At 44.6% G+C, this 550,626-nt stretch overlaps 12 protein-coding genes across 29 annotated transcripts; 5 read left to right on the forward strand and 7 right to left on the reverse strand.

Moving 5' to 3' along the window:
- Positions 1-2,896: 2,896 nt before the first annotated feature.
- Positions 2,897-32,627, reverse strand: ALDH4A1 (aldehyde dehydrogenase 4 family member A1). Of its 2 annotated transcripts, none has more exons than XM_073317049.1 (15): positions 32,484-32,627; positions 26,521-26,614; positions 25,920-26,012; positions 24,961-25,008; positions 23,618-23,773; positions 22,052-22,201; positions 21,740-21,814; positions 15,556-15,743; positions 13,919-13,992; positions 12,009-12,205; positions 11,558-11,605; positions 10,358-10,510; positions 8,731-8,852; positions 7,870-7,988; positions 2,897-7,639 (listed from the first exon to the last, which is right to left on the reverse strand). In XM_073317049.1, the coding sequence occupies exons 1-15, from the start codon at positions 32,531-32,533 to the stop codon at positions 7,527-7,529; spliced, it is 1,680 nt and encodes a 559-aa protein (XP_073173150.1). In that variant the 5' UTR covers positions 32,534-32,627; the 3' UTR covers positions 2,897-7,526. The 2 variants fall into 2 exon arrangements, with proteins under 2 accessions (XP_073173150.1, XP_073173151.1); XM_073317050.1 differs by lacking the exon at positions 32,484-32,627 and adding an exon at positions 30,204-31,033.
- A 4,297-nt stretch (positions 32,628-36,924) lies between these two features.
- On the reverse strand, positions 36,925-90,853 carry IFFO2 (intermediate filament family orphan 2). Its single transcript, XM_073317115.1, has 9 exons — positions 89,937-90,853; positions 59,305-59,365; positions 58,382-58,477; positions 53,945-54,085; positions 51,844-51,986; positions 48,249-48,369; positions 45,312-45,404; positions 44,413-44,543; positions 36,925-43,948 (listed from the first exon to the last, which is right to left on the reverse strand). The coding sequence occupies exons 1-9, from the start codon at positions 90,530-90,532 to the stop codon at positions 43,843-43,845; spliced, it is 1,488 nt and encodes a 495-aa protein (XP_073173216.1). The 5' UTR covers positions 90,533-90,853; the 3' UTR covers positions 36,925-43,842.
- A 36,488-nt stretch (positions 90,854-127,341) lies between these two features.
- Positions 127,342-241,191, reverse strand: UBR4 (ubiquitin protein ligase E3 component n-recognin 4). 3 transcript variants are annotated; one of them, XM_073317112.1, is made up of 107 exons: positions 241,009-241,191; positions 235,036-235,133; positions 234,132-234,235; positions 233,026-233,155; positions 232,768-232,907; positions 231,989-232,091; positions 231,078-231,219; positions 230,777-230,901; positions 229,548-229,672; positions 228,469-228,528; positions 228,167-228,357; positions 227,215-227,314; positions 226,994-227,131; positions 226,359-226,476; positions 225,736-225,923; positions 224,869-225,028; positions 224,638-224,723; positions 222,146-222,315; positions 221,025-221,307; positions 220,244-220,376; positions 219,630-219,709; positions 218,673-218,801; positions 217,220-217,402; positions 216,603-216,725; positions 216,276-216,505; positions 215,492-215,616; positions 214,638-214,735; positions 213,898-214,055; positions 212,957-213,166; positions 210,609-210,710; positions 209,120-209,220; positions 208,211-208,409; positions 207,652-207,840; positions 207,223-207,286; positions 206,235-206,426; positions 205,056-205,126; positions 204,776-204,923; positions 204,026-204,253; positions 203,432-203,602; positions 199,896-200,078; positions 199,398-199,556; positions 198,585-198,737; positions 197,507-197,734; positions 196,509-196,666; positions 195,074-195,245; positions 194,496-194,697; positions 193,338-193,501; positions 192,470-192,686; positions 191,785-192,001; positions 190,221-190,253; positions 188,921-188,984; positions 188,297-188,431; positions 187,450-187,624; positions 186,300-186,440; positions 185,741-185,862; positions 184,189-184,300; positions 181,514-181,644; positions 181,196-181,373; positions 180,103-180,207; positions 178,756-178,893; positions 178,092-178,266; positions 177,131-177,227; positions 176,537-176,644; positions 175,956-176,072; positions 174,595-174,804; positions 173,675-173,824; positions 172,628-172,855; positions 172,419-172,497; positions 170,768-171,004; positions 169,253-169,421; positions 168,330-168,474; positions 167,434-167,519; positions 167,104-167,191; positions 166,766-166,959; positions 165,187-165,426; positions 164,687-164,825; positions 164,054-164,179; positions 163,370-163,498; positions 162,326-162,669; positions 161,437-161,527; positions 160,944-161,028; positions 160,418-160,545; positions 159,487-159,616; positions 158,172-158,329; positions 156,967-157,076; positions 155,734-155,875; positions 154,676-154,757; positions 153,932-154,105; positions 153,234-153,355; positions 152,608-152,805; positions 152,393-152,473; positions 149,835-149,922; positions 148,971-149,098; positions 148,372-148,479; positions 147,776-147,895; positions 146,839-147,029; positions 146,421-146,594; positions 145,657-145,756; positions 144,805-145,023; positions 144,114-144,227; positions 142,793-142,935; positions 142,071-142,196; positions 140,726-140,920; positions 138,083-138,307; positions 131,242-131,332; positions 130,002-130,164; positions 127,342-128,537 (listed from the first exon to the last, which is right to left on the reverse strand). In XM_073317112.1, exons 1-107 carry the CDS (start codon positions 241,143-241,145, stop codon positions 128,473-128,475), a joined length of 15,531 nt encoding a protein of 5,176 aa, XP_073173213.1. In that variant the 5' UTR covers positions 241,146-241,191; the 3' UTR covers positions 127,342-128,472. The 3 variants fall into 3 exon arrangements, with proteins under 3 accessions (XP_073173213.1, XP_073173215.1, XP_073173214.1); XM_073317114.1 differs by lacking the exon at positions 190,221-190,253; XM_073317113.1 differs by lacking the exon at positions 190,221-190,253 and having other exon boundaries at positions 156,955-157,076.
- Positions 241,192-242,945: 1,754 nt separating this feature from the next.
- On the reverse strand, positions 242,946-269,844 carry EMC1 (ER membrane protein complex subunit 1). Its single transcript, XM_073317058.1, has 23 exons — positions 269,636-269,844; positions 266,067-266,191; positions 265,423-265,488; positions 264,813-264,906; positions 264,019-264,147; positions 262,664-262,790; positions 261,977-262,126; positions 261,390-261,557; positions 260,345-260,416; positions 258,227-258,280; positions 257,231-257,353; positions 256,083-256,179; positions 255,099-255,215; positions 253,023-253,222; positions 252,661-252,810; positions 251,955-252,116; positions 250,883-251,002; positions 248,157-248,294; positions 246,820-246,993; positions 246,443-246,653; positions 245,886-245,970; positions 245,168-245,297; positions 242,946-244,507 (listed from the first exon to the last, which is right to left on the reverse strand). The coding sequence occupies exons 1-23, from the start codon at positions 269,719-269,721 to the stop codon at positions 244,328-244,330; spliced, it is 2,958 nt and encodes a 985-aa protein (XP_073173159.1). The 5' UTR covers positions 269,722-269,844; the 3' UTR covers positions 242,946-244,327.
- Positions 268,418-281,837, forward strand: MRTO4 (MRT4 homolog, ribosome maturation factor). Of its 2 annotated transcripts, none has more exons than XM_073317059.1 (8): positions 268,418-268,653; positions 271,601-271,659; positions 274,149-274,252; positions 274,765-274,846; positions 278,302-278,369; positions 279,479-279,630; positions 280,471-280,547; positions 281,333-281,837. In XM_073317059.1, exons 1-8 carry the CDS (start codon positions 268,536-268,538, stop codon positions 281,483-281,485), a joined length of 813 nt encoding a protein of 270 aa, XP_073173160.1. In that variant the 5' UTR covers positions 268,418-268,535; the 3' UTR covers positions 281,486-281,837. The 2 variants fall into 2 exon arrangements, with proteins under 2 accessions (XP_073173160.1, XP_073173161.1); XM_073317060.1 differs by lacking the exon at positions 268,418-268,653 and adding an exon at positions 270,020-270,124 and having other exon boundaries at positions 281,333-281,834.
- A 2,460-nt stretch (positions 281,838-284,297) lies between these two features.
- AKR7A2 (aldo-keto reductase family 7 member A2) lies at positions 284,298-293,217 on the reverse strand. Of its 7 annotated transcripts, none has more exons than XM_073316530.1 (8): positions 292,905-293,217; positions 290,329-290,516; positions 289,665-289,769; positions 288,262-288,358; positions 287,351-287,450; positions 285,575-285,704; positions 285,304-285,492; positions 284,298-284,948 (listed from the first exon to the last, which is right to left on the reverse strand). In XM_073316530.1, the coding sequence occupies exons 1-8, from the start codon at positions 293,200-293,202 to the stop codon at positions 284,787-284,789; spliced, it is 1,269 nt and encodes a 422-aa protein (XP_073172631.1). In that variant the 5' UTR covers positions 293,203-293,217; the 3' UTR covers positions 284,298-284,786. The 7 variants fall into 7 exon arrangements, 6 of the variants coding, with proteins under 6 accessions (XP_073172631.1, XP_073172636.1, XP_073172632.1 ...); XM_073316535.1 differs by having other exon boundaries at positions 290,329-290,511; positions 292,905-292,986; XM_073316531.1 differs by lacking the exon at positions 292,905-293,217 and adding an exon at positions 291,264-291,606 and having other exon boundaries at positions 290,329-290,511.
- Positions 293,218-295,087: 1,870 nt separating this feature from the next.
- SLC66A1 (solute carrier family 66 member 1) lies at positions 295,088-339,914 on the forward strand. 5 transcript variants are annotated; one of them, XM_073316781.1, is made up of 10 exons: positions 295,088-295,217; positions 296,901-296,991; positions 299,279-299,544; positions 305,365-305,494; positions 306,629-306,716; positions 309,642-309,793; positions 310,397-310,489; positions 311,217-311,402; positions 311,928-312,057; positions 339,896-339,914. In XM_073316781.1, the coding sequence occupies exons 3-9, from the start codon at positions 299,375-299,377 to the stop codon at positions 312,021-312,023; spliced, it is 915 nt and encodes a 304-aa protein (XP_073172882.1). In that variant the 5' UTR covers positions 295,088-295,217; positions 296,901-296,991; positions 299,279-299,374; the 3' UTR covers positions 312,024-312,057; positions 339,896-339,914. The 5 variants fall into 5 exon arrangements, with proteins under 5 accessions (XP_073172882.1, XP_073172881.1, XP_073172878.1 ...); XM_073316780.1 differs by lacking the exon at positions 339,896-339,914 and adding an exon at positions 312,340-312,683; XM_073316777.1 differs by lacking the exon at positions 339,896-339,914 and having other exon boundaries at positions 295,089-295,217; positions 311,928-312,683.
- Positions 321,081-431,211, reverse strand: CAPZB (capping actin protein of muscle Z-line subunit beta). Of its 3 annotated transcripts, XM_073316782.1 has the most exons (10): positions 431,081-431,211; positions 400,125-400,214; positions 370,919-371,040; positions 360,102-360,215; positions 339,923-340,064; positions 339,282-339,398; positions 326,771-326,836; positions 325,458-325,534; positions 324,042-324,154; positions 321,240-321,327 (listed from the first exon to the last, which is right to left on the reverse strand). In XM_073316782.1, the coding sequence occupies exons 1-9, from the start codon at positions 431,081-431,083 to the stop codon at positions 324,052-324,054; spliced, it is 834 nt and encodes a 277-aa protein (XP_073172883.1). In that variant the 5' UTR covers positions 431,084-431,211; the 3' UTR covers positions 321,240-321,327; positions 324,042-324,051. The 3 variants fall into 3 exon arrangements, with proteins under 3 accessions (XP_073172885.1, XP_073172883.1, XP_073172886.1); XM_073316784.1 differs by lacking the exon at positions 324,042-324,154 and having other exon boundaries at positions 321,081-321,327; XM_073316785.1 differs by lacking the exon at positions 360,102-360,215.
- A 10,022-nt stretch (positions 431,212-441,233) lies between these two features.
- LOC140900212 (uncharacterized) lies at positions 441,234-442,634 on the reverse strand. The gene is made up of 2 exons (XM_073317069.1): positions 442,405-442,634; positions 441,234-441,751 (listed from the first exon to the last, which is right to left on the reverse strand). Exons 1-2 carry the CDS (start codon positions 442,613-442,615, stop codon positions 441,234-441,236), a joined length of 729 nt encoding a protein of 242 aa, XP_073173170.1. The 5' UTR covers positions 442,616-442,634.
- A 9,704-nt stretch (positions 442,635-452,338) lies between these two features.
- MICOS10 (mitochondrial contact site and cristae organizing system subunit 10) lies at positions 452,339-481,296 on the forward strand. Its single transcript, XM_073316216.1, has 4 exons — positions 452,339-452,459; positions 474,083-474,130; positions 475,547-475,656; positions 481,049-481,296. The coding sequence occupies exons 1-4, from the start codon at positions 452,393-452,395 to the stop codon at positions 481,055-481,057; spliced, it is 234 nt and encodes a 77-aa protein (XP_073172317.1). The 5' UTR covers positions 452,339-452,392; the 3' UTR covers positions 481,058-481,296.
- A 10,720-nt stretch (positions 481,297-492,016) lies between these two features.
- Positions 492,017-520,148, forward strand: NBL1 (NBL1, DAN family BMP antagonist). Of its 2 annotated transcripts, none has more exons than XM_073316351.1 (4): positions 492,017-494,397; positions 516,287-516,481; positions 517,637-517,748; positions 519,845-520,148. In XM_073316351.1, exons 2-4 carry the CDS (start codon positions 516,312-516,314, stop codon positions 520,100-520,102), a joined length of 540 nt encoding a protein of 179 aa, XP_073172452.1. In that variant the 5' UTR covers positions 492,017-494,397; positions 516,287-516,311; the 3' UTR covers positions 520,103-520,148. The 2 variants fall into 2 exon arrangements, with proteins under 2 accessions (XP_073172452.1, XP_073172451.1); XM_073316350.1 differs by lacking the exon at positions 492,017-494,397 and adding an exon at positions 494,407-500,778.
- Positions 520,149-532,319: 12,171 nt separating this feature from the next.
- On the forward strand, positions 532,320-546,630 carry HTR6 (5-hydroxytryptamine receptor 6). The gene is made up of 3 exons (XM_073316913.1): positions 532,320-533,045; positions 544,884-545,042; positions 545,956-546,630. Exons 1-3 carry the CDS (start codon positions 532,320-532,322, stop codon positions 546,379-546,381), a joined length of 1,311 nt encoding a protein of 436 aa, XP_073173014.1. The 3' UTR covers positions 546,382-546,630.
- Positions 546,631-550,626: the final 3,996 nt, after the last annotated feature.

A 550,626-nucleotide genomic window follows, 5' to 3' on the forward strand; every position in this document is an offset into this window, starting at 1 on the left:
GGCAGGTGTTTGTCCAACCTGCTCTTAAAAATCCCCAGTGATGGAGATTCCACAACCTCCCTAGGCAATTTATTCCAGTGCTTCACCACTCCGACAGTTAGGACATTTTTCCTAATCTCCAACCTAAACCGCCCTTGATGCAATTTAAGCCCATTGCTTCTTGTCCTGTCCTCAGAGGTTAAGAAGAACAATTTTTCTCCCTCCTCCTTGTGACAATCTTTTATGTGCTTGAAAATTGTTATCGTGTCCCCTTTCAGTCTTCTCTTCTCCAGACTAAACGGACCCAGTTTTTTCAATCTTCCCTCATAGCTCATGTTTTCTAGACCTTTAATCATTTTTGTTGTTCTTCTCTGGACTTTCTCCAGTTTGTCCACATCTTTCTTGACATGTGGCGCCCAGAACTGGACACAATACTCCAGCTGAGGCCTAATCAGTGTGGAGTAGAGCGGAAGAATTATGTCCGTTTATTGTTGCGTGTAATTATAATTACAGCCCTAGTCTTGCACCAGGACCCCATTGTGCTAGGCGCTGTACACACAACAAAAGGACAGTTCGGTCTTTGCTCTTCACCTTATGGCTGCCAGCCCGAGGGTAGCGGGGGGGAGGGACGGAATCCTAGATGGTCTTTAGGCTGTGGACACCTTTGCACCACAAACTGCAATAAGACCATTCTCTTTTTCAGATGAACTACAATTCCAGTCTGAATGTGACCAAATCTACTGTCAGAGAGAAGCACATCCTAAAGCCCTTTGAGGAGAGCCTTCCAATTTAACCATACAGCAGAGCTGGGTAAGTGGGAGATTACTGTATGGCTAAATTAAATGTAATTCGTATTCTTAAAGGGAAGGGTGGTCTTGGAGTTGAAGCACTCGACTGGGACCCGTTCTCTGGCTTCCTCTGGCTCTGTCACAGACATGCCATGTGACCTTGGAAGTTACTTAGCACAAAATTTTCAAAGATGGCTTTTGTGAGGTTTTTGGTTGCCCCCCCATGAGGCACCCTGCATCTGATTTTCAGAAGCACTGAGCACCTACAAGTCCAAGTAAAGTCATCAGAAGCTGTGGGTGCTCTGCGGCTCTGAAAATCAAGCCCTTGGTGTCACAAATTAGTCACCCAAACATGGAGACCATTTTTGAAAATTTGAGCCTGTTTCTCCCTCTATAAAATGGGCTGATATATACCTGCCTCCCAGGGGTGTTGGGATCAGGGGCAGCTCTACCAATTCTGCCTCCCCAAGCAGTCGCCGCCGAATTGCCACCGCAGCCGGAAGAGAGGCAGAGCTGCCGCCGAATTGCCTCCACGGGCCACAGACCGCTGCCCCATTCTGAATGCCACCCCAAGCACCTGCTTGGAAAGCTGGTGCCTGGAGCCAGCCCTGGTTGGGATTTAATTCGCAGCATTTGGGACGTGGTTGGAGAAAAGGCATTTTATGAGCACAAATTATATCTAGAACTCTAGGGTAAATTCTCTGCTGAGGTGACTGACATCAGTGGGGGGTTAAACCAGATTTTATCCCCATAATCTAGGGCACCCAGTCAAGGCTAGTTTAGTATGGGGGTGAGTTAGGGCCCAGGCCTACAGAGTGAAATTCCTTTTAGAAGTGGGCCAATCTGTTGTGATGTTTATATAGGGAAAGGGGAGACTAGCTACTGCATGTACCTAGAATCTGGTGACCTTTTTTTTCTTTTTTAAACCAAAAAAACTATTCAGCAAACCCTCTAGCTTCAGTAACACCACAGTGGTTTGTGTCAGTTTCACCAAACAGTTTCAGTAAAAAAAAAAAAAAAAAAGCCTTAAATTCCAAAATAATTTGAAACTCTTGTATCAAAGGAGTTTTAAACAAAACATTTTGATTTTTTTTGGTACAAAATGACTTTGTGACCAAAAAAAAATTAAAGGAAATTAAGGTTTTAAATGGTCAAAATCAAAACAAAGCATTTTGTCCAGCTAAAACTTTTTATTTTTATTTTTTGATTTGCTGAAAACTTCAGGGTTTTTGGTTTGACCTGAAATGCATCTTTTTCAGACTTGCCACTGAACCAAAAAACCATAAATCCATTATTAGCCCAGCTCTCCTGGCACCTTCATTTGCCCACAAGATGAGAAACATGTCGGTATGCAGATCGGCTTCTCTGGTAAGCACCGAGCACCCTGCTGCCAGATCCTGAGAAGGTGTTAGCAGAGATTGTAGTGCCATTAACGTCTATCATCCTAATGTGTGAATTAAAAGGGTGAGATGCTACTTGAAAGGATTTGACAGGAGCATGAAAACCAGAAGGAGCTGTTAGATGCTCCCTGATGGTTCTTGGCTAAGATCCAGCATGAGCATGGCCTGGTGTATCATCTCTTGTATTCGCCCAGTAAATAACATTAAAATTTTTCTCTCTGTGATTCCAAACCCTCTGAAACAACAGCTGATGTCATCAAAAGTAACCATGGCAATTTATCAAGGCTGCTTGGTGGCCTGTTGCCTTTCACTTGGGGAGTGGTGGATTGCAGAAAGGAGCTGTTTAACTGAACCTACTCGTATAAGTACTGAAGTACACCCACCCCACAGGCACTGATCTGTTAGTGCACTGGTTACTGGTTTACAGCATTGGGGTGGTGTCCTATTGCCTTTTCGAAATCCACTTGAACTCAGGGAGCACTTGCAGTGGGGGGAGCTCAGCACCTCACAGGAACAGTCCCTTAGTGGGCCACATTTTCAAAGGTATTTCAGCACCTAAAAAGGCAGAGAGACACCTAGTGGGATTTTTCAATCCATCTGCTGCTTTAGGTGCTGAAACACCTTTTGAAAAACTGGCCCTACGTCCGTTTGGTCAGGCAGAAATAATCCCCAACCCTCAGGCCAAACTTAGATTTGTGGCAAGGGAAAGAATTTTCCAGACCACGACCGTGCTTTGCGAGTCTTTTATTAGCAGTACCTGCCCCATTCTGAATATTATTCTCATCCCTCAACACTATACATTCTCCCATGCAGATGAGGCGACAGTAGCGGGGACCTTTCACATTGAAAATATCTTGCAGTGTTCAGCCTGAGTTGAGCTGCAGCAAAGAGCGATCCAACTCGAACACAACCAGTGAATCATTTGTGAACACTCACAGCTTTTTGGATCAGCCAGACCAATGACCTAGTAAACTGAAGTCCTTCCGCTCTGAACAACCTGGTCACCCACTCAGCTTTCTGTCTGATCAACATTGCTCTCTGTACAGTGCATTTCAGGTAAGACCCATTTTGGTAACATGCCATCAACAGGATACAGACTACATTCTTGTGTAGACAACAGCATTCAAATTATTACTAAGAAGAAATCAACCAAGTGGAGCCCCAGCTCCTTATAATAAGAGTATGAAAATGCTAGTTCCCTTTGCAGCTTTTGGAGGTGGAGATTTGCCATTACAGATCACGCAAGCCTGATGTTTGGCGAGGGAAGGTAGAGTTAATGGGCAAACTGGAGGGTAGGATTAAACAAGATTTTATTACTTCTCCTTGTTGTGTGGCAAGGTGACAAACATAACAAAGGGATTCTTAGCAGCAGTTTCTAATATTAGAAAGACATTCATGTATTGTTGGGAAGGAAGAAAACAAAAGCCAATTGTTTTTCACATGTCTCCGTCACTACCACGGCAATACACTGGGCAGGAGAGTGAGTTGCACAGGGGACAGGCTGCTTATTGGGGCAGTGGCTCTGTTTGCATCCACAGGGTTTTATGCCAGTGACCTCTTTGGTTTTGATCCATGGGATTTCCACCACTTGAGTCTGTTAATGCGGTTCCTTTGAACCCCCAGAAAATCAAAGTGGCACTCTAGCTAACTTGATGAGTTTCATCTGGCTTCCAAACTGGGGCAGGATTGCTTGAAGCAGGATGGAGTTTGCAACTTAACACAAATCCAGGTGCTTTCTTGCATGATAGGGTGGTTGTTTGGACTGACTGGTCCTACTTATTTCATCCTTATGCTAGGAAAAACCTGTTATACCAAGAGGGTCATTCCATGCTTAAAAGCTTTTGGCCTTTTAAAGCTCACTGGTTTTTAAGAGGTACAAAGCCAGGTCATCTCCTATCCCATATGCAGGAATGGGATAAAATGAGGGAAACTACACCCAGTGCAACAGGAAGTTGGTAGGATTAGAAGCCGTAGGGCTGGGACAGCAGGGGGCGACTGAGCTAATGCAGCAGTTTGATCTAAGTTTAACAAGGAACAAGGGTTAGGACAAGCTGTGAAGCAGGCAGAGGTAGGGTGTAGATTCTATAGTGAGCACTTGAGGGAGAGCTGCTAGGAAGGGAGTGAAGACCTGGCGAGGATAGCTGAGAGGCAGGTAAGAGCTGGGAGAAGAGATACCCAAGTCACTCAGCACCAAAGGCACATCTACACTGCAGTTAAAAACTAGTGGTTGGTGACTCAGCAAACGGGGTTCAGGGTAAGAGACTGTTTAATTGTGGTGTAGACTTTTGGGTTTGGGCTGGACCCAATTAAACAGGCCCTGAGCCCTGTGAGACATGCCAGCCACGGGTATCTTACTGCAATGTAGACATGCTCTAAGGGGCTTGTCTACATGACCCCACAGTGCAGACTGCAGCACACACTGAAGTTTTGCACTGTAAGTGCCCCCTGTGGACCCTGCTAGCACGAACTAAAAGGGACTTAGTTCACTGTAACATAGTCCATTTAAAACAGCCCTACACTAACGCCAACTGGGTCTCTCTTAGTTCATGCTAGCAAGATCTACATGGGGTAATTACAGCACTAAACTTTAGTGTGTGTGACAGTTCACACCCCTGTAGGCCGTACTGTGGGGCTGTGTAGAAAAGCACTAAATGCAGAATCGGGGGAAGAGAATTTATCCTCCCCAGCAGCGTTATGCAAACTTATCTCACAAGCCTATATAAAATAGAGTAGCTCCAGCTATCAATCACATGAATGTTTGTATTTACTGGATAAATTACTGATTTATTTTAATATGCAAAACCTTGTTGCTATTGTACATCCTGGTACAGATTAATCTTGTCTATTACTTTTGTATAGTGTTACACAGTGATAAAAGGTAAATAAGTACCTGAAATGTTTTTCTTTGCCTCAAATACAGTAGACTCCTTCAATCTTACACAGTTAGAACCCAAAAGTGCTTGTAGAATCAGTCATTAACAAACCTTTGCTTCAACAGTTTCCTTTTAAAATGCATACAAGTATGTGTAACTAAGATATGGTAACAGCTTACCTGTCTCATGATTCAGCATTTGATATTTGTAATAAGTGGATATTGACTTCAGTGGCAGTGACCAGTTATTGACCTGAAAGCTAAATACTAGCCAAGGCACAGTAGAGGTTAACATTTAACTGACTGTACACCTCAGACAATTAACGGCTGTACTGTCAATCATCTACAGTTTCACAATTCTGGCTGCGGGAATTGTCAACCGTAACAGCTTGCTATTGAAGGAACATTCGAAATTAGAACTGAAGTTAGACTGTCCTGTCCAATCAGGATGTGGAAAGTTGGATGAGAGAGCTCAGTGGACATGGTGTAAGAACCTACTAATAAGACTGCAGTAGCATTTGCAATTTAGAGCAGTTTTGTGCCTCAGAACAGGTGGGTAGGCGTTACCCATGATGTACAGGAACAGACAGTCAGGAGTGTTCACTGTACACATGGCCTGCTGTCTAAGGCCCAACAGAGGAAAAATGGACTCTTAACATTGTGATCAGATCTCTCTCCCTCCGAGCAGCCGATAAGATTCCTGCTGCTGCCACCCACTTGTTACTAACATGAGACCCACGTCAGGGAAGAGGAGATGCCCTCAGGATCCATTCAGGTAACCTCACAGGGGAGTAGCTTGGAGGAGCCTGCCCAGCTGGATAGCTGTCAAAGGGCTAGTGAATCCCAGACCTAAAAAGCCTTAATGCACCTATTACTGACGCAATTGCAAAGTATTTGTATGGCTAACCCTTGCCATTGGCTTGGCTTAGCACAGCCAGGGGCTGTACTAATGTGAAATATGGGGCTAGCACTGAATCCGGTTTTAAACCAAGAGGTTTAACAGCAAAATAGCCATGAGGAATGCACAACAACAGCATCCCCTCAATACGATATGCAAAACAGAGCTACTGTCACGACGCGATTCAAACTACAGCCTAAGCCAGACCACAGCCTCTGATCTTAACAGCAAGGAACTCTGGGAAAGTGCACAGCTAGAGTCCAATGGTGTAGCGCTCGGGATCAATTCAAGACAGAGTTCACATACGTTTCCCCCCACTCCCCAGAATAGGAATTCTTAACCAACAAGCAATTTAAAAATGAAGTTTAACAAGCATGATTTGTAACATGGCCCATGCATTAAACTAAAAACAAGTGTTTAGAAGATAATACAGATCTGAAAGTAACAGGGGCAAGCCCATCTTGTTAATGCCATTATCTGCTCTAAAGCAAGAGCTGTATGCCTCATATTGATTATTTCAGGAATCTCAGTTCAGCAGGAGAAAGCAAAATCTGTCCCTATTCTGGTGGAGAGGGATATGGGTGTTAGAGGCTGTTTTTGAAAAAGGATGGACAAGAGTTGGAAGACAAGGGTTCTGCCTAGTCCCAGCTCAGTTGCTGTTTTCATGCATTATGTTCCCTAAATGCGTCTCCCCTCTAAACTTCGCAAGGGTTTTACAGCCAAAGTGTGACTGCAAGGCATTTTATCACCTACAGTGTTTGATGATAAAACATACGGCTTGTCCACACAAACACTTTGTTGATGGCACGCTGGGATGTAAATTTACCATACACTAAAAGTTTCCTAGGGAGCTTAGATCTACCCCACTTGGATTAAAGCACGGTAGGGAATTTTTAGCAGGCAGCAGCAAGGTCCACACAGACACTTAGTGCCGTGCAGGGTAGATTTACACTGCAGCACGTGGAGAATTAAGTGTTCGTATGGCCTTTAAAGAACATGATTTGTTCCCTCTCCAATGGCAGACTGGGCACTGGCTTCATACCTGCAGCAGGAGACACTCTGTCCCTGAGATCTAGATGGAAAACCACAATCATGCATAGACCAATGTAGGGGGAGAAATGAACAAGAACATCTCCAAAGGCATGCTCCTCTATGATTCTATGGGACTTTGGGAGGGCAAGCTTAGTGGATTTGTTTAGCACAGATCAGCATGAATCCCAGTTATCTCATTCTTTCCAGAATGTTTCTCCTCTCAGGCCTGTGGTTCTTGCTTCTGTATTCCTGTTCTAGTCTAGTAGTTCTGAGGTTCCTGGCTTCCTTGATGAGCAGCCTCCTCCTGCTAGAGGACCGTGAACAAACTGCAGCCTACAGAAGAACCCTGCCTTAGACTAATCGTCTACATCAGGTTTGAGAAATCACAAGGGCTGCTCTTGTTGCTGGGTAACAGTCTGTTAAATTGTGTTTGCAAAAACAAAATGCTTTAAATACTATTAGAGCCGTAGCTTGGAAATGAGATCGGCCACTACGCTCTGCATTTGGAGTCAGTAGTAAGAGGCCATTCTCCCAGCATGGAAGGCACTGGGCCGCGATCATTGCATGTATGCGTACTTCCAGTCTCCGAGGGGCACGTGGGTCTCCTTGATGGCCTGGGGAGACGTCCAGCGCAGGAGGTAGGAGGGACTGCCAGGTTTGTCGTTGGTTCCTGTTGGAAAGCCAGGAAAGGCTCTTTACGGGAAGGAGGAGTCATTCCCCTGTAGGGAGCAGACTCCAGTTTTTGCCCTGCAGGAGGTTCTGTAGAGAGATCCCCATCCCCCAGCTGAGGAGATGGCGGTACAGAGCCAGGAGTAGAACCCAGGCCTGCTCCCTCCTCCCCAGAGAGGAACCATTCACACCCCTCTCACGTGAACATCTGCCCCAGCACAGCACTCTCACCTGAGGCACGGGCGCCCCCAAATGGCTGCTGGGCCACAATTGCACCAGTCGACTTATCATTAATGTAAAAGTTGCCAGCTGCATTCCTCAAAAGCATCCTCGCTTCCTGGATGACGTTCCTAGGAGAGATGGGGGAACAGTGACACAGCGGAGGAGGCCACGCTCAGTGCATCATCATCCTTTCAATCTGCTGTGGGCCTCCTGGCCTCATACCGTGTGCGAGAGAACACAGTGCTGGCCCGATGTCCCAGCCTAATATCTAATCCCAGCAAAGCACCCCACCCTGCCAATATTGCTCTGTCCTTGAAGATTCAACATTCCTGGGGTACTCTGCAGGGCCCAGTCAATCCCTGGCCTCTGCGCTGAGGCGGACAACAAAGCTGGTCAACTCTTAGTTACTGCTGCCCTAGGCTGGGCTCAACCCCAGATGTGAAATGTGTCATTGCTCCAAACCCATCTCCTGTACTATTCAGTCCCAGAGAGTTGCACCACTTAAAGTTCACCACCTCTGATGGCCATGGGGCAGCGCAAACAAGCCAGCTGGGGCTGGTAGGACATAGGGAAAACCCCTGAAGACTCAAACAGCAACAATCTCCCTGAACTACACTTCAGAACCTCTAGGGAAAAGGGGCAAGGGGCTCAGACAAGGAGCCTCCCTGCTTTGCAAAGCACTACCCATGAAGGGGTAAGGGGCCACTGGCCCAAGACTTCCTTTCTAGCAGATGAAAATGGAGGTAATACATATGCTGGTTCTGCATGACAGAAACCGAAGGGTTCTCCCCCTAGTGCACCCTGGAAAGAAAGAGTGGAGAGCGAGCTATTCGCACACACTGCTAGGGCGGTGAGAATTCGGACACTTACTTATCCTGGGCGAACACTGCCCCTGTGAGGCCGTAGGGGGATGTGGTGTCTATGAGCTGTAGGATTTCCTTGTACTGCTTTTCTGGATAGACATACACAGTCAGGACTGGGCCAAAAATTTCCTGCATAGCAAAATAAAGGCGGTCAGGGCAGGAGCAGCCGAGTGTGCGCGCCTGTGAGCGGGGGCCCACAACTGCTGCTTGTTATTGATGGCAGCGCCAGCTACTTGAGCAAATAGCTAGTGTGAAATAGGAGAAATGAGCAGCACTGTGAAAGCAGGAGGAGCACAATCAACTCCTGCAGGGAAGGCGGAGCACCATCTCCCGGCCCATGGCTGCTCACATGTAGAATTTGCTTGACAGGCAGTTCCCTCGAGTTCCTGCCAGGGACAGCGGTGCGCCTTCATTGTTATCTAAGGTGTTTAGGGTCCTGTACATAGTACTTGGGCCAGGCTCCCACCCACACAATGCCCCCTGTCCTCCCCAGCCTGAATGGATGAATGCGAGTTAAAGCTATTCCCCAACACACTTCCGAGCTGAGGATCAGAGCAATTCTGCCTCAGTGAATAATTATAGGACTGCATGAGAAGCAGAGGATGAAGAAAAGAAACCGCTGTCAAAGGCTATGTCTACACAGCAATTTACCAGTCGCTTCAGCTTTGCAAGGCTCTGCCTGTGGGGCTGTTTTATTGCTATGTTGACATCTGGGCTTGCGCTGGAGCCAGGGCTCTAGGACCCTGCGGGGTGGGAGGGTCCCAGAGCTCGGGCTCAGCCTGAGGCTGGAAGTCTACACAGCAATGAAACAGCTGTAGACAGAGCTCAAGTCATCTGGCAATGGCCAGCCGCGGGTCTTTCTTTGCTGTGTGGACATACCCCAAAAGGCCCTCTGGTAAGCCCCTGCTTCTGAGCTGCATTAGTTAGTGGCAGCATGTGGGAGAGGAATGCTAAGCATGACAGTAGCCAGCCCTAACCCCATGCCCATAGAACGGGCTTGGGATAAGGCTGAAGCACGGGTTGCTGGGACAAGGCTGCTGCTTCTCCTTTAGTTCAATGGGCTTTAGAAGCTTTTGAGGAGCCTGCCCAGCTGGCCTTTAACACAGACACAGCCCTCGTGCTCTTTATTGGCTGTGGTTTCCGTCCATCACGAGAGTGAGCCAAGAGGAGTGGTGGAATGACCACTAGCTATCAGGAAGGGCTTCCTAGCATATACAACCGGCCCCTCCCGGAACCTGTGGCTGCCCCGTCACTTGAGCAGCTAAGGCACCGGGAAAGACAGCGTGGGGAACAATCCTGCACCCCTTACCACGCTGCGCCGGTGGCCTCCTATTTAACTGCACGCTCGTCATGGAGCTTGTGCTGCTCTGAGGCCCAGTCTTGTGAGCACCTCAAGGCCCATGGGAGGGCTACAGTCTAGGCAGGAGGCAGCAACACACGCATGGAGGAGGAGTGCAGTTACTCATTAAGGGGAGGGGATCCTATGGGATCAGTCCTAGAGGATGGGAATCTCTGGCTTAGCTGGCTAAGATTTTTCTCTCTCAAAGACCTGTGTTTCTGCAATGGCTATTCTTCCTGCTCTTCTTGCTGTCAATTCAACCTAGACCCCCGCAGGAGAGAAAAGGGATACTCACCTCTTCCATGATGGGGTCCTTTGGGTCTTTGCTTTCCACGATACATGGCTCGACAAAATACCCAACAGTGTCATCGCATGTCCCCCCTGCCAGGATGCTGAGGTTGGCCGACGTCTTGGCGTGTTGGATCCACTTCTTAATACGTGCAAAAGACTGAAAACCACAGTGCAAGGAGGAGTCTGAAAGGGGCATTGCCCATCGGCAACACTAGCCATGGAGCAGCCTCGGCCCTCCGGTAAATGAGGGCTGACTCGTTTCCTCGCTCCCTTGCATCCTAAGAACTGCCGGCAGGATCAATCAGCGGCAGACGAGCTATTGCAGCACATGAAGCCACGCGCCAGAGAGCTGCCTTCTAGGCAGCACTGGGTTCGCACCTCACTGCATGCCCCAGGATTTGCTTCCGGGAAGATGTCCCAAGAGCATCCCTAGACCCCTTCTGGCCAAAATCATGACAACTGTCCTTACGGACGGCCACTGGGGACAGCAGTCTCAGACAGGTGCACGTGCAATAAGGCAGGGCTGTCCAGAATTGGCTAGAAACCCAAAGCCATGTACACTTTGCAGCTGGCCCCGGAGACATGACCAACAGAAGACACAGAGCCAAGGACTACTAGCAAAGTGGAGCATTGCATGCTGGGACCTGTAGCATGGCCAGCCACACCTCTGTATTAAAGATGAGCAACTGCAGTCTCAGAGGGCTAGTGCTTTGGCCACACCCTGGGGCAAGGACAGAGTAGGGAGACAGACTCTGTCCCCAACAAGGGGGCCAGGCACAGCAAGGGGCTGCCCAAAGCCTTGACAGCGAGGGCAGGCCCTATGCTGCAGAGGTCCCTTCTCTGCGATGGAGGTGGATGAGTGAGATTTGCAGCCAAAAAGCCACCTGCCTGCCCACAAGCTAAGACAGCACTTGCCACCTCAGCTACGTCTGGAACGCCGGAAGGGGAGGAAGTGCAGCCCCTGACAAGGCCAAAGGGATAATCAATACCCAGGAGGGTGTGGCCGGCTTGGAGAAACCACGCAAGACCTCTGGGGAGCAGCAAGAAAGCTGGCTTAGGAGATCAGACTTAGGCAAGCCAAAAGGCCCACCTGCCAAAGTACCGCAGTGCTTGCCAGAGCCTCCCCCTAGCAGCCAGGGCCCACCCTCCGGAGGGACTCAAGCAGTCAAGCCAGCAAGGGGCCTGGGTAGGGGGCTGGTCTTACCTTGTCATCGATCACAGCCGAGAAAAACGTGGCGAAATCCTGGGCAGGCTGTGGAGGGAAGAAGGGGAGCCGGTGAAAGAGTGAGCAGGCTTCTTCGCTCCACAGGCCATCAGCCGCCTCTGAGCGCCAGGCAGGTAGCTCAGAAGGCAGGAGGAGGAAGAAAGAGAATCTAAATCCCCCAAGTGACACTTGTCCCTTCTTTAATATCTCCCATCCCCACACCCCTAAGAGGGAGCAGCCGGCCTTTTTCAATTACGCTGTGGCGTTAACAGTTTCTTACAATCGTTCCTCCGCAGTGCTGGCTACAAGTTAATTTCTAATCACTAAAAAGATGAGGGGGGAAGAACCAGTGGATAAACAGCTCGGTTCAATAGGAATTAGCAGCCGGCTACTGCAGCTTCTAATCCCATCAGCCACCCGCTGAGCCGCAAAGCCCAGCAGCTCCACTCACGTCTCCCACTTTGATGTTCCCGTGCTCCTCCAACAGTTTCTCTTTGATCTGGGGCCACAGCGAGTCGGGGGCATAGAGGCGGGAGCAGGCCGAGCATTTCTGGCCGCTGTACTCAAAGGCCGAGCGCAGGGTCCCGTTCACCACGCTGGGCACATCGGCTGAGCTGTGCACGAAGTGGAAGTTCTTCCCGCCACACTCTGAGGAAAGACACAGACCCACCCACCCACCCCACACAGGAGAAGCCGTCACTGCCTTGTCGCTTCCAGACAAAGCAACTTACAGCCAGCCCCAGCTGTCTTGAGGTACAGTCCCGCTTAACACTCGAGCCACAGGCAGCAGACACCGCACCCTCAGCAGCCAGGCCACCCGTCTGCCTACCCAGCTCACATGTCTGAATGAACCCTGCCCCCATGCTCCTGGGGACACAGGGCTGGCTCTAAGCAAAGACACAGCTGAGGAATAAATACCAATAACATGGGAACCACCTCCCTAGCTCTTCTACAGCACCTCCAGCCAAGTGTCTCCCAGCAGCCCTGTGAGGTGGGTCAGAATTATCAAGCCCACTTTGCAGCTGGGGAAACTGAGGCATAGGGAGGGGAAGTGACTCACACTAGGTCACCCAGCAGGTCAGTGGCAGAACTGGAGTTTGAACCTTGTTCCCTCAGTCCTAGCCTTCCCTCCAGCCTTGCAATCCCTTGGGTTCACCCCGTCTCTTCCCTTTCTCCCTTACTAGGTACAAAGCAAAGGGACCATTGTCCCATTAGCAGGAGGTGAGCAATCGGAGTGCAGCATCTGCTGTAGGCTCCTTTGAGTAAGCAGAGAAAGGAGCATGCCCAGCATGGAGCAAGAGCCTTGCCAACCACCCACCTCAATAGCTGCAACAGCACCAACCAGCCCTCGGCACCCTACCCCCCGGCTCTGCCCCAGGTATCCCTTGCAGCCCCATAACCACCCATCCTCTGCTCTTTACCCAACTCCTCCTGCAGTGAGTTGGGTACCGCATCCCATCAGAGCGGCCACAGCCATTTCTGCACCAGGCTCGCTCCAAGCCGAGGCATGGCTGTGCTCAGGTGCCAGCTGCTTTTCCCAGGAGGTTCACTGCAAGAGGCCTCCCACAGCTGATCTCAAAATGGCACCAGGGTCCCTAAATACCTCGGCCTGTTCAGCTCAGCCGGGGCAGAGCACGCTCCGAAAAGGATGCACTCTGGAATAGGACGGCCGGGGGAATACTGGATCACAGCTAGACCATAGCTAACCTGTACAGGAGAAGGAAAGCATCCTTGGGGTCCCAAACACAGGAGCCAACTGAGTCTGCTTGGGATCTTTACTCTGCATGTAGGAGACAGACCTGTACAGCCCCACAACACTCTGAGTAGCTGGGCACATGGGGACTCTGCCCTGCGGTGCCTGGGATCTGAGTGCAGGCCCCTGTCGTGTCCACATCACCACCCTCTGCCCTTCCCTAAACTCGGAGCACTGAAGAGCAATTGGCCCCATCTTAAAGCTCAGCACAGCCCAGAGCAGTTAAATGAACAGCCCCACCCAGCAAGGCTCTAGCAGAGTCCTGAGGCTAGAACCCAGGTGTTCTGGCTTTCAGGCCTCTGCTCCGAACACTGAACCACACTCCCTCCAAGAGCTGGGAAAAGAACCCAGGAGTCCTAACTCACAATTCCCTGTTGCGCCCACTGGAGCCCTCTCCTCCCCAGGTCTCTCTCCAGACACCTGTTTGATTTCAAATGCACATGTTTGGTAGGAGACCACCTGAAATACAGCACAGCCATGGAAGTTAACAGCAAGCTGGCCACACAAGCCTGGCTAATTTGCTGCCCAATTCCTGCTGAGACGTTTCCCTGCAGCTGGCATGGCCCATGTGGCTCTTGTCCCCCCCGAGAGCTAAGTCTGGGCATTACCTCCTGCCAGGCGCGGGAAGGTGCGGTACCGATCCAGGTTCTCTGACACCTGCTTCCAAAGGTGCTTGAAGGTTCTGAAAGGCAGAGGAGGAGAGAGACACTCTGGCACCACACACTGGAGCGAGCATCTCTAGAGCTGTGGAACCAGGCTCCAGCTCTCAGGCCCATGAAGATTTGAGGCTGTCCTACAGCCCCAGATCCACGAGCTGAAGAAACTTCCCCTCCCCATTCCAGCCAAGACACCTCATCCAACGCCCACTGTAGCCAATGGAAACAACTCCCATTGACTTCAACAGGTTCTAGCTCATAACCTTGAGAGAGGAGGGGAGACAACCTGAGAACCAGAGCCTAGACACCAAGGATGGGCACTACCGAAAAGGCAGAGATGGACAGATAGTGAAAGAGGGGAGAGAGAAGTGGCACAGAAGAGAATAAAGGATAAATAGAGTCTGACAGGAGCTTCCAGTTCTTTACTTTCCCTCCTTCTTTTTTGGTTCTGACTGTGACAAACCCCTGAGCTGCAAAACAATAAAAATGCTAATATGCTCCCACCAGGAGAGAGAGCCTCTAATACTAATTTATGAGCTTCCCACCTTTAAAGCCCAATGCTCATCAGACCATGTCATTCGGCTGGTTAGCGGGGGCCCCGGATTTTAATAGTCTCATCTTTGGGAGCAGCACTTCGGGCAGGGCTAGCAGAACCCTTTGCCGGAAAAACTTACCCTGAAGTGCTGGGAGGCGAGTGCCAGTTTGCAAATCTACATGGACAAAGGGAGCACCTGCTTGAAATGCCCTTTACCAGGACAAAGAGTCCTTCACATGGCTAATTCACATCCCTTTAATGTCTGTCGGCAGGGCGCATGTGAAATAAACAACATGTCCCTTTCCTACAGCATCGCTCTCCCAAGGAGCTCTTCAAAGGCTTTGCAAGCAATTAACGGAAGCTGCGGTGTCCCTGAGGGACAAGTAAATATCGCCCCCAATTTACAGATGAGGGTTAACATCTCTCTGTGCCTCAGTTGAGAAACATGTCAGGTCACAGATTAAATCAGGACCTAGGAATCGGAACTCCCGGCCCCCCATTCCAGCCTTTAGACACACCCTGTAGGGAAAGAATGATGGATACTCCAGGGGATACTGCATGGAATAGGTTAGGTCCCATCTACACCACCACTTTTAACTGGGGCCCTGTCCCTTGGTCACAGTGTAGATGGGAGTCTGGATTTGCCCACCAGCAGCCCTGCAGGAAGTCCCCAGACAAGGTGTTTACAGTCTTTGGAGTCTAGAGAAGCAAGGGCTTTGGTAACATCCAGGGAGGTTTCATTATGCCCTGGAAATTAACATCATTCCACAGCTGCCATAAGGTGTCAAGTGTCCAGAGCAAACAGGGAGTGGGGGGCACATGACAATGAGACCCACTTAGGGCTGATCTTTTTCCTTTCTATCAGGATTGTCCCAATCCTCACCTTGCTTGCGGGACATTACCCAGTCCTGAACTAACCTTCAGTGCCTGCAAATGCTGCTATGTTGCGGCATCACACCTGAGCAGATGATGCTGCAGCATCATGACCCCACCCTGCCCTACCCAACCCCCTCTCCAAAGAGCCGACCCTTGGCCAGCTTCCCTGCCCACTTACGGCACGCTGCCCGTGAAGTTGAGCCCGCAGAAATGCTCAGAGCTTGTAACCGTGTCTCCAAAAACAGTTCCGTCAGCCGGGACAAACTGAATGATGTTTGGAGGGAGACCAGCTTCCAGGAGGATCTTGTACACGGTGAAGTTGGACAGCATGGCGGCATCGCTGGGTTTCCAGAGGACCACATTTCCCTGGAGGAGGAGGCGGAACAAATCAATTGATCATGGAGGGCGGCCATGGGCGTAGATAGCAGGTGATGAGGTCCCCCCTCGGTGCTGACCCCATGGCTCCAAAGCTCAACGACCCAACCAAAGCCCCTGTCTGCCAGCAAAGCAGATAGGGGCAGAGCAGTGAGAGTCAGCTGTGTTTGCTGGGGGTCCAGCAGCACTGATGTGCATGGGATTGATACCCATCCCCTGCATTTGGCTTCAGGTTTCTGTTTCAAACAGCACTGAGCTTAATGCCCAACTCAGCTGAAGCCTGAAACCAGGCAGACCCCATAATGACCCTCTGCTTATCTCTAACACTGCCCCTCTGCAGATCTCCTGCCAGCTGAGCCTGGCACCGCTGGGTAGTCAGTAGGTGCCACCCCCATTTTACAGATGGGGGAAACAGAGGCACGGAGAAGATAAGGGACTTGTCCAAGGTTACAGAGCGAGCTGTGGTGCTGGGAATGAGACCCGAGTCTCTGCCAGCAGCTTCAGCCATACAACTGTACTTTCTCCTCGAGTCAGGTTTCCTTGAAACTGGGTGTAAACCAGTGGGTGCTTTAACCAGCCAGGAAAGGGAAATAAAGCTCCCGGCTTCAGTCCATTTTTAAGGCTTTCTTCAGGGCTGGTTTTATTGTCCACAGAAGAGGGCGAATCAACTGAAAGACACTGGGTAATAATTCCTAGAGAGGTGTCTCCCCCGCCCCCCCTTCACCCAGCGTGGAGTGAAGAGGACACATCCTACCCCTTAGTTTCCCTTTGACCCAGCTTCCCCTTCCTTTTATACTCTGTCCCAAGCAGCCATGTGACCAGCAGGGATCCCTTAATCCTCTCCTGGTGCTGCACCTTTCCCGCATTGCCCTGGGCCTGACTCATGTTTGTAAGAGGCTGAAGCCAGGTAAGCTCCCAGGTTTGAAAGGTTCCACCCAGTTCTGTGCTACGCCCACTACACCAGCCATCCAGCCACTCGAGGGGCGAGCTACATGGAAGCTCATGGCAGCACAGGGGTGTCGTGAATCAAGCCACAACGGTCATGGCAGATGGAAAGCCGCAGGGGAACAAGGGGCCATAAAACATTTGTCCATCTGGATTGGATGTTCAGATCCTGAGCCTCTCAACACGAACCCTCCCCTCCCCTCTTTCTTCCACTCTGAGTGGTGGGAAAACTACATCACACTCAGCAAAATGTTGAAGTCACTGTGAAATCCAATACAGACCACAGTCAGGGACAAGAGACCAGAGGAGCCAAGTTGCTGGTCTGTTCCGATATGGCAAAAGCTCTGCTCCTCTGAAATCCTTCTCCCATCATTGTAACAGTATTAATCGTGTTGATCTCTCCAGCTATTCACGCGGCCGAGATATTTAATCCCATGGGAATTCCACTGTAAATTACTGAAGCACTAATTACCATGATGCTAATTAATGTCCACACATTATAACAAGTTGGCCCACAACTCTCCATTTTAATTCCAGGTGTACAAAGCAGGAATGTGGGTTTGGCAAACTAGCCCCTTTTCTGATACCAGGAGCCACGCGACCCCTCCTCCATCTCCCCTTTAACAGCCCACCACCAGGGGCAGAGAAGATCTCAGCTTTCCCTATTAAGTGGAGGCAGACACACTGGCATGCAGCACCTCTGCTGTGGCGTGTCCTCAAGTGAAAAGCAGACACAAGGAAAAAGACCAGAAAATAGGGAGACTCTCAGAGGGATGGATCAGACCTGCCAGGTCCAATCCACCACCATGTAGCTCACCCTGGCCAGCCAGAATTGTCCCCATACACCAGACTAGCTCTGAATGTCCCAAGGGATGGGGTTTTACCCACATCCCTTGAGAGTCTATCCCCCAGACAAACAGCTCACCCCATCAGAAAGATTCCCCTGTTCTTCATCTCTTAACATTGCAATTATTTATATTACTGGAGCGCCTAGGACCCCTAGACATGGACCCTGCTGTGGCAGGCGCTGTACAATCGAGAAGATGGCCCCTGCCCCAAAGAGCTGACAGTCTGAGTAGCCTCTTAGTTATGCCTCCTTGTCTCACTCTCCCACCTTGAGGTTTACACCCTCTGCATTTGTAGGCATGTCCCCCCCACCTTCATCATCACTTTAAAAGAGCTAAATGCTTGGTTGTTTTTCCTTGTAAATCAATGCCCTCCAACTCCAATAGAGGACGCTGTGCTGCGGGAGGCACCATCTTCCATATGGAGTTTAAAGTCGGAGGTTCTGGTCATTAAAGATGCCAGGACACTTTTCATAAGAGCAGAAAAGTTAAACCTGGTGCCACGGTCCAAATTCCATTTGCCTCTCTGAATCCCTGCCGCACTTCTATTTGGGCACAGTATTCTTCACATCCAGCTCTAAGCTGCTGTGTGCCCTGTTTAACAGCTGTCGTGCACCCAGAGGTGGCTGCACTTCAGCGGCAGGCAGCGCCTACGTGCGGTACGTACATCAGTTGATGAACCGCTTTGGGATCCTTTTGGTTGGAAGACTACAAAAAGACTACTAAAAGCAGTTTAGCACTGTTATGACTTTCGGTCCATCTCCTATTGCGGCCGATATTTTTGAGCTCGTTCTGCAGCCTGCAGGGAGCTTTACCGAAAGCTGAAATCTGGGTACGTTATGTGCAGGGCCTTGCCCTCATCCATACTCGGGGTTACACCTTGGAAGGCACTGCCCGCGGATCGTAGTCCATTACTTACTCGGTGAACTCCCAACCACCACCTCATTCCATGGCCAGTGGTAATACCAGTAAGTTTCCTAGACCAGGAGGCAGAATCACAGCTCTGTCATTACCAGTCTAACCCCTGCAAGGCATTACTTATTATTTGGGTGGCTGCAGCATCACGGAGCAGGTAGCGTACAAACAGAACAAAAGACAGCCCCGTACGTCCCTTCCTATTCTTGCTCCCTTTCCATGACTATAAACACCTTCTTCTTTCCACGATTAGAGGCGATTTCTCCTCCGCTATCCTGACCCCCTCCTGAGCCAAAGCCCAAAGTCACTTGCATGGAGCCAAACTTGGCCTGCCTTATTCAGTTAAAACGCCCATTGCATTACACACTTGGCCCCATCTTTACATAAATAAATAAGGAAAATCTCAATAATTACAGTCCAGTGAGCACCTCACCTCAGCAGCAGATTAGCCAATGGGCCGATGGGGTCCGTGCCCAGGGCCAATTCGGGGGGCCCAGAAAAAATGGGTGCACCCGCTCCCTGGCAGAAGTGCTGGGCAGCGAGGGAAGCCCCGGGCAGCGAGGGAAGCCCCAACGCCCCGACCCCAGCTGCAACCCCAGAACTGGAGGAGCTCTAGCTCCCTGCCGCAGCATCAGGGTGGGGGAGCTCTCACTCCGCACTGTGGCCCCGGGGGAGAAGAGGGGTGACGGAGCTTCTCCAGTCTTGGGGCTGCAGTGTGGGTGAGGGCAGAAAGGAGCAAACAGGGTTGCAGAGCCATGCAGGGGGGCCGACCCGCCGGGGGAAGGGGGTGGGACCGCGGGCAGGACCGCAGGCAAAAGGGGCAGAACAGGGGCAGGACTGTAGGCGGAAGGAGTGGGGAGGGGCCCCCCCACTTGCTCTGGCCCAGGGCCCCACAAAACCTTAATCCATCTCCGCCTCACCTAGGTCCTCAGGAAACCAAGAATCTGAGGGCTTGTCTACGCAGGGAAATTGAAGAAGAATTATTCCACTACAGCCATGCTGGTACAACTCCCGGCACGGCCACTATTCCACAAGAATTCCAGAGAGGAGTGATTATTCCTGAATAAAGTCACTTTTAGTGCACAACAGAGTGCCCACATAGGGCAGTTAGACCGGCACAGCTACCAGAGAATAGTTATTCCACTAAAGCTATGCCGGTCCATTTCCCTGTATGGCCAAACCCAACACAGCACGCCTGGCCTACCGTGGGTCATGGCAACTGGAATACCCCATCATCAGAGTCACCCCTTTGGCACCAACACCCTAATTTCATTAAGCAGTGGTGCCCATTTTTACTTTTGCAGGCGTGTTGACATTGTACCAAAGCAAAATGAAATTTAAAAGCTTGCAGCGTCGGGGCTGAATGGGGCCGTTCAGCAACGAGGGTTACATCCGTTTATATCAACAAAAGCAGGGAAAGTCTTGGCAGCTACTGTGTGACATTCTACTTGAACTGCAAGGGAGGTGGGGTAAGAGAATGCTTCCAGGGGGCCTACATTTTCAAGAGGGACTATTGATTTTGGGTAGGGCGCACTCCATCTGTAGGTGTCCGGCCTGTGAGACACCTTAAAGATTTTTCCAGGGCAGGTGCTTAGCTATTTAAATCAATAAATCAGGCGGCATTTCAAATTGAGCACCCAACAATGGAGGCAACCAAAAGCCCTGGTCACGTCTGAACGTTCAGGCCGGACTCTGTAGTCCTTTGGACGGGTTTGATGGGGAATCTGGGTTAACGCAACACAGACACTGGCTAGTTTAGTGCAGCCTAGGGCTTAGCTCGTTTCATTCAGAAACGCTTCAAATACGGGCCCAGAATCTCTCCTCCTATTTGGATCATGCCAAGCAGCACAAAGTGGTGAAATTTGGCCTTAGCAGAATTATCCAGCATAAGGGAGCTCTCCGGTGGCATAGCTGGCACCTACACCAAACGTCCCCCTCACCCCCAAAGCACAGATGGCAGCGCCACACCAATTCGCAGCTGGCATAAACTAGAGCAGCCCCTAAGCTGCTCTAATTTACACTGATGGGCCGGGGCACGTGCAAATGCCCCAGGAGGAATCAGGGAGGCATACCTTGATCCCTGCCAACCCTGTGTCAGGCAGATCTCAGTGCAGGAGAGACACTAGACACTAACACTTCTCCCTCTTCCCCTCACCCCCTTTTTTTGGTGAACATATCCAAGAGGCTACAGCAGAACTGCCAAGCAGGGCTGGAATTCCAGGCCAGCCCAGCAGCACAGAACTGCCGTGGTTTTATTGTTCTGACCCACTCCCTCTTCTGCCCTGCCTCCACCCCACACAATCCGGCTGTTAGGAAAACCCTGGGATATCCCGCCTCACGCCCACGGCAGGACTCAAGCTGAGCTACCAAGTAACAGCTCACTGCACTTCAGCGCTAAGAACTCCTATGCGCTCACACACAGCCCGCCGGATCAGCCTGATCGGACCCAAGTGCCTGTGTAACACTGCCCGACTGTGAAATCAGCAGCCTCGTTAACAAGTTAATTTCACAGTCTCCTAATGCAACCGCTGCTCTACAGCGGACGCCGATTAGGGTGCAGAGTACTCCCGCCAACCTGTCCAAGGGCAATGCTCAGCGAGGGGACAACAATAAGGCTGCCCCCAATAAATGCCTGCTGTAGGAAAGTCTCCACCCCAGCCTTGTCAGGAATATACAAGGTAAGCAGGGCGCTCCGACCTACCTTCTCTAATAATAAAAGAAGAAAAGGGACGGTCAAGAGCAACACATTTAAAACAGACTAAATAAATTTTTGCACAATGCACAGCTAGCCAGTGGAACTCACTGCCACAATATGTCACTGAAGCCAAGAGCTTAGCAAGATTTTTGGAGGGAAGGGGGGGACATTTAATGTAACCCATTATCCATATGGGGAGGCTTGAATAAGAATAAAAGGCATACAAACCCTCATGCTGCAGGGCACGAGACAACCGCTAACTGGTGGGGTCAGGCAGCTGCTGCCATACTTGTCCATTAAAGGGTTTCCTATCCACTCCTATGAAGCGTCTGGTAACGTCATAGACAGAATACTGGAATGGGGGGTGGGGTGCATTTTACTATGAGTACCTTGATGTTTGCATTTCCTAGCATTGGGGCATTCGAAATTGCAACCTTAGCATTCCAATAAAGTAAATTTCTTCACAGATTGTGGAGTGTTGGTTGCTCAGCTACCCCTGGGGGTAGCACACAGGGCCGATTCATTGGGCAAAGAGCCGTTTAATCCAAAACCACAGCGCTGCGTAAAGAAACCCCACACACACTCACCATCAAAGCCGGAGCCCCTGCCAGGTTCCCACCAATCGCAGTGAAGTTAAAGGGCGAAACAGCTGCCACAAAGCCCTGTGTGCGGGGGAGGGAAAGGGAGAATTTACACAGCGTCATGCGCACACCCCAAGGGAGGCCGCAGGAGCGTGGAAAAACTTCCCACTGCAACTCGCGACGCACAGGGAGAGCTCAGCGTGCCCACAAATGCAGAGCATCTGGTCTGAGCCGTGTTTTCTCACGACCCCCCTCCCCCCACACACACACGCCTTGGATGTGCATGTCTGAGCCACCCCAGCCCAACCTTCACCTCACCTCCAGCCCCCGGTAGACCATGCTGTTGGTGCTGATGGGGACGCTGACGGGCTGAGAGTTCTCCAGCTCCAGCGCGTACTTGGCATTGAATCGGAAGAAATCTATCAGCTCCGCGGCTGCGTCAATTTCCGCCTGGATGACGGTTTTGCCCTGAAAGGGGAATGGGAGAGATAAACACACTCCCCGCCCTGCTTTCTCCCTAAGGGCTGACCGTCACAGGGGCTTGGCTTCTTTCAAGCTACATTGCCCCATGCTGCCTCTGCCCCTTGCTCTTACCGGGTGGGTGACGACCAGCAGGAAAGCCCGACTCCCAAACTCAGACTGGGTTTGTTAGTATCCTTCCCCTCCTGCTCCCCGGCACAGCCCCACCCCCAGATCAGGGCAAAAGATCGGGGCTGGAAATCAAACCCAGGTGTCCCACACAGCATTAGCACACCAGTAAGTCGCTAGCCCTGTACAGAGTGACATCTATTTCACGCAATGTCTCCAACAGCTTGTGCAATGAACACAGACCAGACCCTACCACTGTAATTGCTAAGAGTGCATTGGCTACATCAGACCCAGGAAATCCCCTTTCACAGTGCTGTCTGATCTAGGAGCCCGATATGTAGCCTGGGCCCCATGCTATCCTAGTGACCCATTTCCCGCCCCACATGCCGCTAAGGGAACTGGGACCAACCGAAGCACTCAAACTAGCAGATTGAAAGAGCTGGGGGCACTCAGCAGAGGGCCTTCGACTCTGGGGTCTGCTTCCCTCACTGGGTCCACACAACAGGAGTCTGTTGCGATTTCGAGAACAGAACAAGGCCCCTCTTCTCCCGCAGGGTTTTTGTGGGCAGGGTAAACTTGTCTTTCGAGGGTGGGGGGGTCCTTTGTTTGAAGACACCGTCCGCGTTCCTAAGCGGGTGCATTAGGACAGATCCCTGCCAGATGCCCTGCAGGATTCATACAGCCCCTTCTTGCAGCAAAAGCGAAGGGGGAAATCAGGCTCCTGCTAGAATCTAACCCCCTAATCGTGGGTCTCACTGGCCACTCCTGATCAGCCCAACCCTGGACATCACCTTCCCTCTAGCCAAGCTTCCCGCTTCACCCACTGCCGCCCCCAGCTTGGCCCGGGAAGTCTTGCTGGTGACGCCACGTTAACGTGGCACTGAAAGCCCGGCCAGAGACCAATCAGCTGCTCACCTCACACTTCCTGGATATTTCCACCCCACTCAGCAGCCTTCTCTGCCTACCCCTGGCACGATAACCATCAACGGCTATGTGGGGAGCTCCCGCGCATCCACTCCATTAACAAGATCCCCCCCGCAGCTCTCCAGGTGCAGGGAGGGTCCTGCTAGAAATCAGCCGGCCAACGTCCCCAGCAGAAGGGGACGGATGCACGGCTCCAGCAGCAAAGGAAGAATTCGGGCTACACAAGCTCTCGTTGCATCACAGACGTTTCTCATATTTGTGCCACTTACCCCCGTCTGATCATCAAGATTTGGGCCAGCAGCTCCTCCTGCCACCTTCCCCCTCAATCATTATGGTTTATCCCAGCAGGGGACCATTCACCTGCAGCCTTACCTGCCCAATCATGGTCTTGGCCAGCATTTCCGCTCGCCGTGGGCCGCTCAACATGTCGGCCGCCTTGAAGAAGATCTGTGCCCTGTCCTGAATGGGTCTCAGGTCCCACTCCTTCCGCACCACCACGGCAGCATTGATTGCTTTGTTAAGCAAGTCCTGAGGAGCAGGAGATGGAAGCACAACAGATCAGTGCTTCCCCGAAACTCAGTCCCCCAGCCCCACCCCAGGGCTTGCCGCAGCCTCATGGCTCAGATCAGCGGCTGCAGGTGTGAAGAACCAGCCCCACCCCAACTCCGCTGCATACGCAGTCCCAACAGTAACCCAAAGACTTTGCTGCAGGCCGCAGTTGTGAGCTTGGAATTATGTCAGGGCTCATCGGGACTTTGAACACCAGGGGTTCAAGAACCTCTCAGACAGGCAGGTCAGACTCAAGCGGATTCTCCTGTTTCCATGCTAATGGTTGCAACACTAAATAAATACTGCTACTGTGTGTTCTGATAAGGATCTCAAAGCACTGTACATACATCCCCCAAGCTGCACAATCCCAGTGCGAGGTAGGGAAGGACTAAATATCAGGGTCTCTTCAGCCACTATTGTAATGCAACCATCTCTGGCATGGAAGGCAGCAGCTGTCTAATACCATGTAACCATTTTAGGGCAGGAAGGGGAGAAGACTCCCATGTCCAGCCGAAACCGCTAGGGAAATTTGCATTCTGCCGACATAACAACCCAAGTTGGGATCTGGCCAGGACACCCCATTCCAGGATCGGTTGCGACTGTGGGCCTAGATTTTACAATTCATTCAGCATCCAGCTGGGTCTCTGGTTCAGTGCCATCTCTGAGGGAAGACGACCCGCTACAGAGTCGCCTCCCCCGCTTTCTGCGGCGAGCCCCCTAGGTGACTCGACTCAGCAGCTGGATGACAGCACCGGCCTTTACCCCCCACATTCATCTTAAGCAGCTACGCCCCACTCTCCCCCAGCTGCACTAGCAAGGAGCAGGGGCGCCGACTCCTGAGAGGGGTGCGGATGGATCTGTGCCGGGCGCAAGCCCAGCGGCTGCGGACACAGCGTGTGGCACTATCCGAGGTTATGTGGTTTAAAGCACCCACGGCAGGCAAGCCAGAGGCCCACAGAGCTGCCCTGTGCTAGGAGCTCAGCCTCATTAAAGCAGCGGGGGTAAAAGCGTCACTTCCACCTGCAGGCTCCGAGGAAACCTCCCTAGGCTTAGTCTGTGGCTGGCAAAGGACAGCTCGGTTTCCCATGACCACACGCCCTCAAGCCTGCTCCCTGCAGGTCAGATGCTGGGAGGCAGGTCTGGGCACAACCCTGGGCCACACTCACCTTGTCCGCATAGCAGAACTTGGCCACCTTGTGCGAGTGATTGAACGGCTGAAAGGAGGAGAGCCTGGGGTGATTAATGCTGTAAAGATCCCCCTCCTCTCCCATGCCACTCCACACACACCCTCTGCCCTCCCCCCGCAACACTTCTGCATATAGAACAATCCCCCATTCACCCGGGCTCAAACCCAGGCAGAGAAGGTGCGTATCCATCCCCATGGACCCACCCTGCTCCAAAGCGTCCTCCATTCACCTTCTGCTGAGTTCACCCAGACGCCTGGGTCCTGCTTCAACGACCCGTGTTGGGGACACTCACATGCAATGTGCTTTGGTTTTGCCCATGTGGACAGGGACTGAATGGTGTGCACCAGCCCTGGTCTAGGCCACCCAGAGAGGATGGGCAGCACTGGCCCCTAGATGGTTTAGGGAAACAGCTTAGACTGCAATTCCAAGGAGGTGCTTTCTGGTCCCAGTAAGGGTGGCTTCCTCTGGGACCAATGTGGGGGGCACATTATCCCCTATTTCCCTCTGGCAGGGTTCCTATACTTTCCTCCTACGCTGGTACTGGCCACTGTCAAAGACAGGATTCAGGACTGTGGGTCTGATCCAGTTTGGCAATTCCCATGAGGGACTTCCCCAAAGATCTGTCCATTACCGTGCTCCCGGCTAAGGCAGCTCACTTTTCGTAAGTCTCAGGGAAAGGGCCCTTACTTCTGTAATGGGCCGGTTTGCTACAAGGCAACATTTAATAAGGACACTAGGTAGAACTACACCCCGGAGGGAGAAATACATGAACGAGTGGCAGCAATCCCTGGGGAGGGGAATGTCTTCCAGGAAGGGAATAAAACTGCCCCACATTGGGATCTCCCCGTCGTGTCAGAGAGGCTCCTTGCAGATTCCCAGGGCTTTGCCAGCCCGTGCAGGGGTCACCTAGCGACCAGGCACTCCCCACTGGGACTCACCGACGACTGGTATCTGACGTCTGATGTCCACACCTCTTCTCCCCCCACCACGCACGGGATGGCCTCCGTCTTGCCCTTCAGATCGTTTAGCGCCTATCGGATGAGTCAGAACAGAAACGAACCAGTGAGAGCCGGGCAGCTCCCCCTCTGCTGAACGGAAGGCAGCCCCTGGGGATGGAAAGGGTATCCAGCCAGTCGTGGCTTTGATCCGCCTCCCTCCCCGACAACACACGCAAACCGGGTGACCTGATGGTCCTATGAACGGCCCTGCCAAAGGTCCATGCGTGAGTCCCTCTTGAACCTGCCTGCCAGACCAGCACTGTGCTCACGTCCCAGGGAAAGGAAACCTTGGACTTCTCCAGTACCAAGCTCTGTTCAGACTGAGAACATCCCCGTGTTATGGGGGCCATCTGCAGAGTTAAGGGGGGGGGTAAAAAAGTGGGGTGGGCAAAAGGCTTGTCCCCAATAGGGTAACCATCAGGGGTTGGGATGGGTGTCCTACCACTTCAGCTAAAGAATCAACCTCTTTAGAGTGAGCCTGGAAGATCACACACACCACACTGGCGGTTTCTTGGCTGCAACAAACTGCTCAGGACAGTACCTTCTGAAGAGCCGCTCGTTCCGGGCTGCCCTGCTTGAACTCCAGAATGGGTTCGTTGGTCACCTCTACAGCTATACGGTGTTGCCATCGCAGCCTGGGAAGGGAAAGAGAGAGACACACTGAGAAGCCACACACTTCTTCATTCAATCTATACCGTGGCTGTCCTGGCCGGTGAAGTGAGACGGGCATCCACGGAGGAGCTGCTGTGGAGTTTCATTCCTTATTACTGTCAGCAGCACATGCTATACCAGACAGTCAGCGGGAAGATCACACTTCCTGTGGCTAGAGCTGAAAGAGGTCAGGAGAAGTTTGTTGTTGCTGTTCTGTGATTGTACAGCTCCTAGCATATTGGGGTCCTAGGTGCCGTGGCACGTAAATAAATAATAATTTCCCTCTCTTTTTCCCAGTTTGTTTACTGTGTATATTTGACGGCACTCTGTGGGTAGTTAGTTTCACTGCCTAGTTAGCTTCTCATGCATGGTGTGGGTCTTTCACGCAGCAACAGGGGACAGAAAAGCCATTTTGAAAGAACAGGACAATGGGATTGTAAAGCCACAAGATTTGGCAAGAGGACTAGTGATAGGGTTAACTACTTTTAAACTTGCTTTTTGAAACGGACTTAGGGCAGAACTTTCAAAAGGAAGTAAGTTACTTCGGTGCCATCAGCTGTCTACACTCCAAACTCTGCAGACACTTCCTATGGTAACGGAAGGTGTTTTTCCGTCGTCATTAATCCACCTGTCTGAGGGCTCGGTTACACGTAAAACGCTACAATGGCACAGCTGCAGTGCAGACATTAGCTACGCCGATGGGAGGAGCTCTCCCCTTGGCACAGGTCAGTGGTGCTCAATCTTTCCAGACGACTGTAGCCCTGGCAGGAGTCGGATTTGTCTTGCGTACCCCAAGTTTCCCCTCACTTTAAAACTACTTGCTGACAAAACCAGACAGAAAAATACAAAAGCGTCACAGCCACACTATTACTGAAAAATAGTTGACTCTCTCATTTTTACCATAGAATTATAAAATAAATTGATTGGAATATAAATATTGTACTGACATTTCAGTGTCTGGTATATAGATCAGTATAAACAAGTCACTGTTTGTACTGACTTCACTAGCGCTATTTATGTAGCCTGTTGTAAACCTGGGCAAATCTCTAGATGAGTCGATGTACCCCCTGGAAGACCTGTGTACCCCCAGGGGTACACGTATCCCTGATTGAGAACCACTGGCATAGGCAATCCACCTCCCTGAGAGGCCGTAGCTAGGTTGATGGAAGAATTCACATACTGGAGCTTAGGTCAACCTAATTACAGCACCCAAGATGTGTTATTTTCACAGCACTGAGCCACATGGCTACGCTGATCTAAAAGAAAGTAAACAAGGCCTAAGTCTTATTTTCAAAAGTGACTCAGGCCCTCAGAACCCTAAATCTCATTAAAAGACAGTGGGACTCAGAAGCCAACATTTGCCTTAGATCTCCAGCCGACAGCGTCCCTCGAAAACACCCAGCAAAGCAGCACAACAATCCTGGGTGTGGTCCCTAATAGTGCTCAGTTTCCCCGTGTAGCATCATCAGAACATGGGGTCATTTCTGTAACCTGGAGGCAGAGAAGGAGTCTACTTCACCCAGTGACACGTGACCCCTGGAGACTTCCGGAATTGCCACCCTATTGATAAAGTACATGCAGCCTTCTCAGAGCCCAGGAAAATGACCCTTCTGCCAGGGTAAAGTACAGCCCGAGTGGAACCTCTGTTGGCACCACCAAGCGGTGATGTTGTCCCTTGCATCTTTGCCTTATCAGTACTGCCAGCAGCCTTGTGCTGTGATCTGGTGCATAAGCTAGACAGGGTCAGGCTAGTCAGCACTTAGTGTCCTCTCCTCAGGAGGCAAGGAAGTCCAGGACCTCCTGATGTGGAGTCTAGATCCATGTCCTTCTATCTATCTTAGGGACTTATATGGTCTCTTAGTACCACAGTATCAGAGCACCTCACACTTTAAAGTAATTATCCTCACCACGCCCCTAGGAGAGAAGGCAATGTTATCATTCCCATTTTATAGATGGGGAACTGAGGCAAAGAAAGACTAAGTGACTTGCCGGAAGTCACACTGGAAGTCTGTGACAGAGAAGGGAATTGATCCTGGCTCTCCTGAATCCCAGGCTAATGCCCTAACCACTAGACCATCCTTCCTCTCTCCCTGCAATGACCTAGAGTTGCAGATTCTAGGGAATGTGCCAGTGGTATTTGAACAGGGGTGGGACATCCTGTCTGGATACTCCTAGAGCAGCGGAGTGCGCATAGATAGCCAGGCAGGCCAGGCCAGGTGTGAACCAATGCATCGTGGGATGCCAACAGGAGGACTAACTGCAATAGTGTAGTTACGCCCACACAAACCCTTCACCAGTGTAATTCCTACCAGAACAGAGTTACATCACCTCCAATGCAGCTTAATTAGTCCCACATACGACCCAAGATAAACCAAAAGACGACAATGCATGCGGGGACGCAAGAACAGTTTCTGCCAGAAAAATATAAAGTTAAACCAGTGCAACTTTATCCAGTAGACAGAAGACTTCCAAGGAGGGAAGACTGATGCAGGAAGACGTGCTGGCAATTCAGTAGGGGGCTTTATTCCATTGGAGTTGCTATGGAACCAACATCCCAGCACGGTGGGAGGTTCTACGCTGCAGAATGCACTATCTTCCACATGGGAGTGATCGAGCTACACCACAACTCCTGCTTTTAGAAGAGTTCAAAATACAGGGGGCAGAAGCCGGGCAGGTTTGTTTTTGTCAGCACAGTGCATGCTTCAACAGGTAGCTGCAGATTAACCTGGGTGCTGTAATTTCTCAGGCCCAGTCTTGCATTAAATTCTGCACCGTAGCAATATTTCCCAGTGGCAGTAAAGAAAACAAACCACCAGAAGCCAAAGAGAGGGGAAGGAGCCCTTTACAGGAGAGAGAAAAGATGCTGACCCAGGAGTGGGTTTGGGGAGAAGGCAGAAGTATGCCAGGAGAAAGCAAAGGGCATGAAAGACTAATTAGTGGCAGTAACTAGCACAGGGATGGTCCAAGTTGGGCCTGTAAACCAAGAGTGGCCAGGACCACTTTACTACAGGGGTGTGATCCTCTGATGCTACAGTTCGCAGTGGGCAATGCTCAGTCTTGACGGAGGCAGAGCCTGGCTAAGATCAAGACAGAGCATCGCAGCCACATATCAGGCTTCCCACTCTAGAAGCAGCAAAGAACATTATCTTCAGCCCATGTCCCGTGACAAAGTGAAACACGAAGCTACTGCTGCAAATCCTTTACCTCTGACTACCTCTGAGCTCAACCCTGCAACGGAAATAGAAAGGACCCTGGAAGTTTGGTAGATACTAGAACCCTGCACGGATACCATCAATTCCGCTGCTGGACACTTTTCCTTCTAAAGCTTCACTTAGAGACTGATTTAGATGTGACAAAACCTCAGGATGATGGGACAAAACTTTGGACGAAGAGAAACATTTCTCCAGTTTGTTTGGTTGTAATTCCACTGGAAATAGTATTTTGTCTGGATTTAAAACATTCCCCGGCAGTGCCTATAGCCCGGCCCTTGCAACAGCAGGCTTGGGGAGAGGCACAAAGAGTGAAAATGACGAACAAGTAAAACAAACCAGCCTGTTTTTTCACTGTACAAACCGAGTGAAATCCTTGAAATTCAGACGTGACAAAAAAACTTGCCCCCTTGGCATGCTGGATTCCTGACAACTCTCCCATACAGCTCTTCTGATGTGATGTTTTCAACTACAGAAGATAGAACAAAATCTGAACCATTTCTGTAAGACTGTTTTATTCAACACATGAAGGAGGAAATTCAGGAAGCCAATATGGTAAGTTCTGGAACTATTTGAATGAGGATTTTCAGAATGCTTTGCGCTGTCCACATCTGTTACAAACCCACAGCAATGACAGACTGAAACCTCCTGAATACTGGGATTCAAATGTGCCTATATTTTTTAGGAGGAGGGAGGCTGAGTTACTTTGAAGAGATTTATATTTTCTTAGATTGGATGTAATCAAATCAAAGACACCATCATACACATGATGTTATTAAAACTGTGGAAAATTCCCTGTTTGTATTCCTTTAGGTTTTTAATAAATATTTTTATTTTATAAAGCTAATCTCACTAGTCTTTCAGCTGTAACTATCAAGAGTCAGAACTTTGCTCATCCCCTGCAAATGGGACCAGAGTACGCAATGGCTGTGTCTACACTGCACATTTAACTGGTGTGATCAGCACCTGGGTCTGAACACTTGGGTTAGCGTAGCATGGGTGTGAGTGTGGCCCCACTGCAAAGCCCTGCCCATGTTATTGTGCCTTTACTGGCTCTGCACTCGCTTGTCTCTGCCTGGGGGCAAAGCCCATGCTTCTGTGAGCTGAGATGCTCTAGGATACTTTCCCAATTAATTGTGGGAGACCTTGTCTGTCCTTTGGGGAGAATTGTGGGAAGACATTGGAGGACAACCAGCAGTCAAGTGATTTAACCGGTGTACTTACCGCAAAGCAGGTGGGTTCCCGCCCAAGTGAAAAGCAAAGCCTGGGTTCCAACTCACACCCTCAGATGGGTCAGCTAGGCCAGGCTTACAGCACCTCCAAACCTAGGTCAGAGGTTTTCCTATGTGGACATGAGGGGAGTTAAAGACTAAAACCCAGGCAAGAGCCTGGGTTAACTGTGCAGCATAGACAAACCCCATAGCACCGGAGCAGGAAACTGACCGGAATGCTGCCTGACAGGGGAAAATAGGAAAAGAAGATGCTCCTGCCGTCCTGAGTCCTGGAGCTCGTAGCTGCCAGTTAAATTCATTGCGGAGGGAACACGTTTACAACACAACCCCGGAGTCACCCAGGCAAACCTGGCCTTGTACCCGCCTTCCAGCGATACCACACTAGCCACCCCCCACGGCGGCACCCCCAGGTCGGCAAGGCGGCCAACAAGCCGCTGGCTCCGAAGGGGCGGTCCAGGCTCAGGTGTGGCGCGAGCCAGAGCCGGGAGAGGCCGCCGAGCCCCACAAGGGGGGCACGAGTGGGCCGGGGTCACCCCTGAGCTGGGTGGGGCACCAGCGACAGGCACAGGGAGGACTGCAAGTGGCAGCCTTTGAAAGCCCCGGGAAGAGGAGAAGGGCGGGCGGGGGAGACCTGACCCGCAGCCGTTTCCCTATCTCGGGCCGTGGAGATAAGCCGCAGGCTTCCTTCGCCAGCCGAGATAGCGGAGCGGCAGCGGAGGTGTCGGGCAGATAAGGGGAGCACGTGCCGCGGGGGGGAAGGAGGAAATCCAAGGGAGATCGGGCGCCCCAGGGAATCCGCCCACCAGATTCTCCAGCCCCCCCCCCCCCAGTTTTGCACCACTGCGTCCGTGTGTCCGTCCGTCTGCTGCTCCCACCGCACCCTGAGGTCACGGAGCCGGGGGGAGCCCGGCCCCTCCTGCAGAGACTGAGGGGGCAGCGGCAAGACCTGCCGACGGACCCCCCAGCCCGAGGCTGGAGCAAGCTGGGCCACGGGGCCGCTCCGACCGGGAGCCTCCTGCGAGGGCGGAGGGGTCCGGCAGATCCAACCCCCTCCCGGCGGGGCGGGCAGGGCCCCCAGCAGCCGGGGTGTGACAGCGGGGGGCGGGCAGGGAGATCCCGGCTCTGGCTCTGCCGGGGGGTCAATCCCAGAGGCGGTTCCGACGGGGGCTGCCCCGTGGGCCCAGTTCACGACGCGGCAAGGGGCGGGACGTCAGGCCCGGCAGGGCGCCCGGGGGCTGGGCGCACGTGGAAGGAAGGGGGCGGCCGGAGCTCCCGGGACCCCGCACGCCGGGGGGGGAGTAAGCACCTGGGGGGGCGCAACCGGGGGAACCCCCCAGCGGGCCGGATCCCAGCCCCGGGGGCTCCCCGCGAGCACGGGGGGGGGTCCCCCGGCAGGCCCCGTCCTCACTCACCCGGCGCGGGGGCAGCCCAGCAGCGCTCTCCGCAGCGGGGGCAGCAGCATCGCCTCGGGGGCAGCGCGGAGCCGGAGCCGACGGGCCAGACCCAGCGCTGCGCACGCCAGGCCGGGGACCCCCAGAGCCGGGCTGTACCATCTCGGGGGGGGGGGAGGCGGGACACGGGCTGCCGCTCCCGGGGGGGACCCAACTGCCCCGCCCCGAAGAGTAATACATCCAGCGGAGCGCCCCCGAGCGGGGATGTCCCAACCCCGCCCATTCCCCAGGGATGGCATACTGTGCCGCTAACCCTTCCCCCCCCTTCTCAGCACATGGTGCAGTCCGTTCCGGCCTAGGGCGGGGCGGTATTAGCCAATCAAATCATAACTTGGGGGCCTTCTGACCAATCAGCTGCTGTTTGACGTTACAACCCGCCGCAGGGAGGGAGGTGTCGGCAAAGTTGTTTAAAGGGTCACGCAGGTGGCCGGGGGTGGGGAAGGGGAGAGTTTGGTTAGACCAATGAACGGGGGGGGGGGCCTCAGGCCTGTCTGGACCAGCCCCCACCCCGCCCGAAGGTTCCCAGTGAGGGACAAGAATTAGAGAATAAAATAAATGTATGTAATGAAATGAGAACTATGAATGGTGACTAGAAACTGACCAAACTGGCCCCATGGGCACAACCCGGGGCACCCCTTGGTCCCATAGCACAGCACAAGGCTTGGCCCTTCAAACGCGACTGTGAAAATTGTATCCGCCGCCTGGGGAACAGAAACAGGAGGATGTTGCTCCGGGACAAATGCTCCGTGTCCCACCTGTTGAATCCTTGTCAGGCTATTGGAACAAATCCAGGGCCCCGTGAGGATTTTTACAGTTGTCAAGACACTGTGCCCCAAAGCCACGCAGTACCCTGTGGCAGTTGCAGGGGAACCCCCATCCTCCCACTCCAAAAACACAGGGCTCAACTGGATGAGCTGAGAGGGAAATCTCTTCCCACAAGGAGCATGAGATGCCACCCATGGGGCTTCAGGATAGGCTGTGAAGCAAAACATACACAGCCCAGCAGGATTGCAAGGCCTATTTGCGATCCAGCTGCTAACCTCCCCGAAATCTGTGAAGAGGGCAAATAAGCTACACAGTTTAAAAAAAAAAACGTGTGCAAAGATTTTCAAAAGCAACTTTACTCATTTTGGGGACCTATTGAGATATCTGAAAGGGGGCTGATATTCAAGAAATGCTAAGACCTCACCCTTTGAAAATCAGGCCCTTTTGACATGTCTCAAGCCAGGCAGCCAAAATCACTAGTTGCATTGGAAAATCTTGGCCTCCAAGTCTAAAAAGCCCAGTTCACAATGTACATCATTTGTTCCTGTGTAAATACAAAAGGCAGGCACTGGAAGAAGTTACATTGTCTGTTTCGTGTTTAAAGGGGGCACTGTCTAAAGTTTAGAGAGCCGCTCTCAACTGGCCTCCTGCAAAAGAATGAGAAAAATCTCTTCCTCTGACAGAGGAATGGTGACAAGTCCCTGCTCATCTCCCCCTCAAAAACGGTAAAACAAAGCAATGTCTTCTGGGCTTAACACAAGGCCTGTTTTTTCATTCAGGCTTGGGACGGGGGGAGGAAGGGTCTGCTGAAGACTTTTTCCTTTTTCAGTTGGGGATTGAGTTACCTGTGGGATCAACTGCTGGTTTCAGTTTGATTTGAAACTGTAAAAAAAACAGAGCAGGTTGTTATAAATCTAAATAGAGTCTTGGTGCCCCGTTACTGCGAAGTTACAGACTTGGCTTTGAAGTATTCCCCCCCCTTCATGGGCACTTAAAATTGAGACATCCATGTGAAAACAAGGGAGCTCTGGGTTTTCCTACAATCTTTGCTATTGCTCTTAATTCACAGGAGAGTAGAGGAAACAATGGAGAAGTGAATAATTCACCATCAGTGCTACTGTTGTCTCTTTTGAATGAGCAGAGTTCACGGCCAAGGCAAAAAAAAAAAAAAAAGGGCGGGCGAGGGGGGGTGTTTGTTAAAGGCTTGTTTAAACAAATTCTGTTTGTCCTACATACAAACTAGAGCTTTATGTAATTCATCAGTTTATGTAATTTTGAAGCATAAAGATGAACTTTTGACCCAATGTAGAAATCTTGTCCTAGAGTAAAAAGAAAAGGAGGACTTGTGGCACCTTAGAGACTAACCAATTTATTTGAGCATGAGCTTTCGTGAGCTACAGCATCCGATGAAGTGAGCTGTAGCTCACGAAAGCTCATGCTCAAATAAATTGGTTAGTCTCTAAGGTGCCACAAGTCCTCCTGTTCTTTTTGCGAATACAGACTAACACGGCTGTTACTCTGAAACCTGTCCTAGAGTAGCCTCAGTTACATTCCATAGAACACAGGTGGCTTAATTTTCATGCACCAATATGATACATATAGTTTCAAGGGGTCAGAGTAGACTCTTAGATATTTCTCAAAAAAGAAAAGGAGGACTTGTGGCACCTTAGAGACTAACATTTATTTGAGCATAAGCTTTTGTGAGCTACAGCTCACTTCATCGGATGCATTCAGTGGAAAAGACAGTGGGGAGATTTATATTAGTCAGTCTCTAAGGTGCCACACGTCCTCCTTTTCTTTTTGCAGATACAGACTAACACGGCTGTTACTCTGAAACCTGAGATATTTCTGTTGTCCTTTCGAAACATGAGGACATGCTTCCGAAAAGTAAAGTTCAGTCTTTCTGACTTCCATCAGGAAGCAGCAGCAGAGCCACCCGGAGGAATTTAGCAGGAGTTCTTCAAAATTATGGCTCGAATGTTGTTTTTTAAGTCAGGGGGATTTTTGTTTAGTTCTGAGGGTATTTCAAATTCAGAGGCTATTTGCTAGGACAGCATAAGATGCAAGGTAGCTCCAACCTTAGACCAACGTCCTTTAGCGAGCATGGTGTAGAAGGGAAGAGCATTTAGAAGAGAAACTTATTTAGACATAGCAGGCCAGCTGTGTGCAGTCATATTCCTTTTTCTGCTACTATTCAAATTAATAAAGTTTCTGATTCATAGTTAGGTCCCTACCAAATTCACAGCCATGAAAAACACGTCGCGGACCGTGAAATCTGGTCTCCCAGCACGAAATCTGTTGTGTGTGCTTTTACCCTATACTATGCAGGTTTCACAAGGGAAACCAGCATTTCTCAAATTTGGGGGTTCTGACCCAAAGGGGAGTTACGGGGGGGGCCACAATGTTATTTTAGGGGGGCCACCCTTACTTCTGTGCTGCCTTCAGAGCTGGGTGGCTGGAGCACGGCAGCTGGTGGCCAGGCACTCAGCTCCGAAGGCAGGGCCCCGCCAGCAGCGCAGAAGTCAGGGTGGCAATTCCAGATCACGCCACCCCTCTGTGCTGCTGCTGGCGGCAGCTTTGCGGTCAGAGCTGGGCTCCCGGCCAGCAGCCGCCGCTCTCCAACTGCCCAGCTCTGAAGGCAGCGCCCCCGCCACCACCAGCAGCGCAGTAGTAAGGGTAGCGGGACCGCAACCCCCCCTACGATAGCCTTGCGACACCCCCCCCCCGCCCCACCCCCACCCCCCCACCCACAATTCCTGTTTGGTTCAGGACTCCTACAATTACAACACCATGACATTTCAGATTTAAATAGCTGAAATCATGAAATTTACCATTTTAAAAATTGTATGACCATGAAATTGACCAAAATGGACCGTGAATTTGGTAGGGCCCTATTCATAGCACAGGCTGCCACAGTCCTGCGCTGCATGAAGCCTACGTTTAGTCTGCTATAAAGTGACAAGACAAAGTAAGCAGTATTATTCATTTCAACATAAAGACATTCCAAATTAAAAGGTCAGTGCATGGGACTGAGAATCAGAGCTCCTGCAGTCTAATGCTATCTTTGCCACTGTTTGGGATCATTAGCCAAGGTCATACAATCCCGGCCTCATTTTCCCCATAGATAAATTGATGCATCACCTTCATGATAGGGCTGCTGGGAAAACTAAAGGTTGTAAGGAGCTCTGAAACCTTTGAATTGCTATAAAGTGAAAAACATTGAGGGGTTGTACGAGGAACCTTTCACCTTCAGAGAACCGAAATGTTTAGCAAAAAAATGCTATGAAATTTTTGCTAACACACATCACTGAATGGTAAATAGACTTGGGTTTAGGTACAGTATATTTGAATTGCTTAGCTCAGTCTGACAGCCCTAACTGCTTTGCGTCTTCGGATTTGATCTGTGAGCTTGGGTTAGCATTTAGTCTTACCTGTATAAAATGCTGCCAAACTTATGCTTTTCAGGTTAGTTAATGTGCCTAGATTTTAGAAAATGGGGAAGGGGACCTTTAAGGACATTGAGGTGCCCTTTCCTTTGAAGTTTGGAGGGCTAGATGAGTGATTCAATGCTGACGAGTTTCTGTTACATGCAGCTAAACATTTCCCTGGATGTCAGGTGTTATGGAAGAACAAAGTTAGAAGACAAGAACTGATGCACGCAAGACAGACAACCAGGAAGTTTGGCATTTATTTTAAGGGGGTTTTCCTTGTAACCAGACAATTACCATAACCCGTTTTCATCAACGAGCTTCAGAACACAGCCCCTTTTCACAGAGAAGCCCATTTGGTACGTGACTTGGAAATCAACATTCATAGTTAGAATTTTTATAAATGAAGAGCACAAAGATGAACCAATATCACGATGCTTCTCAGAAGGGCAGTACCACAAGCACAGGATGGCTGAGAATGATGGAGGTGGATACGTGCTTGGACTTTTGCCCTTTCAAGACAGAACAAGAAAAAACAGTATACAGGCAGCTAGAGATCAGATCTACAGTTGCTAGTTTTTGGCACTACTCGGGGAATTGTGAGTTCCAGTGGATTATCTCCAATTCAAATGCTTCGGGCTCTTGCTGTTCATGTTTCTAGTGCTCCTTCCAAAATGGATAATGCAAAACTCTTGGACAGTCTGTAAACCAATTGGTCTGCTTTTAAACTTAAGGACAGACTCCAAACAGAGGGGCAATCCACTTAAATCTGGCCCTTCTGGAGCAAGCTTAGGAATTGGTTCATCCTTGGATCTTTCCTTACTGGAGATCAAATAGCATTGTCACTCAAGTCATTTTTTCCCTTTAAAATAAGCTAATATACAGAATATAAAGCACAATATTTACAACAATACAGTAAACAGTTTCATTTCCACTCTGAACAGTAGTCTGTTTTAATGAGTATTAAAATAAAACTCTCACATGAGCCAAAAAAAACCCTAACAGACACAAAGTGACATGGCATGGAAAGGAGTTAATTAAGGTCTCCCCTTTAAACACTTTAAAAAATAAATACCATTTTTGGCAAAATTTAGCTAAAAAATAGCTTAACCCTAGGGACAGATGACTTTGTATATTCCTTTCAGTGAAACTCTATTATTAAGGAAGTGTGGTTAAGTGCCCAAGCTCTTAACCATCTTAAACATTTATTTCTAGAACAAGATTTAAGATTAACTCTGTATGGGTTGTCACTTTAGGCAGCCAACAAATTAAACATGGCCCAGATTTGCAGCACAGGGGTACATGTATATTTCACCATGGGAATGATTTGGACTGTCAATTTCAAAACCTTTAGACAAGTACTGCAATGAAGTCAAATGTGTAACTATTTCTTAAGCAGTTTTTCTGATGTTAGCATCACTGCCTGCCTGAAAAGACAGACCTATTCAGATTTAAGACCATATCTTGTTTGTGAAAGTGCTTCATTATTGGAGTGCCACAAGTCACAGATAAGGAGACCTGACATGCTCTTTTAAAGAGTTGAGGGCCTCATCAGCATCCAACTTCATCCAGCCTCTCAAAATCTCTGCTACTTCAAAAAGATGAGCTTTCTGAAAGGCTGCTTTAAATACAAAAGACGAAGACCCCAAAGCTATGCACAAATGCATGTGAAGACATTTTAAAAGGAAAATTTAAGCTCAAGTAAGAAGCTAAGTTCAAAGCTTGACAGGTAAGTCTTTCAAGTACACTTTTAAAAATGGTATTTAGTACAAGCCTACATGTGTAAAATTTGCTTGATGATTTGGGATCTTGGTATTATCTGTTATGTTTTTATGCTGGAGGCGAGGGGCACTATCAGGTCAAAGTTAGTCTAAAATTTAGGTTTTGTGAAAATGAGATTGGACAAAACTTAAGGCCAACAAATGTTTCAGTGATTTTTATATAATTTCAAAGGAAAACTTTTAAGCATGTCTTTGCTGTGTCTGCAATACAAATATTGCTTCTTTGTGCTAATGCACCAGCTCCTTTAAATAAAAGTCTAGAAACAAAATGTGAAAGAAGCGATCTGAGTATTACCTTGGATCCTTGGTCAGCATTATTATCCAAGCAGAGTTTAAATTCCAACAGAACAGCTTAGGTGAAAGACCCTTTTACAGTTTTCCACCGTTATAAGCATTAATAGCATTAAGAGTTTAGTCAGCAGCACTCCCTTTCAAACATTATGCTGCTCAAAGATGTAGCAGTCACAAAAATGAAGCACCGTCAGAAGCCCTTCATTATTAAGATGTTCTTCACTACATGTTCCAGGTACAAACATTCTTCCATCAATATTGATCTTTCCACAGTACAGAAATAAGGAAAACATAAGCAAATATCTGCTTCATTTCAACAGGTTTATGGGTGTTCCTGGTATGGCTGTAAGCACTCCTGTGCCACCAATGCCATCACTCATCCTAAGGGCCTGTCTCCACTTACAGGTGGGTGCAGCAATCCATCCACCGGGGGTCGATTTAGCGGGTCTAGTGAAGACTCGCTAAATCAACTGCCGATCACTCTCCCATCGACTACCGGAACGAGAAGCATAAGGTAAGTCAACGGGAGAGTTTCTCCCATCAACCCAGTGCGGAGTAGACATCGCAATAAGTCAACTTAAGGTACATCGACTCCAGCTACATTATTCACATAGCTGGAATTGCATCACTTAGGTCAACTTAACCATGTAGTGCAGACCTGCCCTGAGTCTGGACTGACAATGGGAATTTCAGTTTTTGAAAGCAAGTATGTTATGTTAATATTTCCTTTACCATATCGAAATTGCAACCAGTTCTAAAAAGCCTTCCTACATACAGAAAGATTCTGATCTCCAACTGGTATAATTCCATGGAGTTACTCCCCATTTATACTGGTGTAAGGAAATTAGCAATCAGGCCCCTCAAGTCTGAATTGCAGTCCTAATATATTCTACCCTGCTAGAGGGTAAAATACAAATCTTATTCTAGGTCAAATTTTAAAAATGTAAAATATGCATCTGAAGTATCATTTGTGGTTAGCAGAATAGATGTCAGTCCATACTCACCCTCTAATAGAAGGCATTAGAATCAGTGAAGATGGGGAAAGATAATTCTGCAGTTACAGTAATGTTCGCAACATATGTTTTTCTTGCTATGAGGAAGAGATGGGAGGAGTGTTTCACAGACAGCCACACCTGTTACATTTGTTTCTCATGCTGATACTTGAAAGTGTTGAGAATTTGGAGTCCCATAAAACAGAGAATACTTTACAGAGGAAGACCTGTATTTGCTAACTGACTTCTGTTTGCATGTTTAAAAAAAAATATATATATCTAGAAAATAGAATAAACTGTGTTTATTTATAAATAGATTACACATTTCTCTTAGTTGCATTTAATGTTTTTCCAACCCATACTTTAAAAAATGCTTTCATTCCTTGTTTCTTGCCGGAGCTAACGTAGTATTTATTAAATCCTTGAAAAACGTTTGTACCACATGATTCTTTGGACTTTTTGAAGAACATGCATCCACAAAAGCACTGAGATTTATTCACTGAAAACACTGTTTTTGTACAAATCCATTTTAGGAATTTGATCTACTTTATTACACTGCTAACAAGCAAAAAAAGTTTGCTTTCTTGAAATCCTCTTTAAAAAATGAGGAAAAAAACAATGAGGAGGATTTACTGATAAGTCTAAAAAAGTGTCAATATGACACTGCGTTAAAAATAGAAAATAAAAAAAGTATTTACAGCTTTACAAAGGAAAAAAAGAGGTCATCAAAATGATTTCCAGCATTTTCACAATTTTTCTTCTGGCAAGCTTTTGATCTGGTCACTACAGATGTGTTAAATACAGACAAAATGGGACCACCGTCAGCTAAATCAGCAGCATCATTTGAAACAAAACTAAACAAAAAACCGCATGGGAAAACGACCATCAATAACTACCAAGGGGCAGACCCCGCTAGCTATCAGGTCCAATGCCTTGACTAAAATATAACCCCAAACCCAGGTATGAAGACAAACTTTAAAAATGGATTACATATGGTTATAGAAAAAACAGACAACAACAACAACCATGGTCATTGCTATTACCATCATACACATTTCATCATCATACACATTATTTCTTATTCTTTACTATACAGCTATCCTCACCTCCTACATTTCCAAACAATGCAACCTCATTACAGATGCTCCTCATAATTATGGCTATGAGATGAACTGTAGGTTACAGATTACTTGTATCAACAACTAAGTTTTGCTTCCTCAAGCAGTTCACTCTAACGCAGGATACTCTTCTCTTTCCCTGCCTCAACATGCCAACCATTAAAAGGTAAAACATTGAACCAGTCTCCTTGCAGAATACTGCATTTTACAAAGAAAGCAGCAGCAGCTAAGTAGGACGGCTGTTTAAACTGTTCAACTTCTCCCCTACAAAAGAGGTTTTCATAATCTGAGGACAGCTGACTGGAAGTCTCCAGGAAGGCTGTCTCATTACAGGAGCAAACTCCTGTTATAAACAATGTTTCCTCCAAAGTCACTAGAGAACGAACTACAAACATTCAGCTTTGGCAGGTGGTCTCAACCTTTCGAGAAACCTAATATATTTAGCAGCTGAGGTTCAAAGAGGCTTGGTAACCTTAAAAATACTTTAACTGAAAACATGGGAGTCCCACTCCCTTATCAAAAGGGCACAACTGACATGTATTTTTCACCCCACCCCGCAAATCCCACTCCTAGTGAACATAATTTACTGCTTTGGCTAGATAAGATATGCTAGGAATGAGCACTTTGGAATACAGGTTTCTTTTAAAAAAGGACCTAAGCACAATATTACACATGTAATGAAACATTTTAAAAAGGCCACTGAGGTACAGTCTGACTGATAAAAGAGTTCCTAACAAGAGATTATGCACAAGTGGCTTGAATGTTTCAAACAGCAAGAAAAGTAAAATTGTGTGTCCTTGCATTACAGTTCTTTTCGTGGACGGGAGTCATTTAAAACTCACATTGTGGATCCAGAAGGGTCTCATCACAGTTGTTCTTCCCACCTGGAAAGATATGGGGGGGCCATATGTTTCAGATAGCCCACATAATTCAGTCTGGGTCTATGAAGTCAGCTACAGGACACTCAATGGGAAGAGTAATGAGAGAATTACAGGCAGCAATGCAGGGAACCAGAGTCGATAAGATGGTACGGTACACAAAGCTACTGTACAAGCAAGGATCTGTCACTTCTACCAGAGTGAAGCAAGTTGTGCAAAATTCCAAGAGGCATTCTCTGCCTAATACAGACACTTGTGCTCTGTTATGGAGAAAGCAGCACTCTTCTGTGTACTAGATTTTGTTTGCTCACAATGCCATCCCCTGATTTTATTTCAAGTTGATGGGTACAGAACAGCCATCTCAGCACCACTTAACACTGAGAGGATGCTAAAAACCTGACATTTCTCTGTCCAATCTACATGAAATAGTATGGGAAGAAAACCACTCCCACTCCCAGTATTTTCCAACCGCTGTGGGAGGAGTTTCATGAAAGGGGGGAAAAAATAATAATTTGAAATTTAGTCTCTAAGTCTTAAAATGGTCACTAGCTACATAGTTACTTCTAAGAGATATTAATTAGGTCTTCAACAGTGGCCTGCAAAACAATCTGGTATGGTCTTCCGCTTGCTTACAGTCAGGGGATTTCCATTCCCCTTTTCTCTTGGCTCAGTTGTGATAACTCCTAATTATAACCAAGAACAGCCCATCTCATGCCACCAGCTCCCTGAATAGAAAGTAAATAAATTAGACTTTTGATGCTGCTTTCTCTGGTTTAAAATACAGAGGAACAGATACATAAGGCCTAGGTCTACTTGCTTTCTCACAGAGAAAGCACATGGCTGTTATTCCCTAATTCCAGAGCAGCAGTAGTTTAGGATTTGTTTTACTGTGCCCTAAAAAGCATTACAGTATTTTCTGATTTTCAGCTTTTCCAAAGAACAGTGGTCTGTAATGATATCACATCTCAAGCCTACATCTATAGCATAGTGTGTCAGTTTACCCTGATGCTTCAACCACGCTACTCATGAAATTGCATTTTATGCTGCTTATATCCCAGACAGTAAAGACAGACCTGCAACTATTATGATTAAAAAAAAGTATTGGAAAAAAAATTCAGGAACTGAAGGGCTGATCCCCCTCCTAATCCCATCCCAGGAAACAAAGGCATTATAACAGACATTCCTCCACAAAGGAAGCTCTACAGATAACTAACATGTGCAACTGTGTTTTTTAGCTTTCCTTCCACCAAGAGATAACTCAAGCCCAGCAGGGACCAAACATTCCATATAAATAAGGCAAGCTTTTTTTTTTTTTTTTTTTTTTGCATAGTAGTTTAACGGTGATATTCCCACCCCAGTGTACCCTGTCCATCTGCTTTGCCACCGAGCTGAGAACTGCTTCTTGGGATTCTAGACTCAGGCAAAAAGCTTGTGCAGATTCCAAAGGTCCCTCCACCCAGACAGATGGCATAGAGATTCCTTTAGATACCTTATAATTGCATGAGCCTAAAGTCTGCCTCTAACCCACTGCTATTTTTAAATGGGGTTAACGGCTACATTTGGAGGTGTTTACATTTTTTATTTATTTATTTATTTTTTTGGTCAGACAGCTGTGGTCATCATACTGTAATTGTGTTGTGTTCCATGCTCATTTTGCCACAGTGTTCCTTTCGCCAATCAGTGCAGCACTTCAGTAAGTTGTAAGTCTACCGAAACACGCAAAACTTTTCCAGCACCATTCTCTGCTGCGTCCAAATTTTTTTCCCCCTTTTTTTATTTTTCTTATAAAAAACACCTGCTATTAATATTTCATTAGAGCTCAAAGTGGCTCAGCTTGGGGCAAAGGCACAATTAAAACACCATATTTTCTTACAGAATTCTGCATTTGTAATTTGTAGAACAGTAGAAATGTACAGCACCAATCCTTGGGTGGGGTGGGGATGCGTATTGGAATGAGTCTTCAGGAACCCTGTGCCAGGGCTTATTAGTCTGTTCGGTCAGCATTCTATTTTTTCATTTTTTTTTTCTTCTGTATTTTCCCTTTTACTGGAATGCTCTGATTATGTATCAGCTGACCATAGGCTCCACATCCGCCTCTCTGTCAAACTCATCTTGAATCTCGTCTGTGTTTCCTGAGTCACTGCTGGCTACAGAGCTGGGAGATGGAGAATTTCTGCAGAGAAATGTAGAGAAAGGTTTAGACAAAGTTCAGCAAGTGATGCTGTTAAACATTGCTCTTTCTGTTCATTTTAAGAAAAAAGGGTCCCTTTCCATCCTCAGGTAAGATGAAAAAGTGTCCTATGTCACTGTATCTGGACTTACATTTTCTAATGAGTATTAATAGTGATATTTAGCACTTCTCATCCATAGAATCTCAGTGTTGTACAAATGTGAGCATCACTAGCCCCGTTTTACTGATGGGAATGTGGAGGCTGAGTGCGCAAATGACACACAAGTCTTCAAACACAACAGTGAGCATCAAGCCTCTTTGGAAGGTGCGTAAAACTTTCTTTCTAAACTGAAGAAAGCATCAACAGGAAGTATTTTACTTCAATGCTTTTTAATGGACTGTTAGGCAATGTGTCTGCAGGAGGAGTTCTTAGAGAACAGCAGAGAACCAAGGAACATCCTATTTACCTGTCAGCTGAGCCTTTGATAAGTCTACGACAGGTTTCCATCTGTACGTCCAGGCCCCTCTTCATGCTGCACATTTCCATGTATTCGTGGAGGTGGCGATTCATGTCACTCTTGGCTGTGGCTAGCTCCAGCTGTCCAAAACAAGAGACGGTGGTCAGCATATAACAAGGAGACTTGCTAAATCCCCGTCCTCTCCAGTTTTAAGGGTTGTTGGCATACTGAATGTCATGCAAGCACTCCAGTTACCTATTCCATACACATTCATGAGGTCCACAGGGCAGCCTTACTTTCCATCTTATCTGAGGTTACCATATTTATCAGCTTCTTCCCAGTACTGCAATCCTATTTAGTTTTAGTTTAGTCTTTCAACAGCTCTTGGCTACTAATTGTTTGCATCCTGTTTGTCAATGTACAGTGATTCCTTAAACTTGCAAACTGCCTGTGAGATGCTATTTATATTTTATGGCTCACAGATGGAGCATAAAGATCTTGAGAAGCTATACTAGTGCAGCCTGGCATTCTCTGAAATCATTCCTTAGCAACTAGAGGGGTTTCCCAAAGAGAAAGAAAGGATGTTGTAGAAAACTGACAAAATCTCAAAGTATTTTTATTTATACTCGTCTGAGCTGTCCTTTACCCACTAGTTACAACGTTATGCTCACTCAACATAGTAGTCTCAAGTAAGTTATTGCACTATTGAGGAAGGATGTGCTATACTGGATGCGATGCTGAGGGTCAAGTTCTGCAGTTACATATATACACTCCATCATCTTCAGTGGTCTGAAATTGAGCACACAATTTGGCCCAGGGAGTGTACCCACAGTACTGAAGTTCATAACAGATTTTTAAGATGGTAAATAAATCCTTGAGTATTTTTCTTTCACAGGGCACTCTCTCACCTCGATCTGTCCTATTGTTTCCTGATATTCTTGGTCTCTTGTTTTGAAGAAAGATTCTGTTTCATGGATCAAGTTCCCCAGATTCTCCTCCTGCTACAGAAGAACATTACAGGCCAGTTAGTTGGGACAGATTAAAACAGTTTATGGAATAGCTCATTTAGGTCCCAATCATGTAGCCCTTTAATTACACAACTAGCCCTACCCCACCCTTAATCCACTATGACTGCTTGTGGATAATAACTTCAGGATTTGTCCCACACAGTCACATTTTTCAACGTGTTTAGGCACTAGTAGAATTTTCAAACACCCTTCAGCGTCCAAAACTCATTGATTTCAATGGGTGTGGGTGCTTAGATACTTTTGAAAATCCTACTAGGTGCCTAAAGAACTAAAAATCTGCCCTTTAGTGACTCTGACTTCTAAAGACCTCCATGACTTCAGCCCTGGCAGCTGGGAGCTGCAGGGTCCCACCGCCTCCCACAGCAGCAGGGAGCTGTGAGGTACTCCTGCTGCCTCAGGCAGTGGGCCTTCAAGCTCTACAGCTCCTCGCCAGCCACAGGGGAATCCCCTGCAGCTCTGAAGCTCTGCGCCCTCACGGGTGGTGGGGACCCCAGAGCTCCCAGCCACCATGTAGCTGCCCAGTCCCTTTCCCATTTTATCATGATATTTTTAGTAAAAGTCAGGGACAGGTCACAGACTTCTGTGACTTCTCCTTTTTGCCCGTAGCCATGACAAAATCTTAGCCTTAATTATGGTTTGAAATAATTTTTCAGAAGTGTTAGTTTATTTGTAAACAAGGAATACTGCTTTGGAAATCTGGTTTATAGATTAACTTAATCACCCTTATTTACTGAGTCTCTGATTTTGGCACTGCTCCGGCAGGAGAGACAGCCACTGCTCCAAGGAGTTTGCACTGAATAAACATGAGTAGTGTAGCCAGGTGCCAGACAAACCAACCATGATACACTGGAGATATTTTGGAAGATTACGGCTACCAAACATTGAGCAATGAACAGATCCCTATAGGACACTCTAGAAACAACCCCACTTGATCAACAATTACCTATTTATAATTACTTTGAGACCTATCAGTTAACCAGTTTTTAATCCATTTAATACGAGTAACATTGATTTAACATTGATTTTTAAAAAAAAAAAGCATTATACAGAAATCAATGTCAAAAGGGACAAAATCAAACGCCCTACAGAAGACTAAGTATACCATCACAGTTAAATTTTGTTTGATGAAACCTATTTTCCATAAGACTATGATGATTGGCATTAATTACGCTACCATCCTTTAATTCTTTAAATATTGCATCCATATCAGCCTTTCCATGAGTTTGCCTGGGACCGATGTCAGGCTAGCAGGCCTATGATTTACCAGAGTTATCCCATTTTCTTCTTTTCCCATGCAAAAGGGTTTTAAGGAAGGAGGCCACAAATGAAGGTGGCTGGGGTGTTGAATAAGAACTCTACTGCGGGAGACTCAGGCATGTAAACCACTATGATGCTAAAGCCCAGACACACTCAGTCTGTCTTAATTCAGAATCTCCATGTACAAGGCAAATCTACCCTTTCCTTGTGTAATATTCATTCAGAAGGATTTAAGCCTCTTAAAACCTTTAGAGTTACACCACAGAAGGTCTGAGTTCTGTAATATGCCACTGATAACTGAGCTTATACATGCACACATGGCTATATGCAAATAATCTGTCACTAATTCCAGCACACAGCTACATTACTTGATCATTCTGGCACTCTCCCGGCTCACCAGAAGACATATAGCTAAATATGCAGTATTCTGCAGTCTTAGCTCCTTTAAGTAATCTCTGCAGTTTCAGCATGTGCCATATGATACACAAATGGAAAGATGTAAATTAACACACTCCTGGCAGTCAACACAAGACAATATTCAGAAGACAGCTGCCTCAGCATCTTTACATTCTAGTGGTGACGGGGTGAGGAAGGCAGAATTCCTACTCACCCAGAGCTGTCATGCTACTCAGTAATGGAGTAACAGTGTATACACCTCTAAGGTGCCCCTGTTTAAATCTTATCTCCCAAAGCCTGTCTCAAACACTCAAAATTTCTAAAAGAGGAAGCTTGTAGCAATCAGATTTATTTCAAACAGACTTAGAAATCTTATTAACAGCAAACTCCATGAGATTATTGCCAGATGGCCTTATCAAAAGGGGAGACAGAAGCACAGGATCCATTGTTTCAGAAGATACCAGAGACCCTATCCAGCCCGGTAATTCAAGTCTTTTGGCTTTGTCTGCACCACATATAACAAAGACATTTTATAAAAATACCTGGATGGCCAAAGTCTTTAAGCTCATCACATCTGTGAAATGTGGATACTATTCTACACAGATTATCTAAATAGATATTATTTCCACAGTGCCACAGCTGTACATAGCACTTTACACAGAAAGTGAGATAACGGCTCCTAAGGGTAGGAGCCAAAGGTAGTTAAACGACTTCAAGGGATGATGAGCAAGTGTGAACAATGTTCCCTCTAATTTTTGACAGGCCATGTGTGCAAAAAATTTCTTCTTGCAAATTTTTGTGCACGCGCACAGCTTAGAGGGACCAGTGAGTCAGAGTATGGGAAGGATAAGATTTAAAGCAATAGATCATGAGATGCAATAGTTTAAAAAAAGTATCTTGTTAGTTTCTTTTGCCTTGTATTTTATTTTTAACGTTATATTTAAGTTTTGAGGGAGCAAACAGACAAGACTGATGGAGTGTAGATCAGTATCAGAAAGCAAGCCAAAACCATTAGAGGATCTGAAAAAGCATGTTTTCATGGCCAACTGAATCACCAGCCAAAGATACAAAGGCTGAGAGTAGCTATACATGATAAGCTGCAGCGTGCCATCTCCTGAAGGAAATAAATGGGAAACAAGTGAAAAACAGAACAACTCAGCTCACTTCTCCTTGCAGGTCAACTGAAGGATTGCAGTTTGTGAAGTCTTCCCAGAGAAGCAGGGTGTCTTCATTCTCCTCCCATGTTAAACTGTCACAGTCATCATCAAAATCAAATGTCTCACGCCTGTTAAAAGAGCAGTTACAAAAAAAAAAAAAAAGAAGGGTAGAAATTATTTCAAACCATTTCTTTCCACAGCCTTGGAAATACCTTCAAAAGAACAGCCTTAAAACACTACATTAAAACTATAGGAGAAAAGGAAGAGAAACAGAAATGCAACAGCTGAAAAATCTAAAGGCTATTAAAACAGGCTCTGCTGCTCTGTCTGGAAGGTTCCGATACCTGGGTTTCTCCCCACCCTGCAACAGAGTACTGGAATCTTGTCAACATTCGATCTACTTTAAACAGACAATTCCAGTTTTGGCCTCTAGATGGTGCTTTAATTTTGCTATTTCAGCACTGAACAGTTGCTAAACCACAAGAATGTTTTAAATTATTCCGTTATGTAGGAGGACTGAAAACGCAGTTTGCAGAATTAGTTTGAAGACAAGTTTGACTGAAAATGTAGTTTTAAATGTTCCCAAAAGCAAAGGCCAATAGAATGGTTCCCATGGATTTTTTTTAAAGTGTCAAATGGAAAGTTTACACACAAACATTCTGCCTGCAGCACTAGCAAATCAAATGTTGCAGTTCCAAGAAAGAGACCCACTGTGAACAAATTAAATAGACTCCACTGATTTTCATTCTCCAAACAGAAGCACAAAACCGCATGAGTAAAAAATCCTGTTTACTTTCTCATTTAAATTCCATTTTGAGTAATAGTTTCATTAACATAGGTTAAAAATAGCCTGCAATAATTTTTAATTTGACAGTCCCTTTAATTTGGTCAGTTGCTAAGTAAATTAAAATTACAAGAAAGAAGAGACTTGAGACACTTGAACAGCAGCAGAATGGAAATTCTATTCTAGCTACTTTGTTTCTTTTCCTTGTTAAAGCAGAGCGGGGTGGAGGGGAGAAAGGCTTCTTGTTTTATATTCTCTCAATTGTTTCAGGCTTAGACATATTTTTGTTTCCTGAGTTCATTTCCTTTTAAGATGATCACATCAAGCCGGAAGTTGAGTCCAACTCTGTATCTTATGAAGAAGTTAAAGAACTTGGCAAGAGGACAGGCAGGGAACGTACGTCTACTGATGACCAGCCTTGCTTATTTTTAAAACTTCTAGTTTAATGCACCCACCCTTCACAGTCTGTTCAATCATAGAGTTCTTTTCACTCTAAGAGCTCACTGTTTGAAAAGACAAAGACCACACAATTTAAACTGCTGTCTGCTTTAGCTGTATTCATTGTTCAAAGAGGGTTATTTGTTTTATTTGAATGCTCAGGACCTTTCACTAATAACAGTGCTTTAATGATGCGCCTCATTAATTACAGCTCAAAAAACAAATTATTTTCATCTCTGGTGTTGGTATGAGTCCATACCCACAAATCCATTACCACAAAACCCAAGGGGATGTAAGTTTGAAATACCTTTGTTTATCACAGGTCACTTAAATGAACCTATGACCATTCAGTGTTATTTAGATCAACTACATTTGAAGTTAATAACAGGATTTCTATGTGCTACTGCTGATACAGGAGTTTTTTCTTTTTAAATCAAGTTTATAAAAACAACCATTGTAGAAGCCTGTTGCATTTTAATAATGAAGCCATAAATTACTGCAAAGCTTACGTCAGTAATTAATTGAAAGGAAAAAGGAAAGCAAAAAACGCACCAGCAGCATGTAGGGCTGCGTGAGAAGAGATAAGAAAGACACAATGAAGAGGGGTTAGTGTCCTACTCAAGAATCTTCAGAATGATGTCACAAATAAGTCCCCCGCAATAGAAAGTTTTATAAGGTGTGTGTGTGTTGTAGACCTGGAAGATTTATTTGCTAATTAGGAGAGTATTAGAGACAGAGTATTAAGAGGACTTCACCATACAAACCAAATCTTAAGTTCCTTGTTTTTTAAACTAGTGTTGGAATTAGTGTTTGTATCATGTTTTCAGTATAATACCGTAAATGCTAATTACTACTAAAAACTCCACAAAACTCCACTGTTGGTTTGCAGTTAAGCACACTGAATTTCAGCAACGAAGGAGTAGTAAAGAAACCTAAAATGCATTTCTATTACACTATGAAATAACTGCAGCTGGCTGAACTTTGACAAGGAGAAGAGGGCCAGAGGGATGTGATAGTGAGCACCTAAGATCCACATTTGGAGTGGCATTAACAAGGGAGCCATCTACAGCTCTCCAGCTCAGGGAGTTCCCATTATGTAAGGCTTGAAAAGCCTTATAGTGACTATTTTGATAGCAGCCAACCAGGGCAGAAAGCAATGAGCCTGAACTCTAGAGATTGTGAAAATTTACTATCTAGTACCATATCTTGTCCTATGTTGTGCGGGAAAGCACAGAGAGCCTCCCACTTTCCCAATGTATTCATTCAGGAGACAGGCAGGGCACACTCAGTATTTCAACTTCAGGAAAGGGCAGAGCTTGTGCACCTGCTGGTGTTCAAAGCCCCCAGAGCATGCTTGCCACAGTTGGGGGCAGATGCTAGAGAAGCACATGCCAATCCTTTCTAGAGAGGCAGTAAGGAGCATTCCAGAGCTCGTAGCCTCCAACCTTCCTGAACTATCCTGTCCTGCACCAGCAAGATGTTCTGGAGTTTTTGATAGGCTGCTATAGTTCTGCTACCACCACCCCAACTTTTGGGGAGGATGCGGGGGAGGAGTTAAAGCAGGAATTTGCCCTACTAATTCTAATCCACAAGAATACCAGTCCTGAGCAAGACTGTTCCAGCATTAGTGTCCTTAACATCCATAACTAGGTATTCTGGTAAAAAGAAAAGGAATACTTGTGGCTCCTTAGAGACTAACAAATTTATTTGAGCATAAGCTTTCATGAGCTACAGCTCACTTCATCGGATGCATTCAGGTATTCTGGTGTTGGAGTTCCTAGACAGAATCGCCATGACAGTTGGCTAAAGTTAATTCCAAACCGTCCTGCAGAAATTCTGTATTCATATTATGAACTGAGCTTTTAGCAAAGAAGTTAAGGAAAAACAATTATATCTACTCAAATCTCACATTCTCAAACTCTACTCGGACAAAGAGGCAGATGCAGGAAAAAAAATCTCACAACTCTGGAAACCTTTATGCCAGACCATATAAATAAGAGCGGAGTTTCATTCTTGAGCATCATACACGTCAGCTACAAGCAGGGTGATTATTAAATAAAAGTTTAGAAGTCTAATTTCACTATTTATTGCTACTTGCTTTCTGCATTCTACTCGGTGTGGACAGTGAAAATTAACTGTTCAGTTACACTTTTGTTTATATCTAAATTTCACTCCGAGTCTTATGCGGTACTAAAATTCTGCAGTCTGAGTTCAATTAATGCTGAATATTTGGTGAAAAAACTATTTTTACTGGACATTTAGAAAGTTTGTGGAAACACACTGGGGTCTTGGATTGTGACAACACCAAAAATCTGAATTTGGAGTCTCAGTTGATCTGAAAGTCCCACAATAAAGACCTCATACTCTACAGAATACTCACAGCTGATTAAACATTCGCTTCATTTCATCTGTGATGTTCAGAGAACAGCTGACTTCATCATCTGATAATCTGCTGTTGTCTCCATCCTGCTCAGAGAGGTCATCGTCAGATGTTAGCTTGCGTTCTTTCTTTTTGGAAGCAACCTTAATTGGAGAGAAGGGCAGTGACTGGAAGGCTCAACTGAGGTGCTGCACTGAAGGGTGCAGAGAGAAGAAAGGAGAGGTGTTAGGTTAGGTGGAAGATAATGGTTCATCAGTACCCAGTGATTCAGGTGCGTGAGTGACTGCACGCATTAAGGACAGGAATCAGATCTATTAGGAAGTAGTGAACGTAGAGCAAAAGGAAGCAGTTCAAAATGGCACAGAGCAAAGCAAGCTGCAGACTGCCAGAGCTCTACATACAGGATGTACTCACTGGCAACATTATATGGGCTACAGAAAAGCATGCGAAGGCTAGAACGATACAGGGACCAAGCAGAAGCTGGCAAGAATGTCCAGGCAGCAGGCTTGAGAGAAATAACAGTACTCTCCCTCTCTTGCCACTACCATCACAAGACTGGTCCTCTCAGAACTGAACACTCACAGAAAGTACACAACACTCTTTTAAAGGTAATCTTGATTCCATTGCTATTCCCACCCCACTGTCACAGGCACAGATTGCTAGTCATCAGTTTGACAGTACAAGAGATGTGAGAACTGAACTGAACAAACCCAAATAAATGCAGTTGATAGATGTGCAAAGAGAACCAAAAGCTAACTCTGAAAAGTGAAGGATCATTCTTTTGTCCAGTGGGACTTAGGCACAAATATTCATGAGTATTTACAGATGGTGTGATGCAGTCGCTAACATGTTTAAAGCACACAATAAATGCCAAATCTCTTTAATTTTCACTAATTTGCTAACTGAACCATTCAGGACTGGTGTTGCCCTTTGCGCTGATGATTTTAACCACTGCATACTTGATCAAAACTGTGTACTCAATTTAGAACAATAGCACAGTTTTACCACTTATCAAAGTTAAAAGTCAAGATCTCTCTTTAGAAAAATGGAATACTGTTGAACACAGGGGAGCTGCAATTCTCTCCCCCTATCAAGTAGGTAATTTGAATCAATTTCTGTCCAGATTACCAAAAAAAAAAAAAGCGCTAATGAAAAAACTCATGTTTACCTTAGCTAAGCATTTTATAAGATTAAAAAGTTGATTTGGAATGGAGGAGAGTTTACTGTTCACCACATTTAAGACATCCATGTGAAAGGCTCAAGAGAAGGGCAAGGACGTTTTAATAAAAAACCTGTGTTTGTACAGTGCAGCCCTTAGCAGCTACTGTACTGGAAAGATTAAAAAAGTCAGATCTATTTATTTGAAGATGGAAAGTTGAGGTAAGTTGCAAGGGCCAATGATCAATTTAAAATGCAGTTATGATCAAAAATTGACTGTGCTAAAGGCACTTGATCACTCCATAGCTCTGTTGTGTGTCTATTTTGAGCTATAACGGCTTACTTTTGGAGCAAAATAAGTTACTAGTTTTCCCCGGTTAGTACTGCACAGCCAATATAGCTATGGGAAAGTAAACTGTATTCTATTTGCCCTCACATATCAAAGTAATTGTAGTTAACTAACCATCAGTGTCAGAAATTTATTTATTTCTCTTCATGGTGTATGAGCCAAAAATAAGGGCTCAACTTGGAGATCACAGGATGCAAGTACAGTGCATGAAGTTAAATCCTCTTACTTGTGAAGGGAGCAAATCTGATGGAACCATTTAGGTGAACATAGAATCCCAGGATGCTTTTTTGTACAGTTACTTGTAAACTACCACCAAACTTTAATAGTATTTTTCAAAGGACATTCTGAGCTCTCTTTGGAAGGTTTTCTATAAACTCTCAAGTCTTAATACTGCAGCAGATTATGTGGATCATTGTTACAATTGGAGACAGATTCAGGATGAAAAGAAGTCTACTGGGGAGAAATTTCAAAAGAAGTTGAGAATGTTGGATGAAGTTTGAGCATGAACTAAACTCCCCAACATTCCCTCTCTTTTCCCTCCCTCATACTGCCATCATCTTGTCCTGCCCTAGAGAAAATTCAGGGCCTAATCACCTGGAATATCTTGGAAACATCTTCAGAGTTGCGCTGCTGTGCTACATCGCACAGCTTGGCTGTAATATCGATTCGACGGCAGATGTCCATGTCCACCTTCATGGCCTTTTCTTGGATCTTTGTGTCCAGGTCTGTCATGGGCTGCAGGAAGGACAGTAGTGGATTATCTTCTATTGTTACACAGTTCAGGAGTGAAGGGATATGCACTGTACCTCTATAAACCCAGAGCACACCATTCTTACACCACATTGCGCCTGTTCTCCAGGGAAAGGCAAAACAAGGATAGTCTAGATTAGACAACTACTGGAATTAACACTTTCAAATCTGATTCCAACAAATGCAAGTGTTTGAGAATGAAAACTAGCTACTGAGATTCTTTGCTATGGGAACAAGTGACTCCTAGACCTAGCAAAAGTCACCTCTTATGGATTCAGTGAAACTATAAAATGGGGGAGGAAAAGATGTAAACCTGTTAAGCAAGCAAAGAACAAGATGAGAGATTTGATGATACTTCATCACTTTTGCCCACTTCAGATAGGAAGTTAGCACTTCACTGTAAAGAAAAGTTAGTCAGATTCTGCTCCGAAAAAATTGTGCACCAACTTCATATATATCTCACAAACACACAAAAAGTTAAAACAGGGCTAGGTCTATAGAAGTCCATGTGAGTTTGGTACAGAGCAAAAGTAAGAACTGCCACTGCATCATATCGTGCTGCACATTAGACAGAAGTTATATATATTATTTGTAAGTAGCTGCTCCTCCTTCCCCATTGGCAATGTCGCTGCATGATTGTGCGGAGATTTTCTCCATTTACAACTGTAGAGTTTCTGGACTAAAAAAAAAAAAAAAACAACAACTTTGCTTTGTTGGGAAGGACTGACCTGAATGCAAGTCATAGCCTGCTTTCACATAGTATTTGGGAAAACACCAGTCAGATGTGTATTACTCTGTAAGCACTACTTTCAAAGTGGAAATGCTTTTGCTAACTAAATCAGAAAGAAAAGGAGTACTTGTGGCACCTTAGAGACTAACCAATTTATTAGAGCATAAGCTTTCGTGAGCTACAGCTCACTTCATCAGATGCATATCGTGGAAACTGCAGCAGACTTTATATATACAGAGAGAATATGAACCAATACCTCCTCCCACCCCACTGTCCTGCTGGTAATAGCTTATCTAAAGTGATCATCAGGTGGGCCATTTCCAGCACAAATCCAGGTTTTCTCACCCTCCACCCCCCCACACAAATTCACTCTCCTGCTGGTGATAGCCCATCCAAAGTGACAACTCTTTACACAATGTGCATGACAATCAAGTTGGGCTATTTCCTGCACAAATCCAGGTTTTCTCACATCCCCCCCACCCCCATACACACACAAACTCACTCTCCTGCTGGTAATAGCTCATCCAAACTGACCACTCTTCAAGTTTAAATCCAAGTTAAACCAGAACATCAGGAGGGGGGTAGGAAAAAAACAAGAGGAAACAGGCTACCCTGCATAATGACTTAGCCACTCCAAGTCTCTATTTAAGCCTAAATTAATAGTATCCAATTTGCAAATGAATTCCAATTCAGCAGTTTCTCGCTGGAGTCTGGATTTGAAGTTTTTTTGTTGTAAAATAGCGACTTTCATGTCTGTAATCGCGTGACCAGAGAGATTGAAGTGTTCTCCGACTGGTTTATGAATGTTATAATTCTTGACATCTGATTTGTGTCCATTTACTCTTACGTAGAGACTGTCCAGTTTGACCAATGTACACGGCAGAGGGGCATTGCTGGCACATGATGGCATATATCACATTGGTGGATGTGCAGGTGAACGAGCCTCTGATAGTGTGGCTGATGTGATTAGGCCCTGTGATGGTGTCCCCTGAATAGATATGTGGGCACAATTGGCCACATATCTATTCAGGGGACACCATCACAGGGCCTAATCACATCAGCCACACTATCAGAGGCTCGTTCACCTGCACATCCACCAATGTGATATATGCCATCATGTGCCAGCAATGCCCCTCTGCCATGTACATTGGTCAAACTGGACAGTCTCTACGTAAAAGAATAAATGGACACAAATCAGATGTCAAGAATTATAACATTCATAAACCAGTCGGAGAACACTTCAATCTCTCTGGTCACGCAATCACAGACATGAAGGTCGCTATCTTAAAACAAAAAAACTTCAAATCCAGACTCCAGCGAGAAACTGCTGAATTGGAATTCATTTGCAAATTGGATACTATTAATTTAGGCTTAAATAGAGACTTGGAGTGGCTAAGTCATTATGCAGGGTAGCCTGTTTCCTCTTGTTTTTTCCTACCCCCCTCCTGATGTTCTGGTTTAACTTGGATTTAAACTTGAAGAGTGGTCAGTTTGGATGAGCTATTACCAGCAGGAGAGTGAGTTTGTGTGTGTATGGGGGTGGGGGGGATGTGAGAAAACCTGGATTTGTGCAGGAAATAGCCCAACTTGATTGTCATGCACATTGTGTAAAGAGTTGTCACTTTGGATGGGCTATCACCAGCAGGAGAGTGAATTTGTGTGGGGGGGTGGAGGGTGAGAAAACCTGGATTTGTGCTGGAAATGGCCCACCTGATGATCACTTTAGATAAGCTATTACCAGCAGGACAGTGGGGTGGGAGGAGGTATTGGTTCATATTCTCTCTGTATATATAAAGTCTGCTGCAGTTTCCACGATATGCATCTGATGAAGTGAGCTGTAGCTCACGAAAGCTTATGCTCTAATAAATTGGTTAGTCTCTAAGGTGCCACAAGTACTCCTTTTCTTTTTGCGAATACAGACTAACACGGCTGTTACTCTGAAATAAATCAGAAAGGTTTGTTTTGTTTTTAATTTCCTCCATCCAGAGTAATCTTTCTCCACATGAAACTGAAGTAGACTAGAGAAGATTTTTTTTTAATCAAAATGTTTCTATTCAGAAAAAAAAAGTCTACACAAACATGAAAACATTTGACAAAAGTTTTGATAAAAAGTATTTATATCTATTCAGTTTGTCAACAGGACAAAAAACAACCTGCAAATCATTTAGTTAGCCTTTTTTTGTCCTGAATATCATTGGGTAACTATGCAAACACAGTTATGGCTTTCCACACAGCTTTGTGGCCTTCTCTACCACTTTGTTTAACTCCACCTTGCAGAGCTCAGAAAGGCTGGAGGAAGCACTTGTACTTCAAATACAACAGGATGTTGTAGTAAGGATGCAGCTCTAACAAATAGCTCACATTCCGAGTAACTTTCCCAGACCTGAAGAAGAGCTCTGGTGTAAGCTTGTCTCTTCCACCAACAGAAGTTGGGCCAATAAAAGATATTACCTCACCTACCTTGCCTCTCTAAATTGCTCTCCTTCAGACTGTATTTAACCCAGCAAGTATTTCTCTTTTTGATGAACCACCCAAAGAGGGGGGTCAGTGAACTGCTGAATTTTTTAGGAGTAGGCCTACCAGCCCTGAGAGAATGGATGCGATTTCAGGGAGCAGGTTCTGCAAGTTTGCATCAGACCAAGGGGGGGGGGGGGGGGGAGGGATAAAATTCTTATAAAATTACAGACTAGATATGCATCATGAATTATCTTAGCTACACTGCTGGCATCAGCACCTCTTCAGTAAAAGAGAAGTCAGGTGAACCTTAAAATCCTGCTCTTTCATCTTACTTACACATTTTCCTCTCACCTATATTTGCATACTAGCGCTACACACTGACAGTCAGATAATATGCTATGACTATAGCCAGACTGTAAGATAAAGTTCTCAAAACTAACTGCCAGTTATGACATTACCAGATCCCACAGCTTTGGGGAAAATTATAGACTCAAAGAGGACAATGGAAGAACTCCAGAGATATACACAGTTCATAAGTTTTCTAAAAGGAGACAGCAGCACTGCAGACAAAGCCATATCCTGGAACCAATGACACAGATAAACTGGGATATTCTTGATAAGAGCCTTTCACAAAGGTAGAATTGGGAGAGCTGTTTTAGATTTTTTTTTTCTGACAATAACGCTTGTATGACTCAAATCAAAATCACCCTTTATTATAAGAGTACCAATGGCTGCATAATGGCTGAACTTTTACCCTAATAGCATGTGGATTCTCCAATGCATCATTTCAAAGGCTGCAAGTTTGAATGAGGTCGTTGCTAGCTGGCGAGAAGGGAATGGGAAGTCAGGGTTATGGGCTAAGCAGCAAGTTTAATGCATCTCTACACAGACCAGACAGGAAGCGCGGGGAGGTGGGGGCAGGGGGGGAGAGAGTGATCTGTCTGATGCATTAGATCATAAAGGCAGCCATAATATTAACTACAAAGCAGCACTCATTAAGACCATAACCTTTTTATGAATGAAGCCATTTGCATGACAGAGAGATTTCACAAAAGCAGGTGGGGATGGGCCACTCTACTTCCCAGGGTACTTACATCACTCATCAGACCCTTAAAGACAACAAGCTCTGCTTTCAGCCGCTCAATCTTTTCATTTAACTCTTCCTGGACAGCTTCAGCTTCTTGGGCCTCCTATGAGAGAGGAAATAAGGAAATAGCTAAATATCTGAAAGCATTAGTTAACTGCTACGCTTCACAAAGGTGGAAAATAGCTGGAAGGCAATATCGGCTCTTGAAAGCCTGCCCGTACCACCTGCACCAACCTCAATAGTCCCACTGCTACAAATGCAAGTGGTGGAGGGAGCATGGGTGAGTTTCCGGACCAGCCTACCTTGCTGCTCAACCAAGAGCATAGTGGGAGTGAAGAAGAGGAGAATATTTAGATGGAGTGTGGTCCAGGGGTTGCATCGTATCAGCATATTTTCCCCTACTTCAATCTGAACACTAGGAACTTCCGATGTTAAGAGAACCCAAATTCAGGGATTGGTTTTGTTCTATTAAGAAGGGTTCTCATGATGATGAGAGGCTAATGGCTTGGACTACTGTAGCTGAACACTCCAAAGAAGCGCCCCTTTACCTTCATTAAGTTAAGAGATTGCTTTCTGCAAAAGAACTGATACAGGATTAACATCCCATTTATTGCATACTGAAGAATAAAGATGCATTCCTTGCAGATTGAACTAGGTGAATCAAGGCACTCCTCCTGCTTCAATCAAAATTCAGCATCAAGCAACCTAAGGTTTCGAATATTAACAGCTCTATCCAGCAGGAGGTAATTCAGCTGCCACAACTACAAGGGCTCAAGACTCTTAGGATCAAAGAGTAATTAATCCAGACAAAATATTAATTTTAAATGACCACATGAAAGGGGAAAAACCTATACTATGAAGTATTTTAGCTCAAGAGTTGGAGGAATGGTGGTCAGTACTAGGAAAGCCAAGATCCCACTCAAAACCCACCTCTTGCATGGTTTCTACAATAGACTCCAGACCCATTCGCTTTGCCAGTTCCTCCTCCCATCTGAAAGAAAAAAAAGATTTGCAGGTAGAGATTAGAACAACATTTCTGGTTGAGTTTATTCCAGCCACAAAGATCTTACCTTACCTCTTGTAATAAAAAGATTAGATAGTTATTGTAGGTGTCCAGTGGAAAGCCTCCCTCAGTCTCAGCCACATGTGCACACACATACTCAAACTGACAATTTTCAAAGTAGCAATTAGAGTTTAATTCGTTTATCCACTAACACTATTTTCATTCTTCAACTGTAGCATGCGGACATGTATAAAAATAGGACACTGCAACAGCAATAGGTTGAAAATCTGGACAAGTCAGCAAATTTGCTACTTCTGGTATTTAGCCCTATAAACTTCAGGGACTAGTGATAAGCTTTCTTCATGACAATATCTTCAAAAGCCTATATTTATTCCAGTTGTATCAGAGAAGTACAGTTCCAAGCAGAGTATCTATCCTGCATGGGTATCCTTGAATGCTGTATGAATGCATGACATGCATGTGATAGTAACAAGGAGGGGAGGGATAGCTCAGTGGTTTGAGCTTTGGCCTGCTAAACCCAGGGTTGTGAGTTCAATCCTTGAGGGGGCCATTTAGGGATCTGGGGGAAAAATTGGGGATTGGTCCTGCTTTGAGCAGGGGGTTGGACTAGATGGCCTCGTGAGGTCCCTTCCAATCCTGATAGTCTATGATTCTTTGTAAGAGGCACATAGTGGGAACCAAGATGGCATTAAGGGAGGGTAAAACTTTCCATCGGTCTCGGACTGCAGGGCACACACACTATTTCTAAAAGCACTGCATCTTAAGGAAGGACAGTCCTGAATGATTTTTACACATTCCATCTCATCAGTGAGCCTCATGCTTATGACTCAAAACTCTAGTTCCCAAGGACAGGAAATGGGGAGCTGGTAAGCAACAACAGGACATTTGGACCACCAGGAGAGGAAAGAGAAGAGAAGATGAAGACTATTTAACAACATTGCCACATGTGGCAAATGCTAAAATCGTGGAACCAACTTAGGCAAAAATAGACTAAGCTGCTTAAGCTACCTCTTACTAGCCAATGTTTTAAAAATATACATTAATGCCAGTGAATAGGACCAATTTAGGATGAGTGATATTGAGTGTAAATATATACAAAATAAATATTTCTTCATGTACATTTATATATCTGATCTGTCAAACTTCAGGCCTGTTCAATAAAAGCAGCAGTTCATATATCTGAAAATACTGCTGTTTGCTGACATGTCTCACAAAAATAATTAAACATGAGAAGCAAGGGAGGTCAGCATGAAAAAATAGAGCACAACCACTGAAATAGAAGAAAGGAAGGATGCCAAGAGGTCTGTCATCAGGTCCGGATCCAATCCTTTCCATTAGCAGTTTTTTGAAGAAAATCTTGTGGGGCTGTTTCATTTCTTTTTAAAATGTTTATTGGTGCTAGCTTAATATTCACTGTCCTTTGAGCTGATGTCCACCATAAACCAAAGGAGGTATGAACTGAGCTAGATAGCGTTTTAGCATCTGTCTCTCATTTGAGTGTTTTGGATTTCAATGTTCCCTTCATTTCTTTTCCAAGATTTCCCCTCATCTTCCATCTCTTTTGATTAAGATTATTCTCCTTTAAGCCCCTGTATCATTCTTGATGGCCACCAATAGTTTTCCCATGTTTATCATATAGCAGAAGTAGGGTATTGGTGGTAAGTACTCCACCAATTGGCTTACCCTCAGAAATTCCAGGTTCTCTCATTTATCCTTGCCACTCCTCTACATAGTGTTCCTATTCTATTCAAATCACTCTGAATTATCCTCCCCCTCCCCAGTTTTCTTAAGTCTTAAGGTTTCATGACCTAACTGCATGGTTTTGTGTTCTTTCTTCCAGGTTGCCAACAATCAAGTCCGGTCTAATACTGACAGAAACACAGGCCAGGAGAAACAGTTGCTCCATCAGTGACCAACACCCATCAGTCCAGAAACAGAATCCCATCTTTTCCACAAAAACCCATAATGCATATCTGCAGTATTGCATGATTTGCTACACCTTCCTTGCAATATAACTAGGAGAATCAGGAATTGAAATTAACACTGATTATATTTCCATCAATCACAGAGAGATGAGAGTAAAAATAACTTTTTTTAAAATCAGTTTTATTAAATGTTGTTACATTAAGCTCTTCGAACAGTCTTTTTTAATTAAGAATTTATTTTTAAACAGAGTACCTAGTAAACTTTCAAATGCTGTATGATAAATCCTAATCTGATGTGCTATTTATAAATATTATGGCATTTTAAAAAATTATTAAAGACAGTGCCCCTTTAAGAATATATGCCAAAGTAATAGATTTATAATTGACACTTTAGTTTAACATTGTTGAATTATGAATCCATCATTGGATTAGTGTGAAAATATCTGGCAGCCATCTTCCCTTCACACATGGAAAGCTATATGTGGTGAACAAAGTATTGTAGAATTATGCAAGGTAAGTTTTGGGGGAGGATGGCAACAAGGTTTCTTCAGTGGATTTTAACATTCACAGAATTGTTGTCTATTACCTTTCTTGGGCCAAGCTTGTGCAACTATTCTTGAAGAGAATCTTTCCTACAGGACACACTCATTCACTCCAGTTTAGTAAAAGCCAAAGCTTTATCTCTGGAAAACCTGTCTGAAGCATTCCCAGCTCACTAAAGCCAATTGAGCCCCAAAAAACAGTAGCTTCATCAGGCAACAAGGGATTCTCCCATTAAGAATAAAGCTTCTTTTTATAGTTTAACAGAAGCTTGGCTTCTGGCACCAGCAGTTAAAAGGAACCAGGGTCCACTGACTCAGACAGCTAAACATGCAACAGAAAGTTTCCGTTATGTAAACCTTTGGAATGCAGCAGGTCACAAAATCTGCGCAGACCTTTCACTTAACGAATCCCCCGACAGAGCCTGGGAATTTGAAAGCCTAGTTAAGAGTATGACTGATCTCTGCCATTAAGAAATTTGCTTGCACTAATCCAGTAAATACTGTCTACCAAGTGACAATTAAAAACACTCCTGTAGTCTCTAATTATAACAAGGTACGCAAGGAAAGTTATTTTTGTTCACACTCAGACAAATAGTTTTACAGCTAAATTAGAAGATGCAAGTCATGGATATGGCCATCTACCCCCCAAAAATATATATTTTAATCCAAATATGATATGATTAAGAATGTTGAAAGGAGAGCGAGTGTGCATTTTCTGGCTCAATTTCATAATCTTCCCAGCACAGTGTTAAGTCTTCCAATAGGAATAATTTCACCATATTTTCAAGTTTACAAGAGAAACCTGGTAAGGTGACTGGATTTTATGGGATGTTTGTATCACATTAAACAATTCTGAATTCACATACTATATCATAAGCCCCAACACACCCCCTCACAGACTGCAATAGGTTTGCATTTCAAATGCAGTTGAATGCCAAAGGATCATTTCAGCAGGGAAGAACAAAGGCAGCTGTGGGTGTGCTGCAGTTCTCGGTCTTAATCCATGACCAGCGGCACCTGAATTTATCATATCCTAATACAGTAGCAGCAGCATTGACTAAGCCCCGCACTAGTGTATTACAATGACAGGCTGACCGCATTTACTCTTCCCCTGCCACTGCAGGGCAGAAGTACTTGGCATGGTAACATTATGTCAACTCTCCAATATGTCACTGAACGCTAAAGTGGTACAGAAAGATATTACCAGTGTCTTTTCTCTGCCAATGATTTACTGCCAAACAGACTAAAATATTTAGGCTGGAATTTGTATTTGCCACAAATATTTTAGCTTTCATTTCCAATGTCCTATCTGCATTTAGGCTGCTAGTCACATGTACAAGTAGCATTGTTATTTTTCAAACCTCATTTGGTCATCTCACCTTCTGGACTGTAACGGACTACTTAATATTAAATTCACCTCATGCAATATGGTCCCCTTCTGCTACATTGAGGATGGGTCATATGGTTTTAGTCATTCATACTGCATTGCTGTCAGTTGTAAATGCAAGATAGCGTAACTAGATATTAGGAAAACTGCAGTGCGCTGTTCAAATTGTGAATACTAATTATATTTAGGTGAAGAGATTTAACCCATTATTTGCATCCATGCCCAAACACAACACAGCTCTGCGGGAAAATTATTTTTACTAAATATTACATCTATATATATATTTTACTAGTTGTAAGCCAAAAGCAAGCAAAATGCTTCAGCTTCCATCCCAAACACTTCAGTCACTCTGGAAAACTGTCAAAATCGTCATTCAGAATCTATGCACAGCCTATGGGGTAACAGTATTAACTTCCATCATAGAATCATAGAATATCAGGGTTGGAAGGGACCCCAGAAGGTCATCTAGTCCAACCCCCTGCTCGAAGCAGGACCAATTCCCAGTTAAATCATCCCAGCCAGGGCTTTGTCAAGCCTGACCTTAAAAACCTCTAAGGAAGGAGATTCTACCACCTCCCTAGGTAACGTATTCCAGTGTTTCACCGCCCTCTTAGTGAAAAAGTTTTTCCTAATATCCAATCTAAACCTCCCCCACTGCAACTTGAGACCATTACTCCTCGTTCTGTCATCTGCTACCATTGAGAACAGTCTAGAGCCATCCTCTTTGGAACCCCCTTTCAGGTAGTTGAAAGCAGCTATCAAATCCCCCCTCATTCTTCTCTTCTGCAGGTTAAACAATCCCAGCTCCCTCAGTCTCTCCTCATAAGTCATGTGTTCCAGACCCCTAATCATTTTTGTTGCCATCATTCCACTGCAGTTCCACTGGATTAGTTTTTCCATCCTTATGCCATAATTTAACTGCATTTCATATAAAGGAAGCACACAGCCCCGGTTCCTTTAAGTAGAAACCCAAGATAATTTTTGTGGAGAGTGGAAGAAGGGTGCCATCTTTTAAATAATAGATTAAATATATGCTGAGAACATAATTTTATCCATTTCTCCAACAGAAACAGAGATCTGGGCCTTTTAAATATGATAATTTTTAAGTTAAGTTTTCTTCTGAAAGTAAGCCAGGAATTACATTAGACTGATGATAAATCAGGGTCCCCACCATAAATCACTGATCAGTAAAGTCAACTTGTTCTCAGTTTCAGAATGTATTCCTTACTGCCAGGCTGACTAGCCTCATGTAACACCTGGAAAAATGAAGTCACTGAGTTGACATCTGGGGGGAAAAAAGTCTTCATTTTCCCCACCACTCTTAACACAAACCTCTGGAGACTTGTTTTTTGGGGGATGAGGGGGGAAAATGGAAGGAGGGGGGAAGGGAAGAATGGAGGACTGAATTGAAGATTAAATCGTCCCTTAATGCCTCCAAGCAAGTTAGAGAATAGATAGTGTCAGAAAACAATCATCCTGTATTTGCAGTAACACAAGTATTTTAAAGGGCCTTGGGCAATTGCTGCTACTGTACATTTGAGTATTGCAATAAGCAAAGAAAAAGACAGCACCTTCCCAAGGGTATGCGAACTACTGTGCATTGGCACAGATATATGAAACATGTACTAAGCAGTACTACAGAATTTTAGGCTAGCCAATTTCTGCCCACTCAGTTACTCTCTTCCAACACAAGAGCTGAACTGCAAGTAAACCACAGCATGTTTCAGATGCCCTTAAAAATCCTCTGCTTCTAAGCAACCTTATAGGCTCCACATGTAAGTGGTGCTGCTGTGAGAGATCTATGAAGATGCTTCTGTAGCACTTCAATACATATGTCGCTTCCTTCCCTCTCCTCCCAAGGAGGGAGAGAAAGCCAGCCTGCTTAATCAGCATCACCCCTGCAGCATAAATGAGAGCCTGTAGTTTCCTGGCAGGACTACAGTGGGAAACCAGATCAGCTCTTCCCATTGGAGCAGTGATGTTTGCTGCTCTGAAGAAAGAGAGGTGACAGGAATTACCAGAACAATAACGCACAGAAGGGAAGTGACTGTACAGGCTACCAGGCTGAAAACAGCGGTCCTCATATTTGTGCTGCAGGATATTAACTAGACAGCTGCTTCTACTAGTCTCAGATATAGGAATTTGATGTTGAGCCCAGAAATAGCTATGATTTCCAGCTGCAGCCAAAGTGGCTTTCAGAGCTGGAGAGGCAAATGTTGCTAACCTGAATGTACATATGGAGAAAAGGCTATTGCTAGCCTACTCCAAGCTTACTAGGATTTTTTTTAAAAATAAAATTCAGAAAGGGCAATTTCAGTACTGACTATACTCTTCCCCTCCACTCTACTGAGGGCAGACATTTAAAATGTTATGACTACCTTCTAAATTCACAGATTTACAGGCTTATATTACAGTTATTAGAACATGAAGGTCTAGTCAAGATAAAACTAAGGATACATTTCCCTTTTTCCAGATGTGACATTACATTCCAAATGTATTCAATCACTGCAGTTTCAGGCCTCAAACTGCCTCTGCAATCATGTGATTAGGAATAAGCATTTTACATAGCTTGGCACAAAGTGAAGAACTGTGTGCCTTTTAAGAGAGGGAGTAGCTAGAGCATGAGACATTGAACTAACAAGATAGTAGGATGCCGAATAGCCTTGCAAGGATTAACACTGCTTTTGTAGGTTTTAGAGTAGCAGCCGTGTTAGTCTGTATTCACAAAAAGAAAAAGAGTACTTGTGGCACCTTAGAGACTAACCAATTTATTTGAGCATAAGCTTTTGTGAGCTACAGTCCACTGAATGCATCTGATGAAGTGAGCTGTAGCTCATGAAAGCTTATGCCCAAATAAATTGGTTAGTCTCTAAGGTGCCACAAGTACTGCTTTTGTAGTACAGCTGAATCACATTTCAAACACCCATGTTTCCTTAGAAAATGGAACAGTACACAGAGATCAACACTTAGATGAGCCCCTGTTCAAAAGAAAACAGGTGGAGATTACAAGGAAATCTGATAGTACCCAGGTGTAAATTGCTCTAGGCTTCCACTATTCATAACTTTCATTGGAACTAACCAGACATCCATACTGAATCCTTATCGACAGACAATTCACAGCTAAACCAGCTTCCCCCTCCCTGGATCACCAAGGCTAAGCAACATGATCTTGAACCATCTCTTTACCAGTATGAGCATATAAAGTTTAGGTAGGATTCTGAGTGGTGGGGGAAACTGCCATTTAGAGCCACATTGTCAAAAGAGCTCAGCACATTGATAAGCCAAAAGTTATGTCTGAACCACATTATCAACTCCTTTACTGACAAAAAAGATAAAGTACTCCTCATTCACCATTAAATGAGGATTCCTATTTTGTCAAAAGAATTTCAACGAAAAAAATATTTCTTAGATATGAAAAAATGTAGCAAAGAAACACTGCTGTAGGATGTTGTGAAGACAAGAAACTCTTCTTATGGTACTGTTGAGGTTTTCCCTCTGTACTTCCATCTCTATGGGGTACCAGACTGAAAGCATAGCAATAATCAAGCTCAAGCAAGCCTCCTTGTTGTCAGGGTACATGGGATCACACAAAAGAACTCTCTTCGAAGCACAAGTTCAACTGAACACTATCAATATGCTACCAATGGAAATACTAGCTGCAAAAGCCTGTTAACCCTAACTTAAGTGTTCAAGTGTCAAACCATTTCACAGGACAGGAAGCATACAAAAACACAGAAAAAAACCAGACTCAAAGATGTCAATATTTCATTTGGGCATGTGAGACACACCTAGTACTGCTCATCCTTTATATGTGAAGCATCTAAGATGCATTCTCTGTGATGTGTCCTACCTGTAAGGACACAGATGGGAAAATATGTGCATTCTATGCCAGGCTCAGTTAATTATACCTTAGGTGTTACCCAAAAGGGCTTGTGTTCTGCAATCACAGGTTAGAGAGACATTTTTTGCTCTCTTGTGGCAACATCACTTGTTCTTTTGTGGTTTGATGGCTTTTGACGCCCATATTTTGTTTAGGTGAACTCTGACGGGCAGGGCGTGCCCCACCATTCACTAATGTTGGCATGAGATTTGATGTTTAGCATGTTCAAGCCCAACCAATTTAATTGTTTGAGATTACTCATAGCAATCTCATGCTCGTTTTCTGTTTAGGTCTGTAGTAACATGCCCATTAATCTAGTCTCCCCACATCTATCCAGTGACATCTAGATATCGCCACCAAGGTTTATAATTGTGGGTATGACACACTGATTTCATTCTAATTGCCATATTGCCCCAGGAGTAGCACTTATGCTGCCATACAAAGAATCCAGTTTCAAATCTCATGTTTGGTCAGAGAAAGACCATCGATGATACTACTTCTGACAGAGGATGCCCCTGCTTATGAGGAGAATGTACTTTAGCACGTGGAAAGATCAAGATCTCTTGGTCAAATTTTCTAATGTGGAAGTGTATAAATCCTTTTCATACACACACACACACACACACCCTTAAGAGTTTGCAGCATCCTAGTTCCCTTGTAACACAAATCCTGCCCCATACTGGACCCATATTTGTAGGCAGGTCAGGGGAAGAACCTGTCTACAAGATGAACACCAGAATCCCACCAATTCATTGCAGTGACTAGGGACATACATTGCAGAAAAGTCTGAATTAGCAAGTCAAACAATATAGAGGACTCAAGGATGTTGCAACAAAAGATGCATTTTGTCAAAACAAAATACGTATTTGTTGATTACAAAGCCACACTAAGTCTTTTGTTATGTATTTTGTTAAAATAAGATTGTTTAGTAATATTACACCTCAGAGCACTGTCTGTTATTAAACCCCTACTCTGTAAGATCCTCAGAACAGGAAACTGACCCATTCCACATTCTGTACAGTACGGAGCACACAGTCAGTACTCCGATTACATTGGGATGTGGGAGAAGAGCTGGGATTTGTGAACAAGCTAGGGAAGCATTAATGTGTAGGGATTATATATTATCTGCTGTACTGTATAGGGATTCTTCAGATTTATCTCAAAGAGACCAATTTCAGGCCCAAGAGCCCTGGTTTCTTACTGAAATACAAATTAATGCTATCTGATTAATACATTTTACACTGAGCCAATTTTATTTGAATGTCTGATTCCATGAAGCCTCCCTCTAACATAACAGCACAGCATTCTTGAATGAAGTGATCGGTGGCTTGCTACTTCATAGGGTCTGTCCCCTGTGTGGATTCGCTGAAGTGTAGTCAGGGAAAATCTCTGAGTAAAGCTTGTCCCACACTCACAGCTTTATGCAAAAGGTCTCTTGTAAGGTATCATAAGAAAGGTTATAAGCTACTGAATATGTTCCTCCTATTTGTATGCATATATCATTGTGGTATCTGAAGCTAGAAATATGAAGTATAACTGAAGTCCTATTGTAATTATGCAAAGTGTGGGCCATTAATGGTGGTTTAGAATCTTGATGGCTCCCATTGACTAGGACAATTGGTTGTAAATGCTTAATTTACCTGCAAGCCTTCCTGTGTACCTGTGGGCCAACCCAGGAAGAATGGAGACTAGGGGGGTCTTACAGTGATACATGACCATGACACGATACTGGAATCCATCTTAAATCTGGTACTTTTCCATTCAGAAGGAGGGGTGGGGACCCAGAGAGACAAAAAGATTTCTGCCTTGTGCCTAAGCTATAAAAGGGGGTGGAGCAGGACAAAAGGGGCTGCCAGTCATAAGAAACCCCCTGCTTACCACCTGAGATGTCTGCTGGAACTAACAAAGACTGTACCGGGGAAAGGATTGGGCCCACACGAGGAAGGAGTCTAGTCCGTGAAAGAAGCTTATTGGAACATCTCTGAGGGTGAGATATTACCTGTAATCAACTTCTTAATGTATTAGGCTTAGACTTGCATGTTTTGCTTTATTTTGCTTGGTGACTTACTTTGTTCAGTTTATTACTTGAAACCATTTAAATCCTACTTTTTATACTTAATAAACCAAAGTGATTTTATTGATAGATTTCAGAGTAGCAGCCGTGTTAGTCTGTATCTGCAAAACGAACAGGAGTACTTGTGGCACCTTAGAGACCTAATAAATTTATTAGAGCATAAGCTTTCGTGGGCTGCAGCCCACTTCATCGGATGCATGGAATGGAACATATAGTAAGAAGATTATATATCTATCTAATATATAGATGATATAAATATATATAATCTTATATAGAATATATAGATAATCTTCCCATACAGAAACAAACCTGGATTCTTCCAGCACAAGAGGGAAGTGAATCCAGTCATTTAAGATGCAACTGCTTACTCAAGAAGGCTTTTTGGCATAATGTAGGACAGCCTGTTTGTTGTATGTGCTACAGGGTCTCTGCAATCTTTTTGACAATTTTTTTTTTTAAAGAAAAAGCAGTGGAGAGAGAGCTTGCTGAAAAGGAGTTTACATCGTTCAAGTTTAAGACTGATATCTGTAACGAAATAAGACAAGTTATACTCAACTTTGTGACAAAGTCAGCTGAGAGAACTGAAAAGTCTTAATTTACCAACAAAGTCATGATTGTTAGCATCTATGATAGATTCTCACAGCAGGAGACAAACGCAATAGCAATTTAATTTGAAACAATAGTGCTATCTAGAATGAAGGTCATGAAATCAATCCCTTATGTTGGCTGAGGACCATACTGTAGTAATGGATAACTTATGAAGCCATCAAGCAGTCTATATTGCTAACCTCTAGTTTTAGCAGGAGACCAAATTCACAGATCCTAGTCTCCTTTATTTTCTAACAGCAACTTAGTTCAGGGATTCTATGTCAACTTGCATTCAGATCATGACTGTAAATGTCTCAACTACCAACTGACTTAAAGCAAACTCTTGGTCGCAAGGAAAGCTTTTATTTTCTCAAAATTTTGTAGCTTATGTATTGGAAATAATTGTTCTTAACTATTCTATAGGAATGACCACAGAACCTCTGCAAGTAGATTTTACTAGACTCATTTACTGGTGTAGTAGAGAAAGAAGGTAGATGAAGTAATATCTTTTATTGAATTAACTTCTGTTGGTAAAAGACCAGCTTTCAAGCTTACACAGAGTTCTTCTTCAGGTCTGGGAAAGCTACTCAGAGTATATTGAATTTCTTTCCTTTCCCGTTCTTCCTACCATTTCACAGGATTCTCTGTAGCTAAATGGAGACAAAGAGAGGTGAGTTCATTTTAAGCATGCTAAGGAATATTTGTCCATGTCTCAAATCAGTGGGAAGCCAAGACACCAACCCTTGTTTTTGAAGTAGGCCAGATGGCAAGACTTCTCTGTATACGGCATTTAAGCAAACGTTATATGCAATGCTGTGACATCTGTTCATGTCAGTGTAGTTACGTCTGAGAACTACTAGTGCAGCAGAATATGAAGGAGGAGGTCCTCTATTTTAAAGAGATCTACTGCAATTTTCTCTAAAGTAATTCTCCTCCGCACCTAAACAATCGTGCTGTTCATATGAAAATTATTTGTTTCATGTCAGTAAAATAAGAGTTTATTAATCAAAAGTGTAAATCCTGGTGATGAGACACTGTCCAACTGTGGGTAGTGAAACTATATCACTGGACATGGCCCACCTTGATTACCATGCACATTGTAGGGAGAGTGGTCACTTTGGATGAGCTATTACCAGCAGGAGAATGAGTCTGTGTGTGTGTGTTTTTGGAGGGGGGTGAGGGGGTAAGAGAACCTGGATTTGTGCAGGAAATGGCCCACCTTGATTATCATGCACACTGTGTAGAGAGTTGTCACTTTGGATGGGCTATCACCAGCAGGAGAGTGAGTTGGGGGGGGGGCGCGGAGGGTGAGAAAACCTGGATTTGTGCTGGAAATGGCCCAACTTGATGATCACTTTAGATAAGCTATTACCAGCAGGACAGTGGGGTGGGAGGAGGTATTGTTTCATATTCTCTGTGTGTATATAAAGTCTGCTGCAGTTTCCACAGTATGCATCCGATGAAGTGAGCTGTAGCTCACGAAAGCTTATGCTCAAATAAATTGGTTAGTCTCTAAGGTGCCACAAGTCCTCCTTTTCTTTTTGCGAATACAGACTAACACGGCCGTTACTCTGAAACCTATATCACTGATAACTGTGAACATTTAAGTACAGTAGTCAAATTACTAGCTACATGTGATTTCCTCCACCCCACTTCCTCTTGTGTCTGCTAATACTATGCAAGACATTGCAGATCTGTGCACGCAAAACCTTCTTCTGTAATATAGCTTGATACGGCTTTCTGTAAGACGCTGTATTTACTTCTCAGCACACAATAGTAACGCTGACAGCCTGCACATTAAGGGAAGGCTGGAATTATTAGCAGTACTAATAGTACTGAAGTGTCTCACGTTTGAGTGAATAGTGACCTGTTGGCTGGATTCTTTCTGACATAAAAGATCCTTCCTGACAGTCACAAAAACAGAGGATTGACAATACAAATAAACCTGATGAGATTACTTATGTGCTTAGGGAACATACGAGTTTCAATACCAGAGCAGGCCATTGATCCAGATGGGTTTGTTAACCTTCTTAGGGAAATAAGAGAAAGCAACATCCAAATAACTTGAGCTAGAAAAGCGTGGTTTTTGTTTTTGGATTTTTTTTGGGGGGGGGGGGTGAGGGGAGAAGGTTAGGAGCACTCCACTCCTCTAAAGTCAGGGGGAAAAAACAGATTACATGACCTAGTTTTAGAATGTGATCAGGACCCAAGCAGCAAGCATTGTAATCTCCACTCTACACTTTAGAAAATAGTTGAGTTTACAGCAGAGTGTTTAGAAAAGTATCTTTTGGATTATGTAAATACGGAAAACTAACTAACTTCTTGCATATCTAAGCTAAAAAAACACAGGAGGTTCCAACACCAACAATTCCTCAGGACAGTTTAGTATCTCATTTATTCCTGTAAAAATATTTATGCTGGTACTTGGAACCCTTCAACAAACCTACACTTCTCTAAACTATGTGCAAAGCCTAAACAACATGGAGTTATTACACATTTAGAATGGTTAAAAACCAGTTTCCAGTACTTCCCTTCTCCCCCAATGGACCCTGGGGCAACAGAATCTCTTCAGTAATAGGAGAACCTGGGGACTGCCTTCCTTCCACTCTACTAATTCTGCTACTCAAGCATTGTAGTGAATTCAGTGCTGCAGTATACTGACTGACCAACAGAAAATTGAAGCCATTTGTAACCCTCATCAGGGAAAGAGCTCAGCCAGTCAACATCAACAAGATAATCATGGTCCCTATAATTAGGTTGATAGGCCATCATCCTTGTTCATCCGGAATAACCTGAAAGCGCAAGAGCACCTTTTTCAGCTTCAAGTTAATCTGGGCTGAGGTGGACTAACTTGGTGCATTGAGATAAAGGTCATCTCCATCAGACCCAAATGGTCTAGTAATTAAGTAGCAACCTGTTCTCTTTCCTACAAATTCATTATATGGCAAGTTCTCATTCCAAAAATGTTCATTTTCAAACTGAAATGTGTAAAGAACTGCCTATTATACCCTCTGAGCCCTACGTAAAACAATTACCATCAAGGCTTTATCATATACCTGGGGCAAAAATACATGCTACATTGTTCCTATAGCATTGTAACTGTCATAACTGTAGATTAAAATGAGCCAAAATAATTCTGTTTGTAATTGGTAATCTGAAAAGCAGAAGATTAAATTACTGTAAACATCCAGAATGCACGTTAAATATTTAACTCATGTTTTATAGAGTGCCTCCTTGCAGAAGCAACACTAACCCAGCTGCTTTTAATAGAATGTGTATCAAAATACATTTTTCTCCTTGTCCATCAGCTGGCTGCTTTAGAAATATTTCAGTATGTCAAGAGAATGGTGTTCTTGAGAGATAGTTTCCAGTATTTTGGCCTTGGAGTGGTAGTATAAGACCACATAGATACAGGACTGCTGTTTATTAAATGGACTGGCTTGGCCATTATTTCAAATGGGAAAGTCTCAGAAGTAACTCAACAGGGGCTATACAATGAGAGGTTAAGTAAATAGAAAATAGACATTAAAGACTCCGAAGAAATGCATTTTTATGTTTATTTGTAAAGTTACATCACTTGCAAAGAAGGGGGGGGGGGGAGAAGAGAGTGAAACGTCATCTGTATTCAAATCTTCCTTTCTGAACAGAATGGTGACGCCACTCTGGATGTGTATCTAGATAAGGACTGCAAAGCCTCTTGGGACAACCATACCTCTGAATAATATAATTATGTACCTTTATACTAAACTGGTTCAGCTTCATTTTCTGGGAAGGAAAAGAAGGCAGTTAAATCTGAGTAATCGAAACAAACTATCAATATAATCCTATTGTAATAAATAGAATTCATATCAAATTTAAATGTTTTGATAGATATCACAGTGTGCATGTACAAACATTAAGTATTTGGAGAAACTGAGGAGCAGAAGTAGTATAGTGTTTTGGAACACGTGCATGTTGCTCAGACAATTTCCAGGCCTCTCATATTATTCAAAGATGAGAAATTTAGCCCAGGGTTGCCAAACTATTTTGCAGTCAGTATTTGTGCAGATGAATACCCAACATCTGAAATCCCTTGGAGCATCCAACATATGGAAATAATCTGCCTGCAAGTGTTAATGCGTGAGAATTTCTGAATTAAGACCTCCTACACTGAAAAGGTCACTTGAAACAAGCTTTTAGAGGCCCAGCATAGGCAGAAAAGAAGCTGCTACTGTATTTTCCACTCCATGCATCTGATGAAGTGGGTTTTAGCCCATGAAAGCTTATGCCCAGATAAATTTGTTAGTCTCTAAGGTGCCACAAGGACTCCTCGTCGTTTTTGCTTGATTAGTGTGTACTGTGGAATACAGTATGCTATTATGGTGCCCTGGTAATGCCAAGTGATTCACTTTGACAGCTCATCTCCGGCACCCTCATCATTGCTGGAAAAACTATGGGCTACAGCTTAATAGAATAGAGCAGGAAAAAGCAGCATTTTTAAATTTTCTGAAATATTTAAACAAATTAGAAGTGAATACAAATTAAGTTGTTTACATGAGTTACCAACAGTGACTATTTGCATGCTCAGTTTATCAGTGACAAAACAGCAAACAAGATGCAACTGTGACAGATATTCCAATCCCATTCAATGTCTTTGAGGACCATACTGTATTAAGTTTATGAATCTATGTAGGCCAGGGACTGTATGCAACTCCAGTGGGGAGGGTCACCATAGTCCTTCAGGAACCATTCAGAAGTAAGGAATTGGATGAACTTCTGTGGCTCAAGAACTACCTTGGGGGTACCAAGATTAACAAACAATGCCAACTGTGACTTGAACAACAAGGAGGCTGGTGGCACCTTAAAGACTAAAAGATTTATTTGGGTATAAGCTTTCGTGGGTAAAACACCACTTCTTCAGATGCATGGAGTGAAAATTACAGATAAAGGCATTATATAATGCCACATGAAGGAAAGGGAGTTACCTCACAAGTGGAGAACCAGTGTTGACAGGACCAATTCGATCAGGGTGGATGTAGTCCACTTCCAATAATAGAGGAGGAGGTGTCAATTCCAGGAGAGGCAAAGGTGCTTTTGTAATGAGCCCGCCACTCCTAGTCCCTATTCAAGCCCAAATTAATGGTGTTAAATTTGCAAATGAAGTTTAGTTCTGCTGTTTCTCTTTGAAGTCTGTTTCTGAAGTTTTTTGTTCAAGTATAGCTACCTTTAAATCTGTTACAGAATGTCCAGGAAGACTGAAGTGTTCCCCTACTGGCTTTTGTATGTTACCAGTCCTGAGGTCCGATTTGTGGCCATTTATTCATTTACATAAGGACTGTCCGGTTGTGTCTTGTTGTCAAGTTGTGACTTGAACATCTACACTTCCATTATTATGCAGATACCCACTAGGAAACGGTCTTTCAGCAGTCCTCTTAAGTAGAGCACAATCAGATAAGATTTTCAGCTCCTACCAGCCTAGACTAGAACTAAACTAAACTAATGACCTGCAGTGACTGAGAAAATTACCTCCCTCCCTCCCTTTTCTTTAGAACACCACACAATTAAAAGAGTGCTATGCTTTGAGTCATACGCCCAAAACCCAAATCAAATCAAAGTCCAATGAGCAGGAAAGCCACGCAAGCATGGCACAGGGAATAAATCCTATTCAATCAGTTAAAGCTGCTACTCAGTTTGGGGCAACGGGGGAAAAGAGTAACACAATAAATGCTTCATGCATTTCTTGGAAATAAAGCTGAATTGTGCATTGGGGGCAGGGGGTGGGAGGGATAGCTCAGTGGTTTGAGCATTGGCCTGCTAAACCCAGGGTTGTGAGTTCAATCCTTGAGGGGGCCATTTAGCTTTCTGGGGCAGAAATTGGGGACTGGTCCTGCTTTGAGCAGGGGGTTGGACTAGATGACTCCTGAGGTCCCTTCCAACCCTGATATTCTATTATTTGAAACCAGAACTGAAAAGGTGAATCTCTCTACAGCAGTTATACCAATATACAGCTAATTCTGCACATGTGCACTTATTTCATAGCAGCAGGAGTAATATAGTTTACCCTTACAATATCTCATGGTGATCTTGGAATCTCAGGGAAATAATCTTGTATTTACTGACTAAATACAATAAAAGGTGGAAGAGGCTGTACCAAGTTTCAACAACTACATGGAATTTATTAACTAAAAACTTCCCACAATACACTGTGCAAAGGGACAGAGTAATCCAGCACCAAGAAAGAGGAAAGAGAAGCAGAGAAGTTTTGAGAGCAGAATGTTTGTTATCTGCATATTATTAAGATACTACCATTGGGAGCTTGTTACGTTTCAGGACTAATTAGGGAGACAGCTAGCTTATTTCAGCCACAAAACATACTTCTTCAAAAGGACAAATCCCAAACAGCATCCCTGAAAATGAGATTTAACTTCCAGAGTAGCTGTGTCCCTTTAACAAAAGCTCAACAGTCACTGACAACTAGCAGCTGTTGCACTGTGGATAAGAATACAGATTAGCAGAAAAGATGTTTTACTGTGTATTATAATACTTGTACTTAACTTCTCTGTTTCCTCATTTGTAGAATGGAGATAATGCTTAAAAGCACTTCTTATAAAAGAAGGTGAGATTCTTAAATGAAAAGCAGTTAATGAAAAGCAGTTAAATGACTTACCCATTATCACACAGACAGCAGCAGAACCAAGAATAAAGCCCAGGTTGCCTGACTCCTCCAAGATACTGTCAACTGGCCAATACTTCCTCTCCCTCACCCAAATAAAAAAAATTAAGAGATTCTGCATACATGAGTAGCTTTTTGTGATTGCATTTGTGCCAGTAGTTAGTTTTCGAAACAACTGCTCAATATCATGTACAGATATCAGAGTAGCAGCTGTGTTAGTGAGCTGTAGCTCACGAAAGCTTTGCTCAAATAAATTTGTTAGTCTCTAAGGTGCCACAATACTCCTTTTCTATGTACAGATATGATTCTTTGGAATTACACTATGTTGCCAATCAGCAAAAATACTAAGCACTGACAATTTGATTTCCCAAGATTTGGCATCTATAGCTGAGAACAGAATTGAGCAGGTGATTTAACACCTGTTACAGAGAAGACAATTATTTCCTCTTTTTTAAAAAAAAAGAGGACAGGAGATCTTGAATATTTTAAAAGACAATTTTAACAATTATGCCCTATTTGTAATAGCTGCATGCCTGTTTTGAGTTTAACATAAGCCCTGTGGTGGATGAAATTGTCTTGGATCCAACTTCTGTTTTAATGATACTTCAGATGTAAGAACCAATGTTAACCTTCAGTTATGAATATAAACAATGTACATTAAAAATCTTAATAAAACTATTCTATTCTAATGCAACAAGCATCTACATATAACTTGCATTTTACAAAATACTGGGGCTAGCTGCATCCCAAGTTATGTTTCTATTTGATAGTTTACAGCAACTCTGCACGTTGAACTCCTCCTATCTGTGAAACAATTTAAATTGGGAAACCACAAAATTATTTATCCTGTCTGTATAGCATCCAAAGAGAAAATTAAATTACATTTTTCAGATTGTCCATAATGCCAAGAGAAAAGGAGTACTTGTGGCACCTTAGAGACTAACCAATTTATTAGAGCATAAGCTTTCGTGAGCTACAGCTCACTTCATCAGATGCATATCGTGGAAACTGCAGCAGACTTTATATATACACAGAGAATATGAACCAATACCTCCTCCCACCCCACTGTCCTGCTAGTAATAGCTTATCTAAAGTGATCATCAGGTGGGCCATTTCCAGCACAAATCCAGGTTCTCTCACCCTCCACCCCCCACACACAAATTCACTCTCCTGCTGGTGATAGCCCATCCAAAGTGACAACTCTTTACACAATGTGCATGACAATCAAGTTGGGCTATTTCCTGCTATCACCAGCAGGAGAGTGAATTTGTGTGGGGGAGGGTGGAGGGTGAGAAAACCTGGATTTGTGCTGGAAATGGCCCACCTGATGATCACTTTAGATAAGCTATTACCAGCAGGACAGTGGGGTGGGAGGAGGTATTGGTTCATATTCTCTGTGTATATATAAAGTCTGCTGCAGTTTCCACGATATGCATCTGATGAAGTGAGCTGTAGCTCACGAAAGCTTATGCTCTAATAAATTGGTTAGTCTCTAAGGTGCCACAAGTCCTCCTTTTCTTTTTGCGAATACAGACTAACACGGCTGTTACTCTGAAACCTGTCATAATGCCAAGGTTTGCTTTAGTTATAATTTTAATACATAACCAAAGGAACTCCACTGACATTCCATCAGATTAAAGATGAACTAAATTTGGAACCACATTACGAACAATAATGATGCAAACAGTGTGTTAGATCCCATGTAACTGGCCCCTTTATTAAGACAGTATACCTTGGAAACTTCCAGGATGATAGAAGCCAAGGCTGGAAGGACTGGGTGCATTTGGAGAGAACTGTAATCCACAAAAGAGTACTGGGTTTCATCAACCTAACCAGAAGTCTGATCCAAACCCAAATGCTTATTTTCAAGCTCTAGCTCATAAAACTTTAAACATATGCAACTAATTTTCCTTCACTAGATTGTGTTAGCTTGAACCCTTTTCCAAGCAGTGATCTCTGGTGCGAATTGGATACGTGAACTCCAGCAGGATGTTTCAGAGTTGTGTGTCCAGTCATTGTCAGTCATGTGGTTATGAATTATGCAGGGATGGAAGTGCCCAAACAAAAAGACTCAAGACATGCATCATCTGTGATTCAACTTCACACAGTAACAATTCAACTAGATTGGAGTTCTGTGGTCACTAACAAGCAGGAAACATCATTAATGGGCACAGAGCACCATTCTTTCTAGCCTCTCTATGTTCTTGAAGTAGACCCGGGGCAGGACTGATGTAATGTTTTGTATATGGATCAACAACTCAATGAATACATACAAGGCAAAGAGAGAGATTTAAACACATTTTCAATATTAGAGCCAGATAGGAGAGTAGTTTTATTAAAAGTATTTTAACCAGATGCCATATTAATGTCATGATTGTGAAAACAGTTTCAAATTGGACGATCTTGCTACTGAAGACTCCACTCTGCATGGCAGAAAGCAGCATATCTATTCCTCCAACACAACATTCCAGAAGATTCTATCTGCTTGCACACCAATTCTGAACATGTGGATGCATAAAAGAGCTGAAAAATCTGATAAACTGCTGGATTTCTAGACACTGGCATTTGATGACAGAGCCTGGTGCAATAAAGTTGTATAAAGTTCAGTTTGAAAAGCAGCCAAAGCATTATCCCTCCCTTCATTTTGGGAAGAAGCCCCACACTCCTTCCTACAGCACTTCTCCAGAGCTGACATGAATACTGATTTCTGGCCACTAGCCAATCACTTTCACTCATGGATCCCAAACAAGACAGTTTCACAATATATCTGAACTCTACTGCCATGTGCTCATCCGACATGCCACCATACATTATAATAATCTTACATTGTTCTGCTAATCAAAACTGAGGTTAAAAAGAATTTTTCCTTAAACTTCATCAGTCAAAAATAAAGAGGTTTCTATACAAATTGTGAGAGACAGAAGGAGGATGAGACTTGATGCTAAAAATCTTAAGAATTAATATATATAGCATGTAAGAGTGGGGATTTGAGTGACAGATACTTTTCTCCCCACTCCTATCAGAGCATTTGTTTGGGGGAGAACCTAGTTAGTTTGAGAACTGACTGTTACAAGCATAGCCTAGGGATATGCTGGTTCTTTGCCCTGCTTACTGAGCCAAATCCCAGTTGAAGCTGGCTGATCTGTTTGTTACTACAAACTAAGTTCACAGGACAGTGTTAGATAACCTTTTACTAAGCAAAGGAGGCATGTCTGGGGGAAAACTTTATGGAATTCCAAGCTGCAAATGGCTTCAGTTAATGGCCCCCATTTTAGCACACTTAATTTAGTTTAAGATTTTAACCCAATGGGTAATAATAAACATCTCCAATTCTTGTACTAATAGAAAAAAATGGTTTCTCCACCCCTTTGAATTTAGTGTTGTCTAGACACACAAAAGCTTTAAAAACAGAACCCTGAGAAGATATCAGAAAGCCATCAACAGGACAAAAAAAAAAAAAAAAAAAACATATGCAAGAAGCCAATTCAAAATCCTGGCAGAGCATCACCACAAAAATCTGAACCACAAAAAAGCAGCTGCACCAGTCCCATTCTTTCCTTAGTTACAGAAAGCCAAGCACTTGAAATGCATTACTATACAGCAATTTAAGCCTATGATTATACATAATGAATAGCTAGAAATATCTTGTTCCTGGGTTTGTTTTTGCTTGACTCCTAAATTGCACATGTCTTCAGAGACAATTTGGGTTTAAGATTTTTAAAAGAGCTTGTTTTTGCTCTATCAAGTGTACTTCAGAATCTGGTTTTTCAGCCTTTGGAAGACCTGAGTTTACTTTCATATGGATTCACAAAATACTGAAAAGGTGTATTAAAAGCTATAAATTAGAGGACAAGTATTACAGTATTTTCCATGGACGTAGCCATCCTTTGAAAGGCATGGAAGTCTTCCTCAACCACCCTAACCAGAATATAAGAGGGATTCCCTCCATTCCAGAGGCTTAGAAGGTCCACCCCTGCCTTAGCCTCATGGGGTGACAGGAAAAGCACAGCTCCAAAAAGCTCAAAGCACCTCATTAATAGAGAGAATGGGAGCCAAGCACCAGTGTGGAGCTCAGCTAGAACTTTCCTTGTCCACTTCCTCTGAGGGTGTCATCATGGTGAGGGAAGATGAACCCCTTCTATGGAACCATACCCCGCTGCCACACCTCACCAGCTGGCTCTGTTGAAGGGAGGTACCCCTTTCATCTCCCAGGGGCAGAACTACCCCATGATGTGAACAAGGACTCTAGAGAGCACCTCCATAATCCCAGACCACAGTGCCCACGCATACTCCATCAATTGACTTTTCTTTTTTGTACCTTGACAGCTGCAGGGACCCACTCAACAACAATAAAGAGTGGAGAACTCTGGAACCCCTATTGCCTCCTATCCCTTTATGGGACAGACACCCCAGGGAAGGGACAGTTATCTGAGTTGCAGAGCTAGCTTACACTTAAAATAAATAATAAAAAATAATAATAAAAAAAGAACCAATGGTAATAGATAAAGGGGACCGCAAACCGCATGACTTTTTCAAGGGTGCAAACATTAAAGGGGTAAGGAGAAGCTGCAATGTAATAGGGAATTTTAAGTAGTGTGATTAAGAATTAAGTGGTTCACACTGTTGCCTATGTAACCATATAGTATTGTTACTGTCACTCCTGTAATAAACTATTTGAGGGAGGACAATCAAATTTAAACAAGACATGAGTAAACTCTTCAGGGCAAGGGACCCAATCCTGACTGGGTCTTCGTGGCACTACTGCAATGTATATAAGGGAGGACTGAAGGGGAAAAAATACTTTGCCTTCTTCCCAAAAGCATGAGAGCCCTCACTCCTTGGCCAATTACTCTAGTTTCTACTTGTATTAGAATTCAGAATCTGAAAGATTTGATACGGATTTTTTCCAAAATCATGTTAATCACAAACACTGGACAAAGATGCATCATCAACATTAAGGATAGCACAGTAGCACAATTCAGAGACAAATACATTTCTTACACCCAGACTACAAAAAGTCTAAGTCAGTGGTTTTCAATCCGCAGACCCTTGAGGGTCCATTTAAATTTGTTTAGGGGTCTGCAAATGAAAAAAGGCTGAAAATCACTGGTCTAAGTAACAAAAGACAGAGTTATGGAGCCAAAAAGTCCTGCTTCTCTAATTCCTAGTAATGATATATTCTGTAGCACAGCTATTGTTTTTGGCATCAATCAGATAATTTTCTCCCTTCCTCAAGCAGAAATTCTCTCTTGCTGTTAACAGCTAGAATTCCTTTAACACTAACTTTCAATTTCAGAAGCATGAGCATTTACTTCAGAATTTTCCTTCAACAAGGGTAGGTGAGAAGTATCTGAATTTGGTTTGTCCAACTGGTAATGAAATCTCTACTAAGCACTTTTACTGAAAAGCCAACTGGCCCTTTTAAACTGTAAAAAGGAGAGCAGAAATATACTGGAATTACGAATTAGAGGGAAGTACCTTAATTTACAGGTAGAAAGCATTACTAGCTCTGTAACAAACTGAAACATGGAGGGGAGAAAATCTAGTACCCTGAAGAAATTCTTGTGTTCACCTCAGAAGTCATGCTATAATACATGGGGACCCAATAAAAAACATTTGCATCATATTACCATTGATTTTTAAGTTTAGACATTCCTACAAATTTTGTCCTAAGCAAAATTTTATTAAGTTCCTTTAAAAAAAAAACCACAGATCTAGTTAGTTTTGAAATGCTTTGCCTTTGACAATGGAAATCTATCCAGCAGCAGCAAATTTGAGATAATCTCTTGTTCTTCAACCGGACTTTATTAATTTTCAAAATGAAAAGACCATCCTGAGGAAAAACAACTATTTCCAGCTCAACTATTAAGTTTCTTTCGACTGCTACAAGAAAAAAAACCCTCAATATCTGGTAGATTCTAAATATATGAACCAATTAAAAACAATTTTAAACCCATAAAATATAATCCATTCAAGTGTTCAAACTAAAGCTCTGGACAAACTGATCAGCAGGTCTCTTGCAGAGAGATTGTTTTTTTTTTTTATTTTTAAAAGCTATTCAGAGAGAAGAATATGGAATGACTGCAGGAGGGTTTTCACAAACTCAACAGACTTTTGTTGGCCACACACAGGAATATTTGGACAGTCACAGTGCTCCCAGATCTTAATGGGAGAGCTACACATACCCCCCTCAGAGCCTAAAAAGGTGAGAACCTGAACTGTTACCTACCTCAAAATAAAATAAATAATAAATAAATCTTAACATGTGCATTTTTGTCTTGAATAGCATATTAGAAACCAAATTCCATGCAGTGCACATTTCGGTATATTTCATAAACTGGGGTGTCACCCTCCTATGTTTAACCTTGATTTATAATGCTGCCTCTTCAAATAGTCAAGACAGACATTCTCCTACAGTCCAGGAGAATGCATTTCAATGTGTGGGTATGTGGTTAAGCTCATCTCTTTGAATGGCATTGATTAGATCCCAGCTACACTACTTCACTTGCTAAAACCTAACAAGAATCCTAAATTGTTAACATACTAATAAGGCGATTATGTAACACAATAACTAGACTGAACTATGACAATATTGTTTACAGTTTTGCATCATTAACCATTCTTCTGAAACAGGATTCTTCTTATAACAAGCTATACTGATCATCCTTTGGGTAACCAGGCAAATGGTTATACATATGCAAAATGCTGCACTGATCCAATATAAAAATTCACATTTATATAACATCTACAAATCCACTGTCTCTCAAAGAAAATGTTGAAGATTTTTTTCTTCTCACATCTCCCAAGTTTTTCTTCCTATGACAAAGGACACATGCATGAACACCATTTTATTTCTAACTTTTAGAAGTAACATTTAAGATAACACCTACTGAAAGACTGGAAAAGTGATTCTCTGGTTTACTTACTTTGTATACAGTTAACCTAAGTTTCCCTGTGTAGTTAGTTTCTCCTGCTTGCATATAGGTCTTTCAAATAGCAACAGAAAAGGAGTTAAACACAGTGAAGTGTTGTTACCAGATGTCAAAAATTGACCAAAGGACTTGTGAGCAGATCTAGAATCAGAAGCTACTTTTAATAATTATCCAGAAATTAATAATTCAGAGTGATAAAGAGAAACAGAAAACGTTTAACGAAGTGGCTGTTTTCATGTATCCTTGAATAAAATAGTAGAGGGGGAGGGAAATTAGTTCGACACAGCCTGTTTCTTAGTCAGCTGATTCCTCATGGGAACTTTTGCTTATATCTGCTCCAGACTTTACTCACATTTGTAATTTTAAAACAAATCACAGCATTCTATTGACCATAAAATATTAGCCAAAGGTTATATATGTTTCAACATTATATCATAATAAGCTGCTGCTGCAGCTCCAAGAAAATCTAGACTTTCATAGGTGGAAAAAAGGCGTGGGGAATTAAGCAGTCTGTTGTTAGAGGGAAGCCGTTTGTAATTTTAAAGTTTGCTTGTGGAACCTCTTCTGATAAAAAAATCTTTGATAACCTTCAGATTTTTTAGACAGTTTTACCTCCTCTTTACCAAAAGCTGCTCTCAATCTGACTGCTGTGTTTTTCAGCTTGTGACTATGGCATGATTTTCATATTTGTGCAGAAGGAAGTTTCAATTTTAAAAAAAAATTAATTTTGAACATGATTTTTTCCTACTAGCATTAAACAGGCTACACATGAACTACAAGACGTTGACATTCAAGAGGAAATTGTGCTCGCCACACCTTGCAATCCAGTCATGGAGCTTATTGCAACTATTTCAACAGGGGACAATATTTGTGTCACCAAGACTCAGAAGCTTTATGTGAATTGGTTGCTTGGTACAGAGACTGTATAACCATTGTGTAACCAAAAAAACAAACCAACAAACACTACTAGCAATGGTATTTGCACAACTCAGTAATGTAGTCATCTGTCACACATCTTGGTATCAGTATGTTTTCCTATAAGATGTATACTTAAGGGCTGATACACATTTCTAAGTGGCAATTGTAAAAAGTATTTATCAGTAGGATTAATTTTACTTGTTTTGTGGTAAAAAAGGAAGATCATCAGAAAATATGCTTTACAACCTTATTGTTGTTCCTTCACAATCTCTTCTTGAGAATTTTCAGAATCAAGGTGACTGGGCAACAAAATGGCAGAACTTTGATAAGTGTGAAGTAATGCACACTGGAAAACATAATCCCAGCTATACTTACAAAATGATAGGGTCTAAATTAGCTGTTACCACTCAAGAAAGTTCTTGGAGTCATCGTGGATAGTTTTCTGAATACAGTCATTTAATGTGCAGTGGCAGTCAAAAAAGGTAACCAAATGTTAGGAATCGCTAGGAAAGGCATAGATAAGACTGCAAATATAATGCTCACAACTTGAATACCGGGTGCAGTTCTGGTCACCCCACCTCAAAAAAAGATATTAGAACTGGAAAAGATGCAGAGAAAGGTAACTAAAATGATTAGCAAAAACAACAAGGAGTCCTTGTGGCACCTTCGAGACTAACAAATTTATTTGGGCATAAACTTTCGTGGGCTAGAACTTATGCCCAGACAAATTTGTTAGTCTCTAAGGTGCCACAAGGACTCCTCCTCATTTTTGCCGATACAGACTAACACAGCTACCACCACCACGCTAAAGCGATTAGGGATATGGAGCAGCTTCATCTGAGGAGGAATTAAAAAGACCAGGATTGTTCATCTTAGAAAATGAGAGGATATGATAAAGGACTATAAAATCATGAATGGTGTAGAGAAAGCGAACTGGGAAGTGTTATTTACCCCTCCACAGAACACAAGAAGCAGGGGTCACCCAGTGAAATGAATAGGCAGCAGATTTAAAAACAAACATAAGGCAGTACTTCTTCACACAACACACAGTCAGCCTGCAGAATTCATTGCCAGGGGATGTTGAGAAGTCCAAAACTACAACAAGATTCAAAAAAGAATTAGATAAATTCATGGAAGATAGGTCCATCAATGGCTATTAGCCAAGATGGTCAGGGACACAACCCCATGCTTTCAGATGCTAGGAGTGGATGACAGGGGACGGATCACTCAATGATTGCCCTGTTCTGTTCATTTCTTTTAAAGCATTTGGCATTGGCCACTGTCGGAAGACAGGATACTGGACCAGATGGACCACTGGTCTGACCCTGTTCTTATGCTTAAGCTCTCCCCTGGAATATTAGCATATTATCACAAATCCCCTAGTGCATTATTAGCTCCCCAATAAAAAGAGCATGGACCAAACTGAAATATCTTACCAACAACATGATTAGTAAGTCACTTCAAAATAGATTTTCCAATGTACTCCATACTGGAAAGGCAAATATGGTATAAAAACTGGAGGTGAATTTATTTCTGAATCTCAGAATTCATATTCACCACCTATTCAGTTCTTCTGCAAAGGAAGAAGTGTCTGACAATTGTGCCCTGTCTGATTAGGTGGTCACACCCACCAGAGCATAAATATACTGCTTTGGATAAAAATGTATTAAAACAATGAATCCTACTTTCCGAATCACATTCTGCATAGGAGAGCGGTATCTTTCAGCCAGTACGACAACAGATCCCTTCAAAAAGGCTTAGAACCAACCACTGCCATTGGCGCAAGACACCCCCTTTCAAGATTTCTACCATCTTGACCTAAGAGGAAAGCATCTAAGAACACTGTAACACATCTGGTAACTATATTAGTTCTCTTCCTCCAAGGAAGTTGAAGTTTGCTAACAATAGTTTAGAGCACCCAAGTAATGATTCTCCATCTTGCCACCTCAAGATAGTAGCCTTTCAAAAAAGTATTGCACACAGGTCTGTTTTCCAAGTTAACAGTAAGCAAGCTAGCCAGACATCTTTGCAGAGCAAGACTTATGCACATGTTTAACTCTTTGCTGACAATGTTCTTTCCAAAAGTGATAGAAACAAAACGCACTGGCTTCTTTATTTGGAGACTACTGTGCTAGGAGAAAAGGAGTACTTGTGGCACCTTAGAGACTAACCAATTTATTTGAGCATGAGCTTTCGTGAGCTACAGCTCACTTCATCGGATGCATACCGTGGAAACTGCAGCAGACTTTATATATCATGCAGTTGATAGATTTCCACTCCATTGGTTAGTCTCTAAGGTGCCACAAGTACTCCTTTTCTTTTTGCGAATACAGACTAACACGGCTGTTACTCTGAATACTGTGCTAGGAGTAATTCAGTCATCAGGGGGCACTATCAGGTACTTTAAACCCAAAATGTGATTTTACAAAAAATACACAACAGAAGCGTTGGCAATGACAGCTAGCTCAGTCAGCAGAGCATCAGGCTCTTAATCTGAGGGGCCAGGATTCTAACCCATTTGGGCAGCTAGCTTTTTATTAAATAGCCCTGCCTTGAGTGCAGGAGACTGGACCAAATGACCTCTTGAGGTCCTACACTTCTATGATGCTAAGTGTTTTCATTAAGAAAAATGATAGTTGTTTGGGAAGTAAGCAGTCTCTATGGTGTTTGCAACGCAAGCATTTCCATACTGTGGTAGTGCATGAAAAAGTAAAACTGAAATCTATTATTACTGCTAGAGCTGAATGAACAAGTAAACAGCATAAATATTTTCTAAATCACACAAAATTTGCTAGATGTCTCACAAGAAAAACACAGGTTTCAGAGTAACAGCCGTGTTAGTCTGTATTCGCAAAAAGAAAAGGAGGACTTGTGGCACCTTAGAGACTAACCAATTTATTAGAGCATAAGCTTTCGTGAGCTACAGCTCACTTCCTCAGATGCATATCGTGGAAACTGCAGCAGGCTTTATATATACACAGAGAATATGAAACAATACCTATTCCCACCCCACTGTCCTGCTGGTAATAGCTTATCTAAAGTGATTTCCAGCACAAATCCAGGTTTTCTCACCCTCCACCCCCCCACACAAATTCACTCTCCTGCTGGTGATAGCCCATCCAAAGTGACAACTCTTTACACAATGTGCATGACAATCAAGCTGGGCTAAAACACAATCAACTCCAAAGACCAGGTCACCTAAAATATAGGTTTGACTAGTGCAGGGCACAAACAGATAAGGAAGGGCGGGGGGGTCAGGAAAGGCAAACTAGAATTGTAATAATTAGTTACTTAGTAATGGACATACCCACATTGAAGGAGACATTAAAAATGCAAGTCTTTCCAAGGAGACTCAAGATGTTAACACAATCATACACACTTGCACTTATCTACACAATTTTTGTACTGCTTTAACTGCCTCAGTTTAGAAACAGATCTAATTAAAGCAATAAGACCCGCTAGTGTGGATGCAGTTATACCGGTATAAAGGTGATTAGACCAAAAGCAGCTATACTGGTATAAGCACTTTTATATGAGTATTGCTGCATCCACACTAGGGGTTATACCTCTTTAACTTCATCAATTTCTAAACACAAAGTTAAAGCAGTGCAAATCTGTGCACTGACTACACCTTAGCCTTTTCTTCCAGAAGAAAGCACCGTTCGTCTATTTAAAAAAAGAAAGTAGCACTAGTCACTGATGACACGACCCACATCCTAGGGATAAAGAAAAGGAGTACTAGTGGCACCTTAGAGATAACTTTCTTAAATGAAACAAGGCTGAATACATATTCTCCCAAGTGTCACCACCCATGTTCTTAGTATAGAGAATGAAAACAAAATAAGCCGATGGCGTAATGTGCCTACTACTGCAGACAAAAAAATACACCCCAACTTTCCTTTAATCAAATCACATTTTGAAATCAACTCCTGTCAGAGCACTAAGCTCTGAAGGCCTATTACCCCGGTTTAAAAATGTGTTATCAAATAGGAGAGTAGTTTCATAGTGTACAGACATCCACATCACATAACCAGTACAACTGGTACGATTTACTGGGAGTTGAGAATCAAATAGATAAGACTGGGTTACTCAGATATGAGCCCTTAAAGAAAAAAAGTTGCCTTGCCAAAAGAGAGATGTCCCTGGAATACAAGCCATCAACTACTTTTCAGCATTACATTTGAGTTCCCACCCCACAGAAGTCATACTACTGAAAGCCACTTAACAGTAGAAACCAGTTGGAACTGGGATTTCCCAGATTATCTTATTTTCATGGTTCACACAGCTAGATGCAAGGAAATATCAGGAGTGGAAGGGTATTTTTAAAAGTAGCCAAAGAAAGTTTCCATCTGTCACATCTACAAGTGATTTTACTGCATGGTTTCCAATTTAAGCCAACAAATTTAAAATAGAGGAAAATATATTAATTTAGCCATTTTCCAGTTTCAATAGTCTATTCAACATGACACATAGGGACAAACTAGAGCAACCCCAAAAGATACATTCATGTATCATACACCTCCCCAGTGTTAAGATTTTTTTAATCATAAATGTGACAAACTAACAGCTTATAAAGGAACACAATGTTCTCATCCATGCAGAGCGCTGCAATCAGAATGTGCTGTATGCCACATGGCCAAAACCCTGTCTGTCTCACAAAAGGGTTGTCTGAATTTGCCCTCCTACAAAACCAAACTGCCAGAGACAGACCCCATTCAAACCAAAAGGCAACAGAATTTAGCAGTGGTTGCCCAGGTCTGTCCTTCAGGATGCCCTGGGCACCCACTGCATATAGAAATCTGTCTCCAGGATCCCAGCTACCGACTTTTACTGGCCTCCCACCCTCAGCGCACATAGACTTGACTCTGTATGTCTAGTGTATTTAGAGATGTTTAATTTTGCGAAAAAATCTCCCAAGGCTTAACAAAAATGTAAGATGAATTTAAATTTTTCAACAAGTATGTGTTTGGTGTGTTTTTTTTTTAAACAGTTCAATGAAGCAGTTTTTGTTTGGATGCAAACCTTTCCCTGCAGTGTTTGCAACCCAAATATTGCAGCACTGAGCTAAGTCACAAGAGCCAGAAAGTGAAATTGACCATGAAAGGGATTAACCCGTTCTCATCTCCCAAGCTAAATTTAGGGCTAATTATGTAAACAAACATTAATAGTAGATCGCTTCCCTCTCCAAGGACGGGTTTAAAAAAAAAAAATCTGTTAAGCTTGCAATGCTCCCTTTGAGACAGGAACGCACAGAAAGCTTGAAAGTGGGCCTTCAACCTCCAAAGGGCCTCCAGGTTTTCCGAATACCACCCACCCTACCCCAGAAAAATCAACCAGCTTGGTGGGAGGGGCAAACTCTCTCGAGGAGGGTCCCCCAAGTTTTCCAAATCCATCGGCCTCCTCTCTCCCTAGACAGGAAGTCTGGGGGAAGGGAAGCCACGTTCCCGCCTGGGTCTCAGATTCCCCAGCCTAGCTATCCCTTCCTCACCCTGGGACGGCTGCCCCGAGGGGTCCCCCAAACCCTCTCCTTCCTTCAACTCCCCCATGCAATACAAACAAGCGAGCTGGACGTGGGAGCCACACACTGCCCGACTTCACCTCCTCCCTGCGATGCTCATTTCAGGCCTTCCCCGCACTCACTTTCTCTTGTACTCGTCCCTCTCCCGCTTGACTTTGGCCAGCACGTTGTAGAGGGCCCGGATCTCGGGGGTGATGGTGTCGATCTGCACCCCCACGCCGTCCGGATGGACCCAGGAGACGCCGGGCCCCTGCAGGGTCTCCAGGCCGCCGCCGCCGGTGCGGCGCACCTGGGTGTAGCTCCAGATGGTGCCAGGCAGGCGGCCGTAGGGCTGCGGCGGGGCGGCGGCGGCAGCAGCCGCGGCGGGGCCGGCGGGCCGGGCGCCCTGTCCGGGAGCCGGGGGCCCCGAGTCCGTCTGCACGGCCTGGTCCCGGGAGAAGGTCTTGTAGCGGAAGCGGCGGTCGCGCTCGCTCTGCTGCGCCTGCAGCTGCTTCTCCAGCAGCCGGTTGCGCCGCTCCAGCTCGTGCACCTTGGCCAGGAAGCAGCGGAACCGCACGTTCAGCCCCTTCAGCAGGTGGATGTTGGAGCCCAGGTCGTTCCGCAGCGCCGCGGTCACCGGCGGCGGGGCAGCCGCGGGGCTGCCGGGGCCCAAGGCGCCGGGGGCCGGGCCGGCGGAGAAGGCGCGGGCCATCTCCCCGAAGAGGAGCGAGTTCATCATCCTCCCGGCCGGGAGCCCTCGCAGCAGGGAGGGGGAGCGACGGGGACTGGGATCCTGTCAGCACCGGGGGCGGGTAGGTACCCGGCTCGAGGGGAGAGGGGGGGGGATTCAACCGGAAGTGGCGGTTAGACGAAGGGTGGGGGGGAGCGAGGGGAGACTATTTCTGAGGTAAAAAAAAAAAAAAAACCCCAAAGCGGCCCAGGATCGCGTCCCTCCCGCAATCCGGGTGTCTCCAAGCGAGGGGGGCGCCCGGCCTCGGCTGCTAGCTCGCTCGCTCCTGCGCCAGCCGCCACTGCCGCATCCGGCGCAGCTGCCCGGCCGCTGACTGACTGAGGCCGGCGACGCGGGGCGGGACTCGGCACCGGCCGCCGCGCGGGCCACGCCCCCCCCCGCCTCCGCGAGCGGCGGCAGGCGCGGCCCCGCCCCCTCCCCACCGTGGCCCCGCCCCCTCCCTCTTCTGCCCCGCCGGCCCCGCCCACCCCGAGCCGCCGCACGCCCCCGTCCAACGCCGGCTTTTCCGAAACGGCCCCGCCCCTCGAGTTGTAGCCGCGCCCCCGCGGGATGGCCCCTCCCCTCCCCGTGCCTTTTCATGTGCACGCGCCACCCCCTTGCCCCGCTGGCCGCTTTTGCTGGAGCGCGGTGGCTTGAGCCGGGTTTCCCCGGGAGCCGCTTCAAAAAACCCCCCCCAGCCCAGGCTGCTCGTGGCCAGGGTCCACGAGGGGCAACCAGGACCGGGCCACTAAGTTCCTCCCACTCAAAGGTTGCTGCTGTGGGTCCCAAGGGAATCAGGGGGGGCTGCAACAATTTGTACAGTGGGGATGCTGAGAGCCATTGAACCAAACTGCCTCAGTCACCCATTGAATTCGAGAGAGGGGGCTGAGCAACCTATGGAGTGTGACGCCTGCACGGGATTCAGGGCCTTGACAAGCCTCTTCTTTTCCTTGTGCTTTCCTGCCCTGCTTATAAGGTTCATAAGAAGCAGCTAGTTTCCCTGGCCGATGTAAACAGAGCTTCAAGAAACTAGGCTTTGATTCTGCCTAGTGCATAATTAAAATCCAGACAGCCTATTCTTCTAGCTGCAAAAACTGGCCTTGCTTATGAAATAAACATTTTCCCCATTATTTGCCTTCTGCAGTGCCAGTTTGCAGTTGTATTAGTAATTGTCTCCTTTACAGTTCCCTTGTGCTTGGTCTTATAAGAATGCTTAACAGGACATGGATTTTTTTATGGAACTTCATTGTTACAATTTTGAAATAGGAGGAGTGTTTGGAAATACCACACACTAATATAGTCTAATACAGACTGAATTGCTATTTATTGCTTTAATTTAGTCCCAGTATTTGCTATTTTCCGGATCCAATTTTGGAGTAGACATTAGGGCACGCCTGCCGAGATTAACAATAGGAATGGCATGTTTGCTTTCAAACAGGCCACTGGCATGATCCTGTTCCAATAAAGTTAATGGGACCTTTTGCCTCTGAGGCCAGAAAAACGCTTCATGCTGCAAATAGGCCCCCTGGGAGTTGCCAGTGGTCAGCAGGCATTCAACACTTCACAGAATCATGCCCCAGAAGGGTTGGTTTATATAAGTCACATAATAGGACTGTGATCTATGAAAGATTTATCATACTTCTCTATTTAGCTTTAGACTTATTACAATTATTTCATTAATAAGATTAGATTATATAATGACATATTTAGTTAATATTTGTATAATAGTTTGAAGGTGGGAAGCCTTATTTAAGTGCCAACTAATATTGATATTATACTATTACAATTATGACAGGTTTCAGAGTAACAGCCGTGTTAGTCTGTAATCGCAAAAAGAAAAGGAGCACTTGTGGCACCTTAGAGACTAACCAATTTATTTAAGCATAAGCTTTTGTGAACTACAGCATCCGATGAAGTGAGCTGTAGCTCACGAAAACTTATGCTCAAATAAATTGGTTAGTCTCTAAGGTGCCACAAGTACTCCTTTTCTTATTACAATTATGTTATTATTAAATAAACATTCCCTACTGTTGCAGATTTCTCCAGATGATCATCTCAGCTGCTCAAAAATCAGAGGGATATTGTTTAATTGTATTATACATGTAGTACCATAGGAGTGCATGATACTTTACAGGAAAATAAAAATCTTAAGAGCCAGATTTTGATCTCACACTAGTGTAAACTTGGCTTTATTTCATTATCTTTAACAGAGTTAACAAACTTAATCCAGACTTACTCTATTGTAAATAAAAGCAGATTTTTAGCTTGGTTTACCTATTCATTTTTACTTCATTTAAGAAAAACAATTGGTGGCAATTTTAATATTTAATTTTAATATTTGTTTAAGAAAAATATATTGCACTAAAGAATAACATATATAAAATGCAGTTTCTTTATGTGGTAGGAAAGGTATGTTTCAAATATTACACTTTCAAAAGCTCTTAAGCAAACAAAGTATTTTCTTTGAGAAATCACACCATGTTGACAAGAAGACATGCTGGGTGAGATGTTTCAAAATATAACACATCCTCTCAGGTGGACAGACATATTCACACACAGGCAGTTTTTCCTCGTGCCTCACAATGCACCTTAGGCGTGCAAACCATTTGTCATAAAATAAGACTTGTTCTGTCTGTTTGCTTAAATAATGATTTAGGGTGGATATGCTAAATCTGCCTAATAGGCAAAAATTACATAGTGCTGCATAGGCATTAGTGGTCACATGAGTTCTCTTAAGCATAATGTAATAGAGCATTAGATGGGATAAGTTTATCATCTTAAAATATTTTTTTTCTTTCTTGGCCCCTTATTTTGCAAGCATTTTACTGATTTTTCAGTAAGCCTAGTCCTGTCTGCCACATAGTGACATGGTAATGGACCCTACACGAAGCAGTATTGACACACTAAAGCCCATTCCTGCAACTCTCACACAGGGAAAGCTCCCAGTGAAATCATGATCCCACAGAAATCAGTGGGATTGCAGGAGCAAGTGCAGAATTTGCCACTAAACAATTAAATCCTGTAGGTCATTGAAGGCATTGATTGCTACGATTCTGCTGCATGAGAAGCAGTACAGCATGGGGGGAACCTGCTCAAATACATCAGTTCCCTCCTTTCTGATGTGCTGCAGACTAGCGCTCCTTGCGGCTTTCTTGCATGAAGCATGGAGGGGGCACAGAGGCAAGGTGGTGGTATGGTTCACAGCATATGCAGCAAGAAGTTAGATAAAAACATAAAATGCTCTTGCTGGAAAGTTGCAGCCTAACACTCCTTTATTTCTTAGAATTCAGAATGACAACACACAAGAACAGGGAGACAAAACTGGCCCTTAGACAGAGCCACAACTCACTCACCCAACTTCCTCTTTACTCTGACTATTGCAAGGGCCAGATCACAGCTTCCATACAGAGCTCCTAATTGTCAAGCAGGACCAGTCAACACCCCCCCCCAAACCCCCAAGAATTTAAAGTGACAACCTAAAATTTTAACACACCACAGCTGGGACTAACACTAAGGTCACCTCTAAACAGATCTGCTATCCAGTCCTTGCAGAGATGGTAGGGACACAGGAGCTGTAGAATTGAGGGGTTACTGCAACATTGGGGAAGGGCTCCATGGCTGCTCTATGACCTTGCAAGTGGGGAGAAGGATTCAAGTCCCTTCCAAACTCACACAGACCTCAGAGTGCACAACCTCACGATACACAGGGAAGGCAGCATGACATAGTGCATTGAACACTGAACTGGGATTCATGAGAAATCCTGGCCCTAATGAAATCAATGGGAGTGTTCCCATTGACTTCAGTGGGGCTAGGATTTGCGAACAGTTTGCTTTACAAACCAAAATGTGGGACAGCTTCTTTACTTATTACAGTGGAAGCTATTTAAATTCTATCGCTCAACCAATGACTGTTTGTAAAGCACTTTCAGGTCCTCCATGAGAAGGCGTTCTAGGAGTGCAGTGTTGTTATTGTTGTTATTCCATGTTTTCACTGCAGCTGGCCTCATGCCCTGGGAAAAAAATGTGACATCATTTTGTGGATCTCATTGCGCTGGGTGGAGGCGCTATGTTAAAGAGATGGCTCAAAGAAACACTTTAACATGATTATCTCTCATCAAATATAAAACCCAGTTAATGTATGTTGAAGTCTTATTCATTTTTGAGGCTACAATTAAAACACCTTTCACCATTTGATATTTCAACTACCCTTACCTAGAACTAATGATGTTGAGTAGCAGTGAACCTATCAAACTAAATTACCTATGTATTTGATTTTTTTTATACACATGGTTATTTTCTGTGTTATAATCTAGGGCTGATCATCCCCTCCATAGGGGGGGCTGAAAGGAGCCAAAAATCCATTGCTACGGTCAACATTTTGTTGGAGGGAGGAGGGTTGAGCCGATGTGACAGCCCCCTGGCTCTTCTCTCTAAACTCATTGAAGTCAGTTGATGCAAATTCCAGGAGTATGGGGCTCTGTGGTTGCAGGAGGACATGGCTGTGTGAATGAAGCTGGAGAAGAGCCACTCTCTATAGCAACATCAACATCAAACCTGTGGGGATTTTGCCCCTGTAAGATAATGCTGACCCTGTTGACGTTATACTAGTGAACTTCCATTCTGTGCTGTGAAATGGGGGATGATTGGCCAGGCATAAGTGGGAAGTCTGAAGAAACCATACTGAGGTCCTTAGGGATAGCACAGACATACTAGGCTTCCTCATTAATGTCTTGGTCCTCCATAGATGTTCAAAGATCTGGAAAGAAATATTAGGAGATTTGCAGGTTCGGCGGGTCCTCTCCATTGCTCGGGGAGGCAACACCAACACCAACACCACCACAGTGTAACCAAATCTCCAGCTTCTGACTGACTTGTGGCCAATGTTCCCTCTAATTTTTGACAGGCCGTGTGCCCAAAAAAATGTCTTCTGTGCCAATTTTTGACAGGCTATGTGTGCAAAAAAATTCTTTTGTGCAAACTGTTGTGCTTCTGGGCAAATTTTTGTGCATGTGTTCTTTCGTCGTGTGCGTGGGGTTTAGAATCTGTGTGCACGGCACAACTTAGAGGGAACAGTGCTTGTGGCCTTCCTGTGCATTTTCCCCATGATCTGGGCTCTAATCTCTAGTACTTCCGGGTGCTCTTCAGTTGCCAATTTGTGTGAATGCAGGAGACAACATGGGAGCTTTTTGTTGTCATACCTCGAAGGTATTTTAGGAGGACAATACATGCTAGAGGACAACAAGCAAAGGGAATAGCTCACCAGGGAAGTTTTCCATCCTCAGCATATATTGCACTGTAAATTTGCTACAATTGTTACAAAATGTGAGGATTTAGTAAAGCTGCAAGTGATAAGTTTCGGGTGATTAGCAGGGACAATCAAAACCCATTAATTCAGAAGATGTAGGCTTTTCTCACTGATCTGGGTAATTCCCCAGAATCTAAGCTTTCATTATAGAAGAAGGAGTTTTTAGCCTTTCTGCACATCTAAGGGCTGAATTTGACCCTTTGAGAAGTACATAGCTACCTCCCAACATCCTCCCAGTTCTCCTCCATGCTATCTGTGGAGACTGTGGTGTACACTGTACTAGAGAGAGAAGAGTGATCTCAGGAGAAAATGTAGTCAGCAAAACAGCCCTGTGAACAACCTAGGAAATTCCTATTAAAAATTGGCATTTTTTTCAAGGAGGCAGGAAACAGTTAGAAAGCAAGAATGTCCCCATGTTTGGGAGGCTGGCAAAATGGTCAGTTAATTAGTGTAACTAATTAATGGTGAGCTTTGGTACCTGTCCTGTGAGATTATGTGCACTATTGCTGTTTATTAGGCACATTTATGAGGCAACCATCACAGTAGAATCTGGGTGAACAGATCTACTAGGGCTGGATCCAAAGCCAGCTGAGTCACTGAATATCTTTCTATTGACTTTAATTGACTTTGGATCAGGCCCTTCATGCATAATGTCACATCTTGTAACAGACAACAGCCCAGTACATGGACAATCACTGGATGTACTGTAGAACAATTCAACAGGAGGATGGGGTGCCTTCCCCAAACAGTAACAGTGTTCATGTAAGATGCAGCTCACAAATTGGACCGGGTTCCCAAACTGCTCTTTATCTGGCAAGTTCAATTCAAAGGGTCTTGGAGGCAGGGAGACAATTAAGCCCATTCAGTAAGAGGGTAGTATTAAGCTGCTGCTAACTCGGCTACTGTTTCATTTTGTCTCCTGAAAGTGAATCATTCTGAATTAATGACCCTAGGAACAATTAATTAGGATTAGGTTCAGATTCTTCCCAGAAACAGAAAGCTTTGTTCCATAAGGATTTGTGCAACCACAGACCTAACTCGCTGCCACAGAATTTCTGTCAAGCAGCCACAGTTAGTGAGGGGCTATTCTCTAAAAGCTCTTTGCAGTGCAGAATTAACAGCTCACGGAATGCCCCATTACTGCTGATTCCTATAGGGATTCCATTAATTCTTTCGGTTATAAGGATCTCCACTGCCTGACAATAACAGATTTAAATAATGGTGTTCTGAGTAGGATTTATTTAACTGGAGGGAGAGGAAAACAAATAGGAAAGAGGTTTGCTTTTAAATAACTAACTAGCTATAGCTGTGCGTAAATAAAAATAAAATAACAATAATTAATACAAGCCCAGGCATACTACAGTTGTTTTATCCAAAGAGGGATGTGGTCCAGTGGTTCCAACAGGGACTGGCACTCAGGATTCCTAGTGCCTGGCTTTTCATTATCCTACACCACAGAGTGATATCATTTTAACTCACTTTGCCCTGGTCATGGTGGCACAAGATGCAGTGCAATGGAAAATCAGATCCCTCAGTCCTATATCTGATATTGCCACTGACTTGCTGCTCTATCTTTAGTGTGCCACTTTCCCTTTCTGTACCTCAGTTTCTCCAGCTGTAAAATGGAGCTAATATTTACCCACCTCACCGGACATTGTGAGGCTTCTTTCAAACAGCTTTGGAGGACACTAATAATGACATATAATACTTTGTGCTTCTCCAGCACATCAGAAACACTTTAGAAATGATAATCAAAGCTCTCTTCACCCTCTGTAGGGAACAGGAGATAATTACACTAATTATACGGATGGGGAAACTGAGGTACACAGTGAGAAAAGTGACTTGCTTAAAATTACAAAGTGGCCAAGCTGGAAACAGAGCCTAGGAGTCCTATATTAATTACTAATGGACACTCCTTTAAGTTTCAGAGTAGCAGCCGTGTTAGTCTGTATCCACAAAAAGAAAAGGAAGACTTGTGGCACCTTAGAGACTAACCAATTTATTTGAGCATAAGCTTTCGTGAGCTACAGCTCACTTCATCGGATGCATGCAGTGGAAAATACAGTGGGGAGATTTTATATACCCTGAGAACATGAAACAATGGGTATTACCATACACACTGTAAGGAGAGTGATCAGGTAAGGTGAGCTATTACCAGCAGGAGAGAGAAAAAAACCTTTTGCCATGATAATCAAGGTGGGCCATTTCCAGCAGTTGACAAGAACGTGTGAGGAACAGTGGCGGGGGGGGGGGGGATAAACATGAGGAAATAGTTTTACTTTGTGTAATGACATATCCACTCCCAGTCTTTATTCAAGCCTAATTTAATGGTGTCCAGTTTGCAAATTTATTCCAGTTCAGCAGTCTCTCGTTGGAGTCTGTTTTTGAAGTTTTTTTGTTGAAGAATTGCCACTTCTAGGTCTGTAATTGAGTGACCAGAGAGACTGAAGTGTACTCCGACTGGTTTTTGAATGTTATAATTCTTGACATCTGATTTTTGTCCATTTATTCTTTTACGTAGAGACTGTCCAGTTGGAGAACACTTCAATCTCTCTGGTCACTCAGTTACAGACCTAAAAGTGGCAATTCTTCAACAAAAAACTTCAAAAACAGACTCCAATGAGAGACTATTGAATTGGAATTAATTTGCAAACTGAACACTATTAAATTAGGCTTGAATAAAGACTGGGAGTGGATGTGTCATTACACAAAGTAAAACTATGTCCCCATGTTTATTCCCTGCTCCCCCCCCCCTCCGCCCACTGTTCCTCACGCATTCTTGTCAACTGCTGGAAATGGCCCACCTTGATTATCACGACAAAAGTTTTTTTTTCTCTCCTGCTGGTAATAGCTCACCTTACCTGATCACTCTCATTACAGTGTTTCATGTTCTCTGTGTATATAAAATCTCCCCACTGTATTTTCCACTGCATGCATCCGATGAAGTGAGCTGTAGCTCATGAAAGCTTATGCTCAAATAAATTGGTTAGTCTCTAAGGTGCCACAAGTCCTCCTTTAAGTGTACATAATTATATAGCACAGTACTGCAGCATTAGTTAGTATTTATTTATTTCAATTGCTAAAGCTCTAGGTGCTAAAGACACAGACAAAAATTCCTTTGGATTAACGTCCATAAAACTCTCCAGTTCACCCCCTCAGAAATGTTCCCCCTTTGCTCCATCCCATATCTGCAAATACATCACCTCCACCACAAATTAGGTCCTCCCTCCCAAATCCAGTCCGTATATCAGTCATCTCACCATCTCAAGAGAAAGTCTGGTAGAACAGACAGACCTTGAAAGGCAACAAATCCAGGTTCTGCCAGATCAAGGGGATGAGGTAGAAATAAATGCAAGTGATAAGGGCCCTTCACTGAAAAGGTCCTCCCATTTAACCCTGAGCCCAGCATCTTGGGCACCTCAACTGATCACAACTGTAATGGTATTACACTAAGAAATAAGTGGCCTCTAAAGAAATCACAACTCAAACCTGCCTGTGATATTCTGTGTACTGTACATGCAGGGAGTTACCATAAAAATCAGATCCTAAAAATAAGATACTGGTCTATCAGAACCCACCAATGGACATGGTTGACTGTCCTGGGCTCCTCAGTTGCACCCAGATAATTCTGAAGATTGCACTAGGGATACAGGAACTCACAAAGGAAGTGTGAGGCTTAGAAAAGTGTTGCCCCTATAGAAAGAAAGTGACTCATGCTCCTCTTCTGTCCTTTTGGTTCCCAGCGGTTTTAACCAATCATTTCACTGTTTGTGGGATGATGTCATGGACTAAATAAAAAAAAAAACTCTTATGGCAACTTTTCTTTTTGTTTCCCCAACAAATTATCAGAGGGGTCGCCGTGTTAGTCTGTATCCACAAAAACAACGGGGAGTCCGGTGGCACCTTAAAGACTAACAGATTTATTCGTGCATAAGCTTTCCACTGGACTCCTTGTTGTTTTCCCAACAAATTATGTTCATCTATGTGTCTGACAATTTTATTCTTTACTGTAGTTTCAACAAGTTTGCCTGGTACTGAAGTCAGGCTTACCAGCCTATAATTGCCAGGATCACCTCTGGAGCCCTTTTAAAAAATTGGCATCACATTAGCGACCCTCCAGTCATTTGGTACAGAATCTGATTTCAATGATAGGTTACAAACTACAGTTGTTAGTTTTGCAATTTCACATTTGAGTTCCTTCAGAATTCTTGGATGAATCCCATCTGGGCCTGATGACCTGTGACTGTTTAGTTTATCAATTTGTTCCCAAACCTCCTCTAATGACACCTCAGTCAGGGACAGTTCCTCAGATCTGTCAAAAAAGAATGGCTCGGGTTTGGGAATCTCCCTCACATCCTCAGCTGTGAAGACAGATGCAAAGAATTAATTTCCTTTCTCCACAATGGCCTTATCATCCTTGAGTGCTGCTTTAGCATTTCAATCGTCCAGTGGCCTCACTGGTTGTTTAGCAGGCTTCCTGCTTCTGATGTAAATAAAACATTTTTTGCTATTACTTTTTGAGACTTTGACTAGCTGTTCTTCAAATTCTTTTTTGGCCTTCCTAATTATATTTTTACACTTCATTTGCCAGAGTTTATGCTCCTTTCTATTTTCCTCACTAGGATTTAACTTCCACTTTTTAAAGGATGCCTTTTTGCCTCTCACTGCTTCTTTTACTTTGTCGTTTAGCCACGGTGCCACTTTTTTGGTTCTCTTAACGATGTTTTTTAATTTGGGGTGTACATTTAATTTGAGCCTCTATTATGGTGTCTTTAAAAAGTTTCCATGCAGCTTGCAGGGATTTCACTTTTGACACTGTACCTTTTAATTTCTAGTTATCTAACTTCCTCATTTTTGGGTAGTGCCCCTTTCTGAAATTAAATGCTACGGTGTTGGGTTGCTCTTAGACCAAATCCTGTGGTGCATTTAGGACTAAATCAAGAATTCTCTCTCCTCTTGTGGGTTCCAGGACTAGCTGCTCCAAGAAGCCGTCATTTAAGATGTCAAGAAACTTTATCTCTGCATCCTGTCCTGAGGTGACATGTACCCAGTCCATATGGGGATAGTTGAAATCCCTCATTATTATTGGGTTTTTTATTTTTATAGCCTCTCTAATCTCCCTGAGCATTTCACAGTCACTATCACCATCCCGGTCTGGTGGTCAGTAATATATCCCTGCTGCTCTATTCTTATTATTAGAGCATGGAATTAATCTTAGAGATTCTGTGGTACAGTTTGGTTCATTTAAGATTTTTACTTCATTTGATTTCACGCTTTCTTTCACATATAGTGCCACTCCCCCACCAGCATGACCTGTTCTGTCCTTCCGATATATTTTGTACCCTGGTATTACTGTCTCCCATTGACTATCCTCATTCCATCAAGTCTCTGTGATGCCTATTATATCAATATCCTCATTTAATACTAGGCACTAGTTCACCCATCTTATTATTTAGACTGCTAACATTTGTATATAAGCATTTTAAAAACTTGTTTCCTTTTAGCTGTCTGCTATTACACTAAACTGGGAGGAGTGGTTGATACGCTGGAGGGGAGGGATAGGATACAGAGAGACCTAGACAAATTGGAGGACTGGGCCAAAAGAAATCTAATGAGGTTCAATAAGGATAAGTGCAGGGTCCTGCACTTAGGATGGAAGAACCCAATGCACAGCTACAGACTAGGGACCAAATGGCTACGCAGCAGTTCTGCGGAAAAGGACCTAGGGGTGACAGTGGACGAGAAGCCGGATATGAGTCAGCAGTGTGTCCTTGTTGCCAAGAAGGCCAATGGCATTTTGGGATGTATAAGTAGGGGCATAGCGAGCAGATCGAGGGACGTGATCATTCCCCTCTATTCGACATTGGTGAGGCCTCATCTGGAGTAGTGTGTCCAGTTTTGGGCCCCACACTACAAGAAGGATGTGGATAAATTGGAGAGAGTCCAGCGAAGGGCAACAAAAATGATTAGGGGTCTGGAACACATGACTTATGAGGAGAGGCTGAGGGAACTGGGATTGTTTAGTCTGCAGAAGAGAAGAATGAGAGGGGATTTGATAGCTGCTTTCAACTACCTGAGAGGTGGTTCCAGAGAGGATGGTTCTAGACTATTCTCAGTGGTAGAAGAGGACAGGACAAGGAGTAATGGTCTCAAGTTGCAGTGGGGGAGATTTAGGTTGGATATTAGGAAAAACGTCTTCACTAGGAGGGTGATGAAACACTGGAATGCATTACCTAGGGAGGTGGTAGAATCTCCTTCCTTAGAAGTTTTTAAGGTCAGGCTTGACAAAGCCCTGGCTGGAATGATTTAATTGGGGATTGGTCCTGCTTTGAGCAGGGGGTTGGACTAGATGACCTCCTGAGGTCCCTTCCAACCCTGATATTCTATGATTCTATGATTCTATGAATGGGACTCTTTTTCGTTTGACTGTTTCTTATCAGATCCTACCCATATTTTATCATCTTCTATCCTCTCCTCCTTACTAGGACATAGAGAATTTCCATTAATAGATCCCTAAGGGATGTCTCTATCTGAACCACATGCTTCTCCGCACCTGTCGGCTTTCCTCCAGACTTTAGTTTAAAAACTGCTCTACGACCTTTTTAATGTTAAGTGCCAGCAATCTGGTTCCATTTCAGTTTAGGTGGAGCCCATCCTTCCTATATAGGCTCCCCCTTTCTCAAAAGTTTCCCCAGTTCCTAATAAATCTAAACTCCTCCTCCCTACACCATCGTCTCATCCATGCATTGAGACCCTGCAGTTCTGCCTGTCTACCTGGCCCTGTGCATGGAACTGGAAGTGTTTCAGAGAATGCCACCATGGAGGTCCTGGACTTCAATCTCTTACCTAGCAGCCTAAATTTGGCCCCCAGGACCTCTCTCCTATCCTTCCCTATGTCATTGGTACCTACATGTACCACGACCACCAGCTCCTCCCCAGCACTACACATACGTCTATCTAGATGTCTGGAGAGATCCACAACCTTTGCACCAGGCAGGCAAGTCACCATGTGGTTCTCCTGGTCATCACTAACCCAGCTATTTATGTTTCTAATGATATAATCCCTCATAACTATTACCTGTCTCTTCCTAATAACTGGAGTTCCCTCCCTGGGAGAGGTATCCTCAGTGTGAGAGGATACCATGACACCATCTAGAAGGAGGGTCCCAACTATGGGATAGTTTCCCTCTGCTCCAGTTGGATGTTCTCCTTCCCTGAGACTTTCATCCTCCTCAACAGCACAGAGGCTGTCAGACCGGGGGTGGGACCATTCTACTGCATCCCAGAAATTCTCATTTATGTACTTCTCTGTCTCCCTTAGCTCCCCCAGTTCAGCCATCCTGGTCTCCAAAGCCCGTACACGGTCTTTGAGGGCCAGGAGCTCCTTGCACTGAATCCACACATACACCACCTGCCCATAGGGTGGTCAGCACCTCTCTCAGGAACAGGCCCTATCATTATTATTTGCATGTAGTAGCAACTAGAGGTACCAGCTGAGATCAGGGACTCCATTGAGCTAGCCACTGGTCAAAGACCAATTTGTGCTGGAAATGGCCCACCTGTTGATCACTTTAGATAAGCTATTACCAGCAGGACAGTGGGGTGGGAGGAGGTATTGTTTCATGATTTCTGTGTGTATATAAAGTCTGCTGCAGTTTCCACGGTAAACATCTGATGAAGTGAGCTGTAGCTCACGAAAGCTCATGCTCAAATAAATTGGTTAGTCTCTAAGGTGCCACAAGTCCTCCTTTTCTTTTTGGTCAAAGACAGTGAGAGACAGTCCCTGCAGGCTTTGAACAGTTTACAATCTAAATAGACAAGACAGGAAAATGGTGGGAGAGGAAACAGAGGCAAAGAGAGGTGACATGATTTATCCAAGGCTACATAGCGGCTTGCCATTCTGCTAAATCCAGGCCTCCTCCAACCCCAACAGCCTGATCCTAAGGCTCCATGGATCCTGCCTTCACTTACCCCCCTCTTCCCCCCCGATGCAAAGCAGGAGACACTAAGGAGCAAAAAATGAGGAAAGAAACTGATGGGCATGTGGGAAGAGGGACAAGAATATGCACGCTACAGAACATGGCCATGGTGACTTCATGAGTGACTCAGACTCTGCAGTAGCAATATGGTTATTTCACTAAAACAAATAGGTTGCTTCTCTGTTCTTTACAGGACAATTTAACAGGCAAGGTGTGCTTCAGTGGGGAAAGAAAGGGCATATTAGTCACAAAGCCAATTGCTCCTTGCCTTATAAGGAATACAGTCAGACTGTCTCAGAAATTCCTGTGGCAATCACATCATCACACTAAAGAAATACTTGGCTCCTTTAACTGACAATTACGATTGATAATTCAGAAAGAATGAATTACATCATCAATAGTTTATTTCACAGTTGTTTGTTGTGTTGGTAACTAGCTCCAGGAGGATGTAGTGTGGGGAGTATGCAGGTACAACTAGTTTGTGTGTTCCTACAGTTTCCTTTTTGCCCACATATGATATTTCGCCCACCAAAAATATGAATTTTTAGAGGGTTTCCCCCTTATATTTTCCACTGATTAAATACAAATTGTGTCTAGGTGTGAAATTTACACAGGTAAAGTAATTGTGTTAAAAAATGTCAGCTTCTTACTTAATAGACACTTTCCTCATGTGTGTTCAGTGCATGATCTGCTCAGGTTTCTGGGAGAAAAGTTGTTTTGTGAAGTATTTGGTTTTCGCGCACGTTAGCACTGCAGAACCTAACACAGCTATGGACGCACATGAGCAGGATTCTATTCTGGCTGATGCAGTCTCAGGATTCAACTTATTAGTTAAATTGGAAAAGATGGGGATCAATATGAAAATTGAAAGGTGGATAAGGAATTGGTTAAAGGGGAGACTACAAACGGGTCCTACTGAAAGGTGAACTGTCAGGCTGGAGGGAGGTTACCAGTGGAGTTCCTCAAGGATCAGTTTTGGGACGAATCTTATTTAATCTTTTTATTACTGACCTCAGCACAAAAAGTGGGAGTGTGCTAATAAAGTTTGCAGATGATACAAAGCTGGGAGGTATTGCCAATTTAGAGGACAGGGATATCATACAGGAGGATCTAGATGACCTTGTAAACTGGAATAATAGTAATAGGATGAAATTTAATAGTGAGAAGTGTAAGGTCATGCATTTAGGGATTAATAACAAGAATTTTAGTTATAAGCTGGGGACTCATCAATTAGAAGTAACGGAGGAGGAGAAGGACCTTGGAGTATTGGTTGATCATAGGATGACTATGAGTTGCCAATGTGATATGGCTGTGAAAAAAGCTAATGCGGTCTTGGATGCATCAGGAGAGGTATTTCCAGTAGGGATAAGGAGGTTTTAGTACCGTTATACAAGGCACTGGTGCGACCTCACCTGGAATACTGTGTGCAGTTCTGGTCTCCCATGTTTAAGAAGGATGAATTCAAACTGGAACAGGTACAGAGAAGGGCTACTAGGATGATCCGAGGAATGGAAAACCTTTCTTATGAAAGGAGACTCAAGGAGCTTGGCTTGTTTAGCCTAACTAAAAGAAGGTTGAGGGGAGATATGATTGCTCTCTATAAATAAATCAGAGGGATAAATACCGGAGAGGGAGAGGAATTATTTAAGCTCAGTACCAATGTGGACACAAGAACAAATGGATATAAACTGGCCACCAGGAAGTTTAGACTTGAAATTAGACGAAGGTTTCTAACCATCAGAGGAGTGAAGTTCTAGAATAGCCTTCCAAGGGAAGCAGTGGGGGCAAAAGATCTATCTGGCTTTAAGTAGATAAGGTGATAAGTTTATGGAGGAGATGGTATGATGGGATAACATGGTTTTGGTAATTAAATATTCATGGTAAATAGGCCCAATGGCCTGTGATGGGATATTAGATGGGGTGGGATCTGAGTTACCCAGGGAAGAATTTTCTGTAGTATCTGGCTGGTGAATCTTGCCCATATGCTCAGGGTTTAGCTGATCGCCATATTTGGGGTCAGGAAGGAATTTTCCTCCAGGCAGATTGGAAGAGGTCCTGGAGGTTTTTTGTCTTCCTCTGTAGCATGGGGCACGGGTCACTTGCTGGAGGATTCTCTGCTCCTTGAAGTCTTTAAACCACGATTTGAGGACTTCAATAGCTCAGACATAGGTGAGAGGTTTTTCACAGGAACGGGTGGGTGAAGTTCTGTGGCCTGCGTTGTGCAGGAGGTCAGACTAGATGATCATGGTGGTCCCTTCTGACCTTTGAATCTATGAATCTATGAACTTTGTGCTCAGAATTCTGCCCTCAGTTACACCTACACCTCCTTAGTGATGATGAAGGGCTTATACTGATGTGAAGGACAGATCGCACCCCATTGAATTAAACAAGAGTCGCTCCACTGAATTTAATGGGAGTTGTATTGGGCCCTAAGGAGTGCAGAGTTTGATGTGCAGAATCTCTATTACTGGTGGTAATACACAAGCCAGACAGAACCAGGGGTGCTGGAACAATTTGTACAGTGGGGGTGCTGAGAGCCATTGAACCAAACTGTAAACCTTGTATATAATAGAAGCCACTTCAAGCCAGGAGGTACTGCAGCACCCCCCCCCAACCCCGCACCCCTAGTTCTCGCTCCTATGGACAGAACACAGCTTGGCCTTCAAAACCCGGGTTGTATTTGAACTTGAACAATGTTCTAGAATTAATTTGGTCATGACTCGATCATAGATTTGGCTGGTACTATAATAAAAGTGAGTCACGTAACAAGAGGTAGTGCTTCTTTAGAGGGGTCCAACATGATTTCTTCCTCCTTGAATTCCTTTTTGAATACCTGATCCTAAGAAGTGCTGAGCACCCATTAACTCTGGTTTCCTTTGGGAAATACTGACCACAGATAGGGGTACAGGGAATATACACTACTGTCCTGTGGATGAAATGCAGACCTCAGCTCACAATTCTTCAAATCCTTGTGCACTTAGCTTAGGTGTGTACTAGATAAGGTACCACAGATTTAAAGTGAAGTTGACTCTGTCCAACAAAAGAATGTTGTCATATATCAGTGACTATTCAACTGTTAAAGCGTTCTGTATTCCTAAGAGAATCGATCTCAGACTGGGTCAGTCTTATTCCTGGTGCCCTTTAGATTTCAGTGGTATGTCTATACCTTTGGAGATGTGTGAAGTGATGATAAACATTCTGGAAACAGAAGCTCCTGGAATAGACCCAAGCAGATGATTGGGTGAGTTCAGCAGGAAAGGATTCTGCAGGTAAGATAGATGGGGTTATTGACTGTGCAACAAGCGCTAATTACAATAGGTGAGACACATTTCTGTGCAATACTATTCCCTTAGAGCCTTCCTTCATATTATGTGTTTCTTTGGTAACCAATTATTTATGTTTATAGTGAGTGGATACAGGCGAATACCCCAGCAATATTTAGTTACAATGAGGCTATATAGGTCACTGCACAGGTATGGGTTTGAGACACAGCCAATTACTTCAGGTTTCAGAGTAACAGCCGTGTTAGCCTGTATTCGCAAAAAGAAAAGGAGTACTTGTGGCACCTTAGAGACTAACCAATTTATTTGAGCTTCAGCAATTTCTCATTTATAATGGTGGGAAGTTAGATCACTAATTCAGCACACGTCTCTATCATTTGAGTCTCATCACTGTTAAGTTTTTCTCTTATCCTAAATAAAGTAGAATATGGATCGGATTAATTTAAGTGCTGAGCAGGTAACCACTGGATATTAATGTCATGGGGTTGATCCAATTTGAACAGATTTCTTCCTTGTCTTTCCTACAATTTTTTTAACTGAAGTTGAGTGAAAGATGCATTCAGCTGCAGTTGAAACCCAGACCTATGGTAATCCCTGAGCTCAGTGGGCTGATCAGATGTATTTTTAGCTCCCTTTTAAGTTCCTATTTCAGCAATAGTTAGCTGGGCATTTTGATTTTTATGTTTTTGGGTAATTTTGCAGATTTTTCAGCTGATTTAAAGTTGGATTTGATTTCAAGGAGCCAAATCCTGAGCTTCTCACTTGGCTTTTACTCTGACAAAACTCCAGGGCCCATGATGAATGAGGCTTATCCTAGTGAGAGGAAACATTTTCCAGTTGCTTGGGCATTAACCCGGGACACAGGAGACCCAAATTCAAATGCCTGTTCTGACACAGACTTCCTGTGTGACCTTGGGCAAGTCACTCTCTTGGCAAGTCTGCGTCAACGTACGGCCACCATAGGAATTAAATCACTTTTGCATGTCCACACTATGCTCCTTGTGTCGATGGTGCATGTCCTCACCAGGAGCACTTGCACCGATTCAACTGTCAGCGTGGGGCACTGTGGGACAGCTGCTGAATGGCAGGAGCAGTCAATGTAAGCAATTCAGCATCTACACGGACACTGTATCAGCCTAACTACATTGACCTAAGCGCAACGCCTCTTGCAGATGTGGACTGATTAAGCCGGTGTAGTGGGAGAGTTACACTGGTGGAGCTGTATTGTCATGTAGACGCTTACAGAGTTAGGTCGACGTAAGGCAGCTTATGTTGACCTAATTCGGTAGTGTAGACCAGGCCTGCGATTAAGTCAGTCATAATCAGAAGAATCTGGAGAGAACTGATAGGTCAAAGTATTTCTTGGGGCCTGTCACACTAGTCAAGATTTCTGAACTCTTGCTTCCAGTGCTTGGATAAGTGAACTGGGAGCTAATACTGTAGCAATAATACTGCCAGCAACGCCCCTCTGCCATGGACATTGGCCAAACCGGACAGTCTCTACGGACAAGAATAAATGGACACAAATCAGACGTCAAGAATTATAACATTCATAAACCAGTCGGAGAACACTCCAATCCCTCTGGTCACGCAATCACAGACATGAAAGTTGCGATATTACAACAGAAAAACTTCAAAACCAGACTCCAGCGAGAGACTGCTGAATTGGAATTCATTTGCAAATTGGGTACAATTAACTTAGGCTTGAATAGAGACTGGGAGTGGCTAAGTCATTATGCAAGGTAACCTATTTCCCCTTGTTTTTTCCTACCCCTCCCCTTCCTCAGACGTTCTTGTTAAACCCTGGATTTGTGCTGGAAATGGCCCACCTTGATTATCATACACATTGTAAGGAGAGTGATCACTTTAGATAAGCTATTACCAGCAGAAGAGTGGGGTGGGGGGGAGAGAAAACCTTTTGTAGTGGTAAAAAGAAAAGGAGGACTTGTGGCACCTTAGAGACTAACCAATTTATTTGAGCATGAGCTTTCGTGAGCTACAGCTCACTTCATCGGATGCATACCGTGGAAACTGCAGCAGACTTTATTTATAAACAGAGAATATGAAAAAATACCTCCTCCCACCCCACTGTCCTGCTGGTAATAGCTTATCTAAAGTGATCATCAGGTGGGCCATTTCCAGCACAAATCCAGGTTTTCTCACCCTCCACCCCCCATTTTTTCATGGTTTGTATTTTCCACAGTATGCATCCGATGAAGTGAGCTGTAGCTCACGAAAGCTCATGCTCAAATAAATTGGTTAGTCTCTAAGGTGCCACAAGTCCTCCTGTTCTTTTTGCGAATACAGACTAACACGGCTGTTCCTCTGAATACTGTCGCCATTCATTGCTCTCTAGTTCTACTTTTCTAGGCTAGATACTTGATATCCTCAGATTGTTTGGTTCTTCCCATTGCAGCAGATCCATATGAAACCAAGTATCCCTCACCGTTTCATTCTAGGGACCTGCATGCCCCCACTTTGTGAAATCTTAATTAATCAATTCCTTCCTCCTCCCGCTGGCAGGAGGCACTGTCATAACAGCCTTCTCACCCCTGGAGAGCATGTCTTGTTTCTGTGATGTGCTTTGTGAACCCACTTAAAGTCACTCACAGGTCCCTATCTCCTGCACCACAAAGCAGTGACTGCACCAAATGGGACTGCCTGGGCTTGACATCAAAAGCAGCGAACTTGTTAACTAACAGAAGCTTGTCCATGGGATTTATACCATTTTAGGCTAAATTGGCTGCTCAGAATGCATAAACCAGAAAAGGCAAATTGAAATGTTGTGTCAGCAAACTCAGTCCATTAGCTGCAGCTGTTGGCGTGGCTCTGCTTTGGTATGTTCTAATACCTTGGTATGTTTCTTAGCAGGGAGAGGACTTTGGGTGGAGTGCTATGAAAGATACACACCCAGTTTTCAATTATTCTAAACCCACACTACAGGTGATGGTCCACAGCAGGTAGAGTCTTCTATTGTGCCAGCACATGCTGAACTGTGTCAATGAGCTCATAATATCAGCGCTGCTTACAACATACACAACATCAACAGGCTGAACCAAGGGAGGAACAAAGTATGTGTCAGGGAAATATAGAGAAATATATCTGAAGGTGATCTGAATTGTTTAGAATGTTGTTTTTGTCAGCAAACGTGGGAAAGTATTATGGAGTTGGATTGGGTTGAATTTAATCATATTTGATCGTTTAAAATTAAATGATTAAACATGGATTGTTATGAATTACTTCTCATAAGAGATTAAATATGTGAAACATTGCTCTAGAGTTTCTTGAGACATTCAGATATTTATGTTCTTTCTAGACCAAAGTGATAGGTGTCTTAGTAATATCTAAGACGATAGATAATAAAATCTCTCGCTTAAGGTCTGAAAGCTAGATTCTGTCACACTTACACGGTTGTATAGTACCAGCCTCCACAAGAAGTCCCACTAGTTAGGTTCAGTAATACCTCACTCCATGAGCAGACCCACTGAAATCTTCAAGATTACTTGTCCAATAGGGTAATACTCACACTGAGAAAGGATAGCATAATCTGGTCCTGAATTTTCAGGAATCCTGAATGCACATAAGCAATCAAATCTGAAGGCAGTAATAAGTTAGATCATTAGACCCATATTGCCAAATACTTTCTGGGAATACTAAGGAAGGGAAAATATGTTCACAAATCAATCTTTCACCCCGGGAGGTGAGCTTTGGATAGTGAGATCGTGTCTATCTTTTATTGGGTGCTTAGTGCTAACAAGTAAACCATCAAGATATAACCAATCCCCTTCTAACAACAAAAATTATTACATGAACCCAGGACAGGGGACCGAAGCCTGAGCCTGCCAGAGCCCCGCCAAAGTCAGAGCCCCACCACCTCAGGCGGGGGGGGGGGGGGGGGAGGAAACCAAAGCCAAAGCCCAAGGCTTTGCCCCAGGCAGGGGGCCTGTAACCTATGCCCCACTATCCAGGGCTGAAGCCCTTGGGCTTTGGCTTTGGCTTTGGCCCTGGGTGGTGGGACTCAGGCTTCAGCTTCCATCCCAGCAAGTCTAATGCCACCCCTGGCAACCCCATTAAAATGGGGGTCACAACCCACTTTGGGGTCCTGACCCACAGTTTGAGAACCGCTGGCCTAGAGACTTGATGGCTGACCCAGTGGTTGTGAAGCCATCAGTGACAAATCAGAAGAGAAAACATGTCATTAAAATTAAGCATAAAAGCAGTGAAAGAATAATAGGCTGAATACAGGCCTGGGAACTATGAGCTCCTGAGTTCTAGTCCTGACTCTAGCTTTCGTTTGCTCCATGGCCTTGGGCAAGTCACTTAGAGATTTCAAACCTCTGAGGAATTGAGCCCCGGCACTAGGCCCTTAATCTTCCCATTTCCCAATCTGCTAAGTAGGGATAATATTTACCTCAGAGGGATGTTGCAAGGGTTATTTTGTTAAGTTACACGGCACTGTGAAAATGACAGCGCTAAGAATTATTATTAATTACCATAAAAAAGATTTCAACAGCTAAATGCTTCAAGCTCAACATATACAACAATAAACTGCTTCCCAGTCTCCCATCGCATCCCACTTCAGTCTGTCTAAAATGTTGCCTGGCTTCACACTTCAAATCCCTCTACAATCTCCCACCTTCCTTATAGTCAAGCTCTTTGCACCCTGCCTTTATGTCATCTCTCACCCCTTATTACTCTCACCATTTTCCCTTTGCTTAACCCAATCCACACAGCTAAACCCACCCGTGTACTAGTGCTGGCCCAAGTCTGGCCAGCCGATATGATCTGTTGTATATGGAGTGGGGCGTGTGGGGAGCTGAGGGAGGGGGATTAAGGAAAATGGAGAAGTCATTTGGGGCAGGGAGTGGGGCATGTGGGAGCTGAGGGAGGGGTGGGGGTTAAGGGAAAAGAAGGAGGCATTTGGGGCAGGGAGTGGGGTGTGTGGGGGGTGGGATTAAGGGAAATGGAGGAGTCATTTGGGGCAGGGAGTGGGGTGTGCAGGGGGCTGAGGGAGGGGTGTGGTTAAGGGAAAAGGAGGAGTCATTTGGGGCAGGGAGTGGGGTGTGTGGGAGGGTGGGATTAAGGGAAATGGAGGAGTCATTTGGGACAGAGAGTGGGGTGTGTGGGGAGCTGAGGGAGGGGTGGGGTTAAGGGAAATGAAGGAGTCATTTGGGGCAGGGAGTGGGCCAGGAAGGGATGCGAGGAGAGTGAAGGGAAGTTTGGGGGTGGGTGTTGGGAAGGGTTTTCAGTGGGAAGTGTTTGGGTGGGAAGGAAAAATGGAGTGAGCTTTCTCGGAAAAGGGAGAGAAACTGGAAATTTGGAAGGAGAGGTGAGATAAGGAATGTTTGGGGAGGAGGGAAGTAGTTGGAGCCTTGTTTTTGGGGGGCAGTGTAGGAGCTAAACATTGTTATAACTTGTACGGGGGGCCTCTGGGCTCATGGCCCTATGGGGGGGGTCTCTGTCCTCCCCTCAACTTCACCGGCAGAATCATTCCACTGTGCTTATGTTAAATAACTCTCTGTTTCATTCGAAAAAGTTAGTGACAGGAAAACTCGCTGATCAAAGCAATTTGGATGAATGTTTGGAATTTTAGCAACCTTGTGTTGAATTAATAAAGAAAAATAACTTTAGCAGTGAAGCTGCTTACACTCCTCTCTTGTTTGCTAGTCAGCAACAAATAGATACGTGGCTAGGGCTAGTTTAGTGAATTGCCTTTTAGTGTGTGTTGTAACCTCTAATTTTGATTTGCCTTGATATGAAGAACTTAATGCAATTTATATTTTAAAAAATATTCTTCCTTCCCCACAATCAAAAGGATACTTTGAAATGGGCCAGTTCCTTTCGCTAGACCCATCTGCAAATTAGGAAGAAAAAGAAAAGCTGACACATATATATATTGAGAGACAAGGGGACAGTGCAACTCTCCTTTGGGAAACACCATTCCAACTGTGCATTAAGATTTGAAGCTAGCCTGTGAGTGAGGTAATGTGCAAACATGCTAATGAAGACTTCTGAAACCTGAACACAAGGCCGCAAAGAGAGTGTGACCAGTGTCTAGAGTTCCAGAGGAGAAGTGGCCACAGGCCAGGGAATAACATACACTGATCCTGGATGCTGCTGAATTTGCCGGGCCTCTGCTAAGAAAATGTGTGCTAATTCTCCACAGTTACGAACAATGTTGGGAGCCCTAAATATAAACAGCCCACTGATTGCAGGTACCATTTTAGTCACTATGTCTATTTGGCCTTCCTCCTGCAGGGTCCCTCCTGTGCCTGGAACACCATGCTCGCACCCTCTCCTGCAAATCCCTCCTGGAAACACCTTCCTCTGTCAAAAGAAAAGGAGTACTTGTGGCACCTTAGAGACTAACCAATTTATTAGAGCATAAGCTTTCGTGAGCTACAGCTCACTTCCTCAGATGCATATCGTGGAAACTGCAGCAGGCTTTATATATACACAGAGAATATGAAACAATACCTCCTTCCTCTGTCAGTCTGTCAGCCCTAGCAAACTCTACACCAGCCCTCAGCACCACCCTGTGTTTTTCTCACCAATTGATTTCCTGGTGCATTATCTGGGTGTAGCATTACTAACGTTGTAGTTTCATTTTTGTACATAAACAGTATGTAGGGAGGGCCCATGTCTCTTCTTTGTTCTATATAGTACTGAGCTCCTAGTCTATATAGTACTGAGCTCCTAGTCAGTTCTCAATAAAGAAGCATTTTACTCTCTTTGCACTTGCCATAGGAAAAAGGAACCACAATATCTTCTAAAGGAAATCAGATTGCTTCCAATCTAAGATTTTGCCCTCATTGTTCCTTTTGTATGTTCTTACATCTCCAAAAAATAAACAAAGGTCACCATTGAAAGTCCATATGGAAACTGCTTGCAGCTGTCATTAAATTCTCTCACTGCTTTCTTTGTTGCAACAAAAGCCATAGTCTTTTTTGTGGAGGAGTTATGCCAAGTGAGGTAAAGCTCTTGTGTCATGAATATCAGAGTCTCTCTAATAATTAGTCCACTTTATAACCTTGGAGAGTCTAAGAACTGTCCAATTTTTTTATGTGAACTTTATCTTTCATGCTATCTGTTTACTTTATTTTTTTAATTGAGTCAACTAGTCCAGGCAGGATATGAGAGTTCCCTCAAACTGCAACCACTCAGAATTCTCTTCTACAAGGTTAAAGTCAATGGGATCAAGTTCTGCTCTCACTTATTCTGATGTAAATCTATAGTTACTCCTCAACAAAGTTAATCTGAATTCACACCGGTGTCCATGAGAGCAGAACTTGGCTCAATGATTCTAAATTGGCTCTGACGTCTAGTTGCTAGCAGTTGGGATGTTTTTCCAACATCAGCAGTGAATTCAGAAGCATTAGGTGTCCAGGCTTTCTGTGTGAGCAGATCGCGAACTTAGGATCTGTGAGGTGAGGTGAGGTAGAGCCTGCTGTGTGGGACAGTTGGTTTTGGCTATAAGTTGCTGCACAAAAGGGATTGAATGAAAACTCAATAATACTTTTGATTTAGGAATTCAAATTACTTTTAGTTTTATTAGGGAAGGAAATACATATGATCCCATAAATGGGTTTTAAGGTGGTGGTGTGTTCCCAAAAGGAAGATCTGCTTTCTTGCAGTGTGGAAACCTCCTTAAATTCCTTAATGCTCAGAGGGAGGTGGGGAAGAGGCTTAGGAGCAGGCTTATATAAGTATTCTGTATCATCTCCCCCACCCAGTGTAAGTGGAAAGTTAGGAAACAAGGAACATTTCTGATTGATAACTCACTTCTCCTCCCTCCAGCCCCAGGGCTCACTAGGAAAAAAGAAATGGAAGAACATCTGCTTTTACCAGACAGGAGATTTTGTGCTTCGGGTTATTGTGTGTTTTTGTAGACGATGCTTATTTAATGTGCTAACATCACCCTGGCGTCTCTTGAAGTTCTCAGACCCACATCAAGGGCAGGGAGGAGAGGGTGGCGTATGTGTTGGGAAAAACATGATGGAATCGGGGGGGGGCGGGGGGTTATAATTCCCTGTTTGGCTTTGGGACCTGTAGAAACAGTGGCTGCATGTGCATAAAACTGCTGAACAGCATATTATCCTCGCTAGTAAAATGTTAATAAGACATGAGGAGAATAGAAAACGTTTTAAGATGTCACCAATAAAGGTGACAGCTAGAGTTTGTACATTCACTGTGAGGCTGGTGGGGTTGATTTAAACATCAGGATTTGGGGCTGTTTAGGATTTTGATAACTTACACGATCCATGCATCTTCATCGTCCCTTACAAAGAAGGGCCATCGTCATCTCCATTTGACAGAGGGAAAACAGAGGTACGGTGACATGAAGTGCTTTCCCAAGGCGTTGGAGGTCGTCAGTGGGAGAGTTAGGAAAAGAATCTAGGTCCCGACTCCCAGTCCCTGTCCAACGGAGCACACTGTCTCTTTAACAGTCCTATGATGTGCACGCTTGTTCCTCTGGCCTTGCTACCAGCCCTGTTGCTGGGACGGTGGCTAGCCTACTGCTCCTGGCTCTCACCCATGTTAGCATGCATCACCTAGTCTTGGAGCGTGCATGTGTGTAGGAGAAACATACCACCGTCTCTTCCGCACTGCGTCCAGGCTCTGGGGGACATTTCTGCCCCCAACTCTGTTCAGTTGCAGGAAGCTGGGGGATGGGGAGCGTATAACATGCAAGCAGTAAAAAAAGGGTTTAGCTTAGGGGAAAATTGAACCTGCAACATTCGGAACCAAACTTAGTGGCACTCCAGCCCGAGGGACACTTGCGTCTCTGTCCCATGGCATTGTATTCTACAGGGCAAAAGATTACCGACGGAGGCTGGCCACAATGGTAACCGCACTCCGGCTAGTATCACCGCTAGCCGAGTAGGTATCGGGTGGTAGTATTGAGGGACTTAGCAGTTAATACGGATATCCCAATTCTGCTGGGCTGAGGGAGTACTCTGGGTTAATGCAGTAACCTTTAATCAAAGAGTGCCCTTCATATCGTAGCTTATGTTACGACTGAAAATCAGTTCAGTGGGTTTGTTCAAGGCTCTCATAAAACGACCACACAACTCGGCATGATTAGCTGGCCATGATCCACAGAAGGCCTGGTCTGGAACAGGGTTGTAGGTCAGAAGAATTGCTGGAGCTGTGTGAGGCCTGGGGTAGCTTGCACAGTGCGCCTCTGAAGTACTGAAACGGCTGTTCCTCTGGTAGAACAGCATCAGCAGCCAAGCATTATAGAAACCTAATTAATTCAGGTGTCTAGGACACTTTCTATAAAGGGCGTTAAACTGGCCCTGTGTAAAATGAATCTCACATGACCACATCTCGAGGACTGTCATGGGACTCAATTATTGTTTGCATAGCGTTTTAACCTTTGCAGGGGAAAGGTGCTATATAAATGCAAAGCCTCATTCTTAGTGCTGTAACAGGTAAGGATATATTTTCATTTTCATCCCATCTGTAAACACTTGCATGGAAGGCAAAAGGGAAATGGAATTAAAAGGAGGCATTAGTTGTGATGCAATTTGATTGGATTTCCATTAGCAATATAATGCACCAGGGTATGTGAAAGGGGCCAAATTCTTGCTATCAGTTTTTGCAACCCCATTGGAGGCAATTGTGGTTAAAATGATGGTTTAAAATACAAGAGATCAGTGTTCATTGTCTGGCTCTTTTTTACTCTTCCTTGGTGGCTTTGATCAAGTCACAAACTCTCTGTGCTCCAGTTCCGCATCTGTCAGATGAGAACATCGGGCTTGTCTGTTTAGACTGTAACCTGCTCAGGGCAGGGACTGTCTCTTACTATGTGTATGTACAGTACCCAACAACAGAGTCCTTTTCCCAGTTAGGGCCCAAAGAGCCAACAGATAAGAAGATTGCAGACATTAGGAAATTTTTACATAGAATACCATTCATTTGGGTTTATCTAATTCTCTCTTTGCTGTGGAAAACATAAGACCAAACTAATACGTCTTTTCCATCTCTAGCTTCTCTGACTGCTGCTGCAAGTGTCCCTTGTATTGACTTGATTTGGGATAACATTCGTGTAGCTCAGATATGAAAAAAAAACATTGTAATGTTAAAATTCACCCTTTAGAAGCACAGAGCAGGACTTGATTTAGCATCCAGCTCTCCATGCGTGTAGCTGCCTGCTGATATTAATGGAGATCTACAGAAGGAGGGAGGGTAGATTATCAAAGTGGAGTGTGGGCCCGTGGACCCAAAAGGTAATTTTTTTTTTCAGTTTGAATTTTGACTTGACCTTGGTGGCTGTCTGCTAGGAGCCCCTCCAGTTACAGAACTGCAGGGTATTTAGGTTGTCTACTGTGGATTAATAATGGCAGACTCAGCCCCATCAGAATTTGACCCTGTTGTTTGGGGGAGGATTATTATTCCAAATTTTGTGCTTAGATCTTAAGCCAGTTCCCTTGGCTTATGCTCGCTCTCTCCCATTCTTTATCTGGCAGCAATTTCCCTTTGGGGATGTGGTGCTGTGTTTGTAAATGTCTTGGCGTCTCTTTTGTGTGAGCAGCAGACAGTTAATAGCTCATTTCATAAGCAAATAGGAGAAAAGTTAGAAGAGGCTTTTAAAATTATATTATATTCTGAGCAATGGAGAGCAAACTTTTCCCCAGTCACTTTAAAATCTCAGCAGCATCTTGGCCTTTATCAGAACTAATACAATTGGCAATGACATGAATTTAAAGGTGTAAAACTTACTTCCTGCAAGGAGGCACCCATTTCCCATGACATAATATATCCTCCCATCTGTTTCCCCTTCATCTGGACTCTTCTGCACACACCCTCTTCCCAATATGCAACTCCCCCACTAAAAGATCAATAAATGTCTCCCTTTCCAGGGCCAGGATGTGCAAAGTCAGGTGAAAGCCAGCCAGGGAATTTTTAGAACAGAAGAAAGGAAGGTTTTCATGGGGAAAAGAGCCAGGCCTGTTAGAGTGGCCTAGATTAGAACAACAGAGGAAAGGGAGCTCACAAGGAAGTCCTCGATACTTGGTTCAGGGAGAGAGAGTGGTCAGGAACGAACCACGCACAAGGCTTGGCGACCAAGCAGGAACGAGGGATGTAGTGTGATTGGGAGGCTATCCTTCCTAGGTCAAACTCAAGGTAAAAAGACACAGCAGTGCCATTTTCCAAGACAATCTCCCTGCAATAAAGCCAGAACCATTCCCAGACACAGAAGTGCGGAAATTTCCACACATTTTAACATTTTGGGATAAACATTAATCGAGCTAGCAAGCCTCTGATACAAAGACCCCGATTTCCTTTAGGAAACCAAGAAGGGGCTCTGTGTTTAACCCTAGACTTTAATGAAAGGAAGCCAAGACAATTTAGCAGGCACTTCCTTACTCTGTTGAGCAAGAACAACCAACATTGTTCTGCTGTTTATTGCAATGGCCGAAGATGTGACCTTTTTCACCATGAAAGGAAAGGTGCTGTTTTAGTTCCTGATATCTGACCCAGGCCGGATTCTTAGAGTCAGAGCTCCTAACAGCTCCAATTCTTTGACTCAAAATATTGATTCTCTGCAGACCTTATCCAGGATGGTGATATCTCCTAGTCTCAGCACAGCATTCGGGCTTGCCTGGGTTTTATAATCTTGATTCTGGGTGTTTCCCAGTGTTTAATTTCATGGCTATCTACTCATCAGAGCTGTAAGCATTTTCCAACATGCCTCACGTTTACCATGCATGCCTTCAAAGCAAGATGCTACCAGTTGGTAACATTAACAAGGTGTAGCAAGCTGTGGGCAGATAGGTAATTGAAGCAAGGATGAGCAAATCGAGCATGTGTCGAGAAATGAGGGCAAGCAGAAGAACATGGCATTTGACTTGAAAGGGAAATCATGATGAATTGCCTTTTCTTTGAATCTGTTTACACACCTGGTGAATTTTTTGTTTTTGTCTCTTCCAAACCTTATTAAAGAGGTTTTTGTTATTCTAAACCATCATCCTTCAGGACACAAACCAACCGCTAAGAGGAAACTTCTCCTGGGGGAAAGACTATTTCCAAATGATCCATTATGCAGTTTCTTGTATCTGCACCTGGCCACTGCTGGAGGCAGGATACTGGGCTATATGGACCACTGGTTTCAGCTATGTTCCTGTTGCAAAAGGAGTCAATACTGCACCACAATCTGCCAGTGAAGCATTTTAAAAATTGTCGTACTAACCTCGACTGAGATGGTGTGTGTTCGGCCTGACTTAGGGGATGAGGATAAATAGTTTTACTCTCCAGTAATTCTTGGTAAGATAAAGTGGTACTTTCATATGATAGGATTTTATAAAAGATGCTTTAAAATAATTCGACACCTTTGATTCCAAGCCAAGTATCACGTTTTCTCTTTGCCCTCATGTTCTGTTAATCATCCATGCTTACGGCCATGCTTACTGCTTTAAGGAGGCTTGGCTTCCTATCAAAACAGAGAAGCATGTACAGGCCAATGTGACTTTGTAATCTAGAATCAGGCATGTATCATAAACGTGATACATTTTGGAGACAATGGCTTTCTAAATGAAGTCTTGCCAGATACGCCTAGAACTTGCTTGAAAAGAACTGGGAAAACCTCATCTCTGCACTCGGTGGCTTTTAGGATAGTTGTTCTAAACAAACAGCTCTGATTTAAATATGAAGTTGGAGGCAACGTGAAAGACTGGATTCAACACACCATACATTGGTCTGGTGGTAGCAATAGGTGCTGCAGCTTAGCTGAGGTGCATTAGGTCTCTATAGGGAAGTTTATACAGCCAGTGGCTCTATTGTGCCATACTAGAATCAGTTCCTCAGTTCGACGATGACCAGTTCAGATGCCCTAAAAATGTTTATTCTCTTCTACCAAAAAGCATAATCCAGGAGTGGGAGTCAGAAGTTCTGTTCCTGATTCTGCCACTGACTTAGTTGCTGACTTTAGGAAGTCACTTCACTTCTTGATGACTGTCTCTACCATCTGTAACATGGGGAAGGTATCTATTTTACCTCCTGAGGTGTCATGAAACTTACTTATTGTTTTTTAAGCACTTTGAGATCCTTCACCGAAAGCCACTATTAGACAAAGTATTGTATTACTCCCTCAGCCCATGAATGCAACAGCAGGAAGACACCAGAAAATGGCAAACAAGAAACATTTTGAATTATTGGGTTCATCTACATTCTTTGTCAAACGGATTATGCCTGCCAGGCTTGCTAAAAGAACAGAACAGAAGTAAAGCACAGAGTTATCAGACAAATAGATGAACACAATATGGGGAAGAGTCAACGTGATTTGTGTAAATGGAAATCTTGCCTCACCAATCTATTAGAATTCTTTGAGAGTGTCAACAAAATATGTGGATAAGTCAAAACAGTGTCCTAGGACTTTCAGAAAGCCTTTGACAAGGTCTCACACCAAAGGCTCTTATGCAAAGTAAGCAGTCATAGGATAACAGGAAAGGTCGACTCATAGATCAGTAACCGGTTAAAAGACAGGAGACAAAGGGTAGGTAAAACTATCAGTTTTCACAATGGAAAGAGGTAAATAGTGGGGTCTACCACCGATCTACACTGCTGTTCAACATATTAATAAATGATCTGGAAAAGGGGGTAAAAGTGAGGTGGCAATGGCTGCAGAAAATACAGAATTGCTCAAGACAGTTGACTTCAAAGTTGACTGTGAAGAGTTATAAAGGGATCTCACAAAACAGGGTGAATGGACAACAAAATAGCAGATGAAATTCAAATGTTGATAAGTGCAAAGTAGTGCATGTTGGAAAACATAATCCCAACTATACATACAAAATGATGGATTCTAAATTAGCTGTTACCGCTCAAGAAATAAATCAATCTTGGAGTCATTGTGGATAGTTCTCTGAAAACATCCGCACAATGTGCAGCAGCAGTCAAAAAAGCTAACAGCATGTTAGAACCATTAGGAAAGGAATAGACAAGACAGAAAAATATCATGTCACTGTATATAAATCCATGGTACGCCCACACCTTGAACTGTGTGTGCTGCTCCATCTCAAAAAAGATATATTAGAACAGGAAAAAGTACAGAGAAGGACAACACAAGTGATTAGGGGTATGGAACTACTTCCATGGAGGAGAGATTAAAAAGACTGGAACTGTTCATTTTAGAAAAGAGATGACTAGGGATGTGTGTGTGTGGGGGGAATATGATAGAGATCTATAAAATCGTGAATAGTATGGAGAAAGTGACTAGGGAACTGTTATTTACCCCTTCACAGAACACAAGAAGCAGGGGTCACCCAATGAAATGAATAGGCAGCAGGTTTAAAATGAACATAAGGAAGTACTCCTTCACACAGTGCACAGTCAACCTGTGGAACTCATTGCCAAGCGCTATTGAGAAGGCCAAAAATATAACTGAGTTCAAAAAAAGATTTAGCTAAGTTCATGGAGGATAAGTCCATCAATAGCTATTAGCCAAGATGGTCAGGGACGCAACCCCATGCTCCGGGTGTCCCTAAATCTCTGACTGCCAGAAGCTGGGACTGGACGACAGGGGATGGATCACTCAATAATTGCCCTGTTCTGTTCATTTCCTTTTAGGTGTCTGGCACTGGCCACTGTTGAAAGACAGGATACTGGGCAAGATGGACCATTGCTCGGATCCAGCATGGGCCATTCTTATGTTCTTAAGACAGTGAACAGGTTCCATTGACTGTGTAGAATTATCTTTAGATCAATGCCTGTAGTCTAGTTAATACAAGATGGAAACTAGCTGTATTTGCCCATGAGATTCTAATTGTATATGTATTTCAACAAGAACTTCTGGTGGTGGTGGCGGCTGTAATTGTGTTAGAGAATTGAATGATTTTATTGTTTTATAATAGGAAAAGGAGAAAGATGGTGGGTTGCGTTAAGCCTTTTGGACAAGGACTGTCTTTTGTCTTATTGGTTTGTACAGTCTGTAGTACAATGGTGCCCTGCTCCAACTAGGGCCTTTGGGCGATACTGCAGTATAAACACGGTAGTAATAAACCACAAGGGGTAGATAAGATGATATTAAAGAAAGTGTGATATAAACTGAAGGGCAAGAAGCCAACAAAGTCTCTTTTTTGTGGATTAAGAGCAGAAGGCAGAGAAACGGTTCAGGTAATTCAGTGTAGGTAATGGAGCAATGCTACGGCCAACACACAAAACTCAAAGCACAGTAGGAGCAGGCAAATCCTGAGCTTGAAATACTCAAGAGCAAACTGCGTTTTGACTCAGGAGGAGGAAGGTGGCAGCCTATGTTGGTGGAGACAAAACAACTTTCTAAACTGCATCTGGGCTTTTCAAAGGAGCCGAAGGGAATTTGAATTTCAATAATTTGGGTGGCTGACTCCCTTCGGCCCCTTTGAAAATCCCACCCAAAGTGCTTAACAAAAAACAGAGGCAGATAGAACATCTGGTTCATTAATGAGGGAAAAATCAGCCATTGCAAGGAGACTGCATCATTTCAAGCCATACTGTAACGGAGACAAACCACTGCTACATTTCTTCCTGTATCTCTCCCCAAGTTCACATTAATTGCTTGTTCTTCCAAAACCTACATGATTGAGTTGCTTGTTCTCCAGACCCCGTTGTTATACAATAACTGGTAGATCTTGTGGTGAACAAGGTGTACTGTTAAACTGCTTCAAGCAGTCCAGCAACGCTGTGGTGGGAGGTTTCTGCCAATGTAAACACATTCGTGCTGGGCAAGTACATGTGTTTACATGGCTCTGAGGGTGCTGGCTCACGTTTATCTCCTTGCCTTTTTGCTGGTGGCCCACCAGGCAGTGCCTCTGCATCTTTTTGAAAGCGACCTAGCTGTAGCTAGGGGAACTGGAGGAATCGATGATGGTTATGGATGAAAGTGATTTTGTTTGTATTATGGTAGTGCTTAGAGCCCCAGCCAAAGGACTCACTGAGCTTGGTACTGTGCACACACAAAGCTTACAGTCTAAATAAGACAAGACAGAGAAATGGAGGATTATTTTTCCCATTTTACAGACGGGGAACTGAGGCACAAAGATTCAGTGACTTGCCCAAGCAGGTAGTTTGTGTGGCATAGCTGGGATTTAAACCCCCATCTCCTGAGTCCCCTTACCCACAAGTTATCCATTTGTTGTCTATTAAAGAAGAATTAAGCTTTGCCTTTATTGCACTGGAAACTCAGAACCTTTGTAAGGTATTTCAGTTCACGATGTATATGTTTATGCTCCGCAGTAGCGGTTTCAGTGTTTGTTTGAAAATACTCTAGGCAACTAGACTGAGAGACAAAACACAGAGATGAAACTGTAAGATACACATTTCTAAGAGGAAATACTAATGTGCAACGGGGCAGGGAGGTATAGAGGCAGTAAGGTGTGTGCTTCTGGTCACCACAATGTTAGTCTTCTAAAAGGTTAAAAAACGTGTAGGTACAACAGAGGAACACAAAGGAGGATTTCAGTGTGCAGAGCCTAGAGAAAAGATCTGCATGTCTGACTCTAGGAAGACAAGAGAACACCAGGCCACTCTACTGGATAAGTGTACGGAAACTATTCTGAACCACAAGGAGCCACAATTAAGCTAAGGAAAGGTCAAGAAGTCGAGGGTGCAATTTCTTTGCAAAACATCAACAGTTAGTATTCTGGAATAGAGAGAACATGACAGAAGTAGCAAAGCTGTTTATAACAACTGGAGAAAATGCAGAGTGCAAATACTAATATGAGAGGAGGGGATTTGGGCCAATGAGATCCCTGCTACACTAAAATCCAGATGGGAGCTATTGCTAGGCACGCCGTACACTGTGTTTATCTCCTATAGCATTACCAGAAATGTACCAGAGAAATTACTCACAAAAGGGTTGAAAACTGTGTTGGAGGGAGAGACTTTGAGGAGCTGATGGATTTCAGCCTCATCAGTGTAAGTGTTGTCATGATCTGATTGTAAACTCCAGGACTTCTAAAGTTTCCTTGTCTGCAAGGGTGGGCAGAAGGGAAAGAAACAAGAAGTTTTTAGAGTTCTCAAACTGCTGGCATATGAACAGGAACTCCTCTTAAAATTGCTAATGAAGACAAAGTAACAAAAAGTCACATTCTATTAGCAGCTGGAAACCTTGTTGCTAGGTCTTCTGAAATGAGCAACTTTCAGGTTCTTGATTGTTCACATAGTTTGGTTTTAATATGATTCACAGAGTCATTTGCTGCAATTGCAAAATCCAGCATTGCAACTTCAGCAAAGGCAACAAGTTAATTCCATCTAACGGGGCTTTCCCAGTAGAGCAGGTGCGAAAGAAGAGAATATTGTTGTTAATGGAGTAGGGACTGTCTTTGTTCCCACTGTGAGATACTATTTACAAATGTTAAATAATAAGCAATCTGCTTGGCTTGTCTGATTGCAACCATTTCAGATCTTTGTTTTGGGGAAGTGCTTGTCCCATAGATGCAGAAATGAAGCAGATCTCATAGGTCACACAGTTCATTCCAGGTCAGCCAGTGAAGCATTGTTCACTGTTATACATTGACTCATGTATTATCCAGTCATTTTAGATGTCCCAAGCAATGGGGCATCCACCACTTCACAACTCTTCTATAGCCTTACATTTCACTATCAGGATTTTCCCCCGATATTCAGACTAGATTCTCTTAGTTCAATCCTCTTATTCCTAGCTGTAGCCCTTCTTTCCTGTCCTAAATAACTCCTCTCTCTCCTTGGCATCTGGCCCCCTTTAACATTTGTACAGTCATTATTCTTGTCCCAAGGCATCAATTAAAAACGAACAGGCTTGGTGAAGTCAGTTGCATCAGCCCCCAATTCCTCTTTTCTGAAATTCCTCTAATTTGTCAATATCTTATCATGGTTCCCAGAATTGAACACTAAATTCCAAGGATGGCTCCACACTTATGTCCCTGCCAGTGTCTGTGCACCCCTTTTGGGGGCCCTAAGCAGGAATATCCTCCCCCCCACAGTAATTAACAGGGGGCCCCCTTGAGTTGCTCGGGGCCCTAAGCAATTGCTTAGTTTGCTTATGCCTAGCAGTGGTTCTGGCCCCTGCCCTGTGAGCCTGTGTAACTAAAATTACATTGGCCTTTACTGCAGCCAGAATGCACTGCACACTCATATCTTAGGTGACAGTGGAAAGCGAACGAGTCTTAGCATTACGGTCTTTCAGATTAGTTTTCTTTACACGTTCGCTAGAAACTTTCCAAACTGTTTGTGTTTTTTTGCACATTTCTAAATAACCTAGTTCCTTTTATCTCTTCACGGGTGGTCAGTCCCTCCCAATTTATTATGCTCTGTAGATGCGGTCAACACACTGTTTGCTCCCACTAAGATATTTAAGACTGACCAGACCAATCATCAATCTTAGTTGTAGGATGTCCCCACAATTTGACAAGTCCCATCACAGACTGGATTCTATGACCGCTCTCAAGTCATAATCCTGCCTTTGGGACATTGTGATTTATACACATGGGAAAAATTGCTCTGGCTTAAAAATAAAATATAATTAAACCAGTGCAAAATCCTACATAGATACTTTTTTGTTGAGTGGTTTATTGTGATTTGCTTTAAATTGCTAAAGAACCTATTTAAGCTGCATCAATATAATCCAAAATGAAGGTCTACAGAGGATTTTGGTCTTGTTTAACTAAATCATCTTTAACACACACCTTTAATTAAACCAGTGCAAGTTTGCGTGCGGACAAGGCCTATCACATATCAACCTTTAAGCCCAAGCATTACTGTTATGTGACAAGGAAAAACAAGAGAAAAATGCCATGTAAATGGGTAGGAGCTGGTAATATATTTGGAAGATTTTTTTTGTTGTTGACGGCCGCATTATTTTTAAGCATTATATTTTAAGCGACTGTAGTGCCCAGCGGGCTAACTCCGCATAGATGAAAAGAAAACGTGATGCTTCGACCACAGAGTCATGTGAAAACACAGACTAAGCAGGTAGACACCAACTCTGTTTACACTGGTAATTTACCCCCAAGCTTTGCTAAACCACAAGAAGAGTACGCTTTGTTCAGGGCAAAAATCTGCCAAACGTTATACAACTAAGACCCAGACAAATAAAACCTTAGTCCATTTACAGATGGAAAGCTCAGGAAATTAGGCTGTGGGCTCTATTTATTGCTGGAGGGCAAGAAAGGAATAGAAAAGAATATGGCTTTTTTAGAACATTACAGCAAGACATCTGGCAATGGCAAGCAGTGGTTAATTTCCTTCATAGCATTGTCAAATGATAAACAGTGTTTGGTAGCTGTTACATTTTAATCATGAGCTTAGCTAATAAATAGTCTCCCTTTTTCTGTGAGGAAGGCAGTCTAAATGAAGTAATAACACATTATTTTTGTACCTGGTTCCTAGATGCCATGACGACTGGCACATTAGAATCACAGAAAGTAGAAGCTGACATGAATGGCAGCACAGATTTGGGTTCTTGATACAAGCTGAGTCTTGCTTTCTACAAGTTACTCTCAAAAACACCTTCTCATGAATTTCTTAATTATACGGGCGTGAAAGGTCCTTTCCTTATGCAAGAAATCCGACTAGCAGCATCTGACTCCTGACAGCAATACATGGGAGTGCATCTGAAGCTGTACTGAACCATACTGGTGTTGGAGTTGTACTCCTATCTCTCAATGTTTAAGCATTTTGTATTTGTTTTTTGGGCCACTGGTGTCACATGGTGATTTGAAAGTAAAAACAGACTTGGGACTGTCAAGTCTGTCCTTGCAAATAAGTGCTCTGCAAAGAAGAGGAGATTCTCATCTCTGGTCTAGTGCTTAACCCGCGAGAATCTCCCCAACTGCACAGAACTATTACACTGCACTTGCCTTGTTAACAGGGAGCTATGTTGAGATAGACTTGCTTAGAATACTTCATTCTCCACCCAGGCTATCAGTGCCTTACAGAGCAAGGAAGATCTATAGATAGATAGAGCTTAATTTATCCCTCTGAAACTTCCCTTAAGATATGTTGCCTCAATCTATTCTTAATAAACACCCCCACTGTTCTGTTGGCTATTCTGTACTCCAACCCTGCCCCCCCCGGATCTAATCAGACAATTGGAACTGGCCTGAGTGCCCACAGACACCTCCCATGGAGTGTTCCACCACCTGTCTTCTTATCAATACATGCCCACGGCTAATAATGGCATCAGATGGGCTGCTTAGTTATTCAGTCTCTGAACTACTGTTTACTGGTCACCCAATGCTAAGTTATGGGACCGAGTTTGATTCGCTGAAATTCACGTTCATACAGAGACAGAAGGATGGGGAAAGCTTTATTGGATTCCAGCTTAACCAGACGACAGCAGAGATGATGGCAAAGGTAAGTTACCAACATGCATAACTTGCTGAGAAGGACCAAGGCTGTGTTCAAAGAGACTGATGCCTGGATTCAAACCAGGGTACACCCCACAGAATGCAAGCCTGATACCATTAAAAGGATTGGCAGCCATCTTGACATGCCTCCTTTGTCTATTCCCCACACGGTTCTCAAAGGAATCAAAACTTTATCAGACACTAAGGAACAAGTTTTAATTGCAAAACTGTCCAATTTCCTTAACTCTATCCCCTGTATAGGTGAGATCTCCCTGTATGGTAAATTACCCAACCCACTAGTGTGCACTCTTGTTTTGAAAACAGCCCTAGAGTGAATGGAATCTAGAAAGACCTCGGTACACAAAACATGCATCAATCACTTATAATATTAAATCCCAGTAGGCTCAATGAAAGGAGAAACACACAAGGCATTAAGAGAAATCACTGCCCTGATGAAAGCGATTCTCTCTTCAGAATAACTATGAAGGAATCAAGCATAACATGCTGTCCTTGCATTCCATAGACCCCTAACACAACAAAAAGAGAAAATCTGGTTTATACTGTATGAAAAATGGGTCAGTAAATGTAGCATTACAAACGGAGTCCTTGGCCCCTGCAACTCAGTGGGTTTTTACATGCTCTTCGTCCACACTATGGGCTGAAAAGAGCAACAGCCCTGAACCCAAGTGAATTGCAGTAACAAAGGAGCTCTGAGATACAAGACAAAAGGGAACCTGGTGCTGTCACTGGCTGGTTAAATTACTAGTCAAACCCACCTTGACCTTTTGTGTTTAATTTATTTAATTTCAAAGAGGTGCACACTAAAAAGTGTTAAGATTCACTGACTGAGATTCCTCAGTCTTTACAAGTTCCTTCGATTGCCTGGAATACACAAGGCTTTATATATAGAAGCACTGAAATACCGGATAAAACAAAGAAGCCTAAATCCCAAATCACTCCAAGAAAAAAAAAAAAGTGTAGAAAATAAAAAAATGCAGCACTACTTGGGGGAGGGAAAGACTGCACAAAGAGATGGAAGGCAAGCTACTGTAGATCTTTGCAAGTTGCTTCTCTATGCTCAGGGAATGGAGTTCAAAAGATCCTTGAGGAAGCTGTCAGGGTCGTTGATTTCTGATAATAGTCCTGAAAAAACAGCACAAATAAGTTAGTCAGGAGCTGCCTGCCCTTCTGAATCACCAGGCATCTTTTACCATCAGGGCACCTAGAGGTGGATTCAGAAAACAGGCAAGCTACAACCACTACTGGCCTCATCACAGACCGGCCACTCAGAATACTGTTTTAAAGCAAATATATGCTTGCTGAGATCTGAGAACAGCAGACCCATGTCAATCAACTTGGCTAACAGACTCACAAGGCCTGAAGAGAGCAGTCAGTGCCAACCCCAATGTAGACAAGTAAAGCTGCTATTTGCACCAGTGCAGTATACCAGGGCAAATTGCAGCGTACAGCTGTTTATCCTGCCTATACAACGGGTTTGCACTAGGTGCAGCTACACCAGTGACTGGCAGTGATGTCTAAACTGGGGATTCCAGTCAAGGCCTCATTTTAGGTGTAACAAGTTCAGTCTGGTGCTTAACTTCACAACCTACCTACAGAAGTGACGTAGAAATGCCAGAAAATATTGACACTACACATACATGTAGAAGCTGATGCAGAAGAGTGGGGAGCATCTGTAGCACAGATGCTGCAGTCCAAAAGTTATTTGAGGGTAGTGGCATCTTCTGCTAAGAGGCTGGATGATGAGCAATGACGACGGCTAACTAGTAAGGACAGGAGTTGGGCAGGATAAAATGATGAAGAGCAGCTCCTCAGTGGATGACTTTCTCTGGTTTCCTGGAGATATAGATCCTGTGGAAGCTGGTACCCTATCAAATACTGACACATTTAGTACCCATGATGAACTTACAAAAACTAGAGAGGATCCTAAACCAAGTCCAACAGCAGCAAGATGCCCCTGTTAATACAGAAGGGTAAGACCTAAAATAAAATAGGTGTCCAAAGCCCCTGCTCCTGCCTTGTGGAAGACCACTCTGTGTTAAACAATTCCACTCCTACAGCTTATGTTTTACATTTCATTTGGTCCTTATTACTGGGGATGTTTAAATGAATACAGGAACATTGTTACTTAGAAGTTCATCTGTTCCTGTTAATTCCTTTGCAATCCTCTTTTGAAATTGGAATCTGCTGTAGTAATTGTGTCATATTACAAATTCAGCTGTGGAAGCAGAAGCAGCGGCATATATATCCTACAACATTCTTCACTGATGGATCTCAAAGTCCTTTACAAAGATAATTCTCATTTATCTCCATTTTGCAGATGGGGAAATGGCAGAAGGTGAATTTTTAGGAAACAAGTGTATTTCACCCCACGTATCCCTACAGAGGTGAATGCAGATTGCAGAGAGAAACAGAAGACTCTCCAAAAAGAATGCTTTTTAAAGTGACCTAGGAGGCACCAGGTGGTTTAAGATCCCATCATTCCCCCCACCTCCCTCCACATATTTCTAAAAGCAAGTTACATAAATTACATATTTCCAGTCCTGAATTACACAAAAACAGCCTTTAAAAGGTAAAGTTAATACTGACCAGCCACATCCAAAAATTCAGAAAAGGTTTCAACTGGCATGAACTCCTCCTGGAAAGTTTTCAGGGCCTTGTCTGCAGCTTCGTGTATTGGCATATCATTGTGTCGGATAAATTCAGCCAGTGAGTAGGACCAGCCTCCCTCTGTGTTACTGGTAGGCACCTTCTACAAGGAGGAGAAAAGGGACAAGTCAGTTTGTTTTAAGCCTATAGAATAATAAACTCTTTAGAAAATGGATAGACAAGGTGGGTGTGGGAACATCTTTTACTGGACCAACTTCTGATGGTGAAAGAGACCAGCTTTCGAGCTACACAGAGCTCTTCTCAGATCTGGAAAGGTATCAAAATGTCACAGCTAAATCCATGGTCAGACAGAGCTGTGACCCACTGAGTACCTTTCCCAGATCTGAAGAACAGCTCCATGTAGCTCGAAAGCTGGTCTCTTTCACCATCAGAAGTTGTTCCAATAAAAGATGATCCCTCACCCACCTTGTCTCTCTAGTATCCGGGGACCAACATGGCTACAACAACACTGCCTACAACCTTTAGAAAATGCAGACTTCAATAACCTGATGCCCCATTATGAAGCCTTGCCTTTGGGCTGAGATTTCCTGTCTCCTGTAAACATGCCACACAGGAAGGTGCCTCGTACTCAGATTTTCAGTTCTTTTTGTACAGAGTTTTAAAAAGCACCCGAGAGTTTTCCTTCTCCAACTCACCCTAATTAAATGTCTGCTTGCTTTGGGGAGGGAGCTATAGATTAACTGGGCTTTGCTTTTACACTTTCCAAAAGAAGAGTGTGTCTTATCAATCCCTCTCTATCCCTTCTGAGCAGGGTCAGACACCCCAAGCAGGGTCCAAGACCAGGACTTCCTTCCCACCCCAGCAACAAAGGCTATTCCAACCATTTGCTCCAGTGCAGAATCTTGGAAACAATGCCTGAACAGAGGACAGAAAAACAGGAAGAGAAACAGGGGCGGGGGGAGGCGGGAGAGAGAGAGAAGGCCTGTAAATCATAAGACCTTACTACTTCAGATGGACAACAGCTGAGAAGAGGGGTAATCACAAGTGGACATACATCGTACCACCCCTCCTGTTCTCATGAGCAAGCAGAGTTTGAAATTTAGAAGGGATTTAAAGCCCTGCCTACCCTTCAAAGGAACAGAGCAGACTGATTTTAACAGCATCCATAAAAACAAAAACCCCAAACAAACCAACAACCTTGATTCCAGACAGATCTTACCTTGAACATGTTGTAAATGAGATCTACTAGGGCCCAGAAGAGAAGGCCAGAGCGATATGCTGAATACTCCTTCACTGCTTTATCTGTCAGTCTTGGGAGAAAATGAAATCAAGCTCTGAGTTAATCACTTTACTCTGCTTTGTAACTCATTTGATGAATAGCATGAACGCTGTAACAGCCAAAAGCCTATCAATAATACACACGGGAAATGGTTTTGTGAATAAGCACTGTTCTGTGCTTTAGCATGTGGAGCAAACGTATGCATTACCATGCTGGTCTAGGGTTAGACCTTTGTGCCCTGTGATTCTCAGCACTTGTAAATTGCTTTACAAACTAACTAAACTCTGAGGCGGGGACGCCAACACCACTTCTATTTACTGAAGGGAGAAACACTCACCCAAAGCCACAGAGCAAGTCAGTGGCAGAGCTGGAAAAAGAATTTATCTCCAGTCCAATGCTCAGACTCCTCAACCATGCGGCCCCTCTTATTCAATGGTTCTGATACAATGAATAATTATGGTACTTGTGCTTGAACCATCTCATCCTTTACTGTCATAGATAAAGAGCCTGACAGCATGCATCCGATGAAGTGAGCTGTAGCTCACGAAAGCTCATGCTCAAATAAATTGGTTAGTCTCTAAGGTGCCACAAGTACTCCTCTTCTTTTTGCAAATACAGACTAACACAGCTGTTACTCTGAAACCTGACACTCAGCTGTAGTTTTGACTGGAATCTCTGCCACCTTTTAAAAAACTCGAACAAGTCTTTTGAAGAGCAGTGTAATAACACCAGAGGGGCTTGACCCTGGTCAGTTTTAAGCCAGTTAAAATGACACTTAACTTGAAACTTGTAGGTTAATTGTTTTCAATGTACTATTATATTTATGGTGTTACAGCCGCACCTGAGTCCCTCACCGAGTTTTGACATTCTCCTGTCACTTGTGAAAGATTCAGACATGTTAAGAACACATGGAGTGACTAACCATACCGAGGGAAAGGGCCTGTATACAAAGTGCTGCCAAATGACCATAAAAAAAAAATGTCCAATTACGCAGTCTGGCAGGTATTACTTTTAGAAAGTCATTCAGACAAGTGTGAGTTGAGCTGAGTCCCTCAAAGACACTGAACATTTAGAATAACACTTCGACTGATGGATGGCCATCTGGAAGCCTGTGAAGGTGGCCAAATCCAGGGTTCAAAATGAATCCACACGGTGTCTGTTTAGCTGTCTCAGGGCATGGCTACACTTGCAGATGGAGAGCGCTTTGAGTTAAACCAGCCTTCGGAGAGCACAGTAGGGAAAGCGCTGCAATCTGTCCACCCTGACAGCTGCAAGTGCACTGGTGTGGCCACATTTGCGGCACCTGCACCGGCATTGGGAGCGGTGCATTTTGGGCAGCTATCCCAGCATGCAAGTGACTGCAACGTACTTTTCAAATGAGGTGGGGTGGGGGTGGAGTGTGACAGGGAGTGTGTTGTGTGTATGTGGGGGGAGAGAGAGTGGGTTGTGGGGGGGCTGAGCGCATGTCAGCATGCTGTCTTGTAAGTTCAGACAGCAGCAGACCCCCTCCCACCTCTCCGCCCCTCTCTCTGTCACACACACAGCATCCCACACTAATGGCTTGCTTTGTCTTGGAGCAGATAAGCAGCCAGCTCTTAGAAACGGAGCTTTCCAAGGGCACATCCATATTCCTGCAGTGATTCAAAAACAAGGACAAGAGTGGCCACTTGACTTAAAAAGAAAAGGAGTACTTGTGGCTCCTTAGAGACTAGTACTCCTTTTCTTTTTGCGGATACAGACTAACACAGCTGCTACTCTGACACTTGACTTAGGGGGATTATGGGATGTTTCCAGAGGCTGATCAGAGCGCAGTAATGCAACACCTCGTTCACACTGGTGCCGTGGCACTCCAGCAGGGGCGCAGCAAATGTTATTCCACTTGCCCAGGTGGAGACCAGCAGCATTGTCGCCATGGAGTCAGAGCGCTCTACGTGCTTTGCCAGTGTGAATGGGTAGTGAGCTACGGCGCCCAGGGCTCCTTTATTGTGCTGTAACTCGCAAGTGTAGCCAAGCCCTCAGAAAGAGACATGTTCCATACAAGGGTGTACTCAGTAGTAAAGTGTTGCTGAAAAACTTCAGTGAGGTATTTCCATTTCTGTCAGATTATGTCACACTCCCTGGCCCCCCCAAAGGAGAAAAACCCACCAGCAAATGTGGGAATTTCCATCTCTGGTCAGACTCTGACTCTTTAGTATTGTCCCAAGAGTCTTCCTAAGCTTGCTTTCAACACACCAGTATCTGGAGAAGTGCTATATACCGTTAAGAGGCGGGGAAAGACAGGGATCGCTTAGCTACAAGTTTTTAAGAGGAAAAATTAAGCTAATCAGCAATAGCCCCTGGCAAGGTGGGATGTATTGCCAACACTCCTAATGGATTTGGAATTTTCTTACATAATTTGTGTAGGTATATCTGCCTTATTTCATCACACACTGCTTCCCGTTTGTCACTTTAAAGTTTAGAGACATCTCCCTCCCCATATTGTACAGATTTACAACCAGTTCATCTGCCACGGCTGTGGATCAGCAAGAGACAAAAGGGCACCCTCAGATTACGGACACAGCTAAAATCCACCGAAGGTATAGGTCTTGCTTCATACACAGATTGTTTCATAAACCATGTGTGTGTGTGTCAAAGAGACCCTCCCTCTCCATGTTATAACATGTGCTTTGTAGGTGGGAGCCTGCTTGTGCGGCTAGGCTCAATTATTTAAAGAAAAACCAATTAGTAAAGGTGACTAAATTTCCACGGGAAGAAGAGCAACTTAGAGTGAGGCTAATTCTGGATTCCCAAATAGTGTTGAGTCAGAATTTCTTTTTATTTGAATGGCTTTGATATAATTGGACTCTGTTCCTTTAATTGAAAACTAAAAGGCCCTTGTGGGTTAAGTCTATGTAGCTGCCATCTGGAATGGCTACTCAATACAATAGCTGCTATATTTGCATTAACATAAGCTGGTTCAGGCTCATCAGCTACGCATGGATTTCCAGCTGCAAGTTAGACATTAGCAGTTTGGAAGCTTCACTTCTCCCATGAATATTTTCCAAAGGTCAGAGTCAGGAGCACGGAAAAAAATCCAAAAGATCCCACTCCCCTCAAATTTCACACAGATCCACACGGTGAATCATATGTTTATAGGATTTTTCTTGCTAAAACTCTTGGTTCAGTAATAACCTAACACACTAGGCCCACTAGACGAATCTTTTCCTGGCACTGGACTAAAGGCTAAAATTTTCAGAAGTGCCTCATTGTCTGTACTGAATTCTTTTCACTTTATCTGCAACCTTTGTGCCTCAATCAGGGGTGTCTATAGGAGATGCACGTGCTCACCACCTCTGTGGATCAGGTCCTTTGATACCATTGACAATTAAATTGTGACCCTTGTAGCTCCTGGATGGGAATGAGTTAGAGTGGTTCCTGTTTTTTCTCTAGCTGGACACGGATGGTATTGTTGAGCAATGGCTTAAGGGACTTGCGAATGCTCTCATGTGGGATATGGTGGGTTTCTGGTTTTGCCCTCACTATATGTGAGGGGGAGACACAATGGGATGCATTCCATCAGCCCCATAGAGCGAACCCAGTTGGCTTTCCCTGTATGTGACTGAAACGCAAAACAGAAAACAGTGATGCTGAGCGGCTGGAGGAAACCACCAGCCAGAGGTGGCAGCACAGATGATATTTGCTCTTATTTGAGTTGGTGGTGCATGTACCTTTGTTACTAAGGGTTGCAATCGAGGGACCCTACTAGATCCTCAGTTGCTTCTAGACGCACAAACAGCAGCAGTAGCAAAGTTCTTTTCTCCCCATCTTCACTTGGAAAGGAGACTGCATCCTTGCCAGTTACACAAGCCTTTGTCCCCTCCAGATTAGATTGTTCAATTGTGCTCCGTATGGTGTTACTCTTAAAAAAGTACCCAGGAACTTCAGCGAGTGCAGAATGCAGCAATCTGCTTATTATGCTTTGTCCTACACATGGAGCAAATACACCATGCTCCAGAAACTGCAACTGGCTTCCAGTTAGGTTTAGCGTAACGTTTAAGGTGCTGGTTTTAACTTAAAAATCACGTTAGTGCATTAAAGGCCACCAGATCTCCATGTTCCACCCCAACAGCTAAGGTCAGCTAGGACCCGCAAGCAAAAAGACCCTACGTTTGTCTATCTGAGGGGCTGAGTGTAATCAGTTGAATACTCTGAAATTCTCTCTCAGCCTAAGGGAAAGAGAAAGCTCTTGAATAAGCCTTGCCATGTGCCCTGAAACCTATCCTGTCATTGAGGCTTTTCCTGAGGCTTTGGGGCAGGGTAGATGGATGTAGAATTCTTGCTATTCCCATTTCAAGATGCTTGTATTGTACACATTCTCAGAAATATTTGACAGGTGAAGTAATTGTTTTTTTTCCTTTTCTAGTATAACTTTCTCTGGGGGTTTTCAGCAGCATTAAACCAATGAAACACCCATGTCAACTCACTGAAGGGCTTTGCTTTTTCTAGAATATTTTGTAGACTGTGTGAAAGCCTACAGCCATGCTCCCAGCGATAAAGTTACCACCGCTCATTCGGGGTGGTTTTTATTTTATTTTTTTTAATCGCCAGGAGAGCTCTCACCCAGTAATAAAGCATGCCTACACTGCTCAAATCACAGCGCTGCCATGGCCGTGCTGTAACGTGGGCCATGTAGACATATCCTTAACCTACTTTTCCAAGAACTCCAGAGCAGAAGTGGTGGAAATAGATAGTGGACATGAATGAATGACAGGTTTAGCAAGAACAACAGAAACAAAGAAATCAATACTGTGGATTAATTTTTACTAGGCATGTGATTATGGGACAGACTAGTGGAAGAATGACTGATAAGTCATCTTAATGGACATTTCCCAAAATAGAATATTTTATCCTTAATTATGAATTATTATTTAGAATGACACCTTTGGAAATTGCAATTGGAATTCCCTTGGTCCCCCTTCTTGGAAACAGTTTCCCCCGCCCCCCCCACCAAGCAGGGGCAGTCATTTGTTGTTATAGTACAGTTCACATGCTTGATTGCTAATATTTGAGGGGGTGGGGGGCAGGGTTTAAAGGAAGCATAATTTGCTTTTGTGGTGTGGTTTCAGAAGAGCAGTTAGATCAATTTTTGAGCATTCTAAACTTGTCAGGTATCAGAGGGGTAGCCGTGTTAGTCTGGATCTGTAAAAGCGGCAAAGAGTCCCGTGACACCTTATAGACTAACAGACATATTGGAGCATAAGCTTTCGTGGGTGAATACCCACTTCGTCGGATGCATCTGACGAAGTGGGTATTCACCCACGAAAGCTTATGCTCCAATATGTCTGTTAGTCCATAAGGTGCCACAGGACTCTCTGCCACTAAACTTGTCAGGATCACTTGACTGCTTCACTGACCTGATCTTTCATGTTCTGTTTACAGTTATCTATAGGTTTGGACCTTGTCAGTTAAGTGAGCTACAGATGACAGTTTCTTAAATTGCAGTTCAACAAGTTAAACTGAACTGCTTCCTTTAGGAGAGAAGGAAATAAAAGATGAGCTCTTGGAGTTTAAGCCTTCTTTTAATTCCTTCACACATCCGCCTTAGATTTTCTCTGATAAAACAGCAGCATTCAACACCACTCACTAATTAGCCAGCACCACTGCATAAAGCAACAATGCTGTCTTATTGATTGTAATTTCCCAGTTCTCACCTACTTGATTCTCCTCTCATTGAGATGACCCTAGAAAGAAATTCATTCTTTGGGACTGAATATGCAAAGCGGGTTATACTACTAAAAACAATCTCCCTGGGAAAAAATCTGTGTGTACTAATCTAATCTACTGGTACCAGGACCAATTCTGACCATAGGGAAGACAGCAGAAGAAACTCCATGTGCATAAATGCCTCATAACGAGTGCATATAATTATATATGTGCCTGCATCCATCCACACTGATTTAAATACAAACATATATAGAAAAGGTTAATCTTGACTATTCAAAAAAATAAACACTCTTGTTTAGCACCAGACTAGGGCTGTCAAATGATTAAAAAAATTAACAGCAATTAATCGTAGTAAAAAAAGACAAACAAAAGTCAAAGCATGAAAGGGCATACCAATGTTGAGCACATTTGGCCCGTAAATACCTTGCAACAACAACTACAGTGCCTGTTCTCACTTTCAGGGGACAATGTAAATAAGTAGTGGCCAGCAGCAACTCCCATAAATGTCAACTAACTTGTTCGTCTTCACAATTGGCTGAACAAAAAGTAGGCCTGAGTGGACCTGTAGGTTCTAAAGTTTTACATTGTTTGGTTTTTGAGTGCAGTTATGTAACAAAAACCCCACACTATGTTTAAATTGCACTTTCACAATAAAGAGATTGCACAACAGTACTTGTGTGAGGTGAATTGAAAAATACCATTTCTTTTGTTTATCTTTTTTACAATGCAAATATTTGTAATAAAAAATATCAAGTGAGCACTGTTCACTTTGTATTCTGTGTTGTAACTGAAATCAATATACTTGAAAATATAGAAAACATCTGAAAATATTTATACATTTAAATTGGCATTCTATTACTGTTTAACAGTGTGGTTAAAACTGCGATAAATTGTGATTATTTTTTAAATCAAGTTAATTTGCTTTGAGTTAATCTCTTGAGTTAACAGTGATTAATTGACAGCCCTATATCACACATGTTGCTATGCAGCTCAAATGACTAGGAAGGTAACACCAGTAAGTTCACTGGGCAGCTTCTGAGTGAATGGAAGGGTGGCAAAAGCTGCGATGATTACTGACCTGCTGGCTCCCCCTGGTGACACCACACGTGCATGTGAAATAACCAGCAGCCTCCTGAGGATCTCAACCCGCATGGCTTTCCACTTCTCTGGTGGCAAGATGTGTAGTGCCAGAACTGTGTAGTAATGGGGCCCATCCACCTCAAAGGCACTCTCCACCCATTTCTCCTTGGGATGCTCCATAAAACTCTGAAGGTTCTTTTCCTCTCTGGAAGTTGCTCGGGTTCTGGAATACAAGGGAAGAGTGAACAACTAGCCCGGGCATGAGAAGCACTACACAACCAACCAACGTTTTATTTCCTAACTGGAGTCCGTTTCCCCCCAAATGTCTCCTTTGTCTCAGATTTCCCAAACACACACGTAGTGGTTGCAGACTAGCTTTTCCCTCCAGCAGTACAAAGCAGCAGAAAGGATCCCAAGGCAACCCACCTCTCTCTCCGCTAGAGGGAAATGTTTAATAAAAAGTCCCTTCCCTTTTGGGAATGTGGGGGAAGAATCAGATGCCAGCCACTTCAGCCAGAAGAGCTAAAATAACCAATCCCACAGGCAGCACAAAGCACTTAACTATAGATTTTTCCATGGCTAGATCTTTGTAACAACTTGTGCTATTTAGCCCTCCCTATAGCAATCAAGGGTAAGATATAGGCCACCAACAGAAACAAAGATACACTTTATTTATGAAAACTCCTTTCTTTTCCACTCTTATGAGGGAATCAAAAACATAACTATATCACAGCCTACAGCTGTATAGACAACCCAAGACTAAGAGATTCATGGGCCCTGTACCCAGTGATCATAAACTGCCACAACCCAGTGCACTGATCAATGAGAATGAGGCTGCCTGCTAGATATTACCCAGCATTTTGAAATTAATAACAAACCCCTATAATCAAATGAGTGATAAATCAGTATCCCCAGCAGATATGAATTATCTGTAGGTTGCCAATGGTATGTGCATTTCTCATTGGCTGCACTCTACAGCTGATCTTAGCTGGTCAGCAACTCTAGGAACTGCAGTACTGTTAAACACTGCTTTTAAAAGAACCATTTCAGCAGGCTGTATAACTCACACAGCAGGGCTCTCAAATGGTGCCGAGCGGGGCTATAAGATTACATAATTAGCTTAATTTGTCTTCTCACAAGGGAATTGGAGAAAAATACAGTGGCATCTGGAGAAAAAGATATTAAAAGCAATACACAAATTGTGTCACTGCCCAAGTGTTGACTGCTCCAGGGATACACAGGCTGCAGTTTCATTGCATTTGATTTGGAGTGACTCTGGAATAAAGGGCTTAGATTCTAACACCTGTTTTCTAAGATACCTCATCCAATTAATATTATCTCCTTTGCTCTTTGCTACTGAAATAAGAGGACTATGGACCTTACTTTTGTGCACCATACTTTGTAAAGTAATATTACCTCCAGCCCATTTGTTTAGAGACACTTTAGATGCTGGCTGGCTGGCTGCATGTGTGTGCAGTTAGACATATTGACAGCTCCAATGGGGCTTGGAATTTAGATTTTGTAAAAATAAGCTTTTACATAAACTAAAAATCAATAGAAAGGTTTCTATTTTGTTTTTAAATTCCATGGAGCAGACCCTGTCGACATATAAACATTTCACTGAAGTATCAGCAACTCAAACTACAGTGCTCGCGCTTTGAACTCAGTGCTGCCAGCCATGAGTCTGTCCCAAACCCTTGGGAGGGGGCTGGGTATCCACTAGGGGGCTTCCTCTAGCTTCTCCTTGTCCAATTTGCCCCACACCCAGGGCCCAAAATAGCTGGTAACTCATCCACCTGCAGCAGGTGATGCCCTGCAAGGGCAGCTAATGGCTCTTGTCTCAGACCTTCCCAGAGGCATTGAACAGCGAGTGACAAGCACCCTGCATGTGACCTCAGTGGTGAGCTTCCCTCTGACTAGTTCTAGTTCTTGAGAACTTGGAAGCAAAACAGACTAGTTTATTCTCCAAGATCAGAGGTAAAAAGAAGGGAAGTAGTGAAAAATTAAGATTTACATTGCTCACAAACAGGTGAGGGAATCATTGGGGGTTTTTCACCAAAAATATGACAACCTGACAATGTCCCTTTAATCTCTAATAAATTGAAAACTCTTATACTTTGTCCAACATGGAGATAATTATTGCACACAGAATGGAATTTGCTTTTGTTAAATCAGTCTCCAAATTACATGATCACAAGCTGCTGTGTTTTCTGTGAAACAGCTGTAACAACCTGCCTTAAGGATTTAATTAAATTTCCTTTTAAACCTTTTATGTGGTTTCCAACATTTCCCATCACCTCCCTTGTAAGCCAGATAGTAGGCACCGTGGCACTAACACATCCTGCATGTGAGGTTCAGGATCAAGCTTTCTCCTGTTCACTGCTCTACTATCAACTTGGAATGCAACCGTTCAGCATTTCATACTCCAGGGCTGCACCACTATTGCTAAGAGATTTATCTCCTTTCCCTCTGCCGTCTTCCCCTGTTCCCAAGAAGCTGGTAAAGGCTTCCACCTCCCACAGCAATACCCAGTGGAGACTGGTAGCTGTGCATCCATTTATCATTTGGAGACCTGCCCTGTGAGATTCAGTCTGTCACTAACAGGAGAGAAGACAGCTAAGACACACAAAGAGATACTGACGTGTTAAGAACATAAAGCACAGTGTGAATAATATATGGAATGAGGTGTATATTGCTCTCCCTTCCTCCTCCTCCAGTGTCCACACTGAATGACTGCTCCATAGCGAAACGGAGAAATAGTAGCTTAATGTCATGGACGTTGAGCTGGTAGGTGGGTTCCCGCTGCCCTGTGCATTCCTGGAGGTATGTGTTGTGCCTGGGGAAAAACAGTAATAGATTATATTGCATATATATTCACTCCTTTGGGAATGCAGGTCAAAATTCTCCTCCCACAATGCAAACAAGTCAGAGATCAGAATTAAAATGCAAATTCCATCCCCTTGGATTAACACCACAGAAAAGGGAGCTCTTTCATCTCTCTTGGGCAAATCCAATTCAGTGTGGGTTTCCTGAGCATAACCATCAGCACTGCTTCCCCACTGCAAGGCCCTGGGATGTGGTTCCTTGGCTGACATGGACTAGAGGTACAACTGATTCTAATATCTAACACAACATTACAAATGCAAAGGATTTGGGTTAGGGAATTGGTAATGGGATACGGACTTCTTCCACTCAAGCTCAGTGGTTAGAATTCAGCAGTGATTGAAAATCATTTAACGTCTGACCGCAGTTTGGCAATCTATGCAACTGACTTGCTGGTGTCAACAAGATTTGTCCTCTCCACCACCACGACGGATACCCTTTTTTAACAATCAGCATGAAGATTAAACTACTTTATCCTCCCTTTACTTTCCACTGCTAGCAATTCAGCACAATTGCAAGTACTAAACTTCCTCAAAAATACAATGCAGAGTGGAGATTCAAACAAAGCTTTAGAGTGATTAAAAACAGAGCCACAACACAGAAGTCAATAAACACTCAGGAATTCAGCGAGAGAGCTGTGTATAGCTTCTTTGTAGCTACCACTAACACAACAGTGCTTGGATACGGGTTCTTTTTGGAAGAGAGGTACAAAACTCTCCAGTGGCAAGAAGCTCATTTCTTAGCAGAGACAGATGCCAACCCTGCAATGCCAGCAGTCAGGGCTTACTAACCATAAGGGTTGAGATGATGATGATGATAATTTTGGGCTCACCTAGTGGTGGATTTGTTTTTCATGTTTCTACCTTACCAGTCTGTGCAAGACGGCATGATACGTTACATGTGTATTTTAATTGGAACGTTGCTGATAGACAGGGGGTGGTGTAGACTCTGGTGATCAGTAATGGCTCCTAGTTGTTTGTAGCACTGCAAACTCCATTTGGGGCTTACAGTCAAACTTGTTCACACATGTGTATCATACAGTAACTCCCCAGCTCATCTATTCTGAATACAAACCAACATTAAGAGTAATATTCTATACTCACCTTGCTAAGCAGGTTGCAAAAGCAGACTCTGGCACATGGGGCCCCCACACTGGTAGAAGGCCATTGCACTTGGTGTTGGCATTTTGTAGGGCTGCACTCTCCCATTCTTCCCGGCCACGAGCCAGTCTGTATTGACAAAGAGGTTATACACAAAGGGATTACAATTAGTTAAGCTTTTGTCTAATATCACCATCCCCCCCACTCTCCTGGATCTTCTACAGTGCTCTTCATTCATAGAGCTCAAAATGCTTTACAAAGGAGGTCAATATCATTATCCCCATTTTATAGATAGGGAAACTGAGGCACCAAAAGGGAACATGAATCACCCAAGATCACCCAGCAGGCCAATGGCTAAACTGGGACTAGAACCCAAATCTCAGAGTTCTAATCCAGTGCTGGCCACACTGCCTACCGTTACTCTAAGCAGTAAATGAAAATGGTGGCACTCCATAGCTGCTTAGTTCCATTAACACCCTTTATAAATAGTGCTTTCCAACTTCACAGCACCATGCACTGATTTTAGTTAATGTTTGAAATTACGATATTAAGGTGGCCATAATAAAGATGGAGGACAGCAGCTGTTGGATGGATGATGGAACAATGATCTCTGGATAACCATGTTTGTGCTGAGTTGCATTTTGCATTGTGCTGGATGTTTAAGGGACATATACCATGATAGGTAACTTCAAGCGCAATGACCCAAGAGACAGATCAGATCTTACCTGACAGCTGCAAGATGACAGTCATAATGGACAATGTTGAAATGAGAGACCGTGCTGTATCCCTGCTGCTTTCGGGGCTTGTTCTCAAACTCTTCAAGTGCAACCCGCTTGGTGAAAGTGTAAATACCCAGAACCTTTGTAGGCTGTAACAACCAAAGCTTTATTAGCGATGAATAAAGTCCTACTTGAATTGTCAAAAAATTGCAGACGAGCTGCAAGCAAGCCATGGAAAATTGCAGAAAAGTAATAATGGACCCTATTATTTGTGGTAATAAAGTTCATTACTACTTTTCCATGATTTTCTGCTGTCGGCTGACCGGGGCTGAGAGTGGGGCAGGGGCCCCTGCTGTCAACTGCCCGGGGCTGACAGCAGAGGCTCCCGCTCTTAGCCCCAGGACAACCAGGACTCCTACTGTCAGCCCCCCGTGGTGGGGCTCCTGCTCTCAGAATTGTGGTGGAAGTCTAATATTGAGGAATCTGCAATTTTTGGGACCTTAGAGATGAGATATTTGCACCTGCAAGCATTTAGTGGTTTGCCACTCATTCAAGAGTTACCTTCCTAGAGATAAGGGCCAGTTATTAGGTTCAAACAAGCTTTTCCCAAGCAACCACTCACCAATTCACGTTCCCCACCTGGGAAGGGGAATCATGAAGACAATTAAGAAGTTAGGACTAGATTCTAAATTGGAGAAAGAAGCCTCGTGGCAAAATATGCCACTAGCAGAAGAGATGGGCGGAGATTACACTCTGCTGAGCCTATACCTCTCCAGCTAAGAACAGAGCCTGCTAACCTGCACTTTATACTGAAAGTAGAAGCAAACCACAGAAGATACGTAACATAAAAATCCATTATTAAGACTTGCATCAAGGTAAGTGAATGTTCTAGGTGAGACCCTTCACTAGGGTTTAGCTGTGGTTTCAAAGAGTTTTTTTGAATTTACATTGTTTGTACTATTCGCCTCCACGGCACCTGTGCAGGAGGGATTGTTACTAAAGCTGGGCTCTACATGAGATCCACTCCAGCTCCTTACTGGAAATAAACATCTCATCCCCTTTTCCTTCAGGATTAGATACATAGGAGCTAAGCTGTGCAGGGACAATCAGCTCGGTTTCATGCAGATGGTGAGGGGAACCCAGAGAAGAGATTTAACGAGTACCATCTTCATTTCCAAAGTGCAGCAGAGAACTGCAGATCCCAGAAACAAAACCTGAGATCACCTGGCCCTACAGTGTCACGGCATCAAGTCTCTGTCAAGCACCAGGGCGCACACTAGTGATTTTCCTCGTATCACATTAGGGCTTTCCTGTTGCTGTTCTGTACCTGGAACTTATATCCTTCCCTGCAGATACAGCAGGTCAGTCCTGGTTCTTCTATCAGCTCTTCCATCTGTTTGAGGAGTGCAGTCTTTGTCACCACCTGGCCCTTTTCATTAGTCTGAAAGAGAGGACAAGTCAAATATACTAGGAGAATAAAACCAGAGAGGAATTTATATTTGCTAAAATCTCAGAACACCTTACTTACTGGAAGCAGAGAACATTGGAGCACAGAATGCTGCTCAAGCTGTACAGCTATCACAGGCCTCTGAGCAGAATTGGGAAGCTCCCATAATCTTGCTACTGAGAGTTACCAATCAAGATTAAGTCAGATTTACAATATTTTCGGACCTCAGAGATTTCCTGCAGTTCTGTATTACAAAAGGCAACCACCAGCGCATGGAAAGCTGTTATATATTGAACACTAGATGACAAGATTATGGTCAGTGGACTCTTGCAGGCATAACATTGCTATAGTTGGAACTCCCAAACTGCTAGCATCAGAGAGTTAAAGGATTTCCCACCCTGACACAGGTAAATGACCCTCACTCTTCCAAAAGTGACGCAAAGACTATGTGGCTCAATATTTGTCTTGCACTTAAAAACAAACAAACAAAAATTCGGTGGCATTTTTAGCAAGACAGGAATACGACATCCATCACAGAGCACTGGAATCCATTACTGTGGATAGGCATTACCGTCATTCCCAGAGTGCCTAAGGCTTTTTGCCTCATTGCCATGGCCATGCGCTTCTTCTCTGCGCGTGTCTCCTTTCGGGCTGCATCTATCTTCTTGTTCACCTCTGGATGTTCCCTGAGCGCCTCCAGCAGGTTCTCCGCTAATGTCCCGATACCTTCGTCACTGGACACTTGCTCCAATTTGTGCAGGTTTGTAATGGAGTCTGTACCTATTAGTACCTGTTAGACATTCAAATACAGCAGCTTCTTCAGGAAAATGTGAGCAAGACCCCGAACTATTTCACCTAATCCAACCTGCAGCAGTCACTGATTGACTAGTTAGAGCTTTAGGCCACTACAAGCGTTTTAAGGGGAGTAGTTCACTGCAATGCTATAGGCACCCAAGACTGGTGTCTCACAGTCTTCCACAATGCACCTGATTCATGCCCTAAAACTGCATACCAAGGCCACATATATTGAGAGTAACCAGGTGTTAAAAGGAGTTTGTCATATAAGCTACTGAAGTAGTGAAGCCTATAAAACACCACCTAGACCATAGGAAACCCATCACAGCCATAGTCTATAGTTCTACCTTGCACTTCAAAGGAATTGGAAAATTTAACAGAAAAGAACGATCCTGAGCTACAGAGAACCAGGCTGTACTTAGTCAGAATCTCTCTGCTTGAATGGGCATAGTCAACCCAATAGTTCTTTCCAGACTAATGATCAGCTGTGTATGAGAATAACATTGCTCTCCAAACTCAACCACAGATACTACTACGAAAAGATTGATCTAGCTACAGCCACCATATAAGCTCCCAGATACAAGCCAGCCACCTGCTTCCTGGTCCGTTTCCAAGACTACCTCCTTACCTGTGTGGCAGGGTGTTGTGTGGCGAGACCTCGAAGGAGCCTCAGGATGAAAGGAAGTGCTGGACGAGATAAAAACTTCTTCCATATGTCTGCATCCAAACTACACAGAGAAGGTAAAAACATACAGCAGCTGAAAGATAACTCACCAGTAGCGAAAAGTATCTAGCTTCCAGCCAACAGCCAGCTTGCACTATACAGGCTGCTAGGAAAGATGGCCACCTTTTCCTCATCCCCTCCACACACACACACACACACACACACACACACACCATAAACCTACAGTCAGAAGGGCTACTTTGTTGCATCCTGTCTGAGCTCAAATATTTAAATTTTAGGACATTTATTTATAAAACCTTAATATGGTAACTGAAATGACGTTCACGCTCCCTCCTCCACACTGCACACTCTATCAGCCAGCTCCTCACTCAATTGTTAGTTTCAGGTTTTGTTTTAGGCCCATGAGATGACCCTCAGTGTGAGAGCTCTGTTTTAGGGTGATGGATAAGATACAGCTAGGAAATTAGGCCATTTGGTGCATCTGAGTAACCAAGCTTAGAGCTAGTAGAGTCTTTAGGTCATCTAATCCACATGTGCCACCACTGTAGGTCTGTCCCTTCAAGAGTTCGTTCACCAGAGATTCATCGAGCCTAAACATTTCCAGGGATGGAAGTCCTAACCCTCTCCTTGGAAGACCATTCCATTTGGTGATGATGAAATGAGATAGGGATACACATGGTTACCACACACCACAAAGTGACCCTTACTTCTTTGCACTGGGGATATGCTTTTTCATGTAGTCGAGTGCATTCTGTGTAATGCCTTTCTGGAGGATGAGATCTTTCAGCTGATGCCCATTGCTGTTATTCTTTATGCCAGCTGCTATTTTACAGAAACAGTCTAGGAAAACTTTATCATCTCCACTGTGTTCCTCATCATACCTGAGTGAGGAGAGGAAACAGCAATCAAGTTAGGGCTCTCCTACGGACCCAGTAGATATAATAATGGTCCACTCTGCAGATTAACACACGTACATCAGCCCAAATAAACTCTCCAGAACTCCCACCTGCCACCCAGACTCCCCTTCTCCTGTAAATATCCATTAGACTAACGGAAGCATCCAGGATGCTGATTTATTAAGATTTTAATTTAATTGGTGCTCTTTGCTGACGGCACAAAACGTACTTGTCAAAGTTACAGTAGGGCTTGAATCGATCCACCAAGATCTGCATTTTCTCCATTTCCCCAAAGGACAGATAAGGGATGATGCGTAACAGGCCTTGCAACACACTGGGATTGGAGCGGACAAAAGTGCTGTTAATCTGATCCAGCAGCATTACCAGCTGATCCTTGTCACCAGTAAGGAGGAGGTTACCCTGCAAAGAGGACAATGATTTATGTTCAGGATTAACCTATAGGCTTCAGGAAAATCCTCCTATTCCAGTGGTTTACTGACTGTTCCCTATCCGGACGAAATCAGAGTTTCGAGATCTCAGTAAAACAGTGTGATAAAGAACAAAGACAGCAACACTAGAATTCTCGTGGCCATGGAGAAACTGCATTTTTAGCACATTTCCAGGTGTCTAATGGAACAGCTGTATCAACCCATCTAATCAATACCTGGCATCCTGCAACTGCTGTTAAAATGTTCTCGGGTCGAAACAACCTAACCCTAGCCCAAAGGAGGTCCGACTCAAGCAACAGTAGTTCTAACAGATCCACTGGGCTAATGGTACCCTCAGGGGAGGGAGAGAAGCCCCATTTCTCAGTGTGTCGCACATCATTCTTTGCCAATTATTCAGAAAACCAAGTTTGGTTTCAGAGTTCATATGAAGGTACTCTAAAGGACAAGGCAGATTCACCTCTTTCCATGTCAGCTGATCCAGCTGCTCTGACCCAACGCACCACTACTGTGCAAAAGAGTTTGGTAGGAATCTTGCAACGCTTTTGGTTCAGTGTCGCTCTTCCTCCTTCTGTCCCCAACACAGTCTTTACTGTTTGATGGCATGGCTTAGACTCCTTGTACAGACCGTGGAAGGTCTGTACCACTGAACAAGACATTTACAAGCCTTGGATTCCAGTCAGTATTTCCCTCTCCATGGCACCCAGAACCAACACTCACCTTGTCCTCACTCAGTGGTTCTGCATTAGATTCATCCAATATTATCTCCATGATACTCAGCACCTGCTCTGCCACTGCTGCTCCTCCACTGTCCTTACTCTCCTGCTCAGCCACCAGAGCCTGCACAGAAGACGATATTAGTCACTACAGCACCAACTGCTATCACTAACAGATGACAGAGGGAAAAATCGGGCTGATAGTCCTTAGCTTAGACCAGCACTGAGAGGATATTTAAGCTCTCTTTTGGTTGCTATGAGGCAAGTATGACTGAAATTTTGGGTAGCTTAAATACAGCCGAGCAGATGAAAAATTTTCAGAAGTCCTGGTAAATTTGTGCAAGAGGATCCTGTTCATTATTGAGGAAGGGCATGAATGTGATCTCAGCTAAGGTGTGGATAAAAGAGTTGTGTTACCTGGAATGCTACTCTCCAGATAACTCGGGTAATCACCCAAAGACATGGTCTCCATACTAACTCCGAATCTGTTTTCTTGATGCCACCATCAAGCTACACTGATGGCTTTGGGCATGATATACCATCCAGCAAAAGGTGAGCCAAGGGTACCAAAATCCACTGTAAGCCAAAATTCCTCCTTACCAAATTCAGAGTTCCCAGCATGACATTCAAAGTGTTCATCTCAGGTTTGACCAGGTGCTGACGGTTCACTTTCACTTTCACACAGTAGCTGAACAGTTTTAGCAGCACCTGCAAAGAAACAGAGAACGGGACCTACAAGATATCCATGAAAGGGCTGGCAGGATGGAAGTGAACTTAAAAGCGCCAAACAATCTAGTTAACCCCTTGGAAAGCACAAGGTGTGACCCCTCCAAAACCATTAATGCCAAGAAGAAGATTGTGATTTTCCAGTAAGATTCTTGAATACATAAAACAGTCATGCTAACAACCGGGGGCCTGATCCTGCAAACTGCTCAGTGCCCTCAACTCCCACAGACTTCAAAGGCTTATTCTGAAGAAGTGTTAACAGAGGGGATTAAAAGGGGACAAGGAGAAAGCAAGGAGGAAACTGCTATAATTTTACAAGACATGGATTAGTGAATTTAAACTCTGCTGCAATATGTGAGCTGCTGTACAGAAGAGTCGTTGGTAGGCAGCTATTGGAAAAGAGGGAGCTTTTTTGACTGCTTATGGATTTACTCTCAGTCTTTTTGCCATGAGTTGGGGTAGCTCAGACTCACTGTCAAGAGATGTCGGCCTTGTTTGAAATCCTTGATTCCAGTCAGTCGGTTCAGCATGCACTCCAGGCCTCCACACTGCGCCATCACACCTGCCATTTTATAAACCTCTTCCTCATCCTCCTCTTCATCTACAGGAAAGAAAGACTATGACAGGAGGGAGGCAGACACATCAACAGGACTATACAGCTGATCATAAGGAGCGAGGCATTGAAGTAAAAATGGAGATTAAGCTACAATTGCCAATGCCAGCTAGGGTTAAAGTTAAGCAGCTGGGTCAAATTGGAGAAAAATTACTGAGCAAGAATATTAAAATAGGATTTTGACACACAAGTTCCTTCCATGTCTAACATGAAGTCTAAAACTCCAAAGCGCTGCTGGCTGCACGCTCCCATGTACCAACTAAAGTCAGAATTGAAGGTCAATATAAACAGTTTCTCTAATCTCAGGGACGTCTGAAGTCAGAGAAAAGATGGTCATGTCACTAAAGCACTGGACTGAGTTTGATTCCAAACAGTGCCACAAATTTCCTGAGACACCTTGGGCAAGTTGCTTAATCTCTCTGCACCTCTATAAAATGGAGATGACACTTTCTTAACTCAGAGGGGGATTGTGAGGATAAATTCATTCATGTTTATGAAGTGCTCAGATACTACAATGAGGGGGAGCTATATAAGTAGCCACACTGATATTATAAGCTACAGTGTTGATTATTTAATCTATTCCTGGCACAGGAGGTAAATATAGCAAAAGAAATGTTTGTCAGTCAAATATACGCTCAGTGCTGTAAGGTTAATGGTGCCATCCTTCTGTGGCAAGCTCCACATTTCAAATCTAATTCCAGTTTCTAGGGAACAAATGCCTTACCTGTAGTGGAGTCCAGCGACTCAATGAATTCTTCAGTCGCATCTCCTAGCAACCCTCGCATGCGGTAAATGATCCTCATTGGCTCCCCCTGGGGGAGAAGAATTAGACAAGTGTCACATTTGCTATGCTGGTATCTGAAAATGTCCAGTAGTCCAATGATGTTCCCTTTAGAGGAGATGACAGACAATTAAGCCTCAGTTTCCTTTCACCCCAAAGCAGAAGATAATGCAGGGAAATTCTTGCAAGGGCTCGTTTCTCCACTTTTTACCTTTTCTAGAGTCTCTCCAAAATCACATTCTTATAAAACCCCACTAAATCATCATTTAGTCTAGTCTGTTTCCTAACAAGGGCCATTACCAAGCTGTATGTCTAATTAACAGTTCTCCCTCTTATGTCATCTGACTTCATGACAGATTCCTTTAGTAACAGGCTGCACTGTGGTATCATATCAGTGAAAGACATAGCCAAGAAGAAGGGGGCTGATGAGACATGTATGTTCTCGGAGAAGGTACCTGCTCTATAAATCAACCTTCTCTTCTCAGCTGATTCCATGGCACAACCCTGGAAAAGACTGTTAAATAAATTGGATGGGGTGTTGCTCAATAAATCAGGGAGAAAGACAGGCTAATTAGACGGGTGCTTTTAAACAGACAAGTCTCCCAGCAATGGGAAATGAAGGAGAAAAGAGTAAATGGCATTTTGATGAGCTTTAAGTAAAACAGGGTATTAGGAAGTGTGCAAACACAGTAAAGGACTAGCTGCCCTCTTCCTGTGGGAAGGGGGTCAGGTAGCAGGATGCATTTCCAGCCAGAAACACTGGCTGAGCGTGTATCACTGAACTTATCATTTTAACACTATAGGTCTGAATACAAAGCAGAAAAACTCCCATAGCTTTGGGAACAGGAGACCTTGAGAGAAAAAACCTGTCAGAGAGCGCACTAAGCCTAATGTGGAATAAGCAGTGCTTAATGTCATAGCAAATACATAAGCACCGGGAAAGCCCTGGGGGAAGATCTGCTCAAAGGCCATGCTAGAGACCAGCAATTAACACCACAGGGGCCCTGGTAAAATGGCAGATGAACAAAAAAGCGCTAGAGAGAGACAAGAGAAATAAAACAGGCCTGAGGTTAGCTTCTTGTGAGCCTGTCTATTTCCTAGGGAACTCAAGATGGAGCTCCAGAAGTGCTTTGGAGCGATGCACACAAAGGAAGACAGATGAAAGCTGTTAGTGACAGTAATGCTGAACAAACTCAGCCTTTCACATCCAGCAGTGCATCCTGGGAAAGCAATACACTGGCTACAGAAGAACATCTCACACAAACACTACTTCCAAATGCTGAATACATAAAAGAGGTCTGAGGGGAGTACATGGACTATTCAGCCTTGCTTTTTTTGGCAGCTCACATGCACCATGGAAGACCATAACTCATTTCCCCATCCACAGCGCTGCTTCTTAATGGAAAAAGGTGACCATCAACTAGCTTCAAGCTTCATTTTGCACCACAAAGATTTTAACTCACAAGCTTGATCAGAGGTGCTGCCCCAAACGAACAGCACTACACTCCATATGAGGCATTGGTATTATTTCAAAGCAAACAGAATTTATTTGAATCTGCCTCAGCAGCGCTGTGAAATGAAACACTGAGATAGTGACTGAGAACCAGAAAGTGAAAATGACCAAGTCACATTTTCTTGTCCAAGGTGAGCAAAATGCAAAGAGTAAACTGTGCATAAACAAGAAATATAAAATAAGATTTAAAAAATTCAGTCAGCCTTAATAATCTCCAGTGCTATTAGCAGGAACGGTAAGGCATACATTTTCTGCATGCAAGATGTACACTGACAGCTTCCTCTTTAGTGCTATCCACTAAACTAAACCCTCACAAACAAGGCAGACACCTCTTGACAGGTGCCCAAGGTATCACAGTAGGCTGACTGCAGAGTGGAAATAGAACAGAGAACAAACTCCTCCCTGCTGTGACAGCTTGGGCAAGTCCCTTAAACTCGTGGTCTTTTTCTGCAGAAGTAAAATGGGGCAATACCTATCATCACCTCAAAGACACATTGTGAGGATTAATGTCTTAAGTTCTTGGAGATCCTTAAATGAAAGGCACTACAAAGTAGTACAAAATACTATTGATATCAGATACTTTTTCTGCACAGACATTTTAGGCTGGTCTTTGAAATGCAGAATAATGGAGCAATCTGGTGTCCCAAGCTTAAATATCAAGCTGCCATGTGCAGATGGAGTGTGAAGTGAACCTGGAAAGGCAGTGACATAAAATGCAGCTGTTTCTTAAAGGAAGGGTCAGAAGAGTCCTTGTCGGAGAAGCCAGCTCAGATTTCTGCAAGCGCATAAGTGCAGCATGGTCACTATTCTTAGCTGCGTCAGTATTATGTGCTTCTAAGCCACCAGTATGGCAGGGATGAGTAACAGAAGTGCTTTCCAGTTCCCAAATGAGTGCATGAAGAGATCCTGAGCAACTCGGCACCAGAGACAAAAGCTGACCCCATCTGGTATTGTTTTAAAAACAGAGAAGGGGGCCACAAGCACATACCTCATTGGTGGGGCACCAGACCTTCTTGTAGACCTCAGCCACAGGCAGATCCAAGCTGATGATCTTATTGTTCACCAGAAGCTGAAAGGAGAAAAAAAAAAAAAAAAAAAAATCTGAGCACAAGCTCACACCACATCACTGATGCTGGTCACCAGCCTGCCCAGAAACCTGCCTCCATGTTTCTCAGCATGTGGTCAGCAGCTGTGAATTCTCACCTCCATTCCACTGTCATCCTCCAGGAGAGCCACCAGGTCGCAGTCCTGACAGATTTTGTTCTTGATGTCTCTCATGAGCGGCCCAATGCCAGGCTCATTACTGCTGTAGGGGTTCCCTGGCATCCTTCCCTGCAAGAAATCTTCCTGCTGGGGATCTTTCTCCAGTGTTACAAAGAACTCAGTCACTTCATTTTCTTCCTTAAGAGCAAAAGCAAAGGGAGAGTGGGTGAGGATTTCCCTAAATACGTCTCTCATCCTCATATCAGTTACCAGGATTTTCTCTAAGACAGTAGAATCATTAGCTCCCCCTGCTGTATCTACAGACCTTGGAGGAGACCTGATAATACCAAATCATGTTCAAATTCCTCACTGCACATTAAGGCCAAGCCTCAGGCTTCTCTCCTGCTCAGCAATGGCAAAGGAACCCATCACTGGTATGGGGTCCCAGAATGGGTCCAGCACACTAGTACAATTCTACATTGGTTAATGTCAAACCAAATATCAGTGGAGTCAGCACAGCTTTGGGATCTGTTCTGAAGAAGTGTAAACAACTACTTTGACAAGCTTGTTTCATTCTGAGGACATATACAAGATCTGCAAACGACTGCAGGTGTCTGCTCACTTACAGGATAGATAATACTGCAAAGTCTCTCAAAGATGAAGACAGGAGTCCTGTAGTCATCAAGGCTGTAGCGTTTAGCGGTTTCAATACACACTGCCATAAATGCCTTTGTTTCAGATTCTGTGCCTGCAAAGAGAAGGGGGCATTTCATATTAATCTAATTTTTCAGTGGGCTCCTTTTAGCCCAACATATACACCACCTCCTCTAGCAGTAAGTAGCACACTTCGAGGCTACCTCTCTTCCGAAAAGTATCCGTTTAACATAGCTGGGGAAATAGCTTTGGGTTCATGGTAACCAGGAAACTGCTTTGCATGCTAGTGCCACAGGAAAATGATCCTTTCATAACAAAGCACAAAATTCCTGGGAACTAATCAAGGTCTCTTCCAGGCATTTTCTTTAAAATGTCCCTGTGGCCAGGGATGGCCTGGGGCTCTGTTTGCTAAGTTTATTACATGACGAAGGGAGGGAGGTGAGAGAACCACTGACCTACATTAGTGTTTATAATCCCACGGCTAGTATAGATCATGCCATAGTTTTGAAATGTTGTACAATGTGCTTTAAAACCAACATGAAGTGGTGGCCAAAGTCATGAAAATCCCTGTTGTGGGGTCCTTGAAGTTGTTCCTTTGTGGGGCTGCACTACAGGTCTTGTCTTCTCAGGTAACCTATAGTCAGAACTCCTGGGACCCAGTTGGCTCTACCTGTTGTCATATCCTCCAGCATCTCCAGCAGCATGTCCTGGGTCTCATCAATCAGCTTTGTTCTCTGCACTACCAGCTTCCTCAGGCAGAGATAGCCATTCAGGACTGTGCCCACCAGACGGCTCTTGAAGTGTCGTTTGATGGACTCCACTTCCACAAAGGAAGAGAGAAGCCCTACGAAAACAGGAGAGATTCAGGAACCATGGGACTCTATTTGCTTTGTGAGCTACGAATTACACATGGCCAGTAAATCTAGAACTATCCTGAGAAGGGAACAAGAAAATGAAATGGCCTGCAGTGACTCCTGGTGTCCAGTCTTATTTAGGAGTATGTCGGGTAAGACAGACAAGATTTCAGGTGAAAAGGGCCCATTTTGGGGATGGGGATGGCTTGTCTGCTACACCAAATGTGATCAGAGAAGAGGAGAGGGATGGGAGCAATCAATCTCCCAAGTGTGGGGCTTATAACTTCCTCACCAAACTCCACTTGTGGGATTGGGGGCTCTTTTCTCCAGCCTAGGGAGTGTGTCTGAGGAGGGACTGGCAGTGCCACGGTCGCTCTTTTCTCCTGGCCTCTTATGTTTTCGCCAGCTCTGATGATATGCAGGTGAATGACTTTACTAACCTTACACCTACCATTGGGGGACGGTTTGGAACGCTGCTACATGCTTTTGAAATGCAGTGAACCATGCTGCAGATCTTAATATGTGACCATTACATGGGGGTGGAGGGTGCAGCTAGGTACCTGTGAGGCTCTTCAAGGCATATCCCTGCTGCAGGTCAGTGCTGAGTGTGGCTTCCTCCAGGGCAAGTAAACGAGCTATTTCCTAAAAATAACATAAGTACATGACAAAGCAGCAAAGCAAACTACCAGTGCCAGGAATGACTGGCTGATCAGTGCTCAGCAAACTCCAAACAAAAGCACCGTGTTGCTAATGGACCCAGTAGAGGACTGGGGCTGTCTATGTAAAAGCCAGAACTGCAGAACAAAGTAAGACGACAATCTGTCCACTGGTGCCCAAGCTGTATTCCGATTCTCTTCCACTTACTCATCTCGTTTCTATTACCCATCTCTCTGTTGGTCAACCATCGCACATGCTGTGCTGGCATTGTTCATTACGAATGATGTGATGTCAGGATGCACCTGGTATGTTCCATTGCACACCAGGGGTACTGTACATAACTGTGCTTGTAACATTTTATTCACCCTCTTCAGGTTCCAGCAGGGTTTGCTATGGTCTAGGATTGGATTTCACTGTAAAACTTGAGTATCAGGGGGCTGCTGAAACCCAACGATTTGAAAACTGTAACATAAAAACAATCCCTCCAAACAGCCCATAATTCATTCTGGAGGAACTGGAGCAGACCTAATCCTCCTGCTCTGCGGTCACTATTTGCTCTTTGAGCCCGCTCAGTCCGTCAGCCAGGACATGGTATTTTGGCACAGAGCTGCTGCCAAGTCAATGTACCAGACATTTTTGCTCCTTGGCACAGTTGCCTGTGGAGTACTGAAGTAAAGGGAAGTGGCCGGCTCATCTCGAGGCACGGAGCAGCTGGGGTTAAGAGTACAATAGCCATTTCTGCCCATAGTGATAGGCGTCAGCTCAGAAATACCAACCTTATACAACTGATCCCATAGGGAAGAAAGAGAAATTCAGAATTGTGCACAAAAGCAAACGGGTGCAGCTCTCAGAGTGCAGAAATCAGGTGAGACCACCGACATTGTGGGGCTTGAGGGGAGCTGCAAGGTTGGCAGAAGCTTCCTTGTGCTATTTGCTTTGCTTCCGTCTTACAGATCCGTACCTTTGTGATGAGGTTGCCGACGTAGGGCAGAACGCCTCTTGCTGCCAGGTAGACCTTCCAATGTGCGGGCTTGATGAGTTTCTGATACAAAGCTAGGTACTCGGCAGCACACTCTCCAGCAATGCTCAGCTCATCCAAGTAGCTAACACAGGGAAACAGAAGTTAACTGCTTCCTAGTGACAAGAAGCACTCAGAACTTAAGGATGGTGTGAAAACCTGGGAAATAGCTATAATTGTTTTTATAAATATGGTGCATGCCTCTGTGCGTTTATGATGGATTACTTGTTATGGAGTTAGATCAAACTGGGTTGTTAAAGGAAACAAATAAGAAAGGTAAAATAATGGCCTAGATAAGGAGCACCCCAATAAATACTCCAAACAATAGCCAGGTTTATAGCTGTGAAGAAACGACTCCTCAACTCCAACCCTGGTGACAGAGCTGTTTTGCCAAGGCTGGGAAGAGAGAGGTCAAACCATTAGAGGACCAGAAAAGATGGGTGCTTGAGTGGACAGAGAGTGTCAGTGGAAGCTGACAGGCTGGCAATGGAACACACAGAGACCATGCTCTGCGCAGGACGGTCTGTTTCTCCCAGAGATGCGGGTGAGCTGAGGGAAACTTACAACACCTGGCAAGGATTGATTACAGCATAAGACTCTTATTGATTTTACCCATTGCCCTGTGCACATTGTACCTCTGGGGGAATGAACAAATAATGCTTTGTTTTGAAGACTGTTTGAGTCATTTTAATCAACGTGCTGGTCACAGACCCTAGGAATGAAAGGGCTTACAGGTGTCCAAAGTAGCTGAGCTAGTCACATTAACATGGATGGGGAATGGTCCAGAGGATCCAGATGGAGAGTGGCTGGTCTACATGGTTCCACCCAGAGTGAGGATCAGGAAGCTAGGCCTGTCACCTAAGGGGTGCAGCACTTGAGAGGAACTGAAAGGGATCTCAGGCATGGTTCACCTTGTAACTGTGATAGATAAGGAAACAAGGTAGGAGAAGAGCTGTAAGGAACCTGCCTTTCCCCATTTGTGCTTTTTCTGCCCAATACCAGTTCTATTAGTGTTAAGTGCTGCTCCTGTAAAGCAGTAAATGCCCAGAGGAGCCATACTTTAGGGACTGTGGTGAGAACTCTTAAAGGAGTGATGGGCAAGTTCTAGTGGGGATCAGAGAAATCAAATTATGTGATTCACTATGGTGTTACAAAGCTAAGCACCTTGTGAGATACCTGGTAAGGAGATCGAGGACCTGCTGCTTCCGGCTGGGGATGGTAGCCAGAGCTTCCACAATAGTGCAAGCAGCCTGCCTGGCAGCTTGGGTTGCAGGAGTAAACAGTACCTAAGGTGGGGAAATTAAAACACATGATGTCATTGGATGCGGATAGGTAAACTAGAGACAGTCACTAAAATGAGACCAACACGGGGGCAACTGATGGCCTAGCAGTAGTGTTCTGTATTGCCATGCCAGAGACCTAGGGATTGTCTACATGAACACTTACTTTGCAGCAAATGGGGGTGTGAAAATCTACCCTGTTTCAAAGCAGGGTAGATCAAAGCGCACTGGAGAACTTTTGGTGCGTGGCAGCAGCATCCACATGGACACTTACTGTGTAGCAGGCTAGTAGAGAATAGATTTATACCCAAGCTTGCTGGGAACGAAGCGTTTTTGCAGACAAGCCTTTAGATTTGATTTGAATCTTTCTTGCTCCACAATTTGGTGAGGTGTGAAAATCACTGTAGGCAGAATGCTAAGCCACACAGAACTAACAGAGAAAATGAACGACCTTGCACTGTTCAATGCCAGCCTGTACAGCTGAGTAAGGAGTAGTGCTGATGTGTTCTGTGCAGGACTCTTGAAACAAATGGTAACCAAAATGTAGTGATTGGACAGGAAAAAGTCAGTGGTGATCACAAGGTCACTCAAAGGTCCAGAGAGTTTTATAAGAAGGCAGGAAGCTGGGAGTTCTGTTTTAAAATGGGATTTTCATGGACCCAGCCCTAAGGGAGGTTTTGTCAGTCAGTCAGTAGGGCCTCTACAAGTCTGCAGGGGTACAAATACCATCCCACTCTTTCAGTCAGCAGGAAGGGCAATGCAGAGACCTTGTCCTGCCCCAGCTCCAACTGCTTCCTGCCCTTCCTGGTCATTCCTGAAAGCTTTTCCCCAATCTCAACCTGCTATAAAGAAGTCCTTAAAGGGGCAACCCCTCTTTTCTTCCAGCTATCTGACGACCCACTCGCATAAAGGTTGCAGTGGGCACAGTGTCTCCAAACCACAGCTACTTTGACACCTCATGGTTTGCTTGCAAAGCAAATGTACGAAGAGACACTACCAATAACCAGTTGTAGAGCTGCGAGATAAAAACCATCAATGATTAAGAAGTTAACACATGCTACAATTCTTGGGTTGTGCACTGGATGTCTCCAGGATGTTTACCTGTCGCAACCAGTTGTTATGTCCCAGTTTGAGATCCAGAGGGCAGGTTCTCTTCCCATGTCGGCTCATGAACTGTTTCCATTTCCAAACATACTTTTCTGACAAGTAGAGCTGGCGAAGCTCAGTTCTGCTAGGAGCTTTCCCATTGGCTTCTGTACCTAAAATATCAACACAGCTTAAGGGAACTGCCAGCTGCCTTTCCCTATGAACCCTATGTGCAGAGGAGCTTAAAGAGTTCCCTTGTCCTGTGAATACAACACCCTGCTTTGAGGAAATAGAGGATCCCATGTAGTTATATTTCTTTTTCATGCTGAAACCATCCGAACCCCTCTAGGAGCCCCGGGAATCCTCCTGTGCTCCCTTCTGCTGCCATTTTCAATCCTCCACTGGGCCAACCTTCCTTCTGGCCAAAAAATGCAACACATGACTTCCTTGGGAACTCATCAGTACTGCTCTCGAGTTGGCTGTGAGAATTTTTGCAGGACTTCCCTCCTGATGTTCCCAGAGAATAGTCCCACTGCCACGGCAGGTCTGAAGGAATCCGGAACTCCAATTCCTCTCATGCAACTGCAACGTGCTGATACCATGGCACAGAGTTGGCCCTTTGTTTAAGTACCCAAGTTGCCATCAATGTATTATTTCTATAGCACCATAAGTGTGCATAGCACTTTATACCCAAATCACCAAGAGGCATGAATCCTCCAAGTGAGAGTAAAGAAGATCCATACACTAGGTGAGTCCTGCATATTATAATCATACTGTACATTGATACTCACATTGGTAAACTGGGAACCGCTCACCCCATGAGCCTTGAGGTTTTGTAATTTATATAACGAAGAGATGGAGTTTTCAAAAATTAATGATGCACAGACAATTATTCATCACAACAGCCCTATAAGGGAGGTGGTATCATTTGATAGAAGGCCTACTGAAGTAAAGAGAGATTAAGTGCCTTGCCCAAGGCCACAAAGTAAGTCAGTGGCAGTGCCTGAAGTAGAATTCAGTTCTGGGGGCCCAGCCCTGTATTCCCACCATTAGACCATACTGCCTCCAATGTCTGATTTTATTCCAAGAATTCTCCAGTTACTATTGAGGTGCTGCTAGGCCTGTGGCTCGGAGACTGCAGCGCTGAGTCTGCCCATTCTGCAGCTGACGTAGAAGTGCAAAGATTATATTAGTTGCAACAAGAGGGAAGGAGACAGGAAGCAGTTCTAGGACCCGCTAACTAGGTCATCACTCAATCTGGCCACATACAAATGTTCCTTGCACAATTTCACTCCATTTAGAAAAGATAAGTAAAAGGACAGGACTCTACCTCTAGCAGGGAGGCACTTTTTCCAGGCCTCATATGATGCTTTGGGGTCCCTCTTGAGCCAGAGCTGAGCCTGAGCATGGATCTCATTGCTGTAAGGTTTAACAGTGGTGAGAGCATCAACAGGGATGTCCTAGGAAGCAAAGGGAAAGCCTCAAGTCTGTGACAGCCTCAAAAAGCAAATTTTGTTCCCCTGAGACAAACTATTCCTGTGGCAGAACAATAAGGCATGCCTGCACAATGGATAGGTAAACACAGTTCTCCACAGGAGGAGAGGCAACTAGACCAGCAAGGTTTGTGTTCTATGTAATCAGAACACGAGTTTCAATTATGTAAGATTAGCCCACTTTACTTCAGTGCAAATGATACTGAGCTATCCGTGTACATCCCCCGCTTTATACCCATGACACTGATGACCTATCATTTAAATGGGGATGCTTTATTCTAATGTAAAAGGTTGATACTGTTATGGAGTTCCATATTCCATGTCTGACATCGGACAATCCAAGTCAGACACCAGGGTCAAGACACACGCTCCAGTTGTGAATGGATCACACAGAGAAGTTGATCAATATTTCATCAAAATTTACAGCTCTACATTTACAAATTTTCAGTTGAGATAAAAATCAATAGATGTATTTGCTTCAAAAAAGCTAGGTAAAGTCCTGTAAGAACCTTTATAAAGTAACACAGTAATTGCCTTGAGGGCCCTCTTCCTATGCATCTTAAAGCTGTGCAGGAGAAAGTGGAGAGATCCTTAGATATATCCACCCCTGTCAGTGGATTCCAATGCATGTGGTCTTGAGCTTCTAGAGCAGCAGTGACCAGGAACAGGAAACCCATACATATGGTACTTTTTCTCTGACACACACTACTGTGTCTCAGATTTCAGTCAGCTGTCTCTTTGCTCAGTCCGAAGTATCAAGGGAGGTACCTTGTTTTTCTTGCTGGTTGGAGCAGGTGGTTTGATCAGTTTTTGTAGAATTCGCAGACACATTAGGGTGATGTTCTCAACAACTACGGGAGTTTTAATGTTCACTGCCATCAAGAAGAGGCTGAGAGCTGAAAGGAGGACACAGGGATTTAATGCCATTAACGAGTATGCAGTAAGGCTAAGAAAATCCCTGGAAGAGGTACTACTGCCATACACACAAATCAAGAGAGTCTTCAACAGAAGGCAAGATCTCATATCCTTCGGTTGATCTATCACGTTCTCATGGAGAGAAACTTGCCCGTGATAGGAAAAAGATCCCACTTCCTTTCTCCTCTAGGTCTACTCCCTCCATGTTCTCCTCCCCGCATTCCTATCGTATATCTTGCCCCCATAAAGGCTACAGCTGACTCCTCCACTATTGACCCCAGTTACCAACTCATCTGTGCTAGGATTACTACACTGTATTTCACAGACATCTAACTCATGCTTTTTACATTAAACTCTCTCGTTAGTTGTTTGAACTTACCACAGCGCAGTCGCAGCTCCCAGCAGCTATCTTCCTTCGAGATGGAGTCCGTCAGCAGCAACATTTCATACTGGAGGCTGCTAGCCTGCAACAGAAAAACGTACCAAGCTTTACGAAGGCTCGGGGACAGAGTACAGTCCTTGCTGCCTCTTCAGTATCTGGAGGCTGGGGGGGTTCGAGGTACATTAATTTCGGTGATCTCAACTCAAAGCCTCTATGTGAGATGACTGGCAACCTGTCTGAGAGAGGCCCAGGACAGAGTGCTAAAAGGACAGATGCATTGGCAGTGCTGTGTGGGGAAGCTAGCCCACCATGACGTCGCGTTGTGCTTGACTCCAGCCCGTGCTATTATAGTGCTTACCAAGACAGAAACGCCCTCTTGACTATGGATTGATTGGGAACACCGCTTTACAGAAATCAATTATTAGAATCAAAAGGCCACTGGAGAGGGGTAGGGGAGAAAGAGAAATAGTAAAATGCTGGAGTTCCTCACCAGATCAGGGTTAGCCCAGTGTCCTTTCAGAGCTGCAGAAACCTTCCCGATGATTAGGTCATTCATTTGTTGTGTGGCCTCTGGATTGTCTCTGATTTCAGAAGCAAAGTAAAATATTATTAAACACTGCTTGCAGACATTTCTCAGATGTACAGAGCGCCATGTCAGTCTGGTTCATCTAAAATGTAGAGCAAGCCCGTCCAACCAGCACTTTTCTGACGTAAGACCACAACTTGATAAATGAACTTCTACAGAGGAGGAAACTGAGGCACAGACATACTAATGTCAATTTTCAAAAGTAATTTATTTAGGATGCAAAAACTTGGGAGACCCTGTGCCCGATTTTCTGAAGTGTTGACCATCCAAAACTCCTGCTGAAACACTGAGCACCTTCTAAAAACCACGTTTAGGCTGTCTCAAACTGAGCCACTCAAAACCTGCGGCTACTATAGAAAACGTTGACCTACAGAAAGTCAATGCAAATGGCAGAAAGAGTTCAGGATGTCCAACTCCCATTCCACTAAAACCACTAGAAACCATCTTATTCCAAGTAGGAGTATGTATGACCACCACAAGTACAGAGCTCCCCAGAGCTCAGCACTTCAACACAGAAATGTTTGTTTGAAGCGGAGTGCTTACGGAAAAGCTTGACCTGATGTGCAAGCCCTAAATCCTTTACAATGCCAATATGTGCTCAAAGTGATCCACAGTTAACATTGCAGTGGGACAGCTCAACTGGCCTTTGGGGGAAACTGGGGTAACTAAAGCAGGTCTCAGTGTCATTAGTTATATGGCTACCTCCAACGATTTTCCATTTGTGACTCTACCTCACTAAAACCAGAACCAACAGCTACGAACCATCCTAAGTAGATGCAGAGCTGAGTCTAACCTGGTGAGAAGGCACATGAGCTGACGGACCTCCTCCCGCATGGCGGCTGCGCCCCGGCGCAAGTTGTAATCGAACAGCTCTCGCACCAGGCCCTGGGACACAAGAATGTGCCTGATGGCAGAGTTGGTTGCCAGGGCCCGGAGCAGCGTTATGCAGTGTTCCGTGACGGCTGAGGCACAGCCATAGCATTTCGTTGAAGATGTGTGGCCACAGCCTAAGACCGACAAAGCACGATACTGGCTGGCAGTAAATGTAGGCTGGACCGTGGTTCGGGAGGATTTGGTTGCTGCCTCTCTCTGCTGGAGATCATATTCCAGGAGCTCCTTTCTAGACGCAAAAACTTTCTGTAAACACACACACAAAAAAAGGAGAAATTAAACCTGCGCAAGATTTAACCCCTCCTAACCCAGGGGACATTTGATGTTCGTAAACTAACTTTTTCCATTTGCAATGGAACCAAATGCAAAATGGTGGAAAAAGAGGAGAAGCAGCACATCATCATGATCCCTGAATGTATCCAGGTGTCAGGCTGTGGGGGCACTTTATAGGTTTCATACAGAGCCATTTTTATCCAAAGATCTCCACATACTTCAAAATGAGTAATTTATAAACCTTACCCCACACTTACGAGGTAAGTAATTTTTATCCTCATCTTATAGAAGGGGAAAACAGAGAGGCAAAGTGACCTGGACAAAGTCACCACACATCTGTGGCAGAACTTGCAAGACAACTGAGGAACCCTGACTCCCAGGCACCTCCTCTAACCAGTAGACAATGCTCTCCCCATTACATGCTTTATGTTGTTTAAGGGTTTGGTCCGCAGAGCCTGAGAATTAACAGCTGCCATAGCATTTAGTGAAGGTAGCTCATGAGTTTACTGAAAATCTAGCTGCTACATTTCTTCTGCAGTGCAGCCCTTATTGTTCCTACAGGGGGTCAATTTAGAACAGCCACAGCTCGCTTTGCATTTTTTATATAAATTGTCTGAAGCAATTTAGGACACTGGGTTGCCCATATTCACGACAAAGTGAATATTCGTAATACCTGAATGATCTTGGAGAGTTCATCAAACGAATTCTTGCAGTCACCACAGTACTCCTGCGCTAACTGTAGTATGTACCTGTTCACACTAGCTGAGGAGGAGCTGATCCCGCCACTGCTACCAGAGTCCTCCTGAAACACGGGGAGCAGGGGAAAATAACCAGCAAGTGTACAGCAACAAGTAGTCACACGGGAGGACTACACAAACATTAAGATTTCTGCTACGAAAACCTGCTTGAGAGGAGAAGCCTCTTTGCCATTCTCTGCAGAAACTTCGTAACATACTAGTCAGGCAAAAGGAAGATTCTTCAAAACAGGCAAGGCTAAACACACACAATTACCAGAGAGACTCATGTACCTGTAGACCACATACTACAGTACTGGCTAATTTATCGACATGCAACTGGCTTGACAAGCTGCTTCATGTATGCCTGGAGTGTGAAACCAGAATGACAGTTTTAGTTATAGAAGAGGATGGGTTAGATAAAGGCAGTCTAAGAGCAAAGCCTATGGATTCACAGGACTTGCTCTAGCCCTAGCAAAAATACATTCACTTCATTCCCTTCCATCACAATCCTGAGAAAATGCTGCTTTCTGGTAAGCCGCATTAAGGCCAGTGTCTTATTTAGCCTGGTCTTGGCTAAGCTCACTTGTGCCGTATACTGGGATTTGTCTCTTTCACATTACCTGTGGCTTTTCGGGAGCAGCCTCGTTTACTTTACACAGCAGGTTTTCCAGCTGCGGTCGGTGTCCCATCAGCTGATGATACACTCTGTCAGCCTTATCCAGAAGAGTGTTGATATTTGTTACTGCCTTAGAAGAAAGAAAGAAAAAAAAATTGATGTCACTTGCATTCAGAGAAGATTTTTATTCCACTTTTAAATAGTGGAACACCCGCCAGCAGAAACAGCTGTTGATGTGTCCATTATTTCTGCCTCAGTGTCTCTTAGTGAGAAGCAGTGCTACGTACAAAGCTTTCGGTATATGGGCTCCTGGAAGTCATCATGGCCACAAGTCAGAGCCCTAAGTGCACAACATCTAGTTAGACTACCTTAATTTGTGCATGTGGAAGACAGTATAGAAACAGGAAGGGGATCCTGTACAAGGCTCAGTGCCAAAGCAAATTTACCTCCATGATCAATGCCACGTTCTGCATTAGCCACTAAAGAGTGACATAAGGTACTCCCCCCTCCCTTCCAGGCACCAAGCAAACTGCCTCCGTAACACTCCCTGTTGGGATACCACCTCTGACGTCACTAGATTGTTGGCATGTCTAAGGGATACTGTGTTTTGTTACGAAACTACTTGTACTAGTCTCACCTTCTTCCGATCCTCTTCATTTTCTATTGGATCCACTGCACAGCAAGGCTTGGCATACAGCATGAAGTCAAAGCGAGCATATTTACAGAACCCACAGGCATTGCAGAGGAATGGATCCTTCTCATCATAATTAATGGATCTGAAAAGCAAACCAGAAGAGTTAAAGGGGGGCAATAAAACCGTCTTATTGGGGGGGGAGTGTGAATGACAGTGGGGAAAGCTTTAACTTCTATGTGCGCACGCACGCAGTCTCGCACAAATGAGATGGATGGGCATTAAAACACCCAAGCTGCCACAATACCCATTGGTAGCCTCTCAAATACCTGACTACTTGAAGCACATTCGGTGCGTTTTAACAACAAAATTTTGTCTTCATGTCCTGCTGTAAGATAGTGTAGTGTGGCTGTGAGCTGTTATGTGTCTGCCATATTTCTATACTGTAGGTGGAAGCATTTCAGTAGATATACCAACAGGATCCCTCTAAAGAATTATAGGCTCACCTGCATTTGTGACACTGGTACACATTCTCGCCACAGTTCCCACACACCCCAGGGTTGGCTGGGACAGATGCGCTGCACCGAGGGCACTGCAGGGTTTCTGTGGAGGCCTGGTAATTCTCATAGAAATCTGCAAATTCAATCATCAAGTTTGAAGCCACAATGGGCAGCGGCAAATCAATCTTCACCTCTGTCTGGCCTGGGGTCAGCTGTACCTTTTTGGCTTTGTGCCAACGGGCAGGCCTGGGAAGGAGAGGAAGAAACATTCGTTTAACAGAACAGTAACCTCCCACCCACGCACACAGAAGCCAAACAACAATCTCAACTCAAAATCAATTTTAATCAGCATGAATGGAGAGCAGTTCTAGGATTCATTTTCTTAGCTTGTATATTGATATGATATGTAGCCAGAAATACACTAAGCCGTTATCCCCTTCATAGCAAGAGACTGTTTAGGATTAAAGAGCTGTTGATGCCTCATGGAAAAAAAATAATTGTACGGACATTTTTTAAGGATGGATTTTCACCTCTTTATTAGTAAAGACATCAGTAAGAAAAAGAGGATATTTATTTCTAAAGATCTCATCTGCTTCTCCTCCTCATTCCCAACCTGAAATTAGAATCCTCTCTTTGTGACATCATAATCCTCTGCTAGGCAACCACTTGTGATGTCACTGAGGATTAGTAATTCAAATAAGCAGCAGGATAGATAAATTCCTAAACCAAAAAGATCTGATTCTGGCGAGAACGTCTCGAGAAGAAAGAAGAATATAAGCAGAAATGGGCTAGACATGCAGGGGTAACCAAGCCAGATCAGGGGCATTTAGGCATTTTGAATTCCTCAACCAGATCAGGAAATAGAGACTTTCAGCACAGAGGAACTAAAAGATGATTCTCTGTAGGTCAGCTCAAGGACACAATCTTGCTCCAATTTCAGTTTGTAAGACACATCAGGATGCCTGGACAGGGTTAATTTCTACACTCTCAAAGCTGTTATTTTATAGGATGTGCTTAAAACAAGTATTACTATAGGCCAGGGTGAACAAGCTGGTTATCTCAGATTCATCGAGAGACCACTCTGCATCAGTGAGGGCATTCTCAATTCAAAAATCCCAAGGAAAACACAGGGGTAGTTAGTATGCAGCGAGAATCATCGCTCAGTGCACAGCCAGCTTCTTCAATGGGACGCTATCAAACTCTTCAGTAGCTAACAGGATTTTAACCAATTATTCATTATCCTTATTTTCACTTCAGCTTCATTCCCAAACCACATTACATTGTCCTGGGCACAGCAACTTTAATGCCAACAGACTTTCCACTCTGGGATCAAACAGGTACAGGAGTTTTACAGCAATGGCCATTGTTGATTCTCTTCTCCCCACCCTCCAAAAGGGACCAGGGAGTTTCAGCAAGTACACATCCTGGTCAGTGTGCCTTAGCTGAGGTGCTGGAAGGTGAAATTAAGTCCTCTAATTCAGGAAAGTGTCATATCCTATGCCAGGAAACAATCAGCACCAAATCAAACTTTATTTTGGCCAAAAAAAATATCCTGACACCACTGCCAAACCCGAGAAGTACATACTTGTTTTTCAGCTCCACTATGGCCTGCACTGTCCTGTTGTTGTAATAGAGGTTGACAGTCCGGACCATTTTGGTCCTTTTCAGATCTCCTATCTTTACTGTCACTTTGCTAATGGTGTGGCTGCCAATCAGCTTCACCACCTGCTGGGTAGTGGTGTAACGTGTGTCCACCTTGATGGAAGACAGCTTGATGTACTGGGAAGAGAAACAAAAGCGCTATTAAAATCCTCAGCCAGCACAACCGGATCCCAATGAATGGAGAAACATGGCAATTTATACTGCTATAAAGGCTGGGATCTCTACAGTCTGAAGGGAAGACAAACAGCACTGATCACTTACACAGAACGGCACTTCTGGATTGTTGCAGACAAGACAAGGATCGCTCTCCAAATAATAGCCGTCAAATTCCACCAGGCCAGACAGCGTGCTGGATAGAGAAAACATTAAAAAGAGCTGTACTTTAGCATTCACTCTGCTTTAAATACAAGTCATTCAGAAAAGAACAACAGATTTTATTTGACCATTTTCTTAAGACCAGCTGCAGCACGTCTGTGATTTCAGCTGAGGCCCTCCCCCACCACTGGTTTAACAAAAGATGTTTACACTCCCTTGTGGAGTGCAGCTAAAAAGTTCTTGTAATGTACTGGAGGAAAGACAGGAAGAACTCACTTGTAAATGTTGGAATTAGGATGGTTGGTAAGGATGTGGTTTTGGGTCCGGAGGATCTCAACAGCCTTTTGGGAGTATTCCTTCAACTGAAATACAGTTAAACAAGTGAGAGAAGGTGGGGAGGAAATACCTTTTATTGGACCAACATCCGCTGGTGAAGAGATAAGTTAAACAAGTGACTCGGGCAAATATTACTGTCTTTTCTGCAAGTTTATGATTTTTAACAGCACAAAAAAGGACATACAGCCGCCCTCCCCATAGCCTTTTAGTTCCACAGCAGATACATGCTCTATACCCACAAGAAGCAGACTTTCACTGATACTAAAATTAGACTTCTACTGCAGTGATGATGCAACCCTTGGCTAACAAATGAGATTACTGTCAAATGTCTGTGGAATGCTCTCACCTCTTGTGCATATCAACGCACGATTATCCGAGCATCCCACGATACCACAGGCCCCTGAGAAACCATACCACTTGCCCTTCTTTTAGTTCAACACTAATGACTATGAAGTACTTTTTAGGGTTGAAGCAGATTGAAACCTATAAATTAGAGCTGGTTGGGAAATTATTTTCTTCTCTGAAAAATGATGAAAACAAAAGGTTTTTTGTTTTTCTTCAAAGTTTTTCAGATTTTATTGAGAATGTTTTTCAGTTTTGTTTTTTTTTTTTTTTTTTTTTTTTTTTTAAAGAAAACCCATTTTGGGGGGAAATTAAAATGAAGCTTTGATGAAAATTTAATATAGAAGTTTTCCATCAAAAAACCTTTCAACAGCAGGTATGATCGGCTCGACTATTAAAGTTACTCTTCACCCTTGAAAAGGGACACACATTTAGAAGGGAAAAAGAAGTGGGCGAGAGGCCCTCACTTCAGCTGTTCCAGAATGACACCATACCTTCTTCTCAGTCTGTTGTGTTTTCAGAGAGAAGTATCCCAGGAGATCCACAAACTGGGCAGCCTTCCGTCCATAGGCTGGGAGTTCTGGCCATATTGACCACATGAGATCTAACAGCAGCTCTTGCTGAGACTTGTTAGAGTTCCTGATGGATAAATTACAGATCAGATCAGTTTCTGGAGATTAGTTTCTGTATGCTTTTCGTACCCCACTCTCATAGGATTTACCCAGGTGAGAAATATACCGCAGTCAGTCCAGGCTTCTGCAAAGTACACACAACAAAATCACCTATATTGTTTAATCACCCCTCTTCTCGCCACTGAACTAAGTCTCGCATCCTGCTAAATGGTCCTGTGACAACTAACCACAGAGGAAGCTCAAGGAGTTCAGCCCACTGAATTTTGCCCTATGCATAAATGATATGTGCATCATTTGATAACAATGTTAGTTTGCACCTCTCTAGAGGAAAGAAAGTGATTCTCTCATGAATTCCAAGTTGTACAGAATGGAACAGACAGCCCAGACTCCACACAGTAGAAACAGACCGTTCCCTTTGGGTTATGATCAAAATCCATGGCAGTGAATGAGCCACAAGTGCAGTTAACTGCAAAAATGCTGGAAACAGATCCTCAAGATGATGCTGTCAGCCTGAAGGCTTCAAAACACCTGCTGAATGGGCAACTGAGCACCAAGACTTCAGAAAAATAAGCACTTTTTCGCCTGTCCATCTTAGTCTGTAAACTCCTTTGGATAGAGAGTCTATTTTTTGACTTCCATAGTGTTGAACACACTGACAGAACTCAAGTGCTAGAAAGCAGCGATTGACAAGTTTGTGCACTCTAATTCACCACACAATTTTATCTGCTACAAAGGATCCACCTATGAGAAAAACTGTGGCTTTGGATAGGCCCTTTAACACATACCTGTAGATGTGGAGTGCCAGGCAGTGTGCCTGCCACCGCACAGAGGAGGAGTTGGACTCCAGCAAGAAGCAGCGCAGGAACTGAATAAGGGTTTCCTTATCAGCAAATTTATTCAGCTGGTTCACCAGAGCTGTGCAGAGCTGGTCTTCTTGGCTGCCAGAGCTCTCACCTGGAGAACAGCAAATAGCACAAGTCAAAAGAGCACAGGAAACCAGATAGATCGAATGCATCACAAGTGTGGCAGATGTATCTGTTTCATGGATGGCATGGCAGGAGAGAGAGAGAGAGATGCAGACATCCCCGGCTGACAACTGTGTGAACTGTAAGTGTTCATCGACAGCGAACAAGTTTCTGGGTTGGGACTACAGGAGAACCTAAGAGTTACAAAACACCAGAGTTACAAACTGACGAGTCAGTCAAACACCCTCATTTGGAACCACAAGTACACAAATCAGGCAGCAGCAGAGACAAAAAACCAAATACAGTACAGTGCTGTGTTAAACGTAAACTATATATAAAGGGAAACCAACATTCTTCTTCCGCATAGTAAAGTTTCAAAGCTGTATTAAGTCAATGTTCAGACTTTTGAAAGAACAGCCGTAACAATTTGTTCAAAGTTACAGACATTTCAGAGTTACGAACAACCTCCATTCCCCAGGTGTTCGTAACTGAGGTTCTACTGTAGTTCTGAATGCATGTGCCCTCCATCTTTTATTCCAGAAAATGGAAGCTAGCATCTCTGACTAATGAAAGCAGTGAATGTCTGAAAGCCTTGCCAGGGAGTTTTAGAAATGTACTATACTCCCAGGAAGATCCATACCATCAGCTCACCCTGCTGCCAGAATGGATCTCAAAAGGGCTTTCCCTACCACAAGGGAGCCTGTGGTGTGGCAGGCTTCCTAGGTAACGATGTGATGCAGATCACTGGAGTGCTACACAGTGGAGAGTTGGGGGACTTGGAGCTGCAGGTTCAATACTTACAGAAACTTACTTAAAACTTATTTTCCCATGCACACAAGCCAGGTGGTGAGGATAGGCACTAAGAGGGCCCCCCAAATCATTCACTGACCATGAGTGGGGGAAAGTTTGAGCATAGACACATAGGAGCTGCTGCTTAGGGGCTGAGTGTGCAGTCCCAGTAGCTGCTTCAACTCTCACTACTGCCACTTCGGGAGTTGGTATGGTAAGAATTGTGATATATTATGATCCCCATTAGAACTACAGACCCAGCCAAATTATTAGGCATTTGTGAAGGGCCTGAGAGCTCCTCTGCACTTCAAATTTATTTCAGCACCAGTTTTAAGGAAGCCTGGCTCCATTCCTGACCCATTCCAATAAACATGCAAACTACAACAAAACTGGCCATGTGTCCATAAGTGTTTCTTCTGCTCTGCACACTTGGGGCTCTTGCCAAGAGCCGTGCATGTCTCAAAGCTGGGGAGAAGTGTATTTCTATTACCAGGAGCTCTGCAGAACAGGATAGCGGTACAAATAGACTAACAGCTTGCAGCACACCTTCTCGCTCTTTTTCCTTTTCTTCCTTCTTGCTCTTTTTGGTGGAGGATTTGCTCTGCGTTGCTGGCTGCCCAGTGCCTGCTGGAGCTGACGTAGAAGAGGTGCTAGATGATCCAGAGGATGAAGTCACAGACAGCACTTTACTGCCGCACAAAGCACAGGACAGAAGCTGCAGAAGAACTGGTGAGACTCCCTCATCTACCAGAAAACTGACTTGCAGGAGAAAATAGAGAACAGCTGCGGAGGAAGGACAGGAAAAAGTTTAATTCGGAATAAAATAAAGTTAAAACCACCCCAAAAGTAGAGCCCTGCAAATCTGTGGGTATCCGCTTTATATCCACAGACCATTTTTGCAGATAGCGCAGATGCAAGGGCTCTGACTGTAAGAGCCAGGAGGACAGCTGTGAGGAATGTGGAGCGGACCCTCCATCTGCCCTGGGGGGCAGGGACACTGCGGGGGCAGCCTAAGCAAAAGGGACACTGGGTGGGGCTGCTCAGGTCCTCTCACAGGGCAGGTGGAGGGTCCGGCGTGGCTCCCCGCCTGGCTCTTACCATGCTGGCAGTTGTGGGGTGCCTGGGTCCCGCACCTGCCCTGGCCGGGGGGCCTGCAGGGCAGGGAGTCTGGGGGCCAGGGACATGGGCGGGAGGCTGCTCGGGCCCCCTGCCGAGGCCAAGTGGAGGGACCCAGGCTCCCCACAGTTAGGCTCTTGGAGCCACAGCCCAGTCACAGTAAGAGCCAGGCAGGCAGATGTGGGGAGCCACGGCAGACCCTCCACCTGCCCTGGGTGGGGAGCCCAAGCAGCCCCTGGGCAGCTCCACAGGTGTCACACACACACCCCCACTCCCCCCCAACCCCGGCCAGCGTGGAGCCCAGCTGGGGAGCCACAGTGAACCTTCCATCTGCCCACAGTGTGTGTATGTGGGGGAGGGGGCTGAGCAGCTCCTGACCGTGTCCCCACCCCCCAGGTTACCCGCCGGGCCAAGAGCAGGTGGAGTCTGCAACTCCCCACAACTGTCCACAGGGCTCTCCCCGACTGGGCTCCAGTGGGAGATGGCGGTGTGCCTTGGAGCCTCAGCCCCGCCCCAGCGTAGAGCCCTGCAAAACGGTGGATATCTGTGGAAATCCGCAACTGCGGATGTGGATATCTGCAACTGTGGATATCTGCAGATAATTTTTGCGGATCGGATGCGGATACACATTCTTGTATCCGCACAGGGATCTACCCAACAGGTTATTCTGAAAGACAGAGGAATCCTATTTACCTGACTAGAGCAAGGGGAATGGGATTTATTTGGATACACAGAGTTAGGATAAATGGGACATTTGCCCTAGACTACAGAGCAGGTCAATGGCAATGCCACTGCCATGTCTCTCATTCCCCAGTCCAGTGCTCTTCCACTAGAGCACGCTGTCTACTTCGTTTTTTACTTTCTCTAGCCACAGAACAGAAGCTACCAATACACACTGATAATTAGTGTTAGAAACAAATCCTGGGCAACTCCAAGCTCTTCTTTATCCCTTCCAGTTCTCCTGTGCTGAATGTCAAAACAGACACTCTCTTTCGACAAACAGCTAGGAAACCCTGGATCAAATCTAAGCATGCTACGAACTGCCGCTGTTCTCTAAAATACTGTCAAGGAGAAAACTCACAGTCATCTTTAATGCAGAATTTCTGCCAGTTCACTGTTCGCTGCGTGGCGATCTCTGCACAAGCCTTCAAGTGTTCCATCTGAAATGGAGAGTAGCATGGGATTAAGCAGCAAGTCAACTCTTCTGCTGATGTCACCTTTTTTAAACGCAACATGCCTCTCTCACTATATGCACATATGTTTTATCCACTGAAACACAATTCTCCTTACCAGACTGATCAGTGTATCATACTGTAGGGCAGAGCCTGAACTTGCGGTGACCACACTTGCCCGCAGATAAATCCCTTGTTCTTCCAGGAGTTTTTTGATACCACGAACATGAGAATCCAAAGTGTGGAGGTCTCGGAGCTGGCGGTACTTCTCCTTTGATCCACAGATGAAGAGCAGGAGTTTGCGGACTTGGCGGCGTACAAACGGAGTCTGCTGGATCATCAGGTACTAGACAAAGCATTCAACATGAATGCTGTGAAATCAATAGTTGACCTACGTCATCACAGCAATCACAAGACCTCAAGGTGGGTCAAGCTAACATGAATACTATTTCCACAGGTAAAGAGGAAACGGAAATGCATTTAGCCGCTTCTCAGTTTGAAGGTACTGGGACCATCAACACAACAAGTCTCGGGCAGAAGAGAAGTTGCATAGCAATGCTATGCAGTACTGGAGCTAGTGGTTATGGAATGATATCCTGCAGGCTCATTCCATGGCATAGTTATCCAAGCTACCTATGAGCTCAGGTTAAAGGCCAGAACAAGCCTTACTGAAGGAATCCTTCCCCTGAATTAACAGCTGCACTATAGGTTATGACAGATGTAGGAGGATGTGTGGCTGCCTAGGGAAACAGGTGTGTGTGGGGGGGGGACCACCCACAAATCTAAGCTGGCAGTTGAAATAAACGCACACCCCAGACCCATAATTTGTTCTAAAGAACATAGGTGAAGCACTAGCAACACATTTTCACACTCGACCACCATCTAGCAGAAGGCTCTTGATTCTAGACCAGCAAACAGCGTTGAACTTTGGATAGTAACGGCAACGCTATCCGTGGAGCACGCGCTCCCACAGATGCTTGTTCGGTATAGACACACACAGTACTGAGGAGCTAGCCCCCTTACATGGGGGAGGGGGAGAAGGATCTCAGTTCAGTCATACCAAAGTTAGGGCTCTCCCAGGGAGGATACCATTATTTACTCCCTTTTCTTACCACCCATAAATCCTACATTCCACTTCCAGGAGCACCATATGTTCTTCACCTACCTCAGACAGGAAGTAGAACCAGGAATGATCGAAGATGGGTGTCGGGATCCGGGAGTTTGTGTCCGCAATTTTCTTGATTTGATAAGGTAAGCGCAGCACCATCTCTGTCAGAAGCTGAGTATAGGCCTCAAAAACATCTGCTGCATGACCCTGAAGCGGAGAAACTCAGTGGGTTAGCTAAGGATATGGAGCGTGAGCGTGAGCACAGAATACTCCCATCTTCCAAGCATGGTAAATTGCTCTTCCATTTATTCTCAATTGCACCTTTACAGCTAAAATGAAAACCCTTGATTGGCAGATGAACACAAAACCAGCACGCCCCTATGGTGAGTGTAATGCAGTGGTTATGGTGCAACAGGTCTCCTTGCCTTTAAGGATTTTAATGTTCTGTCCTTCAAACTAGAAAGCATTCTATCGTTTAATTAGGCTTCCGTTGTACTGCACTGATGCATAAATCAAAGCCTTGACGCCAGTGGAAGTTTACAATAAAGACACTATGGTGGTTAAACAAGCCTAGGATTTAGCTTGTAAATCATGACTGCAATTGTGCAAACTGCAAGGCATCCTTGCCATGGTAAACAGCAGTGGTTTGTGGATCTTTGCCTGCCAAGCAAAAGAATTCACCCCCCCAGAGTAGCATCTCTTCAGAAAGATTGTTTAAAAAAGAGACAATGACAGCAGCTCAAGAATTGCATGGCACAGAAATGCAACAAACATGGCTCTAGTGTTAGAGAGCATCAAGCAGCTCCAGATGTAAGTAAGGACTCTAGAACGCAGGAGGACAAATTTTGAATCGATGGAGAGAGAGACAACAGCAGGCCAGATACTAGATAATCCTACAGCAGTTTGGCAAGGAAGAGCTCTATGCCTGTGGTTGGATGCTGATACAGGTTATGATGGTGGCATGGTGCGGAACTCACCTTCACGTATTGCCGGAGAAAGAAGGGGCCCATGTCAGGTGGTGAAGAGGTAGTGTGGGGTTTCAGCAGCTGGCTGGTGGCTACGGGCTCCTCATCATTCTGCTGGCTTTTCCAGTATTCCAGCAGAGACTTCAGAACGTGCAGACAGTAATCCACTGCGCCTGAGCTCAGCAATGCCGCAGCAGTGGCGCTAGAAATGAGGGAAGAGGACTGACAGGGGAATAAAACGGTTACTCCACTCCTAAGCAGCAGCTGCTTCAGTAAAGCAGACTAAGTCACTAGCACCAAAGAGCCATTTGCAGACATTAGGGGAAAAAGGGCAGATTTTGCTGAAACTTTACAGGCAGTTTTATGTTTGCGGTTTGAGTTTCTTTAAAAAAAAAAAAAATCAACTGAAATATTTACAGAGACTCTTTTGAACAAGTGCTTAGTAAAGAAAAACAAACACAATCTCCGCCTAAGTCTAATCTCCCCTCGACACATGTGCCAGAGGCCACTGAGCTGTGGATTAGAAGACTAGCTGTTTTTTTTTTTTCAAATTGGGATTTCTATTTGTTTATCTGGGATTTGGCCAGCTGGGGGTGAGCGCTGCTCAAGAAAAAGTCACTGGTGCAGATGCCGCTCAAAGGCTCTGCCCCACCCAGGTCTTACTCCACCTGCATTCTGCACAATGATGAGCTTTGATTTCTGTGGGAAGCTCAAGCGAATAACAAAGGCTACAGAAAAAGCTACTGTAAATAAAACTATTAAAGCAGCCCTGTAAATCCAAACAAACCCCACAGCTCATAAGCTCATTAAAATTTGATGCAGTTCAGACTAAATTTTTAACCTCTATGCTTCTTTATTAATCTCCTTCCCACCACACATACTGTTTTTATGCCTTATTACCGTACCTTTTAGCAACAAATATCTAAGGAATCCTCTTAGCGACTTTTACGTTGACACAGCAGCATATTGCTTTCCAATAATCACATTACAAATCCCCTTTAACTCCTTCAGTGCCAAGATGGTTTAAGTAAATCTTGCTAGGCCAGTTTAAGAAATACAGTTATCTGCTGCCTTTACTCCAAATCAACAATGGAATCTAACTCAGCAACTGCCACTGGAACAAACTTATCCAGTCTCACTGTCCTGCTGGTTTCCCCCTCTTTAATTCCAGCAGGGGTCTTTTTCCAGGGTAGCCAAGTTGCAGCAACATTGTACACTCCCCACAAGGATGCACCAAAGCACATCCAGTCATCCTTCATTCCAGAATATCCATTCCAGAGAGTCCCCCCCAGCCACTCTTCGCCCGGTGAAGGACGGGATCTCCTGAAGGCATGGCCCCCTTGCAAAGAAAGTTTAAAGGTGCCAGACTGTACCTCGCAAATGGAAGATTTGGAACCTGACTTGGTCCTGGACATGAACACACTAAGCAGCCTCATTACCACCAAGTGCACTTCATTCAGGGCAGAACGTTCGTTCTTCTTAGACACATCCTGCAGAGAGAGAGAGAGAGATCAGTCACTTTACACAGCTATGTTCCAACTCTAAGATCCTGGGAACCTGTTTATAAATGATGCCCTGGCAACAATGAATGTTAGTGTAAATCACCCTGGTGCTGATGGTAGCACAAACCCCAAAGTATACAGCTATACTGAATAAACTTGGATGTTCAAGATCACTGCCAAAGCCAGGTCTAAGAGTTTGAATAAGAAGGTAACAATTTGTAACTACATTTCATGCTGACTTACTGATACCAGCCCTACCAGCGGAGTGTTATACTCCAGTAACATTTTCCTCCTCATGAAGTAAAGCAAGTGAAATAAAATGTCTGAACAAGGCTATTTAAAACAAACCCACTGCTCCCTGGACAACTCCTCTGCCTCAAATGCCCCTTCATAGGAAGGGACCCAACCCATGAGCTCTAGCAAGCTGCAAGTGTTTGCTCACACCACCATACCTTCTTATCCATGCCTAGTTCTGTGATAAGTTGGGACAGAAGGTTATCTAGAGCACCCTTGTCCTTCTCATCTTCACCATCTAGGTCTGTTGTGAGCATCAGAATAACCTGGAAACACAGAAATTGGAGAGGCAGTGAAGTCAGGCTCCATGATGACTGTGAGAGAGATGGATTACCTCCATAGAACACCCCACAGAGGAATCCCAGACTTGTATACTCTCTCCTCCATGAATCATGCTTATACCATCACATCTGAACAATAACATTTGGTATGGTCAGCAAAGACCATGTCTTCCTAAGTAAATAAGGATACTCGAGAGGGTTTTAGACATATTAGTAAGAGAAAAGGAATGGTAAAGGGGAGTAGCAATCTGTAGAGTATAAATCTAGAAAAAACTCATGGGGACAGACCACCGCCTATGAGACAACAGTATAATGAATGGTCTGCAAGACCTAACTAGAAAGGTCTTGTAATATGATCTGATTGGTGGGGTGAGGAAGATGGAAAATATACACACAGAATTTTGTTGAAAAAATTGTCAGATATTTGTTAACCACCAAACAGGGTCTCTTGATCTTTCCTCAGTAAGCTACCTGCATGTAAGGAATGGCACGGACTCCTCCAACATTACGCAGCTGAGGTAAGGTTTGCAACAGCCTCTCCAAAAGCATCAAACGGACCATGTGCAGTCTAGAAAGTTAGATATCAAGAATCAGTCATGAAGCAATTAAGTTTAAGACATCCTGTAATAAAAGTGAAACCCAAAAGCATTACAAATGGGACACCCTGATACGTCAGCAAAAATTCACTTCCTGACAAGTCTGAGCTGACCAAATTAGAAAGGTAAAATCACAGATGCCAGAGATGCCTTTTACAGGCAAGTAATGTCAAAAGCAAAAGCAACTCTGGCATCAGAGGAAGAATTCAATTAATACTCTGCTTTAGCGTGCTTTTCCCAGCACAATTACCTGCAGAATGAAACTGACCAGGGACATGTGTCACAAGTCTATTCCAATCTGCAGAAGGCACCCCTGGGAAACTGATTCATCATCTGTTGCCAGGTCAAAGAAGAAGGGGAAAGGCAATGAGAAACTGCAGTGGGATCATTGCAGACTGCGTTTTTTTGTTTTAAAAAGACTGTACCGCATGCTTGACAGACACTATCCTCGGCAGCCTACATTATGTTTCCCCACTGAATGTCAGATGTTACCAAGATTTAAGTTTCAGTGAGTGGCTCACTAGATGTATTAGTCTACCATTCAGATTGTTCATCCCTGCAAGTATAACTCCACAGACAAAGTCTCATGGGACACACAAGTGACTAGTCAGAATGACAGATGCATGGGTGCAAACAGTGGCTTGCTCTATGCACAATAATTTTGGAGACCAGTGAGGTGGACTTTTGGCCTCTGATCTCTATCACAGCTGTTCATTATTCTCTATGGATTTATATTATCTCCTAGGTCCATTTCCCCACCATGACAACGTAACATCAACGGCACATGAGTGGGTCCCCTCTGATCTATTTCTTCATGGGAAAATAAAGCTCCTTACCTATTGCTGGTGTGGACATCGCCTTCAGCTTCCCCCTCGCCTTCTCCTTCTGAACCGTCCCCTTCCTGCTGCCCTGCGGTGGTACTTATGGCACCAGTGCTCGAGCTGACACTGCCTGGCCCAGCCGGATGGCCCTCAGCTGTAGCGTCGCCATACGCGCTGCTGCGGCCAGACACTGAAGGAGGAAAGACGACATGAGCACAACTGAACACGATCTCCACTATGCCTCAGAGCAACCTGCAAAGCTGAATGACCATTTGGGATAATTGTTCTTTGGATTCAGGAAGGGGGAATGGTGTCTGTGGGTATCTTCAAAGACCAAAGGAGCTTTGTTTCTGTACCAATTATTTTAACATCGCATCGCAGCGGTGTGTGAATGGCCGATTTTTATTATATACATTTCACCCAAAGCAAGAGCTTAAATGACATGGAGCCAATACAGGGAACTTATGAAATGAATCCTGCATATGGAGTTTGTAAAGCACTTTGAGATGAACGTTACGATAGTCCATATCCCCTTACCATGCACTAAAGAATTGCTCCTTTTCGTCAAACAATATTCTTGTCTCTCTCAGACACCGTTATAAAATAACCACAGTGCAATCATCTAAATAGGACCCCAAACATGAAGGCACTGTGCAAATAAGTCACTACGTGTTATTACCACTGTGCTCGCCAGCCACCGAATCCACTGCACTGCCACCACTCTCCGAGCCCACACTGCCGCCATGGTCAGCTGGTGAAGTCCGAAGAGTAGAGCCATCTGTTGCCGCTGTGCTGCCTTCATCGTCAGATGCTGGAGCTAAGAGAGTAACGAGAGCTGTTACAAGTAAAAACACCGTCTTTATTCAACTCTAAAAGAGCATGCTCTAGAGAAAAGCCAAGAGTGACTCCTCAAGGTTTCTGTGTCTATTTTCATTAACTAATCAAGAGGATATGGAAATGTCCCTCACTACTTCTCGGGTCTGCTGGACAGCTCTGACTAGACAGGTGTCATGAGAAGTCTGGGGGGTCTAGCTACAGAAAAGAGAATGTCCCCACCAATTCAAGGGATTATCAAGCACTGGGAAGAGTTACATTTGGTTGTTTATTAAACGAAAGTTACTTCAGCAGCTCTACTATATGAAGGAAGAATCTCTTGCTATAAATTACACTCCGATTAAAACCCCTCAGAACAGAGGAGGAACATAACACACTATCAAACGCATCTGAAACAAACTACAATAGTAGTGCTCTCGATACTTGAGCTTCGAAGCAAATTCTGCTCTGCTTCTTAGGTTAGAAACCGTGGGCCAAATTTTCTCCAGGGGCCACAAACGAGCCTCCATCACTGTACAGTCATCCCTCTTTTCGGGCATTGCTTTAAATCCAATATCTGCATGCATAAGTGAGGATTAATTGCACGCTTAATGAATAGTATCAACTATCATCTGTTAGAACAAGTGGTAGTGCTCAAAAAATGGTGTGCATGAGCTTTTGTTCACAAACAATGGAGAACAGGTTCTTAAAAAGGGTTGCCCTGTGGTTGGAGACAGACCAAAAAGGGTTAAAGAAATACGCTGAGTTCACTATTCCTAATTAAAAAAAAAAAAAAAAAATTCTGGAAAGCCTAATAATTTGAGCTGCTGATGTGCCATATCAGACCTGCCATTATACCTTTTAAGTGTAAGTATCCGAACTGAGCAGAGGTGCTCTTCCAGAACTGAAAAATTCACAAGATCTCTAAAGCAGAATGCTAACAGAATCCAATTGATCTCTTGGGTTTCACCGACAATCTATATTTTAGCTGTGCAACCTGGGACGTAGGCTGCTGGAAAAGTTTCCTCCTGAACTCCAGATTTCTGGGGCTGATGGTTCATTTTTAAAGCAAAGAACCCAACGATGGTGACCGCTTGGCAAAACTGTATTCAAAATGACTAAGTGGCCTACAGCAGGTACTGCAGTGCAGGCAGTACAGCTATAGGGTTCAAGATGCCCACAGAGAATTTAATACCTTGTTGTGAACAGTTACCTGATGCTGTGGTATCAGAGAGAGTTCCAGCATCAAGAGATGAAGAACTGGGGGCTTGGCCAGACAGTCCCAGGCTCTGTAGTCCAAGTGCACTGCTGCTGCTCCCTGTGAGAGGTGAACACACAACACTGACTGTCAGTAAATCCCTGAACTGTCTACACAGTGCCTTAGTCTGCACAAGTTGGGGTGTAAATTATGAGTACCAGTATGACATGCACTAACTGCGCTGCATGGACCCTGCTGGTGTGCACGGAAAGTTCCCAAGTGCAGGCTAATGTAATACTGTTCTGAAATAGCATAAGATGAACACACACTAGGGAATAGAGTCCACATGGGCCAGTTAGTGCACGCCACGCTGGTGCTCGTTTGAATTTACGGGCCAGCTGGTGCAGACTAAGGCATCCTGTAGACAAGTTCTCAGTATGACTCAGCCTTATGCTTTGAATACCTTCAAGGTAACACACAATGGACACCCTTTAAGCTGATTTACATTTATCCCCACATGTCCTGATTCCATCTTGCTGGCTCTGTTCTGCACAAGCCCCTCAGTCAACTGTTCCCCAGTCATCTAAGTATTTCTTTTCATGCCAGCTCTTATACTTGATGCAGTCTGCCTCTTCTCCTGTGACAGTTGGCCACCCACTGCTCATTCAAATCCCTCCTTAGAGAACACTTCCTCCACAAAGGCTCTTTGTGACAACTTGGCAAGGATACAAAGGTATGTGAACAAAAGCTAAAAATACACATAACCAACATCTGCCCCATCCCTTAAGAATAGTATTGCCTCTCATGGCTTAACAGATCTTATCTGCTCCAGTTCCAATCCACTGTACCCAATGGTCATTTGGGAGTGGAAGGATGATCTTGTTTTTAAGGCACTGGACTGGGAGTCAGGAGATCTTGGTTCAATTCCAACTTTGCCTCAAATTTCTTATGCAGCCTACAAGTCAGGTAGGCTGAGATTTTTCAAAAGGGTTCTAGGGAATTAAGTGCCCATCTCAAATAGGGAATTCAATGCAAGACTGGTTTCTAAATCCCTAAGGCCCTTTGAAACTGGGATTCCAATCTGTCTCAGATAACATGAACATCTTACCTTGCTGGTCTTGTTGCAGACTCAGGGCAATGGCTAGTTCCACCATTGTTTCATCATCTGCATCTGGAGGAATGTCCAGCATGGGTGGGAATCCCTCTGCTCCAGCCAGGAGAGCCTCCAGAGGAGAAGGGTTGCCATTATTCACATTTTCAGAAGTCTCCAGCACCATTGACTCAGACTAAGGAGCAGAAACACAGACAGAGCTTCTACCAGATCACCCCCATCCAATAGAGAGATTAGGGTTGAACAACAGCAATTAAACTAAACCTAAGTGCTTTTTAAAATACAGACTCCAAAACAAAAGAACTCTGGGCTCACCACCATCTCAAAGTCCCCGTGATCCACCTCGCTTTGCTCCTGGTTCTCTTCTCGAATATGCTCGCCATTTGCTATCCCAGAGCTCTGCATTTTGTCTTCTGCATCATCGTCGTCATCATCGTCCTTATCTCCTGGGCCACAAAAATACCATTAACAAACACACCCTTTCCTCATCCCTTTCTCTCCATGCTAATGTGTGGAGCAGTGGGCAATGCTGACCAACACACCAGCGGTGTCTGTAACGGCGGAGTTCTGCACTGCGATGTGGGAGACCCGGGGTATTTTCCCACTCTCTTGCTCTGCTGGCTGGCAAAGACTGAGACGACTGTAACTGAGGTAGAATGCTCAGCACCTGAGTGCTTCTAAGCTGTACACCCTCTAGGTAAGGAGCAGCCCTGACAGGACTCCATAGGGACTTTTGTACAGTCATCCTCGGTTGCGAGGGGAGGCAATGACATGAAGCCTCAAGGTGAGGGAATGCAAAGATTCGTCTTCAGGGATGCAGAGGACCCCCAGGAACAGAGGGAGAAGAGGGGAAAGTTCTATAACGCAGAAAAAAAACAAACCCCAACCTCTCAATGCCACTGTTCCTAGGTCACTCAATTATAAAGAGACTAACAGGCTGGCTTGGGGAAGTCAGGTGTAAAAGAGACTCAGGTTTTGTCTCACCCTCAAAATGAAAAGGCTAAGTCCCTGCAGGTGCAGGGTATCATAAAAAGGAACAACTCACGTTGCTCTGTGGCAACTCCCTGGCCAAATCCTGGAGGAAGCCATGTCCAGCTTTCCTCAGCCAGGACAATCAGCACAATACAGTGCTTTTAGGGTGGAAGAGAAGAAAAAAATTGCTCACAGGAAAAGCTCACTGAAGGATCCTACAATGGAAACAGGTTGGTCATTAACCTTCTCCTGCTTTAACTGTATATTAACAGTCCTTAGGAATCCATCTAAGAAAACTTCAGATTTTGAAAAATGAGCTACACAAAGCTGAGGGAAGAAGAGAGAACTTCCAAAATCCCTCTTGTGCCAACCCCCCACTTGCCTACATTTTTGGAAAATATTATTCTTGCATACAGGAGAGGAAACCCACATGGATGGGCCAGGGGACTGATAATTGGCAAGAGGGGGGGGAGGAGGGGGAAGAGTCTTGCACCAAGTTCAAATCCATCCAGGTTGGCAGTGACTAATTGTTCTGATCACTGTTTCTTGGCCTACATCGGGGTGGGGAACCTCTGGCCCAAGGCTTCTTTTCATCCAGCCTACAGCAAGTCTCCACACCACGAGCCGAACATCCCGAGCCTTGGCGTCCCTCCGCAGGGCTGTAGCTGCAAGCGCTGGCTCGCTGGCATGTCCCTGCGGCCCCTAGGCGGAGGAGCGATCACGGAAACTCCGCGTGCTGCCCCCACCCCCAGCGCCTGCACCGCAGCTCCCATTGGCATAGAACCACAGCCAATGGGAACTGCAGGGGCAGCGCCTGTGGGCATGGGCAGAGCAGCCTGGCCCCTCCACCTAGGGGCCCAACATGCCGGCCACCTTGGGAGCAGACCAGTACGGATCCAGGACAGGCAGGAAGCCTGCCTTAGCCCCGCCGCCCGGGAGCCACCCGAGGTAAGCGCTTCCCAGCCAGAGCCTGTACCTCACACCCGCTCCTGCACCTCAACTCCCTACCCCAGCCTGGAGCCCCCTCCCGCACTCAAACTCCCTCCCGGAGCCCGCACCCCAACCCCCTGAGTCTCCTCCCACACAAGCTCCCTCCCGGAGCCTGCACTCCCACCCGCACCCCAACCCCCTGTCCCAGCCCTGAGCTCCCTCCCGCACCCAAGCTCCCACCAAACCCCCTCCTGCACCCCATCCCATCCTGTCCCCACCCCAGAGCCCACACCCCCAGCCGGAGTCACACCATCCTGCACCCCAAACCCCTTGGCCCAAGCCTGAAGCCCCCTCCCACGCCCTGTACCCATTTCTGGCCCCACTCCAGAGCCTAGGGAAGACCAGAGCCTCTGCACCCTCTGCTCCTAGCCCCATGGAGCTGCGTGTGGCTCTCGACTGATTTTTGATGTGGGTCAATGGCCCCTGATAGAAAAAAAGGTTCTCCACCCCGGCTACATGAAATAAATTGGCTGTCTGGGTGGTCATTGTTCTAGTCTCAGCATACATACCAAGAACTGGATGGGTAGATAATACACACTCTTTACATAGCTGTGGCTACTCCAAAATAGGGCAGAGGTACAATGGTGGGAAGAAAACTTGCATTGTCCTCCATTTAGCCATAGATCAGATACTTCTGTCTCTACTATGGCACCTTCCACCAGACATTAAGTTCTAAAAATATCTCTCTCGGATGGAGACCTGATGGGCTAATTTTAGCCTGGAGCAAAAGTTTACGGCCAACTTTTAAACCCATGAAAGTACAGACAGAAATGTTGTCACAGTCTGCACTACTGCAGTCTAGACTAGATAAACTGTGTGGAGCTATATATTAAGTGGGGGCATTACACGGCATTACATTACGTAGCGTTACACAAGATGCCAATTTGAGAAATCAGGTTTGCGAGTTGTTTTTAAAGGACTGGATTCTCCCCTTGCTAAGGATGAGCTCACATCACATGATCTTATATGAACTATTGTGCATAAGGTGGTTCAGATTAGTCAAAAGCAGAGAGGAAGGCTATGCGTACCCATGGGGGTGTTGCTGCGAGGAGAAGATGGCAGCGTCACATGCCTCCGCTTGTTCCTTGGCCTAAGCACTCGAATTAAAGCTTGTTTACAGGAAAAGCTCACTGCAGGATCCTACAATGTAAACAGATTGGTCATGAACCTTCTCCCGTTTTAACTGTATATTAACAGTCCTTAGGAATCCACCTAAGAAATACCCAGCTGACTCTCTATTAGTCATCATACAAACATACAGCACAGCTATTGTCTTCCCCCATTGTAACACTTTACACTGTTCCCTAAGGCAATGATGATCATCTATCCCATGCTACCCCATGGCAAGCATACAGTATAAACTCTCTCCCTCACTACAACCACTATTCTTGACCATTAATTTCTACTTCTTTATAATACCAACCTCTGGCACAACTGATGCCAATAGTACAGGCGATCTAGTTCCACTATTCCTTGTGCTAAATGCATAGGATGTTTTCATACTATGTCTGCCTCCTGCTCCTAAGCACATTTCCTCAGCAGTCAGTTTTGTGGTTTGAGCATCGGGTCAAACATTCTTTCTGCCCATGCATATTTTACGTTGTGCTTTTTTCTACCAACTTTGAGCTTACAATGTCTAGATTTCATCACAGGGAATGTGAGGAGTGACTAACTTTACATTGGCATGCTGAACTGGTATGAAATCTCTAACAGAGGTCTTCAGCCTCTCCTGCCCCAACACCCCTCCCATATTATGCAAAGGACAATACTGTTGGATATCAGATGACGCTCTAACAGATGGCTGCTTTTAGAAAACTGGGAATTCACAGGTTGACCAAGGACATACTATAAAAGGGGTCCTGAGTAATTTATGATTTCAGTGTTAGAGTTTTATCACAAATCAGGTACCCGCCTCTAAAAGTTTCGTTTATTAAAAAAAGCATCTAGCCCTTAAGGTTGCAAAGATGACCTTAAAAACATGAAACGAGTATAAAAGCAATTCAGTACGTCCGAGTTTGTAGAGAGTGTATAACAATAGCTCCTCTGAGCTTCTATGAACTGTCCCAGTTACGACACATAATGGGTACCGATTAAAATGTCACTTATCTATTTCACTGCTGATCATAGCCAAAACAGCTAGTGTGCTTAAACCACCTCTCATACCAAAAGCCCCAGCTGCCAAATACTTCAGCTTCTTTCCTGCCAGTTTCCATAAAGTCAGTTGTGTTCTCAATAAAATTAAGTCAATGGCAAAATAGAACAAATGGAATGTAATATAAAATTAAATAAAACCAGGGATACTGCATTGATTGCGCTTCGCATAGTCACATTTAATTCAACAAGAACCTCCATTTTATAATGTATCTGAGACTGCCACAGAATATCCAGAGTTACAGAATCTAGGGGCCTGACTGTAGAAGCTAACTGCAGAAGTTGCTACAGAGTACATGGGGCTTTGACCATACAGCCTCCACCACACACACTGCTAGCCTTCTCCTACCACCCTGCCTGTGTTAGACTCTCCTCACACTGTCAGTGGTGCAGAAGAAACCAGCAAACAATGACAGAAAGATTACGTACAGGACAGAGTAACATTTGCATGTAGATCTTGGATGCTGTATTGATACAATCCAGTTCACATGTGCAGTATCCATGGATAATGTCCACCAGAGCATTGACTGTGGCTTCAACATGCGTCAGACCTAAATAGGAACAAGAGTGTAGCATTGTGAATTATTATATAGACGAAGCGCTTCAGGAAGGGCTCTTTTGTTTGTACCTGTCTGCAAACAGACTAGCACACTGTTGGCATTATAAAAAATAATAATGCATGAAGACCAAAAGAAGTTTATACAGACAAGTTCCCTAATAGTGTAAAAAATATAATTACTTGGAAAACATAACACCAGCAAAAACTTCCATCCTTATGATGAGGTATGTACGCCATCACTTCTTATGCTTTTTGTATTTGTACAAGATATAAAAGCATTAGATCGGCATTTATTCATATAATTTAACAGGGAAATAAGCAAGCAAATATCAAAACATTTTATCCCTTTACAAGCTTCATTTCAGATGGGCTGCTTTAAAAATACACAAGCTTCACTTTGGCAAATGACAAGGTTCAGTTTTAATATACCTGGTAAGCAGGCAGGAGCCAGGAAGGCATTTTTGGGTTTTGATGCATGTAGCTTCCAGAAATGGTTGACCAGCTGGATGATAAAACTACACCCATCTCCTTCAGAGTGTTTCTGGGCTTCCTGTCCTTCTTCACCTCCTTCTGTGAAGGCAGAAAAGTAACCATCAGAACCACACAGACTCACAAAGCAGGATTCTGGTCACAGAAAGTCAGGAAAATTGTAACACTCAAACCACTGTTTTATGCAACAGGGGAAAACGTGAAAAATTAATTTAAATCTGGAACTCACATCATGAGCTTGAAGTGGTGCCTATCTTTTTCTATACCAACGTATAATACTCTAAATAGCCTGAGACCCAAATAATCTGAGACATTGCATGTTCCCTGCCACCCCACTCCCCAGATATCTGTCAGTGGACACAAGATCTTCTGGACATCTCTCACTGTCAGAGTTGAGCTTTAAGCTTGCCATCACTATTGGCAGGGCAGGGGAGAGGGTTTGTTAGCAACCAAGGCACCACTGGGTTAATTTTACATTGACTACTGCTGAAAGGCAGCCAATGCCTTGGTCAGGAAAGCTACCAAATGTCTAATGAATGTTATCCTCATAGACCTGTCCCTACCACTTCTACTTGATTTTTAATTTTGTATGTTAAGGGGACCCCATTTAAAGCCCCAACTCTCCCAACTTCAACAATTCCAGTAGCTGCTAGAGGCTGGGGAGGAGTGGGGGGATGGACAGACTTTTGCCTCCCCCAGGCCAGTAACAGTGGGCTTTTTTTAGCCTTAGCTGACCCCTTTAAAAGACTTAGCGCTGGATCTAGTCTGGGACACTTGCCACCAGCACCACGCGATGACATGTTCTGAATTAGATGCCCCAGCAATGACTACCCAACGTCTATATAGAACAGATGGCAGCAGACCCCAAAAGTCTGGGAGAGAGGAGAGAGAATACACAACACATGAGCCTTTACATCTCAGTGAGCTGAAATCTCTTTGGTCACTCATGAACCACTGAGGATAAAATGCATATGGGAACTGCCAGCCCTTATATAAAGCAGCTGCACATACAAAACAACATAAAATATACACAACTATCCAAAGGGAAAGTTCAAGACAGACAAAAATAGAAATTCAATGGTTTATCCACCTGTTTCCATCTGTGGCAACTTTGACTCAGTGAAATGGACCAGGTTGTTCGGCCTCATAATAGCGATGGAGCGAGCAGTGATCACCAACCTCTGAAACACTTCAGGGTCCAGGTCCTTCCCTTCTTTGCTGGAGGAGCTCAAATACTGGATGGCTTTACTCAGCAAGGCCTGATCCTGCAAAGCAAGGATTATTAAAGACAAAGAGAAATAAGGGAACAGCAGCAGCAAAGGTCTGAAGAGCCAGCGTGGGAGGGAGTAGATGGGATAGTTTAGCCTTCATTAAAAAGTGAATTCCCTGTTAACTCTTCACCACCATCGCTGACACGTGTCAGCGGCAGTAGAAGTACTCAGTGACAAATAAATTCCACTTGGAGAACGGAGTTTCATTTCTCTATATAAACTTAACAGGGTATCCATTTGCAGCTGTTTACTGGGTTAGACGATGCAGTAGTCTATATATTTATGGTAGGACTAGATTTTTCAGGTATAACCATGATTTACCTGATATTGTTCTATGGTATTTGATTCAAACCTGGTTGCCTTGCAGACGTCAGACCTATAGGACATAATTTGCAGACTAACTTCAGAATGTCCCAAGATACCCATGTGTTTCTCCCGGACTAACAGTTACTCTTTATGTAAAATATGGATTCACATCAAAATCTTCAAAGTGTCATGACTACAGAACTCTCGGATGGAAAGAAAGGACAGGCAGGCAGCAGAAGCTGAAGGCAGACAGCCAGCAGGCACATGTTGCCTAGAATAGATGCCCTTTGGGCGCATCTTGTACATCAGCCATGACACTGGGTAGTTACAGCAGGCTTGGAAAACCCTCAAACAGCTTACCTTGTGGTTATGGTATGCCGAGCGGCTGGTGTGCAGGCTAGCCAGGAGACTCTTGGTTTGCTGCTGAACGCTGGAGGGAGCTGGCATTGATAGTAATATGGTAGCCAGATCCTGGGCTGCAGCCTTGCTCTTTTCCTGTTCCCGGGGACAGACAAAAAGCCTTCAGTAAGTGTACCACTAAAGGTGCTATGGGCATGCAAGTCTGACTTCTCAATCACTCCTGCTTCATCCTTCTTACATTACCATCCCCTCCGAGGAATGTAGGTTTCCTCCTTGATTCAATATTGCTTTGACATGAGGCTACCTTTATTATTTAGACAGTGTTTCAGGTTTATACACAAGAAAGTTCCTCTTCGGTTTGCTGGGCTCCCACCCTGCTGTATTCACAAACCAGGTCACTCTGCAGCACAAACCCCCCCACCAGCAATAAAACGCAAATGCCAATTGTCATTCAAAACTAGTTTCAAATGCTTTTCACTAACTCAAGTTTCAGATCACTGCTCTAAGCAAAACGGATGCGGCTCTCTTCTGGTATCAGGCCCCTAGGGCTGCAGGAGCTGCTGCTGATCTCACTCCTCCTCCCGCATCTTTGAAAGCTCAAGATGTATTCAGAAAGTTACTTGCCTTCTCGTTGACTGGTCCTACAGCAAAGCAGCTTTCCAGTGCTTCTAAAGAACTCACTACTAGCCTGAAGGGAGAAAGGAAAGCAGGCTTGAGTACAGCAACCCTTTTCTCTCCTTAGCACTTTGCTTTATGCAGGCTGCAGTCATGAGTAGCTCAGAAACAGCTAACAAATGCCAAGTACAAAATCAAAGCATGATAAAACCTGCCACAGGCACCATGCATATCATTTCATTGTGTTACAGACCAGAGTTAAACCTGGCTCACGCTCACAGACAAACTTAGGACTGCTTTAATAATCCACAGCTGAAAGACAGGGGCTTTTCTCTACCAAAGAGGATAAAACATTTCCTTATGCTGCCTGCGGCAGAGATAACTTGGATTGTCTTGACAGTACCAATTCACCATGGCCCACAGACGTACATATGACTACAGATCAAGGGTTGGTATGACACATGAGAAAAGTCGGTTATGCTTTTTCTAAGGGAGCAAGATTCTACTCACTTGCTATTTTCAGAGGGCACTCTTTCCAATTTAGAGTTTCTACCCAAATGCTCCAGCAGTAAAATTTACTGAACTAGGCATGCAACTAGGTATGTCCAAAACATGAGTTACAAAAGAGACCCAAATCCAAGAGCCTTCAGTCGACCACTTATGACCCTGGGCAAGGCATATTAGTAAAATGCTTGCCCACAGGGAAAGTCTTATTCAGGACTTGCAGTCTTGTGCCAATTCTCCCTCATTGCACTACTCTATGCCTCTCAATGAGACTGCCCAAAATGCTCAACTGACACATTGAAAGGAGCACTGCAACACAGCAGGAGAGAGCAACAACGTACAGAGTAAAAGGGGCAAAGCTACACAGATCCGGAGGGGAAAGGGAAGAGGAGACACAGCATAAAGAACAAGGAGAGAGAGCAGAACATAAGATTAAAAACTGGGTAGAAGAAACAATATGAGGACTGGGCAAGTTCTCTGGTCACTTATCTGACAGAAACAACTGAACAGTTTATTTCCCCTCATGTGTCCACAAAACCAGTGGGGAAATAGAAGGGGGGAAAAGAGAGGCACAAAGAGGGACAAAGTGAGCTGAGGAGTGTCAAACAGGCAACAGTTATACTGTATGCAGCAGAAATTCTCAATCCATCACACCTTTACATTTTGCTAAATCTTCCGCCATGCAATGACCAGAATGTAAAGAAGCAGATATCACTTAAAAAAATAAACAGTCAACAAAAGCCACATCATGTGTTCTGTCTCTGACACACACTCATTCGTGCTGAGAAAAGGATGGCATACTAACCGGTCCAGGATGGTTAGGGACTCAGTTTCAGAACTTTGGGGGAGCAAAGAAAAAGAAAAAAAAATGTGTGAAGCTCACAGAAAACTACCTAGAACACATTCTAAGCAAAAGGCAAATTAAATGGGGAGTCAGGAAGCTGGGAGAGCGATATATACAGTAATTCCAAGCATGACTCCTTCTATTTGGGCAGCACACCACTTCCCTAACAGCAAAACAAATTAAAGGAGCTCTAGGCCATCTAGCACAGAGAAGCCAAGCAAAGTGGTTAAAAGCACTACTGAAGGCTAGGTTAAGGATACAGAGTCTAGACACCAAACTTCTCCATAGTAAACTGCCTCTTGTCTACAACAGTGGTTCCCAATGAGGGGTCCATAGCCCATTTTTGGGGTCACCAGGCAGCTGGGAATTTTGTAGTAAATAAAGTGGATGCAAGAAAAATACTTTATTTGATCAGTCTAGCTTTGAGTTTTATGAAAACATAGTCCCACTTCTCAAGTTTCCATACAGAGGGAGACACCTGGTGGAGATAGGGCAGCAGAGAAGAGAAAGGAAAGATCTAGCCTAAAGAAAAAGAAGTACTGATTAGCTAAAATATAACGGGGTAGATTTTCAAAGGTGACTTTCAAAGGAACTTAAGTGCCTATGGCCTTTCAAAATTTCCTCCAAAGAGCCACTTAACCTCTGTGCATCTCCAGTGAAGTCAGTCAAGTTACACCAGCAATGAATTTGGCTAGTTTTTAAGTCATACTAGTTTCTCTCTGCACTGAGTCATCTGATCTATCTTTATTTTACTTTCCCGCCTTCTGTCTCCACTAGCTCTGCAGCCACACATAGTCTCTGCTGCACGGACTCTAAGACCCTGAGGCAGGGATAGACAATTGAGTGTAGAAAAAAAAGAAAGCAACAGAAATTTTCTGTCCTCTACCAAATACACTCCCAACTCCTATTCATGGCATGTCCCGCACCTCGATACTGTATGAGTCCCAGAACAGGGTCTCGTGCAATAGCTAGTATTATAATGGTTGGACTGCAAGACTGAAAAGCATGGGAATCCCTGGCCTACGAGCACAAGTAGTTGCTACAGAGAAAGAAGAGGAGAGGAGAATGTATGTCAGGCAATGTCACACAGAAACTTAAAAAGAGGAATGAAGAAACAGCTCATCAGAAGTGAGCTTAGGTTCAAATAGCCTCTAACTTTTGTGATCTTTGGTGGCTGTAAAAGGATCCCAGATTTAAAGAAGAAAAGGTGGCAAGAAGACAGAAGCCACCTGAGGCTGGTTGAGGTTGCTGCAGACAGACTCAATTGGTAATGCGAAGGAGAATGCATGAAGCTCCATCCTCAGCTCCACATGGGAGATTAGAGGGGAGCAGCAGGAAACCATTTTGGAAGAGTTGCACATTGACTCTTTGGTGGCATGATAGAATTGTCACGTTATATGAAAATGAGGAACACTTCATTACCAGTATAAAAGCTCCCAGCTAAGAATGACACACAAGTAACTTTCAAAGGCAAATAGAAACAATGTATATACACACACACATATAGAGAGAGATGTATAGATACCTCTCCAGGACAGTCCCACTGGCAGCAGCAGGGGTAGCAGACTCCAAGTCTCCCGTACCATTTCCTTGATTCAGGTTCGGGGGACAAACGTTGCTCACTGAGGCAGATGGGAATTCCTCTGGGGGCTCATCAGGCCAGCCAAACTGCTCTTTGGTCTTCCCATAAATTTTGACGGCATCCATCATTGTGACTCCAGCAGGATCCACAGAAGCCCCAACTGCAATGAGCAAGAGAGATTTTTGCAGGTTCACAGAAGTGAGGTTTCTTCTCTTTGATACCAACAAGCAAGTCGAGAGGGTTTGCCCCTCAATTTACCCAGCACTCATCCATTCTGAAACATCCAACAAGCAAGTCGAGAGGGTTTGCCCCTCAATTTACCCAGCACTCATCCATTCTGAAACATAGCTTGGTCTTATTTTCTAATGTCTTTCCCTCCATGTTACCTCAGCACAGAATCCTTGTAACTCAACTAGAGGTGCAGCACGTGTCCTCTGCAATGAGGTGCTGGATCCACTATAAATAGCTACTTTACAGAACCCCAGGATTATTAGAACCGTGGCTATGTCCCAGTAATACTAATTCCTGGTGGAACCTCTGCCCACTAACAGCTGAAGTGGAACAGCCCCCAGACACCCACATTTAGCTTGCAGGTAGTTAAAGCATGCAACCAAGACCAAAGACTTACTGAAGATGGTTAATTTTTTGTCAGCCTGCAGGGCTTCCTCCCGTGTGAAAGGAAAATCAAACCAACGAGACCTGGTCATGTTCAACTGCATGGTGCGGCCAAAGATCTCCAGGTAGGAGGGCGCTCGCTCAATTGCCTGAGTGCCAATCTGGATCCTCATGCCTGTCATCACCATTGTGCTGTTGTTGTTAGTGACTTCGATGGTAAAGCCACCAGGCTGCAGGCGACAATCATTACTGAGGAAGGGAAAGCTGAAGATGGGTATTTCTAACCACGAGTACCCTGGAATGGGAAGGCCTGTGCCCTACCTCACTGCAATGCTGATGGTCTGTTTACACCATGATAGGAACAGAATGTTTCCTGGGAATTGTCTTCTTACACTACCTAACTTTAGTAGCAACCCCATGGACCTGCTGGGAAGGACTGGGTGGAGCAGCAGATTAATGAGGTTCAAAGGCCTACTTATTTTGGAAGATGGATGCTCTGTCGTTGGAAAGAAGAATGGAGCCAGAGAGAAAAATAGCAGTCAAGGAGAGAAAAGGCCAAGAAAACCAAAAACAGTGAAAGAGTGGTAGAGCTGAGGTACAAAGCTAAAGCTCCTAGTGGCAGACGACTGGTTGTAAATTTGATGCCAAGCTGGCTCTTACGAGGACTCAGATTGGGTGACCAACCAAAATTTGTATACAACATCCTCTAGTCACTGATGGGGTTGGTTAGGCCAGTAGCCTCCAGGATTGGCAGTGGGTCGGTCATTCAAGAGAGAACGTACGCTTCTAAAAACAACTGCTCATGATCAGATGAAGAGCACAGCAGCCTTATGACAGAATTATGTAAATACTTAAGAGAGCTCCCAAAGTGTCTGATTTACCTTGGTGTTGGCCACATACATGCCAGTGGAGTTGAGCCGGTGCTTTATCTGCTGGGCATTATAAACCTGTAAGAGATCATTGCCTCCAAACTCCACATCTGTGAGCTGCTGGTTGTGTTCAAAGAAGTCAATGGGAAAGTTCACCTGACTGGAGGTGCGAGTCGCTGAAAGAAAGGACACCAATGGCTAAAAAAAAAGACACAGAGCTGAAGCTAGAGTGCTCCAACTGCAGACTGACTGCATATCTTTTGGGAATGCTATAACTTTCTAATTAGTTATGCATTTATCAGATACATGTGCCATGCTCAATTGGGAAAGGTCCTCTTATTCAGCTTATCTGCAGCTCATACAAATGAGATTCATGCTGAAAGATTAAAATAATCCCATGCTAACCCCATAACTCCCAACGCTGGTGTTTACTAGTAAGGTGATTACCAGAGCCAAATGCCTAAGTGATGCGATCCTATTTTCAGTAGTGACCCTTGTATAACAGGTTAACATTAGACACTAGGGAATTTTTTTAAAAATGTGACTAGCGCTGGCAAAAGGTTCTGAACTGGCGAGTCTTGAAGACTGAAGTTCTCTTTACAGAACAGGTATAGCATAGGCAGTGGCAGTATGCACTTCCCCATATTATCCCACCAAAGTGCTTCCATGCTGGCCTCTAGCGAAGAGGGGGTAATCCAATCTGCATACTCATTCAGTCATTGGTTTTCTGATAAGCGGACAAAGCGGCCAGCTGTAGCAGAGACTGTGTGATGTGGATGTGTGTCCACTAGGGACAAGACACACTCAAATCACCATTAGGTGGTAATGAATTCTGCTTAATACCAACACAGTCTAGATTCAAACCAGCAATTTAGAAATGAAAGGTTCCATTATTCCATTACTAACTCCCTTAGCCATCCAGTCCCCCACTGATGATCATGTTTATGAAGAGAGCTGTCCTACTTCTGAATGATGGGCAAAGACTTTTGAAAAGTTATAGGTTCCTCATGAAAGGGAAGTTAAATGGAAAATTTTGATGGAGTTGCTTGGGGCTTCACTGGATTGTGAAGGATCCTATTTCTGGGGAGAAGGTCACAGACCATGTATTTATTCCATTGTTAATTTCTTTCCTGGCAACTTAGACAGGATATGAAAGGAAAGCAGCCTTACTGATCGCAGCTGCCTTGCGTTTGCGAACTGGTTTCATGATGCTGATGACGCTGCTAGGCTGGAGGGAGGGCTGGAGCCAATAGGAAGTATTCTCCACATTTGCCATGTATATTCTCAGGCTGCCGTCCTCACACAGAAGGATCATGGTGGTCCTCTGCTGCTCATTACAGGCCGTGTGACGGATGGCCACCATGTCCTGGATCTGAAACAGGTTACACACCAGCAAATGAAAGATCCAGAGAAGTTGCTGCCTCAGAGAACAAGCTTGTCACATAAGTGTCACACAAGTATCAGGGATAGCAGGTACTCAAGCCGACAGAGGCTACAATAGAGCAAGAGATTCAATGGCTTTGCAGGGAGAAAGAAGAGTAAACAGAGGTCGAAAACACCTTAAAAACATGGGTGGGTTTGGGGAAAGTCAGTTTGTGTATTGAAATACTACTTTCAAGTGCAGTGTTAGTGGCTATTACCAGGACGACTTTGCTGTAAGACATCACTGCAAGGGAAACCTGGAAGAAATGGCAGCAACAGAGACACAGGAAAGTCAATTTGAAGTGCAGAAGATAGAGAATACTCACCTTGGCTTTAGCTGGCAAGGTTTTAATCTCCTGGATGAGGAAGGTATCTGGCTTCACCATGACCACCAGAGGAATGCCTGTGGTCTGCTGAACGCAGCACACCAACCCAGGATGGTTCATCACCTCAGACCATTGGCACAGTGCTGGGGAGGTCTTGCTCCCACCATTTGAACTGCAAGAAAAAAAGGGCAGGCTCACATGACCTCAAGAAGCAGCTGCAAGGGGAGTCAAGCTAAATAAATAAAATTCTCATTCCAGCTAGTAAGACAAGTAAATCACCACCTGAGGATCTCAAAGTATTTGGTTAATTAAAACAACCTCAGAAAATCCCTGGGAGGTAGGTCAGTATTATCCCCATTTTACAGATGGGGAAACTGAAGTGCAAAAACTTGCACAGCTGAGTCAGTGGCAGCACGGAGAGCCCAGAAGTCCTGACACCCAGCCCTGTTCTTTAACATCTTTCCCCATTCGTTTGGTATATAAAATTCTAGTGACACTACCATAAAAACATGAAAGTTACTCTTAAATCAGATTTGAAGTATCTTTTTAACCTTATACTAGAGAGCTCTCTTATCAGGCTGGCAGGGGAGTGATAGGAAAACACCACATTACTTGTCAGCATTCTAGCAGACAGAATAAAAGGGCACTGGTCTCAGAGCAAAGCATCTGTGTTAGTGGATACAGTGCTCCATGCTCCACCGTGGCCATGTGATGAACACTGAGGAAACAGACAAGCACAGGAAAATGTTCCCCAAGAACATAATCCCACTTAGATCTAACTCTCAGAGAAGTGAAAGCCCCTGTGCAAAATGACCAGGCCACATTTGATTAGAGTGAGGGAGATGTTGGGACCTGATATTCATGGAAATAGAATGCAAGATATCTGCTTCATGCTAAGCTAGCGTGACTCTGTGGCCTGAATGCCCAGCTCTGATTGTCAGAACAAATGATAGAAGAATTTTCTTCTTGCCATTTTTATAGCATAAGAGATTGGTTTCCCTCAGGGGAGCCTGAAAGTAAGACTTTATATGCACAATGCTCAGGGTCCACTGCAGTGCTTGTGCCAAATGGAAACAAAGGCTTCCTGCTCCTCAGCCTCTGCGAGGGTGGATAATCCCATCAGTTCTAGTTGCTGCACCATTGGAAGCTCTGCACTCAGACAGTAAGATTGCTCTGAAGGCACCTGTGTGCTGTGAAATCCTAGTGAGCAAACTAAACATACACCCCACTGCAAAAGCAGCTGGGTTTAGTTTCAGTCTTACTGTTCTACAAACAGAGAGGGTAGAAGCAGGAGGTGACATATAAAATGGTAAGATAACACAACTGCAGGAAGGTTCTCTACATAAAGCCTTGGGCAGTGGAAGCTGGCGTCTTTCACTGGGAACAGCCACTGTAGCTAATAAGAAATCGGAGGGGGGCAGCCCCTCAGTCCCACCTCTTTATGTTGATCGGGAAAAGTCGCTGTACCTCCAGTGTAGCCCTGCTAATTGTGGCTGCAAAAGATTTGCCTTGACAGTAACTGAAGAAAAGCATCTGAAGGACATGGGAATAATACACAGAGACGCCGCCTCCTGCCACCTGGCCATTGCTGTCCTGTAGGGACAAGGAAAAAAACACTGATATTTAAACACACATCTTCAAAGCTCTAGAGTGGTCAGGCTTTTAAATTCCTGAACAAGTACAATATTTCAACATCTGCCCTTCCACCTATCACATTATACAGCAAAGGTCTTTGAGAATGCAACTTTCAACAACAACATTACTAAGCTGCACACCATGAGATACTCCAAACACTTTTGAATAAGATACTGAGATTGCACGCCGACAGACTGTAGGTAGTGCACGAGACAGCACCTGTGTGAGAGAATGTTGCATGCTAACCCCTTCTCATCTCCAGCTCCCAAAAGCGCTTTCCTCTTGGCTTGTAGTTCCTCTATTTCCCCATTTCAGAGCAGACTGGGGTAGTGATGCTAAATGGACGTTGGAAATATTTTAAACTAGCCAGCCTGGGTGGGGCACACCAGGCCCACAGTAGCGTTGACACTGAACAAAAAAAGGCTTGTGTCTCTGCAGACCCTGCATAAGGGTGGATGATCCCATCCGTTCTAGCTAATGCACCATTAGCCGTGCATCATACCAACAGTAACGCTGCTCTGCAACCATCTTCCTGCTATGAAATCCTGCTGGGCATAACTTCAGATCCAATCATGGAAACCATGCTCAATTTTGTAGATGACTGGATCAACGGGTTTAATTTCAACCTTCCCCCTCAACCACCACCCTCCAAGTGGTGTCAGAGTCAGTGTCAGAATTTCTCTCTCTGCAGAAAAAAGTGCACTCATTGATCTAGATCAGGGGAAAGAAAAAGAAACTGCTGCTTCTTACCATCAGGAGCAGAGGGAGAAAAAAGTTAGTAGGGAAAGCCACCATTACCTTCAAGTCTTCATGGTTGACTTCAAGCACATTGGTAACATAGAATGGTCCATGCTGGGCACTGCTCGCCTCCTCCATGAGCTGAGTATAGATGTACCCAGCAGATGACATGATGACTATGATGTTCTTTCCCTCCTCATTGAACAGAAATGTGACATCCCTGATCTTGGAGCTTGGCAAAAGGAAATAGAACGTTGGGCTCAAAGCATCTACGGAAAGGTCATAGATCTGTGGGAGGAGAGGGAAGGGAATTAGCAGTGAGCCCACAGCTCTTCCTAATGGAGCATAAACACAGACTGGAACTATTCCTACAATGGTGCGGATCCCGGAGGGCAGATTATTCAGGTGCCATAATATGGAGATAAAGATAATCTCAGATCTACGAATGACCTCTTTCTTCTGTGTTTGTGAGGTTAGGAAGAGGGGAAAATGTTGGCCCCATCTTCAAAAGTGACCTTCATTTTTGAGTGTCCAACTTTAGACAAAAAGAAAAGGAGTACTTGTGGCACCTTAGAGAGTAACCAATTTATTTGAGCATGAGCTTTCGTGAGCTACAGCTCACTTCATATAAATTGGTTAGTCTCTAAGGTGCCACAAGTACTCCTTTCCTTTTTGCGAATACAGACTAACACGGCTGTTACTCTGAAACCAACTTTAGACAATCAAGGCCAGATTTTAAGAAGTATCAGCACCCACAACTGAAATCAAAGGGAGATGCAGGTGTTCAGTACCACAGAGAGAGAGAGAGAGAGAGAGAGAGAGAGAGTAAAATCTTAAATATTTCAAGTTGGGCACTCAAAATAAGAGGTCACTTACGAAAATGTGAGCCTTTGTTTTTATGTTTCTGTGAACAGTCTATTCCTAACAGTGGTGAATAGCAATACATATTAGAAAACTAGAAGTAACAGTAATGCCCTTCCTAGAATTCAAATTTTCCTCGTAAATTAGAGCACTATGTTATTCTGACATCCACTGATGACTCTGGAGACTGCCAGAAGCCCACGTCAGTTCCACGGGAAATGAAAAGCAACGCACAGCACCAAGTCAATCCGGGATCATCCACAAGTTGTGACCGTACCTTCACAAAGTCTGCAGTCACAATAGCAAGTTCTGTCTGAGATCCTGGCAGCCACACAGCCTTAATGATGAAGTTTCCTGTTGCTAATTGGGGGTGGAGTACCAAGTGATCGGAAACTGATCCTGAGCTGCTGAATGTTAGCACATGGCAGTCCTGAGACAAGAAAATAAAAGTCAAGTATTAAATATATATATTTATTTCTGCAAAAACAGATTCAAGGGGCATCATTCCTGCCATTGACCTCTCCCTAGCCCCAAACATGAATAATGGATTCATATAGGAAGAAATTAAGCATCCCTGTTTTCAGGATGAATGACTCTGCAAGAGAACTGTCTTTTCTGGGGTTTTTTCAAATATTTGAGACTACTGGTTTCTTAGGCGGTGTATTTCTTTAATTGCGGAAATTGTACACTGATTTGACAAAATACAAAATCACCACCCATTGCTCAGTAGTAGAAGTGGCTGCAGATTAAGATTAAACACAACCATTTCAGTGAAGTTTTATTTACGTGGATACCCTTCTTGGTTTCTGCAGCACAAAGGACAGTCGGCCTGAGTATCATTGTTTTATTTGGGCATCATCAAGAATGGTTTAAAATAATAAATAGGATTGACATAGTAAATGAAGCTGCAGCAAAACTAAACTAGGAGCAAGTGATTCAAGAACTAGAATTAGTGACATCTACAATGACTTCAGATCTCCGATAGCCAAACAGAACTCCACAACCCATCGCTTAGGGAGAGAGGAGCACTGCTTGGTTTGAGGTCACATTTCCAGAGGTAAAGGAACTCTCTTGCTTGTCAGACCCTTACCTTCAGCCCACACACAGCTAGATAGTCCTCCTTGCAGGGATTTCCTGTTAGGCTCAGTACAGTGAAGGGAACTGGTGCAGATGCAAGGCGAGTAAGGGTTAATTTCCTTTTGCTGGAGTCCGCTTGTTTAAGCAATGCTGAGAGTTGTAACACCGTAATCTACAAAATAATGAAATCAAGTCAATTGTCTAAGGTTGGTACCACAAAAAAAAATTCTCAGTATCTAGCTTCTTATATGACTCCATCAATGTACTGTCTCAGCATCTCTGCAGCAAGAAGCAAGATTTTTGTTCCCTAAAATATGGAACAACTGAAGTAACAATCATGCAGGGAGGTTTTTCCAAAAGAGTCTAGTCATTTACAGAGTCCTTGAGTCTGACCGTAGGAAGTCTGCTTGATTCTTTAGTCACTATGGAACATTTTAAATCATCTCATCTTACTTTAAAATGGATTTTAGGTTGTTGCGCCATTGGAGTGCGTCCCCTTCTCAGCACCCACCTTGCCCTTTTCATGGCTCACAGCTAGATGCTGGCGGCGCCCATGCGGGGAGGACAGCACACACATTGCCACCCGCCTCAGCATGTGAGCGCTGATCAGCTGTCGGATCGTCTGGCCCTGGTCGCCACTGTAGTTCATTCGGACATTCTCAAAAGCACCTTCTTGAGAGCCAAGAGTTGGGACCTGAGCCATTGTGGAGCACAAAGAACACACAGAAGTAGAGACAAATAGCAGAGATTTAACAATTGAAATAGTTTCATTTAGACTCACAGAATTTAAGGCCAGAAGGTACCATCATGATCACCTGATCTGACTCACTGCAAACTGCAGGCCACAGAACCTCGCCCACCCACTCCTTTTAATAGGCCCATGTGACCGTACCTTCATGAAGGTACTGCTGGCTGAGTTACTGAAGTCTTCAGATCTTAATTTAAAGACTTCAAGTTATAGAGGATCCACCATTTACTTTAGTTTAAACCAGCAAGTGACCTATGCCCCATGCTGCAGAGGAAGGTGAAAAATCCCTAGGGTCTCTGTCAATCTGACCCAGGGAAAATTCCTTCCCAACCCCAAATATGGCTATCAGATAAACCCTGAGCCTGTGGATAAGTCTCACCAGCCAGACACCTGGCTGTTGGAGATATCTGCTAATAGCAGTCATGGATGGACCATGTGCCATCTCTGGCAATCTCATACTATCCCCTCCATAAAAACTGACCAAGCTCGATCTTAAAACAAGCTAGGTTTTTCGCCTCCACTACTCCCCTTGGAAGGCTGTTCCAGAACTTTACTCCTCTGATGCTTAGAAACCCTTATCGAATTTCAAGTATATATTTACCGATGGTCAGTTTCTATCCATTTGTTCTCGTGCCAACACTGGCCTTTAACTTAAATAACTCCTTTCCTTCCCTGGTGTTTATCCTTCTGATGTATTTAGGAAGAGCAATCATATCTCCCCATATTCTTCATTTTGTTTGACTAAACAAGTCAAGCTCCTTAAGTCTTCTCTCATAAGGTAGCTTCTCCATTCTGCTGCTCATCCTAGCAGCTCTTCTCTGCACCTGTTCCAGTTTGAATTAATTTTTTTTAAACATGGGAGACCAGATTTGCACACAGTTTTTCAGATGAGGTCCCACCAGTGTCTTGTATCATGGTGATAACACTTCCCTGTCTCTCCTGAAAATACCTCACCTGATGCATCCTAGGATTGCATTAGTCTTTTTCAAGGCCGCATCACATTGGCAGCTCAGTCATCCTGTGATTGCCCAATACAAACAGGTCTATCTCATCCTCTGTTGCTTCCAACTGGTATATCCCCAGCTTATAGCAAAAGTTCTTGTTGTCTAAGAGCATGACCTTGCACTATGCACTATTAAGTTTCATTCCATTTCTCTTACTCCAGTTTTCAAGGTTGTACAAATCTTACAAACATACGAGAGGCCACACTGCATCAGACCAATGGTCTATCTAGCCCAATATCCTGTCTTGCAACCGTGGCCAATGCCAGAAGCTTCAGAGGGAACAAACAGAACAGGTAATCATCAAGTGATCCATCCCCTGTCATCCACCCCCAGCTTCTGGCAAACAGAAGCTAGGGACACCCAGAGCATGGGGCTCCATCCCTGACCATCTTGGCTAATAGCCACTGATGGACGTATCCTCCATGAACTTATCTAGTTCTTTTCTGAACCTTGTTACCGTTTTGCCCTTTATAACATCCCCTAGCAATGAGTTCCACAGGTTGTGTGAAGTACTTCCTTTTGTTTTAAACCTGCTGCCTATTAATTTCATTGGGTGACCCCTGGTTCTTGTGTTATGTGAAAGGGTAAATAACACTTCCTTACACACTATCTCCACACCAGTCATGATCTTATAAACCTCTATCATATCCCATCTTAGTCATCTCTTTTCCAAGATGAAAAATCCCAGTCTTTTTAATCTCTCCTCATATAGAAGCTGTTCCATACACCTACTAATTTTTGTTGCCCTTTTCTGAACCTTTTCCAATTCCAATATATCTTTTCTGAGATCTGACAACCACATCTGCACGCAATATTCAAGATGTGGGCCTACCATGGATTTATGTAGAGGTAAGATGACATTTTCTGTCTTATTTTCAATCCCTTTCTTAATGATTCCCAACATTCTGTTAGCTTTTTTGACTGCTGCTGCACATTGAGTGGATGTTTTCAGAGAATTATCCGCAATGACTCCAAGATCTCTTTCTTGAGTGGCAACAGCTAATTTAGACTCCACCATTGTGAAGGTATAGTTGGGATTATGTTTTCCAATGTGCATTACTTTGCATTTATCAACATTGAATTTCATCTGCCATTCTGTTGCCCAGTCACCCAGTTTTGTGCAATCGTTTGTAACTCTTCACAGTCTGCTTTGGACTTCAATATCTTGAGTAATTTTGCATCACCTGCAAATTTTGCCACCTCACTGTTTACCCTTTTTCCAGATCATTTATGAATATGTTGAACAGCACTGGTCCCAGTACAAATCCCTGGGGAACTTCACTACTTATCTCTCTCCATTCTGAAAACTGACTATTTATTCCTACCCTTTGTTTTCTGTCTTTTAACCAGCCACTGATTCATGAGTGGACCTTCCCTGTTATCCCGTGACTGCTTGTATGATATTCTGGTCGTCCTCTGTTTTGGCCAGACCTCCCAACTTTGTGACATCCGCAAATTTTATTAGCGCACTCCCACTTGTGCGCCAAGGTCATAAATGAAAATGTTAAATAAGGTAAGTTGCAAGACCAGTCCCTGAGGAATATCTTAAGTTATTTCACTAATAACCTCCCTCCAGCCTGACAATTTACTTGCAGGTTGACCTGGCCTCCCCTTTTCTTATTCATCTTTCTATACTCATATTAATCCCCATCTTCTCCAATTTAATTAATAGTTTCCTGTGTGAAAATGTATCAAATGCTTTACTGAAATCCAGGTAGATTAAATCTACTGCATTTCCTTGGTCTAGAAAATCAGTTTTCTCAAAGAACAAGATCAGGATGTTCTGGCACAATCTACCTTTTGTACAACTGTGCAGTATTTTATCCCAATTACCATTTACTTCTATGTCCTTAACTACTCTCTCTTTAAAAATGTGTTCTAAGATCTTGCATACAACTGAGGTCAAACTAACAGGCCTGCAGTTTAGCAGATCATTTTTTCCCTCTTTCTTAAACGTAGGTACTATATTTTCAATTCTCCAGTCATAGGGTACAACCTCCATGTTTACAGATTCATTAAAAATCCTTGCTACTGGGCTCACAATTTCATGTGTCAGTACCTTAAATATTCTTGGATAGAGAATATCCAGGCTCCCCAGTTTGGTCTTATTAAGCTCATTGAGTTTGACTTCCATCTCGGTTGTGGCAATTTCTGCTTCCATGTCCTTGTTCCCATTGGCCATGCTCCCATTCCCCCAGGCTGCTCATTACCCTTATTAAAAACTGAGGCAAAAGTGATCCCTCCCGTCGGCTCAAAAGCAAGCATTTGAACTAGCAAGCCAGCCAGTAATCATACCATCAACTGATCTGTCATTTCCATGGTCTTGTCCAAAGTGTGCAGCTCATTCAGAGCCTGCTGTGCTCGGCTGCTGCTGCCCATGGCTGAAGCTTGCTGGAAGTTGACCTGAATGGCATCCATTAGGAAGCTCAGCATATCCAACACCAGAGGAGCAAAGGAGAAGTTGGCCTATGAGAAACAGATGTGCCAAGTAAAGCACAAGACATACCCATGAAATCTCCATAGCAGCAGCATTTCACAGGCAAGATAAGCCTTTGAAAAGCAGTTACAGCACCACTATCCTAATAGACAACTGAGAATCAGGTAACTTGTCTAACTACCAGTACAGCCCACTCCACAACCGCTCTGTACCAAACTCGACTGTTTCTTACCGGCATTAGACACAAAAATCCAGTGTTAACTCTCAACACAGAACATAGTCCCTGCACCAATTCTGTACTGGCATAACACTAAATCAAAATGGTAAAAGTCTCTTAAGTTAGAAGCATTGACTACTGCAAAGACAGCTTTATTCTAGGAGAACAAAGAATCCTGAAGAACTACTACACAGAGGGATCCTGATTGTTGAATGAGATTTTAACGTGACAATACCTGGGATTGCAATTCCTCTCGACAGCCCTCAACATTTCGACACAGGCTGCTCTTCTTGGGTTTCTCTTCATCAGGGCCCTTCCCATCATTGATGGTGACCTTGGATTTATCTGCCGGGGAGCTGCTTGCATGGCGGATGACACTCTCAGGCACTCTGGGCTCACTCTGGAATGCAGACTCCTTCATGGTAGAGCTGATGCCACTGCTGGGAGTTCTTTTCACTAAAGCCTGGGAAAGACAAAGCAATATTGAGGGCCCAATCCAGTTTCCATTTAAGTCAATGACAAAACTCCCAGTGATTTCAATTGGAGCAAAATTAAATTCCTCAAAGTACATTTTCAGAGAGATAAGACAGCAATAACCCTGTACCATGCATGTCACTTTCCTTTTAGACTTTGTATTAGACAGGAAGTAACATTGTTGGCAGCTGGTGGGAAACATCAAAAGAGCAGAGATCTGGTAAGTGGGCAACATGAAGTTGACCTACAAACCACAAGTCAGTTATGTAGGTGCAAAGTCTTAATTAGTATTAACAGATCTGCCAATAGAGATCATCTTGGTGAAGGGGGTGAAATCATTAAGTAGAAAGCTTCAAATTACAGGGCAGTGATGAAGCTTATTCTAAAGTAGACCCCTCCCATATACTGATGACAAAATAACTATTGTGCAATATAAGACTTTGCAAAGCCAAACTTAGGCAACCTGTAATAGTTGCAGGACAGTTTAAATTTAGCCATGAAGATCCTTTACCAGGCAACTGCCATCTTCCTTCGCTCCACAGTCACAGAAGAATGAACCATATTTGGCGTAAGAAATCTCATGGTCCTTGTGACAAACTTTAGCACAAACCGTGCAAACACCAACCCCATCCACCATCTTACAAGTGTGACAGTGGTACCTGTACAAAAGAAACCAGAGAGGTTAGAAATTATAGCCCCTCCAATTTAGCATACCATCTCTTCCCCAATTCTGAATGGCCAGAAAGACCAGGCTGATATTCTGTATATAGGAAAACCTGGAGGGCTCTTACCAGTGTTGGTTCATGAATTCTTTCTGTGTGATGGTGAAGGTGCACAGCTTGTTGCAGAGAGAATCTTCATCCTGTTTAGGAAGGAAGATCATTTGGTCAGTGCATTACATATCTACCTACCTACCCTGGAGCCATCACTTGATACAAAAGAAACACATTCTCTGACAAATTCACATTTGAAAACAGTGAGTTTTAGCATCATCTAAAGCAGCAGGCACCAAACAAAATCACTTCATTTTACATCCAAGAAATATTGAACAATAATTAAAAGAAGATATTGGGGCCTGAATTTAAAGGAATGAATTACTGATGGCAGCTTTAATATTAAAGAGACATCTAAAAGCCTATCCCAGTTAAATTGTGTATTAATGTAACAGTCAGAGAACCAGCTATACAAGACCAGCAACATCTTACTCAACATTTCTGCTCCATCTTCAGCTCATCTCTGCTTGCTTTACTGACAAAGGTAAAGACTTTTTTGTCAACACTGAAAAACTAATCTATCTACACAAGATAGAGCTGGATTCTCTTCTGTCTTATGTCAGCTACGTTCTAAACTGCAAAATCTTTATTACTGACAAGGTTTTAAGAGACAGAGGGCACAGATGGGCTTTCAGATCCCAGGTTAAGATTGTCCAACATGAAATCATACTGTTTATAAATCAAATCACAATATTTTTCTACATTTGATCTGGAAGCTGCACATATAAATATAGAAGACTATTGTGACTCTCACCGCTAATCTACATCATAAGATTACAGGATTGTCACTCTGGAGCCTAGAATAACTGCTGAGTCAATGTGAAGCAATGGAAACAGCTACAAGCATGAGCTGATTTCTGATTAAGAATATCACAAGGTCCAATCATCACTGGGATTCATGGTCTGTCACTCTCCAATCTTTAAGATCGGAGACATTTTGAACTTTACAGATTACACTCGTGAGGTGTACAGCTACAGTAAGGCATGTACCTATGCCATGAGTGCTAGACCACTGTGATATCAGAGGTAACTCAACAAATCACAACCCGTACTCTACAGCTAATTTGCATGCAACAATTTAATTGGGTGTATAAAGGAGACTGTGGAGATGATTGATTACTTAGGCCAGCTGCCACAACCATGCAACAGCATCAGCTTTCAGCTACTAGTTGCGAACATCACACTACGAGAACTTACCGAGTCTTCAGCTTGAGAATCTTCCTCTTCCACTGCCAGCTCTTCCACCCAATCTGAATCCACCTCGATAGCCCGTTCCTCTCCGTCAACGGACAGATGACTGGGTCCTTGGCCGCTGGTTTGGCTCAGAGCATTAGTGACATCAGCCAGATAAGACACAATGTGACATGTACACTCCAGTATAGTAACATGCTGCAAGCAAAAGTTGAATATGAAAAAAAGAGAAGGAATACTTAAGTCATCCTGCAGTCAAAAAAGCTAACAATGCTAGGAGCCATTAGGAAAGGGAATTGATAATAAGGCAGAAAATATCATAATGCCTCTCAATAAATCCATGGTATGCCCACACCTTGAGTACTGTGTGCAGATGTGGTCGTCCCATCTCAAAAAAGATATACTGGAATTGGAAAAGGTTCAGAAAAGGGCAACAAAAATGATTAGAGGTATGGAACACCTTCCTTTTGAGGAGAGGTTAATGAGCTTGGGACTTTTCAGCTTGGAAAAGAGACGACTAAGGGGAGATATGACAGAGGTCTACAAAACCATGTCTGGTGTGGAGAAAGTAAAAAGGAAGTGTTTACTCCTCATAACACCAGAACTAGGGGGTCACCAAATGAAATTAATAGGCAGCAGGTTTAAAAACAAACAAAAGGAAGTATTTCTTTACACAACGCACAGCCAGCTTGTGGAACTCCTTACCAGAGGATGTTGTGAAGGCCAAGACTATAGCAAGGTTCAACAAAAAAAAGAAAAATCAGATACTGTACATGCATGGAGGATAGGCCCATCAATGGCTATTAGCCAGGATGGGCAGGGAGGGTGTCCCTAGCCTCTGTTTGCCAGAACCTGGGATTGGGCAACAGGGGATGGATAACTTGATGATTACCTGTTCTGTTCTTTCCCTAACATTTATACCGGTATAACTTTTCTGATGCAGACCAGGGCTCAGACCAAACACTGAGGACTGAGAACTGACTGTGTTTCTTACCTTTCCATGCATGACATTAGCATTCATTTTTTCTATAACGTTCTTTTGAGACAGGTATTTCTTGCTATAGGATAAAGGAAAGTTAAAAAAGATAGTTATAGAAACAGCTCTTAAAAGTTATCAATTTAATCCTCACTGATGACGATCCCAAGTATTTAGTTTGTTAGTTTTACAACAGCATTAAGCAAATCATTAAGGTAGTGACCACTAAATCAACGAGAGGAAAAGCTAAGGACCTCCATGGTTCCAATACAAATCTCCACAAAGATACTTATCCCAACTACCACAAATTCCAACAGGTGGCATTCCGAACTATGAGGCAACCACACAGCAGCCCACATGCTCTCCCCTCTCCATTATCAAACTCCCAAGAAGTAAGTCCAACGCATGAAGATAATCAACCACCAACACAGGTCTCATTTTTCTTACCATCTGCCCAGCCAATCGACTGCAGCACTGTGAAGCTGGAGATGTCCAGCACCTTGCCCAGCACTGGCCAGAGTTGCCATCACAACCATGAGCTCAGGGAAGCCTGTTCCATCACCATTGGCCAACATTTCCGTTGCCATTGGTATAAGGGTACTCAGCAGAACAGTGCACACGCCTTCTCCGACTTGGCTAATCAACAAGAAAGTAAGTTTGAGATGCATTAAATCACCCATCTACACCAGTTTAAGCTGAACTTTTCTGAGGGTTATCTCAGCAGTATATTAGTCCGCACCAGACGGGTGCAAATTCTAGCATGGACTAGTGTGTCGCGCACTAACTGCCCCATATGGGCCCTGCTGGCATACAATAAAAGTTCCCTAGGGTATGTTAATGTAGTCCTGTTTCAAATACTACTACATTAATATACACTAGAGAACAACAGCAAGACAATGGCTTTACAGCATGAGAGATCAGCAGTATTTAATAGACTAGAAGGTGTCTATGGAATATGTATTTTATCAATAGTATATAATGTAAGTCACATAAGATTGTTCTCTACCTGTTTTCCCGAACAATATATGTTGTCAGAAGTTGCAGCAGCTGCCTGTTCTCTTGAACAACATCCAATTGATCTGAATCTTTAGGTGGTGACATGGTCATCCTGGTTAACCAGGCCTGTAGGCGTACAGGCTCAACACAGGCCAACTGGGCCAAGGAGCCACATAGTCGCAACAGACTGGGGTTAGGGCTCTTCTCAGCTAGGAGACAGAATGATCAGTGGTTGATATTGTGGCTGTAAATTGAACAGGCCTGATGACAATTTTCCTTCTACTATTAAAAGGAAAATTCACTGGATTCCCTAAAGGGCATGCAACTGGAGACAACCCCACAGCTATCCCTGTTACTATCATCATCATCATTCTAATTCTGTCCCTCCATTCGTTCCCCCCAGACACTTATTCTCTCTCTCTCACACATTGAGGGTAACTAAATCAAGCATGACATAAAAGTGAATTGTGTAATTTTCCAGCTTGTGGTCATCTCTAGCTGTTCATATGCATACTGAAGATATTGCCAGACGGTCCCCTTGTGCCTGCTCCTCCAGAGAGCTGAACAGTCTGCTTAGCAAACATTCACCTTCAAAAGAGGAATTGCTGAAATACTAGTTAACTCAGAATAAGCTTTTACTACACACTGAAAGGGCAAATAATCAAGGGGAAATGTGCAGAGAGGGAGGCTGTCAGGGGAGGGACAGTGACAGACCTGAAAACTGAAGCTAGAGAGGCGGAGGGGACAGAAGACAAAAACAAAACACAAAAGGTGACTGGGAATGAGTACACGTAGTCTTCACTATCTCCCCACAATTTTTCTTTCAAGCATTTTCATACTGTAGGTCAATTTATGTAGAACAAAAAAATGTTAAATGGAAATCAAAGTTCTGATGCGGAGATTAAACACAGTCACTTACTCAACTGGAAGAGTTTGGTGAAGAATTTCAGAACCCGGTTACAGAATTTAGCTGAGAGATTTTCATTGGCTGTTGCCATCATGATCTGGACCAGTTCTCCACTAATTGAGTGAGAGAAAACAAATCATCAGGTCAAACCTTTCAAAAATGCACTCACCTCTTTTCTTCACTGTTCTTTATATCAATCTTAGATGCCAGGGCAGAAACCGTTCATATGCTGCAGAGTACTTTGGGGAAGTGGGGGAGGAAACAGACACCTAAACAAGACAAAACTCTGAAGCTTGCACCCAGCACAGTAAGGATGGAGCATTGCAGGCAGCTACCTTCCATTCTTAGTTTCACCAGAAAAGAATGACAACAAAAACCATGTTAATGGGTTGTCCATGAAGAAGCCAAGCAATTACACTCCAAAGGGAAATATCAAACAAGTGCCAACACTACTTCCCTTCAATGTTTATTAGAGCCACAGAGTCCTGCTGTAGTCAGTCAGCTTAAAATTAAGGCTACGTAACAGAAGAGCCTTGTTAAAAAAATGATTGCAGCTGTTTGGTTGAAGCAATTTCAGCCTGCTGGTAAAATCATCACATCTTTTTCCCATTGTCCTCTCCTCCACTCTCTGAGGTACTAACTCATGGTTAGCAGCACTACATTAACGTGTTTTTGCAATCTGGCTGTATACAATACTTTCAGAGCAGTGACATCAGAGCCTTAGCTCCAAATTCAGAAGGGTATGCAAACCTCAGGACCTCACAGATCATGAGCAATCTGGAGACAAACCAGGGTTCTGTCACAAAAGGGCCAAAGCTGATTTCAACATCTTTTGTCGTCATCTTCTTTCTCACTCTATTCTCATGTATCATCTCCCATCCCAACAGTGCACATAAACCAAGCCAACTCCCCCATCACGCTACTTTAGCTTGGGCTGAACACACGAAGTAGAGAGCATGTAAAGGATGTCAATCAACTTTGCAACTGTAATTAACTCTCCCCCAGTTCACCTCTTCCTACACTCTTGCTGTGCTCTGCTGTTTCACATCCGCACTACCTTGTCTTCATACTCCAAGACAGGAAAACGGCATCCTTCAGGAGATCAAGCCAATGCTATCTGGGGGTAGCATTGAGAGAACAGGTGCTACTTTACAAGTAGAACTGACAGGCAAATTAATACAGCCTCTCTCAAAAGGTTCTTTATGCTGCCTCGAACAAAACGGATGTATCCAAAGACTCACAAAACCAGTCACTGAAATGATGACTAATTGAACATTTCATCTGCCGTGTCAAAGCAGAACTCTCTCTCTCACCTGGGAATCTTGTCACACCTACAAAATCCCACATCTCTCCAAAGGGCAACATGTTCCTTGTGCATATTATATGAACTCTGCACTTTCCTGTACAGAAGCAACAGCATTCCACAAATGCTAAGTATGACAAGACAAGCAATAACAGAGGAGAAAAGCAGTCCTTAGAATGCAATACTCCATCACCTCACCTCTCTGAGAAGAATTCCTCCATGGCTTTCCGGGCCTGGCTGCTCTCCAGCTGCTTCTCCAGATGCTGCAAACACTCCTCCAAAATAGACTCATCTAGGCCACTGTGGATCAAAGATTAAGTATAAAGAAGAGTGCACTTCCTGCTCAGTCTTACGTGTTTATTATCTGTCACATATAGAATCAGAAACTATATGTGACAATGATTGTCTGAAAATTTATAAATAAAGTCAAAAATTGATTAAGCCTAAATTGATCAGACCTCAGTTTCCCACTTTACAATAGGCATCCCTAGGTGGGCTAAACTCCAAGATGTCTTATTGTCACATTTGGTGTTGCAATCCTAAGACTCCGGGTACTAACAAGGCACAGATGGTTCAAGGGAGGCCCTAGCCAGGGCATTGGAAAATATCCAGATAAGAAAGTAGGCTCTCAGAATGGAGCACTGCATTAAACAGTTTATAATCTCCTTTGGGGAGGGGGATTTCATAGAAAAACCTTAGCCAAGGAAGAACCTTGGGACATGGTTCAAGAGACCTTTGAGAGTAATGTAGTAAACAACAAGAAATATAAAAACTTCCATAAAAAGGAAGTGTGTATTGAAGAATTATATGTAATGGTCTTGTGTCTGCAGGACACAAAAGGGGTTAAGAAATCCTGCAAACAGTTAAAAACGTAGACTAAAGAGGCTGCAGACCATGGCCAAGTGACAGTCTCAGAACCAGAACAAACTTGCAAACAGTTAACTTTGCAGAGGGCACTAACACACTCACCCCATCCACCCCTCTGGGAAAAGGAGGATTCAGATGCTTACTGGAAAAGAGAGAGAGTGCAACTTCATGGATTCACAAAGCACCGGTAATCTATAAAGGAACTGTGGGTTGTTGCATTTAAATAAATGATGTGAAAATTTAAATGAGTTATAAGCAACCTGCTGAGTTCATTTGTTTTGCTGTTTTAACTCGTTTTATATATTATATAACATACACTGTATGTTCTGTGCCACGTGACCTTTTTAAAAATTTTATTTTTGTTTTAACTTATTTTGGGTTTTATTTTTGTTGCGACAAAAATTAAGTTTGTGCATAATTATAATACACACACACACACTTTCGTCATCACACACTACTGATTCCAAAGTTTCTTCCTTGTGTTATCTGGAAATACATCCTGTAGCAAATATTCCTACATTGCATGCAAAAGCTAAGGACGTTTTCATTCTCTAACAAGAAGTGTAGTAGATACTCTGAGTTTCTTCCATCCACAGGGAATCAATGTTAAAAAGATTAAATATCATTTTGCAAAATGTTTTTAGTCTCTTGTTTAGTTGGTAACAGTACCTGTTCTCCAAGGTTATTATGCCCGTTGACTTACAGAGGGAGAATGAGAAGGGAAAAGCCTTATATCTGTCTGGTTCGCAATGAGAAAGCTGGCATTAACCAGCCTAATTTAATAGCCAGATGCAAACAAACAATAAGGAAAAATTTACCAAGTGATTCTGATTAGCACCTCTAGCCTTAATCTCATGCTTCCTGTACAACCCCTATTTGTCTAGTAACAGCCACAAATTATTCATGTTCAAATATTCAACACTGATGAGTCCTCAGCTGGAGTACTGTGTCCAATTCTGGATGCAACGTGTCAGGAAAGATGGGGGCAAATTGGACAGAGTCCAGAGGAGAGCAACAAAAATGATAAGAAGTTTAGAAAACCTGACCTATGAGGAAAGCTTAAAAAAAACTGGGCATGTCTAGATGGGGGACGGACGGACCAGATAACAGTCTTCAAATACATTAAGGTCAACTATAAGAAGAACAGTGATCAGAAGTAGTAATGGGCTTGATCTGCAAGAAGGGAGATTTAGATTAGATACTAGGGGAAAAAAATAACTAAGGGTAGGTAAGCTCTGGAAGAGGCTTCCACAGCAAGTTGTGTAATCATCGTCATTGGAGGTTTTTAAGAACAGGTTGAACAAACACCTGTCAGTAATGGTCTAGGTTTACTTCTACACCCCCTTTCACTGAGGCAGGACTCAATGACATCTCAAGTTCCCTTCCAGCTCTATATTTCTATGATTCTATGTGATTCAACACTCAATTCAAGTAGATCATCAAATCCACACTGCTTGTTTACATAGATATTTCACTATTTAAAGTTTTTGTAACTTGGATAAAATGTTGTTAGGTTTTAATCAGAAACTACATTAGCTTATTCTTTTCTGTACTATGCTATTATGTGGCCTTTCCATAGCACAAATAAAAACATTGATGAACAAATGGATCAAGATAATCCTGTCCATCTGGCTTGGCAATTCACACAATGAAGGGACACATTGTACATGATCTGATACCTATTGGGGTCAGAGTGATTAGCCAGTATGTTATAACATCCTGTGATCAGCTTCTCATAGACACGAGCCAGAAATTCATCAGACTCCGCAGGGCCCAGGATCCTTTCTAGGGAGTTGCTGCTGATCTCTGCCACACTCTCCATGCTGGTCTCCAACAGAAGGGGCAACAAGGTATGAATAACCTGTGGTGGGTTCAGTTCATCTGACCAGCTTGAAGGGAGAAGAGAAACAGCAAAAATATTTCCATTAGTACACCAGTAAAAGATCTACGCAATGAAATAGCTTAGCAGGCACAGAGCTGGGAAATTGATCTAGATGGAAGACTAGGTACATGTTAAGTCCAAAGCCCTTTTCAAATAGTTGGGTATAATTCAGTTGCCCTGACTATCTATCCTCTCTGAACAAAACAGTTCTCCTCACCAAAACTATCTTTGAGCCACTATGGTATATAAATTCCTGTAATGTTTTCCTAGGTAGAAACTGCATCATTTAGTATGTCCTCTAGACAATGGGGCAGTATCAGAACCCTGTTCTGTGCTTTGGGATACCTAGAGAATAAAAGTCACCACAGAAGAACTGTTTCTGTTGTTCTCCTTTCCAGTTATGCATTAATATTTCTAAGAGGACACACCTGGTGATCACAATCTAAAAAGCAATCCACACTGCTTCCATTGTTTTCCCCATTTTGTGGGACGTGTGTTTATTCCGTGCCCCCATTCTGCAAGAAGGGGCTAAGAATTCCCTCTAGGGTGAAGTCTGGCTTCTACAGATCCAATGCCAAGTGAGTGTTACCTTTCACTCACGTACAGTTCCTGGTCTCAAATTCAGAAAAACAGCGTCCTTTACCCAACTTTTTTCCTCATAAACAGGAATGGTCAGTTGCAAGTCATGTTTAAAAGAACAGGCAAAACCAAACGCAACAAAAAAAAATGTTCACTTACACGATGAGGTCCCCAGTGAGTCTGACCAAGGAGAGGAGGGTATGTTTTAAGGAAGCTGCGAGGGGTAGAGTCTGGCTACAGAGTGTGCCCAGATGGGCAGCCTGAACCGCACTGATGTAGCTCTCTGCTGGGATTGTGTCATTCGCAAAGGCATTGCGCTAAAAAGAATCAGAACACATGTTCAGGATGAATACCTACCACAGAAAGCATAATCTGGTGCCTAAAAAAGGAGCATATGTGAGTAAACACAGTGCGTCATGGCTGAAGTTCACCATTTGGATTTTTAAAACCTCCACATTGTTGTCCTAATAGCCGCAAGGTGGTGGAATTGCAGTCTGCAGAAGTTGACAGTTCAGCCTGTGGTTAGGGATGTGACACCCATGGAGACTTTACACACTAACATGCAATCCTCCATACTGAACTAAGCAGCAGGGCTGTTCTGATGGTGAACTGGAACTTTCTAATTTCCACTGGCCAAACCTCTATATTAAAAGGGAAGGATGCAGTAAATCTGCTCCTTTTGTAGGAAAATTTGCAGCTCTTGGTTGTGCAAAATTTGGATACCTTTGCAATAGCAGATGATGACTCATGTCTAGCATGAGAAAGACTACTTCCCTCCTGCCATATGTTTAGCTGTTACAGTTTAATGGAAGTTAAACAAAAAAATATAGTAGACAACTTTCCCACCAATTTACATACTTAAGGGCTATTTCAAGGCCCTTATATAGGACTGGACTCACCCATGATCCAATGTTTGGAAACTCATTAGTATGAATGTTGTTCCAAGATTCACACAAAGCCTGCACTGCTGATGGCAAGTTCTGTACAAGCGTTGGGCCTGCAACCAAATGAGAGAGTAAAAATAAGGAATTCACAAGGGCTGACAGGGAAGCCAGTAAGGCTGGAATTCAGTAAGGCCCTCTTTAAAAAAAGCCAGAATACTTCCAACTGAATTAGGTAAGTTAGCTATCCAGTTTCCCATCAAAGTTAGGTTTATCTGAACTGTCATTCTGGTGGTGAGGCTCGTTTCACACTCTTCTACAATAAGATAACTGCTCTTAAGAAAATAAAGCCTGCATTACCCTCCACAGCCTTGGGCAACTCGTCATGCAGCAGACAGTTCCTCCAGTGAAAAGGTATTATTTCAACAGTATTAACGTGTCAAAATGCTTTAATCAAGTGATTAACCAACAACAATCCCTCCTGTGAGGAATTCTGAAAGTTTCACTTGCTACACAGTATGCAGCCTATCCATTCAAGCAATGAAAATCCATGGAAATTCAAAGGACAGCTATGCCAGCAGAGTGGCAACACAGCTGCAAAGCCATTTTAATGCTGGCTGGACTTAAGCTAGTTATTGTTTTCATGATTTCCCCCCACACTTCTGCACTACAACCACTTCTGAATCCAGAGGTGCAAGTACCTGACTGAACTACACAGCATCAGTACCCCCGTCTTTGAGGTGATGGTTGGGGGGCAGCAGGGGCGTGAACCTTTTGCCAGCACAGCTTTGAAGCTGAACCTTTACAATATTGTATCAAAAGTCTCCCTTGAACAAATTTAGGAACGCAGCTAAACGCCACAAGAGCCTTACCCAGAGTATTTGATTTGCAGCGGCTCGATCCAATAGCCAGGACAGCAGCATACCCCCGAAGCTTCTCTTCAGAAGGTTTGTTCTCAGCGGACCCCTCTTCAGAGAGGCTCTGCAGTAAGTAAGATCTGTGTTGGGGGTGGAAAGGACTCATTTCAGGGGACAGCTCTGCATTTCAGAACTAACATGCCAATACAGTAACAGACGGGAAGGCAAACTTCAAGAACCAACTCTCTGAATTGTTATCCCGTAAATCCTACAATACCATTCCACGAGTTCTGGGCTTTTAAGCTCCTTTAAGCCACTTACCAATAGAAGTGGCTGCTCAGGAAACAAACAAACAAAAAAGCTGCTTTACTTTCACTTTCTTCTGCACAGGAGCCAAAGGCAGTTTAAAAGGCTTTGGACTCTCACTTAACAATTATACCACCCCACTTCCAAGTCATCCTGACAGTTACAAGAATAACTCACTGAAATAACCCTGTGCTGCTCTCTCTCTTTCAGGGTGCTAGGAAGAGGTTTCATCTTCAGAGATAAAGCTGTTTTGCAGCTTGTAGGAAAGTCTTGAAAGATCAGATAGTAGATTACTTGAAAAAGAATAATAAAACCTATGGATTTTAGATTGTCTATTGATTTAACATGGTACGTTCTGTGTGATATATGACAGAGCAATCACCCTGGACTATTAAAAAAGAACACTACAGGGCTGGGGAGCTAACACAAAATGAAGAGCCAAGTACAGAAAAGAAAACAATATCCCTCTAGAGGGGCTAAGTCAACAGCATACCTGGTGAATGTAGCGTAAGTGTCAATAAGCTGTAGCGTAGCAGGCAGCAGATTCTTGGTTATCTCAGATGATTTCTGTGGGTCGGTTTCTGCAGCTAGCTTGGAAAAATGCTCATCTAGAGAAACCTGGATCTTGGAAATTGCAGCATCAAGGGTATAAATGGACTGCAAGCTGGGAACCTCATGCAGCTGGAGAATTGTGGTACAGTCGATCCCACAGAAAGAGGAAATCTTAAAATAGAATGAAGACATTTATAACAGCAATGCGCCACACAAAGATCAATGCTCAACACTAGCTTATATGTATCCAGTATTCATACCAACTTACCTGTCTAGCAAAGTACTCCTCTGCTATTTCCACATCATATTTCACTGAGCTGCACTTGGTAGATGCCAATTCAATGAGAGAAGCAGCATGTTCAGCTTTCATGCCCTGTTTGATAAGGTGATCCTGTATGTATTGAAGAGAAAGATTTAGCATCACATTTAAGGGAATATAGAAGGGCTGTGGAATCTACCAATTTATGAACCACCACCATGCTATGATACTTGGGTTTTTTTAAACCCCATATAATACTAACCCCCATTTCCCACCACCATGCAAACATTGCAATTCCCACATGAAGTGAACCAGGCAGAGATTAAAATGATCATTGTCCATCTTAGAAACACCTGCTAATGTTGTTTAATATTAAAAAAAGCAGCTATAAAACAAGACTAAGAACTGGTTTAATCCCCTCAGCTGCACTTAGGGAGATTAAAACTATTTTTGATACACCTAGCACAGTTTATATTTCCCTCCTCATTAAGCTCTGACACATTGCTACAATTTCATTTTCTTACTTCTGACACAGATCATTACAGCTCTGGAATTTGTGCTGTTGTGTTGAACGCTAATAATGTGTCAAAAACCGTACATTGTAAATTCTAAAGAAAGGGCTATACCTTGATCCAGCTGAAGTAGGAACTGATACGTAAGCGGGAAGACCAGCGCAAAGTGTGCAGGATATCACATTCACTCATCTCTGGTGTGTTCATGGCCAGCTGATTCAAGTAGTTTTTGGATGGAGGCAAAATCCCCAATATCCGCCACAGTATCAAGAAATAGTATTGAAGTGCACAGGCCTCCTAAACAAAGACAGTGGAGGATACATCAGGAAGGAAACATTTATAATCACCCTGCTTCAACTGCTGTGATTCTAGCAGGGGCTCCTAAATGTGTCTGCATGTGGAGGTAGTGTCCCCGAGATTAGAGTGAAATGGACCATACTTCCATTTCATGCTGGTTTGGTGGCACAAATTTTCTTATCTCACATAATTCCCTGTCAAGAGGCATAAAATTCTCATCTAATCTAAATCACATTCAAGCCAGACCTCTTGAATACATTTGGGAGACATCATGATCCAGAAGCTCATTATAGGTTTTAAAAGAACCTTGGCACTATGTAGTGTCATTTACCACTAAACAAAACCAGCCAACTTTAAGAACCATCTCACAGCCAGCAGCTTGACTCTCTCAAACCTAGGAAAGTTTGAACAATTTATATTTTTTCAGCTGAAGTGAAAACTGAAATATTAATCTAAAACGTTACATTTGAAGTGTCATCAACTAGCTTCCTGCACCAACACAAACATACATCACTCAAGTTCTTCCCCATTCTACTATGGCCACAAAAATCCAATGAATCCACTTCAGCCCAAAAGATGAAAGGTCCAAATTATTCCTTTAGGCAGCTGGAAAAGCTTGAAGCAGACACTGAATTATAAGCCAGACACAGGAGTGCATCTTGTTATTGATGGTCACAGGATGGGATGGCCCTTAAAGGGAGGTGGGCTTAACCTTACCTATAACTAATTAGCTGCCATCCAGGTGATGGGTTTGAGGTCAGGAATCATATGATAGATGACTAGGTGACTTGCAGGCTCAGTTAAGGGAGTTAACTGAGCAAGCAGCTCAGTTAAGGGAGAGAGACCTGCAGGGAGTAGGAAGGCTGCTGCAGGAGACCCAGAATCAGGAGAAAGGATCTGGAAGGGGAATCTTCACACCAATGAGGCATGGGGAGGTGCAGAAGCTTTACAAGGAATGGACTGTAAGACAGGACAGGCAGGAGGACTTAATTAATCTGTTTTGGTTTGAATAAACTCCTCCCTGAAGGAAGTGACTGAATTTCTGCCATTACTGGGAGCATACTACTTGATGCATTGGCTGGTGAGGAGTTGGCCCACCAGTTCACATTGACAAAATATAAGACAACTGTTTACTAGGAAATTTTAAGCTCCGAAATCCAGTTTAGCAACTATTGCCCAAACTCTCTGTATAACATGCATGCAGCTGCATTGAGCCACTCTTTTTTCTCAGCAGGGAGAATGTTATAGCAACACATACATATGCCCTTACCAGTGCAGTGACATTTTTGTTTTCCTTCCTCCTGAGTGTATCAAACTGGGATCCAGCTGCAAGTAGTGAGGTCAGGGCTGCATAAAGCTCATCATACTTCGTTGTCCTAGAGAACAGGACCTCACAAACCTATTGAAAAAGCCAAGTCAGAATTGTTTCCTCCTTGGTTACATAGATTCCCATCCATAGCCAGTTCAGATCCGCTCCCAGATATACTAAAAACACCACACACACTCCCAAGCAAAATAACCCCAAAGGACAGGTGTGTCAATTGCTGCTTTTCCCAATCAGTCTCAAAGATGCTTTAAATGTGTGCAAGAAAGGAACACATTTTGGATGTACAAACAGGAACCTTGGTGTATATGGTAAATTGCCCCATCCAACAATATGTTATTTTCTCTTTTGAGCTGCAGAAATAAGAACTCTAGTGAGCAAAGACAGCAGTTGTAAAAAAGCCAGAAGGAACATGGGGCAAACTGATGGGGAGACAACTCCTCAGCAGACACGTTTCTAGACGAAGCGCTGAGAGGTAACTTGAATATGAAGGAACTCTTGGCATTGGCACATCCGACAGAATCAAGCTACCACAAAGACAGAAAAGTTCTCCTCTCTTTTCAGCCACAGTTTACTTCTATGCAACACAGGTGGACGTTATATATCCCACTGGGCAAATCACTGCAAGAATATATGGGCTAGGTGAGCTGGGATTATTTCACCAAATATCAGCTTTCGAGTTAGGATTTGTGCACTGTTTAACTATAAAGTATTCAAACTCTGTTTATTGTCTTATACTAACATCTATTCAGCTAATACACACAGTTCTTTTTAATGCAGTACTAAATGAAATCACTGGGCACCTTTTGTCTCACGTCTCAATTACATTGCCAGTCATTTTCTACGCTGCTTTCCCTAATGTAATACAGGCTCAGAGAAAGTCTTTAAAGAAATTCCAGGTACCATGTTATCTAGGCGGTTCAGGTCATCTTCTGACACTTCTGGTGACAGGATGCAGTAGAATCTGGGCTGTGGAACTGCATCTGGGACACAGATACCAAAGTTAAACCATTTAACAGTTGAAGAGATAAACAATGCTGCTGGCATATCATCACTGGTAATTTTTTTTCCCCTCAAAGACAACAAGTCACTTAAGGCTAGAGTAAAAATCTGCTCAACAGACGGTGTGTGTGTTACATATATACCCATAAAAGGGGGCACAGATTAACTGAGTGATGCATGTCTAGCATTTGAGTACTTTTTCCATTTTAAAATAAACATTACAAAAACTATCATATTCCTAAACCTACATAGCATATGAGTAAGGCATGTTTTGTTCAACAAACAATGGCTGGGCAATGCTAGAGGTCTGCAGGTTTCCCCCATCTCCCCTTTGGTGTAAAATTACAAGTAATTTATTCACAACAAGCCTGGTATTTAGTCTAGTCTAATGTGTCTTAAACCACACTCCGAAGTCCTGAAAGGGACTTTTGACTTCATGCTGCAGCACTCATTTATTATGCAACCACAACCCCACGGCTAGGAGTAAAATTTTACTGAACAACTTCCCTTCTGACCTGATGAGCAGTGTTTGGTCCAGTTTTCTTCCACTTCTTTAAATCCATGATACAGAGGGACAGAGATTCTTCTACTACTATCCTGGGATCCACTCACCCAGCCAATGGGTTGGGTTAGCAGGTTATACTGTACCTATGTAAAAAACACACAGAAAACAAGGCAGGCTGTTTAGAAGAAAAATATACAATCCCCTGCCCCCCACCAAACACATGGACTTTCCCAACTTGTGAGGAGTCAGAGATAGCACTGAGCACACAGCTGAAGACTCTCTCATACTTTTGAGCCAGTGGAGTAAGACTACTGTCAAGATACTAAGGAGATACTCCAGAGAATAGTCTGCAAAACATTGGCATCTCATTAATCTGGAACAGTGCCAAAGACTGAAACAAAGCAACAGAGATGAGCTAAACTCAAAGAACTTTACCTGAAGGGTGTTTGAGAGTACACGCAATAGTAAGAAGGCAGGTTTACTGCTCTGGGCTTTGCCATACTAGTAACCCATGCTGCCCAGCATGAATTTACTTATAGCAGTCAGTATGCCCGAGTATAAAGCCACATAACACTCCACCCAAACCAGCTGCTCAAAATTAACAGCTCCAATTGTGTTGCTAACTGGATGTAACCTTGCATGCAGTTAGTGAAATCAAAACAAGGAGTTACTGGAAATGCCAAAAGGGAGACACACAGGAACAGGAATACAACAAGGAGACTACTTGATATAGGTCATTGCTGAGTGATTATTTGATTAAACAATGGAAACATGCATCCTCAATCCCTTACCTGCTCAAACAGGTATACAGGAACTTTGGAATATTGATGAAGAAGGTAGTCGAACACCAGTAGAAGACGAGCCAGGATAAGGGGCACAGACCGCAGCTGGGAGTCCATGTTCACAATCAGTTCCAGGATGGTCTGGATACAGAGGGTCAAGATAGACCTGCGGCCTTTCTCTGAGAAGTTGTGGAAAATAAGCAACAGCAGCTGGAGGTGCTCAACATTCAGATCTTCTGTGTCATTAGGAAGAGTTCCCTGCAGAGCATTTTGTTTCATTGTGCCCACAAACCTGCCAGCAACAGGAAAGAGGTTCAGTAAGACGTTTGTTCTTTTGAAGAGTGATCCATAGATCACACTATTGTGAGGGGACTTCCCCTGAAGCAAGCTCGCTGATTAAGATGCACATTTTAATAATGATTTCTTTCTACTTGATCAAGCAGTGCAACTAGAGTTTTGTTTCTGACCTCAGTCTTACTAAGTGAATATTGCGATTTCACAAATTAACCATAACTTCACTGAAGGATGCATGAAAGTGAGACTGTGGAAGAGACTTTATGCCCTATATAAACAAAAACAGCAAAAAACTTTTCAAGATAAATATAACAAGCTAAAAAAGAGAAAGATGTGCATTTGCCCCAGCAGGAAAGGCTGTAACTCAGCCAGACTATTGTACAGTTTCACATTTAAAAACAAGTACATAGGGGTCAAGGCTTGGCAGAAAGGAACTCACATACCACAATGATGGGCTTGGTATGAGGCACCAAAAGAATGTGATTATTGCTTTTTCTTTTTAAAATCAGTGCTGCTGGAGCAGTCTATACTCTACTCATCTAGTCTTGATACTTGATAAGCGTTCTCATCCCCTATTTTCATCCAGGGGCTGAATTTTCCAGTCTAAGGCATTTTTGAAGAACTCTATCTTCCTCACCCCTCCCCAAACAAATAAACCGGATCTTCCAAGCTTCACATCCTTCCCCTCTAGGATTTTCCTAGTTTTTTTAAAAACAAATGTCTGGTCATTGGATTAATCTGTCCAACAGAAAATATACCATCTCCTAGGAAATTAGCAGTCATGGGAGAGAGCAGGTCACTTATTTTTAGTCATGATATATAGAACATTTTCTTACCTCTCCCAAACTTTAAGGCATTCTGGGACGTCAGGGTCTCCCTGAGCACTGGCTTTGTGCTGCCAGATAAGGAGAAGCCGAGACAGCACAGACAGACTCTGAGGATGGATGTACAGAGGCCACGGTCCTTCAGAGAAAGGGGCTATCCCCAGCTGCTGTAGAAGAGTGTTCTGGCACAAGACAACAGATACACAGTTGAGAGGAAAGCCTTACATGTTGGTTTAAGTAACTACAAAACTTCAACAATCCAAAAGTGATAATAAACAGTAGGGCTCTAAGTGGATATGGAGGATGGTGTGGATTGCACTCTCAGCAAATTTGTGGATGATACTAAACTAGGAGGAGTGGTAGATACGGTGGCAGGTAGGGATAGGATACAGAGGGACCTAGACAAAGTGGAGGATTGGGCCAAAAGAAATCTGATGAGGTTCAACAAGGATAAGTGCAGGGTCCTGCACTTAGGACAGAAGAATCCAATGCACCGCTACAGACTAGGGACTGAATGGCTAGGCAGCAGTTCTGCGGAAAAGGACCTAGGGGTGACCGTGGACGAGAAGCTGGATATGAGTCAACAGTGTGCCCTTGTTGTCAAGAAGGCCAATGGCATTTTGGGATGTATAAGTAGGGGCATAGCCAGCAGATCGAGGGACGTGATCGTTCCCCTCTATTCGACATTGATGAGGCCTCATCTGGAGTACTGTGTCCGGTTTTGGGCCCCACACTACAAGAAGGATGTGGAAAAACTGGAGAGAGTCCAGCGAAGGGCAACAAAAATGATTAGGGGTCTGGAACACGACTTATGAGGAGAAGCTGAGGGAAATGGGATTGTTTAGTCTGCAGAAGAGAAGAATGAGGGGGGATTTGATAGCTGCTTTCAACTACCTGAAAGGGGGTTCCAAAGAGGATGGTTCTAGACTGTTCTCAGTGGTAGAAGATGACAGGACAAGGAGTAATGGTCTCAAGTTGCAGTGTGGGAGGTTTAGGTTGGATATTAGGAAAAACTTTTTCACTAGGAGGGTGGTGAAACACTGGAATGCGTTACCTAGGGAGGTGGTAGAATCTCCTTCCTTAGAAGTTTTTAAGGTCAGGCTTGACAAAGCCCTGGCTGGGATGATTTAATTGGGGATTGGTCCTGCTTTGAGCAGGGGGTGGGACTAGATGACCTCCTGAGGTCCCTTCCATCCCTGATATTCTATGATATATATAGGGTTAATGCAGTGGTATTTCACCTCTGGAAGGTCACATTATTTGGCACATGTACTAAGTAAAATATGGCATAGGTACCAAGTGAAGTTACGCAGAGGGATTTTGTTGTTCTTTTTAAAGCCTCCATCTACACCATAGGGGACTTTTGTTACATTAAAAAGTCTAGGAAAAAATATCATGAGTCCTGCTCACTTATGAGACCCAATACTGGCAGAAGAGATGGTGGTTTGGCAGAATGGTAGACAGACTTGCAGAGTCTATAGTTACTCTGCCTGACATTAATCATGTATCCTGTTTCACTGTCAAAAGCTAAAACTCAGGTATCCTTAAGACTGGGGGGATGTGGGGAGAAAAAAAACACAAAAAAATACCACCAAAGGAGAACGGACTGCTACTTTTATTGTGCCACAAAAACAGGAACATATGGACATGTGAAAAGAGATTTTACCTGAAACCACTGATCTGAAACTCTTTGAACTCTAATTACATCTATTAAGTATGCTAAACACCGATGCAAGAGGTTAACTAGCGCCAATACAGTCTCTGGAAGGCCCTTCACTCACTACCTCTTTATTTGCCAGATTGTGTTTAAGTGCCATGTCTCCAGTAAATTCTAACCAGAACCAGAGAGGTCATCCCCACTCTTAACACTCCATTTCTACTGAGTGCAGTTATGCTCGCTCTCTGTTTACGTATGTCAAAAATGTATATTTAAAAAAGAGTAACTACTTCAAAAAATTACTGTATTTAAACTATAGGGGAAAATAGTCAACAAAAGGCATAGGGTTTTGATACACTACTGTAACAGATTTACAAATCCTCTTCTTATGGCATTAAGCTTGGTCATTACGTGTTCTGACAAAGAAACCTAGAGGCCACAAGGTTAGTATATGAAAGCAAAAGAGATCAAATCATAAAAAGCCAAGCAGGAAATTCCTACAGTAAAATGCACATTCAGAAACCATTCTTTGAAACTAACAGCATCCTAGACATGGAGAATTATTCAGTTTCCCCTTTAAACATCTCTGGAGTTAAGGGCACTAATTCAAACCCCCTTACAAATGAGTGTTGATGCAGACTGCTGCTCTCCAACTGTTTTCATTCTGGGGACTATTCTGTAGAAAAAGCATCGCCTCAAGAAGCATCTCCTCTGCCAGCCCCACAATATCCCATTGCTTGGTGTTCAAAAGGGGCTCTAGAGTGAGAAGCACTGATGTACTAACATAGAATGTATTCTCCATGTAAATTCAACACCAGACACAAATGCTTTAATTTTACATCCTAACCTGCAAGGTAGGAGACTGTAGGTCCGAGGTCACCAAGGAATGGTTAAAGTGATACAATGCAGCAGCAAATTCCTCATCTGATGTGCCTGCAACACAAATGAGATTATGTCAATTCCTACTACAGCTCTACTTGAAGAGCCATGATCCCAACACTGGACAAAGAAAACCCATGTAAAAGTAGAACTCCCCCATCCTAGACGTTCCCTGAGTAAAGAAGTTCTGCTTGCTCACCCTTCAGCCCATCTTTGTCCACTTCCTTGATGATGCTAGCCAGCGTGGCCATGTGCTGCTCTGAAAGAGACACACTCAGGTAGTTGCGAATGAAGTTGTTCCTGGAGTTCAGCATGGAGGAAGTAATGAAGTTCAGAATATTGGAAGCCAGGTTTAAAAACTAGAAGGAAGAAAGAGAAATGCATCAATCTTAGAAACATCAAAATCCAATAGTGGTCAAAGAAAAACTAAACAAAAAAATCTCTTTGCTAGGTAATTCACCACCCAGCTACACTCGTCCTCCATTACAAGCCAATAATTAGAGTTCAGATTTACTTCTCTCTTCTCATTACAATTAGATTGCTGTACAGCCACTCTGCTTGTCTGCCATTACAGTTTCTAGTCTTCAAGACAAACCCACTGGGATGAGTGGCTCTCTCATTCAGCTGGTATTTCATATAGATGTCTAAAGAGCTTGCAAATCCATTATCTTGCTCAACAGCAACATTCATTTTCACTATTACCCAAAGGAATGGTTTGTCTGACAAAGTGCAGTTAACATTTCCATTTATAATTCTGCCCTCATATTTCCTCACCCCCTCCAACCTAAATCGATATTATCTTAATTATTCTCTCCCTTGACAATAGCCATTATTAATATGTACCTCCAGAAAGAGTAATTCAAAACAGCTCCTCCTGAAGCCAAGGTTTTTGGCAATCAGACCCATGGCCATTCACCCTACCCCAGCTAGCCAATGACTCTCAGAACAGCAATATAATACTATGCCTGATTTAAACTGCTAAGTGCCAGACTAACAAGCCTCTTTGGCCACTGTTCAGTGCTACATCTCACTAATTACATAATTCATCACGGAGATCATAGCATACCAATTCTGGGTCCTTGCGGCTGGCCAGGATGTTTCCATTCTCCCCAGTAGCCTGTTTGTTGGGGCTTTTCACTCTAGGGGAGCTCTCCAGGGGAGGTGGGGGAGGTGGCGGGGGTGGGGCCACTTTCTCTTTACTTGGAGAAATTGTTTCTTCAAACCATTGCCCAAGGATGGGTTCACTGTCATCATCTAATAAAGAGTACATGGAAAACAATGATACAAATGCAAAATGACATTGCTTCTACCAGCTAGTTCACTAAGAGCCCAGTAAAGGGCAATACCAGCAGCCCTACAACTTCACCTTTCCTTTCAATCACAAGGCCAACGAGCTCTATCTTCATTTGGCAGGGACTCCCCTTTGAGGGGGGAGAATTCTCAGTCTTCCCCAAAGTTCCATTTGGAGCAGATACTGCCAACCCTGTAACGCTGGGGGGCTGACTTCAGTACCTACAGAGCATTGCTGGTATTTCTTTTCGCCCACTGATCCTAACAAATGAGTTTAATTCTTAAGCACCACAGTGTAATCCAGTCCTGGGAGATAAAAGCTTAGTGCACAGGCTTCCATTATGTTGAAAAATAAAAAGTGTAAGACCTAGAGTTAAGATGCTTGCTGAAAACTATTACCCTGGCTGCTCTCCTCTTCAGTGCTGCTGAAGTCATCCTCATAGTACGTATTAGAATCAGTAGAGGCACTTGCATCACTGCTCATGGAACCCTTTCTCTGACGTTGCAAGACACAAGCCTTAAAAGAACAGCAGGGCAAGTTAAACCACAAGATCAAAACTTGAAAGTACAATAGATAAGAACAGACTTGCTTTCAAATCCTCCTTTTTTTTTTTATTCCTTTCTATTATAGTTCTGCTCAAATTGCTTACTGGCATTCCTATCAAGACTTTCTTCTAAATTACATCCATCATTTTCTGGGGTGGCTAACGCAGAGCCCACACAAAGACTCCAAGGTACATTTTGCATAACAATCGAAACATGAAGACTCCCCTTCTGTACACAGGACCCTTATTTTCTTAGTTCACTGGAAGCACCTGAGAACAGAGTCTGTCATAGTCACCACCTCTCCTATTCTATAAAATGGGAGACATCCAATTCCTTGTTGGTAACTTGCAACATTTATAAGTAAACACAGTTCTAAGTTCTTCTCCTTAGCATGTTAGTTGACACTTGCAACTGGAACTTTCCACACAACTCTCACTGTTTAACTGAGAGAAGTTCCACAACAGAACTATCAACGTGCCATCTCCTACCTTTCTATAAGAAGTGGAGAGCAAAGTCAGCAGCAGATTAGTGAGCGGTACGGAATCGATCAGACGTTGAATTCTCTGAATTGATGTGCTCTGAGCCATGACATTCAGCACTGCTGGGGGACCATCAGTCTCCCACGCCTAGGGGACAGCATCAAAGGACGGTTCAAAGCATGTTCCAATGAAGAAGACTATTTAAGAAAATCAGAGTTCCACCTTCTCACCTTGTGTAGTGCCTCCACCTGCAGATCTTGAAAGAGGGATGTTAAGAGTTTGATGGCATGATTTGCTAACACCACTGACAGAACACCAAACCCTTGATGTCTGCAGAAAAAGAAAAGGTCTTGATATTAATATTTTAATCACTACTCTAATGCTATCTACTTGTCTTCTATAGGAACTGCCAAAGAATTACCAGCTCAATCTCTCCATTGTACATCACTGTCATCTCTGAGGACTTTAATCCAAACAGTGAACCGTTAGAGTATCAGGAACATTGCCTGATGCTTATATCAATTACATTTACGTCTCATTTGCAATACCGGCCAGACCAAAGTGTATACAATTTAAATTTCACAATAAGTGGAATAGGAAAATTAATTTTAGCATTTAATTCAAGTGAAAATAATAATTCACTTGAAAATATTCTTCCACCTGAGGGCAAGGTTTACAGATTCCTACCACCCCACAACTGCATCTGCTACTGTAGAGAATCATGAATTGATTGGGGAAGGGGAGGTTCACTAAAGGTGCCAAGCCCTACTAGACAGAAATCTAGGCTCTGTTCACCCTATGGTATACAATGCCTCATCCGGTCCGATACAAGATATATTCCCTGCCCACTGAGAAAGTACCTGGCGCTAAGCCTAAAGTGGAATCTTCATATTCCTCTACAGATAAAAAGCCCTCCTCTTACTAAGTACTGGCTAAAAAATATGCACAATATAATTTGTGAAAAATTAACAGAGCAATTTCTCAGTCATCTCACTCAGTTTAAACTGAAAGGGAAGAAAACTGGAGAAAAGAATATGAAGGGATTGATTATGAAGGTGGGGTGGGCGGGCGCAGGAAGTCTCTTGAAGAAGACAACCACTCAGGAGTAACAGCCACAGCATAACAGAACAATACCACAGTGATATGTGTAAACTGATTAACTTAGTGGAGGTATTCACATACCCTTTCCCAGGTCCCAGCTTGGGAGACCCAACTCCCTCTTTGGTACGAGCAATAATGTCTCTGACTCGAAGAGCAGCCAATGGGTCTTTCTCCTTTCCCTTATCGGCCAGGGCAGTGGGGTTGAGGTTCAAGATGAGGAAGAGGCTGTTGAGCAAACACCAGGCCCCAAGCAGCTGGAAATTCTGATAATGCTAGCATTCGAACAGTGAAAAAACCAGACACACCAACGTAAATCCAACTGACCAAATGCACCACCACAAGTTACAACAAAGAAAAGGTTCCCGGTGGGATGCGATTATTACCTCTCCCCCTGCACGGCGCGAGTTGCTGATGGCTTGACCAATCATTTCATAGATTTCAAGCTGTAAGTAAAACCAAAAACCTTCGTAATCTTGCAGTGTTCTATTAGACAAGTCACTAAACTATTCCATGTACTACTCAAACACCCTTCTCTGAAGGTTGCTCGGTTCCACTCCACAGTAATCCTCCCCACTGCAAACTCACAGATATTACTAGCTTATATTGGTATCAGTCTTTCTTCAGGTGTCAGCAAGCCCAGTGCCAGGGACCAAGAGAAGCTAACAGTGATTCAAACAGTTAAAACTGATAGGCACTTCCATGTGTAAGACCTAAACTGAGTTTCCTTCTAGTCTTTTGGTATGCTCACACCTTGAATACTGCGTGCATATGTGGTCGCCCCATCTCAAAAAAAAGATATATTGGAATTGGAAAAGTTCAGAAAAGGGCAACAAAAATTATTAGGGGTATAGAATGGCTTCCGTATGAGGAGAGATAAATAAGACGGACTTTTCAGCTTAGAAAAGAGGCGACTAAGGGGGATATGATAGAGGTCTATAAAATCACAAGCGGTATATAGAAAGTAAATAAGTGTTATTTACTCCTTCTCATAATCCAAGAACAAGGGGCCACCAAATGAAACTAATAGATAGCAGGTTTAAAACAAACAAAGTATTTTTTCATGCAATGCACTGTCAACCTCCGGAACTCCTTGCCAGAGGGTGTTGTGAAGGCCAATACTATAACAGGGTTCCGAAGGGAGCTAGATAGATTAATGGAAGATAACCATTGATGGACCTATTAGCCAGGATGGGCAGGAATGGTGTTCCTAGCCTCTGTTTGCCAGAAGCTGGGATTGTTGTGACAGGGGATGGATCACTTTATGATAACCTGTCTGTTCATTCCCTTTGGGGCACCTGCCACTAGCCACTGTCAGAGGACAGGATACTGGGCTTGATGGACCTGGGGTCTGACCCAGGATGGCCGTTCTTATGTTATGTTCCTTTGCATCCTTGGCAAAAATAAAGTGAAAGCAAGACAACTGCTCTCCCTTGAGCAGTTGCATTCCACGCCATCAACTTACACATTTCTGTACAATGGTGGCAGCATCATTTTCGTAATCATCTTCTTTAGAACTTGTGGATCCAGTTCGTACCTGCTGGGTGCTGCCCACATGGAGGATTGCCATGCATGTTGCCACACTCACACCTGATGAAAGAAGAGGGCAAAGGACCACATTACAGTTAAGAGCTGACCTTGGAAATCTATATTCCTGTTCACTTACACTACAGTCAGCAGTGCGGAAACTACACATGGAGTTGATTAGGCCAGGAATATTCACCATTCCAGTTGGCAGAAGAGAGGATAATTTCAGTTACCCTAAAACAACGAAGTTACATACAACCTAATACTCAGGAGGGAATCAGATGTAGCAGAAATTATTAATAGAGAATACTTTACGCACTGATTACATTCTCATAATTCTGGGGCGCTTACACACACTTGGGAGACAGGGCTGAATTCTAGGTATAACTAGCAAATTTAAAGGATAAACTCTGAGAAACATTTAAGTCCTGAACAACAAAGCAAAGCAGAAAAGGTGAAAGATGACAACTAAGGAAGTGTTTCATTACTGAACTTGTGCATCCCAAGGACAGGTTTACAAGGACGGCCAACACTACCCAATACGCCCTCAGTCACAGAAACTCTGCATTAGCACTGTCCGTTGTCATTTTGGTGACATTACAACAATTTCCTGCTTAACCTGAACACAATACTACCAAGTCAGCCTTCAGATTTACAAAAAGGAAAGGGCACTCTAGGTTTCTAGTGCTATGGACTGGGAGTACTATGTTACAGAGGCGAACCCCTGGGAATTCAGCATGCCTCTTGTTCCACCCAATCAAAGTCAGCCTTCAAAGAGTGTCCTGTTCAGTCCTCCCTCAGCACAGGAGGTTTAGGTTGGATATTAGAAAAAACTTTTTCACTAGGAAAGTGGTGAAACACTGGAATGCGTTACCTAGGGAGGCGGTGTAATCTCCATCCTTAGAAGTTTTTAAGGTCAGGTTTGACAAAGTCCTGGCTGGGATGATTTAGTGGGGGATTGGTCCTGCTTTGAGCAGGGGGTTGGACTAGATGACCTCCTGAGGTTCCTTACAACCCTGATATTCTATGAAGGAAGGAGGTCATTTTTTGGGTCTCAAAGGTGCAGGTTACAAAGCAGGGGAAATGCAGAGCTACTCAGGGCTCCAGGGAGAGAGAAAAGACTTTTGATCTCTAGAAACATGATGCTACCAAAGGACATTAACTCACCTGCATAAAGGCAGCTGAGGGCAAGAACAGTCACATCCTGCAGCCGTGTGGGAGTCAGGGGCTCCAACACAGGGAGAGACAAAGTATCCAATGCCATGGTCACATCTATCACCAGCGAATGAAACCTATAACCACAATTGAAATGAGTTAAGAAAAGCACATTACACTCTGGAGAGGACTTACTGGCATCAAATGTCTAATAGAAGAGAGACAGTGGCCGGTACTGTACCACTTGTACATTCGCACTCTCTCATCTAACATACCTAATATAAACCAAGGACGAAAAATTGAAATCTCTTACCCATTGCGGACTGCAGTGGCATCTGCTACAGTGGCTGGCATAATGAAAAACGAGTTGGCCGACACTGCATCCTGAAATCGATTTATGTACCGCAAAAAGTAAGGGAGGTTCAGACACACTCGCAGCAACTTTTCAGAGCCACCTATCAGACATAAATCAGAAAAAAAACAGGCCATTGCTTTACCTTTGTTGTTCCACTGGATGGCTTTAAAACTAGAATTAAGGTGACAGAGTATGAGCCATGGGCTTAAATCAGTGGGGATAAAGTTTTCCCCATATTTCACCTGTGGCATTATCTTTAAAATGAATGCAGTTGCAATTTGTTGTGAGGAAATATAGGGATGGCACCACAGATCAGGTAATTGGGATAAAGAAACCTAAGTTAAAATCTAGTTTAAATGCACCACAGGATAGCAGCCAAAAAAGTAACAGAAAAGGTGTTACGTGGAAGGTCTCATGCTCATCTTGTGTGGTACATTAGACCTAACTTATGCAGCAGTGACTCCCAACCCCATCACTCGTGCCCAGTCAGTATGCCATCCTTTGTCATTTTACACTGCCTTTTTCTATGTATCATAGCTATTTGCATGTAAGTTAAATCATCATCTTCATCCTGTTCCTAACAAATAAGTAACCACATCACAGCCACCAACTTTACAGGCAATCTCAATACAAAGACAAATCACTGAGTGGGTCTTGGAGGATGAACTCAACCCTCCACCCATAGAGCTGGTTCCTTCAGGTTAGGGATGGCAGGGTGTGATATAGGGCAGGCTTGCACTATCGTTACCCATGCTGCATCTCTGCAGCAGAGGACTTCAGGCTCCAGGGCTTACACTCTGGGACATTCCAAGAACAATTATTAATTTTTATTATTATTATTATTATTATTATTAAAAGCTCATTCTTACCAAGCTCTTGCAGGCTGGCTACATTCTGAGCAATGAATATACTTTTGGTCTTCGCCACAGAGGCTTGATCTGTGGATGTCTGATTATCACTTTCTCCTTCCACCTAATAAACAAGCAGATGTTTAATACAGCAGTGGTTCTCAACCAGGGGTCCAGAGCCCCCTGGGGGGGCCACAAGCAGGTTTCAGGGGGTCCACCAAGCAAGGCCAGCATTAGACACACTGGAGCCCAGGGCAGAAAGCCAAAGCCCCAGCACATGGAGTTGAAGTCCAGGGCCCCGAGTCCCACCACCCAGGACTGAAGCCTGAGCAATGTAGCTTTGCGGGGACCCCTGTGGCATGGGTACCCAGGCAATTGCCGTGATTGCTACCCCCTAACGCTGGCTCTGGCTTTTATATGCAGAAAACCAGTTGTGGCACAGTTGGGCTGTGGAGAACTCCTGAAATACAGGACAACCAGCATCTGAAAATGGGGTGTTACTGCAGGTCTCTTTATGGGAGCAAGACTGATCTGCAACACAACTCAACGAGGACCCACACCTCCAAAGATGTTAGCTTTCCATACTGTGATAAATCAGTCACCAAAAGATTTACCATACTTTCCTCCATCTCATTGATACTTACCCACATGCAAATGAGATTTAACCAGTGCAGAAGAGCTTCATCTGAGTATATATATAAAAAGCTCCCTGTTCATCTCCTATAGCCTTCTGCCCATCCCTATGCTCACACCAGTAGTATTAGGAACATGGCACTTCTGTTCTAAGGCTGTTTGATCACCTGGGTGTCTGGAGCAAGAGATGGTGATGCTGTCACTCTAGGGTTAAAGACTGATGTCAGTTGATTCAGGAAGTTCATCTGCACCTCTTTCTGTCGCAGTTCAGGGTTCACTGGAGAGGCCAACTCTTTCTGATCCTCCACTGCAGGGGCAGAAGCAGAGTGTCATTCCACATGTCAAGGGTAGGAAGTGTGCAGTGCTTTGTAAAAGTACTGCATTGAAACAACAAGCATGTGCTAAGATTACATTGAAGCACTTACCATCAGAGAGGGTTTTGATAGTTTGAGGCAGCTTGGCTGATTTCATCATTGCTGTGAAAGTAATAATTTCAGTTCTGTCCAGGCGGCTGCAGCCAGTGCAGAGCCCCTTTATCAGCAGAATCAGGTGTTTCTACAAAAAGGACACCAAATCAAATCCAAGTGCTCTTTTTCCCTATTTTTCCCTCAACATTGATTCCCTCTGGGGCACCTGGCATTGGCCCCTGTCAGAAGACAGGATACTGGGGTAGATGGACCTTTTCTCTGACCCAGTGTGATCGTTCTTATGTTCCCCTCACAGGCCAAAGCTGATCTCTCATCTAGGAGCATGGAAGGGAATGAACAGCAGATGAGAGAGCAGCCAGGACTTGAATCCTCTCCCTGCTACAGAACAGCACTTGGAGAAGCAATCTTTCCGATAGTGCACTCGGGCTCAGAACAAGTAAGTGATCACCTTGTGTCTGAGCCTCAGAAGCCAATTTACCTTTAGGATTTTAAAGGATTGTGAAACTCAGCAACTTGTTTTCTTTTTGTGGAAGAGGAAAACTCTCCGTAGGAGAGGAACACATGACCAGAGAAGAGTTTGTTTCTTACACAAGAAGAACAAATGAGGTGGCAATGCGGAAGCATCTCTCAAGATGCAAAGCAGAGAAAATAGAAAATCAGAATGGATGTTCAGAGTTAATTTTGCTCCTTGAAGTCTATTTAATCACAAATCTGCAGGTAACACTCATCTTAATGCCTGTGCACAGTGATTCTGGAAAAAGAAGGCATTAACAAGAAAGATCCAGTAGGTTACAAGTACCATGTGTCGCAGGCAGGCAAGGGACGGTGGATTAGGTCACTTTCCATCCCTGCAGAAGCATTTCCTGTTTCTCTCCTTTTTCCTTCCCCCACCACAACCCTTACCCAACTGAGGATGCGGCAACAAGATAGTGTTACAAGTGTTACCCTTCTAGGGCACTAAATCTTAAATATTTCTAGAATAACTTTGCATCTTGCAACAGCTCCCAAAATTACACTAGAGCAGACACTAAGAAGGAAGAAGCCACGCACCCTTTCTCTGATATAGTTCTGCTTCCAGTCTCAAAATCCACCCTTCTACTCACCTGTGAAACAGCACATGCCTCATCTGGGTTTTCAAGTCGCAGTAGTGAGAATTCAATCAGAACTTTACAAGCAGCTGCCACGGACTGCAGCTGGTTCCTGGGTACTACAAAAGTAAAAAGCTTGTATCATTTAACCCCACCTTCTGAGAGTTAAATCACTGGAATACATTCTTAACTATACTGAAGAAAACAGTGTGCGAGAGACAGAAGAGAGGGTCTGATCCCAATACTCTTATAAATAGCACCTCACTCCACATTTAGTCCCAGTAACTTCAACAGAACCACTTGCAGAGTAACATACTGTATTGATAGAAGATTAAGTTTAGTCTATTTCTTTATTAGACAATAATATACAAGGAACTTCTCTAAAGCAAGAATAATTATCTATACAGGTGTAAGGACCACCATAGATACAAGGGATACTATAATAGTATTTAGTATCAGAGGGGTAGCCGTGTTAGTCTGGATCTGTAAAAGCGGCAAAGAGTCCTGTGGCACCTTCTTGACTAACAGACATATTGGAGCATAAGCTTTCATGGGTGAATACCCACTTCGTCGGATGCATGTAGTGGAAATTTCCAGAGGCAGGTATAAATATGCAAGCTATAACAGCATTTGCTATTTTGCATTACAATGACACTAAAAGGCTTCAATAAATGAGAAAAGTCATAAAGCAAAGAGTTCACCATTAGATTTCACTTACAATGCCTAGATCCTTAGGGCTGTGCTTCCCCCACACTCGTGAAACAGGCTGCTATAACAACTGCTGGCAAGTGCCAGACCCACAAACTCTTCATTAACATCTGATTCAGAAAACAGACTTGAAGCAAGTACCGAAAGAATGACATCCCTGTTCATTACATCCCAGTCACTAGACAAGAAGTAGGACATGATGAACACTTACTTAGGCCACACACTGTAGTGATGTAATGAGTGGAGAGCGCAACAAAGGACGAGTAGAAGGGCTCATATTGTTTGTCGTGGTGCAGGATTTCAGATTCACTGCAATAAAAAAACGTAACAGGAAAGCAAGTCAGCTGCATAAAATAATAGTAAATGTTTGAGTGCTTTGAAGATGTGACATTTGTTAATACATGGAAGGCAAGATTATTTAAATTAAATGATTTTAATTCCAAATATATATTCAAAATAAAACATGGGGAATAAAACTATTTTCCACAGAGCAATGCAGCATCTCTGCTCTTCCCTATGTGCAAGGAGCTCTCTGACATCATCCATGGGGACTTCTGCATAAACAGTGAGGAAAATACCAAGGTCAAAATCCACTGTGGATCAGAGAAGAGAATTCTGATGCAATAAACATTTTGCCCTTCTGCTTTCAAGAGTTTGGCACATTTTGCCTTTACTCCCAACATCCCCTTCTATTACTTTTTAACAGAGGATCATTCTCATCTTAGCTGCCTATAAGTTTTGCACCGTTGGCCAGGGTTTGCTAGGACAGGAGGCAATTCTGCAGAATGGAGAGCTCAAAACAGTCAGTTACAGTGACAAATATAACAACATACTTTGTGAAGAGAGGAAAGGAAGGGAAATTTTTGGCAGAGCTGCCACACACTTGGAGAAAAATACATTTGCTGAAATCTGTCCTAGAGGCAAAGACATGTGGCCTCAAAGATTCATTTAAGATTTTTTTGTGCTCCCCACATAAAATCAATGTCAATGCTGGAAACAAACTGCTCACCCCCAGTGAAGGAAGTGTTAATGTCAGTTCAAATGTCTGACTAAAAATAGTAAAATAAAAAAACACCCCTATGCACATGAAAGATCTTTAAAAATAATTGCAGCTTAGTTCTTTGCTTGACAGTCAGGGAGATGGAAGACGACTTACCCACAGAACAGATACAGCATGGGCCGTGGCAGATCAAGCTTCACACACTGTCCCACTGATGTGCCTCAACATTAGCATGGATAGGCCCCCATGGAATGAGAAGGTAGCTGTGTCTTAAGGGCTAATTCAGTCCTCAGTTTTTCTTGTGACTGACGTAGTGGTGCTTATAGTGGTGACACTGTGGGATGTGGATACCTGCCCACTAGCTAATGAATCGTATCACACGAGCCATCAGATGGTCGTAACCGTCATTCAGCACCGACCAGATCTGAACTAGTAATTTAGGATGAAAGACTTGACTGTTGGTCACAAAAACTGTGGTGATGTGGTTTGATGGCCGACAGAAGACACTTTGCAGTAACAAATGAGATACTGCAGTTCAAACCCTGGAATCTGCCTCAATTCAGCAGAGGCAGGGGAAGCAGCAGGAATAGTTTCTAAACTTTCTGGCAAGGGCAAGACTTACATTGGTTATAAATACAATCTGTTGCCCTGCTGAGTGGGAGAAGAATTTTCCCATCGCTATAGGATTATTATTTAATCATTTATACTCCTGTACCTTCTAGAGACCTCAACTGAGAGGCTATCAGGACTCCATTAAGATGACGTGCACAGGCACACAGTAAGATACAGTCCTGCCCTGAGAAGCTTACGACTGAAGACAAAATGCAAGAGAACTTTTCTCATTTCACAGACAGGGGAACTGAGGCAGAGAGAAATTAAGTGACCTGCCCATGATAATACGGATTCTGCAGAAGAAGCAGAATTGAACCTAGGTCACCTGAGTCACAGTCCAGTGTCTTAACCACAAGACTATCCTTCCTCTCAGCACATTGTTTTTCTTCAATGCTCCGTGCCTACCTCCTATCCGACTGCATGATTGACTTTATCCTGCCCAGTTGCCACTGCTTTGGAAGCAGACAGAGATCCAAGAGCAGTTAGAGTGCCCCAGCGCTCAGCTAACATTTTCATGACGGTGTGTCTGGACCCCTGTTGAGTTCTATGACTGTGTTCAGTGGCAGACCATGCAGCAATAAGAAACTGACAAAGAATGATTTCCCTAATCCCCCTCATCAGATACGTAATAAATCAAATACAGACAGTGAGGGAAATATTGGAATAAGGTTTGAGTGGAGGAAAAACTCTCAAAATAAATGAATGGAAAACAAGTGGAAGATACCTTTGCAGTTTCCTGACTCTAATCTCATTGGATGATCTGCCTCTTCCAATACTGAAGAATCCCTATCTTAGTTTTCTGCCTCCCTCGAGTTTAGGCATTTGAAACCAAAACTCTCCAAAGTGAATGTAGAAGTACTCCTACAGCTTTGTCTTAAATCCCTGGAAACATGAGAGGAAGTTTTAATACTCTTTCATCCTGTCTACATGTCTGGTTATATGCTCCGGTGATTTCCACAGCACCCCATTTATTATTTATCAGTACTCTGCAGCTATTTATTTTTAGGAAGTTCTTAATGCCAGTCAGCCACTTAGGAACAAACACTTTGCCATACTAGATCGAAAAAATGAACCCTCAGGTTTGGTATCCTGTCTCCAGCAGGCAAAATACATCACGCCCTTACATTACCTGCACATTGGTGTAATCTTAAACATCCGGGAGGAGGAGACAAGGAACAACTCCCTGCTAACCTGTGCAGCGATCAGTTAATGACTAGTCTTTTCCCCTTTTCTATTTTCCAGTCACATTTTGCCATCTTATTGTGAAACTTACCTGAAATAGTTAAAGAAAATAGTTCTGAATTCAGAGCTACAGACTTGCTGTCTTCATCCCTTAGAGAGGGAATGTAGCACAGTTTATTCTTTTACGTAGGCAAGAGCAGTCAGTAAGATTCTAGGGGCTTCATTTCATGATATTCAGTTACAACAGAACAGTTCACCCCTTCCTACCTCCTGCCAGTATTTTACTCTCATGTTGTAAACCTAATTCAGATGCAAGAACAACGCCTACCAATACAAACGGAAATTGTATGTGGATTTAGGGTAACACACAGCTTAGTTTTTAATAATTTGGAAGTTCTCAGTACAATTTATTCCTGTAATTTAGGAATCAGACTGCTTCACCATAAATCCAAATAATCTAGAGGCTTGAAAATAGACCTCTCCAAAGTTCATATTCTCACATGTTCAGATTCAGTAGTAGGTTTTGCTCTTCTACCTCTTTGTGCACAATCGTAAATTAGCAGCAACATCCATACGTGATGTATTTTAAAGAGAATGAGCAAGAACAATCTGGGGATGATCATGTATCCAACCATTTGGCAGCTACTCTCAGCTATTGCTACTGTTCTGTTGTGTAAGGCAAATTGTGTGATATACAAATCCCCCCAGGGTTACATGAGGCCAAAGGCAGAGGAACTAGAAAGCAGGGAAATGAAATGTTGCACATTTCGATTTGAAGATAAGAGATTTGGTTTTTTTTTATTATTAAAAGAGCAGTCACATAGTCAATAAGTAATTTATATTCTCAAGAGGTCTGTTTTTGTAAATAATGAAGCACTGCAAAAATATTCAACTATGTAACTTATGTTGGGGCACAAATGTTTGTTAATTTATGATATTACACATTCACCATGATGAAATCTTATTTCACACAACCAGAACCCTCTGAGAGAAACACATGGGTCAGATACAGATTGTAATCTTTGTTTATATTCCAGTAGCACGCAGAGGCTCTAATCATGAGCAAGGCCCCATTGCACTGTTTGGATTTGAGCCAGCTTCTGTTGACTTTAATGGTTCAGGATCAGGCCCTTTATGTACAATAGTTTTCACGAAGGCCTCCCTCTTGAAGAGGAATAGACTGACTCAAAAAAAGTTCTTAATAGATGAACTTCTCCTGCAAGTCTGTCCCATTTGACTCAAAGAAACTCTTTTTTTGTATACACACTGGATTCCAAGTTGATGGTGCAACTTCACATCATTAATTTCATAATTCAAAGTTAATTTTACAATATTTAAGCAAGAGGGTTACTAGCTGCCAAACATCTGTCATTATGAAAACTCCTCCATTAAGCTGTTAATGCCTAAACTTAAGAACCAAAAGCAGCAGTTCTTGCACTCTTTATTTATTCAGACAGCATTACATTATGCTGATCACGATGACAACTATGCACCTCATGGATTTTATGAATTACACCAGCTGATACACAAATTAGAAAATTCAATAGTATCTTTTTGAAAATAACTTCTACCATGTCTAAAAGTTAAGCCTGGTTTAAAATATAATCATATGCATTATATTCTCTTTTCTTCCTCAGTTAAGGGTCCTCAAATCCATAGGGCTATACAGCACCACAGTGGGGCCATAGTCTGAAACAGAAGGTCCAATCTTACAAAGCACAGAGTGCCCTCAACTCCCATAAGCTTCAGTGGGTCTGGAGGGCACTCAACACATCAGATTAGGCCCTCAAGAACAGTTCTCACAATAATGATAAATCATTGGTCTAAATCCATAAATCAGGTCAATAGTTTCATTATTGAAGAAAGAACATAAAGGATCAAAGACAGCCATCGATACAACGATCAACATTTTTGAAATATGTATTTTATTAAGGCGGTGATGAATTTGCCTACTCAACAGCTGAGATCCACAAGAGAAAGACCATGCTAGGGAAGCCTTCAAAAGCAGGATTTGCAAGAATGTTCTTGAATAGCATGATCATATACATACGTGCAAAAGTTTCCTGCTTTAGGTATCTACTGTTTAGGGTATTTTGTCTGATTTGGCAAAACAATGTTTTATTGCAACTGTTTTCCTAATGTGTCAAGTTTGAGATTTTTGTTGTGTTCTTTTTTGCTTCCCAACAGGCAATTGAGAGTTATATTTCTCTGTAACTGAAAATAAGGTGGTGGTATTCATACTTAAAGCTCAGGGTATACAAGAACTACTTCAGTCATGCATGAAGAAAAGGAGGACTTGTGGCACCTTAGAGACTAACCAATTTATTTGAGCATAAGCTTTCGTGAGCTACAAGTCATGCATTAATAACTTTAGAAAATATTCTCAATGGCAAATACACTATGCACTCAAAATGAAACACCTCCAGCTTCTGGGAAAGACAGACGAGATCAGAAAGAACCTTGCCTTTGAGTAAAACTTCCACCTCCATATTTCTTAAAAATAGTTTCAGTGACAGAACCTAAATCCAATTCCATTTAATCTAATGAGATGAAGATCTAGTACCCCATTGTCCAAGGACCACAATAGTTTGCATTATGCAGCATATAAGATCACAACACATTTTTAACCAGAGAAATATGAACACAGAACAACAGTCTAAAAATACGAGAAGGGTTATAATTATCAAGGATAAGGCAGAGCTCATCTTTTTTACAAGACACCAATTAGCTCCAAAAAATGGAGAAAGGGGATATGAACCCTGTCCCCACTTGCTGCCCTTGGGAGCTCACAATCTGAAAAGCCCAGACTCTCAGAAGCTGGGGAGAGGCAGGGTGCCAGTGATCCTACCAGGGTGGAGTTCCCGGGACGCTGCTTGGAATTCCATTTTCCGTAGTAGCCTCGGGCTAGAAGCTGCTGGATACATTTAAGCCCCACCCCACCCCTGCCTGGAAAAGGCAAAGTGTTGACACCTTCCCCGTGCCCCTGAGCGCCCGCCAATCTAGCCCTCCCCAGGTCTCCCAGAGGAGCCATTGCTGTCACCGTGGCAGCTGCCCTCAGCAACAAGACACCGAATCTGGTCAGTTTCGGTCCGGGGCCGCCGGAGACAGCGCTGAGCTGCCGCCGAGGCCCGAGAGCGGCGCCTGCCTGCCGGCGCGGGGCTCGGCTCAGACTAGCTAGGCAGCGCTAGCGGGGCGGGCTCCCCAGCCCGGCGGGGGGCAGGGGAACAGGGGAGCGGACTGGCTTGGGGTGGGGTGGGGGGCCCAGCACAGCGCCTGGAGAACGGGGGCGGGAGGGACAGGCGCGGGGCTGGGGGCCTTCTCCGACCCTGCCAGGTCCCCGCCCTCAGAGCCGAGAGAAGCGGACCGACACCCCCGCGGCCCCGGCCCCACCTCTCGATGACCGAGGCCAGCAGTTGCGGCAGCTCCCTCATCTCGAAGGCCGAGTAGGAGGCGGAGAGCAGCGGCCGCACCGCCACCTCCCAGCCCGGCTCCTCCGGGGTCTCCGCTCCGCCACCCGACGCCGCCATCTTGTTGCCGCCTCCTCGGGAGGGGGGGAAGAGCGAGAGAGAGACAGGAAACACTTCTGCAGGGACAGGAAATGACCTCATCCACCTTCCCTCGCCTGCGCGCGACACACAGTACTCCGGCCTAGCCGTATGACGTAGACAGAGGATGGGGCGGGGCGCGGCCTGAGCTTTGCTGAGGCGCGTGCGCAGATGAGTCAGCACCACCTCGGCACATGCGCAGGAGATTCTTGTCGTCCCCCGCCAGCTGCGCATGGGCAGCAGGTGCACGAGTTGCCACTCCCCGGCTCGGCTGAGCCAGTGCCGGGCCGTAGCAGCGTCGAGGTGGCCGGGCAGGAGAAGCCAGGGGCGTGGGGCTCTCTCTCCTCCCCCGACCCTGAGCCAGGAGCCCCCCGGGGGCTGGCCGTCAGCTCACGGCTGCTGGGTCAGGCCCCGGCCGTGGGGCAGACGCGCCCCGCCTCGAAGTGCCTCAGCCCCAGCTGCTGTGAGTCCGGCCCTGCCCGCTTTCGCGCCGCCCCGTCAGTCGGAGGGCGCAGCGCGGCTCTGTCTGGGGTTACGGGCAGCGTAACCGGCGGGGAGGGTTTAAGAGCCCGACCCTTGCGGTATCCCACAGTGCGGCTAACAAAAGTAGGTCGGGTAAGTTCCTCCCTCCGAGCATTTGTCAAGCAGGTATAAAGAAACTCTTTTCTGAGCAATTAGAAAGAAACCGAACAAAAGGGGAGTAAAAGGTAAATACACACTAGCTCCTTGTCTTGGCCTTTAAGGCCCCTCACCCCCTAGCCCTGCTCTCTGGGGTAGGGATTGTCTTCATTAACGCTTCTCTGAACAGGGCCTCACACAACGGGGCTTGGTTGGTATTCCCAGGCATTATAGTAATACAAACAAGTGATCTGAACCATAACGTCAAACATCCTTTCGTTTGTATTCAGAGGATATGTGATGAGCTGGGTCCTCACACAACTCCTAGTTTTCTTTTGTCTCCTAGAGCGTAAACTTCTTTGTCGCAGGCATTATGCTTTCTTTGGCATTCTTTTCAGCACTAAGCACGTTTATTTTTATGACAGGTTTCACAGTAGCAGCCGTCTTAGTCTGTATTGGCAAAAAGAAAAGGAGTACTTGTGGCACCTTAGAGACTAACATTTATTTGAGCATAAGCTTTCATGGTACAGGTCACGAAAGCTTATGCTCAAATAAATTTGTTAGTCTCTAAGGTGCCACAAAGACTCAATTTATTTTTATATTGTTTTCATGGGGCAAGAGTACTCCTACTGGTTCAAGCAGGTACCACTGAGTCAGGACTGCTGGGTTCTACTCTCAGACAGCTAGTGACATGCAAGGTGCCTCAGGCTATTCACAGTCTCTGAACCTCAATTCTCCGTTCTTTAAAATTGGTAAGGCTAATTAGCTTTCTTGTGGGTGTATTGTGACCTCTAATTTATTAATCCTTAAAGTAATGAGATTCTCAGATGAGAAAGTGAGAGATCTGAAATATTAATTAGTTGCAAGTTTTTAAAAGAAGTTAGACTATCAAACTCATTTGTATTTTTTTTATTTTCATTTTTGCTCTTTATGCAATGCTCAAAAGAGGTACGTCCCACTACTTATGTCCAGACTTATCTGGTAGACACTGACATTATGTGCAGTGGGGTAGAAGCCATCACCACTACCTCTTGTTTACACTTAAGTGATTTAACAAGTGTCTTTGCATTTTTTGAGTGGAGAAAAGGAGAAATACTTAACTTACAAATAAATTACAGATACTAATCGAAAAGATCTAACAGAAAATTCAGACATGCTTATAGATACTGATCAAATAACTTTTATTTAGATGACCTGCTCTCCACTACGCAGAAATGACCTTATATTCCTCATCCTTTCTGCCCCAACTCTTCCACGCAAAACAACTGTGGACCAGTTTCACAGTTAAAAACAAGATCTAGTTTGTTACAGCATCTGGTTATCTGATCACATCTCAGCTAAACATAAATCAATAAGGCTTCCAACAAAGCCCTTTGCTTCATGTGCCAAGTTGCAACCATTTCAGTACATAGGAGGTTCAGAACTAATGTTAGCACTTAATGTCCCAATGAGTTACAGATCATTGTAAAAACTTAATCCAATTTAAAATTAGATACTGAATATTAACACACACCAAGAATGAACATCCTTGATACATGGAGGGAAAACAAATTGCAGGCTTCTTTACTCCTAAATCACAATATTTTTAAACTTAGTTTCAAGTTATCAACCTAGCTGTTTGGCAAAATAGCATAGAAGGTGGGATGTTTTTAGATGCAACTTCACAGCAACTGGCATCTCTCTGCTTTGCTAAACCCTTCAAAATATTTACTTTTTTTTAAACCAGAGAAAAACTTTCCCAGAAATAGCCAATCAACGAGGTCTGTGTTGTGCAACCATTTGAAAGATTAAAAAGCAGAAAAGGAACATACAGTGCAGTCACAATAAATAAAGAATATGAAGACTTTAGTAAGCATCTTTCCCTGAACTCCTTCCCCATTGTTATAATTTCCTTAAAAGGTTTGATCAATCAGTTTGCATGCATCATTTTCTTTATAGTCTCTTGGCTATCTTATGAACATCCCCTCTTCCCATGCCCTATGTACAGTAGCTCGCATTTACAAAATCTAGCTTTCCAATCAGAGCGGTGGTGAATCTAGAGTTCTCCTCCAAGATTTTAGTAATGGTTGAGGTAGGGAAGAGGTAAGCCATCAACTGGTCTCAAAGTGTACCCTCAGAAGTGGGGAAGAAATACATTCTTAGTATTTTGATATCAATCTTAGCTAAAGGAGGGGAAGGTTTTTCATGGAAAGTGATGTTATCATCTTAGCACGTTGAAGGAAAAAAAAAAAGCTGTAGAAGGTTTTTTCACACTGATTCAGTGAAGTCCTGGACAGATGAATGTTCCTTTGTAGTCTCATTAATTCCTTGCCAGCGGGTGGAATTCTTCCCAGGGGAGGCATATTTTTCTTCCACCGGCAGCTCCTCCCTTCAATGTCTCCAGGAGAAATGTGATAAAAAGACTGGCCTCCGTCACAACAGTACAATTTATAACATATAATTAAACCCAGTTGTGTGCACTCCAGCAGATGATCAGCTACTCAGAATCCCAGCCAGCCTGTTCTCCAGCCTCACCGGTGCCCTCAGTGTTCCCTTCACCCATGCGCTTAACGCCATGCACGGTTCAGCAGCTTCACCTGAGCAAGTCTCTTTGTAATCATAGTGGCAAAAACCAGTCCAAAAAGGACACTACTTATCAGCACATAGTCATAGTCATCTTTCAGAACATCAAACTGCTTGGATGGGTAGACTCTGGTTTGGAAGATGTCCAGGCCGTACGCAACAACCTAAAGAAGTGAGACCACCAGTTGTTACAGCAGCTTCAAGCAGAAATCCAGATACATTAATAATAGATAAGGCTACGATTTTGTCACGGAATCTGACTTCCAGAGACCTCCATGACTTCAGCCCCGGTGGCTGGGAGCTGCAGGGTCCTGCTGCTTCCCACAGCAGCAGGGAGCTGTGAGGTACCCCCGCCGCCTGAGGAGGTGGACCCCCACAGCTCCCCAGCTGCTGCAAAGGGGCAGCAGGGGTCCTCCGCAGCTCCACAGCCGCCGGGAGGGGCAGGCGGACTCTAGAGCTCTGAGCCCCTACGGGTGGTGGGGGCCCCCAGAGCTCCCAGCCACCCTGCAAGCTGCTCAGCCATTTCCTATTTTATCATGGATATTTTTAGTAAAAGTCAGGGACAGGTCACAGGCTTCCGTGAATTTATCTTTATTGCCCGTGACCTGTCCCTGACTTTTACTAAAAATATCCATGACAAAATCTTAGCCTTAATAATAGGCCCATCCCTATGGTTCTGATCAAGCAAAGCTCAGTTCAGGAAATCATTAAGCAATGACTTATAACAAGGCTTGAAGTTGCATACCTTCCCTGAAAGGGTGTGTGATGGCATACTGTTGTATCCCGCATCATGCTTTACAAAAAAAACCCTAATCTAGACTCACCAGACATGTGGACTCTAAGCCAGAGGGGGCGGTGTAAATCCCTCTCATTCGGGATATGGTTTGATTGTAGTTGATGAACCTCTCAGCATGGATCTGGACATCTGGGGAATAGGGAATCAAATTTTCTTCCCTGAAAGACATTTGAGAGATATCAAAACCCAACCAAACACAGCATAATGGCTAAATCCCTAAGCAGCCTGCTATCTGGAACTCAAGTCTGGTGATACAACATTAGAATCTTTATACAGATAATTTAGTCATTCACCCATGGTGCTTGGTAAAAGCTATTAGGAAGAGGGAGACAAACTGGTAGCCCAAGACATGCTGTAATTAGGGTAGTGTCCACCTCCTTCTAAAGTCTAGGACACCAACCAACCAGGTTCAAGGCCATAGGAATAAATCAGTTAAAGTATCACTCTAAAAAAAATAGATAATTACGTAGAATACTAGTCACTAGTATGATGCTAACAGGTGCTTTTTGATAGCCTTCTGGACTACTGTGTTCCAGACTAATTTATTCACACCTGGACTGGCAGTAAAGCAGTCCAATTGCCAATAAAGACAACAGCCTCTCTAAATTTAGAGTAAGAATAACTCTGAATCTGGCCAGAGAGAACTGATAAATTAATCTACTCCAGACTAAAGCATTAAAACACTCAACCTCCCCCTTCTGGCAGGTGCCTGGGAACGGGGATTACTGCCATGGCATTTTGCTTACCTGCTTTGTTCTGTAGGGATCTCTGGGCGTCGAGGATCCAGCAGAGCCTTTGGAAGGGAGAGAACTGAGCCAGAGGGAAGCCCAACTGCACATTAAAAAAAACCAAAAAACTCTCTCTTAGCAGTGACCATTTATGTCTGCTCTCTGATGGCTAATCCAATCGTCCTCCTGATGCATGCCAGAGAGAGCTTGCCGAGTCCACTACTCGGTGATGAGGGAGGGTGTGTGGAAGCAAGCAGAGGGCTAGGCTGAATACTGCTGTTGCTCTCAAGGCAGCTCATGAGGGAAAGGCGAAGGCACAGCCCACACAGACAGCAGCAATGTCTGAATGCACACAGAAGAGTAGCATGCACCAGGGTTTAAGTCAAAGGAAGAAGGGCTGTAGCTGCAGTATTTCTTCAAATCATAGGCTAGCTTTAAAAATATACTTTCCTCTAACGCAGCCCCTGGGACCGTCATGGCCGATGATTGCCCTAGATACTGTGACCTTATCTTGAATACAAAATTTGACACACATGTAATCCAATCCCTCCACCCTGCCCTAACCCAATTCTTACTGAGCAAGTGACGGCTGGTGATGCCACGTTCAGTGATAGTGGCCTCCATGGCACTGATGGCAGATGGAAAGATATAAGACTGCTGGAGGACCTGAGGCAACAGCGGGCGGTCAAGAGAACTGAAGGCTGTGGCATTATACTGCTCCGTCCCTTCGTACAGCTCCAGCACAGTGAACTCATTCCGGCGCGCCTTAGTATTCCAGTACTGGTACTGAGACAAGAGGGGAAGACACTGTTCAGGAGGGCAGAGCAGAATGCTCCAGCACAAGTCAATTCACACAGAGGGTGGCTGGACAGTCATTGGCGGGGAGTCGGGGAGCATTCCCTGGGCAGCATAGGTATTTGGTAAAGGATTACAAGCAATAACTTTTCCTTACCACAACCCAGTTCTCTGAATGGACAATGTGGACAGGTCCCTTTGCTTTCTTCTGCACAGAAGAGTGGATGATACGGCCTGTGACTCCATCAATCAGATAGATTCCAATGAAGGTGCGTTCATGGTGCGTATCTGTGCTCTCCGTTACCACTGCCAGCAGGTTAGGGTTCAAAGACTATAACAAGGACAGGGAAAGAGATGTGAGGAAACCTCTAGTTAATAACCATTGTGCCAGCGGCAATCTATGCAGATTTTCCCAGACCTATGTAGCCAAAGATGGTGGCAACAAGATGTCTGTTAGCAGCACAAATCATCAGGACAGATTTATGATCAGCCGCAGCTGTCATGATACAGCCATAGTCTTTAATAGCTGCCTGAAAACTTTTAGAGAGGAAAAATTTCCTCTGCCCAAATTCAGCTTCTCCTGTCTTCCAGTAAATTTTAGAGACACTGGTGGGTATGCAGAAACCTGGCACCAATTGTCCCATCTCGGGTCAGGACTCAGGACCAGCAGTGCTAGAAATGGGCTCTGAATTACAAAGCTGTGCTCCCCAATCAGGAGAGAAAAGAACTAAAGTTCTATCAGACACTTGTTTTAAAATCTTCCCCCAAGGCAAGTGCCTTGATATGCAATACTTCGCTTGCCATATCACCCAACCAGACAGTCAGCCCCTCCAACCTGGGAAGCAGGTCTGCAAGAATGCAGCAGCCAGCAACATCTTCCTGGAGACCATGCTCAGTGGTTCTGTAACTCACTTGTTCTCTGTTTACCTAGAGTCATTAATCTCCAATCCACTTCCAAACCAATCTCTCGGCTGGAAGCTCACAACACCACTGCCCAGCTAGAATTGTTTGATGGAGGAGGATGACGACGTTAGGAAGCATGAGAGGGAGAACAGGACCATAGCAAATCCAGAGTTAGTTCCTTCTGACCTCCCTTTACCAGTCTGGTAAAAGGCCTGGACAAGTGCGGATGCATCCCAGGATGGACATTAAGTCTCATTATTTTTTCCCACCCCTTCTCCCCCTCTCTCTCGACCTCAGCATTGGTCTAAAAAAAAAGGATCAGGAAAATAATAAATAGCAAATTAGACTTGCTACCTTTGTTGCTAATATATGGGCTGCTCCATAAAGAGAATTACCAGACAGCTCAAGACGACAGCATAGCTGGCAAAAACATCTTTCCAACCAGGTTAAGTGTAGCTTTTAAAACATGCTTAGTGTCTACAAGCCCAGGAGGTGGGTATCATGCTCCCTGATGCTTCCATGCCACATTCCATAGAAACCTTAGCATACAGCTCACAGCCACCAAAGCTCAGCTAACAATGTCTGCAGTACCTTATAGAGGACGCTGCGATCACCCATCACACGGCCTTGGGAGTGTACATGCTCATTTGATCTCTTCCCCTTCACAATCACTATTCGCTGCACTTCCGTTGGGATGGTCATCTGCCAGCTCTCCTCTGTTGTCAGATCCTACAGTGGAGACAAGATGCAAAATAAGGTTTCCTGAGCCTCTGAAAGACACCATCTCCATTTATAGGACATAGGGAGATTCCCCCCTAGGAGAGTTCCTGCAGTGAATCAGATCAGTGCTCCATCCAGTCTGGCATTCTGCCTCTGTTTTCAAAGAAGATACTGAAATGTGATCATGTAATTAAAGACTATCATAAGGGTGCTGAATTAAAGGCAGCCTTAATTCTGTCTTTCCCAACTTTTTAGCACTTGATTTTGCAACCTTAATGTTCTTGCAGTGTCTTTTTTTTTTTTTGTATGTAATGATATAAATAAAATTCTGTCTCAAATTATCCAGATACATGTTTAATCCTTTTTGGAATCCTCCTAAGCTCTTGGCTTCAATGATATCATGTGGCATGGAGTTCCGTAGGTTAATTGTCTCAAATACTAAATTCTATTTATCAGTTAAATGCAACAAATTTATAAACTTCATTAGATGTCCCCTCATTCTTGTATTAGAAAGGACAAATAGGAAGGTTCCCTATTTATCTTCTGTACACCCTTCATTCTTTTACAGGCTTTTGTTGTCCCCAATCCTGACAGCCTTTCCCCACCTCTAGTTATTTTTGTCACCCATCTCTCGGCCCTCTCTGTTTCTGCTAGATCTTTCTTTAGACTGGGTGATGAGAAGGGAACACAGCATTCCAGGTGAAGGCATATCAGTGATTTATTTGCATAACACGTTCTGTCCCATTATTTGTTCATCCTAACGTTGTTTGCCTTTTTGTTCACCACTGTGCCTTGAACTATTCACAGTGGCAGCCAAATTCTTTTTCCTAGTGGCTACAGTTAATGTCGCCCCCAACACTGTGTACGAGCAGTTCAACTTATTACTTCCAATGTACTTTACTTGGCATTTGTGGACACTGAGTTTCACCTGCCATCATGCCACTGATTTGCTTAGCTTTGTCAGGTACCTCTGGTGTTATTCAGTCTTCTCTAGTCTCAACTAATGCAAACAGTTAAATGCCTCCTACACGTTTTGAGACCTCACTGTTCGTGCCCTTTTATAGATGGTTAATTAATATATTAAACACCACTGGTCTAGTACAGATCTGTGGGTGATCACAACCCTCCCACGTAAAAGACACAGATGGAGTTAGAGCCATGTCATTTGCAGCTAGCAGAGAGTGTACTTTAGAGCAGCAGTTCTCAACCTTTTTTTTTCTGACGCCCCCCTCAACATGCTATAAAAACTCCAGGGCCCAGTGTGGGGAGATGACTCAGGGCTCCAGGCCAGGGGCGGGACCCTTGGGCATACGTGTAGTTTGACATCTGGGGGGGGAGCAAGGGCCAGCAGGGCTCAGGCCAGCTCTGCACAGCAGGGTCCAGGGAGGAAGCGCCACCTTCACCCCTGGACTCACCTCAGCCAGCCACTCACCTGTCTGGGGTGGTGTGCTGGTGGGGCTCTGCCAGCCCCGGAGCCAGGTCCCTGCCTGGGCAGTTCTGACCGGCTGCATGAGCAGTCAAAGGGGGCTGGGAGCTGAGGAGCAGCCGCAACCCTGGGCACCAGCAGCAGACGGGGGAATGCGACGGCCACCCACTCCATGGCACCACCAACCAGAGGAGCAGCTGCCCCGCACTGCCTGGCTCCAGCTTCCTGCCTAGGATCTGGCCAGAGGGTGGGGGCTGAGGGGGCCTGAGGGAAAGGAGGAGGTATAGGGAGGTGGAGCTGCCCCCATGACTGCCCCACTCTGGGTAAGGCCCTACAGTTTGGTGGGGGGGGCAACACCCTCATGCCCCCTCAACTCTGCCTGTGGGCTCAGGGATTCTGCCCATGTCGGGGCTTCAGCCCTACTGCTCCTGCTTCAGCGGGGGAGGGGGAGGGTGGGGAGGAGCTCGGGGTTTCAGCTCCCCGCTGCTCTGACTTCAGGGTGGGGGAGGGGAGCTCCAGGTTTCAGCCATGCAGGGGTGCACCAAGGGTGGGGCTTCAGCCCCGCAGGGGGGTTAGGAGTGGGGAGCACTAGGGCTTCAGCCCCAGGCTGCTCCCAGCTTCAGCCCTGTGGGGGGGCCCCGGAGCTCAGGGTTTCAGTGGTGCCTGAAAGGGCTCATGGAGCCCCAGGGAGCCATGGACCCCCAGTTGAGACCCGCTGATTTAGAAGATCACCAGAACAGGTGTCAACCCTTTTTACTAGAGGAAGAGCACATGCTTTCTCTGCCCATTGTTTAGGGCAGCCAAACTAGTTCTCAGAATAGGCAACAGCCTTGGGGAGCTGGGTGGGAAAGATTACTTGAACTACTGTGCTCTCATCTCGCCTCAGCTCCGAAGTGCATCTTAACAGGGAAATATGGGAGAACTGCTCCCTCTTGTGGAATCCCACCAAACTGCAGGATGGAGACAAGTCTGGATTCTTCAGTAAAACTGTTTACAACTGAGAGTTTACAAAGATTTCAGGAAGCTTTTGAGAAGTGTCAGAAGTCCATACCCAGCTCTACTTCTTATACATCAAACCAAAATCCCATACAATGACAGCAAAGATCCACCATACATCCACTCTGTGGGATAAACATGTCACTTCTTACATAGCACAGAGAATCTTCTGTACCTTTAGCAGCCGGAAACCAGAGAGTTTGCCCTGTTCAGCATCCACTATATAAAAAAAGATGGAGTGGACTATTTCCTCTAACTGGCGGAGGATGTTTTTAGTTGCTGGGAAAGCTGTAACCTGGGAAGATAAAGAAGAGTTTAAACAAAGACATTAGTTATCATCAATTTTTAGTCTCACATATATAAGTAAACTAGTCTAGTTAAGCTTACTGGGCCCAATTTACCACAGATGTAAATTCCACTGATGTAAATGGCTTGAATTAAGGATGAATTTGGCTAAACAAGGGCAGAGGCACCCTGGGTAATAGGGAAGCTAACACTACCCTTCCCTGTTCAATAAATGGCTTATATTTTTGCCTGGCAAGAATATAAGCCATTTACCATCCACATAACAAGGTCTGTAGGGAATCTGCATCCACATAAAGAGGTCTGTAGGGAATCTGCACTGGGGAGGGGGCTGTGGCCTGTGTTTGAAACACAGCTTTCTGATCTGTAAGCCAGAGCCTTGCTATATTTTACCTCTGCACCAGGAGGCCAAAAAGAGGGGTAGAATCATTTTAGTGCAGATTGAAAATTTAGAGTTTGTTTTAAAAACCATGGGGGTTTCAAATCCTAATGTGACTAAATAGGTTCTCGTGACTCTCTTTCAATTGCAATGAAAGTCATCAGTTTTGGGATGTCGCTCTCCCCTGCAGTATTAAACAACCAAATAAAACAAATGGCACTATGCCACCTAATGCACAAGAGCCAGGAGAGTTACACTGTCTAGAGTCAAGTGTGAAGACAACGACTGGTTTCATGGTACAAGCTGAATGAAATGGAAGAGGTAAACAAAGCGCAAGAACAACAAGGAGCAAGTTAGATTTTAAAGTTTCTGTGTTACTCTAATGGGGTTATTAGTGACAAAGATAAAGATACGGCTTTAAATATGTGTTTTATCTTGATGAAGTCCCTTGAAGTCAGCCCACAAAGGGAATGAGACTTAATTGACAACGTTCTTATTTCTTGCCTTGACAGGGGAGATATTTATCCTGCAGATGGAGATCATTTTGCCCTAGGAGCAAGATTACCTTGTATTCATCATCGATCAGAAGTAACACTTTGGCATAATCTTGATCCATGATGGGCAGAAGCAAAGACTGAAGAATTGGACGCTTCAGAACAGGGGGAGCCACCTGACTCCACTTCCCAAAGATGGGGTTAAAGACATAGAGAGAGCTCATTTTGGTCTCCTGAAACAGACAACAGGATGGGAAACTAGTTAGGGCAAACACAGAGAAGGGTGGTTGTTCTTCTAGCTTATGAAGTTGCCTGCTGGCGTGGTTTATATTTGGATGTAACTCTCTACGCCTCCTTTCTCCCTTCACTGAGCTCCTTACCCTACAGATGAACATACTGTGCGCTCAAATCACCTCGTCTCTGCTGATCCCACAGCGTTCACGTATGATATATACAATTCGAACGAGACCCTACTGTGGCCTGCCCAGAATGTCACCGAAATAAGCAAGAGTGTTTCTATTTTCTGTGGAGTATATACTGTCGTGTGACCAGCAGAGGGAAAACCTTATTTAACTAGCATACACGGTTTGCTGACTTTCTGCTTCATGTAGTGGACAAAGCAATTGAGTGAAATTTTTTTTTTTTTTTGTCGTCGTTTAAAGCATTTACAAAACACAAATCTGATATTTTTAACACTGTGGATTTTTCACTATGGGGAGGTAAAACCCACCCGAGGAGGGGGGAGTGGGCATGTGTGTGCGCGTATAAAGGACTCACCTTGTCCTTAACAAGCAGCGTACATTGTGGGGGGTGGGGGAAGTGGGCCGTTGTTCTCTGGACCATCAGTTTAAAGGAGGAGCCTGGCCTCATATTCTGTAGGTATTGCTTCCACAGGATGGTGCCGGAGCTGCTTTCAATACCAAAGAGCTGAAGCAAAGAGACAAAAAAAACAAAAAAACCAACATATGTAACAACGTGTCTTTCACATCTAGATGTTCCATTCTGCTTTGGGTTCTCTCCTCTACTACAAGACACTCTGCTGGTCTCCTGACACCTTTCCCACCACAAATCCCCCCTCACCATTGCCAGGATAGTATGCTCCATTGCCAGGAATGGCTTCCAGTCCCTGCCCTCCTCACCTTTCCTGCAGCAGTGACCATCACCATCATTTTCTGCAGGTTGAACTCATCTCTCGCCAAGTTGTCAATATTGATCTCATTCTTAATCTGGCTCCGCGGCTTCCTGGCATCATAGAACATCTTCCAGAGATGTGCAGTCCAGGCCTGCAGCAGGATGAGCTGGGAGGAGAGGCGCTTCAGAAACATCCCCAGCAAGCCGTCTGCAAGCAAGTCAGTGACAACAGTTAGCACAACAAGCAATGGTCCACAGCAGGGGAAACATACACACAGCCCAGCAAATAAGACTAGTGCCTCAGTCTATAAAACTCATGTGCTGCCATACTCGTATATATTAATTAAGAAAATTCTGCCTCACCTTCCACGACACCTGGATCATATTATATCCCATTACCATCATAGAAGCTCCTTTGCCTACCAAGCCCCTAAATACACGCTGCCATATCCCACTTTAGCAGGCACTCCACTTGCCTCAGATCAAGCTTTCCTGCAAGCCGCAACACTACCATGTGCAGAGTCTCTTCCCTATCACTCCTGCAAGTACTCTTAGTGTACTTGATCTTACGGCTCCTGCTTTCACTTCTCGCATAACAGGAGCCATCTTTATGGAGAAGCACCCAAATCTTGGCAACTGAAGTCTGAATTGGCTTCCAGTTAGGAGCCATGTCCTATGCTTAATCTATCTCTTCTCTGAGAAAGAAACCAAACAGGGAGGACAAAGATCCACCAGCAAAGAGAGGAAAGGAACTGCATGTGATTCTTTGGGTTACCTTGAATGGCTGGATCCGGATGGCAAGAAAGACAATAAAGGCAATTATATTTCAGTCTTCAGGGTAAGACAATACAGGATAATCAAACAGAAGCGTTTTGGTAAGAGCGGGCAAGCTGGTTATTGTAATTTCCCTATCACTCTATGTCTGCTAGACCCAGAGGGATATGGAAAATCTATTAGTAGAGCTTTTATGTGTGATCTCGTTTTAGTTCAAGTTCAACTCTATCTGGCTTCAAGATTAAACAAGATTAAAGATTAAGTTTATGGAGGAGATGGTATGATGGGATAACATGATTTGGGCAATTAACTGATCTTTAAATATTCATGGTAAACAGGCCCAATGGCCTGTGATGGGATGTTAGATGGGGTGGGATCTGAGTTACTACAGAGAATTCTTTCCTGGGTATCTGGCTGGTGAATCTTGCCCATATGATCAGGGTTCAACTGATCGCCATATTTGGGGTCGGGAAGGAATTTTCCTCCAGGGCAGATTGGAAGAGGCCCTGGGGGTTTTTCGCCTTCCTCTGCAGCATGGGGCACAGGTCAGTTGCTGGAGGATTCTCTGCACCTTGAAGTCTTTAAACCATGATTTAAGGACTTCAATAGCTCAAACATAGGTGAGAGGTTTACCGCAGGAGTGGGTGAGTGAGATTCTATGGCCTGCATTGTGCAGGAGGTCACACCAGATGATCATAATGGTCCCTTCTGACCTTAATATCTATGAATCTACACATAGTGGGTCTTAAGTTCCCTGTAAGCTGCGTGGTTGCACAGCAGCCCATTTAGCACCACACAGACACTCAGGGAACCCGCCCAGCCAGGACCTGCCACAGCCAGGAGAGGGGTGCCCCTCCCCCAGCCCCAGCCCTGGACCTGCCATGGTCGGGGGAGGGGCGGCCTGAACCCAGCCCAGCTGCGGCAGGCGCTAATTGGTCCAAATCCTCACACCAACTCAGGCGCTGTTCGGTTCGTATTCTCATGCCTCATGGTGGAGAAGGCTCTGATTGGTTTAGAGCCGTGAAGGAGCACAGACTATCAGGCACCTCCTGCTGGTCCGGCAGGCCCACTCCAGGACATAATGTGTGCTAGGACTTGTAGTCTGCGCTGGCCCCCGCGCCCTGGCCCCGGAGAGAAGGCTTTGTGATTGGGTCTCGTTGGGCGATGAAAGGTCGTTGCTAAGGTAGAGGCGCCAGTAGGTAGGCTGGCCTCCCCTCCACCAACCTCCACACTGGTGCACATAACAAAATTCATTCCACACACGTGTGGGAAAAATTAGAGGGAACACTGAGTGGGACCCTGGCTATTACCTGCTTTCTTTCCAAATTCCCCTTCCAACTCAGCCTGGGCACCCGTCAGAGGTAGATCCACCATCTCCAAGCTTACCACTTCCGCCAATGACTCCTCCCTGCTCCATAGAACTTTTCCTAGAGAGATACAAAGAAAAGGCAACATAGGTTGATTCAAAGAAAAGAGCAAGTGCATTTCCTGATCTGTGCTATGTTTGTTCCTGAGAGCAATCAGGAGACAGGAAGATCTTACAAATCCAGTCCCTTGAAATGGATTGACAGCTATACCCCTAACACTTGGGACAGAAGGATCTTCTGTCTGGTCTTCACAAACGTAAACAGCTGCTTAATAAATCGCAAAATTCCACATTTCTGAAGCACTTTGGATATTTACTGTCTACTACAATAACGAACACACTGGTATTTAATCACTAACAACCCCCCCCTCACTTCATTACACTAGAGACACTGTTGAAAGTACACACCCATGACTTGAGCACTGAAGGGCTTGCAAAAGGGTTGGAGTAATAAAAAAAAAAAAAGTTTTAAAAACCACCAAGTTCAACCTCTAACATTCTTGCAAGGCCTCAAAGACCCAAGCAACAGAAATGGACTCTTAACTCCACCCTAAAGTTTAACACCATACTTTGTCTGAGGAATTTCCCTTCTTTTCAAAAAGGCATCGAGGAATAGCTGCTACAGGTCCCTGTTCTGCAATAAGTTCTGTGTGGGCAGAACCCTGAAACCCTGCAGAGCCTCACTAAAGCCAACAGGCTGTTGCTTCAACAAAGCACATTGCAGGATCAGATTCTCAGCTCTGGTAGTGAAGGAAAATTCAAGTTGTGGGGGTGAGGGATATTCCTAGTTTTCTCACTCCTCTATGGGATTTAGCTCAGGAAGTAATCTGCTTGACTAGACAATGGCCACTGAACTTGCACTATTGCAAGTGCCAAGAGAGGATACACTATAGGACAGGGGTAACCAGCCAATCTGGTTCCAACTTACCTGGCTGCTGGAGGAACATGAGCATGTGATCTTCCGTTTGCACCAGTGCTCGGTAACCCACAGAGTCATCTTTCTTCAAAAAGACCTGGATATAAAGCTGGAAAAGGAAGACAAGGAAAGAGGGGATGATCATGATTATAACCTCCTGCCCGAGACAAGCAAGATACAATCCAAAGGGGAGAAGTGGAAAGGATTCAAGATCACTGTTACATTTAAGGTCCTAAAGCAGTGGTTCTCAACACACAGGCCACTTGCAGCACAATCAGCACACAGCTGCAGCTCATGTGACATCCTCAGAGCCATACAGGTAGTGTATATATTGTGTGGATGTGGCCCACATAACACATAGAGAGCTGCCTAGGTGGCCCACAATGGTAAATAGGTTGAGCACCACTATTCTAAAGCAACAAATAGATGAGGCGCTACCTTCGGGTACACTTCTCACAAATCTAAAGGCAAACTAGAGTCTGGTTTCATACAGCAACTCTCATACTTCAAGTATTTTAAAGCACCGCATTAGACATCAGCAGTGCCAAGACCACACTGGCAATTGCAGCAGCTATTTTGTGCTTGGCAATATTATTCTATGGTGTCAACCCTCCCCTGATATATGAGGTCCCGTCCAATCCACCATTGCCCCGCCCTTACAACCAGGCTCTATAAACCCAGGGATAAGCAATGCCACCATATCTGGATCAAAAACATCCTGGGTACATTGGTGGTCTTGCAGTCACTTCTCACTACCAGCAATCCCTTCTGATCACCCAAGGAGCTCTGACCGGCTCTGCCAGTCAGGAAAGGCGGTCATAATATGCAGCACTTTTCAGCTATAGATCTTGTGTTTTACAAAGGTGGGTAAATTTCACTAACCCCCTTTTACAGCTGGGGAAACAGATGCAGAAAGGTGAAATGACTTGGCCACGGTCAAACAACAGTTTGTGGTAGAGGCACGTAGGGGCCAGATCTCCTTGACTCCCAAACTAGTATCCTACCCAATGGATCATACTACCTTAAATCAGGGATTTGTCTGTTTGGCTGCAGCAAAAAGTTTGATAAGCCTCAAAATACAGACAAGTCTGATGTAAAGAGAAACTCCATGCACACATCTCTGACCACGTTCAACAACAGGAGAGAGGCTCCTAACATACCTGCTCAGGCCTGGTGCCACTCTGCTCTAAGCTGAAGGTAATCGTGGTATCCAGCAGTCTTTGCCCAGTTTCAACCAAATACAGATTAATATTGTAGGTGTTGTTGGAGCAGGCTAAGTATTCCTAGAGCATTATAAAAGACAAGCTGACTTAAACACATGTAATCTACTTAAACTGCGCTTTTTATCACAAATGATTCCAAAGTGCTGTATACAATAAACTCTTTACAAGGATCAATTCACCCACCACTGAAATGCAGGCATTTCTGGAGCACAACACAGCAGCTGCTTAACAGCACACAAACAGCACACCAGTTTGGGACAGAAAACAAATTCTAGGTGACATTTGCATCTGCACGTGCTTCCATTTATTTTCCTGAGGAGTAACTACTGTAATTCTGAGCCCATTTGGACAGAACACAGCAGGGGTCTATGATGCCTTTCTTCTGAAGATCTCAAAGCACTTTACAAACAATTATTTGAGGGTCAGCACCCCTGCAGGGTAGATGGTATAGCACACATTAAACTGCAGGATAAACTGAGGCACAAAGAGACTACACAGCTTTTACAAGATCACACAGCAAGTCAGTGGTAGATCTGGGAATAGAAATCAGGAGTCCTGGCTCCCAATGCCCTGCTTCAAATACCAGGCAGCGCTCTCTCCTAACTACACAGAGGCACTGTTTCTGAAATAAACTTTGATGTTCAAAAAGCATTTTCCATTTTGAGGTGGGGAAATGGGTGACTACAAAGCAAGAGATCTTTCATTTAATGCTGTGAGAGGGTAGCATGTTCATCTAGTTCCATACAGTTTCAGGAAATGAATAGTTTTAAGATGCTTTTGGATAAAGTTTCATGGAGCTGATGCAAAAATATGACTCTCCAGAGTAACAGTCTGTCCCCCTCCACCATTCAGCCTTCCAAACCCAAGAGACAGGAACAGCCTGTTAATTGCAAAGACTGCCTACAATTCCTGACAACAAGCTCCTTTCCATACCTGTCTATGGGAATGTCCAAAAGTGCTGTCTGCCTGATCAGGAGTTCTAGATTTCTGCAAAGAACATAGGAACAGAAAGAGAACTGGTGAGCATGACAAAGGCATGGAAAACATAAGAACATTAAGTGTCTAACAGGAACAAGTTCTGCCTCCCTGCTCAGCAGCTGCAAACTTGGGCAAATGATAAGTGGTATTGAAAAATGAAGCGGTTAACTGGGTACCTCCTCTCACAAGACTTTAGGTCACTGTTACAGTAGAACCTAAGAGTTACAAACACCTGGGGAATGGAGGTTGTACGTAACTCTGGACAAAAAGTTATGGTTGTTCTTTCTAAAGTTTACTGCTGAACATTGACTTAATATAACTTGGAAAAACTTTACTATGCAAAAGAAAAATGCTGCTTTTAACCATCTTAATTTAAATGAAACAAGCTCACAGTTTCCTTACCTTCTCAATTTTTAAAAATTTCTCTTTGTTTTAGTAATTTACATTTAACGTAATACTGTACTGTATTTGCTTTTTTGTTTGTTTGTTTCTGCTGCTGCCTGATTGCATACTTCTGGTTCCAAATGAGGTGTGTAGCTAATTGGTCAGTTCATAAGTCTAGTGTTTGTAACTCTGAAGTTCTACTGTATATGGAAACTGTCAAGACAAACGGGGCCCAAAATGTAGGTTGTGTGAAAATACCTTACACAAAACCTAAGACCATTTAAAATATGTCATAATTTTTTTCCCTCTCTATCCCAAAGGATTTTTTAAAAATTCCCCTGCAGCATTTGCAACACAAATTTTGCACCATGCTAAAGGGATGGGGGGTAGGGATGGAGGAGATGGTGAATACATGGAGGAAAGCTGTATTATGGAGCACTATCAGTTTCTTCAGAATAGAAGTTTTCTTAATGTTTCTAGCCCTTTGGGTTGTGACGATAACCTTCCAAATGAGACCTGAAGTCGTGCTGGTTACCTGTATCTGCAGACAGGCAGCCTGTTCACTAGCTCAGAGAGGCTGAAATGACCACATTCATTACAGCAGGGTATTAGCTCTGAAGCCAATAACCAATATTGTTTAATTCATGCTTTTGGCAGGAATATCCAGCTACCCTAAGGCTGTCAGCAGAGTCTGAGGAGTGTTTTTTCCCCCCCACTTTCTCTCTTCCCCTAGTGCTCAACACAGGAGACCCTGAAAATGAAAGTGAACGGGAAATTGACTAAACAGAGTTGTAACTGACTAGGATCTTCCATTCCCCTCAGATTGAAAAATGAAGAATAAATAGCATCGGTTATAAAAAGAAAATGGATTTTGTTTTAATTCTTCCATTTTTAATAATCTCTGGTTTTAGTGAAAAATGGGTGAGGGCATTTGGTTATTAAAACAGTGCAAAAGGTAGGAATTTGTTTTTTAAAATGATAGTGTCTAGTCACCCATCACCATATCAGCTAGTCAGCAGACTTTCCTTCCCAACACTAAGGTATTTATTTTGCTAAGGGCTTGTCTACACAGCGTGGTAAAGCGCATTAGAGGGATGTGATTTGCAGAGCACTCTAATGTGCTGTGTTCCAACTGCCCACGTAGACCCTGCTGGTACAAACTAAAAAGTACTTAGTTCGCATTAACATAGTGACTACGTTAACCCAAACTTACGTACTGTTTAGATCATGCCAGCAGGGTCTACACAGGGTAGCTAGAGTGTAGCACGTTGGAGCACTCTACCTCTAATGTGCTTTGTCGCATAGTGTAGACAATCCTTAAGAGTCATCTCGCTCTGTATATTCATTGCACCATGCTCCATTCTGAGTTTGCTCGGCACTCAGCAGTTCTCCAGAAGCTTGCATGTTGATAGTCACAACAGATGAAACCTTGGCCCCACTGAAGTCAACAGAAGTTTTACTATTGACTTCAATGGAGACTGAATCAGAATTACCAGCCTGGGCCTCTTGTGCCCTAAGGTGTTTAAGTCAAGGTGGTACATTCAGTCTGACAGTGGTAAAACACTGCTCTTCGGTGGCCCCTCAAAACCTTTATAACAGTAAAAAAGCAATACAAAACTAACTAAAAAAGCCCCACAAATTTTTAGAACTAGAAGCAAATCTGAAATTTCCATTGTGCAGCTAACTAACCACTTCATTCCTGCAGGTCAGGACAGCAGCCACAGTCTTCTCCCCAGTTGTTGCAAAGTTCACCAAAGCTGCCTGAAAAACAGAGGGGAAATCAGAACACATTTGTGCAGAGGACTGAATTCTCATTTGGTTTAGAACAGTAGCCCTTTCTTCAGCCGATTTCGAACAGGTCAATTCATTTTCAGCATACCAAGCAAATCTGACAGATCGAAGGACTCTAGTAAGTTTCGCTACAAGGCAGTGAAGCAACCTCTGGTACAACCACTGAAGAAAAGGTTCATGCTGGGAACCAGTAACCTTTAGCATTTTATCATTGACCAGTCAGAAGCCTGTCAAAATTCTAGGCACTGCCACGGAGGCGTCTCACCTGCAGTCGTGATTTTCACACTCGAATGCTCGGCCTGAGTCTTCGGAGTTGAGGACTAACAGGGTTCCCACCCATAACAGTCATACCATTAAATATGAAAGATGAAACTCAGACGCACAAGAGATGGAAAGCTACCACCAAAGTCAAAGAAAGGAAGAAAAGAACCTAATGGGGAAAAGGTTGTCTTTTCCATCTCTACTTAATAGAAACCTATTAAGATCACTGAGCCCATCCCCAGTTAGCCAGTCTCTTGTAGACAATACTGCACTGAATCTGGAATGGTCATTTCATGTACTTCTGGTCCACTAGAACTACCACCAGCAGTATTAAATGTACGAGAACCACTGGCCACTTAGGTGCTTTCTAGCAGCAAACCACCTCTTTACTCAGCACAGACCCCATATTAGTAAACTCACACCTTGGTGACAATTGTCAGAAACTGGATCCTCCTGAACTGATGTCAAATAGTTTAACTGCTACCGTACATAGGTTCAACCAATGCTATAGAAAGTACGATTGAAACTTGACCTTCAGCAGCTTGTTCGTAATGCTTAGTGCATGCTTTATGAAGGTTCTGGTTTTACTGGTGGATGGAGCCAGCCGACGTCAATCCACTGAATTTCTGCTGTAGTTCATCTCTTCTTTTCAGGGATCTGCAGCTGTGTTCGTTTCGTTTACCTGCTGGAAGTCCCGGACGAGGCTTAGCAGCCCGTTTCTGTACTGCAGCAGTGTGAAGTGACTTGGAGCCAGCTGCAGGAAGAACTGAGCCCGTGAAGCACTGGCAGGATTGGGCTGAGTGGGCAAAATCCTGGGCTGGAAACTGTCAGCAAATTCTAGGTCAAGGGCCTGAGAAGAGGAACAAGCAAACATGGCAAGATGGAAACTTATTACACAATTCGATCAAACACATCCCCTTCCTCACTAACAATACAACCTTTATGAAGGGTTAGTCCGTATCTGATTGAACGTGAAGCCATAGTGCAGAGGTCTGGGGTGACTATTAGGCTGCCAGCAATCCATGCAGGATGGAATACTTCCCACGATACAACAAAAAACAAGATTTAAAGAGCTGAAATCATCACCCCATAAAGCAACCATTACATGGAAGCAATGTGATCTCCCCTTCCCTCCTCCAAATTAGTCTGATGTGGATTATGCTTCCCCCACGCACAGCACTTAACTAGTGACCCCAATACCCCTCCCCTGGGACTGGTTCAGCAAATCTCATGTCCACTTACATGCAACGCTATGTCAGGATTGCTCACCTGCAGTGAGATCTGCTTCATCTCTTGCTCAGTCTCCAGGGATAAAGCATAGAGCGAGTGTGTGTCAGAGTCCGCACACACCAGCACTGCTTCGCCCACCACACAACAGGCACCACTTAGGCTCTTCATCCAGGGGGCTGACACTCTTAGCTGCAGGGCAATAAAGGGAGAGAGGCAGCAGTTGGAAAACCCCACAAAGAAATTCCAGAAAGAGCCTTGATTGTGTCCATTTGCAAGGGGCCTGTTTCTTGCCAGCCAGTGTGTGATATCAAAGGCTTAATGTTACATTTCACTTCTAAACTTAGTCACACTAACAAAGGCCTGTGTGAAAAGCAGGAGAATCCCATTTATCAATAAACAGTGGATCTTCTCTATGGGATCCCCATAAAGCCAGGATTTTGTAACCCTGGGTAAACTGCCATCCATCTTGAGATTACCCAGGTTGATCTCAACTTTACTATGTTCTGCAAGCCCTGTGTCTGGGAGATGCAGTTGTGAAGTCTCCTTCCAGGCCCATGAGACATCCCATGGAGACAGGATGACATTTTGACCTATGTGCCAGCAATGCAATTAACTTCCCTAGACATCACATTCAATTGACCCAGATGGGAGCTTTCGTTAAATTGGATCCACACTAGAGCCAACCTGGTGACGAGCTGACATCATGCATCAATGTATCAGTTCTACCTGTTTTGTAATTTCGCCATCTTCTACGCTGAAGGTTACAATGTTCAAATGGCTTCGAGGAGCAACTCCAAGTGCACGTACCACCCCGGTTCCATATGAATACACCAGCTGGTACTGGGTACTCTCACTGAAAGAGGAGAAGCAGCAATGAATCACCTTCTCCAACAGTTGCCCAGAGCTACCTGTAAAGTCCCCTGCTCTAGGAGCCTATTCGATGTCATCACAGGTCTCACAAGGAAAGACCAGCTAAACTAGGTGCATTGGCCAACAGGAGAATTTTTGCCCATCAACACAAATAAACGTTTTAGGGACTCCTCCCCTTCAGCCATCACCTCCTGCAGTTAAACACATTGAAAACCCAGAGACAGTATTGATGATGACGACTTATTGGGTCACTTTGTCCATCCTTCCCTTAGCCTTCTCAGGCCAGTGTAGGATAGTAGGTGTCTCGGGCAACAGGACTTCCTCCACTTCCCTTGGGAGGCTATTTCACAAGCTAAACAGATTCACCATTAGAAAGTGTTTCCCCTATCAACTCCACCTCCTTCCTTCAGGTAACCTAGTTTCATCCTCCCTCTCCCACTGGCCTCAGTCCCTGGAACATGGTCAGGTCTCATTTAGCGATCACTGCTTAGCCTAGTTGTAAATATTTAGTAATTTTAATCTTCCTTCAGAAGTCAATCACATCAGCCCCTTTAAGAACATTCTTGTATATTACAAGGGGACTCCCCCACCGGGGTGGGCCCCTGTTTTCTGACTGGAAGTTGCTACTGGCACAAACTGGTTTGTTCGGGGTAATATGCTTAGTTTATTCTTAGACTGCTTTTTCTCCATAAGAGATGTCATCTCCTGATCTATTTTGTCCCACTAATCTAAAAGTTTGTCTACACATGGACTCACTCAGGAATAGCTACTGCTCTTTAAATTCACACCCTATCTTAATCTGAATTGACTTTGAAGTGCAGACGAGCCTCAAGATACCATATGGTCACTTTATCGCAAGTCCATGTTAGTACCATACAGTGCATAAATCACAATGCTGTCAGTTGTCTGTAAATTGCCTGCACTAAAATCAGTAAATAGAAATGGATGTGCTCCTGTCTTTATGCACAGGAAGACCCTCTTCCCTCCCTCCCCGCAATTACCCAAATAGTGCTCATATTTTCTCTTCATACTGTACAGTGCAAGGTCCCCGCTCCCGAGGAGTCTATATTCTCATATGTGCAGGGAATGGATGCAATCCCCCCATGTGATACTAAGCAGAACATTTTCAGAAGCAAAAGGGAACAATGGGGTCCTCTCCCCCTTAAGACAAGTTTGTGAGTCAGTGATCTATCCTTGTTTTGGATCTGTACCTTTCTGGTAAATGCTCCACCCATTTCTGGTGGCCGTTGGAGAGGTAATGAAGAGAAAGGGCAGCCTTCTTCAGGACAGCCAAATATTTCACTGTGTCCTGGAACCCCACCAAACTAGCCATCTGGAAACTAAGCACAGGTCAGAGACAGAGGGTGAGACGATCATACTTAGAGACTTTACCCAGCTTGTGGAGTCATAGCAACACTAGAATTATAGACGACAGCCCTGCTCTCCTCCACCCTGGTAGCGGGCACAACACCCACATTTTTCTTAAAAATAGCTACTCTTACCTAGATATAGTTAATATTGTGCGACCAAACCACCATAATAGTTGGCATTGCAGAGAGGGCAAGGATGGGACTGAAGACCAACCATCCCATCAGGCCAAAGTGGCCACTCCAGGTCCAGAATGTTGCACACGGACAGGGGAAGCTTATGTATAATTAAAGGATTTCAATCTTCCTCCTTCAATAAATGTAGACGATGTACAATCCCCTCCACCCCCACTTCAGCATTGCAAAATAGTCATGAAAATTTATCAGCCCAGATACACCATGTAACCCCCTATTCACTCCAAACAGGTGAGAATTTTGCGTGGTTACCACAGGATATAGCATTAGTCCTGCTTCTGATAAATGACTGAAAAATTCAGCACCTGGACAATATTCCCACAACGGTTACTTTATGACTCTCATAGCTAATTGACATTGTCCCTAAAACACAACTACACACAAGGAAGGCAAATTCCCCTCTCCAAAGGGTATAGAATGACAGTCCACTGAAGATTTCCCACCTGCCAGTGTCCAATGATGTCTCCCAGTTCAGCCCTCCAATATTTGTCTCCCAGGAACGCAAAATTCGCCCACCATTAGACAGAGTGATGGCATCTGGCCGGGAGGAGAGAACAACAAATCAAATATTTTTATATTGGCTTCTTTATTCAATTCCCTGCTCATCCTCCAGGTTACTTGCTCTTCCACTGGTATGAATAGAACATTAGATATCAACCACTGCACAGAAGACACCCGGTCTGTTCCATAGTCAGGAAGGTCATTTTATTTGTATAATGTGCAGAGGATTTCAGGTTCACTTATACTCTTAGCACTAGGAGTCCAGGATTTCTAATGTCATGCACAGTCACAAAAGTATTGTGTGTAGCCGTGATCCTGATAGCACCAAGTGGTAAATTAAACAGAGCAGATAAGCAGGAAATTATCCTCAAGTGTCTAAAAGAGGACAGGCCAAGGAGTAAACCACACAATCTTTAACACTGCACCTGTATCCACTACAGGCTCACCATGACTATTAGCTCTAGCAAATTTAGCCCTCTGTCCACGCTTGGCTGGAGGCCCGTAATGGGAATGAACACTCATCACACAGGGAAGGCTAAATGCTTTGCTTACCCTGTCCGTGGATCAGCATGGCATCTACTGCTCCTTCGGGGGTCCCCTTGTCCACGTGACGCCACACTGAAAGGAACAAGGAGTCAAGTGGGAATGAGATTTTTTCCCCCCTGGGGTATTTCATGCTGAAGAAAGGTATCAACTGGCATTGTCACAGACTGACATCCTCTATCTAACCACAGGCCAAGTACAGTATAGATATTGCCAATGCAAGTTTCCTCAAAACGGCCCTTCCAATGTGCCTCAACTCTTATCCAAAAGGACCACCTCTGGGATGAGACAGGAATTCAGTCTTCATGCCCCATTCAGTTCTTGGTCCCACTGTACTGGTCAAGAACAGCTCTAGATGTAAGCTAGTACACAGACTAGTCATGCCAGCACCTAACAAGTTGATACTTGAAAGTCGGAAATGAAGCCACTAAGCCTGAAAAAAAAATTAAATAAAATGGATAAGTATATTTTTAAAAATTCCCCGTCTCCAGGGAAAATCATGTCTAGTTAACCATCCCACAACCCTTAAAATGGACTACGTGCCAAAAGTTAGCTTTGGTGCGAGCAGGAGTAACTTTTAATGTATGCCAGGGCTTAATTTTGGTTCCCACACAAATAGCAAATCCCGAGTCATAAAACAACAGTTCACTCACAGATGTCTCCGCTCCTGGAATTCAAAGCAGCCATCACATTCTTCTCAGTAGCCACAATAAGCTTCTTGGAGCCCTGTGAAGCTTCCAAGGAAGAAAACTTAAGTTTTCCCACATACTGCTGCCTCCTAAGGAACAGAAAAATAAAAGAAGGTGTGAAAAAAGAACACTTTCCACTTAACCTACTGAAAAATAGGGAAAGGATGATTAAAATTAACACAGGTGGCCAGAACACAAACTATATGGTGGCACTGGCTGCAACTATTAAGGACTGACAGAGGAAAACCACAACACTACTATAATCCTTCTTGCGGGGGTGGGGGGAAATCACTGTAAATGAAAAGAGAAATTGAGTCTGAATGAGCAAGAAAGGAATTTTGTGATATTTTGGAGCTCAGTGTCAAATCTGCTTCTAGGAAATTCACACAAAGAAAACAAAGTGTCTAAGACTCTATTGCACTGCAGTATAACCACTCTCATTCTTGCATCTTCACTAAATACTACCAAAGCAAACAATGTATTCTTATCCATGAAAAGAGCTGCCATGTGCTGCTTCTATTAAGATGGCCCCTTGCAAAGAGGAAGTCTCTGGTCTTCACAGCTCTTTTGGGGCCATATTAAATTCTTCCCTGAGCTCTCTGCATCTTGGGTAGCATCAATGGATTTCTACCATCTGACCCAACAAACATGCAACTGAGAAGAGACATGTAATAAAAGTTTATTAATAATACCTAGCTCTTACACAGCACTTTGCATCAGTAGACCTCAAAGCCCGAAGGACATAAGCATTCTTAGCCCCCACTTTACAGATGGGGAAACTGAGGCACGTGATAGATTACATAATTTACACAAGGTCACTCAGCAGGCCAGTGACAGAGCCAGAATTAGAACCCAGCTCTCCTGAATCCCCATCCATTGCTTTACTCAGTAGGTCACATCAGAATTGGATAACTTTGCTGGAGAATGTTTTTCCTATTATGTTAAAGATTGTGTGTTAGGACACCATGGATGTGAAATGAGCACTTTGAAAGAGACTGGAAATAAATGTCAGTCTCTGACAACCTGCAAGAACCCATCTTTACAGTATCCAAAACAGCACTGGGTATTAATATGGATATCAAGAATATCCAGAGCAGTCATAATTAATAAAAACAAACATTAAGCACAGAAGAAAGGCCATACTGGGTCAGACCAAAGGTCCATCTAGTCCAGTATCCTATCTTCCGACAGTAGTCAATGCCAGGTGCCCCAGAGGGAATGAACGAAACAGGTAATCATCAAGTGATCAATCCCCTGTTGCCCATTCTGAGCTGCTGGCAAACAGAGGCTAAGGACACCATCCCTGTCTATCCTGGCTAATAGCCATTGATGGACCTATCCTCCATGAACTTATCTAGTTCTTTTTTTAACCCTGTTATAGTCTTGGCCTTCACAACATCCTCTGGCAAGGAGTTCCACAGGTTGACTGTGTGTTGTGTGAAAAAATACTTCCTTTTGTTTGTTTTAAACCTTCTGCCTATTAATTTCATTTGGTGACCTCTAGTTCTTGTGTTGTGAGGAGTAAATAACACTTCCTTATTTATTTTCTCCACACCTGTCATAATTTTATATCATATCCCCCCATAGCTGTCTCTTTTCCAAGTTGAAAAGTTCCAGTCTTATTAATCTCTCCTCATACGGCAGCCGTTCCATACCCCTAATCATTTTTGTTGCCCTTTTCTGAACCTTTTTCAATTCCAATATATCTTTTTTGAGATGGGGCGACCACATCTGCACGCAGTATTCAAGATGTACCATGGATTTATACAGAGGCAATATGATATTTTTGGTCTTATTATCTACTCCTTTCTTAATGATTCCCAACATTGTTAGCTTTTTTTTGACTGCCGCTGCACACTGAGTGGTTGTTTTCAGAAAACTATCCACAATGACTCCAAGATCTCTTTCTTGAGTGGTAACAGCTAATTTAGACCCCATCATTTTATATGTATAGTTGGGATTATGCTTTCCAAGGTGCATTACTTTGCATTTATCAACATTGAATTTCATCTGCTATTTTGTTGCCCGGTCACCCAGTTTTCAGAGATCCTTTTGTAGCTCTCCACAGTCTGCTTGGGATTTAAGTATCTTGAGTAGTTTTGTATCATTCTGGAAGGGATGTTAAGCCTCAAGGTTCATGTCTGCCTGCTGCACGGTTCTTACTCATTCCTACAAAACTAGCCACTGTCAGAGACAAGACTTTGAACTAGATGGACCTTGGGTGTGAGCCAATATGGCAATTCCTATGTCTTTAGGTTGAAAGCCACTGCTGTGCAAAGGTCATTTTCTTCCTCCCCAGTGAGATGGGAAGCAGAAATCGACATCCTCAGCTATCCCTTTGAGAAAAGGGAGATAGGGAGCAGCTTCGTGAGGCAAAGGGCTCTAAATCCTAGACAGCAGGACAAATACCTGATCAGCTAATGCACCTTTCCGATGGCCAGTGCGGGCCTGTTCCCTACAGATGTTTCTGAAGCTGGGGCTCTCACGCGGCCATGGCAAGATTGGGGGACACGTTTTCCCCCAGAGATACCAGCACCCGTGACGGTGACAGGCAAGCCAGCTCGGGGCCAGGGCAGAGCTCAGCTGCCAGCAGGCTCCTGCTCACCTCGCAAAGCTCAGCTCAGCTGCAGCCGTTCTGCCCGCTTCACACCCAGTCTGGCAGCGGGGTCGGACTCGGGCTCCGATGGGGCGACGCTCAGGATTCGCTTCTTCCCCGGCTCACCCCAAGGATGGGCGGGAGATACCTGGACACAGCCCCCCCCCCACCCCGAGAGAACGGCGGGGAGAGGGGAGGTGCCCAGCCCCCCCCCCCCACCCCGAGAGAACGGCGGGGAGAGGGGAGGTGCCCAGCCCCCCCCCCCCACCCCGAGAGAACGGCGGGGAGAGGGGAGGTGCCCAGCCCCCCCCCCCCCACCCCGAGAGAACGGCGGGGAGAGGGGAGGTGCCCAGCCCCCCCCCCCACCCCGAGAGAACGGCGGGGAGAGGGGAGGTGCCCAGCCCCCCCCCCCCACCCCGAGAGAACGGCGGGGAGAGGGGAGGTGCCCAGCCCCCCCCCCCACCCCGAGAGAACGGCGGGGAGAGGGGAGGTGCCCAGCCCCCCCCCCCACCCCGAGAGAACGGCGGGGAGAGGGGAGGTGCCCAGCCCCCCCCCCCCACCCCGAGAGAACGGCGGGGAGAGGGGAGGTGCCCAGCCCCCCCCCCCCACCACCCCGAGAGAACGGCGGGGAGAGGGGAGGTGCCCAGCCCCCCCCCCCACCCCGAGAGAACGGCGGGGAGAGGGGAGGTGCCCAGCCCCCCCCCCCACCCCGAGAGAACGGCGGGGAGAGGGGAGGTGCCCAGCCCCCCCCCCACCCCGAGAGAACGGCGGGGAGAGGGGAGGTGCCCAGCCCCCCCCCCCCACCCCGAGAGAACGGCGGGGAGAGGGGAGGTGCCCAGCCCCCCCACCCCAAGGGACGGCGGGGAGAGGGGGGGTGCCCAGCCCAGGGGACACGAGGGGGGGGAATTAAATACCCGGATGTGGCCCCAGCACCCACCAGTCGAACTTGCCCACTTGATCCTCGTAGACCGCGGCCGCCAGCGGGGCCAGGAGCAGCAGCCACGGGCAGGCACCGGCCGTCATGGTCCGAGCCCGGAAGCTGCTCCGAGTCCGAGCCCGAGCCCGAGCCCTATCCCGACAGGCAGCGCGCCGGCTCCACCGAGCGGCCCCGCCAGGCGGGGCCTCGCCCCCAGGGGCTGCCGTGTTTGGCGCCTTAATGAGGAAAAACACCCGCACCCGGGCAGGGTCTGCTCTTGGTGTTGGCACTAATGGCGGCGTAGGGGGAAGCCTCCGCGGGGAAAGGGGCGCGCTGGGCCGGCTGTGGCGGAAGGGAGTACCCCAGCGAGGGCAGCTCTAGTCAGGCACCTCCTCGGGCACCTCCAGGGGCTTCCTATCCCGGCAGCCCTCGCGGCGCACGGGGTCCTTGGAGCGCTCAGCCGGGGCAGCAACGTGCGAGCCATGCCTAAGTCCAAGCGGGACAAGAAGAGTGAGTGACCCCTCCCCCCCGCCGCCGCCGCCCGGGCTGACTGCCGGGGCCCCCCTGCGCTGCCCGGCTCGCTGCCCGCCCGGCGCCGGGCCCCTGGCCCCTGTGCCGGCGGGAGGCTCCGGGGTCGGGCGGGGCCGCTCGCCTTTCGGTAGCAGCTTCCCTGCCCCGCTGAGGTGGAGCCCCCGGCGGGGCCTGCCCCGCCCTCAGCGGGTACCTGGCTGCCGCAACGCCCCGGTACCCGGCTGCGGCGTGGGAGCCCCCAGGGGCTCTGGACGGTGTGTCCTGCGGCTCTGGGCAGCGCGTGATGTAAAAACACTGTGATTTAATTATTAACCACTCAGGCTGCTTTTACTTTGTGATTAAACCTATCGTAGAATACTTGGTCAGTCAGTTTGCTGTGAGAATATCTTATTTATTTATATATATATATATATACATACACACACACACCCCCCACCACAACAACGGATTCAGACTACTGTGTCTCGTTTGGGTAATGTTGTTAATCTGGCTACTGAGGCTTGAGTATCAGAGGGGTAACCATATTAGTCTGTATCCACAAAAAACAACAAGGAGTCCGGTGGCACCTTGAGGACTAACAGATTTATTTGGGCATAAGCTTTCGTGGGTAAAAAAACTCACTTATTCAGATGCATGGAGTGAAAGTTATAGATACAGGCATAAATGTATATACTGGCACATAAAGAGAAGGGAGTTACCTTCACTACAAAAGGAATTTTCCCTCTCTCGGTATTGACACCTCATCATCATTATTGGGAGTGGACCACATCCACCCTGACTGAATTGGCCTTGTCAACACTAGTTCTCCACTTGTAAGGTAACTCCCTTCTCTTCATGTGCCAGTCTGTGTGTGTGTATATATATATATATATTTCACTCCATGCATCTGAAGAGGTGGGTTTTTTACCCACAAAAGCTTATGCCCAAATAAATCCTTTAGCCTTTAAGGGGCCACCGGACTCCGCATTGTTACTGAGGTCTACGTACCACTAAGGCTGGGGGTGGGGGAAATTGTGTGCTGACATTAGGCAGAATAGGTTGCGTTAGTTGGTTTGGGAATTATAGAACCCATTCGGCAGCCTCAGTAAAGATGTTTCCTTTCTATTCATGAGTTCCTTGTCTCCTACCAGGGATGATGCAAATATCTGGCGGTGTGCTGTTGTATGTCAGTGCAATATGAAACCCTGAAATGTTTTATTTCAATGATGGTTTGTAGCTCATGGTTTTAATCAGTAAAGGAAACTCTGATCCTACAACCATGCAGGGACTCCCAGCAAAGCATCAGTGCTAGAAGGTTGCACCTGGTCTTCTAGGAGTGAGTCAAAAGTCTTTGAGTTCATTAAAGCTGATGTCCAGAGTGTATTTGGCAGCCACATTTCTGTGCTTTTTAATTGTACTTTCCATAAGCAGTGCCCAAGTTATCAATGATGCTGAAGCTCTTCTTCTTCCTTTCAGTTTCCCTAACAAAAACCACGAAGAAAGGTTTAGAAGTCAAACAGGGCTTAATAGAAGAGGTAAGTAAGAACATACGTCGTAAGGTGCTGCATTTAGTTTTCCATTCTGTATCAGAGAAAAACATAGATATGTTCTTTCCCTTCTGTAGAATCTCCTTCTGTTAGGATCTTACTGTACTTTACACAGAGTAAGTCGCACTACATGCTTTCTAGATGTGGGGAAACTGTGGCACACAGGCAATTTGACTAGACCCCAGAAATATAGAAAAGAAGCAGTTTGAGAAACTGGTGTCAGATGAATTCATTATTAATCTGTTAAGATTCTTACAAAAAAAAGTTACAATGCATACAGTAAAACTACCTCAGGATTTAAGCTGTGTGCCACAAGGGTCATAAAAGAATTCATCATGCTGTCTGTGTACTGGGTCATACAGTTAACCAACTACATTACTGAGGCTTCTTGATCTTTTCAGGTATTGGCTTCTACCAGGGGCAGGACAGTGGGCTTAATGGCTGAATTGTGTAATGCAGTTTAGCGGTCGAGGTAGTAACTACAAACAGCATCCTGAATGACAGCCAAGGCCATCCATGTAAATCGGATGATGACATTCTCTCATGCTGGATGGAACGTTATCACAGTGTCCTGAACCATCCTCCAGCTGCCTCTTGTTCAGAGCTGGATGATCTGGCAGTCACTGCGGTTCCAGATCCAGACATTTGTACTGATGTTCCAATATTGGGTGAAGTGAAGTGTGCCGTCTCTAAACTGAAAAATGGACGCACAACCGGTGCTGATGGCATCCCCTCAGAGCTGCTAAAATGTGCTATTGATCCTGTAGCAAAATCACTTCTGGCTATCTTTCGTCTGGTGTGGAGAACTGAAACCCTGCCAAATGCCTGCAAGGACGGTACTGTGATCTCACTCTATAAGGGCAAGGGACCACGCAGTGAATGTAAAAGCTACAGGCTGATCACCTTGCTCTCCATTCCAGGGAAGGTGTTTGTACGTGTTTTGCTGGCACGCCTTTGCTACATCGGAAGCGTCGTCCCCAACAGTCAGGCTTTACAAGGAACAGGTCCACATGAGACACCATTTTGGCTGTTTGCTTATTGTCAGAGATACACCGCGAGTTCAGGAAGCACCTGCACGTAGCATATGTTGATCTTAAGGCTGCATTTGATTCAGTAGACCATGTCGCGTTATGGAAGGCCTTAAAGGGCATAGGTGTCCCTACCACTCTGCTGGACTTAATTGGAGAGTTTCATAATGAAACCCCTGCCCATGTTCGTCTGGGGAACCGGATGTCAGTACCTTTTAAATCAGTATCTGGTGTTAGGCAGGGTTGCGTTCTGGCCCCTGCACTCTTTTGTCGGGCAATGGATTTCATAATGCAGCATTCCATCAGGTCCATAGGCATTGAAATCGGCGATCTCTCACTCAGAGATCTTGACTACGCTGATGACGTTGTTCTTTTAATACAGAGCCTCAACAGGTTTCATGAGGCACTCCAGCAGATGGAGGACGAGTTAGCTAAGATGGTCTCCATGTTTCATGGTCAAACACAAAACTGCAAAATCTAGGACCAGGTCCACCTGCGACTCCAGCCTCCTTGAACAATGAAACTGTCAAATCAGTTTCCAGCTTTTACGATCTGGATTCTATACTTACCAGCTCCTCCAATTCTCACGCAGAGGTTCTCTATCAGATTGGCATCGCAGCATCTGCCATGGGCCATTTACAACGGATATGGAATCAACATCATCATAGTACGACAACCAAGCTGAGGATTTATTTGAGCTGTATCCTTCCCATACTGTTGTACGGCTGTGCAACCTGGACACTATGCCGCGCAGACTGGACAAAGCTGGAGGCTTTCCACACAAAATGTCAACATCGTATATTGGGCATAAAGTGGAATGACTTCATCTGTTATGCAGATGTTTATGGTCGTTTGGGTCTACAGACTACTGGGGCCATTGTCCGCAGGCAGCTCCTTACGCTTCTTGGCCATGTCGCAAGGATGCCACAAGACATTCCAGCGAACTACATTCTCCGGGTGGTTTGTAACATCCGGGATAAAATTCCACCAACTGGGGGGTGGAGGCAGCCCAGAGGTAGACCCCCTATTACATGGGTTCATCAAGTCTGTTCTGATGTTGGACTCTCAGACCGTCAAGCCTTTGCGGTTGCGCAGGAACGGACCAAATGGTGAACGATCTCTATGGCCGACTGGCTAAGCGTTAGAGAGAGAGAGAGAGTTTAACAAATCCTGTGTTTGTTTTATAATACACAGTTTTATTTTAATGTAAAAAAAATTGAGTTTTACAGTTGATTAGTTCAAATGGAGAATCTCGCATCAAAATCATAGTTGTTAGTTCCATGGAGTGCCCGATATTGCTGGAGAACTAGAGATGTTGCCATGAATAGAATTTTTGAACAATCCTCCCACCCCATCTTCTGTGTTTAAGCTGTTGCAGAAATGCATTGGTATGCAATGGGGATTTCTCCGATGTTTGCTATAACTGCTCAATATCATGTTCTCCTATAGTTGCGGAAATGTGTGGACACCTACAAACACCTCTTCATCTTCTCTGTTGTCAATATGAGAAACAACAAGCTGAAGGATATCAGAAGTGCCTGGAAGCACAGCAGGTGAGCAGTAGTCTCCGAGATTGCTTCCCCTCATGGCTAGTGATCATGAATATTGTGTTATAGGTGTATACATATCTTAGACAGATTACTGTACTTACTTCTGTGGGAGGGGGAGGTAAGCTGCTAAAAGAGCTCTATGAATTTTCTTCTCTTCCGCCCCTCAAGATGATAGTTTTCAGGAAGTAGCTTGGGGCTCTTGGCTGCAGTGCTGGGGTTAACCCTAGGATTTCAAAAACGTCAGCGTTTGATGGCAGCTGCATCTTTCAGGCACTGGCACGTAGAGCTAAAGTGATGCAATTACTATCACTTGCCTTCCCTCTCCTGTTTGGGGCAGAAACAGTACCTTTCCTAATTCTTAGGTTACAAGAGAGAAGTTTCAGGATCCCCTTCCCCGGCCCTTAAAAAGGGAGAGGCTGCGACTCCCAGATTGAGGACCCGTCTTCATCCCTGATTCAAACTCTGCAGATGTATTGAGCCCATCATGATGGATTCTTTTCCTTTTTTTCCAATAGGATTTTCTTTGGGAAAAACAAAGTTATGATGGTGGCATTGGGACGGGGGCCAGCTGATGAGTACAAGGAGAACTTACACCAGGTATGTTCTGATTTCCATAGCTTTTGCATGTTTTGGAAGTGAGCCTTATTTTCTGTAAATCTCAAGAGAAAATAAAGAATTGCTTTGGAGAGCCAGAATGGATCAATACTCTTCCATCGGCAGTAAATGGGGTTCAGATACTTAGATTGTCAGCTCTTTGGGGGCAGGGACCATCTTTCTGCTCTGTGTTTGTACAGCGCCTAGCACGAAGAGGTCCTGGTCCATGCCTGAGCACTACCACAATGATGATAAATGCCAGTCCTTCACTGATATGTAGATCTTTAGGCAAGTTGCCTTTGACAACAGTCCCGTTGCCAGTGTGAGCAGCCTTTTAACTCTGGTGATGGTTAGCTTCACGTCAGTGTAGCTTTGTTCACCATAGGTTCTTCCACTATAGTAAGAAATTTGTCCTTTTTATCAGTTCATCAAAGGAAGGGTGCATGAGGATGTTGCCGCATTTACCTCTCCTCCTTCCAGTATGTTTGGGGGTGAGGGGTAAAATGGTGCCTTGCTCACAAGATACCTAATTGAGGACACTCCTTGTTAGTACTATAGCAACTCAATCCTGAAGATCTGGGTTGCAGGTACAAGTGGCATCTCTCAGCCAATACTGCTTAATCTTCTTTCAGTGGAGGCAGAATTGTTGGGAGAGCTCGAAGGACCTCCACCAGTAGATGTGTCTTCACATCTTTTTAGTCTCTCACTGAAGTAGGACTGCAGCCAGTGTCTGAATAGTCTGAATTCATCCATCCAAGCTTTACAAATAATTTGGAGCCTCAGCCCTATGGCATTCTTGCTACAGTTTGAAAAACTAAACTCCAATGCTAAGAGCCCTCACAGGAGTCCAAAAATTCATAGAATCATAGAATATCAGAGTTGGAAGGGACCCTCTAGTCTAACCCCCTGCCCAGAGCAGGACCAATCCCCAACTAAATCATCCCAGTCAGGGCTTTGTCAAGCCTGACCTTAAAAACTTCTAAGGAAGGGGATTCCACCACCTCCCTAGGTAACGCATTCCAGTGTTTCACCACCCTCCTAGTGAAAAAGTTTTTCCTAATATCCAACCTAAATCTCCCCCACTGCAACTTGAGACCATTACTTCTTGTCCTGTCATCTGCTATCACTGAGAATAGTCTAATCCATCCTCTTTGGATCCACCTTTCAGGTAATTAAAAGCAGCTATCAAATCCCCCCTCATTCTTCTCTTCCGTAAACTAAACAATCCCAATTCCCTCAGCCTCTCCTCATAAGTCATGTGTTCCAGACCCCTAATCATTTTTGTTGCCCTCCGCTGGACTCTCTCCAATTTCTCCACATCCTTCTTGTAGTGTGGGGCCCAAAACTGGACACAGTACTCCAGATGAGGCCTCACCAATGTCGAATAGAGGGGGACGATCACGTCCCTCGATCTGCTCGCTATGCCCCTACTTATACATCCCAAAATGCCATTGGCCTTCTTGGCAACAAGGGCACACTGCTGACTCATACCCAGCTTCTCGTCCACTATAACTCCTAGGTCCTTCTCTGCAGAACTGCTGCCTAGCCATTCGGTCCCTAGTCTGTAGCGGTGCATTGGATTCTTCCGTCCTAAGTGCAGGACTCTGCACTTGTCCTTGTTGAACCTCATCAGATTTCTTTTGGCCCAATCATCCAATTTGTCTAGGTCCCTCTGTATCCTATCCCTACCCTCCAGTGAATCTACCACTCCTCCCAGTTTAGTGTCATCCGCAAACTTGCTGAGGGTGCAATCCACACCATCCTCCAGATCATTAATGAAGATATTGAACAAAACCGGCCCCAGGACTGACCCTTGGGGCATTCCGCTAGATTCAGACTGCCAACTAGACATGGAGCCATTGATCACTACCCGTTGAGCCTGACAATCTAGCCAACTTTCTACCTACCTTGTAGTGCATCCATCCAGCCCATACTTCTTTAACTTGCTGACAAGAATACTGTGGGAGACCGTGTCAAAAGCTTTGCTAAAGTCAAGGAATAACACGTCCACTGCTTTCCCTTCATCCACAGAACCAGTTATCTCATCATAGAAGGCAATTAGATTAGTCAGGCATGACTTTCCCTTGGTGAATCCATGCTGACTGTTCCTGATCACTTTCCTCTCCTCTAAGTGCTTCAGAATTGATTCCTTGAGGACATGCTCCATGATTTTTCTGGGGACTGAGGTGAGGCTGACTGGCCTGTAGTTCCCAGGATCCTCCTTCTTCCCTTTTTTAAAGATTGGCACTACATTAGCCTTTTTCCAGTCTTCTGGGACTTCCCCCGATCGCCATGAGTTTTCAAAGATAATGGCCAATGGCTCTGCAATCACATCCGCCAATTCCTTTAGCACTCTCAGATGCAGCGCATCCAGCCCCATGGACTTGTGCATGCCCAGCTTTTCTAAATAGTCCCGAACCACTTCTTTCTTCACAGAGTGCTGGCCACCTCCTCCCCATGCTGTGCTGCCCAGTGCAGTAGTCTGGGAGCTAACCTTGTTTGTGAAGACAGAGGCAAAAAAAGCATTGAGTACATTAGCTTTTTCCACATCCTCTGTCACTAGGTTGCCTCCCTCATTCAGTAAGGGGCCCACACTTGCCTTGGCTTTCTTGTTGTTGCCAACATACCTGAAGAAACCCTTCTTGTTACTCTTGACATCTCTCGCTAGCGGTAACTCCAGGTGTGATTTAGCCGAATCTCTGTTTAACTAATTTTTCTTCAGTAATTCTATGACTGCTTAATCTTCTTTCAGTGGAGGCAGAATTATTGGGAGAGCTTGAAGGTCCTCCACCAGTAGATGTGTCTTCACATCTTTTTTGCCTCTCACTGAAGTAGGACGGCAGCTAGTGTCTGAATAGTCTGAATTCATCCATCCAAGCTTTAAAAATAATTTGGAGCCTCAGCCCTATGGAATTCTTTTTGAAATACAGTTTGAAAAACTAAACTCCAATGCTAAGAGCCCTCACAGGAGTCCAAAAATTCTCTGTTTAACTAATTTTTCTTCAGTAATTCTATGACTAGATCATAGTGACTTTTCAAATGGGATTTCTCTGCTTTTTCTTGATCAAACATCTGAGAATCTTGAGCTAAATTCTTTCTTAGGCCCCACTGATTCATACTCTTTCCCTCCTCCCACAATCTAATCTCCTTTCTCCAGAATTTACATCTGGAATGTCCTGCCAAGCCAGTGCTTCCATCAGCCACAGAACAGGTTTCACGCTAGGAGGAAAAGTCTCCTGAAATAGATTTGCCATCTACATCCTGTCCTTAATTTAGTCTTCCTCACAGCACCAAAGGGCTGCAAGACACGTTGGGGCTGATGAATCAATATCTGCAAATCTAAGGGTTGGGTCCTCTGAATTATCTGGGCTTCCTGAGTAAATTCCGTGGTATTAGGGGGCTTTAGCACAGTCCAAGATAAGTGCGCTGCTGAATTCCACATGCTGCTTATTTTTCAGGTCAGCAAACACCTAAGAGGTGAAGTTGGTCTCCTGTTCACCAATCGCACCAAAGAAGAAGTGAACGAGTAAGTATCTGGGGGGGTAACAAAGGGGCTTCGGGCTAATGGCACCCTTGCCACCAGTGTTGCATCTCGATTGAGAAAGAACTAAAGTTCAGACTGAGCCTCTTCTCCCTCACTGAAACAGAAGCCGCTACTGGAAGCAATTCTCTCGCTTTCCTTGATGCTGATCCCATGACAATGTTCAGCTTAAAGTGCTTTTATGCATGCCTCCCTTTGGAGCTGCGATGGGAAAGGCTCACAGTGGAAAAGGCAGGGGGAAGGTATAACAGGTTATGCCGTGATTGAAAAGGGAATGGGAGGTGCTACGCTCTGACTCACGTGGCTGCTTTCTTGGAGATGTTGAACTACGCTTGTCCATTTAAACTGGGTAATCTCCATAACAGTAAAATCTAACGCCACACGGTGAGCAATCTCTGACCACCACCCCACAAACACATCTGACTGGACTTTTCCTTTCCTGAATCTCTTGCTCTAACATAACTTGCACTTACCTGTAAAGTTAGTGTATGGTCGAGCAGCTACAAAGCTTTCCAGAGTCCCCAAGAGTTACCTACACACATGGACACTGTACACAAGTACAAATCACGTTCTGGTCTCGCTGGCCTGTGCAGGAGAGAGTGAGTGTGGAAGTAGTAGAACATCTCTTGGTAAGTTGGCCTGTCATCCGTCATGTGGACCCAGGCGAACTAGAGGAATTTTGCTCGGCGGGGGAGAGGTAATTGTAAACCTAGCTTGAAAAGGATGTATTTCTTTAATGAGAAAGCAGGAAAAACTGCAACCCTGCTGCCTTCTAAAGCTTTTCCACCATCAACAGAACATTCACATTCAGTCACTCTCTTTTCCTCCATCTCTCCCACCCTCCCCAAGACACATACCCCCTGCAAAAAAAAAAAAAAAATACTCTGGACTTTATTACTGCTGATCTGTTTTACATGGAAGGTGTTTGGATACTGTAGTGATGGGTAGTACCAAACCCATAGATGCTGATTTCACAATGTCCGCCCCTCTTGGGATAGGATAGATGAATTCCAAGGCTGACCCATCCCAAATGAGGTTTATTCCACAGCTGGAGGTTTCTTTAATAAGTAATACTCTTGTTTCCTCCCCTCCAGATGGTTCTCTCAGTTCAAAGAGGTGGACTTTGCCCGTGCAGGTAACAAGGCAACATTTACAGTGAGCCTGGACACGGGGCCCCTGGAGCAGTTTCCCCACTCCATGGAGCCTCAATTACGGCAGCTGGGATTGCCAACGGCTTTGAAGAAAGGTATGTGAGCTGCCTGGCGCATATGATCATCATTCCCTCTCCGCCACTAAAATTATTCCAGATTTACTGGCTTTTATTCAATAAATGTTGGTAGCATCTTGGTCAGCATATATGCAGGAAGGCCGGGCAGGGTGAGTGTTCGATGATGGAAGCAGAAGTCAGAGCATATGTTCAGCAGGGAACATCTAATATTAAAAACCCCTTTCTCCTCCTATGGTTGACACTGGAATTGTTTGTTTGTTCTATATCATAAAATTCTTGTTTCTAAGAGCTGGTCAGGATAAGCCAAGCACCTGATGAAAGCCCCATCTCCTGTATGCCTTGGTTTTTCATATCAGTCAACTGGGCTTGACCTGCAGATCACAATGATTTTTCATGGAGGATGTGATTTATTTACTTCATTATATGCCTTGACAAAGCCACAGGCGGTCATGTGAAGTCTCCTGTTATTTCCGTCAAAGGAATTGGGAGGAAGGAATCAGCCTGAATTAGTAATTGCATAAAAATGGGGGAGCCAGGGGAACTCAGCATTTGGGAGAGGACAGGCATGAAGCAAACACCTGTAAGAAATTAGTTGCTGAAGTGGGTTTACACTGCATATCAATTTCAACGACTGATACATGCCTTCCATTATATTACATTTCCTCAAAGAACGGTCAGCCTATGTAAAAATCAAAACAATTTATTGTGCTGCTGGATTGAAGCTTCATTACTCTATGCTGCCAGCAATAGAGAACCAGGCTGGGAGCTCTGATTACCACAGCTGCTCCATTTCTTCTCTAACCTCATGTGGTATTCATCCCCCTGACTGGATCCCCTTCTTCCTCCCTGTGCCTGCAGGAGTGGTGACACTGCTTTCGGATTATGAAGTCTGCAAGGAAGGGGATGTTCTGACCCCTGAACAGGCTCGTGTCTTGGTGAGTAACATATTAGCAGCACAGTTAGCTAGCTATAGTTCAGGGGCAGCCACTATTTCCACCCAGTAACAAGTCCTGTGGATCTTTCCTGAAATTACAGATCAGTGTGGCCAGTAAATTTAATTCAGTGTGTGAAACCATTTGTGCTCAAATCAAGTTACTCCAGTTCTGGATATTAACCATAATGAATAGCTGCTGTTCATTAGGGTTGTATGCATCCTTAAGAGCTGTTTTGGCTATGCTTGACTGCTTGACTGCTTGACTGGGGATTAATAATCCCTTGACTGGGGATTAATGACCAGCTGGAAGAATAGTCCAAGGTGCAAACGAAGGAGCCCAGCTGATAACTTGAGAAATACCCTGTGCTGAGACAGGTATTGCTTAATTATAAGAACACACAGAGAAATGACCTGGATGATAGATCAGGTATTGCTAAAAGAATTAAATGGCTTGCATGTTGAGATTTGAATCCTACCTTTGCATTCTAGTTTTATACTGTGCATTTTGAAACCAGCAGTAAAATCATAACTGCCTCCGAGTGGCATGGACTGAGGAAGGGATCCATCTAATTGAGCTTGAAGGGAAAAGTCTGCATTAAAATAGCTTCATGCTTTTGGTCTAGCTCAAGTTGAACAACTTATCCTTATATTAAAATGCACCCTTTGATTCTTGCTTACATCCCCTGTTTTGTCATAATGCAGTTTAAAGGTGTTAGTTAATGTGAGAGCTAGCCTTGCCACAAGGAGGCTAGCAGTATGAGTGACAAGTTCCTGTCTCCCTTTCAGAAACTCTTTGGCTATGAGATGGCAGAATTTAAAGTGACCATCAAGTGCATGTGGCATTCTGAGACAGGAGACTTCCAGCAGTTGGTGAAGGAGACAGAAGAAACCTCAGAGATGGAGGAGGAGGATGACGACGACGAAGAAAATGGCAACTAACTGAAAGACCTGCTATAGGACATTAGAGACAGTTTGTTCTATTTCAAGAATAGTCCACTGAAGCCCATGGGTACTCTCCCTCAGTTGCAGCAGGACAAAGTTGATCAACCCACAGACTTGCTATTTATCAAAGATGATGCAAATGGTTTATATATAAAATTAAGTAGAAATTTTGGATCCCTGCCTGTGCAGCCTCTTTGAGCCTGTTCTCAGGTTCTGTACATTTTCTCCTCGTTCAGGGATGCTCAAGTTTCACGTAAGAAGTAAAACCCTTTCCACTCTGTGTTTATTGTTCAGACTGGAACTCAGCAAATATACTTCACCGCCCCATAATCCTTCCCCCTACAGAAAATTGCTTTTGAACTGCTCACTTTGCATTACAAATGACAGTTATATAGAGAGCAACTATTTAAATGCAACTAGTCTCCAAAGGAGAAGGTGCTAATTCATATTTCCTAGGATCCCTAGAAGGTTGGGTTTTGTCTTAATTCAAAAGTTAAGAGAACAATCTAGACTATTCCTTTGAGGGCAGATACTGACTAAATTACCACTGAAGCCAAAGGATGAAGTGTAGTGACTAAGCTAGTTTCCTGTGCCATCTTTTAGTAAGTTCCTTCTGTCTTCACTGAGCCTGTTTAAGAACAGTGCATCACCAGAACTACTGCAGCTTCCCTATTTCTCGGTGTAGAATGGTAACAGAGCAGCAGTTTAACCTTTTTTCATTTGCAGGCCCCTAAAAAATTTCAAGTGGAGGTGCAGACCCCTTTGAAAATCTTAAACAGTCTGCAGACCACAGGTTGAAAACCACTGTTCTACAGTAATGCCAACCTTTGGTAGACCCCCTAGACATAGTCTTCAGACCCCAGGGGATGTGTGGACTACAGGTTGAAAACCACTGAAATAGAAGAATTATCTTCACTCCAACTTCTAGTATAGAATACCTGTGATTTTCCTGTAACTGATTCTTGGCCCAGCACTTCCAAGGCTTTATGGGAATGAGTAATTTTTTTTTTTTTTAAAAAGGGGAGAGTCCTAAAGGTTATACTTTAAATGTTGGTGTAACTAACCTCTGAAGTAGAGCTGCTGTGGACTTGAGGAGTATGTGTGTACAATACTCAATCTGTAGAAGCAGGCAAAATCCTGTAGTTAAGACTTTAGGAAGCAGAACTGAGGTTGCAACTACATGACCAAGACAGAAGGGGGCACTGTGGTGGTAAAGTAGTCACATGACCAGTTATAATTAGTGCCTATGGTACTTGCAAGTGTCTAGATCAGTGGTCTCCAACCTTTTTAAGCACAGTACCACTTTTTGAATTTAAGTGCAACCCAGGAGCTACCTCAAAGAAAATAAAGAAGGAACAGTAACCACAAACCCAAACAGCCTTGCCCCGCTCATTCCATCCCCCCTCCCTCCTTCCCCCCCCACCTTACTTTCACTGGACAGACTCAGGGCTTGGGCTAAGGAGTTCTGTGGGGAAGGAACTCTGGGCTGAGCCTGTGGTGGGGGTTGGGGTGCAGGCTCTGAGGGAGGGAGTTTCAGGTGCAAGAGGGGCTGCAGGCTCTAGGAGGGAGTTTGGGTGGGGGGCTCGGGCCTGGGGCAGGGGGTTGGAGTGCAGGAGGAATTTGGCCAGCATGTCCAGCAGCAGCTCCTGGGTGCAGGAGGAGAGGCAGCTCAGCACACTACCCTTGTCTGCAGGCACCACCCCCGCCACTCCATTGGCTGCTGTTCCCCATTCCCAGCCAATGCAAGCTGTAGAGGGTGGTGCCAGCAGACAAGGGCAGCATACAGAGACTCCCCCAAGAGCTGCCTCCTAGGACTGTTAGTGACCAATCTCCCGGTTTGGCTGCAGAAGGGTTGGCAACTCTAGACTAAGATCAACTGTCAAAGGCTCCATGATCACAATCTACCAGTTGGCAGTCACTGATCTAGATTGAACCACAACTTTAGGTTACACGCTGCCTATGGAAAATTCCACCAGAGGTAGGACTAGGGTTGCCAGCCCTCCAGGATTGTTCTGGAGCCTCCAGGAATTAAAGATTAATTTTTAATTAAAGATTGTTGTGTGATGAAACCTCCAGGAATAACCAACCAAAATTGGCAACCCTAGGACTGGTCCTGTGTATGCTGTCCACAGTTTGAGTGGGTTGTCAACAGAATTGAGGAATTTAGAGAAGCAGTGTGTTAGTCTGTATCCGTAAAAAGAAAAGGAGTACGTGTGGCACCTTAGAGATTAATAAATTTATTAGAGCATAAGCTTTTGTGAGCTACAGCTCATTTCATTGGATGCAAACTTACGCACTAATAAATTTGTTAGTCTCTAAGGTGCCACAAGTACACCTTTCTTTTTTTTTTTTTTTTTTTTTTTTTTTTTAGAATTGAGGAAGTTACCTAGCTAGACTAGCGTAAACAAAGTGCTATTTAAACAGTTACTTAATGGGCAGGATAGTTCCCCTTCCTGAGCCAACAAACTACATTGAAGTTATTTCTGCAGTTCTACTATTTAACATGTGTTAGGAAGCCTGCACCTGGGCTGAAATTCTGATGGCTTAAGACAGTTTCAGGTGGCCTAGTTTGCACTTTGAAGTTCCTCTCTCCTCTTCAGAGAGGCTTATTTACACAGCTGTTGCCTTGGAAACAGAACAAGTAACTGGGCTAAAGTCCCTTCATGAGTGAACAGCACAAGCAAAATTGGAACCTGCACCCTTCCGAAAAGGAACTCCATTGCTTTAAGCACAACTGCCCTTGTAACTGCTACTGTGATTGGCTGTTAGTGAAACAGCTTGCCGCAGAAATTCAAAACGAAACCCAAAATTCAATTAAACAGGCATGGCCTGAGCTAGAAAATGCTTTATTCTGACAGATGATTGAAGACAAACATCCACAGTCGTAGTTGGAGACTTCAACTGGCCATATCACAGGGCCCGTTCCTTATACGAATTACATCACTGAATCACAACACTATTGTGTGCGCTCGGGTGAAAATAGGAGCTGCCCTATTACGGGACATTCTCATGGCAATTATGGCTTTTAGTTTTGTTTAAGGAAAAACAAGACACGTTATGGCTTGAACACCATGTGCAGCTGCCATTCAATCAGCACAGAAACAGTGAGGCTTGTGACTGTACGAAGAGCTTCAACTCTAGTGTAAGGCAACCCCAATGTGGCACCAATACGTTCACTACGTGGAACCCCTGATCCAAGGGTGAAGTTTCCTCTGAAACGCTTTGGGAGGAGTTAGGAGGTCTCAGATGCCAGAATACTTGGTTACCATCCCCACACTAAATTTGCTACCCCCATTTTCTAGCGGAAGTAGTTGGGACAGTCATGTGTTACTAGGTGCCAGGCTCTATCAAATGCTTCCACCACAGCTGGGAGCAGAGGGCCCTCTTCACTGCACGTGAGGTTCTGCTGCAGCTGATCCATGTTGGACATCCCAATGATCACTGCATCTCCAAGGGCACCCTGCAGTGGAAAGGGAGGAGTTTACCTTATAGGAAAAGCAACTTGTCTCCCATCTTGTAACAAACATCAGACTTCAGCTCTGTTCGTTTTTCAGCTGAATGTTGCTCTTTGGCAACTACTGGATATTTGGGGAAATATGTCGTAACTGCAGTCCTGTTAACAAGGCCAGAACTCAGTGTGCTGTCCCTGCCTCCAAGTCTCGCCAGTCCCTCAAAGGCTGCCGATTCATGCTCTGTGGGTGGCCAGAGGGATGGGAAGAGAACATAACCATTAATTTCCCAGCCATATGAAAAGCCAGTTTATCACCTCATGAGGAAGTGGCTGGCTGAGAAAAGTCAAAACTAGAGCGACTAGCCTTTAACATCTTCCACTTTCCTTCAGGCCATGGAGACAAAATACAGAAGGAAGTGTAGAGCTGATTCACTTCTATAGTCCGCTGTGTGCAGCAGCCTGGCATTGGAAGACCAGAGAAATGTTTCAAAAAGAACAGAGCAGTAGGGTCTGAGTGGATTAAACGACAGATTTCACTGTTGATGTACTGCAACTGGAAAAACCAAAGAAATCCAGTTGCAGCGTTAGAGTTCTGTTGTACATACCAACTGTTTATGTTAAAGTCAAGCAATTACCTGAAGTTTGGAGTGGTTGTACATCCAGCGTAAAGCAGCTGAAGTTAGGCTGGGGGGGTTAGAGCCATAAGCCTCCCCTAATGCTTTCTCTACCTGGGCAATGGCTTGGAAATGGTGCTCCTTCCAGTATCTACAGCAAAGGAGACATTAATGGAGCATTAATTTTACTGACTCAGCTATCTCTGGCTTCCTCTTATGACAAACATGGATCCATACTGCAGGCAAGAGAACAAAGGGGCATTAAGGTCAAAGACTAGTGCATGTACCCAGTGCAGCCCTTATGGCCTATGCTGCCCAAATGGTTTTTGGGTGATCCAAAAGGCAACCTCCCTAGAGATCAGAGATGCTGCAGTCACTGTTTAACAAGCATAATGTTGCCTCTTGAGGCTTCAGACTCAGTAACTTATTTCATTGGTGTGGAATTTAAATTTTTGTTTTAGATTGCTGTATCTAAACAATCTATTATACTAGCTAACAAGTTCACAGCAGCCGGCTCATGCCCCTGCATCCTTTCCAGATACCAGACCATTAGTGTACTAAGGATGCACTAGATGTTAGATGGCTAGCTAGAAAAACCTGACTACTTTTTGTTGTTCTTGTAGGCCTTTCATCAAGAGCTGAAAGCACTTTGCAAACATTCAGCTTCAGCCTCCTGTATGGGAGGTCAATATCCCGCATCTCACAAACAGGGAAACAGCTATTTAAGTGATTTTTGCAAGGGCACAGAACAAGTTGGTGGCAAAGCTGGAACTAGATTAGTAGTTGTCAACTAGGGGTCTGGGGCCCCCTCGGGACTGTGAGCAAGTTTCAGGGGGTCCGCAAAGTAGGGCCAGCATTAGAGTCACTGGGGCCCTCGGCAGAAAGCCAAAGTCCCGTTGCATGGGGCTGAAGCCCAGGGCCCTAACCCTGCCATCCGGGGCTGAAGCCGAAGCCTGAGCAATGTGGCTTCACGGGGGCTCCTGTGGCATGGGCCCGAGGCAGCTGCCCTGTTTGCTACCCCTAACACCAGCCCTGGCTTTTATATGCAAAAAAAACAGTTAATGTGGCACAGGTGGGCCATGGAGTTTTTATAGTGTGTGTGTGGGGAGGGGGGCTCAGAAAGAAAAAGGTTGAGAACCCCTGAACTACAGTATAGAAAGCACCCCTGCTGTAATAAAGACACCACACTTGTTCTCTTTACGATCATTAAACCATCCCTCTATTTAACAAATTCCCACCACCCGAGTGCTGCAGGGGACCGCCAAAGAGTAACTGAGGGAGATCACCTGCCTGCGAGCATCATCACTGAACAGACTTCAGTCATTTGTATTTTCTCCTGCATCTTCACTTGGTGATTCATCTAGGCTGAATCAAAGGTAACATTCTAGCCCAGGGATTCTCAATCCTTTTTCTTTCCGAGGCTCCCCCAACGAGTTATAAAAACTCCACAGCCCACCTGTGCCACAGCAACTGGTTTTCTACATGTAAAAGCCAGGGCCAGCATTAGGCAGTAGCAATCAGGGCAACTGCAGGGGGCCCCACGCCACAGGGAGCCCTGCAAAGGTTAGTAGCTCAGGCTTCAGCATCAGCCCCGGATGGCAGGGAGCGGGGCCCCAGGCTTCAGCCCCATACTGTGGGGCTTCATATTTCTGCCCTGGGCCCCAGCAAGTCTAATGCCTGCCCTGCTTGGCGGATCCCCTGAAACCAGCTCGCGGCCCCCGGGCCCCTGGTTGAGAACCACTGTTCTATCCTCAGGAAAGGTCCATCTCTCTGCCATTCTACCATCTGGAAACTTACCTGTCCCTGTAGGTCTGTGCCCAATCATTTCCAAAAAACCTGCCAGTCGGTTGGCCTGTGTCTTTATCGTCATATTTGTACTTCCCTGTCAGCAGCCCTCCTGCAGGGGTTCAATGACATGCTATTGTTAGTGGCCAGGATTTTGTGGTGGATGGAATTTTACAGCCTGCAAAAAGTACTGTAGCCTTGTATACCCCATGACCTCCTGCAGCTCTGTACACAGGGCCTCTCCTGCAGCCCAGGCATAAACCCCAGGATGGGACAGGGCAAGAAGAACTGAAATGTAGGGTGTAAAAACTCCACCTATTCAGCTCTGACCAACAGAACGAGCCCTTTATGGTGAAGGGGCCCTCTGCCCTAGTAAGAGCCCTGGTAAGGCAAGATGGGCTTCTTGGCATCAAGACACTTGAGTCATTACAGCTGTTGTTTTACTTTGTGTAAATATCTCTTATGAATCTAGTGTTGGGGAAAGGTGCCAGCTTGGCAGACCTGAAAACAGATGAATACAGCATGGGTAGCCTCTGCCTTGGCCTGCAAAGGATCAGCTTTCATGGCCCAATTCAATCCTTTATCTCTGCTGACAAAGGGCCTGTTTGTAAGGGTGGCATACAGACATACAGGTAAACTAGGAAAGGATGGGGATCAGCTCATTCAATGGAGACTTACAGGTGGAGGGCTCTATAGCTCATTATCTGTCCCGTCCCCTGAGCCACCCAGTCACCCCATCACCACCATTGCTATTCACTTCTAAGCCCACTGTTAGTGGTGGCAGTTTGGCTGAAGTGGAGGGAGCCCTATTCAGAGGGGGGCAGGCCAATATCCAGCCTATTTTTGTTTTGTTTGGTTTAATTCCCTCCTGCCACCCACCCCATTTAGCAGACCCTTCCTCCTCACCCTTGCCCAGCTCGTACCAGCCAAAGGATTGTAGGCATAGAACCGCATTCCACAGTGTCTAAGGCACGGCAACAGCTCGGTTTCCACTTGGCGAGTGGTTGCATTGTACATGCCCTATAACAAATAAGAGCACTTAGAACTTCAGAGTAGGGCCTGGCTAGCTTATGGGGTGCTAATACAAGAGGAAGGGCTCCCTATTTGATGGTGAGAATCCAGAAGGCTAATAATGATCCACATGTGTTGCCGTCTGATGGCTATTTGGCCACCTATATGAAGTGGCTCAGTCCATCCCTAGTGGAACACTGTTGGCACCATTTACCTATACTCCTGACATGCCCATCACTGCCCTGCCCCTGATCACCATGGGCGCCTGAGTGAACTGCAGCCTCAAAGCTGCACACAGATTTTAACTTCCCACAACCAACTGGACCTGATTTAGTACTGACAATTTCACAGCCACATGTCCGCAGGGCAAATTAACTAACATTCAGAAAAATGTGGTTCTGCTTTTTCTTTCACCTTGCCTTGTCTACAACTATTCAGAGATAAAACCAAGTGCTCTGGATCAGTGCTCATGGCATTAGCAGGACTGTGCCTTTTGTATAGACAGGCATCTGCCCATGTTAACCCCTTCCAAACATCCTGAAGAAATGTGCGTCCCAGCAGCAAGTTCCTTTGCAGCAGTTATTTAACCATCATTGCATATGCACAGATTGACTCCCATTTAGCTCCATAATGTCTTTGCATTGCATTCAAATCAATAGTGCAAAATTCCAGTGGAGCTGGAATAGCCCTCTTCCTCCTCCTCCATGGATACATTTTGTGTCCTATGGAAGGAGTCAGAACAGAGAGTCCCCAGGTCACACTAGATTGGTACCTGCTGAAGAATGGATTTCCTGGATCATTGTATGGAACTGATAAACATTACTATCAGTTTCACATCCAGGAAATTGCTGGAACAAATGACAGACATGTATTCTCTTAACTGCGTCTGAGTAGCTACCTCACTTTGCTTTCTAATTGCACTTGTCCAAAAAGGTCTTACCCGGCTAAATGAAACATCTTTTTGTTCAATGTTTGTAGAGCAACTTGCACAACAGGGTCCCAGCCTGAGACATGGGCTCCTAGAACCTACCACAATACAGCGACAGGTTCTCAGCACTCTTGCAACAAGAATAAAAGTTTGTGACTTTTGACTTGCTTAGGCTTTCCAAACCACCCAGTAAGACTCTACAGCTCCAATTTTCCCAGTAGCTGCCCTCAGTGGGTGACGCTTCATGAAATCATCCTGGAGAAGGAGTAGTCCCCACCTGAACAGCACTGGGACAGGTGCCTCTAGCTCCAGGTTGGGTAAAAAGGGACTAGAGCTGCAGGAGTCTGTGCAGTATCAGGTAGACCATATTAAATCTGCAACTCTCACCTGATACACAGTTGGAAGCACCCAGTTGTTGTACTTGCAGATGGTATAGATTTTTGCCACCTCCCAAGCTGCATAGTTTGACAGACCAAGCTCCTTAAACTTTCCCTGTAGAGGAATACAGAGAGTATTTAATCCCAGTCTCTTGCAGCATGTATTTACACACACAGTTTAAGATTAACATAGTGAAACAGACTGTCAACTGATTTTAGTCCCCAAATTAGTTTTCCTTTTTTGATCACCCCTTCTCCAAATGGGGATGACTTACGAGACTCAATAGGAATAAAAATGTTTCCTTTGTTTTGTTTTAATTAGAAGGCCTGGATTTACATCCTTTTAAAACTCATTTCCCTACCTGTTAATGCCAAACATAGCACAGGACCAATTTGCAGGAGGCAAAGATCAGAAATCCTAAAGCTTGTTAGAACTTATGAGATCTTATTTATGGTACTAAATGATTCACCTGGAGATACTATATGGTACCAGCTGTTTATACCTTACACGAGCCATTGATTTTTCTTCTCCCTGCCTTGTGGAACTCTGCCCCCTCACCACTGTACTCACACCACCCCCTGCAATGGAAAGCAGGAGAACACACAAATAAACCTAGATAAAACAAAACAAAAACCAAGTGGACAAAGTCACAGGTTTAGGCCTCTGCCTTTACCTCCTTGTATAGCTCATTGCAGGCATGTAGTGTCTGTTCCACAGGGGTGTTGTGGTCAGGGGCATGGAGATAGAACAAGTCTACGCTCTTCATCTGTAACCTCTCAAGGGATGTCTCCAGCTGAGACCTGACACTCTCAGGCTTCAGAGTCTTCCCCTCCCATGGATTGGCTTTGGTTGCCATCTTCACTAAGACAGAGACAGAACCAGATTGAAAATAACCAATTCTGTATTACATCTTTAGTAACCAGGGTGAAGGAAGGATAGGGATAAGGAGTGGGCACAAACCACTTAAAATTAATGCATAACATGGTACAAGCTTACAGATGCCCCAGGCAAGACTGGTAACATCTGCAAATTGCGGTACACAAAGGGAAAGCCAAATTAATAGGGTTACAGAATTGCTAATGCTTATCTAAATATCCAAAAACGGGAACAGGTAAAATCCTAGAGGCCCAATCCAGCTATCTACACAAATTCTCTCATTAGTCTTCTTCGAAGGGCTGGGTGGTCACAGTGGCTGTAACAGTTGTTTTCCCCTTACCCCAGTTCACTTGATGTATAGGGCATAACTCATTTATTTCAGAGTCAGTTCAATGGATCCCTGCTTCCCCACAATGGAGCACAAAATTAATCTGTAGTTTAGACTGTACACTCTCCAGAGTAGGGACTATGTCTTCATGTGTACAGCAACTAGTACAATGATCCTAAATGTAGCCCTTGCATACTACTAGAATACAGATATTGTATAATGACCACTATTCTGTACCCAAATATGGCTGCGCAGTTAGGCACCTAAATCTTGTCCAAGCCAAATGCATCAAGTAAACAGCATCAGTGGTGATTAGATTTTAAAGGGATTTTTCCCTGCAAACATTAAAGTGTTCCAGTAACACAGATGAGCAGTTGTTTGGAGAAACACAGTTTTTACAGGACCTTCAAAGTGAACTCTGTCACCACCTCACGCAGAGCACACTGGCCACGAGACTCATGAGTGCAAAGGGCAAAATAAAGCCTAAAGATAAGGGAAAGGGCAATCGAACAAGCGACCAGAGGAGTGACACCTGGCTCCAGTCTGGGGAACCTGACAATGTTGAGTGCTTTGGGGTTCTCCTGGGTGTGCAGCCGCATAAACGCCAGTCAGTGCTGTGCCCTCTGGTGGAGAGGCCAAGGAGTGGGATGAAGGAGGGAGACAGTGTGTCCACAGAGACAGGCCTACGTGTTTGGCAGTTCCCAATGCTCTAAAACAACGAGGAATCCGGTGGCACCTTAAGGACTAACAGATTTATTTGGATATAAGCTTTTGTGGGTAAAAAAACCCACTTCTTCAGATGCATGGAGTAAAAATTCCAGATACAGGCAGAAATATGTATTGGCACATGAAGAGAAGGGAGTTACCTTACGAGTGGAGAACCCAATATTCTCTTCTCTTCATGTGCCAATATATATTTCTGCCTGTATCTGGAATTTTCAGTCCTTGCATCTGAAGAAGTGGGGTTTTTTACCCACAAAAGCTTATACCGAAATAAATCTGTTACTCTTTAAGGTGCCACCAGACTCCTCATTGTTTTTTGTGGATACAGCTTAACACGGCTACCCCTCTGATACTTAATACCCTGACTGTTACCACACACACACACACACACACCCCCACACACATACCCGTAGGCTCCTGGAAGCCGATCTCTCTACCCAACACCCCACATTTGCGACCCCAGCAGTGTCCCTTCTCCCCTCAGCATGTGGGAGGGGGAGACCCTAGACTGCTCCCCCCTGGGGAGCAGCCCAGGTAAAGGAGATGGGACTCCACCGGCTTCCCCTGGAATGTGGGGAATCCAGGCTCCCTGCTCCACTGACTGCCCATGGGGGGAGGTATTCAGCAGGGGCAGCTCCTGCTCCCCCAAATACCCCCCCATGCCCACGTCTCCACACACACACCATGCCCTACTCCCCAGACCCTCTTACACCACCCCCCACCCTCTTACCCCATCCTCATGTCCCACCCCCCGTGCCCACCTCTCCAGCCCCCCCGCCCTCTCCTAGCCCCTTCCCCGTCCCACCCCCCCAAGCCCACCTCTCCAGCCCCCCCACCCTCTCCTAGCCCCTTCCCCAAGCCCAACTCTCCAGCACCCCCCATTTGTTACCCCCCATGCCCAGCTCCCCAGACCCTCTTACCCCACCCTCTATGCCCACCTCTCCAGCCCCGCCCCACCCTCTGACGTCCTCCCCACGCACCCCCGTGCCCCGCCCACCTCTCCAGCTCCCCCCCGGCCCCCTCCCCCGTGCCATGCCCCGCCCACCTCTCCAGCTCCCCCCCGGCCCCCTCCCCCCGTGCCATGCCCCGCCCACCTCTCCAGCTCCCCCCGACCCCCTCCCCCGTGCCATGCCCCGCCCACCTCTCCAGCTCCCCCCCCGACCCCCTCCCCCGTGCCATGCCCCGCCCACCTCTCCAGCTCCCCCCCGGCCCCCTCCCCCGTGCCATGCCCCGCCCGCCTCTCCAGCTCCCCCCCGGCCCCCTCCCCCCGTGCCATGCCCCGCCCGCCTCTCCAGCTCCCCCCCGGCCCCCCTCCCCCGTACCTGCGGGCCCGTCGCCGCCCGCCAGCAGCGCCCCCAAGATGCGCTCGGACGCGCCCCCCCCGTACATATGGGCCGTGTCCAGCTCCCGGTGCCCCCGCTCCAGGAAGGCCCGCAGCAGCGCCCCGCTCGCCTCCTGGTCCGTGCGGCGCCCGAACTCCATGGTGCCCAGCACCGAGGCCGGGCGCCGGGCCGGGCCGCCCGGGGACTGCACCGACTGGGCCATGGCGGAGCGAACGCGGCGGAGCGGCCTGACCGCGACCTCAAACCGCCGCAGCGCGAAGAGCATTCTGCTGCGCATGCGCCCCTGAGCCCGCCCTAGGGAACGAGAGGAAAGGACTCACGGCGCCAGCGGGCGCTAGGGACCGTCTCCAAATTCCCACCCGAGTGACAGCGCGTTGTTCACTAGAAAGGAGCGGGGCCGGCTCACTGTGAACCGATACGTTCCCCTAGTCAATGGCTTCTGTCTTGTGTGCCCAATAGCTCCCTCTCTGTCCCTGGTGGTTGCAAAGGAAACGTCCCCAATGTAAAGTGAGTGTGAACTGATGCTGTGATGGTTGCCTGAGTCTGCAGGCAGCCTGAAACAAAGGAGAGAGGTGTGACCTGCCCCAGGCACCCCAATGGGGGCTTTAGCCCCAAACACTAACGAAGACTATGTCTTCTCTGCAAAAAGGTGTGTTTTTACAGGCCCTGGAGTTGGGGGCTGGGATGAGGAAACCAAAAAGCTTTTTCTCTGTCAGCTGCCAGGGGATGGAGCTTCACATTTATCAGACACCTGTAAGCCAGTGGCTGATACAACAAAGAGAGCCCCAACTGGGTCCAGGGACAGCACCCTGGTAATAAACCAAGCACCCTTCCCCTCCCAGCACTTAGAGGTGGTTGAGCAGGGCTTCTTGCCAGGGTGTTGTCCCTGGACCTGTTTGATGGCCTCCACCCCTGTCACATTTCATATTTATGGCTAGTTAATAGGTTTGGTCCCCCTGATCAGAGCAGGTCTAGATGGCAAATGGTCAAAACCGTAAGGGCCTAGTGCTCTCACTGCTCCTATCGTTGGTTGAGCTGCACTGGTGCTATAGAACATGGGGAAGAATTAAGGAAAAACCTCCACGCACGCAGACAAGGCCCCCATTGTGTGTAGTTCAAATCCTTTTAGCCCCAAAGAGACTCCTTTTAGGATACTGGGGGGGGGGGGGGGCAGAGAGGGGGAAGAGAACTAGTCTTTCCGTAAATAGCATGTGGGGACGGGAAAGGAACGAGTCCCTGGATTTTTCTTCCTGGGCCATTACTGTCCCTAGGAAGGTTTGTGGGCCTAGGCCTGGGGACAGGGAGTTTATTACACCCATGGGTGAATTGTGTGCTGGCAATGGTGGCACTATTGCCCTAGGAGCAGGTATATGTGTGGGGTTATTGCCTCTGGGGGTGTAACTGCACCTGGGGGGGGTATTGCCCCGGGAGGGGATCTATGTGCCCTGGGCATGTGGGTTATTGCCCCTGGATGGGGGTAATTGCACATGAGGGGGCTATTGCCCCAGGGGACTAAATGTGGCCTGTCTGGTGGGGGCTATTGTCCAAGGAGGGGATCTATGTGCCCTGGGGTGTGGGTTATTTTCCCTGGAGGGGATCTATGTGCCCTGGGGGTGCAGGTTATTGCCCCGGGGGGGTAACTGCACAGAGGGGGGGGCTATTGCCCCTGGAGGGGATCTATGTGCCCTGGGGGTGCGGGTTATTGCCCCGGGGGGGGTAACTGCACACGGGGGGGCTATTGCCCCTGGAGGGGATCTATGTGCCCTGGGGGTGCGGGTTATTGCCCCGGGGGGGGTAACTGCACACGGGGGGGCTATTGCCCCTGGAGGGGATCTATGTGCCCTGGGGGTGCGGGTTATTGCCCCGGGGGGGTAACTGCACAGAGGGGGGGCTATTGCCCCTGGAGGGGATCTATGTGCCCTGGGGGTGCGGGTTATTGCCCCGGGGGGGTAACTGCACAGAGGGGGAGCTATTGCCCCTGGAGGGGATCTATGTGCCCTGGGGGTGCGGGTTATTGCCCCCGGGGGGGGTAACTGCACACGGGGGGGCATTGCCCTGGGAGGGGGGGTATGTGTGCCCCGATTACTGCCCCCGCACGGGACCCGTGTGCCCCGGGGACCCTGCCCGGCGGGCGGCTCTGGGCGGGCGGGCAGGGAAGCCGGCGGGTCACATGACCGCGCCTGACAAAGAGCTCGGGGTGGGCGGCCGCGGGCCACGGCGTCTCTCGCTCCGCCCGCCCAACCCCGCCGGGGAAGCCGCCGAGAAGCCCGCACCGGAGCCGGAGCCGGAGCGGTGAGCGGGGCCCCGGCGAGCGGCTGGGCTGGGGGCGCGGCGGGCGGGCGGGCGGAGGCCTGGGGGGGGGGTGTCTGGGAGACGCTGCGCGGCCCCTGACGCCTTGTGGCCCCGTCCCTCGGCCCGGCCCCGGCCCCGCCGCCCCGGGGAAGCTGGCGTTCGCGTCTCCCCCTTTCTTCTCCGCCCGGCGCCCCCACCCCAACGAGCACAAGTTCCGGTCCTAACCCTGCCCGCCTTTGCCTCCGGCTGCGTCAGAGAGCGAGTGGGGCGGGCGGGGGAGCAGCGTCATTATCCCCAGATTGGGGGGGGGAAACTGAGGCACGGGACATGGTTGGCTCAAGGTCCGTCAGTGACCGTGCGCAGGGACAAGAACCAGGTCTCCTGATGCTGGGCTGCCTATTGCGTAGGGCTCAAAGGAGGAAACTCAAGAGAACTCTCCCCTGTTTCCCAGTGAAGAGCCCCCTTGTCTCTCTCCACCCCCTTTGCAGGGTTCGCTGGATGGTCTCTTCCCCTGTCCCATGGTCGTAGTTGGGACTGGCACCTTGCAATGCCCGGGCACAGGAGAGACTGAAGTAGATTGAAGGGTTGAGTGCGGGAGAGCTTTCCCCACATTAGGCAGAAAGAAGGAGAAGCAGCTGCAAGGGTCCACTGCTATCCCAAGCCAGGGAGAGACTGTACTTTTTAAGCCTATCTCCCACCCTGCTCCTCCTTACTTTAACCCCTGGACGTCATGGGATAGCCAACTGCATTAGCATTGTGGGTTGTTTACAAATGTACCCTTAGCTACAGTGCTGAACAGTCCGGACTGGACTCTAGCTCAGAAAGCTGATCCTGAAGTGTTTAATTCAATGGAAAGTCCTGGAAAACCAAATAAATAGAAACTACTCTTAACACAGGAAAAGCGTGCCCTTCCCACCCGTGATGGGGAACGATCTGTGGCTGAGAGAACTGATGATCGAACACAAGGGTTCTCAGATTTTTGTACTGGTGACCCCTTTCACACAGCAAGCCTCTGAGTGTGACCCCCCCCCCCATACATTAAAAACACTTTTTAAATATATTTAACACCATTCTAAATGCTGGAGGCAAAGCGGGGCTTGGGGTGGAGGCTGACAGCTCATGACCCCCCATGTAATAACCTCGTGACCCCTTGAGGGATCCCGACCCCCAGTTTGAGAACCCCTGATCTAACAGGACTTCAACTGCTATCAACTAATATCCCAACATAATGATGTTTCTCATAGGCCCCTAAACTGACATTTGTGGGCCTGTGGTGGCTGGGAAATGGGATGAACTATAGTATAGTATGGTCACCCACATTCCAGGATGGGTGATGAGCCCTCTGTCCCTTTGTGCAAAATGCCAATATGGAGTGCACATTTTGCCTACCTGCAGAATCTTGCACTAGTATTTCTGCCCTGGACCTGCTTTACTAGGAAATACCTAGTGTTCCTGGAAGCACTTGGCACAATTGTAGATGGGAGAAGACAGCTCAGAAGGAACAGGATAAGAGATTTCCACCATTATGGGAAGACCAGAATGACTTGAACCTCCTTTCCCAATTTACTAGTATTTAATAACCTCTCTTTGCCCCTCCCCGCCCCTTCATCTACACCAGAATTTTATTTAACGAAAGATTAACCTAGAAATACAATCAATTGCTATGTTTCATTTTGCTTTAAGGTTACTTTTTCCTGTCACTGTGAGGTGCTTGTGGTTTGGGAGTTTATTGGGCAGTTCTGAATCATCAGACATGATGCTGTTGAATTTTCAGGTATGCTTGTAGCTTGGGAGGGGAAGTATTATGACAGTGCAAAGGCCGCCCTTGCAGTGTAGAGGAGAGCCAAGTCTCATTAGACCCCACGGAGCTGTGATTAAACTGTGGCAATGTCGGCATCATAGACTTCTGTCAGTACCAGTTGGTACCTCCCCTTTGCAGTTACTATGTTTTCCTCTCTTACAACTGAATCTTTGCTTGATAGATCAGGTATAGGCCTGGGACTTAAGAGATCTGGCTTCTGTGACTGATTGGCTTTGAACAAGCCCCTGAGACTTGTTTTCAGTTTTCTCATCTGTAAAACGGGAATAGCAATCTCACAGGTATTTTTGAGATTTAATTTATTTTTGTAAAGTGATTTGAGCTCTTCTGATGGAAGAAGAGTTAAGGGATCATTATTAAGTGAGTCGCTGTTGGCACATAATGATCAGCTGCTATGCACCTTCCGCTCATGGGGTGTAATTTAAGTCTTCTGTGAGTGTGTTTGTAAAGCATTACAAACACCATGCTAAATGAACTGAGGAGGTACCTCAGCTGTGTATGAAATTGAGACCTTGTGGTTAGTCATTCAGGCTTACAAAGGGTAGCCAAAGTGCAAGTTTCAGCTGCTGTACTTCAAGGAACAACTTTAGGGGTTTGTAACAGAGCCCTGCTTGGCTTGGGCATAGTGGTAATAAGAAATGGAAACTTTTCTGACCAGCATCTGCAGCTGAGTAGAGTTGACAATGCTCAAATGTATTGGCACCAGCTTCACCTGATCTCATGTCTGGAGTTAAATCTCTAAACTCTGAACAAAGATCCTTTCACAAAGGTATTTTGGCTGGAGAAGTCATTGTCTCTGTCCTCCTTGGGTAATGTGTAGCTAAAGCTTTGGGTGCATTTCAGTAGCTTGCCTGGCAGTAGATTGCTCTCAAAATACTGAAAACATTTCAATCTACAATCATTTCTCAGAAAAGGAAGGGGAGAGTCCTGCTTCCAACATAAAATCTGGAGGGAGAGAATAAGCCTACCTCTTTTCATTGTCAGAACACACTATCCCCACTAGTCAGTGGAGATCTGAGTTAGTGCATGTAGCTAGCCTACATTAATGAAGATATGCTGGGGAGTTAGTGGAAGAAAAGAGTTCCAACGGAAATGTCTCAGAATTCCTAACTGTGAAATTTTCACCTCCCCCTGTTGCTTTTGGCAGTGCAGGAGCAATTTCTGTGTGATCGATGCACAATAGGGACCAGTTCTCCACAGAGTATGTGATAACAAAATACAGTAAAAGCTGTTTTATCCAGCACTTCCCCAACTGGAAAGCTCTATAAACCAGCATTTCTGATCTTTATTGAAATTCCAGTTCATAGCCCACTTGGCGTGGGGCCAACAGGGGGTTGGGACGCGGGAGGAGATGTGGAGCAGGGGCTCTGGGAGGGAGTTTGGGTGCGGGAGGGGACTTGAAGCAGCGGGAGGGGGTGCAAGGTGCCAGATCTGGGAGGAGGGCGCTCAGGCGGCTCCCTGCAAGCAGCAACCTGTCCCAGCTACTCCTAAGCGGAGGTGACTCCATGTGCTACCCCTCTCCACCCTGAGTGCTGAATTGCCTTCAATGAAGAGAAGGCAATTCAGGTGTTCTGATTTGATAATGAGACTCTCTAGCATGAGTTTCTGCACAGCCAGTCAACCAGGCCAGCCTGACAGATTAGCAGGTGTCTGGTTCAGTTTTTTTAAAAAAAAACAAACCCAGCCCTTTGCTTTTTCTTTTCTCTGCACTGACTCTTCCTTTGGAAGGAAAATAAATGAGGTCCTAGGGAGTAGGAGGGAGAAATAAATATTCTGTAGCTGCAAAGGGGCCCCCTTGCTGTCTTACTGCATCTCTTATTCAGTCATTACTGATGAACACAGGTGACCAGGGCCAGATGATCTACTTCCTACAGTCACCTGACTCTCCTAAAAATCTGTTTTAAAGACCCACTCTTGAGCATTTGCTTTGGTGAGAAGCACAAGCTGAGCAAGGGGATGTGTGTCATAATCCTGTGGGCTGCTGGAAAGACATGCCACGTAGACCTTACGTTTGTTTATAGTGAACTTAGTGCTGGGTTGACAGTTCTGGAGACTGGCCTGCTGATAAAGGAATTCAGTCTGTGACTACCTCTCCACTAGGCCACTAAAGGCCCATGAGATAGTGACTGTTTAATTGCAAGATGAGCCAGCTTTAAACCAACAAACTAGCATTCAAAGGAGCCATCTGGTCCCTTGTTGTTGTTAATAAAGGCTCTTTCCTTCTCCCCATTTATTCCAACAGGTTCAGTGTCTGGCTCTGGATAAAGATATCCCTCCTGCTGTCTGACCACTGCAGCCTCCTTCCTCAAGGGCAGGCTGGCCCCTTGCTAACGGTGCTATGGACTCACAGCTTTGGCAAGGTTCCCTAGGAGGGAATTTCTCAGACTGTCCCAATGGCTCCCAATGGGTGTGGGATGTGTTCAGTGAGTGTGCCCAGGATATCCGGGACTTCGCCAGTATTGTGTTGGGTCTGGTTTCCATCTTCTGCTTTGCAGCGGCTTCCTTCCCGTAAGTAAAACTCTTATGCTGCCAGACCAGGTGCGTGTCCTGGATGCCCAGTGGAGGGGATTTTAGATCTGGGTGCAGTTTTGTCCTTCTCCATTTGTGATGGCTTCCAAAACATAAAGCCAGGAGCCCTCATTGGAGATCTTGAGCACAGCCACTTGACTGGTCTAAGGGCTGAGTTTAAAATGGGGAGAGGGCTAGTGGAGAAGGAATAGTAGTTCAATTTACAACTTCAACTTTGTCATCCACACAAAACAAGGCATAGTTCGTTGCTAATGCCGCTATATGCTGTTAACCAGCTGTAGCGTTCCGTCCACAAGGTAGGTGCATCTCAGTGGTTGAAGTGATTCCTTTATGTGTATTAGTTTGCATAACACTTTGGGCTCCTTCAGGATCAAAGCTGTTAAAAGGACAGACTGGAGATGGGATGGCACAAGGAAAATGCAGATGCTCTGAGAGCTTTTTCCATTTCTAAATATACAGTGAGGTTGTCTCACAATTAGAGAGGCAGTTACTCTACTGGAACTTCTGCTTATGCATAAATTGTGGTGAGCAAGTTAGCAGATCAGCAGTGTTTGTCTCTTTTTTGCCCCCCCTCACCCATCAGACTGATGTGCAGATCACATGTGCAGAAAAACCTCTGAGGAAAGCAGTCTGGAGAGGCTGAGCTCAACAGTCTCTTGGAAGATGAGTTTTGTCCGCAGCCCACATGGAATGGGAAGATGTGGGTATGGCTGGACTGCCATATTAGGGCTAACCCGCTGTGACTGTTCCTAAACCAGGAAGTGACTCATTCTTGAGTTTAGGAATGCAATCCATCTGCATACAATTGATGAGCATGTCTGTTTCACTCTTGCTGTCCTAGACACCCCTATAAAAGGCACAACTGTCAGTGGGGAGATTTGGAAGTGGGTCAAGGCTGGGTGTTTGCTGTAACTGGAAGGCATGTGTCACTACCTTGCTGACTGGTTAAACCCAGTCTATCTGGCCATCAGCTTCCAGCTACCTGCTTAGCCCAGTTAGACCAGGGTGGGTAGTGACTGACTAAGCTAAATAATAGCTAGTGACTAATGGAAAGCAGTCTCTCATATTCTGCCCTCGTAAGGCAGGATCTCCAGGAAGGCATTGATGGCTCTGCCTCCCCCAATAGTTTAGTTCTTGTTTTTCAGTGGCGAGTTCTCTGCCCACCTGCAGGAGCAACTCTTCTCACTGCTTTCACATGTGGGGTTTTTTGCCTCTGTTCTAGACTTTCTATGAAGAGTCTGTGGCAGATACTAGGTAGGGCAGAGCTAGCCTGCACTTACACTTTGAAGATCCAGGCAAATATCTCCCCATGTGTACTAGGCACCCAGACAATGAACCGTTTTATAAAACCCAAATCCCATAATGGGCGAGATGCTACTGTTGCCAGTTAATCCATTAGGGACTATCAACGCCACCCCCCACCCCATCCATTTTCACCTCCTAAGCTTCCTCTGCCATCCTGTTTTCCAGCTTTTGAGAAGGAAATGCCATCAGCACCTTGGAGAAGAGCTGGCACAATGGTATCTGATCACTCTGTCCTAGCATGTAGACTTCATCCCCTCTTCTCCCATTGTAGGTCCCCTGTCTTTAGAGAGACCAGTTTGTTCCTGGCCCCTATAGCACTGGTGCGGCCCCATCTCAGATCAGCTGTCACTCTTTCGGGGACTTGGAGGTCAGATCTTGAGGTGATGCCAGCATCCTTGGCTAACAACTGCCCTCAGGGGAATCCATTCACCTCCCAAATCATTTTAAAGCTGTACTCTCCCTGCCCAAGGCCTGTTCTTGGGCTGCAAAACCTAACCAAGTGGGTGGGTGCCAATCAGTCCTCTGTGAGCAGGACACCTAACTAACATCTTATTCAGAACAAAAGCTGCCTAGGGAGGCAGCAGCAGTTGGACATGGCGTAGGGCAAATTAGCCCACCGTCTTTCCATTGCCATTACCCAGTGGAATGAAGTGTGGAGACTCAGAAACATATCCAGGAAGGGATAGATGCTTCTCAAAGCATGAACTGAGCCAGGAGTGAACAGGGCATAACCCTCCCAGGCGCATTGGTGTCTGCTCCAGACCAACAGAGAAAGCATGGTGCAAAGAAGTGAGTTGTTTGGACAGTGACATCGAAGATATTGGAAGACATGCAAGGGATCTGATCTAGGCTCTGCCATGCCAACATCTAAATCCCTATTAAAGATCTGCTTTGGTCAGACTGCATATAGTTAATCAAGTTCACCTCTATATAAATTGCTTATTTCCTTTTCCCCAGCCTCTGTCTTTCCTCTGATAGTGAGCAGATTCGGAGCAGGGAGCACTCTTGGTCAGTGTTCCCTCTAATTTTTTCTGCACATAGAATCACAAAATCACAGAGTTGGATAGGGACCTCAGGAGGTCATCTAGTCCAACCCCCTGCTCAAAGCAGGACCAGTCCCCAACTAAATCATCCCAGCCAGGGCTTTGTCAAGCCTGACCTTAAAAACACATGTGTGGAATGACACATCACCTTCATATTGGTGCACATAACAAAATTCATGGGGTGGGGCTGAGGGGTTTGGAGTGTGAGGGGGGGCTCAGGGCTGGGGCAGAGGGTTGGGGTGCAGAGGTGTGAGAACTCCAGCTGGGGGTGCAGGCTCTGGGGTGGGGCAAGGGATGAGGGGCTCAGGGCTGGGGCAGAGGGTTGGAGTGTAGGCAGGAGGGTTCTGGCTGGGGGTGCAGGCTGTGGGGTGGGGCTGGGGATCAGGGCTGGGGCAGAGCGTTGGGGTGCAGGGGGTGAGGGTTCCGGCTGGGGGTGCAGGCTCTGGGGTGGTGGGGTGGAGCCAGGGATGAGGGGTTTGGGGTGCAAGAGGGTGCTCCGGGACTCCCCCCCCCCCCAAGCTCACTCTCCCTGCAGCAGCACCTGGGCTGGGGGTGGAGAGGCGCCTCTCCCCAAAGCAGTACCTCTTGAGCTAGGGCTGTGGGATAGGCGGCCCGCCCCTGGCTGTGACAGGTCTGGGCCGGGGCTGGGTTCGGGCCCTCCCCCGGCTGCAGCAGGTCCAGGGCTGAGTTGGGGAAGGGGCACCGCAGCTGCGACAGGTCCTGGCCGGGGCTGGATCACCCATCCCCCGGCCGCAGCAGGTCCAGGACTGAGTTGGGGAAGGGGCACCGCAGCTGCGACAGGTCCTGGCCGGGGCTGGGTCACCCATCCCCCGGCCGCAGCAGGTCCGGGGCTGAGTTGGGGAAGGGGCACCGCAGCTGCGACAGGTCCTGGCCGGGGCTGGGTCACCCATCCCCCGGCCGCAGCAGGTCCAGGACTGGGTTGGGGAAGGGGCACCGCAGCTGCGACAGGTCCTGGCCGGGGCTGGGTCACCCATCCCCCGGCCGCAGCAGGTCCAGGACTGAGTTGGGGAAGGGGCACCGCAGCTGCGACAGGTCCTGGCCGGGGCTGGGTCACCCATCCCCCGGCCGCAGCAGGTCCAGGACTGAGTTGGGGCCAGCGGAGGGGCCTAAGTGCCTGTGCGGCGCTAAATAGGCTGCTGTGTGGCCCCACGGCTGGCAGCTTATCAGGAACTTAGCTCTTGGTCATGTCTGGCAAGTGCCTAGCATATTACTTCAAATAAATAACTCTTCAATCAGAATAAAATACTGTGCTAAGCAGGGATACGCGCACAACACAACTTGATTTACAGTAAAGTGATCTAGCATTTTCCATCTCTAAAACGCTTAGCACAAATAGAGGGTGACCACCTGTTTTGAGGTGGTGGGAGACAGAAACCAGGATGCCTCTATCCTAATCATCCATACCGCTTCGAAACAAACCAAGGAGCTGTCTAAACTAGACGCTGAAGAGCTCAGGGCATTGGTTTGTGGATCCCATTTTACAATAAATGGGGGTTCAGCCCATTGAGAGCCTGTTTGGGGAACAGGGGCAGGAATCTCTTGTTAGAGGTGAACAGCCCATCAACCCAGCTGAAGGGTGAACAATGCTGCACTGGAAATCACATGGCGAAAAAACTACCAGGGCTGCTTAACACCTGGGGCTGCCTAGTGGAGGGGAAAGTTCTTGCTGCAACTTTCACTGTAGTGCCTGTTATCTGACTTTAATATTTCTGTCTGGATAGATTTAAGGGGGAGATGGGGCAGGCAGTCTTCTACGGTGGGCCTGAAAACCTGCCTTTTGCACATTGGGGTTTCTTTCCCTTCCACCCCTCTTGCAGCCACGCTCTGGGATGTTTGCCTTGAGTGACTTCCAGTTTCCATTGCGAAACGAACTCTTGAACCTACCCGGATTTGGCTGGATCAGCAGATTGTGTCAGCCAGACTTACTGAGCTGATAAGTTACCCAGAGAAGAGTGAGCAGGAACCATGCTCTAGTCTGATGTGGATTGACGGGCTCCTCCTCCTTAGGAAAGGCTTCTATCAGAATCCCCATGTGCTGTGGGGCAGCTTAATAGGAACCAGTGTATCCCCAGGGCCAGCCCAGGAGAGTTCCAGCAGGTGGTTTGAATTGCAGATCACCTGCGGCTACTGCTGGAGATTGGGGATGGGGATCATCATCTGATGCAGTCTTAGCCTCTGCGGTGAAGCTCCAGATACTGTGAGTCAGACTGAGCAGGCTTTTTGCTGGCAGTGAACAATAGTTCTTCATCTCACAATAGGCAAATGCAGGGCAACCTGCTTTTTGAGAAGGTTGCCTATGATGGGAAGCTGTGGCACCTTGTACTTCCCCCTACTGCAAAGTACGGTAAACCTGTTCTCCATGCTGCCTCAGAAAGGGGGAGTGGCCATAGAGGTGTAGCCTGTGTCCCTTCTCTACATGCTGGCTTCGAAATTTGATCAGACCCAAAGCAGCATTGGTTATGCCTGGCTTGTAAACTGAGACACCAAGACTTGTTTAAGATCATACAACGAACTGGTTGCAAAACGAAGAAGAGAAGCAGAGTCCTAGCTCTCAGGCTATTGTTCTAACCACCAGACCTAACATTTCCCTCGTGAAAGTGAGAGGTGGATAACATTATGCACAGTGCAGGCAGGTGGTGTGTAAGCATCTTCCCACACAACCCTGCCAATCCTCCTCCGGTGTGACTTGCACCACCCTTGATAATCCGGAGTTCTGACAGCCATGCCGTTGCTGTCTGCCAGACAGCAGGGTGGCAGGCAGCAGTCATGGGCTATGTGACTGAAGTGGTTCTGCTCTGGATTTCCCACAGCACAAAGGTGATGGTGTTTAACTTGTGGAGTGGAGAGAGTGAACTTTTGGATTAAGCCAGTTGATCTCCATACCCTCCTTCCCTTCCCGTGTCAGCCCTCATTAATAGTTGTGCCCTCTGGGGTTAGAGCAGCACTCATTGGCTGGTAGATCAGCAGAGCCAGCTTTCCACAGCCTCAACAAGGTCCAGATTAAGGGCACAAGAGGGGAAAAAATAGCCGTACTAGTAACGCCAATGATGTGGGGTTTCAAGGTTGTGCATTCTTGATGTATGTGGGCTGGGGCAGTGAGGGGAGGGAACCCACTGAAAGCGCTCCTTGCAGATCTTCCTGCTAAAACCACAGGTGAGTCAGTGCCTTCGGGCTTGTCTACATGAGGAAATTTACCAGCAGAACTGTACCGTAAAGCTAGACTGCAATAGTTTTGCTGGTAAATTTCCCTGTGTAGATAAGCCCTTAGCCTGGTACCGGTTTGTACTCCAATGTGGAGTTTAAAAACTAACATAGCATCCAGATCATCAGGGGGTCCAACATTCGAGGAACCTCTGGCCTCTGCTCCACTGGGGTACTGGTGAATTGATTGTGTAGAGCTGACTTTCTCTCTCTCTCTCCACCTCCACAGACAATATTACCAGGCCTGTAAAACAGGTAATATGGACCAGGCTCTCTCCATATACTTCCTGCTGGGATGGCTAGGAGGAGATTCCTTAAATCTAATAGGCTCTTTCCTGGCCAATCAGTTGCCACTACAGGTAATGATTTAGGCTTTTCTGTGTGATTTGCGTTTTGGCTGGCAAGGAGTAGTGTCCAGATTCTCTGTGTGGGTGGTAGGGAGGAGAAAACCGAGCTCATTGGTATGACAGGGACTCCCTAGCCAGTGCTGCGCGTGTGCACGTGTGTGGTGGGGGAGTGAGTGGAGTTAGGACACTTATTAAAAGAATGACCATGATTGTGCTTGCTGTTCTTTTTTTATAGGGCAAGATTGTTACAATAACTAGAGATGGGCCTGAGCCATGCAGTTGGGATCTGGAGCCAAAACTCTCCAATATGCAGGCGTGTCTGGCTCAGGGCTTTTGCTTCAGACCCTTCTCACTGTCTGATCAGTAAAGATCACCTTCTGATTGACAGAGGAGATATGACCCAGGATAGAGGCTGGTGTGTGGTCTGAGACTCTGGGTCTAGGCTCTGCCAGCGTCTTGCTCTATCCAGCATTACAGGCAGCTAAGATCAGCTGACTTACTTGCAAATTAATTTCTTGAGCACATGGGCAAGAAACGTCTCTTGCCCTGTGGATTTTCTGAAGGATGCACTGAACTAAAGAGAAGCCCCTGAGTTTCTGGAGGTTGTCTAGGTCATGGTTGTGGCCTGAGGGAAGGAGGTTTCACTCTGTAAGACCAAGAGATGTTCCAATGTCATGCATAGTCTGTCTCTCTCTGATTCATTTTCTTACAGGAGGGAAGGCTAGTTGGTGAAAATCCAGGGCAGGGCATCTTTTCTCCTGCTAGATCAGGGTGGTGAAAGTGGAGCCCCAGAGTTCTACATTATCCCCATTTTACAGATAGGGATAGTGATACTGACCTCCTTTATAAAATGCTTTGAGCTCTACTGATGACAAGCACTGTGTAAGAGATGGGGATTATAACTACTACATTGTAGTGTCCCTCATTCTGGATGTGGCCTGTGGAGATCATAAGAGCCAGTGTGCAATGCCTCTGGCTGGACCAAGGGAGAGTTTCCTGGCTGGGCCTTGTAGCTGCCATTAGCTGATCCTCTATAATCAGACTGAGGAAAGCTGCTAGGCTGAGCAGAGTCTGGGAGTCCATCTGTGGATGAGCTGAGGAAGGCAGTTCTGCCATATGACTGACTGACTGTGTTTCCTCCTGCAGGTTTACACTGCCATTTACTACGTGCTGGCAGACTTGGTCATGTTGTCTCTCTACCTCTACTACAAAGTCAAGAACCAGAGCAGAGGCTGTGAGTTGATAGTTACTAATGCAATCCGGCAACACTTACATTTTGCAAATGCAACTTTGAAAGCTGCTTCCTCCTGCAGTGGCACTAATGTTGATGGCTCTGGGAGGAGCTCAAGCAGCAGCCTGCTGGGTTTAAACATTTTTCCTGTTCAGCCAGGAGAGCACAGCAGGGATATGGTGACCAAAGGACACCTCAGGGTAGCAGTACCATGAATTTACACTATTAGAACTGTTAGCAATAGGAGGGCCCTCTTTCACACAGGGGCGAGCATCTGATTTCTCTCGTGAGATTAAGAAGCCAAAAAATTCCCAAAGGGCTCCAGGCTAGAGCCAGCTTAAAATCCCCTAAACACTAATGCATTGAGAGAGAAATACTGTAAATACCAGTTAGCTGTAAACTAGTAAAAAATGACTGGCAACTAGACTAGCAAGTGAAATCACTTACTGGGTTCAAGGCTTGCAACTTAGTCTATAAACATGGAAATAGCTGCGGAGCAGGAGCTCCAGCTATTTCTGAGCTGCTGCTTCTCCTGGCAAAGAGTCTGATCTCTTGGCATCCTGGAGCTTCTGTAATCTGCCTCTAAGCGTAAACCAAAGCTATACTGGCCTAGGGCAGTGGTTCTCAAGCTGCTGCCCGCAGGCCACTTCAGCCCAATCAGCACACAGCTGTGGCCCATGTGACACCATCAGGGCCATACAGGTTGTGTATGTATAATATCATAAAATGTGTGTGGATGCAGCCCACGTAACATACAGAGAGCTGCCTATGCGACCCACAGTGGTAAATAGGTTGAGAACCCCTGGCCTAGGGCAGAGGTTCTCAACCCTTTTCTTTCTGAGGCACCGCCCACCGCTGCCCCCAACATGCTATAAAAACTCCACGGCCCACCTGTGTCTCAACTGTTTTTCTGCATATGAAAGCCAGGGGTACCAAGCTGGGCAACTACCCGTGGCCCCATTCCACAGGGGCCCCAGCAAAGCTACGTTGCTCTGGCTTCGGCTTCCGTCATGGGTGGCAGGGCCCCAGGCTTTAGCCCCACGCAGCGGAGCTTCAGCTTTCTGCCCTGGGACCCAGCGAGTCAAATGCTGGCCCTGCTTGGCAGACCCCCTGAAATGTGCTGGCAGCCCCCGCAGGGGGCCCCTGTCCCTGACTTGAGAACCACTGACCTAGAGCATTTCCTGCAGTATTAATGGCAGTCAGCTGTGCTTTGGGTCCTCTGCTAATCCCCAGACGCTACCCTGTGTTTTGATAAATATTCTGTGTTTGAGCCTAAGTAGAACTCCTCCATAGGACTGGTTTATAGTAGAGTTAGACCTATATAGTGCCTCTTTCCCAGCTATGTTCTAGCGTTGTCATTTACTACGGTATGAAAATTAATTAAGCCATAGAAGAAACACTAAGAGGAGGAAACAAACTAAGAAATATCTTTAAAAGGGTGAGGGGTTAAAACCAGCCTGGTGATTTGCAGCTTAGCTGTTATTGCAGTAATGCCTAGAGAGAAAGCACATGCACATAACAAGAAATAACCTTGGCCTCCAAAGAATTCACAGTCTAAATTGACAAATGGATGAAGGGCAGGAGGAAGGGAGTGAGTGCTATTATCTCCATTTTACAGATTGGGGGGCGGTGAGAGGGAGGTTGGAGAGATGACATGGCTTGCCTGAGGTGTCACAGGGAATCTGTGGCAGAGTTAAGAATAGATATAGGGTTTGGTAGATGCTTTTCCTTACCAGGTATGCAGTCCGGGCCTGAAACTGTTGAAAAGGGCAGTAACAGAAATGTCACTTCAAAGTTCAAGAAGATTTCCCCCCCCCCCTTAGATAGGAGGGGGCACTGGAAAAGAGAAGCAATATGGCTCCATCGGGACATTTTTAGTAACCTGAATATATAAAAGGAATCCACAAAAAGTGGAAACATAGACAAATTGCTAAAGATGAGTACAAAAAAATAGCACAAGCATGTAGGGAGAAAAATCAGAGAGGCTACGGCACAAAATGAATTACACCAGAATCGGGGCCTTAAGTATGTGCTGTTGAGTATTATTAAGACAGAAAAACCTTAAAGGATTTTTTTTAGCCTTGGCAGTGTTCCTTTTAAGAATGTTAAGCTCAGAATGATTTCCTTTTTCATAGTGGATGAATTGGCCTTATCATGAGATAGCAAATGTGGTTTTTTAATCTCTCTGAAGTTACTTGGTACTAACTATACGACCACAGGCTTGCAACAGAGTGTGCCTAGAGTGGAGCTGGAGGCGTGACTTCCTGCTTAGACAGAGTATCCACATTGGCATACTCCACACTCCAAGTGCAGGAGGGGCTATGCACTGTTTGCCTAGGGTTTCAGACAGGATCATAGTTGGGGTGGCCAGCCTGTTCTGCAGCCATGACTGCACTTTAGTTTCTAGCATGCTGGCTCAATCAAGCTAGTGTGAGGGTCTCTCTCGTCAAGCCGGAAGCTACGCCTTCCGGCTTCAGTGCAGACCTACCCACAATGAAACTGAATGTAGATTTTTAGACTTCCTTTTATTCTACAGTTTTTCCTTTCTTCACTAGGAGGTCTTGTAATGGCAAAAGGAGGGACCTTTACTCTTTAACTTTTGAGTAATCAAATATCTGCACTGAAGGCAGGTGCTGCTAACCTGTGATGTGTTTAAATGACTGCCGCATGCATTGCATAGCCCTTCCCCAGTACCACCATGTGAGGAATGGAACTTGGTTATGGAAGGCCTGCCTTCAAGAGAAATCTGAACCTGCCACTGCGGAACTGATGCCTCCCTCTTCTGTAGGATGACACTGGCCCTGGTTTTTCTGGAGGTGATGGGATGCAGATTTAACTGGAATCCAGGTTGCTTCGTGTAGTGCATGGACCCACTCACTCCGTCTCATTGGTGGCACTTTGTAACTCACCTCTGCTTTCTCTTCCCAGTCTCTGCTCCTATTAATGCAGCCTTTGCCTTCGTTTTTTTGGGAACGGTGTCAGCCACATCCTTGCTGGGCAGAGCTGGCTCCACAGTTGAAACGGTGACATTTAAAGGGAGGACTCTTCTGTCTGCCGCAGTGGATGTGGCTGGATGCGAGGTGAGCCCCTCTTGATATATGGGGGCAGGGAGGAGGCTGAGGATTTGTGGGAAAGATGAATAATCAGTTTGAAATGGGAATGTCCCACAGAGAGGGAGAGCTGGCAATCTTGTCATGTGACAGTTTCAGCCAATAGCTAGCCAGGCAACTCAAAAGAACTATTGACCAGGTGGAAAGACAACAGTGCATACCTGGGTTTGGTCAGTCATGGACTTTAAGGTCAGAAGGGACAATTATGATCATCTAGTCTGACCACCTGCGCAACGCAGGCCACAGAATCTCACCCACCCACTCCTGTAACAAACCCCTAAACTATGCCTGAGCTACTGAAGTCCTCAACTTGTGGCTTAAAGATTTCAAGATGCAGAGAATCCTCCAGCAAGTGACCCGTGCCCCACGCTGCAGAGGAAGGTGAAAAACCTCCAGCGCCTCTGCCAATCGGCCCTGGAGGAAAATTCCTTCCCGAACCCAAATATGGCGATCGGCTAAACCCGGTCATGTGACCTCACCTCTGCCACCAGATGCCTGTAAATCCAAGGATACAGTTCTGCATGTGCCTTGTACAATGCATAACAGTTTGGTGTTTTATGTCTTGCCCTGCAGCCTTTCACCAAGAAGGAAATCATTGGCTTCACTGTTGGCTCGATCGCCTCCTTGTTATATCTCTTCTCCCGAGTGCCCCAGATCTACACTAATGTAAGTGACCCACTGGAGGTGGGGATGGGATCCAACCCGCTGCTGGGGTTATCTTTCCTTGGGGAAGGTGAAAGGAGTTCCCTTTCTGCTGAGATTCCAGAGCTGGGAGTAGAGGAGTTTCCTTTATCCCTAAGGGCTGCTGATGCAAGAGGCAGAGGGCTCCAGGCCAATAACCAGCTGTGTTTCCAGAACCTTCCCAAGGGCCATCTCTCTGTATTTTCACACTGGGTCCTGATTGATTTAACCTCTTGACTTCCATGCAGCAGCTGTTTCTCCCCATTGTAAAGGTGGGACGCTAATTTTGCTTAATATTTTACAACTGGAGCTGAAAGACTATTGCTATTGAGCCCACCCCATCATTTAGGATTCTGTTATGGTGGATATCTTTGGGGAGTGGGGGGGGGGAAAAGAGCGAGATGAACAAGGGATACAGATGCTGGCCAATTCTCTAGGATACAATTCCCATTTTTAATTTTCCCTGCTCTTCTTGGAGTATCTACTATGGTCACAGCAGAGCATGATCAAGTGACCCTAAGCATGCCAACACTGTCTAAGAAGCTTGTCCTTCAAAGAGTGGATACCAGCACTCAATAAGCTTAGTCATCATCTAGATCCTCCTCCCTTTGCATATCACCTGGGAATCCATGCCTGGTATATCTAGAGTATTTCCGCTATCAAGGAAGTCTTTTTATTCTCCAGCCCCTTCTAATATGGCTTCCTCTTCCAGTTCAAGAGGAAATCTACCAAAGGTGTCTCATACTGTCTTTTTGCTTTGGTGATGCTGGGGAACTCGCTGTATGGAATAAGTGTGCTTCTGAAGAACCCAGACCGAGGGCAAGACGAAGGCAACTACATCATTCATCACCTCCCCTGGCTGATTGGCAGCCTGGGGGTCCTGTCTCTTGATGTGATTGTATCCTCTTCTGGTAATGCTCCCTGCCCCAAGTTTCTGTGGTGTTGCCAGCTCGTTATTTCTAATGCTCTGCACAAATAACCATTAAAAAGCTTGTCTCTTCTGGGATGGTGAGTGGGCAGGGCTGTTCAGAGGCAAATTTTTGTTGATGCTATTACACAGCCAACCCATGCTTTGCAGCTGAAGTCTTTCCCCTCCGTGTTACAGTGATCTCTTACAATAATGTTGGAACAATACATGCTTATTATAGTTCCTAGCATGAAGGGTCCCTGATCCTCTTTGGGACCTCTGGTCACTACCCTAATACAATGAAATAGTCCTTATTTGTAGATCTCAGAGTGCTTTACAAAGGAGATAACCATGATTATCCCCATCTTACAATGGTAACCATGCACCTCTTGGCATAGAAAGAACCAACCAACCTCTAGTTCCCCCCAGAACTAAAGGCTTCCTCCCTAGACAGAGCTTCCTAATTTCTCCTATCTAGACCTTATGTAACAGAAATAAGGCTTAACACCTCCTCAGATCTCCTTCCAATTCCTTGCCTATCGGAAGGGAAGACCTCGCACTTCTGAGAGAGAGGCCCTGCTTGGCAAGCAAGATGAACCCCTTGACAGCTGACAAAGGAACTGTCCCCAAGCAAGAATGGATACTGGTGAGAACTCTGGCTTCAAACTAAGCCATAGCGAGTTGCCATCTGGTTCCTAGACCTGTTTTTGGGTGACTCCTGTTAACAGAAGAAGATGTCAGCCAGTGTGCGGTGTGATGCTTCCTGCAGAAAGTGCTTGGCCATCTGTCAGAGGACTTTCCTGGTAGATATCACCTGCTTGTAGTGATGACTCAAAAGGGATTAAATATTGTGACATTTCTGTACCTGGATCATAGTCACTTTTAAAAACTAGCTGAATTTGATTCCACTTTCCTCCCTCCCTTCCAGAAGGCTGCCCTGAGCCAGCTCTGCATCAGACATTACTAGCAAGAATGAAAAATCTCTAGGGGATGGAGGAAAGATGAGGCTGTCTACCTTCCTGTTTTAAGCAAATGAACACAGATGCTGAGAGTGGCTGCCATTTAACTTCACCTTCAAGGGTTTATGCACAGTGGCTCAGTGGCTCCCTTTGCCTATCTGAATAATGTTGCACATTCTTCTTCTGGCAGTTAAGGCAGGGAGTGAGGCCAGTGATGGGGTTGGAGAGAGGAGTTTTAATACGTGTGTGTGTAATTTTATTGAAATATTTTGGCAGCCAACTTTCTAGAAAAATAAATCTTTGTCTAACATGTCTCCCTTAGTTTTTATTTTGATTCCAAAGGACACTTCAGTTTTGGCTTGTCTCCATTCTCTTCCACTTGTACAATTAGTCTTTAAAATGGCTTGTGGGGTGACTACCCCCTACCCGTGGCCATTCACTTTCTCCTTGTGAACTTTCATTTGGTCCTCGCTGAGAGTTTTTCACATCCATTCTTTCCCTAGAGGTAAGCTTTTTCCTTAATTTCTAAAGCAGATATGCTGGCAGAGACTACCATAGCTGTCTGCCATGTAAGATGGGCAGTATATCCACACTCACAGCCCCACCTTACCCATGTTTTAAGTATTAGCTGTCCGCTGAGGTTGCTGGGAGATAACTGCTCCAGACAGCAGATGCAGGATGGGCCTAGACCAGCATTTCTCACGTGTGGCCACCAGAGGCTTTTCTTGTGGCCACAGCCTCCTGCACTGTGATTGGTGTAGGGGAGAAGGGGGCAAAACTGTGGCTTGTTTCCCAGGGCTGCCAGGAGGGGTTGGGTCCTGCCCCCTTTGAAGGAAAAACACTAGAGGGGCAGGCAGCTGGTCAATTCCCCACTTTCCCAGGGACGTAGGGGGGCAAGCTTCAGACTCCATGCAGTGGCAGGCTCTGATTCCAGGCTCCAACCCCAGGCCCCGCTGCCTCCCTGCCCATCTCCCCCCCCATCCAGGGCTTAATTTGTCCCAGGGCTTGCTGGGGCTGAATAAGTCTGCTGTGAAAAGTGATATTAACAAATATCACTTTTCACAGCAGCAGACTTATGGCTAGAAAATCTTTTTTTAAAAAGCCAACAAAGTGCCTTATGTCTTTCTATTTTGTTTAGGTCCAGTAAAGAATAGACAATTGTACACTTATTACTGAGTCTGAAAACCCATTGCATAAATAAATTATAATGATGGACAAGTCGGTACATTTTGTTTTTCCTAAAGTTAGTTATTTTAGGAAAAATGGTCAGCGCAGCCACTAGCAAGAGTTAGTGACCATACTGTGAGGCCACCCAAAAACATGTTGTGAAAGCTCCTGGCCTAGACTACATTCCCCCTGAGCCATCATGTAGCTGAGGAGGCTGTGGCAGCTCTCTAGGTAATGACTAAGTCAGAGGTGATTCTCAAACTTGATCTCTGGGAGGAAGCTAGTCTTCCCCCATTCTAGGGTGTTCGGTGACAGAGAGAGACTTAACCTCATACTTTGGTTTAAACCAGACACTAACCACCCCTTTTCATTTCACAATCCCTTGAAAGTAGAATTGTTAGTGATAGAACTTGCAACTATTCTGGGTATGAGGCCAGACACGGGCAGTGCTGCTGTAATAATCCTTCACTGGGTTTTACAGTTCCTGAATTGCAAAGAGCACTCCTCTCCCATGGAAAAACTGATTTGGAGAGGGGAGGTAAAAAGCTGTTGTAATTCCATAAAAGCTAAATGAAGCACTCACTTTGCAGTGGAGTCTGACACCAGCTCAGTAGTAGCGGGGCCCTTCCCGGGCTGCAGAAACAAGTGTTCTACAACAGAGCCTTCAGAAGAAACAGGTCAACTAGCTGACAGAACCAGTACAGCACAGCAGTGTGTGAATGGGGGAATCTATAGCCACTATTAACCTGGCAGTACTGACTGGCAGAGGTAGGGCAAGCACAAGAGGGTGGGAGCTAGGCCTCTTGTATTCTATTCCTAGCTCTTACTATGACCTTGCAAATTACCTTCTTTGGGTCTTAGGCTTACACATTTGTAAAATGTGAAAAGTATTTACTTATCCTGGACTTTTCTATGGCTTAGAGATAAGAGCTTTACTACAGGCAGGAGTGGGCAAAATCCAGGCAGAACATCCCAACCTGGCACTACATCTGTGTCAAAGTAGCTGGTCTGGGCTCGTGAGCTGAAGAGCTTGAACCCCAATTCCATATCACAATACAGTGCAGAAGCGTCTTCTACCGAGTCAAACAGAGCTGTTGTGGCTACTTGCATTAGAGGTGGGAGTGTCTCCCAGCCTTGCTCGAGTGGCACCGCTGCCCCTTCAGCAAGGTTTTAATTTAAAAAAAAAGCAGGGGGGACATTGTGCTATGAGTTGCCTCCTCTGCACTGTGGGTCCAAGCTTGGGGGGCTAGCCCTTGCCCCAATGTCCATGTTCTCTCTGGTGTGCTAGCTTGACCACGGTTAGCATGTATCTGTTTACCCAGACTAGGAGGTACGCTCCAGCTGCAGTGTAGATGTACCTTAGATCCCTATTACTTCAAACAAGCCTAGGGCACTGCACCCCACATGGGTGCAACAATGGGCCAGTTGGTGGCTGCTGATGCACACTTGGCCTTGAGGGGCAGTCAGTACTGGCCCAGTGGCAGGAGGTAAGAGGCTGACCGGTCACAGCTTATATTGTCCGTATCTGTTGTAAAGCAGAGAAGGAGAGAGGCTGTTCACTAGTGCTACACAATAAGCATGTGCTTGCATTCATCGTTCAAGAAGCCAGCGACACTGTTATCCAGATGCAGCTGGCCCAGGGGATGTGCACAATATGTACACTATATATCTTTTTTTTTGAAGGAAGAAGAGGAAAGGGAGCACCTGCCTTTAAAGCTTCCCTTCCAGAGGTGGTGAGGGGATTAATCTTCAACTCATAACTTTTGTAGGAAGAGGGGGGGAAAGGGAACGGTTTTTTTTAAACAGCTGGATGGTGCACAGTAGGTACAGTTCCTAGAGCAGGAAGTCAGCCTGTAGCAATTCTGTTTGCAGTACAGCTCAAGCACAGGCTCTGGCAAGCAGGTGAACACAAGACTTCAGGTTGTTTTCATCATCCTTGACTTAGAAGCCTGGTTCACAGTCCTGTACTTTTCATTATAAAGTATACCAAGGAATTAATATACCTGGCTCACAGTAGCACTAAATTATTAGTCCTTTGCTACTAAAGGGAGGAAAGCTTTTTTTTTTTAAATGAACAGGTGCTTAGGGGCAGGATATGTGAAGCTTTCCCCCATCTAGCTTTGTAGTTGGTGGCATTGCTCTGCATAATCAGGAGCACTGGTTCAGCCATGAGGGGGCTGTATAACCCCACACAACCTCCCTCATCTAGTCACCAGGTAGCTCTCGGTAATCAGGATTCCACAGCTGCTACAAACCTTCCCCTCACATGAGGTGGAGCAGCTCACAAAAGAGTTCTCTCTAATCTAGGGAAAGAACACAGCCTGTACCTACATACTAATCCCTTCTGCATTGTTTCACTGCTGATCTTAAAATAAGGAAGAGGCCAGGAGGACAACTTAATTGTATGGCATGATTATTGAACTTTGGCCAGGGCTCTGATAGAAAGAAATTACATGTCTTACAAAGGCCCAATTTAAGGAAATTGCCCTAGTGGGAATATTTTTGAGAGATTAGTTAATTACACTCTCCACTGCTTGATTCTGTACTGGCTTCTACCAAACTGATTTTTCCAGGAGTTCTCCCACTAACTTTCCTGAGGAGAAAGATTAAGATTTTCACCCTAATAATTACTAATTCATGAGTTTCATAATTCCGTCTTCTTTTGTGCCTTTTACAAGAGGATGGACTTAGATTGACTGTCAGGAATAGCTCCTGAACTTTCCCATGCTCACTTCCTCTAAAAATCCTGCCAGTTTAAGAAACTCTTCCATTGAAGTCCATGTTTTAGTTCTAACAGGAACTACAAAACAGATTAGCAGGTGTAAAACAGCATATTGAAATTCAAGGGAGCAATGCCAATTCACTGCAGTTAAGGAGCTGGGCCCCTATTTGTAACCAGGTTAGGCAACAATGCTTCATAACTAAATTCCCTGCCATAGCAATATTTGAAGCATAGACATACACACATTATATATATATATATATATAAAAAAAACCAGCTCTGGGTTAGAGCTGCTTGTGCTGTCATACCTAGACAGCTATCTATTGTTGGCAAATCTTTTCTTTCAGGAAAATGGAAACAAAGTAACAGTTTCAAAAGGTGATTAGCAAAGTTTGACTCAGATTTCTGGACTGAAGCCTCAATTCAGCAGAGTGCTTCAATATACTTAACTTTAAGCATGTTCAAAAATATTTTGCTAAATCAGGGCCCTTTACACACAGCTATAGCAGTGCTCATCACTGCAGGATCTGGCTTTACATTAAATGAGGTTTTAGAACTATGGGCTCTGGCCACTTACAGGTGTTGATGAGGGGCTCACCATTCCTCTGGTCCGGCTACATGATGCTAAATTACTTTTCCAGGTAAGCACTTGCAAATAGGCAGGGAGGTGGGATGTAGTATACTTGATTAAAGTGTGGTCCATGTTTTAAAGATGCATGAGAACCTCTTATTTAGAGCCACACATTTTCTCCAGTCAGAGGCTGAAAGTCTTATCAGAGCTAGACCCTATCACTTGCTAACTATATTAGTCAGCAAGAGGGAGATACCTTGGGCAGCAGCAGGGAAGAGTTATGTTGACAAGGTATTAGAGGGACACCTGTCTTGGGCCTAGCTGATGGTACTTCGGAAGCCAGAGCTGTTCCTGGTGTACTTTGAGAACTAGAAAATTGTATCTAAGGACAAATGGAGATTAGGATCCCATTGTCTTAGATACTATGTAAGAGCCTTACCTAGCCAAAAGGTGGGAGTGGAACAGAGAAGTGACTTCCCTCATGGTTACACAAGTCAGAGACAGAGTTAGGAATGGAACTTAGGTCTCGAGTCCACCACATTCCCCATCAGACAATGCTGCTTCTGGATAGGTAGCATGAATCTCTCATTTGACTGTATGTAGACAATGCCTTACATAAATCCTACTATTGTAGACTAACTACACAGGTATAGTTAAAGCAGTGCAACCACCCTAGTGTGGATACACTGATGGCAGTACAAAAAGTGCTTATAAGGCTACAGATTATTTTCCTGTAGGGGAATAAGCTATACCACTAACTACATTCACAGTAGGTGATGTATCACTAATGGCTGATTTTAAAAGTTATATCCCTCACTAGCATAGTTCTGTTACTTAAGTCTAGGTGTAGACCAGGCTCGTATTGCTAGCAGTATAATCCCTCTAACGTATAATATTAGTCTCACCTGTAGTTAAATGGGTAGGAGGAGCTTGTGAGAAAGAAGCTTTAGAACAGGTAACAGGTAGAATTAGAAACAGCAGGGAGGAACATGCTGCTCCCCAGCCTAAGTTGACATACTATTTTCAAACTTCAGGAGTTATTACAAATTTTGCTCTAACTTCAGAAGTTCCACATTACAGAACCAAATGGCAACACCACAAACTCAAATGTTACCCTTGAGGTTGCAGACTTTTAAGGAGGGAGGATGTACATTTACTCCTTAGCTCCAGTCCTTTCACATGACCTGAATTAGAGACACCAGAGGTCCCATGGGTAAAAACTCAGGCATGGGGCTTTAATCACATGCAGATGTCTGAATGTTAAATAGGTCACATTGGAACAGCATAATTGGAAGTACTTTTTTTACTCTATCAATATTTATGCCTACAGTTTCATTTCACATTCACAGAGGGTCATCCAGAGGATAATTCTGTAGGCCAGATGCTGACAGCTCATCAGGCATTTGCTCCCTTCTCCCTCTCATTGTATTTTATGGGAATTAATCAACACCCACTATAAACAAAAAGTAAGCACAAGACCAGATAGTATGTTCAAAGCTGCTTAAAATGTGTCTCCATAGACTTACTAAAACCCATGTCAGGCCCCATTTGCAACTCAGACTGATGGGAAAGCTTGACTAACCTCTACCACTTCACCATAGTTGGGCTAAAGCTTAAACTGAAGACTGACTACGGCTAGCCAGATGCTTCAGTTCTGTGATATTCCTCTGAACCAAAAAGACTGTGAGAAGACAGTTTCCCAATAATAGGTCATCTCTGTAAATTAATGAGCAAAGGAAAGAGTTGGACAGATTATTGGCTACTTGTAATGACTTCAAATCTCTCCCACTACTGGTGTATCTGAGCACCTCCCACACATAAATGAGTTTCTCCTTACACCATCCCAGGTGAGGTAGAGAAGTATCCTTGCTTTACAGGTGGGGAACAAGAGGCAAAGATCAAGTGACTTGCCCAAGATCACACATGGAATCCATGGCAGAGCTGACAACTGAATCCAGCTGTCCTAATCCAAGGTCAAGCACAAAACCATTCTTCCTCAAACCATACAGTGCAACTGCAAATTTGGACTGAGGTCAGTATTAAAGTAAAAGGTGCTCTCCAGTATAATACTGGCACTGCAGGAAGAAAGGAAGGTAAAGGAGATAGGTTAGCTAATCTAGCCCAGAGCAAGGGTGAACAGATGATACGGCAAGGGATTGGCAGGTGTTACCCAGCATCATGGGTCACCAGTGAAAGCTGTTGCCAGCTGAGGATAGAGAAAGTATATGCAGGTCAGGCCAGATTGTTCTCAGTTCTGGGGTGAGTCAGATGAAGTCTCCTAACATTTCTCTCACTTCCTTGGCAGCCAGTTGAACAAATTTCTAAGATGTTCATAATCAACTTAATAAAGGGAAACATTGGCAACTCCCTTACAGCATTAACTTAAGCTACTCGAAGTAAATGTGTTAACATAAGAACAGCCATACTGGGTCAGACCAAGGGTCCATCGAGCCCACTATCCTGCCTTCCAACAGTGGTCAATGCAAGATGCTTCAGAGGGAATGAACAGAACAGGCAATCAAAGTGATCCACCTCTTCTTATCCACTCCCAGCTTCTGTTGATAGCTATGAGGAGTTGAGTTATGAAGGGGAGTCACGCCCCCATCTTCCTAGGAGTGCTGCTTGCTGGGGGAAGACTGAACCATGGGACAAATGTCACTCTTTACAAAAAATTAAAGCCTTTTACTTTCTTCCATGAGCAGCCCCCTGGATTAGATTTCCCAAATGACAGTTAGTCAAAGCCTGACCTGACCGTGAGGGTGAGATGCACTTTCCTATTCCTACCAAACCACCCGCCATCTTACATCCTGGCCTTTCATGTCCCTCCTTCAACCCAGTAGCAAGTAAATACTGTCAAAAACCAGAGATGAGACATGGTGGGCTCAGTCGTTTTGTGGTGTAGTGTGAGGCTGTCTGTCCACTATGCACCCCTGCTGGTTCTCTCAGGAGACAGGCCATGGACTGAAGGGACATGGAAGCTGATGGTCTTATGGACATGGTTCTTCCAAGAGAAAGGCCTTCCAACTGCCACTTAAAAGACATTCTTGGTGTGAATAAGTAGATTTCTGACCACAGAGCTACATGTCTTGCTCCTTCCACAAGCACTAAATTCACTTACGTAAGTTAAAAAGGTGTCTAGGTGGAAATGAAGTGGCCGAACAGCTTTTCACTAGTGCCATTGCTTAGAATTGGCCACATTTAACATTGCCAAGTGTTGGTTAAGCCTCTCTTCTCCCCGAGTGCTTTAACAAACAGGTTTTACCTCAACTATGTTCAACATACGCAATGATGCCAGATATTCTAATTATTCTCAGAATACATCTGTTCCACATTTGCTATATGCCTGAAGCTCCAATCCCAGAATGCAGCAGGGTGCCAACATCCTCATGCCAACATCTTGAAAGTATGGCAAGCTAATGAAAAACACAGCCACATAAAGCTGGCGAGATGCACCCCTTCTGTGACTAGCAAAGTAAATCAAATAGTCTCCCTTCAACCAAGTAAGTTTCAGCTGATCTTGGTGTGAGACAAGAAGAACTCACTTGCTTTCTGTGGCCATACTGTATAGTAGTTTAAATTACAAACGTCTGTATATAGACAGGGCAGCTGCTCCCTACTCCCATAAAAGAGTGCATCATGAGCATAAACGCTAAGCAATGAGACAGGAAGGAAGAAGAAATAAAAAGGACACTGGATGCACATTGCTTCCCAGGATTTTATAATTTTTATTTTGTGGGTTTTTTTGTTTTTAGTATGGAGGCTCAAGTATAAGATGTAGATTCAATTTAAGCTTTACAAAAAACAAAAATCAAAACAAAAACCCCTTTTGCATTCCATAAAAATTGACAGAAAGGTGCCTTGGAACAGGCTATAGAAGAGCAGAACTTTCAGTGGGTCCCCAAATCAATGCTTCCTTGCAAGTCTGGTTTAGTCAGTATAGTACAACACTGAGGAACACCCTCTCTTCCCTCCCTCCCACCAGCCGTCCCCCATGCCCAGTCCCCACACATACGTGGAATACGTTTTTCCAGTTTTTCCTCTTTCACACACCACAGTATTTAATAAATTTTGTTTTACATTTTTTACACCAATGTAACAAAAGGCGGGGGGGAGGGGAGGAAAAGAAACAGAATGAATGGTGTTTATGCATATAAATGGGAGAAGAGGGGGAAAAACGCATGATTTCTACAGAAATATATTCTAAGGTCTCGATAGTAAAATGTGGTGCAAAGTAAGCTTCAGAGACTGAAAAAGTTTGTACAGCTTTATTCATGGGGAGATGGCGGCATATGGATAGTAGTGGATGCAAATTGTGATGTAACCAAAAAGGGGGGTCTGGGGAGAAAATGAATTTTCTAAGAAAGGAATCTAATGAGTGCATGGCATGTCTTGTTAGCATGAAGAGTATTTTAACTTTGCTGCTTTTTCTTCAAAGCCTCCACCAGGTCATTTTTAAGAGCATCTTGTTTTGATTTGTCTGCAAAAGTCTGCACAGACCTGTTGGGAGGAAGGAAACAAATTAAAGTGGGACATTTGAAAGCAGTGATTTTTAACAGGTATTCTTCTGGGATTTGAGGCAATAGCAGGCTTAGAGGAAACAACCTCTATTTGCCTGTTGCAAATACGGAGGACAAAAGGTAAAGTGAACACTTTTCCGCAAGTATAGCAAAATTCACTCTAACAGGGAGTCACCACAGATATACTTCCTCTGAAGTTCCACTACCTCCAATTCTTGGGGGGAGAATCCCAATCCTTTACATTAGATCTTGGGAACATCTAGTTGTCCCTCAGACTGTGTGTTAGAGGGGATCAATCTCAAAGTGATCATGACGTTAAGGTAGATAATCCAGCAGTTATTCTGTGGCAACTCTGCAATGGACCTGTTTGCAGGACCTAACAAATAGTCCAGGTAATGAATATCTCAGTATGTGGCAGCCATGCGTCATACCATCCCTTCCAATGCATTTACTCATGGGAAGAGCAGAAGCGGCTTTACAGAAAGACTAAGAAGTTTCTCTCTTCTTAGGGCAGAGTCCAAATGAGAGTTGTTTTAACTCTGGCTTGTGAAAGCTGCTTTATGGAATAAATTACCAAGACAATGAATCTCTCCTGTCTGTCCATGTGCTTCGAGACACAAAGCATTAGGTTCACCTAGGCATTCGGGCAGCTATTGGTTTAAGTTTAAACAGATAAAAATGTACATTAGAAAGCTAGAGATTTTTAAGAAGCTAGTCTTTGTATTTTCCTATGAGCTACGATGTAGCTGTTGGAAGGAAAGTACTCTTTCATTATGGAATGGAGGCCCACTAGCTACAAACCCCATCATGGGCTTCTAGCAGATCGCATCATATAAAAAAAATTCCAACAAGGAACTCTTGGGGCTTATGCTGTCACTGGTACCCTAAGCAGGAAGTGTTCAGTGGCATCTCTGCTGCTGCTCTGGGGATCGGGGGAGAGTATTTTCCTTCTTAAGGAGTTAGCAACTGCAACAAAGCAGACCACTAGAGCAATTGTCAACATGGGATTGCAAACTCCAAGAGGATGGTGAGCAGATCTCAAGGGGTCGCTGTATGGGAGAGGTTGAGAGCCACTGATATTAGAGCAGTTTAACTTTTAAAAATCTTTATTTTTGAGCTGAAGCTATAGATCTATAACAGATGAGATATTTCCGATATCTGCTGGCAGTTCTTGAGAAAGTCATATGATGAGACAATTCTGCTTTACACATACTATTCCTTTATCCCAGTTCTTTACTAGGGGTACAGAATGTCCAGAGATTTCTGTTCAGGCATTTATTTGCATCTCCAGTTTATTCTTTATCTACAGTCATCAACTGCAACCAAAGCAAGTGAAGTAGAATAGATGTGATAATGGTATTGCAGACAAAATAGACCCTGGCTTTCTTAGTAAATGGTTTTAGAAAAAAGCCACACATTTAAAGAATCACCTTGATTTTGCTTATTAATACTTTCATGGACACGGCTAAAGAATCTTTCAGCTGTTACAGCAAGGTACAATAAAGATCCCTAGTTAAAAAAGGGATTTTATAACTGATCAGATAACAGAACAATGGCATTGGCCTTTTAAAGAGATGCTAACACCTCAGGGAAGCTATTAGCATCCAATTTAGTAGACTCCTCTCCATATATTCTATATTTTACATTCTCTCCTATGGTCAGGGCTACGTTATTCCTGGGTGCTCGTTTCTGAACAGCAAGTCCATTTTTTGTATCAGAGTTATTTTTCTAATGTTCTTAGAAAGTATTTCCATCCTCTCGTCTCTGGAGAATTCAGTTGATTTAACATAAATATATACATTTTATATTTGCATTTGTCACAGGTTAAAGTAATGGTTCTGAGCCATCATCAACAAACAGTGCTCATTTTCCCCTCCGTCAGCTTAGCATGTTTAAGAAGGCATCTGTAACTCATTAGGAATTGGAGTGGAAGGTTAAACTGGCCCAGGGTTAGTCACTGCCATGCATCCTAAGCAATCAAAGCTCCAAGAGCAACCTACAGTATATGAGCAAACCCCTTTATAACTGGCTGTGCACAGCACAGGGAAATGGAGGCTAGAAACATTTCAGTAGCGTGAGTGGAGCTGCATTTTCAAGCTCCAAGAAAGACTCAGATATACAAGGCAAAAAGAGGATTTGGAGGGAAGGGGGAAATCAGCATTGGTTGCTATTGGCCTTGGAAGTACCAAGACCAAAGGGCCCTTTGTATTTCATCATTTACAATGGAAAGGACAGCTATTTACTTCCAAAACCTTCCTTCTATTCAGAGGGAAAGGAGTACTGTAAAATTACAAGGAATGAGTAGTCTATAAGATCTGTATAGCTGCTGGAAAAAAAAAAAAGTGACGGTGCAATTGTAATGGAGCCCTAGGGTTTTGGGTCAAAACAGTGACTATGAGCTACCACCACTTTGGGTACGTGGCCATCTACTGTATAATTGCCCCCCAAGACAGAGTGCAAAACAAAACTGGCAAATCCCCCCACGTTTCAGTGCACAGAACTCCCTACAGTGGGAATAAAGATCAAGGCATTCATTGGTTCTATGCAGGTGAAATAAATTAAAAGTTGGTCATCAGTTTGCAGGAGTGATGGGTTAGTTCTGGTTTCAGTTGTCATGCATAGGTAAGACAGCCTGTTCTTGGCAGGGTGAGTCCTAGTTTAATGCTGATTGTCACACCTCACAGGCAGGGGTACCTGGATTGGTTTAGTTATCAGGCTGGATGTAGATCTGACGCTGGGTCAACACTTGAGAAAGCTCCCTCTGCAACTGCTTATACTTTTGGTTGTCGGGGATAGCATCAATAGATCTACAGAGAGTAGTTCAGAAATGAGTGAAGTAGAATAGGGAAAAGAACAGTCAGAAGAACCCAGTAACAGACAGCTGGCATCCTGGAAGCCACTAGGAACGAGTTCAGGAAGAACAAGTGTAAATACACGAGTCAGAGGAAACAGAAAAGGTGAGATGGAAAAGCCAGACCCAGATACTCTGGGTGATAACAGATTACCTCATTAACGCACAAAATAGTAGCTCTTTTAGACTGAGGTATTGGAGAATATATTGCATAGATTCAACTACAGGGATTTTCAGCAAGGTTCACACAGGAAAAAATAATCAGTTACATATTTCCATGTGATGTTAATGGCAGCTGCCTGGCCAATTCCCCACATACCACAATGAAAATGAGGGACAATTTTCAACTAGCACTTCATTAAATAGGTCTGTCAAGTACTAGGACCCACTCCAGCCAAACGGCCATTAGGAAGGCAGCAGAAGTAGCACCATAATTCTACCATTGCAGGGCAGACCTGCTGATGCTTTCATACATCAGTATACATGGAAACTGCAGAATCTGCATATTTGTCTATTGTGTTTTCTGCATTATTGAACTATGCTGGGGAGTCCAATTTACAGGGTGGAAGAGTTTACTTAGCATCAAACACCTCTCAGTTCTGCACTTTCCCCCCCAAGAGTTAAAACACACCAACCCAGAACTTGCTATGCAAAGTTCCTGATTGGACATGATCAAGGTCCAAAGCCTCACACAACTTCCCTGCAGAAATACACAGCAGGCTCGGCTCATTCACTTGGTCTGCTCTGGTAAGCTACATTCCAGCCTGAGGGAGTGGGGAAGAAAAGAAGTGGTGCATTTTAAAAAAAAACTATAAACTCTGTTTTCATAGAATCGCCAGTTCCTTATGATTGTTTGGCATTTGAGAATTATTTGTAAGAATAAGTTTAGGTCTATGAGTCAAAATTTAATTACCCAGCACACAAAACCTTCAGTCTGAATAATTAAGCTGCCCATTAAAAAATAATCTCATCAAGCTACAGTACCTTATTGTGCTATGCTCTTCTTGAACAGGGAACAAGGGGTTAAAGTGCTGCAAATTCCTGTAGTTGAAAGGTGTAAGAGAAATGTTCTCTAAATACACCACTACTGGTGAATGTTTCCAAAACCCAGTGAGGTGACTAATTGGAGATATGGAAAGGGGAAGTTCTAGCAATGGAATGCCAGTCACTGTTTGACTGTGGGACAATACTGCAGGTGCTGCTGGGAGAGGGAGAGGGGCTAAGTGAGTTCTAAGAGCCAGCTGTGGATGGTCCATTACCTCAGCCCATTAACGATGTCCTTTGTTTTTCCAAAATAAATCTCATTCAGCGTACTTCTGATTTTGTTTTCCATGTCCTAGAAGAAAGGGAGAAGCCAGTCTATTAATCATTGCAGTTGTTTCTATGGTTATTAAAAGTTACTCCAGTCTCTTGTGAGTACCCCTTCACCGGCTCAGTTGACTGTATTGAGATGCAATGCTTTCCACAGCATGATTTGGCCCACTGTATCCTGTTATTTAAGTTTTCATGTCAGACTGTGTGCCCCACTTCTCCTAACAGCTGCAGATTCAGCTCACATTAGTGTCTGAGGATTCACTTTGCTCCTGGTTACTGTGGAAGGCTATATACACTAAATACCTGTCCAGAACCACAAGAGGGCAGTTTCTGTTCAGGGATCCAACTCGTATCCCACTGCAAACAGGACAGCCCATTTGCCCCCTCTTAGTTCCAATCCCTAACAGAACGAACTCCCAGGTTCTGAGTCAGCCATTTAAGGAACCCAAGAAGTTACGGGTTCCATAGAACGAAGTTGAATTCTCTGAGTTGGTGGCTAATGGCACAACTGCAATATGTTTGGAAGTGATACTTTTTCCCCCAGCAACTTCAGTCTCGCCTGAATTACTGGCCACCCCTCCTCTGACAAAAGGAACAAAAGCAAGTGTGTTTTATCCTGGACGCTTTGAGTGTCTGGTGGTCTCTAGCAACAGTATTATGTGCACACACTCATTTAACTACGAATTTTCTCCCCTCCTTCCACAGTGACTATGAAGTCTGAAATCGATGAGGATAAGAGCTGCTTTCAAAAATACGGTGTGCTAAAACAGCAGCCAACCAAGTGTTGCTCCACACCCCTTTTCCAGCAACTAATGCAATCTTAGCCTTGACTCTTAGTACACCGAGGATAAGACTGACAATTGCAATGAAGTCAAGTTCTGTGAAAAGCAACTGCAGAGCACTTAATGAGCACTTCCTACACGCTGACATGTCAGCTGAAAGGGCAGCTCTGTATACTATGGCATGGCTTTCAGTAATTCTGTCAAAAACAATGACTCTGTAAGTGACTCCGGGTGGGAAAGTGTTTACTAATACTAAGGACACGGCCATTTCATTTCCAGGAAGGTTATTACTGTATTGAGTGGGGGAGAGAGGTAAGGAAGGAGTGACTAGAATTGTGCAGGAAGGACTTTTCACAGCTAAGAACTATTGTGAAGCACACAAAGGGTCTTAACTCATTAGACAGCAAAGATGGCTGGGAAATATAGCCTCGGTACAACGTAAGTTACTAGAGCTACGATGGTCCCAGTGTACTTACCTCTACCAAGCGTCCAATATTGGCTATGTGTGGAGAGGAATCACTCACAGTTTCATCTTTCTCCATCTGGAGAGAAAAGAAATAGAATCAGTTGTAATGGAGAAACAAGGTGGGAAGGGATACATGATAATTCCACATACTAACAGCAGGGATGGGAGAACGTGGGTAAATGCCAGTGTTGTAGAGTAAACGCAGCCTTTTTCAGAATAAGGTCAGATATAAAATGCATATGGTTTGTTAGCCAAATGGGAAACCCCAAAAGTACAAATCTCATTAGTGAGCAGTACACCAGCTAACTCAAGCAACCATCTCGCATGAAGGACAAGTCGTCCTCAGACTGGAGACAGAGTCATGTTGGTGCGTCCTTCAAACATTTCTCAGTAATCCCATTTCACCTGCAGTAACCCCACAGTACCATGAGAGACCCTTTCTGTTTGCACCAGCACTCGCCTATCATCTCTAAAGGGGATACGTGTATACTGCAGAGTTGTCCATGCACTGTCCATTATGTGGCTGCAGTAGATACACAATGCATGCAATTATTCTTTGATGGGGACAGAAAGAAGGGGGACACACAAGCTGTCTGGATTCATAGCCACTGGAGCTATTGATGAGGTGCACATTGCATGGAGCTGTCAGTCTAAAATCTGGGGTCTGTCCCTGTAAAACAGCTGTTTTTTATTCTTCATCTCAGCACTATTTGTAATCGCATATGGGAGCAAATTCGGTATTTTCAGATCTTCCCAGTTATCTGCACTTTGGAAATTATTTATCTTCCAACGGAAGTGGGAGCAAGACAGTGGATGTCCCAAGCTGCTGTGGTTTGGGAAGGCAAGACCACAGCAGCCTGCTAACGTTAGCGATAATTTAGGTTACTGCCCGGTTACTGCCCACCTTCAGCTGCTACCAAACTGCAGGCACACAGAAATAGGAAGTTCCACCAAAATTCATCTCTTATTAGCGAGAGCAAAGGTGTTCTAGACACTAAGTACTTGGCACAGAGGGTTCTACTTTGCAAGGCACATATAATTAAAACGCCAAACTTTTAACATGAAGTTTCTGCAACCAAGACAAAGCTTAGCCCCACTATTGATGCTATTGTTTTAATGAGTAAAATCCCCAGTTATGCACTGCAGAACACTTGCTTAGGGAAGTCTGAACAGGGGACAGCCAATGAGCCAACTGAGACTTAGAACCCCTTTCCCCACTGAGAGTAAGTTAGAGCTGACACTAGAATACCATGTTCCCTTTACAAGTTCTGCCTCTACTTAGAGCAACCTAAGGCAGCATTCATCTGGAGACCGCAGCCAGCCCCGTGTAATCTGTAAACCTGTGGTGCTAGTGAAGAGATTGGCTCCTCTGCTGCCTTAGGTGAAAATTCTTCTTGCTAAATGTAGATATGCTGCCAACCAGTGAATATCAATCCTAGGACAGGCAACCGATACAGATGTGCTGAGAAGGCATAAAAACGAAGAAGGGAAAAAGATGTTGTAGACAGGGGATTCTTCAGAGAGTTTCAGTAATCCACTGAATTCTCTTATCCATCTGTTCCTGTCCCTCCCTCGAGGTCTAGTCTGGAAATCTAGTGCAGCTACAGGTTTCTCCTTTTAAGTTAAGTGTCTATCAAGCCTGGAGGCGCATTTAATTAAGTTGGAGCCTTGAAGACAAAAAATAACCTGGGAGGTGAGGGGAGAGAGGGGGAAGAAGAAAGTTTAATTTTCCCCTTAGTCAGATTGTTTACATACAACGGAGACATGTTGCCTAGAAAAAGAATCTGACCGCGGAGAGGATGAACATAAATCTGAGCTATAACAAGCACACATTATGGTGAGGTTGGGGGGCCATCAGTATATTGACCAAATGTGGGACACTGGGGCATTGGCAATGGTTGCTTTACTTCCACAGGCTCCCCACTGAATCTCCTCCACACCTGGTCAGGCCCCGCTCACTGGCAAAACACAATCTGAAAATAGAATTATTTTTGTAAAACGTATTTTATTACGTCTCCATAAAATCTGCTGCCAGAAGGAAAACATTTTTATGTGCTGTAGAAGCCCAGATGTTATGAGAGACTGTTTTAAGGGAGTTCGGAGTCAGTCCGCAGCCATGTTATACAAACAGCAGCTTTTTCTTCTTTTAAAGGCTCCTTCAGTGGGCTGTTAACGTAAGATTTCAAGCAGAAAGCCTGCAGCTGCTATAAAAGGGGGTTAATTTACTTTGGAGGGGAAATTCCATTCTGTAAGTTGATGTTAACAAGCAGCTCATCTTCCCACTGTCACTCCCCATCTGCCAATGAGCTCAGTCAAAAAAAGCTAACACTCCAGAATGAGCCAAGTCCCATCTACATGTCTCAGTCACTCCTCTCCCATCTGAGATGCACACGAGCTGGCTTCCTTGCCTCATTTCCCGAGCCATCTGCTGCAAGTCCAGCTCTGAGGGAAGTTCGCTCTTCTGGGTATATTAAGCTCTGGATAGCTAGTTGAAGACTTGGGATGTCTCACATGCAGAATACAGCAGCTCTGTGCTGCTGTCTGGACTTTTTGCAAGGTTATTTGCAAGAAAACAAGACAAGATGAAAGAGAAATGTAAGTTGGATAAGTATTTTGGTCCATCATGAGTGTCCCTGAGAATAGTAGAAAAGATAAGAAGAAAATTCATCCATGTCACCCTGAAGAACCCCAATCAATGTATACAGCTGTTGTGGAATGGAGCAATGCAAACTTCTCTAAGGGAATTTAAAATGACCAGTTTTGCCCAAAGGTCCACAAGCCAAGGCCAGCAGGCAGAGCATGGGATTGAGGTGGGAAAAATGTCAAAATGTTTGGACACCAAGTGAGGCAAAACTTGGCAGTTTCCACTAAGTTTCATTCTAAATTCAAAGCAGATGCCTCAAAGTAAAATTGAGGGTGTAAACTCCACATATCTCAATACTGCCAGTTTTGCAGAACTCCACTGAAGATTTCTGTTTGTGCACGGCCTTCAAATGCACCTACTCAAGCCTAAGTATGCCCTTCCTCTTTCCCCGAATTGTATATTCAAAGCCTTAAACTACCCATCTTGTGTTGGTAAACCAGTTCTGCACCCTGCTGGTCTATGCATGCTCTTCCCTCCCTCCCGCTCCCATTGTAAAACCAGCTATTATGTGACTGGACAACTGGAAAGTCTGACAAGTTCACATGAAGAAGCAGAAGGAATTCCTTGTGCAATTACCAGTGAATCTCATCCATTCTATTGTACCCAAAAATGTTACGCATGTAGCAAACAGGCCAACCCCAGAGCAGGGACAATTAGTTCAAACTAGTTTCAGAGTACCAGCCGTGTTAGTCTGTATTCGCAAAAAGAAAGTACTCCTTTTCTTAGTTCAAACTAATATTTTTACTTGAACTGGATCTGAACTTGAACCATACATTTTGTACTACATACTGAGCCTGAACTGGAACAGAACAGGAAAAAAAAGGGTATTACTGGTTAGAATAAAGGTTCAGCATTTTTTAAGCTGAATATTTAAAACAAAAAAAACCCAAAAAATCCCACACACTACTGTTGTTTTATAATGAAAATAAGATCACATAGGCATGTGATTGCTATCAGCAAGGCCTGCCTCTGTAGAATGAAAAAAAAGGTATTCGCCTTCTCATAACTGTTATGTGGTGTTCACGTCCTTTCCAATCAGCTGTGCGTGCGCGCATGTGCACGGCAGCCAGAAGATTTTTCCCCTAGCAGCATCCGTCGGGTCGGTCCGGACGCCCCCCGGAGTCGCGCCTTCATGGTGCTCAATATAGATCCCTGCCGACCCGCCACCACTTCAGTTCCTTCTTGCCGTCTACTCCTACAGAGGGGAAGGAGGGTGGGTATTGGAATGGACATGAACAACACATCTCGAAGAACAAGTTATGAGAAGGCGAGTAACCGTTTTTTCTTCAAGTGCTTGTTCGTGTCTATTCCAATCAGGTGACTCTCAAGCCCAAGCTCAGGAGGTGGGGTCAGAGTCTTCCACTGATTGGAGCACTGCTCGTCCGAAGGCTGCATCATCTCTGGCCTGCTGGGTAATCGCATAGTGCGGGGCGAAAGTATGGATGGAGGACCACGTCACCGCCTTGCAGATTTCCTTAGCCAGGAAAGCTGTTGATGAAGCCTGCGCCATGGTGGAGTGTGCAGTGATTGGAAGTGCAGGAACACCTGCCACGTTGTAGCACTCACAAATACAGGACGCTATCCATGACGAGATACGGTGTGACAACACAGGGAGACCTTTCATTCTGTCCACCAATGACATGAATAACTGGACTGATTTTCTGAATGGTTTCGTTCTCTCGATGTAAAAGGCTAGTGCCCTGCGGACATCCAGAGAGTGGAGCCTCTGCTTCCTGCTGCTGGAATGCGGTTTAGAATAGAAGACTGGGAGAAAGATGTCCTGGTTGATGTGAAACTGCAACACGACCTTTGGGAGGAAAGCAGGTTGATGTCTGAGCTGAACTTTGTCCTTATAGAACACAGTATAGGGAGGGTCTGATGTTAGGGCCCTGAGCTCAGACACCCTCCTGGCTGAGAGGTTTGCAGAATGCTACCTTGTAAGAGAGGTAGAGCAGGGATCATGTCGCTAATAGCTCAAAAGGGGGGTCCCATGAGCCTAGAAAGGACCATGTTGAGGTCCCAAGCAGGAACAGGCTGATGGATGTGAGGGTATAGCCTGTCGAGCCCTTTTAAGAAACAGCTGACCATAGAGTTAGCAAACACAGAGCGGCCCTCCGCGCCCGGGTGGAAGGCCGAAATGGCGACTAAGTGTACTCTTATTGAGGACAACGAAAGCCCATGCTGCTTCAGGTGGAGGAGATAGTTCAGAATAAATGGCAGAGGCTAGCGTTGGGGACAAATGGCGCTGCGCCAACCAGACTGAAAATCTCTTCCACTTGGCAAGGTATATGGCTCTCGTAGAGGGTTTTCTTCTGCCAAGGAGAACCTGTCTAACCTGGTCTGAACAGGAAAGCGCCATCGGGTTCAGCCATGGAGCTTCCATGCCATGAAGTGAAGCAACTCCCTGTTCGGATGTTCAAGATGACCATGATCTTGTGCCAGAAGGTCCGGGAAGAGCGGCAGGGTAATTGGGACTTCCATGTCTAGGAGAGATGTGAACCAGTGCTGATGGGGCCAGGCTGCTACTATCAATATGACTGTTCTCTCCGGATCTTGAGAAGTACCTTGTGAACGAGCAGTATGGGCGGAAAGGCATATAGAAGACAACCTCCCCATGGGAGGAGGAACACATCTACGCTGGAGCCTGGGCTGTGACTGTGGAAGGAGCAGAACTGCTAGCACTTTCTGTTGTGTCATGTGGTGAACAGGTCCATCTGGGGAAAGCCCCACCTCTGGACGATTGAAACCACCACATCCGGGAGAAGATACCACTTGTGGCTGTGAAACGACCTGCTGAGGTGGTCCACCAGCTCGTTCTGTACCCTGACGCTTGCAGGTGTATAGAATGCTCTCCACAGAAGTCCCACAGCATGAGGGCTTCCTGGCACAGGGGAGAGAAGTCTACACCCCCGTTTGTTTAAGTAGAGCATTGCTGTTGTATTGTCCATCATGACTGAGACTGCTGTCAGTGCTGAGATCAACAGAGAGTCATTGGTGCTGAGGCCTGTGCTGACAATGGTGCCGCAGCCGATGGCGCTGGCGTGTGGGTAGGCGCCGAGGCTGGCTGCGTGGTTGATGGCGGTACTAATGTGGCTGAGGTCACCGAAGATGCTGCAGAGCAGTCCCCTGGGATCCCTCCCTCGCTTTCATGAAAGGCCCATGGGGTCCAGAATGGCCACTGTGGTGGATTCTGCCACTGAGGTGGCCACGCCTGGAGCTCACACCTTGACCTCGATCATCGGCTCCTACTCCTTCAAGAGCAGTAGGAGTCAGACTCTGACTCCGAGGTCTCCAAGACTGAAGACCACGGAGGAGCTGAGCTTCGGTGCATCGAGTGTCAAGAGTTTGGGGAGCAACTAAGCTCTCTGTCCGAGTGGGCCGGTGCCGAAAGACGTGGAGAGGGCGAATGCCTGGACGTCACTGCCGGCTTCCCCTCTGACAGCGGCTGGGGTGGGACCGCCAGCACCGGAGGTTCCTCCCTCTTAGGGGGCGCCATAAGGTACAGCAGATCCCAAGCAGCTTCAAAAGCTTCCAGCATCGAAAGAAGTGGCAGCTGCTGGCCCGGAGGGACCGGTGAACGTGGGGGCCCGGGACCCAACTGCTTCGCCTGGGCAGGAGTCAACGTGACCTTAACGGGGGATCTCGAGCTGTGGCCTGCCTGGGGTCTCACTTCCTTAGATTTAGCCAGGGGTGACCGACTGCCCAGCTTCTTTTTCTTCCGAGGCAATGGCGAGTGAGAGCGGTGCCTGCTCTGTGCTAGGCCTTGGAAGGTGCCGCGCCGGTGCTGAGCGTCCGAGGACGAGTCCTTTCTCGGCACTGAACTTGGTGACAGCGCCGGGGCACTTCGCGTCGACGAGCAAGTGCTAGGAGCCAGATCCCCTCAACCTGGGTCCGAATGGGGGCATAGAGCTGCCTCCATGAGCGTCACTTTAAGTCGCTGCTGCCTCTACTTACGAGGCGTGTGGATCACTTTTTGGCATGCGCTTCATGTAGATCACATCGTTGTTAAACCCCAGGGACCGAGGCATACCATGGCTCTGGGGAGTCGGAAGGGGGGGAAGAAACCCCCAACAACTCTAATTACTAACTACTAAATACTAAGAGAAGCTAACTATGTACAAACAGCTGGAGTTGAATGCGCTTGCTAAAGCAAGGGCTCCGGGAAGTTCCAGCCTACCGTCAGCGTAAAGAGGAACGGAGGGGGTGGCGGGTCGGCAGGGCTTTATATTGAGCCCCATGAAGGCACGACTCCAGCGGATGCCCGGACTGACCCGATGGATGCTGCTATGGGAAAAATCTTCCGGCTCCCGTGCATGTGCGCACACCTGATTGGAACCAACATGAACAAGCACTCAAAGAAGAAGAGAAGGAGGCCAGCCCATGGATAGGGAGAGGGTAAGCTTAGGAGCTGCCTGCACACCACATGAGGCAGCCAGAGGGCACAGAGGTTGAACCGTCATCTCTGGGTATATCCACACAGCAATGAAAAACCCACAGCAGGTCCCAGAGCCCAAGTCAGTTGGCTCAGGGGGCTCGGCCTGCAGAGCTAAAAATGTAGACTTTGGGTCCAGGCTGGAGCCTGGGCTCTGAAACCAGAGGTGGTGGGATGTTCCAGTGGAGCCTGCATGTCTACATGGCTATTTTTAGCCTCGCAAGCCTGAGCCAGCTGACCTGGGCTCTGAAACTTTGTGCTTTAGGTCTTTTATTGCTGGATAGAAGAACCCCCTGAGGCTCCCCCCGGGGGAGAGAATGCTCCCTGGTCCCAGAATACCACTCCAAGCCCAAGGTAATGGCTCCCCAACCCTTCTCCCCCTTAGGACAGGCCCTCCTCCCACCCATCCCCAGCAGTTTCTCCCTCCAGATGCTCCACTTGAGGCATGGCCCATTCCCCAAACTCACATTTATCCATTCACTGCAAACGTCCAATATGAAAGAGCAAATACTGGAAGAGGTTTAGTTCACTCAAATAAATACCTAATCGGAAAATAATCATGTTTATTTGACAACAGAAAAATATTAGGAAAACTCATGTAAAGTTAAAGATAAAAACAAACAAATGGCCAAAAATCAAAATAATTTCAACTGTAAGTTTCAACTCTCTCTCTTTTTTAAATTTACTTCCAATAAGACTGAAATATGATTTGAACCAGTTCAAACCGGTAACTGAATTGGTTTTTTGGGTGGCTTGAATTGAAATTAAACCCAAATACACAGAATGCAACTGAACTCAAACCTGAATTGAACCAAAGTAATTACCAGTTCGATTCCCTGCCCCAGAGACAGCACATTTAGGAAACCGGGCATCTGCTAAGGGGGAGCACAAAGTTTGTGACTACCACAAGTTTTAAGAGCCCTCTGGTGGAAATATATTCCCCTACTTCTCACTTAGTTCTACAACATCTGGAAATCAGTGGGATAGGCCTTTACATGAAAGCTCTATTTGATTAAAATATATGGCTTGCCTAATTGCAAAGCCCAAGCTTGGGAGGATTTTCCTATTATGATAAATGGCAGAATGTCTGCACTGGTGTTTTACTGCACAGCGATATATCACAGAGTACTTCTTCCTGAACACAGGGAAAGCTCAGCTTGCAACAGACCAGCCTTCATCCAGCAGTGCAAGTGTTCCACCTTCACTATTTATGTATTTCAAATCTGAATATCAACACACACATCTGCAGTGCTTTAATCTGAAATCCCAGGCTAAGTTTCCCCCCCAGATTTATATTCTTCCCTTCCCACACCTCCAGATGTGGATAAACTATAGCTTGTGAGCCAGCTTCCTTCTCAGCAAACTAGCACTTCCTTGCGACGTACAACCTCACTTAACAAAAAACACACAGGTTCTTTGTGCATAATAAAAGTCTCCAAAAGGCACCTGTTAGTCTTACCTCTAAACTGGGAGCATCAAAGCTTTGCCCAACCAAAGGCTATTTTGACTATTTGCCAGGAGCCTGAAGGCTACATCTATTTTACTTAAACTGGAGCAGGATTGAGCAGGCTGCTCTTATCTTGAATAAAAGTGCAGACTGCTGAAATCACACCTCAGTTCCCCCCACCCCAAAAAAAACATTGCCCGTCACACTACTCAAGCATTTCCAATGTGTAAAAAAAGGCAAAGCCATCATGTCTGTCAGAAACTGATACAACACACAGCATCTGCCCAGATTCAGACTTGAACATGTCTGGGGTTTACTTGTATCCACTGGAGGACAGCATTTGACCTGAATACAACTGGTATTTTTTCTGTTCCCTGTAGGAGCTGGACCTTTATCTGTAAGTTAAAGATGGCCTGTTTCACTTTCAGCTGTGCACTACTTCCTTCGGTTGTTCCCAGTCAATGCAGACTGCATATAAGTGACCGATTCACTCTGTCCCTTCCTGAGTTGCAACCTCAGCCCTCATATTTACTGAAGCCTGCCAATGTTGGATGTGAAGCTGGAAGTTACTTCCTCCATCCTGGCCTGCACTGCCTCAATTTGGAGTTCTCTTGAACTGCGTCCAAGCTTGTCTTCAGAACGTACAGTGCCTGGGACTGCATCCTGGTTTAGGCAACTGCAAAAATAAAGTTTTCATGCTGACACTTCATGCCTTTTGGGGGAGGACTCTGGTGATAAAAGTCTATCTTTTCTCCTTTCAGTCCAACAGAAGTCTAGTTCTGCAACGAATCAGAGGGCGTGTCTGATTTGGAAAATAAACAGTTATTCTCAAACTAGAATACACCAGACCCTCACTAGAACGCAAGGCTCAGGATCCATGCACGGGACCGCGTTATAGCAGGGGCTGCGTTACCATGGATCCCAATTTAAATACTTAAATTTGGGATCCATCACCGCGACGGTGCTATATGCGAATCCGCGCTATAGCAATGCGCGCTCTAGCGAGGGTCTGCTGTATACATTTTTCAGGAATAACCTAACTGTGACCCTTCACATAGATAAGCAGTTTGGACAGCAACAGGATTCTATAGCAGAAACGCAGAGAACCACTCTTCTAAAGAAAACACAAAAGAGTCCAGATGAAGGCCAAAAAAAAAAAAAAAAAAAGCAAGGAAGAAATCCGGTACAGGACTTATATGGTTCTTGTGCTGGGCAACAGTACTCCGCCAATGGGAAATGACTGCAGAAGAGAGGTACACGTGAGAATGGAGAAAGAAAACTCCCTGACCCCATTGTCCAGGCATGTAACAGTAATGATGAATTGGCCACATCAAGAGTAACCTCAGGCACAGTACAGACAACAGGAATGGGAATTAGTGAGGAGCAAGCGTTTCCATTCCAAACTGCACATGGTTCCCATAGCACAGCACCATAACATTTCAATGTGAGACCTGCCCAGCTATTTGTAGCTGCCAGAGCGGGTAAATTTGGATGCATTACATTAGCTGTTCCTTTGCACCCGCTTCCTCCACCGAGTTAGTCATTGGTGGAAAGTACACAATTTGTGACAAGGAGACCAAATTGGTTTCAAGCTATGACTCTCGGTAGAATTCCCTTTTGAGGCATCAAAAACTTCTCTGCCATCAAATCACAAGACAGAGTATTCTGGAGCTAGTGAACACTTAAAAGGTTGCAGTGAAACAAGGACACATCTGCTATTCTTGTTTCAGGCCTCAAGTTGGTCAATACAGTACTAATTTAAATGGAGAGTTAACCAAAACAATTAAATAGCCGAAGTTATTTCAAAACTATACTGGTGAGCCTAAAATATAGTGTCTTGAAAATGTCAGTGAAAAGATCCAATTAAGGACCTGATTAAATTAAAAACATGATTTTACATGTTGAACTTTATGGTAGACTACAAAAAGCCTACCAAGGAAAATATATAGTGCTGTTCCTAGGCATAAGATACCCCTTTAGGTGATGGGATACACAGGGTTTAAAGCATGAAGAGAAAAGTACTCTAGCTGACAACTCCAGCCACCTTAAAGCAAACTGCTTACGCACGATACCCTAGACAGACATACAACTACCTCAGAACTCCTGCACACACAGCATGCTAGCTCTTCAGAAGAGCCTAAATATTTGCTGATTATTCATTTGCACTGGATTCTGACAAAGCTATTTTACATAAATAAAGCTACTATGGCATTTTCAGAGCAAAAAGTCTGAGACCTGAAGCTAACTTGAGTTTCAGAGTTTTCCATTGTTTGTATAGAGGTAGTGCATCATTTCCCTAGTGGCTTTTTTATAGTTACTTACATTGGACGCAGGCCTCTGCTTTAATGCATCACATATGAATTACATGGTCTGCTGTTAAAATGACGACAGAAGCATGAATTTCCTCATTAAAGCTCAGAGAGTGAAAGTCAAACCAAACAAAGCCTAGTAGTGCAGGCCAAGGTGTACTGAGGACAATCACTCTCAACAGGCTATTGTTTTCCTTGGCACGAGCTGTCATGCAGTGCAAGGCCACGGCCACGGCCAAATCCTTGGTCTCCATTTCACAGCTAAGATTGAAAGTATTAGGAAGGCCTAGCGATAATTATTTGTCCCAGTGAGCATAATCAAGGCATAATTACTATAAAGATTTTAAACAGTACGTAATGCACAACTGTCTCCAGATGCATATTTTTGCTTTCCCATCAGTTTCTTCTGTAACATCAACATAGAAAATTCATGCAGGTCTATGGCAAATTTTTGGTGCTTCCAATAGCAACACAGTGCTTCAGTTCTGCAATGTGGATACATGTCCCTTTCCCCCTTCACACCTGGCACAGACAAAGCAATATGAACTGTTCTATTCATTTCAGAGTATGCATTGTCTGCCTTATCACAGGCACTGTGTGTTTTGGAGATTCTCATTGTGGAGCTGAATTGCTGGCCACCACCAGTATTTCCATTAACCGCTACTGCCCATAAAATGTGCCTTTGACAGCAACACTTATGACTATTTAGACAAATTGGACACCCTGCTTTCAAAAGGTTGATCTTTTTCTGCAAAGGCAACGCAATTAAAATGCTGGTGTGAAGAACCAAGAATTAAAGGGAAGGATCAATAGGATTTGTTTTACAACAGTCAGGTACAGTAGCAGCCAAACACTTCTATAAGTACTGTATGTTTGAAGTCTTAGGAAAAATGCAAAGAAAGTTATTATAATCAACAAATGAAATAATCCTACAGAATACAGGATTAATCTCATAGGCCAGGTTGGCTTTAGATAGAGACATTTTTATAATTCAGCCTGATCTTGTAAGGGCAGGCAGGAGCAAAATGAACAAGTCCATCTGTAATTATGTAAGATCTAACTTAAAGGATATTAATCAGGAAAGCATGTAAAAGTAGAAGCTGTGAAAATTCAGCAAGCCCACTTCAAACACAGCATTAAAAGACTGACAAGGAAACCCAAATTCCTACTGAATTTATTCTTTTTGTTAACAACATTACTACCACCAAGAGAAACTTCATATGGTAACAGGATAACCATTGAAAAGTGTACTTGTCTTAATGAATTGTGATTGCAGGGAACCCCAGCGTATACAGCACCTAGTACAATGGGGCCTCTAATCCTGATGGGGGTTTTTGGATGCTATTGCAATACAAACAACAAAGGACATGCCTTGAGTTTGTAAGGCTCTGGGTACATCTACAGAGGGATTACAAAAAAGAAGAAAAGCAAACCTGTAGCTGGCCTGGGTCAGTTGACTCTGCTCACCAGGCTCGGGTTCCAGGGCTGAAGGAAGATAGCTGTACAGACAACTGGGCTTGGGCTGGGGACCCTGTGAGGGTGAAGAATCCCAGAGCTCAGGCTCCAGCCCGAGTTTGACAGTCTAACAGCGATTTCTAGCCCTTCAACCCAAGCCCCATGAGCCTGAGTCAGCTGTGGGTCTTTTATCCCTTCGTAGACATGTCCTCTAATGCTCGTATATTGTAGTACCTGTCTGGTAAGGCTTCCTCCGAGGTTCATGGTACCGGAACCAGTTTTGTTAGTTTGCAGCCATAACATCACCGTGGAGGTCAACTTGTAATGGGCAGTGCGACCACTGGACTTTTCCTGAAGGGGAAGAGGAGAGAAAGAAGATGGAGAGACAAGTTAAAACATAAAACCTAAAAGATGGCAAAGCATGGGGGAGTCACATAGCAGCCACAGGATTGCAAAGCATAGCTGAATGGCCAGACTGAAGCCAATGTTTTATATTTTAAAAATGCTCTCTCTCACACACACACACACACACTTACTTTCCTAAAGGCAAATCTAGTTCAAGCAATTTACTCCCTAATGCCCCATTTTTATTACTTAATTAGTGATGTTTATCTGCAGACCTTTACATTAAAATAGTGCATGGTTACATGCACAGAAAACAGCATATTTTCAGTCTTTCTGGGATCCTTTTGATTACAGCCCTGACTTATCTTCATCCAAATTGCTTACGGGACTTCAAAAATTAACAGAGGAAAGGTTTACACAGCCCCAACACAACACTGCATTGTTCAGCTGAGCACCTGTACGCCTTTATTGTCTGGAATTAACTGGCTTTTGTTTTCATTTAGGAATATCAGCTGCCTCACAGGATGTACCTGAACTTCCACCACATGAATGGAATCCCAGCATCCCTTAATCTTCTTTGATCCGTCTCCAGCTTTCTTAATAAGGATCACACCAGCAAAGCCATGATCCAGATCCCAGAGGTAGACCGAGGAGACTCCACCTTCAAAATACCTGCAGGAAGAGAGCCAATAAAGATCCCAGATAAGCAAGATCCCAGATTCCAGAACGTTTTTTTTAAACTGCTGTTGAGAGCCTAATAGATACCCAAGAACTTCAGTTTACATAATTTTACAGCATTCATTTTAATAAAAATGATGGTACTTTTCTCTTAAGGAAAATAAAAAGCTTACATTGGTTAGTGAGAAATAGCTATTTATGGATGTCTATCCAACTTGAGCAAACAACTCCTCCGATTCCAATTAACTGCAACAGCTGTTACAGAGCAAGCTACAAATCAGCTGAAAGTAAGGGCTGTATTTTATAGTGTAGTTTTTCCTTCTCACTACTGAGTGTGTTTGGGAGTTCTTTATAGTAAAGTCTGCTAATTAAGACAAAAGGGAACCAACAGGTGGCTTTATGCTACAGTCTGAAGTTTGTGTAAAGAAAGCTGACAATTTTGATTTATTGCCATCAGAGTTAGACTGAAACCAAAGTTTTTAGAAACGAAGGGCCAGTCAAACAGTCTACAGAGGACTGTTGGGCCAGCCAGAGTGACCACCATTGATGGTGCCACACCAGGCATGGTGTAGTGAAGTTTCCAGATCTGGCTCAATCCTCTGAATACACAAATCTCTGGGGCGGCCCTGCAGGCTGTGCCTAGTGTCCATGGACAGTGAGTGTATGGTGTGCTGGAATGTTTTTGTCCATCCCAGCAACATGGCTGAAAAGAATGCACCTCTGCTTTTGAATATGATAAGTGATTGAAGGAAGGCCAGATCTCTAGGAGATGACATTTTACACAAAGTCAAACCAGTTTATGTACAGGATTTGGGACTGACCACGCATATAGAATGTGTCTAGCCACTCCAAGTCTGCTTGTAAGAGGTTTCTGACCCATACAGCAACACAGACATGGATTGCATGCAGGAGGCTGGTACTTTGTCTGATGCCCACACTTAACGGCTGATGTAGGCCAATGATCACCGGGGTTCCAAGTCACCTTGGAGCAGCTCAGGTGGAATACCATCAGGTCCCGCAGCACACCCATGCCATAACTTTTGGATGGGTGTTTTACATTTTGAGTGATGAAGGATCAGTGTTTGTCCATGGATCAGCAGCCACGTGCTTTGCCAGGTCTCATAGCTCCAGACAGTCAGTCATCGGAAATGCCTGGTTCAGCACATTTTCATAATGTGGCGTTGTTTTCCTTCTGTCTGGACCTTGTCCACTGATGAAAAGGGAGAGCCATCTGATTTCGTGATGGGAATGTTAGAAGGCTGTTTATGGCTCCACAGGCTGATGCAGATTGTCGTACTTCAAGCTGGCCTCTTCTATCTCCCAGAGAGTTGATGTAGATCCCACGGTCACGTTTTGTCGTGGCCCAGAAAATGTCTTTCAGCCATGTACTTGGACATCTTGCTTGTGTGCTTCTGCCTTTCTCGCTAATATATCAGAGACCTTTTCAGAAAGCCAAGGTTCCTTACATGACCCTCTGAAGCTAACTGTTCCATTGGTGGACATGTAATATAGCAGTATGTATACCACTCCAGGCAGGCACTTTTCATGTTGTCCGAGAAGGTACTGAGGGCCACTGGCTAGGTTTAAATATTAATCCACCTGGCATCCTGCTTGGGAGCAGGTATAAACCAGGGAATAAACCCAGAAACATTGAATTCCTTTTTTTTAGTGGCCAAAAAGTACATTCTTGCAAAACTGTGAGAACTATGAACTCTGTAAAACCCCACACCTGCTCTCCTGCTGATCTAACTGCTTTACACCTTTTGTACCACATTATACATGTGGTGGATGAAACATCTACTGTAAAGTAAACAGATATAGTAGGGATTGGGGAGCATACGGTTTACTTTTTGCTTTTAGCAGACTGCTAGACTGTAATCCTATAGCATTTTAGCACAATTACTACAATTCCTTCAACCCAACTTAGCAAGTGTCAACAGTGAATCTCAAGCTCTCCTTATGCAAGAGATGTAAAGCATGAATATTCTCCCACAGCATGCAGAAAACTGAGATTTTAGTAATTTAACTACTACGCAAAGAATTTCAGTCCCTGCTTCTCTTAACTTTGTACTTATAGGTTTTTCCATGACTCACACAGCTATAAGAGTTCAACACTCATATCATAAGGCTTAAGATTTGTCACACCATTTAATAGCATGATTTTAATTTGGCTTTTGTTTCTGCTTTACTGTTTAACTAGTCTCTCATACTGCTAGCTATTAGTCATGACAGGACCTAATGTGTATACTACCAAGCTGACTGTTCATAATAGTGTGGTTCTAATGCACTGTCTGCTGTTCACTCAGTCTGGTGCAAGTATAGGAAGCTGAAAAAGCCAAGAGACAAGTGCTCATATAGCTATTGACATCTAGTTCATTTTATGAGTGCTCTTTATTCATATGCTCACCATGTACATTTATGGGTGTACACAATATCAGAGAATCCATGTTTTGAGGAATGCAAGAGCAGATCATGCAAGCATCTGAGAAGGCTGCTTGAGCGGTAGCCCCCACATTGGAATAGAGGCTCATAGCCAAGGGAAGGAAAAAGTCATCCAGGTTAAACAGTTTTGCAGCCCTAACTTTAACTGCCTTTTGAGGAGCATGTTCATTTAAATTTACAAGTGATTTCATGTTTCCCTTCAGCAAGAAAGGAAAACCCCACTCCATTATTGACAAAAATCTTTTTATTAACTGCATTCAAAGTTTGATTCCATGTGCTGTTCATTTTAGATCTCCGGATATATTACAGACAGTTCCAGAAGTAAAATGTGTCCTCCCCACCCAGTGCCCACAGAATAGTGTGAACAGATAGAAAGATTATTGTAAAGGAATATGGCCTACTCTGCTCAAATATTCTCTCTGCATCTGTAGGACACAAATCAAAGCTTAAAAAAACCCACACACACACACACAAAGAGACCCCTGTGCTGCCCAAATTCTTCCTTATGGCACATATCTACCATCATACCAAAGAATGCTGAAGACTGGGAGACAGGTATAAACAGTTAATTCAATACCACAGCAGTTAGTGTCCAGTGAGGGACCTTCACTATGGATCAGCAAGCTCAGATTTGGCATTTAGTAACAAAGAAGCATATAGTACTGTCTTATGAAGTATTGTTATCCAGAGACATTACCCCTATTAAAAAGGGAACACCTTTCAACTGAGCAGACATGCGAAGCCAGAATTCTGTTGGGTTACAAAAAAAACCCTCACACTCTCCTGAAGCATCTGGGAATGGATTGTAACTTCTGCATTGATCAGTGTGCCTTGCAGTTCCTCAGAAACCTGAAGTTCCAGCCTGACCGATGCGTCCTTGGAGAAGAGAGCAGAAAGGCTTAAAGGCTAGAGAATAGAACCTACATCTGCCTCCATAGCAAGTGTGCTAAAAATCATTGAGGGTGAACTGACAGTCAGTGAGATTACTTAAGGGTATACAGACAGTTTCCCCATTATACATTTTATGAGCTTGCTATGAGCCCGAAACATTAATTAAGAGAAGGACTACAACAAGGTTTTTTGGAAATTTATTCTTACCTACTGTACTTTGATCTCAATGACATGAAACAGGAAAAAATAATTTTTATGTGGCTCACATTTATGAGATTTTACATAAAGGCTTTTGTGGGTATTTTAAGAATGTGCTAAAATGTTGTTTGAAACCACATAAAACCATCTGAAGAACCTCCCGCCAGAACTAACAGCACACACATGGAAACACTTTAACTAGTCTTTGTATATTTAATGAATCAAATATAGTATTAATATTGTTTTAAATACTAACATGCTATTTCAATAAAGTTAACTTTGCCACAGCCAGCTTCAGTATCTTGAGACCCAAACGATAATGCAATCAATTGAATGCAGTCGTGTTTAAGGGATAAATGTTAGCTGTGTGCTTCACCAATATTTGATTATTCCAAAAATTCACTGGTTTTCCTGAGAAGAAAGTGTATATCACTGATCAGAAGCACTAGATTTCAGCCCAAGTCACATGGAGACTAAATTTTAGGTTTCAGGTTCTATTCCTCCCTAATCCGTTTTTATAACCCATACTGATGTGGGACATGTCTGATAAATACAGAAACCCAGAACAACATGCTTAGAGAACATTTCTTTAAGCTTACTTTCTCCAGGAAAAATAAAGATGATGCTACAGGTTAATTGGCTACTACGTAACAGAAAATTGGACAGAGACTGGCAGGATTTGAAATCTATATTTGTAAGCATGGATTTGCTGCACAAAGACTGGACTAAATCCAAGAAAGCTTTGTCAGCCACAGATAAGACAGAGGAACTTAATAAAAAACTAAGCAGAAAGGTAGGCAACTGACTTGGAAAATTCTGCTGTATGACATAAACTGATGCCTTCTATAACGAAGAAAGGAAATGCATGAGTGAACCGGAAAGCAGGACCAGGTCAAGGGAACTAAACACAGTGAAGAACTGGAATCTACCAAGGGGCTCCTAGAACTGCTAGAACCTTCTTCTTTGAGGTGACAGTCTACATGAATCACTACTCTTGATGTATGCCCCTCTGAGCTTTCTAGATTGTTGTACCTGTAACTGCAGTGTTGGGCAGATTATTGTACATCTTCCTCAGAAGCATCTGGTTGCTACTCACTGTCAGAGAGAGGATACTGATTAGATGAACTACAGGTCCGATTCAATATGGCAATTCCTATGTTTCCGTGCAACTTCTGGTGCTTTGCAAGGCTTCCCAAATGTGAATACATTTTTCCAAAGCTAATAAGAATAGCTAGGAACTCAAGACTTCTTCAGTTTAAGGACTGGATATCTCCGGATTATTCTTTGGCTTGGAGGAGGGGGCAAGATTTTGCAGTAAGAGACTACTTAAAAAAAAAAAAGCATGTTGGTTGTACTAGCCAGCCATCGCCTTTATTAGAAATCAGAAGGCCGCACTGCTGGTTGACACACTCCTATATTATGGAGGCTTTAAGGGGTAACCAACCTTCAATAAAGAATGCTGAAACTGTTTCAGAGACTTAAAGTTCTGTTTCAGGAAATATTTACTGTGCACAAGAGGTAGATCCCTGGAGTTACTGAAAAGGCACTAGATCCAATATATCAATAACTCTCGCCATCTAAAGTTCAGAGTAGCATGCCATTTTTCATTGGAACCCCTTTATAGTTTGAATGTCGTGGTCAGGTACACAGATTTTATGTCCATTACTCTTCAACCACAGAATTCCTGGAAAAAAAGTCTTTTTACACAAAAAATGTCACACTTAAAAAAAAAATTACTTTTTTTTTTTAAAATGACCTACTTTATGAATGTGAGAATAAAAAAATATTTAAGTTGAGAAATCCAAAGCTTTATGAAGTGTTTGAAGTTTGTGTGGGTGGACACATAGGATGGAAACTTGTTTAAGGAACTCTAGAGAGTAAAAGCTTGGCAGAACAAAGCTATAACTTCAAGAGAGTTAGGTTGGGGAGGAAGTTTCCCTTCTCCCCAATAACACACCCTAAAAAAAAAGGGGACAGATTGATCACTTTCTTTTACCATTAAAGACCAGATTATTAATGATGTTGTTTGGTGGCATTGGAAAGCTCTTTCACAACACTTGGTATGAATTTTGGACTAGGCACTGGTAAAGTGAGTTTCCATCACACTGCAATGAAAACAAGCTATAGCTCTCAATTTCACTAGAACCAAGTCACATCCATAAAAACACTTGGGCATTTTCCAGTGGGTAATCTAGTGCCAAAGACAGCGGGTGGGTTTTTGTATCTGGCTCACGACTTTTGCAGCACAACATTAAGCCACAAAACCCAATGCCAAGTACCAATACCATTTGTTTATGAAAACCATTTTAAAATGTTAAGTGGTGCTTTAGACTGGATTTGGTAAAGTGACACTGTTCACTTTGATTTTTTCTAGATATTTATATAGATGCTTCTTGCAATTGCAGAGTGTAACAGGAACAGCTGGTCAGCACCTAGAAGTGAGTCTAAGTCTCTTGATATAGATAGAGGAAAGAGTCCTATTGTCTCCCAAAAATGCTTTTGAGCATTCATCTACAAGCATTAAAATCACCACCAAAAGGGCTGCTGTTTTCTGGCAGTTCTAATGGGTGACTGAATACCACAGGGAGGAGCCTATTTGAAGGCAGAAGTTTAACTGGCTGGTAGGACACATGACAGCACAATTTTCATCATGTACCTCCCCCACCCAAAACCAAATGTTCACTTGCATTTTTGCTTTTTAAGTATAAAGAAAATGGCCAGTTTCAGCAAGTCCATTATTCAAACTGACTACATATTACTAGCTCATGGATGGAAAAAGATTTTAAGGCTACAGAAAGAGCTCAGTTTTGTCATCAGGTAATTTCACCGTTGACCTTCTCACGATCCCAGATTTACGGCAGCAAGAAAATACAGAATACTGTTCAACAATAAAACAAAAGGCATGAGAATGCACAGGACAGTTTGAGATGGGAAAAATGAGCAGGATATAATGCTTTTTACTGGCTCAATTAGAGACGATTCAAAATTCTTTTATTCCTTTCCCCTCATCTCACACACAATCAGGAACGTGGCCATATGAAGTTCTTTAAGGACGTTCCCTGAATACAAGAAAAAATAAGATGTGTGTGTCCTCAGTCCAGATTAATGAACACGTCCCAAAATATGCCTGCGGATTCTGTACAGGTATTTTACAGAAATTATTTCCAGCACACACAGGTGCAACAGTCCTATGAGCAAGCATACCAATAAAATTAGGTATGTGTAACTTCAATGCCAGTTACACTTAACTGCACATCTGGACTGCGGCTGGATGACAAACTGCAAGGAGAGCTATGAAGACTAATAACGCTGCATGTTAGGACAACAGTGTTCAAAACAATGGAGCAGCTAAAAGTCAGAAGTGGCTTAGAATCCTGACGTTTGTGGCTTTCAATACACTACCATTGTCAAAAGTGACATTCCCCATTTAAAAGAGGCAAAGAGTCCTGGGGCACCTTATAAACTAACAGACGTATCAGAGCATAAGCTTTCGTGAATACCCACTTCGTCGGATGCATGTAGTGGAATTTTCCCAAACATTCAACTGTACTTAGTGATTGAAATGTCATGACCAAAACCTCTTTGAGAAGTCACCAGCAAACTACCATTAGCCTCCAACACAAAAGACTAAGTCACCTTGTAACACCATGGTCTATCTCCAGTTACAGAAAAAGCTCATTAAACCACAGGTGGCAGAGACCTGCTTGCAAGCCTTTCACCTATACTCAGTGTGACCAACAGCAGGCCATTCTGTAGAGAGCCCGCTGCATATTTAATGAAGTCGCAGACAAGTTTTACATTATGCAAACTACAATTGCTCACACATGCTGTTCCAAAATAAACTAGAATGTCAGTCTCTTAAGAGGCAAACTGCAGAGGTACACAAAGGAGTCCTAGACTCATTTAAACAAGTAGTTCAGCACCTAGACCTACATAATGACAGGTTTCAGAGTCGCAGCCGTGTTAGTCTGTATCCGCAAAAAGAAAAGGAGGACTTGTGGCACCTTAGAGACTAACCAATTTATTAGAGCATAAGCTTTCGTGAGCTACAGCTCACTTCATTGGATGAATCCGATGAAGTGAGCTGTAGCTCACGAAAGCTTATGCTCTAATAAACTGGTTAGTCTCTAAGGTGCCACAAGTACTCCTTTTCTTTAGACGTACATAGTTACAGAAAGGGTCCTAGTGGAGGCAGTGCCATAATCAGGACGGGGTGAGTGGGGCAGCTGTCTGGGTGCAAAGCTGGGAGGATGGAAAAACAGTTCGGGAACACAAACATGCTTGTTCGCCTTAGGCACTAAAATGCCTAATTACAGCTCTGTGTGTAGGTCCCAAAATCTAAATACAGGTAAGTGCCTTCCTTCCCTTTCTTCAGGGAAATTATCACAAATACAGTACAGGGGTAAACAGCTTCAGATAGCAGTCTTGTGACAAACTACAGCAAGATACGCTGAGTAACAGGTCTGCAATACGTTGATAGGAATTAGATCTTGAAGGCTCTCAAACGATTTACACCTTTACAAACTAGGCTGGAGAACTCTGAAGCACTACTGGCTACTCCACCTGCTATTTGGGTGTGAATCTAGGAAGTGCAGGACAAGTCACCCTGCTGCTTTAAGGAAAGATGCAATAAACCTAGAGTTAAGCCTCCTTAAATTCACCAGTCATTCACCTTTACTGATCTACACAGAACTATCTCTGTATTTCAACTTACCACTTGGGAACATGTTATTTTTATTTGAAGCATAAAACTGAATATTAAAATATATTTGGCAGAAAAGATGGGAGGCCTAAAATAAACTATTTCTTGTGCATGAGGCATTAAATGTACTGAAATCATGCTTGGCACAGATATTGTATGGCATATTAATTCATACATCAAGTTTACTCTAGCCAGTCAGGTTACAAGAAGGACTATTATTCACTGATGAGTTAGCCTTTTAAGTAGGGTTGCCAACTTTCTAATTGCTGAAAACCAAACTCCCCTCTCCCCCACGCCCTTCCCCCATCGCTCACCCTCCCACCCCCGCTCCCTCTGCTCCAAAGCTGCAGCCTGACACCAAGCCTGCCTGCCTGCCCACGAGATGCAGATAGGAGACCGCCCTAGCTGAGTAGGGGCTGACATGGGTTGATGGCTTTGTGCCACTTCCTCCCCCTGCCCCTGGCCCCTCCCTCCCCCCCCCGGAGTAACTGAACTTTTGGTGTCAGGTCATGCTAGGGGTCCCCTTTTTGACCAGACTTTCTGGTTGAAAACCGGGCACCTGGAAACCCTACTTCACAGTCTGATACCAACTTATTCATTAAAAACACAGCATACTTTTAAAACGCTGTGGGAGAGCTTTCAGAGGTGCAAATGGCAGTGTAGTACTCAACCTAAACTGAAAGTATCCTCCACCACTTTCTAGGTTCCTGCCTCCACCACTCTCCAGGCTCCCCAGTCTGGATCATAACCATCAGATAGTCCAAAGGCCAGTTTCAGATCTAGTTCCTTTTTACTGTGTACAGACCTGTAGCTCAGTGTACCTTGACTTTCAAATGGAGTTAGGAACCGTAATCTGTGCCTTTGAAAATCTCCCCTTGTACTTTTAAGAATAAACTGCTCTATTCTGAGCATACATGTATATTCTCTAACCCAGATGCAGATGTTCAGCAATAAGACAAACAGCTATATGAGCCAGAAAGTTTATCATTAATCAGTCTCACTATCTTGTTCTGATGCATCTGTCTGGCCAAACATTGTCTTGAAGGGGGTGTCAAGAGCTTTGGAATTATCAAACGACCAGCTGCACCTACAAATGTATGGCGATAAGCACTCTAAAGTGGCTCAAGAACGGGGACCTAGCAGTATTAAGGGGTGAGAGTCACTAAACATCTAAGCTTGGGTTTTCAAAAGAGCCTAGGGGAGTCTGGAATTCTGATGGACGTCAGGCATCCAACTCCCTGAGGCTCTTTTTAAAATCCCAGCCACACAGACGGTAAAGCTGTAATGTTCAACAGGCAGCATGGTCTTTTGCAAATTAAGTTTGTCTTAAGGAATCAAAATTTTTGTAACTATCACAAAATTAGAAAAAGTAAGTGCCATTTCAGGTGGAGTTCAGTAAAACATTTGATTTTGCGCTATAAATTCTTACTTCAAAAATCATTTCAGATTGGTTTGGACAGGAACATGTGGCTCAAGAATTGGCAAAGAGCACATACAATACAGATAACCGTGATTTAAGAAAGTATCTAATGGCATATGCACAGACTGGTATTAGGTCACTTCTTAGGTAGTGTTAGTGTCTTATTAATGATTAGCACATTAATATGTACACAGATTCTGCTGAAGAGAGAGGAGCTCAGAACACCAACCAGAAATAAGCCTATTGTTAGAGAAACTGATGGGTTCTTTCTCTGAATTCTAACAGTGATGAGAGGCTGGAAGCATACATTTGCTTAGGGGAAAAAAAATCAAAAGTAAATGCACACATCTTGATTAAGAGGGTGACTGGTGGGGCATGAGGGGAAGAGGATATAAAATAACCCATAAATAACTGAAGATTGAAATACCAGAGAAAGGATTTCAGTGTGATAATGAGGTAGCCAGTAAGAACTGGAGAAAGTTAAATAGAAAATTTAGTGTGAATATTACAAAAGACTTCCTGATAGTGAAGAAGGACACTATAAAATGGTTTCTTAAGGAAGTAGCAGAACTTTCATTGCTTGGGACACTGAAACCTACGCTAGCAACATGTGCTCTGAGGCCAATGCTGCATCAGCAGGGATGACCTAACAGGACTTCTCCAATTCTTGTGTTCAGATTTTAAGACACTAAGGATAGTGCAGCAAGGGAACCCAAGGGAGAGAACAACTCTGATGAGCATGGTCAGAATGCTCAAAGGTGCTTTAGAAGAAATTCTGCATATAGATGCACCAAAAATGAAGCACTGCAAAAGAATCAGGTCAACAGCAACTGAATGATGTTTCCCAGTATGCTCATCTTGCTTTCCTCTCTCACCCCTTTTAAAACTCATCCCAGCCTGCATAATTACACAGACTAGTGCAAAGCTGTCTCTTATTAGGCTTTGAGCTGGCTAAAAGCAAGTTAAGGAAGGGACCCTGATTCGGCCCTAACTGCATGCTCTCTGAAGAGTTTGCTGGCATAACTGTCCTGTTTTTAATTCTGTAAGCATCTGAACATTAAAGTGACTAGCATTTTGGTGATTTAAGCTGGTCTTACGAGATGTCATCTTGTACTTATCAGTCGGACCCAGAGGCAAGACTCATGGGTGACATAATCCTGATGTCACACCCTATTGTGCAAAGCCCCAGCCAGCAGTGGGATAGAAAATCTCAGGTTTCCTTAGTGCTGGGATGCATAACAAACACATCTGGATTCAATCTGCAGAGCCCTCACTGTGAAAGCCACAGTAACTATCATGCCTGAAGAGAAAGCCATCACAAAGGGCTAGTAAGCATTAATGAGGAACAGTGAGCTAATGGTAATAAAGTTACTTCAAAGCTTTCCATGGTTTTTAGTTTGGGAAAACTAGGTTTACATCTAAACACAGACAGAACTCTTACATAAAGAGCTCACAGCTGCCTAATCACTTCAAGAGCTGAAAATTACACCGCAGGCTGGAGAAATCTGAGCTTCAGTGATTGTACCCCCCCACCTCCAGTGCACGGTATTGGTGGTTGATGTAAAAACTAAATACTAATTATGTCTCCAACACATGGTATACTCTATTTCCTTAGTGGAATCAGGATTGCTCCTCATACAGGAAACTCAGCTGGTTAAGCACACATGTAAAAATGTTGCAAGTGGTGGCATATTAGTATTTCTTTCTGGTAGCACCCAGAATGCATTAAGTATTTTCATTCAACAAGTTTCCCAATAGGCTTTACAACAGAGCAGTGCCTTTAGGAGGCACTAACTTAGTAGCAGCACTGCAAATGAGCTCATATAGGGGTAACATGGAAAAAGGCACAGCCATGTATGTGTGAAAAGCTGACCAAGTAGGTTCACAAGGGCTGGCAATATTCCCTCTAATTTTTTATATCCATGTGCAGAATCAATTTTATTATGTGCACCAATATGGAGGTGGTGTGTGACCAAGGGGTTCGGAATGTGGGAGGGGGCTCAGGGCTGGGGCAAAGGGGGGGGCTGGGGATGAGGAGTTTGGGGTGCGGGAGGGGGCTCAGGTAGAGGTGAGGGAGGGTGAGGCCTCTGGCTGAGGGCTCTGGGGTGGAGCCAGGGATGAGGGATTTGGGGTGCAGGCTGCCCTGGGGCTTTGACAGGGACAAAGGCGCCTCTCCCTGCCTGCGCAGCCCTTCATAGCCTGCTGCGCAGCTATGCAGCCGTGCAGCTTAGAGGGAACTTAGGGCTGGCACCATCAATAGAACAAAGTGGGTGTAGAAAAGCGGGATAACATAAATGTGTATGAGAAGCAATGGGAAGAGTTTTGAGGATGTTTACAAGAAACTTGTATAAAGCCAGTGTAGAGATTTAGAGAGAGGAGCTGATGCACACGGTCAAACAACAAGGAGAACTATTATTTGACTTCAGCAAATGAAGTCTGTACAATACAAAGTGATTAAAACGACAGGCAAAAAGAGGCTGCACTGTTGACTCTAAAAAGAACGGTACGATATCAGCTTACCTAGGTCAATGGAATTTCATTGCTGTTTCTGACCAACAATCACCTCAATCCACCTACTAGGAGTTTTATATCTATGTAAAATCATATGTATAGGGGAACTTGGTTGTAACACTTCTTCCTCAAGCTGGAAGGACAAGAGTAGTGGGCACTTCACTTGGGCCACGTCTACTATACTGAGGGCCTCTGTAAATCCATGATCTAAGATCTCTATGGCAGCAGTATCGGCAGCAGCACAGTTAATACAAACTGAATGCTTGAATAAGTTACTCCATTTTGGACACTAACCAAGCCTGCAATTCAACAGGATAGCGGGCGCTATGAAGTGTTACTCAGCCAGTGCATTTTCAGAAATGAGATGATTAAGACTATGAGAACACTTTGTGATCTTCAAGTTGTCACAAACAAGGACTTAACAGATCCTATTTAACCCAAGACCGACCAAAGAGGTTCCCTAAAATGGAACGTCAACGTTTAAACTTCTCCCATGTTACTGAACTAGCCAAAGGCTGCCAAGACTCATCTTCCTGAAATCATTTTCTAAAAAAAGCCAGACAAGAGGCATCTTTCCACAGGGAAGTTATTTTAATTCACTTCAGAAGCCTCTTCTTCCTAACAATAAGGGATGATTAGATTACTTAAAGCATTGATTATCTCCAACCCTAAACAAAGGAACGTGGAATGTAAAATAGTTACAGTACATGTATCCAGACTCACTGGTCCTCATTATGCTTTGATTTCAATCAATTACACATATGCCCGTTAAAGGCAATAAATTACAACCACATGTTTGAAGGAATATTCTTCTCAGTTTGGGAAGTGGAGAGTCAAGGATTTAACCGAATTGGGTGAGATGCTAGACTGCATATGGGAGTAATAAACTAATGAACAAAAGGATATTAGGGCATTAGCTTTAGGCAGTATAAGTGTTAAATCTGGCAGCAAGAGATCAAAACTAAAGTTACCATTTCAGCAAAAGATCTGCGTTTCTGTGAAATATATGGTTTTAAGATTATTAATTGTATGGTATGTATGTGCTAGGGATTGAATTAATACCAAGTTTACTTCTTCAGACTCAAGTTGAATTCACTTCTGGTTTCCACAAGTGTTAACCCAACCCTACCTGCCTGGCAAAGTGTTCTCTTTTCCCCCCTTGGTTTCTCCCGGATTTTATAGATTTGTGAAATTAACATGCACCAACAACTGTCTGAAGAGTCCTGTGAGAATTTAAATTAAAATCAAATGGAACGGTCATAACTGGCAAGGAGAGAGGAGTTTAGCACGGCTGAATGAAGTAATGATATGCAGTTATGAAGGATTAAACAGGAATAAGAAGGCTTACTGACAGAAAAACTGGGAGACTGTTTCACAACAAGGGATATGGGGCAATCCATGGAATTATTTAAAAAAGATTGGACAGGGCACCAGGTATACATGGTAATGAACAATTCTGCAGTGGCTACATAGACTGAATATTCTGCAACCTCGTAGTATCTTAATGCTCGAGATTCTACTATTCTAAGCAATTCTATATGATTTTGTAATACAAGCTTTATCCAACATGTTTTCAGATTAAAGTGCTGACATCAAATGAATTGCCAATAATTAGTCTACGGAAGACCAAAATTTAAGACTCTGACATTAGTGAACAAATAAGAACAGATTACCTAACAGATTATTTATATAAAGCCCTAACACTGTTTTCCTGAAGCACTTCCCAAATAGTATCACCACTTGCTACATAGGTTCTGATGGTTCATTCATGTAGGTGACTTGTTCCGCACCTGCATATAAAGGGTTAGAACAGTATTCTAGAGGATCTAAGGTGTAGGCTGAGCAGTCTGCCGAGAACCTTAAGAGCAGCCAATTCTTTAAACAAAGTCTGAGCTGAACTTCATGCAGTATTATTGTTAATTTAAATTAATAAAAACCAAACCTCAGGAAAGGGGAGAGTCTGAACTCTACATCCTATTGCCTGTATTTGAAAAAGAACCTGCTCACAAAAGCACTCAATTCTTCAAGAGATGCATATATTTCTCTTCCACCCTGAGAAATGACATTGGAATAATCTGTCCGAAATCTTTTAAAACCAGGAAATAAAGCATATGCCATATGGAACGAACTCTGAGAACCGAGGTCTTAGCATTACTTTGGGCCTGGTCAAGAAGAGCTTTGCTTTCATCCAACCTATTTATTATTCTTGCCTGCAATCTCCCAGACTGACTGGCGTGCAGTCAAGCCTACTACATTGTCTGACAGCAATAATTCCAGACAACTGCTTACTAATGATACAACTTCAAAACTCAGATTATTCGAAGATGACAGATCTAACCCAGAATTCAAATTCAGAAAGCACTAGGAGAAGACAATATGGTTCCCAATTTTAAATCATCATTCAACATCAGAGAGAGAGCTCTACAAGAGTCTTCTAATCTGTGCTTCCTGGTATGCTAGCAGCATCTCTGGTGGGATTTGCAATATAAGTAGTTTTGCTGTTTTAAGTCATCTACACAATTGATCTATGTTGCCATGATGAACAAGTGCATTGCAGCATCTTACTGTCATTGAGGGCTATGACAAATGACCAAACAACTTACGTTACCTTGAGAACTGTGAGCAAGAGGTACCTAAAACTAATCATCAAAGGAAAGTGCTGGAGTTAAGATAAAGCAACGAAGTCCCAAAGTGCTTGTGCAAACCCCAAGATGAACCCTCACTATGGAAGACTTTAACTGCCTGGGGAAATATATACTAGAGCCTGGAGTTCTCATTAAAATTCTTCTCTCAATTTTTTTTTTTTTTTTAAAGTTCAGAAATTATACTTGATGTTTAAATTTTATATTAGCTGTTGGTAACATGTCTGTTACCCCTCTGGCATAAACATAACAGCACAACTGTTTCAGGCTGCACTTTCAAGTACTGCATATAAAATATCCTCTAAACTGGAGGAAGAGGGAGATGTTTACCCTTGCCTGTTGAATGACTGTTGCAATACACTCAGCATCTGCTCTAACAATCCCAGAGGCATTGCTGTCATCAAGGAAGTTCTGGGGTTCCCTTCTCATCATCTGCAATGCAGAAGACAAGCATAACAGTGCAAGCAACGCAAGATACCTTCACAAGTGTGGTTTTTGTTTTTTGTTTTTAAGTTTGCCACACAAAGCGTGGCTAAAAGTTGTATCACTTGAACAGAGAACCTGTCTGTTCAATGTAACAGACATTCTGAAGTGGTGAAAATGAGTTTCTAGAGCATCATTCAAAGCATTTTTGTATATTTCCTGCAACTTGAAAAGTATTACTAAGGTGTGGTTCCTTTAGAACATGAATTTCCCCCCCCTTTTTTTTCCCCACACGCAAGAGAGGCTGTGTCACTTCAATATAAGACAGCACTAAGACAGTCAGCAGCCTATTCAGGTTTCTCGGTTAACACACAATAATTCCAAACCTGGTTTGAGACATTTTACAGCGTTGGGAGGGGTCTGCCTTTTACTGGGAATGTATAATCACACTCGCCCAGTGTATTGGAATTGCTGCACCATTCAGGACTTGACCAATGCCACAAAAAAGCACTGCCAAACCAGAGGGACCAGTGACACCTTCAGTCAGGTACTTCAAGAATCAGAGCTACTTCTGGTTTTCTCATACGTGTGCAGCATTTTTTTTCCCCAGCTATACCAGACCATTAGAACTGCATCACCGCGTCCTATCATATTGCTTTCCTCTTTCAGCTCTCCTCACACTTAAATTCCCATGATTTCAGCAGCTGTTACAGTGGTAACTGCTGGAGTCAGAAGCAGTATTTATTCTATCTGAAAGCTTGAAATCCCGAGTTTTCCAGTAGTATGTATTGTTCACATCAGCTGCTAAAGTCATATGCAACTGAAGAAAGACAAGAGGCTGTTTTTTAAAAAGCTCCAGTCAATCTGCCATGACTAGGAACATGTTGGCAGGACCTGTTTGGAGGCCAGCAGGATCCGTGAACGCTGATCAGAAATATTAATTTTTAGTTATGCATTTTTTAAAGTCAGAGCAATCGTGGATTGCTAACAGCCAAACCCAGCTGTGTGTTTAAGGAAAATTCAGACTCAAGGACTACTGTAACAAACTACCTATGCTGTTGACATCTCTCCATGCCTGCTTCAGCTAAAAAAAACAATTCCAATTTCAGGCATAATGAACATTTACAATGGTCACGTTTCCCGGTCCCTGTTTGAAAATTCTCCCTAGACATAAAGGAATTTTTGCATAATTCAGGAAAATAGAAGCCATACTTTTCTTCCATCAGTGCACTTCTGAGATGATCATAAAGTTCCAAAAAGAGTCCTGCCTTCACAGCCACTCTTATTTACTCTGACTGCTCTGCATGTCAGTGTGTAGTGTCTCAGTCGTTTCTGACTGATGACATAAGAAAGAAGTCTGCGTAAGGAATGCCTCACACATCCCCTCTAATAACGAAGCCTCTCTAAAAGTTGGCCTGCCAAACTGAAAGATTAACTTTGAATGCAATTTCCTTTCATCAATTTTTTTACTTCTGTAGATTATGTTGTACCACACTCCAAACCTGTTGCAGGACGGTTCACCTAAATATTAAAGAAATCTGTGTTGTGTGTTGCTTCCTGCAGATTAAACTTGTTTTGAAAGGTAGTAAATCCATCTGATGAGACAAGGGTACAATTAGGACCACCTTAGTTCCACAGACCAATTCATTTTCATCTTTTTAGGATCTGGTCAGCAACTAGAGACTTCTCTTTGCTGGAAAAACATGATCAGTGGATTACTAGAGTCCTTATTGTAGTAAGTAATTAACAGCATCTATTTTCAACAATGTTAAGTCACAACTTGCTTTCATATCAAGTTAAGTGTAGTAATAAAACTATGGATGCAGTTACAGTTTTAATCTTGGCTGCTGGGATGCATGGCTGAAGTACCTTCAACTCAAGCAGTAAAATTCTTGAAGTTTTTTTATTTTAATTAAATATACATGAAGAGAAATGTGGTTAGTTATTTCCAATTTCATGCGCATACTGAATACTCCCTGTAAAAGAGTATGATTGGCCTCAGTTTCCCCATATGAATGATGGGCATGACACTTCGTGATGTGTACTTAAATCCAATACTAGCTAGTCAAACTGTAACAGCTGTGTTACATCGTGTTATTTCCCGAGAGTGACTATGATTGAGTATCATTGCATTTAACCTGCAGCACTGCAATATGCAATGGAACTAGCTAACTAAAATGATTGGTTGAATCAGTGGGGATAATCCCAAGCATCCAATAATGAGAGCTGTTCAGACTTGATAATCTATGTTTAAAGTAACTAAAAACATTCTCCTCCCTTCAGACTTAAACTACAGGGGGCAGAGATACATTTTCCGTGCAATGTCGTTCCAATGGACAATTAATTCAAAGACTTTGGTATCACAAATTACTGTAGTGTTCTTCATGGTTATGCTCTCAGAGTCCTCTTGATGAATGAAGAGTTTGATAGGTCACACTTACCTAAATAGCACTGTATAGACAGATACAGCATAATAAGTGCAGACTTTATGATCTTTCATTTTAACTGAGTACAGTCATGGCCTACATAGTGCATTACAGGAAGCACAGATAGCAACATCTATAGTTAAGGCTTCCCAATACTTCCCATTATAAGACCCTACTTTCACTTGCTAATAACTTACCAAACTAACCTTTCTGGCTGAAGTTTCACATGCAAAGTGGTTTGTCTCAAGCAGATAGTGTTTATTTTAAGTTTCAGAAAAAAATGGTTTAGCCATTTCCAAGAACAAAATTAGGGAAAAATACATGGCTTTACCCACATTAAAAAAATTTTTTTGCAACCATTATGTTTGAGAAACTAGCACTACAATACTTTAGAGCAGGAACTTGAAATTTGGAAGGGGTTTGCCTGTATGTCAGGGATGTGCCCTTTGTTATCCCTCTAGAAAAAGGCCCCAACTTGCACAGATGATAAGCCTCAGAAAATTTTCAGTTTGCACATGCTCAGCAAAGACTTGTTAAGAAGTTTGGCAGCTAAATTCTCTGAAGATATCCTCCAAGCTCGCTGGAGGGGCTGAGAGCCGGACTTTTGCTGCAACTGTTGCTCTCAACTACTGAGGATCGCTGTGGTGCTGGGGTAATAGAAATGAGAGCAATGAGCGTGCTCTCAATGCTTCCCCTACTGCCACCCAGGCAGACTGGAATGCAGAGGGGACAAGAATTTGAGAAGGGTGGGGCAGCAATAGAGGGAGTAGACTAGGACCAGGAGTTTAGGAGACAGGGATGTAGACTAGGACTGGCTGGGCAAAGAGTGAGGGGAAACTGGCCAATGTGGGGAAGGGGCAACAGAGATCAGACAAGGACACGGGGAGAGGAAAATAGTTTGTGATCACGTAATTAAAGATTGTACCATAACGCACAAGTGGACTGAATTTAAGTTGCACGGTCAACCTTAATTCTGGCATTTCCTAACTTTTGAGTGCTTAACTTTGTAACTATAACATTCTTTTGATATGTGTGTGTGTAATATAAAAGTGTTACAGAACATGAAGTCAAAACACAGATTTGAGAATCTCAGTGGTATTCTACAGAAGGCTACCCTTTTTTAAAAGCACCAAGATTCAATATTTTGCCAGAGAAACATTGATAGCAGGTCAGATGAACAAAAGAAAGGAAGTGGTCAAGAACTAAAAATCTTTACTTTTTGCCTGTATTTGTTAGTGCCTGAATAGTCTAAATATTAACCATGGTAAGTAACTAAGGCTGTGTTTTTATCACTGGCTTCTGGTAACACGTCCATAAGTCATTGACATTTGCTCACATACTTTTTATAGTAGTTAGAAATCTCCAATAATATAGCATTTATATTTCAGTCTACTATCTATGCGTGCACGGTGAAATTAATAGAATTACTATTTACATCCCAGCAGTGACTAAGAGACCATGGACTATACAAACCCCTTGCTAAATCTGATAATAAATCAGGCCCTATGATGAAAGGGGAGTTAAAACCCAGTCCAGCCTCAGCTTTCAAAAAAGTTATTCAGTAAGAAAAGCGATTTAGAAATGTTGCCACTAAAACCTTAGAGAGACTGTCAATTTACTACTGCTAAACTGTCCCCCGACAATAGTTTTTCTACATATGATCTGGTAATTCCCACTTTCCAGGCACGTGGAATGGAAAGTAATGGAGAATTAGCCAGTCTAGCCTGCTGGAGTCCAGAAAACAGGGTATTCTACTTTGTTTCAAAGTTTTTAATGGAATTCTGTCTCTACTGATGCGAAAAAGGAGCACCTGACCGTTTGGATACAAGTCTTTCTGAATGACCCTTGCACAAACAGCAAAGTTTAAAAAAAAAAAACCCACACAACTGAATATATTTCAGTATGCCTGCAAATATTGTTTTACAAATGGATGTACAAGTCACTTCAAGTCTCTTTAAAATTTACTCTCTGCTGTTGGGATTGGTTTTTTTTCCAGAGGACTCAGTTTTGGAGGGCTGGGAGAAAGAGGAAGAGCAGATGGCTTAAGACTGAACCTGATCAAGACAAATAAGAACACAGGTCATTCCAGGGCAGGACTGCAGTTAGAAAAAGAAATGCAGGTGTGCCAGGAAAGAATTCTGCCCCGGTATCCCCTTCAGAGCTTGGCTTCAGTAATAGTTGAAATGTTTGATCACTCCTTACTCTACTAATGTTACAAATGGATAAAATATATCGACAGTCAATAAGCCTTTGTGTGCCCTTCTACCTTCAATACACACTCTCAAAGGCTGCTAGTGAACGTATTTCCTAGATTCAAGATATGTAAATGATGGAAGCAAAGAAAGCAGAGGTTTCTACATGGTAGAATTGACCTACAAGTCTCTGTACTGGTCAAAGGCATTGTTGGCTTCCACCTCCAGCTTGCGCAGGCGAGCGGATGGCATGGCACCGTCTTCTAGAGGAGGATCGTATTTGTTACTCCATGGTGATCTGTGGGGAGGCAAAGAGGGGAAGAAAAAAAAAGAAACTTAGATAATTAAGTCAACTCTGAAAGGCTTTGAGAAGTGTAGGCTCAAACCACAGATGTTTGAACTTGCAACAAGAACCATTAATCTGTCAGAACTGGATCATAAACAGCCATTTCTGAACATTGATAGAAAGGGGACCCAGATTCCTAAATCTTCTAAATAGCTTCTAACTTTTCCTATGGATCACCTCTTGTCTTTTGTTACTAGTATATGTGCAGTCATGTTTGGGGCTTGGTGTGTTTTTTCAAGTCTGAGTAATTTTCAGTAGTGGCTCTTTGGAAGTGTTGTGTGTTTATTTGGGAGTTTTTGAACACCATGAGATTTGTCAGGATTTGAGTCAATATTATAGCCTACAAATAAGATTCACGTTCTCTTCCACTAACTGGTTTTATAAAACACACTACTATTTTTGTGCAACCATCAGGAAAACATTTAAACGTTAAGCAAGAATTAACAGGATTTGTAAAACTGCAGGTTTTTTAATGAATTTCTGCAGGTGGCAGAGATTGCGTGCTCTCAGTGAAATGCTTGGTATTAAAGGGTTGATGGAGCCTTGTGCCTGCCTCTGAGAATTTTAGAATTCCCATTTTATAAGCCCACATTCTCCTTTGCATTTCCCCTGTGAACAATCAAGCTGCGTATAACCATTGCTAGTTTAAAAAGGTATCCCTAGCCTTTGCAAAGGTGCTTTTTAAAAATGCTCCAGCCTGCTAACACACATCAGATTTATTGTAGTCCATATGCAAGGGCCTTTTCCTTCAGTAACTGCCATTTGTTATTAATTTCTCTAAGAGGTGTCTAGCTTGACATCTGTTTAACGCAAAGCACAAAGAATAGTCTGTTCCCCTCTGGCCTCTGCTTCCACCACATTTCACTCCCCTCCTACTCCTCTCTGCTGGATTTGGCTCAACAGGTGAGACACTAGGAAGAGTCAAGTCATTGTGTCACATCCAGCCACAGAAAGACTTTTCAGGCAGCAATTTCCCATTTAAAAAAAAAGAAAACTTAGCTGCTTTAGTGAATGTTACAAGACTGTATTACTTGTTTACCAGATAATTCTGTCAAGTCAGAAAGATTAAATACACAAAACAAGCATTCCCCACCCCCAAAAGCACAGGCCTTGTGGCATTCATAAGTGAAACAAACGCACACGTAAGACAGTACAAATATAGATCTAAAATCTCAAACCAGACAGCATCAGAGAGTTTCAATCAGGACATCAGCCTCTATCATGCACCCTCTGGAGGAATGAATAAAATAGAACCTGCACCCAGTGCAACCTGCAAGTATCCCATACAGTCTGCAGCATTCATATAATATATATATGCTGTTTGTTCATAGTTGCAGCCTCTGTTCCTAAACGCTGCCCCCACCCATCTTTTTTTCAAAGCACATAAGTCCTAAAAAGTAAGTTGTCTTTCTGCAGTTCCAGATGACATTTTGCTACTCCCCCAGGTGAAAGGGAACCAGTGATCAGGAAACCAGTGTTGACGAGACATGTCCCTGCAGCCCCCTCCTCTCCAACAATCAATTATGCATTACTTAACATGGACACTGAACACCTTTTCCCATCAACAGTTGTTTTGCCCTTCATAACAGACTGGATCAAATATTCCAGTTTCCAAACAATTGTTTATTGGGTGAAAAGAGATCAGGCGATCACCTGTGAGGTGGACAAATGTTTTACTAGGACCAGCTGTGAGAATTAGGTCCTCAGAGCCCTAGGAACATGTAGAAAGCAGCTACTGCAGAAGTGAACATGGTAAAATGCTGTCTGACTTATAATCTGAAACCTAACAAATTTATAGACTCAGTCAAGGAAGGTTAGTGAAGGTTGGTGACTTTGTGGGGAGGTTGATCAATTTTTCTTGGGTTATCACTGGGTTATTTGATTTGATCTGGGATAACTGATGGGTCTTTATTTATAAAGGATTATCAAAGGCATCCAAAGAAGTAGGTGGGCATTCTTAAGAAACTGCTAAAAACTCAAATATACTGGGTAAAACTACTAAACAAGATAGCATTTCTGAGTTTGTCTGCTATATACTTCTGAAGAGAAGCATAGTTCTGACATCCAAAAGTTCCAACTGAAGTGAAACATTCCTCAAATCAGCAGAAAGTATCCAAGTGTAAAAGACAGCAGTGCTCTAAACAAAATCTAATATGCAATTAACCTATCCAAGCAGGTTCATATGGCTACTCCTTCAGTTTTTATAGGAAGTTTTCTTACCACACCAACTATTTACACAAAATGTACAGTTATTCCAAACAAAAACCCAACCATCTACTCTTCAGGCAACAAAACCTGGAACTATGCACTTACCTTACCATCTCCTTCATTCACATACAGAACGTTCTTACTATGGTGTCTCCCAGCATTTTGACTTCTCTTTTCCCAACATTTATTAAACATACTGATTAATCTAGTTTTAATATAGCAACAATATACAATGTCAAAAGTGATGCACCCATTCCAACTCTTGCTTCAGATGGCACATGACAGCATTTTCTTGGTCTTTTTCGTTGTAATCTTAGAAGTGCTCAGTTTGGGATCCAAATTTTGTGCATGAATCAATCAAATGCCAACTGCAACCACATTGTCTAATATATTCAGAGCCCTTTAAGCTGGCACGAGGAAACACACAAGGCTGCCTATCCCCTATTATAAACATTGGCCTCTGAACCCATGGCTATCCCCATTTCCATCACCTAATCTATTGCAGGAGTCAAAATTGGAAACGTGAAGTTTTACTTTTGCTGGACAACTTGCTAACATACTCAACCTCTCCACCCTGGAAAAGAGATCTAACTCCTTTCTTTTGGGAAGCTGGGTGGTCTTAAAATTAACTGAAAACTGCACCCTTACAAAATCAGACACTAATAAAATATTTTCAGTTATGGTGGGCACCTATAGAGTTTTTATGTCGAGGAGTAATATCAGTAAATCTAAACAATATCTTTAAACACTCCACCACTACTCAACAAAATTCAGACTGACCTGATAAACAACCAGCGTCTCCAGCCTTCATTATGGGGCAGTGTTCATTTAGTTAAAATGAACTTATCAGCAAGACTGCTACTTACAAACCTTCCCCATTATAAAAATTCCTGGATCAAGTTATCAAACAATTTTTGTGGCGAAAGAAACAACATAGGATTAACCTTACTAACTTATAATTATCCAAGGAAGTAAGGGGTCTTGCTCGTCCAAATAGAAGCTATGCAGCATAGAATCATAGAAATTTAGGGCTGGAAGGGACCTTGAGAAGCCATCAAGTCTAGCACTCTGTGGCGCGTCAGAACCAAGTAAACCTAAAACATCCTTGGCAAGTGTTTGTCCAACCTGTTTTTTAAAACATCCACTGACAACCTCCATCCACACCCTCCCTTGGAAGCCTATTCCAGAGTTTAACTATCCTTAAAGTTAGAAAGTCTTTCCTTAATCCAAGAGCTCCCTTGCTGCAGATTAAGCTCACTGTTTCTTGCCCCATCTTCATCGGACATGGAGAACATCTGATCACCATCCTCTATAACAGCCCTTAACATACTTAAAGACTTATCAGATCCCCCTGCTCAGTAGTCTTTTCTCAAGACTAAACATGCCTAGTTTTTTAAATCTTTCCTTATAGGTCAGGTTTTCTAAACCTTTTATCATTTTGTTGCTCTCCCCTGGATTCTCTCCAATTTGTCTACATTTTTCTTAAAGTTTGGTGGTCAGAACTGGACACAGTACTCCAGTTGAGGCCTCACCCATACTGAGTAGGGTGGGACAATTACTTCCCAGGCCCTTCCTGTTGGTCAGAGTCAAGTCTAAAATGGCTGTCCCCCTGGTTACCTATTCCAAAAAAGTTGTCCCTAATACATTCCAAGAACTTATTGGAAATTTTATGTTTTGACATATTATTAACTAGCCAGACAGCTGTTAGAAAAAAGTAAAGTAAAGTCCCCCTTTACTACCAGGTCTTGTGTTTTGGATATTTCTGTTATTTATTCTAGAAATGCCTCATCCAACTCTACTTCCAATTTGGTGGTGATGGTAGCAGTCTACTATAGATATCATCCCTATTTCTTACCCCCATTATCCTTACTTAGAGACTCAACTTGTCTGCCTCCCATCTCCTTCTCAACCTCAGAACAAATGTATATTTTTGAGGTAAAAACACCTCCTCCCCTTTTACCCTGCCTGTCCTTCCTGAACAAGCTATGCTCCTTTATACCAATATTCCAGCCATGAGACTTATCCCACCAAGTCTCTGCCATGCCAATTAAGTCATGATATTATGTACTAATACTTCCAGTTCTTCCTGCTTATTCCCCATACACCTGGTACTTGAGCATAGATATCTACAATGTTGAGCAGATTCCCCCCTTGCTGCTCCTATGATCCGTTAGTAATTTTCCATGTTTCTCTCCATCCTCCCAAACATCTAACTCTCTTTTAAGGTCACCTTTTTCATACTTACAGGTGGGCTTTTGTTACCTGCTCCCTTTGAACCTAATTATGTTGTGATATGGGAATAGTAACACTTCGGCTCTACCTACAAGCATTAGCATGGCAAATGATTGAACAAGATACAATTCCTCCAGTTAGAGTTATTTAACCTGCCTAAAACACGAGTTACCCAATATTGCTAAAAATAATCTGAACTTAACTCTTCTCTTGCAGAGCTGAGGGTCAGAAAGGTCCTAAATTTAAAGAATTGTTTACTCCCACGCCTACTACAAGATTTGTTCAATGTCATCCAATAAAAGAAAATGTTTCAAAACCTTTGCCCATAAAGGAATTGTAACTCTGAATGGATGTTTCAACTTCTTTATCCCCTTCAATATATAAGACACAATTTTATCTACACTCCTAATTAAAAATTTGACTAAGGCCAGTGCCTGCGCTTTCATCTCATCCAAGAAACAGAAGCAGTGCCAATAAACAAGAAGTCCTAAAGCATTTTATTTCCAAATGTTACATAAGCTTATGGACACGAGAGAGACTGTAAAAATAGGAACAAACAGGAAGAAAAGGCACCAGCACAGAAATATTAGAGGCTGACTTGCTATCATCCAAAAGGTCTATATTCAATAGATTCCTATGCTGCAGTATTAATTTGCCCATAGACTATTTCCCTGCAAACAAAATCTGATCAGAACTGTCCAAATTGTAACTCACCTAGCATCACTGGGTCAGAATAGCCCATTGTAATCCACATTTCTGGGTCAAGGTTGAAGATTGTTTTGTAGGAATGGCAAACTCCCCAATGCATTTCATCCCAGCTGTTTGTTGGGTAACACCAAAGATACTAGTGAGTGTGAAACTGATAACATTTTCACTGACAGCAAAAAAGTGTTTATCCTACATTTGTAGATCTGTGATGCAAAACCAGTTTTTGGCACCTGGAATTTCTATGTAACATTGTTCACTTAGACTCTCAGCCTAAGGACTAAACCGGACCAACACATTCCACAGAATGAAGACTGTCCTGCATTCACCTTTATACTTGATCATAAAATACAGCCCTAGAACGGAGAAGCACCCCAATCTATTATAGATCAATTGTGCCTTCTTTCTCCAGATGTTAGCCTGTAACATGAAATCTTGTACATAATGGATTAGCTATTTCATGGCCATTAACCCTTCCTTCCCGATTCCTAAATATTCTGTTTATTCTTCATAAATATTAAGGCCCCACTCTTCAAAAGAGGCTTCACCTTTTCAGACCCCTGTGCCACACAGCCCAATGAGGATGTGTGTGTGACCAGAGCCCCGTGCAAAACAGTAACCATCACTAAGTAGCAGTGGTAGTTATTCATTTCACTCACCTTCCCAGATGAAAAAAATAAAATGACTACATAAAGATATCCTAGGACTTACACACTTCACAAATAAATATGAGCAAGAAAAAGCAGCATGTATCTCTGCTTCATTTAAATTTAAAAAGACAGGACAAAATTAATTTTCTGCCTTTCAACATTCTCTTCATTTTGCCTCTGAAGCAGGCAATCTCTGTGCAAGTGTTCCAATTTTCCTTCAGGTGGGTATGATTTAATTGCAAGTATTAGATCTCTTTTGCAGACTGCAGGAATGGAATTTTTAAGAGAAGCCTATAACTTACATTTTTTCTGGCTAGTAGATCGTGGCATTTTCAACCTATTACAGCTGGAGCCAGCAGTAATTTTATCTAAAAAAATTCATAACCCTACCCAAAATGTTTTTGGTGGAAGAGCACTCAGAACACATTTAAAAGCTTAAATGGAGACTATTTGAAGAAAGACAGATGGACAAAAGCACTTAGATTTCAAAAATCAGGCTTCTAATTTCCTTGAGAGAGAATGCTTTTTGTTTCAGCTAACAGGTTTCAAACTGTGCTGTTGGCACCAGCCTCCCCATAAGGATTCCATTTAAGCAAACGATCAAACATACTTAGGATGGAAGTGTGTGGAGAAAGTCAGAGACCTTGAAGTTTTATATCAAAAAAGCTCTGCCTTCACGCTCTGGATTCCAGTGCCAGTTGATATCCCCCAGACACCTTTGTCATTGCAGGAGAATGCAAATCAGTGCCTACAAGCCTATATGAATGTGCAGCTGCTACCAGAGCAGAAGCACAATAGGATAAGCAAAACAAAAAGCCAATCACTAACCCTATCACCACCAAAAGGAGAAGATACTTTAATTTCCCTCTTCATATTTAATTAAAATTTTAGTCACATGGAATATCGATTAGTTAAAATTACTTTTTAAAGTCTCAAGTTTTTTCTAAAAATCCATTTAGAAAAACTGTAATTCTTTTTCTACTCCACTTTAGTTATTTATAAAGGGATCTTTTCAGCAAGGGAGATAATCTGAGTAATTATACAGAGAAAATAATGAAGTTGACCTTGTAGAAAGGACTGCCAAATGCACAAATTAAACACACACAAAATAACGGGGAGAAAAATGTTTTTCTCTAGTGCCTTTCAGTTACCAAAATCTCAGGTCTTTCAAGTAATTGGAGCAGGTACAATATTGTCACACAAGTGTCATTTTCAAGTGAACAGTGCCCATTTAATTTTAGGGATAGTGAAAGATGCTTGGCTGCATCTTGAAGACTGAAGTTCTCTACCCATGGCACAGATGCAGCACAACAAGCATTGCCAGCTTTCCATATGCCCTGCCAACATGCATCAACTCTGATGAGGAAGGACCTCTTGGAGGGAATAGGGAAGTGCAGTCTCCATGATCTAATCCCCTTTTATTTTGAGGCTGCCAGAGAAGATGCCAGTGTGGCATATGACAGATATAGCAATTTCCTGCAACATCTTTGCGAGATTTTACTGTACTATTTTTATACACCACTGTGGGCCAGAGATTGCATGTAATTCCATGGGGAGGTTGACCACAGCTCCTCCAGATGCAAAGAACAGTGGGAGGTGATTAAGCAAATTCACTTAGGTTTTAACACCTCCACAGATATACCACCACTGGCTCACATACATTAGTTCAAACTGGATTCTCCAGAGACCAACAGACAAAGAAAGGACTTTTGGATAAATAGCTGAAGTTTAAGCTGACTCAGGGCCTTCTTTCTGATCCAGCAAATGGACAGAACCTTCTGTCCAAGGATGAGTGCGGGGGCATGAGCAATCCTTCCTGGGAATGGTTGGACAGACTCTGGCCTACTGAGGCCCCATAAGACTGACTGATGACCTCTTGTAAGTTTTTGGCATGTGTATAGGAACTTATTGTTTTTATAGGATTTCTCTGTAATGCCTTTACCTTAAGAAGAAACGTGCTTGTTTATGGTTATGTGGTAACTTATGATGACTGGCAATCATGTTGTTTTATAGCCTTCTAAGAGAAAGCAAAGTGCAGATACTGGCCTGTTTGGGTAGCCTGAGTTACTGGGAATAAAACACAGCCTGGAAAAGCTCTGGTCAGGAGGAAGACACACACAGGGCTCTGCCAAGAGAGGAGACAGTTAAGGATTTGTGAGTCTACCGTGGGTGTCCTTGGTGAACCACAAAGGGGGAATACAGGTGCAGTTGCCCTGAATGGATACGAATGTCTCCTTCTGGAAGTGAGGAGAGACTACAAGCTTGCTTTACTTAGGCCAAACATCAGAACGTAACCACTTCCAATCAGCAATCTAGAAATGAAATGCTTCTCTAACCTCCTCTCATGGCTTTTAGTTCTCCCCCTGCCCATACTGACCTCAGCCAGCTTCCTTAGGGTACCAGTTGGGCAAAGGAAATGCAAACATACTTTGGGTACTGACCAACTTTGGATACAGAAACCAATTAACATCCTGGAGTTTTTCAAAAGTTTCCAGACCCTCTTTGTTGGCCTGAGCATATCATCTCTGTTGCAGCAATATCTCATGGAACTCCAATGAACACTTCATCTTAGAAGGTTCTTTCTTTCTTGGCTTCCTGTCATAGAGAACATCTAAACAATTCACTACAATTTATGCAACCTCTGCAATTCAGACAAGGCTACTTACACAACTTCGCATCCAATCTGCAATTTCCCAACCTCCCTTCCACCCCTCAACCCCCAAAATAAAAGGGCCTCAATATATTCTCCACATCCATCATCTGTAGTTAGGATAATACTTTGCATATATGTCACATCTTTACATGGATCTTGAAGTGCTTATGAAAGACCTAGTATTATAATCAGGGACCTCCGTAGGGGGGCCTGGGGTAGAAGTGACAAATCCATCACTTTCAGGACCCACCCATCACTTCCAGGACCAACCGCACCGGCCAATCACACTGGCTGGCCGGGCCCCCCAAAGAGCAGGGCCCGGAGCAGTCGACCCGATTCGCCGTACCCCAGGGACGGCTCTGATTATAATTCCATATAAATGGATAAACAGACACAAAAATTAATTTGTTCAAAGTAGGTCAATCTCAAAACTGGAAGAAAACCTGTGATTCCAAGTCTCTTACTACCACTAGATACACTGTCCATTCTTGGGAAAAGTCAATCCCCGCCCCGCTCCCCCCCAAAAAAGGCTGTTTTCTGAAAGTTCATCTTGGAATGGAATTCTTGGACCATTCTAAGCAAGTAAGTGGAAGCCACCTCTTCGTGTTACTTTTTAAGCAAGGCATGCCTGAACTACTGCGAAACATTTTCAGTTGTCACCACTAAAGAATGTGAGCTGTTACTTTAAAGTAACAATGGAAGCCAGAACCTTGGAATGGAACCCTTTCTCATCACAACCCAGAATATATACATACTCAGTGACAGAGGTAAAAGGGCTTTGTTTTGCTAACCTGGGACAGAAAGATTAATTATGGCCATTACGTAGTAGTTTAGTACTCCCATGTAAGAGAAGAGTAAACAGTAGGCAATTTAACATTCACAAAACTTTCTGGAGCACAGGTTGAGTCTCTTAATAAAATCTTTGGGACTATGCCACTATTATTACAACCATTAGAAGGAAGTAGGTATTGGATGAAAGGAAACAATTTCAATTTAAGGCTCTGCAAATATTTCCATTGTGACCCTCCAGTCACCGGTTTGTACTGCTGGCACCATTTACTCCTGGTTGAAATTTAGAGCAGAGGATCTTCATCTGAAAGCATTAAAACCAAAATTTAAAGAACAATTGTAAAAAGATTAAAATAAAACCCAAAATGAATGAGGGGAGAACCTGGATCAGTATGGGTACACAGATCTGGGTATAAGTCATAATCACAAACCCTCCTAAACAAGAGAGTTTTCTGCACAATCATTCTGCACAAATCTCTCCTCTGCATATTACGGAATATCTAAGTAGTTAGTCCACAATGCACATTAGCTATGGGGAATAGATATTTTTAGCAGTATTCCTCTACTGAAAACTTAGGGTGGGATTTTCAAAGTGAGCTATTAATGTTAGGTGCCCAAATAACATTTGTCCCCTTTGAAAATGCCATTCAAAGTTTCCTTTCTAGGATGGAGGCTCACCTAGAGCTGTAAGAATAGACTATTTTGTTTTGAGTGCCATCATCAATTTCTCCCACGGTCCTCTACTCCAGAGATTTTCCATCCTGGAGACCACAATGTATCACCTACAGACAGCATAAGTAGAGTCCCCTTAGATGGCCAGCTCTGGTGTTAATCCTCTAAAACAGAACTGGATGATAAAAAAGTACAGAGCCCAGAGGAATCCCCTTCGCATCCATCCCAATTCAGCAAGATTCTTGAACATGTGACCAGCCCCACGAACTTCAGTGAATCAACTAAGGCCACAGTATAGATTCCAGTGACTCAGAAGCAACCAACCTAGTGCATCATCTGTGCTAAAATGGGTCTCATTCCTACCACACAGTATGTAGTGGCTCTCCCACTCCCCCACAAAAGATATCAGACTAATGGCAATATTGCCAGGTTCTTGGAAGATTAACTCAGTGGTCTTCTAGTGCTGAGTAGAGGGGCAGGAGATGTTAGGGATTGATTCTGACACTCTTACTCGTGTTGGACAACACCTTACATGGTTCCACTGGTTCTATTGGGACTACTTATATAGTAAGGTATTGTCTAACAAAGGTGGCAGAATCAAGCTCTTCATTAGCAAGTTGAGGTCAATCTCAGCTCAGCTTTGCTCAAAAACAAGAGGAGGAAGGGAAAGTGATGCTGTCTTTTAGTAATGATTTGCACTGCGATCCTTCCGTGAGATCAGCTGCATTCCTGGGATATGAGCTCACCTATACGAGTCTCCATCTCTGTTGTAGTCACACAATAGATAGTCCTTTCCCACCACTTTATCTCGAGCAATCTTCAACGGCTGGTCAACAGAAGACAGGAGATCTTCACAGAGGCTTGGGACCTAATAATAAAAGAAGATGAGGGGGGCAAACATTAAGATTAAAAGGGGTCGGTTTCTCTACTAAATACAGGTTGTGTGATTTGTGGACAAACTTTTAAACTTTACCACTTAATATCCCACCTCCACACTGTTTAAAAAAAAAGCCTAAATTGTTTTCTAAAATCTATTTATTCTGAACTTGCCCCCAAGAAGTTGCACTTATGATTTTTTCTACCCTATTTCTCCCTTTTCTGCCCCCCCCCCCAAATAATTTCAGACTTCATTATCCAGCCACTAGTACGGTCTACTAAATTTAAATACATACATTCTCAGTGTTAGTTTCTTGCCAACAAAGACCAGTGAAGAGATTGTTGAGAACTGATGAATAAAGGTAAATATTTATAATGGAGTGGAAACCAGAGAGCTGCTAAGAGAATAAGCTGTCCATGCACTAGGACTTATTTTTCAGAGGCTCCTGCTCTGGGTTGAGTTTAGCATATTTTCCAGGCAGCCTGCCAAACATTAGTATGCTGGCTAATAAAAAAATATCAAAATATATCTGCTACACAGGTAGCTTTTAAATGGATCCATAATCCCAGTTGCCACCCTGTGCTTTATCTGGAGAAATGAACAAATCAACATCTAAATAGAACATGGCAAAGAATTTTTGACATACTGCAGGGAAGATGTAATGACATTTTGCAGCACAAAGCTGGTGTAAGCCTCAGCACAAGTAAGCGAGCAAGTTCTCTCCCCTGGTCTCTAGCACAAAAGCTGACATGAGCCACACAAGCAATATCAACCTTCCCTCTGCTGCAGGCTTTTCCAAATTTAGAATAGCATCTGCCCACTCGAGTAGTTTCCTCAGTACACCAACTCCATCTCCCCTGTACACAGTTTAGAATAGCTATTTGTCACGCTAGAGTGTGCCATATTCAGTCTGGTGGCTAACTATTAAAACACTTCCTAGAGCCACTATTAAACACAACTGGTGTATTTTTCATTTCACCAGGGGGGAAAAGAGGGAGTTCTAGAATTTAAGAGACAGACAAAAAGATAACATTTAGATGTAAATACTGTTTGGTGTCACACATATAATTAAAATAGACAAGATTTTGGTTGTTTGGAGAGATCTGAGGTGCGTGTTTGTTTTAAGATTCTGCTATTATTTCTTCTCCCTTATGTACACACTTAAATGAACATTAATGCTAAAATATAAATATGCAATTTCATGCTGGCATGAAATCACTATGTAAACTGATAATTACATGTAATCTTCTGATAGTATCCCAGACAGGATAAATTTAAAACATTGATCAAACAAATGGCTTTAAAAAAAAAAAAAGCTGACAGGCACATTAGCAACAGGAGATTATACAGGTTAAAAATCAGACCCGTCTTGGCTGTCATATAAAACATGTATCAATATGTGGAGAGGGGAGTTAGGTGCACCTACATTAAATTCATGAAGTGGTTTTAAACCAAGATTGCAACGTTTTAGTATGCTCTGATAGTACTGTATTATAATCATTAGAAGGGAAGACATCAGCAAGTCTTAAAATACCTTATGTTGACATCTATAGACAATGAAATGGTAAATGGAAGTGTCATTGCGGCTGCTGCACTGACAGGAAAATAATGACATTCATGTTGGGTTAGTACACGCTTCCCATGCCCTTAAGAATAACAGAACAGCAGTGCAAGCAAATAAAGTAACAGAAGAATGACTTGCTCTAGCAGTATCATGCTATATTGCCCGTATAATGTGAAATCATCTTGGCTTTTCCATTTGTAGAGGTATTAGAATTTTACAGTTAGCTCAAACTTCATTAAAAGTTAGCTGACCTAAATGTCTTTCAAACTGCTACCCATAGGATTCAAAAAGTTTTGAAAGATGCACCTAAAAGAAGTAGGCTGGGATTTTTAAAGGAAACCAAGGGAGTTGGGAACCTAGCTGCTTTGAAAATCCCAGCTGTAGCAAACACCTGTTTTCCTACTGCGAAGGATCTGTGGTTTGACATAGCTAACGTATGGAAGTTGTGGGAGCTATTTAGCTATATTATTGCCTATTAGCTTTTGATATTTGAGTCAAGGGTTCAAATAGCAGCATTATATTAGAGAATGTTTCCCAATGAATTTAAATGGCTTATAGGATATTTCCTTAAATTTTAGATCTGAGTGTCAGCAGCTGCTCGCTACTGTAGGAGACAGAAGATCAGCTGTAAGCCCGCTTGGTGTAGGGGCCTTAGTTAGGTGATTTATCTATGTAGCTTGCCAAGTTAAACACAAAATGGATTCCATTTTTCTTTTTAAATAAATTTCCTGTAGAAATTCAGGGGACGAAGTAAATCCAACAAGCTCTACTGGGCACCATGTACAAATTACCTAGAGGTTATGAAATTGCCATGCTCTCAATGGGACTGTATCACCTCTCCCCATAAGCAGGCAGAGTATTTAATCCCAGCAGTCAAGTGCCTTGGTCAAGTTCTGCGATATGGGATATACAAAGGTTCAAGCTAGGAGACTCAGCTACTTCTAGGGGACAAGGGGCTCAAAATTGCAAGTTAAAGAGCGTGTGTTTAAACACAGGAGTAAAAAAGTAGTGAGCATTTTCTAGAAGAAACTTTCCTTTTTCCAAAATTGGACAAATCCAGTACTCTGAGTTGATCATACAAAGGAGATACAAATCAGAAGTGTCATACCACAAACTACGTGAAATGATGTATTTGTGTACATTCGCCCATCTGGTTCTACTTTGTCTCTTCCTCCTCTTTTCCATTAGCTATTAGTTTTACAATCGTTATTCAGGCAGAGAGCAACTTGAGATGAACTCTTCAGCAAAATACGCAGCAATTTCAGACACATGTACAATACGATCCAAAATGCCTTTGTCTTCAGGAACTATACTCCCTCTACCTCCTAAAACTGGCCAGCTGAATACATTCCATCTTCTGATCTGCTTTATGGCCAAGTGCCCATCCCAGAGAGATGAGAATCTAGAAACACGCTGTTCATTTTGTTGCCCATTTAGATGAGTAATAACGATGAAAACATGATTGGGAGAAGAGTGGCGCTCTTCCCAGACTCCAATTCCAATCCACTTCTGTTCCTATCACTTTTGTTTGGAAAAAGCCCTACAATGCAAGTGCAGTAGAAGACCAGCAGAGGTCTCTTTACTATTCTTCATCAGGCAAAACTGAACTTTGTTTTAAAAAGGACACAGCAGATTGAGTCAATTCCACTGCAAAAAAGTTGCTACGTAGCCACCTGGATTCCCCTTGCAAAATCAGCATAAGAGAAGATGTGATGGCAATTTCGCTGTATTCATGAGATGGTTTAGGCAACCTGGCTTACCTCTGCCAGAAAACAAGAACACAAATACAGCAGAAAGAAAAGGAGGACTTGTGGCACCTTAGAGACTAACCAATTTATTAGAGCATAAGCTTTCGTGAGCTACAGCTCACTTCTTCAGATGCATATCGTGGAAACTGCAGCAGGCTTTATATATACACAGAGAATATGAAACCTGGATTTGTGCTGGAAATCACTTTAGATAAGCTATTACCAGCAGGACAGTGGGGTGGGAATAGGTATTGTTTCATATTCTCTGTGTATATATAAAGCCTGCTGCAGTTTCCACGATATGCATCTGAAGAAGTGAGCTGTAGCTCACGAAAGCTTATGCTCTAATAAATTGGTTAGTCTCTAAGGTGCCACAAGTCCTCCTTTTCTTTTTGCGAATACACACTAACACGGCTGTTACTCTGAAATACAGCAGTGAGACTGTATCCACATAAGGGCACAACCTTAACGAAAAGGCTGCCTAGAGCTCTGGGATCAATACAATGGTCAAAAACTTTTCTCCTCTGGCTCAACGGAACGCTCTACGATAGCGGTCCCCAACCTTTTTAAGCTCAAGGTCACTTTTTAAACGTGAGGGCAACCAAGGATCTACCCCACCTCTTCCCCAAGGCCCTGCCCACTCCATCCCCTGCTCTCTTCCCCCCCGCAACTTTCACCAGGCTGGGGCAAGGGGCTGGGGTTCGTGAGGGAGGGCGGGCGGGCTCTGGGCTGGGGCCAAGGAGTTAACAGTGTAGGAGGAGGCTCCCAGCTGAGCCTGGGGCAGGGGTGCAGAAGGGGGTGACAGTTACAAGCTGTGTAAGGCTGGTGGGGCGCAGGAAGGGGCTCCGGGCTGGGGATGCAGGAGGGGATATGGGGTGCTGGCTCTGGGAGGGGGCTCAGGGCAGGGGCTTGGGGTGCAGGAGGCAATTCAGGGTGCAGGAGGGGGCTTGGAGTGCGGCCTCCCACCAGGCAGCACTTACTGCGGTCACTTGCCCATTGGGTGCTGGCTCTGGGAGGAGGCTGTGGGCAGGGACTTGGGGTGCAGCCTCCTACTGGGCAGCACTTACCATGGGCAGCTCCCGGTCAGTGGCACAGCAAGGCTAAGGCAGGCTTCCTGCCTGCCCCAGCCCTACGCCACTCCGGGAAGAGGCCAACCAACTCTGCGGCCCCTGGGAGGCGTGTGGGGCGCATGTGGCTCTGCGCACTGCCCCTCTCTGCAGGCACTGCCCCCAAAGCTCCCTTTGGCCACAGTTCCCCATTCCCAATGGGAGCTGTGGGGACACTGCTTGCAGGCAGGAGCAGCACGCAGAGACCCCTTCCCTAGGGGCGTGCTGGCCGCTTCCGGGAGCGGTGTGGGGCCATGGCAGGCAAGGAGCCTGCCTTAGCAGCAGCCACGCTACACCCCCGAAGATTGCGATCAACCAGGAGAGAGTCCCCAGGATCGACCAGTTGATCACAATCAATGGGTTGGTGACCACTACCCCACAATAAGCATCTAGAGCTCATCTGTACAGGAGACAGAACTTTCTCTGGGACCAGACCGAGAAGGGAAAAGAACTTCCCCAGAAATTATGGGCCATCACAAACCACACCACCTTCACTCTGAAGTGCAAGGTGCATTCCTTTGACATTGCTTTCTCTAATAGATACATAGCAATTAGTATACAAATAAAACCCCCACCAAAACAAGATGCTCCACTGTACACCCTTCTCCCTTCAAAGAGAAGACGAAAGAACAAACCGCCACATGACAGATATTAGTCATATCACCTAAAGCACCCAGTTGGCGCTCAGATACTATGGCAACTATTAACTATTTAAAAAAAAAAAAAAAAAATACAACGCAGCGCTTTCAGGGACAATTGCAGGACAATCAACGACTTAACTCCAAAGAAACTGATTAAAGATAGGTTTCAGAGTAGCAGCCGTGTTAGTCTGTATCCGCAAAAAGAAAAGGAAGACTTGTGGCACCTTAGAGACTAACCAATTTATTTGAGTATAAGCTTTCGTGAGCTACAGCTCACCACTGCATGCATCCGATGAAGTGAGCTGTAGCTCACGAAAGCTTTTGCTCAAATAAATTGATTAGTCTCTAAGGTACCACAAGTCCTCCTGTTCTTTTTGATTAAAGATGGCATTCCTTTAAGTCCCCCAGTTTACCCACCTGTCAAATAGGATAATGATGACCTCACAATCGTGCTGTGAGGTTTACTTTAGTGCCTAAAGCCCTTTGAGGGCGATTAAAAAAAGTTTATAATAAATTCACATCTCACAAAAGTCTTAAAAGCAGTATTAAGAAGCTAATTTAAATCCTGAAAAAGGCAGAAAAATTCAGTAGTCAAGTGTTACGGACAGTATTTCCCTTAAGAGCTACATGGGCAGCGTCATCCACACTTGGAGATTATTTGCAATACTACCTGCACAACTGGACAGGCAGGCTCAATTTTTAGTCAGCATTTCCCATCTTTCTGGTTGAAATCAAACCATTTCTGCACTTCCGTGAGGTTGCATTGTCTGACTCAAGCGTATGTCATCTACAGATAATCACAATAGCTTAAGTGTTGATAAGAATTGCAATCTTTTCATCTTCCTTAGATGTATTGTGGTAGGAATTATTCTGCAAGCTGTAATGGGTAATCAATTGCAATGATGCACTTACTGGATTCTGTCCCTTTTTCTGGCACAGACTTCCAAAGTGACTTAGGCAGGGAAATTTATGCCTCAATTTCCCTAGGAATAAAATGACACTTTTCTACTCCAGAAGAAAGTTGAGAGATTTAATGCAGTGATGTTTATAAAAGATCTGAGATACCTCGCTGAAGGGGTTACACAAGGGCAATGTATTATTCTTGTTCAATTAACAAGACTCTTAAGTGTGGCCCAGACACCCAACGGGGCGTTTTAAAGTATTTATTACATCAACTATGTAACAACTGCTACGCTATTTTTCTCAGAAAGGGTTCCAGGCATACTTAACACATTGGCCTTCACAGTCCATGTTGTGGAGCTGCTTATATTGTGAAAGTGGTGTTTCAAAGCTGTCTGTACAAGTTATTTGTAGCTTTAAATGCTTCAGCAACACGTGTACTAGGAATGGAGTATTCCAATAGGCGTGAGTCTTCTGCAGAGTTCAGACTAGCAGTACCTTTAACAATATAAGATGCTAAATGTAACACACCAAGGACAGACACTAAATAAATACAGCAATAATTTAATCTTTGGGTTAGTATTTTATACCAAAAAAAGCACCTTTCATTAAATCTCTTCCTCCTCCGCTCCCACTTTAAGACTGTCAAATACCCAGCCCGGCCCGCGCCATGCACTTATATGACAGTGCATATTGAGATTGCGTGGAATAAGTTTTCAGTTAAATAGAAAGTTTCCAAGCCTCATGATTGCAAAGAAACAACTTGCACTGGAAGGTTAACCAGTCTGTCATCAGGAATTTACAGACAACCTGAATCACTGGTTCTGTGCTATGAGAACCCCCTTACCTATACCCTCTATTCATTTTACTGGGTTATTAACTAGAAAACCCGATGATACTAAGTATCATTTCAGCAGACGGTCGGGGAAAGTAGGTGGGATCAAAACTCAAGCGGAGGGAACTGGTATTGTTGTTACAAGGAAGGAGATGGAGAAGAAAGTGGGACGCTCACAAGGAAGAGGTAAAGACCAAGAGAAAGGGGAAAGGCAGAGAATCAAAAGGCAAAAATAGTGTCTGATACCAAAAGGTGATCTTATTTTCCACAATTAGTGACGCTGAAGGGAGACAAACTAAATTTAGTTTCTACATACAGGTCATACTGTACCCTTTATCTTTTGCAAACTTCCCCATTTATAACCAAAGAAGTTCTGCCAAGGACTGAGTTGAGTATGTAATCCTATCTTCCTACCCTGGGCCCAATGATCACAATTAAAATTTAAGTTTGGCTTCCTCTGCACTGTTTGAGGCTCCCAAGATGTCTTCACTTCTGCAGATAGGCATTCAAATAGGTATGACTGCTCCTTCACATGTTGGTGTATGAGACCACCCCCAAAGTAAATTTAAAAAAAAACACGAAAAGGCAAGTCTCCAGGGCCCAAATTCAGTTGTTCAAATGGGGCTTAAATGGCATGGCTATTCACAAGCATGTACCATGGAATGAAGTGGTGGTACTTTTTTTTTTTTTTAAAAGTAGATATACAATGAATGAGTAGTATAAAGGAAAGAAACTGAATGAAAATGAGACCACCACATTATAGTGCATGTTGGTTGAACAAGGATTCTATTGTCTTCTGTGTAATAGTATTCTTCATTGAGTTAGTGAGCCAGGTATTTGGACAGAGTTTTAATTAAGTTAACCATTTTCATATCAGCAGTACAAGTGATCACCTGTGTCCAGGCTGAAATCGTATACCTTCTATAGCAGCCAGTCAGCCTAATAATTGTTCTTTCTGATACACTGCTTGACCAACAGAATCACCTGCATAATCAAGAATTAAAAGGTCAAGAGCAGATTTTATATCTAGATACGATCTAACTTTAAAAACAAAAACAAAAGGAGAGAGAGAGAGAGCGCGAGCATGCTTGTGTATTGATGGAATACAAGAGTTAAACTCTGACATTATATATATAGGCCCCAAGTTTGTCCTGTGATATACCCAGGCAATTTCTAGTGGAGTTGGATGTGCATGACAGTAGAATTCTCCCCCTTATGTACTAAGGATGTATTCAACAACACAGATATTCATCTGAAATATTAAGTTTGCAATCTCGGTGGGGCTAGGTTGCTACTAGAGCTTAATTTTGTCCTAATGCTATGCGATGTTAATTTGCATATAAATAGCATGCCTGTCCATACTTAAAGAACAAATTACAATGTGCACCAGCCCTCCAGTAACCTCATTTTGGAAAGTATGTACAAAATTTGGTGATGTTTAAGGTCCGATGAATTTTGCCCAAGGACGAGAGCTGGAAAGGAAGGCTCATTAAAGTACGCATAGCTCCAGCTTGACCGAGTTTCAGAAAAACAGTAGACTATGCACTTGGACCTGTCTGCCCTTTGCATTAGACTCTACAACATACAGGTGTCTGCAGAGACGTAAGATGCATGCAGCTTTTTAAATAAAAAGCAAACATCCCCAAATTTAAAAACAAAACATTTTAATTATATTTAAGTCTTTAAGGCTGTTATTTTTATTTGAATTCTTATAAGACTTATGTCACTGTATGGAAGTGAAAAAAAGATTGTCAACGTCAATCAGAAAACCACTTGAATACAAAAAACAGCCAACACTTAGCCAGCACTTTCATAACAGTGATCATTTTGGCATGCCACCCAGTTCAGACTGCATTCCTTCCATTTTGGGCCAGCATCTAATAAAATTTCATTATAATTCTACTGAGTCATTCTGCAGCCTTAGAATTTCCTGTTCCAGCAGAACACAGACATAGCTTAACGGATGTTGCGGAAACTTAAAAAGGAAGCCTGGCTCCACTCATATTGTGCTTACAAACCACCACTAAAGTCACTCCCCCAAATCCACATATGCTGCTCAACCTTAACTTGATCCATCATATGTCCATGCTCACAAATTCGACACAAGCTTTGTTTATTAAGTGAGACTCAAATGGACTTTGAGGCTCAAGACTCAGATGTAAATTATATTTGCAACAGCACACCTTTATACATATGAGGTGGGTTGGAAGGGTCTATGTTAAATTTAAAACTGCTATATATATAAAAATGAATTTACTACCACAGAAAGGTGCTAGTCTGACAACTCCGCAGACCTGATTAAAAGTTGCTCAGTGCATAAGAGGTACATCATAGGCAGTGTGACACTTAGGTTATTTGCAGAGCACTGAAAATAGACCTCAATTCTAATCTCTAGGGTCCACATTTAATGCGTTATGGTAGGTTACTCTTCATACCCATAAAATCCTTGGCCTTTTTCCTGTGACTGGCAACATAGTGATAGTTGTTGAAGCACCACCTCATTCCACGTAACCCACTGAATAGCTGAAAGTTGCCATCTGGCAGGCCCCAACCGGCCCTAGATTTTGACCAATAGCCTACAGGTGAAGGCCTTTATACCAGTTACACATCCGATGAGCAATCACAGTGTAACAGCTTGATTTTTATTACATTACAAATTTGGTTGATAAGGGCAATAGTATTGATCTAATGTTGTCTTCTGTAAGGCATTTGACTTGGTGCCACATGGCATTTTGATTAAAAACTAGAAAGATAAAATTAACATAGCAAACGTTAAATACATTAAAAGCCAGCTAACTGATAGGTTCCAAAATGTAAGTAAGCAGGGAATCACTGAATGAGTGTTTCTGCTGCAATCCCACAGGAATCTACTCTTGCCCTATGCTATTTAAAATTTCTGTTAATGAGCAGGGGAAAAAAAGTCACTGAAAGTTCGCAGAGGACACAAAAATTGGGTGAGGAGTAAATAAGGATGGAGGACAGGCCACTGGTATAGTAACCTGGGTCACTTAGTAAGCAGGGCACAAGCAAACAATGTGTTTTAATGTAGCTAAAAGTAAATATACACATATAGGAAGAAAATATGTAGGCCATATGGATACAATGGGAGACTATCCTGGGAAGCAAGTGACACCAAGTTTTGCGGGTCATGGTGGATGATCAGCTGAACAAGAGCTTCCAATGAGAGGCTGAGGCACTGGAAGTGAGATCTCACTTTTGAATCCACTCTGCCATCAGCAATGCAGTTCTGTTTTTCAAAGGGCTCATCAGGTGTCACAGAATGTTTAACATTCCGCCCTCTCCAGATATTCAGGTAACCACCTATTCACTTGCCGAGGCCAAAAGGGCTAATGCAATGCCTTGGATGAACAAATAAGGGAACCTCAAGTAAAAGTAGAGGGTATTTTACCTCTATATTTTGGGTCAGGACCCCTAATTTGAGAAATGCTGTTCTTCCCCTGTGAAATCTGTATAGCATAGGGTAAAAGCACACAAAAGAACAGATTTCACGGTCTGTGATGTGTTTTTCATGACGGGGAATTTGGTAGGGCCCTAAGAAGGATTTAATAGCATGCCTTATAGTGATAAGGAACTCTGTGTATTTAGCTTGAGTCTGACAAAGACAAGGGTAAGGGGTGACTATTACAAGCTCTAAGTATCTTCATGGGAAACAAATATTTAATAATGGGCTCTTCAATATAGCAGACAAAGGTGTAACACTATCTACCCAATGGCTGGCAGTTGAAGGTAGACAAATTAGGAGCGAAAATAAGGCGTGAATTTTTAACAGTGAGCGTAATTACTTGGAACATCTTGCCAACGATCATGGTCGATTGTCCATTGCTGACCATTTTTAAATCAAGATTGGATGTTTTTCTAAAAAGTTATGCTCTAGAAATTATTTCAGGGAAATTCTATGGCCTACTGTAGACAGGAGGTCAGACTAGATCACCACAATGGTGTATCCCTTCTGGCCTCAGAATCTATGAATCCCAGGAGGTCTTAACTACTTGCGTCACGAATCCAGCAGATGTCACCAGTAACAAAAACAACTATAATTTAGAGAAGCACACTAATAAGAAAAAAGAAAATGAGTACTTGTGGCACCTTAGAGACTAACCAATTTATTTGAGCATAAGCTTTCGTGAGCTACAGCTCACTTCATCGGATGCATCGAAAGCTTATGCTCAAATAAATTGGTTAGTCTCTAAGGTGCCACAAGTACTCCTTTTCTTTTTGCGAATACAGACTAACATGGCTGCTACTCTGAACACTAATATGAAGTGCATTATAGCGATGTACCTATTCCCCAGCTATTCCAGTTTTCAAAAAGGGAACTCAATAAAAGGTATGGATTTCTTTAAAGTTCCACAGAAGGTTATTTAAAAATAAATAAATAAATATTCCTCCAAGTATTTGCAACCCAAGCACTGCAGTACTAAGAGAAAGTGATTTAATTTTTATCCAAGCTTAATACAGAGAACAGAAAATGAAATGAAGAAAATTAGATTAAAATGACAACTTAAGATTGTTAGCAAACAAAAAGTTACAATATAATTTAAGAAGTGTCCCTTTAACCATTTACATATATTAAATCAGGATTGAATTACCATCAAGGTAATCTTTCCTAACTAGATAATTTCCATTTACAGCCACTTGAAAGGAAAACTGGCTGTCACTGAGAATTTTATTCAGTGTGCCTAAGCCCCTTATTTTAGGCAAAAACACTCAGTTTAGAACCTCAGCAAATACTTAAACATCTAGCTGTTGACTGCCCACTGCTGATCATACTAGCCAACAGTTTCTGAAGGAGCACCACATTAGAGATCTCACTTTTGAATCCACTCGGTCAGCAATGCAGTTCTGTTTTTCAAAGGGTTCACCAGGTGTCTCAGAATGTTTAACATTCTGCCCTCTCCAGACAGTCAGGTAACCATCTATTCACTCGCTTGTCTGAATTATGTTTCATGTTATCTAGTCTTCAGGACTCCAAGCTTCTAAAATGAGTCTCAAAAGGCTTCACCTATGGCCTCATATTCTTTGCAACCTGTGCAGCCTAGGAAACAGGAGTCCTCTATAGGTGATTTATGTTTTTTTTATACCACTAAAAAAAAGCATCAAAAGCACAAGCAGTGATGAGGTGCTTCATTTGTCTGAGTGCACTTTTTTTTAGCTGCATCATCAAGCTGGTTCTATATCAACATTGGTGTGATCTTCCAAATATCTGAACTTGCAAATTTAATGGTTATGTTTTTATCGATCAGTTAGAGACTTTTTATACATAAAAAGAAGAGTGATTTAATGTATTGGGCTTCTATGAGCTGGGCCGTCTGGGTGCTAATTAGCAGAGACCACAGGGGTGCACAAGGCTTATAGGGATCCACTGGGTCTGGTCTCTCCATACTAGTTCACCAACAGGCATCATGTGAATTCTCTACTGAAAGGTTGTGTCACACTGAGCATCAGAATCATGAAGTATATGTATGTGTAATACATAAGGAATCATTTATATACTGACATGTATGTCCTTAAGGTCTGGGTTAGGGATAGTGACCAGAAGGTGATAAACATGTTTATTTCAGCCAGGAGATGGTTGCCTACCCGTCTTGCTACATATAGACTGAGTTGTATATTTCAGAATGAATGCCTATTTACAGTCTGAGCTGGATGCTAATGAAGGGATTGTGAAGTCTTCAAGGAGGGAAATTTACTGGAAGAAAAAACAAGAGGGTACTGTTTGTAAGTGAAGAGAATAAAGTAAAAAAAAAAAAAACCTAACTGTAGGGACAGGGACAGATTCTGCATCCTTTACCAATAGGACAAGCTGCCACCTGGCTTGTCTTATGAATGGAGGATCTAAGCCAGTTTGGCTGTTTGACACTGGGAGAGAAGTTTTTGGAGAGCTAACCTTCATGAAATAGGGAAATGTCTTGTTACTTAAGTTTAAGGTCTAGAAAGCATGTTACGATTTTATTTTGCATATAACCAATTGTTTCCATTAATTCTACCTGCTTCTTCTCAAATCTGTTAGATATGTTTATGGTAAAAACAAGACATTTCTTTACATGCTGTGTGTTGAGCAGAGTAGTAATCCTGCAGTGTAACCGGTAAATTAGCATGTACTATTCCTTTGGGAGTAGCGCATCAGAATTCTGTGAACATCCAGTGAAACAATGGCTGGACACCGCAAGGGGACACTTGGAGTGCTCGGGGCTTGGAGTGTGCTTTGTGAGCTGAAATACAAATCCATCCCTCACGCGGCGTGTCTGGGCTCCAGTGGGGAAGCAATTGAGCTGCACCCTGGCCAGACCTGCTCCCTGCACCTATTGCTGTATTTATAGTGTACGGATCCACTCCCCTCCACTCAGCAGCTGGGAGTTGGCTGACGGACCAGAGCTTCCTCCTTCACCTCCAATAAAAGTTTTTTTTGTTTTGTTTTTTTTTTAAATTACCTGAAAAGAAAGAACAGGGCCTGCAGAGGCCTGGAAGGCAGTGCTTGTGTTGCTAGAGGCTGGTGGATTTAGGGAACTGATCCACAGTAGGCCCAGACAAGGCTTCATCTCACTCAGGGCTGATGGCAGGGAGATGCCTTACAACCCTGGGTTATCTCCAGGAATACTACCGCTTCTCTTTTAAAAGAGACTTTTTTTAAAAAAACAGCTTTCCTGGGATGAAAATATGGGAGAGAGTGGAAATTACATCCATTTCCAAATCTTTAGACCAGAGACATCCAACTAAGTCACTGATTGATATTCTACACTTTTTGATACATACTGTTGGCAAGTCTAACTTAATGCTCATGAAAAAATATTTTAGTGTAAGTGCTTGTTCCTTTTTCTGCATTTTTCTTTTGGATCATAATTAGTACCTTTTAATTTGCTTTCCTGGTTTATGCAAGTCCTACCCAAAATTAAAACTCCTCACTCTTCTGCTGTAATATGAAGTTGAGAACGACTCATACTCCTCCTAGAATTGATGTTTATTTCTGTGCAGCTGGCCAAAAAGTCAAAATAAAATAAAAAGTGTACTTGTGAAGATTGAGCATTGTACCTTTGACTATCTTTATGAAGACAAAGGAACTGGTGGTGTGCACAGTGACTGTTTTGTTTTCAGTTATTTAGCAGATCAGGGCTGAACATCTTTAAAAAGATATGCCAGAGACAGGAGAGAGTATAGAGGCTAAAGCACAAGACTGTCTTTCCAGCTACTATCTTGGTGCACTGTCTCTCATTTTAATTTGTGACTCAGTTTACCTATTAAGTGGATCTTAAAAACCCCTTTACGGTAGAGAGGCATTTTGAAGTTCAATTAAGTTTTGATAAGCTGATTCAAGAGCATCCCAGGTAAGTGGTGTTGAGCCAAATAATACTCATGACTAGGTACACATTAAATTGGAGTTTAACTTAAGTTGTTTCCGAGTGAACCAATATAATGGCTAGCAGTACGTTTTCCTCTGTCTGGATTATTAACAGCTGGAAGAATTTTTTGGAAAACCATCTTTCCAAGAGAGTTAGGGTTGGTCTATACTTAAATTTTACCAGCAGAACAGTATCAGGAAAAGGTATGGTGTTTGTTTGTATGTTTTTTGCTGACAATTATGCTAGTAAGAGCCCTAGAATAGGTGTAGTTACACTGGTGTAAGTGTGTTTACACTGGCATGGGAACCAAAATAAGCTACACCAGTCAAAGCACCTCCACTGCCATCCCTATTAGGCGGTTTGCCACTTTAGCTATGATGACACTGAAAGCTGCAAAGCTTCTTGCACAGACAAGCTTTTAGTTTTAGGGCTCAACACAGACTAGTCATCTCACAAAATGCAATTTTGGAGAATTCTATTCTATTTAACGGTTCTTAAAAAGTATTACTTTAAGAGGAATTACAATATTAATTTTTACATCTGTGTGTGTAAGACAGGCTCTGGGGTTACAACCCCACAATACTGCCATTAAATATACTTCAAATTGTACACTGCAGAAGAAGTTTCACAGAATAATGTCAGAACTTAATTTTGTATATATATAGAAGAAATATCCACTTAAAGTAAATTATTCTAAGCAAGTCACCCATAGACAAAAAGAAAAATATTTTAATTCAAAGTAACTGAAGCCTGGATTGTATGTACTAATTTAGCGCGTTAAGATCAATTTGCCCTACAACCATTAACATTTACCAACTGTCCATAGACTTGTTTAATAAGTAGGGCTCTGTCCAGGCGATTTTTCAAATTCTTATCCATCTTGTAGCATAAATGAAAAATCTCAATCTCTATCCAAAATATGTTTTATTGAGACTTTCGGCATCCATAAAACCTTCATGTGTGATGCAGAGAATTCCAACATAAATACGACAATTATTTGTCCTTGCCAAATACAAATCAATCTGGAAACTGAAAGAATCACTCACAGTTGGAGGAAGGCTCACACTGAAGTTGAATACAAGCCCAAATATTTGTCAGTGTTCTGACTACAAACCACTTCCTTGGACACTACCCGATACTCTGTACAGACAGAGACGGCTTTCAGTCTATTAGAAGACTTGCTAAGTGGTAAACCCCTGGAAAAGAACAAAAAGATTTGTGATGGAAGCACTGAACACTTTTCAGGGGCCCTTTAATTTAGGGAACTGCATGCAGAGCCTATGGAGCAGTCTAATCGCCCCTTCCTTTCTGGGGTGAGGGAACGCTTGAATAAGTGGTTTAAATATGCTCTAGTTTCTGTGGACACTGTTGTCAAAAATCCATTTGGCTTCCCCAGCCATCTCTGAAGAATCAGAACAGAGCCACAGGCCATATAGGCAGGTTTATACTACTGCTTAAGTTGATCTAAATTGCATCACTCAGGGGTCTGAAAGAGACACCCCCGGGAGTGACGCAAGTTACAACAACCTAAGCACTGTCCACACCGGCTCTATGTAGCTTCTGCCTCTCGCAGAGGTGGAGTAATTATGCTGATAGGAGAGCGCTCCCCCATCGTCGGCATCGAGTATCTTCACCAGATGCACTAGTGCCACAGATGTGCTGAGGTACCAATTCTAGTGTAGACCAGCCCCGAGGCTCAGTGTATTTTTAAAAAGTACCTTAACATCAATGCATCCTGGTGCCCACCACTGCCCTATTCTAATATGAGGTAAGCATGTATAGTTGCATTTGTTGCTGCACTGCAGGTTAGAACATGAATGGCTGAGAGGCAGCAACAGCATACCAGGGCTTATGTTTAAGGATAAGAGAAAGCATGCACAGTACTTCAGGCTATATGTAGAGGTTGGGTAATGCCCTCTACTTGATATCAAGCCTTTAACTTTATAAGGTGACTGGTTAAAACCAAGCAGGACCATCTACTCAAACACGTCTCTGATGCATCTGTTCAAATGGTGTTCCACCATGCAGGTACCTCAATTACCTCCAATCAAGGCAAAGACTGTAACCCTTCCTCCTTTATAGTAAGCTAGTTTGTGTAATTAAAAAAAAAAGTTGAGCTTGTACCTTTTTACTTTATACATTAAAGACCCAAAATTGTTAAGTTTGCTTGTTTTCCACCTTGAAATATTAGAAATATCAACTCTGGTCTTGCACTTCCACAAACTGATCCACTAAAATTTCAGAGCATCTTTATTGTTATTTTCAATACCTTAATTGAAAGGATGGAAGATGAACAAAGATCCTCCTTCTCTAAAAAGGAAAAGAATTGATGTTATAGGTGTTTAAAAACAGTTTTAAATTGACTAAACTTTCATACTCATCTGAAGGCTTGTCTGAATGGGGACTTTAGCAGCATAACCATATTCCTGTAACTCCCCATGTACACTTGGAGAGTCCAGAGAGATATAATTGTAGTGGTATATACTGGTATACTGCTCCCCACCGCCACTTAGACAAGCCTTCAGAGGCTCAACTTTCATTGTTGAGGTCATTTCCAGGGTGGATTTGATTTAAATCACTAGTCAGGAAGACTCTATTCAATCACTGATTTCTACATAAGAGTGCATTCTTGTTGGTTGTTATAATCTTAATACATATTCTTCACAACTCAGAGATAGATGTAGGTTTCATTTCTAGAAGGTACACTCTAGATTTTTGAAAAAAAACTTTTCACATTAGTTTTACAGCTGTATCAGAAAATGAATGATTGGTTATTTCATTTACCAAAGGTAATTGAAGCACAAATTTATGAAGTCATTGGGAGGTGAACTATCTCCAATTCAACAGGTTAAACCATTAATATTTGGAGGATTTTCTTGTCATGCTGTATTAAGAGGAGATCACAATCAGCCAGCCATTTAAATTGTTTATTTAACTAAAAACAAACAACAACAACGTTATGTAGTCTAGGTTTTTTTCTTCAACAGCAAACAATATTTTAACAAAACATGCATAAGAATTTAATTTAGTTAAACATTCAAGTTTTTTAAAATCAGGTTGGTTTGTTTGTTAAAATTGTTTTCAACTAAAATAGTTAATGAAATATTTAAAAAAAGCAAAACAAAAATTAAAATTGACTGCATCAGCCAGGTCAACATGAGAAACTTAAAGTATTGGCTTCTGCAGCTAACTCAGTCGTCTTCACCTTCATTTTCCTGTTTGTTCATAATCTGGAAGAGAAAAACAAGCTTTCCTGCTTTTTCAGGTCCCAAACAAATTTATCAATTTGGAATGAAGTAGTCCAAAGGAAGAAAATATTCTTTCTACACTGGCAGAAGAAGCTATTGCTGTTAAAAGTGAGATCATCACTTCCAGTCTCTGAATCCAAGTGCTTAAATGACTTCCACCAGTTCACAGGTGAGACTGTCTTTAAAACATCAGCAGCAAACATTTCTTGAATGGCTCTTATTCCCAAACTGGGTCTCTTTTACAGCATGCTGCCATTATAGGTTTCCCTTTCTAATGAGAGAATGGTATGGTAGATCTCAAATCAATGAAGGCTACACTCAGAAAGACCTCAAGACTTCTGGAATATGCTGCTCAAAAACTGTTTCACTTTTGTTTACACTGCCTGTCCCTCCCTTCTCACATTTATCTCTAGACTTCTTCTCCTTGCCCAGAAGTATTTCTCCCCCAACAATCTTCTATTCATTGAACTTTTTGAAACTTTGCACTTTTAGAGAGGTAAGAGATTGACTGTGTACACAAATTTGCAGAGGGACAATAGGGTTGAGGTCTGTGATTTCTCACCTCTTATATCTGTATTATTTATTTTAAACCATTTTTGCTGTTAACAGGCATGTTATCTATAGAGACACAAATCTGCAGTTTGAGAATTGCAAAACTAATGATGGTTTCAAATCTCTGATGGTATCTTCTAGACTGAGCACCGAGTCCCATTGGGTAGATAAAATTAACCTAAATAATATATACAAAAGCCCTTGGAACCCCATAATATTAGGTCTCCAATCCATGAACTATTGGAACTCCTTTACAAAATGTTTCTTAAACATTACATGAATATATTGTCTCATACTATAGAATTAGAATTTATAATCTATTCCATGATGAGATATCTTTGAGCTATAATGTATCTTAATTAAAAAACAGTCTTTAGATAAAATGCTTTTTGAGGGGGAAACCTATTAAAATCGGATTTAAATTAAAAAATTGGATTTTATTTTTAAAAAGAAACACTGATTTTTAAATCCACCCTGGTCATTTCCTTCATCATCATTTTAAAAGGTTCTTCTACAGCAGGGGGGAAAAAACCTATTTTCTACTGTAAAAGTCTAAACAGCTTTCAAAGCCTTCTTATAAACCAAAGCAAAGAAGGACTTAAGCACCATTTTTTTCATTTTGGTAGATCACTGATAAAGTAATCATACCTTGAAGATTGATGAAAAAGTTGTGGCTGTAAGCACAACTACTTCCCTTGGCCAATCTGCATGTCCACTGCAGCCAAGAAGTGTATTGCTTTTAATTAAAATCCTCTATTTTACAGGGCAAGTATTATCCTTTTTCCCCCTAGATCTAAATTCTCTCAGTCTATACATGTACAATTTAGATTAAAGAACTCAGCCAGGTTAACATCCAGATTAAGTATTCAGTAGGAAAATCCTTCAGGCACAGGGGCACTAGTGGAAAGCCTGATTAGACAGCATGCTGAGTAGTGAAGGTTAATGCTCTTTTGGGGACTTGCTTTGTCAGGAAGATAGTCTAGTCAGTCACTCCGCTAAAACAAAAGGGGAAAACCTAGTAACAGTGCTAAGGGGGAAATCCACATTAATAACCATTTCTGAGGTCTTTTAAACTGGTAGAGACTGGAACATCTGCAGAGCTGAAGTACCAGAGTCAAAAAACAATCCTCCCAGACTAAAGAGGGGCATCTCATTTCCATCCGATTCCCCTTTTTACACTGCAGTTATCACGTGGGTCCTCAAGAGCACGTTCTCCCAATATCTGAAGAATGGAAGTAGCCATGCATTCATTGTAAAACACTGGAATTGCTTCAACTATTCCAGGGTGCACTTCATCTTTTAAATATCTTAGAACCACACATGAAGGATTTGAGCTGCTTCTTGATCCTCATTTTTCTTTTTATCATGTTGCCCTCCTTATGGGAAGACTACATTAACTCTGTACTAAGTAGTATACCACATCAGCACTCTTCTGATGAGTGGTCTGCAGAAACTAAGCTTCTGCAGATAGTCAGCCTGCAAGGATAGAAACTTTAAAACAAGTTTGCATCCGTAGAATGTTCTCCTGCCACAAGCGCACAGATTCAGAAAATGTTTCATAGGGTGACAAACTACTCCTTTTCATTTCAATAGGCATCATCAACTTTTAGACAGTCCTCATAAGGCTTTCTTGTCATATTTTTAGCTATTACTCTGAGCATGTTAAGATAACCATCCAGCTACTCTAAAACTGTACCTAACATGAAGACCACCAGCTTCTTTCCCCTTCCCCACCCAAATCTGACACCCTGTTCTAGGTGAAATAATTTGATCCACCATACTCCTACTACGAATCAACTATCATCCAGAAGGGGTTTCATTCACTACCTTCCTTTTCTAGAGAAATCTGCCTGCCAATTTGGTGTGAGAGAAGAAAGTAGATGCATGCTTGAAGGTTTTTTTTAAAATTATTATTAAAAAGGTGGAGAATTGTTGACAGCACAAGTTATTTTCTCAAACAATGAAAACACCAACCTAAGGGAATAAATAATTGAGGCAATATAGGCTATGAGTTAAAGTAAATACATAGCAGGTACTGTTACAAGACTTGTATCCATGTTTTTGGGTCATTCCACTTGGTCCATCATCATGGCAATTCAGTTTAAGTGAACACTGAACAGTTTAATGGACAAATACAGTACCTTCTATTAAACACCAACATACCCCATGGACTGCTGTCAGGTACCCATTTCAAGGCTTCAGTTACACTAACTTCCTGCTTAAAAACACTGTTCTAGTTTAAGCTAATGATCCTTAAAAAGTAGCAGCTTCCTACCCTAAAGTCTTTTTTCGAAGTGATTTTAAAGTTATCTTGTGCATTCCGACAGCCTGTGAGTAGTCTGTTTACAAATAATTACTAATTAAATTCGAAGCAGAGCGTTCCATGCCAAGGCACATTACCAGCACCATGCACAGGTTCTTTCAGGCGGGACTTCTGGAGTCTCATGATTGACAAGGTCTCTAATGAACTCTAATTGCAGGCTCTGCAGTGGGAGAAAGCAACAACAGATGTGGCAAAAGGGTAAACCACAAACAGTTGTGCTAATGAATGAAAAGTGTTTGGTCTGATGAGGGCCAGTGACCCAAAAAAGTTTCAGTCTTCTTCCTACCTTATTATTTCATGTTCAAGTCTGACCCTTTTCCCCAGTCAACAACACTTGATGGCAGTAATATACAGTTAGTTTTAAGGGGCTGCACAAGTTCATGTTGGCAATGAGTTGTTGAATTTTTATTAATATACTTAATGAGCAGCAAACGGATACCACCTTGACAGAGAGAAGAATTTTAAATGAGGGAATTTAATACTGGTGTACTTCTGAACAATTTGACAAAGCATCAACCTACAGATGTCAGTTTTTGCCACATTAGTTATTGAAACTTTTGCATGCAAGTAAGACCCAGACCATCTTCCCTGTTTAATCTTGTAATGTTGTCAGCAATATGTTGGTTATGACCGTGATCTGTACAAAACCCAACTGAAAGATGGCACACAGGATCATGGGTAAATTTTTCAGAATGCTTTGGGAAATGGGAGGATAAAAATCATTTAGGCCCTTTTGAAAATTTTCCATATGCATCACAGGAGAAGGTGGGTTGTGAGCAAGCTTTTTCAAAATGCAGTATCAATTTCATAAACACAGTAAATGTTTTGTGTTTGCACTCTTTCAATTTAAAAAAAATCCACAATTAATACAAGCTAGGGTGACTAGATGTCCCAATTTTATAGGGACAGTCCTGATTTTGGGGTCTTTTTCTTATATAGGCTCCTATTACCCCCCACCCCCATCCCGATTTTTCACACTTGCTGTCTGGTCACCCTAATACAAGCACATAGTCCATGGCAAATATATTTATCCACAATTCTTAGTCACCGCCAGAATTCAGAAGGTAGAAGGTAGAAGAAAGAAATGGTGGTCATAACCATTGTTAATCACTGGAAGTGACTTGTCTGTTCAGGCAGGTGTCTAAGAGTTGCTAACAGAACTAAGTAGTAAATACCAGCTGAGCTAAAAGGGAGCACAGCTGCATTATTGTCAGGACCTTGAAGAGGGAAAGGAAGCAGGTTGTGAGTAGCCTGGGAAGGGGAAGGTACCTCTTGATTAACTGGCAAAGAGCTGAAGACAGACCGGAAAAAAAGTTTGGGTAGGAACAGGAAGGACAGAAGTGGTTTTAGCAGGGAACATGGGAAAAGTGATAGAAACAGAAGGAGACAGCTATAAGATTACATGGCAAGAGATGCCGCTGCTGACATGTTATCACAAGTTTAATTTTTTTAAAGCTCCAGCTCCTGGAGTCATGGGATTGAGAATCTGAGCTTTCATTTAAAACAAAATGAAGTTCCTATCCCTACAATGTTACAGTGAAAGAGTTGAAGACATGAACTCTAAAGGATCAAAACAAAGCAGCCAAAAAAACCAAAACAAACCCTCCAACATTAGTTGAGACTAACAGTCTCAATTTGGGGGGGTCCCGACTCAAGATTTTGGAATGTGTAGCACTGTTAATACCAAAATGTGCTTCTCCCCAGAAGTATGGGATTAAGTACATCATGGGAGTACAAATGGACAAAATTAATGTAAATATATGGAAATAAATCAAAATTAAGTGCAGGCGGAGGTGTGGGGGGATTAAAATCTGGTTTAAAATCAGCAAGCAGGAAACCTTGATTTAAAATCAATTTTAATCTGGTTTTGCATTTGTACTCAATCTATTTTCCTAAAGAAAGATTCAAATTGGTTGGTACAAACATTAAAGCATGTTGATTGGCAACTAAATATTGCCTCCTGGCTAGCAAAAAGTACCAAACATAATGGTAAGGCAACACTATCTATATTTAAGCAGTTATAAAGGCCAACATATATTTATTCAGATACTCCGTTTTTACATTTTTTTTTTTTTTATGTTATGTTAGAAAACTCAGGAGGGAGGAAGGTTTTTGTTTTTACACTGTGATTTGTGGCAGGCTGCATTTAGGTGGAAACTGGAATTCAATTAAATGCACAAATAGCACTTTGTTTAATTAATAAACAAAATTACCTTAAATATGTTGGACACATTAAAAACATCAAGATGGGTTTTGCATTTAAAAATGATTAATCAAAGAACGCACTAACTGTAGTTAGTGAATTGATTGTTTCAGTCCCTTGACTTCCACCTCCCTTGACTTCAACCTGGCTTCAAAGGCACTTATCCTCTCCCACCTGTTTTTTATTGATAGATAGGAAGAGGAAAAACAAGCTTTCCTGCTTTTCCAATTCCTATTCAATTTCTGAAATTTGAACCAACTAGTCGTCAAGAGAAAATACTCTCTGCACCTACTAACTAAACTGAAGAACAGTATTTAAGGCAAAATCTTTTCTGAAGAAAAGCTGAAAGTGCTTACATTTGGAAAAATGTAAATACCAGCACTCACTCCACTGTAAAGAATGAAAATAGATATTAAATGTCACAATGTCATTTACTGAATTATAGAACTTGAACAGATCTCAAAAGTTAAAGATGTTTTCCTTCGATTCGGTATCTAGTTAAACAGCATCTTTTAACCCACTGAAATTTGAAGGCACAATGATGCAGCCTATTTAAATTAGTACATCATAATAAACTAACGTCTTAAGTATACTTTCAAATAAAATGTGAGGATTTTTTTTTTATTTTTTTTAATTTTTTTAAGAAAATAGGTATTAACAGAATTATTTTTAAAAGGAGTAACTGATTTTTATCCACTTTCAGTGCAGACCTCTGGCTCTTGGAGTGGTGACCATGAGACACCGTGTTGCAAGGGTTGTGTACCCTTACCCTATGGCAATCTGACAGTGCAGACGAGGAGGTGTTCTAATGAATCTCAGAGACAGCTTCATGTTCAGTCTCCAGCAGAGACTGCACTGTCACTAGTGGGGGAAATACCATATCATATGGGCTTGTATTCTAACGGGAATGGTCCAAACTGGTCTGTTTCATATTACCCTTTCAATATGAACAAGAAGCCTATAGAGAGTGTTGCTGATGGAAAGCATGCAGAGCACTAATAAGCACCTTCCAAAAAGTAATTCAAACATTTAGAAGTAACCAACAATTTTCAGCGCTATTAGAAGATTCAAACCAATTATTTAAATCAAGACTTCCCATGAAGTTTCCTAGACAACTTGTTCTGGATATTTTTTGTACTGGCTCAAGTTTTAATAATTGTTTATTCTTCAAAGCTTCACAAGAAGCAAGATTTGCCGTAGTCAGATAATTGAGACCAATAAGTCTGTATCCTACCTTTGGCTCCAGCAGGGACAAGCGACTTCAGGAGATTACCAAAAACCCAGGTTATAAAAGTCTAGCCAGTTACAAAGGGCTTTACCTGCGAGTGGGCCGGGAAAAAATTCCTTCCTGACCCTTGCAATGAATAGCTTACATCCTGGCACGCAATGTGGATTACCTTGACCTTAGCTTATTTAACCACCATCAGGAAATTTACCCAGCTTTTCTTAAAGCCAGCCATGCTATATGAGTGAATTCATGTGCCTGTGAATTCCACAGGTTCAGGAAACCCTAAGTGAAGGCAGAGTCTATTTTTTCCTGATTTTACCAGCTATTAGTGACCTGTTGCTCATTGGGAGATTAAAATGAGACTAAGCACACAATTATACTTTAGATTCAACATACGGAGTCTGAGGCAGCAGCAGCAAGAGCAAGAATTACTTAGACAGTGCTTCAAGTTTTGACTCGGCATTTCAGCTTTAACTTTAAGAAACTTCTGGAAAGCAGCATCTTGGAGGTCACAAGAATCTTCTCTGCTGAAACTGCTCTTAAAATCTTATAGCAACGCTTGGAAGGTTTAGATTTTTATCTGTACGTACTGGTTAACATTAATTTCACTGTACACACATAAAACGACAAAATATTTCCATGAACAACAAACTTATAGATAGGCAAAGAAAGAAAAATGCTGCTTAAGAACTTAATTTGACTTTAAGGATCTTTACTTTTGTCCCAGGAAGCTTTTAATGCCAACTGGCAGAAGGAACAGAGGATCATAGTGGTACAGGGATCCCCTGGATTCACTAAAGGGGGTCATGTAAGGTCTCTACTGAAAGCACGTGTCACAGTGGTCACCATAATCATTGCAAGATGCATGGAAAATATGTAAGCAGTTCTATATGTTGAAAGTTATGTTGCCTAAGCCCTGTAGTTAAAGGCAGGTCACTCACAGGTAGCGTTTCCCAAGACAAACTTCTCCAGACAGGATGTGGGAGATGTTTAGCTTCCTGGTGGACCATTGTGTATCTTACAACGGAAGTGTTAGCATATGGAGTCTAATGCTAATGAAGAGCTTTTGGAGACTTCAGAAGGAAATTTAAAAGGAGGAGGTAAAGAGGGGGCAGCTGTTTTCAGGTGAAGATCAGAAGTCTGTTATCATACATAAGGGGTGTAGAGAGATGCTTTGGCATCCTTCACTCTGTGAGAACAAGCTGCCAGCAGGCTTGATCTTAGGAAAGGGGGAATCTCAGCCATGCTGGCTGAAAGTGCTGAAAAAGTATTTGGGGTAAACTATCCTGTAGGAAACAGGGGAATGTCTTGAGTTAAGTTTAGGTTCTACAAAGCATATTATGATTGTTTTATGTGTAACCATTTGTTTCCAATATTCTTACTTACTATCAGTAGAATATGTGGGTTGTTTTTTTTTTTAAAACAATAAATATATTTAGATTCATACGTTATGCCGAGTGGTGATCCTGAATTGAATATTGTATAACTTGTGTGTACTATTCCTTTGGGAGTAAAAGAACATAGTTCAGCGAAACAGGGACTAGGTATTCCAGAGGGACACTTGGAAGACTTGTGGGTTGCTGTGTGCCTATCGCTAACTTATACAGAGTGAGGCCTGCATGCTTGCATTGTCACAGGCTGGTGGAGTCAGGGAGGTGATCTGCAGCAGGCAGACAAGACTCCCTCACAGCAAGGGCCTCCTCCTGCATCTCCCTATACTTTGATACCAATTAATATACCGTCTCCTCTTAAAATCTTGAAGTGCTGCCAGCCACATCTGGACACCACCTTCTGGGTCTCCTACCTCCGATCTTCAATCCTTCTGTTCTCATTTGATGGGTCCTCCTCCGCTTTTCCACTTTTGGTAAGGATCCTACAGAGATCAGGCCATGATGTCTCCATCACTAAATGACTGTGTCCACAATTTTAATCCCAATGACTCAAGTCAGCACTTCTATTCTTGAGCTGTTTCCGTCCATCCTGTTCCATGTCTCTTTGACAGCTGGCTCAAGGACCTTTGCCATCAACTTGACCAAAACTGAGCTACCAAACTTCCCTTCCAAAAAGTCTTCTCTCTTCCTCCCCACTCCCTTACCACCCTCCCAATATCACCTCTCAATAGCTCAGTGCCACAGTCTGGCAGTACACATCTAGGTCCTATCCAAATATTGCCATTTCTTCTTCCATCGTTTTGAGATCTGTCCTTTACTTTCACATCCATTGTGTGATCTCGTCTAGGCCACAAACACACAACTTTCCTCCAACTTCTGCAGCCTCCACTACAGCTATTCCTAGCAATTTACATTAGATGAGCCCCACTGAACTTTTCACATTGCACTCCGACCTTTTCCTATCTGCTCTCCTATCTCCTGGGTCAGCCTTCATCTGCTGAGTTGTTTCTCTCACAAGAGCCTTCTTCCATTTAGCTCCTTAGAGTGAACACTTCTCCACATTAAAACCTACTATTGGCTTCATGGTAGAAAATTGCCAACTGATAATGGCTAAGATGGTGATCAGTTCGGACAGATTTAATATTTAAAAATAGCCTTGAATCTGCTAGTTCTGCACACAGCTTGTCTATGACCAGATGTTCCGAACATTATAAACCTCTGCCTTCATCCCCAGCCCCCTCTGATCACCCACTTGTTTTAAATTACACTAAGCCCTTTGGTGCAGACTGTCTCCTGTAAGTTTGTACAACACCTAGGACAACAGGGGTGATCTTGATGGGGCCTGATAGTCACTGTAATAAAAGGTTAATAATGGGATAATGGCTACATGTTAGATTTATTACCAGTTTGGTATCTTACATTTTTCTTTGCAGTTGAATGAATGACTCCCAGTCAGCAATAGAAGTATTATAACATTTCAGATTAAACCATGTTCGAATGAGATGCCTCCAAAGTGTGTGGTGGCTATTTCCTTTAGGATAGTTCTGTTTTCTTTATCTTCTCTTCCTGCCTCCATAAATTCATTAAGCCAGTGCAACACTAGAGAACCAACTTAAGTCACAGCATGGTATTAGCAGCAGTTTCCTTGAACCTTTTCACATAACCTGCACATGCAATCTAGTTGTCGGTCTGACCCAGATCAGCATACACATTTCAACAGCTTGCAGCCCCTTTTGCAGTTTCTATTTCTGGAGGGCACCTCCAGTTGCTGAAGGAGGAATATGCTGAGAACATACTAGATCAAATACCAAAATCCTGGTCAAGTTGCAAGGTCTTTTCCCTTTCTGCACCACCCCTAGTTCCCAAACACATACAACTGCACTGATTTGCAAGACTTGCTTAGACACTACAAATCTGAACAGTTCCTGTGACATACTACCTTATCCAGAAGGGCCTGGGGGCCAGTCCTGGTAATACTTTATAGCAGACCTGTCCAGCTACATAAGAGCAGCCCTCCAGACAAAGTCAATTGAACCCATTACCTAAGCAGCAACTATTCTGTATATAAAACACGAAAAGCAGCTCGGACACTTAAACTAGTGTTTCTTGCTCTAAATATTAAGTCAAGTTGTGACTACCTGCAGAAATGTTAGCTTCGAGAAGTGAACTCCCTAGTGCAGGGCTTAGGGTGTGCCAGTGTCAACACGTACTAAGACTGGACTCTTCTTGCCCATGGATTATGTTAAGCCTCCCCCTCTTTTAAATTTAATGTTATATTACAGTAACAAAGCCCTGGTCTGCAAGATGCTCTTTGAGTTACACAACCCTGCCCCCCACAAAGCTTGCAGTACAAGCAAGCCTAGGTCAAAATATCAAACTCAAAGGAAGCCTCTTTGGATTGTTGTACGTATTTCAAGAGAACAGAATCAGTTTTGCCAGCTATCATAGTAAAATAGGGTGTGTGCAATATATCCATATTCTGGTAATCTGCATCTGCTGTGTTTCTCCATAAATGAGATTGTGTATGTGGCACAAATCCAGAGTTTTAAGGGAGATTTAATACTTCATGCTAAGAGAAAGTGACCGGACAAGTAACTGTACAGTCTGGCAGAGATCTAACTATGCTTTTTTCTCCCCTCACAAGGGATTTGTTTCCACCCACTGTAATTCACCAGGAAAGCGAAACATACTTTGGGGGAAGAAGGGAAATCTGACCACTTACACAAAGTTTAAACTAGTTTAAAAACGTTCACTGGACTGCAGACCGCATAGTGTGGAGTCATTTTCTCTTTGAAGTATCTGATACTCTTCAGAAATCCCAGGTTTCCGAGTCTTCATATACTAGCATTATAGCAATTCCCTTGGAGCGTGCACCATACCAGCACATCAATAACTTACAGTTCTAACACATATGTAGACCAAAGGTCTTTCTAGAGAAAAAAGTTAAGCTTCCCAACACCCATCCAAGTTTGTCAGAAGAATAGTCCCACTAAGTATTCACATTCATCCTCAAGCCATTTGAGCATGCATTTGTCAGCAGCAGAAATAGACCACCTAGAGTGGGCTGCTCTTCTCAAGTTTAAAAATGGGGTCCTCATAGCAACATATGCTGAATACCCAGCCTACAGGAATCCAATTAATTCATCGGCATTTGAATATCTGACATCACTCTAACGCAGGGGTTCTCAAACTGGGGGTTGACACCCCTCAGGGGGGCATGAGATTATTACACGGGGGGCAAGAGCAGTCAGCCTCCACCCCCAAACTCCACTTCGCCTCCAGCATTTATAATAGTGTTTAATATAAAAACTGTATTTTTAATGGGGGGCAGGAGGGAAGAGAGAGAGAGAGAGTCACACACAGAGGCTTCCTGTGTGAAAGGGGTCACCAGTACAAAAGTTTGAGAATCGTTGCTTTAACTTCAGAAGAGGCACTTGTGTCAGACTGCAAATTGTGGCAGCCCAAAATGGATTTGGGACTAGCACAAAGGCAGTCTGAGAAGTAGCATCCATTATACAAATATCCTGGTAAGTAGTGATGGGAAGTGCATCATACAAAGTTTTGATGAACTACAGCGAAGAAGTTACATTGTTGAGTATGGTCTTTAAAATTGGGATGACCCTACATTCCGAGTGTTACTAATGCCTACTCGCCCAGACTTAAAACATGCATGCATACATTAGTGTCCTTTTCAGAAGGTTCTCTAATGATTTTTTTTTAAAAAAACCCATCAAGGAGGAACACCCACTTCCGATAAGAAATTAAGGAAAGCCAAGTGACCTGAGAGAGAGAAGTGGCTTTCCCAACAAGGTCAGGGACCTACCTCTGATGCACTGTCAAAGCTATCTGTTCAGTTGATTTCAGAGACGGAACTACAAACAAAGCCACCACACCTCTGAATGGTCACATAATAAACCATCTCTCTCCTGCCCCACCTATGGATGCTCAGTATTGTTTTAGCCCATTAATGCCACTTACCAAATCAATCAGGTCACTGAGGTTTTTCTCTATCTGCTGGGGAGGCAGACGCCTCATTAAATCCAAGGCACAATCCAGCTGCTGGTCACTCTGGGGAAAGAAGAAAAATTGGTCACTTGCAACTAGTGCAGAAAAGTAGTGTGTGTTCAGTCTATGAATGCAGACAATGTATCACAGCTAAACAAAAAAAAGAGAAGCACTTCAGTTGCTTTCCATCACAATACTGTTCTACATATGGCTAGAGGATTTGGCTCCAGTTGCAAAGAGTGTGTCACCTTTTAACTATGTATATATATTTAAAATAGAATTTAGTAACCTCTGGTGATACCAGACAACTAACTTCATTCATATTATACTGCATGAGTTTCCTACAGTACAAGGACTTACTTCTGCATTACTAAATATGGCATTAAAAAAAGCAGATGCAAAGGAGCCTACTTTTGAGTCTTCCTGTTCAGATCTTTAGAATCATGGGTTTCCTCCAAGTGGCAGCTAATGCTACTGCAAGCTAACAAGACTTCAGCCACCACATTAGGTTAGGGCTTAAAATGCTTATCAGGGACAAGTTCAAGTTCCACGCTAACCACAGCTGACTACCATTCACTAACGGCTTCCTATCCAAGTGCAGTAGACACTTATCAGGGCTCCATCAATAAATCTAGTACACCAGTTCTTTTCATTTTTTTTAGAAGACACTAATGTACCGAAACTGACCAAGAAGGTGAAGCAGAAAAGGTACGAAGGCCTGCTTGATATTATTCTAAGTCAAAATAGGCCAAACAGCCTAAAATTTGCCCAGATCATAGATATAGATATCTGTGGAAATAGTTGGCCTTGCCTTGACCCCTGTGCATGACAATACAGAAGACATTACACAGATTAAGCCAACATACTATGACACCTCTGCATCTTGAGGTAATAGATTAAAGCCCTGTTAGAACCCTTCATTACCCTCCTTTACTAATGAAAATATAGGTGTTCATCAGTCCAGATACACATGCATCCTTTGTATGGAGTCTGCAATTTAACTGGCCTGAGAGAAAACCCTGACAGAGTTGTGGATCTCCTTCAGTAGATTGGTTAGCCATTGTGTGTTCCAACACGGCTTTGTGTGGTTTATCGGGTAACACCATAGTATACACTATTTAAACTGTGGACGCACAAAATATCTAAATAAGAAATACAGCAAGAAATACATAGGCTGCTCCTTATCCAAAAGGTAGAATGAGACTAGATGCAACCAGGCATTCTTTGTCAGACAGCAGCACAAAAACACCCCTCTTGTTCTCAAAACATCCCTGTCTTCTACAGTGATTTTTCTCCATATTACCTAGTTGTATTTATTGGCACTTTACACATCAGTTACATAGAAAAACAAACCATGTCCTAATTTAGGCCTTAAGTAGAATCAGCATTTCATCACTTGTGCCAGACAAATGCAAGCCATGCATAGGGTTTAGGATTGGATACGGAGATACAAGAGTTGCAGAAATCAGAGGTCTCTGCCGTGTTTACTCTTTAGTGTATGTGTTTTCAGGATTAATCTCCAAGGGGGGGGGGGGGGCAGAGAGGAAACACTTCACAGTACAGTAAGCGGAGGCACAATTCATTACAAGAAACCAGAAACTTCTAATGCTTTTTAGCGGTTAGAGTCATCCTTCTCCATTGCAATGCAAAAGCGACGAAATACCACATCATTAAAATGACCCTTCCAATTTATCCAATTCCTCTATTTAACTAATGCCATAGATATTAATTTGTGATGAATAAAGTTTATCTGCAGCCACACTCAAGTGTGCCCTTTATTTCAGAACATTTCTGCAACAGTAGGTTCACCAGCTGTACCCTGTTCCTGCCATATCCTCAAACATATACTTCTTACTAGTAGGCACGCATCAGTAGAAGATGCAGCACTGTACAAGCTATATCCAGTGGCATCAGAGGTAATCTCAACACCACTTTTGCTCATATTTTGGTTCAGCAGGTCATAATTCCACTGAACTGTAGAATAGGCTGGTTTTCATTTTTATCAAGCATTTCCAGCCTCACCTTACATTGCTCTTAGTTTTCTCTCTCTATTGCTGTCCCCAAACCCACAGAGTTCCCATTCTCCAAGAGTGTCTTGACTATTTAAGTAACTGAGTTAACAGTACTAGAGGACCCGCAATACCTTAGGAGGGAACCAGGAAGCGTTTCCTTTCTGCTACAGCAGCACCCTAGCAATTAGGAAGGAACGGAGCTCCAAATTTAGCAGACAGTTACTATGCTCTGCAAATAAATAAAAATAAAAAAATCCACCCCTCTATCCATAGCGTTCACTATCAAAAGAAGCGCTAGCTATTTTATGCTGTTTTTATAAACCTCCAACAATCCTGCTGCATATGACTGTTCTTTAGCTGAAGTTAAAGCTGATTAGAGATTGCTCTGTGAGGTACAAATTCAGCTTCCAAAGAGCATTTCACCATATCAGTGTTAGTGCTTTTGAAAATTTTACCCTAAAAATCTAAGTCCCATTTTCAAAAGCGATTGATGTGTGCCTAAGTTCCACTAAAAGCCAATGGCGAGTAGTTTGCGAGAAGAGGGAATGTTTCCAAGCTAACCAATTAGAGGAATTATGCCATCTTACTTGACAAGTGGGAGACTAATAAAACAGATTTGCTTTTCATTATGAACTTAAGTCTTCAGACAATCAAGGCTAGGGCACTACAAATCTAGTTAAACTAGGCTGGCTATGGGGTTAACTGGACAAATCAGATTGCCAGACAAGGATTCAGAAACTCACAAAAGACCCCAGGATGCTCCTATTTCTTATTGTTGGGATTTTCAGAGGATCTTGAGTTAGGCATCCAATTACAATTAAAATAAATGGGATTTAGGCATTTAAATCCCTTAGGCTCTTCTAGAAATCCCAACCTCTACCTTCACTGAGAGCAAACTGATATAACTAAAAGGAATATGGGATTACATTTTAAATGTTTCCCCTCTAAGAGAAGAGAAGGGTGTTCTGTTAATGGAATAATACTTTATTACCATTTATAAACAGGTTGCACTAATGCAACAAAATGGGATTGAGAAAAATATACACAAGGGGAATCTATTTGGCCACTTCATACTTGTTCTTTCAAAATAGTAGGGTCTATAAGTCAATCACGATGAAACACTGCATACTGGGAGATGTAGTTTCCACCTGTGTTACAGAGAAAATGGAGCAGATTTCACCTGCCATTATTTAAGTTACAGTATCCAGCTCTAGGTCTACAAATTGCAAATGTGGCCCTGCCATCAGTTAAATCACTTGTTTTAAGTAGCAACTCTGGGATTTGAGTTGAACACATGGACTTCCTACAGAAAGCCTGATTTCCGCCTTGAATAATGAGAATATGGTAACTAGACTGGAATGCTAGAACATTAAATGTTATTGATACTAGGTATGCTTGTAAATTATGCAAGTAATAGACATAGTCAGATATTTATTGTGAACTCCAGTCACTATGCTGGTCTGTTTCAAGAGGATTTGTTCACAGAACAAGGAACTCACATCACACAGAAGGGAAGCACATGGACAGTGATCACTTCCCATCCCTTCAGTATTAAGGAACAAGCCCTTGCTCTTCAGATGGCAAACATAGCAAGAAAAACCCAGTAATCTAGAGCAGCCCACTATCTTTCAATGAAGAAAAACAAAAGGTTGAACGGTCCAGTATGTCTTCTTGCTGCTTTGCAGGAAAAGTTTTTTGGCTTTATGGTTTATAGATCCACACTTCACATATGAGGAAGAAAAACCAACAATCACACATGTCACTGCTTCACCACAGGTACAAGATGTTTTTCCCAAGACTACACGAGAGCTTCATTTGTCTAAGTAGATAAACCTCTAACAGTGCCTTCCAGCAAGGAATCAGAGAAACTGAAACAATATACTTTTCACATCTCCATTATGCAAGCATATCCAGGCCATAGACAGAGGAAAGTCTTGAGAAGAATGGTATGAAATTCTCTTCTCTACAGTTACACAGATTACAAAACCTAAAAAGATATACAATAGAAAGTGGCACCTTACAGACTAACAAATTTATTTGGGCATGGGCTTTCATAGGCTAAAACCCACTCCATCAGATGCATGCAGTGGAAAATACAGTAGGAAGATATAGATACATACACAGAGAACCTGAAAAAATGGGTGTTGATATACCAACTGTAATGAGACAAATCAATTAAGGTGGGCTATTATCAGCAGGAGAAAAAAAAGATTTTTGTAGTGATAATCAGGGTTGCCCATTTCAAACAGTTGACAAGAAGGTGTGAGTAACAGTAGGGGAAAATTAGCATGGGGAAATAGTTTTTCCTTTGTGTAATGACCCATCCACTCCCATGGCTACCACTCTGAAACCTGTCACAATAGGAAGGGACATCCATTCCAAATACTGTTAAATGGGTGTCTTGCTATGACATTACAGCCCTAGAATTCATTTCATTCCTTTTACCATTCAGAAAGAGGAATACACTCTTTCACCAAGTTGCTGATCTTAAGCATCTAGCTTGCTAAGAGGTTCCCAATTTTTTTTCCATGAAACCCACCTGTATAGTTGCAATAGACGCTGTGGCCCACAACTAACATGAGTCCATCATGGAGAGGGGCCCCACAGGACATGTGCAGCCCCTTGCCTCAGCAGGGACCAAGGCCAGCAAGAGAGCAAATCAGCCAAGCAGATGCCACAGCTAGCCCCCACTGACACCCTCAACCTCGACAATCCGCTGAATGCCTTGAGCTCATCACGTGGCAGCCCTCCCCCAGTCACCCACTCAGCCACCCTGGAACACCTCACAAGCTCCCCCTGCCCAGGAACAAAGGAAGGGTTTGGGGACCACCACTGCCGGTCAGAGACAGGTGCTCGGGCCAGCCCAGACATTACCTTGATGGTCCCAATCACAACAATGTCAAGGCCTGGTTGGGCCATGGGGCTGATACTCCAGCTGGCCTGACAGCCCCAGATTGCAGAGTGAAGTTGCTTTGAGCAGGAACAGCCACGAACTCTTCAGCGACCCTGGGAGCTGCCACCTCTCAGGGCTGGCCCCTTGTCCTTTCCCTCCGCCTACTGCCTGATGAAGGTGATTCACCCTCTGCTGCCCGCCAGGGATGCTAGGTTCCTCCAGCCCTGGGCGGGCCCCCCCCCCCCGCATCACTGGCTGCCACTCTGCCCACCTATACGGTTTGGGGGCAGCAATGCCCCCCCAACTCTGCATATAGTGGCCCACCCAGGACAGTCACAGCCCACCTTTGGGATGTGGCCCACAGTTTGGGAACCCCTGAGCTAAAGGACACCTTTTCTCTAGTTTAAATTGACATTTAACAAATGGGTCCAACTTCTCAACTCAACAGTGGAATCTACTATAGCTGACAAGTTGAGAGTTGTCTGGTTTGGTTCTCTTCCATTCTTCACATTTAAAGAAATCAATTTGCTTTCCCCTCCTAACCTCTCAATCCCTAGAGGAAGATACTGTTTAGATGGCCTATGAATGCCCAGCTCCAGCAGCCAACCCCAGGCAGGGGATCCTTCTAACCAAGTATTGTCTTTACCTCCCACTCTCTCATGTCAAGGGAGGAAAAGTGGCACATGGTTGCAAGGTCATGCTCCTCACTTAAGGATCGTGGGAATGCTTAAAGAAGTGCTTGTTCCTGCTCTGCCAGCTGGAATTGTTTAATAGGCAGCTAGAAAACTAGGGAGAGGCCACACTAAATAACATCACTAAAGAAGTGACTCCTAAAGTAAGCGTTTTACCATGTGACTGGATTTTGGAATAAGTATATTGAGTAAAGTAACGTCCATACTGTCTGCAATTTGTGGATTAAGGGTATGGACCCATCTGTTTGATAGCAATGAATTGTAATGAAGATGTGTTTTAACAGACACGCGCAAGTTGTTTATTTAGCGCAGGGCTTCTCAAGGGAGAGACAGCACGCACATGTGCAGACTAGCAAAAATGGTTATGGGTAAAGGCACAATGGTATCAATTATCCAGTGCAGAATATTAGAATACAGTGCATTCAGTCGACAGATCTGATTTTCCAGATTAAAGAGTGAAAGTAACCCAGCAAGGCAGTTAAGGAATACTATTGTAGTGGGTCCACCTGTTTACTTATATATATATATATATATATATATATATATATATCCAAAAATGCACCATTTAAGACAGGGGTCTCAAACTTGCGGCCCCTGTGCCATCTGCAGCCCGCGAACCTCCCCAATGTGGCCCATGGGGCTCCAGCAGTTTTGGGGCCAGGTCTCTCCCTTGGCCCCACCTGCCACCCCCGGGCGCTCCCCCACCCCAAGTGATTTACAATGGCCCAGGGAGTGCAGCGGAGCTGAGTGGCATCTGCCTGCTCGCTCCACTGGCTGCTGGCCCCTCCCTCTGGCCCCAGGACAGGGATGAACTGTGCCTCCACGCTCTGCCCGCGCCCCAAGCACCCCTGCGGCCAATGGGAAGCTGGGGGGTGGAAGCCCCCACCCTGCCCCACCTTGGAGCCCCAGGTAAGCACTGTGCCCCCTGACCCCCTCCCAGAGCCTGCACCCACACACCCCCTCCTGCCCCCAAACTCCCAGAGCCTGCACCCCAATCCTCTACCCCACCCAAACTCACTCCCAGAGCCTTAGGCAGGTGGGGGGGGGAAGTTTTGGGGAGTGGGTTCTAGGTGGCATGAGTGACATCATTGGCCCGCTGGGAGGACTTGAAGACTGGCACTGGCCCTAAGGTAAACTGAGGTTCAGACCCCTGATTTAATTCTCATTCCCTCTTAAGTTTAGATGCTTTGCCAGCAGACTTTGTAAATATTACAGGCTTGTTACAAATGTTTTTCATCACTCACATCAGCCACACTTTCAGAGGCTCAATCACCTGTACATCTACCAGTGTGATTTATGCCATCATATGCCAGCAATGCCCCTCTGACATGTACACTGGCCAAACTAGACAGTCTCTACATAAAAGAATAAATGGACACAAATCAGACGTCACGAATTATAACATTCAAAAACCAGTCAGAGAAAACTTCAATCTCCCTGGTCACTTGATTAGACATAAAAGTCGCAATACAACAACAGAAACTTCAAAAACAGACTCCAACGAGAGACTGCTGAATTGGAATTAATTTGCAAACTGGATACCATTAAATTAGGCTTGAATAAAGACTGGGAGTGGATGGGTCATTATACACAGTAAAACTATTTCCCCATGCTTATTCCCCCCCCCCCCACTGTTACTCACGCCTTCTTGTCAACTGTTGGAAATGGGCCATCCTGACCATCACTACAAAAGGTTTTTTCCCCCCCTCCTGCTGATAATAGCTCACCTTAACTGATTACTCTCATTATAGTTGGTATGGCAACACCCATTTTTTCATGTTCTCTGTGTATATATCTATATCTTCCTACTGTATTTTCCACTGCATGCACCCGATGAAGTGGGTTTTAGCCCACGAAAGCTTATGCTCAAATAAATTTGTTTAGACTAAGGTGTCACAAGTACTCCTCGTTCTTTGTTTCTTTCAGTGTTTTCTATGCTGTCATGGCATTTCCCCTCTTCGGCACAGAGAAAATGGCTTGGCCTTCCTTAATGTCACCACTTTAGAAACAAAAGGTTTCCGAGTCAGTTACACATATTGACATCCTGCTGTCTAAGTGTCTTACATTTACGCACATTCCTATGGAGAAATAGCATTTCGGTCACAAAAAATCTTTGATCCTTTTGAAGTATGAAGAAAAAGGCTTTTCAAACAAGACGGACATGAAGGGTACAGGTGGAGAGAAAGGTTTCATGTTTAGCCCACGAAAGTTTATGCCCAAATAAATTTGTTAGTCTCTAAGGTGCCACAAGTACTCCTCGTTTTATGTTAATTAAGGTTTCTGATCCAAGTCTTCATCATGTCATATCGCCTCTTAAAATTTGCCTTGTCCATTACATTTTGGCCACAGATAATATCAAAAAAGCACTAAGATTGAACCTCAAAATATGACACTTTTGAAATGGATATCAAAATGCTCTGGTACCATTTTGCAGATGTTGCTGATCTGCTGTTAAAAAACCCTGCTTATGTCTGTCAGAATTAAGAGGTGCATTGAACTAGGCAGGTTTTGTAGAGCCACCACTTTGTTTCAGAATTCCACTCCAGTTAAAGTGCACAGGGAAGCAAGCAGACTGCCTGTGATGTTTGCCTACACAGGTGCACGAACTGTGTTTAATGATGCTATAAATGGTGGTGGTGACGGCACATGTACCCTTCAGATGGTGAGGAAAGTTGCTTTTATTATCCTTTTTTACATTAGTGAATTGGCAAGTGAGACTCCAAGGGCTGCTCATGGACACCATGAAAGTGGAAAATCTTCACAACCTCTGTATGAAGAGGAGAAAGGAGTTCTCTGGGGACTATCAATATGTGGTGTCAATCTGATTATTCTATATTTGACCAGGGGCAGAGTTTAGGAAATCTAAATAAGCTTATTTCCATACTGTCCATCTTCCCTGGATTTCCATTTTCACTTAAGGAGAAAATAAAGTTAGACATTAACAGGAATCGCATCTTAAAGATTCAAATCAGATGTCAAGAATTATAACATTCATAAACCAGTCGGAGAACACTTCAATCTCTCTGGTCACGCAATCACAGACATGAAGGTCGCTATCTTAAAACAAAAAAACTTCAAATCCAGACTCCAGCGAGAAACTGCTGAATTGGAATTCATTTGCAAATTGGATACTATTAATTTAGGCTTAAATAGAGACTGGGAGTGGCTAAGTCATTATGCAAGGTAGCCTGTTTCCTCTTGTTTTTTCCTACCCCCCCCCCCCAGATGTTCTGGTTTAACTTGGATTTAAACCTGGAGAATGGTCAGTTTAGATGAGCTATTACCAGCAGGAGAGTGAGTTTGTGTGTGTATGGGGGTGGGGGGGATGTGAGAAAACCTTGATCTATGCAGGAAATAGCCCGACTTGATTATGTAAAGAGCTGTCACTTTGGATGGGCTAGCACCAGCAGGAGAGTGAATTTGTGTGGGGGGGTGGAGGGTGAGAAAACCTGGATTTGTGCTGGAAATGGCCCACCTGTTGATCACTTTAGATAAGCTATTAGCAGCAGGACAGTGGGGTGGGAGGAGGTATTGTTTCATGATTTCTGTGTGTATATAAAGTCTGCTGCAGTTTCCACGGTAAACATCTGATGAAGTGAGCTGTAGCTCACGAAAGCTCATGCTCAAATAAATTGGTTAGTCTCTAAGGTGCCACAAGTACTCCTTTTCTTTTTGCGAATACAGACTAACACGGCTGTTCCTCTGAAATCTAGAAATCTAGAGACCTCATCTTTAGATACAGGGAGGTACATAAACTCCTACTCAATACTCACTGAGTGGTGATTAGTCACTATCTCTTCGCCCTCCCCCCCAGTGGGGGCTGCAAATTGAGTCAAGCTCTTTGAGGTTGCAGGACTTAATGAGTTTAGTATTTCCTGGATGAAGTACAAATAGTAGAAGACTGCCTCATGTCAAGTAATGACTCCTGTGGAGGAGGAGGGGGTGCTGAGGAAAATTCTAAATGAAGTTTTATTACAACTCAAATCACTGAAGGATTTAGCAATCATAGGAACCTCAAAGACATTATTGAGAACATTAGGTTAGATTAAAGCTCCTTTAATAAGTTTCCTGTAAAGATGTTTTGCTATCTAGGATCTTCTCCTGAGAATCTGTTTTAAGTGCTGTCTTACAGAAGAGAATGCCAATAATAAATTTAAGGTAAGTCTATAGAAGTAGTTAATGTTTGTTTAGTTTCCTTCTGTATCTGGTATTCTTTTCAGTCTTCCCCTGTCACCCTGCTTATTTCCAGAATAGAAGCCCTCTGCCAAGACTCACATTAATTGAAGTTGCAATGAAGTAACTATCAAAAATGTAATGCCTGCTAAATCCTACTGCTATTTTCAGAAATACCATTCACCCTGTCTTTACTGGTATTTATGCTACCATTAGGACCCCATGTATACAAAAACAGGGTCAGAAAAAGGAGTCTCACTGCAGTCATAAGTGAGGATACAGATTGCACAGATCACATTGCACAAAAAGCATTATGGTTTCCCTGATTCTTTTCAAAGAGATTTTACCCTCAACAGCAATTTGACCAACACCAGTTAATATTTGGCAAGGATACAGTAAGTTGCTAGTATCCTAGAATCAGCAAGAGTTACTTAAGAACAAACCACCCTGCATCAGTAAACTCCAGCTCTAATGCAGCTGTTCAGGCTTTGCAGCAAGATGTGCATTGGCAGCCTCCCAAGCATGAGCACTATACCTAATTTGTATTATAATTTACATACAGTTTTAAATCAGAGACAAATGCGGGTATTTGTAGAGCCAAGACATGCACTTGCAGACCTCAAAGCATCAATGGCAAAACTGTTAACACTTCTCAGAAATCAGCTTAATGAATTGTCTGATTTAGTTTTTAGGTGGTCACTCAGTATGGAATGTAGACTTCAGTTTGCTCCATGAAGAAATGAAAGACTGTTCAAATGTTTTCAAGGAAAATTGCACAAATGGCTACAGTAGAACCTCAGAGTTACAAACAACTTCCATTCCTCAGGTGTTTGTAACTCCGAACAAAATGTTATGGCTGTTCTTTCAAAAGTTTAAACTGGACATTGGCTTAATACAGCTTTGAAACTTTATTATGCAGAAGAACAATGCTGCTTTTAACCATCTTAATTTAAAGGAACTCTTTCTGTGCTTGTTTCATTTACCTTGTCAACTTTTTTTTTTTAAACTTTCCTCTTTAGTAGTTTATGTTTAACAGTTCTGTACTTATTTGCCCCCCCTCTTTTTGGGGGGAAGGGGGGTGAGGGGTTCCTGCTGCTGCCTGATTGCATACTTCTGGTTCCAAATGAGGTGTGTGGTTGACCACTCAGTTCATAACTCAGGTGTTTGTAACTCTGAGGTTCTACTATATCTTCCACAAGTAAATGCCATTACCTGCATGTACAGAAAGTCAAAAGGTGCATTCACAAGATTTGGAGACCAGCCCACTGCAAGTCAGATTAGTTGAGCTTTGGTCTGTGCCTCTTCAGATTCAGAAAGTAGGTTTACAGACGCACTGAGTTCTGTCCCTTTGACAGACTAATCTTTTATTTAAGAACCTAAGGGCTTCTGAGAAATCTGAAAGGTTTAAGGTCTGTAGACACGGACATGCCACCTGTGGGGAGGCAAAAGATACCTACAGTACCTCCACAGGCTGCACAGCACTGGTTGTTCGCTTAACTCTGCTTTCATGCCTCCTGCCAGTTAGGCTACATTATTGCTGAGCATGAACAGAATTAGTCTATTCAAACAAAAATAAAACTAGAGTTAGTTTCAGTCCTCTATTGTAAAAAGCCTCCAATCTAGCTACCAGAGAAGCAATTATTTGGGCTACCTATGTCAGTGCTAAGTAGTAGGCTTTCCCTAATTTAATCCCTTCCGGTAAACAGGCCTTTTACACTGCACTAATTTTCTAAATTAGACTACAGAGCCTATGATAGGACACTCCTAGTATAGGCATATCAGCAACTGAGGGGCAGGGCAGAGCAATACTGCTTTAGGAGATCTTTGGGTGATCTGAAAGTGACAGAAATAGCTTGGATTTCACTCAGACTCAGCTGCATCCTGTAATGAAACTGGTTAATTATTTGGCTGCACAGTCCCCCTCCAGCTGGATACACCTGGTAGGTCAGTAAATTGGTTTCACTGGAATATCAATTCACCATTCACAATTTTGCTCAAGGTGCCTAGATACCAAGCAAGTATTCATAATTGCAATACAGAAGCAAGATTAATGAAGTTCTTAACAGCAAGAAGGCCTTAAAATGGTTTGGTTTTATTAGAAGCCAAATTTTAAATATTTACAGGAACCTAAGATACAAATTGCACCTCATTCAAAATTAAACATAGAAGTTGCTGGTTGCACAGAGACACCAGGCAGAAAGTTGGTTTGGTCATACATGTCCATGAGACACCCCAAGTGACCACACTTTATCCAGCAATACTGTCATTTTGACAGTCATATTGAGAAAATTTAAGTCTTCAACAGTTTTCAAACGCAATGATTCATTCTAGAGAGTTTCTAGGAATATTCTTTCATGTGTGCCACAAATACCTCACAAAGAACTATAATAATGTTTCAGTCTAGTTAAGCCACTAGTCCCATCATATTCAAGTACAATTTGATTGGGACCAAACCATGTTTCTGTGACACACTGCAATACGTGTGGAGTACAGAACTAGCCCAGTTCCTAACACATTTCAGCTCCATTTACGCTGCAAAGCTCCTTTCCCCAATCCCCCTATGATAGTATGTGTATACTAGGGATGTAAATATCATTTAAAAAGTTAACTGTTTAAACTATTAAAAATATGTCATTTAAATGGTTAGCCCATTAAGGGACTGGCTGGCGTGGGGCTGCTGGGGCCAGCCATCCAGCGCATGGTTAATGGTTAAGGCGGGTTAACCAGTAAGATTAATACTTACCGGTTCACCTTTTACATCCCTAATGCATACTGGCATTTTAATCCTCCATTGTGGACTGAGCCTAGATCTATCCAAACTAGGTTTTAAGAGTAGCCCAGAAGATCATTTTAAGAACTATTGTGTTCTCTCCACATAGACTTGTCTAACACAGCCTAGGCAATTTTAAATGCCAACACCATTTAATCCCCAATGTAGATAAATCAGTTTCCAAAGCAACATTTCTGAAAAAGGCAAGGTGTTAGAAAACTCTACTTATCTTCAAGGACCAGGAATACTCAACCAACAGGTGGTTTATTTATTTTAAAAGTTGCAGACCTGTTCTCTAGGTTGCAAGTCAAGTGATTTCAAGTCTGTTCACCCCATTTGAGCTCTGGATTACTATTTTCCAGCTTTGTTGTGCCAACACCAAAGGTTTTGTGTTTTTAAGTTAAATGATACACTCTACTTCTCAACTAGCCTGTCTTTTTAATCCTAGCCAACTCTCAGGGCTCACAGGTAAAAGACATTTGCTGCTCCCTTTTGAAAATGACGTATAGGAGAAGAACTACTGTTAAGAGAATTTCAGCCAAAGGAATGTTTACTGCCATCTCTGTACAATAAGTAATATTCAGTGGTTTCTGTTAAACTGTAGAACTCCCAATTCCTCCACCTCCTTCCATTCCCTCTATGGCAACAAGATGCCATGGAGGTTAGCTTTTCAGGCAAGTAGGGAGGGAAGGTGCTCAATCAGAGTACTACATAAAAATTCCATTAACTTTACCATATCCCCAGTAGTCTATTCCCTACCTCTAATATAATTTCTCCATGGCATCCATTCAAGTATTCTGCCAGATACTATCAAGGGTCATTTTTAACGACCACTTACAAGTGTGCTATCCATTTCCCAACCCCTCTCACCAGTCCACCTCGCTACATTTTCTTGTATATTCTGGATTGGCAGTACAATTAAGTAATGAGGGTTCAGGATACTCTTGGTTGCTGATTGTTTTCAGGCTTATTAGATAGGAAGGTGAAAAATGGCAAGCTAAGTTGAAAGTACTCCAGACCAGACTGCTGGCCCTTGACTTCTTTCATCTACGTGTCGTACAACTTGAGAAAAATAGCCCAGGTGGTTTTCATTATCAGCTCTGACACTTGGGATCATACTCAATGTACGTGTTTAGAGCAATATGCTGTTATATTGATATTGTAGGTGGGACTTCAACCTAGATGAAAGAGCAAGTGTTGGATGTCCACTTGAAGGATCTCAGATGAAAAAGAAAAATTGTTGGACTCCAAGTTTAAGCAGAAACTTGTTTTCAAGTAAGTGTGGAACTGCTGTATGATTTTTATCCTTGATTCAGTGGAATCCAGAATAAAAGGAGATACTTTGGGGCACTGGGTCCAAGTCATACTGCTGTCCAGTGAGTGTCCCACTTGGCCGATACTCTTGTTGGGAGAAACAATCCATTACTGATAGATTGTCAATGTTTCTCTTTAGAAGGGCCTCTGCTAAAGAAGCCATCTCCATTATTGTTCTGCTCCGATCGCTCAAGGAAGATAGGATTATGGAAAAGTAGTTTGACATTACCTGGAGCACTGAGATTGCCTTCAGCCATTTCATTGGGATATAGGCCTAGATATGGTGAAGAGATTGGCTAACAAGACTTGCACAATGTGTTAAACAAAGATCAAGTGTTCGTGGTATTTTTAGGAGGTTCGGGGCTTTTGATTCCACACAGACCATACAATGCAACACATAGGTTGATATTAACATTGAGAAGCCAGGTGCTCAAGTAGCTCTATTCTTCTGAGAGGAGCTATAGGGAATAGGATTGGTAAATTACATGCTGGCTCCAAGGGCCCTCCTGTGGGAAACTAATCTGCCAACCCTCCTGTTAAGAGGAGAGGAAGTGGTTCAGATTTCACTGCCATCAGTGTACTGATGTCAATCTGAAATGCTGAGCATGTTGAATGTCAGTGCTATCTGACCTAGTTCAATCCAGGTGAAACAGAGGTAAGGATGGTAGTGTCTAATGCGGCAACCAAAGATAACCATTCCTTCATTTAAGCTCAGTAAGAGCTGTGATTTAATTGCTGTCATCTGGTGCCAAGAAGAGTCCTATAAACAGGAAAAAGTAATCATTGCAAAAAGTAATCATTGCCCAATAAATACAGCATTAAGATTAACGTTTGTATACAATCAACTAACACTGAGAAATGGCTGACCACCTGCCCTCACAGTGGTACATTGGAGTTTGCTATCTAGGGGGTCTACTGGATCCCTGATGGTTTCTTCATGGCTAAGTGCAGTATGCAAATCTCCATCTTTGCTTGGTAGGGATTAGTCTTCAAGACATGTAGCTCCCGCCAGTTATTCAGACCTTGTTAATTTCAGATTGGATTACTGCAATGCACTTTATATGCAGCAGCCACTTGTAAAATGTAGCTAAGACAGTTGGTGGAGTCTCAAGCTTGGAAACAGCATCAGCTTCCACTTAATTTCCTGGTGAAATTCAAGCTGTTTGTATTGGTTTAATAAGTGGTTTGAGTCACATATCTGGAGATACCACTCTCCTTGTAGTGCAGCTCATTGGGGATAAACTGAATCCCTAGATTAGAAAGTGAGCGCATTTGACTCTGGAATTCCCTGGACACGAAGAATCCAAGGCTTTTTTTGAGGTGGGTTAAGAACCAAGGGGTTAAATCTGTGTGTGTGGTTGTTTTAGTGGGATTTATTTAACTTGACACATTGCCTATTTAAGCAGTATTATTAGCAGGCCTAGAGATGCACGTATTCAACATCTACTAAAAAGGAGTACTTGTGGCACCTTAGAGACTAACCAATTTATTTGAGCATAAGCTTTCATGAGCTTCATCATGCATCTGATGAAGTGAGCTGTAGCTAACAAAAGCTTATGCGCAAATAAAATTGGTTAGTCTCTAAGGTGCCACAAGTACTCCTTTTCTTTTTGCGGATACAGACTAACATGGCTGCTACTCTGAAACCTGTCAATATCTACTGTATATTATGTGTTTGGTGCCTCTTTACTACTACTTTAAGGAATGAACTTCATAGTGGGAATACTTCAATCTGCCAATATTTTAAAATTTATACAAGTTCAACAGGAGTTTCTCAATTGCCTGTCCAGTCAGAGCTGAGGAGCACACAGAAAGAAAGAGGAGAAAAGCAAAGCTAAATTCCTGCAGTGCAGTCACACATGCACTGGGAGTATGTTTTGGAAAAAAAAGTTATTTTTCTTGACCTTGTCATAATCACTACGATTTCTGCACCAATGTTTATCTTTGGAATACTAGAAGGGATGTTTATTTATAAAACTTGCCATTAAACATGACAATGTAATTTAATTGCTGTCATCTGGTGCCAAGAAGAGTCCTATAAACAGGAAAGTTTCTGCAAAAAGTAATCACTGCCCAATAAATACAGCATTAAGATTTAATTGATTGCATACAAGCATTACATTGAGAAATGGCTGGCCACCTGTCCTCTCCCCAACTTCCCTCCATTGCCACTTTTCCCATTTTATTCTTTTAGGTACTTGCACTTCAGCCTGACACCTTTTCAAACAGTTCCAGCAATTTTCAAAAAGAGGTAAATTAAGAACTTTTAATAAACTGGTTAAGTGTTGATTTCATCCAGGATGGAGCAATGTGAATCACTGATTTTAAAGCACAATTTAAGTTATGGGTTTTTTTAAATGCACTGATTTAAAATCAGGCCAAAGCTTTTTAAAACTAAATTTGAAAAATTATACTAATACATTTTAATCTAAAGTTGCAACAAAGTGCTCATTTTGTTAGATGCTTCTACTAGTTCAAAGTCATGAATTTTGTAAGAGTGCTATAGCTAAAGACTAAAAAAAGTTAAGGCCCTAATCCAAACATTTAACCAGATAAACAACTATATTCAGGACAGTCCTTGCCTACCGACAGCCCCCCAACCTGAGCAAATACTCACCAGCAACCACACAACAGAACCACTAACCCAGGAACCTATCCTTGCAACAAAGCCCGTTGCCAACTGTGTCCACATATCTATTCAGGGGACACCATCACAGGGCCTAATCACATCAGCCACACTATCAGAGGCTCGTTCACCTGCACATCTACCAATGTGATATATGCCATCATGTGCCAGCAATGCCCCTCTGCCATGTACATTGGCCAAACCAGACAGTCTCTACATAAAAGAATAAATGGACACAAATCAGATGTCAAGAATTATAACATTCAAAAACCAGTCGGAGAACACTCCAATCTCTCTGGTCAGTCGACCTCAGACCTAAAGGTCGCAATATTAGAACAAAAAGACTTCAGAAAACAGACTCCAACGAGAGACTGCTAAATTGGAATTAATTTGCAAACTGGATACAATTAACTTAGGCTTGAATAGAGACTAGGAGTGGATGGGTCATTGCACAAAGTAAAACTATTTCCCCGTGTTTATCATCCCCTCCCCCCCCCAGACATTCCTGTTAAGTGCTGGAAATGGCCCACCTTGATTTTCTCCCCCCCACCCCGCTTTCCTGCTGGTAATAGCTCATCTTAAGTGATCTCTCTCCTTACAGCATGTATGATAACACCCATTTTTTCCTGTTCTGTGTGTATATAAATCTCCTCACTGTATTTTCCACTGAATGCATCCGATGAAGTGAGCTGTAGCTCACGGAAACTTATGCTCAAATAAATTGGTTAGTCTCTAAGGTACCACTAGTACTCCTTTTCTTTTTGTGAATACAGACTAACACAGCTTCTACTCTGAAACCTGTATTCATATAAGCGGTCCCATTGACTTTTGAGATTAAGTCAACAAATTTTCAGACTTAATCTCACTCTATAGGAGTAGATCTGTAGGGGTGGGGGCGGATTTTAAGATAAACAGGACACTATACCTCATCCTCTTGACCACTCTTTTTTGCTTTTCATACTGCCCCATGTGCATTGAACAATTGCTCATTTCTTGTCCATCAAGCACTCATCCTCATCCCTTCAAATCTCTGATTAAAACCCACTTCTTCTAGGAATCCTTCGCACTCTCACTTAACTGTTGTCCTATGTATTATCAGATGTAAGCTCTTTGGGTAGGGAACACATCTAAACTGCCACGAAAATTTAAGAAACAAGGTGGGTGAGGTCGTATCTTACACTGGACCAACTTCTAATATCCTGGGACAACATGGTTACAACAACACTGCAAACAATTAAAATGTATTGCCGTTAGCCAGTGCATCTAGGTCTCACACACCGAATTCATAGGTATTATGTGCATGATATGAATGGAGTATTGAGTAAACATGCTAAATTGTATTATTCTTACTCTTGCTCATTTATGCGAAGTATCCCACAATACTTTGTGACAGTACAACTCAGTATTTGGCCTAGGTGGATAGGAAATCTGTAAGACAAAATTCATTAATGCTTTACCCTGCTATGTGTGTGAAGTGCCTTCCAGTTTGTAAACATGTTTGAAAACAAGAGATAGAAGGTGTACATCAGGTACCAGAAAAATGAGGCAACTGGGAAATAATCTTGCATGGTGTAAAAAGTGATACTTAACTTGAAAACAGGCACCCCATATGTAAGTGGTTTTAGGGGTATAACCCCGGGAGCACAACTTCCGTGTAAGATAAAAACTGAACATGCTGTGAGAATCTGCTTCCTGGGATGGGTTAACTGTATTAACTTGTCTGAAGACAAAACAGTACAGGAAAGAAAATTTGGGTGAGCTTGGTTATTTAGTCTCTTGAACATTAATACCAATCAACTGGCTACACATTTTAACCAATGCAGCACGATATAAATATTGGATATGTTTGCCAGAACTCCATTTGCACACCTTCAACGTTACTCCACTGTGCAGCACTCTACCAGCATCCGTTAGACCTTCACAGTGGTCCAGGACAATAGACCCTGGAAATTAAATCTGTTTCTCCGAGTCAACTAGAGAACAAATGGTCATCTTCTACACAGAACATGGAACATTTTGCTAACTGCTAAAGGATATCTGTTCTGCAAATCTGACACATTAGCCACACTGAACTTAAGGCAAAGATAGACCAGAATGCCATCTTGAGACCATTCTTTTTGAAAAACGGTATTTAGAACACCTGCAAATGCTTCATATATTTGTTAGGCTTTGATATGAGCTAGCAGAGATCTGATGAGGTGTGTATCTATCAAAAGAACAAGTTGTTTTAGTTAGGAGTATTTTGGTAAGGAACAGCTGTCATCTATAAAAAGAAACCAAAGGCTGCAAGAGAGTGGGCTTTAGGAAGTCTCCTGAGAACAAAGCTATCTTTCAGAGTGTTGCCTTCTAGGAACCACAATTGTTAACACTTGTCAGATGCATTAAGTGTATTATAGCCACGGCTGTCAGCACCACCAGTATTAAGGCTGCCTGACACTTTTCCATTATAAGACCCTGTTTTCAGTTGCTTATAAAAACTTTGCCAAACTAACCAGTTGGGCTGAAGTTTTGCATAGTGGTTGCCTGCCTCAGGCTAAATTTTTTTATGAAAGTTATAGCCAGAGTAGTTCAGCTATTAGAGAAAAATATGTTTCACCCATATTAAATTCGGGTGACCTTGTTCACCCATGTTAAATTCAGGCAACCTTAATTTTTGCATTTCTTAACTTGAGGGTTTGAATTTGCAAGCCTAACAGTATCTTAACATAGTATTTTCATATTACACCTCTCTATTGTATTTCTCTCCATTCTTTCTAAGGCCTGGTCTACACTAAATGTTAGATCAACCCAGCTACATTATGTCACTCAACCTGTGACCTTTCACACTTCTGAATGACTTAATTAAGCCAATCTAACCCACACTGTAGTCAGAGCTATGTTGACAGAATTCTTCCGTCTACCTAGCTATCACTGACACCCTGGCACCCCCGTATTCAGCGTGGTCATGTCATTAGGATATTAGGGGGGGGGATAGCTCAGTGGTTTGAGCATTGGCCTGCTAAACCCAGGGTTGTGAGTTCAATCCTTGAGGGGGCCATTTAGGGATCTGGGGCAAAAAAAAATAAAATAAAATAAAGCTGGGGCTTGGTCCTGCTTTGAGCAGGGCGTTGGACTAGATCTCTTGAGGTCCCTTCCAACTCTGATAGTCTGTGAGTCTATATGTTTTGTACAAAGTATGCCTTGAGAGGTATTCTAAAAAGTCTTGATCTGCTAGACATTAGATCTCATTGGATTGTATGTGCTATCATCATATGTGAAGTTATGAAGTTTGGCTGTGTGTGTTACTGAAACATGTGGCGAGGTTGAAAACACCCACAAGCAGCCTTTCAGGTACAACAGTAAAAAGGCCAAACAACGTGAATGGCTTATTGAGGAAATGCACACAAGCACAAGGATTACCCCAGGAACTGTGTACAACAGAAACTTCTCAGAGATAGCACTACACAATGGGAACTGTTGGACCCAGGTCAAAGCAAGAGAGCTTTCCAGCAACTGAGAAGAAGATATAAAATGGGAAAGGACATCATGTCGTCACCTCACTCTCCCTGCAACAACACACCTGGAAACACCTGAGGAACAAAGACTTAACTGGTGGAAGTGATAGTCCCAGGCTAAAGGGATTTCTAGCCTGTGTATGAATACCTTTACTTCTCAACTTGGGCTTCCCAGGTTGTTTGTACACCTCTACCCTGATATAATGGTGGAGTGGCGGCAGCACGCTCAGGGGAGGAGACGGAGGTGACCTGAGTTGGGGAATGGTTCTTCTGTGCCCGCCCCGCCACTTGCTGCGGCCCTCCCACCCCAGCTCATCTCTGCTCTGCCTCCTCCCACGAGTTCGCTGCAGCTCCACTTCTCCCCCCTCCCAGGCTTGCTGCACTAATGAGCTGAGGGGAAATCTCAGCTTCGTAAGCACAAGTGTGCACAGTCCTCTTCACATTGATGGAGAGGCAGACCAAGTGTTAAACCCACATACTGGCCAGATTTGATCAGGGCAGGATAGTACTGCCCTGGGGTCCTAGGCTGGAAGGCTAGCAGTTACCCAGTTGCAGTTACATGCGGGCCCTCTGTGTCCCTACCTCTGTGAATGCTGGTGAAAGTGCAAGCTTGGAGGGCTTTGCAGCTTGTCACAGCAATACAGCGGGAGCGGGAGCCCAGGCTGGTGGGTCAGGGGGTTCAGTGGTAGCCCAGTTCCAGGTGGCACCCCGGGGGGAACCCATCACAACCACCTATCAGGGAGGTGGATTACCTAAGCCAATGGGAGAACCACTCCGATCAGCATAAACAGCATCTACACTGAAGCGCTGTAGCATTTCTAATATAGACATGCCCTAGCCCTTCTCTCTCTCTCTCTCCCCCAGGATCAGATTTGTGTCATTGCCTTTGTACAGAATGGCTGACCAGCAAGAGCATTAGCTCAAAACCTGAAATATCCTAAGACAGTTGTGAAAAGGTGTAATCTAGATCAGTGATTTTCAAACTTTCAACATATGTACTTTTGGGGGGGGTGTGTGTTAAGAGATCGCTTTGTGACTTGGGAGTCATTATAGACAGCTCAGTGAATATCTCTTCAGTCAAAAAAGCAAACATGTTAAGGATGCAGAAAGAATGGGATCAAGAAGATGGAAAACTATAATGCCGTTATATAAATCCACAGTGTAACCTCATCTGGAATACAGCATACAGTACTAGTCACTCCATCTTAAAAAGGGATATTGCAGAACTAAATGGGGCTCAGAGAATGGTCTGGAAAAAACCTCACATGAAGAGACTGAAAAGATTGGGATAGTGTTCTTGCTAAAGTAAACAAAACAAAACACAAAGATGTAAAATGAATGTGGGGGGGGGGGGGAGAACAGGAGCATCTGTTTTCCCTGTCTCATAACACAGGAACAAGGGGACAATGAAACTAAAAGGTAGCAAATTCAGCACAGATAAGGACACTTATGGGTAATTAGACTGTGGAACTCATTGCCACAGGAAGTCATTGGTAAGCTTGTCTTCAAAATTCAAAGAGAGTCTGGACATTTATATGGCTGGACACCCAGAGTTATAAGAGCAAATGCTAAATTCTGGAAGCGATATTAAACCTCTTGTTTCAGGGTTTAAGCTAATCTCTAACTGTTAGAGCTCCAGCTGAGACCTTATGTGAAGAGCTCTGTGTAGCTCAAAAACTTGTCTCCTTAACCAACAGAAATTGCTCCTCCCACTTTGTCTCCCACCAACATGGCTACATGAACACTGCAAACAAGGAGTGAGAGTAACTGAGAGCTAATAAGAATGTTTTTCCCCCATTAGCTCTAGAAGTTATCTGCCAAATTAGAAGCACTCTAACAAATAGCTCTCTAGTCGTACATTGTACTGAATTTCTCTTTTCTTCTCCCCTATTAAAGAAGTCCTGGCTCACAAAGCATCACTAGATATCAGTTTACTGCCACTCATTGTAACAGTTTAGAAAACCCAATGATGTGGTGGACTACAAATACACAAAAACTTTTAAAATTAAAGTGGTGTCACAAAAATCTTACCAGGCTGAACTTAAAGCAATGGAAATGTAAGAACCGACCTGAGAAGTAATGGGAGAGTTTAATAAATTGCAAAGACATGGATTCCTCCCACTACTTCCTTCAATCTCCCGATAAAGGAAAGTAATCTCTCCAACTGCTTGGTTTTGACTTAGTAAAAAAATACTTATCAGATTTATGACTTCTACAATACTTCTAACTATTCAAGTTTTTACCAAAAAATTCTGAGATTTTATAAAAGCCATTATTTGTTTTTTACTGATTTTCATCTGAATTTTGGGTCCTGGGAGTTCTGGCACTCCCAACTCTAGCATCCAGAAAGAGAGGTGGCAGCTCAGTAACCGTCATCGCTCCTTTCAGAATGGGAAACTAATCTGGACTGGGGGGGGGGGGGGCGGTGCCGGGCGCCACCCATGGTTCCAGCTACACTCTGAAAGGAGATCTGGCACCTTGATAACCAAGTTGGTCCTGGTTACCAAGCCATCATCTCTTCCAGAGCAGGGCGTCAGCTCAGAAGTATCAGAATGGCTTCAGCACTAGTGTTCATACTGTTTGTCAATCCTATGCCCACATACACGTTATCAGCTTTAAAAAGATAACTATCCATGCTATCAGCATTTGACAAAACAAAAAACAAAAAGACACCCCACCTGTGAGCTACTTTCTTGCTAAAATGGGTTGAAAATGAAACATGCCATCCAGCTACCTTTCAGAACATAAGGGTTTGGGGTTTGTTTTTTGAAAGTTTACAAGACAGGAGTGATTTACTTCAACACTTACATAGAAAACTGCAGTTATTTTGCACCTGTTACAAAAATTTTAAAAAGGGTTACGAACACTGAAGTCCCCACAAAGTTTTAAACAAAAACTGAAAACAAAAAAGGCATCATATTCCTAATCTTGAAAATACCTTTCAACTTATTCACGGCTCTGAAGACATTAGCTTATATTATCTAGTTTGGCCCAGCTATTGTAGACAGAGTACAAGCTTTCTCCTACCCCATACTCTAAAAGCAAAACAGGTTCTTGTTCAAAACTATCATTAAGAACAGATCTGAGGTGCACTACTGGAAGGACCAGCATTTACTCTGCAAAACTGTTCATGAGTAAGGATATGATTTCATCATGGAGCTCTGGGCTGTCAGCCTGCCCCTCTCCCATGGGTGGTGGGGGGTTCCAGGCTGTCAGCCAGCCCCCTAGACAGGTCACAGGCTTTTGTCAATTTTTGTTTATTGCCTGCAACCTGTCTGTGACTTTTACTAAAAATAATCATGACAAAATCTTAACCTTACTCATGAATTATTTTTCAGACGTTATTTTGCCATATGCTTAACACTAGAAGTTTTTTTTGCATAATTTCATCTTTTGGCAAGTTAAATTAAAGACTTAATCCCTCCTAGTTAAACAGATTTTCAACTAATTTTCAAACAGCTACTTGATGTACAGTTTGATCTCTGCAATGCCCTTATAAACAACTCCAGGACTTGACCTAGAAGGACTGCCCTTAACTACACTGGTTTTGAACAGTCATCCTGCAAGATATTTTGGTAAGTATTCAGTCACTTGTGTGAAAGTTGGTCAACTGCTAGTGTTACAAACAAGATTAGAGGAAGTGTACCCTGTGCATTTAATAACACTTCACCATCCACCCTGTTTAGTTCATTTCCTGTTTTGGGGACGGTCATTCACACAGCAGCAATGGAGGGAAACTTCTACATAAAGTGATTGTAAAACCAAAAGAATTGTCAGGGGAATTCATGTGCACATAAAGCACCAAAAGTACTTTTCACAAATTTCAAGCTGATTAGGTTTTAAGATGATGTCTCTCTGGATATGTTTTCTGACTTGAGTTGGCTTTCACCTTTCGCAGTGAAGAAAAAGCCTTTAGAAGTAAATGCTTTCTAAATGAAAGGTATTCTGGGATTTTTAGGTAATTTAATCTTACTGCAACAGTGCAGGATATTGATCCTAAAGCTTAAGTGTATGAAAAAAAGCTTATGCTTTTTCTTCTCTCAATGCAAGAGATAAAAAACTTGTAAGTTCACACTTGGACAATTCTGCAACTCAGTTTGCAAGAAGCTTGAATACAAGGCATGTGCCTCTCGACACTGAGTGACAGCACTTTGAGAAGACATGAGACCTTTTAGGGTACGTCTACACCACAATTAAAATCCCAAGGCTGGCCCATGCCAGCTAACTGAGGCTTGCAGGACATAGGGCTGTTTAATTGCAGCATAGGCTTCCAGGCTCAGGCTGCAGCCCAAGCTCTGGGACCCTCCAAACTCAGAGTCTTAAAGCCCAGGCTCCAGCCTGAGCCCAAAAGTATACACTGCAACCTGCAGCCCAAGCTGTGAGAGCCCAAGTCAGCTGCCACAGGCCAGCCAGGGGAGTCTGACTGCAGGGCGGACATACCCAGAGAGAGCACACAACTTTATACCTGCTTGGAGCTTCTCATTAAAATCATTCAGTTTTAGGCCTTGTTATTTGACACTAATGAACCATGAGAGAGCGTCCATTGCTACAAAAGTCTGTGCTAAGCGATCTGACAGAATAGGGTCAATCTAGTGCTTTTACAAGAAATAGAATGACAATGATCTCATCTGCATTTCATATTTGGAACCTGTTTTCCATTGCAAGCTGTAGAAACAAAGGTCAACTTGGGTTTGCAATTCAAACTGCTTCCCTTGGAAGGCTGTTTCAGAACTTCACTCCTCTGATGGTTAGAAACCTTCATCTAATTTCAAGTCTAAGCTTCCCGACGGCCAGTTTATATCCATTTGTTCTTGTGTCCACATTGGTACGGAGCTTAAATAATTCTTCTCCTTCGGTGGTATTTATCCCTCTGATATATTTATAGAGAGCAATCGTATCTCCTCTCAGACTTCTTTTGGTTAGGCTAAACAAGCCAAGCTCTTTGAGTCTCCTTTCATAAGACAGGTTTTCCATTCCTCGGATCATCCAGTAGTCTGGAAAGGTTGAGAGCCAGAGTCTAGATAATATTTTTATTGCCTGTGCCACAAACACAGCAAGAGGAGAGTAGCAAACTGCAGCCACGAGTCATCTGAAGTAACGACAAGCCACTTTTAATTCAAGTATGCACCAATACAAAAATAACCAGGGAAATCAGGTAGCAGGATATCAGTTTCAAACTGAGTACCTCCGTCAGCTGGAAAGACGGCCAAGTACCAGTTAAACAACCAAAAAGATCATCTTCTTACAGAAGAACAAAATTAATAGTGGGCTCTGGATTACTAACGGTATATTTGCACTGCAGAGTTAACCTTGGCTCTTACTCAGGTGTTGCCCCAACCCCTTCTTGTCCTCATACAAAAGTCTTTCACGTAAGTGATGCTTTCAACCAGGATTAGCAAGCATAGCAAGAGGTGTAGTTTGCTTTCTCACAAGCTGGTAACCAGTCCACTTTGCAGTGAAGACACACAGACACAACCCCTCGAGAGATCTGAGTTGGAAGGGCCCTTGCTGAAGTAGTGTTGCCCACATAGCATCTTCTACTTGGATGGGTGAAGTCAGAGACCTTATTCCTTTGGTACAGACTGCACATGAAGAGGGAGGCCCCAACTGATCCAAAAAGGAATAGTGGCAGGCCCCTCACTCCCCTCCACAAGTCCAGAAGTGAGATCATGTTTGTGGCACTTGCCACTACTCGTTCAAATTGGAGACAGGTCCATGGCTGGCTAGAGCCACAGAAACAGGGCATGGCCATAGGAACCCTTATATGGTGGTGTGCCCGATTCTCAAATGAATTTTTGTTCTGGCCACAATTTTGACAGTCAAAAATACTATACTAGCAACAGTCTAGTAACATGGTTATTTGGAAGTGTTATGTAAATACAATAAATCTTTTCAATGTAAAGAATATTTACTAAGTTACAATTATTAATTTTTTTAAAAGTTTGTAACAAAATTTCTTATGCCCCCACAAAAGTCACGGTGCCCACACTTCACTGGACTAGGGCCCCAGATTGCCTAAGCTGAGCAGGGAGCTGTGCCAGGTCCAGAGTCTCTCTAAATCTAAAGAAAGGCTTTAAAAATACTTACATCAAGCATTGGAACGCCTCCGCTCTGAAACATTTCAATGAAATAGCAACCCAAGTCTACAACTGAGATTTGACACAATACCCAAATTACAAGCAGCAGCACTAACTGTTACCATTTATATTTCACCTGCCACAGTTACCAACATTAAAAGAGAACCCAAGTATAGTTCAGACTTCATCATACCTTTGGAAGTTCAGTAGTATGGATTCTTCATTTTTAGTTTAATTATAGAGGGGATTCAGTTTAATGATTCCCAAGAGAATTTCCAGGCAGTCAACTCTGAGCTGGAGTTAAACTTGAAAAGTCTGCCTACATGACTGGGGCAGAAGCTAGGTTGTTTGGGTATATTAACTGCATTTGTGTTTTCAAACATTTAGATGTTTATAAAATTAAAATTCTAGGTTAACATTTGTTTTTAAAAATTATGCAACATTTGTGTAATTGTGTGCACTCAAACTTCATCATAACTAAACTTTTTGCCTAGAAATGTTTGTGCTTTCTGGACCCTATGCACAATGGAGCAATACAGAGTTTTTCACTCCCCAGAATCCCTGGCAGGGAGACATGGGAAAAGGAAGCCGCTTTTTCACTCCTAGACACTTCCTCCTCACCACACTACTTGATGAGGCCAAGTTCCCCTCGAGTCTTCACATCACATTCCTCCTCCAGTTCTCCTCTTTCAACATAGAAGATTTCTAATACACTTGCTTGTCTACTGTCTAACTCCAGTCGATGAGGAGTCCTAAATATTTCTCCCATCAGAGTGCTCCATGGTTTAAAACTTACCCATTCCTGCAAGTATAATATGATATTTGGGTTTGATAAACTACCACAGTTGAGCACATACACGCACATCACAAAACCATGAGATGATAGGAGAAGTGACAGGCAACTTTTGCTTAAGTTGCATATACACATCTTTAATTCTATTGCTCCAAATTATCTGAAAAAAAAAAAAAAAAAAAAAAAGATGTATACCTAAATTTGTTAGTCTCTAAGGTGCAATAAGTCCTCCTTTTCTTTTTGCAGATACAGACTAACACAGCTGCTACTCTGAAACCTAATTTGAATAAGCATCATTGAGGTGAAAACAGAGCTTAGCACAGAAGTTTGAAGCCCACCTTAACCAGGAGGTAAATACAAACACCTTTCATAACTCCACAAGACCTTTGCCTAAGCATCCCAAATTAATGCTATAAAAATACTATACAATGGTAGATGTCCACTAAAAGTACTGATTCTCTAGAAAGTGAGATCTAAAAAAAACCATCAAACCCCACTCACATAACTTTTAAATCAGTGTATATGATCTAATCATCATATGTAACTATGGTAGAGAAATTCAGGTCCCCATGGAACCTAATTCAAGGGAGAGTAGGGGGTTATTTTTGTTTTACAGTTTGTGTACACAGAACAGTGCTAGAGTAAAAGGAGAATATAGACGCAGATGCACAGACCATATTCAGAAGCAAGCATCTATCCAGTCAAACCTGAATTGGACTGGTATGTTGCACGGTCAAATCTTGTAACAGATCCAGATGTCACTATAGTAGTTCTGTGTCCTCACATCTCTCACCAGCTGTCCATTGCAGAGCAAAGCAGACTGACAGAGAGCATAGTTGACAAAAGTACAAGTAGAAATTTAATAGGGCAGCAATGCCTCCCTCCTCCAAAAGGAGGCATTTCTCTGTGCAAGTACAGTATTAAACGCTCTAAAAATAGAGCCTAAACTCAATATTACACTGTATATTTACTTTTACATCTGGATGCTGAATAGCGTAATGCCACAGGACATCTATACCAAATATGAGGAAGTTATGTCTGAATTACCCTAGTTTAGGGAATGAATTATTCTACAGATCAGTACAGCAGAACAAGCTAAAGAAGGCAGCATTGTGTAAGAGGACATATCATTGGGTTTAACACTAAAGTTGATTTTCAAACTGAATGTCTCAATCTGATCAAAAGCAAGTTTTCAACAAGTTTAAGATAAGTTCATTTACACACTTCATTTGAATACTAAGATTAGGTTGGATATTAGGAAACACTTTCACGAGGAGGGTGGTGAAGCACTGGAATGCGTTACCTAGGGAGGTGGTGGAATCTCCTTCCTTAGAGGTTTTTAAGGTCAGGCTTGACAAAGCCCTGGCTGGGATGATTTAGTTGGGGATTGGTCCTGCTTTGAGCAGGGGGTTGGACTAGATGACCTCCTGCGGTCCCTTCCAACCCTGATATTCTATGATCTCATGTGCTGTTCAAATCATAAGTCAATATTTCCCAAAGGACGGGGTACAAAGGACTAACCAGTGGGCATGGAAGACATAACCTACGACAGTAGGGCTTCAACCTTAACAGGATGGGGTTGAAAGAGGGGTGCATTTGGTTTGATTTTCTTACAGGGGTTGGGAAACAGCTTTCAAAAATTTGGGAAACAGTGTCTTAAGTGAGAAAAGAAAAACTAAACCATCTAATAACACTGGTTTGCTAGCGGCTCCATAAACGAGACTTATTTATTTGTCAAGCACCAATGTGCCTGCACAACAGCCCTTTCCCTGAAAAATCTTTTAAACTGCTTAAATAGCGCACCAAAACCACTTACCCTGGTATCAGCATTATACCCATGCATCACTAGCCATGCTTCAGTGCTTTTTAGCTACCTCACAAATTTTAACAAATGAAGTGCAGGCAATGATTCATTAGACAATTTAAATTGATATTTAATTTGGGGGAGGGGGGGTTACTCATATTTTGTTTACACATCTTTGCACGAGGTAGCAATAACAAAAAACTGGATGTTTGTGAGCACAATTAGAAAAATGTATCAACTATCTTGAACAAGCTACCATTGGAGTTTACGTAGTCTGGCAAGGAAGCTTTTAATTATGCAAGCCATGACTGAATTCCATCCACTGATGACTTACAATGGGGTCTGAGTCTTGGTTGGGGCCCTCTAGAAACTACTGTAATACACAACATAAACATTTAAATTGTACAGCAAGTGCAAACTCTTTATTACCAGCTGATTTGAAGAAAAATAAAGGACTGTGCCTTAAAGTTCTTAAAAGCATCCGTGAAGGTTTCAGATACTGATACTGCATAGGTGTAGTCCCCAAAACAAAGTATTATTCTACAATATCAGTAGTGTCTTCTCAACCAGTCTTCATACAGCTATATTAATTCCCTTTACACCTTCAACTGTAAGATTCAAACTATTCTACCACCACTCTGGGGCCTCAGTCTTGCTATCTGCTGAATGCAGGGACATCCTTCACACATGAAGCTGCATTACCTTAAGTGGGGCTCTACACAGAAATGAGAGTCTGTCCAGGCAAATCCGACTACTACATCAGATCCTTGGTCACTGTTGCCAGTCTTGTACTTGTTTATATCTGAAGTACCTAATGGAATCTATGAAGAGTAAAAATTGCTGTCCATTTTAAACAAAAAGTTTAAAATAATGGGAAGATATTGAGGAAACAGGTTTCAGAGGAAACCGGTTATTCCATTCACTAAACAGGCCTCAGATCTCCTTATACAAGACTGATCAAACCTATGTATCCATATAAGAAAATAAAATTCACCGTCATGATATGGTCTTGCACGTGAGCTGAATTTTGCACATTCTTAGAGCTAAGTACAGACTTTCCTAGGAGGAAAGATCAGCTTATCCTTCAAGATGTTTTCCTAATATCAGGTATTAAAATTATTTACTACATTTTCAGTCCACTTTAATAAAGAAGTCTGCATGTTTTGCTGAGAACCCCAAGCCTTATAATGACAATTCGTGTTTTATAAGTAAGTAGCAGTAACAATTTAGCCCGGCATCTTTGTTAAGGATTGCTACTATATAATCACAATAGCTAATTTTAAAAGCTATAGCTGCAGAGTTACATTTGTTCTTCAGTAAAAATACACAAATCACACTTCCATTTAAAACACAGGATTAGAGTACCAGTCCTGAAAATCTGTAAAGGACTAAACGGTATATGTTCATTTGATAATGTGATAACAGAAATGGACAGTGAACTGTAAAACAAGCTAACTAAACATCTTAACACATGCCCTGTTGACTCCTGAAATCTTGGCATTCAGAAATTAAGCTTTGCAGTAGTTCACAACTTCAGTACCTTGTCCATTACAAACATCAACAAGACTCTCATTCTCACCATTGTAGCTGACATCACCCTTCTAACCTCCTGAGGTCAAGATTTAAAGAGAAGAATAAGTCACTATGTCAGGAACCACACACCACCACGAGTGCAGAGTCCCAAGCACCATTCAGCTCGTGGAGCCTTTTCTTCCTCCTCCAAGCCTCTCCCCTTGCAACACCATGCAGCCCTCCAGGCACCTGCTAACGCACCTATCCCTCAACGCCAAATCACACTAGCAGAGGACCCCTACCCTACCTAATCTCCCCCCCGCCCCAAACATCATGTAGACCCTGGAGCCACCTCTTCCCAGACCCTGCCCAAACCACCACCCAACCCGGTCACAGCCCCTCCCACACTACTCTCCACCCACGAAATCCGCCCTCACTTCCCAGCACCACCTGCCAAGAACTTGCTCAGAGCCCCAGGGAAGCCATGCCCGCTCCGCCCGGGAGCAGGAAGCACAACGGGCCCCGCCTTAGGAAGGGGGCCTCCTCGCCCAGGTCACCCATTGTGGGCCAGGCTGCATGGGGGAAGGATGTGACTGGAGCGAGGGGGACCATGCGACAAACGGGGGGGGGGGATTCCGCCAGGGGACAGGACCGAGCGAGGGGCGACAGCCACCGGGTCCCCAGGGGAAGGGGTCACGGGGAGCTGGGCCCCAGGGCAAGCGTGGGAGCAGCCCCGCTCCGGCGGCCCTCAGCTCCGAGCCGCTCTTACCATGATGGCTCCGCTGGGCTGGGCTCTAGCAACGGCGGCGGCTCCCGGTCCCGTCCGGTCTCTCTCTGAGCCAGGCCGCGGCCCTGCCACTTCCGCCGTGCCCGTTGCCTAGGAGTGCACATCCGGGTCACTACCGTTCGACCCCGCCCATCGCCGCGTGTAACCAATCAGAACGCGGTTCGCTGGCCATCGCCAAGTATGGAGCGCAGCACGGGCCCTGCAGGGGGAAGGGAGGAGCTAGGAGCGGGAGAGACCATTCTCTCCCCTGGGGGGAAAGAAGAGCTCAACCAAGACAGAATGAGGGGGAAGGGAGAGGCAAACCCGAGGGAGGGGGGGTTGAGGTGGGGAGGGGAACAAACGTAGAGGAGAGAGCTCAGGGGTGGGGGGGACACAGAGGGGGCGGCAGGGAGCAACCAACTGCATGGAGAGTGGGGGAGCCAGAAGGGAGGAGAGTGCAAAGGGAGTGACCAATCAGGGCAGGGAGGAGGAGAGGCCAATGGGGAAGCAAGGCTGAGACCCAACCCACAGGCAAAGGGGTGTGCTGGCAGAAAGGTGTGGGGCGTGTCCCTGTGTAAAATGTTACCCCTTGGGCTTCAGAGTAATCTTGTTCCTTTGACGTAAACAGGCGGCCAGTCCCCTCTCTCGCAGCTGCTGTTTCAGGCTGGCTGCAGGCTCAGACCGACGTCACTGCATGTGTTTAAACTTGGGGTCAGGTTTGGAAGGCTTTTCCCAGCAGTAAGGGCGAGGTGTAGATATAAGCTGAAAAAATGTTAAAACAATGTGCCTTCAAAACTGAGGAAGTGGGAGAATAAAGGTTGCTCATGCAGCTGGGATTTGGTCCCTTTGTGCATATGCATTATGATACTGTCTTTAATTACATTATTACACACTATTTTTCCACAGGACCTCTGGCTCAGTCAATGCATGGGATGGATGGTGGTCATTGAGTAAGCAGATATTCAGTATTTTGTTTTAGCCTTATGATTTAATGTGTGGCCCCAGGCTTTATTTAGTTAACACTATTCAAAACCTCCTCTGAAAACAGAAATATTAATTTCCACATGGGCTTTTCTGTGGGGCATATCCCCATATAGCTGAGCACTTCAAAAACATTAATGAATTTAATTCCACAACACTTCTGTGAAGCGAAGGAGTGGTGTTATTTCCATTTTACAGATGGAAAACTGAGACAGAGATATAAAAGTCAGAAGTGTTTACTATTTTTGGGTGCCCACTTTGAGGTGCTTTAAGTCGTGATTTTTTAGAATACTGAGTATTACAAAGAAGTTCTTGTGTTCAAAGCAGAGCTTCTATTGACTTCAGTTGTAGCTGTGAGCGCTCAGTACTTCTGCAACTCAAACCCCAGTTCAACTGTACAGCAAATATAACTCCACTGATGTCAGGAGAGTAACACCAAGGGAGAAACTGGCCCATTGCATGGCAGCACTTTTCTGTATAGCTTTTTTGGAACAAGTGTTTGGCCCGTGTTTCACAAGAGTTGGAGTGCCAGGTTCCGGAGAACCCTCTGTTAGTGCTTTTTGGCATCCGAATTGCAGACTTGACTCTAGCATAAACCAAAAACCCTTTTGTCGCTCCATTTACTTTTCTCAGCCTGGAGGTGCTTGCTGTGGAAACTGGAAATGCTGACGAGGAGTCACAGAATGCTTCCTCTTCTGATGTAATGTCACTGGAGCTGGTATGAAATTCTCTGATATGTTGTGGGAGTGCAACACTTGCATTAAGATTGTAACAGAAGCTCTGCATTCTTTGGGGAATTACTTCAAATTTTCCATGGACATAATATCATGCCTGTATACCCTTCTGGCTGGAGATGATGAGGGAACAGCTCTGATTTGACTCTACTAGGTTAACACCATTGTCCATTGCTTGAACCTAAATGTCATTAAATATATCAGATATGTTACAGTATTTTTCCAAAGGGAAAGAGCTCTGCCGTTGTTCATTTGTATTTAATGTAACATAGCACAAACTAAGCAGCTGCAAATTTCAGTTTTGAAAATGGATAGGTTTTCAGACAAATTTTAGTGCACACTTACCACAGCTACTAGGTGAACTGGGTAATAGTACCTACAATGTGATCAATAGGTGACTTTTCATGAAAAGTTACCCAAATTGCACATATATCATCTGTCACTGCACATGCAAGTTAGATATGCAGTTGCGCACATTTTGAATTTGCCTGACAATCTGATACTACCTTTTTTCTAAGTCAACTTGTGCCCTTTTGGTCTCCCCCTCACCCCATGTGTTTCTGTGCTGCTAATTTGAAAATAATGTTCCTTTTAGCTCAGTGACAGGGGGCCCCTGGAAAGTGGAGAGTTATTAGGCTGTATCATTGGGGAAATGCTAGAAGGGGTATCACTTGGGGCATTTAAAACAAGACAGGGCAAAACATTTTCACATGTACAGTAGGGAACAATCTTGCACTATCTTGTAGGTGGGTTATGGACCTAATATCATTTTTCTAGCGCTATGTTCCATGGACCAGATCCTCAGCTAGTGTAAATAAATATAGCTTCATTGAGGAGAGTAGTAGTATGTCCATTTACACCAGATGATGACTGAACCTATGACTTTTGCCTCAAAACACCATAGGTAGGCCAGCACTATCAAGCTGTATATTTAGTTGGGCCCAGGCCCAGCCTCCTTGCTTATAGGCTGTAATTGCACCTTGCTGTTTAGTGAAGGAACATACAGCAGGAGAGGGAAATTGCAGCCTGGTTTATTTTAAACAATTTCCAAAGTCCAAGTGAACTTTGAGGCCAAGAGGATGTTTTTCTTTGTGGCAGAAATACAAGCATCCTGGACTTTATTTTCCTGCTAGAAGGTATAAAGAAGAATAAACAGCTGCTTTCTGTTTTCCCAGAAATATTTGCATTAAGATAATCTGCAAATTCTTGCTCAAATTGATGGAACATCTCTTTAAATGAGGACCAGCTGCTTGCTCTGCTTGTTTATGGCACGACATGCTTGAAGGACTTTTTGTGTTTGTTTATTAAGATGTGGGACCAGAGTCTTTCTGGTAAACTGTAATTTGCAATCTGGGTGATATCATAGACTCATAGAATACCAGGGTTGGAAGGGACCTCAGGAGGTCATCTAGTCCCACCCTCTGCTCAGAGCAGGACCAATCCCCAATTTTTGCCCCACATCCCAAATGGCCCCCTCAAGGATTGAACTCACAACCCTGGGTTTAGCAGGCCAATGCTCAAACTACTGAGCTACCCCTTCCCCCAATAGCTTAATAAGGAGAGAGTTTTGTGCATGTAACTATAGTTGCCACCATCCCACCCTCTGCTGTGATTTGCTGAGATCCTATCAAAGTAAGTAAGGCTTGGCTGGATCAGTTTGTGAATGGGAGACCTCCAAAAATGTGTAAGCATTGGTGGAGGTGGTGATAGTGATTTCAGGAGTTCATATTGCATCCAAGTAAGGCAGGGGTAGGCCAACTTTTTGGCCTGAGGGCCGCATCTCGGTATGGAAACTGCATGGCGGGTCATGAATGCTCATGACATTGGGGGTTGGGGTGCAGAAGGCAGTGAGGGTTCTGGCTGAGGGGGCAGGCTCTGGAGTGGGGCCAGAAATGAGTTCAGGGTGCAGGAAGGTGCTCCAGGCTGGGACCGAGGAGTTCGGAGGGCAGGAGGGGGATCAGGGCCGAGGTAAGGGGATTGGGGCACGGGAGGAGGTCAGGGGTGCAGGCTCCAGGCAGCGCTTACCTCAAGCAGCTCCTGGAAGCAGTGGCATGGCCCCCCTCCGGCTCCTACTGGAGGCACAGCCAGGCAGCTCTGTACAGAGCCCCGTCTGCAGGCACCGCCCCTGCAGCTCCCATTGCTGTGGTTCCTGGCCAATGGGAGCTGCAGAGCTGGTGCATGGGGTAGGGGCAGCATGCGGAGCCCCCTAGTTGCCCCTATGCATAGGAGCCTGAAGGGGGGACATGCCACTGCTTCTGGGAGCCCTGCAGAGCCATAGCAAGAGTGGAGCAGGGCAAGCCCCCGACTCCGCTCCCTCGCGGGAGCTCAAGGGCCACATTAAAAGGTCTGATGGGCCAGACACGGCCCGCAGGCCATAGTTTACCAACCCCTGATGTAAGGGGTACTGTGTTACTGAAAGTGCCATCTTTATTATGAGACCTGAAAAAAGTCGGGGAGCACTTCTCACTTGGAGCCATTAAACATCTCATAGTACTTATTTGCGGAGAGTATGTGATGCTAGTTAACCCTAACGTCTTGGGGCAATTCACACTTGGGTAGTTACACAGTCCTTCCCTAAATTCCTTTTGCAGTTTTCAGTTGGTTACAGGATTTTTTCCTCTATCCTACATTGTTGCAAAGTAATTCCTTTGCTCTGTTAAAACAGCTCTTGTGTTCTTCCTCAGAGGTGTATACATTTCAGGGCTGGGTGAAGTGATCTTGTTACATTTGTCTCTGTATTATTTTTGATTTGTCTGAAAAGAGCCATGCATATTTATGTTTCCCTGGTAATAATAATAATCAATATATAATTTGTGTATTGATTTTGAAAGTATAGAGATGAAAGGCAATATATGTGTGTGAGGCAGTAATTAGTATCACCTTTACCAGTGACTGGTTTTCTCTTAACTAACAGAAACAAATTCAGTTGGGAATGCTGTGGTGTTGTTGACAACAAAGACTGTGATGAGTTTTCCCAGTTCTGTTGTGTAGCACACTAATGTAAAGGCAACAGATAGACAGCTGGAATAAAGAGGAAAGGAAATGGGAGTCTCTGTTCAGGGAAATTCCTGACACTGACATGGTGCTGTACTAAAAAAGAGTGAAAACTGAAGAAAGCAAAGGGAAGCACAGGATGGAATCAAGGTTTAAACATTACCCAAGAGAAGAGACTTCAGGCTATGGTCACATGTAAAGGATGCACCTCAACAGGCAGCTAAGGAAGCCATCTTTCTGGGACCCATAAGGCAGGATGAGGAAATGAGGAGGACAGAGGGCAAGATGGATAAATGTTATTAGCAGCAGGGATTTGTGAGATTGGAAAGTGAGTTATAGGTAGGAACCAGATTCCTATTGCTGTGCACTTTTACACTGTGTGCTGTGGGTGCTCAACCTCCCCCGCCCCAACTCCACCTCTGCCCCGCCCCCATTCCAACCCCTTCCCCAAAGTCTCCGCCCCCTCCCTGCCCCTCTTGGACTCCTTCCCCAAATCCCTGCCCTGGCCCCGCCTCTTCCCCACTACACCACGTTCCTGCTCCTCCCACAACCCTCCCAGAGCTTGCCACCGTGAAACAGCTGTTTTGCAGGGGCAAGCGCTGGCAGCTAGGGGGAGAAGCGGGGACGCGGCGCACTCAGGGGAGGAGGCAGAGCGGAGGCAGAGGTGAGCTGCGGCAGGGAGCTACTGCACCCACCAATTTTTCCTCATGGGTGCTTCAGCCCCAGAGCACCCATGAAGTCGGCTTCTATGCTACTACATTGGAATGGTAACATCTGATATCCCCTTTGCACTGGTGTAAATGCCTGCACCGTGTGCACAGCAACAGAGAATCAGATCTTTAGAGTTGCAGGAGTCTACCGGGGAGACAAGTTGACCAGCAAGACTTCAGTTAGCGGGAAGAAGCTCAGAGCCCAGAGAGATGAATTCTGTTTCCAGCCGTGCTACTTACTTGCTGTGTGAGCTTGGGCAACCAACTCAACCTCTCTGTAACTCAGTTCCTGCATCTGCTAAGCAGAGATGCTACTTACATCTAAAAGATATTTTGAGATCTTTGAATGGAAAAGGTGCTACATGAATGTAAGATATTATTTTTTATTATTATTATTTTATTTCAACATCAACAGGTAAGAAGTTGATGCTAAAGATTAATTAAGATCCAGTGGCATATGGATGTCTCAACACAGCTGTACATTGATTACAACCACAAGAAAACAAGACATTCAAGCTCTGGCTTTTGTCACCAGGTTCAGTTGCAGCAGAAATCTTTGGGCTGGGGGAAGAGGGAGATATCGGTAGCACCGGACTGAAGAGAGAGGAAAACAATGGTGGATTAGCTGTTTCACCACCTCCAGAGGCAGCACCTTGCTCAGTTCCATTGGATCAAGGTTTAGTATACTGCATACATCTCCTTCACATGATGATATAGGATCATCCACCACAAGAAAAACTGAATGCGCTCCGAGGGGCTTAGGGTCAGGCACAGAGTGTCTTAAAAATTAGAGGAATATAAACAAAGGAGACAAACAATGATGTCAGTTGACAGCTTAATAGTTCTGCAAGGTCAGATTCATGTGCAATTAATAACGGGGCTTTTGATCTTGCAACCAGCGACTATAAAATCCACGTGCTTTCCCTGTAAACTTGACTGTATTTAAGGAAGCAAAAGGATAAATACTTTTTTATTAGCATTATGAAGTGCTTTTCACATTAAGCCAGAACTTTGTAAAGCATTTGTGGTCTGACATGACATGCTTTTAATTTCATCCTCCTGCATGTATGGAATGCATGGTGAAATGCTTTCTGTGGTCTCTATTCCAGTGCTTAGCATGGGTCAGGGAAGCTGCATGGAAGAGTTTATTGGCTTTGTGACAGAGGTCCTACAGAAAACTTTTTTGAGTTAATGGAATTTTCATTTTTCTTCCTATGTAAAGAAATAAAACTAGGTTTTTGAGGTTCAGCTTCCCACATCAGCTATTTATTTGTTTTAAGCTTGTAGCAATTTAAAAGCATATGAGCTTTCATGAGGACTTCTCATAAACCCACTGTATTCTGAAATTCAATTTACCGCTGAAAGAGCCTCCATTTCTAGCTATGGTAAAGGGACAGTTCTGTGGTTTTGATTGCTCAGAATTTGTAAACCAGTGACACTGGCTGGCTTGAGGCTGAGAACATCAGTGCTTCTTGGAAATATAAAGAGTGAAAATGGTGTTTCAAAGATACTCACAAAGCTACCCAATGGTTTTGAATTCCACACTCAACCCCACAGATAGAGTATTCTAGCAGCAGTCGCACCAATGCCAAATATAGAGGTAAAGTAACCTCTCTGTTCCTATTTGCAATTCCCCCATTTATGCATTCCAGGATTGCATTAGCTCTTTTGGCCACAGCATCACACTGGGAGCTCAAGTTCAGCTGATTATCTACCATGACCCCAAAATTTTTTTCGGAGTCACTGGTTCTCAGGATAGAATCCCCCATCCTGTAAGTATGGCCTACATTCTTTGTTCCTAGGTGTATATATTTATGATTAGCCATAGTAAAATACATTAAAATACATATTGTTTGCTTGCACCCAGTTTACCAATCGATCCAGATCACTCTGAATCAGTAACCTGTCCTCTTCATTATTTTCCACTCCTTAAAATTATGTGACACCTGCAAACTTGATCTGTGATTTTATGTTTTCCTCCAGGTCATTAATAAAAATGTTAAATGTGGTTAAAGTAAGAGAAGATAATAAACATTATGATTTTTATTTATTACAGTAGTACCTAGAGGCCCAATTGAGATCAGAGCTCCACTGTACAAACACATAAGACAGGGGTGGCCAATCTGAGCCTGAGAAGGAGCCAGAATTTACCAATGTACATCGCCAAAGAGCCACAGTAATATGTCAGCGGCGCCCCATCAGCTCCCCTCCTCCCCTGCCCTGCTCCAGCACCTCCCGCCCACTGGCAGCCCCGCCAATCTGCACCTCCCCCTCCCGCCCCACACCTCCTGATCAGCTGTTTTGTGGCATGCAGGAAGCTCTGGGGGAGGGGGGGGAAGAGGGAGGAGCGAGGGCACAACAGGCTCAGGGGAGGGGACAGGAAGGGGTGGAATGGCGGGAGGGCCTGTGGCTGAGCCAGGGGTTGAGCAGTGAGCATCCCCTGGCACATTGGAAAGTTGGCGCCTGTAGCTCCAGCCCGGGAGTCAGTGCCTAGACAAGGAGCCGCATATTAACTCCTGAAGAGCCACATTTGGCTCCGGAGCCACAGGTTGGCCACCCCTGACAAGAGATAGTCTCTACCCTGAAGAACTTGCAATCTAAATAGATAAGACAAGGAATGAGTGGAAATAAAATAAATATCATAATCCCCATTTTACAGATAGAGAAACAGGCTCAGTGACTTTCCTAATGTTACACAGAGAGAATCTGAGATGGAGGAATAGAACCGTGAGATCCAATCCATTGCCTTAACCACACAACTTATCTTCCTTTTGGCATTATGTAGTGTTCCTGTGCACTGTCAAAGAGTTGCTTTATTTCACCCCAGCAGTGGTCAGTCACATATTAGGAGCCCCTGTTGTTCCCAGACATGCCTTGGAATCCTTTGCAAATGTGCCCTGGGGCATGGCTACACTTGCAGATGTAGAGCGCTGAGAGTTAAACCCGCCTTCGTACAGCACTGTAGGGAAAGTGCTGCAGTCTGTCCACCCTGACAGCTGCAAGCATACTGGCATGGCCGCATTTGCGGCACTTGCAGCGGCATTGGGAGCAGTGCATTGTGGGCAGCTATCCCACAGAGCACCTTCCCCAGTCTGGCGCTGTGGCTTGTGGGAAGGGGGCGGGGAGTGCGGGGCATTCTGGGTCCTGTCCCAACGCCCCATAATGCATCGGTTCGCATCCCAGCATTCCCTTTGCTGCCATCCAAATTTGGCACCACCTTTCAACGGTTTTTGTACTGCGCACTCTATCTTCCCTTTCCATCTGCAGGAATGGAGCCCAAACTGCTGAGGAATATGCTGATGAGTCTTCCCAGCATGTCACATTTGGCAGTCAAGTTATTCCTCAAGATCCAAAGTGACAGCGAGGATTCCGACGATATCGACTTGAGTAACGCAAACCACACGAGTTTGCTTGGGGCATTCACAGACATGCTTGCCACCGTGGAATGCTGCTTTTGGGCTCGGGAAACAAGCACTGAGTGGTGGGATCACATTGTCATGCAAGTCTGGGATGACGAGCAGTGGCTGCAGAACTTTCGGATGAGAAAAGCCACTTTCATGGGACTGTGTGGGGAGCTCGCCCCCACCCTGTGGCGCAAGGACACGAGATTGAGAGCTGCCCTGATGGTGGAGAAGCGGATGGCTGTTGCAGTCTGGAAGCTGGCAACTCCAGACAGCTACCGATCGGTCGCTAACCAGTTTGGAGTGGGGAAGTCGAGTGTTGGAATCATGTTGATGCAAGTTTGCAGGGCCATTAATCACATCCTGCTCAGAAGAACCGTGACTCCAGGTAACAAGCATGACATTGTGGCTGGCTTTGCACAAATGGGTTTCCCTAACTGCGGAGGGGCGATAGATGGGACGCATATTCCAATTCTGGCACCAGCCCACCTAGCCTCTGAGTACGTTAATCGGAAGGGCTATTTCTCTATGGTTCTCCAGGTGCTTGTGGATCACCATGGGTGTTTCATTGACATTAATGCAGGCTGGCCCGGAAAGGTGTATGACGCACATGTCTTTCGTAACACCGGCCTGTTTGGGAAGCTGCAAGCCGGGACTTTTTTCCCAGACCAGAAGGTCACCGTAGGGGAAGTCGAAGTGCCCATTGTGATCCTTGGAGATCCCGCTTACCCTTTGATGCCATGGCTCATGAAATCCTACACAGGGAGCCTTGACAGCAGCAAGGAGTGGTTCAACAACAGGCTGAACTGGTGCAGAATGACTATGGAGTGTGCTTTTGGCCGTTTAAAGGGTCGCTGGCGCTCTCTGTATGGGAAGCTGGACCTGGCCGATAACAGCATCCCCACGGTTATATCCGCGTGCTGTACCCTCAATAACATTTGAGAAGGGAATGGTGAAAGATTCACTCAGGCATGGAACTCGGAGGTTCAACACCTGGAGGCTGAATTTGAATAGCCAGAGAGCAGGGCTATTACAGGGGCCCAGCACAGGACTGCAAGGATTAGGGATGCCTTGAGGGAGCAATTTGAGGCTGAAAGCCAACAGTAATATCTGGTGTGGTGCCCTGCATGGGAGTGAAGTCCGGTAGGAATCTCTGTTTGCTACATATGATACACTGACTTGCAGTGCCTGTTGCTTTCCTGGGCTAAGGTTTCTTTTACATTCTGCAATAATAAAGAATGTTTTCAAAGCCAAAAAATCAATTTATTGAAAAGAAACACAACACAATTGCTTGGGAAACACAAAGGGCAAGGGGGTGGGGTGGGGAACGGTATAATCACAGATTTGTGTATGTCCTGTCTGGAGTGTTGTGCAATGCATGCTGCACTTCAGGATGGCTATACTGCATGGTGATGGGGGTTGAGGGCAGTGGGTAAGGGTCGTAGTTTTCAGGGCTGGGTGGTGAAGCTACAGGTGTTGGAGGCAGCGGGTGGCGGTAAGAACCTGGGTGTTGGGGAAAGTGGTTTGGAGGTGACATGGTGGCACAAGGGAAAGAGTTTTGGTTCAAGGGCTGCAGGGGAGTGCGGGCGCGGTAGTGCTCCGCCTGCATGGCTACGAGCGCCTGGATCAAGTCCACGTGGCTCTCCATGATGCTTATCAGCCGCTCTGTGCTTTGGTGCTGGCGAGCCGCATTCTGCTGGCGGACCCTCCTTTCACTATCCCGCCGCTCCTGCTCTTTTTTATTTTCATTAGTTGAATGCTGCATGACTTCATGGCTTCTACATGGCCTCTTCCTGATTCTTTGCAGCCTCTCGGCCGTTGACAACATGGATGGCTGAGATCTCAAGGTTGCATCTGTAAAGGCAAAATGCAACACTTAACAGAGGCAGCATTGTTCACACCAGACAGAGCAATGATTCCCCCGTACTCAAGGGCAAGCACAGTCTGCACAATAGCATAATTTGCCTGTCCCAAAGCGAGCGCACATAACCCATGGGAGCCCCAAAATGGTGAGTAAGCACAGGGTCAAGCGTGACTGATTGTTTCACAGCTGTACTGTCCTCTGGGTTTCTGAGCCTTTGGGAGAGCCAACAGCAGCAGGGGGCCCCTATACTGAACACTGTCCCCACATTTTCAGCAGGAGTTTGTCCTGGAAGATATCTCGCTGCTGAGGGTGACCAGGGAAGCAAAGGAGGGTCTTCTACTGCAATGCGGCTTCCGCCCTGGTCCACATGCTTGTCTGTGTACAGCAATGGTCCCCCCGCCCCTCACGGCACAGAGGCGTGGACAAGTTAGCCTTACTGGGATGAGGACAACAGTGGCTCTCCTGAAAAACCTGCACAAGTGTTCTGGCTGAGACCTTTGAAGAGATCACTGAGGCCAATTACTGCTATGTGAGAGAGCACATCAACGCCCTATTCCGCATCTAGGCATGCATGCAGCCCTAACCCTCCTCGCCCCAAGAGCCCGCACTGAATAACTTCCTTCCCAAAATAAAAGCCACTTACTGGGAACCTCCTCTGGTGTTTGTCCTTCCCCAGGCACCGGCCACCACAACTGGCTACCTTCCTCCTGGCTTGAGAACAGCTCCTGGCTGCATGCATCTAGGGATTCCGGGGTGTCTTCCTCTGCCGGAGCACCCTCGCTCCTGCTTTGCTGCTCCTCCTCCTCTTGCCTTGTTGAACTGGCCTCTGAAGTGTCCATGGTGGTATTCAGCATGGAGGTGGGGTCGCCCCCAAGTATCGCATCCAGCTCTTTGTAGAAATGGCAGGTCGCAAGGGCAGCACCGGAGCGGCTGTTTTCCTCGTGGGCTTTGTAGTAGGCATTCTGCAGCTCCTTCACTTTAACCCTGCACTGCACTGCATCCTGGTCATGGCCCCTTTCCATCATGGCCCTTGATATCTGCCCGAAGATATCGTAATTCCTGTGGCTGGAGCGCAGCTGGGACTGGACAGCTTCCTCCCCCAAACACTGATGAGGTCCAGCACCTCGCTATTGCTCCATACTGGGGCTCGCCTGGTGCGTGGAGGCGTGGTCACCTGGAAAGATTTGCTGAGAGCACTCCACGCCTGGCTGAGCAAACAGGAAGGGGATTTTCAAGATTCACAGAGAATTTAAAGGGTGAGGGGTCTGATGGTTGGTCACCTGAGGGCAGGGCAGTAGAGTTCAAAGTGATGACCAGAGTGGCTAGCACAGGCATTGTGGGATACTTCTGGAGGCCAACCACAGCGCAATAACAGACCAGGGCATCCACCCTGGTGCCGTGGCGCTCCAGTAGTGGTGCAGCAAACGTTATTCCACGTGCCGAGGTGGAGACCAGCAGAGCTATAGCTGCGGAGACAGAGCGCTCTACGTGCCTTGCCAGTGTGGACGGGGAGTGAGCTAGTGTGGCTGGGGCTCCCTTATTGCCCTGTAACTCGCAAGAGTAGCCAAGCCCCTGGACGGTATCCTGCAGTGGTGCTTCACATGAAGTGCTGGAGCAGATAGGTGAACGATTCTGAGGCACATTTGTGATCTCCCCATCATGACTAAGGAGAAACAGGGATACCCCGTCAGTGGTGGACTGCCACACAATTAGAAACTACAGCCAGAGAAGTGCATTTTGGGACTAATGGCTCTTTTTAGAAGTATTGTCCTAGATGGCTACCTAATATATTAGTCTGTACTTACAAATCACTTGCTTGCTTAAGAGGCCAGGCATTTCAGAAACAGCCAAAGTGAGGTTAGTTCTCAGAAGAACTTCTCTCAGACTTGCTCACTGAGTATACCTTGTCATTAAAAAAGAATCAAGGAGAGGCTGATTAAATGCACCAGATAGAAACAAAACTTTCCATTCCCTCACTTTTTCCTTGACACATTGTACTTCCTTTGGAACTTACCAGTATAGTAGTCAACAGAATCACAGGAGCCTAGATTCTTTTTTAACAGCGGAGTCATGGTTCACTGGTCAGAATGTGTATGGAATTAGCCACTGATGTGGAACAATGGAAAAGATTAATTTATAGAACTGAAAAATTTGTGTCCATTTGCAGTCTTGTTAGGAAAGCTCTATCAATATGGTCTTCTTTTTACTACAAAACAAACCACAAAAGCTATCACAGCACAGTACAGCTCAAATAAAGTCAGAAGCATCATACTGGTGCTTAGATACCAGAGAGAGAGAAAAAGCGGTATCTTTGAACATCTTAGAGACTAACCAATTTATTTGAGCAAGTGAGCTGTAGCTCATGAAAGTTTATGCTCAAATAAATTGGTTAGTCTCTAAGGTGCCACAAGTACTCCTTTTCTTTTTGCAAATACAGACTAACACGGCTGTTACTCTGAAACCTATCTTTGAACATATGAGTTTGCAAACACTCAGATCAGTCTTTCCACATGCATGCAATTTCCAACTGAGTGTTTGGGGGCAAACTTCACAATCATAGCACAAACAACTTGAAACAGAATGAGCAACCAGCTGTGGTAGAAGTTATTCCATTTTCCAAAGTTCCACTTCATTCAGCCTTACCTGAGAACTGTAACTATTAATACAGCTTACTGATGAAGATTACATCAGCCTTGCAAAATTGTTGTGAAAAATGTATTTGCCCAGGCATAAAATCTACTTGCCCATTGCCATGAAGATAATGACAAAAATTGAATAATATTTTACTGGCTTCTGGCTGCACATGAAGCATGTGTGAAAAATTTCAACGAGGGTGGGGAGCGTGGAATAGAATTGTTTTGCCCCAATCTTATTCTCCTTAAACTCATGCAGAGATTGTTCTTTTTTGTGAATGGAGACCCAGTGGGATGGGGTCTAGTGCTGAGGCTGTGTGAACCATGTGAAGCAGATGCCTCCTACACTCCTGTCCTACGCAGATTACTGCTGCTCTTGGAAAAAATAATCTGTGCATAGGAGGGGATTCATGAAATATCAGAGAAATTAAATCTGTAGCAGAGTAGGTAATGGTCAATACAATGCTAAAGGGAATAGATAGGAGAGATGCTACAGGACTCTGAAACAGTGCCAAATACAAAAATAAGGGGCCATGTACTCATCCTATGGAAGAGTCAGATATTAAGGAAATTTGCTTGGAATTTCTTAACCAGAAAGTATTGGAATAAACCACCAATGCAGCAAAAGTAGGAGACCGTGTAAATAGTTTAAAAACATAGACCTGTATTTTAAGAGGAGGGAGAATGTATCCTAAATTCTGGCTAGTGTGAGGGAAATGCTGGTGTAACAATCCCCCAAGTAAGAGCTGATAAAACAGTACCTATATTTTGGCTGTGAATAGTCCTTTGAATAACTCCTCATCCCATCCCTTACAGGAATAATGGGGTGGGGGTGGGGAGAGGCTGTGCATAAGGGACCATTACTGAGATAAAGGACATATGCAGGTAAATGTATGGGGGGCCAAGTCCCCAAAACTGGACCTGCCCCATATCAACTGTGAATGACTCTTGTCATAGAGGGTCAGCAGAATGGCCTTATAGATAGAGCCCTGCAAATCCGCAGATATGGATATCCATGGATCATTTTTGTTGATCGTGGGTCGAATGCAGATACAAATTTTGTCTCCGCACAGGGCTCTATTTATTGAAGAATCACTGTAGATACATTGTACCCACTGGCTTTGAGTTGTCGGGTGGGCACTTATGCACTGAGGCAGTGGTTCTCCACCTTTTTCTTTCTGAGGCCCCCCCAACGAGCTATAAAAACTCCACGGCCCACCTGTGCCACAATAACTGGTTTTCTGCATATAAAAGCTGGGGCCGGCGTTAGGGGGTAGCAAGCAGGGCAATTGCCTGGGCCCCAGGCCACAGGGGCCCCCTATGAAGTTACATTGCTCAGGCTTCAGCCCTGGGAGACGGGGCTCGGGGACCTGGGTTTCAGCCCCACGTGGTGAGGCTTCGGCTTTCTGCCCTGGGCCTCAGCGAGTCTAATGCTGCTGGCCCTGCTTGGAGGCCACCCTGAAATATACTTGAGGCCCCCCAGGGGGCCCTGGACCCCTAGTTGAGAACCACTGCACTGAGGGACCTAATCAGAAGGTACTTAAACACATGCCTAACTTTAAGCATATGAGATGTCCCATTGATTTAACACATGTTTAAAGTTAAGCACATGCTTAAGTACATTTCTGAATTGATGCCTGACTCTGTCAGAATTTGGCCCTTTGGGGGTAAGTGCTAACTTAAAGGCAAACATGGATTTTGAAAGGATTTCTGACTTGCCTGCTCTCAAACCTCCTCTGTTCTTTTACAGATATATACTGTATTCTGCTCACAAAACAGGCTAAAAGGTGGGGAAAAGGACACAGTGCATATTAGACTGTGAAATGCAAAAAGATGTTTTTCAAACAGCATATTCTAAACATCACCCTAAATTCATATGATAATAAACAGTCAATATTGCATTGAAAGGATCTAATTGCCAAGTAACTGTGGCAATGGAGAGAAAACTCTGCCTTTGGACATATTCCAGTCTACATTAATTTCTCCCAGGAGGTGGAATGGATTCTAGATTGTTAATGGATAATGTTTTCCAGTGCCCTCTCTGATCACTCAGCAACTCCAGTATTCAAAAGAAGCAGACGGAATTCTCAAAGGGAAGCTGGATGTTGGAAAGTATTACACTGAACAATTTAGAACCATGTCCTAAAAAAAAGTTTTGTACATCAGGTTCCTGATACAAGGCTGTCATATACATTGAGATCCATTATACAGCAATCTGAGCCTTAATAAAGTGCACCTCACTCAGAATCCAAATGCTCAACCCCTGTTCCTCCACCCTCAAAGAAACAGAGCTTTACAGTGAGCCTACAACATCTGAAAATGAGTAAGTGTGAAGTGAGACTGCACATTGGCCTGTGTCAAGCATTTATTTTTGCCAAGAAGAAGACTGCATTTTGTGGTTATTTTAAAATATTGATTTCTGGAATTTGATTTTTGGGGAAAAAAGGCATTTGGAGGCGCCAGGCATCTTCTCGTGATGCTTCCCAGAGCTGATGGTGCTCAGCAATGGAGGGTGGAGTTGGCACATTGGGATGTACCATTGGATCTGTGGTTTTAGAAAACACTTATTTATTTGGGTGGGGAAAGAACTGCCAGATCCTACTGGTATTTTCACAAGTAACTTGGTACACACCGCTATTTTGTATAATAAGGATAAGGCAATGTTGTTTGATTTTGAATAAATTTGCAGCAAGGGAAGAAAATATTCCCTTATAGGGGGACTGGGATACCCTCCTCCAGGAAAAGTTTTTTTAAACTGACTGCTATTTGGTGCAATCTAATGCATTTCAATGGCAAAAAATGTGCTTATAATATTTATGAGATAAACATCACTGCTAACAGGGCTGGTTAAGCAATTTCTGGGAGAGAGGGTGTTGAATAAACTAAATATAGTGAAATCTTCCATTCTTGTTTTAGATCAAAAACTTTTATGGCACAAGGACAATTTCAAAAACAACAACAGAAACCTCTGGAAAATTTTGGCAAACCCAGCAGGGATATTTTTGAGTTCTAGTCATGGCCTTGTTCTTTTGTTTTATTTATCTGATTTAATTTCTAGAAGGTCCATGTTCCTGGATCCAGTTCAGAAATAAAAAATTTGATGACTAAAAACTAGATTTGGTGACCCAGAAAAAGAAGCCTGTAGCAGAGTGCTGTCCTAGAGGACATCCCCTTTAAGTACAGCATGGTCCTGCAGGTGCTCCACCCTCAGCAACCTTGTGGTTTTTGCAATAACTCACTCAGAGACCAGAATAATTCAAGAAAGATAAGGCCTGGATCCACTAAGTGACTTTAGTGTTGCAACGCTCAGTATCATGGCACCTAACTTTACAGTGCCTAGAAAGTCACAGGAAGAACACTGTGATCCATAAAGCCTGAGTTAGGCAGCTAGGCTCACTATACAATGAATGGGGAAAGACAGGAGTCTTACAATGCAGGCCACAAAAGTCGGCATGCTAGGCGGGGAGCCTCCTAAGATAGCCAATGGGATATGCTGATGGGGGGGGGGAGGTGATAACGCCACCCAGATAAGCACCTAAGTCTGGGCTCCACAGAGGCACCTAGAGATCCATGAATGGGAACCTGTCTCATGGAGTCAGGTAGGTAGGTGTTGTGACGTTCCCCAGGATACAATCTGCACTGTTGAACAGCTGTGTCCCCTTAATTCTCTATTCTAGGGTGCCTTTTACACGTCTTACAAGTCTCTACCAAGGGTCTATCTCAGTTGGATTCACTGAACAGAGCTCATGGTATGAAGCAGGAGTGATGAAACCCCAGAGATGCAGTCTTAGGAGGCAGTGAGGTCATGTGGCCTACCTTGAAGGAATGGTGAGAACTCTTGAGGGCTCTGGCACATTGAAGGGGGTCCTCCAAGAGACTGTTCCGAAGCTGAGGACATAGCACCAATCCTGTGGATGCATGATAGTAGAGCATGCACCTGGTATGTGGGAGACCCAGGTTCAATTCCTTCCTCCCTCCCTGTCAGAGGTGGAGTCAGGATTTCAACAGTGGTTTTCCATCTTTCACGAGAGTACTTTAACCACTGAGGTATGGGATAATCTGATGTGGGCTTCCTCAGTCGCTCCTGTTGAAACTGTTCCACAGTGGATAAATAATTAAAAAGTGATTGGACCAGGGGGACTAGACCCTGGGACTCCCACTTCTTGCGGGGGGGCCCTAACCACTGGACTTCAGTCATTCTCCCTTTCTCTCTCTGGTCCAATGAATATTTAAGTATTTTTCCAGAGTGGACCAAATACCAGATCAGGCTCTGTGCATGACAGACAAATGCCTGTTTGCGAAATGATCTGGGTCTTAGGCAGGTGATAGGTGTTCAGACACCTGGCTAGAGGCAGCAGTGTGCATACTCAGGTGTAGATAAGTCTTTAATTTCAGCTTCTAAAATTTAGGTTGACCTACCTACACCACTCAGTGGCGTGAAAAATTCACACCTGAGACGTAGATAAGCCAACACCACTAGGTCAATGGAAGAATTCTTCCATCAACCAAGCTGTCACCTCTCAAAAGGGTGGATTTACTACAGCAATGGAAAAACCCTTTCTGTCACTGCAGCAATTGTCTGCAATGCACTAGCGGGGTGTAGCTGCCGCTGTGCTGCTGTAGCACTTGTAGTGTAGACATACCCTTACGTGCCAAGCGAACTTTTACCCTGAAAACTGAGGTGCCAAATGAGTTTAGGTGCCTACTGGTTTCAGTAGGAGTTTTGTGGATCACAGTGGAGCCTAAAACTATGATTTAGGTACCTGAACCCAAGATTTACACACCAAAGTATCTTTGTGGATCAGGACCTAACTCTTTTCAGATTATGTTGTTTGGCTTCTCAGTCCCAAACCCTTCTCCTTGGTTCAGGAATCCCACAGCCCTCTGCTCTGTGATTAACACCATCTTCCCCCAGCCCAACAGTAGCTATGTTCCAGACCTGCTTCACAGAGCCCCTCTTTCACTTAATTCAGGGGGCCCACAGTCATCATGGGGAGTGTGAAGAACACCACAGCATCAAGCAGGTATTCTCCCCTCCCCGTCTCCTTCTCTCCTCCCTTGGCTCTCTGGAAGCTTTTCTTTTATTACTGATTATTATTGATTTAACCAAGGGTGAAAGTAACTTAAAGGACTTACCAGTACGCCCGAGTCCTGAGTGGGGGCATGGTCTCAACCGGAAGAGGCGATTTAAAGGTCCTGGGGCTCTGGCTGGGAGCCCTGGGGTCTTTAAATCACCCTGGAGCTACCAGCTGCAGAGGTGGCTGGGAGCCCCGGGGCTCAGGGTTGAATTAAAGGGCCCGGGGCTCCAGCCGCCGCAGAGCTCTGGGCATTTTAAATCCCTGCTGGAGCCCGGCTGCCGGAGCCCCGGGGCTCCGGCAGCCGGGCTCAGGCGGGGATTTAAAGGGCCTGGTGCTCCGGCCACTGCGGGGAGCCCCCGCCCGAGCCCTGCTGCCAGAGCTCCGGTGGCGCTTTAAAGGGGCTGGGGCTCCCCGCAGTGGCAGGAGCACTGGGCCTTTTAAATCACCACCGGGGAAGCCAGTCCAGTCCGGCACGGCGTACTGGCTCTTGCCGGTACGCTGGACTGGACTGGACCGGCTTACTTTCATCTCTGGATTTAACCCTAGTAGCTTTTCCTACCTAGGGAGGAGAGCTGAAAGTGAGTCACAGATTGGCTGGGCCCATTATCTCTTAAAGGAGCCGGTCACCCTGTGACATCACCAGTCTTTAGTCAAAAGTCCTGTGTCTCTGCTACAGTAGACTGTGAAAGGATTTGAACTTGTCACAAACACAGTTGCTGCTAAGAGTTTCCTTAATGAGTGTGAACAAGGGATTTTATCCCCTGAAATTTGTACTATAAACTATAGTAAGGCTTGTCTAGGATAATTCTCTGGAAAAAAATCCCTGTTCACATTAAAAACTTGCTATAGGAACAACTATGCATGAAGAAAAGGAGTACTTGTGGCACCTTAGAGACTAACCAATTTATTTGAGCATAAGCTTTCGTGAGCTACAGCTCACTCACGAAAGCTTATGCTCAAATAAATTGGTTAGTCTCTAAGGTGTCACAAGTACTCCTTTTCTTTTTGCGACTACAGACTAACACGGCTACTACTCTGAAACCTGTAACTATGCATGAGTTTCTTTTGTGCTTATGCCCCAGATCCTGCGATTCATAGGGGCAGACTGCTGTGTTCAGCAGGGTTGCCAGGCATTCGGTTTTTGACCGGAACACCTCTTCAAAAAAGGACCCTGGTGGCTCTGATCAGCACCGCTGACTGGCCCATTAAAAGTCTGGTTGGCAGGGGCCCAGGGCTAAGACAGGCTCCTTGCCTGCCTTGGCTCTGCGCTGCTCTCGGACGTGGCCAGCATGTCCCTGTAGCCCCTAGGTAGAGGGACAGCCAGGGAGGCTCTGTGCACTGCCTCCGGCCCAAGTGCTGGCTCTACAGCTCCTATTGGCCAGGAACCACAGCCAATGGGAGCTATGGGGGTGGCGCCTGTGGACGTGGGCAGCATGCAGAGCTGCCTGGCTATGCCTCTGCCGAGGGGCAACAGGGACATGCTGGCCGCTTCCAGGAGCTGCTTGAGGTAAGAGCTGCCTGGAGCCTGTACCCCCACAACCTCCTGCTCCAGCCCAGAATCCCCTCATTTCTGGCCCCACCCTGGAGCCTGTGTAACAGCGACAGACCCTGGTTGTCAGCGAGCGGGATTGAACTGGGGAACTCTAGAGCTTAGTGCATGAGCCTCTACTGCATGAACTAAAATTGAACTGGCTGCTAGCTAAGGCTGTACAGCAGACTCATTTAACTCTCTCTCTAAGTGGTCTCAGTGCCAATAGATGGGACAGAACACCACACCCAGGAGGTGTATGGGTTACACCTGCACCCCCAGCCGGAACCCTCACTCCCTCCTGCACCCCAACCCCCTGCCTCAGCCCGGAGCCCCCTCCCACATTCCAAACTCCACATTTCTGGCCCCACCTTGGAGCCCACAGCCAGAGCCCTCATCCTTTCCTGCACCCCAACCTGCTGCTTCAGCCCAATGAAAATGAGTGAGTGAGCAAGGGTGGGCGAGAGCAAGCGACGGAGGGAACGGGGATGGAGTAAGTGGGGATTGGCCCTCGGAGAAGGGGTAGGCCGGGGTGTTCAGTTTTCTGCAATCAGAAAGTTGGCAACCCTGTGTCAGTGAAGAGCTCCAGTGACATTTTCCCCCTTACCCCCAACAATTCTGCACTGTCATATGATGTCCCCACGCTTGACCTCGTTTTAGGAATCACAGATTCTCTCCCCCAGGGTTTACCCCATCCTCAGACACTCCCACTCCCCACCTCTCGTTTTGGGTCCTGTGAGTGGGATGCAAGATCTCCTCCATGCTGATCAAACCAGGATGGCCCCCCCACAATGTAATCTGCGGGACCGGGGTAGGCAACAGCCTTTACCTGCACGTCTGTGTCATGGGATGGGAAGGCCACATGGGGGTGATTGTCCTGCAGGAGGTACCGGGTCCTGCCAGGAGAAGGCAGTCCCAAGGGACAGACTGGGCCCTATGAGGAGACAGGTGTCTTGTAGGAAAGACTGAGCCCTCTAACAGGGTGGGGGGTCCTTCAGGACGTATCTGACCCTACAGAGGAAAGGGGACAGGCTGGACCCTCCACGAGGGTGGAGGTAGCTGGAGAGAGCAGGCCCCATGGGCTGGGTGGGGGCGTGGAGACCAGTTTCCTCCTTATTATGGGATGGGGAGCTGGGGAAAGGCGCGGGGACTGCAAGGACAGCATCTCCACCCCAGGCCTGGTCCCAAGGTCAATCCCACATCGGAGCCAGGGCTTGCCTAGCAGCGGTAACCTTGGCAACCCCAGCGGGGGCCGGCGAGAGCGCCATGTGCTCGCGAGATTTGCGGAACGACCTGTAGCAGCTCTCGCGATGCTAGCCGGGCCCCAAAGCGGGGAGGGGAGTTGAGTGTGACCCGCGAGTGCCGCTGCTTCTGCGGGGGGGAGGGAACAAGATGGCGTCGGAGGGCGAGTTGGGCAGGAAGTGGGATCGGTGTCTGGCCGACTCGGTCGTCAAGCTGGGTAAGGGGGGGTTGGGGCGCCGGGGAGAAGCGGGGGCACGGCAGCTGGGTCAGTCACGGGGTAGGCGGCGGCGGCCCAGGTACCCCGGCCGTGGGGCCTGAGTTAGGCCGGGGGGCGGAACCTGGGAGGTGGGTGGGTTTGTGGAGGCCGAGCCGGACCCTGGGCGGTCAGTGGAGTGGGGAGGGGGACCCGGGACCCTGGGTGGGTCCGTGGAGGGAGTGTGACTTACACAGGCCGGGTAGATCTAGGATCTGTGTCACTTCAGGAGATTGAGCCCCAGTTTCCTGCTCGGATGGTGACACGCAGCCTAGGGCCTGGGTAAGAACTGCAGGGCATGAAACAGCAGCAGTGCAGGGCGCTGCCAGTGGCTGGTGCTCATTTTCTGAAGTACGGCTAGGTAGCCACAGTATTCTTCTGCACCGCCTTCCTCCCAGGTGTTCCTTTAGTTGATACTTTTATCACCGTATCACAAGCGCCAGTGCAAAATGTGAGTTTGAAAGGTGACCTTGGTGAGATTGTGATGACAAGCAAGAGAGCTGTGCCTGAAAGCTGCAAGGTTTTCCATGTGGATCCCCAGTGCAGAATGGTTCTTTCTGTGCCAGCTGTATGCCTGCTTGTGCCTCTCTCTTTATTTCATACTCTTTCCCTGTTGATTCACTCATACTGGCTTTTGACCTCCTGGTGACTTCCTTTTTAAGATTGGCTTGTCTGTGAAAGACATGAAGATCTCCATTCCTATTGAGTACAAGACCCCCAAATAGTAGGCTGATTCTACTGAGGCTCCATGAGGCCCTGCTTTGCCATAAATCCTGTGTTTGCTCATTTCACTCAGGATGGGGAAACAGTTTTAAAAATCTGTTAACAGACTTCTGTCAACACATACATAAAACGTAACTTTTTTAAACAAAAGTTTTGATACTATCTTATATGCTGTTAGTTTTGAACCAGCAATGTACATGGTACAGGACTGTATATTCTGTAGTGTACATTCTATGAATAGCTTTGTCTAATGTCTGGATCTTGCTACACAAAGTCGCAAGTATTATTCTGAAACAAAGAAATCAAAGTAATGAAATACCTCAATTAGGATCTCATATCTACTAGTAGCACTTTACATCTAGATGGTGAATTATTTCAGTTTTTAGATTCCAACTCAAAAGCCTTTTTTGGTCCAGATACTGTTAATACGTCTTCTAGAGGTGTTAATATAATTACATATAAAAATACATTAAAGTATTATTTAGGTTGCAAAGTTGAGAACAGTAGGGTGTTGCGCACCTCCCCCCATGTAATTTCCTACTTTCTCTTTTATAGAAAGGGAAAAAAAAATAAAAACATTTTCTGGGCAATTATAACAACCACTCCTTTCCCCATGCATCAGGGGTAGGGTTTGAACTGTGAGCCTTCAGCATAGCTTGAACTACAGGACTAACTACATTAACTGGCTGCAGCAGAGGGCTGTTATACCAGGTGAGGGAAATGGGTCTCTGGGGCCACGTGCTGGGTCTAGAGCAGTGGTTCTCAGCCAGGGGTATATGTACCTCTGTGGGTACTCAGAGATCTTCCATGGGGTACTCAACTCGTCTAGATGAGTGTTTCTCAACCTGGGGGTCACGGAATGGCTTTGGGGGGTGGCAAGGAGGGCAATTGCCTGGGGCCCTGTAAAGCTAAGTTACATGCTTCAGCCCCGGGTGGCAGGGCTTTGGCTTCAGATAAGGCTCATAAGTGAAAAACAGGCTCAAGTATCACACTGAAATGTAAGTACGCTATTTATACTCCAGTTGATTTATTTTATAATTTTATGGCAAAAATGAGAAAGTAAGCAATTTTTCAGTAAGAGTGTGCTGTCACACTTTTTTTGTATTTTTATGTCTGATTTTGTAAGCAAGCACTTTTTAAGTGAGGTGAAACTTGGGGTATACAAGACAAATCACACTCTTGAAAGGGGTACAGTAGTCTGGAAAGGGTGAGAACCACTGGTCTAGAGTGTGACCAAGGGGGAACCTGATCCAGCTCTTCCCTCTCTCTCCGCCCCCCAACCGCCCCCCCCCTGCTTTCAGGAGGTATAGGGAACTTCTGCATTTGGTGGCCCTAGAGGTAGAGGGGAGGGATGGGCCACTGGAGCTATGTGTTCTGTTGTAGGGAAGCCTGGTTCTGTTCTCTCCCAACCTCCTGGAGAGGCTGCCTATTTCCAAGGTTCCCAGCATAGTTTCAGTTTCCTCAAAGAAAGACTGAAAAAATCTTTTATAATGGAAGGTATTAGGCAACCTAAATAGAGCTCACTACTAGCTCCTATAATAATTCCTTTGCACATGAGACTACAGTTAGTGATAAATACAAGAATACAATACAACAGATATTCCACTTCCTGCCAATCATTTTGTGAAGACCCATACGAATTTACTTCACAGGGATATATCTTTTGATTAAATCTAATTGTCAATATAAGATTAGTAGAGAAGAAATCTGTGTCTCATGGAATCCAGAGAGAAGACTTCTAAGTAAACCTACAGACAGAGAGGGCTGGATTATTATAACAGATAGATCATAAATACAGGAGAGTCTTCAATAAATAAGTGAGGAAGATTATTTTAAAGTAAATGTTGATTCCACTTTTAATTGAGATACTATTTTGAATAAGTATTTTGAAAGAGATTGAATTGATACGAAAACTTACTGATTCAAAATGTTAAGTTTCCAGGATGACCTGTTTTGTACTCATTACCTTAGGGCTTGTCTGCACTTACATGGGGATTGATGTGCAGCGATTGATGCATCGGTGGTCGATTTAGCAGGTCTTTGACCCACTAAATTGACCACAGATCGCTCTCCTGTCGACTCCTGTAGTCCACCAGATCGAGAAAAGTAAGGGGAATCGATGGGAGAGAGTCTCCCGTTGACGCTGCGTTGTATGGGCCCCATGGTAAGTAGATCTAAGCTACATCGACTTGAATTATGCTATTCACGTAACTCAAATTGCGTAGCTTAGATCAACTTTTCCCTGTAGTGTAGACAAAGCCTAAGTCAAACACCACCATGGATGCACACATCATTGACTTTCCAGCTGAGGTGAAATTCTGGTCCCACCAAAGGCAACAGGAGTTTTGCCTTGACTTTATCAGGGACCGGATTTTATACCAGGTGGGCCTATACTTTCAGGCATGACTAGAACTGGTGCTTAAAGTTAGGTACATGTGTAAATAAATCTTGCTGAACTGGGGACTTATGGAGTTTTATTTAGCCAATTTTTATTTACTTTCTCTCTCTCTCTCTCTCTCTCTTTTCTATTGTTTGGAAGCAGTTATTTTGCTCATTTTGGTGGCACTTAATAGTACTGTTGTCAGAGTGCTGCAAAAAAAATCCTGAAAAGGTCTGTGAAACAGCCTTTTCCCAGTTCCCCCATTCTTCCTACCTCATTAATTTTGTCTGGTCATGACTCCTCAGTTATAACTTTCTCCTTTTAGAAGGATTATCTGATTAGTTTGATAACCAATCAGGAATTGTCTTGATAAACGCTTAGTTTGTTAAAAAGAAAAGGAGTACTTGTGGCACCTTAGAGACTAACACATTTATTTGAGCATAAGCTCACTTCATCATTGTTGAGTCTTTGAAGCCCTGATCCTCCAAACATGTGGTGTTAGCTTTAAGCATGTGTGAGTGCTGTCATTACAGTGGATGTGACTACTCTCATGCGTAAAGCTAAACACTTTGCATTTTCAAAGCCATGTAAGCACATTAAGCTCTGATTCTGCAAGTTGCTAAGCGCCTACAATTTCAAGAGAAGTAGTGTGTGGAGAGTACTCTGCATCTTGCAAGATTGGGTCCTGTCCCTTAAAACACAGCTTCTCAGGGGGGTAAGTATTATGTTCATTTTATAGATTAGAGGCAGAAAGGGAACTGCACAGAAAATGTTGCCCCAGGTGCTACAGCGAAGCAGTGACAGCTCTGGAAATATAAGTGGGGAGTTCCAGACCTATAGTAAGTTCAGTAGACCAAGGTGCCTCTTGAGATAATAGTTAAAAACCAGATTAATGTGCAGGGTTTTTTGTTATGATATAATCAGTATTTAGCCTTTATACTGTATATGATAAAATATTTGAAGCCTATTTTTATACAGTGTTGTCTGCTTTTTGGACAGTTGCTGATTCCGCAGTTTATTTCCTGGGACTCTTATTATGTCTTTTGTTTCAACCATTGTCCAAATTGCTGTCAATACATCTTGATAGCTAAGTAGTTGTAACAAGAGTGCTCAGCATAGACCAAAAAATATAAAATGGGAGGATGCTTTTTTTGTGTCTGAACAAATTAAGTGTAATCTTGGCTCTGTTAGATTGTGCCTTGGTACATGTGTTTGTGACATGGTGCCAAAACCTTATTGCCGGAAATTTAACGGGAGCTAGAAGTATTACATTTCAGGATTGATACGTTCTTGGTCTTCATCTGTGTATGAGAATAAAATTAACAAATAGTCTTTGTCTTGGTAGGGTTTTCACTTATTTTAATCAGTGTTGGTTTTTTACTGGATATACATTATTTCAGGGATTAAATGTATTTCTGCAATCCAAAGAATGTTTGACAAATGTTTATCTTGTGTGTAATGTAAATAAAATCTGCAGTAAGCTGTAGAAAAATTACATGGTATCACTGAGAGAACTTTGACTAGAATTGATATCAAACTCATTAGTCCATCAGAGCTATGAATTGTAGCAGACTTAGTGTAAAAATCCTAAAGAGGACATCTTTCATGAAAATTGATATCTAGAATAGTATGTGTCACGTCTTAAAAAGTGAATAATCTTCAATAAGCAGTATAGTATTTATACACTGAATATATAATAAAATGATTACTTCACAATCATTTCATTATGTAGCTTTCTTACAAATCACATTAACTTCACTCTAGTTATCAAAATTCAACTTGTGGAAAATGGGCCTGCTGGAGTCTGTTTAGCAGAAATGTCTCCACTTCCATTCTGCTCTTTAGCTATTGCTGCCATCTGAGGGGTAGGGGAGCAGCTTGTAGCTTACTGTTAGGCAGGGTACATAAAATGAATGACTTAACAAATCCCAAGATTAAATAAATAGGTCCTTTAAAACCAATTAAAAAAAAAAATTCTAGTGTGGCAAGGAGACCAGAGAGAGGAAAAACAAAAGCTAAATGTGTAAGTTTAGGATATGTTTTTCTCAACTAATGATTATACTTGTTGCTGCCATTTGGATGGGTGGTCAAAAGAAACTGACAGTATTATAGGAAGATATTTTATCTGAAAGTTTGTGGAGGAGAAATGAAATGTAAAGCCTTGATGCTGAGGGTGGAAAATTTTGCCCATTTATAGTGCCAAAATATGCATTGCACCCATCTGGGAATGAGGGGGTTGAGGTGCTTAAAACCACTCTGAGATTTTTTTTTTTTTTATTTTGCATTAAAGTTGCTATGTTAGTAATACAGTATTAAAATGTAATGTTAAATATTAATGATGCAATATGCACTGAGAAAGCATAGGCATAGTACATGAGCCATCTAGCTTACTGATGCTTAATTGATAACTACTGAAAGTAGTGATGGATGTTCAGTGTAAAATGAATTGGTGGCCTTAGTCCAGTGCCTGATGCCCAGGTGCTGAATTCACAAACTATCACCAAAAGTGACATACTTGTTAGAAGTCCCTGCAGAGCTACCAAGGACTGGATGGACATGGGGACTAACTGACATTGCATTGTGGCTACCCATACTCTGTCAATGGAAGATTTCAACCTCCAGGGCTGTCAGCTGGTAAACTCTTTTTCCCTCCTGGTACTTCTCTGTTCACTAAATTCACTTATTTAAAAAATGCTGCGTGAGTAGCTTTTTTTAATTAAGAAAAACAAAATCGAGAAATCAAATGAATAATTCTCATTTGAAGATCAGATAATTTTGATAAAATATATGGGATACCATCAATTAATGGTGGGCTACCCAAAGTTTCTCTAGTTTCCTTTTGGTAGCCAATGGCTTCAGATTTCACAGTATTTAATATGATGATCCAAATTTAGATTGGAAATGCATGCTCAGGATAAGGTTAGTGTCCATTAATTGTGGAATCTATAAAAATATTTTGTTTTATTGCCAGAGATATTTTTCTAAGTGATGGTTAGGGGAAAAACAAATATTTTGGGTAGCTCTGTACAATTTTCCCATTTTACCTAATTCAAATGAAAGAAAATGAATCTTCTGAAGTCCTGGTTGTTGGAGAGTTTTCCAGGTTCTGTTGTCACAGGAAGCCGCAAATGTCAGTCTTTGAACAGTGGTGTACTGAACATAGGATGCAATTTTCATAAGTTGGAGTGGGGAGGAAGCCAACAGCAAATGTTGACGTGTCTTGATTAGTAAAGGTAAACTTTTGACTTATGGCTGGGGGTTTGCACAGCCAGTCCTCTGTCTTGTGTAGTTTGTCATGCTTTCCTCTACAGTTGTTTTGAGACAGCTTATTTGTAATTATACTGTATTGTTTTACTTGGAGATTAACTTCCTGGAATGATTCCAAGTAAACTGTCCAAAATATATATTTATACATTTCCTCTTGTACTTCAGTACTTTATTTTTGACTTTTGGGTTGCTACTCTGTCTGCATTTCATAATTTACTGTTATTTCTGCTTGTTTAGACTTTGTTTTTTTTCCATCACATTAGAACATATTTTCATTTTCAGTTTAGACAATGGTTTATTTGAAAGAGCAAAGAGTGTTGTAAAACTTTAGGTATATCTGCACAGGGCTTTAAAACCATGACTGAGTGTGATTTAAACTCAATTGTGACTGAAATTGATTGCAACACATTTTTGACAGACACTGGGGATAGGCCAAGGTAGAGATCTAGACTAGGACACTTCTCTCCCTCCCCCACCTTTAAATCTAGTTACAGCTCAAGTTAAGTCTGATTTACTGTGGCAAGCCAAACCGTGTTATAATCTGGGTTGCCTAAATCAATTCACCCCAGCCTGCAGAATGTCAAGAATATTTACCAGCCCATGCACACATTCTGCTTGCCTACACTTACTATGGGGGGAAGGGATTTTCCTGCTTATCAAGAGAAAAATATCTTTCAAATGTGTTAGTGTATGGAGGGGAGAAGAGGGAAATAAGATTTTGCAGGTCTTACTTTTAAAATGCAAAAGCACAACTTTAAAGAAGATGCCAAATTAAAATTTTAAGTGGTTGAATTTATGGGCAACCGGATTATGCACAGAAAGACACTAGCACCTTCAGGTTCTACATAGAGTAAAATAGCGGTAAACTTTTTGCAGGCAGAGGAGGGAGACTTCATAACTGATACATTTAAAGCCTTCTCTGTTGGAGTATTTGAGAAGTTACAATGAAGAGAACTTGCAATAAGCAAATAATTCACCTAAGGTATGAACCAAAAACAGTGTTGCCCTTTGTCTGTGTTCAGTGATGTACTGCGAAAATAGACCTCAAATCCAAGTGTCTAACATTTTAATGGACCTAATTTAAATGTAACCTGCCAGTCATGCTTGGTACTTTGAAAGCTATATCATGACTGTTCAGTATAATTAATTAAATCAGTTCAAAACCCTGAAGCAGGTTTCTTTTAGACAGAACTGACTGTATCAGAGGAAAATGTATGTCGGGGCTTTCACTCATTTTTCAAATTAAATTGCCAGTGGTTGAAAAAAGTATTTAACCAAATAGTTCCTTGCAATACAAGGTGCATTGACAAGCCTAACATCATATTTGCTTGTTTTTTTAACTCAACTTTGATACTGGTGTAACCATAGAAATATAAAATGTCAGTTTTTTCCCAAACCAAACTGCCTTTATAAAATCAGCAAAACTGAAAATGGAGGCCATTTTGTTGACTTCATGACTCCTGTGCACTATCATATTGAGATTCCTCTTGGCTGCTTTGGCAGCCTCTCTGCATTTGAGCTGGTTGACCTGAACTGCTACTGTCTTCAGAGACTTGAATGCTAATACCTGTTACGAATCTTAATAAGTTTGCATGATCCCACTTATGTTTTTTGTTTAGACACTATATTTTCCTGCCACCAGTATTTTTAATACACACATGCTCCAGTCTCTTCCTCCTAATGCTTTTCCTCCCAGTTTGCAAGTCTTTATATTCCCCCTTTTGACCCCATTAGTCATCCCAATAAATTCTTTCATTACTCTTGACTTTCAGCAACAGAAATGTGCCTTGAGGGAAGGTATAAGAATGCTCCGTCTTTTCCCCATCAGAATGGGGAAATACTCTAATGGTGTGTGAAATTAAGATGTGCCACATGATCTGTGTTGCCTTGAATCAGTTGCGCACTTGTGTGCGATGTGTTTGAAACATAAATACTTAAAAACAAAGAAGACGTCAGTAGAACATGCTTGGTGAAATCCTGGCCCATTGAAGTAAATGGGAGCTTTGCCACTGATTTAACATTATACTGATTATAACATTCATAAACCAGTCGGAGAACACTTCAATCTCTCTGGTCACGCGATCACAGACATGAAGGTCGCTATCTTAAAACAAAAAAACTTCAAATCCAGACTCCAGCGAGAAACTGCTGAATTGGAATTCATTTGCAAATTGGATACTATTAATTTAGGCTTAAATAGAGACTTGGAGTGGCTAAGTCATTATGCAAGGTAGCCTGTTTCCTCTTGTTTTTTCCTACCCCCCCCCCCCCCCAGATGTTCTGGTTTAACTTGGATTTTAACTTGAAGAGTGGTCAGTTTGGATGAGCTATTACCAGCAGGAGAGTGAGTTTGTGTGTGTATGGGGGTGGGGGGGATGTGAGAACCTGGATTTATGCAGGAAATAGCCCAGCTTAATTGTCATGCACATTGTGTAAAGAGTTATCACTTTGGATGGGCTATCACCAGCAGGAGAGTGAATTTGTGTGGGGGGGTGGAGGGTGAGAGAACCTGGATTTGTGCTGGAAATCACTTTAGATAAGCTATTACCAGCAGGACAGTGGGGTGGGAATAGGTATTGTTTCATATTCTCTGTGTATATATAAAGCCTGCTGCAGTTTCCACGATATGCATCTGAAGAAGTGAGCTGTAGCTCACGAAAGCTTATGCTCTAATAAATTGGTTAGTCTCTAAGGTGCCACAAGTCCTCCTTTTCTTTTTGCGAATACAGACTAACACGGCTGTTACTCTGAAACCTTACTTATGTATGACAGTTGCAAAATGAAACCAAAAAGAAATACATTTGTCAGTTTCATTTCTTTATATTGTCAACGTTTATTTTCCAAATTGAGTGAATTGTGAGAAGAGAACTAGATCTTTATTCTTTTACTTTAAATATAAGGAGTTTTAAGTGACATTTAAAACTGTTCTAAATGATTGTTAACCTGAATTTATGCATTTAAGATTATATGAGAAACATCACTTAATCAATTAATTTTTATTAATTAATAGGCTGAAAATGCCATAGCTACTTCCAATATGAAATTAGAGAATTGTGGAATGTATAAATGGTAATATTTAGTCATGCAGTTAGAATGTCAACACATATGGCAAAAGCTCTTGCTTGAAACTATATTACAGGGGTTTTTAAAAGGACATGTGAACTTTTTCATCCAAGTTATGTCATGAACTATTACTGTGACTAAGGATGGGGAGGTAAATACAGTGTCTTTTGCTTCTTTTGTACTGTTGATTAAACTCTATATCAAAGACTTCTAGGTAATGTGTATTTATTCTGAATGACAATAATTGCTGAAAGATTGGCAGATTTTCTTCACTTTGACAAAAGGGTACTAGTTTGAACAACTGTTTCTTATTGTTGATGTTCTCAGGAACATTTAAAACAGCAAAGGTCCCTCTTTGAAACTGTAGTATAAAGGATTTTCAAATGATTAAGTGAGGTAAATGATTTAAACGCTATAATCCATTTGTCACTAAGAAGTAACCCTGGGAAAGCTGCTGGTTTCTTGGCTTCTATTTCAGATGACTCTGTTGAAATCCATTATTTGGAGGATATTGTACTATTTCAACATATGCCTGTACATGACCAAGCTGTGGCCTAAAAACTCATAAATAACCCACCCTGACTATAGTGGTAATATTAATTTCCTTCTAATCCTCTGTTTGTTTCGACATCTGAGCATGAAATGCCTCTAATCTTCATTTCATAATGTTTTATGAGAGAAAAAAGGCACTTTAGCTTCTGCAGCAGCTGAAATGTGATTTCTCTTGGCTCGCATCATCTTGTCTGTTTTTGTATATTGAGGGTAAAATCTCAAACTGGTTCTAGTGTCAGCCTATTCTGTAGTCTGAATGATGTTCAGTAAGATTAATTGTCTGTATTGCAGTGTCAGCTATTATTGGTAATCCTTCCTATGGTCATGAATGGGGTTGATTCTGTGTATTTACTTGTAAAAACTTTATTGACCTTTCTGAAAACTGGACTTGTTACACAACTTTTTATGTAGTGCACATATGTAATATGTAATAGTTTACAGCTTTAAAGCACACAAAGTACGGCTTTAGGATAAAGACCCTGTTCAATTTTTATTCCACTGAATGGTTCTTCTAAATACTGTCCAGAAACATGTTTCGCCAAGTGGATATAGTTTTGGTAGATTTGAAAACCTGTTAGCTCTGCCCTTATAATTATTGTTGCATAATTCTCTAGAATTTTAGTTTATGAAATTGAATGCAAACTTGGAAGGTAAACTAAAGATCCTTCTGAAATATAAATGTTAGAACACTGTCCTATGGAGAATCTGTTAGCTGTATACAGAATGGTATACTGTAGGTTTGAGAGCTCACTGTTTTCATGCCAGCGTCTCCCATTGTGCCGTATAAACGTAAAGGGCTTGCGCAACTTCTTTAAATAAAAAGTGCTAACTTGCCTTTTCAATTTTTTTTAATTTATTTTTTGCTGCTTGATTTCAAATGTCATCTTGCATGTTAGCTATCATTTGGAGTAAAAGCCTTGTAAAAACTGTCTTTAGCTGTATCTGGATTTCTTGTATTGCCGCCTTGTCTTGTGTAAGGACTCTAACATGTTTTCCTCCCCCCCCCCCCCTTTTTAATTTTATTTTAAGGAAATCAGCAATGATTTTTACTACTGCCTTGGATAACTACAGAAAAATTACTTTAATCAAATTTCAAAACCTCATTGGAAAGTACTTGAACGTTTAAACTGCCTGTTGATATGAGCGGGGCAGTTGTGTAATCTCTCAGGGCTGCCATTTTAATAATAGCAACAGGAAGTGCAACTTGATATCCTTCAGGATAGAAAGATCAGAGACAGGTTTCACACTCTTGATCCACAGGATACTGCTCTGACAGAGGTGTAGTATATGAATATATATATATATACAATAAGGGCCTAATCTGTCTTCCATCAAAGTCAATGGGAACATCAGTGGGATTAGGATTGGGCCCTAAACCAAAAATCCCTGGAAAAATAATCAAACTCAAATGTAGAAAATTCCTGTTTTTCCCCCAGCTCAGATTTTCCTGTCCTGATATACAACAAGCTGACTAAGCTGCTTCCTTTGTAATGTCTTCATAATCAAAATTAGACAATGTAATAATAATTTAAAAAATCAGCTAATTAGAAACTTTTTAGAGTACTGCATATTTCCTTATGTCTGTCTCTAGTTTCCTCATATGTGTAAGTCATCAGAGTCCTTGGCAAAGGCACAGATAAAGACTAGTATCAAATACTGCTTTCGTTACCCTTCGTGGACAAAACTCTGTCCTTAGTTACACATGGGCACGCCTATAACCTTATTGCCTTAAATAGAGTTGCATGTGTGTAACAACCTTTTTAGGTTTCAGAATAGCAACCGTGTTAGTCTGTATCCGCAAAAAGGTTAAGGAGTACTTGTGGCACCTTAGAGACTAACAAATTTATTTAAGCATAAGTTTTCTTGGGCTACAGCTCACTTCAGTGGCACTGAATGCATCCAATGAAGTGAGCTGTAGCCCACAAAAGCTTGTGCTCAAATAAATTTGTTAGTCTCTAAGGTGCTACAAGTACTCCTTAACCTTTTTAGGTATGTTCTTGTTTAGAGGCTAGAAATATTTGACATTTACCTATAAACTACTGCTATGTGGTATTGTCCTTAGGGTGTAAAGGGTCAAATTTATCTTGTAAAAAGTGACCTACACAGTTAGTGAAATCTTAGTCACTCCATATTTCTGTGCTGACTCCCCCTCCCCCCCCCAAACCAACCATCTGGGTTGAACTCAATTTTCAGTGTAGCTTGACAATTCACTTGGCAGCTTTTACATCCTCACTAAGTCACAACAGGGGCATTTCTAAGGTATACTGATTCCATTTATCGACATGTACACTAATAGATAAGCAATCCACATCCTGGTGTAACTCAAGTACAAAACTTGCAGCCGTTGGAGCATAAATAACTTGTTTGAGGAGAAGCACTATAAGGTGGGTAGAAAGCTGGCTAGATTGTCGGGCTCAACGGGTAGTGATCAATGGCTCCATGTCTAGTTGGCAGCCGGTATCAAGTGGAGTGCCCCAAGGGTCGGTCCTGGGGCCGGTTTTATTCAATATCTTCATAAATGATCTGGAGGATGGTGTGGATTGCACTCTCAGCAAATTTGCGGATGATACTAAACTGGGAGGAGTGGTAGATACGCTGGAGGGGAGGGATAGGATACAGAAGGACCTAGACCAATTGGAAGATTGGGCCAAAAGAAATCTGATGAGGTTCAATAAGGGTCCTGCACTTAGGACGGAAGAATCCAATGCACCGCTACAGACTAGGGACCGAATGGCTAGGCAGCAGTTCTGCGGAAAAGGACCTAGGGGTGACAGTGGACGAGAAGCTGGATATGAGTCAGCAGTGTGCCCTTGTTGCCAAGAAGGCCAATGGCATTTTGGGATGTATAAGTAGGGGCATAGCGAGCAGATCGAGGGACGTGATCGTTCCCCTCTATTCGACATTGGTGAGGCCTCATCTGGAGTACTGTGTCCAGTTTTGGGCCCCACACTTCAAGAAGGATGTGGATAAATTGGAGAGAGTCCAGCGAAGGGCAACAAAAATGATTAGGGGACTGGAACACATGAGTTATGAGGAGAGGCTGAGGGAGCTGGGATTGTTTAGCCTGCAGAAGAGAAGAATGAGGGGGGATTTGATAGCTGCTTTCAACTACCTGAAAGGGGGTTCCAAAGAGGATGGCTCTAGACTGTTCTCAATGGTAGCAGATGACAGAACGAGGAGTAATGGTCTCAAGTTGCAGTGGGGGAGGTTTAGATTGGATATTAGGAAACACTTTTTCACTAAGAGGGTGGTGAAACACTGGAATGCGTTGCCTAGGGAGGTGGTAGAATCTCCTTCCTTAGAGGTTTTTAAGGTCAGGCTTGACAAAGCCCTGGCTGGGATGATTTAACTGGGAATTGGTCCTGCTTTGAGCAGGGGGTTGGTCTAGATGACCTTCAGGGGTCCCTTCCAACCCTGATATTCTATGATTCTAAGTGGGACACCTTTTTTGTCCCTTTTGTTTTGGAAGCCTGTTTCACGGAGAGGAGAGAGAACAAGTTAGAACTTTAAGAGGGGAGATCACTTCTCAGTATAATATAGAATGTGTGCCCATGAAGCCAGTTCTGAGGAAAAAGCACTAAGTAAATTACGGATGGGTATAAAATGATCCTAGGGGTACAAAATGATCCTAGAAAAGATATGTCTCTTAGACAGATGGCTTATTTCAGTACTTTACTTAAAGGGGTGTTTACCCTTTCAAACTGGAAATTCAGATTTTAGTTGGGGGGCACATTTTAGACCCAATCTGAAAGGTGGTAGCTGAACTTCAAAAACAAGTCCCACCCTAAAACTAAGTGACTTTTATTTTTTCCCTTCTTTGTAATCTTTTTTTGGGGTCCTATCTTGCGGGGAATTTTTTGTTCCTTTGAACTCTCCATTGCTCCTATGTGTTGCTCTCTGCTGCTGTCTTTATTTGTGCTGTCTCTCCTTCCACATGCTGCAGCTAATGGAGGACTTAGCTTCCCTTGCAGTTTGAAGTTAGGGGAATATCTTCTGGCTTACTTCTCATGCTGCTTTACACCAGGGCAAGGACTCAATGCTGAGCCAGGACTCTCTTCCATCTCCATTCAGCCATTGGAGGTTGGAGTTGAAGTTGTATTTTCAGAACTTGGCTCCTCACATTAACTCGTGCAATTCTGGGGAGGGAGTTGGGGAAGGAGAAAAGCTGCCTGAATTGGCGATCAGCTTGTGTTCAGTTGTTTGGCCAACTATAGGTGTCTGGAAGCAGCTCTGAAGATGCTTCCCTCCTTCCTAGCTCCATCTGGTCCGCTAACGACCTGAAGTTGTGTGCAGGAAGAGAACTGAAGTTCTTTTTGGCCTTCACTTCAACCTCCACAGCTGCAGGGTGGGACTTTCTTTTTTTCGAGGAGAGAAGAGAAATTGGGGGGGTAGTTCTGAGTCTGGATTCCTATGATTGTGTAGCCTGTTCAAAAGCCTGGACAGAAGGAGAAGGTCTGCTATGATGGAAGTTAAGCCAAATATACTGACTTCCTGGTCCGCTATATTTGTACAGTGATGAGGCCCCAGCTGTGCATTCTTGGGGAGTTGGTACATAGCTGTGATGTTGCCAAAAAGTCCAATCAGCCAGTGGAAAGGGACTTCAGCCAACTGGTGTCCTAAACCATCCACTCATTTATTTTATCCCTGCGACACGATGCCAGTAGGTGGGAATGTTTCCTGGCTCTTAATTCCTTGATATATAAAACTTATTTTTGTAAGAAATCCTGAGCAACTTAAGGACTACTGGCACTTGTCCTTGTAAATGATAAATTCCTCACTGGAGATTTGAGGAGGATTTAGGCTTCTTTCCATGGCATTTCCTTTAGTGAGTGAGACACCACTGTAACATTTTTCCCTCTAAATTATCCATACATGTTTAATCTGGACAAAAGCCTTGGTGTAGTATTGACAAGATGCTGTGCTGGCCTGAGTTACACATAGGCCTCCACTCTTGTTTCCTCCCCCCACCCTCTTTAGCAGAAGCAGGGGGATGTTCTCCCTCTGCCCCACCAGCCTTTCACCATTGGATGTGAAATGAACTAATTCCTGCTGGAGCTATCTGCCTATACGATTGTATAGGTTTTTATCCAGGATGTCTGGAAAGCGTGTGGGTAGCATCTTTTTGTTCCATTGTGGAAGTATTGAATAGAAGCTGGAAGAGCCTTTGTATATCTAATGCCAGCCTTTGGATACCAGACAAACAGCAGTAGGATTGGGGGTGCCTGGAAATCCATGTTTGGATTTTTTGTTGATTTTTCTCTTAAGGGGATGACTTAATCACAACTACATCTGGAATTTTTAAACCTATTTCAAGTACTTCAAATCAGTATAACAACCAAGTAAAAATGCATTTTGCTGTATATTTTTAGAGTACTTTGTGTATTTGACAAGACGCTGTGTATATAATCAGTTTCACTGTTTTCCCCTGTGTCATCCTTCAGTTTTCCCTGTTTGCTGTGTGAACAACATCAACAAAGTAGAGGAAAAGTGGTTGGTGGTTTGTTTTTTGTGTTTAAGACGACATTGAGCATTGGCACTTGGGAAAATCTGATTCCTGCCTCAAAAAGATTGAGCAATATAGTTTGGAGTCTGCTTAAATGACTTTGTTGGACCCTAAGCACCTCTAATAAATGAAAACTAGTTCTTAGAAATGTAATTCCTGCTGAACTGCCCTGTCCTAATCTACAAAGGCATTTTTGTACAACTGTTATTTGTATATAGGTCTTGCCAAACTTAACTTCTTCATTTGGGGCATGATAAGGAAGGAAAGACGATGGGGAGCACCCTGTCATAATTCTGATGAAAGAATATTGCTTGTAAATATTTATGCAAAAAGTGTTGTTAAATACAGTTTTTGTAAGTTACAAAGTAGAAGTTCTAATACCTTACCTAGCTACTGCATTGATATTTACTCAGAACTTATCACACTGAATTTTTAATCCTTTTCAATAGCTTTTTAATTGAAGGCTGACAGCTGCCATTTTGCCCCAAAGCTGCTGCTACCACCACTTCAACAGTGAAATTGACTCATGGTTTGCTGAAATTTCCAGACTTTAATGGTGGCCATTGTTCCAGTCAAGTTGGCTTTATGAAAGATCATTGTCCTTTTTCTAACTAGTCCTATCCAGGTCTGGATCCCAAAAGGATGACGCTAGCTCTTCAGTTCCAGAAAGCTTAACCTGTACAGACTAGTTACTACTTTCTTACAACTAAGTAGCTATCTACCAGCAGCTTAGTCTGCATTTTGTTTAATACCGTAGCTCTTTATGTAAAAGAACAAAACCTGAAGGGAGGGAGATGCAGTTTGCTATTTTTGTGTATGTAGTTGTCTAATGAACTACAAAAGAAAATTGCATTAAGAAACTGGAAAACCTCTATGGGACATAGTAACAGCAGTTGTCACTGAGCATATTTAAACCTTTCACCTTCAGTCTCACTGTCTTTTTAAGAAGAAAACCGTATCTAAGTGTGACTGTTAGGTTTTTATAATTGCTTAAGCCCACTGTTGCTTGGGCATACTATTAAAACTCATGGTAACTACGTGCGTTGAAGGGAGCATTGATAAACTTTATAGAAGAATCTTTTCCCAGATGTACTATTGAGACATAAGTCTGTCTCAAAGATTTGCTTATCTGCGATCCTCTTATGATATCCTCTTGGGTATGAGGCACATGCTCTTGTGTATATTAGATTGATTTTGGGTATAATGATCTCTCTCTCTGAAAGTACATGAGCCAAAGTGTATTTAAAAAAAAAAAGGGCACAGAGCCCAGGCTTAGAGGCCTAATTCCAGTTCTGTATCTGCTTGTACATAAACAGCCTTTACTGTTAGGCAGGAATAGGATAAGAAGATATGCATAGAATCTTAATGTTTGCTGTCTGTATTGACTATAAATGGGTTCAAACTGAAACGACAAAGGGCTGAAGAGGCTGTTTTTCTAGTTAAACATTTAAAGCTGTCAGAGAAGATGAAAAATGTTCTTTACACTTTCCGGTGGCCTTTTCTTCCAAAGAGGCTCTGTTGAGCAAGAAGGTGGCGGGGTGGGGGTGGGGGAGGTGAGAGAAGCAACCCAGCACAGATCAAGCCCTTAGCTTTTTCCATGTTCGTTTTGTTTTTATTGTAAGATAAACCCTTCATGTTTTATTGTTATGAAGTTAAAGCCTGGCCCAGAGGTGCCCATCTTTAGTGGAAACAGCTGTAGAGTTAGTGTCGCTGATCAGGTGGGAGGCTCTTTGAAGCAACATGTTGCTTTTTTAAAAGGAAATTGAGCATGTGAGAACTTGAACCTGTAAAATGCATCAGCAGGCTCTCCCATTGTTTCTCTGTAGTGTAACTCTATATAGAATTAAAGTGAAACACACTTTTTTTTCCTTTTGTTTCCAAGAAAGAATGACTTAGGGCACCCCTCCTCTTTTTTTGGAGACGCATAGGAAATGACCACATAACCACAACTACTTCCTAGTGGGATGATGATGAGTGACAAATTATCCACAGTAACAGTTTCTTAACCCGGCAGGATAAAAACTTAAATGTAGCTTAGGCTTCTGTTTAAGTTTTAAAACCAATATTTACAGGCAAAAACCAGCCAGGAAAAAGCAGACTCACCATAAATAGTGGTTTCTGTGGGTGGGGAGAAAATCTGAACACTTCTTACTGTTCCTGATCACAACATTTCCCACCAGTTGAGAGTTCAGCATTGTTTCTAGCCCATTCCCCAGTAGGGAGCAGAGTGAAGCTTGACAGCCTTTTGGATTGGGAGCAGTGATCAACGAAACTCAGATTCTCCCTCTTTAGCTTCATATTTGTGAAACTTCCTCCTCCTGTAGATGATAAAAAGCATTAACAGTAACAGACTTCTGCCTTCACCTACCTCTCTCACTCCCTAGATCTACCAGCTAATCCAAACCTCTTACTCCATTTTCTAGTACGGATCTGCCATTTTACTCATCTTCCAGATGAAATAGGATGGAGTAAGCATCCTCAAAGATGAACATCATGTCGTTCCACAGGAGGCAGGCCTAAACCAGATCTCCTGTCCCTTCCCTGAAACCCAGGCTTGTCACCACTGTGACGTGTTTGAATTTCAGCAGCCCAGATAATGAGAGCTTCTAGCTTTCTTCCTAACCCAGGTCACCTATTTAGTCTGCTGCACTCCCACCAAAGCAGTGAGCTCAGTAGGAATATGTTCCTGTCCCTAGCAGAATATATTTTCCTTTCTGTATTAAAATGTCTAACATGGCTTCGCCTGGCTGCGTAGTGTGGAAAGATGTGGGTTCCGTTCCTGGCCCTGTATTGCTCTCTACTTGTACAGGCAGTGCCTTTGCATGTTCATTCTATAGTTTCCCTACCAGCCAGCTAAGAAACAGCATTGATGGGTTTCTGTTTAGGCCAGTGATTGAGTGGGGGAAAAACTGAGGGGAATCTTAGTGGTTCCAACAAAGATGGAAGACTCCTAAAGGTGAGGGGACATGTCTGATATTATTTTGGGTTTATTTCTCCCCTGCCTGCCAAGTATATAATTCTTGTCACACCCTTCAAAACTTACCCCTTTGCCACAGCTGTGGCAAAGAGGAATATGGGTTTGACCGACAGCATGGAAATGTGGTGACACTAGCAACTACTTGGGCATTGCGTGTGGCTGATGTAGAATTTGTCATTCTGCAAATAATTTCTCATTGATTACCTAACTGTTTGGATTGGCAGAGAGAATTCCTCTTGGACAGGAAGTATAAAGCAGTATCGCTGCATGACCACCCTTCTCAGCTGGACAGTTCAAACAACGCCTAGTGCTGTCTGTCCAATTTCTTGAAGTAATCGCTTTCAGTTCAGATTCAGATTTTATAGTCCAGCAATCAAACCAAAACAAAAAGACAGCATAGCCCCATATGGTAGGAAAGGATCGTCAGAAGGCGCCCGGGATCAGGAAGCCAAACAGTTTGTCCGTTTGATGAATACTCGTAGATTGTTTATGCTATTAAGGATAATTACTTTCTGTTGGAGCCAACACCAGCTGTGCTGTTGCAAAGGTACTGAAGAGAAGCTCCAGTTGGGGAAAAGGCATAACTGAGCCATTGCTAATGGCGACCCACTATTTATCTCCCAGATTGTACATCACTGACCAGAGTTTTTATATACAGTCTGAATGGTTAGAGTTGTTTACACAAGATTCTAGTAAGTATTGTGTTTGATAGTGTCCCCAATTCAGAAAATGCATGAAAGTCTGACCAGGCGTCTAAAGAGCTCTGAGGAGTTCAGGTTATTTTTTTAAGCTATGCAAACTGCACATGGTTGAGGAGAATGAAAATCTGTCCTTCTGTGAAATGTTCAATTGCGAAGATGTCTGGGGGTTTGATGTCAGGACCACTTGGCAAGCTGTCATCAAACCTCTTCCCTTGAAGTTGCATGTTTTGAAATCCTGCCCTGTAATAACCATAATGCCTTGGTAAAGTAGTTACCTCTGCGATAATTGGTTCTGTTGAAACGCTGTAGTAGAGTGAAGAGAGCTTTCAGAAACCAGTCTTGTTTCTAGCTCTCGTTCTAACAGGATAACTTAGGTTTTCTGAGAGCAAAGGTCAGTTGTCTCTGTTCAGACCAAGTCATTATCTCACCTCCTAAAATGCAGTGTTTTTCTATAATAAAAGCACTTGTGATGCTTCACAGATTATTCGCTAAGGCAGCGAAGTGCAGAGCTGCTTATTGGAGCAAAGAATGATGAAAGAGTGGGAGCTGTCATTACTTATTTTTTCTTTGCAGGCTGTGTAAGTTGGCCTGGGGAGTGGAACAAACTAAAAAGGGGACTCAGCCCACACAGAAGCCGCTGTAGATGTATGCAATTTTTGGGGGTTGTCCACTCTAGGTCCTGGGGCCATTTTGCTTAGCTGTTTTAAGTCCCAACCTGCAGTGAGAATATAAGGTGGCCCTTATTCAGTGATGCATGTAGTAGGAACCATTCTTTAGTACAATATAATCCTTCTCGGTGCAGACAGTAAATGATGAGATCTAATAACTTTAAGAATGGTGGGGTTTTTGCTTTAAAAAAAAAACAAACAAAAAAAAAACTAATTCAAGCCCAGACACTTTCTTTTTTACTTCTAAGTGTGTTTGAAACTTTTGTTCATTGGCTAAATAAGTGCATATGTGGCTGAATTTTGCTATTCTACCTTTGCAGTCCCCTCTAAAGTCAGTGGCCTTGCCCAGGTAATTGAAGGCAGAACTTTCCCATTGAACTAGAATTTTTAGCTATTTTGTTTAATGGTTCTTGAAATAACAAAAATCTACTGACAACTTCCCCAGCTCTTCACGAAATTCGGAATATTCATCTTCCAGGGAAAAGAATTTTCTTTGAGTTACAGAAGCGTTTTTCTGAAACACGCTAAATAATTTCCCAAGTGGTGATGGAGAAATTCTGAGCTGTTACAACTCAATCAGTGTAAGTCCAGATCCACGCCCTGGTTGTGGGAGCCTTGGGCGCATGGGACCCCCACAACGAGCTGAGAGTGAGTGGAGTCGGTCGGCGCTACACCTTTCTCATGAGACAGCTCATGGGGTCCGATCAAGCGGTCCAGAGACATCTACACGGAGCACATCAAGCGGTCCAGAGACATCTACACGGAGCACATCATGGGCCACCGTCAGTACTAGGACAAGTAAACGAGACCACTGGTCAGGGAAAATAACCCCCTTCCTCCCCTGATGAACCAAGGGGACGCACCCCACCCATGTACCTATTTGCTACAACAACACTGACTTGGACTCTAAATACATTCTATGGGTGGCAAGACCACTTTTTCACTGACACTTTAAAAACTCCTGCACCCCAATCTGGGTCTTTGCTGGTTATGTGGTATGTATGTATGTTGTGAACCTTGCAACCAATACTTATAACTTAAGCCTGACCCCAGAGGTACAGTACCTTCCCTCTTAACTTGTGTAAATTTGATTTTAAACATTAGCTTTAATAAAATTTTTAAATCTGTCTAGGATGTGAAAAGTATTCCTTCCCAATCTGTTTAACTACACTGGCTAATGAATGCTGTGGATGTAAAAGAAAGCAGCCCAGAGCTTTCTTTTGTAAGATATAGAATAGTGGGAAGCATCATAAGTTTATTGCCCTGAGGACGCACATTGAAGTAGTTAGAAGTACTTACAGTACAATAAGATATTAATCTGCAAACCTAAAAGGGAACTAATTTGGTTTTGCAGTGAAGGTGTAACTGTGTGTCCTTGAGCTTTCTCTTCTGACAATGAAGCAAATTCTGATTTAATTGAAGTCAGTGACAAAATTTCCATAGATTTTGCTGGGACCAGGATTCACTCTCTAATAATAAGAAATGGGGGATATGTCATGGGATGATCTCTTGTATTTGTATGGTACGTTTCTTAGGTATGTGTCTATATTTGCTTAAATCTAACTTTTAAAGCATTTTTTTAAAAGAAATATTGCCAAGCCTATAACCTACCTGTTCTTTAGGTGTGGAGAAACCTAAAAGATTGGGATGGCATTCCTGAGCCAGAACAAGTAATTAATGAAAAGAATGGAATTGATTTCCATTTGTACATATTGTCTGACTTCCTCCTTTTATTGCAATTTTCTCTTTGCAGGTGCTGGTTTTGGATTAGGAATTGTTTTCTCAGTTATCTTCTTTAAAAGTAAGTATCCCTATGTGCTCAGCTGTTTGTTGTCATGATATTAGATTGTTTGGGTACGCCTCTTAAACAGAATTCTTTGAAGCGTGTAAATGTTAATTAGTATGTTATTCCAACGTGTCCATTACTTGTCCAAATAGATTAGTTGAAGTGAAATTAGCTAGACTTCGAACTGTGGTCAAACAAGGTCACTATATATGAAACATCTCCGAACTCAGGCTGGGCATGGAGTCAGGCTTCTGATTACAAAGCTCTGGAATTATGAGAGACCCTGCATCAAAATACTAATTAGCCACATGTCTAGACATCAGCCCTAACCCGTCCTGCGAGGGTTTTAATACTTTCTAGATAGTCTCCGCTCTCTTCATTTACTTTACTTTCTTGATACTAGAATAATCTTCAACTCTAGCGCAGGTAACAGAGCACATGTTGTTCCTGACTCTAGATTCTTCCTAGGCACAGAGCCGAATGACTTCAAAATGCAAACTGTGGCAGACTGGCAGGTTCTGTTTGCTCTGTTAACAGTGTTTTTTTTTTATTTTGTTTTTGTTTAATGGTATGATCTAAGTTATGAAATATTCTTCAAAATGCAGTTATTGTCAGAAAAATAACTGCTTTTCTACTCAGTAAACCTGCTGTTTGTGTGTATTGTTTGTCATTCTGGTAGAGGTGAAAGGACCCAGTCAGAGTTTTGGCCCCTGCTAGGCTCTGTATAAATGCTTACAACCGTGTCTGCCCCAAAGAGTTAACAGTAACTTTTACAACTTCTGTTAATGCTGCAGAGCCAATACAAGGCTGGATTCTATTCTGCTAACTGAATTCCAGTTGCAGGATCCTTTTATTACTGGTGATGCTTGCATGTGTTTTTTAAAAGGGAAAAAAAAGAAAAAAACCCAACCACATACAGACTTTCAAGATTCTGGGTCAAACTCATCATGAAAGAAAAATCCTCTTATTTTTAAGATGAGCAGATTTGATCTGGAAGGCACTAAGATATAATGGACCAGATCCTCAGCTGGTGTAAATTGGCATAATTGTTTGGAAGTCAGTGGAGCTATGCCAGTTGACACCAGCTGAGGATCTGGCACTGTGGGCTTATCAATACTTGTAGAGTACTTCTGAGATCCACAGATTGAAATTGCTAGTTTAATGTGACTTCTTTAAATACTGTACCATGGATTTATTCCCATTAGACTCTAAATTACATTTGTTGCTCTCTAATGCAACTTTCTAAGATTTTTTTTTTTAGGAGACTTCAGAATACATAGAACCTGAAAATGCACAGTGCATGTTTTCCAGTAATCTACCACTTATTGCCATTATGTTTGATAAGAAGTTGTCATTATAGCTTGAAATTAATGCAGTGTTTCTCATTTTTATGTTCAATATCTCTTGTTTCTCTGCTTCTCTTCCACACAGGAAAGACATGGCCTATTGCATTTGGGTCAGGGATGGGGTTAGGAATGGCTTATTCTAATTGTCAGCATGATTTCCAGTCTCCATATCTTCTCCATGGCAAGTTTGTAAAAGTAAGTATTTGAGTAAAATGTGTGTAGGCATCATTCAGTGCTTAAATATTCTTGTCTAAAACAAGTGTAGAAGTAATACGTTGCCACTAGTTGGAGGAGAGCTCCTGTGTGTGGCATCTTTTTTTGTCAAACTTTTCAGATCCTTTCAAATATTCAGTGTATTTTTTTTTTTTTTTACTTATGCTACATACCATCTCTCTTTGAGGGCATTGGAATCTCCACAGGATCAGTTTAGATGCTGCAGGTGGTTTTTCCACAATGTACAAGTGTGTAAGAAATATGGGAAAATTAATCTTACCATAAACGACATGGCCCCAGTCTTGCAATCGGAACTATGAGGGGAGGATTTAATTGCCTGTAGGTAGCTCTTTTGACTTCAGTGGGGCTCTGCACAGGGTTCTGTACTGGTGGATCTGATTGAAGGATCAGGGCCTTAGTGTTTTCATGACTCAAACTAATAAAGTCTCCTTTGTCCTCAAGGATGTTAATGAACCATAGACTGTTTGATCATATGAATTTGGAATCATTAGAATCTAGACATGGCACAATTTAAAAAGGTGACTTTGGGTCCACCCTCTCTAAAGAGGGTTGTGTTGTAAGTGGCTTGGGGGAATACTGATACTAGCCAAGCGGCTGGTACAATTTAATCTAGTTTTATGATGTTAGGCATGATTATGGTCACACAAAGTGACCACCTTAGAATGATCTTTGCATTGGTGGTAAAAATCCCCCACTCTCTCACATAAAAATTAAACATAAAATAGGGATTATTTCTGTGGAATGCACAGAAAATATTGTGAAGGGATGCATCATTGAAAGCACTGAGATGACACAGTAGCAGAGGCATGCTCCTGAGCATGTGTAAAGTTACATTATAAAACATCAAAGTGCTCACTTAAAACCTTCTGCCAGAAAACTTAGAAGTGACCTTTCAAAAGGGGGCTGGGGGAGGGAATCATAGAATATCAGGGTTGGAAGGGACCCCTGAAGGTCATCTAGTCCAACCCCCTGCTTGAAGCAGGACCAATTCCCAGTTAAATCATCCCAGCCAGGGCTTTGTCAAGCCTGACCTTAAAAACCTCTAAGGAAGGAGATTCTACCACCTCCCTAGGTAACGCATTCCAGTGTTTCACCACCCTCTTAGTGAAAAAGTGTTTCCTAATATCCAATCTAAACCTCCCCCACTGCAACTTGAGACCATTACTCCTCGTTCTGTCATCTGCTACCATTGAGAACAGTCTAGAGCCATCCTCTTTGGAACCCCCTTTCAGGTAGTTGAAAGCAGCTATCAAATCCCCCCTCATTCTTCTCTTCTGCAGGCTAAACAATCCCAGCTCCCTCAGCCTCTCCTCATAACTCATGTGTTCTAGACCCCTAATCATTTTTGTTGCCCTTCGCTGGACTCTCTCCAATTTATCCACATCCTTCTTGTAGTGTGGGGCCCAAAACTGGACACAGTACTCCAGATGAGGCCTCACCAGTGTCGAATAGAGGGGAACGATCACGTCCCTCGATCTGCTCGCTATGCCCCTACTTATACATCCCAAAATGCCATTGGCCTTCTTGGCAACAAGGGCACACTGCTGACTCATATCCAGCTTCTCGTCCACTGTCACCCCTAGGTCCTTTTCCGCAGAACTGCTGCCTAGCCATTCGGTCCCTAGTCTGTAGCGGTGCATTGGATTCTTCCGTCCTAAGTGCAGGACCCTGCACTTATCCTTATTGAACCTCATCAGATTTCTTTTGGCCCAATCCTCCAATTTGTCTAGGTCCTTCTATATCCTATCCCTCCCCTCCAGCGTATCTACCACTCCTCCCAGTTTAGTATCATCCGCAAATTTGCTGAGAGTGCAATCCACACCATCCTCCAGATCATTTATGAAGATATTGAACAAAACCGGCCCCAGGACCGACCCTTGGGGCACTCCACTTGATACCGGCTGCCAACTAGACATGGAGCCATTGATCACTACCCGTTGAGCTCGACAATCTAGCCAGCTTTCTACCCACCTTATAGTGCATTCATCCAGCCCATACTTCCTTAACTTGCTGACAAGAATACTGTGGGAGACCGTGTCAAAAGCTTTGCTAAAGTCAAGAAACAATACATCCACTGCTTTCCCTTCATCCACAGAACCAGTAATCTCATCATAAAAGGCAATTAGATTAGTCAGGCATGACCTTCCCTTGGTGAATCCATGCTGGCTGTTCCTGATCACTTTCCTCTCATGCAAGTGCTTCAGGATTGATTCTTTGAGGACCTGCTCCATGATTTTTCCAGGGACTGAGATGAGGCTGACTGGCCTGTAGTTCCCTGGATCCTCCTTCTTCCCTTTTTTAAAGATTGGCACTACATTAGCCTTTTTCCAGTCATCCGGGACTTCCCCCGTTCGCCACGAGTTTCCAAAGATAATGGCCAATGGCTCTGCAATCACAGCCGCCAATTCCTTCAGCACTCTCGGATGCAACTCGTCCGGCCCCATGGACTTGTGCACGTCCAGCTTTTCTAAATAGTCCCTAACCACTTCTATCTCCACAGAGGGCTGGCCATCTCTTCCCCATTTTGTGATGCCCAGCGCAGCAGTCTGGGAGCTGACCTTGTTAGTGAAAACAGAGGCAAAAAAAGCATTGAGTACATTAGCTTTTTCCACATCCTCTGTCACTAGGTTGCCTCCCTCATTCAGTAAGGGGCCCACACTTTCCTTGGCTTTCTTCTTGTTGCCAACATACCTGAAGAAACCCTTCTTGTTACTCTTGACATCTCTTGCTAGCTGCAGCTCCAGGTGTGATTTGGCCCTCCTGATATCATTCCTACATGCCCGAGCAATATTTTTATATTCTTCCCTGGTCATATGTCCAACCTTCCACTTCTTGTAAGCTTCTTTTTTATGTTTAAGATCCGCTAGGATTTCACCAGTAAGCCAAGCTGGTCGCCTGCCATATTTACTATTCTTTCGACTCATCGGGATGGTTTGTCCCTGTAACCTCAACAGGGATTCCTTAAAATACAGCCAGCTCTCCTGGACTCCTTTCCCCTTCAAGTTAGTCCCCCAGGGCATCCTGGCCATCCGTTCCCTGAGGGAGTCGAAGTCTGCTTTCCTGAAGTCCAGGGTCCGTATCCTGCTGCTTACTTTTCTTCCCTGCGTCAGGATCCTGAACTCAACCAACTCATGGTCACTGCCTCCCAGATTCCCATCCACTTTTGCTTCCCCCACTAATTCTACCCGGTTTGTGAGCAGCAGGTCAAGAAAAGCGCCCCCCCAGTTGGCTCCTCTAGCACTTGCGCCAGGAAATTGTCCCCTACGCTTTCCAAAAACTTCCTGGATTGTCTATGCACCGCTGTATTGCTCTCCCAGCAGATATCAGGAAAATTAAAGTCACCCATGAGAATCAGGGCATGCGATCTAGTAGCTTCCGTGAGCTGCTGGAAGAAAGCCTCATCTACCTCATCCCCCTGGTCCGGTGGTCTATAGCAGACTCCCACCACTACATCACTCTTGTTGCTCACACTTCTAAACTTAATCCAGAGACACTCAGGTTTTTCTACAGTTTCGTACCGGAGCTCTGAGCAGTCATACTGCTCCCTTACATACAGAGCTACTCCCCCACCTTTTCTGCCCTGCCTGTCCTTCCTGAACAGTTTATAACCATCCATGACAGTACTCCAGTCATGTGAGTTATCCCACCAAGTCTCTGTTATTCCAATCACGTCATAGTTCTTTGACATCACCAGGACCTCCAGTTCTCCCTGCTTGTTACCAAGGCTTTGTGCATTTGTATATAAGCACTTGAGATAACCTGTTGATTGCCCCTCATTCCCAGTATGAGGCAGGAGCCCTCCCCTCACAGACATTCCTGCCTGTGCTTCCTCACGGTATCCTGCTTTCCCACTTACCTCAGGGCTTTGGTCTCCTTCCCCCGGTGAACCTAGTTTAAAGCCCTCCTCAATAGGTTAGCCAGCCTGCTGGCAAAGATGCTCTTCCCTCTCTTCGTAAGATGGAGCCCGTCTCTGCCCAGCACTCCTCCTTCATGGAACACCATCCCATGGTCAAAGAATCCAAAGCCTTCTCTCTGGCACCACCTGGAATGGTCCTATGCCTTTTTTTGCTCCTTCATGATGGATAAAGAAGGGTTTTTCTGCCCGTTTTTTACCTCAAGAATATGAAGTCGAATCATCCCTGGCTTTATTGAATGATTAGCCTTCAACAGGCTTTTACAGTCCTAGCAAATCCACCTGGTTCAGAATATTGTACTGGAAATGTGCTCTGCCATTGACTGTGTGCCAACCCTTTACATTAAAGAAACTTTTCTATTGGATAAAAACATGGAGTAGCTGGCATCTTATATGAGTGAAACAAATGTAACCCCGTAATGTTCTAGATCCGTCTAGGAGTGTTTGCCACAGAAGTGTGTGAGAGTTTAACATAAAACCATTGTGGGGTGTTGTCTTATTTTTGTGGACTTCAGTCAGAAATAAATTGGAATGAAATTTCTCCAGTTTGGACTCTGGGTGTGTGAACACCCAATCCAGAAACTCTAGGAAACACTCTGTCCTTTGGAAGATGCTTGTTATGGCAAAATAACTGCCTGAGAACATTGAGAAATAGAAGGCTGACTTGAGTCTAGCCTGGCAAGGGTTTATATTTGTCTTAAGGAATAATCTCAACTCTGTAACAAGGGTGGTCTCTCTGAAAATGAGGTCATCAGAGGGACACTGCACAGAAGAAGCACAGCTGCCTGCGTGGCTCTAGAGCTGAGGACAAAGTTTCCAGCACGGTCTCTGCTGGCTTTCCCTGGCACAAAGAGTCTGACATGTTGGAGAGAGGGAAGGGAGAGATGAAGCTATCTAATGGTTAATATCATTAATTCTCTCCAAAATGTCTGGTCATGAGTAAAAGCTCCAGGGTTATTAAAGTGGAATTATTTCACTTCTGGTAGTTAGCAGTGTGGAAAATATTGTTGCATTATCACACTCATCTGTTTTCCTAGAAAATGATGTTAGAACTTGATTTTTAACTTTCTTATACAACATTTGAATCCATTCTGTGGGTTATCAAAGTGAATGGGGAGTGCAATAACACCTGCACAGGAGACTACCCTTAAATCTAGACACTGCCCCCCAAAGTATCCCCAAATGTATTCAGTGAAGTTCTACTAATTGTGGCATAAAGCATGAGACCAGGAAGTGCGTGATCTAGGTTCTGTTTCTACACTTCCTGTGTGAATGTGGTTGCTTAACCTCTCCATGCTTCAGCTTTTCCATCTATCAAATAAGGATCAAAATTCTGACCTGCCTCATGTGGGTGCTATAGGCTAAACTGCTTGCTTTGAGCTTCTCAGGTAGAAGGTGCTATAGGATACAAAATGTTATGGGAGTCTTCTTGCTTTACAGGAACAGTGACTAATGACTTAAGAACATCCCAGTGGGACGAAAGGAGAAATCATGGTTATTCCTCAGGAATATTGAAGTGCCCCTGGAGTAAGCCAACGTTCTTCTGAAACACTTATCAGTTGCTCTTTATACTCCAACAAGCTGTTTATGTACGTGGAACAAAGTTCTGCATCTTGTTTTGTATTTTCTCTCCAGAAAGTGCCAGGAGGAACTCTTCTGAAAAATAAATAAAACAAAAGTGGACCCCCCTGGTGTTTTGGCTTCTTTGCGTGTGAGTGGAAGGAGAGGACTCCTATTGTAATGGTAGCAGCTGGGACCACCTGGTTAAAGCCACTGTTCAAGTCCTTGTGAAATGGCAGCTGTTGTGTGTTCCTTCCCACTCTAACAGGCAGCCTGCACCAAACATGCAGTTCACAGAAATATCCCCACCTCACATCACTTGCTGGACACCCAGCTGCCTGGGCTGGTTTTAGGAGGCACACAAATTCCAGTGTTCTGTCCCTACAACAATTGCTGTTAAGACTTAAGTTCTGTCCTCTCCAAGCATAGGAGAGTGCAAATCTGACTGTTTTACTGGCTTACCTAACTGATGCTGCTTCTTGAAACTTTAAAGAGTCTTGAAGTGAGCTAGGCTTTGAAACTGTTCCCTGCATAGTGACCTAATTAAACAGATGCATGTGCTATCTGACTGAGAGCTTTACCTTCACATCCCCAGCCCCCAATCTCTTTCTTTTCTGTATTAAGTCTAAGGTTTTATATCTGGAATGGGACAAAGATGGTACTTACAGCTCTTTATGCTTTGGCAATTAATTGTGCCAGCTTCTCTCTGGAGCTTAACATGTAGTTTAAGGTAAATAACTGTTTAAATGCCCCCTCCCCCCCCTTTTTTTCTTAAACACTTTAAAAAAAAAAAAGTACGCTATTTGTTCTCAGTTTGCTCTCTCCTAGCTGACCTCTGGTGGAAGGGTCTCTTTTGCATTGTCTCCACCCACAAGAGGTACCAGCTGTTAACTTCTACTCCTGTGGACTTTTTTTTGCTTTCACTGAACTCGGATCTATTCTCCTCTTCTTGTTGAGGCATTTGCCGCAAACTTTATCCTTTTGTAGCACAAGATGAGAATAATTGTTACTGGAGAGCTTCCTGCTCCTCTCTTAGTGTATGTGATCTATCACATGTTGTATGTCCACTCCACCAAGGCATCCTGTATGATAAAGGGAAAATTTATATAGGGCTTATTTTATAATCCTGGCTTGTTCCTGCACTGGTAACTTTAACACTAACATTAAAGGCCTGTGTTGATTATATTTCCTTTTTGAAAATTTATTCTGCTCCATGGTGAGCCAGGCAGAGGAAAGAATAACTTTCTCTCCAAAAAGAACACACACTGGAAAATAAAAATTGCACAATGCTTTTAAAATCCTCGCCAAAAAAGGAGGGGGGTGGACTTTAAGGAGGTGCTTAGAGATCAGAAAAGGCTTGAGAAACTCCTTCCTAATATTACTGGGCAACAGTAACTGGAGTTGGTATGGGCATTACAGTAATCATCCACCCCCACATCCCTTTGAGGGGTTTGAGTACAAATCTCACTTGCCAAAGAAACATGCCAGGCTGTACCCAGAGTGAGCAACAGATTCATTGGATAAAACGGTTTCAGTGCCAGAGCAGGATTGGACTCTACCAAACCGTGATACCATCCAGCACCATTGCTAGAGCATGTCCTTGTTTTTTCCACCTCCTCTCCCTTGTTGGGCAGCATTAATTAGTCATTAAAACAGTTTATTGGAAACAGTAACTTTTTTCTTTCCAATTTTGAATCATTTTATCTGGCCCCAATTTTTAATTTGAGCTGTGTACTTTGGAGCCACGGCTCCTCTGTGGCTTGGAGAGGTTTTTTTGTTTAAGTTCTCTGTGTGCTGCAGCGCTAATAGCCTGGGAAGCTAATGGGTTTAGCCAGAGAGGAGAGCATCTCTGGGTAGACGACAAAAGAATCTTAAAGCTGTGGTGCCCTAAAAAAATATTCTCTGCCAACACTTGTGTATGAAAAGCGCTAGCTGATTGTGCGGCTTGGCCTTGAGAGAGAAATTGAACTAGTTTAGGTGACCTGCTTTTGCAAGGGTCATGAAGTTAACTTCCTTTCACAAAACAGCATATATTGTCTGTGTGCTCTGGAGAATATTGCCCTTTTAAGCATTACTGTAAAATTCACCATTGTACGTACTGCAGTGCTGACCTCTTTCAATTTGCAGAAAGAAACTGTGACTTTTAAAAAGAGGTAAGGACTGGAAAGGGATAGCTAGCAATTTAGATTGAATGTTCTCTTTTTTTCCAAGACCTCTCCGTTCTGGGTTTGTTGGTTTTTTGTTTTTGTTTTTTTAACTAACCCGTAATTGGGTTTTGTTTGGCTTAATTTAAATTGTATTGGTTCAAAAATAGGTCTTGAACCTGTCCAAATAAATTATGCAAAATGGCTCCATGTGAGGGCAGGTCTCCTGTCTCACTCTATGGAGTAAGACTGTAATGTTCCTAACTGAGGTTGGACTAGGAATGGCTTCCTGCTGCTTGATTTCTAATTACATAAATGGAAGGGGAAAAAGTGGAAATTCTAAGTACCAAAAGGAATGTTAAATTTAGTATAATATGCTCATCTGGAAGCTATCACATTTTTCCTCCTTCCTTAAGCCTGCTGAAATCATTGCTTCCCCTCAGACTCTGTAGCATAATTTGGATCACTATCAGAGTGCACACAATATAGGCCGAAAACAGGCAGGTATTCCCACTGAGAACTTAGTAACTTCTCCACTAAGAGAACTACTTATGTCATCCCTGGTGCAATTTCAACATAATAGGAAAATAGAGGGTGGGAAGTGAAGAATAAAGAAACCATGTTTCCATCTTTTTTCTTTTTCTTTTAAATTGCTGACTAGAACTGTTTTTGACTGCTTAACAGCTCCCTAAGTGCCAGACCAGCCACAAATCTGAGACTCCTTAACAGCTTGATTAGATGTCGTCCGAGGCTTTGAAATGCATAAACAAGTCCCAGAAAAGCAGAGACTGCTGGAGGGGAAAAAAATACAAATGCAGCTTGATATTGTTGATCTTGGTTCTTAGTGTGTTGATCAAGATACTGTCTTTTCCTTGTATTTCAGTGGTGCCTAGGGACCCAGGGAGCTTGGTGATGTAAAAAACAGTCCGTGTGCAGGAGAGTTTTTAATATTAATAAAAGCAGAGAGTGGTACGCTTAGCCCCACTTTACGGATGGGGATCTGAGGTGGAAACTATAAATTATCTTGCCCAAAGTCTCATACACAATGTGACAGAGCTGGGAACTGAACCCAGGACTTAATTAGTTGCTTTAACCATCCTTCAATTTTGATTTATTGTCAGAGACTCTCCAGAAAGGCTGCTTACTCTTTGTAGTTTGGGAGTCATCAAAGTGGAGTTATGCTACAGCCCTTTCAGTCAGCAGACCTCATGCTCCCCGATTTATCATAGTAAAGGGAGATAGCTGACTGACACTGACTAGTCTTAGGGGTTGAGGGGATCAGGATTTCTATATGCTAGTCTCGGTTCTCCACCCACTGACTCTGTGTGACCTTGGAGTAAGACTTCTAACCATTTTGTGTTTCTGTTTCTCTTGTCAAATAGGAATAACTACTCCCTCCCATGAAGGCTGTGTTTGTGAAACACTATGTGCCTCAGGTATAGATGGCCATTGCATTTGTGTGTTTACCTAGAGATAAGGTGTGGGCAGAGAAGGGGATGGTGGACGGAGCATTGTGGAACCCCCAGCTGGAGGGAGGAGAAGAAGATGAGGAAGATTTTCTGAAGGACTCACTGAAGGCATGATTAGAGAGAGAATACCACCAGGAGAGGACAGAGTCATGGAAGCCAGGAGAGGACAGGATTGCAAGAAAATTGGCGCATGAGAATGGAGTACTGCTTCTAAGTTGGGCTAGCAAGAGGTCATTTGTGACTTTAGGTGTGCATTTTCTTTGCTTATCTAGGAGAGTGGCTCCATACAGGTGTTATGGCTCAGGGGTTAAGCTTTAACTGTGGCCTGCCCCTGTATTTAGGCACACCTGCACTGGTCTAAAATGCAATCGCACAATTTCACCCCACTTTTTTAAATTACATCATCATGCTACAGCACTCCCTGTTTCAAGCAGTGTTACCTCTAGCTGGTCTGACTGACTTTGGACTTCTAATGACAGCAGGGACACCAGCCACCTTGTTCAAAACAAAATATTTGTCTGTACAGATATATGCTGGGAGAAAAAGGTTAAAACAATAGACGTGTCAATGCTTATTATCTTACCTAAGCCTAGCATTTCCCTTAAGCTGGTTCATATGACCTAGTTAGCCTTTGTGTTCCTAGCTGTTGCCCCCTTCTCTTCTTGAAGATCAAGATGCAGCCTGCGGACTTGTTTCCTCAAAAGCAGCTTGTAACTGTTTTCAGACTGTGTGAGAATTCCTACCCGAATGCCCCTGCAGTTTCAAGGTTGCAAGCTAGGATCACTCTTCTTCTTCTTCTCCTTCCTTCTGCCCCCCAAGTCCAGACTAGTGGAGGTAAGCCTCAAAGAAATGATCACCTCCACTGTTCCTTGAGTTCTGGCCATAGCTGCTGTCTGCAGCTGTTGCCTTTTGGTTCCTGCAGATCAAAGCAAGCAAAGATTGATTTTAAACCTTATTTACCCTTTAGCCAGCAACACCATTACCCTGAAGCCTACAGCTACCTAATATTCTTACAAATGTAACATAATTCTCATATTCTTCACAGCAGTGGAGCAGGATCCTTACCAGCCCATCCTGCCTCTGCCCCATTGGGCCTCTGTAAATCTGTTCCTAGCAGAAAATTGGCATGCAGGTACCTAGTCTAGGAGAGGATTACTATTTATCACTGGCCCTGAATGCTATAAACAATGTCCTATGGGTCTCCATCAACACAAGGGCCTCCTCCTATCGCTCCGTGACTACTACACTTCCGTCCATGAGCTCCTGCCCACTCCAGAGAACAAGAATTCAAATGGGATCCAATCCTTTCTCTTATTCTGGATCAGTAGCTTGATCCACCTGGTGGTAGGGAAATAAAACAAACAAATGAACTTGCCCCTATTTCCTGTAAACTGATGAAGGGACTGGTACTGAATTTGGCAAATGGACTCAAGTTCCAGCAGGCAGGAGAATACAATGCAATGCTGACTGTGTCCAAGTACTCTGAGAGCCCTGCCTTCGGGCCACCCACAGTGAAATGTGCAACTTGAGTCAGATCAAAACTAAATGGGAAAACAGTTTATGGAAATTCAGCTGTGGATTCCTGTTGTCTCTACTATGACTGCTGGCTAGCGGTGTACAGCCCAACACAGGCAGCTATTTAGATCTGTATGTTCCTCATGGCAGCGAACCGTGTCCTCTTCTGTAGATTGTAAAGATGCTGAGAAAGTTGGTAGATAATAGCACTCCACCTAAAATCTCTCCAAACAGCAGAATTGGTTGCAGAGGCTCTCAGATCAGGACTAGGAGTACTTGCCAATTCCTAGAGATGGTCATGCGCAAACCAATTCAGATTCCATTTTGTAAATCTTTTTCCCTTCCACATAATGGGGAATGATTGTTTATTCAATAGCTTTAGAGTGCTCCCATTTGGATAACAGCCATCAATTTAAAGTTAGAGAAAAGCCTGAACTGTGATGTTTGGATCCTAGGGCTTGTTTTGGCTCATTATGGAGGTAAGGGACAAACACACAATTCAGATGCAGATCTGAGCAAAGCTGAGGGGGCTCAAATCCATCTTTGTGTAGAGCTGCCTGCAAAAGATTATTCTCTAAAACTTTGTTCAGTCTGTAAATGTATTCCAGAGCAAAGCTGCTGTCCAAGGCTGGACGATTAGGTTCCATCTATTCTACAGGATGGAACTGTGTTTTAACAAGGATAGGGGACATCCATGATGAGGGACACACTCAGGATCACCTGATGAGGAAAAATATTGCGGTATACGTGATCATAGACCCTCCCTAATCTGTAGGTACAACCATGTGAAAGTGTAAATCGGGTGGCCCAGTTACTGCTACCACTGTCCAGTGTGTAACCAGGTCTCCCACCATGCAATTTTTCTGGAGCATAAGTGGGACTTTAGATTCGTCGTCTAAGTATCTGTAAACCCCTTTCAGTCTTTGCCCTTTCTGTTGAATCTGCCAAAAGAGGTGCCAAGCATGGAAGTGGATGACTGTCCACGGGGAAACTAGACCAAATCCACCACATTATTGCAGAGAAGCCACCAAACGGCCATCAGATACGAACAGTATTGTCGGTGCTGACTCAAGGAAGTTAGAAAATTGGGGCAAAAACAATCACCACTTTGTTTTTTTCATAGATTTTCTCTACGACCAATTCAGGGTTGGATTTGAACTAGAGATAAACCGCTTAGTGACCCAAAGCAGGCACCTATCTCTTGAGCCTAATCCCAGCTCTCCCACTGACTCATTGTTTGGCCTTGCATGAGTCACTTAATTGCTCTGTGCCTTCATTTCCCTATCTGTAAAATGGAGATACTATCAGTTCTACCTCCCAGGAACATAAACTGATGGGTGATTATTATGGAAACCTGGGTTACTTTGTGTTCAGGCATCTGTAGAGCACCTCTCACTGTGGTGTCTAAATGTTTGCGGTCTGTGCTCTATTCCTGGCTCCAATACAGACTCCCTTAATCTCTCTCTCCCTCCCCCTTAAAATGAGCCTAATGGTACCTACCCACCTTGCAATGGCATTGAGGTCTAGTTCATTCATGGGTAAAATTCAGCTTTGTGCAGTGAGCCAGCATAAAGTCTATGAACCACTTAAATCCTATTTTGAGTGTTAGCCATCTGCACAGGGTTGAATTTCACCCTAATGTTTATAAAGTGCTTTGAGCTCTCCCGATGGAAGGTGCTATAGAAGAACAAACTATTATGCAAGTACCATGTGTGATTTTTTGAGTCACACTTTATAACCATTTTCCAACACTATGCTTGACACCCAGAGCTCCTGGATAATAAGAGCATTGGTGTAATAATTCATTATCCTGCCAGCAGGAATAGGGATATTGGTCTCCTCTCCCATGTCACTTTTATAGAGTGCAGATACTAATGCTGCTTATTAGAATGGTGTCCGTTACAAATTACACAGGAAGACGCGTGTCACTGGGGATGGGGGAGGGCAGAAGTTTGGAGGGTATTGCTTAAACAGCAGAACCATACTATTTTGTGACCCAGTGGTACAGAAGCAATGCAATGTGCTTACGCGCAGGGGGTCTGTTATCTGGTCTCATGCTTCCTCAGCCAGCTGGAGGTGCGAGTCCTGTGATGGGAAACTACTTAGCCCCTGATGGCAGGTGAGGAATATTGCACTTTCCTACCCCATTCACGCACTTTTTCTGCAAGGCAAAGTTGCCGCAGAGCAATAAGGAAGAATGGTGTGGGGGTGGGAGAGGGTGGAGCTCCTGGGGCATGGGGGAGGGAGAAATGGAATGCTCTAAGCAGGTGAGTTAAATGACACAATGGGTTAGCAAAATAGCCTCTTGTCTTTGAAGCCCTCCTCCCCGAGATGCAATACTGGCTGTGGCCACAGGAAAAGAATTTTAACACGAGTTCCCCATGTGATGCTGTGGCAAAAAGGGCCACTGCAGTCTCTTGGATGTATAACCAGGGGCGTACCGAGTAAGAGTAGGGATGTGATTTTTACCTCCTGTATATGGCATTGATGAGAGCGGAATACTGCATCTGGTTCTGGGGTCCACATTTGAAAACAGATGTGGAAAAATTGGAGAGGGTGTAGAGAAGAGCCACAAAAAAATATTTGAGGGCTTACAGTGAAAAATGTGAAGAGCTCCATCAGCTTATCTTCAGAAAGAAGATTGCAAGGTGGCTTGATTACAGTGTACAAGTACCTTCATGGGGAGAAAACACTGGGTATTAAAAAGCTTTTGATCCTAGTGGAGAAAGGTATCACAGGAACCAATGGCTGGAAGCTGAAGCCAGACAAGTTCAAATTGGAAATTAGGTGCACATTTTTAACACTGATGGTTAATCACAAACTACTTGGAACAAACTACCAAGGGCAGTGATGGATTCTGCATCTCTTGATGTCTTTCGATTAAGATTGCATACCTTTCTGGAAGATATGTGCTAGCTAAATATTGGACTAGAGCCAAATTATTGGGCTCCATCCAGGGGTAACTGGGTGAAATTTAAAGTCCTGTGATATTCAGGAGGTCAGACTAGATGACTGAATATTCTAATGGTCTCTTCTGGACTTAAACACTCATCAATCTTCCCCCAAGGCCATTAGAGGTGACTGAATTTTCCTTGGTCTCCATCCCATGGTTTCATCTGAACTGAACGGGAGGCAGGGCCCTCTCAGTTCAGGAATCCGATTTGTGGGACTCACACACTGGATATGTCTGTGGCCCCCTTTGAGGCATAGTGTAAGCTATTTCTATTCAGATCCGTATTGCTTTGTCCTCATGAATGTTACCAGTTCTTCCCTTTTGTACTATGTTCTCTTGCCTGTTTTAATTTGAGGGAATGTTGATGGTGTTTTTGTTTTGTTTTCCGGGCATAAGGCCCAGTTTTTAATTCTCTCTGAAGATCGTGTGGTATCCTAGATAATCTGCCTCAAGATGGAGTATTTCCTATGTCAATAAATGCATCAGTGAACGAGGGGCAGTTGGAGAGTGAGGGCTGGCAGAGTTAGGTAGGTTTGCAGGTCAGGACTGGAGGTGAATTTCAAGGCCTGTGTGGGAAAGTTTGCACAGTGCCTTTCCCTGCACCACATAAGACCATGTGCAGAATATGGAATTTGCTGTTGTTTCAGGCAGAAGGAATAACACTCCTAAATCCTGGGAAACATGTTAGTGTCAGGAGGGCTGGGGGAGGATCCCGTTCACTATCTGCTAAAATGTGAATTTTATAGCCATACTTGGCATAAGGAGAGGTAGACTGGCAGATAGAGAAAAGGTCACTGTGACTTCTATAAGCACAGGAAGAACCTATGATAATATGTAACAGAGGCTTTCTTAAAGTAGTCCATGAAATAATTTGGAATGTTAATTCTTGTCCTGCAGCAATTGTTTCAGCAGTGGCTCTGATTTTTAATGATTTGTTTTGTCTGGACTGGGAACTGCCTTAATTCCATTTGGACAGGTTTGAGACACAGCCACAAGTGGAAGGGGCTCAGAGTGAGGTAGAACAAGGCAACATGGGGCAGGAAGTAGTCTCTCAAGCCCCACCCCTTTGAAGATGTTAGCTGTTTTACCAAAACCTGCTTGAGACATGACTCATCACAGGGAGCATATACGCTAGGGAAATACATGTGGGTTAGCTACCTTAACTTACGCCTCAACCATTATTCTAGTGTTGGTGCAAGTTCATGTCTTCTACATCTATGTAGTTGGTCCAGGTCTATCCTAGGTAGACCAGCTGTCTTGAGGTCAGAAATGTTAACTTGTGTATACATGAGAGAAAAGGTGGAGATTTACATGGAGGTACCAAACCTCAATGTATCTTCTAGTGAAGACAATCCCATGGTTGTTACCCATCCAGTGACACTTCTTGCAGATGAAGAGGTATTAAGATAAGTCTCCTGGCCAAATCACTTGTGGCACCTTAGAGGCTAACAAATTTATTTGAGCATAAGCTTTCGTGTGCTACAGCTCACTTCATCAGATGCATGCAGTGGAAAATACAGTGGGGAGATTTATATACACAGAGAACATGAAACAAATCTCCCCACTGTATTTTCCACTGCATGCATCTGATGAAGTGAGTTCTAGCACATGAAAGCTTATGCTCAAATAAATTTGTTAGCCTCTAAGGTGCCACAAGTCCTCCTTTTCTTTTTGCGGATACAGACAAACACGGCTGCTACTCTAAAACTATTAATTTTCCAATTGGTTACACTAGTATTGCCAACCCTAAGAATTCAAAAGTCACAATTCATGAGATTGGCTTAAAAATCATTATTATTATTATTTTTTAAAAAGTTTAAATTTGCTTTCTGTTGTTTGAGCCTTTACAGGTCACCCTTTTCAGGTTTTTCTCACTAACTATGATGGCTAGAAGCATACTTTTTGAAAGAAAAAAATGAAAGCTGAGATTCTCATGTAGTAGCAGGACTCCAGAAGATAGGTTTTTAAGAAGAGCACCCAACTTTGTGTGACTCACCATAAAATCATGTGAATTTACAGTAGTCTTCTTAACTTCCTCTATAATGTGGTATTCCTTGGGCCAAGTCACCGGGTCAATCCAGTGCTGGCTGCATTCTAGTAGTGGACGAAGTGTTCCCTGTGTCTAGGTACATATTAGTTTGTACAGTCTGCAAATATTTTGTAAGCTCTTTGGTGCAAGAACATCATCTTACTGTGTGAATGGTGTCCAGCATGAGGGGGCCCTGATCCTGGCTGGGGCCTGTAGGCATTTGTGTAATATAAAAAATTACTGTAATAAAAAAATGTTTTGAGAGAGATTTGGGAGGAAAGCCCTGTAGGAAAAGTAAGATCATTATCAGAAGGGATTTAGCCTTTTCTAACTGAGTAAAAGAGAACATATTTTTAAAGTAGACGAAAAAGAGTTGAGCTCCAAGGCAAGGCAAGAGGGCACCTGTGAATTAATGCCAACACCCTATTCCCAGACCCTCTGATCAAAAGTGTCCCTGCAGCCATGGATTTAATAGAAGACAGATTCTGTGTGACCTGAGTTACCAGCAGCAGGAAGAAGGGAGGGAGGAAGGGGCCCTGGATGCCTGGAGGCAAGAGCAATTGGGCAAGGTGGAAAATGAAGTGATTAAACACACTTGGACTTGCTCAGAGATGGGAGGGGAGCTTTTTTTTTTTTTTTTAAGTACTGCCCCAGGGCCCCAAAATGTATTAGCACTGCAGCACAGAGAAACCACTAATCCCAGCCACTAAGGGGTGGGAACCGGGCTTTCTCTCTCTCTCTCTCTCTCTCTCTCTCTCAGTTTTTGGACCCCTGTCGAAGGAAAGGCTGATGGGATTAGAGGAAACAGCTGGCTCGAGTCTTACCCTGCGGGAGCTCACATTCTCAAGACTCAGGAAGAGAGGAGCTCCCCACTGCTGAGGCACATTCCAGATCATTTGCCAAGCCCAGATGTTTTCTAATGAGTTCTGTGATAAATCCTTTTAATCAGAACCAAGTTCAGCCCTGCCACAGGGCTCTCTCCGTATAGGTCAGACACTACACCTCACCAGCCAGGTCTCTCCCTATTGGTCAGTCCCTACAGCTGGGTCTGTCCTGCATCCCTGCTCCTGCCAAGTGGGTCTCTCCCTAAGCTCAGGCCCCACGGGCTAGGTTTGCCCTATATGCTGGGCCCAATAACCCCTGCCAGTCAGTCTGTTTATGGAACTCAGGCCCTGCCAGCTGGCTCTGTGCCCCTAAGTCAGCCCCTGCCCCCATACTAACCAGGTCCCTCCCTACAGCTTGAGCCCTGACAGTCAGTTTGCCTTGTCAGCTCAGGCCTTGCCAGCTGGGTCTACCCATACCACTTATACTGAGCCACCCCATTGGCCAAGTTGGCCTGTACAGCTCAGGCCCCAAGTCAGGTCTGTCTGTTAACAAAGATTCAGCTAAAGGCTTGTGTCTCTCTGTTCTAAAGCTCACAAGATGGGTGAGGTAATATTTTTTATGAGACCAGCTTCTGTTGGTAAAAGAGACAAGCTTTCGAGCTTACACAGAGCTCTTCCTCGGGGCCGAAAGCTGAGCACTGTATGAGGCCAAGTAGCTCAAATGCCCCAATTGCCTGAGGCCTCCCCTCTATCCTCTTTCCCAATATAATCTCTGCACAGCTCATTCAGTCAGGTGCAGGAGTGGCCGAAGCACCCTAAAAGGGGGGGGCCCACGGGCACCTGAACCATGGTCCCATCCCCACACCGCCCCTTCTCCCCAAGACCCCTCCACCATCCCACCTCTTCCCTCAAAACCCCGGCCGCCTGCTCACGCCGCTCCATCACCTCCCTGTTGCTCACCCTTATGGCTAGTAAAAAGGGGCAGGGGGTGTGGAGGTGGGCTGGGATGGTGCCCCTGGCCAGGTGCATTGTCAAGCCAGTCTTCTGAATGCACAGAGAATGGTCTGAGCTGTGTAACACCACGTCCTGACCCACATAGCTTGGGGCTCAGCTAGAACATGACAGTGTAAGAGGGGTTTTACTAGTGCTAAGATCCATAAGAGTGTGTGATACACACACAGTTCTCAGCTCCTGGATGTGTGACTATGTGACTCGATAGCCACACACTCCAGCATGGTATGGTGAGGGCTCCCTCCTTATACCCTCGTTCTTCTCCCTCCTTTCATCCACCTGAACTCGGAATAGGAAATCCTGGACCATGTGATCTGTCTCCTTTGTTGCTCCATTAAATCGCTGCCTGCGTCTTCCACCGTGAATCCTTTCCCCTCATAGGTCTCAGATTAAGCGTCCTGTGCTAATATGTTGGAGCGATCTCAGGGGTTTATTCTGAACCTAAGTTGGTGCAACTCCACTGATTTTAGTGAGCTCCTCACTCCACTGGGAGAGAATTACTAGCTATTTGACTCCTGAAGGAAGCTAGCAGCTGCTGGAAGATAAGGCTGGCTGCACATGTGCTATGTATTTCAGTACGTGGAGCCTCTTGCTGCTGATGTTGGGGGTTTTTGGCTGCAAAAGGAAGTTGCATCTTGCTTCAGCAGATAATAGTCCCTGTACCAGAGAACCTACGTTCTCAACAGATAGCGGGTGTGAAAAAGGAAATCTGCTATTATCTTCATTTTACAGATGGGGAATAGAGGCCCAGTGAGATGAAGTGACTTGCCCAAGGTCATGCAGGATGTCTGTAGCAGAGCCAGGATTTGTGCCCAGATAGGCTGAATCCCAGACCAGTGGATTAACCATAAGCCCATCCTTCCTTCTGTGCCCTCTCTTGGACTGGCCAAATATCTTGTATCTCCACCTCATGAAGGTCAGGTGCCCCTTAGAACATGTCTATGAGGTAGTGAGCAACATGTGGGTTAGTGGAGGGAGAAAGAGAGCACAACCCCAGCTGCTGAGACATCTAAGAGAACAATTCTTCTTCTCCTTGCCATGCCCTGCTGCCCTGGATTCTCCCTGTTCCCAGCTGCTTTTCCCAGCAGGTGTTTTCCAGAGTCCCAACCATGGGCAGGGAGCCATAGAATTGGCATTAAAACAGAAATAAAAGAAACAGTTTTATTTTTAACTTTTAATAAACTCTTTTAACTCTCACACCCACAGCTCGTAGTCCTGTCCTGACAAGCTGGGAGTCCCTGGCACTGTGGGTGCACGTCCGCGGGCCTGGAACAGCAGCAGTGGGTAAGAGAGTGAAGCTTCCAGAAGGATATAAGCATGTGTTCCTGGTAGGTTTCCGTTGCCCGGCTGTAATGCCTAAGCATGCATTTTACAAGGCAGTGGCCCTGCAGCAGTGCAAAGGACTAACTAGATAGGAATCGACTGGCTAAGCAGCAGTTCTGCAGAAAAGGACCTGGGAATTACAGTGGATGAGAAGCTGGATATGAATCAGCAGTGTGCCCTTGTTGCCAAGAAGGCCAATGGCACATTGGGCTGTATTAGTAGGAGCATTGCCAGCAGATCGAGGGAAGTGATTATTCCCCTCTATTTGGCACTGGTGAGGCCACACCTGGAGTACTGCGTCCAGTTTTGGTCTCCCCACTACAGAAGGGATGTGGACAAATTGGAGAGAGTCCAGCGGAGGGCAACGAAAATGATTAGGCACATGATTTATGAGGAGAGGCTGAGGGAACTGGGGTTATTTAGTCTACAGAAGAGAAGAGTGAGGGGGGATTTGATAGCAGCCTTCAGTTACCTGAAGGGGGGTTCCAAAGAGGATGGAGCTCAGCTGTTCTCAGTAGTGGCGGATGACAGAACGAGGAGCAATGGTCTCAAGTTGCAATGGGGGAGGTTTAGGTTGGATATTAGGAAAAACTTTTTCACTAGGAGGGTGGTGAAGCACTGGAATGGGTTACCTAGGGACGCTGTGGAATCTCCATCCTTAGAGGTTTTTAAGGCCCGGCTTGACAAACCCCTGGCTCGGATTATTTAGTTGGTGTTGGTCCTGCTTTGAGCAGGGGATTGGACTAGGGGGTCTCTTCCAACCCTAATATTCTATGCTGTGCGGGGATATGTACACATTTGAACAATCCTGCATGAACCAGGAGTGTCCATGGGGGAAAAACAAGAGGCCTAACGAATGTGACCTCACGTGTGGGTGTGAGAATCAACTGCTGGATCTTAGGAATCAGTGTATTTTGCTGCTCAGCTTTCAAAATAATCAGCATGGTCTGTCAATGGAACATTTAGGCCACATGAGCATAAGGGGAATGGGGAAGTGGTGAGTGAAGGGCTGCCGAGTTGAAGGAGGCACATTCATTAATACTAGTCAAGTCAATGGGTCTGATCCAATGTCTGACTAAAATCAGGGCAGAATCCTGCTGCCTTTTACAGGCGCTGGATCAGGCCCCATGTGACTATCTTCTGTTTCCAGCTTCAGTATTGAACTGCCAAGAGGAAAGGAAAACGGTGACCGAGGCATGTTCCATGAGCTAAGGCAGGCAGCCATCTTGTGCTCCCATGCAAACCCTCTTGTAGTTTTTTTCCGACCTAGACAGCTTTAACTCCATCTTCTGTGGTATGCTGTGCACAAATCTACAAATTTGCTGTATTTCTCCCTTTTCTAACCGCTACAATTACTCTGCAAACCACACAACACATCCACACACCTTGCCAATAACAACACAGTATAGTTCACATGTATCATAGTACAAAAATTAAAAACCTCCTTAAAAACATGTGAAGTTCCAAAGCACAAATAATGCCCAGGCCAAAATCACACAGACTAGTAAATACAGACTCTGTCCACAGAGGAGCAGAGTTAAGGTTGTCAGCGTGTCACTGTGGTGACAGCAGTTGGTAACTGTTGATTTGCTTGCAGTGTGGATGAGTTGTGTTTGGGAGAGGGTGACAGTGTGCGTGTGAGGAGATGAGGCCTGTAATTGGATGACTTTACTCTGGTTTTCATGGGACTGATTTGGGTATTATTTGTCTTTAGGAGCCTTAATTGTTTTAATAAAAGTTTTTTGGTATCTTTGAATTGGTATTACATCTCATCATGTTGCTTGCAGTTTCAATCTTTTCAGAGTATTTTGGAATGTAAGGGCTATTGTTTTGTGTATTTGCTACCCCACTGAATTTGGTTATGCTGGCATGTTCGTGTTTGGTCAGTGCTGATTTAGAAGGAGATTTTCAAAAGCCTCTAAAGGATTTAGTGCACTTGGGAGCTTTTGAAAATCTCCCCTATAAGAATTCATGATGAAAAGATTAAATTGCATGGGTCACAGTATGGTGCCCTATTGGGACCCTAGTTACTACAGTCCTTCTATTTGAGGTTCTAACTATTAATGCCTCTTCATAATCTTTCCCTCGGATAATTTTACATCAGTGCTATAGTATTCTTATCGATTTGGGATCTAGCCAACATTGTACATTGATACACTGTGCTGAATGGCTTTCTCCAAATTTACTGTATTCCCTTTGGCTACTAAATCAGTTCTTTTTATCAGCAGCATTTTTGTGACAATCTCTTCTAGCATTGACTATTGGTATCTTGATCTGTTGTTCTTGAGATTCTTCGTATTACCTTTATTTGAACGGCTAGCACTCTTGTCCCAGCGGGGTACTATCCCCTGCTTTTCAAACACTGCAAACAACAGAGTGAACTATTCTAATGCTTTGTAATCTAACAGAGCAAACCAAAACCAACTCCATGTCGTCTGGGTGCATTTGGAGGAGGTGTATATGGAGCGTAAGTGACTTGCCTAAAATAACCAAGCAAGTAGATACCACTAGCGGAGCTGGCAACAGCATCCAGAACTCCTGCCTCCCCTTCCCCTGTGTTCACCTCAAGTCTGAACTCCGGTTACAGGGTTAGTGATAAAACAAAGCGAAGACCATGAATGGGCAGGAAGCCAGCAACAGGCCTCCTCGCAACCATAGTTTTCCTATGGAGAGTTCCTAATACCCCTGTACAGCTAACCGTGATCCTACATGCCTACCACAAATCAGGTACCACAGTGATGGGCATGGTGTAAGCACAAAGATAAGAGAATAATAAGACCATAGAAATACTGCTCTTACTAGGTTTAGGTTGCCAACGCTCCAGGGTTGTCCTGGAGTCTCCAGGAATTAAAGAGGATTCTTTAATCAAAGATTATGTCATGCAAGGAAACCTCCAGGACTTCATCCAGCTGGAATTGGCAACCCTAAATAGGTTGCAAAGTCTCAGTAAAATTTACTGACATCTAAAACTAACATTGAAAACTGATGGTCAGACCGAGTCCATCAAAGCTATGTGTAGGCAAAAACAAAAGGATGCTTCCTAAGGTTATTTCCCAGCAGGTATAGTTGCAGTGGCTGACTTATATTACCATCTCTGCTACCTACTTGCTGGGTTATTTTAGGCAAGTCACTTAGAGGAGACTCAGGGGGGATATGATAGAGGTCTATAAAATCGTGAGTGGTGTGGAGAAAGGGAGTAAGGAAAAGTTATTTACTTGTTCCCATAATATAAGAATTGGGGGCCACCAAATGAAATTATTGGGCAGCAGGTTTAAAACAAAAGGACGTTCTTCTTCATGCAGCGCACAGTCAACCTGTGGAACTCCTTGCCTGAGGAGGTTGTGAAGGCTAGGACTATAACAGGGTTTAAAAGAGAACTGGATAAATTCATGGAGGTTAAGTCCATTAATGGCTATTAGCCAGGATGGGTAAAGAATGGTGTCCCTAGCCTCTGTTTGTCAGAGGGTGGAGATGGATGGCAGGAGAGAGATCATCTGATTGTTACCTGTTAGGTTCACTCCCTCTGGGGCACCTGGCATTGGCCGCTGTTGGCAGAAAGGATACTGGGCTGGATGGACCTTTGGCCTGACCCAGTATGGCCAGTCCTATGTTCTTATGTTCTCTGTATACCTCCTTTTCTCCCTATAAATTATAAGAATAATGATAACAAGAGCCCCCAGTTTGTGAGACTTCACTAATTGATGTGTGCAAAGCATTTGCAGATCCCCCAGGGAAAGGTGCCACACAAAGAAAGAGTATTGTCATTAAATCATGAGGGTGTTGCCTAAACGAAGGGAATCATACACATTAGACAGAGAAAACACCTTTTCAGATCACTGAGGGTCCGTCTATACAAGTGCTAGAACAGCACAGCTGCAGCTAGGCCACTGTAACACTGCTGTGTAGACACCCGCTGTGGTCATGGGAGGGGTTTCTCCATCACTGTAATAAATCCCCCCCCCCCCCCGAGAGGCAGTAACTAGTCACCAGAAGAATTCTTTTGTCGACCTAGCAGTGTCTACATGGGGGCTTAGGTCAGCTTAACTACATCTTTTAGGGCAGGGGTGGCCAACTTGAGCCTGCGAAGGAACTAGAATTTACCAATGTGTGCCAAAGAGCCACAGTAATATGCCAGCAGCCGCCCATCAGCCCCCCCACCCCGCTCCCAGCACCTCCTGATCAGCTGTTTCATGGCATGCCGGAGGCTCTGGGGGGGGGGGCAGAGCCAGGGGTTGAGCATTGAGGACCCCCCCCCCCCCCCGCACCCTGGAAAGTTGGCGCCTGTAGCTCCAGCCCCAGAGTTGAAGCCTAGACAAGGAGCCGCACATTAACTTCTGAAGAGCCGCACGTGGGTCTGGAGCCACAGATTGCCCACCCCTGTCTTAGGGTGTGAGCAATGTAGCAAAGTCGACCTAAGTTTTAGGTGGAGCTCAGGCCTGCATTGGCAAGAAACAGTGCGCAGAGAAAGGACATAACAGGTATTAAACTGAGCCTACTCTTGATTGTACCATAAGAAGCCAAGGCCATCTCATCAGCTAAACCATAAAATGGTGCCAAGTTCAAAGAGGTCCATGAGGAGGCTCTCACGATCTCACTGGCAGGGATCCCTTATGATGATGCTCCCAGAGAATTAGGACCGTAGGAATCGCCAAAGTGGATCAGGTCAGCAGTCCATCTAGTCCAATATCCTATCTCTGACAGTGGTCAAAACCAGATGCCTCCAAGGGAGGTAGAATAGGCAGCTATAGAATGACCTACCTCTATAAGGGAAGCTTCTTCCTCACCCCCACCAAGTAGAGAGGACAGTTTATGCCTCAAAGTAGGGCAGTTTATACTCCTTCCAAACTTTTATTTTTAAATCCTTACTAATTAACAACTGGATCAAGTCAACTGGATCTCTAACATCCCAGACACATTGAAAAACTGGACTCATCAATAATCTACACCACCCTCCTCCTTAGAGGGGTCTCTTCTTGTTGCTGGAGCTAGCGAGTCTGAGTGGTGGCTAGGGAGAGGAGCACGAATAAAGGACTGGATTGGAGTTAGTAATCTCTGGTTGGAGGTCAGGGAAGAGCATGTTCGGAAAAGGAGGGGGGACGACAGAGGAGGTGGCTGGGGATCTCTACAAATTAAAAACAAATAGTCTGAGGTCAAATTAAAACCACTAACAACAACACACCCTCTCAGTGTTTTTTGGAGTGTTCAGATGATCTCTGGCCCTGTAGCTTAGCTGCAGCTGGCCCCTCTCCAGGGTGAGCTGCAGAGGAGAGAGAGAAGCGTAAACCTCTAAGAAATTGGGCTGAGGGCACTTTAAATCTTTCCTGTCCCTGCTTGCTCATTCCTGTCTAGTACAATATAATCAGATCCTCTCAGAGTCAAGCCCCTTTCCTTACTGAAGGCAGCCTGGAATTGCTCTGCTTGTGTGAGAGAGAGAGACAGACTGATTGTGATTTTCCTGTGCAGTGCTGCTGTCTCCATTCTGAGCCTAGCCAGGAGGGGACAGAGAGCTCTCTGCACTAGAGTGGAGTTTGCCATTTGCTGTGGGCTTCCTTGCCTCTCTGGCATTTCTCCGTGGGCAGGGAATCTTTGGGAGCAGATGCCTTGGAGGGGCTGGATATTTCCAGTACCGGGTTGAGCTTCCCAAGCCCCATTACCTTTCTCGACTGGGGTTTGGTTTTGGCTGGGGGTTTCTGCAGCCTTTCCAGCCCAGCTCTTGCCTTTCACGCTAGCGAACTGGAGTGAACTGGGGCTCCTCTGATTTTTTTTTCTGGAAAGTTTTTTTCCTCCTGTCCAACTTCGCCCCTCCCCAGTTGATTGTGAAATTCTGTTTGGATGGGCTTGAACCTTCTGCACCTTTTGGATTCTGTTGCCTGACTGAGGCTCTCACCCAGGCTCTCAGCCACTTGTTATTATTCATAATTATTTTTGCTCCTTTCCTACCTGTTGGCTTGTGGCGGAGGAAGTTTCTGCACTTCTGGGTTTGCGAGGATTTTGACCTTCTCAGTCCCTCTGGATTCCCTGCACTCCAGGATGCTGTTGCTGCTGGGGATGAGGATGTTATAAACTTCTAGAGGGGGCAGATATATTTTCTGTCCCCCCCCCCCATTTCCCTATTTGGAGAGGATACAGATCTGAGGTGTTGAGTTTGGCTTGCTCCTTGTTTTTTTGTTTTTTTTTTCTCCTCTGAGGAGATTGAGGGAAGATCCCAGTTCTTTTTAGTAGCTGATTTGCTGGGGCAATCTGAAATTTCTGTCCTCGGAGAGTGATCTGTATCGATCTGCTGGCTTCCCTTGGAGCTTCTAGCCAAGGACCTTATGGGATTTTCCTTCAGTCGACTTCATGGTAAGTAACCCCCCGCACACACCCTCCAAAGCACTTTTCATCCACATAAAGTTGCAAACTGCTAGGCATTGTTGCAATTGCAAAACTTTTCTTCTTCTCTGAATTAAATAAAAAATAAACCTGCTGCATTTTCTTCCTGATTTATCAAGACCAGATTTTTGCTTCTTCTCCCCACCCCTTTTCCCCCCAAACTGATTCATGGCTTGAAGGATGAGAAATTGCCACAAACAGAAATCAGATACAGATGAGGAAGACTTCAGGAGATATGCTTTGAAATCATTAAAATATTTCCACCAACACCCTAGTCCTTCCTGCACCCTAGTCCTTCCTGCCCCCCGAAAAGTAAAGAAAAAACATAACAACCCCCACCCATTAGAAGCAATTTAATTTTGTATCATTTGCAAATTTTTGGTGTGCAGATTTTCTGATCAATTTTCATGAATTTTTTGGATGCAGATAAGAAAGGGTGGGGGAGGGATATTTAATCAAAATCCTTAAAGTGCATTGATTAACCGGAGTATCAGAAAAATGTAATAGTTTGGGCAAAATAATGAAAGGAAATGTTCCTACTGGAAAGAAAACGATCATATTGTAAACTTACCTACAAACGTATTTCTGTATTACAAATGTATTACGTATATTGTACTGCTTTTACATATATACACACACCTGACAAATACAGTAAATATTTCTTTTTAAACCATTGAAATATTATGCAAGCATTGACAAATGAATGTATATGTTATACCTATATCTATTTTGCATGGTAATCATAGCTTAATAATAATAATAAAAATAAATTTCATATTTGATAGGTGCATTGTAAATATTTATAATGCTATTAATTTGTTACAGACATAATTTCCACATCTTCCATATATAAGGATAGTTCAGTTGTGATATTAGTGATATATTTCAAGGACAGAATTTGCTGTGCTCTATTTTCATGTCATATAAAAGTTGACCTGGACAACTCCTTACACTTTAACATGTTTGTTAGCATTTATCTTACCAGAATATCATCCTCTTACATACATATAGATCCTGATCCTGTAAATGCATGGTCATATGTGTAAATTTTGCTTATATGAGTACTCTCATCGACTTCAGTGGAATTATTTCATGTGAAAGAACATTACACACGCAGTATATCTTTACAATATAGATGCCATGCGTGAAATCTTGGCCCCATTGAAGTCAATTGCAAAGCTCCCACAAACTTCACTGGGGCCAGCATTTCACCCTATATATTTAGACAAAGAGCTATGTATTATATGGAATTTTCCGACCAACTCAAAATAAATTGCGTGCAATCTAACCTTTTTGCAGTGCAGTTTCCCATCTGGACGAGAGGTTTGCCCCAAATCTTAAAACTTCAGGCCAGGAAATGGAATTCAGCTTAAATGTAGAGACTCTCATGTTTGCAAATACCCCCAAGGAAGGGCAAGGATCGGGGCTTCACCTTGTGTCGTGGAGTCCAGTTTGGTCATTTGTGGTGTTGCGGGGGGCTCGGGTGGGTTAGTTATGCTTCTTGAGGGCCCAATTCTGTATCCCGTGTGCAACCAAAGTCCCTACTGAAGTCGATGAAAGTTTTGGGAGCGTAAGGAATGCAGGATTGGGCCCAGAACCATAGTCCTTTTAAATCAGACCCTGAAACTTGCATATTACTAGGCCCTATTCCTGCTCCTTTTGAAGTCAGTTTACAGAGCTTCCAGTGATTTCAGTGTGGGCAGCATCAGGCCCCTAAAGTCTCTCAACCCCAAGGTCCAGGAGTCCAATTCTGCAAGGTGTTGAGCACCTCCCATGAGGTTCTGAGTACTCCCAGTTCCCAGTGAAGTCACTGCAGGATTGGGCTCTTAACCTAACAAGTGAATATAGGATAGTTATTCTTCTGGGGGTTGAGTCTAGTGGGATTTACACACAGCAGCTGGGACTAGGAGCTAGTCTTTCTGGGCTTTCCATTAGCACTGCTGCTAATTGCTGTTTGCCATCTTCCTCAGACTTTTGTTTCTCTACCTTACCAGCTAAGGGGAGATTGGCTGTTAGTGTTAGAATTTAGTCTGGGACAGACCCTCTGGTGGTGTAAATCAGCTCCATTGACTTCAAAAGAGCTCCACTGATTTACACCAGCTGCAGACCATGGGCCTGATCTTGCTGGAGCAAAATTCCCCTTGAGGTCATTTGGAATTTGGCCTTGGGAAAGACTGTGGGATTGGGCCCTTGATTGGGGTGCGTTCTAACATGCGTCTTTAGTCTTCTCATCACGTGTGAGGAGAAACCTCCCACTCCAATGGCTGTGGCAGTAAGACGACTTGCTCAGCTTGGAAACGGTTTATGTTTTGGTTTGCTCCTGATCTCACTGAAGCCAACAGGCCCAATCTGGCAGATAGGGAGGTGGGGAGAGTTTTGCTCTGGGGTCAGGCTCCAAGGCCTTTTTGGTAATGCTTGAAAATGCTGCTTGAGCTGAGATGCTGGGGCTGCTAAGTGACTCTGGGAACCCTATAGAAATCCCCAGGCCTTGATACTAATGCCAAGGGGTTTTTATAATCAGTACTGGTGATATTACAATGAATACCAGATCATTGTACCTAACGCTAATGCTGCTGTTTCAGTGCCACTGGCATTTCCCACAGCTGAAAAGGCAAGTAAACAAAGTCAGAGGGTGAAATCTTGACCCCACTGAAGTCAATGGGAGTTTTGCTGTTCACTTTGGTGGAGTCAGGATATTACCCTGGTTGTTGGGAAGGGATGAATGATCCTGAGGCTTCTTTGAAAGGTCCAGACCTTTAGCCCTAAATTCCTTCCTGTGTCAACCCCGTCTCCTCCTCCCTGCAGCTCGGAGCTGATCCTGAGAGAACCCACCATGAGTGAGCACCAGGTGTTCAGAGTCGAGTTGAATCAGTCCTTTATATAAGTGCTGTAATAAATGACTGACCCAGCTAAAGGCATCTGTACTCTGCATCAGAGACAACGTCTGTACTCTGCATCAGAGACAACGTCTGTCTCTGGCTTGAAAATGGCTTTCAACTGTGTCTATTTTCAATTAAAAAAAAAATCCCAGTGCAGTTATTTATTTTAAAAAATGGGTGTGATCAAATTCCAGTTGTGCTTGTTTTGAGCATGAATACGCTGTGCCAGATTCCAGTCTGTTACACCAGTGCAAATCTGGAGTAACTCACTCCAGATTTCCGAGGTTGTAAGCAAGAGTAGAACTGGGCTGTGTGAGGAGTGAAAATCCCAACTGTTAGCTAGATGGATGTCTCTGATGTCCCGTTATAAATCAAGCTCTAGTGTGAAAGCAAATTAATTTCAAGAGCATTCCTGAAGGTGGTTTGGATTGTACTCTCAACTCTCTTGAAAGTGGCTGTCAGCGTGGCACAGATGAGAGGGGGCTGTAACTTCAGTAGGGACGGCATGATGAGAAATGCTACCACAGGGTGCAACTCTGTGAGCTTCCCGCTGAGCCAGGTGCTTTGTGGAGACACAATAGGGTAATTGATGTATTGTTAGTGAGCAAGCCCTGGATTAAGGATTCAGGGGGAAAGGAATTTGCTTGGAGTGGTCAGTGGAGTTGCAGCTCTGGAATATGGTGGATAATAATACTTACCCTCCTTTGCAAAGTGCTTTGTGATTTGGGCATCTAATTCCCATGTGCTCCTTTGACAATCCCAGCCAACCTCAAAATGTAGTGCCGGCTTCATTCTTCACATTGCAGCAGTGAGGGTTTGAATTGTTCCTTGGGAAAATGAGTCCCTCTGATCAAGGTAAAAACACAAGAGGAAGTTAGCTCTGATTTGGGTCTATACGTGTGAGCTAGGCCTTTGCCACGCTACAGCTGAAACGATGCTAGCAGCTGTGTTTAAAAATGCCTGTTGCTTCCCAGTGCAGAAACCTATAAAGCTACATAAAGAGGTTTAGGGTTTTGCACCATGCTACAGACTAAACCCCTCTATAAAGGCTCTGTAGCATGCATTTCATGCATCCCTGCCCGCATCATTAGTGCACCCTGATGCTACCAAACCTGGCTCCCAACCTCCGCTGTTGCTAGCATGATGTTTGAGGCAGTAACGAGTACATTTCCTATGTTTCAAACATAGGGTCTCTCCTCACTTCCACTGAAGTCAGTGGTAGCAAGATTACCACAATAGTTAGGTAGGACAACCGAGCTCTCTTAATGGAACAGGTGTCAGGAGAAGAAAAAATCTCAGAGATGGGAGGGGAGAAAAGAAAATATTTTTCTGTCACAGGTTGATACAATTTACTGACTTTGATCATATTTAGTTTGAAAGAAAATTAAAAATTAAGGTGAATTATGAATGGTTTGTGTTAACCACCAATTGTATATGGCACACCTCACACTCTGGTAAGCAGTTACTTGTGCTTTTTCCACCATCTGCCTATTGGAGTCTGATCCAAAGCCTATCCAGGTCAATGGAAGTTTTTCCAATGACTTCAGTGGGCTTCGGAGCTGGTTTTGCAGATGCATGAAGCTAGTTTATCAAGTGCTCAGCGGATGCAATGCAGGGCCAGGTTTTCAAAAGAGCCACTCAATGTATTGAACTCTTCTGAAAATCTGGCCAAATTGTGAGTGCTAAGCTTTTCTTCAAATTCTACCTAGAATACACCATTTTCCTCCATATCTGTTTTATTGCTATGAACTTCCCAAGCTCATGTGAGTGGGAATGAATATGTCAAGGAAACTTGCAGAGGGATAACACTTAGACTCTTCTGGGTTCCAAAGGATGCAACCAACCAGCCCCAAAGTGAGAAACGACACAACACCCATCCTGTTTCAAAGATTATTTTTTTGGGTTCATTTTTTTAAAAGAAATAGACCTTCCTCAAGTTAGATATTTTTTTTGCATTTCCTTCCAATCTTCTGCAGCTCAGTAGAGCAAGACCAAAGCTCCCAGCTCAAATTGGATTTCTGTGCTGGGTTAAGCACTTGTCTGTCTTGCTACCCCTACGAGTTATTTCAAGACATTTCATGTATAACCCCCTCCCCTGTCTATTTCATTGTGACATTTATCAAGTTAATTGGGGGCTTGCAAAAACAAGTGTGGGATCGGAAAGAATTGGTCTCTTAAAAACTTTTGTAGTTTGCATTTTTCTGCGACGGAGTTCAAAAAGAAAAAAATTAACTATGTTTTAGTGAAAAGCAGATTCTTTTAAATTAAAAAATGAAAATTTTCAAGTAAATTCCACTGGTTTTAATTTTTGTTTAAAGTATTAGAAAACTTTTCAGTTTTGTCAGCTTTCATTTAAAAATGTTGTTTGCTCAGAATGATGTGAAACTTCCCCTTGTTTTGTCTGGGTAAGTAAATGAATATTATTTGACTTGGGATTTTTTAAAGTCCAGCTCTCTGTAATCACCAAGAAGCTCTGCCTGAATAAAGTTCCTTATTTAAGAGGAGCGATACTCTTGAGCTTTCTGAAGCATATATGTGTTTCTTCCAGTTGTTAACGGGCTAGATTTTCAAAGAAGCTTGCTTCTGTTTAGGTACCGAAGTAAGTGATCAGATTTTCAAACAGCTCAGTGTATTGGATTTGGAGCTCTTTCACAAATCTGGCCATAAATGTCACAAGGGGACTCAATGCAATCTGCTGGGTCCTGAGCACTTGTAAATCTGGTACTAGGCTCCTTGGAAAGATCCCTCCCTAGGAGGAGAGTGTGGGTAACTTTTCTTATATATAAAAATGACTGAAGAATATAGTGGGTCAGTGACCTGGAATGGCTAATCAATTGCGGGAACAGAACAGAATTTTTTTTAAAATAGTGCCCTTGCTAGAAAGTTCTTCCTATAACCGGGGATAATCAGCTCAGGACTTGGGCTGATTGGTTAAAAGGACTCATGAGAATAATCCCATTCAAATCAATGTGAATGCAGATGTTTGGGTGACTAAGGGTTTGCAGGATCGGGCCCCTTAGATTTTAACATGTGCTTGCTAAAGAATACATTTAAGCTGTTGCCAGCCATGGGACCGGGCCCTTTATGGTGCTCTGAGCTACGGAGCAGACTTGACTCTCACTGAAGGCAGCGGGAACTGAGGGCACTCAGCCCCTGGCATGATTGGATCTCCCCATGGACAGAGTCTTCATTAAGTAATGTTTATAAAGCCCGGGTGTTGGTTAGGCACCCAGAACCCCAGGATGCCATGTGTGTGTCCGTGTCCGTGTGTGGCCTTATTCACAACTTGTCTGTGTCCCTGTTTTTATATATTTGGCAAAATCACAAGAGTCTGAATAAGGTAAACAGATATAAATAGATTTTTATTGTAAACTGTTCTGCAAATGGTACCTCCGCCCACCTGCTAGGTTGTCTGATATTTTGGTGTAAAATTCCCTTTGGAAAAAGGGGGTAAAATCTTACAAGATCTTTTCATTTTCCACAAGTGTTTGATTTCCAGATGGCTTGGAACAGCTGCAGGCTGGGAGGTGGGAATGCAGCCTCGGCGGTCATTCCACTAGTCACCCCTCAGCTGATGTTAGGGCCCTCGTTGTCTCATATGCTTCCATGGGTGGAGAGGATGCTGCTGGGGGAGGGGAGAATTGCCTCCTTGGCACTGCCCCCCTGCTTTCTTGAGGGCCCTGCAGGGATCTCAGGGATTTAGGATGGGATGGGAGGAGATGCTCTCTGAGGCACTGAGTATCTGGGCTTAAGTTACTGGTGCTTGAAGCATAGTTAGTTTGAGCTCCATGCCCATAACCCTTCAGCGAGGGGAATTCTGCAAAGGGGCAGGGTGCTTGGAAGTTGCCAGCCTGGCTCCTGAGGGTGCTGCCAGGGAGGTCAGAGGAGCAGCATGGAGCTGTGGGTGGGGTGGTCCCACATTGTTATGGCTACCACCTGGCTGCGACTCCCTCAGGAGCCGGATAACATGGTGTCCATATCTGCCAGAGAGGTTTGGATGTGAAACATTCCCTGCGCCCAGGGCTTTGTCTCTGCAGCGTGTGCAGCTCATGCTAGCCTGGGGAGCAGAAGACAGGTCCTGCTTCTCTCAGCTCCATGCAGAGCTTTGGGCCCAGACCAGACTAGGATCCTCCCAGATTGTCTTATCCAGGCAGACTTGCCTGAGTAATGCAGCTCTTGCTTTCTGGGTATGCTGGTGTGATGCGAGTGTCTAGCCCCGGTGGACTCATGTACCCAACCCGCTCTCCAGAGCACGCCCAAGGCTTCAGCACCCATCTGCAGGCATGCCGAGTCCCATCTACAGCATGCTGCAAAATGGGATCGTGCTTCAGCTGGCTCAGAGGGCGAATGTGCTGTAACATGCTCCCTTGATGTGGATGTGTCTGTAGATGGGACCTAAACTGCATTAACCCACTGACTGAGAGGCCAGTTTTCAAACCTGAGCGTTCAGAACTGCTCTTAGATGCCAAGGTGAGCACTTGGGCAATTGAGTCCCGACGTGATCCCTGAAATACAGAAGGAGGTGCCCTCGGTTCACTGCCAGCAGTTGAATATTGCACACCCCATGTGAATGTTAAATGCTGAATTTAGGATGGTAGGGATGAGTTAGTGGCTAGAGCAGGAAACCAGGAGTCAGGAATTCTGGGTCCTTTTTCCAGTTCTGCCATTGGCCCAGCTTTTGGGTATATCTGTTAGGCCTTAAAAGTGTTAGTGCAAGAGTGTACATGCACAGATCTCCACATTTGCATGTGCCCAGCAGTTCATGCACACTTCCAAAAACGTTGACCGTATGGCTTTCTGCCTCAGTTTCCCCATCTGTATAATGAATTTCATGGGGATTGTGAGACTGGGCTAACCAGTGTAACTTATGAGCTCCTCCAATGAAAGCTGCTGTAATACTATTGTTCACTGAGATCTAGTAAAATGTCTTTGTCTTATAAAGGTGCTCCAGCCAACATTTTGAAAAAAGGCCGTAGACTTTAGGTGCATTGGTTTTGGATGCCAGTTTGAGACACCTGGAGCCCGATTTTCAGAGATGCCAAGTCCCTGCATTTCCCATTGACTTCAACTGGAGTGATGGGTGCTCAGCAACTCTGGTAATTGGGCTCAAGATTGGCATCCAAAATCACCTCTGAAAATTTCCCACTCACTCACCCTCAACCCATCTGTAATCAGCTAGTGTTTTATTGCCTCAGAGTCATTCTCCATAAAATATATTAAATGCATGTTTAGGAATCTTCACTGAAATGATCTCTGTTTGCCATGAAGAATTCAAATGTGCAAGCTTCAGATTCACCTTCTGTATCTTCTTGTGGGGAAGGGAAACACCGGTGAACAAACACTCGCCATTGTCAGACACAAAAGGGAAGCAAACATGAGGACAGAAAGTTAATAGACAAAAATTCCAAGAAAAGTTTGCTCTATTTCTAGCTCCTACCTCCATTCAGATTTGTTTGGATATAACTTTGCCACTCTCCTTGCCTTTGGGCTGATCTTTAAGGTGCTTCATCTCTGAGGTGGTTTGATCCTATCTTTGTCAGCTGGAAAGTGTGAGTGATCTCGGTTCAGCCGCATGGGTGCAGGAAGGGCTGGAGGGTCAGAGATACACTCTCCCTAACCCCTGTAAATTCTGATCGGGAATTTGGAGGTAGGAACACCCCACATGTGCGACCGCATTACAGCTGGGACTCAAATTCCCCATGAGTCTATGGGATAATAACAGCAGTGACTCGCCTGTCGTGCCATTCTTCCCTTTGGCCACCTGGTTCTTTCCCAGATGTGCTCCCCTTTGGTCTCTGTATCGGTGCCGTTCTCACTCTGTGCTGATTGAAATGGCCCTGGAAGTTTTATTGATCTAACTAGCCTCACACAAAGGGTCTCTTGAGCCATACAAAGTGCTCAGTTCAGACAGTTGGGGTTGGGCTGCTGGACGAAAAGTGGCAATGTCGTTACGGGACAATCAGGAGCGAAAGCTGCTTTTGGTCCTTTCATCATGAGAACGCAGCTGCGATTGTGCCGAGCGGCTGCTGGACTCTTTAGGCCAGGATGCGCTGGGATCAGACGCCTGCTTGTTGGATTGCTCTTTCCCCTGTGACTTTCTGGGAAAGGATTAGGGAGTTGGGCTGTAATTGAGTAAATGTGGTTTTATCTGATTTCAGCACACGGTGCCAGGTTAACTGACCCTGGCTTCCGTCCTGTTTGGTAGATTGGGGGTAAAATACAGTGGATACCAGATGTATTGCTTAATACAGCATCTGCCTGCTTGAAAGACACTCCTTGGCATTCTTCTCCATTACGGGCTCGCATCTGATCCCGCAGGGAGTGGCCTGCCCCTATGGATTTTGGTGGAGTCGCTCATTTGCAACCGAATGAGTGAGGTCAGAGTCTGGCCCCAAAAGGAAAAGAAATGTGCTGAATTTGGGGGTCTGCATTGCCGTAACGACTGCAAAGGACGGAGAACGGTCCATGGGGGAAGTGGAGATTGTGGTGCCCTGAAGTGAGGGAGGAGCGGGAACCTTCATAATCCCTGAGAGCTTTGCTGGAACCGAGCTGAACTTTCTGCTTGAAAAAGGTTTGCCTCGGAGGAAAAAATGTGGCCCTGTGTGGAGAGGAGAAAGAATCCCTGTGTGCGCCGTCTCGCTCTCTGGCAGACCGGGGGTCAGCGCTGCTAGGAACACGCTTGTTTCTTCAGGGGCTGGAACGTGTAATTTAGCTTGTCACGGAGGAATGCGGTCAATGTCTTTATTTAATAAGAAGATTGTTAACCTGCCGTGGTGCCTCATCTTCCTTCCTCTCCACCCCTCCAGGCCCAGGGTAAGAAGGAACACGGCGCTTTTGTCTCCCAGCCGGTGGCTGCCGTCGGATGAGAAGGTTTAGCGGCAGCTCTGTTCGCATGACTGGCTTGAGCTATACCAGATGCAGACATGCCACAATTACATGTTGGGCTGGTTTTCAGCCCCAGCTCTAGTCCCTAACTCCCGCAAGTAGGATATTTTCCTACCCATTTGAGTCAGCCCCAGTGCTCCCTAGAAGCTTGGGACGGGGGCCTCAACTGCATGCCTAGCAAATTAAAACACCATGTGAACATGGCCCGTTAAAGGGCTAAGGGTTTGATGCTCTCGTCAGTGAATCAATGGGATCTGAGGGTGCTTTGCACCATGCAGAATTGGGCCCTTGATCTGGGCAAGGAAATCTCCTGTAGAGAATCCCCCTGCTGGCTGAGTAGGCCTTTCCAAATGAGACCGTTTGCTGCGCTGTTAGGGGCCCCGGCTGGAGAATGCATCCCTCCCTGTACAGGGAAGGACCGGACTTCAACACATGCTAAAGTGCTTCCCTGAGTGTGGGTTGGGGGGGGGCTGTGCACTGGCTCAGCAGGAGTACTGCTCGTCTTTTACACAGTCCCTGAGTGAGGCCGGAGCCTAGGTGCTGTGGAATTATCCTGGGCACCCCTGGTGATGGAGCTGTGATGACGGACAGCAGAAGTATCATTTCACGGAACCCTGCCCTTCCCCAGGCCTCAAGTGCTGACAGAGCTCGCTGCCTCACCACAGGGCAGGCTGGGACTGGCCTCTGGGTGCAGAGAAGCCTGAGAAGCCTTCTGTGGAAAGAAGGAATCGCTTTTCTCTTTGGAATATCTAAACAAGTGCCACGCCAACCCCAGAGGAAATATTAACGCCCCCTCAGGGAACTCCGTGCTGCTCTTTGGGTCTCCAGGAGCCCTGATTCTGCAATCAGATCTGCACAGGCAGGTCTGTAAGCCTGTGTAGAACTCCTCCCCACAACCGATAAATATCTTAAAGGTTAACGATGCTGCTGTGCAATTCGCATTGTTTTTTAAACGCAATTATTTGTGGCCTAATTGTGCACTCTTTCAAGGAGCTGGCAAAGTTCCCGTTGACTTTAATGGGAGCAGGATCGGCCCCCCACGATTCAGTTTGGGAGAAATGTAGAACCCGAGGTTGAGCCGGTGAAGGGATTTAGCCACCCAACTCTTCTTAAATTTCAGTGGAAGCTTTGAAAAGGCTAGATCCCCGACGCAGCTCACCTGGAGCCTGCAAACTCTTACTCACGTGAGGAGCTCCATTGACAACTCTGGAATAATGCATGTCAATGAAGGCTACTGGTGTGAGTGAGGCTTGTAGAGACAAGCTTTGTAAGCATCACGTATCAGCGCAATAAGAAAAAGATGATTTTTTCTTACATCATGGCTAGTAAATAAATGAAACTCTTCATAAATTTCAGCCTAAGGGCTGGTTGCCCTAGATGCTGAGCACCCCTTCAGAGGAGCTGAGAGATGACAGCATTCAGACTGCCTACCGCTTGATGTCTTTGGATCAAGACTGGGTGCCTTTCTGGGAGATAAACTTGAGTCAAGTTATTGGGCTCAGTGCAGCAGTAACTGGGTGAAAGCCTACGGCTTATGTTATACAGGAGGCCAGATCAGATGATCTAAGGGTCCCTTAAAATGTATGGTTTCAGAGTAGCAGTCGTGTTAGTCTGTATTTGCAAAAAGAAAAGGAGTACTTTTGGCACCTTAGAGACTAAAAAATTTATTTGAGCATAAGCTTTCATGAGCTACAGCTCACTTCATCGGATGCATGAAGTATATGAATGTATGAATCCGTGAGTCACAGGAGCTGCTAAATAAGACTATCCTATTTTACAGAAAACATCTGGGGACTCTCTAATCTGGTACATTTCACCCTGCAGAGTTGCATACAGATTATCTGAATGACAAGAGGAGGGGCAGAGGGTTGGGACTCTCTTATCCAGAGCCTCCTCTGACACTGGGCTGTAATTTTTTGTGTGTTTCCAGCAAATATGCTTCCAGCAAACCTTTTAGGGCTGGATCCATGTAAATCAGTGGGATTCTTTCCATTGGCTTCTATGTGGGTTTTGGATCAGGCACTGGATAAAGAAATAGACGGAAATAACAAATCAAATGCTTTTAACTAGTATTTTAAGTAGTCCAAATGTCTGACTCCAGCCACAACTCCATCCAAACCCTCTGAAGGAAAAAAAAATCTCTTATTTCCATGGAGCCTGCTTTTCGCCAGTGATCAGGGTATTAATAGCTGGCACTTTGGTCCAGGCCTCTCTCTCCATAGATTCTGTGTTTCTGGCCTAGAAGGAAACATATGTCTGGTGGCAAGTAATATTTGACGCTGATCAGCGTAGCAGGGTAATTTTATACCTCCACTCTCAAGAAATCCTCCAATCCACAGACTGAGTCCCAGTCCTTGTGGTTAATGCAAATCGAAAACCTCACCCCACTTGTCACTAAATTTGAATGGGTCCATAAAAGCAAATTATATAGATTGGGCATTTCCCTGGCTTCCTTGCATGCAGCCTGAGGTTTCCTGACCCCACTACCTGGTGTTGCCCTGCAGCGACACCTGCTGGAGACGTCTGGAAATGAAGCTGTCTAGTTCTCTGACTGCTAAGGAAACCTGGAGCTTATATGGAGGAGGTTCAAGAGTGTGATTTCGGAGTCCCTAGCTTGTGCCTTTAGTTCTTTCCGTCGAGTAAACTGGTTGCATCTTCATTCTGAGCTAATGGAAGAAGCCATGGAAAGAGGGTTTGTTAATGGTGACTGTGGTTTGTCTTTTAATGGAGGTAGCAGGAACTGGGGACAGTTCTCTCTCCCTGCACCTCTCCAGTCTAAATACACATTTTACAACTTTCAACCCCTCTGGAGTGGGAAGGAGACAAACTCTGCTCCCCTGATGGGGCAACTGGGAAGAACCTCTGGGAATGGAAACGCCTGGAGTTTCTTAGCCTGCATGCAAGGAAACCCGATTGTATATGGAAGGCAGCTCTAGATAGCGAAAGATCCCTTTGCTCCTCAGTGAAAGGCCGCTGTCTGTAAGTGGCACACAGCTACACCTAGGCAATAATTCACTGTGCTTTCTGATCTAAAGAGGATGAATTCCTGGTCCTGATGCTGCTGCTATCAGAGGCCTGTGCTGTTGGTGTTTGTGGCCCTAGGCCGTAATAAGAAGCATTCGCAGCTCTGAAGGACAGTTACACTAAGCTCTGGCCTGCTTCTTAGGTGCTGCCAACCTCCTGCAGGGCTGCTTTTAGCACCAGAAGTCAGAGCGGTTTCTTCACTTCTAACTTCTGAGCTCTCTGCTCCCTGGCAACGAATGACCATGGGTGATTTCCTCGTTGGCCCTGAATATAAAACACACAGAATGATGCACTGCACACTTACCCTAACCGAGAGCTGCAGGAGGGGTCAGAGAAGTGGCCTGGCTAGCCCCAGAGGGAGGGGAGTGAAACAGTCACGGGATAATTTAATATTGCCCGGCAGCTGGAGACCACAGAGAGCGGCGAAGGGATGTTGTCATGAATATTAACTAGGAAGAAGGCTGGGGTGGGAGGGAGGTTTGTAATGCAAGTGCTTAGACTCTAGACCAAGCCCCAGACAGCAGCTCAACCTCTTCCTGTGATGCTTTTTCTTATTATTATTCGGGAACATTGTGAGCAGCGATGGAAGGATTAAGATCGCTGCTGGCACAGGTAGGCATCAGCTGCTGGCCCTGAGTCAGTCTGCGATTGAACGGGCAGAGGGTTATGGTGGGATGAGGCAATGAAATAGGCCTCTCCTGCAGGTCCCTTTCTCAACCCAAAAGTGAAGGGTTCTCGGGGCACAGGGCGCCCTGCTCAGTGGTTTACAGGAGAGACGCTCATCTCCCCAGCTCTGCTGCTGTCAGTGCTGCCAAGAGACGGACTCAGCCCTGAAAGCTGTGGGCCCATTTGGATCTGGACTTGATGGTTCAGGCCCATCTGTACCTACTGGGCTTTTCTCTGGTTCCTTCCACCTGGATTTCAAGGCAGTTTTGTAACCCAAATGAATAAGCCCTCCAAAGACTATGGTGAGGTGTTCTTATCTCCCTTTTACTCTGTGTGTAAACTGAGGCATAGTGCCCAGTGAATTGGTTACCCCACAGCATGTTGGTGGCAGAGCTGGGAACAGATCTGTGGTCTCCTAACTCTAAGATGTTTGCTCTCACCAGTGGGCTGTGCTCCCTCTGGGGTGTAGGTGACTTCTTTTTCTGGATAAAAGCGCGTGGTGCAAGGTAACACATGTAACCAGGGACCAGTGACTGTGAATTCAAGCCCTTCCAGAAAGCTGTGGTTTGGCCCAATGCCTTCAGTGTAGGGTTCAGGTGATAACTGACCTCAGTCCCTTCCCCCAGTCCCCCAGGAGAAACTTGGTGGGAGGTTCTGTTCCTGCAGGATGTCTTAGCTCTGATGTGTTGAGCTCCCTCCTGCACCCATTTCTGCTCCATCTGGTTAGGGGTGACAGCGGCTCTGGTGTGCAAACAGGGCCAGGTCTGCAAGTGCTCAGATCTCTCCACTGCGTGAGGGGCCGTGCCTGCTGGCGCTGGTTGCTCGGCCAGTTCTCATGGCAATGTGTGGAGCGTGTATGCAGCAGAGAGGTGATGCACTAGATACAAACCCCAACCTTCCCTAGGAGATGGTTGAATCTCTGCCTTCCCTACTCAGCTCGCCAGAGTCTACCAAGGTGTTTCTGGCCTCCTCCCAGACTGCCAGCTGCTGAGAGAAGGGGCATCCTGTCATCCCAACCCCTTCCGTGCCACCCAGGTCCACGCTGCGCAGTGCGTAACAAGTCCCTGTGCCCACAGCAGGAGAATAATGATGGAGAGCATTAAAAGCTCGGGGCGGGGGAAGGTGGGGGCGGATGCAGGAGCAAGGAAACAGGAAATAATGGGGCAAATCTCGGTCCCTTGTTGCTATTTTCTGTGTGGCTTGTAAGTTCCTCAGGGCAGAGCAGCCCTGGGCCTTATCTGCCATGCTCGAGAAATGATCCGTTGTCATACTGAGGCATACATGACACTTTATACTGTGTCCGTGGCCCTGGGGGCGCCGTCACCAACCCCCTGGGCGCCGGGCTCTGCTGCAGTCTCCATAGCAGGACGATGCTAGGGCTGTGCCAGATACCACATGCCCCTCGGTGAGGATGCACCAGGTGCCAGGGGGAGGGAGAGATTGTTGGAAGGGGGTTTGGCCTCTCCGCTAGCAGGTCTATCTGTGGAGCAGACCGCGCTGGAGCGGGGTGAGTGCCTTTTCAGGACAGTAGGTGATGGGAGTGGTGCTCGGCTTCCATTGCTGTGATCCATCCTATCCCCCACCACACATTGCGGCACCTGGGTTTGGTTCCCCATAAAGCCCAAGGAAATGATTCACCCAGGCCTCCTCCCATCAGGAGCAACCCCCAGCTTCTGCCCTGCCGTTTGCTCCCGTCCCTCTAACCTGGCTTGTGATGGATAAATGCCTGGCTCGCAGAGAGGCCAGTACTGCAGAGGAAGGATGGACCAGACTCCAGCACTTACAGCATCATATAGGGCCTGATTTATAGGGCACATCTGGGTGGGATGGGCGAGTGCTCACTGTCTGGTCCCCAGTCTGAGGAAGGGCCCACAGGAACCTAGGCAAACGGGTATTACCTCGCTCCTTCCTCCCAGGGGGCTTGTGGGGCTTAGTGCAGGAAGGATCCTAAGGCGCTTTGAGATCTGAGGGAGGGGATGGAGCTCACTTTCTCACCTGCTCAAGCTTTGCTCTTTGGATTCTAGTTCTAGGGTTTCGGCGGAGCTGGCCATGATGTTACGGTTCCTGGTGGCTGCCCTCTTCCCAGCTGTGATCCTGGCTGCGCCACCTCCCATTAACAAACTGGCCCTTTTCCCAGACAAGAGTGCGTGGTGTGAGGCGAAGAACATCACCCAGATAGTGGGGCACAGCGGCTGTGAGTCGAAGTCCATCCAGAACAGGTACGGGGGGAGCAGGCTGAAATGCAGCTCAGGGCTTCTCAAGATGCAACTTGCTTCCTTTACTCTTCAGGTTACTTTGCCTGATGCAGACTCCCTGCTAAGGGAGAAGATTTTGAGTCGATTTCAGGACCAGAGCCCTAGTTGGCACCATCTGGATTTAGCAACACGGGGCTGTAGTAGGGAGTCGATTGGTTGGGTGGCAGAGCCAGAACTAGGAGGAGGTTCCTAGAACAGGTTGTTACCACTCTCCAAGCTGGGAGACACTGACGGAAATGTGCACTCAAGCCCTCATTTCCCTCTTAAGAGACTTAAAGCGCAGTGTGACTCTCTTGCAAGTGACTTCAAGCTGCAGTGACCCTGATGATGTCCTCTCCTGGAAGAGTCCAGGAACAATGCCACAGCCCCTGGGTTCTGCTCTGGTCACTGACAGCAGGATACCGTAACGAGCTGGCGTTTGTGTGCACACCACTGCCCTCTACTGGATGGACTCGGAACTGCTCAGCTGTGTCATAGACCCTGTAGTGCAATTGGTTTTTCCCAAGTGGCAAGCTGGGCTCTTGATGTATGAGAATCTGAGTTCTCCCCCCCCAACATCCCAAGTGGCTGTGGGGTGTGCACAGTGTTTATGGCAATGCAGCTTTATCTTGTTCAACTGGGTCACGCTTTGAGTCACTCCTTGAGCCCAGGGGTCACACATGCAGGCCGTATGTGTCCCAGCATAGGAAAGCCAAGGCAAGGACTCCTCCTTCCTCTCCCCACCACTTCCGTCCAAGTCCTTCAGTCCCACCTCTGCTTCTCTGGCCCATCGGATGCTGGCTCGCTGTAGGGCATACGGGGAGCTTTTCATAGGGCGGAGGAGAAGGGTGCTGCATTGAGACGCTACCTGCTTCATCACTGCTGGAGCAGCTCTGGTTGTGGGGCTGAGCGGCTGCAGAGAGAAGCCCTGGCTCTTTTCCCATTGTGACAGCTCTCTAGCCACCTATCTCCAGCCTGTCCCGGTAGAAGACCATGATCTTGCTACCTCCCTCGCCTCCGGCAAGCACTGCCTGCTACCAGAGCCCTAGGCAGGGAGCGTCTCGTGCCTGGTTTGCATCAAGCTCCCAGTCCCATCTAATGCTCTGCTACATGGGCTTTACTCCTGCCTTTTCTTCACAGGGCCTGCTTGGGACAGTGCTTCAGCTACAGCGTCCCCAACACCTTCCCTCAGTCTACGGAGTCCCTGGTGCACTGTGACTCCTGCATGCCCGCGCAGTCCATGTGGGAAATCGTGAGTAACACCTCCTGTTCTAAGGCCCTCTGAGTACCTGGGGATGGCTGGCTTTGCAGTTTGGGTGCAGGCCTGGGAATTGAGAGATCCGGATTTTAGTCCTGCCTGCTCTGTGCCTCAGTTTCCCCACTGGTGCCATGGGCATGGGGTGATTTGTTGACGTCTCTCAAGTGCCCTGTGATCCTTAGATGGAAAGTGCTAGTCCAGGCAAGTCTATTGTTATGAATAATAATAAATACATAAACGCTTGCTGAGCCATCCCTCCGCCCCGTGACTCCATGCATTATTCATTTCTGCTGTCACGCCCACATGCCCTCTCGTCTGATCCCTCCCTTTGTCTCCGTCTCCCACTCATGGCTTTGTGCCTTCTTCCATGCCTGAAACAGTCTCCCACATCTCATCTGCCAGTCACCCACCAATCTCCTCGCCAGCAACGTCTCTGTGCCCTCGCACGCCCCAGGCATCGCCCCATTAATCCGAGTGAGCCTGGGACCCTGCCTTTGGTGCTGGTTCAGGGATGCCCTCAGTGCATGTGAATCACTAAATGCATACGTGGGGCTCTAAAGCCAGCTGGTCCTAGGAGTCAGGAGAACTAGGGTCTGTTCTGAGCTCTGCTGTTGACTCGCTGGGCGCCTTTGGGGCAGGTGAATTAGGGCAAAACTTTCCAAAGCCACGTCTGATTCTGGATGCCCAGCTAATGGGGGCATTTGCAAGGGCCGGCCAAGTTTCTTATTATTTGATATTTCTATTGCAGTGGTGCCTGGCTGGGGACTCGCTGTGCCAGGTGCTGTACAAATGCAATTCCTCCCCCTTGGCCAACATCAGGGATTGAACTGGGGCCTCCAGAGCTGAGAGTCTTTACAGTAGTGGTCACCAACCAGTCGATCACGATCTCCGGTGGCAGCACAATGTGGCTGCTGCTAAGGCAGACTCCCTGCCTACCCTGGCCCCACACCGGTTCTGGAAGCAGCCACTTCAGCCTCGCAGGCTGGGGGGTGGCGTGGGGGCAGGGGTCTCCCTCTGTGCACTGCTCCTGCCTGCAGGTACCGCCCCCGCAGCTCCCATTGGCCGGGAGAGCTGCAGGGGCGGTGCTTTCAGAGAGGGGCAGCGCATGGAGCCTCGTTCCCCCCTCCTCCCTATCCCAGGGGCTGAAGGGGTGCAGGAGTGGTGTGGGGTCGGGGTAGGCAGGGAGCCTGCCTTAGCCTCCTGCACCCACCAACGACAGGGAGCCACAGGACGTAAGTCCTGCCCAGCGGGAGGCTGAACCCCAAGCCCCACCCTGAGACTCCTCCCAGAGCCAGCACCCTATCCCCCTCCTGCACCCCCAGCCCCATCCTGAGCCTTCTCCCAGAGCCAGCACCCTATCCCCATCCTGCACCCCAAGCCCCATCCTGAGCCTTCTCCCAGAGCCAGCACCTCACACCCCCTTCTACACCCCAAGCCCCACCCTGAGCCCCCTCCCAGAGCCAGTACCCCATACCCCCTCCTGCACCCCAAGCCCCACCTTGAGCCCCCTCCCAGAGCCAACACTCCACACCCCCTTCTGCATCCCAAGCCCCACGCTGAACCCCCTCCCAGAGCCAGCACCCTGAACCCCCTTGTCCACCCCAACCCCCTGCCCTAGCCCGGAGCCCCCGCCTTCATCCTGACTCCCTCCTAGAGCTTGCACCCCTCACCACATCCCGAACTCCAACCCCCTGCCTCAGCCCGGTGAAAATGAGTGAGGGCAGGGAAGAGCGAGAGAGGGAGGGATGGAGTGAGCAGGGCGGCGCTTTGGGGAAGGGGCGGGTTAGATCCTGAGTTGCCCTTTGGTTCAAAAAGTGATCTTAGGTGTCAAAAGGTTGGAAACTGCAGCTCCGCAGCTTGAGGCTTGCTGAGCTGTAACAGACGTGCATTCTCTGAACATGGGACACTGACCAGTGGGTTTTGCAGACTCCTAGGAAATGACGGAACCTGCCCATAAGAGCTTCCAGCTGGACTGGGGCAGAGTGGGCTCTGAGCTGTGTGCCCCGCCTAGCCCTGCAGTGGGCTGGGGTATGTTTTGGAGGGGAGGGGGATCATTTCCCGCTCACTCCCCTCCTCTTCCTCTGATCCAGGTGACGCTGGAGTGCCCGGGCAACGCCGAGATCCCCAGAGTCGACAAGCTGGTGGAGAAGATCCTCCACTGCAGCTGCCAGGCCTGCGGGAAGGAGCCGAGCCACGAGGGGGCGCTGTTCAATGTCTACCTGAACGCAGAGGAGAACCTGCCCGCCGAGGGCCCCAGCCCCCATCACTACGCGCACCACCAGCAGGAGGCGGAAGAGGCTCCTGTCTCCAACCACCACCGCGAGGAGGGGCGGGGCGGCGAGGAGTGACCCACGCTCTCCAGGACTGTCCTTCCAGCCTGCAGTGCGGACGGGGGGTGGTGCACGGGGGAGGGGGTGGGGCTGCGGGGTGTCTTACCTGTCTACTAACTACCCATCATGCTTTGCTCTTAGCGGCGCTGTGGGGTGGGCAAGAACGTCCGAGGTGCAGACGGGGCTTGGGCTGAGACGTGGGGATGGGAGCGTGGGGGGGATCTGAGCAAACCTACTTGCACATCATAGTGATAATATATTGTGAGAGGGCGGGAGGTTAGGGGCAGCAGCTGGGAGGGGCAGGACGGGACCCCTCAGGGGCTGAGGTTGGCACAGGCTGGCTCTGCAGGGTTTGGAACCGGGCTTCAGAGCCTCTTATGCTTTCTCTTCCTTTACTTCCGTAGTTTTAACGGACTCTTGCTGGGAGACCAGCCTCTCTTTGCTCCACCTCCTGCTGCTTTCCTGGGATGTCTGCGAGGGTGAGCTGTTTCCCACAGCCTCCTGGGAGTGGGGTATCCCTCCAGCCTCCTGAGGGTGTAGGGCAGGGGTGCCCTGCCTCTCTGTTGTCCCTCGGGGTGGGTGGTGTAGGGAGACTTCAACACTGAGGCCTTGGCTAGGGGATAAGAAGATCTTTCTTTCTCCATACCCAGAGGAATTCGCTGATTGAAACTGCACCCAGCTCTGGGTTCAGGCAAGTCTTGGTTCTTGCTTTGCCCCGAATGTGACTCCAGGAGGGAAATGGGGGCGCCTAAGAAGGGTTTTATCCCCAGTGCTGGTTATCCGCGGGACGGAGATGGTGTGTGCTGGGCATGCTGGGCTTTGAGGGTGGGAGGAGATGCACATGCATGCTGGGGCCTGGGACAGGAATGACATGGTGGCCTATCAGGGGCCAGGAGGGCTGGTGGAAGGGAGTGGGGGGGGGGTCTAGGGACTCTGTATTTCTCCAGCACTCCCATGCTCTGTATTCTTTGGATCTTATTGGTCTTGCCCCAGAAAACAGTGTGTTTCCACTTGCTCATGTCTCTGGGTTTATTGATGGACCCTGGTGCTCCCTCCCGTCCCTCGTCCTCTGGTGTGGGTCAAGGAGAAGCAGAGCAAGGGGCAGGAGGGACTCTCCTTGCTTGCTGCCTAGTCTGAGTCCACTGCAAACCTGGTGTGCACCCAGCTGAGAAGGAAGAGCTCCCGTGGGGGAAGGCGGGGCCTGCTGGGGAGTGTCAGGGGACTTGGGGGAGGCCGATATGGCTTAGGGGAGAGGAGAATCCAGGCAGCCCTGGCATCTCCACAACGTGGGAAGGGTCAGTGACTGGGAGATATTCAGCCACTCAGAGTCGGAGCTGGATGCTTGCTAGCCTGAGTTGCTGGTTGCTCCCTTCCCAGGGGCCAGCCAGAATTGGGGCTCGAGGCCTAATGTTTTACAAGTGGACCCAGAAACCTTCCTTCCTCTCCCCACCTCACCGCGCAGCCAAACCTCCTGCCATATTTGTGTCTGTTCCCAATGGTTTTGTAAGGAGCTGTTGGGCATGGAGGGGTCTCTCTCTGCTCCGCCTGGCACCTGAGAGAGGGGCCCTTCTGGCTCGCCTGCCTGTAGAGCTCGTATGCACCTCGCTCTCACTGATGGGAGGGAGCCAGGGTGCACAGTGAGCACTGGGGATCCTCGCTCAGTATGGAGCTCGGTTGAGCCAGCGACAGATTGGGTGGCATCCCTATACCAGGGAGTCTGGGCACAGCTGGGGTACGTGCCATAGACTCTTTTCCAATGTCCCCTTCCCGCCTTGGCTTCTCTGCAGCACTTTAACAGACAGTGGAGGGAGGGGGTGAGTTGATCTCCTTGACGGGAATGGAACTTAGCTGGGAATTGCTCCTTATCTCACCTTCACACTGCCGGGGATCGGGAAGACGTTTGGTTGGGGACCTGGGGGCCAGCCCTGCCTGTCTAGCTAGCCACCTTCGCTCTGTTGTATAAAGCTGATCTCTTTGTTGCTGCTCTGACAAAAGCTTCCAGAGCTTGTAATCAATATATTTTTCCTTTTGACGGGATTTTTTTCTTAAATAAATTAGTTTTAACTTCCACGCCTCATCGTTTCGTAGTTCTTTGGCAACGGAGCCGAATGCAACCCTACTGATGCCCAAGAAGTGGGGTGTCTGCTTATGCTGGGCCTGAACTGGGTTTATTCCGAGCAAAGCTAGGGCAGAATGGAAGCTGGTACTGGAGGACCTGGGACATCTCTGAATTTCTGCTGCACTTAACCTATTCAGGGGAACGTTTTAAAAATAATTGCTCAGTTTATTAACTTCTGCCCCTTGAAGCCACCATTACACAGTGAACCAGTGCTGCTGACCAGGAATGGAAACAGCCAACAAGCTGCGTCCCTGCGACTGGGGAGAGCAGGAAAAGTCACTGACACAGCTGGTATATTTGATGTCCAATAGCATCCTCTGGAGTAACAAGCGCAGGGACCATCTCTCCACAGAAACCTGAGTGGTTACAACTAGTTCACCACTAGGTGGAACCCTTGGTCCAAAGAGAATATCCATGAAGTCAAGAAAAGTTTCTGGGCCTCTTAGCTGGAGCAGGGCATGTTTGAAATTCTTCTTCCAGGTTTACAAAAGGCGGAATCCGGCAGGTTCGGGTTAAAATGACTGGGATAGTCTCAAATGACTCCTGTTCCTAAGGGTTTAACTACTCGGGGGCACTGATCCTTTTTGGAGCTGGGTTCCTCCTCTGAGGGTACGTCTACACTTGCAATTGGAGGTGTGACTGCAACTCGGGTAGGCGTACCTGTGCTAGCTTTAATCGAGCTTGCCCGGCTAAGATCGGCAGTGAAGATGCCGCGGTGTGGACCCCCGGCACGGGCTAGCAACGCTCCAGGTGGTTTGAGCAGAATGGAAAGATAAAACCAGCGGAAGGTAAAAGCAGTTCGGGGGCTGATGAGAATCTAAGGAAGTGTGTGAACATGCTCCAGCCACCTCTTGACCTGGAGAGACATCTACAGAGCAGGGATGGCACAGGCATGCTGTCTGGGCACTGGGACTATCTCTAGGGATCAGAGAGGCGCTCAGTCTCTATCATCCAGTCCCACAGCTGGGAACACCAACAAGGGGGACAACCAGTGCCAGTTGTACAGGACGCTTCTCTGCTAGGAACTGGACTGGGGCCACCAAACAGCCAGTAGCCATTAACTTTCCGTCCTTATTGGTGACAACCTCGAGATGACACTGATCGTCTCCATCTTGAGCATAACAGGGCCCACAGTGTTTGAGCACCTCGCAGTCTTCAGTGGCTTTATCCTCACCACTCCCTTGTGAGCTAGGGCCGTGCTACATCCCCCATTTTACAGATGAGGAACAGCAAGGCTGAGGCCCAGATCCTCAAAGGGAGGCTAGGAAGTTAGGACCCGAAATAGCTATGAGGATCTGGGCTTAAATGACTTGCCCAAGGTCACATAGGAGAGGCAGAGCAGGGACCTGAACATGAGTCCTAGGCTATAGCAGGAACCACTGGGCCACCTCTCACTCTTGAACTGCCTAGCTGTCCTGTCTGGCTACTCCTTCCAAATCACAACCCCATCTCTGTGCCACTGGCAGTGAGGTGGCTGCTGTGGAAATTGTGATGCCCCTGCTAGGAGATCCTACAGTAAAAAGAGGGAGAAGAAGACAGCAAAGCTGACTCTGTGAAAGCCAAGATCCTTTTGTCCTGCAAATGTTCCCAAGAAGGGAGAGCTGGGGAATAGAACCGATGCAGGGAAATGCAGCCCAGGCTGGCAGGCGTGTCTCTGCACTGAATGATGTTCATGGGGCAGCAGCAGCATTTTTACCTTGTGTTTAAAAATGCGGCTTTAATCAGCCTGAATTCATCTCTGCAGCAAACAGAGCAAAATGCTGCACTCACAGACTTCACCGTTCTTAGCAACCGAGGGCCTGATTCAGAGCCCCACTTGCACCCCTGTACATTGACTGAAGTAAAACCGGTATATTGCTAGTCGGGGAAAGTGGGATGGCTGCTTATCTCAGCAAAAATGTGGCCATCAACCAAAGACCCAAAGATCTGCTTTATAGCAAGTGTTTTGCTGACGAGAGCTGCAGTGTCTCCTAAGCAATTAGGGCCAGATCCTCAGCGGGTGTAACTCTGCATAGCTATATTGACACCAGTTAAGAGTCCGGTGCTGGCTGACGCTTTCCTTGCTCTCAGCACAGAGCATGGTTGGGGCTGAGGAAGTGAGGGTGTCCTGGTGTAATTGCAGCTCTAAATAAACCTCCAGGAGCAATCAGCACCTAGTCTGCCCTGCCTAGGCATGTCAGCCAGGGGGCCGTTGGCACAGAGGTGTATAGGAGGGTTGGTCTGTGTGACTCCCACGGGGAAATGAGGTCCCAAGATTAATGGGGTAGAGGAAGCGCTCACCGAGACAGCTCCGCAGAGCCATTTGTCCTGGGTGCATCTTGATTTGTCCGGGGAGTTTGCTTCTTCCAGGCATGGCTCTGCAGCAGTCTCTGGTTGCAGTAATGTCCCCCAGCAGTGCTGGTTCACAGTGACCCCCGAACCTTGGGCAGTCTGTCCCAGCAGCTCATTCCCAGTGAGCTCCAAAACCCCTGAGATGAGAGGGCTGGCCGAGGGTAGATGGTAGAGGGAGGTAAGAGGCCTTAGCAAGGCGGTTTCAAGCTTCATGGAGCCTAAGGAATGGTTGGGAGGGCTTCCTGTGATACAGAGAGAGACAGCACTCCCCCTGCCCCACTGAGCGTTAAAGGGCCAGTGACCATTATTCCACATCAGTTATATGCATCCCATGGAAGCTCTGGGGCAGTCTGAGATGGGGCTGGGCCCAAGCACTCTGGGGTAGGACTGGGCTGAGCTCTGGGACCCTGTTTCAGGAGCCGTCAGACCAGCCCTTCCCCGCCTCTCCTTCCCAGGTGGGTTTGACATTGTCCTTTGTACCAGGAAGGAACAGAATGAAGTAGAAGGGTGGTTCTTGGGTCTCTCCCTGCGCTGATCAGGCTGAGATCCTGTCTCGGCCCCATCCCTACCCAGCCACTGATCCAGCCCCCCCACCTTTCCTGCAGCAGCCAGAGTGCCTGGGGACGTGAGAAGGCTGGTGCTAGGAGCCAAGATGGAAATGAACTCAGATTAATGTGTGGAGACAGCTGCCTGGTCACTCCCCTTCCCTGCCCCCATTTTGGATGTGGGCTGTTTCCCTGGACATGTGGACTCACTGCCTGCAGCTCCCGTCGCTCTGATCTCTCCACCTGGTGGGGGCAGGGGTGAGTAACAAAACAAGACAGATCCAGCCCTTCTCTGCACCCTGCCTGGTTTCGTTCTGAACGTGTTCCTGCACGTCCTCGTGCGGTGCTCAGCAGGGAACTCACGGTTATTGTGCTCCAGCGAAGAGGTGAACAGACTGTCCGCGGGTGCAAGTGAGGCTAGGTGCTGGGTGCTGCCTTCTCTGCTGAGTGGTGGGACGTCTCCGGCCCCTTGGATCTCTCTTGCTCTGAAGAGAGCTGGGACATCTGACATTTGGTCTCAGGTGCGATTCTTACGCTAACAAAGCCGCTTGCTCCGAGGCTCCCTTCCTGCTGCTAGTCTGGGGCAGCCTGGTGGCTGCCCAAACATGCTCCCATGAGCGACAGGTTGGGCTCCCTTCCTGCATGCCCTGCCCTGCTCAACGCCAGGTGTTTGCACTTGTATGGGGCAGGATCAAGGTCCCTGGCGGGGGGGGGCATTTGGAATGCCCAACCCCCATGAATTCAAAGTGGGAGCCAGACACCCCAGTCTCTCCGCTGGCTTTGTCAAGCTCAGCCAGGAACGGTCTGATGCGAACCAGAGCGAGAGGGACGACGCGGGTGAGGGAATAGCTGTTATTGGACCAACGTCTGTTGGTGGCCGGGACAAGCGGCGGAGTGGCACAGTGCTCTTCCCCAGGGCTGGGGAAGGTAACCAGAGTCCAGTATAAACAAGGCATTAGCTCACCCACCTTGTCTGGCTCCTATCCTGGGACCCACACAGCTACAGCGACGCTGCCGAGAACCATAAAGCGCATTTGTTCTCATGGGTCACCTCAAAAGCAGGTAAATGCAAGCGCTGGAGCTGAAGCCCTCTCTGCGTTTCACCAAAAGCCGCTGTGTGCAGCACGGGAATGGCTTCTCCGGCTAGGCTGAAGTCCCTCCGTCACCACAAGCCACCCCAGCATAATCATAGAATCATAGACTCTCAGGGTCGGAAGGGACCTCAGGAGGTCATCTAGTCCCACCCCCTGCTCAAAGCAGGACCCATCCCCGACTAAATCATCCCAGCCAGGGCTTTGTCAAGCCTGACCTTAAAAACCTCTAAGGAAGGAGATTCTACCACCTCCCTAGGTAACGCATTCCAGTGCTTCACACCCTCCTAGTGAAAAAGTTTTTCCTAATATCCAATCTAAACCTCCCCCACCGCAACTTGAGACCATTACTCCTTGTCCTGTCATCTGCTACCATTGAGAATAGTCTAGAACCATCCTCTCTGGAACCCCCTTTCAGATAGTTGAAAGCAGCTATCAAATCCCCCCTCATTATTCTCTTCTGCAGACTAAACAATCCCAGTTCCCTCAGCCTCTCCTCATAAGTCATGTGTTCCAGTCCCCTAATCATTTTTGTTGCCCTCCACTGGACTCTTTCCAATTTTTCCACATCCTTCTTGTAGTGTGGGGCCCAAAACTGGACACAGTACTCCAGATGAGGCCTCACCAATGTCGAATAGAGGGGAATGATCACATCCCTCGATCTGCTGGCAATGCCCCTACATATACATCCCAAAATGCCATTGGCCTTCTTGGCAACAAGGGCACACTGTTGACTCATATCCAACTTCTTGTCCACTGTAACCCCTAGGTCCTTTTCTGCAGAACTGCTGCCGAGCCATTCAGTCCTTAGTCTGTAGCGGTGCATTTGATTCTTCCGTCCTAAGTGCAGGACTCTGCACTTGTCCTTGTTGAACCTCATCAGATTTCTTTTGGCCCAATCCTCCAATTTGTCTAGGTCCCTCTGTATCCTATCCCTACCCTCCAGCATACCTACCACTCCTCCCAGTTTAGTGTCATCTGCAAACTTGCTGAGGGTGCAATCCACACCATCCTCCAGATCATTTATGAAGATATTGAACAAAACCGGCCCCAGGACCGACCCCTGGGGCACTCCACTTGATACCGGCTGCCAACTAGACATGGAGCCATTGATCACTACCCGTTGAGCCCGATAATCTAGCCAGCTTTCTATCCACCTTATAGTCCATTCACCCAGCCCATACTTCTTTAACTTGCTGGCAAGAATACTGAGGGAATACTCCTGGTCAGCTCCAGGGCTGCTCCTTTACTGTGACTCCCCTTGCCAGCAGGCCAGAGGGACGGTCCTACATTATTGATCCGTGATGGCTGAACCCGTCCTATTGCTCTTGCAGCTGATGGGCTTGGTGTCAGGATTCAAGTGCTCTCAGGATAAATACGGCCAACAGCGGCCCCGGAATGGGCCAGGTTGTACTTGAAATCTGCGTGCCTTAGTGGGAGAGAACTCAGGATTTAAAGCGGGGCGGGGGGGGGGTTCCAAGCAGCCTCCTCGAAACAGCCCCTTGGTCTCATTTACAGCCTGGTGTTGAATGACTGTGGCCAGATTTTTCCAAAGGGCTCAGCACCCAGCAGCTCCCAGGGGTCTCATTTTGGGGGTGGTAATGGGGAATTCTCCCTGGCCCTTCGTGACCAGTCTGGACATCTGTGTTGGGATTGCTGAAGGCATCCAGACTATGGGCCTGATTCTGATCCCACTTGCGCAGGTGTTATACAGGTGTCAATGGGAACTCAGCACTTTGGCAAAATCAGGTCACTTATTTGGGAGCTTAAATATGGCCCTAGAAGTTCAGGCTCCTACTTGTGAAACATCTTGGCCTAACCTGGACTGTGCTCCGGTCTCCCCATCGGTGAACTGAGCCTAATGATATTGGCCCTCAAGCCTAAGGTGCTTTAGGATTTCTGGCAGAAAGGCACCATATACGGGCAAAGTACGGTTATGTCCTCGTTGCCAGGGGTAAATCCCTGCAGATTCAGGACCGACCTGAGGTTCAGCCTCTTCTGCTGCTATTGTTCTTAATGTTTCCTGACCGGTCTTGGGAAGGGTCTCATATATCCCCTGCTGCCTGGATCCCAGCCCCTGCGCTCTCTTCTTCTGTAGCAAGTGGACAGTGTGGAGAGAGCCGTGTGAGTTTCCTCCTGCAGTCACAGCAGTGTCATGCTTAACAAGAACATTTTCTCCGGGCCTAACAGCAGGTCCTCATTGCTCTGTGCACCACTTGATATTTTTTGTAACGCTCTGCAAAACAGCATGCAGGGCGGATGTTCAGGGATCAGGGCTGAGCTATAAGGCTGGGGAGTGAGGGATTGAGAGAGCACTGGCCAGAGTTTTTGAAGAGGTGGTAAAAAGCGTCTCTGAGAAAAGCCATTCATTTGGATCACTCCTTTTCGTTCATTTCCCTGTTTCCCATTAGTTCCGCCAGCAGCCCGTCAGTGATCAGGGACCAGCCTCGTCCTGCAGCAATAATTCATCCAGAGGCCACTTGAAGCCGTTCGGGGAAATCTGGAGGGTTTGCTTGTCTCTTTCTCCAGCCTCTGTTGTGAACTGTCAGTGCGTGCTGCTCACCTCTTCCCCTCCGCCCTGAGGCAGAAGCTGGGCTGGAGTCTCAGGAGCACAATAAACGCTGGCTGGCATTCACCCGCCCATCTGGAAAAGGGAGACAAACATCTTACTCGGGAAATGTTCAATATTTAAAGCTTCGCTGATCCATCAGAGTTGCGGGCCAAATAGGCCAAATTCTGCTCTCTACTCTAGTGGTTCCAACCCAAAGTAACCCTGCTGAAGCCAAATGCATTACTCTAGTCATTGCCAGTGAAACAGCGCGGAATCCGGCCCCACCTCTGCAAATGTGAATCCCAGGAAGACGTTCTTTTGAAGCATGAAACAGTCCAGTGGCTGGATAATTAAACAACAGCAGCAAATTAAACATCTTAGAAGCACCCGGAGGTGGACTGTTCAAAACACAAAGCTGTGTAGTTCCCCCCGCCCTCCACATTTGTTGGAGCCGCTCTCGATTTTAGGCATTTAATAACAGTTAAATATTTGAATGTTTTTTTTAACTAAATAAAAATATGAAGCGCTGAAAAGACTTTAGGGTTTAGGGAGGAGGACAAAATAGTCTTCTTATTCTTTTTTTGTGCTAGGCGCTGTACAAACACAGAAAAAGACAGTCCCTGCCCCAAAGAGCTTTCAAATCCAAGTATAAGACAAGAGACAACAGATGGCTGGGGGCGGATATAAGGAAACAATGAGATCAGTTATTCTCCATGTCCTCTGAAGACAGGACAAGAAGCAATTGGCTTAATCTGCAGCAATGGTGATTTAGGCTGGATATTAGGAAAGACTCGCTGATTCTAAGTATCGTGAAGCATCTAGTGAAGTTATCTAGGGAGGTTGAGGAATCCCCACCATTGGAAGTTTTTAAGGACGGGTTGGACAGTGATGATCTAGGTGATCAGTGATGATCTAGGTGTACTTTGTCCTGCCTTAGTATGGGGGTAGGGGAGGCTGTACTAGATCAGTGGTTCTCAACCTTTCAAGACCGCTGTACCCCTCCAGGAGTCTGCTTTGTCTTGCGTACCCCCACGGTTCACCTCACTCAAAAACGACTTGCTTACAAAGTCAGAGATCAAAATACAAAAGTGTCGCAAGACTAACACGGGCTGCTACTCTGAAACCTATTATTTTGCTGACTTTCTCATTTTTACCATATACGTATACAATAAATGGACTGGAAATCAAAGATTGTACCTACCTGTCAGCGTGACACTTGAGCCTGTTTGTCACTTGTGAGCCTGGTGTTTCGCCCGAGCTGCAGGCGGCGGGGCTGAAGCATGTAACTTAGCTTTGCGGGGCCCCCTGTGGGGTGCAACCCCAGGCAATTGCCCTGCTTGCCACCCCCTAATGCCGGCCCTGCACTTGTGACCCCCACCCCCAAACCTGTCCTGTAACCCTCCTGGGGGCTGCAATCGTGTTGAGAAACACTGATCTAGATGAGCTGATGTGCCCCCTGGAAGACCTCTGAGTACCCCCCGGGCTACACCTACCCCCGATTGAGAACCATTGGCCTAGATGACCTCTTGAGGTCTCTTCCTGCCCTACAGTTCTATGACTGTGTGAATACTGGTCAGCGTGCTAGGCTGTGGTCTCAATACACCAGCAGCCTGTAGTCAGGATTTAGTAGGCATGACAGCAAAGGGGAATTTGGTGGAGGGATTTGAAGGTGGCCAGCAAGATAGCTTTGTGGCTCCTTAGCTCTGTTTGCAAACCCTCTGGGATCATGGGAATGATGTATGAAAATAGTCCTAAGACAGCCCCAGCCCCAAAGAGTCGAAAAACTCAGGCTCTGACCCTGCAATTGATAATGATCTGGCATGTCACTGCACCCACAATGGGTCCTGTTGATGTCCCTGGAGCTCCCCAGGCATGCAGCAGAGGCCTTGGCTAGGAACTATCCGTTGTAGGTTTGGGGCTGGATTAAAACCAAGGCACACCAGGTGAGTGTGGTACTGGGCAGGAGGTAGGGGCGTGGGGAACAGGAGCTGTAGACTTGGCTGACACATGCAGTTGGTAGCAGGGTTGTGACGAGGCAAAGGAAACAGAGATTCGGGTGACTCCGCCAGGCCACCTAGCTGTCCTTTGGAGACTAATTTTTGTGTTGCACCCACCTGTAAATGCAGGCTCCCGTCATCACCCAGGGCTAGCTCCTCAGCGGGTGTCAACTGGCTTCAGTGGAGTAATACCTGATTTACACTAGCAGAGGCCTTGGCCTGTGCACCAGTCCAATAGCAGAGGACTTAGAGGGGGAGGAAAATAAGAAAGAAATGGTTAAAAGACAAAACAAAGCTGACGTTTCCAAAAGGCCCCAAAGAGCTTTTCTCTCCCTTGTCGCCTTGGTTTGTAAGTGAGAACAGTTGGCCCCATCGCCCATGTCCCTTCCCATGCAGACAGGTCACCCAGCGTGGTGTCTAGTTTTCAAGTGACCCAAGCAACCCGGCTTCTTCCATTTCCCTTGGGTTGCTGCTCCGAACGGACCTCCTGCCTATGACGGTTTTCCCGATAGCTGATATTTCTCGTGCTCCGATGTCACGGTGAGGGACATAGTACCTGGGCCCGAGCCACCGAAGATGCTCATTGATGGCAGTGGGTTTTGGATCATGCCTTTAATGCCTAGGCAGTGAGGGGGATCCCAGAAAGTCCCCCTGCGGGAACAGCCTGACCCCTTGCTGGCTGTTTTGCTGAGATCATAGTGTGTTTTTGTGTTGCATACTGCCGGATTAAACCATCCATCGGGCTCAGTGACTGTGATTAAATCCTTGCTGATCCACACAGCGTGCTGGATCTTTCTCTTTAATCCAAGCAGCTGAGTTTGGGGAAGATAGTGTTTGCTGTCTCTTTAAGGGCAGAAAAGAAAGCTCTCCAATTGCTACTCTATAGGATTTAGACTAGATCCCTGTTTTCTTTAGCAAGAATAAGAGGGAAGGAGGATGCTCAAGGGGAAGGAGGATGCTCACGCGCACACCCACCTCTGGCCAAGGGGTGACACTTCTGTGCTACCTTTGCACACAACTGCCCATTGCAGCTTTCTCCCACAAGCGAGACTCTGTAGGAGCCTCTCACTTCCCTTGCATCAGGGTTTATTCTGCCTCTTGCCTGCTCTGCCTGCAGCAGCAGCCGTGATCGGACACACAGCAGCTGAAAAGAAAAGGCTTGCGGCCCCCAGAAGAAAGAGCCCTACAGGTAAGGCAAGGAGGAGGGAGAAAGTGAAGCTGAGCTAGGAACTCAGGGGCATCTTCTCCCCGCATCAGTCTCTACCCAGAGGTGGCCAAGCAGGCGTCTAAGTGGCATTTGCAGTCACTAGGAAATGCCTCGGTATGAGCCGTGGGATGGGGTGGGGGGACCTTTCTTCTGCTGATCGGCTCCTGATCATGTCATTCTGCCCTGGTTGCCAGTGAAGAGAAAGGAGGAGAAGAGGGGGAGAGAGAGAGCTGGAGGAAGAGAGATCTGGATCACACGTCTTCCCTTTAAAAGCTGGCCCATGGCAATGATCACCTAGTCCTGGTCTCTGCTCTGTGCCGAGCTGTCCAGGGGAATTGCTAGCTGCCCTCCTCCGCACCTCCACCTCCAGCCCCTCCTCCCCTCCAGCTCCTCAATGGCAGAAGATTTTGGGAGCCCTAATGCCAGTGTGATTGGGGAGAGGTCCCTGGCTGGGGGGAGCAGCTGGGTGGCCGCCTTCCTCTGCTTCATCATCCTGCTGACCACCCTGGGGAACTTCCTGCTCATCCTGCTGATCTTCACTCAGCACTCCCTGCGCAACACCTCCAACTACTTCCTGGTGTCCCTCTTCATGTCCGACCTGATGGTGGGCCTGGTGGTCATGCCACCAGCCATGCTGAACCAGCTCTATGGCCGGTGGGTGCTGGAGGGCGAATTCTGCTCCATCTGGTACTCCTTCGACGTCATGTGTTGCAGCGCTTCCATCCTCAACCTCTGCGTCATCAGCCTGGACAGGTACCTGCTCATCATTTCCCCGCTCAAGTACAAGCTCAGGATGACCTCCTGCAGGGCCGTGTGGCTTATCTTCGCCACCTGGACCTTGGCCGCCCTGGCCTCCTTTCTGCCCATCAAAATGGGGTGGCACAAGCTGGAGTTTGAGATCAGGCCCCTCAACAGCACCTCCCACGCGGAAGAGGACCAGTGCAGGCTCCTGGTCAGTCTGCCCTATGCCCTGATAGCCTCCGGCCTGACCTTCTTCCTCCCATCCATGGCTATCTCCTTCACCTACTGCCGAATCCTCCTGGCTGCCAGGAAGCAAGCCGTGCAGGTGGCATCGCTCACCACCCACATGGCCAGCACCTCCGATGAACCCCTGCAACAGGTAACGAGGTTTGACGGCTGGTGGGGCTTTGCCCTGGGTGCATGCAGGAGGGGCTGGCTGCTTCATGCCTGCTGATCCCACAGCCAGGTCGGTGGGTTTCACCCTCCCTGCCCTCTCCTTGGAAGGCGAGGGAAAAAAATCATACCCCGCCTATGAAACCAGCTGTGGTGGTGACCACCGGAGCTTGAGCTCTGTGGCTTTTAAACCCATTAAAGGGGTGGAATTTTGCAGGCAGAGAAAGTCATTGGGGATGCTGTAGCCTTGGGTTGAGGTGCAAAAGGGCCGGGGGACGAATGGGGGTGAGAGTCAAGCAATTTATGCAACAGAGGAGTCTGAGGATTGACCCTCCCTCCCCCCACCCGGTCCCTTCCTGGTGCTTTCCAATCCCTCCCCAACAGCCCCCTGCCCTCGCAAGGTGGAAGGATTAGAAAGGATCATACAAAACAGTTACAGGCAAGATCAGCTGGATTCTTCCCTCTCTCCCATTCCCCCACCTTGGAAAAGTTCCTTTGTTTGTAGCTTGGAAAGTTAAAGCTGACGTGATGATAATTTACAAGAGGAATGAAAAGAGGTGGTTCAGGGAATGGAGACAAGTTAAAGCCATTTTGAGAAGGGGTTTAATTGGGGAGCGGAGAAGCTGACTAAAATTCCCGCCCCCCTTCCCCACAGCTCTTCAGTGGGGCTTAATATTCAGTATCCTCCCAAGAGATCTCTGCCCCCATCCTTTCCTCTCCGGTGGTTTCTATGATCGCTTGTTAAATAGGAGCTTGATCCAGCAGTGGGGAAGTCCCCTGCTGACTTCAGTGGCAGCTGGATTGGGGGCCTAGGTTGCAGCAAAGTGCCATTGACCTGGGTCAGTAGCCTCCAGGCCTTTGGGAAGCCGCTTCCCCACAGTGAGGAATGCCACCGATTAACGAGGCCTGGGCAGTAAATGGGGAGAGAGCGGGAAGGGACTGTCCGGGCTGGCCTCAGGGAGCCTTGCAGCATGATGCCAAGGGAGGAAGCAGTGAGTGTGAGGGGGGAAAGGTGCTCCCACAGGCCCGGGGGGCTCTCCTTCTGGTCAATCTTCTAAAGCGTGTTAGGCTTTGTCTGGATTAGGAACGGTGGGTGAGGTTAACTGAACCCAGCTTGGCCTGGACCATCTTACTCAGCTAGACAAACCTGGCTGCACCAGGAACGTGTGGGGGCCTCTGCTGCACTAGAGCCAGGGGAGGGCTGAACTGCCAGTCGTTATGGATTTCTATGGGGCAGATTCGGGAGACCTGGGTTCTGTTCCTTGCTCTGCCACTGCGTGTCCTGGGGGCAAATCACTTCCCCTTTCGGCATCTCCAATTTCCCTAGTGGTAGAAGGAGGGTGATGACACTTACCTGCCTCTCACCATACGTCTACACTGCCATGAGATACCCGTGCCAGCTGAGCTCCTGGGCTCAGGCTAAGGGTGGAGGGTGGAGGGTGGGACCCTCCCTCTCAACTTGCAGGGTCCTAGAGCCTGGGCTGCAGCTTGAGCCCGAACATCTACACAGCCCCTGAGCCCGAGTCAGCTGGCACAGGCCAGCCGTGGGTTTTTGATTCCAGGGTAGGCAAACCCCCAGGGGCTGTGATTACACGATTCTGATCCTCAGCCAGAGGGGGCTATACTGTGCATGCTCATTCTTAAGGATCGCTCACTATTATCATTCCAATACCTTTTGCATTGCCTTCTCCTGCATGCTCCTGGGCTTCACCCAAGAGCCCCCCCCTTGTTATTGCCTCAATAGCCCTTGCAGCAAAGGGCCCCGCAGAACAGCAAGCTGGAAGGCCAAGTGACTCATCTTCTCCAGTGTTTCTCGCTCCAGACGGGCAAACTCAGGAGTACTCCCGGATGGAGCTTAGAATAAGCATTTAAGCTAAAAATGTGCTGAACAGCGCCTGCTCCAGCAAGGTGCTGAGCGCCTTCCATTCCCACTGTCTACAGTGGGCACTGATGGGGCATAACCCTGGGCAGAAACAGCTAGGCACCTTGCAGGATTGGTCCCAGACTGAGGCACTAGGCGTGGGCTTGTCCCGTGCACCCGCATGAACATCGTCACAACACTCTGAGCATTGGAGCTGGCAGTGCAATCTCCTCCACCATACCGGACGAGGGGCAAAGGGTCGACACGTTGCCAAGGCTCAGGGACGGGCTCTGCGCAGTGGGACGCCTGGCTCACAGGCTCGATCGGCGTCTGCGGCTCAGGGGGCGAAGGCGTGTCGGAAAGGGAAGCCTCCAAACAGGATGGCACTTCTGCGAATCAGAGCAGGTGGAGTGAGGCGGGAGGGGAGAGTCGGGCGTCAATGGGAGGGGGCGCAGGAGCGGTGAGAAGTTGGCCCTAATGTCAGAAGGGTGCTGGCACAGCATGGGGCGAGGCTAATGGCCCAGAGGAGGGGATGGAGCGGCACCGTAAAGCTGGGGTGGGGTGGGGTAGAGGAAAGGGTCACAAGAGGTAAAGGAGAGATGCCCAAAGCCACCGCGAACAACAGGGGAGAGGCCTAGCTCCAAACAGGTGGCTGAGGTGGCTTATGTGAGAGCGTGAGGGGAAGCTGGGGGTGGGCCAAGTGTCCCGGGGGCTGTGTCTTGTGAGTCTCTCTGCCCGTGCACTCCTGAAGGAAAGAAACCCAAGCTCCAGCTCCCTCAGGGTGCATGGGGGAGCGGGGTGGGCAGAAGGGGCTGCTGAGCTAGGACAGACATGCCAACTTGTGTGAATTTATCACCAGAGATGTGATTTCTAAGGGAAATGACACCTCCCTCGTGATTTTGTGGTAGAACGCTCAAATCTCAGGATTTTTTTCCCAGCCCAGGGCTGAGGTGAGAGTCCCCGTCCCTTCCCACCTCTCCATCCCCCACCTCTTCCCTCAGCCCTCCATCCCCCAACCTCTCCCCATAGCCTTGAAGCACACAGCCTAGGGTGCTGGCTTTTGCGGCTATGCATTGCATGGGGAACCTAGGCACCTCACTCAGGCTTTCCTGTGAAGGCCTAGGCACCTAAAAGTTAGGGGCCACAATGCTCAGCTTTGCGATGTCCAAGCCCCCTTGTGGAGCTGGGCCTTTAGAGACCCCAGCTGAGCTGGAGGCCCCATTGTGCTAGGCGCTGTACATACCCATAGCGAGAGACAGACCCTGCCTCAAAGAGCTCAAGATCTAAACAGACAAGAAACACAAAGGAATATTTACCACCTGCATTTTACAGAGGGGCAGCTGAGGCCCAGAAAGTAAGTAAGTAAGTGTGTGTGTCACTCTTGGCATGCAGGACAGACCCTCAGCTAGACTAAACAGGCCCAGCTGTACTGACGTCAATGGTCTGTTGACACCAGCTGAGGATTTGACTCAGAGACTTTTATTTATACCTCAGCTACTAAACCCCTCCAAAACAGAAAATCCATCCTGAGAATGATCCGCCACACGCATCCGCTTATTGAAGGAAAATTTCCTGACTTGCACAATGTAAATAAGGCTATCCCATGGGGCAAAACCTCACAGCTGGGGCCTAGTCTGTTTGGTAAACTCTTAGCAGCGCTGAGTTGGAGACAGCAATGGAGTTACATTATCTGGGCCTGATCCTGTGAGAGGCTGAGTGCACTCACCGTCTGCTGCACTCTGTAGGGGGCCTGCCTCCTCGCAGGAGCCAGTTGGCAATTGGCCAGGTTGGGCCCTCTGGGCCTGATTCTGCCCTTATGGCAACAGTGCAAAGCAGGAGTAAATCAGGTGATGGAACTCAGAGCCAGAGTCCATGGGCCTGACTGTCCTGGTTTTACAGCACAGTTACACCTGATTTACTCCAAAGCAGGGGTGAGGAGACCCAGGATCTGCGGGTGTTTGTATTTCTTGGTTATTTCCCCACAGTGCCCTGTGAACTCTGAGGAGAGCCTAGTATTTAGCTGCATCCACAGTCTCACAGCTCAGACCATTTGTTTAAATTCTTTGTTGGTCCGTGGTATATCCGGGAAGCCCTGCTGGCGATTGCGCTGATGCCAGGCCACTGGCAAAAGTGGATTTTATTTTTTGTTAGTTTAAAAGTTTTTCTCCCCAGGGAAGAGAGCAAGGGGCCTGATTTCCCTCTCACATCAGTTTTATACTGGGGAACTCCGCTGGTGTTACTCTGGGTTTGCACTGGTGTAAGTGGAGAACTCCTTTGTGTCCTGATTGCTTTCGTGTCTATGGAAAAAATCCTTTTCTAAGTGAAGCGTATGTGGGGGAAAGCCCATTCCCACAGGTTCAAGCTCTTAGATGCAATCGTAGGATCGTTATGTCTAGAGATCTGAAGAACACCAAGATTAATTTCTAAACAATTGAGACGCTAGAATAGGAGGGAAAAAATGACCAGGAGGGTTTGAAAATAGATGGTTCTTCTTGACATAAATAACGCCACATATTGGATGAGTTCAGCATTCAAGTGTTGATGATTTTAGGCCTTTCTGGGTTTAACTCTCTTGGCAGTATGTTCTGGTTCTCTCAGATGAGTGTGTTCTTTAATCTGTTGCCTTCAAGGGGGGTCAGAGTACATGATGGGTGAAAGATGTCTGTCCAGTGACTCCCAGAAATGACAAGGTTTCTTACAAGGAGGAGAAAACTTAAGAGGGTAGTTTAATGTAAAGTGTCTAGCTCCTGCCAGTTCCCCCAAATCTCTCTCCATTCTCTCTCTAGGCACGTGGGACAACATTTTGCATACCTAGAGCACCCTTCCTTCTAGAATTTCACAGCACTCGATTAATTATGACTCCCCGCATCCCCAGGGTGTGTGTTAAATATTATTTACCCCCATGGGGGAAACTGAAGCCCGGAGCAGTTCAGTGACTTGCTCAGAGACGCATGCTGGGAATAGAATCTAGGCACCATCTCCTTAAAATCAGCAGAAGTTATTTCTCTCCTGCAGTGGTCCTGACCCCCTCCCTCTTCCAGTCCCCTGCTCGGCACGTGGTACTTTGGTTCTCACAGGTGTCTGGTGATCTAGATCATGATGGGGTTTCACAGTTTGGCCTTTATGAACGCTGGGGAGCCCAGGAGTTTTGCTGGAGAAAAAAAGGCTCGCTCTCTCGCTCTCCCTCCTTCTCGCTCAGTCACTTATGGAGAAGGTAACAGCAGTCACTGAAATAACTGTACGGAGGAGGAGAAGCTGTCATGCCCATTATTAAGAATTGCGGAGCTTGATGTTACTCTCAAGAAAGGAATAATTTCCCGTTCCCCTCAAATTTCTAGGTGTGGGGGGTGTGGCAGTGATAATTATGGTTGGGGAAGGGTGGGTGGGGCAAAGCATCTGGACTGACAGCAGCTTCAAAGCATTTGACACCAATTTTTTGGTTTCTTTAACGAAGCGCATGTTCCCATGGCTGTGTGCTGAGCTTTGCAGGACAGTGGCGGGGTGGGGATTAGCGAGAAATAAACTTCCTTTGCAAGGGCTTCTGCTGTAGAATTTCACTGACCCCAGTGCAGCCCGAAAGCTTGTCCCTGCCATGAACAGAAGTTTGTCCAATAAAGACATTTCCCTCACCTACCTTGTCTCTCCTGCGCAGAGGGGCAGTATGAGGCCTATGCATCACTTAAGTCTCAGCTGAGCCCATGCACTGGCCATGTAGACAAGGGTCAGTTCTGCCCTGTGATAGCTGGATGAGTGGTAGGGTTAGAGAAGAGGGGAGAAAATTACACCCCCAAACCTCAGATTTCTGCAGCTAGCCTTTAGTGCAGCCCACTGAGCTTCTATTTGTCTCCATCAGGAAATCTAATTAACCTCAGAGCTGAGTTCAACAATAGTTATAACTAGGAATTGGGCAGCCATACATTCACCGGATTGGAGAACTGAAGGCTGAGATGACTAATACAGTCTCACCCACTGCACTTAAAAAACAATGCCAGAGAAATCTCCCCGCTCTGTCACTTTCAGCTGTCATGACAGTTACTAATGTTCCAGGCAAGTGTATTTTAATCTGCCAACTGGTTTTAAAAAGAGAGCATTTAATCAATGAACTAATATGTACAACTGTATTGATTCAGGGGGTGTAGCGAGATGAAAGCAGAACTCACAGTGAGAATGAATTACTGACCGTATGAGCGCACAAGGACCTGGGTGCAGATTTTTAAAGGTATTGAAGTGTGGTTTTGCTCAGTGTTGCAAAGCCTAAGCAATTTAGGAGCCTGGGTCTCCTTTTCAAAATGACTTAGGTATTTGGGAACTGAAGTTTCAGTAATGGGACTTAGGAGTATAAGTGTCTATCTCACTTTTGAAGATGAGACCTACACTCCTAAATCAGTTAGGTGTTGCAATGAGCAACACCTAAATGCCTTTAAAATATGGGCCTTACTTCCTATATGTTGGGCCAAGATTCTCCTCTGAGTCAGTCTTGATTTATACAAATGAAATTCCACCAAAGCCAATGGAATTACTTGTAATTTACACTGGTGTGAGAGGAAAACATGGCCCAGTAATGGAGGATTTCCAATTCTTCTCCAGTGCTATAAATCACTGATCCCTAGCCCTGATGTGTCATGAAACATTGGACTTTAAATCCATCTCTGAGCCAATGCTGAATATTGTCCATCTATCAACTCAGCCCACAGCAATATTTGTGGGGAAAGAAGGAATATCTATATAGTTGTACATATCATCAGGCTCTCCTCACCTCCTCCAAAAGGGTAGCTCTTTTAAGCTATTTGGGATGTGGGAAGTTAAAAGCAGTCTGACTAGAAATATAGATGGATAATGAGCAGGTGCAAATTGTCAGAAGTAGGAAATAAATGCAATTTATGACATGGTTCCACAATTTGTCATATGGCTATTGCCATCACTAAGGCTACAATTTAGTCCGTGACTTCCAGCGACCTCTGTGACCTGCGGTGGTCGGGGGCTGCAGGGTCTTCTGCCACCCACGGGGGGCAGGGAGCTGCAGGTTACCCCCGCTTCCTCTGGTGGCCCCCAGAGCTCCAAGCTGCCACAGGCAGCGGGGAACCCCAAAGCTCCTGGATGCCATGGGCAGTGGGGAACGCTGCAAATACTGGCCACAGTGGGGGAACCCCTGTGCTACTAGCCATCATGGGCCCCCAGAGCTGGGGTGGCAGGGGAACCCCCTGAGCTCCCAGCTGCCATGGGTGATGGGGGTCCCTGGAGCTGCTGATGGCAGCAGTACCCCACAGCTCCCCTCCGTGGTGGGTGGCAGGAGCATGCCACAGCTCCCAGATGCCGTGGGCAGCGGGGGAATCCCCAAGCTCCTGGCTGCTGAAACCCTTGGAGCTGCAGGTGGCAGGGTACCCTGTGGCCCCCAGCTGCTGCAGGCAGCCCCTTTGCCCCTGTGCTGCTGCCCCTCTTCAGGCGGGGGACGACGACCCGCAGATCCCCATTTTGTCTCAGATATTTTTACTAAAAGTCACGGAGAGGTCATGGCTTCCATTAATTTTTCTTTTTTGCCCGTGACCTGTCCGTGACTTTTACTAATAATATCCATGACAAAATCTTAGCCTTAGCCATCGCACATGTAATATCCAAGCTCGTTTATCTCTTTTTCTCATCACAAATCTTCCTCATGAGGTGTGGGGGTTTATATATGTAGATGTGCATCAGATGCTGCATACATATGGGAAGAAATTCATTCTAACTGGTAGAGAATTTGAAATTCTACAACACTGCATTATTCTGAATACCTGTCTTCTGATTTTACCATATAGGGTCCAATATTAAGCAAGACAGTATAGACTCCTTTTTCAGGAATCACTGGTTGAGCTGCTAGATGTGTATTTACACATGAAAGATGTCTGATTTTGCATATAATATATATTTCTGCAGGAGAAAATTATTTGTTACTAAATGTAACAGATTTAATTCCCGAGTAATGGTCTCTATTGACCTAGTATCCTACAGCGAGCAGACAAACTTAATTGCTTTTAAATACCTTGATTTAGCTTGCTGTTCTTTTTCTTTCACGTAAGGAGCTGGGAGTCTCTGACCCAGCCAGCTCACTTGTGAATAAGTCATAAAGTGTTTTAACAGGTGGAAGGAGAAGCAGAGAATAAATAGACAAAATACAGGAGCAATTTTGAAAGGCCTTTTCTGAGAGATCAGACTTTGCCACAAAATGTATTTCAACATTCTAGGTCAGATCCATTGCTGAGGATCTGACCCAGAATGTTTCTTTAACTAACATCCGTATTCACACTGATGGACTTCGGTCTGTGAAACCGTGTCCCTCATTGATAAAAAGGAAGGGCTTTCAGCACCCTGGACAGCAGGGACTATACAAGCTTATGCTCAAATAAATTGGTCTCTAAGGTGCCACAAGTACTCCTTTTCTTTATACAAGCTGTATTAGGCCTCATTGCAGCCAAGCACTTTTAAAGCACATGCTTAAATCTTTGAAGTCAATGGGACCTAAACGAGTGCTCAAGGTCAGCATGTGCTCACGTGTGTTGTTGAATCAGGGGCTTACAATGTAAACATCCTGCTCCCAGTTAAGCCAATGGAATGAAAATTAAGCTTTCCTGATCATGCTGTACAAGAAATGGTAGCAGCTGGTATGTAAGAAAAAGAGTGTTACATCTCTAATAGTACAGCTGTCATTTGTCTCCACCACTGAATGAATTTAACTGGGATGATAGGTAAAAATAACATGCAAAGCAGAGAGCCATCAGGGTGTTAATCTCTCCTGTTCTTCGAAGGGTGGGCAGATCAGCAAGATGCAATTTACTTAATTATGACAGGATAATTTAATTTGAGATTGCAGGACTGCATAGAAGACAGAGCTGGCTCTGAGGGGTGTAGATTGAGCCCTTTCTTTGAAAAATGTAATTAAGCTACTGTTCTAATCAATAGCTAGATATGCACCCTGAGCCTAGGCTTTATCATCACTCGATCTTCAGTAGTTTGAGGCATTTGGGTTTCTGCAATAATAAAAAATCCCCAAATAATATAGCCATTCTGGTTCAGCGAGTAGTAATTTTTCTTTCCCCATTGGCTTTTTTTTTAACCACAGCACCCCCTGCAGGGCAGGGCTGGGCTGTCAGTGAAGGATCATGGTGGTTCCTTTCACACTTGGCACCCAAAGGTTGATTGCACCATAAATCCCTGAGAAATTCAATGCAATACAACTCAGTTCATGTAGCTTGTGTGCCCCTTGCACTATGCAGCTCGTCAGTACTTTCAGTCACAGTCTGAGCTGAGCCTGTGCTAAGCCTGGCCTGCAGCTGTGTGAGCTTGGGTAATTCACTTAAGCTCTTTGACCCAGAGCCTCAAAGATATTTAGGGACCTAACTCACGTTCATTTCAATGGGCGTTAGGTGGCTAAATATCTTTGAGGCTCTAGGCCTTTGTGTCTCAGTTTCCCCAGAGGTAAAATGGGGGTCATAACACCCACCTACCTCCCATGGGTGCTCTGCTTAGTATGTGATGTGCTATTTACACATTATAATACTGCTGCTGATTCCACTGTGTCTGGGACCATCCTTGCTGAGACCCTCAACTTCCAATAGCTGTGGAGATCAATTAGCACCTCAGCATCTTGCAGGATCAGGGCCACAGAAGGGTGCCATTGTATTTGTCCCACAGCTCACTGCGCCCTCATCACACATTGCCCAGTCAAGGGCCAGGACAACACTTTCCTTATGGTGCCATCATTTGTGTGGCACACCACACCGCGGGATGTGCTGCCGGCCCATAAAAGGGGATCGGCTCCTTCTCTCGAACAAGCTACTGGCTCCTTCTCGCTGGCACTGTAGGGGGGGCAGCTGTGGAACAAGTGAGCTGTTGGGAAAGGCAGCAGACTTGCAAGCACAAGCCGTGCTGTGTTTGTGGGACAAACGGCTCCATGCTGCAAACAGTGGCTGATGGCAGGTTGTCATAATTTTTGCAAGCGATAATGCAAAAAATATGGAGGGCCACATCCCCAGCTGGGATAAATCAGTAGAGCTACTTAGAAGTATAGCTACTGTGCTGATTTACATCACCGGAGACTCTGGCCCAGGGAGTGTAGTGTTGGGCCATCCATCCTCTGGCTGGGAAAGTTACTGAGGATTTCCTTGGCTTCCCATGACTAACTAATCTATGGCTCAAGGACCACGTGTATCTGGGCACAGGCAACCCACTGATGGCAAGCTAAAGTGACTTATGTCTTTGTCAAGGTTCGTTTTCTTTCTAGCCCTTGTCACCTAGTGGTGTATCCAGCCATGCTGGTGTTTAAAGGGTGAAGGCCTGAAAGGCTTCCCGTTTAGTGGATTTCCTGCCCAGTGTTTGCACTTGTATAACGTTGAAAGAGCTTGAAAGCCCAGCAAGAGAATCTGTATAAAAATGGAGCTGTTGCTGCTTGTTTTCTTCACCCAGGCATATTATTCTTGGTGGGCTATTAACGCTGACGTTTACAATCCACTCCAGGAGGCTGCTTTGCTTCTGAGCATCACTTTGTAACAGATCGACAACTTATAGCCGTTTCCCTTCCTCTCTGGGGGCCTCAGCTGAGCCCAGTGAGCCCTGTCCACTGCTGGGGCTGATGTGGGAGGGTGAATATAAAGAATCTGTTTGTGCCTCCCCCCCCCACCCCACCCCCAAAGCTGGGGGGAGATTCCACATTTGTCCATGGCGCAGTGCAGTGGAACCTCATGGCTGTTCTAAATGATGCCAGCTGCAAAGGGCCTCTCCAGCCATCAAGGATCACAGGAGTACAGGTGCCCATTGGGCAGCTGTGCCTTTTTACTTCCTGTGCTCCTGCCAAGCCGCCCCAAATGCAGGCTCATGCGCTGCCTATGACTGTGGCTTGTGTGTGCTGCGCAGTCCCTATTTTTTGGGGTGGGTGCTTGAGGCCTGGAGCACTCCTGGAGCCAGAAAAGCATTTAGAGCCTGATTTCCCCGTCTCATCCCTCCTTATGGCCCCATCTACAGCTGGGCATAGCAGGTGTAAAATGCTACCACATCGGGCTGGGAAGAATTGGCTCCGCTAGGTGCAGGGACCGGCAGCGTGGGCCCAAGGGAGCAAGTTTGATGCTTGTCTCAGGGGGTGCATGTGCGCTGAAGGCAGTGGACGAGAGAGCGAGGGGAGGAATTAACATGGGTCATCGGCGCTGGTTTACGGGAAGACGCTAACGGGCAGGTAACAAATGCCGCTGGGGCTGAGCGATGGAGATCTAGCCCGCTCCACACCACCCCGTGCAGTCACTCCCCCCTGCTCAGAGGAGGCTGACCCCAGGGTTGTTAAGTTAGGCCAATGCTGGAGAACCGCACACGAGCTCTGCGGCACAAAGGGAGCTTTAAGTCCCCTTTGTGCACAGCCTCTCCCTGAGCCATCCCCAGTGTAAATGCCAACTGCCCCAGGGCTGCTCTTAGGGGTACCAGCTGGTAATGGCTCCCCAGGGGCTGGCCTGCTGGCTGGTGCCCAGCAGTCTGTGCTCTACCGGGTCCTCGTACCGTGCCGCTCACTGCAGGACCTGAGACGTGCTCGCAGCTTCCCCCGCTATGCTTCCTCAACTGCTCCGGCAGAGCCTGGCTGCCGCAGCTTGGGGAACGCTGACATGCTGCTTGGCTCTTTACCCGGCGCTGGAGTTTACGGTCACGTTCCTTAGCTTTGTACCAGTGCCCAGGGGCACAGGCATGGGTGCCTTTTACGTAGCTGGCAAGGAAAACGCGCGCTTTGGGGACGGGCCCTCGCTTTGTTCTAGGTCTGTACAGCGCCTAGCACAATGGGGCCCCAGTGGCTGACCGGGGGTCTCGAGGCGTGCCCGCAGTACAAATGAATAGTAAGACCAACCGCTGCTGGATCGGCAGGTCCTCGATATGTAAGGCAGCGGCGCCTCCCCTCCGGCCTGTGTTCTTTCGCCAGCCCCCTTTTCTCACATGGTTTCTTGTCCTTTTCAGGTCCCCGGAGCTCAGAGCCAAGCTGTGGCCATGGGAGAGAACAGGAAATTTGCCAGTAAGCACAGCAAAAAGGCGCTGAAGGCCAGCCTGACTCTGGGCATCCTGCTGGGAATGTTCTTCGTGGCCTGGCTCCCCTTCTTTGTTGCTAATATGACACAAGTAAGTCCTGGGCAGAAGAGGCCAGAGATGCCCTGCCCTTGTACGTCAAACCCACTCACAGCCCCGAGAAGGCCCCTGAGAAGGAGAGTTGGTCACTGGCACCTGTGATAGCGATTAGCTCAAAGTCTGTGGTTGACTTAGCCAGGGCATCTTCCGCATTTAATGGTAGGGAGCTGGCCCTTCCCCGCCCTGCCAAGATGGACTTTTAGACTGTAATCTCTCTGGGGCAAGGACTGTGGTTTTTAATGTTTGTAAAACACTCAGCCCCGTCTCAATGACAACGAGTTACAGCCAAGATTTAGGAAGCAAGGAATTCGGAGATTTTATTCATGGCCCTTTACCATGTTTACCATGCCCAGCCCCTGATTGGTGCCAGGCCAACCCCCCTCGGAAATTGCTTTCCTGACCACCACCTCCCAGCCGCTCATCTGCCACTATGCCAACACCTTGCTGCAGGATCAGAGCTCCTTGCTAACCTGTGCTGCCTCATACATCAACCAGGAGAGGGTGTACTAGGGGCAGCCAACTGCTGAAATATGACCTGTCTGGGGCACAGACAGCATCATCCTTGCGTCTGCAGCCAAACCCAACTCCCTCTGGAAATGGAGTTTGGACCCCTTGTCTCCCTTCCCTTCCCACAATGGCCCTGTATTCATTCTCTGAGCAGTTTCTTTAGTTGCCTGCCCCAACCCTTGAGCTGGACAGGACCTGCCCCAGGACCCTGCAGTGTTTATTGCATGCAGGTCCTTTTCTCTTAACCCCCATGGGGACCTGCCTCCTTGGAGAACAGGGGAAAGGCCGGATTTGGCCTCTGACCTACGTTGTGCAGGGTGGGAAGCGAGCCGTTGCAGATGATGCTGGGAGAGGGCAGGAGGTGCGGCCTGTTCTAATCTGTGCTCTGTCTCCCGCCCAGGCAGTGTGTGACTGCGTCCCTGCCGGCTTCTTTGACGTGCTCACCTGGCTTGGGTACTGCAACAGCACCATGAACCCCATCATCTACCCCCTCTTCATGAGGGACTTCAAAAGAGCCATGGCTAAATACCTGCCCTGCTGCCGGCGCTCTTGGGAAGGCCAGCCTAGCGCCATCTCCCTCTCCATGCGGAACTCCAACAGCGGGCCCCGGCTGGGGATGTCCCTCAAGAACATGCTCACGCTGCAGGGCGAGACGGACTCAGTTGATTCGGTCATCCAGGTGAATGAGCATCTCTTGCTGCCTGCCTGCAAAGACCCCCACCTGGAGTCCATCCCAGCCACGGGTGCCGACTCAGTCAACCTCTTCGACTTAGAACACATGGACCAGGAGCTGCAGATCAACCAACTGAACACGCCCATGGATTGACCACGCTGCCCCAACGGGGGTGGCGGGAGGTTAGGAGGGGCCTGCTCTTGGTTCCCCCCGCAAGCTTAGGCTATGCACAGACACCTTAGCAGTTCCTGCTGGAATATAGTGACACCCTTGATGGGGAAGCCAAGGACAGCGTGATGTGTACATGTACAAGCCTTCTGAGCCAGACTGAAACATTGTTAAGCCACAATATACTCCCCCTATACATAGAAACTGATCTCAACGTTCGCTGTCTCCTTAATCGTGGGGAGGAGGGAAAACGTGTCTCTTCTTTGTATGGAAATCACTGATAATTTTTCAGTGGTTATAGGTTGGGATTGTTTAAATATGATGAACCCAGACTTTATTGCCAAGTTTACCTGCCTGGTGTTGCTTTCCTTATTCTCTACTTGGTTTGTCACTGTCCCGCATCCCCCTCCCGCTTTGTAATGTGGAGAGCAGCACAGGGCACTTTTATGTTCTGCCCCCTGTGTGATCAGCCCAGGTTTTCAGTGGTTGATGGTCCCTGAGCTAAGAAAACAGCGGCAACACTTTCTCCTCCGCTCGCTTATATTTTAAAATTGGATTAAAAAGCAGCACATAGTAAAATTACAGCCAGAGAGAGAGAGAAACAAAACTTAGCAGGCACGGAAGGCCAAGGGGTCCAGAACAGCCAAAGGCAGCCACTGATGGCCATCACCACTGGACCCCAAGCGCTTTGTTAGCAGGAGAACAAGTACTCAGATGCTACAGTGATGTGGGCATAGCATTATCTGATGAGAGAAGTTGGTAAGACATAAGAGGTGCCAGACTGGGTCAGACCAAAGGTCCATCTAGCCCAGTATCCTGTCTTCTAACAGTAGCCAATGCCAGGTGCCCCAGAGGGATTGAACAGAACAGGTCATCATCAAGTGATCCATCCCCTGTTGCCTACTCCCAGCTTCTGGCAAACAGAGGCTAGGGCACCATCCCTGTCCATGCTGGCTAATAGTGATAGATGGACCTATCCTCCATGAACTTATCTAGCTCTTTTTTGAACCCGGTTATAGTCTTGGCCTTCACAACATCCTCTGGCAAGGAGTTCCACAGGTGGACTGTGTGTTGTGTGAAAAAATACTTTCTTTTTTTTGTTTTAAACCTGCTGCCTATTAATTTCATTTGGTGACCCCTAGTTCGTCTGTTAAGAGAAGGAGTAAATAACACTTCCTTATTTATGTTCTCCACACCAGTCATGATTTTTATAGATCTCGCTTTCCTCTGTAGCATGGGGCACGGGTCACTTGCTGGAGGATTCTCTGCACCTTGAAGTCTTGAAACCATGCTTTGAGGACTTCAATAGCTCAGACATAGGTGAGAGGTTTATTGCAGGAGTGGGTGAGATTCTGTGGCCCGCGCTGTGCAGGAGGCCAGAATAGATGATCATAATGGTCCCTTTTGATCTTAACGTCTATGAGTCAGATCCCCCCCTTAGTCGTCTCTTTTCCAAACTGAAAAGTCCCAGTCCTATTAATCTCTCCTCATATGGCAGGCGTTCCATACCCTTAATCATTTTTGTTGCCTTCGACCACCATGAAGAGCAGCTGTACAGTCAGCTAAGGCTGTGCTGCTCAGACACCGGGCTGCATGACCGTGCTGGAATCAAGGCACTATGCTCACCCTTGCCCCTCTCTTCTCTTCCCCAGCGCCTGACTCCTTTGTTGCGCATTCGCGTTCCTGAGCTGGATCACGAGCCGCTCCAAGTCTCATGCTCACACAAAGCCAGGCACTAGTGTGGGTTAGAACACGGGCAGTTGCCTGGGAGCTTTTGGGCAATGGGCTATTACAACCAAGGTCTCAGTCCTACAGACTGGGGCTGTTGCATGAGCCGCACTGGAAGTAAGGCCTGTTCCGGCATCTCCCTCTCGCAGGGCTGGTGTGATGCTTTTCAGTTTGAAGGGCCACTCCCTGATAGCTGCATGATGATCAGCCAGTGTTTGCTGCTCCTAGGCAGGTTCTGAACAGCCCCACGCTGCTCCTCCAACACACACACACGCGCTCTCTCTCTCTACCAGCATAGATGGCGTGAGGAATCCCTCTAGTCTTTTCATGCTACTGTTTCCTTGAGAAATCATCAGTGTGGTGGGTGTCTGAGCAGTACACCAGGACGCTGAAAGACGCATTATATGGTGCATATCGGGCCACAAAGAGGAAAAGGGTCACTGGTAACTGGCTTCGGAAATAATGGGTTTTTTTTGCTCTTGCGATCCTGCCGCAGAGGCTGATGGGACGGGAACGACACTGGCCCCTGTGTTTTTAGAAGCTCTGTTAATGAGGCAAGAACTCCCGCCACGGGTCAGAGAGCAGCAGGGTTAGCTAGTGCCGGGAAAGTCTGATGGTGCTGCTGTGATCAGGAATCCCAGCTCCCTCGCCCCCTCGGCTGTGCAGAACTTGCTGTTTGGTACTCAAGGGCTTGATTCGTTCAGTCTGACTAAGGGGGGATCCCCTCCCCCCTTCCAAGTGGAAGTACTATGCTTATGTCCTGCTCCCTGCCCCATTTAATTACAATAGCTTTTAAAAGATGGTGCAACAACCCTGTCCCTTTAATACAGGTGCAAACAGCCAGCTCTCCCCTGGCTGCTTCTCTTGCATCTTCCTATTTGAAAGCCCCAGGGTGGGGTTCATGTCAGGGAGGGTGGGTGGGGGTAGAGTGCCACTCTGTTCCAGCCATGCCCAGCTGCCAGCATGCCCATGGGGTGAAGCTGCAGGCATGTTAAGAGATGCTGCAAGCACCCATAACTGCCAGTGAAGGCCGTAGGCATTTCCAGTGCCTTGCACCCCTGAAAATCAGACCATTAACTGCTCTCTGCCTCAGTTTCCCCACTTGCAAGGTGGGGGATAAAAATGCTCCCCCCACTCTTGTAAAGTGTTTTGAGAGCCTCAGATTAAATGTGGCTAAGTGACGGTGCCAGGGAAGCTGTCGTCATGCTGGATGCTGTTGGAGGGAAGGGATTCATTATAAGTGGCATTTGTGTTAGGAGAAAACTCTTTGAAAGGGGAAAAAGTCACATTGGCTCTGCATTTTGGCACTGCTGTTGCTGCTCTTTGTGACGTTAGCCCCAAGTCACGGTGCAGCACAAAATACTCTAGGGGTCGCAGTAGAGGTGGTGTCCTGGCTGCACTTTAAGGTGGGCAATTGCAACTTTCCTACCTACAACGGCCCCGGCCCTTTGGAGACAAGGTTTAGTTTTATTCTGTGTACAAAACCCTCGTGCTACTATAGCTGTGCCCTGTGAAATGGTTGCGGTGCTCCAACGGTGGGAGAAGTGATTGGTGCATAAGGTTTGTAAAAAGCGTTGGAATAAAAGATATGCTATTATATTAGTACTGCTGTGATGGCCTGTCCATGGAGGGGAGTAAGGGAAGACTGTCTGTGTGTCAACAACAGCCGCACCAGCCTATGCCCCCCACTTCCCACCCCCCAAACAGGCTTAGTTTCCTACTAAGCCTGCATTTGGAGCAAGATTTTACCAATGTATATTGTTTTAAACATAAAAGTTGAAGCTTTTACCAATGTATATTGTTTTAAACATAAAAGTTGAAGCTGTAATTAGAATGGGGCGTAAGTCTTCGAAAGCCCGCGGGACTGAATCCTGCTGCACCAGCCAGCCGTGGAGGGGCAAGTGTACCACAGCCTGCAAAGGCATGGTTGAGCTGTAGCAGCATACACCTTCTGGAAGCCCCAGGGAGGAATTCTAGCTGAGAGCCAGAATAATCAGACCAGGGATCATGCTGGAGCATGGCCCCTTTGGAGCTCCTGCACAGGGACAGCAAACTCGCCGGAACCCTTCCTCCGACCTCTGACCTGCAGCCAAGGGGATGAAGCCCTGCCCCTGTGGCCAAAAAGGGCATGAAGGCCGAGAACTTAAGAGTCAGGACAGGCTGAGCTCCTTGATGACCTCAAAGCTGAGATCATAATGAATGTCCAACACGACCTCAAGAAAATCCAGTGCTTGGGGCTTTCCAGGGAGCAGGCTTGTCCTTCATAAGCTAGGCAGTGACCTGCTTTCTCTAGGGAACACAGACCTCTCCGTTCCAGGCAGCTTTTGATGCCTGTGCATGGTGCAGCCTGTGGTGCATGGTTCCCCCTCACCTCTGATTTTGGGGAGTGGCCTGAAAGCCCACAAATGGTCCCCTTGAGCAGGTACAGGAGTGTGTGGCATTTTGGAAACTGCCAATACAGATGCCCTTGTTTACGTGGAAAGGAGCTGCAGGAGGGCCACG

Source organism: Lepidochelys kempii, chromosome 18, assembly GCF_965140265.1.
Source record: "Lepidochelys kempii isolate rLepKem1 chromosome 18, rLepKem1.hap2, whole genome shotgun sequence".
Lineage (NCBI taxonomy): Eukaryota > Metazoa > Chordata > Testudines > Cheloniidae > Lepidochelys > Lepidochelys kempii.

Excerpts from the sequence above, each read along its gene's own strand:
- NBL1 (XM_073316351.1), top strand. The coding sequence starts at position 516,312 with ATGATGTTACGGTTCCTGGTGGCTGCCCTCTTCCCAGCTGTGATCCTG. Across the intron at positions 516,482-517,636 it reads TCGAAGTCCATCCAGAACAG|GGCCTGCTTGGGACAGTGCT; the intron begins GTACGGGGGGAG and ends TTTTCTTCACAG. Across the intron at positions 517,749-519,844 it reads CGCAGTCCATGTGGGAAATC|GTGACGCTGGAGTGCCCGGG; the intron begins GTGAGTAACACC and ends CCTCTGATCCAG.
- CAPZB (XM_073316782.1), bottom strand. Across the intron at positions 325,535-326,770 it reads ATATTGGACGCTTGGTAGAG|GACATGGAAAACAAAATCAG; the intron begins GTAAGTACACTG and ends CCTTTCTTCTAG. Across the intron at positions 324,155-325,457 it reads GACATCGTTAATGGGCTGAG|ATCTATTGATGCTATCCCCG; the intron begins GTAATGGACCAT and ends TACTCTCTGTAG.
- ALDH4A1 (XM_073317050.1), bottom strand. The coding sequence starts at position 30,256 with ATGCCAAGGGGGCAAGTTTTTTTGTCACGTCTGAATTTCAAGGATTTC. Across the intron at positions 15,744-21,739 it reads CAGGGGCTCCGGCTTTGATG|GGAAATGTGGTCCTCTGGAA; the intron begins GTGAGTGTGTGT and ends CTCCTCCTCCAG. Across the intron at positions 13,993-15,555 it reads AACTTCACGGGCAGCGTGCC|AACCTTCAAGCACCTTTGGA; the intron begins GTAAGTGGGCAG and ends TCTGCCTTTCAG.
- MICOS10 (XM_073316216.1), top strand. The coding sequence starts at position 452,393 with ATGGCGTCGGAGGGCGAGTTGGGCAGGAAGTGGGATCGGTGTCTGGCC. Across the intron at positions 452,460-474,082 it reads CGACTCGGTCGTCAAGCTGG|GTGCTGGTTTTGGATTAGGA; the intron begins GTAAGGGGGGGT and ends TTCTCTTTGCAG. Across the intron at positions 474,131-475,546 it reads CTCAGTTATCTTCTTTAAAA|GAAAGACATGGCCTATTGCA; the intron begins GTAAGTATCCCT and ends TCTTCCACACAG.
- LOC140900212 (XM_073317069.1), bottom strand. The coding sequence starts at position 442,615 with ATGCTGAATACCACCATGGACACTTCAGAGGCCAGTTCAACAAGGCAA. Across the intron at positions 441,752-442,404 it reads AACACCAGAGGAGGTTCCCA|ATGCAACCTTGAGATCTCAG; the intron begins GTAAGTGGCTTT and ends TTGCCTTTACAG.
- EMC1 (XM_073317058.1), bottom strand. The coding sequence starts at position 269,721 with ATGACGGCCGGTGCCTGCCCGTGGCTGCTGCTCCTGGCCCCGCTGGCG. Across the intron at positions 266,192-269,635 it reads CAAGTGGGCAAGTTCGACTG|GAGGCAGCAGTATGTGGGAA; the intron begins GTGGGTGCTGGG and ends TCTGTTCCTTAG. Across the intron at positions 262,791-264,018 it reads GTGGAGCATTTACCAGAAAG|TGAGAGTACCCAGTACCAGC; the intron begins GTACAGATCCAA and ends CTCCTCTTTCAG.
- SLC66A1 (XM_073316781.1), top strand. The coding sequence starts at position 299,375 with ATGGACTCACAGCTTTGGCAAGGTTCCCTAGGAGGGAATTTCTCAGAC. Across the intron at positions 306,717-309,641 it reads CAAGAACCAGAGCAGAGGCT|TCTCTGCTCCTATTAATGCA; the intron begins GTGAGTTGATAG and ends TTCTCTTCCCAG. Across the intron at positions 310,490-311,216 it reads TGCCCCAGATCTACACTAAT|TTCAAGAGGAAATCTACCAA; the intron begins GTAAGTGACCCA and ends TTCCTCTTCCAG.
- IFFO2 (XM_073317115.1), bottom strand. The coding sequence starts at position 90,532 with ATGATGAACTCGCTCCTCTTCGGGGAGATGGCCCGCGCCTTCTCCGCC. Across the intron at positions 59,366-89,936 it reads AGGGACGAGTACAAGAGAAA|ATGGGAGGAGGAACTGGCAA; the intron begins GTGAGTGCGGGG and ends TTTTTCTTTCAG. Across the intron at positions 45,405-48,248 it reads CAGTTGACCTGCAAGGAGAA|CAGGAGGAGAATCTGGGGAA; the intron begins GTGAGCTGAGTT and ends GTTCTTCTGTAG.
- HTR6 (XM_073316913.1), top strand. The coding sequence starts at position 532,320 with ATGGCAGAAGATTTTGGGAGCCCTAATGCCAGTGTGATTGGGGAGAGG. Across the intron at positions 533,046-544,883 it reads CCGATGAACCCCTGCAACAG|GTCCCCGGAGCTCAGAGCCA; the intron begins GTAACGAGGTTT and ends TGTCCTTTTCAG. Across the intron at positions 545,043-545,955 it reads TTGTTGCTAATATGACACAA|GCAGTGTGTGACTGCGTCCC; the intron begins GTAAGTCCTGGG and ends TCTCCCGCCCAG.
- UBR4 (XM_073317112.1), bottom strand. The coding sequence starts at position 241,145 with ATGGCGGCGTCGGGTGGCGGAGCGGAGACCCCGGAGGAGCCGGGCTGG. Across the intron at positions 188,432-188,920 it reads TAGGACCAGTCAACGAGAAG|GAAAAGAGCAAGGCTGCAGC; the intron begins GCAAGTAACTTT and ends CCCCGGGAACAG. Across the intron at positions 173,825-174,594 it reads TTCTCCGGCAATACGTGAAG|GGTCATGCAGCAGATGTTTT; the intron begins GTGAGTTCCGCA and ends TCTCCGCTTCAG.
- AKR7A2 (XM_073316530.1), bottom strand. The coding sequence starts at position 293,202 with ATGCGCAGCAGAATGCTCTTCGCGCTGCGGCGGTTTGAGGTCGCGGTC. Across the intron at positions 290,517-292,904 it reads GGGCGGCGACGGGCCCGCAG|TGAAGATGGCAACCAAAGCC; the intron begins GTACGGGGGAGG and ends TCTCTGTCTTAG. Across the intron at positions 289,770-290,328 it reads GCAATGAGCTATACAAGGAG|GGAAAGTTTAAGGAGCTTGG; the intron begins GTAAAGGCAGAG and ends ATTCCTCTACAG.
- MRTO4 (XM_073317059.1), top strand. The coding sequence starts at position 268,536 with ATGGCCAGTGCGGGCCTGTTCCCTACAGATGTTTCTGAAGCTGGGGCT. Across the intron at positions 278,370-279,478 it reads ACCAAAGAAGAAGTGAACGA|ATGGTTCTCTCAGTTCAAAG; the intron begins GTAAGTATCTGG and ends CCTCCCCTCCAG. Across the intron at positions 280,548-281,332 it reads CTGAACAGGCTCGTGTCTTG|AAACTCTTTGGCTATGAGAT; the intron begins GTGAGTAACATA and ends TCTCCCTTTCAG.